Source organism: Chaetodon auriga, chromosome 23, assembly GCF_051107435.1.
Source record: "Chaetodon auriga isolate fChaAug3 chromosome 23, fChaAug3.hap1, whole genome shotgun sequence".
Lineage (NCBI taxonomy): Eukaryota > Metazoa > Chordata > Actinopteri > Chaetodontiformes > Chaetodontidae > Chaetodon > Chaetodon auriga.
The window spans coordinates 3,652,121-4,166,254 of NC_135096.1; the positions used below are offsets into that span (position 1 = coordinate 3,652,121).

The 514,134-nt window shown below is 42.9% G+C and overlaps 13 protein-coding genes, 2 long non-coding RNA genes and 2 other non-coding genes across 19 annotated transcripts; 9 read left to right on the forward strand and 8 right to left on the reverse strand.

Annotated features, from left to right (window-relative positions):
* Positions 1-2,526: 2,526 nt before the first annotated feature.
* Positions 2,527-245,194, reverse strand: LOC143316313 (uncharacterized). Its single transcript, XM_076724199.1, has 4 exons — positions 245,104-245,194; positions 147,186-147,344; positions 2,939-3,017; positions 2,527-2,781 (listed from the first exon to the last, which is right to left on the reverse strand). The coding sequence occupies exons 1-4, from the start codon at positions 245,148-245,150 to the stop codon at positions 2,527-2,529; spliced, it is 540 nt and encodes a 179-aa protein (XP_076580314.1). The 5' UTR covers positions 245,151-245,194.
* Positions 16,423-16,495, forward strand: trnaa-agc (transfer RNA alanine (anticodon AGC)). The gene has a single exon. It is a non-coding gene; the product is annotated as a tRNA-Ala (tRNA).
* On the reverse strand, positions 30,070-31,448 carry LOC143316093 (uncharacterized). Its single transcript, XR_013076246.1, has 3 exons — positions 31,349-31,448; positions 30,289-30,335; positions 30,070-30,120 (listed from the first exon to the last, which is right to left on the reverse strand). It is a non-coding gene; the product is annotated as an uncharacterized LOC143316093 (long non-coding RNA).
* LOC143316070 (uncharacterized) lies at positions 53,534-89,965 on the forward strand. Its single transcript, XM_076723784.1, has 14 exons — positions 53,534-53,592; positions 77,049-77,173; positions 77,281-77,436; positions 78,014-78,154; positions 79,324-79,402; positions 79,561-79,777; positions 79,932-81,768; positions 81,854-82,027; positions 83,151-83,324; positions 85,020-85,193; positions 86,373-86,546; positions 86,965-87,138; positions 88,979-89,025; positions 89,191-89,965. The coding sequence occupies exons 2-14, from the start codon at positions 77,085-77,087 to the stop codon at positions 89,739-89,741; spliced, it is 3,987 nt and encodes a 1,328-aa protein (XP_076579899.1). The 5' UTR covers positions 53,534-53,592; positions 77,049-77,084; the 3' UTR covers positions 89,742-89,965.
* On the reverse strand, positions 138,826-141,961 carry LOC143316280 (neoverrucotoxin subunit alpha-like). The gene is made up of 4 exons (XM_076724160.1): positions 141,951-141,961; positions 141,432-141,605; positions 139,551-139,597; positions 138,826-139,382 (listed from the first exon to the last, which is right to left on the reverse strand). The coding sequence occupies exons 1-4, from the start codon at positions 141,959-141,961 to the stop codon at positions 138,826-138,828; spliced, it is 789 nt and encodes a 262-aa protein (XP_076580275.1).
* LOC143315778 (uncharacterized) lies at positions 173,773-175,201 on the reverse strand. Its single transcript, XR_013076181.1, has 3 exons — positions 175,045-175,201; positions 173,974-174,020; positions 173,773-173,805 (listed from the first exon to the last, which is right to left on the reverse strand). It is a non-coding gene; the product is annotated as an uncharacterized LOC143315778 (long non-coding RNA).
* LOC143316281 (trace amine-associated receptor 1-like) lies at positions 198,623-205,147 on the forward strand. Its single transcript, XM_076724161.1, has 2 exons — positions 198,623-198,685; positions 204,104-205,147. The coding sequence occupies exons 1-2, from the start codon at positions 198,623-198,625 to the stop codon at positions 205,145-205,147; spliced, it is 1,107 nt and encodes a 368-aa protein (XP_076580276.1).
* On the forward strand, positions 211,817-212,734 carry LOC143316112 (trace amine-associated receptor 1-like). The gene has a single exon (XM_076723822.1). The coding sequence runs from the start codon at positions 211,817-211,819 to the stop codon at positions 212,732-212,734; it is 918 nt and encodes a 305-aa protein (XP_076579937.1).
* On the forward strand, positions 218,013-219,292 carry LOC143316282 (trace amine-associated receptor 4-like). Its single transcript, XM_076724162.1, has 2 exons — positions 218,013-218,039; positions 218,696-219,292. The coding sequence occupies exons 1-2, from the start codon at positions 218,013-218,015 to the stop codon at positions 219,290-219,292; spliced, it is 624 nt and encodes a 207-aa protein (XP_076580277.1).
* Positions 224,967-225,983, forward strand: LOC143316283 (trace amine-associated receptor 1-like). The gene has a single exon (XM_076724163.1). The coding sequence runs from the start codon at positions 224,967-224,969 to the stop codon at positions 225,981-225,983; it is 1,017 nt and encodes a 338-aa protein (XP_076580278.1).
* Positions 228,559-229,773, forward strand: LOC143316284 (trace amine-associated receptor 1-like). Its single transcript, XM_076724165.1, has 2 exons — positions 228,559-228,564; positions 228,730-229,773. The coding sequence occupies exons 1-2, from the start codon at positions 228,559-228,561 to the stop codon at positions 229,771-229,773; spliced, it is 1,050 nt and encodes a 349-aa protein (XP_076580280.1).
* Positions 245,195-298,106: 52,912 nt separating the features above from the next.
* Positions 298,107-302,118, forward strand: LOC143316150 (uncharacterized). 3 transcript variants are annotated; one of them, XM_076723900.1, is made up of 11 exons: positions 298,107-298,313; positions 298,457-298,636; positions 299,002-299,149; positions 299,419-299,574; positions 299,694-299,837; positions 299,947-300,163; positions 300,260-300,379; positions 301,006-301,160; positions 301,274-301,476; positions 301,580-301,827; positions 301,959-302,118. In XM_076723900.1, exons 3-9 carry the CDS (start codon positions 299,130-299,132, stop codon positions 301,407-301,409), a joined length of 948 nt encoding a protein of 315 aa, XP_076580015.1. In that variant the 5' UTR covers positions 298,107-298,313; positions 298,457-298,636; positions 299,002-299,129; the 3' UTR covers positions 301,410-301,476; positions 301,580-301,827; positions 301,959-302,118. The 3 variants fall into 3 exon arrangements, with proteins under 3 accessions (XP_076580015.1, XP_076580016.1, XP_076580018.1); XM_076723901.1 differs by having other exon boundaries at positions 299,947-300,148; XM_076723903.1 differs by having other exon boundaries at positions 299,947-300,115.
* A 16,405-nt stretch (positions 302,119-318,523) lies between these two features.
* Positions 318,524-318,596, reverse strand: trnaa-agc (transfer RNA alanine (anticodon AGC)). The gene has a single exon. It is a non-coding gene; the product is annotated as a tRNA-Ala (tRNA).
* Positions 318,597-327,111: 8,515 nt separating this feature from the next.
* Positions 327,112-367,963, reverse strand: LOC143316314 (uncharacterized). Its single transcript, XM_076724201.1, has 12 exons — positions 367,936-367,963; positions 367,570-367,704; positions 366,322-366,400; positions 365,947-366,163; positions 365,666-365,817; positions 338,544-338,760; positions 336,556-338,389; positions 336,297-336,470; positions 330,343-330,516; positions 329,841-330,014; positions 328,753-328,799; positions 327,112-328,584 (listed from the first exon to the last, which is right to left on the reverse strand). The coding sequence occupies exons 1-12, from the start codon at positions 367,944-367,946 to the stop codon at positions 328,040-328,042; spliced, it is 3,759 nt and encodes a 1,252-aa protein (XP_076580316.1). The 5' UTR covers positions 367,947-367,963; the 3' UTR covers positions 327,112-328,039.
* Positions 367,964-379,080: 11,117 nt separating this feature from the next.
* LOC143316071 (uncharacterized) lies at positions 379,081-489,077 on the reverse strand. The gene is given in 18 exon segments (XM_076723785.1): positions 379,081-379,699; positions 379,868-379,914; positions 380,967-381,140; positions 381,576-381,749; positions 382,394-382,567; positions 383,753-383,926; positions 386,837-387,010; positions 389,769-389,942; positions 390,026-390,592; positions 417,874-419,140; positions 419,295-419,511; positions 453,494-453,572; positions 455,992-456,084; positions 458,374-458,394; positions 477,600-477,619; positions 487,887-487,995; positions 488,702-488,795; positions 488,975-489,077. Coding segments are annotated over 18 exon segments (4,209 nt in total). The 3' UTR covers positions 379,081-379,151.
* Positions 434,639-441,604, forward strand: LOC143316285 (trace amine-associated receptor 1-like). The gene is made up of 2 exons (XM_076724166.1): positions 434,639-434,701; positions 440,561-441,604. The coding sequence occupies exons 1-2, from the start codon at positions 434,639-434,641 to the stop codon at positions 441,602-441,604; spliced, it is 1,107 nt and encodes a 368-aa protein (XP_076580281.1).
* A 12,014-nt stretch (positions 489,078-501,091) lies between the features above and the next one.
* Positions 501,092-507,604, reverse strand: LOC143316315 (uncharacterized). The gene is made up of 9 exons (XM_076724202.1): positions 507,586-507,604; positions 505,730-505,860; positions 505,433-505,466; positions 504,875-505,038; positions 504,432-504,585; positions 504,138-504,218; positions 502,924-503,094; positions 502,253-502,315; positions 501,092-501,219 (listed from the first exon to the last, which is right to left on the reverse strand). Exons 1-9 carry the CDS (start codon positions 507,602-507,604, stop codon positions 501,092-501,094), a joined length of 945 nt encoding a protein of 314 aa, XP_076580317.1.
* Positions 507,605-514,134: the final 6,530 nt, after the last annotated feature.

The following is a 514,134-nucleotide window of genomic DNA, read 5'->3' on the forward strand; positions in this document are numbered from 1 at the left end:
GAAGGAGGGGGGACATGATTGGTCTTTTTTGTGGTGACAAAGAGTAAAATGATGGAGCAAACGTCTCTTTTTATGGGAACGTGCACAGAGCCTGATGAAGGAAACCTGAGTTAACAAAGGAAGCTGATAACCACCGTCGTGATGCCGTTATCTCTGCCTGGAGTTCATGTTTAGTTGAGGCAGCTCACACTGAGGAAGCCTGGCTTGGTCCAATTTGTTTTGTCCTTCATCCCACTGAGCTTCACATGAGACAGCCTCTGTGTTTGACTCAAACTGCTGACTCACAGTCCTTCAGAATTCATGTTTCCCATGACTCAGCACTCTGATCAATAGTCATTTCATCAGGTTTAATGACCCATGCTGCACTTTGTGAAACCTCACTGTAGAAATTATTCCTGCACAGATTTTAATTACAGATAAGCAAAATATTTCTACAGCTCCAAAACTTTATGACACATCCGCAAACTTGAACTTCACAGCTTCTCTCTGAGAGGTTACAGCCACTCAGTCTGAAGAGACACAGGAAGGAAGCAAACAGTAAGTTAGATATCAGAGTATTTATTGATGAAGAAACTTCACTATCTCTGTACTTACAGAGCTTTCTTGGAAGCTTTGACCACTGGCAGCAGCCTCAGAAGAGCCTCCTCTGAAGCAGAGAATTTCTTCAGGTCAAACACGTCCAGATCTTTTTCTGATGACAGTAAGATGAAGACCAGAGCTGACCACTGAGCAGGAGACAGTTTATCTGTGGAGAGTCTTCCTGAACTCAAGGACTGTTGGATCTGATCCACCAGAGAACGATCATTCAGTTCAATCAGACAGTGGAACAGATTGATGCTTTGCTCTGCAGAAGGTGTCTCTTCAATCTTCTTCTTGATGTACTTGACTGTTACCCGAATGGTTTCTGAGCCACTTCCTGTCTGTGTCAGCAGGCCTCGTAGGAGAGTCTGATTGGTCTGCATGGAAAGACCCAGGAGGAATCGGAGGAACAAGTCCAGGTGTCCATTTGGACTCTGTAAGGCCTTGTCCACAGCACTCTGGTGTAGATGTGTCTCTGCAGATGTGACTCTTCTTGATTTAGATTTCTTCAAGGTTCTTAGTTCTTCTGACAGCAGATTGACTCCAGACTTGATGAAGGTCAGATGGACATGAAGAGCAGCCAGAAACTCCTGAACACTCAGATGGACGAAGCAGAACACCTTGTCCTGGTACAGTCCTCTCTCCTCTTTGAAGATCTGTGTGAACACTCCTGAGTACACTGAGGCTGCTCTGATATCGATGCCACACTCTGTCAGGTCTGATTCATAGAAGATCAGGTTTCCTTTCTGCAGCTGCTCAAAAGCCAATTTTGCCAGAGACTCAATCATCTTCCTGCTCTCTGGAGTCCAGTGAGGATCTGACTCAGCTCCTCCATCATACTTCATGTTATTCAGTTTGGACTGAACCACCAGGAAGTGGATGTACATCTGAGTCAGGGTCTTGGGCAGCTCTCCTTTCTCTCTGGTCTTCATCACATCCTCCAGAACTGTAGCAGTGATCCAGCAGAAGACCGGGATGTGGCACATGATGTGGAGGCTTCGTGATGTCTTGATGTGGGAGATGATTCTGTTGGCCTGCTCCTCGTCTCTGAACCTCTTCCTGAAGTACTCCTCCTTCTGTTCATCAGTGAACCCTCTGACCTCTGTCACCATGTCAACACACTCAGGAGGGATCTGACTGGCTGCTGCAGGTCGTGTGGTTATCCAGAGGCGAGCAGAGGGAAGCAGGTTCCTCCTGATGAGGTTTGTCAGCAGCACATCCACTGAGGTGGACTTTGTAGCGTCAGTCAGGATCTCATTGTTGTGGAAGTCCAGAGGAAGTCGACACTCATCCAGACCGTCAAGAATGAACAAAACCCTGAACTCTTCAAACCTGCAGATTCCTGCTTCTTTGGTTTCAGGAAAGAAGTGATAAACAAGTTCCACCAAGCTGAACTTTTTCTCTCTCAGCACATTCAGCTCTCTGAAAGTGAATGGAAACATGAACTGTATGTCCTGGTGGGCTTTGTCTTCAGCCCAGTCCAGAGTGAACTTCTGTGTTAAGACCGTCTTCCCAATGCCAGCCACTCCCTTTGTCATCACTGTTCTGATTGGTTCATCTCGTCCAGGTGAGGTTTTAAAGATGTCTTCACATCTGATTGTGGTTTCTGGTCCGTGTGGTTTCCTGGATGCTGTTTCAATCTGTCTGACTTCATGTTCATCATTGACCTGTCCAGTCCCTCCCTCTGTGATGAAGAGCTCTGTGTAGATCTGATTCAGACGGGTCTGGTTTCCTGCTTTAGCGATCCCCTCAAACACACACTGGAACTTCTCCTTCAGGTTAGATTTAAGTTTACGCTGACCAACACCAACAGGACTTCCTGATTGAAGACACAATAAATAAATCAATAAGTGACTGACAAAGTTCAGATGAGAATTTAACGTCCTTGTCTGAACATATTTTGGTCCATCTGTTGAGACATCAGTGAATGTTCCACTGATCCAGCAGTTAAACCTTTCGAGAAATCCTCTTACTGCTCTGCAGACGCTCAGCCAGCTCCTCCTCCTTCATTCTCCTCAGGAAGTGCTGTGTGATCTTCAGAAATGCCTCTCTGCTGCTCCTCCTCTGCTCTGCATCCTCACCATCCAACACCTCCTCATCCTCCCCCTGACTCTTTAAGCATTCTGGGTCATCTGGACTCAGAACCGTCTTGATCTTCTTTAGCTCGTTCCTCACAAAAGAGACAATGTTCTCCTCCAGCAGCTGGAACAGAAGATGATATGAATGACACAAACTGAAATCACGGAAGCAAACATCAGATCCATGTTGGACAGACTGACGGTCCACTGGTCTAAAAGTGCAGCGTGGAGATTATTGTGAACAGAACAGACGTGAAAGCAGCTGTTGTACATGTACAGACCATAAATATGGAGTCCAGGTGAGTTTGATGCTGCTGGGCAGACTGACCACTGGGAACCTCTGAGCTCTCCTGGTGGACTCTGTGGAGGAATCATGAAGAATTAGCTCACATCATGTCCGTCCACACAGAGACAAACACAAGCTGAAGGTCCTTTGATCTAAAGTGTTGATTCCAACATTGAATCAGATGGTTTCCACTGACATTAAAGTGTTGCTCGTACTGCTGATCCCACTGTGAATCAACAGTCCAGTCTGCATTTCTGTGCAGCTTTCACTTTACTGTGTTGGTTCACCAGCTTGTCTGGTTGAGTCCCTCCAGTTCTCATTGACCCCTATAATACTGTGGACAGCATCACACAGCTCACACAAGCTAACTGGATGCTACCTGTCCAGCACAAAATGGCAGTGAGTCACAATAACGAGAGTGAAACATGAGAAAACCAAAGAGAGAAGCAGAGAATACTGGATCAAAGCAAAGCTGAGGGTGATTTCACATCCATTCAAATGAAAGCTGGAACGTTTTTCTTCATATTTGAGCTTTGTCTCCTCTCTGAGCTCCTGCAGCCTTTAGTTACCCATAACACCCTTCTCTGCATCAGACGTCTTCACAGAGGCACAACTCCAGCCTGATGTGAGGCGCCATGATGCCGCCGTCAGTGTTGTTCTTGACTTTGTGAATCCATCAGCAGCATCAATCACAAACAGACTGTGTGTTTCCTCAGACCCTCTGTGTTGCTTCATTCTGTGTTTCACAGCAGCTGATCTCAGTCCAGCTGTTATCACTGACATGTTTGTGTTTGTGTTGTCACATGACTGAAAACCACAACATGTTGATTTGATGGAGGAACTCAGTGGAATCAGGGTTAGCCTTCGTTAGCATCTGTTAGCCTCAATCAAGTCACTGTTGATACTCATGCAGTCATCAGTCAGAACGTGTGTGTGGAGGAAATGTTCAACTGAAGTCAAGAGTTGAAGACTGGTTATACTGGGCAGCTTCCACATGTGAGGATACAAACGAATGAGAAGAAGAACGATGCTGAAAACAGGTTTGAAAAAACTTCTCTGGATAAATAACAGTTCAAACAAGAATCTGTGATATTTTAATGTTATTAACAGTTTACCTCTTTGCAGCAGACAGTCGATCTACTTTAAAATCAAAGAGGAGACCCATCGACCATTCACTCTTCAAGGACACACAGCTGGGTTCAGGTCCAGGTCCAGGACTAGGTCCAGGTTCAGGTCCAGCAGAGGCTGGTCTCCCATAGATCCTGTCAGACACAGAGGAAGACCACCAGGGATGGAAATTGACATTTTCTTCTTCAGACTCAGAAGCTGCTGGAGAAACTAGCAGCTATCAACAAGAAAAGGATCAACACACCAAAGTTCAATCAAACATGAAGCTGAATGATTTCAGTCTGTGGATCATCGCTTCATTTGTCCATCAAATCTTGGACCAAAGCAGGACTCAACGGACTGATTTCTGAGCAGATTTTACTGTGATTGACAGACAACAAACTAAACTGTGGAGTCCATCAGCACCGACTCTGTTGGTCTGTTTTCTAACGTTTGTATCACGAGACTCAGCACAAATGTCCTGACTGTTATTTAGAGACGATGGTCACTGAAGCATTTTAGTCCAACATTCAAAGAGGAAGTTTGATGGTTAAGAGACTTTGGAAGGTCCCCACTGGATTTGTGCTGAAGCCTCATATTATCCTCAGCTTTCAGTGTCCACATGTGGACATGTCAGTGCTGTTTAGGGACAGACTGGACAAATGTCCTTTAACACTAATCTAGCTCTAACCTTCATCATCATTCAAGGACAACATGAACATTAGAAGGACAACTGGTCAGACTGGATTTAATGAGGACAAACATCAGCAGTGGACAACATGAGGAGGACATGTGGACATTTCAGGTCAAATTGTCCAACACGAGTTTAATACTGAGAACAACTTACTGTCTGTCAGAGACATGTTGCTGTTTAAAAGAAATGGGGATATCCATTGACCAGTCACTCTTGAGGGACACACAGCTGGGTCCAGGTCCAGCTCCAGGTCCAGCAGAGTCTGGTGGGTCCTGCTGCTTTGGCCTTCAACACAACACACACAGAGCTTTGAGTGTGAATAATGATGGTGGAGAGATTCGAGTGCTCTGACATGGAGACGAGTGCTGGACAGTCAGAGATCCTGGTCTCACCTCTGAGCTTCGGTCTGGCCGTCATCGTCCCTACACAGACTGGTTTTAGAGGGACGGACTCCCTCCACTCTGTCCTCACACCGATTCATGCTGCTGAACTCACGTCAGCTCACACACACTTTGATCTGGAGAGGAAACACAAATCATTCATGTGCACATCAGCTGAAATCATCCTTTCATGGTTTCTCCTGTCCAAATATCAGCTGCTCCTCCTCTGATTGGCTGTTATCTCATCTTTCATATCAGTGTCAGCTGAATGCAGTCAGACAGCAGTGTGAGGGCGAGTTGCTGTACTTCTATCAGTCCACTAGATGGCGCCATGAAGCTGCAGTGAAGTGAACACACACTTGATGCCTGGACGACCGTTGACATCCACTGACACACCCTGACTGAATCTGACAGGAAGCTTCAGTTTGTGGAATATTCAGTAAATTCAACATGACTGAAAGTTTCTTTCCACCTGAATGATCCTCGATCATCGACAAGTGAAGGAGAAAGTCAAATATTTACACAGGAGGACACAGTACTTCCAGACTGTACTTAATAACAGTACTTGAGTAAACTAGTTACTTTCCACCACTGAGAGATCCTTTCAAAATAAAAGCCTGTCTCAAACAAGCCCTCTCAGGTCATATTAACAGAGGAATCTTTGATTTGATTCTTGATCACATTGAAGCACAAAGTGAGAAAAAGCAGCGACACTCGTCGCTGTTGGAGGAGAGTTCAGAGCTCTGACAGCTCATTTAGTGACACAGTTACAGATTGAACTGAGAAATAAAATGTTTCAGGTCCTCACAGCCCTCTGAATGCTCCTTCCTGCTGTCTCCACATCAACTATTGAGGATCAACTCGCTCTGCTTCTGCTCTTATTCCGGCGTTTACACTCACAAACATCCACACAACATGGCCAATGTTTTTAACTGAGCTGCTTTCACCTCCTTCATCCAGAGTTCACAGTTAAACTCAGAGTTTGGAGAAACGATGGACAGAGCTGCAGATCGATGGCATTTGTGCTGAAGCTAAGCTAACGACAGCTTGAGAAAAAGACACCTGAAACGAGTTACTTTACCTTCAGCTGGAGCTTCAGAGGAGAAAACAAACTGTGACACACCGAAGGCAGGAAGTGAAAGTAAACTTTAAACAGTCGTCCAACTGGAGAAACCAGTTTACACCAACAAAAGTAATCAAACTGGGCAACCAGCCCAAGCTTGCAGGTCTGTTTCAAGCTACTTCGTTGGTTTGGGACACTTCAGCTGCAAAGACAGCTGGTCCGGCTGCTTCTGCTGATGATTGCAATCAGACGACATGACAGAGTCGGTCAGTGGGTTATTTTAGCTGTTTAGCAGCAAAAGGAACGGAGCTGCAGACGTCAGATGGAGTCAAGGACTTCATGATATGAACCAAAGATAAACAAAGCAATGAACAGCTGGAAAAGACTCTCTCCTCTTAGGAGACTTGGCTAAAATGCTGCTTTACTGTGACTCTACAAGTGATTGAAGTTTACAGGTTTGTGAGATTTGGGGTCTCATCAAACACACTTGTGGCCGTCAGATTGGACTTTTGTCCAGCGTTGTCAGGAAGGAAGCATGTTAGCGCCATCGTGTCTTCCATTGGAATTCATTTCTGTGTTAATGACTCAGGATGATGAGACATCTTTGCTCTTACTTGTCTGTTACCTCTGAAAGAACATTTCTGCACCCCGAGTGACAAAAAGCACCTTTATATCCAGGTACAACAATGTACCTGCTGCAAAGGTGCTGAACTGTTCGCCAATGAGCTACAGCTGATCAGCTTTCAGTGGATTTCAGTGAGGGCGTCGCTCTGCTGGGAAAGTTGTAGCACGTCACAAAAAGCAAAAGGTGGAAGGAGCCATTCGCTAATCGATGAGCGCAACAAAACTCCACCTCACAGCGTACACACAACAAAACTGAGCGGAAAGTACACCAACGAGACACAAACTCCTGATTCACATGCAGGGTTGGAGTCGGTGTTTCAGCACTGACGCTGGAGGCATCGGGCTTTGAGACGTTCATCAGTCACTTCTGAAGGCCAAACACACATGTGGAGCACCGATTTACAGATTTAAAGAGGAGGCTTCAAATTCTGAGCGTAACATGCAGAAAATTAACAGGATATTAAATCTGCATCAAACACATTCAGGAAATTCAAATGTGGGATTTCGACTCCTTCCAGGAATTCCATGAAAATAAAAACACGAATTGAAAAATTTGAGCTTGAAAACGATCAGTTAATGAGTTGCTTCACTGCATTTTTACTGGCAGCAAATCAGGATTTGTCAGCGTGACGCTGGAGCCTCCTGGGTTCAAGCCCTGAAGTGTGAAAGGTTTGGATGATTTGCAGCAGCAACATGAAGACAGTTTCCAAAGATGAGATGTTTCAGACGCCCAGGCAGCACACTCGCTGCATCAGCTGTTTTTATCATCAGGGGTTTTAACAGGAAGGTTTAAAGGTGCAGCAGCATGAAGAGCATGTGACACGAGGAGGTCTGAAATGGGAACAAACTATTCTGGATGGAAAACAAACTCAGTTTATATGACCGGTTAGTCTTAGTCTGAGTACTTAGTTTAGTCTTAATCATAAAAAGTGCGAAGTCATATGGACTGAATCTGTATGTGATGACCCACTGAAGACATCATTTCATCATATATTAAGGTAATCAACCATACGTCGAACAGGACATTAATTTTTCAGTTTAGCCATATTTTTTCTTCATAAATCCAACAAATTTACCTTGAAAGTTCCCTGTAAACAGAGAGGTGGACTTTATGGGTGCACTTAGCGTCTATTTTTCAAACTACGCTCATTAAAAGAAGAAGCAAAGAAAACACTAACACAGCTGACCAAGTCTACAAAATCCAAGCTTTAAATCAAGCATGTCTGCAGGAGACGGTTCATTCCTGAATCCAAGCAGTCGTTTAGTGTTGGTGTATTTACGTGAGGTGGACCGTCAGTACTGCAGGACAGTCCAGACGCCTCCTCTCCTACAGTGATGGTCCATCTGTCCTCTGAAGACAGACGTCAGGAGGTTCAGTCTGTCCCTGAAGTCCATTCCTGCATTGCATAAAAAGAACAACACTGAAAGTCACTGCAGCTCGTTCAGACTCAAAACTCCTTCACAGACTGAATGACCTCAACTGGAAATGTTTATTTTACAGTGGCAGCAATTGCATGACACGGTCGAGACGTCTTTATGTGTTTTCAGACGCTCATTTTGTCGACTTCCACATGAAAGTCAACAGACACCAACATGGATTTCTGTTGTCAAAAGACAGAAAACTCTCAGATTGCGACAGATAACGACAGCGACATGTTTTTACACCACCAACAGCTGGAGGCAGTAAAAACACATCAACATTACTCCAGTATCCAGAGAGAAATCTCGTCCATCGTCCTTGTGAGTGTCCTGGACTCTCAGATCACTGCATCATGGGTCAGTGACAAATAAGGGTTGGCAAGATGAGAAATTCAAAAACTTTTAAAGTTCTGTTTCAAAGCATTCATCAGGTCTGTCAAAATGTACATTTTGTGTTCGTTGGTTTCATGTCATTTCAAATCACGTTTGTACCATTTTTTTTGCAAAGATCAAACGAAATGTGACTGAAAATGTCAAATGGTGTAACCGAAAAAGAACGATAAATTTTAAATGTTTAATCCACCTAGAATGCATATAAATGCAGCCATAAAAATAATTACCTGATTTTAAAATATCACATGAAAATAGATTTTATAAGGAAATTTAAATTTTAGGCTTTTTTAAATACATTGAGTGGGACATATACTGTAATCATCCTTTGTGTTCTAAATAATCTTTGACAAATTATGTAAAAAATGTTTAAAAACATCTTATTGCACTGCAATAGAGGGTTACTTTATATTCCACATTCATTTTTCTGTATATTATAATATTTTCATGAAAAATACTGGTTACGCCAATTGACACTAACCAGTTACACCACCTGACTATGTTGCTTTTAGAGTCAAAGGTCACTGTTTCTTGAAACAACTGACACTGAAAATCAAGAGTGACAGTCACATGAATTCAAGCTTAATTGAACTTTATTTTTTTTCAGTGTAGAAAAACATTTGACAAGAATCAGGGAAGCTCTTTAGTTTAAAAGAGACAAAAACGTGTGTGTGTGTGTGTGTGTGTGTGTGGGTGTGTGTGTGTGTGTGTGTTAGAGTGAGAGAACAAGAACTTATTTTATTTCATTGTAGAAAAACATCTGACAAGAATCATCAGGTTGAACTCATTACTGTTGTGATTTTAGCAAAGAAATATATCTAACAACTAATCAAAAACTCTGCGTATGTGTGTGTGTGTGTGTGTGTGTGTGTGTGTGTGTGTGTGTGTGTGTGTGAGTGAGAGAGAGAGAGAGAGAGTGAGCATGAATGAAGGTAAAAACAGAAGGGGGATTGAAAGCAGAGAGAGAAGGGTTGGACCTTGTGTTTAGTGCCATGTGTAGGTTTTTTTCTCGTGGAGTTGGTGTTTCAGAGAGGAGTGTGCCAGTGTGACAGAACGTCTGAATCTTAAAGTTCAGGCAGTGTGTGCTTGGGAGTGTTTCCAGTCCTTCGCTGTGAGTTTTGAATGACGCGAGTTCAAAGGTTCCGGCTCAGAGACAATGTTCAGCACATCAGACTCGTAATAGAGAAGGAGGTCAGGTGGTTGAGGCCAGGTGAAGACATTCTTCCCACCCATTATATTACAACATAAATCGGCATCATAAACTACTGATATTTGATCAAATTGACCTCTAACAGAGAGGTTTGTAATAGGAGTCAAATGGTGTAACCGGTTACACCATTTGACATTTCAATTTAAAATTATGGACACATTTGTACACACACGGCCTTTGTGTGAATATTTCAAACATGATTTTTAAAGTAAATACTCATTTTTATAATTATGAAGATTAATAAATGTTTTCCTGGGGTCGTACCATTTGACATGTAAACATAAGCATACCTGACCGTACCCTAAAAATGTCAGATTATCTCTAATTTGAAAGAGAGTTACTAACCTTGGCACATGGCAGTTAGTCTCATCAGGGGTCCTTCTCTGTGATGTCATTTCCTGTCACATTGTCTTCTTGCATCATATGACCAAAATGGCTCCTTGAATGGTGGTTACACTACCTTGACACTTCAGGATTTTGGCTTGATGGACAAAGTTCCCCGAATAAAATAGAATATTCTGAACAACTGTGTTTTATTACTTTTATTTACTATTAAATAAATGTAAGATTATGCCAAATTAGTTGATAGCATGCTTTTTTGAAAATTTTAACTTTATTAAGCAAGTTAAACTATTTGGTACCAAGTTTTTAAGGGTACACCTCATGACATTTTTGCCATTATCCCCCAAATATTCTCTCAAAATATATTAAAACCATATATTTTAGACTAGGTCTTCAAAAAAAAAGGAATGTATGCAAGTAATATGTAAGTTTATTTTAACATTTTAACCTTTTTAAATGTAAGCAAATCAAAGACACAAAAAAATAAGCGTCATGTCATTGATCCTTAAACATCCCAGCTGAAATTGTGGAGTGTCTTTTATCCCTGCAAAGTCAGATCCACGCAGCTGTTTCCCAAGAGAGTCCCTGTGCTTTTATTAGAGCCGGAGAACAAGGCCGACCAAAGTTCATTTTTTCTGAGGAGCTTCTGTCCCGGCTCATCGACATCGCTTCACCAGTGTCCTGCATCGCAAATCCGTTGGGTGTCAGTCAAAGCACAATCTTTCGGCGTATGCGTGAACTTGGGTTGTCCACATACATACAGCAACTTATCAGACAGTGAGTTGGATGATGCTGTGCTGTCCATAAAAAGCAAGATCCCAAATGCAGGATACAGAATGGTCAAAGGCTGTCTGCAGGCAGATGGGCACAGAGTTCAGTGGGATCGCATCAAGGAGTCTGTGCACAGAGTCGATGGTCCGGGTGTTTTGGAAAGGATGACACAGCTGGGGTGCATCGTAAGAAGGTCATACTTTGTGCAGGGCCCTTTATCATCAGTCCATGTGGACACAGACCATAAGCTCATACGATAAGGCAGTTATTTACATATTTATTTATTGGAGGGAGGTGACTTCTCATTGTCGTTTTATCTTTTATCTTCAAGGTACATCATCATCATATTTGGAGCAATAGATTGGTATTCCAGAAAGGTTTGTCACCTTTGATTACAGTGCTTTATTATCTCTGTACATGTTTGTGTTTATGTATTCACTGTTCATTAATTGCGTACTTACCCACACGGTTCACAGCAACAGTAACAGAATTTTCCAAAATTTTCATGATAATCATATTTTACTCCATCACTTTCAGTAGATAGTCCCAGACGGCAATCGTAGGGAGCAATACTGATTGACTTTACATGGCCACCACTGCTCAGTGGTCTTCTGGTGCAGTGTCCTGAATATACACCTAAAGATCAACTAAAAGTTAAAAGGGCCGCACTCAGAAAGACGTCTTTACTCCAAAATACACAGAATGTTTTTTTTTTTTTTTTTTTTTGGCCATTCATATGGAGAAAAAATATGAGGGAAAGAGGAGAAGATAATGAGAAGAAAGGGAGTGAGAGGTCAAGAGTAGCAGGAGGATGAGGAGGCAAAGGAGGGTGTACAGGAGGAAAGGAGCAGGGGATAAATACGTTAAAACATTATATACTCAGAACTTTACAAAACATTTTGTTAATCCGAATCCATTTCCATGCCTGTAATGACTGGAGAAACCCTGTACCCAGAGAGTACATATGCTAACCCAGAAATTTAGGGACATAGTGCAGATGTGTGAGAAAGCTTATTTAAATTCTTTTTTAATTTTTATTTTATGCTCATGTTTGGTGTTCTTGACTCTTATCTATTCCTGTTTTTACCACTGTTGCTATGTCTCCTGAATTTTCCCCTAGGGATCGATGAATATTATTTATCTTATGTGTTGTAGGCCTTAGTATTTTGCCTCCATAGATTCAAACACTCTTTGTCTTTCTATACAGATTTTCTATCTGGAACCAGCAACAAACCACCGCTCAGACGCTGCTCATTCATTTTTCCTGAAGGCAGTGGAAAACTATGGCTGGCCTTCAGGTACACAGTGATATAAACATGGGCTATTGTTTCCATGCCCTAATTACTCATTTCAGTAATGTTAGATTTTGTTGTGATGGACATGACTGAACATTTCCCCCATGTATTTTCAAGGGTCAGGGGCGATGAAGGCGTTGAAAATGACGCCATTGCTGAGACCATGTTCGCTGTTAAAGGCACTGGAAGAGGGAGCTTCATATTTGGGCGGAGTGTACATAATCAGAGGGTACAATAATAATTGACCTCATTTACTGTATATAAATAGTAAGAACATGGGAAATTATTGTTGGAAAGTAATTTCAGTCAGACAGTTTAAGTTATTACGTTTCAATTGAATAAGTGCTGTTTCTGATCTAGAACAGAGCGCCTGTGGCGAGACGTCTGGACCAGCGTGACACATCTATACTCTGAAGTTCTTCACAGTCTCGAGGAAGATGGCCTGCTGGATTCGGCAGATGTGGTTCATCTGTTTTGTGTCCACTATGTTTTCCTTCCACGCCTGGCAGAGGCCCTTCACACCTTCACAGAGGGCTGGGACAACCATCCTTTACGGTCTGAAGGTGAACTCTCCCCGAACCAGCTCTGGGTTTTGGCTCACATGAAGAACCCTTGTGACGTGAAGGAAGATTTGCAGGTTTGTTGATGCTCAAACTCGAAGCGCTGTGTCCAAAGGCAAAGTCCAGTTGACAAGTTTTAGACCTGAATATGTGGAGGCTAAAGTTTATATAAAAACAACAACAAGAAAATTGTTTAATTATGATGTTTGCGTGTGTGTTTGTTACTTTATTGATGTGATCACACAATTAGAGCAAGTCAACAAAGCAAAATTTCTGATTGATGTTTTGTTTGCTTAAACATTATTCATATTTGACTCTCTGGTTAAATGTTTTCTATCGTCACTGCAGTATACCTGTGTAGGTCAGTGAAATATTTCTAAATCATTAGCCTCATAGCTTAATTCAGACCTGCCAACCTGCACGCATTTTGCGTAGCAAGTACGCAACTTGACATCTAAATACGCTGGTACGACTCGCCCCTCTAAACTACGCGAAAAGCTGCGGACATGTGAGTTCTGTGGCAAATGTGCACGTGCGGTACTCATGTCTGACAACACGATGCAGCCATTCATTATAGAAAAGCGGAGAATGACGAGTCTGCCGAACCTATAGCGTAACATCCCCGCCCCCCTCCTCCCTGCCTCCTCCTGCCCTCTGCCTCCCTCTCCGTCCTCCGTTCCCCACTCGCTGCAGTAGTGATGGGCACGCCAGTTCTTTTAGATGTACTGAATCACTAGAATCAGTTCACTAGAAAGATTCATTCAAAAGATTCGTTCACTGAATCACCGAATCATTCAGTGCTTGGCAGGAGGAGCCTGCGACTCCTGAACTGATATACGGCTGAACAGTTCAAGTTTCAGTTCAGTTCACAGCTTCCAGGACCGGGAGACGAGAGTGTTGTGACTGTGTTGCTTTGACAAACACATTTGTAAATATAAAACTATATATAAGTATATTATAAATCATGATGTTTTAAGTGTCCTGTCCTATGGTATGCTATTTAACTGGTCTACTCGGCAAATTGGGCTCAGTGAGTGATCCGTTCACTGAACGTATACCCCACAGTACATTCAGTGAAGGATTCATACTGAATATGCACCGTTCCCTCGCAAATTGTCGCAATGAGATGATCAGACAGTCACGCGTTTTCTCAAACTGCGGGTTTTATACACTACTTGTTACATGCTGTGTCCTACTGTACTGTTGTTGCGGTGGCAAATTTAGCAGAGTTTAAAAAAAAGTTAGTTTTCTCCGAGGTACACTTGAACACAACACACCCCTATCTCCCTCCGTCGCTGCTCATTACTGCCAGCATAACGTTTTAAGTTTGTTTATCTGGAAACTAAATCTGTTAAAACAACGGGGAACAACGGTCGCCATGAAAGTGTATCCCTCAGAGGAAAATGATTCAGGAGAGTGTAGTTCACTGAGTGATTCATGCGTCGGTGACGCGGCGCAGTCGGTGCGCGCGGTCCCTCCCTCAAGTGATTCGGTTCAGTACGTTCACTTAAAAGATTCGTTCTTTTGAACGAATCGTTCGCGAACGAGACAACACTATGCTGCAGTTGGAGCTTAAAAAGGTAAGTGTGTCAGCGGACCTGCCAACTGTTGGTAAATGTGAACCGTTATGCGTAACGTTACTTTCACTGTGGAAACATTCGAGCCGAAGTCTAAGTGAAAAAAAGAAAGAAAAAAAAAGATTTGCAAGTTTTTTTTCTTAGCAAATCTATCGATCATGTTCCTCTAATGACTCCAATGCATCGTGTGTGTGTGTGTGTGTGTGTGTGTGTGTGTGTGTATTTTAGCCTTTATATATATCCATTGCAGATAGAGTAGGCCTGTATATAAGGAGGAATGTGATTATTTATACAGTTTAAACATGTAGCCAACAAATCTTTTGCAGCAAGTTTTGCAGCCACTATCATGGCAGATGAGGAAGACGAAGACAGGGAGGGACAGGGCAGCAGACCTGCCAAAAAGAAGAGGGTCCATGTCCCCCAGAAGTTTTTGAGTAAATGTCAAGAACAGTGGCCATGCTTCCAACCCTCTGAAGTTCCTCATCGTGCATTTTGTGTGCAATTATGATGTGGACATAAGCCACCAGGGAGCTGCAGGTAATATATAAATTAGCCCTGGTGATGAGTGCATATGTGCTGTAAGCCAATTTAATTATTACATTCTTGAAAACAAAAACACCTGTTGCAATATACAAAATAAATTATTACCATTTTAATTAAATACATATTAAAATAATTTTTAATTAATTTGAATTAAATAAGTAGTGAACACTGACATGATCAGTGCTTTGGTGACAAGAAAGGTGAGCATGGCTGCAAAAGGGACCATCTGTCACATGGAGGGTTTCAGTGATGCTCTATTAAAGAAGGCAAAGTCAGCAACCTGTGAGGCAACACAGTCCAGAGCAAGTTCCACTCCAGGAAGGAGTGATGACTGATGCAAAAACTGTATTTAAAAGGGCATCAGGGTCAAAGTCAACAAAATAAAAACATTGAAATAATATAGTTCCCTTGTTTTGAAAGTGTTTCTGTGTTCCATTGAAAGGCTGTCATGATACAGTATCTGCATGGCTCAGAAGGACAGAGCATTTTTTGGTTTTCTGTCGATGGGTTTGGATATTCATGTTAAGAAATAGTTAAAGAATGTAATTGCAGAGTGCAAAATGTCTATATTTTCTTTATTAAAGGCATTGTAATCAAAAATACAGGTTTTATTGTTTTTTTATAACCGATTTCCAGCCAGTGAATGGGGAAATTACTGTGTGCAAAGCAATGGAGTTACAAAAGTCTGCGAAAAAAAAGTCGAACAACACAAGTGGTACTCAAAATATTTAGACAAGGTTGGCAGGTCTGCATTAGACTGTAAAACCTGGATGTCCTGCCCTTCGCCATCAGATTGCTCTGAAACACTTCCTGTATCACTGTGTGAGGTATTAGAGGGCATTTCCTTTGTATTGACGTAATGCAGCTCCTTAACTGAAGATATTTCCAAAAATCTCTCTTAGGGAGTTTGTATTTAGCAATCATCTGTTCAAAGACATGTATGCAAGTATTTATTTCAAAATAATTTAGGACAAGCTGTTTTCTTTATGTGTGCAGGCCTTCAGACAATGACAGCCACGAGTCAAGTGGATCAGTACCAGTCAGTCCAATCAGGACCTTTCAAAGGTGATATTGTACATGAGGTAATTCTGGTGGCAAATTCTGTTATCTGGATAATGTCCCCTTTAAAGTGACACTACAGTATCAGTCATCTTTTTCCTGTTGAAAAGCTTTGTCATGTTGGAGTGTGATCACAGAGAAATGCGGTAATCCAAAAACATGGTATGTTTGTGACAGATTTTTCTCTTATCTTGCATTGAGGCCTCCCCTCACCCCTTCGGATTTCACCAGTGTAGGAGGTGTGGCAATTGCCGTACCGTGCCACACCCTGTTAACCCCCCTGAATAATAGTAGCAAACAGCTATGAAATCCCACAGACAGCATAACCACATCTGATTTAAGTTTTTATTCAAATGCTCAACGTTTAACAAGAAATAAATAAGTAAATAAAACACTCAGACAATATGTGAATATGTTGGTGTCTATTTTAATGTTTAATTTGTATGGGGGATTAGCTCAAATGGTAGAGCGCTCGCTTAGCATGCGAGAGGTAGCGGGATCGATGCCCGCATCCTCCAGAGTAATTTTGAATCTCGCTGCGGGCACCGGGTGTGTCCTCCACCATGCCTTCGGTGCCTGCTGCTCGAGGAGGGCCTTTCTGTGTGGAGTTTGCATGTTCTCCCCGTGTTCACCTGGGGTATCCTCCGTAAAAATATACCCCCACTAAAAACATGCAAGAAGATCACCACCTGACCAATGGTGACGCCAAAGATGGGTCCCCGGGTGCCGGTCTGGCTGCCCACCGCTCCTGGTCTGCCGCGGAGGAGGGACGACCAGGATGGGTCAAAGGCGGAAGTCAAATTTCACCTCCGTGTGCCGTGCTCACATGTGTGTGTGACAAATAAAGGGGAATGTCTCCCCCCGATTCTTCTTCTTCTTCTTCTTCTTCTTCTTTTGTTTTTAATTCCAGTTCTGAGGAAATCTTGAATTGGATCACTTGTCAAGTCAATGAAACAAACACATTTTCCATCTGTGTGTCGCGGACTGACCTCTTCAGCAGAGGCATGCAACGGCAGAAGAAGACCACGCCCAAAAGCAGACTTCAGGTCACATTGTTTGGTGAAGCAGGCGTCGATACTGGTGCCCTTAGCAGAGAATTCCTCCCAGGTAAAAATGTTTGTCTGTATTTAATTTCACAATAAGAGAAAAATTCTACACATCCAATTCTTAAAAGGCCAGGTGCAGGAGAAAAGATAAAGAACAAAAAGGAAAGGAATTCCCCACATACGGGGGCCTCTGGTGGTATAGTGGGCTCAAATGCTAATTAAATAAAAAAAAAAGAGACAGAAGAGACCTTTTGGATTTCCTGTTTGCTGTTTTGCAGAAATGCTGGTAGAGATGGAAAACAGACTCTTTGCTGGAGGTTCAGATGAGAAAGGGAAGATTCTTTCACTTTACTACACGGCTCTATTAAATGTTGTACTCTGGTTGTAATCAAGCAGTTTATTTGCTGTGTTGTTTTGCTTTGGTTAGGAGTGCTGGGGAAGTCATGGCAGCTAGTCTGGCACAAGGTGGACCTTGCCCTAACTTCATGCTTCAGATATCTCTGCTCTGTGTCTGCCAGTGATGTAACAGATCTTGAACTGTCGCAGCTTATTGAGAGGGTAAATACAATTTGATCAAAGTCAGTAATTGTATTAACATCATTATGATGTGGCGTGCACAGTTACTGTTTTGATTTGTTGCCTGCAGAGAACAATGATACAATGCAGCTTAATTTCACTTGACGCCTGATCTGTTTTCAGATGACCAGCGCTGGTAATGACATCATCAGTGACCTGACTGACGACGTTGTTACCTGCGGATACACTGGAATCGTGTCTGTGGGGAAAAAAAGACAGCATGAGAAGGTATTTTGGTGTCATTTTTGGTTTTTATTAAGGCAAGGATGTATTTTACAAGAATTTGTGATTTGAATTATGTTTTTTTTTTTTTTTTGTCAAATCTAAAACATGGATTACAAGTAACATGGCATTGGTCTCATGCAAAGCTGTGTTGTTAAACTTCTTTACATGTGACCAAACAATAACAATATTTTTGAAGTAGTTTTGTCTTTTTTTCCCTCTACATCTAACAGTCTTACCACTGAAGTAGATTCTACTGATGAAACGTTTTCTCCATTAGACCTGTTGTACTTCACTCCACCATGAGAGTCATCTCAATGATAGACCAGCTCAGAATAGGCCTACAGCTGTATGACCTACCAAAGATCATGAAGACCTTTTAATTGAACATGAACATCTTTTGCAAGAAGTACAATGTTGAATGTAGCACTGAAATGCACTTCCTTTTTCTTAAAGGTGGATGCAGCCTTCCTCCTGGAAAGGAGCCGCACTGTCTTCAGTGAGATTGGTTCTGCCGAGCACCAGATGGAAGTAAACATCATGAACTTTCTCCAGGACTACCTTCAGGAAATTGAGGATTCTGGTATGTTTTAGCCAAGACGAAATATAATGTGACCTCTAGGATAACACAGTTTCATGAAACGAGACATGGAGGGCTTACAGATGGATGACTTGCATAGTTATGTTGGCAATAACTAGTCTGAACAGTTGCCACACCATAAAGCCTGTCATCCAGCCAAAACAAATGCAATTTTTGTCAAAATCTCAATGTAGTTTCTGCTTTGATTTATCACTTGAGAGAACTTGAGAGAGATGGCAGCAGGTGGGTCTTGATTGAGTGATTGGTGTCAGGTGTGCTCAAAAGAGGAGGAGGCCAGACCAGACCTGGCGGCCACGCCCTGCAGTAAACCAAATCCTCTCATGTCTTCATGTTTAAATTTGTTCTCTGACTCCTGCTCTGACACCATTTCTGCCATCATAGTCCTCCCAGACTTCTTCTTCTTCTTCTTGTGTTCTGGTGACCTTAGAATGATTCTTGATATCTAGAGAGGCAGCAGGTCCTCCATCTTGCACCACCATGTTTCTAAAGGAGCCCAGAACAGACAAACCACAGACCGACTCCAAAGAGAGACTTTGTCGCCGTCGGGAAGGTGAGGCGAGGTGGATTCAGTTGACTGCAATCAGCAACTTCACCACTAGGTGCCACTGAATCCTCCTCACTGGACCTTTCATTGGTGATGATGTGTTGCCTCCTGGTGTTGAAAAGATAAACTGCATGATGTCAGTTTCACTGACACAGATGACATGAAGTATTTTTCAATGATATAAAGGCTGAAACATGTTATTAGAACTGTCTGAGTGACTGCTGTTAACCACACTGATACCAACAGTGATGTGATCAATACAAGCATTCATGCTTCATATTGATCTGGATGGAACTGGACTGTTAGAGTCACTCACAGAGACACCATCATCAACACACATATGAATACAGACCCTCATACTGATGTGGACAATATCATCAATCCTCATCTCTCTGCTGTCATCAATACTGATCAGAACATATTGATCCTAATAATCAGTGTGAATCCTGGTCCACACAGCATCAGTCAACTGTTAGTTCCTCAAGTCAATCTGATGTCTAATGTCTGTCTTTAACATCCAAAACCCAACTGAGGGGCAGAGAATCAGGATGAATGATTGATGAATAAAGATCTGCAGGATCTGGACTCACCTGGAGACTCTTCCATGGGCCCCACAGACCGTCAGAATACCAAGTCCACCTGCAACCATCTCCACCATCCAACACTCAATAAATAAAGTCAGCACATTGTGCATTTAACCAGCCTTGATGGAAGACATAATAAGAGAAATTATCTTTAATTTCAAATCATTTCCAATATTTTGTGGTTCATTTTTGGTGATGATGAAGCCTCCTCAGTCCAGTGTTTTAACCAGTTTTTCTGTCGTTGTTTTTCCTCTTTTTCCATCGAATACGAAGAAGCTGCAGGACAGAAAAACTCCATTAAAATCAAACTGATTTTTCACAATAAATTCTGCATCTCTGGTTCATGTTGATCAAGTTTCCTTTTTTTTTCGACTGACTTTCGGTCTGACTGCACGCGAGTGGATGTCACTGAGTGAGGCTCCTCACAAACCTCCAAATGTAACTCGAAAATAGCTCAAATTAGAACTCAAGTGTAATGAATACTTAAATCATATTTGTCAAGGGGTATGAATCTGAGATCTGGAGCAGTTACTCAGGAAATGTGGGCTGGAAATAAGACAAAGGAAACGCACGTGACAAACAAATCAAAAGAAATGGAAATGAGTCGGCTTGAACAAAGCCTCAAAAGTATGCTGACGGACTTCAAAGGAGATATTTCCAAACAGATTGGGGAACTCCGGTTGGACTTCGAAAACTTTTCATCAGAAATGAAGCAAATGCGGAAAGACGTGAATGAAGTCCGGTCTACTCTAGGAAAGGCTGTGAGGAATATTGGAGAAGCTGAACAAAGGATCAATCAGCTGGAGGAGAGACAGGTGACCACAAATGTGACGGTAAAACACCTGTTACAAGAACAAAAAAAGATGAATGAAAAGTTGGAGTACCTCGAAAACAAATCAAGGCAGAACAATGTACGAATTTACTGAGTGAGAGAAGGAGCAGAGGGGGATGATGCGGTGAGATTTATCAAATCAGTGCTTGTGGAAAAGCTGGAGATCCCTGCCGACACAAAAAGTTCTGCAAGCAGCCTGGTCAAAAAAAGAGGTTAAAGTTGGAGATGACCGGATTTATTTTTCCCAAGATTTCTCGAGCAGGATACAGAAAGAAAGAAGTGGGTATGCCTCAATAAGAAGACAGCTGAAAGAAAAAAAGTGAAATCACACATAATATATCCAGCCAGATTGAGAGTCTTTGGAGATGGGGGGTCCGTGACATACAACACCCTGGAGGATGCAGAAGCGCACCGACAGGAGCAGGGAATACTCTCCACCACCAACCCGAGGCCGCATCACGTGCTGGTGGGCGCAGCGGAGGCTCAATCCAAGCCATTCCAGAAAACGCATAACTAGAAGCACAGCGGAGGCGGAGAGACTGTAACCGGACCTCTGGAAGACTTGGAGTTAAAACTGTGAAAATGACTTCCAACTGGGAAATGGAAATGATCTCAAACTAAGTGGACAGCTCTCTCTCTCTCTCTCTCTCTCTCTCTCTCTCTCTCTCTCTCTCTCTCTCTCTCCTTAAGCTTAATGGGACAAACTTTTATTTATTTTTCTATTTTTGGAAGCCTTTTGTTCTTTCTCTTTCTCCGACCTTCCATATCGAAGTGAGTAGGCATCACCTAAGGACAGAATGGATGCCATTGTACAGGCTAAGACTATTTATTTTATGATTAACTCAAAGAGAAAAGAGGTTCTTTTTAAATGAGTTGAAATTCATTATCTCTACCCGCACAAGAGATCTAAAACCCATCTATGAACTCTGCACATGGATATTAAATAAAAGAGGGATGCGAAGATGTGAAGAAGGGATGTATTTCTTGGTGTTTATTTATTTCGGTGATTTATTTGAGTATTTATTATTATTTTAATTAAGGAGATTGAACTGAATTTTCACTTGTACAAGAAGTCTAGAACTCAGACGAAATTTGCATATGGGCAATAAATAGGAGAGGGATGTGAAGGGTATTGTATGGTATTCCTTTGTATTTTATTTATTTTTTTATATTCTTACCCTTAGTTTTATTTTGAAGGGATATACTTTTGCATTTATTTGGATAATTATTTCCTATCTCCTTTCTTCCCATCCTTTTTTTTTTTTTTTTTTTTAATTTCTCTTTTTTTAAAAGGAAACATCGGATAAAACGGTTTTATTTGGTCCCTCAAAGAGAAGACTTTAATAACGATTAATACTGGGGAACTAAACTTCCATTCATATTGTCTTGTTTTCATTTAAGGAAGATGAACAGAAATTAGCAATGTACGTGGATGATATTATGGTGTACTTCACAGAGAGACATAATTCATTGCCTGCGTTACTAGATGAAGTTGGAAACTATGGAATACTGTCTGGTTATAAGTTAAATTTAAGGCAAGGCAAGGCAAGGCAAGGCAAATTTATTTGTATAGCACAATTCATACACCAGGCAATTCAAAGTGCTTTACAGAAGCATAAAAATACATTAAAATCATACATTTCAAAGAAAGAAAGAAAGAAAGAAAGAGATTAGAAGAGAATAGAAAAATAAAAATAAAATACAATTAAAGGAAGCCAGTAAAAGACAATAATTTAGTGTTTAAGACAATAATCTAGCATTTAAAATGATTAAGTAAAAGCTGTAGCGAATAATAATGTTTTCAACTCTGATTTAAATGAGCTGACAGTTGGTGCAGACCTCAGGTGTGCAGGGAGAGTGTTCCACAGGTGAGGAGCATAATAACTGAAAGCTGCTTCACTTTGTTTGGTTCTCATTCTGGGAACACACAATAGACCTGTCCCTGATGACCTGAGAGGTCTGGATACTTCATATGGAGTTAATAAATCTACAATATATTTCGGTCCTCGACCATTTAATGCTTTGTAGACCAACAGTAAGATTTTGAAGTCTATTCTTTGATTCACAGGAAGCCAATGTAGTGATCTGAGGACTGGTGTAATATGGTCCATTTTTCTGGTGTTTGTAAGGACTCGTGCAGCAGCATTTTGAATCAGCTGTAGTTGCCTAATTGATTTTTTGTTTAGGCCAGTAAAGACTCCATTGCAATAGTCCAACCTACTGAAAATAAATACATGAACCAGTTTTTCCATGTCTTCTTTGGACAGACATCCCTTAATTCTGGTTATGTTTTTCAGGTGATAGTAGGCTGATTTGGTAATGAGCTTTAACTGGCTGTTAAAATTCAGGTCAGAATCAATAATTACACCAAGATTTCTGGCTTTATCTGTTGTTGTCAGTGACATGGAATTAAGGTGAGCACTGATCTTTGACCTTTCATTTTTGGGGCCAAATACAATCACTTCTGTCTTATCTGCATTAAGCTGAAGAAAATTCTGGCACATCCACTCATTGATTTGATGAATACACTCACTCAGTGAAAGTAAGGGACTGTAGTCATGTGATGACACAGAAATATAAAGTTGTGTATCATCTGCATAAGTATGATAAGAAATATTATGTTGCTCCATGATCTGAGCTAGGGGCAACATGTAGATATTGAAAAGAAGTGGTCCGAGAATGGACCCTTGTGCTCACCAATTGACACAAAGTAGTCTCTATCTTGTAAGTAAGACTTGAACCAGTGTAGCACAGTGCCAGTAAGTCCCACCCACTTTTCCAGTCTGTCAAGAAGTATGTCATGATCAACTGTATCAAAGGCAGCACTGAGATCCAATAATACTAAGACTGAGGTTTTGGAAGCGTCATTATTCAGATGCATGTCATTTAAAACTTTGATAAGTACAGTCTCAGTACTGTGGTGTGGACGAAATCCAGACTGAAATGCATTAAAAAGATTGTTCTGCATCATGAAAGCATGCATTTGTTGAAAAACAACCCTTTCAATAATTTTTCCTAGAAAGGGAAGATTTGATATTGGCCTGTAGTTACTTATCGCTGAAGCATCCAGATTAGTCTTTTTTAGGAGAGGTTTTATTACTGCAGTTTTCAAGGCCTGGGGAAAGTGACCAGACTGAAGAGAATTATTTATTATCTGCAACACATCTGGAGCTATGCAATTAAAGACATTTTTAAAAAAGTTTGTTGGCAGAGTATCAAGGCAGCATGTTGTGGATTTTAACTGTGACACAGTTTCTGCCAGCCTTGTATGATCTAGAAGGTTAAAATGTGCTAGATTAACTGTAGAACAAGAAGGCACAGATGGACTTATCATTTTGCCTGAGCTGGAGCTGCACACTGTTTGTCTTATCCTTGAAATTTTATCTGTAAAAAAGGCTGCAAATTCATTGCATGACTTGTTGGATAGCAGCTCAGGAGGGACTGATGCTGTGGGGTTTGTCAGTCTATCCACAACAGAAAACAAAGTGCGGGCATTATTACAGTTTCTGTTGATAATCTCTGAGAAGAATGCTTGCCTTGCCTTCTTTAGTTCATGGTTGTAGGTGTGGAGACTGTTTTTGTAAATCTCATAATGAACCTGGAGTTTAGTTTTTCGCCACCTGCGCTCTGCCTGTCTGCAGACTCTTTTCTGGACTTTGACCAGTGTGGTGTTTCTCCATGGTGTCTTTTTCCTTCCTGATAAAACTTTTGTCTTAACTGGGGCGATGGAGTCAATAATAGCCATAACTTTGGAACTGAAACTATTTACAAGGTCATCAGTTGAAGCTGAGGGCAGTGTTGGTGATGGTGTAAAACACTGAGTAAAGACTGCACAGGTGTTATCATTAATATAACGCTTTTTGATTACCTCTGTTCCACTTTTGTTAAGAGTAGCAGGTATGGCCATTTTAAATGACATACAGTAATGATCAGAAAGAGCAACATCCATCACCACAACCTCAGAGATATTAAGCCCTTTGGAAATAACCAAATCTAATATATGCCCTTTGTTATGTGTTGAATGTGTTACGTGCTGAGATAGGCCAAAATGATCCAGGATGTTTAGAAGTTCTTTAGCACATCCATCTTTGAGATTATCAACATGAATGTTGAAGTCACCCACTAACACAACACAGTCAAAATCAATACAAACAACAGACAGTAGATTGGCAAACTCATCGGAAAACTTTGCATTGTATTTTGGAGGCTTGTAGATGGTTACGAAGACTGATCGACAGGGAGACTTAGATTGAATGGCAACATATTCAAAAGATTTAAACTGACCATAAGAGACTCTGCTGAATTGAATGCTATCATTAAACAAAATGGCGACTCCACCTCCTCTCTTATGCATTCTTACTTCACTTATGAAACTGAAGTTCGGAGGGGCTGACTCATTGAGAACCGCTGCGCTGTTATCTTGTCCTAACCAAGTTTCAGTTAAAAACATAAAATCAAGCTTGTGCTTGATGATAAAGTCATTGATTAAGAATGATTTGCCTGCCAAAGACCTAACATTTAAAAGGGCTAAATTAAATGTGCTAAAAAGTCCAACATCCCCATGTTTTAGAACATACTGTGGCTGACGTGGAATACATGTTAAATTCGATGATGTGATGTTTCTGGAGAGATGGGCCGATCTTCTCCTCCTACCTATTGAGACATGAATCACTGCTTCCGGCACAATGGGCCCTGGCTTTTCCTTGGAAAAGTCAGGCATAACATTTGCCTTAAAAGCTGGACCCGGAACACATCAGTTACCAACACAAATAGGTGGCTGTGCTGGGCTCTTACTAGGGGACTGGAGTAGGTTCAGATCAAGCCGTGGAGGGGGTGGAGGTGGTGCCCGTCGGCGCTGTGGTGGTGGAGGGGGACAGGGTGGTTGTAGGGGGCGGGGTGGAATTTGGGGGGACAGGACCCCAGATGGGCGAGGGGTAAGTCTGATACCCGCGCTGACAAGTTTGTTCATTTGGTCAGTAAACTCCAGAAGGGAGGAGGATGGTGATGGGATACCCAGTGAAGATGATGAGCTAGATGGAGTTTGGGCAGTTGGAGATGGTGACCTAGGTGGAGTTTTAGTGGTTGGAGTCAGTGAATCCTCGCGAGCAGTGGCCCCTGGTGGAGGACATGAGGCATCCCCCTTTTTGCTCTGGCATCCTTCATGGTTAGAGCATACAGGCAGGGGGGAGAGTTGGTTCTCCCTCATGTTTTGGTGTTTGCTGCTTTTGTTTGGATTCCTCTTGTCTCTTGTCCTTGGGAGTGGGAACAGTGTTATGCAGGAAGAAAGATAGGTTGGAGGCAAAAAGTTTTACTCCTGACTTGTTTAGGGAAAGTCCGTCTCCTTTGAAAAAATGTCTGCGGTCCCAGAAAAAGTTGAAATTGTCAATAAAATGCACTGAGTGGACATCACATGCAGTTGAAAGCCATCTGTTTACTGCCAATAATCTGCTGAATCTCTCTCCTCCTCCTCTGACTGGTGGTAAAGGCCCACCGAAGAAGACCTCAGCATTCAGAGAGCTCACTGCATTTAGCAGTTTATCTAAATCTCGTTTGAGCACTTCAGATTGTCGTTTCGCAATATCATTTGCACCTGTGTGCAGTACAAGGTATTTCAAAGTTGGAATTTCTGCAACAAGACTGAGGATTCTGTCGGTCATGTTGGAGACCGTATCATCAGGAAAGCACAATACTTTCGTGTTTCTGCTGTACATGCTTCCCACGTCTTTAATAGCAGAATCACCAACAACCAGAGTCTCAGGACCAGTCAGTAGCTTTCCGTGTAGCTTTCTAGCTTCTGACTTCCTGTCAGGCCTTACCCTTCTCTGTGAGTCCGAGGAGTTATCCAGGTTTTCAGTTGGAGATCCAGGGTCCTGCAGTAGTGGAGCAAACCGATTTTGTAACTGCACACTAGCTGGTTTGGGAGCTTTGTTGCTCACCTTCCCTTTAGCTTTTATCCACAGCTGTGCCTTACTCTGCACAGGTGTTGAGGAGGATGATAACGCAGGCCAGCCTGTCGCATCACAGATCTCTGGGCGCTGGGTTCTACCTGTTGGACGTCTCCCCATGTCAGCTGATTTACTCTTGGGCTTTGCCCCGAGAGCATTCCAGGGAGGACTGATACTGGCAGATTTATTACCCGGTACACAGCCCTTTAGTTTCGTGGGAGCTGTATCAGAGCCAATTAGCTGGATGCTAGCATTCTCCAGTCCGCTGTTTTGAGTCAGCGGCAAAGTGCTGTCATTTCCACAAGGTCCGTTCACCTCTGCGTTTATTTCCAGACGCTGAACTTTAGTTTCCAGCACTGCAACCTGCTGCAGAAGTTTGTAGAGGTCATCTGTGGAGAAAGGAGGCATCTTGGTGCTATTTAAATACTATTTAAATAAAACTGAAGCTATGGAAATTGGTACCCATTTGGAGAGAAACTTTAAAAAGCAGTTTGACTTTAAATGGGACCAGAATAAAGTGAGATATCTAGGCGTCATCATACCCAATAATTTAGACCTGATATATAATTGTAATTTCGAGAATCTGGAGAATTTAGTAAAGCAAGATCTGAATAGGTGGAAAATCTTACCTCTCACATTATCTGAAAAGATAAATATCATTAAAATGAATGTTTTGCCTGCTTTTTGTTTCTATTTCAGCATCTGCCTACATACATACTACCCACATGTTTTAATGTTTGGGATGGGCTGCTTAGAAAATTTTTATGGGATGAAAGGAAGCCAAAAGTGAAACGTAAAATTTAGCAACCAAAAAAAAAAAAAAAGAAAAGAAAAGAAAAGAAAGAGGGCGACTTGCATGACCAAATGTAATTAATTACTATTACTCAGCACAGGTGAAACCAATTTTAATATGGATGAATAATGAGATGAGACCCAAATGGAAACTCATTGAGTTTAATTTGGCTGAATCACTCAGTACTTTGATTTTCTCAGTTTCAAAAAAAGCACAGATTAAAACACAAAGTTATTCTGTACATAACACATTTAAAATCTGGAGAAGAATATGTAAAATAACCAGAGTTAAGGAACAGGAAATCACTTGTTTAAGAGAGATAGCCTGGGATCCAGATTTTATTCCAAATAGTATTGATGATGTTTTTAAAAAATGGGAGAGTAAGGGCCTCACAAGATTCTATCAAATGTACAAGGAAGAAGCAATGGATTCTTTTGAAAATACAGTAAATAGATATGGTTTAAACAAGAGTCACTTTTACAGATATTTGCAAGTGAGAAACTATTTGAAGGAAAAAGTCCAAATTAATCTCTTGGAGATCTCCATCCCATTCTGAGACATATGATAAAGGCCAATCAAAACCATAATTTGAAAAATATAACTGGACAAATGTATCAAATATTTCAGGATTACAGAACTGAAGACATAAATAACATTAAGGATAAATGGCAGATAGAACTGAAAACATCTATATCAGATGACGAGTGGAATCAGAGTCTTAAAGATCATTTCTCAAACATAAAATCGCCTTCTGCCAAGAATATGCTTGGAAGATAAATATACAATATTTTAGAACACCAGTGATGTTCAGCAAATATACACAGAATAATTCTAGCTGCTGGAGGGAATGCGGGGAAGACAAAGCGGACCACACTCACATATTCTTTACATGTAAAAAAATACAAATGTATTGGTCAGAAGTCATACACATAATAGAACAGATGTTTGGGAAATTGGGCCAATTTAATAAACACACTTTATGGTTGGGAATAGGTTTTAATGGCCTTCGAAAGGATGAAGAATATTTATTTTGGATTCTGAGAATTACAGCACTCAAACAAATGACAAGAAACTGGAAAAAGTTGGAAGCCCCCAAAGTAAATAAATGGCTAGAGACTGTAGAGAATATTTGTAGGATGGAGAGAGTAACTTATAGAATTAATACGAAAGAAAAGTTGTTGGAAAAAAGATGGGCTTGTTTTAAATTAAAGTAACTAGATATATCCTCTGCATACAGTTGAGATGAAGCTCAAAACTACTTACCGTTTATGTGTGCATTTATATTACTGTTGTATTTGTTGTAATTGTGTGCGTATTTTTTGCTGGGTAATGTTATTTTTTATTTATTAATTTTTTGCTTACTTTTGGGGTATTTGTGTATATGTATTTTAAGTTATGAAAGGTTATGTTTGACTGTGCCACACGGGTGAAAGATAACAAAAAACTAAATATTGTGTCAAGTTATTTAAATAACAGGATGTGTATTGTAGGAATGTCGTATACTGTACTGACACAATAAAGTATAAAAAAAAAAGTTTCCTTTTTTTCAGTTGTTTCTCATGTACCGTTGAAGTTTGACGACTTTTCTAAAAGTCTTTGACAGATTTGTTTAACAATGATTTCCAAACTTGTTTTTCTGCTTTCAAAGATGAAACTTGACTCCAAATCAAAGTTTGAGTCACAAACAGTATCACAACATGTTATCAGACACCAAAACCTCTGCTGGTCAAACTGAAGACTTGTTGGTGGTAATAAAGTTGTTTGAATGAAGTGGACGTCTGCTAACGAGGTCCACGTCCCTCAGGTTGTCTCTGGTGTTGAGGGAAACCTGTGCTGCTCTCGCTGTGGTCACTTGTCTTGGATTTTGAAGGTTGCTGTCACCTTCCTCATGTCTTAATACGTCAACAAAGAGTTCAAGTGTTATCAGCCATCAGGAATTAGTTTGTGCTCACTTGATTCTTGGTTCAGCTCGATGTTGTTGAGTAAAATCAACCATGAAAACACAACATGAAGTGAAACAATCAAGATGATATCTGATATTTTAACGGTTATCGGTCTCCTTGATTTCTAATAATCTGTATCAGCCCTGAAAAAAACGTATCGGTGGACCTCTAGTCCTGATCTGAGAGACACAATAAACACTCACAGCAACATTCAGCTTTGATTGGAACAAGATCCAGAATAAAATCAACACACAGCTGAAGGTTCAAGTCCACAGTGTTTCCACAGTTTAATGATCACAGCTTCCATCTTATAAGGACTGGAAGTGGAAGAAGTTCACAAAGTAAATGAGGAATCTTTTCAATCATTTTCAACAAAGTTCATTGATCAATTTATTCCAATAACCTGAAAGACTGATGTGACTGAGATCCTGCACAGACTCAACTGATCTGTTCAGCAGTGTTTCTCTAACAGGAGGAGACTCTCCCTCCTACAGAGAACACAGAGACACTGAGGAACCAGACCAGGACCACAACCCAAAACCAGGATAAAGAGGTTCAGTGAATGTGGTGTTGAAGGTGTGGAGGTGGATCAGTGAGTCAGAGGAGACTCTGTAGAAGGACAGAGTGCCAGCAGGATAGTCCACATACACTCCTACTCTGTGAGAGACAGAGGGGGAGGAGGAAGAGGAGGAGGAGGAGGAGGAGGAGGAGGAGGAGGAGGAGATGGACATTGTTCTGTGACAGACAGAGTAACGACCATGAGAACAGTACAGATTCCAGGACTGATGATTCCCTCCAAACAAACACTCTTCACTGTCTCCTTTCCTTCTGATTCTTCTGTAACTCACTGATACAGAAACTCTTCCTCTACACTCGACCTCCCAGTAACAGCGACCAGTCAGACCAGTTCCACACAGCAGCTGAGGCCAGCAGTCAAACCTGTCTGGATGATCAGGATATGACTGATCCTCCTCCACATATGTCATCTTCCTGTTGTTGTCAAACAGTTTGATGTTTCTGTTCACTGTGTTTGTGTCCAGTTTGAGTTCACAGGAATCTGATGGAGAGAAGAAGAAGAAAACAGCTGCAGTTATTGATCCATCATCTGTTGATTGATGGACAGTTTGATGATGACATCAGAGATGTGAATGAGTGATGTCACAATTTGAAGATGGCTGAATGTGCTCCGCTTTGTTTTCATCAGTCAAATTAAAGACACACTTACACTTCCTCAGACCTGGTCTCAACCATCGGACTCCAGCAGGCTCCACCCTGAAAGGAGGAGGGGGGTCAGAGCAGCACCTACTCTTTCAGCATGCAAACATGGACGTTACCTCACTCTCATACACACAAACACAACATGTTGATCCGGCCTGCTTCTCCCTGCTGCTCCTAAACCTCTTCAGCTCTGCTCAGACACTGACAGCGACACTGATTCTCTCTCATCATTAAATCTGCCTTCATCAGCTCATTTCCTCATTTCAATCTGTTGCTGACTTCTATTCTAAGCTGCTTCACTCATTGATCGCTCTCTCGCTCTCCCATCTGTGATGATCAGTAATCAGTCTGACTTTGTCTTCACTGAACAAACCAACAGAGCTTTAATCATTGGTTACTGTACACGGTTCTCCTCGTCATGTCCCATATGTGACCATGCTTCATGTGTTCATTAGAAGTGTGAATACTGTCAATAATTTCAATATCTGAGACAAGTCATCATGACTCTGTTCTGTGGAAATCTTTTCATGTCAAACTTCCTGAAGTTCACCAGAACAAGAGCCACTTGATGTTTGCACATGGAAATATTTACAAGCCATGTTTGCTGTGAAGACCATGTTCAGTCCAATTGTTCTCCACTGATCAAGGAACAGTCCAACATTTTCAGAAAAACACTTGAATGAAGCAGCTCAAAAGTCCTGCTCTGTCCTGTGGTTGTCAGGTTCCAGCAGTTTGAACTAAATAGAACTGCTTTGGACTTATTGGAAGCTTGTTTTTACGTCATTTGAGGACAAAAAGGACATTTGTCAAACTGACAGACAGTTCTTTTTCCGTGCAGAGATCTGTCCAAACTGCATCAATTATGACCAACAGGTCATTATCATGTTTGTTCCTGGAGATGTTCTCCTTGAGTGTTTATGTTGTGATCAAAGGACAAAGGTTTCCTACATGTGTGATTGTTCATGTCTCACTCACATCCACCATCAACCAAAAAGACAGACAACATGTTTCCAGCTCTTCCTCCTCTTTCACACTGACTGACTGTGGCTGCAGCAGCCTCTTCATACCTGAGAGTGTCCAGTCTGCAGTGAGGATCCTCCAGTCCAGCAGACAGCAGCTTCACTCCTGAGTCTCCTGGATGATTGTAGCTCAGGTCCAGCTCTCTCAGATGGGAGGATCTCAGAGCTGAGGCCAGAGAAGCACAGCCTTCCTCTGTGATCAGACAGCCTGACAGTCTGCAAACACACAGAACAACACACGGAAGATCATCTGAGGGTCCTGCTGCGTCCGTCAAATCATTGCTCTCAAAATGCAGAGATCTGATAGGCTGAGTATCACTTGGGAGGATTTACAACACATAATAATTCTCAACAGTTTCTGTGTTTGAGGTCAACGACTTCACACTCGACACTTCACTTCCTGAGGTCCTCAGCGACACCTTTGTGGTAATTAATAATGACTGAATCAGGAATAAAATGAGATCCACTAATCACATGTCACAAGTCACATGATAAGAAAACCTAAATGAGGATTTCCATCTCAGCCAGACTTAATTGATAAATAGTACAGTGAGAAAAAAAAAATATGCCAATCAATGTGTGTATGTATCAAATGTGTGGAGTTCTGAGGTTAAAGAAAGACGTCAACACTTTTACAACAAACAGGAACTTGATCTGACCTGAGAGTTTCCAGTGCACAGTGTGGACTCTCCAGTCCAGCAGACAGCAGCTTCACTCCTGAATCCTGCAGGTTGTTGTTACTCAGGTCCAGCTCTCTCAGACTGGAGGACTGGGATCTGAGGATCTGAGGACTGATGACAGAACTTCACAGCTTCTCTCTGAGAGGTTACAGCCACTCAGTCTGAAGAACAAGATGAAAAAGAACATTTATTTTAAAATGTTGAGTCTCTTCTCAGTGTGTGTTCAAATCTTTGCTGTTCCATCATAAACATGTTGTAGATGTTCATTCGTTGTCTTCACGTCTGTAAGAACACAGTCATGTGTCCTTCATGAGGGGACAGTGTCAGACCTGAATCCAGTTCCTGAGTGTCATGTTTAAACCTGCTGGATGAAGTTTAAAGTTTCAGACTCTCGAATGTGCAGTTAGAAATAAACAGGAGGCTCTGAGAGTGACTGAGTGCTGAAACAAATATATGAAGTGAAAGATTTAAAGGATCAGCAGTTTTCTGCCAGCATTTTTCTCTCGTCTTATGTGCAGCAACAGTCTTGATTTTCCTCTTGTATTTTTTACATTCTCCAAAGCTCTCCATTATAACAACCTGTTCCTCTGGACTGAAGGAGGGGGGACATGATTGGTCCTTTTTGTGGTGACAAAGAGTCAAATGATGGAGCAAACATCTCTTTTCATGGGAATGTGCACAGAGCCTGATGAAGGAAACCTGAGTTAACAAAGGAAGCTGATAACCACCGTCGTGATGCCGTTATCTCTGCCTGGAGTTCATGTTTAGTTGAGGCAGCTCACACAGAGGAAGCCTGGCTTGGTCCAATTTGTTTTGTCCTTCATCCCACTCAGCTTCACATGAGACAGCCTCTGTGCTGGACTCAAACTGCTGACTCATAGTCTTTCAAAATTCATGTTTCCCATGACTCAGCACTCTGATCAATAGTCATTTCATCAGGTTTAATGACCCATGCTGCATTTTGTGAAACCTCACTGTAGAATATGTACAGAATGTATGTGTGAATGTATTTTAATTACAGATACACAAAATATTTCTACAGCTACGACACTTTGTGACACATCTGCAAACTTGAATTTGAGAGGTTTTTTCTCTTAATTCTCACATTTAGACATGTGCACACATTTTTCTGACATGCACAGAAAAGATGATCGACAACTGCAGGCTAGGAAATTATTTGTGATCATCATTTCACAAATTCAAAATCATCAATCTGTCAGAGATCTGAAAATAAACAAAACAGACTGAAAGATTCAAATCCTGACATGAGAGAGACTGTTTAAACTAAATGAATCTCTAAATGTACAGAACTAACTTTAATCTGTCAACACAAATAGTAACTTGATCTGACCTGAGAGTTTCCAGTGCACAGTCTGGACTCTCCAGTCCAGCAGACAGCAGCTTCACTCCTGAATCCTGCAGGTTGTTGTCACTCAGGTCCAGCTCTCTCAGACTGCAGGACTGAGATCTGAGGACTGAGGAGAGAACTTCACAGCTTCTCTCTGAGAGGTTACAGCCACTCAATCTGAAGAAGAAGAAAAAAAATATTTATTTTAAAATGCTGAGTCTCTTCTCAGCATGTGTGCAAATCTTTGCTGTTCCATCATAAACATGTTGTATGTGACAATAAATCATCAGTGAATCACAAATAAACATCCAGAAACCAACGTCACATGATATAAAAAAAAATGAATCTGGGAGAAAATGAGGCTCATTGATATTTTAAGTTTTTGTGAAATGATGTTCAGAAATAATTTCACAGCCTTCAGTCGAACATCGTCTTTTGTGTGCATGTGAAAAAATAGTATGCACGAATCTGAATGTGTGAGTTTGATTTAAAACATCTCACAAATGAAAGTTTAGCTGGCGAAATATTTTTCCATGGTTGAAAAGGTTTTGTGCAAACAGATAATCTGAATATACTTCAAATATTTTCAGCAGTGAAGTTTCAGAGTCTAAGAGACTGAAACACAAATTTCCTATCTTTGTGAGTGACACTGAAGTTTAAGGCTAGAAGTTCACTGAGCTGGTAGGAAATAATTCACTGAGCGTCTCTCAGTCCACGCAGGCGTCCATTCATTGTCCTCATGTCTGTAAGAACACAGCTGTGCTGCTGTTCCACTGACTGAAAGCTCAGAGTTGTGTGATATATTCAGAGGAACAGTTTGAGTCAGCCATAGAAGCTGTGTTCTGTGGAGCTCTGGTTGTGTCTGTGGTTGAGGCTGTCACAATCCCTCCTGATGGCCACACACATCAAGCACCATTTTGCTTCATTCTCTGGCGAGCTGGACCCAGACCCAGCTCTGAGACTGGACCAGCACCTGCCAACAGCAGTCTGTCCAGCCATTGGATGGACCCTGCAGTCGCCATCTTCCCTGATGAGTCCTCTCTCTCTGGTCAAAACAAACCCTGCCCTGCTGCATCAGTGATTTCTCCAGGCTTGGTGAATGTGGAGGGGCAGCCGGCGGCAGGTGGTGCCGTGGACTCCGGCCTGTCCACTCTGTCCAGCCCAGAGACACTCCATCAGTAAAGGGTGGAGCAGCACCAGGCCAGGTGGAAGGGAGGATCACTGCCTGATCTGAGGATTGGTTGTGGTCAGGATTACCCACTCAGGCCAGGTAGTGACAGGGACAGTGACAGCCAAAGAGGTCGGTGTGTTTCCCGGGAAAACTACAGCTCACAATCCACCATATGAGCACTGCCGGCTGTTTGTTTTACAAAGCAAACAAGAGAAAAACACAACCAGAGGGCTGAACTCCAAACAGAGACCAATGGTCAGCAGGTCTGTTGAGCCGAGAGCAGTTTTCAGTGTTATGAAGGCGTCTCTCTCTTAACCTGGTTAGATCTCTGTGGTAACTGATACTGCACACCTGACCTGCTCCAGACGAGGTTCTGTTCACAGTTTCAGACTGAACTTTAATTCTTCTCCTGATGGTTTTCTCTATGAGGATCCAGACTCTCAGCTGAGGGAATATGTTCTGTCTGCAGACCTGCTGAGCCAGACGTTCAAAGCCGTGTGACCACAGCAGAACAAACCTGATGCTTCATGTTGTTTTCAGCCACAGGAACCTTCTTGCATTTAGCTGGTAATCAATCATTTTGTCTCTGTTTGCTTCAGGTCACATTAACCCTTTAAATCTGACACAGCAGATCTTCAACACACTAAAAGAATGATGAAGGTACAGAATCTAGAGACCACTTTGGATCCTGGTTTTATGTTTGGTCCTGATTTACTGTCAGTGCTGGTACTGCAGCTAATAGAACAACTGATGAGTCTATTGGCATTTATCAGCGGCTCGTAGCTTTCTGTCAGCATGTCTCTCTTGTCTTATTTGCAGGGACAGCGTTGATGAACCAAACATCTCTTCTTACAGGAATCCGCACAGAGGCTGATGAAGGAAACCTCAGTGAACAAAGAAAGCTGTTTTGTCAAACTTACATCATAGTTCATCCTCCAGAGCTACACTTGATCTGACCTGAGAGTTTCCAGTGCACAGTGTGGACTCTCCAGTCCAGCAGACAGCAGCTTCACTCCTGAATCCTGCAGGTTGTTGTGACTCAGGTCCAGCTCTCTCAGACTGCAGGACTGAGATCTGAGGACTGAGGAGAGAACTTCACAGCTTCTCTTTGAGAGGTTACAGCCACTCAGTCTGAAGACACACAGGAAGAAAACAGGAAGTTATTTACTTTTCTCTTGTTAAAAGATGGAACATTTATTAATGACTAAATTCTACTTACAGAACTTTATTGGAGGCTTTGACCACTGGCAGCAGCCTCAGAAGAGCCTCCTCTGAAGCAGAGAATTTCTTCAGGTCAAACACGTCCAGATCTTTTTCTGATGACAGTAAGATGAAGACCAGAGCTGACCACTGAGCAGGAGACAGTTTATCTGTGGAGAGACTTCCTGAACTCAGAGACTGTTGGATCTGATCCACCAGAGAATGATCATTCAGTTCATTCAGACAGTGGAACAGATTGATGCTTATCTCTGCAGAAGGTGTCTCTTCAATCTTCTTCTTGATGTACTCGACTGTTACCTGATTGGTTTTTGAGCCACTTCCTGTCTGTGTCAGCAGGCCTCGTAGGAGAGCCTGATTGGTCTGCAGTGAAAGACCCAGGAGGAATCGGAGGAACAAGTCCAGGTGTCCATTTGGACTCTGTAAGGCCTTGTCCACAGCACTCTGGTGGAGATGTGTTAGTTCAGGTTCTCTGTCTTTGAAGACTTTTGTCAACTGGACAACAAGTTTAGACCCTGCACGTTCACGGGAGGTTGTTTGTTCTTCTGACAGCAGATTGACTCCAGACTTGATGAAGGTCAGATGGACATGAAGAGCAGCCAGAAACTCCTGAACACTCAGATGGATGAAGCAGAACACTTTGTCCTGGTACAGTCCGCTCTCCTCTTTGAAGATCTGTGTGAACACTCCTGAGTACACTGAGGCTGCTCTGATATCGATGCCACACTCTGTCAGGTCTGATTCGTAGAAGATCAGGTTTCCTTTCTGCAGCTGCTCAAAAGCCAGTTTTCCCAGAGACTCAATCATCTTCCTGCTCTCTGGAGTCCACTGTGGATCTGACTCAGCTCCTCCATCATACTTGATGTTCTTCACTTTGGACTGAACCACCAGGAAATGGATGTACATCTCAGTCAGGGTCTTGGGCAGCTCTCCTTCCTCTCTGGTCTTCATCACATCCTCCAGAACTGTAGCACTGATCCAGCAGAAGACCGGGATGTGGCACATGATGTGGAGGCTTCGTGATGTCTTGATGTGGGAGATGATTCTGTTGGCCTGCTCCTCGTCTCTGAACCTCTTCCTGAAGTACTCCTCCTTCTGTTCATCAGTGAACCCTCTGACCTCTGTAACCATGTCAATACACTCAGGAGGGATCTGATTGGCTGCTGCAGGTCGTGTGGTTATCCAGAGGTGAGCAGAGGGAAGCAGTTTCCTCCTGATGAGGTTTGTCAGCAGCACATCCACTGAGGTGGACTCCGTAACATCAGTCAGGATCTCATTGTTGTGGAAGTCCAGAGGGAGTCGACACTCATCCAGACCGTCAAGGATGAACAAAAGCCTGAACTCTTCAAACCTGCAGATTCCTGCTTCTTTGGTTTCAGGAAAGAAGTGATGAACAAGTTCCACCAAGCTGAACTTTTTCTCTTTCAGCACATTCAGCTCTCTGAAAGTGAATGGAAACATGAACTGTATGTCCTGGTGGGCTTTGTCTTCAGCCCAGTCCAGAGTGAACTTCTGTGTTAAGACTGTCTTCCCAATGCCAGCCACTCCCTTTGTCATCACTGTTCTGATTGGTTCATCTTGTCCAGGTGGTTTAAAGATGTCTTCTTGTCTGATTGTGGTTTCTGGTCTGTGTGGTTTCCTGGATGCTGTTTCAATCTGTCTGACCTCATGTTCATCATTGACCTGTCCAGTCCCTCCCTCTGTGATGAAGAGCTCTGTGTAGATCTGATTCAGGAGGGTCCGCGTTCCTGCTTTAGCGATCCCCTCAAACACACACTGGAACATCTCCTTCAGGTTCGATTTAAGCTGACGCCGACAAACTGGAGCAAAAAGTTCTGAATGAAGACACAACAAATAAATCAAGAAGTGATTGATAAAGTTCAGATTAGAATTTAATGTCCTTGTCTGAACATATTTTGGTCCATCTGTTGAGACATCAGTGAATGTTCCACTGATCCAGCAGTTAAACCTTTAGAGAAATCCTCTTACTGCTCTGCAGACGCTCAGCCAGCTCCTCCTCCTTCATTCTCCTCAGGAAGTGCTGTGTGATCTTCAGAAATGCCTCTCTGCTGCACCTCCTCTGCTCTGCATCCTCATCCTCATCCTCCCCCTGACTCTCTAAGCAGTCTGGGTCATCTGGACTCAGAACCGTCTTGATCTTCTTCAGCTCGTTCCTCACAAAAGAGACAATGTTCTCCTCCAGCAGCTGGAACAGAAGATGATATGAATGACACAAACTGAAATCATGGAAGAAAACATCAGATCCATGTTGGACAGACTGACGGTCCACTGGTCTAAAAAGTGCAGTGTGGAGATTATTGTGAACAGAACAGATGTGAAAGCAGCTGCTGTACAAGTACAGACCATAAATATGGAGTCCAGGTGAGTTTGATGCCGTTGGGCAGACTGAGCACTGGCAACCTCTGAGCTCTCCTGGTGGACTCTGTGGAGGAATCATGAAGAATTAGCTCACATCATGTCCGTCCACACAGAGACAAACACCAGCTGAAGGTCTTTTGAGCTGAAGTGTTGATTCCAACATTGAATCAGATAGTTTCCACTGACATTAAAGTGTTGCTCGTACTGCTGATCCCACCGTGAATCAACAGTCCAGTCTGCATTTCTGTGCAGCTTTCACTTTACTGTGTTGGTTCACCAGCTTGTCTGATTGAGTCCCTCCAGTTCTCATTGACCCCTGTAACACTGTGGACAGCATCACACAGCTCACACAAGCTAACTGGATGCTACCTGTCTAGCACAAATTGGCAGTGAGTCACAATAAAGTGAGTGAAACATGAGAAAAGCAAAGAGAGAAGCAGAGAATACTGGATCAAAGCAAAGCTGAGGGTGATTTCACATCCAGCTGTGTTTCAAATGAAAGCTGGAACGTTCTTCTCTGGACTACATGAAGGAAACAGGTGCAGCTGTTGCTCATAGAAGTTGTTCTGGCTCTTTATTTTCTTCTTGGACGACATGTATTTGTTCTTGTCCACTTCTTTGACACACAACACATATTTGAGCTTTGTCTCCTCTCTGAGCTCCTGCAGCCTTTAGTTACCCATAACACCCTTCTCTGCATCAGACGTCCTCACAGAGGCACAACTCCAGCCTGATGTGAGGCGCCATGATGCCACCGTCAGTGTCGTTCTTGACTTTGTGAATCCATCAGCAGCATCAATCACAAACTGTGTGTTTCCTCAGACTCTCTGTGTTGCTTCATTCTGTGTTTCACAGCAGCTGATCTCAGTCCAGCTGTTATCACTGACATGATTGTGTTTGTGACTGAAAACCACAACATGTTGATTTGATGGAGGAACTCAGTGGAATCAGGGTTAGCCTTCGTTAGCATCTGTTAGCCTCAATCAAGTCACTGTTTATACTCATGCAGTCATCAGTCAGAAGGTGTGTGTGGAGGAAATGTTCAACTGGAGTCAAGAGTTGAAGACTGGTTATACTGGGCAGCTTCCACATGTGAGGATATAAACGAATGAGAGAAGAACGATGCTGAAAATAAACAAACAGGTTGAAAAAACTTCTCTGGATAAATAACCGTTCAAACAAGAATCTGTACGATTTTAATGTTATTAACAGTTTACCTCTTTGCAGCAGACGGTCGATCTCCTTTAAAATCAAAGAGGTGACCCATCGACCGTTCACTCTTCAAGGACACACAGCTGGGTTCAGGTCCAGACTCAGATCCAGGTCCAGGTTCAGGTCCAGGTCCAGGTCCAGGTCCATCAGAGGCTGGTCTCCCATAGATCCTGTCAGACACAGAGGAAGACCACCAGGGATGGAAATGGACTTTTTCTTCTTCAGACTCAGAAGCTGCTGGAGAAACTAGCAGCTATCAACAAGAAAAGGATCAACACACCAAAGTTCAATCAAACATGAAGCTGAATGATTTCAGTCTGTGGATCATCGCTTCGTTTGTCCATCAAATCTTGGACCACAGCAGGACTCAACGGACTGATTTCTGAGCAGATTTTACTGTGATTGACAGACAACAAACTAAACTGTGGAGTCCATCAGCACCGACTCTGTTGGTCTGTTTTCTAACGTTTGCATCACGAGACTCAGCACAAATATCCTGACTGTTATTTAGAGACGATGGTCAGTGAAGCATTTTAGTCCAACATTCAAAGAGGAAGTTTGATGGTAAAGAGACTTTGGAAGGTCCCCACTGGATTTGTGCTGAAGCCTCATATTATCCTCAGCTTTCAGTGTCCACATGTGGACATGTCAGTGCTGTTTAGGGACAGACTGGACAAATGTCCTTTAACACTAATCTAGCTCTAAACTTCATCATCATTCAAGGACAACATGAACAGAGAAGGACAACTGGTCAGACTGGATTTAATGAGGACAAACATCAGCAGTGGACAACATGAGGAGGACATGTGGACATTTCAGGTCAAATTGTCCAACACGAGTTTAATACTGAGAACCAACTTACTGTCTTTCAGAGACATGTCGCTGTTTAAAAGAAATGGGGAAATCCATTGACTGGTTGCTCCTGAAGGACACACAGCTGGGTTCAGGTCCAGGTCCAGGTCCAGGTCCAGCAGAGTCTGGTGGGTTCTGCTGCTCTGGCCTTCAATACAACACACACAGAGCTTTGAGTGTGAATAATGATGGTGGAGAGATTCGAGTGCTCTGACATGGAGACGAGTCCTGGACAATCAGAGATCCTGGTCTCACCTCTGAGCTTCGGTCTGGCCGTCATCGTCCCCACACAGACTGGTTTTAGAGGGACGGACTCCCTCCTCTCTGTCCTCACACCGATTCATGCTGCTGAACTCACGTCAGCTCACACACACTTTCATCTGGAGAGGAAACACAAATCATTCATGTGCACATCAGCTGAAATCATCCTTTCATGGTTTCACCTGTCCAAATATCAGCTGCTCCTCCTCTGATTGGCTGTTATCTCGTCTTTCATATCATTGTCAGCTGAATGCAGTCAGACAGCAGTGTGAGGCCGAGCTGCTGTACTTCTATCAGTCCACTAGATGGCGCCATGAAGCCGCAGTGAAGTGAACACACACTTGATGCCTGGATGACCGTTGACATCCACTGACACACACTGACCGAATCTGACAGGAAGCTTCAGTTTGTGGAATATTCAGTAAATTCAACATGACTGAAAGTTTCTTTACGCCTGAACGATCCTCGATCATCGATAAGTGAAGGAGAAAGTCAAATATTTACACAGGAGAAATTTAAAATAGCAGAAATATTCAAGTACAAATATTCAATACAAGTACTTCCAGACTGTACTTAATAACAGTACTTGAGTTTGGAGAAACGATGGACGGAGCTGCAGATTGATGCCGTTTGTGCTGAAGCTAAGCTAATGACAGCTTGAGTAAAAAACACCTGAAATGAGTTACTTTACCTTCAGCTGGAGCTTCAGAGGAGAAAACAAACTGCAACACACTGACGACAGTAAGTGAAAGTAAAGTTCAGACAGGAAGCAGCATAACAGCACCACACGGAAGCAGCAGCAGCAGGAGACAGAGAGAGAGAGAGAGAGAGAGAGAGAGAGAGAGAGAGAGAGAGAGAGAGAGAGAGAGACGTGAGACAAACTAACAGACTTTCCTCACTGTTGTCACAGACACAGAAAGTCTCATGTCCTTCACAAAGAGGTTTAATCTCCTTTACCTCATCTATTTCTCTTTAATCCGCTGACAAAAAGCACATTTTATGACTGAAAACCTTTATTTCAAATGTGCACCAATGGCAGGAAACAGGAAGTAGAAAGTCTGAAAGACTCCAGCTTTTTATTCTGCCTTTTATTCACATTTCTAGGATTTCTGAGGGAGAAGTACTCACATCAACATTGTACTGGAGTACAAGTACAGAAGGAGCATACTTAAAGAACGAAGTAGAAGTACTCGGAATGGATCATCTCACAGTACTTTTATACTGCAGTTTCATCTGTAATTTTACTTCATCGTTTATTCTCTGATCATATTTTGTAGTAATAATGTGAATCTCCAAAGTAACTGAAGCTTTGGAAGAAATGCAGAAGAAAGTAGCAGGACGTAGAAATACTCAAGCAAAGTACAAGTACCTTAAAATTGTACTTAAGTACAGTACATTACTGAAGTTTATTTTACTTCTGACACAAAAACAAGAAAAGTTTCAGTTGTTCTTTTCAACAACAAAACAGAACTTAAAAAAAACTTTATTGCTGATATCGACTGAAACACACAAATGATGAAACAGCACCATTAGGGGATGAGTCAAAGAAACAGCAACAAAGAGAGAAAAGAGGAGAATGAAATGGCTGCCAAGAGAAAGAGAAAGAGTCAAAGAAAGAAGTCAAATGATGACTGAAAAGAAAGATGAACAAAGGAGCCATTCGCTAATCGATGAGCGCAACAAAACTCCACTTCACAGCGTACACGCAACAAACTGAGCGGAAAGTACACCAACGAGACGCAAACTCCTGATTCACATGCAGGGTTAGAGTCCGTGTTTCAGCACTGACGCTGGAGGCATCGGGCTTTGAGACGTTCATCAGTCACTTCTGAAGGCCAAACACACATGTGGAGCACCAATTTACAGATTTAAAGAGGAGGCTTCAAATTCTGAGCGTAACATGCAGAAAATTAACACAATTCGGCTTCATAACTCACAGACTGGATATCAATTCTGCATCAAACACATTCAGGAAATTCAAATGTGGGATGCTCTTCAACTCCTTCCAGGAATCCATGAAAATAAAAACATGAATTGAAAAATGAGAGCTTGAAAACAATCAGTTAATGAGTTGCTTCACTGCATTTTTACTGGCAGCAAATCAGGACTTGTCAGCGTGACGCTGGAGCCTCCTGGGTTCAAGCCCTGAAGTGTGAAAGGTTTGGATGATTTGCAGCAGCAACATGAAGACAGTTTCCAAAGATGAGATGTTTCAGACGCCCAGGCAGCACACTCGCTGCATCAGCTGTTTTTATCATCAGGGGTTTTAACAGGAAGGTTTAAAGGTGCAGCAGCATGAAGAGCATGAGACACGAGGAGGTCTGAAATGGGAACAAACTATTCTGGATGGAAAACAAACTCAGTTTATATGACAGGTTAGTCTTAATCTGAGTACTTAGTTTAGTCTTAATCATAAAAAGTGAGAAGTCATGTGGACTTAATCTGTATGTGATGACCCACTGAAGACATCATTTCATCATATATTAAGGCAATCAACCATACGTCGATCAGGACATTCATTTTTCAGTTTAGCCATATTTTTTCTGGATAAATGCAGCAAATTTACTTTGAAAGTTCCCTGTAAACACAGAGGTGGACTTTATGGGTGCACTTAGCGTCTATTTTTCAAACTACGCTCATTAAAAGAAGAAGCAAAGAAAACACTAACACAGCTGACCAAGTCTACAAAATCCAAGCTTTAAATCAAGCATGTCTGCAGGAGACGGTTCATTCCTGAATCCAGCAGTCGTTTAGTGTTGGTGTATTTACGTGAGGTGGACCGTCAGTACTGCAGGACAGTCCAGACGCCTCCTCTCCCACAGTGATGGTCCATCTGTCCTCTGAAGACAGACGTCAGGAGGTTCAGTCGGGCCCTGAAGTCCATTCCTGCATTGCATAAAAAGAACAACACTAAAAGTCACTGCAGCTCGTTCAGACTCAAAACTCCTTCACAGACTGAACGACCTCAACTGGAAATGTTTATTTCACAGTGGCAGCAATTTCATGACACCGTCGAGACGTCTTTATGTGTCTTCAGATGCTCATTTTGTCGATTTTCACAAGGAACTCAAAAAACACCAACATGGATTTCTGTTGTCAAAAGACAGAAAACGCTCAGATTGCGACAGAAAACGACAGCGACATGTTTTTACACCACCAACAGCTGGACACAGTAAAAACACATCAACATTACTCCAGTATCCAGAGAGAAATCTCGTCCATCGTCCTTGTGAGTGTCCTGGACTATCAGATCACTGCATCATCCAGATGGTCCCAACATTGAGACAGCACCTGAAGAGGACTAAACCATCCAGGACCACAGGAAGGTGATGGACTCCAGAAGCAACTGACAAGCTCCAGGATGCATGGAGTGTCACGACTGGGAGTCTCTGAGAGGCCCTGAGGACGACAACAACAACATATATCCACATATACAAAACAGCAGGTCTGTGCTTCAACACCTTCTACACCAGGTGTGAGAGGTCCCCGACCACAAACTCTGATGGCCCACTGTCCCCCCACTGAGGGTTCTGCATGATGCCAGAGCCAGACAGCAGGCCAGGAGGACAGTGGCAGTGGTTTGACTCTAAAGTTCTGGCCATCTCTGCCATATCGGACCTTTATTGATACTTGAATCATTTACATTCATGCTGCAGCAAGTCTGTCTTTATTTCTGATGGTTCACACTGGGTTCATTTCAGGAACTGAAGAGAAAATTAATCAACGTCTTCAAAAACTCTGGATGTGCACAGTTTTCTTCAAACCAATGAAAACATGGTGTGAAGCTGTGAGAATATTTGAAGCTGTTCCAGTTAAAGACCAGCAGAGACGGACTCCTGTTTCAGTAAAGCTTCATGAACAGAGAGAAGACAAACATCAACATCCAGCAGCAACTCTTCAAAGTCAACCATCACAAAGAAAATCCACGCAAACCATCAGCAGCACAGACTGCTGCAGCCACCAGAGGGCAGCATCACACTGAGCTTCTCAGGCTCACCTGGTCAGTGACCAGGTCACCACGCAGGAGTTCTGGGTCCTGAAGTTCAAATCAAAGACCGTCAGAGGAACGTGGCTCCTCACAGGCCAGCTGATTGTTCCTCTTTCTACACAAGCAAGAAAAGCTAAAGAGCAGCTTCCTGCCACAGAAACATGGAGGAGACAAAGAGAACGAACTGAGCTGAAACTGTAAAGATCAGGCCCTTTAAGGTCATCCCATGTGTTTTCATCCCATGATCTTTAACCTACATGAATGTCTTTCATAGCCTAGAGTCGTAAGGATAACATGACTGGTGAGAGCCACTTCTCCACTTCTCATAACAAAAAGGCAGATGGCACTCTGGTTGTTGACAGTCTTGTCTCCTCTTCTCTGTTTGTGATGTCCATTGCATTTAGATACGCGCTTCACACAACACACCCTCACACAGGTTGTTTATCACATGTCCAGAAAAAGATATGGTATGCCCAGGCCTTGGGAACTGACCAATTATATTCTGTAACGTATATCTGATTATTGTACTTGGGTCTTTTGGGGTGCGTGGGGCACTCCTGAAGACCTTCTATGACTCTGTTGCAGCCTCTGCCATTTTCTATGGTGTAGTCTGCTGGGGGAGCAACATCACAATCGCTGACAGGAAGAGGCTGGACAAACTTATTAGGAAGGCCAGCTCTGTCCTGGGATGCCCTCTGGAACTGGTGGAGGAGGTGGGGGGGAGGAGGATGACAGCCAAGCTGTCCTCCATGACAGACAATGACTCCCACCCCCTCCAGAACACACTCACTGCACTGAGGAGCTCCATCAGTGACAGGATGCTACATCCAAAGTGTGTGAAAGAGCGGTATCGCAGGTCATTCCTGCAGCTGTCAGACTGTACAATAAAAACTGCTCCAAGTAATCAGTGCAATAGTCTGGACAATAAGCTGTGCAATAAAACATGTACATAACAGTCTGTAAATACTATTTACAATTTCTTACAATTTTTTTTACAATTTCTTTCTTTTATTTTTATTTAAAATCCTCACTCTTTTGTATATACTGCTTTTGTTTCTAATTTGCATGCACTTCTTATATTAATCTTTACTGATGCTGCTGTATTCTGGAATTTCCCCTCGCGGGACAAATAAAGGAATATTGAATTGAATTGAATTGAATTGAATTGAATTGCGTCTGTTGTGCTGCTGCTCGGCGAGAAAGAAAACCTTCGGCCACTCGGCCCTTTGTGGAATAGAACAAACAAACAGACAAAAAAAACACTTTACTTCTGCTAACAATAGTCGTTGGGTTCCATTGATTGCATTTCCATTTGATTTGAGGTCAAAATCACTGCTTTTTAATGGTTTGTAAGTGTAGGACTGATGGTCGTTACTTCCTAAGGTGGGTGCAATGGCTGGTTTTGTCCACTAGATGGAGACAAGTGACTACGGACACAACAGTTTATCTGTGTTGAAGTCTAGGACCCACTGCTAAAGAACAATGAGATACTCCTTTAACACCTAGAGAGAGTCTGTCTGTCTGTCTGTCTGTCTGTCTGTCTGTCTGTCTGTCTGTCTGTCTGTCTGTCCATGTCAGTGTGATCCATTAGTCCTGTGCTTTTTTTCATTGCAGCATATTTGAATAGAGCAGCCTATGAAACACTAATGCTGGACAGAGCAGAGTAGGTGTTGGATACATTCTATATGTAACCGGCAGGTTAGGTCTGTCCCACCACCGCTGTATTCTAACAGTAACGTCCCCGCTTCTTCCGGTCGCGCACCTGCAGCGAGGCTCCTAATCAGCACCATTAGCGGCACATAAATGCGGGTAGCGGCGCGCCAGCCGATCTCTCTCTCTCTCTCTCTCTCTCTCTCTCTCTCTCTCTCTCTCTCTCTCTCTCTCGCTGTCCGTGTTTGTGTCCACGGTTGGTCAACTTGAGCGTTGATCGGGTGTTGTACAGCCAAGGTAATTTTACTATTGTTGTAGTGTTTCAGTGAGCAACGCACAGACAGCAAGATTGTCTAACCTGTGTTTGTGTCTTTGCAGCAGTGACTGCCACTGCTGCTTTGTGCTTGTTGAAACTCACCTGAGTTTTTAGTTTCTTTTATTGGGTTTAAGTGCGAGGTTTTATTCAATGATTTTAGTGTATTTATGCATATATCTTTTATTTTATTTTATTTTTTTGTATAGTCTTAATTCATTTTACATTTTACCAAAGATTGTAGCTTGTTTTAGGGTTGTGAGGCTTGTTTTTGTGTAACTACATTTTAAAACTGGCTGATTCATACAGAGGTGGCCTTGTGCTTTACCGTGTAAAAGGTGGCTGTGTGATTTGACTTATTTATTCCCTTGTGTGTTCTTTTATATTTTAGTATGCTTTGTTTGCAGTGTTTTATTTTAATACCAACCTAAAAGTGTGACACCTTTGTATGTTTCCTTTTTTTTAGTCAAGCCCTCCACCTTCCTATTTTTTTTCTAGGTTCTTCTTCTTAGTATGTTTTTAATTATTTAAAAATCACTGAAGCTGAGACACCGAACAATCTTCCTTCAGTTTTATGTTCTTTTATGTCATATTGTTTGTGATGTTTTGCATCACTGAAGGAGATTAAAAACAAAAGAAAACTCTTTTTATCAACTCAAAACCACGTCTCTATACCTGTGTGGTCAAAGTAATAATTAATAACATGATGTATTCCCAGGGTGGCGTTGTCGGGTTGTTGACTCAGTTTAACTCGAGTTTAGCCAAGACCTTATTGGGTTACAAATATATTCTGAAAATTTGTATACAAGTTATAAAATGTTGATGGGATGATGCTGCATGCTACTCTTTTGTCATTCTCTTGCAGACAAACTCCTGGCTGCTCCGGATGTCCTCTGTCCTCGGCTGTCTCGTCCACCCACCCTCCCTCGTCTCCCCAGCCTCCTGTCTGACCCTGCAGCTGGATCTGGACCTGGAACCGAACCTAAAGGTAGTCTTATTCCCATTTGACCTTTGACCTTAACCTGCCTCTGATTCGCCACCTCCCCCCATGTTGCCTCATCCTAACCGCTCTGTCTGTGCCTGTCTGTCTGTCTGTCTGTCGATCACTGAGACCAGACTAAAGAGTCCACAACTTACACAATGTTGAATACATAAAAGAAGGAGGAGAAGAAAAAGAAAAACTAGTCAGGTTTATTTGTATAGCCCACAATCACAATTTACATCACCCCAATGGGCTTTACAGTCTGTACAAAGTGTGACATCCTCTGTCCTTAGACCCAGCAAGCCTGAAGTGGTATTGCATCTAGATTTATAGCTTATGTTCACTGTTCATTGGAAATTGTTCATCAAACTGTTGTTCACAGTTACAGTTCTGTTCATAACACTCTGAGAAAAAACATGTTGTTGTTGACGTGTTCTTTTGCAGTGATTAGTGTGCGTTCTTAAGCAATTTAGAAAGTTGGAGATCCCTCCACTTGTGGTAGTAAGGCCGGTAGTATTTCTTAAAAAGCTACAGAGAAGTTTCTGGCTGACACAGCCCCATACGGCAAGATCAAGTGTTTCTGATCTCGCAAGGTACTGAATACACAGGAAAAGGTTACCAGGCTCTACTCATTGAACATGGGATTAGAAGAATGGCACTGCTGAGCACAATTGGCGCACACTTCTTGATATGGCACGCTGCATGTTGATTGAAAGTAATCTGCCAAAACAACTGTGGACTTATGCAGTCCAGACTGCTGCTGTGGAGAGGAACAGATGTTTTAATAAACGCACAAAGCAGACACCAATCCAAGCACTGACAGGCAGACAGCCGAACCTGCCTAGAACGCAGAGGTTTGGGTTGGAGTGTTTTGCTTAAAAACAAGACAAAAGAAAATTAGATGGTGTGAAAAGGGTGTTTTCATCGGGTATGACAAAAACAGTCCAGCATACATTGTCTACTTTCCTGACACTAAGAAAGTGCAGATGTGCAGGGTGGTAAAATTTGTGGCTAAAACAGGTGTAGGGCAGCAGACACAGACTAACTTAGCACCTGTAGATGACTTTGTTCAGTACAAGTCCAAAAGTCCAGATCACCATGTCTCACTAGAACATAATCCTGAAGTGAGCCACCAGCCTGGAGTGAGCCACCACCAACCACAGCCAGTAGAGGTCAAGTGTGAGCCTGAGCCCAGGTGTTACCCTTCGAGAGAGAGAAGGATGCCAGACAGATACACAGATTGTAGAATGTCTAAATATGTGTCTGATGACGAGACTGATCAAGTCCAGAAAGAAAGCAGTGGGGGGTAGATGGGTGTATGCTATTAAAAACAATCTTGATGGATCTGAGAAATACAAGGCCCGATATGTTGCTCAGGGATACAGTCAAAAGATGGGTGTAGATGATGAGGAGACATCTTCTCCTACAGCTAACTTGACTAGTATCAGAGTGCTGATGCAGAAAACAGCACAAGAAAATTTGATTTTGCAGCAAATGGATGTAAAAACAGCCTACTTAAATGCACCAATAGGATGTGAGATTTACATGGAACAGCCAGAGGGGTACGAGGTGAAAATCTCACACAAATCTCAAATCTCATCTCAGATAACAAAAACAACCCAAAATTTCTTTTTTCCACCTTCGATCTTTTAACTAACACCAATTTTAAAAAATCCCCAGAGACACCAACGGACGCCCTCTGCAAGGACTTTGCAGACCACTTCAGAAGTAAAATCGAAGACATCAGATCCAGCCTTGTATCACATCAGAACGTAACTTTTAACACATCTGGACAGTCGACTTTATCCGAGGAAACACTGGAGAGTTTTGCCCTGGTCGATGCGAGGACACTTGGTCGAGTTTTCTCCCAGGTAAACCCAACAACCTGCCTTTTAGATCCAATTCCCACATCACTTTTAATGACATTTTATGGATTCTTCGAGGAACAGATTTTAAATATAGTGAATTGCTCTCTTCAGACGGGAGTCTTCCCTGCTGCCTTCAAAACGGCAGTGGTGAGGCCCCTCCTGAAGAAGAGCAATTTAGACCCCAGCATTCTTAATAACTACAGACCTGTATCCAACTTGCCCTTTTTAAGTAAGATTTTAGAAAAGCTGGTCTTTAACCAACTAAGTTATTTCTTAACTACTAATAACATTTTAGAGAAATATCAGTCTGGTTTTAGAGTGAACCACAGTACCGAGACAGCCCTTTTAAAGATTTTAAATGATATCAGGTGTAACGCAGACTCACAAAAACTCACAGTCCTGGTGCTACTGGATCTAAGTGCTGCCTTTGATACAGTAGATCACCACATTTTATTAAACAGACTCAGAAACCTGGTAGGCCTCTCTGGTACTGTTTTTAATTGGTTTTACTCGTATCTCACAGACCGCTGTTTCTATGTAAGTTTGGATGCATGTTCCTCTGGAACCCGTGAAATGAAGTGTGGGGTGCCCCAAGGGTCAATTTTAGCCCCAGTACTTTTTAATCTTTACATGCTTCCCCTTGGGGATGTCATCAGGAGACACGGCATCAGCTTCCACAGTTATGCTGATTATACACAGCTTTACATTGCCGTGTCTCCTGATGACACGGGGCCTATTGATACCCTTTTAAACTGTATTTTAGACATCAAGTCATGGATGGCAGAGAACTTCCCACAGCTCAACCAGGATAAAACAGAGGTTTTAGTTATTGGTCCTGAAGCCCAGAGAGAGACACTTTTACCAAAACTCCAAGGTTTTATACCCTCACAATCCGTTAAGAACCTGGGCATCATTTTCGACTCTGAGCTCAGTTTTATTCCTCATATTAAAAATGTAACAAAGATAGGTTTTTACCACCTTAAAAATATAGCCAGAGTCCGCCCGCTTCTCTCTCAGGCTAACACGGAGGTACTGCTGCATGCTTTTATCTCTTGCCGTCTAGATTATTGTAATGCCCTGCTCTCTGGTCTTCCCAAAAAGACTATCAATAACTTGCAATTACTCCAGAACTCAGCCGCACATGTGCTGACGAGGACCAGAGGGCGGGAGCACATTACACCAGTTCTAGAATCGCTACATTGGCTCCCCGTGTGTTTCAGGATCGATTTTAAGGTGCTTTTATTAGTTTTTAAGTGTCTTAACGGTCTTGGGCCATCTTATTTGTCTGAACTGCTTTTACCATACCAGCCCTCGCGGAACCTGAGGCCCTCTGGCACTGGCCTCTTAATTGTTCCAAGGGTCCGGACCAAAACCCACGGGGAGGCGGCATTCAGCCATTATGGTCCGAGGCTTTGGAACAGCCTGCCGGAGGGCATCAGGACCGCAGAGACCGTTGGTGTTTTTAAGAGGAGGCTCAAGACTCACCTTTTTAGTTTGGCTTTTAATTGATTACTTTTACTCTTTTAATTCAGACCTGTTTTATCCTAGCCTATTGTCTTTAGCCTTTAGGCGATTTTACTTTAGGTCTTAGGTCTCTTATTCCATTGTCTTTTAGCAGGTCTTTTTATTCCATTGTCTTTTATGTTTTAGCTCCAGTGTCTCCTCATGGGGGGCCTCCACGCTGGGAGGTGTGTCTGGCCTGCCCACTGGGGCGTCGTCCTGGGGACTCCTTGGGCCCGGAGGACTGGGGGGCTCTGCCCTGTGTGTGGAGTCCATCCCGGTCTATCTGGGTCGGGGGTCTCTGCTACGGTGGCGCTCCCTGTGGGCTGTGACCCCTTGCAGTGTGGATGAGCTCCCCATGGGTGGTTTTTTCCTCTCTTGATTCCTCAGTGCCCTGCCATGTCATTATACCAACAGCTACGTTGGGGTGTGTGTGTGTGTGTGTGTGTGTGTGTGTGTGTGTGTGTGGTTGTGTGGTTGCGTACTATTTTGCACTATCATGGGTGGGTGTATGTATTTGTGGTTGTGTTCATTTTATCATGTTTTTATCCTTTGTCAAGCACCTTGTGTTGCATTTTTATGTATGAAAGGTGCTATACAAATAAAGTTTGATTGATTGATTGATTGAAATATTCTAATATGTTGAGATGCTGGATTTTTGATTTTCATGAGTTGTAAGCCATAATTATCAAAATTGAAACAAGAAAGGCTATAAATATTTCAATCTATGTGTAATAAATTTAAAATATGTGAGGTTTTCACTGTCTGAATTAAATGACAAGAAAACATGAACTTTTCCATGATATTCAAATTTTTTGAGATCCAGGTTCTGTGCAGTGACATTGCGAGTGTTCTGAAAATTAATGGAGGTCTTTTAGTGTTCAGAGGGGGGGTCAGACAGGGCTGCTCTTTGTCCGGCATGCTCTACTCATTAGCCATCAAGCCTCTGCTTCAGATGCTGAGACGTGATATGAGTGGTGTTCGTTTAGCTGACTGTGACGTCTCTCTAAACTGTCAGCGTACGCAGACGATGTCATCATCCTGGTCAATGCGCAGAGAGACATCGATACGTGAATACAGTCAACCTGTTCACTTCCGTATCATCAGCCAAAGCAAACTGGGGGAAGACTAAGGCGGTCATGGTGGGGGACAGGCTGGGAGATCGGCTCAGGCTACCTGGAAGGGCACGTCTGGAAGAAGGGGGGGGCAAAAGTATCTTGGAGTCTTTCTGGGCAACAACACGTTTTTACAGAAAAACTGGGACGAAGTTTTAGAAAAGGTCAAAGGTCAGCTCATGAAGTGGAAGTGGATTTTACCCAAAATGTCTTACAGAGGCTGTTTTCTGGTCATTAACAATCTGGTGTCTTCTGCTCTGTGGCATCGGTTGGCCTCTGTTGATCCTCCAGCTTCTCTTCTATCACAAATTCAGAGAATTTTAGTAGATTTCTTTTGGGACAGGTTAGACTGGGTCCCTCAGAGTGTCCTGATCCTTCCTAAGGAGGAAGGTGGACAGGGTCTAGTCCATCTGGCCAGCAGGGGAGCTGCTTTCCACCTCTAATTCATCCAGAGACTGCTCACTAGACCCATGGACCTGGTGTGGAGAGCAGCATCCTGTTGCATCCTGAAGCAGTGTGGTGGTCTGGGACTGGGCCTGCCTCTGTTTCTGATGGACTCCAGCAAGCTGAACACCTCACCTCTGCCAGCCTTCTACAGAAGTGTTTTTACAGCGTGGTCTCTACCGAGAAAGCAGAGGCAGGAGCAGGTCGACTCTCTGTGCTGGCTCCTGCAAGAACTTGTGCTGCATGGAGGACAATTGGACGGTCCCAGCACGGGTGGACCAACTCTGCACAGAGCACTTCACACTGCAGGAGATTCCACTCTGAGCCAGGTGATGGAGGTGACCTGACCTGGGTTGGACGACCCTGCTGCACTGGCTTCTCGTCAGACTGTTCACTGGTTTTAAAAACTGTTCTGGTCCTCTGCTGGACCCTGTTGACCCTGCAGGTGTTGCTCTGGAGGACGCCTCAGGGCAGTCACTATACAAACTGCCGGTAAAGTCCTTGAACCAGAGCAAAACGGGCGCAGTGACGCCCCGTGGAGGACATACTGCAGTTTAAACCCTGACTTTAAACCTGCATAAAGGTCTTTATACAAACCTCCTTTAACAAGGAAACAGGCAGACTTGCAGTGGAGGATCCTTCATGGCGTCGTGGCAGTGAACTCCTTCATCTCTGTGGTCAACGCTGCCGTAGAGGACAAATGTCCCCCCTGCAGCCAGAGAGACGGTGTTTCACTGCTTCTCAGTGCATTCATCTTAGGGCTCTGTTTGTGCTGCTGGAGGCCTTTTTTAGCAGATGAGGAGAAGTTTTTACGCAGCAGGTTTTTATCTTTGGTTTTAAGTACACTCGCCAAAGAAAGAACAAATGTCAGGTACTGGACTTTGTCTTAGGAGGTGATGGCGGTGTGTGTGAGCTGGAGGAGGATGGTGGAGGAAGCCTTGAATGTTGATGTGGTTACTGTGTTTGTGAGAATGGTGAAGTCCAGACTGCTGAGTTCAGCTTTTACAGAGCTGCTCAGGACCTGGACAGTTTCCAGGTGGTGTGGGGTTATCGGGGGACAGAGGGACAAATCATCTTTGATCATGTGCTGATGTGACAGTAACACCTCTGGAAAGAAACATGTTGATGTAAAATGTCATGAATAAAGACTTTATACAGAGAACAAAAAGATAAACATTGGTTTAAAAATCAAAATCAGATCTCTCTCTCTCTCTCTCTCTCTCTCTCTGCTCCTTCCTGTCTGAACTTTACTTTCACTTCCTGCCTTCGGTGTGTCACAGTTTGTTTTCTCCTCTGAAGCTCCAGCTGAAGGTAAAGTAACTCGTTTCAGGTGTTTTTTACTCAAGCTGTCGTTAGCTTAGCTTCAGCACAAACGGCATCGATCTGCAGCTCTGTCCATCGTTTCTCCAAACTCTGAGTTTAACTGTGAACTCTGGACGAAGGAGCTGAAAGCAGCTCTGTTAAAAACATCAGCCATGTTGTGTGGATGTTTGTGAGTGTAAACGCTGGAATAAGAGCAGAAGCAGAGCGAGTTGATCCTCAGTAGTTGATGTGGAGACAGCAGGAAGGAGCATTCAGAGGGCTGTGAGGAGCTGAAACCTTTTATTTCTCAATTCAATCTGTAACTGTGTCACTAAATGAGCTGTCAGAGCTCTGAACTCTCCTCCAACAGTAATGAATGTTGCTGCTTTTTCTCACTTTGTGCTTCAATGTGATCAAGAATCAATCATAGATTCCTCTTTTAATATGACCTGAGAGGGCTTGATTGAGACAGGCTTTTATTTTGAAAGGATCTCTCAGTGGTGGAAAGAAACTAGTTTACTCAAGTACTGTTATTAAGTACAGTCTGGAAGTACTTGTACTGTACTTGAATATTTCTGCTATCTTATATTTCTCCTGAGTAAATATTTGACTTTCTCCTTCACTTATCGATGATCGAGGATCATTCAGGCATAAAGAAACTTTCAGTCATGTTGAATTTACTGAATATTCCACAAACTGAAGCTTCCTGTCAGATTCAGTCAGTGTGTGTCAGTGGATGTCAACGGTCGTCCAGGCATCAAGTGTGTGTTCACTTCACTGCAGCTTCATGGCGCCATCTAGTGGACTGACAGAAGTACAGCAGCTCGGCCTCACACTGCTGTCTGACTGCACTCAGCTGACACTGATATGAAAGACGAGATAACAGCCAATCAGAGGAGGAGCAGCTGATATTTGGACAGGAGAAACCATGAAAGGATGATTTCAGCTGATGTGCACATGAATGATTTGTGTTTCCTCTCCAGATCAAAGTGTGTGTGAGCTGACGTGAGTTCAGCAGCATGAATCGGTGTGAGGACAGAGAGGAGGGAGTCCGTCCCTCTAAAACCAGTCTGTGTGGGGACGATGACGGCCAGAGCGAAGCTCAGAGGTGAAACCAGGATCTCTCACTGTCTAGGACTCGTCTCCATGTCAGAGCACTCGAATCTCTCCACCATCATTATTCACACTCAAAGCTCTGTGTGTGTTGTGTTGAAGGCCAGAGCAGCAGGACCCACCAGCCTCACCTCGACCTGGGCCTGGACTTGGACCTGGACCTGGACCTGGACCTGGACCTGGAACTGGATCTGAGCCTGGACCTGGACCCAGCTGTGTGTCCTTCAGGAGCGACCGGTCAATGGATTTCCCCATTTCTTTTAAACAGCAACATGTCTCTGACAGACAGTAAGTTGTTCTCAGTATTAAACTCGTGTTGGACAATTTGACCTGAAATGTCCATATGTCCTTCTCATGTTGTCCACTGCTGATGTTTGTGCTCATTAAATCCAGTCTGACCAGTTGTCCTACTAATGTTCATGTTGTATTAGAATAATGATGAAGGTTAGAGCTAGATTAGTGTTAAAGGACATTTGTCCAGTCTGTCCCTAAACAGCACTGACATGTCCACATGTGGACGCTGAAAGCTGAGGACAATATCAGCACAAATCCAGTGGGGACCTTCCAAAGTCTCTTTACCATCAAACTTCCTCTTTGAATGTTGGACTAAAATGCTTCAGCGACCATCGTCTCTAAATAACAGTCAGGATATTTGTGCTGAGTCTCGTGATACAAACGTTAGAAAACAGACCAACAGAGTCGGTGCTGATGGACTCCACAGTTTAGTTTGTTGTCTGTCAATCACAGTAAAATCTGCTCAGAAATCAGTCCGTTGAGTCCTGCTTTGGTCCAAGATTTGATGGACAAATGAAGCGATGATCCACAAACTGAAATCATTCAGCTTCATGTTTGATTGAACTTTGGTGTGTTGATCCTTTTCTTGTTGATAGCTGCTAGTTTCTCCAGCAGCTTCTGAGTCTGAAGAAGAAAAAGTCCATTTCCATCCCTGGTGGTCTTCCTTTGTGTCTGACAGGATCTATGGGAGACCAGCCTCTGATGGACCTGGACCTAAACCTGGACCTGGACCCAGCTGTGTGTCCTTGAAGAGTGACCGGTCAAATGATCGCCTCCTTAATTTTAAAGTAGATCAACCGTCTGCTGCAAAGAGGTAAACTGTTAATAACATCAAAATATTATAGATTCTTGTTTGAACTGTTATTTATCCAGAGAAGTTTTTTAAACCTGTTTATTTTCAGCATCGTTCTTCTTCTCATTCGTTTATATCCTCACATGTGGAAGCTGCCCAGTATAACCAGTCTTCAACTCTTGACTCCAGTTGAACATTTCCTCCACACACACCTTCTGACTGATGACTGCATGAGTATCAAACAGTGACTTGATTGAGGCTAACAGATGCTAACGAAGGCTAACCCTGATTCCACTGAGTTCCTCCATGAAATCAACATGTTGTGGTTTTCATGTCATGTGACAACACAAACACAAACATGTCAGTGATAACAGCTGGACTGAGATCAGCTGCTGTGAAACACAGAATGAAGCAACACAGAGAGTCTGAGGAAACACACAGTCTGTTTGTGATTGATGCTGCTGATGGATTCACAAAGTCAGGAACGACACTGACGGCGGCATCATGGCGCCTCACATCAGGCTGGAGTTGTGCCTCTTTGTGCCAATTTGTGCTGGACAGGTAGCATCCAGTTAGCTTGTGTGAGCTGTGTGATGCTGTCCACAGTATTATTGGGGTCAATGAGAACTGGAGGGACTCAACCAGACAAGCTGGTGAACCAATACAGTAAAGTGAAAGCTGCACAGAAATGCAGACTGGACTGTTGATTCACGGTGGGATCAGCAGTACGAGCAACACTTTAATGTCACTGGAAACCATCTGATTCAATGTTGGAATCAATACTTCAGCTCAAAGGACTTTCAGCTGGTGTTTGTCTCTGTGTGGACGGAGATGATGTGAGTGAAACAGGCGTGTTTTGGACCCAAATGCAGTACAACAGAGAGCAGGAACAGTTGGCAATGACCTTTTTTTTGACCACAGGAAACAAGGTATGGAGCAGAGTTAGTAACTCGGAATTAAGTTCGTTCTCCGGGCTGAGAGTTCTCACAATGTCTCTGGGGGCTCAAGCGAGGAAAAGAGAAGTAGCTTACTACAGCCGCTGATGACGAGGAGGAAGCTCTGCAGCCGAAGAAACAGCTGATCGAGCAGCGGTGCCGGCAAGGGGAGAGCAGCGGAGAAGTCGGAGGCAGGCGGGGGGGTCGAAGACAGATGAGCAGTCCACGGAAGCAGAAGTACCGATGGGGAGCAGGCAAGAGGAAAGCCAAAGCCAGGCGGATGAATCGTTTCCAACAGAGCAGTCAGACAACAGAAACGCTGAGACAGAGCACGAGGTCAGGGACGGAAGGCAGGTAAATCTACCAGGAGGCAGACGAGGAGAGCAGGTCGGGAACGGGTGATCAAGCAGGATAACGCTGGAAAGTCTCACATACTGCAGAAGAACAATCTGGCAACGAGTGAGAGTGCTGGAGAGGATTATATGCAGGGCTGATTATGATGAGCTGCAGCTGTGTCGGCAGGTGAGCAGAGTAGAGCTGATGAGGTGGGCGCGGCTGGCAGGTAGAGTGGAGCAGAGGGAGGGAGAGCGGAAAAACCACTGCAGCTGAGTGATCGGAGGTGGATGAGAGACCGAGATTGTGAGCTAATACTTCATGATTCCTCCACAGAGTCGACCAGGAGAGCTCAGAGGTTCCCAGTGCTCAGTCTGCCCAGCAGCATCAAACCCACGTGGACTCCATATTTATGGTCTGTACATGTACAACAGCTGCTTTCACATCTATTCTGTTCACAATAATCTCCACGCTGCACTTTTTAGACCAGTGGACCGTCAGTCTGTCCAACATGGATCTGATGTTTGCTTCCATGATTTCAGTTTGTGTCATTCATATAAACTTCTGTTCCAGCTGCTGGAGGAGAACATTGTCTCTTTTGTGAGGAACGAGCTGAAGAAGATCAAGATGGTTCTGAGTCCAGATGACCCAGAATGTTTAGAGAGTCAGGGGGAGGATGAGGATGATTATAAAGAGCAGAGGAGGAGCAGCAGAGAGGCATTTCTGAAGATCACACAGCACTTCCTGAGGAGAATGGAGGAGGAGGAGCTGGCTGAGTGTCTGCAGAGCAGTAAGAGGATTTTTCTAGAGGTTTAACTGCTTGATCACTGGAACATTCACTGATGTCTCAACAAATGGACCAAAATATGTTCAGACAAGGACATTAAATTCTGATCTGAACTTTATCAATCACTTATTGATTTATTTGTTGTGTCTTCATTCAGAACTTTTTGCTCCAGTTTGTCGGCGTCAACTTAAATCTAACCTGAAGGAGAAGTTCCAGTGTGTGTTTGAGGGGATCGCTAAAGCAGGAAAGCGGACCCTCCTGAATCAGATCTACACAGAGCTCTTCATCACAGAGGGAGGGACTGGACAGGTCAATGATGAACATGAGGTCAGACAGATTGAAATAGCATCCAGGAAACCACACGGACCAGAAACCACAATCAGATGTGAAGACATCTTTAAACCCTCACCTGGACGAGATGAACCAATCAGAACAGTGATGACAAAGGGAGTGGCTGGCATTGGAAAGACAGTCTTGACACAGAAGTTCACTCTGGACTGGGCTGAAGACAAAGCCCACCAGGACATACAGTTCATGTTTCCATTCACTTTCAGAGAGCTGAATGTGTTGAGAGAGAAAAAGTTCAGCTTGGTGGAACTTGTTCATCACTTCTTTCCTGAAACCAAAGAAGCAGGAATCTGCAGGTTTGAAGAGTTCAGGGTTTTGTTCATCCTTGACGGTCTGGATGAGTGTCGACTTCCTCTGGACTTCCACAACAATGAGATCCTGACTGATGTTACAAAGTCCACCTCAGTGGATGTGCTGCTGACAAACCTCATCAGGAGGAACCTGCTTCCCTCTGCTCGCCTCTGGATAACCACACGACCTGCAGCAGCCAATCAGATCCCTCCTGAGTGTGTTGACATGGTGACAGAGGTCAGAGGGTTCACTGATGAACAGAAGGAGGAGTACTTCAGGAAGAGGTTCAGAGACAAGGAGCAGGCCAACAGAATCATCTCCCACATCAAGACATCACGAAGCCTCCACATCATGTGCCACATCCCGGTCTTCTGCTGGATCACTGCTACAGTTCTGGAGGATGTGATGAAGACCAGAGAGGAAGGACAGTTGCCCAAGACCCTGACTCAGATGTACATCCACTTCCTGGTGGTTCAGTCCAAAGTGAAGAACATGAAGTATGATGGAGGAGCTGAGTCAGATTCTCAGTGGACTCCAAGGAGCAAGGAGATGATTGAGTCTCTGGGTAAATTGGCTTTTGAGCAGCTGCAGAAAGGAAACCTGATCTTCTACGAATCAGACCTGACAGAGTGTGGCATCAATATCAGAGCAGCCTCAGTGTACTCAGGAGTGTTCACACAGATCTTCAAAGAGGAGAGAGGACTGTACCAGGACACGGTGTTCTGCTTCGTCCATCTGAGTGTTCAGGAGTTTCTGGCTGCTCTGCATGTCCACCTGAAATTCAGCAGCTCTGGAGTCAGTCTGCTGGCAGATGAACAAACATTCTACCACCATGAACGTGCAGGGTCTAAACTTGTTGTCCAGTTGACAAAAGTCTTCAAAGACAGAGAACCTGAACTAACACATCTCCACCAGAGTGCAGTGGACAAGGCCTTACAGAGTCCAAATGGACACCTGGACTTGTTCCTCCGATTCCTCCTGGGTCTGTCACTGCAGACCAATCAGACTCTCCTACGTGGCCTGCTGACACTGACAGGAAGTGACTCAAAAACCAATCAGGTAACAGTTGAGTACATCAAGAAGAAGATTGAAGAGACACCTTCTGCAGAAAAAAGCATCAATCTGTTCCACTGTCTGAATGAACTGAATGATCGTTCTCTGGTGGATCAGATCCAACAGTCCTTGAGTTCAGGAAGACTCTCCACAGATAAACTGTCTCCTGCTCAGTGGTCAGCTCTGGTCTTCATCTTACTGTCATCAGAAAAAGATCTGGACACATTTGACTTGAAGAAATTCTCTGCTTCAGAGGAGGCTCTTCTGAGGCTGCTGCCAGTGGTCCAAGTCTCCAAGAAAGCTCTGTAAGTACAGAGATAGTGAAGTTTCTTCATCAATAAATACTCTGATATCTAACTTACTGTTTGTTTCCTTCCTGTGTCTCTTCAGACTGAGTGGCTGTAACCTCTCAGAGAGAAGCTGTGAAGTTCTGTCCTCAGTCCTCAGATCCCAGTCCGGCAGTCTGAGAGAACTGGACCTGAGTAACAACAACCTGCGGGATTCAGGAGTGAAGCTGCTGTCTGCTGGACTGGAGAGTCCACAATGTCCACTGCAAACTCTCAGGTCAGATCAAGCATGTCAGAAAAATGTGCGCACTTGTCTGAATGTGTGAATTAAAAAAAAACAACAACTCTCAAATTCAAGTTTGCGGATGTGTCATAAAGTTTTGTAGTTGTAGAAATATTTTGCGTATCTGTAATGAAAATCTGTGCAGGAATATTTTCTGTAGTTAGGTTTCACAAAGTGCAGCATGGGTCATTAAACCTGATGAATTGACTATTGATCAGGGTGCTGAGTCATTGGAAACATGAATTCTGAAGGACGATGAGTCAGCAGTTTGAGTCCAGCACAGAGGTTGTCTCATGTGAAGCTCAGTGGGATGAAGGACAAAACAAATCCTTCCTTCCTCAACTAAGGTTTCCTTCATCAGGCTCTGTGCACGTTGTCATAAAAAGAGATGTTTGCTCCATCATTTGACTCTTTGTCACCACAAAAAGGACCAATCATGTCCCCCCTCCTTCAGTCCAGAGGAACAGGTTGTTATAATGGAGAGCTTTGGAGAATGTAAAAAATAAAAGAGGAAAATCAAGATGGTTGCTGCACAGAAGACGAGAGAGGAATGCTGGCAGAAAACGGCTGATCCTTTAAATCGTTCACTTCATATATTTGTTTCAGCACTCAGTCACTCTCAGAGCCTCTTGTTTATTTCTAACTGCACATTTGAGAGTCTGTAAAACATTAAACTTCATCCAGCAGGTTTAACATGAAACTCAGGAACTGGATTCAGGTCTGACACTGTCCCTTCATGAAGGACACATGACTGTGCTCTTACAGACGTGAAGACAATGAATGAACATCTACAACATGTTGATGGAACAGCAAAGATTTGAACACACCCTGAGAAGAGACTCAACATTTTAAATAAATGTTCTTTTTCTTCTTCTTCTTCAGACTGAGTGGCTGTAACCTCTCAGAGAGAAGCTGTGAAGTTCTGTCCTCAGTCCTCAGATCACAGTCCTCCAGTCTGAGAGAGCTGGACCTGAGTAACAACAACCTGCAGGATTCAGGAGTGAATCTGCTGTCTGCTGGACTGGAGAGTCCACACTGTGCACTGGAAACTCTCAGGTCAGATCAAGTTACTGTTTGTATTGACAAGCACAGAGACTGTATCACGTGCAGCTCTGGAGGATGAACTACGATGTAGGTTTGACAAAACAGCTTTATTTGTTCACTGAGGTTTCCTTCATCAGCCTCTGTGCAGATTCCAAAAGAAGAGATGTTTGGTTCATGAAAACTGTCCCTGCAAATAAGACAAGAGAGACATGCTGACAGAAAACTACGAGCCGATGATAAATACCAATAGACTCATCAGTTTTTCTATTAGCTGCAGTACCAGCAGTGTCAAATGAAACTGACAGTAAATCAGGACCAAACATGAAACCAGAATCCAAAGTGGTCTCTAGATTCTGTACCTTCATCATTCTTTTAGTGTGTTGAAGATCTGCTGTGTCAGATTTAAAGTGTTTATGTGACCTGAAGCAAACAGAGACAAAATGATTGATTACCAGCTAAAAGCAAGAAGGTTCCTGTGGCTGAAAACAACATGAAGCGTCAGGTTTGTTCTGCTGTGGTCACACGGCTTTGAATGTCTGGCTCAGCAGGTCTGCAGACGGAACGTATTCCCTCAGCTGAGAGTCTCGATCCTCATAGAGAAAACCATCAGGAGAAGAATTAAAGTTCAGTCTGAAACTGAACAGAACCTCATCTGGAGCAGGTCACGTATGCAGTATCAGTTACCACAGAGACCGATCCAGGTTAAGAGAGAGACGCCTTCATAACACTGAAAACTGTTCTCGGCTCAACAGACCTGCTGACCATTGGTCTCTGTTTGGAGTTCAGCCCTCTGGTTGTGTTTTTCTCTTTTTGTTTTTTAAAACAAACAGCTGGTGGTGGTCATACAGTGGATTATGAGCTGTAGTTTTCCTGAGACCTCTTTGGCTGTCACAGTCCCTGTCACAACCCGGCCTGAGTGGGTAATCCTGACCACAACCAATCCTCAGATCAGGCAGCGATCGTCCCTCCCACCTGGCCTGGTGCTGCTCCACCCTTTGCTGACGGAGTGTCTCTGGGCTGGACAGAGTGGACAGGCCGGAGTCCACGGCACCACCTGCCGCCGGCTGCCCCTCCACACGCACTAAGCCTGGAAAAATTACTGATGCGGCAGGGCAGGGTTTGTTTTGACCAGAGAGAAAGGACTCATCAGGGAAGATGGCGACTGCAGGGTCCATCCAATGGCTGGACAGACTGCTGATGGCAGGTGCTGGTCCAGTCTCAGAGCTGGGTCTGGGTCCAGCTCGCCAGAGAATGAAGCAAAGTGGTGCTTGATGTGTGTGGCCATCAGGAGGGATTGTGACAGCCTCAACCACAGACACAACCAGAGCTCCACAGAACACAGCCTCTATGGCTGACTCAAACTGTTCCTCTGAATATATCACACAACTCTGAGCTTTCAGTCAGTGGAACAGCAGCACAGCTGTGTTCTTACAGACATGAGGACAATGAATGGACGCCTGCGTGGACTGAGAGACGCTCAGTGAATTATTTCCTACCAGCTCAGTGTACTTGTAGCTGAAACTTCAGTGTCACTCACAAAGACAGAAAATTTTTGTTTCAGTCTCTCAGATTCTGAAACTTCACTGCTGAAAATATCTGAAGTATATTCAGATTATCTGTTTGCACAAAACCTTTTCAAACATGGAAAAATATTTCTACAGCTAAACTTTCATTTGTGAGATTTTTTAAATCAATCTCACACATTCAGATTCATGCATACTTTTTTTTCACATGTACACAAAAGATGATGTTCGACTGAAGGCTGTGAAATTATTTCTGAACATCATTTCACAAAAACTCATAATATCAATGAGCCTCATTTTCTCCCAGACTCATTTTTTGGATCATGTGACATTGGTTTCTGCATGTCTGTTTATTCCTGGTTCAGTGATGATTTATTGTCACATCTACAACATGTTTATGATGGAACAGCAAAGATTTGAACACATGCTGAGAAGAGACTCAACATTTGAAAATAAATGTTCTTCTTCTTCTTCTTCTTCTTCTTCAGACTGAGTGGCTGTAACCTCTCAAAGAAAAGCTGTGAAGTTCTGTTCTCAGTCCTCAGATCTCAGTCCTCCAGTCTGAGAGAGCTGGACCTGAGTAACAACAACCTGTGTGGTTCAGGAGTGAAGCTGCTGTCTGCTGGACTGGAGAGTCCACACTGTGCACTGGAAACTCTCAGGTCAGATCAAGTTACTGTTTGTGTTGACAGATTTAAGTTAGTTCTGTACATTTAGAGATTCATTTAGTTTAAACAGTCTCTCTCATGTCAGGATTTGAATCTTTCACTCTGTGTTTTGTCTATTTTCAGATCTCTGACAGATTGATGATTTTGAATTTGTGAAATGATGATCAGAAATAATTTCCCAGTCTGCAGTTGTAGATCATCTTTTCTGTGCATGTCAGAAAAATGTGTGCACTTGTTTGAATGTGTGAATTAAGAAAAAAATCTCTCAAATTCAAGTTTGCGGATGTGTCATAAAGTTTTGTCGCTGTAGAAATATTTTGCGAATCTGTAATTAAAATCTGTGCAGGAATATTTTCGACAGTGAGGTTTCACAAAGTGCAGCATGGGTCATTAAATCTGATGAATTGACTATTGATCAGAGTGCTGAGTCATGGGAAACATGAATTCTGAAGGATGATGAGTCAGCAGTTTGAGTCCAGCACAGAGGCTGTCTCATGTGAAGCTCAGTGGGATGAAGGACAAAAGAAATTGGACCAAGCCAGGCTTCCTCTGTGTGAGCTGCCTCAACTAAACATGAACTCCAGGCAGAGATAACGGCATCACGACGGTGGTTATCAGATTCCTTTGTTAACTCAGGTTTCCTTCATCAGGCTCTGTGCACGTTCCCATAAAAAGAGACGTTTGCTCCATCATTTGACTCTTTGTCACCACAAAAAGGACCAATCATGTCCCCCCTCCTTCAGTCCAGAGGAACAGGTTGTTATAATGGAGAGCTTTGAAGAATGTAAAAAATAAAAGAGGAAAATCAAGACTGTTGCTGCACATAAGACGAGAGAGGAATGCTGGCAGAAAACTGCTGATCCTTTAAATCGTTCACTTCATGTATTTGTTTCAGCACTCAGTCACTCTCAGAGCCTCCTATTTATTTCTAACTGCATATTCGAGAGTCTGAAACTTTAAACTTCATCCAGCAGGTTTAAACATGAAACTCAGGAACTGGATTCAGGTCTGACACTGTCCCTTCATGAAGGACACATGACAGTGTTCTTATAGACATGAAGACAATGAATCAACATCTGCAACATGTTTATGATGGAACAGCAAAGATTTGAACGCACGCTGAGAAGAGACTCAACATTTTAAAATAAATATTCTTTTTCTTCTTGTTCTTCAGACTGAGTGGCTGTAACCTCTCAGAGAGAAGCTGTGAAGTTCTGTCCTCAGTCCTCAGATCCCAGTCCTCCAGTCTGAGAGAGCTGGACCTGAGTAACAACAACCTGCAGGATTCAGGAGTGAAGCTGCTGTCTGCTGGACTGGAGAGTCCACACTGTGCACTGGAAACTCTCAGGTCAGATCAAGTTACTGTTTGTTGTGAAAACGTTGACGTCTTTCTTCAACCTCAGAAGTCCACACGTTTGACACATACATATATTGATTTGCTGATTTTTTTTCTCTCAATGTTCCTTTTATTAATGAAGTCTGGCTGAAATGGAAATCCTCATTTCTGTGTTGTTGTCATGTGATTTTGATTAGTGGATGTCACTTTATTCCTGATTCAGTCATGATTAATTACCACAAAAGTGTCGCTGAGGACCTTCAGGAAGTGAAGTGTCGAGTGTGAAGTCGTTGACCTAACACACAGAAACTGTTGAGAATTATTATGTGTTGTAAATCCTCCCAAGTGATGCTGCTCAGCCTATCAGATCTCTGTGTTTTGAGAGCAATGATTTGACGGACACAGCAGGACCCTCAGATGATCTTCCATGTGTGTTGTTCTGTGTGTTTGCAGGCTGTCAGGCTGTCTGATCACAGAGGAAGGCTGTGCTTCTCTGGCCTCAGCTCTGAGATCCAACCCCTCCCATCTGAGAGAGCTGGACCTGAGCTACAATCATCCAGGAGACTCAGGAGTGAAGCTGCTGTCTGCTGGACTGGAGGATCCTCACTGCAGACTGGACACTCTCAGGTATGAAGAGGCTGCTGCAGCCACAGTCAGTCAGTGTGAAAGGGGAGGAAGAGCTGGAAACACGTTGTCTGTCTTTTTGGTTGATGGTGGATGTGAGTGAGACATGAACAATCACACCTGTAGGAAATCTTTGTCCTTTGATCACAACATGAACACTGGTCGAACATGAAAAGGACATATTTGTGTTTGAGGTCTCATGGAGAACATCTCCAGGAACAAACATGATGATGACCTGTTGGTCATAATTGATGCAGTTTGGACAGATCTCTGCATGGAAAAAGAACTGTCTGTCAGTTTGACAAATGTCCTTTTTGTCCTCAAAAGACATAAAAACAAGCTTCCAATAAGTCCAAAGCAGTTCTATTTAGTTCAAACTGCTGGAACCTGACAACCACAGGACAGAGCAGGACTTTTGAGATGCTTCATTCAAGTGTTTTTCTCAAAATGCTGGACTGTTCCTTCATTAGTGGAGAACAATTGGACTGAACATGGTCTTCACAGCAAACATGGCTTGTAAATATTTCCATGTGCAGACATCAAGTGGCTCTTCTTGTTCTGGTGAACTTCAGGAAGTTTGATTTCCACACAACAGAGTCATGATGACTTGTCTCAGATATTGAATTTATTGACAGTATTCACACTTCTAATGAACACATGAAGCATCGTTACATATGGGACATGACGAGGAGAACCGTGTCCAATAATCAATGATTAAAGCTCTGTTGGTTTGTCGAGTGAAGACAAAGTCAGACTGATTATTGATCATCACAGGTGGGAGAGCGAGAGAGCGATCAATGAGTGAAGCAGCTTAGAATAGAAGTCAGCAACAGATTGAAATGAGGAAATGAGCTGATGAAGGCAGATTTAATGATGAGAGAGAATCAGTGTCGCTGTCAGTGTCTGAGCAGAGCTGAAGAGGTTTAGGGGCAGCAGGGAGAAGCAGGCCGGATCAACATATTGTGTTTGTGTGTATGAGAGTGATGTAACGTCCATGTTTGCATGCTGAAAGAGGAGGTGCTGCTCTGACCCCCCTCCTCCTTTCAGGGTGGAGCCTGCTGGAGTCCGATGGTTGAGACCAGGTCTGAGGAAGTGTAAGTGTGTCTTTAATTTGACTGATGAAAACAAAGCAGAGCACATTCAGCCATCTTCAAACTGTGACATCACTGATTCACATCTCTGATGTCATCATCAAACTGTCTCTCAATCAACAGATGATGGATCAATAACTGCAGCTGTTTTCTTCTTCTCTCCATTAGATTCCTGTGAACTCAAACTGGACACAAACACAGTGAACAGAAACATCAAACTGTCTGACAACAACAGGACGATGACGTATGTGAAGGAGTGTCAGTCATATCCTGATCATCCAGACAGGTTTGACTGGTGGCCTCAGCTGCTGTGTGGAACTGGTCTGACTGGTCGCTGTTACTGGGAGGTCGAGTGGAGAGGAGGAGTTGATGTATCAGTGAGTTACAGAAGAATCAGAAGGAAAGGAGACAGTTCAGAGTGTGTGTTTGGATGGAATGATCAGTCCTGGAGTCTGTTCTGCTCTCATGGTCGTTACTCAGTCCGTCACAATAAGAGAACAATGTCCATCTTCTCCTCCTCCTCCTCCTCTGTTTCTCACAGAGTAGGAGTGTATGTGGACTGTCCTGCTGGCACTCTGTCCTTCTACAGTGTCTCCTCTGACTCACTGATCCACCTCCACACCTTCAACACCACATTCACTGAACCTCTTTATCCTGGCTTTGGGTTCAGGTTCTGGTCCAGGTCTGGTTCCTCAGTGTCTCTGTGTCCTCTGTAGGAGGGAGAGTCTCCTCCTGTTGGAGAAACACTGCTGAACAGATCAGTTGAGTCTGTGCAGGATCTCAGTCACATCAGTCTTTCAGGTTATTGGAATAAATTGATCAATGAACTTTGTTGAAAATGATTGAAAAGATTCCTCATTTAGAATCAGAATCAGAAAAAGCTTTATTGCCAAGTACGCTTTTACACATACGAGGAATTTATTCTGGTGAAATTGGTGCATGACACATCTACTAAAATAAGAGCATGAAATATAACAATTTAAATATATATACACAAGTCTGTTTTTGTTGTTGCTATTTACCGGAAACACAGTTCTGTTTTTCAGAAAGAAGTCCAAGTTAGTTAATGTAATGCATAGAGTTATATTTATATCAGTCAATGTGACATTTACTTTGTGAACTTCTTCCACTTCCTGTCCTTTAATGATGACAGCTGTGATCATTAAACTGTGGAATCACTGTTGACTTGAACCTGCAGCTGTGTGTTGATTTTATTCTGGATCTTGTTCCAATCAAAGCTGAATGTTGCTGTGAGTGTTTTCTGGTCTTTCTTCAGGTCAGAACTGCTGACCGGACTCAGCTGAAAGATACGAGAAACGTTTCTGATGCTGTTGTCCATAAAGAAATGTTTTTGGGGTTTTTTGGGGGTTTTTTTTTGCAGTTTGGTGTAGAAGAATTCAGTTGGTCTTCACAGAGCCATGACTGGAACCACATCCGACACCTTTGGTGATTAACTGGAGCACTGACTGCGAGCCAGACCTGATCATCGACATCAGTGTTGGACCTCAGCGATGCTCTGGTGTCCGACTGGGATCAAACAGCAGCTTCAATATCTGCTGGAAAGGCTGAGCGCAGAAGACTGGAGGTTGATGTGGCAGCACAGGCATGAACACAGTGTCACAGTCACGTTAATCACACACTGAGTGAAAGTTCAGCCGTCCACACACTTTTGGCCACAGTGTGACAAAAAGCCAAAGCGCAGACTGAGATGAAGCTGCTCTCTTTAGTTCAGTGAAGGTGTTTTGTCCTGTCAGGTTTTGAGTCGCCGACACCTTCATGAAACTGTGCAGATTGTCGAGTTCTTCCAGTCCAGCAGGGGGCAGCATCATCCCACTGATGAAGAGGAGGGAGCCCACGTGAAGAATCAAAGTGAGTCAGATGAATGGAAACACCACAGAGTCCAGATTTCACACTGAAGAAAACTGTGAACGTTGAGAGGAAACACACGAACAAACGCTGGTTTTCCTGCTAAATCTCTGCTTAATATTCAAAACCTTCCTCTAAAATTCAAACCTCTCTCAATGTTTTCCACAAAATATTTCACATTTTCACCATTTTACTGCAGTGTCGTATTGACTGAGTCTCTGTGTGTTTTTGTGTGTATTTCTGTGTGTTGTTGTGTATTGTGATGTGACTCTGTCCTCCAAACGTTTGAAATGTCACTTTTTCTTCTTAAATTAGGACTTTTTGTACATTTTATCTTCTAAATTGTGTGATTTTATTGTCAAATGTTGTGTTTCTTCCTCTGTGTGTTTTAAAGGTTGTGTGTCTGTGTGTGTCGGTGTGTGTTGTGCCTTTTGTGCATCAGTGTGTCCTTGTTGCTGTTGTCATGAGGACGTTGATCATGTGATCAGCTGATTCTCTCACTTTAAACTCAGTCAGACGTTCCATCATCACTTTCAGCCTCCTGAACACACAAACACACGGTGAGTCTCTTCCGCTTTGATCACATTCATGAAATCAGATGAACTTTTGTTCCATTTCATCCAAACTTTACTGTAAACTGATTTCATTCAGTCACAGCTGAAATCACTCAGTCGTTTGTTGGTGCTGAATTTTTGAACCAAGCTGCATTTAAATCATCAGGTTGGTCCATTTGGTGTTTATTTAAAGTTTCTGTTCAATAGGTTGATCTGAAAAATGTCAAATTTCATCTTAAAACTGCAGAACTTTGGTCAAAAATTCAGTCGATCGATCAACTGAAGACACGATGTTCATACAAACGGGCTGTTTCTGCTGCTGTTTAATGTCTGAATATTGATTTCAGACAAAAGGTCTTAATGTTTTATTTTGAAGGTTTGAATCAGGTGTGAAAGGTGTGAAAGTGGAGAAGTATTTCCCAGACAAAGAGCTGTTCATGGAGTCAGTCAGGTCAAACATGAAGCGCAGAGGGAAAGGAGGTCTGTCTGAACAGGAAGTGTACAGGCTGAGGACATTTGGACAGAAAGTCAGACAAGAACTGAACAGAGATGATGAAGAGGACACAGAATAATGTCTCTGTTCTTTGACACTGTGTTTATGGGTGATCAGTTTAAATGATAGGTGACCCTTTGTCGTTGACGTGTCCTTCCTCCTCAGACCTCCTGAAGGGACGCAGGGGGGAAAGGTCAGTTGCAGGTCTGTTCTCCTACAGGATGACGTTGAGGAAGACTCTGATGATGAGAATGAGGTGAAAATATATGCAGCTAAAAGCAACGTGAAGCCAGTGAAACACCGAAAACATCTTCCTGATAAAAGAACCAAAACCAAAAGGAATAAAAGTGAGATGTTTCTGAGAAACGTTCCACTAGAGGGCACAACTGTGCTGAGAGTCAACGGAGAGCGGGAGAGATAAATCAACAAAGAAATATAAAAAATTAGTTGGTGGATTTGGCATAATCTGGACTGTGACTGGAGCAGGTTGGCTGCGCCGCTCCGCTATACACAGGAAGCAGATGCCCTCGTAAGTAGATGAATGGGGGCTGATGCGCGGAGCGGAGCGGCTGCAAGTTAGTAATGAGTTTTTTTGTTGGCGTGCAATCAATTTAATGTTCAATGTGAAGGTTAACAGTCACTTTGTTGCCGACTGCAGATTTCCACGAGCTGTCGGAAGTTGCCAGTTGAAAGTTGTGAATACTTGAAGTTCTGTTGAAACTGTTAGCAATGCTTGAATTTGTGAGTGAGCTAAACTTATGGTTAGCCTGTTGCTAAATCAACTTGCAACTTGACCATACATTTGTTGTCAATGTGTATTTGTTATTTGTGCCTTACATGTCGGCGCATGCTTTGTTAAATGCCCGACGTAGCGTGTGTGAGCACATAATGAATGGTTGATACAATGTTTGATGTAGTGTTAGCAGTCAGCTGATACGATGTGGACGCAGCGTGTTGGCAGCCAGCTGATTACAGGTAGCTTGCTGTGTGTAGCATCTCGCGGCGCACACTACTTCATTAGATTCACCAGTGTGTTAATGAGTTGTTAATTTTCTAATTGTTTAATTGTTACATTTGTGTTTTAATTTACAACTCAATATTACTGGTTAAGACTATTTGTCTGATTGAGAGTTATTGTCTTTAACTGTCATGCTGTAATTAGTTACGAGCCATCGCCTTTATGTTTAACCAGGCCAGGTGCCTTGTGTATGGACGGTCTGTGATGGCGAGCTATTCCAATGTCACGTGACCAGGAGCCCACTCTGGAGGAAACAAGAATCACGCTCAGCAGCAATCATCATATTCCTGCCACAGTGGTAGGACACTGCAGCAGACACTTTCCCCCCCATTCATCTTTTTTTGCCCCTTCACTCACACTTCACACACACACTCTTCGGCCCAGCACGCTGAGTGACAGTTGACTGACGAATTGACTTATGGACTTGAAATGACTTGTGCTGAGGCTCAGATGAACCTTGAACTTAAGTGTGTGTTATGAATGGGGTCCACATTTATTCAGTGTGGTTTTTCTTGTTTGGGTTGGGTTGTTTTGTTGCTTTGAAAGGTTTTGTTGAGTTGAATGCATTCTAATTTTTGATGACCAGTTGAATAAGTGTGGTAGAAAATAATGGTGCACCACTGACCTAATCAATCACCTAGTCATAAGCTAACACAAGCCTTGTGCAGTTTTTTCTTTCTTGTTGAGGATTTGCATTTTTTTGGTAGTTAAAACTTTATTGACATGGCCATTATTTATTTTGTAATATTTGCATAAATTATTTTTGTTCTTTTCCTAAATACATGGTACCTTTTATACTGCACACAACTGTCTCTGTGTGTTGATTTGTTGTCCCTCAGTTACTGGTGCTCCTCGGCCGAATCTGGTCTTCTGTTTTCACTAGCCTGTTTCTAGCTATTTACTGCCATAACACAAAGTACAGTCAAATATATGCTACAAAAAGATATTACTGAATTTATATAATAGGATATGGGAAGATGGGAAATTACCAGATCAGTGGAAAGAATCCATAATTGTTCCTACCTGTAAACCAGGTAAGGATCCAAGTTTGGCAGAGAGTTACAGAGCGATAGCCCGAACATCACATGTTGGTAAAATTATGGAAATAAGATTAACGAAAGGCTGGTCTGTTATTTAGAAAGGAGGGAGAAGTAAAATGCTGTCAGAGCGGATTCAGGAAAGGAAGGAGTGCTGTAGATCATGAAATTAGGAAAGCTCAGGTAAATAAAGAGGATGTAGTGGCTGTGTTTGGATGTGGAAAAAGCCCATGACATGATGTGGAGGGAGGGGCTGCTAATCACACTGTATCATATGGGGATAAGGAGGAAATGTACAGGTGGATTAAGCATCTTTAACAGACAGGATGACATCAGTGAGAGGAGGGAAAACTTACAGTGGAAATACAGAGTAGAGAATGGAGCCCCTCAGGGCACTATTATAAGTCCACTTCTGTTTTCAATGATGATAAATGACATATTCAGTCATACAGACAGGTCCACAGGGACCTCTTTATTTGCAGATGATGGGGTTATGTGGAAAAAGGGACGGAACGTGAAATTCAATGCTAAGAAATGACAAGAACAATAAGGAAGGTGGAAGCTTGGGCTTTGGAGTGGGGCTTTAGGTTCTCAGTTACAAAGACAAAGATAGCAGGTAGTGCGCGTGCCTCACAGCAAGAAGGTTGCTGGTTCGAACCCTGGGTCGGGCAGGGCCTTTCTGTGTGAAGTTTGCATGTTCTTCCTGTGCATGCGTGGGTTCTCTCCGGGCACTCCGGCTTCCTCCCACAGACCAAAAACATGCTGGTTAGGTTAATTGGTCTCTAAATTGTCCGTAGGTGTGAGTGTGAGTGTGTGAGTTGTCTGTCTCTGTGTGTGTGTGTATGTAGCCCTGCGATCGGCTGGCGACCGGTTCAGGGTGTACCCCGCCTCTCGCCCATTGCTAGCTGGGATAGGCTCCAGCCCCCCGCAACCCCGAAATGGGATGCGCGGGTAAAGAAGATGAATGAATGAATGAATGAATGATTTAAGTACTTAGAGATTTGGTTTGACAAGAAGATCACATGGAAAATACATATTGAGAAAACAGTTGAAAAGTGTAAAAGATGTTAAATATTGTTTGGTGTTTGAAGGGCAGAGAATGGGGAGCAAACAGAGCATCTTTGAAAACATTTTATGTGGGTTTAATCCATTCAGTTATTGATTATGGATGGATAGAGTATGAGTCAGCATCAAATACAATGCTGAAAAAACTGGATGTCATGGTGAAATGTCATTGGAATTAAGAAGAGAACAGATTTCATTAAACTACTGGGCAAAGCTAAGAGGACATGAGGAAAATCATCCGGGTCAGAAAACAATCAAACCGTGCCAAGAGAAAGGAAAAGGACAGGGGAGGAGTTTTGGATGGACAGTTGAGAAACAAACAAAACTGTAGGCCAAGCTGTTCCTCTCTCTGTCGTGCCACCGTGGACAATGGAAGAAGTGAAAGTCCATTTGAAACTGTTAAAGGACCAAAAAGGAAAGATTTGAAGGGCAAACAAAGTTAGAAAGTACATCAATAGAAACTACTCACAGTCTGTTAAAGTACACACAGATGCATCCAAGTCACAGAATAATAAGGTGGGAACAGCTTCTGTAACACCACATTTAGACACAATGTCAAGTAAAAGCATCAGTGATGATTCAGCAGTGTATACAGGGGAGTGATTGGCTATTCTGCTTGCACTGGATTGGATAGAGGAGGTCAGACCACAGAAAGTCTGAATAGGATCAGATTCAAGCAGTGCTTTAGAAAGTATTAGACACAACCATTCAAACACCAGGCTAGACATCGTACTGGAGATAAAAGATCCACAGAATCAGGAGGACAGGGGTGGAAATTCAGTTCATTTGGGTTCCAGCTCATATTGGATTAGAAGGAGATGAACTGGCAGATAAACATGCTAAGAGTGCAACACGGACTAGAGAAATAAATAATACAGTAAGTCTGAGATTAAATGTATCATCCAATCAAAAATAAATAAGAAATGCAGGAACGATGGGACAGAGGGAGTAAGGGTAGACACCTCTACAGTATTCAAAGGAAAGTTGGAGGAATGAGAGAAAGTCATAGGAGCAGAACAGAAGAAGACATAATATCCAGGATGAGGTTATGCTGGTCATACTGGCCTGAACAGTAAACTATACATCATAAAGAAACATGCTACAGGGAACTGTGAACACTGTGGATCACAGGAAACAGTGCAGCATGTATTCTTACATTGTCCAAGGTACCGACAGCAGAGACAAACACTGAAAACAGAACTCCAGAAGAATCGACTGACACTGAGTACGACTGAGCTGTTAAGGAGGCAGTCAGGAGATGTTGGGTACAGAGCTATATTTAGGTTTTTACACAGCACGGGGGTTATTATCAGGATCTGATGTAGAATTACAAGCTATCCTGCTCCACACTCCAGTCTAGAAGGTGGCCGTAATGCACCCAACAGCTGTTTGTCAACCGCCAGAAAACAACAGAAGAAGAAGAAGAAGAAGAAGAAGAAGAAGAACCACAAACATGGCGGTGCAACATGGTGGACTCTGTGGAAGAGGACCTACTGCCTCTGCGGACATAAAGACTCATTCTAAGGTAACGAAAACACGCTGATTCTTATTTTGAGGTGATTAATCACTAATGAAAACAGAACTATGAAGATTATTTTCAATTTCTGCCAACAGATCCCTCTGGATCCTCCACACTGGACCTTTAACACTGACTGCTCTTTCATTTTGGGCTCTGGGTGAAGTTAATACTTGTTGGCTGGTTTTCAGCTTCATGGTCCCAGTTTTTGTGATGTTTTGTTGGTTTGAAAAGAGAAACTTCAGACTGAGCTCAATGAAAGTTTGGTTTATAATAATGGAGTTTATAATCTCCAGTGCAGAAACCAAAAGATTCAAATGTGAAAGATGGAAATTAAAAAGAGAAAATTCATACAGTCACTTAAAGCTGAACAGAAAACTCCGTTCTGGACAGTGGGCCATCAGAGTTTGTGGTCGGGGACCTCTCACACCTGGTGTAAAAGGTGTTGAGTTCCTCAGCTGCTCTGGAGGACGGGCTGATAGCAGGACCTTTCTTCTTGTAGGCAGTGATGGTCCTGAGTGGGTTCCAGACAGCTGCTGGTTCTGGTCTTGGTGCTTGAATCAGCTCTGAGTTCACTGAGCTGTTTGGTGAAGCAGGGCTTGTGGTTTTGGACCTCATGATGGTTTTAGTTGTGAGGCAGACCTGCTGACAGAAGCTGATATTTGTTGTTGTTGTCGTCCGGATTATGGGATGGAAAAGCACGAGCAGCTGAGATTTTCCTCAGATGTGATGAAGTTCTTTTAAAAATCTCAGACTGACAAACTGATCAGAGGCTCATGTTGAAGTCGTCGATTGTACGACCAGATGTGAAACGCAGGAACAGCAGGAAGAAAGCAGCAACACTCATCCAGTGAAACTTAAAGCCATGAGTGTGTTTGTCGTGGTGCATGCTGGGAAGTGTCCCTGACAATGTCCACTCACACAAACTGCAGTTTATCGTCTCATATGTACTTCAGCATGTTTTTGTTTCCAGACTACAGTAAAAATCAGTGATTGTTTCACTTTTTCAGTTGTGTTTGATAAAACCAGAGAATAACTTGATTTAATCTCAGTAACTAACACTCAGTTAAAGTGATCTCAGGTTTTAAAGCTCACTAAAGACACTTCCTGCAGCCCAGATGAACACGCCCTCAGCTGGCAGCGATCAAGGGTCAACATGTATTTTATCTTTATTTGCTCAATAAAACATGAACTTGATGATAACTGATGTCAGTATCAGTCAGATCTGATTAAAGTTTAACTCTCTCAGGCCTCTCTGGCTGTTTGGACTGTACTTTCATTCTCTCTGGACGTTGTGGAACAGATTGTTTTCTCCGTCTCAGCCTCCAGCCGAAGGTAAAGAATCAACTCTGAAATGTTTTACTCGTTAGCACAAGCTGTCGTTAGCTTAGCTTCAGCACAAACGGCATCGATCTGCAGCTCCGTCCATTGTTTCTCCAAACTCTGAGTTTAACTGTGAACTCTGGACGAAGGAGGTGAAAGCAGCTCCGTTAAAAACATCGGCCATGTTGTGTGGATGTTTGTGAGTGTAAACGCTGGAATAAGAGCAGAAGCAGAGCGAGCTGATCCTCAATAGCTGATGTGGAGACAGCAGGAAGGAGCATTCAGAGGGCTGTGAGGAGCTGAAACCTTTTATTTCTCAATTCAATCTGTAACTGTGTCACTAAATGAGCTGTCAGAGCTCTGAACTCTCCTCCAACAACAACAACGAGTGTCGCTTCTTTTTCTCACTTTGTGCTTCAATGTGATCAAGAATCAAATCAAAGATTCCTCTTTTAATATGACCTGAGAGGGCTTGATTGAGACAGGCTTTTATTTTGAAAGGATCTCTCAGTGGTGGAAAGAAACTAATTTACTCAAGTACTGCAGTTAAGTACAGTCTAGAAGTACTTGTATTTTGTTTGATTATTTCTACTCCATAAATATTTGACTTTTACTTCATTTTGTGACTTTTCAAATTAAGACTTTAAATCAAAACAAATGATCAGTTCATTAAACTTCCTAAAAGTCGATAAAACAGTTAAAAGTTGCTCCACCTCAACCAACTCCAACATTAAAGTACTCGTTACCCATCAGTGATACAATAATCCAGTAATCTAACTGTTCAAGGAGCCGTTCTGATGGACTTTGTTCTCACAGGTGAAATCTGATATTTGTTGCTGCCACATTAGTTTGTGTGAAGCGAAGATTCATTTTTGATCTCAGTTTAATCATCACGCTGCCTCTGTGGACTTTGGCTCCTTATCAAGGTTCAGTGTTCGGCTTCATTGTCTTTATAACAGGATTGACCAATGAAATGCAGTCACAGCCCCTCCACACTGAACACACAGAACACGGATACAAATATATTCAAAGATTTGACATGAGAATAAAACACTGAAACAGAGCAAAGTTTAGAACAATATCACAAAAGAAATAAAAAGGAAAACTAAATGAGATTTACAGGAAGATACAGTACATATATATACATACACACATACACAGATAATCATGTACTGTGTGCAGTATGAGTGTAATATACAAGTTATACTGCAAAACCTGAGACAGTGGGAATGAGGGCAGTGCAAAGGTGATGGTGGTTTTGTGCAAAAGAAGAACAACAGAGCAGAATAATTCAATGTAAAATCCATGAATGCAGTAAAATGTAAAGAACAATTCTCGATGTGAAACCTGTCGAACGTGTCGAGCTGAGGTCCATCACAATCATCTGGAGACACTTTGTCACAGTCGGTCCACTTTTACGTCACGACCACTTTGTTAATATCGAGGATCGTTCAGCCGTAAAGAAACTTTCAGTCATGTTGAATTTACTGAATATTCCACAAACTGAAGCTTCCTGTCAGATTCAGTCAGTGTGTGTCAGTGGATGTCAACGGTCGTCCAGGCATCAAGTGTGTGTTCACTTCACTGCAGCTTCATGGCGCCATCTAGTGGACTGATAGAAGTACAGCAGCTCGGCCTCACACTGCTGTCTGACTGCACTCAGCTGACAATGATATGAAAGACAAGATAACAGCCAATCAGAGGAGGAGCAGCTGATATTTGGACAGGAGAAACCATGAAAGGATGATTTCAGCTGATGTGCACATGAATGATTTGTGTTTCCTCTCCAGATCAAAGTGTGTGTGAGCTGACGTGAGTTCAGCAGCATGAATCGGTGTGAGGACAGAGAGGAGGGAGTCCATCCCTCTAAAACCAGTCTGTGTGGGGACGATGACGGCCAGACCGAAGCTCAGAGGTGAGACCAGGGTCTCTGACTGTCCAGGACTCGTCTCCGTGTCAGAGCACTTGAATCTCTCCACCATCATTATTCACACTCAAAGCTCTGTGTGTGTTGTGTTGAAGGCCAGAGCAGCAGGACCCACCAGACTCTGCTGGACCTGGACCTGGACCTGGACCTGGACCTGGACCTGGACCTGGACCCAGCTGTGTGTCCTTCAAGAGTGACAAGTCATTGGGTCGCCTCATTGACTTTAAACAGCAACATGTCTCTGACAGACAGTAAGTTGTTCTCGGTATTAAACTCGTGTTGAACAATTTGACCTGAAATGTCCATATGTCCTCCTCATGTTGTCCACTGCTGATGTTTGTCCTCATTAAATCCAGTCTGACCAGTTGTCCTTCTAATGTTCATGTTGTCCTAGAATGATGATGAAGGTTAGAGCTAGATTAGTGTTAAAGGACATTTGTCCAGTCTGTCCCTAAACAGCACTGACATGTCCACATGTGGACACTGAAAGCTGAGGATAATATGAGGCTTCAGCACAAATCCAGTGGGGACCTTCCAAAGTCTCTTGACCATCAATCTTCCTCTTTGAATGTTGGACTAAAATGCTTCACTGACCATCGTCTCTAAATAACAGTCAGGACATTTGTGCTGAGTCCTGCTTTGGTCCAAAATTTGATGGACAAATGAAGCGATGATCCACAGACTGAAATCATTCAGCTTCATGTTTGATTGAACTTTGGTGTGTTGATCCTTTTCTTGTTGATAGCTGCTAGTTTCTCCAGCAGCTTCTGAGTCTGAAGAAAAATAAGTCAATTTCCGTCCCTGGTGGTCTTCCTCTGTGTCTGACAGGATCGATGGGAGACCAGCCTCTGATGGACCTGGACCTGGATCTGAGTCTGGACCTGGACCCAGCTGTGTGTCCTTGAAGAGTGAACTGTCGATGGGTCGCCTCCTTGACTTTAAAGGAGATCGACCGTCTGCTGCAAAGAGGTAAACTGTTAATAACATCAAAATATCACAGATTCTTGTTTGAACTGTTATTTATCCAGATACGTTTTTTAAACCTGTTTGTTTATTTTCAGCATCGTTCTTCTTCTCATTCGTTTATATCCTCACATGTGTAAGCTGCCCAGTATAACCAGTCTTCAACTCTTGACTCCAGTTGAACATTTCCTCCACACACACCTTCTGACTGATGACTGCATGAGTATAAAACAGTGACTTGATTGAGGCTAACAGATGCTAATGAAGGCTAACCCTGATTCCACTGAGTTCCTCCATCAAATCAACATGTTGTGGTTTTCAGTCATGTGACAACACAAACACAAACATGTCAGTGATAACAGCTGGACTGAGATCAGCTGCTGTGAAACACAGAATGAAGCAACACAGAGAGTCTGAGGAAACACACAGTCTGTTTGTGATTGATGCTGCTGATGGATTCACAAAGTCAAGAACGACACTGACGGCGGCATCATGGCGCCTCACATCAGGCTGGAGTTGTGCCTCTGTGAAGACGTCTGATGCAGAGAAGGGTGTTATGGGTAACTAAAGGCTGCAGGAGCTCAGAGAGGACACAAAGCTCAAATATGTGTTGTGTGTCAAGCAAGTGGACAAAAACAAATACATGTTGTCCAAGAATAAAAGACAGAGCCAGAACAACTTCTATGAGCAACAGCTGCACCTGTTTCCTTCATGTAGTCCAGAGAAGAAGGTTCCAGCTTTCATTTGAAACACAGCTGGATGTGAAATCACCCTCAGCTTTGCTTTGATCCAGTATTCTCTGCTTCTCTCTTTGCTTTTCTCATGTTTCACTCACTTTATTGTGACTCACTGCCAATTTGTGTTGGACAGGTAGCATCCAGTTAGCTTGTGTGAGCTGTGTGATGCTGTCCACAGTATTATAGGGGTCAATGAGAACTGGAGGGACTCAACCAGACAAGCTGGTGAACCAACACGGTAAAGTGAAAGCTGCACAGAAATGCAGACTGGACTGTTGATTCACGGTGGGATCAGCAGTACGAGCAACACTTTCATGTCAGTGGAAACCTTCTGATTCAATGTTGGAATCAACACTTCAGCTCAAAGGACCTTCAGCTGGTGTTTGTCTCTGTGTGGACGGACATGATGTGAGCTAATTCTTCATGATTCCTCCACAGAGTCCACCAGGAGAGCTCAGAGGTTCCCAGTGCTCAGTCTGCCCAGCAGCATCAAACTTACCTGGACTCCATATTTATGGTCTGTACATGTACAACAGCTGCTTTCACATCTGTTCTGTTCACGATAATCTCCACACTGCACTTTTTAAACCAGTGGACCATCAGTCTGTCCAACATGGATCTGATGTTTGCTTCCATGATTTCAGTTTGTGTCATTCATATCATCTTCTGTTCCAGCTGCTGGAGGAGAACATTGTCTCTTTTGTGAGGAACGAGCTGAAGAAGATCAAGATGGTTCTGAGTCCAGATTACCCAGAATGCTTAGAGAGTCAGGGGGAGGATGAGGATGATGATGCAGAGCAGAGGAGGAGCAGCAGAGAGGCATTTCTGAAGATCACACAGCACTTCCTGAGGAGAATGAAGGAGGAGGAGCTGGCTGAGCGTCTGCAGAGCAGTAAGAGGATTTCTCTAAAGGTTTAACTGCTGGATCAGTGGAACATTCACTGATGTCTCAACAGATGGACCAAAATATGTTCAGACAAGGAAATTAAATTCTCATCTGAACTTTATCAATCACTGACTGATTTATTTGTTGTGTCTTCATTCAGAACATTTTGCTCCTGTTTGTCGGCATAAACTTAAATCTAACCTGAAGGAGAAGTTCCAGTGTGTGTTTGAGGGGATCGCTAAAGCAGGAAAGCGGACCCTCCTGAATCAGATCTACACAGAGCTCTTCATCACAGAGGGAGGGACTGGACAGGTCAATGATGAACATGAGGTCAGACAGATTGAAACAGCATCCAGGAAACCACACGGACCAGAAACCACAATCAGACAAGAAGACATCTTTAAACCACCTGGACGAGATGAACCAATCAGAACAGTGATGACAAAGGGAGTGGCTGGCATTGGGAAGACGGTCTTAACACAGAAGTTCACTCTGGACTGGGCTGAAGACAAAGCCCACCAGGACATACGGTTCATGTTTCCATTCACTTTCAGAGAGCTGAATGTGCTGAGAGAGAAAAAGTTCAGCTTGGTGGAACTTGTTCATCACTTCTTTCCTGAAACCAAAGAAGCAGGAATCTGCAGGTTTGAAGAGTTTAGGGTTTTGTTCATCCTTGATGGTCTGGATGAGTGTCGACTTCCTCTGGACTTCCACTACAATGAGATCCTGACTGATGTTACAAAGTCCACCTCAGTGGATGTGCTGCTGACAAACCTCATCAGGAGGAACCTGCTTCCCTCTGCTCGCCTCTGGATAACCACACGACCCGCAGCAGCCAATCAGGTCCCTCCTGAGTGTGTTGACATGGTGACAGAGGTCAGAGGGTTCACTGATGAACAGAAGGAGGAGTACTTCAGGAAGAGGTTCAGAGACAAGGAGCAGGCCAACAGAATCATCTCCCACATCAAGACATCACGAAGCCTCCACATCATGTGCCACATCCCGGTCTTCTGCTGGATCACTGCTACAGTTCTGGAGGATGTGATGAAGACCAGAGAGGAAGGACAGTTGCCGAAGACCCTGACTCAGATGTACATCCACTTCCTGGTGGTTCAGTCCAAAGTGAAGAACATGAAGTATGATGGAGGAGCTGAGTCAGATCCTCAGTGGACTCCAGAGAGCAGGAAGATGATTGAGTCTCTGGGAAAACTGGCCTTTGAGGAGCTACAGAAAGGAAACCTGATCTTCTACGAATCAGACCTGACAGAGTGTGGGATCGATATCAGAGCGGCCTCAGTGTACTCAGGAGTGTTCACACAGATCTTCAAAGAGGAGAGAGGACTGTACCAGGACAAGGTGTTCTGCTTCGTCCATCTGAGTGTTCAGGAGTTCCTGGCTGCTCTTCATGTCCATCTGACCTTCATCAAGTCTGGAGTCAATCTGCTGTTAGATGAACAAACAACCTACCACCATGAACGTGCAGTGTCTAAACTTGTTGTCCAGTTGACAAAAGTCTTCAAAGACAGAGAACCTGAACTATCACATCTCCACCAGAGTGCTGTGGACAAGGCCTTACAGAGTCCAAAGGGACACCTGGACTTGTTCCTCCGATTCCTCCTGGGTCTGTTACTGCAGACCAATCAGACTCTCCTACGAGGCCTGATGACACAGACAGGAAGTGGCTCAAAAACCAGTCAGGTAACAGTCAAGTACATCAAGAAGAAGATTGAAGAGACTCCTTCTGCAGAGCGAAGCATCAATCTGTTCCACTGTCTGAATGAACTGAATGATCGTTCTCTGGTGGATCAGATCCAACAGTCCTTGAGTTCAGGAAGTCTCTCCACAGATAAACTGTCTCCTGCTCAGTGGTCAGCTCTGGTCTTCATCTTACTGTCATCAGAAAAAGATCTGGACGTGTTTGACCTCAATAAATTCTCATCTTCAGAGGAGGCTCTTCTTAGGCTGCTGCCAGTGGTCAAAGCCTCCAACAAAGCTCTGTAAGTACTGAGATAGTGAAGCTTATTCATCAATAAATACTCTGATATCTAACTTACTGATTGCTTCCTTCCTGTGTCTCTTCAGACTGAGTGGCTGTAACCTCTCAGAGAGAAGCTGTGAAGTTCTGTCCTCAGTCCTCAGATCTCAGTCCTCCAGTCTGAGAGAGCTGGACCTGAGTCACAACAACCTGCGGGATTCAGGAGTGAAGCTGCTGTCTGCTGGACTGGAGAGTTCACACTGTGCACTGGAAACTCTCAGGTCAGATCAAGTTACTGTTTGTGTTGACAGATTTAAGTTAGTTCTGTACATTTAGAGATTTGTTTAGTTTAAACAGTCTCTCTCATGTCAGGATTTGAATCTTTCAGTCTGTTTTCTTTATTTTCAGATCTCTGACAGATTGATGATTTTGAGTTTGTGTCATGATGATCTGAAATAATTTCCCAGTCTGCAGTTGTAGATCATCTTTTCTGTGTCTGAATGTGTGAATTAAGAACAAAAACCTCTCAAATTCAAGTTTGCGGATGTGTCATAAAGTTTTGTCGCTGTAGAAATATTTTGCGTATCTGTAATTAAAATCTGTGCAGGAATATTTTCTACAGTGAGGTTTCACAAAGTGCAGCATGGGTCATTAAACCTGATGAATTTACTATTGATCAGAGTGCTGAGTCATGGGAAACATGAATTCTGAAGGACTATGAGTCAGCAGTTTGAGTCAAGCACAGAGGCTGTCTCATGTGAAGCTCAGTGGGATGAAGGATGAAACAAATTGGACCAAGCCAGGCTTCCTCTGTGTGAGCTGCCTCAACTAAACATGAACTCCAGGCAGAGATAACGGCATCACGATGGTGGTTATCAGCTTCCTTTGTTAACTCAGGTTTCCTTCATCAGGCTCTGTGCACGTTCCCATAAAAAGAGATGTTTGCTTCATCATTTGACTCTTTGTCAAGAGTTCCAGAGGAACAGGTTGTTATAATGGAGAGCTTTGAAGAATGTAAAAAATAAAAGAGGAAAATCAAGACTGTTGCTGCACATAAGACGAGAGAGGAATGCTGGCAGAAAACTGCTGATCCTTTAAATCATTCACTTCACATATTTGTTTCAGCACTCAGTCAGTCTCAGAGCTTCCTGTTTATTTCTAACTGCACATTCGAGAGTCTGAAACTTTAAACTTCATCCAGAAGGTTTAAACATGAGACTCAGGAACTGGATTCAGGTCTGACACTGTCCCCTCATGAAGGACACATGACTGTGTTCTTACAGACGTGAAGACATTGAATGAACATCTACAACATGTTTATGATGGAACAGCAAAGATTTGAACACACGCTGAGAAGAGACTCAACATTTTAAAATAAATGTTCTTTTTCTTCTTCTTCTTCAGACTGAGTGGCTGTAACCTCTCAGAGAGAAGCTGTGAAGTTCTGTCCTCAGTCCTCAGATCCCAGTCCTCCAGTCTCAGGGAGCTGGACCTCAGGAACAACTACCTGTGGGATTCAGGAGTGAAGCTGCTGTCTGCTGGACTAGAGAGTCCACACTGTCCACTGGAAACTCTCAGGTCAGATCAAGTTACTGTTATAGTTACATTTACAGTTATATAGTTACAAGCATAGAGGCTGTATCACGTGTAGCTCTGGAGGATGAACTACGATTTAAGTTTGACGAAACAGCTTTCTTGTTATTTTAGTAGATGTGTCATACACCAATTTCACCACAACAAATTCCTTGTATGTGTAAAATCGTACTTGGCAATAAAGCTTTTTCTGATACTGATTTCTGATTCTGATTCTGATTCTGATTCTGATTCTGAGGTTTCCTTCATCAGCCTCTGTGCAGATTCCAAAAGAAGAGATGTTTGGTTCATCAAAACTGTCCCTGCAAATAAGACAAGAGAGGCATGCTGACAGAAAGCTACGAGCCGATGATAAATACCAATAAACTCATCAGTTGTTCTATTAGCTGCAGTACCAGCAGTGTCAAATGACACTGACAGTAAATCAAGACCAAACATAAAACCAGGATCCAAAGTGATCTCTAGATTCTGTACCTTCATCATTCTTTTAGTGTGTTGAAGATCTGCTGTGTCAGATTTAAAGTGTTAATGTGACCTGAAGCAAACAGAGACAAAATGATTGATTACCAGCTAAATGCAAGAAGGTTCCTGTGGCTGAAAACAACATGAAGCATCAGGTTTGTTCTGCTGTGGTCACACGGCTTTGAACGTCTGGCTCAGCAGGTCTGCAGACAGAACGTATTCCCTCAGCTGAGAGTCTGGATCCTCATAGAGAAAACCATCAGGAGAAGAATTAAAGTTCAGTCTGAAACTGTGAACAGAACCTCGTCTGGAGCAGGTCAGGTGTGGGCAGGGTTTGTTTTGACCAGAGAGAGAGGACTCATCAGGGAAGATGGCGACTGCAGGGTCCATCCAATGGCTGGACAGACTGCTCTTGGCAGGTGCTGGTCCAGTCTCAGAGCTGGGTCTGGGTCCAGCTCGCCAGAGAATGAAGCAAAGTGGTGCTTGATGTGTGTGGCCATCAGGAGGGATTGTGACAGCCTCAACCACAGACACAACCAGAGCTCCACAGAACACAGCCTCTATGGCTGACTCAAACTGTTCCTCTGAATATATCACACAACTCTGAGCTTTCAGTCAGTGGAACAGCAGCACAGCTGTGTTCTTACAGACATGAGGACAATGAATGGACGCCTGCGTGGACTGAGAGACGCTCAGTGAATTATTTCCTACCAGCTGAGTGAACTTGTAGCTGAAACTTCAGTGTCACTCACAAAGATAGGGAATTTGTGTTTCAGTCTCTCAGACTCTGAAACTTCACTGCTGAAAATATCTGAAGTATATTCAGATTATCTGTTTGCACAAAATCTTTTCAACCATGGAAAAATATTTCTACAGCTAAACTTTCATTTGTGAGATTTTTTCAATCAAACTCACACATTCAGATTCGTGTAAACTATTTTTTCACATGCACACAAAAGATGATGTTCGACTGAAGGCTGTGAAATTATTTCTGAACATCATTTCACAAAAACTCAAAATATCAACGAGCCTCATTTTCTCCCAGATTCATTTTTTATATCATGTGACGTTGGTTTCTGGATGTCTGTTTCTTCCTGGTTCAGTGATGATTTATCGTCACATCTACAACATGTTTATGATGGAACAGCAAATATTTGCACACATGCTGAGAAGAGACAACATCTTAAAATAAATGTTCTTTTTCTTCTTCTTCTTCAGACTGAGTGTCTGTAACCTCTCAGAGAGAAGCTGTGAAGTTCTGTCCTCAGTCCTCAGATCCCAGTCCTCCAGTCTGAGAGAGTTGGACCTGAGTAACAACAACCTGCAGGATTCAGGAATGAAGCTGCTGTCTGCTGGACTGGAGAGTCCACACTGTGCACTGGAAACTCTCAGGTCAGATCAAGTTGCTGTTTGTATTGACAGATTTAATTTAGTTCTGTACATTTAGAGATTCATTTAGTTTAAACAGTCTCTCTCATGTCAGGATTTGAATCTTTCAGTCTACTTTGTTTATTTCAGATCTCTGACAGATTGATGATTTTGAGTTTGTGAAATGATGATCAGAAATACTGTCCCAGTCTGCAGTTGTAGATCATCTTTTCTGTGCATGTCAGAAAAGTGTGTGCACGTGTCTGAATGTGAGAATTACAAAAAAAAAATCTCTCAAATTCAAGTTTGCGCATGTGTCATAAAGTTTTGTCGCTGTAGAAATATTTTGCGTATCTGTAATTAAAATCTGTGTAGAAATATTTTCCACAGTGAGGTTTCACAAAGTGCAGCATGCGTTATTAAATCCGATGAATGTACTATTGATCAGAGTGCTGAGTCATGGGAAACATGAATTCTGAAGGACTGTGAGTCAGCAGTTTGAGTCCAGCACAGAGGCTGTCTCATGTGAAGCTCAGTGGGATGAAGGACAAAACAAATTGGACCAAGCCAGGCTTCCTCTGTGTGAGCTGCCTCAACTAAACATGAACTCCAGGCAGAGATAACGGCATCACGACGGTGGTTATCAGCTTCCTTTGTTAACTCAGGTTTCCTTCATCAGGTTCTGTGCACGTTCCCATAAAAAGAGATGTTTGCTCCATCATTTGACTCTTTGTCACCACAAAAAGGACCAATCATGTCCCCCCTCCTTCAGTCCAGAGGAACAGGTTGTTATAATGGAGAGCTTTGGAGAATGTAAAAAATAATAGAGGAACATCAAGACTGTTGCTGCACATAAGACGAGAGAGGAATGCTGGCAGAAAACTGCTGATCCTTTAAATCGTTCACTTAATATATTTGTTTCAGCACTCAGTCACTCTCAGAGCCTCCTGTTTATTTCTAACTGCACATTCGAGAGTCTGAAACTTTAAACTTCATCCAGAAGGTTTAAACATGAAACTCAGGAACTGGATTCAGGTCTGACACTGTCCCCTCATGAAGGACACATGACTGTGTTCTTACAGACATGAAGACAATGAATCAACATCTACAACATGTTTATAATGGAACAGCAAAGATTTGAACACACGCAGAGAAGAGACTCAACATTTTAAAATAAATGTTCTTTTTCTTCTTCTTCTTCAGACTGAGTGGCTGTAACCTCTCAGAGAGAAGCTGTCAATCTCTGTCCTCAGTCCTCAGATCCCAGTCCTCCAGTCTGAGACAGCTGGACCTGAGTGACAACAACCTGCAGGTTTCAGGAGTGAAGCTGCTGTCTGCTGGACTGGAGAGTCCACACTGTGCACTGGAAACTCTCAGGTCAGATCAAGTTACTGTTTGTTGTGAAACGTTGACGTCTTTCTTTAACCTCAGAAGTCCACACGTTTGACACGTTTTTTTCTCTCAATGTTCCTTTCATTAATGAAGTCTGGCTGAGATGGAAATCCTCATTTCTGTGCTGTTGTCATGTGATTTTGAGTAGTGGACATCTCTTTATTCCTGATTCAGTCATGATTAATTACCACAAAGGTGTCGCTGAGGACCTCAGGAAGTGAAGTGTCGAGTGTGAAGTCGTTGACCTCAAACACAAAAACTGTTGAGAATTATTATGTGTTGTAAATCCTCCCACATGATGCTGCTCAACCTATCAGATCTCTGCATTTTGAGAGCCATGATTTGACAGACACAGCAGGACCCTCAGATGATCTTCCATGTGTGTTTTTCTGTGTGTTTTCAGGCTGTCAGGCTGTCTGATCACAGAGGAAGGCTGTGCTTCTCTGGCCTCAGCTCTGAGATCCAACCCCTCCCATCTGAGAGAGCTGGACCTGAGGTACAATCATCTAGGAGACTCAGGAGTGAAGCTGCTGTCTGCTGGACTGGAGGATCCTCACTGCAGACTGGACACTCTCAGGTATGAAGAGGCTGCTGCAGCCACAGTCAGTCAGTGTGAAAGAGGAGGAAGAGCTGGAAACACGTTGTCTGTCTTTTTGGTTGATGGTGGATGTGAGTGAGACATGAACAATCACACATGTAGGAAACCTTTGTCCTTTGATCACAACATAAACACTGGTTGAATGAAAAGGACATACTTGTGTTGGAGGTCTCAAGGAGAACATCTCCAGGAACAAACATGATGCATGGAAAAAGAACTGTCTGTCAGTTTGACAAATGTCCTTTTGTCCTCAAAAGACATAAAAACAAGCTTCCAATAAGTCCAAAGCAGTTCTATTTAGTTCAAACTGCTGGAACCTGACAACCACACGACAGAGCAGGACTTTTGAGATGCTTCATTGAGTGATTTTCTCAAAATGTTGGACTGTTCCTTCATCAGTGGAGAACAATTGGACTGAACATGGTCTTCACAGCAAACATGGCTTGTAAATATTTCCATGTGCAGACATCAAGCGGCTCTTCTTGTTCTGGTGAACTTCAGGAAGTTTGACAAGAAAAGATTTCCACACAACAGAGTCATGATGACTTGTCTCAAATATTGAATTTATTGACAGCAGGGCTGGACTGGGACAAAAAATCGGCCCGGGCATTTCGAATCTGGACTGGCCCACCAGATATTGTTGGAAAAAAAATTAAGCCAACTTTCTTAACTGGTATCTTTACTCTAAACAAAGTGGTAAAAATAGTTGTCGTATATTACTGTATATATACAGTACTTACTTAAAGGAACACAAATGGTTGCTATGTAGAACTATGAACAATGCATGATGAAATCCATATCAATAAAAATTACCCAAGACCTCAGCAGCAACAACACTCAGCGAACAGATCAGAGTATTTCTTCAAACATGGCAACAGCAAAACACAGTCCTCAACAGTCCTCAACAAATGAGTGGCAGCATCCTTCAGTTCAAATTCGGTGCCAGCCACGGGTCTCTCCTCCTCCTGCCTCCCTCTCTTCTCCTCCAGCTGACGGCCACGTCAGCCGTCATCACGTGCTGGGGCCGAAGTAGAAGCTCCTGCTTCAGCTCCTCCAGGTCCAGCAAACATCTGTGTTAATTTAACACATTTGGCTGCCTCGGCTTGAAGGGCTTGCCTTTTTTTATCACGTAATTTCTCTGCGCCTCCTTTCCGCTTTCTTTTGCTCTCCATGTTCATTTGCCAAGCTCTTTCTCACAGTATGATCATGGATTGACAGCTGCGGCATGAGAGGGGGGGCAGGCATAAACCCTAGGCTGTAGGCTAATTGGTCCAGCCAAGAATCAATCACGACTGTGGACCCATTACCAGTTTTGTTTACCACAAGGCAACGGCCTATGTCGGGATGTTGGCCCGTCGGCCCACCGGGCAAATGCCCGGTATGCCCGATGGCCAGTCCACCCCTGATTGACAGTATTCACACTTCTAATGAACACATGAAGCATGGTCACATATGGGACACGACGAGGAGAACCGTGTCCAATAATCAATGATGAAAGCTCTGTTGGTTTGTTCAGTGAAGACAAAGTCAGACTGATTATTAATCATCACAGGTGGGAGAGCGAGAGAGCTATCAATGAGTGAAGCAGCTTAGAATAGAAGTCAACAACAGATTGAAATGAGGAAATGAGCTGATGAAGGCAGATTTAATGATGAGAGAGAATCAGTGTCGCTGTCAGTGTCTGAGCAGAGCTGAAGAGGTTTAGGGGCAGCAGGGAGAAGCAGGCCGGATCAACATATTGTGTTCATGAGAGTGATGTAACGTCCATGTTTGTATGCTGAAAGAGGAGGTGCTGCTCTGACCCCCCTCCTCCTTTCAGGGTGGAGCCTGCTGGAGTCCGATGGTTGAGACCAGGTCTGAGGAAGTGTAAGTGTGTCTTTAATTTGACTGATGAAAACAAAGCAGAGCACATTCAGCCATCTTCAAACTGTGACATCACTCATTCACATCTCTGATGTCATCATCAAACTGTCCATCAATCAACAGATGATGGATCAATAACTGCAGCTGTTTTCTTCTTCTCTCCATCAGATTCCTGTGAACTCAAACTGGACACAAACACAGTGAACAGAAACATCAAACTGTCTGACAACAACAGGACGATGACACATGTGGAGGAGGATCAGTCATATCCTGATCATCCAGACAGGTTTGACTGGTGGCCTCAGCTGCTGTGTGGAACTGGTCTGACTGGTCGCTGTTACTGGGAGGTCGAGTGGACAGGAGAGGTTGATGTATCAGTGAGTTACAGAAGAATCAGAAGGAAAGGAGACAGTGAAGAGTGTGTGTTTGGATGGAATGATCAGTCCTGGAGTCTGTGCTGCTCTCATGGTCTTTATTCTGTCCGTCACAATAAGAGAACAATGTCTATCTCCTCCTCCTCCTCTTCCTCCTCTGTCTCTCACAGAGTAGGAGTGTATGTGGACTGTCCTGCTGGCACTCTGTCCTTCTACAGAGTCTCCTCTGACTCACTGATCCACCTCCACACCTTCAACACCACATTCACTGAACCTCTTTATCCTGGCTTTGGGTTCTGGTCTGGGTCCTGGTCTGGTTCCTCAGTGTCTCTGTGTCCTCTGTAGGAGGGAGAGTCTCCTCCTGTTAGAGAAACACTGCTGAACAGATCATTTGAGTCTGTGCAGGATCTCAGTCACATCAGTCTTTCAGGTTATTGGAATAAATTGATCAATGAACTTTGTTGAAAATGATTGAAAAGATTCCTCATTTACTTTGTGAACTTCTTCCACTTCCAGTCCTTTAAAGATGGAAGCTGTGATCATTAAACTGTGGACACGCTGTTGACTTGAACCTTCAGCTGTGTGTTGATTTCAATTCTGGATCTTGTTCCAATCAAAGCTGAATGTGACTGTGAGTGTTTGTTGTGTCTCTCAGATCAGGACTAGAGGTCCACCGATATGGTTTTTTCAGGGCTGATACAAATTATTAGAAATCAAGGACACCGATAACCGTTAAAATATCAGATATCACCTTGATTGTTTCACTTCATGTTGTGTTTTCATGGTTCATTTTACTCAACAACATCGAGCTGAACCAAGAATCAAGTGAGCACAAACTAATTCCTGATGGCTGATAACACTTCAACTGTTTGTTGACGTATTAAGACATGAGGAAGGAGACAGCAACCTTCAAAATCCAAGACAAGTGACCACAGTGAGAGCAGCACATGTTTCCCTCAACACCAGAGACAACTTGAGGGACGTGGACCTCGTTAGCAGACGTCCACTTCATTCAAACAACTTTATTACCACCAACAAGTCTTCAGTTTGACCAGCAGAGGTTTTGTTGTCTGATAACATGTCGTGATACTGTTTGTGACTCAAACTTTGATTTGGAGTCAAGTTTCATCTTCGAAAGCAGAAAAACAAGTTTGGAAATCATTGTTAAACAAATCTGTCAAAGACTTTTAGAAAAGCCTTCAAACTTCAACGGTACATGAGAAACAACTGAAAAAAAGGAAACTTTTTTTTTTATGCTTTATTGTGTCAGTACAGTATACGACATTCCTACAATACACATCCTGTTATTTAAATAACTTGACACAATATTCAGTTCTTTGTTATCTTTCACCCGTGTGGCACAGTCAAACATAACCTTTCATAACCTAAAATAACCTAAATATTCTTCATCCTTTCGAAGGCCATTAAAACCTATTCCCAACCATAAAGTGTGTTTATTAAATTGGCCCAATTTCCCAAACATCTGTTCTATTATGTGTATGACTTCTGACCAATAAATAAATTTGCTGAACATCACTGGTGTTCTAAAATACCGTATATTTATCTTCCAAGCATATTCTTGGCAGAAGGCCATTTTATGTTTGAGAAATGATCTTTAAGACTCTGATTCCACTCGTCATCTGATATAGATGTTTTCAGTTCTATCTGCCATTTATCCTTAATGTTATTTATGTCTTCGGTTCTGTAATCCTGAAATATTTGATACATTTGTCCAGTTATATTTTTCAAATTATGGTTTTGATTGGCCTTTATCATATGTCTCAGAATGGGATGGAGATCTCCAAGAGATGTAATTTGGACTTTTTCCTTCAAATAGTTTCTCACTTGCAAATATCTGTAAAAGTGATTCTTGTTTAAACCATATCGATTTACTGTATTTTCAAAAGAATCCATTGCTTCTTCCTTGTACATTTGACAGAATCTTGTGAGGCCCTTACTCTCCCATTTTTTAAAAACATCATCAATACTATTTGGAATAAAATCTGGATCCCAGGCTATCTCTCTTAAACAAGTGATTTCCTGTTCCTTAACTCTGGTTATTTTACATATTCTTCTCCAGATTTTACTTTGTGTTTTAATCTGTGCTTTTTTCCAAAATGAGAAAATCAAAGTACTGAGTGATTCAGCCAAATTAAACTCAATGAGTTTCCATTTGGGTCTCATCTCATTATTCATCCATATTAAAGTTGGTTTCACCTGTGCTGAGTAATAGTAGTGTAATGGGAATTCTTATTATTCATCTTCTCTGTACTTAATCGTAAGTATTCACTGTCTTAAAGACAAATGAACAACCATATCATATGATTCGGTGCGTCCGTGTGTCATAATCTGCTGACCATGTTATTATGCACTGATTAAGTGAACCTTGTGTCCTGATTGCACAACACATTATGACGTGTAGTCATCCTGTCTACAAAGATAATATATTGTATATAATCTATCAACTTCTTCTGCTCCGGGCTCTTTCTTGTCATCTCACACTCGAGACAACAAGAAGGGAGTCTGTCTGCAGGCGTCAGAATAAACTCACAGAAAGACAACGAAAATTGGCAGAACAGTAGTTTTCGCTCCGTGGCTTTCGGTAGGGCGTCCTTAGCCTGTTTGTGGATTTCAAAAAGCACAGAGGACAGGTTTGCGCAATAACGTAACATTTCATCTTCGCATTGGCTGGTATGAGGGAGTTGCCTCTTAACCGGTCCAATCCCTGTATTCATTGGCCGTGCAAAGAGGATTTCAAACGGGCTGAGGCCGTTTCTGCTTCTGACCCTAGCTCTCATGTGCATCAAAACAATCGGTAGTGCTTTTGTCCAAGTTAAACCAGTTTCATCACAGCATTTAGCTAACTTGCCTTTCAATGTACCATTCTCTCTTTCAACAGCCCCCCCGCTTGCTGGGTGATAGGCACAATGTTGCCTCATGTCAATACCAAAATACTCACCCACGCTCTTCAGGGCTGTGCTCACGAAAGGTGTACCATTGTCAGATGAGATCTTACCTGGAATTCCCCATCTGGGAATTATTTCTCTGATTAAAGCTTTTGCTACTGCTGCTGAATCCTGTTTAGAAGTGGGAAAAGCTTCCACCCACTTGGAAAACATGTCAACAAAAACCAAACAGTATTTCTTTCCCTCGCTAGGTGTCAGCTCAATGAAGTCCATTTGTAAGTGATCAAAAGGTTTTTGTGGTGGTGGATGAGCACTCTGTTGTATCTGGATGCCTCTGCCTGCATTGTTAGTAGCACAGATCACACAACTTTGACAAAATTTTTGGGAGAAGTTAGAGAAACCCTTTGTGAACCAATATCTCTGTATTTCACTCATCATACCCCCTTTTGACACATGATCTCTTCTATGTGTCAACTTAGCATAATGAGGAAACAAATATTTAGGCAAACATGGTTTATCATTTGGCCCGTATCACACTTTGTTAGAAAAAGAGTAGCCTGCTTTTTTCCAAGCCAGCCTCTCTTCATGGCCGGCTCTGGCCTGCAGGTCCTGCAAATCAGCTGTGGGTGTCAATGGTGAGTCAACAATGGCAAGACATTGCATGTTGTTTTTAGTGTTATCTAGCCGTGCTGCTGCCTTAGCTGCAGCATCCGCTCTGGCGTTCCCCTGTGAAACAAAATCATCATTGTTTGTGTGTGCTTGGCATTTGCAGATAGCGACCTGTTTTGGAAGGAGGACAGCATCGAGAAGTGCAGCAACCATGGTGTGATGGGCAATCGGTTTGCCCGTGGAAGTTAAAAAATCCCTGTTGGCCCAAAGACGGCCAAAATCATGTACCACTCCCCATGCATATCTGCTGTCAGTATATATGTTAACTGTTTTATCAGAAGCAAGTTTGCATGCTTCTGTCAGTGCAACCAATTCTGCGGCTTGTGCAGAATAATTTGAGGGGAGTGGCTGTGCAACAATTGTGTCATGTAGTGTTGTAATAGCAAAGCCTGCTTGGTTTTTACCGATTGTTGAGTTTCTCGAGGCTGAACCATCCACAAACAGTTCTCGGTCAGCATTCTGTAAAGGTGTGTCCTGCAGATCGGGCCTGGGAGAACAGGTTTCATTCATGACCGCCACGCAGTCGTGTGGTTGTCCATCATCTGGTGTAGGGAGAAAATTTGCAGGGTTAAGAACATTGCATCTTTTAACAGTGATGTTAGGCATGTCAAGCAGAATCGTGTTATATCTGAGCCACCTTGCTGTTGACAGTTGAGAAGTTTTCTGTTCAAGCAAAATCATTGAAACAGCATGTGGTACCAGTAGAGTGAGATCAGCATAGCCTACAATGTCACGTGATGCTATCACAGCTTTTTCAGCAGCTGCCACAACTCTAAGGCATGTAAGAAGGACCATTGCTCAGTGGTCCCAAATCCTCTTTTCAGATGAAAGTACATTTTGTATTTCATTTGGAAATCAAGGTCCCAGAGTCTGGAGGAAGAGTGGAGAGGCACAGAATCCAAGTGGCCAAGTCCAGTGTGAAATAAATCAACATACTTTTCACAAGTTGGACTTTTTTTGTTATAAATCCTTTTTTTGGATTGATCTCATGAAATATTCTAATATGTTGGGATGCTGGATTTTTGATTTTCAAGAGTTGTAAGCCATAATTATCCAAATTAAAACAAGACAGGCTATAAATATTTCAGTCTATGTGTAATTAAGAAGAGAGATTAAATCTGCAGACCCAATTTACTGTATATAAAGAGAAATTCAACCTCACTTGCGTTGCATTGCAACCTGAACCCTGTCTCCTGTGAAATCGAACAACATCTTCAACAGATATTGAGGTGGCACTACAAGTACTGGATGCGGTGGTGTGTGCCCTCAGACTCTCTCACTGTCTTCATCATCACACTCTGTCGAACCGTCAACGTCATGGAGTTTTGTGAATCCTGCTGGAAGTTGATGAGGAAGGTGTTGGGGACTCACCTCGGCCACAGTGCCGTTTACACTATGTGCCGCATAATGGAAGAGAGGGTGTACATGGAGGATGCACCATTGCTGAGAGGAGCTGTGTTCTTTGTTGGAATGGCACTATAGAGCGCCTGCTGCAGCCGATCCAGACAACAGGCAGTGCGGCCTAGACAGGAGACGTGTGGAAATCGGGGAGAGCGTGCATTGGCCTGATGGTTTTTGGCCAAGGTCACGCCCACACATCGTCTTTGACCTTTTCACCCAGGTGACAGAGCAAAGTGTCCCCTCCATCTCTGAAGACCAAGTTTGTATTTATGAGAATTTCTCTTCTTCTGTTTACTCTTTTCTCTCGTTTCCCACTTGCCGACCTCGAGCAGCCGAGGCCCAGCCTTCACTTTAACCAAAGAGTCCATTCTGTAACATTCTGTATTATTTGTGCCACATATTGATCTCACTTTAAATGACAATTTACATCACCCCAATGGGCTTTACAGTCTGTACAAAGTGTGACATCCTCTGTCCTTAGACCCAGCAAGCCTGAAGTGGTATTGCATCTAGATTTATAGCTTATGTTCACTGTTCATTGGAACTATTGTTGACAGAGAGATGCTCAGTCGCAAAAGCAGGATCGGCCAAAAGACTGAGGCTGTAGTTTGGACTGTTGACCAGTAGATGGAGACAAATGATAAGGCTTGGCAGCTGGGACAGACTCAGCGAGTCCTCTGGAGCCAGCTCCTAAGAGATTTCTGAATGATAGAAATCAGGAAAACACACTAGATTAACCAGCTGTATGTGCCGTGACAGACAAAGAGACCCACCCTTTTTCAGGTTTGTTTGATTTCCTCACCTGTCAAATCTTTTTATCCTCTGTTGTTTTGATTTCCAATGTTATTTCATTACTTGGTGTGCACTTCGTTTTGGAACCTTTACTGTTATTGTTATTACTTTATTAATATTTACTTTTTAATTACATTGATCTCCTAATAATAATGATAATCATCATAATGACAATAATACACCATGTCTAACACAACTATGCTGTCCAGCAGTTTCTGACAGCAGCCGAGTGGAAGTATTTCATTTTGAGCACCTGATTTCACTCTTTCTCAATTTCCCCCCCTAAAATCAAAGCTTTTGTAACCCAAAGTGTCACAGGGGACATTTTGGGTTACAAAACAGCACAGGGGTGCCATTTCCGGTATCAGCATTGGAAAAATGGAGCCAATCCGATGTACAGAACGGAGGCTACATGCTTGGCCACTCTGATTGGCTAAGAGGGTGCGTGATCAACAGGTGATGCTGTGTTGGGTGGGCTAAAACTTTCCAGAAGGAGTTGGAAGATGGAAAGGTAAGATGCGGCCCCGTCAGCTCTTCAAAAAGTCCACATTTTAAGCATATTCTGTGTGTCGGAATGCATTTTTATGAGAAATTAGACATTTAAGGCATTTCAACCTGTTGACACGCTCACACAAAATTACCAGGATAACGCCCACCAAGTTGCGCCGCTATTTATTATAACAGTGGAACAGGCAGAGGAATTAGTGATGTGTTGGTCGGAAATTTAGGGTTACAAAACATCATAGGCCACCGCCCAACGCATCTGAAGAGGGTGTGTATGAAAACCAACACACAAGAGGAAAGGGAGCAAGAAGCATCCAGAGCAATTGCCTCCCAGAACTGATTTGCCAGAGAGGGCAGAGTTTGGGACTTCTCAGAGCTCGAGGAGTATTGCAAAGATCCAGCTTCTTGTGTCAGCCTATGCCTTCGCCTTCAGAGTCGAGGATTCATAGTCACCAACACTCCTCAAATGTGCCCGACAGTTCAGCCAACTCAGAGGTATGCTGATCTTATTACCACTGCACTGTGACTTGCACTGATGTAGTGACTAATACAGCTTTTCTACTCTGTGTTACCTCAGTGACTTTTGCAACAGGTCTCAAAAGAAGGATGTCCTTACTGCTGCACAGAGGGATGTTGATTATATCCACCAAAAACTAATCAGTGGCGATTACATCCCCAACACTGCAGTCACATCTTTCAGACACTACTGTGAGGTTATCCTGCTGTTGGAGCACCAACTGACAGGGAAAGAAGTTAATTATTTTTCTTTGTTTCTCTGGAGTTTTTGGAATGCTACTTCAACAACATCAGAGACAAGACAGACCAGGGCAAGTTCTTCCTTGGAGAAGGTGGGGTCCCATTGTCCAACCCTGCATCAGATTTACAACGGCTGAAGTCAAAATGAGTAATCAGTATTACTCCATCAAAAGCATGCTCTATGAATCTTTCAAGGCTTTGATTTGACTCATAGCAATTAAACAGACGAGGACACATTGCAGCTGTTTTTGTTTCATTCGTTGTGTTGAACTGCTGTCAAATTGGTCTACACACACCCGCATCCCTGCAGGACTGGGATGCTTATTGCAGGGCCTTCCCTGTAACACTGACTGGTGACCCGCCTTTAAAAGACCAATGTACAAAGGCTGGTTTTCTACACTACCGGCCTTACTACCACAAGTGGAGGGATCTCCGACTTAGGCAGCGGAGTCAATACATACTATATATATATATATGCGTACATATGTATGCATATATATATATATATATGCATACATATGTACGCATATATATGTACGCATATATATGCATACATACGTACGCATATATATGTATATATGTGTATGCATATATACATATGCATATATATGTATATATGTGCGTATATATATATACATACATACACATATATACATACACATATATATACATACGCATGCATATATATATACACACACACACACACACACATACATACATACATACATACATACACATACATACTGTACACATGTAGTATATATATATGTATATGTATATATGTCTCTGTGTGTGTGTGTATGGAGTACATAAAGGTGAGTAGCACAAATATGCTACTCACCTTTATGTACTCCATCATACAGCTCATTCCATTGACAGGAAAGGCAACCCCCACTCATGCAGCCCGAATACAGAAGACACTGGACAAGGAGACAGCGTTGACATCAAACAGACCCACTGTCGATGACCTTGTGAAGGCCGGGGTTCCCCCTCAACAACAAATTGAGGACAACAATCTCCTGATCCGCTCAGTCGCTTAGCAGAATTGGAAGGGCTTGGCCTTTAAGGACTTTGGAGAGGAAAAAGGCAAAGGTACATGCACACATGACTTGCAATCCAATCCCCAATTTTAAGTGAGTGATTACTTCTATGTGCATGTGTTGAGTCGGTGCTCTCAATTATTAAATGTTCATTTATTATTTTGTGTTTATGATGGGCAAACTTAATGTTATGTTACATTTATTGAGTGTTTGAGTTGATTGAGGACTGATTGATTGCAGCTGTCTGATGTCCATTGTGGGCGTGTTTAATAAAAGTCTCGCACCCGCAGCTGAGTTCAGTTGTGTGTAGGTGACCTGGGAAACAGCAGAGCGTCTCCGATTCATTTCTCCTTGTATACGGTGCTTTTTCTCTGACTTCTGGGTTGACAATGCTGTGCCGCTGTATAGCCCTACTCTGTCAACAGGTTATGGGCCCAGAGTAATCCAGAGACAGTTTAGTGTGTTTCCACCGTGTGAGATGATTAGATGCTGTTAGCACCATGAGCAGAAGAATCACAGACACAAGCTGCTGGTCCCGGCTCCTATTTGACGGAGATGAAAAGAATTACAACTATGGGAGAAGAAGTTTTTGGGCCGCCATCGTCTGCAGGGCCTGAAAAACATTGTTTTAAATGACACCGACACGGAAGACACAGAGGAGCTGCGAGTGGATGCAGCCAAGAATGCCGAGGCTTTGATGACAAAAGTAGCAGATGACAGCCGAGAAGCTCTGAAGATTTTAAGGGACTATTAACAAGGTAAAGGAAAGCCACGCATAATCAACCTTTATACAGAACTGACATCACTTCAAAAGTCAGTCAGTGAAAGTGTGACTGAATATGTGATCCGTGCTGAGACCACAATCACAGCTTTGAGAAATGTTGGAGAAACGTTAAGTGACGTTATGGTTCTGAAGGGGCTGCCTGAGTCCTTCAAACCATTTGCGGTTCATATTACACAGCGTGCTGAGAACGTATCGTTTGCAGAGTTTAAAACAAAGCTACGCAGCTACAAGGACACAGAGAAGATGCGGGCTGCAGCAACAGATGACGACGTGATGAAGGCGCGCATGCAGCAGCAGAGGGGGAGACCTGCCAGCGCAGGTGACCGGGGAGCAGAGAGGGCAGCAGCTGACCTGGCGTGCTTCAAATGCGGCCCGAAGGGACACCTGGCCAGAGCCTGCCAGCGACAGTTGTGGTGCAGTCACTGCAGGAGCACCGCACACCGGGACACCACCTGCAGAAGGAAACAGCGCAGAGACCAAGACGACGCATGCAATGTCTCCAGGGGGGTCGACTACGGGGCAACATCGCATATCATCACAGATCTCACCAAGTTCAGGTTTGATGGTTGAGGTTTGATGAGGAGTTCCAGGCTGAGACACACTGTGTGGAGCTGGCTGATGGCACTGCAACCATGATGACATTCAGAGGTTACAAAGTACACAGCCCCATACGGCAAGATCAAGTGTTTCAGATCTGACAATGGTTCTGAATACACAGGAAAAGGTTACCAGGCTCTACTCATTAAACATGGGATTAGACATGAGACATCAGCACCTTACTCTCCTCACCAGAATGGCACTGCTGAGCGCAATTGGCGCACACTTCTTGATATGGCACGGTGCATGTTGATTGAAAGTAATCTGCCAAAACAACTGTGGACTTATGCAGTCCAGACTGCTGCTGTGGAGAGGAACAGATGTTTTAATAAACGCACAAAGCAGACACCAATCCAAGCACTGACAGGCAGACAGCCGAACCTGCCTAGAACGCAGAGGTTTGGGTTGGAGTGTTTTGCTTAAAAACAAGACAAAAGAAAATTAGATCCAAGGTGTGAAAAGGGTGTTTTCATCGGGTATGACAAAAACAGTCCAGCATACATTGTCTACTTTCCTGACACTAAGAAAGTGCAGAAGTGCAGGGTGGTAAAATTTGTGGCTAAAACAGGTGGAGGGCAGCAGACACAGACTAACTTCCAAAAGTCCAGATCACCATGTCCCACTAGAACATAATCCTGAAGTGAGCCACCAGCCTGGAGTGAGCCGCCACCAACCACAGCCAGTAGAGGTCAAGTGTGAGCCTGAGCCCAGGTGTTACCCTTCAAGAGAGAGAAGGATGCCAGACAGATACACAGATTGTAGAATGTCTAAATATGTGTCTGATGACGAGACTGATCAAGTCCAGAAAGAAAGCAGTGGGGGGTAGATGGGTGTATGCTATTAAAAACAATCCTGATGGATCTGAGAAATACAAGGCCCGATATGTTGCTAAGGGATACAGTCAAAAGATGGGTGTAGATGATGAGGAGACATCTTCTCCTACAGCTAACTTGACTAGTATCAGAGTGCTGATGCAGAAAACAGCAAGAAAATTTGATTTTGCAGCAAATGGATGTAAAAACAGCCTACTTAAATGCACCAATAGACTGTGAGATTTACATGGAACAGCCAGAGGGGTACGAGGTGAAATCTCACACACATGAAAAGTTGGTGTGTAAGCTAGAGAGGTCACTGTATGGGCTAAAACAATCAGGCAGGAATTGGAACAAGGTTTTGCATGACTATCTAACCCAAAACAAGTTTGTACAGAACCAGGCTGACCACTGTGTTTACGCAAGGGAAACACAACATGATAAGGTGATCATGGTTATTTGGATTGATGACCTCATCATTGCAGCAAGTGATGAAAATGCATTGCAGCTTGTGAAAGACATGCTTACAGCAAGGTTCAAAATGAAGGATTTGGGCAAACTCAGATATTTTCTTGGCATTGATTTTAACCAGAGTGACAACTGTGTGACAATGTCACAGACAAAGTATGTTGAAAAAATCCTGGAGAGGTTCAACATGCAGGATTGTAAACCTAGATCCACACCGTGTGAACAAAAACTGAACTACGTGGATGATGCAGCACTGATGAATGATGACACAAGATACAGAGAGGCAGTAGGAAGCTTCATCTGTTTGATTGTGTGTACCAGATCTGATTTGAGCTGCACTGTAAGCAAATTGTCAAAGTACTTTACTGAACCTACTGCACAGCAATGGAGTACAGTTAAGCTGTACTGATGTATCTCAAAGGCACAATTAACAAAGAGTTGTGCTACAGGAAAAGTGATGAGAACTTGTATACAAGCATACAGTGAAACGGATTGGCCTGCTAATGTCAGTGATAGACAAAGTACATCAGGTTATTGTATGAGCCTAACAAAGGGTGGCACTTTAGTGGCATGGAAAACCAAAAGAAGCCAACTGTAGCACTGTCCAGTTGTGAGTCACAGTACAATGCACTTGCTCAAAGCCTCTTGAAAAATCTGTCACACCTCAAAACATCTGTGTGAAAAGACTTGGAAATTAGTGAAATCAAAGTGAATTCAACAAAATCCTGAGCTGAATCCTGTATGAGCTCTCAGGTCAATCCAGCAACACCTGGAGTGAAACCTCATCCATATAAGGACCTGTGTTCCAAAGCCCTGGTCCACTCCTTTGATACGTCACAAAGTGGCTTTGATCTATCAGAGATGACATCAACATTCCACTGAGCTCAGGGCTTGAGGGAGGTCATTGGTTTCCATAGCAACAATAAAGACAATATTGAAGTCCTCATTGGCAACTGCATGTAAAATCAATCAAACCAGAGAAATCCCTTCTGAACCCACTGAAAATTGTTAGAAACCAGCAAAAACTGCTGCAGGCTGACTGCTGGTCAACCTGTGAAAAACTCTGATACACCTGTCAGCCCGAAACACTGAGACACATAATGACCACTAAATCATACAAGATCACTAAAACAACTTTCTGTCAGCCTAGTATGAAACTGGGACATAAACATGAGAGGACCATGTCCATCATCCACATTACATGCACAGCCGTGATCCACGGGAACCTATGAGAGAAGAAAGCACAACAACACCAGGAAAGATGCTGAGGTACCAACACGCATTGATAGGAAATGAGTGTGTACAGATGGAGAGGCAGGTGTCCTCAATCAAAGTGAATTCAACAAAATCCTGAGGTGAATCTTGTATGGGCTCTCAAGTGATAAATCAAAGCAGAAACTACATGGAGATTTTGACAAAAATTGCATTTGTTGTGGCTGGATGACAGGCTTTATGGTGTGGCAACTGTTCAGACACCTCTAGTTATTGCCAACATAACTATGCAAGTCATCCATCTGTTAGCCCTCCATGTCTCGTTTCATGAAACTGTGTTATCCTAGAGGTCACATTATATTTCATCTTGGCTAAAACATACCAGAATCCTCAATTTCCTGAAGGTAGTCCTGGAGAAAGTTCATGATGTTTACTTCCATCTGGTGCTCGGCAGAACCAATCTCACTGAAGACAGGGCGGCTCCTTTCCAGGAGGAAGGCTGCATCCACCTTTAAGAAAAAGGAAGTGCATTTCAGTGCTACATTCAACATTGTACTTCTTGCAAAAGATGTTCATGTTCAATTAAAAGTAATTTAAGATGTAAGAATATACCTTGTCGTCTTCCCATGGAGCAAACAGTAGGAGGCAGAGTATTTTGAAACAATGTTAATCCAGTGTATACGCCTACATACCTGTGGACTTGTGCAGCATCCAGCCACCACAGATGTTTGCCAGTCTTGGATATGCACTCACAAGCAAATCTGAAAACTTAAGAGATAAAAGCATGGTTAAAGCTTTATTGCAATGACTTACATTTATGAACCACTGTGTATTTCATCATCGGAGTAGTGGTGGAGCGTGTGGACAACATCAAGTTCCTGGGCCTCCACATCACATCTGACCTCTCCTGGTCCATGAACACCTACCGCCTGGTGAAGAAGGCACAACAAAGGCTTTTCTTCCTCAGGAAACTGAAACGGGCTGGACTTTCCTCTCGGCTGCTCGTGAACTTTTACAGGGCCACGATCGAGAGTATACTCTGTCTCAGTGTGGCAGTGTGGTATGGCAGCTGCACGGCACAGGAGAGGAAACAACTGGCACGGGTGGTAAAAGCTGCACAAGGCATCGTGGGCTGCCTCCTTCCTGACCTGGACTCTATATATGCAGGCCGGGTCAAGAAGAGGGCAAGATCCATCGCCACGGACCCCAGCCACCCGGGCCACAGACTGTTTGTACCGCTTCCATCAGGAAAGCGGTACAGGAACATACGAACAACCACCAACAGACTGAGGGACAGCTTCTTCCCAAGAGCTGTCAGAGCCATCACCCCCTGCAGCACCTCACACACACCTCACCACCCCGCAGCAACAGCCACACACTCACCCCCCCCTGCAGTCACACATGCACATCTTTGAGTTATGTATATTGTATATACGTTTTAAATGTTGACTTTTTATGCCCTGTGAGTTTATTTTATCTTATTTGTGAGTTGATTTTATTTTATTTTATTTTATCTTATTTTATTATCTTTTTTTTTCTACACGGGGGTTGCAATGCAAATTTCGTTGACATGTCCATGCTCAATGACAATAAAAGCAATCTTGAATCTATGGAAAACAATGACCTCCCTCAAGCCCTGAGCTCAGTGGAATGTTGATGTCATCTCTGATAGATCAAAGCCACTTTGTGACATATCAAAGGAGTGGACCTCATTTATAAAACTTGCTTACACACAAAACAGGCAATCACGGGCAACCCGCATAATCATCAACACCCAAGTCTGCAGTGTTATAGATGTGTTCCTTCAGTGAGCTGTTAGGCCTACTACTGTATGCACAATGTTCATATATCATACTTCCATCTTCAAATGATACAGAGCGGTGGATGGCACTGATGGATTAGTATTAATTGTGACAAGGTGTGTAACAATCATTCAATTTGCTGAGTAAGCATATAAATAGTGCGGTGACACTCGTGAGTAATGCTGCACAATGGATGCGCTGGCACTGCTGGAAGATCACGCAAAAGGTAGGATCAGGATGGAGAGAAGTTTTAGGGACCACGGAGATTTCCTGCCCCATGATGATGACTGGCTAATAAACCATTTTAGATTCCCTAGAGCGGTGCTCTTGGATCTCTGTGCTGAACTGGGCCCAGTGTTAGATAGACCCACCCGCCGGAACCGCGCCATCCCGGTGCATATCCAGGTGCTGACCACTCGGGGGTTTCTGGCGACTGGCTCCTTTCAGTGGGAATTAGCCGACAGGTAAGTGTTTGATATGGACATGATCTTGACGAATGTCGTGGCACGGTGGCCTGGGTCAACACATGACTCATTCATCCTGATGCACAGTAGTGTAGGGAGCAGACTGCAGGCAGGCGCTGCGCATGATGGCTGGCTCTTGGGTAAGTACATAAACACCGTTGTATAGATTCTACCCATTAAAGCCTGATTTATAATTACTCTTCTGTTATACCTTGCAGGTGACAGTGGCTACCCCCTGAAGCACTGGCTCCTCACCCCTTTCACCAACCCGCAGAGCGCAGAGGAGGTGCGCTTCGCTGTGGCACACTCTTGCACGTGCTCCGTCGTGGAGGGAGCCATCGGCCTCCTCAAAGGTCGGTGGAGGTGTTTGGATGCCTCGGGGGGCAGACTGCTTTATCACCCTACAAAGGTGTGTAAAATAATAATGGCTTGTGGAGTTTTGCACAATGTGGCACTGGGGAATGCTGTTCCCCTCCCGCATGGCCTCCCTCCCCCACACCACAAGGCCCCCGATCCACAACCACCTCCCCGACATGAGGAATTTCAGCAGGGAGCAAGGCTCCTGCCACTCGTTTTTTTTATTTCATTTGTGACGCCACTACTGTGACCACCAAACAAAATATCCTTTCTGGCCTCCACCTCACCCACAAGCACCTCGATTTCAGTCTCCCGTTTCTTTTTCTTTTCTCTGCCATGATCGAGCGTAAAATGCCATTGATCAGCAGGCATATTTATATGCAAAGCCATTCATGAGGTACTTTGCATTGACCATTCATGGTAAAATGTGGGTGTGTCGGAGGCGGGATGTGAGGTGAATCCACCTGCGCAATCTTCCAGGTGGAGTGTGATTTATAAAGGGAAAATTGCGTGCAGGTGTGAGTACGCACGGTTTTATAAATCCGAATATTTTTTGGCGTACGCCATTTTCAGCTTTTGGGCGTACGCACACTTTTAGTATGGATTCTACACAATGTTTTATAAATGAGGCCCCTGGTCAGTGACCAGCAGGATTCACCTCACATCCCGCCCCCGACACACCCACATTTTGCCACGAATGGTCAATGCAAAGTACCTCATGAATGGCTTTGCATATAAATATGCCTGCTGATCAATGGCATTTTACGTTCGATCATGGCAGAGAAAAGAAAAAGAAACGGGAGACTGAAATCGAGGTGCTTGTGGGTGAGGTGGAGGCCAGAAAGGATATTGGTGGTCACAGTAGTGGCGTCACGAATAAAATAAAAAAAATGAGCGGCAGCACGTCGTCACCGCAGTGAATAGTTCCAGTGCCACAGAGTCTGTGGCAGAAATGAAAAAGAAGTGTGTTGACCCAGACCACCGTGCCACTACATTTGTCAAGATCATGTCCGAGGTACAAATAATTTGTACATTGAGTGAATGCACATTTTTTCGATTCACATAAGCAAATTCATTTTCACTCGGAGCCCTTATAGCAATGTGAGTGCAGTCAATTGCGCCGATTACATTTGGGAAACCGGACATTGCTGCAAATTGCCTTTTAATGTTGGCCTGTTCACCCACAGTGTAAGAAAACCTGATTTATCGACGGGTCATTTTTATAATGCCATCCAAAACGGCTGGCATTATGGTGCTGAGGGATGGCTGCGATATCCCAGACCTAAGGACACAATTTAACTGAATTATATCATACCCAAAAGGGGCTTTAGACAGACAATGTAACATTATATAATATTAATCATATCAAACACTTACCTGTCGGCTAATTCCCACTGAAAGGAGCCAGTCGCCAGAAACCCCAGAGTGGTCAGAACCTGGATATGCACCAGGATGGCGCGGTTCCGGCGGGTGGGTCTATCTAACACTGGGCCCAGTTGAGCACCGCTCTAGGGAATCTAAATCGGCTTATTAGCCAGTCATCATCATGGGCCAGGGAATCTCCGTTGTCCCTAAAACTTCTCTCCATCCTGATCCTACCATTTGCGTGATCTTCCAGCAGTGCCAGTGCACCCATTGTGCAGCATTACGCACGAGTGTCACCGCACTATTTATATGCTTACTCGGCAAATTGAATGATTGTTACACACCTTGTCAGAATTACTACTAATCCATCAGTGCCATCCACCGCTCTGTATCATTTGAAGATGGAAGTATGATATATGAACATTGTGCATACAGTAGTAGGCCTAACGGCTCATTAAAGGAACACATCTATAACACTGCAGACTTGGGTGTTTATGATTACGCGGGTCTATAAGTCTGATATGTGATGACATGAAATGTATGAGATCAATCTGGCTTCAATTCACCACCTCACCATCTGCACCGCCAGTTTCCCCGTCTCCAAAATGTTCGTACGCAAGCATCAAAGTTGGCGTACCGGTGCGCACATTCTCACGCTAAGTTTATTTTTACAAATCACAACATTTGCGTAGGAAGTTGCGTACGCAACTTTCAAGCCTCGTTTTGTGTGTAAGCAAGTTTTATAAATGAGGCCGCTGGTCACTGACCAGGTGAGCCTGAGAAGCTCAGTGTGATGCTGCCCTCTGGTGGCTGCAGCAGTCTGTGCTGCTGATGGTTTATGTGGATTTTCATTGTGATGGTTGACTTTGAAGAGTTGCTGCAGGATGTTGATGTTTGTTTTCTTTCTGCTCATGAAGCTTTATTGAAACAGGAGTCCGTCTCTGCTGGTCTTTAACTGGAACAGCTTCAAATATTCTCACAGCTTCACACCATGTTTTCATTGGTTTGAAGAAAACTGTGTTTAAAGCTCAGTCGCAGGCAGAAATGAGCACTTCCAGAGTTTTTTAAGACGCTGATTGATTTTCTCTTCAGTTCCTGAAATGAATCCAGTGTGAACCATCAGAAATAAAGACAGACTTGCTGCAGTGATGGTCCTGAGTGGGTTCCAGACGGCTGCTGGTTCTGGTCTTGGTGCTTGAATCAGCTCTGAGTTCACTGAGCTGTTTGGTGAAGCAGGGCTTGTGGTTTTGGACCTCATGATAGTTTTGGTTGTGAGGCAGACCTGCTGACAGAAGCTGATCTGGAGGTGCAGCTCAAAAAATTTGAATATTGTGAAAAAGTTCAATATTTTTTCAGTCATTTCAGAAAGTGAAACTCATGTATTCTATAGATTCATGACACACAGAGTGAAATATTGCAGCCTGTATTTCTTGTAATGTTGATGATTACGGCTTACAGCTAATGAAAACCCAAAATTCAGTCTCAGAAAATTAGAACATTGTGAAAAAGTTCAATATTGGAAACTCATGGCGTCACACTCTGATCAGCTAATTAACTCAAAGCACCTGCAAATGTTTCCTGAGGCTTTAAATGGTCTCAGTCTGGATCAGTAGGCGACTCAATCATGGGGACGACTGCTGACCTGACAGATGTCTAGAAGACACTCATTGACATACTCCTCAATGCTGGAGGCTGGAGTCAGCGCATCAAGAGCCAACAGACAAACGTGTCCTTGAAATGAGCTACAAGTGTCACAGTCCTCGTGTCAAGCCTCTCCTGAACCTGGACTAAGGAGAAGAAGGACCATTGCTCAGTAGTCCCAAGTCCTCTTTTCAGATGAAAGTACATTTTGTATTTCATTTGGAAATCGAGGTCCCAGAGTCTGGAGGAAGAGTGGAGAGGCACAGAATCCAAGTGGCCTGAAGTCCAGTGTGAAATAAATCAACATACTTTTCACAAGTTGGACTTTTTTTGTTATAAATCCTTTTTTTGGATTGATCTTATGAAATATTCTAATATGTTGAGATGCCGGATTTTTGATTTTCATGAGTTGTAAGCCATAATTATCCAAATTAAAACAAGAAAGGTTATAAATATTTCAGTCTATGTGTAATAAATCTAAAATATGTGTGGTTTTCACTATTTGAATTAAATAACAGGAAAACATGAACTTTTCCATGATATTCTAATTTTCTGAGATGCAGCTGTTCTTGTACTTTACTTGAATATTTCTGCCAGGTTTCACAGCCAAGATCCAGGTTCTGTACAGTGACATTGCGAGTGTTCTGAAAATTAATGGAGCTCTGAGTGCCCCTTTTAGTGATCAGAGGGGGGTCAGACAGGGCTGCTCTTTGTCCGGCATGCTCTACTCATGAGCCATCGAGCCTCTGCTTCAGACGCTGAGATGTGATCTGAGTGGTGTTCGTTTGGCTGACTGTGACGTCTCTCTAAACTGTTAGCATTCGCAGACGATGTCATCATCCTGGTCTACACACAGAGAGACATCGATACATGAATACAGTCAACCTGTTCACTTCCGTATCATCAGCCAAAGCAAACTGGGGGAAGAGTGAGACGGTCATGGTGGGGGACAGGCTGGGAGATCGGCTCAGGCTACCTGGAGGATTAGTCTGGAAGAAAGGGGGGCTAAAGTATCTGGGAGTCTTTCTGGGAAGCAACATGTTTTTACAGAAAAACTGGGACGAAGTTTTAGAAAAGGTCAAAGGTCGGCTCATGAAGTGGAAGTGGATTTTACCCAAAATGTCTTAAAGAGGCCATGTTCTGGTCATTAACAATCTGGTGTCTTCTGCTCTGTGGCATCGGTTGGCCTGTGTTGATCCTCCAGCTTCTCTTTTATCACAAATTCAGAGAATTTTAGTAGATTTCTTTTGGGACAGGTTGCACTGGGTCCCTCAGAGTGTCCTGTTCCTTCCTAGGGAGGAAGGTGGACAGGGTTTAGTCCATCTGGCCAGCAGGGGAGCTGCTTTTCGACTCCAGTACATCCAGAGACTGCTCACTGGGCCTATGGACCTGGTGTGGGGAGCAGCATCCTGTTGCATCCTGAAGCAGTGTGGTGGTCTGGGACTGGGCCTGCCTCTGTTTGTGATGGACTCCAGCAAGCTGAACACCTCACCTCTGCCAGCCTTCTACAAAAGTGTTTTTACAGCGTGGTCTCTACCGAGAAAGCAGAGGCAGGAGCAGGACGACTCTCTGTGCTGGCTCCTGCAAGAACTTGTGCTGCATGGAGGACAATTGGACGGTCCCAGCAGGGGTGGACCAACTCTGCACAGAGCACTTCACACTGCAGGAGATTCCACTCTGAGCCAGGTGGTGGAGGTGACCTGACCTGGGTTGGACGACCCTGCTGCACTGGCTTCTCGTCAGACTGTTCACTGGTTTTAAAAACTGTTCTGGTCCTCTGCTGGACCCTGTTGACCCTGCAGGTGTTGCTCTGGAGGACGCCTCAGGGCAGTCACTATACAAACTGCCGGTAAAGTCCTTGAACCAGAGCAAAACGGGCGCAGTGACGCCCCGTGGAGGACGTACTACAGTTTAAACCCTGACTTTAAACCTGCATAAAGGTCTTTATACAAACCTCCTTTAACAAGGAAACAGGCAGACTTGCAGTGGAGGATCCTCCATGGCGTCGTGGCAGTGAACTCCTTCATCTCTGTGGTCAACGCTGTCGTAGAGGACAAATGTCCCCCCTGCAGCCAGAGAGACGGTGTTTCACTGCTTCTCAGTGCATTCATCTTAGGGCTCTGTTTGTGCTGCTGGAGGCCTTTTTTAGCAGATGAGGAGAAGTTTTTACGCAGCAGGTTTTTATCTTTGGTTTTAAGTACACTCGCCAAAAAAAGAACAAATGTCAGGTACTGGACTTTGTCTTAGGAGGTGATGGCGGTGTGTGTGAGCTGGAGGAGGATGGTGGAGGAAGCCTTGAATGTTGATGTGGTTACTGTGTTTGTGAGAATGGTGAAGTCCAGACTGCTGAGTTCAGCTTTTACAGAGCTGCTCAGGACCTGGACAGTTTCCAGGTGGTGTGGGGTTATCGGGGGACAGAGGGACAAATCATCTTTGATCATGTGCTGATGTGACAGTAACACCTCTGGGAAGAAACATGTTGATGTAAAATGTCATGAATAAAGACTTTATACAGAGAACAAAAAGATAAACATTGGTTTAAAAATCAAAATCAGATCTCTCTCTCTCTCTCTCTCTCTCTCTCTCTCTCTCTCTGCTCCTTCCTGTCTGAACTTTACTTTCACTTCCTGCCTTCGGTGTGTCACAGTTTGTTTTCTCCTCTGAAGCTCCAGCTGAAGGTAAAGTAACTCGTTTCAGGTGTTTTTTACTCAAGCTGTCGTTAGCTTAGCTTCAGCACAAATGGCATCGATCTGCAGCTCTGTCCATCGTTTCTCCAAACTCTGAGTTTAACTGTGAACTCTGGACGAAGGAGCTGAAAGCAGCTCTGTTAAAAACATCGGCCATGTTGTGTGGATGTTTGTGAGTGTAAACGCTGGAATAAGAGCAGAAGCAGAGCGAGTTGATCCTCAGTAGTTGATGTGGAGACAGCAGGAAGGAGCATTCAGAGGGCTGTGAGGAGCTGAAACCTTTTATTTCTCAATTCAATCTGTAACTGTGTCACTAAATGAGCTGTCAGAGCTCTGAACTCTCCTCCAACAGTAATGAATGTTGCTGCTTTTTCTCACTTTGTGCTTCAATGTGATCAAGAATCAATCATAGATTCCTCTTTTAATATGACCTGAGAGGGCTTGATTGAGACAGGCTTTTATTTTGAAAGGATCTCTCAGTGGTGGAAAGAAACTAGTTTACTCAAGTACTGTTATTAAGTACAGTCTGGAAGTACTTGTACTGTACTTGAATATTTCTGCTATCTTATATTTCTCCTGAGTAAATATTTGACTTTCTCCTTCACTTATCGATGATCGAGGATCATTCAGGCATAAAGAAACTTTCAGTCATGTTGAATTTACTGAATATTCCACAAACTGAAGCTTCCTGTCAGATTCAGTCAGTGTGTGTCAGTGGATGTCAACGGTCGTCCAGGCATCAAGTGTGTGTTCACTTCACTGCAGCTTCATGGCGCCATCTAGTGGACTGATAGAAGTACAGCAGCTCGGCCTCACACTGCTGTCTGACTGCACTCAGCTGACACTGATATGAAAGACAAGATAACAGCCAATCAGAGGAGGAGCAGCTGATATTTGGACAGGAGAAACCATGAAAGGATGATTTCAGCTGATGTGCACATGAATGATTTGTGTTTCCTCTCCAGATCAAAGTGTGTGTGAGCTGACGTGAGTTCAGCAGCATGAATCGGTGTGAGGACAGAGAGGAGGGAGTCCGTCCCTCTAAAACCAGTCTGTGTGGGGACGATGACGGCCAGACCGAAGCTCAGAGGTGAGACCAGGATCTCTCACTGTCTAGGACTCGTCTCCATGTCAGAGCACTCGAATCTCTCCACCATCATTATTCACACTCAAAGCTCTGTGTGTGTTGTGTTGAAGGCCAGAGCAGCAGGACCCACCAGCCTCACCTCGACCTGGGCCTGGACCTGGACCTGGACCTGGACCTGGAACTGGATCTGAGCCTGGACCTGGACCCAGCTGTGTGTCCTTCAGGAGCGACCGGTCAATGGATTTCCCCATTTCTTTTAAACAGCAACATGTCTCTGACAGACAGTAAGTTGTTCTCAGTATTAAACTCGTGTTGGACAATTTGACCTGAAATGTCCATATGTCCTTCTCATGTTGTCCACTGCTGATGTTTGTGCTCATTAAATCCAGTCTGACCAGTTGTCCTACTAATGTTCATGTTGTATTAGAATAATGATGAAGGTTAGAGCTAGATTAGTGTTAAAGGACATTTGTCCAGTCTGTCCCTAAACAGCACTGACATGTCCACATGTGGACGCTGAAAGCTGAGGACAATATCAGCACAAATCCAGTGGGGACCTTCCAAAGTCTCTTGACCATCAAACTTCCTCTTTGAATGTTGGACTAAAATGCTTCACTGACCATCGTCTCTAAATAACAGTCAGGATATTTGTGCTGAGTCTCGTGATACAAACGTTAGAAAACAGACCAACAGAGTCGGTGCTGATGGACTCCACAGTTTAGTTTGTTGTCTGTCAATCACAGTAAAATCTGCTCAGAAATCAGTCCGTTGAGTCCTGCTTTGGTCCAAGATTTGATGGACAAATGAAGCGATGATCCACAAACTGAAATCATTCAGCTTCATGTTTGATTGAACTTTGGTGTGTTCATCCTTTTCTTGTTGATAGCTGCTAGTTTCTCCAGCAGCTTCTGAGTCTGAAGAAGAAAAAGTCCATTTCCATCCCTGGTGGTCTTCCTTTGTGTCTGACAGGATCTATGGGAGACCAGCCTCTGATGGACCTGGACCTAAACCTGGACCTGGACCCAGCTGTGTGTCCTTGAAGAGTGACCGGTCAAATGATCGCCTCCTTAATTTTAAAGTAGATCGACCGTCTGCTGCAAAGAGGTAAACTGTTAATAACATCAAAATATTATAGATTCTTGTTTGAACTGTTATTTATCCAGAGAAGTTTTTTCAACCTGTTTATTTTCAGCATCGTTCTTCTTCTCATTCGTTTATATCCTCACATGTGGAAGCTGCCCAGTATAACCAGTCTTCAACTCTTGACTCCAGTTGAACATTTCCTCCACACACACCTTCTGACTGATGACTGCATGAGTATCAAACAGTGACTTGATTGAGGCTAACAGATGCTAACGAAGGCTAACCCTGATTCCACTGAGTTCCTCCATGAAATCAACATGTTGTGGTTTCCATGTCATGTGACAACACAAACACAAACATGTCAGTGATAACAGCTGGACTGAGATCAGCTGCTGTGAAACACAGAATGAAGCAACACAGAGAGTCTGAGGAAACACACAGTCTGTTTGTGATTGATGCTGCTGATGGATTCACAAAGTCAGGAACGACACTGACGGCGGCATCATGGCGCCTCACATCAGGCTGGAGTTGTGCCTCTTTGTGCCAATTTGTGCTGGACAGGTAGCATCCAGTTAGCTTGTGTGAGCTGTGTGATGCTGTCCACAGTATTATAGGGGTCAATGAGAACTGGAGGGACTCAACCAGACAAGCTGGTGAACCAACACAGTAAAGTGAAAGCTGCACAGAAATGCAGACTGGACTGTTGATTCACGGTGGGATCAGCAGTACGAGCAACACTTTAATGTCACTGGAAACCATCTGATTCAATGTTGGAATCAACACTTCAGCTCAAAGGACCTTCAGCTGGTGTTTGTCTCTGTGTGGACGGAGATGATGTGAGTGAAACAGGCGTGTTTTGGACCCAAATGCAGTACAACAGAGAGCAGGAACAGTTGGCAATGACCTTTTTTTTGACCACAAGAAACAAGGTATGGAGCAGAGTTAGTAACTCGGAATTAAGTTCGTTCTCCGGGCTGAGAGTTCTCACAATGTCTCTGGGGGCTCAAGCGAGGAAAAGAGAAGTAGCTTACTACAGCCGCTGATGACGAGGAGGAAGCTCTGCAGCCGAAGAAACAGCTGATCGAGCAGCGGTGCCGGCAAGGGGAGAGCAGCGGAGTAGTCGGAGGCAGGCGGGGGGGTCGAAGCCAGATGAGCAGTCCACGGAAGCAGAAGTACCGATGGGGAGCAGGCAAGAGGAAAGCCAAAGCCAGGCGGATGAATCGTTTCCAACAGAGCAGTCAGACAACAGAAACGTTGAGACAGAGCACGAGGTCAGGGACGGAAGGCAGGTAAATCTACCAGGAGGCAGACGAGGAGAACAGGTCGGGAACGGGTGATCAAGCAGGATAACGCTGGAAAGTCTCACATACTGCAGAAGAACAATCTGGCAACGAGTGAGAGTGCTGGAGAGGATTATATGCAGGGCTGATTATGATGAGCTGCAGCTGTGTCGGCAGGTGAGCAGAGTAGAGCTGATGAGGTGGGCGCGGCTGGCAGGTAGAGTGGAGCAGAGGGAGTGAGAGCGGAAAAACCACTGCAGCTGAGTGATCGGAGGTGGATGAGAGACCGAGATTGTGAGCTAATACTTCATGATTCCTCCACAGAGTCGACCAGGAGAGCTCAGAGGTTCCCAGTGCTCAGTCTGCCCAGCAGCATCAAACCCACCTGGACTCCATATTTATGGTCTGTACATGTACAACAGCTGCTTTCACATCTATTCTGTTCACAATAATCTCCACACTGCACTTTTTAGACCAGTGGACCGTCAGTCTGTCCAACATGGATCTGATGTTTGCTTCCATGATTTCAGTTTGTGTCATTCATATAAACTTCTGTTCCAGCTGCTGGAGGAGAACATTGTCTCTTTTGTGAGGAACGAGCTGAAGAAGATCAAGATGGTTCTGAGTCCAGATGACCCAGAATGCTTAGAGAGTCAGGGGGAGGATGAGTATGATTATAAAGAGCAGAGGAGGAGCAGCAGAGAGGCATTTCTGAAGATCACACAGCACTTCCTGAGGAGAATGAAGGAGGAGGAGCTGGCTGAGTGTCTGCAGAGCAGTAAGAGGATTTTTCTAGAGGTTTAACTGCTTGATCACTGGAACATTCACTGATGTCTCAACAGATGGACCAAAATATGTTCAGACAAGGACATTAAATTCTGATCTGAACTTTATCAATCACTTATTGATTTATTTGTTGTGTCTTCATTCAGAACTTTTTGCTCCAGTTTGTCGGCGTCAACTTAAATCTAACCTGAAGGAGAAGTTCCAGTGTGTGTTTGAGGGGATCGCTAAAGCAGGAAAGCGGACCCTCCTGAATCAGATCTACACAGAGCTCTTCATCACAGAGGGAGGGACTGGACAGGTCAATGATGAACATGAGGTCAGACAGATTGAAATAGCATCCAGGAAACCACACGGACCAGAAACCACAATCAGATGTGAAGACATCTTTAAACCCTCACCTGGACGAGATGAACCAATCAGAACAGTGATGACAAAGGGAGTGGCTGGCATTGGAAAGACAGTCTTGACACAGAAGTTCACTCTGGACTGGGCTGAAGACAAAGCCCACCAGGACATACAGTTCATGTTTCCATTCACTTTCAGAGAGCTGAATGTGTTGAGAGAGAAAAAGTTCAGCTTGGTGGAACTTGTTCATCACTTCTTTCCTGAAACCAAAGAAGCAGGAATCTGCAGGTTTGAAGAGTTCAGGGTTTTGTTCATCCTTGACGGTCTGGATGAGTGTCGACTTCCTCTGGACTTCCACAACAATGAGATCCTGACTGATGTTACAAAGTCCACCTCAGTGGATGTGCTGCTGACAAACCTCATCAGGAGGAACCTGCTTCCCTCTGCTCGCCTCTGGATAACCACACGACCTGCAGCAGCCAATCAGATCCCTCCTGAGTGTGTTGACATGGTGACAGAGGTCAGAGGGTTCACTGATGAACAGAAGGAGGAGTACTTCAGGAAGAGGTTCAGAGACAAGGAGCAGGCCAACAGAATCATCTCCCACATCAAGACATCACGAAGCCTCCACATCATGTGCCACATCCCGGTCTTCTGCTGGATCACTGCTACAGTTCTGGAGGATGTGATGAAGACCAGAGAGGAAGGACAGTTGCCCAAGACCCTGACTCAGATGTACATCCACTTCCTGGTGGTTCAGTCCAAAGTGAAGAACATGAAGTATGATGGAGGAGCTGAGTCAGATTCTCAGTGGACTCCAAGGAGCAAGGAGATGATTGAGTCTCTGGGTAAATTGGCTTTTGAGCAGCTGCAGAAAGGAAACCTGATCTTCTACGAATCAGACCTGACAGAGTGTGGCATCGATATCAGAGCAGCCTCAGTGTACTCAGGAGTGTTCACACAGATCTTCAAAGAGGAGAGAGGACTGTACCAGGACACGGTGTTCTGCTTCGTCCATCTGAGTGTTCAGGAGTTTCTGGCTGCTCTGCATGTCCACCTGAAATTCAGCAGCTCTGGAGTCAGTCTGCTGGCAGATGAACAAACATTCTACCACCATGAACGTGCAGGGTCTAAACTTGTTGTCCAGTTGACAAAAGTCTTCAAAGACAGAGAACCTGAACTAACACATCTCCACCAGAGTGCAGTGGACAAGGCCTTACAGAGTCCAAATGGACACCTGGACTTGTTCCTCCGATTCCTCCTGGGTCTGTCACTGCAGACCAATCAGACTCTCCTACGTGGCCTGCTGACACTGACAGGAAGTGACTCAAAAACCAATCAGGTAACAGTTGAGTACATCAAGAAGAAGATTGAAGAGACACCTTCTGCAGAGAAAAGCATCAATCTGTTCCACTGTCTGAATGAACTGAATGATCGTTCTCTGGTGGATCAGATCCAACAGTCCTTGAGTTCAGGAAGACTCTCCACAGATAAACTGTCTCCTGCTCAGTGGTCAGCTCTGGTCTTCATCTTACTGTCATCAGAAAAAGATCTGGACACATTTGACTTGAAGAAGTTCTCTGCTTCAGAGGAGGCTCTTCTGAGGCTGCTGCCAGTGGTCCAAGTCTCCAAGAAAGCTCTGTAAGTACAGAGATAGTGAAGTTTCTTCATCAATAAATACTCTGATATCTAACTTACTGTTTGTTTCCTTCCTGTGTCTCTTCAGACTGAGTGTCTGTAACCTCTCAGAGAGAAGCTGTGAAGTTCTGTCCTCAGTCCTCAGATCCCAGTCCGGCAGTCTGAGAGAGCTGGACCTGAGTAACAACAACCTGCGGGATTCAGGAGTGAAGCTGCTGTCTGCTGGACTGGAGAGTCCACAATGTCCACTGCAAACTCTCAGGTCAGATCAAGCATGTCAGAAAAATGTGCGCACTTGTCTGAATGTGTGAATTAAAAAAAAAAAACAACTCTCAAATTCAAGTTTGCGGATGTGTCATAAAGTTTTGTAGTTGTAGAAATATTTTGCGTATCTGTAATTAAAATCTGTGCAGGAATATTTTCTGTAGTGAGGTTTCACAAAGTGCAGCATGGGTCATTAAACCTGATGAATTGACTATTGATCAGGGTGCTGAGTCATTGGAAACATGAATTCTGAAGGACGATGAGTCAGCAGTTTGAGTCCAGCACAGAGGTTGTCTCATGTGAAGCTCAGTGGGATGAAGGACAAAACAAATTGGACCAAGCCAGGCTTCCTCTGTGTGAGCTGCCTCAACTAAACATGAACTCCAGGCAGAGATAACGGCATCACGACGGTGGTTATCAGCTTCCTTCCTTCCTTCCTCAACTAAGGTTTCCTTCATCAGGCTCTGTGCACGTTGTCATAAAAAGAGATGTTTGCTCCATCATTTGACTCTTTGTCACCACAAAAAGGACCAATCATGTCCCCCCTCCTTCAGTCCAGAGGAACAGGTTGTTATAATGGAGAGCTTTGGAGAATGTAAAAAATAAAAGAGGAAAATCAAGATGGTTGCTGCACAGAAGACGAGAGAGGAATGCTGGCAGAAAACGGCTGATCCTTTAAATCGTTCACTTCATATATTTGTTTCAGCACTCAGTCACTCTCAGAGCCTCCTGTTTATTTCTAACTGCACATTTGAGAGTCTGTAAAACATTAAACTTCATCCAGCAGGTTTAACATGAAACTCAGGAACTGGATTCAGGTCTGACACTGTCCCTTCATGAAGGACACATGACTGTGCTCTTACAGACGTGAAGACAATGAATGAACATCTACAACATGTTGATGGAACAGCAAAGATTTGAACACACCCTGAGAAGAGACTCAACATTTTAAATAAATGTTCTTTTTCTTCTTCTTCTTCAGACTGAGTGGCTGTAACCTCTCAGAGAGAAGCTGTGAAGTTCTGTCCTCAGTCCTCAGATCCCAGTCCTCCAGTCTGAGAGAGCTGGACCTGAGTAACAAAAACCTGCAGGATTCAGGAGTGAATCTGCTGTCTGCTGGACTGGAGAGTCCACACTGTGCACTGGAAACTCTCAGGTCAGATCAAGTTACTGTTTGTATTGACAAGCACAGAGACTGTATCACGTGTAGCTCTGGAGGATGAACTACGATGTAGGTTTGACAAAACAGCTTTATTTGTTCACTGAGGTTTCCTTCATCAGCCTCTGTGCAGATTCCAAAAGAAGAGATGTTTGGTTCATGAAAACTGTCCCTGCAAATAAGACAAGAGAGACATGCTGACAGAAAACTACGAGCCGATGATAAATACCAATAGACTCATCAGTTGTTCTATTAGCTGCAGTACCAGCAGTGTCAAATGAAACTGACAGTAAATCTGGACCAAACATGAAACCAGAATCCAAAGTGGTCTCTAGATTCTGTACCTTCATCATTCTTTTAGTGTGTTGAAGATCTCCTGTGTCAGATTTAAAGTGTTAATGTGACCTGAAGCAAACAGGGACAAAATGATTGATTACCAGCTAAAAGCAAGAAGGTTCCTGTGGCTGAAAACAACATGAAGCATCAGGTTTGTTCTGCTGTGGTCACACGGCTTTGAACGTCTGGCTCAGCAGGTCTGCAGACGGAACGTATTCCCTCAGCTGAGAGTCTCGATCCTCATAGAGAAAACCATCAGGAGAAGAATTAAAGTTCAGTCTGAAACTGAACAGAACCTCATCTGGAGCAGGTCAGGTATGCAGTATCAGTTACCACAGAGACCGAACCAGGTTAAGAGAGAGACGCCTTCATAACACTGAAAACTGTTCTCGGCTCAACAGACCTGCTGACCATTGGTCTCTGTTTGGAGTTCAGCCCTCTGGTTGTGTTTTTCTCTTTTTGTTTTTTAAAACAAACAGCTGGTGGTGGTCATACAGTGGATTATGAGCTGTAGTTTTCCTGAGACCTCTTTGGCTGTCACAGTCCCTGTCACAACCCGGCCTGAGTGGGTAATCCTGACCACAACCAATCCTCAGATCAGGCAGCGATCGTCCCTCCCACCTGGCCTGGTGCTGCTCCACCCTTTGCTGACGGAGTGTCTCTGGGCTGGACAGAGTGGACAGGCTGGAGTCCACGGCACCACCTGCCGCCGGCTGCCCCTCCACACGCACTAAGCCTGGAAAAATTACTGATGCGGCAGGGCAGGGTTTGTTTTGACCAGAGAGAAAGGACTCATCAGGGAAGATGGCGACTGCAGGGTCCATCCAATGGCTGGACAGACTGCTGATGGCAGGTGCTGGTCCAGTCTCAGAGCTGGGTCTGGGTCCAGCTCACCAGAGAATGAAGCAAAGTGGTGCTTGATGTGTGTGGCCATCAGGAGGGATTGTGACAGCCTCAACCACAGACACAACCAGAGCTCCACAGAACACAGCCTTTATGGCTGACTCAAACTGTTCCTCTGAATATATCACACAACTCTGAGCTTTCAGTCAGTGGAACAGCAGCACAGCTGTGTTCTTACAGACATGAGGACAATGAATGGACGCCTGCGTGGACTGAGAGACGCTCAGTGAATTATTTCCTACCAGCTCAGTGTACTTGTAGCTGAAACTTCAGTGTCACTCACAAAGACAGAAAATTTTTGTTTCAGTCTCTCAGATTCTGAAACTTCACTGCTGAAAATATCTGAAGTATATTCAGATTATCTGTTTGCACAAAACCTTTTCAAACATGGAAAAATATTTCTACAGCTAAACTTTCATTTGTGAGATTTTTTAAATCAATCTCACACATTCAGATTCATGCATACTTTTTTTTCACATGTACACAAAAGATGATGTTCGACTGAAGGCTGTGAAATTATTTCTGAACATCATTTCACAAAAACTCATAATATCAATGAGCCTCATTTTCTCCCAGACTCATTTTTTGGATCATGTGACATTGGTTTCTGCATGTCTGTTTATTCCTGGTTCAGTGATGATTTATTGTCACATCTACAACATGTTTATGATGGAACAGCAAAGATTTGAACACATGCTGAGAAGAGACTCAACATTTGAAAATAAATGTTCTTCTTCTTCTTCTTCTTCTTCTTCTTCTTCTTCTTCAGACTGAGTGGCTGTAACCTCTCAAAGAAAAGCTGTGAAGTTCTGTTCTCAGTCCTCAGATCTCAGTCCTCCAGTCTGAGAGAGCTGGACCTGAGTAACAACAACCTGTGTGGTTCAGGAGTGAAGCTGCTGTCTGCTGGACTGGAGAGTCCACACTGTGCACTGGAAACTCTCAGGTCAGATCAAGTTACTGTTTGTGTTGACAGATTTAAGTTAGTTCTGTACATTTAGAGATTCATTTAGTTTAAACAGTCTCTCTCATGTCAGGATTTGAATCTTTCACGCTGTGTTTTCTCTATTTTCAGATCTCTGACAGATTGATGATTTTGAATTTGTGAAATGATGATCAGAAATAATTTCCCAGTCTGCAGTTGTAGATCATCTTTTCTGTGCATGTCAGAAAAATGTGTGCACTTGTTTGAATGTGTGAATTAAGAAAAAAATCTCTCAAATTCAAGTTTGCGGATGTGTCATAAAGTTTTGTCGCTGTAGAAATATTTTGCGAATCTGTAATTAAAATCTGTGCAGGAATATTTTCGACAGTGAGGTTTCACAAAGTGCAGCATGGGTCATTAAATCTGATGAATTGACTATTGATCAGAGTGCTGAGTCATGGGAAACATGAATTCTGAAGGATGATGAGTCAGCAGTTTGAGTCCAGCACAGAGGCTGTCTCATGTGAAGCTCAGTGGGATGAAGGACAAAACAAACTGGACCAAGCCAGGCTTCCTCTGTGTGAGCTGCCTCAACTAAACATGAACTCCAGGCAGAGATAACGGCATCACGACGGTGGTTATCAGATTCCTTTGTTAACTCAGGTTTCCTTCATCAGGCTCTGTGCACGTTCCCATAAAAAGAGACGTTTGCTCCATCATTTGACTCTTTGTCACCACAAAAAGGACCAATCATGTCCCCCCTCCTTCAGTCCAGAGGAACAGGTTGTTATAATGGAGAGCTTTGAAGAATGTAAAAAATAAAAGAGGAAAATCAAGACTGTTGCTGCACATAAGACGAGAGAGGAATGCTGGCAGAAAACTGCTGATCCTTTAAATCGTTCACTTCATGTATTTGTTTCAGCACTCAGTCACTCTCAGAGCCTCCTGTTTATTTCTAACTGCATATTCGAGAGTCTGAAACTTTAAACTTCATCCAGCAGGTTTAAACATGAAACTCAGGAACTGGATTCAGGTCTGACACTGTCCCCTCATGAAGGACACATGACAGTGTTCTTATAGACATGAAGACAATGAATCAACATCTGCAACATGTTTATGATGGAACAGCAAAGATTTGAACACACGCTGAGAAGAGACTCAACATTTTAAAATAAATATTCTTTTTCTTCTTGTTCTTCAGACTGAGTGGCTGTAACCTCTCAGAGAGAAGCTGTGAAGTTCTGTCCTCAGTCCTCAGATCCCAGTCCTCCAGTCTGAGAGAGCTGGACCTGAGTAACAACAACCTGCAGGATTCAGGAGTGAAGCTGCTGTCTGCTGGACTGGAGAGTCCACACTGTGCACTGGAAACTCTCAGGTCAGATCAAGTTACTGTTTGTTGTGAGAACGTTGACGTCTTTTTTTAACCTCAGAAGTCCACACGTTTGACACATACATAAATTGATATGCAGATTTTTTCTCTCAATGTTCCTTTCATTCATGAAGTCTGGCTGAGATGGAAATCCTCATTTCTGTGTTGTTGTCATGTGACTGTGATTAGTGGATGTCGCTTTATTCCTGATTCAGTCTTGATTAATTACCACAAAGGTGTCGCTGAGGACCTCAGGAAGTGAAGTGTCGAGTGTGACGTCGTTGACTTCAAACACAGAAACTGTTGAGAATTATTATGTGTTGTAAATTCTCCCACGTGATGCTGCTCAGCCTATCAGATCTCTGCGTTTTTAGAGCAATGATTTGACGGACACAGCAGGACCCTCAGATGATCTTCCATGTGTGTTGTTCTGTGTGTTTTCAGGCTGTCAGGCTGTCTGATCACAGAGGAAGGCTGTGCTTCTCTGACCTCAGCTCTGAGATCCAACCCCTCCCATCTGAGAGAGCTGGACCTGAGCTACAATCATCCAGGAGACTCAGGAGTGAAGCTGCTGTCTGCTGGACTGGAGGATCCTCACTGCAGACTGGACACTCTCAGGTATGAAGAGGCTGGTGCAGCCACAGTCAGTCAGTGTGAAAGAGGAGGAAGAGCTGGAAACACGTTGTCTGTCTTTTTGGTTGATGGTGGATGTGAGTGAGACATGAACAATCACACCTGTAGGAAATCTTTGTCCTTTGATCACAACATGAACACTGGTCGAACATGAAAAGGACATATTTGTGTTGGAGGTCTCAAGGAGAACATCTCCAGGAACAAACATGATGATGACCTGTTGGTCATAATTGATGCAGTTTGGACAGATCTCTGCATGGAAAAAGAACTGTCTGTCAGTTTGACAAATGTCCTTTTTGTCCTCAAAAGACATAAAAACAAGCTTCCAATAAGTCCAAAGCAGTTCTATTTAGTTCAAACTGCTGGAACCTGACAACCACAGGACAGAGCAGGACTTTTGAGATGCTTCATTCAAGTGTTTTTCTCAAAATGCTGGACTGTTCCTTCATTAGTGGAGAACAATTGGACTGAACATGGTCTTCACAGCAAACATGGCTTGTAAATATTTCCATGTGCAGACATCAAGTGGCTCTTCTTGTTCTGGTGAACTTCAGGAAGTTTGATTTCCACACAACAGAGTCATGATGACTTGTCTCAGATATTAAATTTATTGACAGTATTCACACTTCTAATGAACACATGAAGCATGGTCACATATGGGACATGACGAGGAGAACCGTGTCCAATAATCAATGATTAAAGCTCTGTTGGTTTGTTCAGTGAAGACAAAGTCAGACTGATTATTGATCATCACAGGTGGGAGAGCGAGAGAGCGATCAATGAGTGAAGCAGCTTAGAATAGAAGTCAGCAACAGATTGAAATGAGGAAATGAGCTGATGAAGGCAGATTTAATGATGAGAGAGAATCAGTGTCGCTGTCAGTGTCTGAGCAGAGCTGAAGAGGTTTAGGGGCAGCAGGGAGAAGCAGGCCGGATCAACATATTGTGTTTGTGTGTATGAGAGTGATGTAACGTCCATGTTTGCATGCTGAAAGAGGAGGTGCTGCTCTGACCCCCCTCCTCCTTTCAGGGTGGAGCCTGCTGGAGTCCGATGGTTGAGACCAGGTCTGAGGAAGTGTAAGTGTGTCTTTAATTTGACTGATGAAAACAAAGCAGAGCACATTCAGCCATCTTCAAACTGTGACATCACTCATTTACATCTCTGATGTCATCATCAAACTGTCCATCAATCAACAGATGATGGATCAATAACTGCAGCTGTTTTCTTCTTCTTCTCTCCATCAGATTCCTGTGAACTCAAACTGGACACAAACACAGTGAACAGAAACATCAAACTGTCTGACAACAACAGGACGATGACGTATGTGAAGGAGTGTCAGTCATATCCTGATCATCCAGACAGGTTTGACTGGTGGCCTCAGCTGCTGTGTGGAACTGGTCTGACTGGTCGCTGTTACTGGGAGGTCGAGTGGAGAGGAGGAGTTGATGTATCAGTGAGTTACAGAAGAATCAGAAGGAAAGGAGACAGTTCAGAGTGTGTGTTTGGATGGAATGATCAGTCCTGGAGTCTGTTCTGCTCTCATGGTCGTTACTCTGTCCGTCACAATAAGAGAACAATGTCCATCTTCTCCTCCTCCTCCTCCTCTGTCTCTCACAGAGTAGGAGTGTATGTGGACTGTCCTGCTGGCACTCTGTCCTTCTACAGTGTCTCCTCTGACTCACTGATCCACCTCCACACCTTCAACACCACATTCACTGAACCTCTTTATCCTGGCTTTGGGTTCAGGTTCTGGTCCAGGTCTGGTTCCTCAGTGTCTCTGTGTCCTCTGTAGGAGGGAGAGTCTCCTCCTGTTGGAGAAACACTGCTGAACAGATCAGTTGAGTCTGTGCAGGATCTCAGTCACATCAGTCTTTCAGGTTATTGGAATAAATTGATCAATGAACTTTGTTGAAAATGATTGAAAAGATTCCTCATTTAGAATCAGAATCAGAAAAAGCTTTATTGCCAAGTACGCTTTTACACATACGAGGAATTTATTCTGGTGAAATTGGTGCATGACACATCTACTAAAATAAGAGCATGAAATATAACAATTTAAATATATATACACAAGTCTGTTTTTGTTGTTGCTATTTACCGGAAACACAGTTCTGTTTTTCAGAAAGAAGTCCAAGTTAGTTAATGTAATGCATAGAGTTATATTTATATCAGTCAATGTGACATTTACTTTGTGAACTTCTTCCACTTCCAGTCCTTTAATGATGACAGCTGTGATCATTAAACTGTGGAATCACTGTTGACTTGAACCTGCAGCTGTGTGTTGATTTTATTCTGGATCTTGTTCCAATCAAAGCTGAATGTTGCTGTGAGTGTTTTCTGGTCTTTCTTCAGGTCAGAACTGCTGACCGGACTCAGCTGAAAGATACGAGAAACGTTTCTGATGCTGTTGTCCATAAAGAAATGTTTTTGGGGTTTTTTGGGGTTTTTTTTTTGCAGTTTGGTGTAGAAGAATTCAGTTGGTCTTCACAGAGCCATGACTGGAACCACATCCGACACCTTTGGTGATTAACTGGAGCACTGACTGCGAGCCAGACCTGATCATCGACATCAGTGTTGGACCTCAGCGATGCTCTGGTGTCCGACTGGGATCAAACAGCAGCTTCAATATCTGCTGGAAAGGCTGAGCGCAGAAGACTGGAGGTTGATGTGGCAGCACAGGCATGAACACAGTGTCACAGTCACGTTAATCACACACTGAGTGAAAGTTCAGCCGTCCACACACTTTTGGCCACAGTGTGACAAAAAGCCAAAGCGCAGACTGAGATGAAGCTGCTCTCTTTAGTTCAGTGAAGGTGTTTTGTCCTGTCAGGTTTTGAGTCGCCGACACCTTCATGAAACTGTGCAGATTGTCGAGTTCTTCCAGTCCAGCAGGGGGCAGCATCATCCCACTGATGAAGAGGAGGGAGCCCACGTGAAGAATCAAAGTGAGTCAGATGAATGGAAACACCACAGAGTCCAGATTTCACACTGAAGAAAACTGTGAACGTTGAGAGGAAACACACGAACAAACGCTGGTTTTCCTGCAAAATCTCTGCTTAATATTCAAAACCTTCCTCTAAAATTCAAACCTCTCTCAATGTTTTCCACAAAATATTTCACATTTTCACCATTTTACTGCAGTGTCGTATTGACTGAGTCTCTGTGTGTTTTTGTGTGTATTTCTGTGTGTTGTTGTGTATTGTGATGTGACTCTGTCCTCCAAACGTTTGAAATGTCACTTTTTCTTCTTAAATTAGGACTTTTTGTACATTTTATCTTCTAAATTGTGTGATTTTATTGTCAAATGTTGTGTTTCTTCCTCTGTGTGTTTTAAAGGTTGTGTGTCTGTGTGTGTCGGTGTGTGTTGTGCCTTTTGTGCATCAGTGTGTCCTTGTTGCTGTTGTCATGAGGACGTTGATCATGTGATCAGCTGATTCTCTCACTTTAAACTCAGTCAGACGTTCCATCATCACTTTCAGCCTCCTGAACACACAAACACACGGTGAGTCTCTTCCGCTTTGATCACATTCATGAAATCAGATGAACTTTTGTTCCATTTCATCCAAACTTTACTGTAAACTGATTTCATTCAGTCACAGCTGAAATCACTCAGTCGTTTGTTGGTGCTGAATTATTGAACCAAGCTGCATTTAAATCATCAGGTTGGTCCATTTGGTGTTTATTTAAAGTTTCTGTTCAATAGGTTGATCTGAAAAATGTCAAATTTCATCTTAAAACTGCAGAACTTTGGTCAAAAATTCAGTCGATCGATCAACTGAAGACACGATGTTCATACAAACGGGCTGTTTCTGCTGCTGTTTAATGTCTGAATATTGATTTCAGACAAAAGGTCTTAATGTTTTATTTTGAAGGTTTGAATCAGGTGTGAAAGGTGTGAAAGTGGAGAAGTATTTCCCAGACAAAGAGCTGTTCATGGAGTCAGTCAGGTCAAACATGAAGTGCAGAGGGAAAGGAGGTCTGTCTGAACAGGAAGTGTACAGGCTGAGGACATTTGGACAGAAAGTCAGACAAGAACTGAACAGAGATGATGAAGAGGACACAGAATAATGTCTCTGTTCTTTGACACTGTGTTTATGGGTGATCAGTTTAAATGATAGGTGACCCGTTGTCGTTGATGTGCCCTTCCTCCTCAGACCTCCTGAAGGGACGCAGGGGGGAAAGGTCAGTTGCAGGTCTGTTCTCCTACAGGATGACGTTGAGGAAGACTCTGATGATGAGAATGAGGTGAAAATATATGCAGCTAAAAGCAACGTGAAGCCAGTGAAACATCGAAAACATCTTCCTGATAAAAGAACCAAAACCAAAAGGAATAAAAGTGAGATGTTTCTGAGAAACGTTCCACTAGAGGGCACAACTGTGCTGAGAGTCAACGGAGAGCGGGAGAGATAAATCAACAAAGAAATATAAAAAATTAGTTGGTGGATTTGGCATAATCTGGAGTGTGACTGGAGCAGGTTGGCTGCGCCGCTCCGCTATACACAGGAAGCAGATGCCCTCGTAGGTAGATGAATGGGGGCTGATGCGCGGAGCGGAGCGGCTGCAGGTTAGTAATGAGTTTTTTTGTTGGCGTGCAATCAATTTAATGTTCAATGTGAAGGTTAACAGTCACTTTGTTGCCGACTGCAGATGTCCACGAGCTGTCGGAAGTTGCCGGTTGAAAGTTGTGAATACTTGAAGTTCTGCTGAAACTGTTAACAATGCTTGAATTGGTGAGTGAGCTAAACTTATGGTTAGCCTGTTGCTATACCAACTTGCAACTTGACCATACATTTGTTGTCAATGTGTATTTGTTATTTGTGCCTTACATGTCGGCGCATGCTTTGTTAAATGCCCGACGTAGCGTGTGTGAGCACATAATGAATGGTTGATACAACTTTTGATGTAGCGTGTTAGCAGTCAGCTGATACAATGTGGACGCAGGTGTTGGCAGCCAGCTGATTACAGGTAGCGTGCTGTGTGTAGCATCTCGCGGCGCACACTGCTTCATTAGATTCACCAGCGTGTTAATGAGTTGTTAATTTTCTAATTGTTTAATTGTTACATTTGTGTTTTAATTTACAACTCAATATTACTGGTTAAGACTATTTGTCTGATTGAGAGTTATTGTCTTTAACTGTCATGCTGTAATTAGTTACGAGCCATCGCCTTTATGTTTAACCAGGCCAGGTGCCTTGTGTATGGACGATCTGTGATAGCGAGCTATTCCAATGTCACGTGACCAGGAGCCGACTCTGGAGGAAACAAGAATCACGCTCAGCAGCAATCATCATATTCCTGCCACAGTGGTAGGACACTGCAGCAGACACTTTCCCCCCCATCTTTTTTTGCCCCTTCACTCACACTTCACACACACACTCTTCGGCCCAGCACGCTGAGTGACAGTTGACTGACGAATTGACTTATGGACTTGAAATGACTTGTGCTGAGGCTCAGATGAACCATGAACTTAAGTGTGTGTTATGAATGGGGTCCACATTTATTCAGTGTGGTTTTTCTTGTTTGGGTTGGGTTGTTCTGTTGCTTTGAAAGGTTTTGTTGAGGTGAATGCATTCTAATTTTTGATGACCAATTGAATAAGTGTGGTAGAAAATAATGGTGCACCACTGACCTAATCAATCACCTAGTCATAAGCTAACACAAACCTTGTGCAGTTTTTTCTTTCATATTGAGGATTTGCATTTTTTTGGTAGTTAAAACTTTATTTACATGGCCATTATTTATTTTGTAATATTTGCAGAAATTATTTTTGTTCTTTTCCTAAATACATGGTACCTTTTATACTGCACACAACTGTCTCTGTGTGTTGATTTGTTGTCCCTCAGTTACTGGTGCTCCTCGGCCGAATCTGGTCTTCTGTTTTCACTAGCCTGTTTCTAGCTATTTACTGCCATAACACAAAGTACAGTCAAATATATGCTACAAAAAGATATTACTGAAATTATATAATAGGATATGGGAAGATGGGAAATTACCAGATCAGTGGAAAGAGTCCATAATTGTTCCTACCTGTAAACCAGGTAAGGATCCAAGTTTGGCAGAGAGTTACAGAGCGATAGCCCGAACATCACATGTTGGTAAAATTATGGAAATAAGATTAACGAAAGGCTGGTCTGTTATTTAGAAAGGAGGGAGAAATAAAATGCTGTCAGAGCGGATTCAGGAAAGGAAGGAGTGCTGTAGATCCTGCTCTGTGTTCAGAACATGAAATTAGGAAAGCTCAGGTAAATAAAGAGGATGTAGTGGCTGTGTTTGGATGTGGAAAAAGCCCATGACATGATGTGGAGGGAGGGGCTGCTAATCACACTGTATCATATGGGGATAAGGAGGAAATGTAGAGGTGGATTAAGCATCTTTAACAGACAGGATGACATCAGTGAGAGGGGGGAAAACTTACAGTGGAAATACAGAGTAGAGAATGGAGCCCCTCAGGGCACTATTATAAGTCCACTTCTGTTTTCAATGATGATAAATGACATATTCAGTCATACAGACAGGTCCACAGGGACCTCTTTATTTGCAGATGATGGGGTTGAAAATGATGTGGAAAAGGGGACAGAATGTGACATTCAATGCTAGGAAATCACAAGAACAATAAGGAAGGTGGAAGCTTGGGCTTTGGAGTGGGGCTTCAGGTTCTCAGTTACAAAGACAAAGACAGTTATCTTTTCTAGAAAGAAAACACAAAACCAAATCAGTCTTAAACTATATGGACAACATCTAGAAATAGTAGATTGATTTAAGTACTTAGAGATTTGGTTTGGCAAGAAGATTACATGGAAAATACATATTGAGAAAACAGTTGAAAAGTGTAAAAGATGTTAAATATTGTTTGGTGTTTGAAGGGCAGAGAATGGGGAGCAAACAGAGCATCTTTGAAATCATTTTATGTGGGTTTAATCCATTCAGTTATTGATTATGGATGGATAGAGTATGAATCAGCATCAAATACAATGCTGAAAAAACTGGATGTCATGGTGAAATGCCACTGGAATTAAGAAGAGAACAGATTTCATTAAACTACTGGGCAAACCTAAGAGGACATGAGGAAAATCATCCAGGTCAGAATACGATCAAACCGTGCCAAGAGAAAGGAAAAGGACAGGCGAGGAGTTTTGGATGGACAGTTGAGAAACAAACAAACTGTAGGCCAAGCTGTTCCTCTCTCTGTCGTGCCACCGTGGACAATGGAAGAAGTGAAAATCCATTTGAAACTGTTAAAGGACCAAAAAGGAAAGATTTGAAGGGCAAACAAAGTTAGAAAGTACATCAATAGAAACTACTCACAGTCTGTTAAAGTACACACAGATGCATCCAAGTCACAGAATAATAAGGTGGGAACAGCTTCTGTAACACCACATTTAGACACAATGTCAAGTAAAAGCATCAGTGATGATTCAGCAGTGTATACAGGGGAGTGATTGGCTATTCTGCTTGCAGTGGATTGGATAGAGGAGGTCAGACCACAGAAAGTCTGAATAGGATCAGATTCAAGCAGTGCTTTAGAAAGTATTAGACACAACCATTCAAACACCAGGCTAGACATCGTACTGGAGATAAAAGATCCACAGAATCAGGAGGACAGGGGCGGAAATTCAGTTCATTTGGGTTCCAGCTCATATTGGATTAGAAGGAGATGAACTGGCAGATAAACATGCTAAGAGTGCAACACGGACTAGAGAAATAGATATGGTTGTAAAATACAGTAAGTCTGAGATTAAATGTATCATCCAATCAAAAATAAATAAGAAAGGCAGGAACGATGGGACAGAGGGAGTAAGGGTAGACACCTCTACAGTATTCAAAGGAAAGTTGGAGAAATGAGAGAAAGTCATAGGAGCAGAAAAGAAGACATAATATCCAGGATGAGGTTATACTGGTCATACTGGCCTGAACAGTAAACTATACATCCTAAAGAAACATGCTACAGGGAACTGTGAACACTGTGGATCACAGGAAACAGTGCAGCATGTATTCTTACATTGTCCAAGGTACCGACAGCAGAGACAAACACTGAAAACAGAACTCCAGAAGAATCGACTGACACTGAGTACGACTGAGCTGTTAAGGAGGGAGTCAGGAGATGTTGGGTACAGGGCTATATTTAGGTTTTTACACAGCACGGGGTTATTATCAGGATCTGATGTGGAATTACAAGCTATCCTGCTCCACACTCCAGTCCAGAAGGTGATGGTAATGCACCTAACAGCTGTTTGTCAACTGCCAGAAAACAACAGAAGAAGAAGAAGAAGAAGAAGAAGAAGAAGAAGAAGAAGAAGAAGAAGAAGAAGAAGAAACATGGCGGTGCAACATGGTGGACTCTGTGGAAGAGGACCTGCTGCCTCTGTGGACATAAAGACTCATTGTAAGGTAACGAAAACACGCTGATTCTTATTTTGACACTAATGAAAACAGAACTATGAAGATTATTTTCCATTGCTGCCAACAGATCCTCTGAATCCTCCACACTGGACCTTTAACACTGACTGGTCTTTAATTTTGGGCTCTGGGTGAAGTTAATACTTGTTGGCTGGTATTCAGCTTCATGGTCCCAGTTTTTGTGATGTTTTGTTGTTTTGAAAAGAGAAACTTCAGACTGAGCTCAATTAAAGTTTGAACCTTTTTAACAAACAGCTGATGAGCAGAGGTTCTTCCAAACCATACCACATAATAACTCAGTAGGAGTGATCTGAATGATGATCTGTGTGATGGCAGGCACAGATCACCAGCCCTGAGTTCTGGAGCTCAGAGACACTTCCTGACAACGGTTAGGCCACACCAGAGAAGCTGGCTTCCCTCCATCCTCACCGTCACCAGTGCTGACGTCTCGAGTGGGGGAGTGTGGAAGTTGCGGTCATGACAGCCAGAGCTCCCACTTTTAAATGTGATCTCCAAACCTCAAACCCAGTGAAACCACTAATGCTCCAACAAAATCCTGAGGTGAATCCTGTATGGGCTCTCAGGTCAATCCAGCAACACCTGGAGTGAAACCTCATCCATATAAGGACCTGTGTTCCAAAGCCCTGGTCCACTCCTTTGATACGTCACAAAGTGGCTTTGATCCATCAGAGATGACATCAACATTCCACTGAGCTCATGGCTTGAGTGAGGTCATTGGTTTCCATGGCAATGTAGGGGAATCAGTTCATTACCTCTAAGTTAATGTTGCATTCGTTAATAAAATATGGAGTACCAACCTTCCTCAGCTCAGGATTTTATTTATTATTTCTTGTAATGCTGATGTAATGATAACGAATGAACCAACAGTAGACCAGTCTGCTAATCTGAAGCGTAAATTCTCGATAAGGGAGTGCTTATATCCAGCTCAAAAGGACATGACTTGAATGAAAAGGCTTATTTATTAAAACACAATAATGTATATGAATAATGAATAATACAACAGAGGATATGGGTGACATGACGTAACACAAACAACTGCATTGAGAAACTTATGGCAAATAATGGCAGAATGAGTTTGGCAATAGTGAGAAGTAGTTTTGAGGGAAAAATGGGGACGTGAATGTAAGGTTAATTTCTTGAATGAATGGCTGAGAGGAATTAAGAAAATTGAGATGTTGTAACCTTACGGACCCAACTTGTTATTCAAACCCGGATAAGCATGCCTACTTTGCCAGCGGCGCTCCGGTGGATGTCTGGTCCGAACTGACACGAAGGGACTCCAGGCCGTCGTTCGTTGCTCTGGTCTGCGCTGTGGTCCAACGGACAAACCAAGCAAACCGTGGTTGAGAGCCAATGTTGGACAGGGATGTTTCAGGAGCTGGAAGGCCTCTGGTGTCAGTTACAGATGAGGAACGGCTTCTGATGGTTATTTAACTCAGACAAGTGGGTCGAGGCTGGCTACAGGTCTTTGGTGCAGAGAGTTGGCGACCGTATGGCAAAACTTCAGATTAATAATAAAATTGAGAGTCTCTTTGATGGCCGGTCGAAAATGTCTCCAAAATTATTATTACGTGACTAGAATTTAACTTTGGAAAAGTTATGCGGCTTAACGTGGCGAGCAAAAATCAAAGTTTCACAAATATATTAAAAAAAAAACTCGGAAAAGAACTTTTTTCTGAATAAAGAAATCAAACTACTCTGTGCAACTATGAGCAGTAACAACAACAAAAAAAAGACTGAGAGGACAACGAAACGAGACGAATAACTGAAGACTAAGAGAAGACTCAGAGAAGACGAAAGACAAAACTTAAGACTGAGCGTCCGCTGCACGCTGCAGCCAGTATACTTGCTCCAGGGCGTGTCAATAGACTGTAGCGCATGTGGGATGGTTCGCAGGTGAGCGATGTGATTTTACCTTATAGAGTGAGAATTTACGAATGATTCGTTCGAGGGACTTATCTGTTTCTCACTATGGTCAATCACATGTATTTTAAATGATCAATTTTCAACATCGTTCACAACATGCGTTAGACAATTCTTATGAATAATGACAACATTCAACAATAATCATGATAACATTCTCGAATATTCTTCCTAATATACATGATGACTAAGGGTATAACTAACTTCATATGACAAAGACAAATAACTGTCTCATATCAAGCATATGCAACCTAACCACTACGAAACTCTAGATGGCAGTATGGATCCATGGTAGAAACTCAGACCAACTTTTTAGGAGAGTTAAAATCACAGATTCATCATTTTATAAGCTAGAAACACCGAAGAGCATTGATATCATACAGATTATGAGTTTTGTGTATATTGTAAGAACATCCAAAATTAAATCAAACATAGAGATGTCGTTATCCTGGTGTGATAAAAAAAGAGGCACACAGACATACCCGCATCCCTGAAAGAATGAGGAAGAGGTGTTTCTAAGCCAGACGTCCTGTCTCTCTCTGAAATCACACCTCCCTTTGAACAGTCCAAATGATCAATAACTCTTAAAAGTTGGGATGTTTTATGACTCCATGTCTCCTGAAGAAACAGGGGAAAAAGGGGTCAGTTATATGTCAGTTCTGCTACAGCAACAATAAAGACAACATTGAAGTACTCATTGACAACTGCAAAGTAAAATCAATCAAAACAGAGGAATCCCTTCTGAACCCACTGAAAATTGTTATAAACCAGCAAAAACTGCTGCAGGCTGACTGCTGGTCAACCTGTGAAAAACTCTGATCCACCTGTCGACCCCAAACAGTGAAACACGTAATGACCACTAAATCATACAAGATCACTAAAACTTACTGTCAGCCTAGTATGAAACTGGGACATAAACATGAGAGGACCATGTCCATCATCCACATTACATGCACAGCCATGATCCACGGGAACCTATGAGAGAAGAAAGCACAACAACACCAGGAAAGATGCTGAGGTACCAACACGCATTGATAGGAAATGAGTGTGTACAGATGGAGAGGCAGGTGTTACCACTGTTGCTATGTCTCCTGAATTTTCCCCTAGGGATCGATGAATATTATTTATCTTATGTGTTGTAGGCCTTCGTATTTTGCCTCCACAGATTCAAACACTCTTTGTCTTTCTATACAGATTTTCCATCTGGAACCAGCAACAAACCACCGCTCAGACGCTGCTCATTCATTTTTCCTGAAGGCAGTGGAAAACTATGGCTGGCCTTCAGGTACACAGTGATATAAACATGGGCTATTGTTTCCATGCCCTAATTACTCATTTCAGTAATGTTAGATTTTGTTGTGATGGACATGACTGAACATTTCCCCCATGTATTTTCAAGGGTCAGGGGCGATGAAGGCGTTGAAAATGTCGCCATTGCTGAGACCATGTTCGCTGTTAAAGGCACTGGAAGAGGGAGCTTCATATTTGGGCGGAGTGTACATAATCAGAGGGTACAATAAGAATTGACCTCATTTACTGTATATAAATAGTAAGAACATGGGAAATTATTGTTGGAAAGTAATTTCAGTCAGACAGTTTAAGTTATTACGTTTCAATTGAATAAGTGCTGTTTCTGATCTAGAACAAAGCGCCTGTGGCGAGACGTCTGGACCAGCGTGACACATCTATACTATGAAGTTCTTCACAGTCTCGAGGAAGATGGCCTGCTGGATTCGGCAGATGTGGTTCATCTGTTTTGTGTCCACTATGTTTTCCTTCCACGCCTGGCAGAGGCCCTTCACACCTTCACAGAGGGCTGGGACAACCATCCTTCACGGTCTGAAGGTGGACTCTCCCCGAACCAGCTCTGGGTTTTGGCTCACATGAAGAACCCTTGTGACGTGAAGGAAGATTTGCAGGTTTGTTGATGCTCAGACTCGAAGCGCTGTGTCCAAAGGCAAAGTCCAGTTGACAAGTTTTAGACCTGAATATGTGGAGGCTAAAGTTTATATAAAAACAACAACAAGAAAATTGTTGAATTATGATATTTGCGTGTGTGTTACTTTATTGATGTGATCACACAATTAGAGCAAGTCAACGAAGCAAAATTTACGATTGATGTTTTGATTGCTTAAACATTATACATATTTGACTCTCTGGTTCAATATTTTCTATCGTCACTGCAGTATACCTGTGTAGGTCAGTGAAATATTTCTAAATCATTAGCCTCATAGCTTAGAGAAGCTTCAGTGATTCATGTCTCAATAGGTAGGAGGAGAAGATTGGCCCATCTCTCCAGAAACATCACAGGCAAATCATAATCAATGACTTTATCATCAAGCACAGGCTTGATTTTATGTTTTTAACTGAAACTTGGTTAGGACAAGATAACAGCGCAGCAGTTCTCAATGAGTCAGCCCCTCCGAATTTCAGGTTCATAAGTGAAGTAAGAATGCATAAGAGAGGAGGTGGAGTCGCCATTTTGTTTAATGATAGCATTCAATTCAGCAGAGTCTCTTATTGTCAGTTTGAATCTTTTTAATATGTTGCCATTCAATCTAAGTCTCCCTGTCAATCAGTCTTCGTAACCATCTACAAGCCTCCAAAATACAATGCAAAGTTTTCCAATGAGTTTGCCAATCTACTGTCTGTTGTTTGTATTGATTTTGACTGTGTTGTGTTAGTGGGTGACTTCAACATTCATGTTGATAATCTCAAAGATGGATGTGCTAAAGAACTTCTAAACATCCTGGATCATTTTGGCCTATCTCAGCACATAACACATTCAACACATAACAAAGGGCATATATTAGATTTGGTTATTTCCAAAGGGCTCAATATCTCTGAGGTTGTGGTGATGGATGTTGCTCTTTCTGATCATTACTGTGTGTCATTTAAAATGGCCATACCTGCTACTCTTAACAAAAGTGGAACAGAGGTAATCAAAAAGCGTTATATTAATGATAACACCTGTGCAGTCTTCACTCAGTGTTTTACACCATCACCAACACTGCCCTCAGCTTCAACTGATGACCTTGTAAATAGTTTCAGTTCCAAAGTTATGGCTATTATTGACTCCATCACCCCAGTTAAGACAAAAGTTTTATCAGGAAGGAAAAAGACACCTTGGAGAAACACCACACTGGTCAAAGTCCAGAAAAGAGTCTGCAGACAGGCAGAGCGCAGGTGGCGAAAAACTAAACTCCAGGTTCATTATGAGATTTACAAAAACAGTCTCCACACCTATAACCAAGAACTAAAGAAGGCAAGGCAAGCATTCTTCTCAGAGATTATCAACAGAAATTGTAATAATGCCCGCACTTTGTTTTCTGTTGTGGATAGACTGACAAACCCCACAGCATCAGTCCCTCCTGAGCTGCTATCCAACAAGTCATGCAAGGAATTTGCAGCCTTTTTTACAGATAAAATTTCAAGGATAAGACAAACAGTGTGCAGCTCCAGCTCAGGCAAAATGATAAGTCCATCTGTGCCTTCTTGTTCTCCAGTTAATGTAGCACATTTTAACCTTCTAGACCATACAAGGCTGACAGAAACTGTATCACAGTTAAAATCCACAACATGCTGCCTTGATACTCTGCCAACAAACTTTTTTAAAAATGTCTTTAATTGCATGGCTCCAGATGTGTTGCAGATAATAAATAATTCTCTTCAGTCTGGTCACTTTCCCCAGGCCCTGAAAACTGCAGTAATAAAACCTCTCCTAAAAAAGACTAATCTGGACGCTTCAGCGATAAGTAACTACAGGCCAATATCAAATCTTCCCTTTCTAGGAAAAATTATTGAAAGGGTTGTTTTTCAACAAATGCATGCTTTCATGATGCAGAACAATCTTTTTAATGCATTTCAGTCTGGATTTCGTCCACACCACAGCACTGAGACTGTACTTGTCAAAGTTTTAAATGACATACATCTGAATAACGATGCTTCCAAAACCTCAGTCTTAGTATTATTAGATCTCAGTGCTGCCTTTGATACAGTTGATCATGACATACTTCTTGACAGACTGGAAAAGTGGGTGGGACTTACTGGCACTGTGCTACACTGGTTCAAATCTTACTTACAAGATAGAGACTACTTTGTGTCAATTGGTGAGTATGTGTCTGAACGACAAAAGATGATGTGTGGGGTGCCACAAGGGTCCATTCTCGGACCACTTCTTTTCAATATCTACATGTTGCCCCTGGCTCAGATTATGGAGCAACATAATATTTCTTATCATACTTACGCAGATGATACACAACTTTATATTTCTGTGTCATCACATGACTACAGTCCCTTACTTTCACTGAGTGAGTGTATTCATCAAATCAATGAGTGGATGTGCCAGAATTTTCTTCAGCTTAATGCAGATAAGACAGAAGTGATTGTATTTGGCCCCAAAAATGAAAGGTCAAAGATCAGTGCTCACCTTAATTCCATGTCACTGACAACAACAGATAAAGCCAGAAATCTTGGTGTAATTATTGATTCTGACCTGAATTTTAACAGCCAGTTAAAGCTCATTACCAAATCAGCCTACTACCACCTGAAAAATATAACCAGAATTAAGGGATGTCTGTCCAAAGAAGACATGGAAAAACTGGTTCATGCATTTATTTTCAGTAGGTTGGACTATTGCAATGGAGTCTTTACTGGCCTAAACAAAAAATCAATTAGGCAACTACAGCTGATTCAAAATGCTGCTGCACGAGTCCTTACAAACACCAGAAAAATGGACCATATCACACCAGTCCTTAGATCATTACATTGGCTTCCTGTGAGTCAAAGAATAGACTTTAAAATCTTACTGTTGGTCTACAAAGCATTAAATGGTCTAGGACCGAAATAAATTTTAGATTTATTAACTCCATATGAAGTATCCAGACCTCTCAGGTCTTCAGGGACAGGTCTATTGTGTGTTCCCAGAATGAGAACCAAACAAAGTGAAGCAGCTTTCAGTTATTATGCTCCTCACCTGTGGAACACTCTCCCTGCACACCTGAGGTCTGCACCAACTGTCAGCTCATTTAAATCAGGGTTGAAAACATTATTATTTGCTACAGCTTTTACTTAAAGTAAATATATTTGCTCAATGACTTTAATCATTCTAAATGCTAAATTATTGTCTTTTACTGGCTTCTGTTTTTAATTTTCCTTTAATTGTATTTTATTTTTATTTTTATTTTCTCTTCTAATCTCTTTCTTTCTTTCTTTCTTTGAAATGTATGATTTTAATGTATTTTTATGTTTCTGTAAAGCACTTTGAATTGCCTGGTGTATGAATTGTGCTATACAAATAAATTTGCCTTTGCCTTTGCCTTTGCCTTAAAAATCCGACGTCTCTGAACAGGAGCGCTAGATTTACCCTCAGCACAGGAGAAAGCAACTTCAAATAAAGCAGGCATATGATCAGAAATCACATTGTCACAGATCTCCAAGTTAGACACAGATCATCCATGAGAGAGGACAAGGTCTAATATGTGTCCATGTTCATGTGTGGGACCAGACACACACTGCACCAAATTAAAACAGTCAATAAGGCTTAAAACCTTCACAAGAGGCTTATCAGGACAACACACATGAATATTAAAATCCCCGAGAAGGAGAACACGGTCATACTGAGGCATAATTTCGGCCAGAAGACCAAAGAAGTTATTCACAAAGTCCCTATTATATTTGGGGGGTCGGTAAATGACAGCGCACAGCACCGGGTTGGAGTGACCCACCTCAAATAAAGTCACCTCAAAGTTTGAAAAAGAGGACGAGGCGGTGCGCTGCTTGCATTTAAAGTTGTTTTTGTAAATCGTCGCCGTTCCTCCTCCACAACCCGACGTCCGCGGGGAGTTAAAGTAGGAACAGTCAGCAGGTAGAAGTTCCACCAGAGTGCTGCACTCACCGGCACTGATCCAAGTCTCTGTCATACAGAGGAAGTCCAGGCAACGGAAGTTGAAGAAATTCCTCACGATGAAGGTTTTGTTCGCGAGGGATCTAGCAGTCACCAAGCCAATCCTGGTGGGAGCTGGGGCCTGTGGTCCAGTGGATCGGGGAGCCCGGGGCAGCGTCCTGAGGAGCCGGTGGTTTACCCCGCGCTGAGAGAGGACAGAGGCGGCGGGGCCGGAGTCCCTCAGATGAGCCGGTAATAGGTACCAGACAGGCATCGATGGGATCCAGGAAACGCCAGGGCACAGCAAAAGGAGGGAATAATCCATGTCCCGCCTGGGAAATGGACGAAGGGCATGCCAGCCGGAGTTTCAGCCTCACCAACCAACTGCCGCATCTGCCGTGGCGCTGGGGACTCTTCCGCCGGGAACGTAGGGCCGAGGCCCAGTGCAGGTGACGCGGAATGGCTACAAGGAGCGGGGGCAAAGTATTCTGTCCACCGTGATTAAACGCACGTAGATCTCTGACATTCTGCCTGAGAAACAAAAGGGATTGCATACACCAACAGAGACTCGATCTGTTTAGGGCCGATGGTTAAAAACAGTAAAAATACCAAACATTGCAGCAGCAGCAGACGGCCAGCTGCACACACAGGCGCCATCTCTCTCTCACGCCCTCGATGCTCGATGTTGTTGAGTAAAATGAACCATGAAAACTCAACATGAAGTGAAACAATCAAGGTGATATCCGATATTTTAACGGTTATCGGTCTCCTTCATTTCTAATAATCTGTATCAGCCCTGAAAAAACCATATCGGTGGACCTCTAGTCCTGATCTGAGAGACACAACAAACACTCACAGCAACATTCAGCTTTGATTGGAACAAGATCCAGAATTGAAATCAACGCACAGCTGAAGGTTCAAGTCAACAGCGTTTCCACAGTTTAATGATCACAGCTTCCATCTTTAAAGGACTGGAAGTGGAAGAAGTTCACAAAGTAAATGAGGAATCTTTTCAATCATTTTCAACAAAGTTCATTGATCAATTTATTCCAATAACCTGAAAGACTGATGTGACTGAGATCCTGCACAGACTCAACTGATCTGTTCAGCAGTGTTTCTCTAACAGGAGGAGACTCTCCTTCCTACAGAGGACACAGAGACACTGAGGAACCAGACCAGGACCCAGACCAGAACCCAAAGCCAGGATAAAGAGGTTCAGTGAATGTGGTGTTGAAGGTGTGGAGGTGGATCAGTGAGTCAGAGGAGACTCTGTAGAATGACAGAGTGCCAGCAGGACAGTCCACATACACTCCTACTCTGTGAGAGACAGAGGAGGAGGAGGAGGAGGAGGAGGAGGAGATGGATGTTCTTCTTTTATTGTGACGGACAGAGTAATGACCATCAGAGCAGAACAGACTCCAGGACTGATCATTCCCTCCAAACTCACACTCTCTCCAGTCTCCTTTCATTCCAATTCTTCTGTAACTCACTGATACAGAAACTCCTCCTGTCCACTCAACCTCCCAGTAACAGCGACCAGTCAGACCAGTTCCACACAGCAGCTGAGGCCAGCAGTCAAACCTGTCTGGATGATCAGGATATGACTGATCCTCCTCTTCATACGTCATCGTCCTGTTGTTGTCAGACAGTTTGATGTTTCTGTTCACTGTGTTTGTGTCCAGTTTGAGTTCACAGGAATCTGATGGAGAGAAGAAGAAGAAAACAGCTGCAGTTATTGATCCATCATCTGTTGATTGATGGACAGTTTGATGATGACATCAGAGATGTGAATGAGTGATGTCACAGTTTGAAGATGGCTGAATGTGCTCTGCTTTGTTTTCATCAGTCAAATTAAAGACACACTTACACTTCCTCAGACCTGGTCTCAACCATCGGACTCCAGCAGGCTCCACCCTGAAAGGAGGAGGGGGGTCAGAGCAGCACCTCCTCTTTCAGCATGCAAACATGGACGTTACATCATTCTCATACACACAAACACAACATGTTGATCCGGCCTGCTTCTCCCTGCTGCCCCTAAACCTCTTCAGCTCTGCTCAGACACTGACAGCAACACTGATTCTCTCTCATCATTAAATCTGCCTTCATCAGCTCATTTCCTCATTTCAATCTGTTGCTGACTTCTATTCTAAGCTGCTTCACTCATTGATCGCTCTCTCGCTCTCCCACATGTGATGATCAATAATCATTCTGACTTTGTCTTCACTGAACAAACCAATAGAGCTTTAATCATTGATTATTGGACACTGTTCATTAGAAGTGTGAATACTATCAATCAGGGGTGGACTGGCCATCGGGCATACCAGGCATTTGCCCGATGGGCCGACGGGCCAACATCCCGACATAGGCCGTCGCTTTGTGGTAAACAAAACTGGTAATGGGTCCACAGTCATGATTGATTCTTGGCTGGACCAATTAGCCTACAGCCTAGGGTTGATGCCTGCCCCGCCTCTCATGCCGCAGCTGTCAATCCATGATCATACAGTGAGAAAGAGCGAGGCGAATGAACATGGAGAGCAAAAGAAAGCGGAAAGGAGGCGCGGAGAAATTACGTGATAAAAAAAAAGGCAAGCCCTATGTTAAATTAACACAGATGTTTGCTGGACCTGGAGGAGCTGAAGCAGGAGCTTCTACTTCGGCCCCAGCAGGTGATGACGGCGGACGTGGCCGTCAGCTGGATGAGAAGAGAGGGAGGCAGGAGGAGGAGAGACCCGTGGCTACCGCCAAATTTGAACTGAAGGATGCTGCCACTCATTTTTTGAAGACTGTTGAGGATTGTGTTTTGCTGTTGCCATGTTTGAGGAAATACTCTGATCTGTTCTCTGAGTGTTGTTGCTGCTGAGGTCTTGGGTAATTTTTATTGATATGGATTTCATCATGCATTGTTCATAGTTCTACATAGCAGCCTTTTGTGTTCCTTTAAGTAAGTACTGTATATATACAGTAATATACGACAACTATTTTTACCACTTTGTTTAGAGTAAAGATGCTAGTTAAGAAAGTTGGCTGAATTTTTTTCCCATCAATACCTGGTGGGCCGGTCCAGACTCGAAATGCCCGGGCCGATTTTTTGTCCCATTCCAGCCCTGCTGTCAATAAATTCAATATCTGAGACAAGTCATCATGACTCTGTTGTGTGGAAATCTTTTCTTGTCAAACTTCCTGAAGTTCACCAGAACAAGAAGAGCCACTTGATGTCTGTACATGGAAATATTTACAAGCCATGTTTGCTGTGAAGACCATGTTCAGTCCAATTGTTCTCCACTGATGAAGGAACAGTCCAGCATTTTGAGAAAAACACTTGATGAAACATCTCAAAAGTCCTGCTCTGTCCTGTGGTTGTCAGGTTCCAGCAGTTTGAACTAAATAGAACTGCTTTGGACTTATTGGAAGCTTGTTTTTATGTCTTTTGAGGACAAAAAGGACATTTGTCAAACTGACAGACAGTTCTTTTTCCATGCAGATATCTGTCCAAACTGCATCAATTATGACCAACAGGTCATTATCATGTTTGTTCCTGGAGATGTTCTCCTTGAGACCTCCAACACAAATATGTCCTTTTCATGTTCAACCAGTGTTTATGTTCTGATCAAAGGACAAAGGTTTCCTACATGTGTGATTTTTCATGTCTCACTCACATCCACCATCAACCAAAAAGACAGACAACATGTTTTCAGCTCTTCCTCCTCTTTCACACTGACTGACTGTGGCTGCAGCAGCCTCTTCATACCTGAGAGTGTCCAGTCTGCAGTGAGGATCCTCCAGTCCAGCAGACAGCAGCTTCACTCCTGAGTCTCCTGGATGATTGTAGCTCAGGTCCAGCTCTCTCAGATGGGAGGGGTTGGATCTCAGAGCTGAGGCGAGAGAAGCACAGCCTTCCTCTGTGATCAGACAGCCTGACAGCCTGCAAACACACAGAACAACACACATGGAAGATCATCTGAGGGTCCTGCTGTGTCTGTCAAATCATTGCTCTCAAAACGCAGAGATCTGATAGGCTGAGCAGCATCACGTGGGAGGATTTACAACACATAATAATTCTCAACAGTTTCTGTGTTTGAGGTCAACAACTTCACACTCGACACTTCACTTCCTGAGGTCCTCAGCAACACCTTTGTGGTAATTAATCATGACTGAATCAGGAATAAAGCGATGTCCACTAATCAAAATCACATAGCAACAACACAGAAATGAGGATTTCCATCTCAGCCAGACTTCATTAATGAAAGGAACATTGAGAGAAAAAAACGTGTCAAACATGTGGACTTCTGAGGTTAAAGAAAGACGTCAACGTTTTCACAACAAGCAGTAACTTGATCTGACCTGAGATTTTCCAGTGCACAGTGTGGACTCTCCAGTCCAGCAGACAGCAGCTTCACTCCTGAATCCTGCAGGTTATTGTCACTCAGGTCCAGCTCTCTCAGACTGCAGGACTGGGATCTGAGGACTGAGGACAGAACTTCACAGCTTCTCTCTGAGAGGTTACAGCCACTCAGCCTGAAGAACAAGAGGAAAAAGAACATTTATTTTAAAATGTTGAGTCTCTTCTCAGCGTGTCTTCAAATCTTTGCTGTTCCATCATAAACATGTTGTAGATGTTCATTCATTGTCTTCACGTCTGTAAGAACACAGTCATGTGTCCTTCATGAGGGGACAGTGTCAGACCTGAATCCAGTTCATGAGTCTCATGCTTAAACCTGCTGGATGAAGTTTAAAGTTTCAGACTCTCGAATGTGCAGTTAGAAATAAACAGGAAGCTCTGAGAGTGACTGAGTACTGAAACAAATATATGAAGTGAACCATTTAAAGGATCAGCAATTTTCTGCGAGCATTCCTCTCTCGTCTTATGTGCAGCAACAGTCTTGATTTTCCTCTTTTATTTTTTACATTCTCCAAAGCTCTCCATTATAACAACCTGTTCCTCTGGACTGAAGGAGGGGGGACATGATTGGTCCTTTTTGTGGTGGCAAAGAGTCAAATGATGAAGCAAACATCTCTTTTTATGGGAACGTGCACAGAGCCTGATGAAGGAAACCTGAGTTAACAAAGGAAGCTGATAACCACCGTCGTGATGCCGTTATCTCTGCGTGGAGTTCATGTTTAGTTGAGGCAGCTCACACAAAGGAAGCCTGGCTTGGTCCAATTTGTTTTGTCCTTCATCCCACTGAGCTTCACATGAGACAGCCTCTGTGCTGGACTTCAACTGCTGACTCATAGTCTTTCAGAATTCATGTTTCCCATGACTCAGCACTCTGATCAATAGTCAATTCATCAGATTTAATGACCCATGCTGCACTTTGTGAAACCTCACTGTGGAAAATATTCCTGCACACATTTTAATTACAGATACACAAAATATTTCAAACTTGAATTTGAGGGATTTTTGTTTTTAGTTCACACATTCAGACAAGTGCACACATTTTTCTGACATGCACAGAAAAGATGATCTACAACTGCAGACTGGGAAATTATTTCTGATCATCATTTGACAAACTCAAAATCATCAATCTGTCAGAGATCTGAAAATAAACAAAGTAGACTAAAAGATTCAAATCCTGACACGAGAGAGACTGTTTAAACTAAATGAATCTCTAAATGTACAGAACTAACTTAAATCTGTCAACACAAACAGTAACTTGATCTAACCTGAGAGTTTCCAGTCTCCAATGTGGATCCTCCAGTCCAGCAGACAGCAGCTTCACTCCTGAATCTTTCAGGTTGTTATTCAGGTCCAGCTCTCTCAGACTGGAGGACTGGGATCTGAGGACTGAAGACAGAACTTCACAGCTTCTCTCTGAGAGGTTACAGCCACTCAGTCTGAAGAGACACAGGAAGGATGCAAACAGTAAGTTAGATATCAGAGTATTTATTGATGAAGAAACTTCACTATCTCAGCACTTACAGAGCTTTGTTGGAGGCTTTGACCACTGGCAGCAGCCTCAGTAGAGCCTCCTCTGAAGCAGAGAATTTCTTCAGGTCAAACACGTCCAGACCTTTTTCTGATGACAGTAAGATGAAGACCAGAGCTGACCACTGAGCAGGAGACAGTTCATCTGTGGAGACACTTCCTGAACTCAAGGACTGTTGGATCTGATCCACCAGAGAACAATCATTCAGTTCATTCAGACAGTGGAACAGATTGATGCTTTTCTCTGCAGAAGGTGTCTCTTCAATCTTCTTCTTGATGTACTTGACTGTTTCCTGATTGGTTTTTGATCCACTTCCTGTCTGTGTCAGCAGGCCTCGTAGGAGAGTCTGATTGGTCTGCAGTGACAGACCCAGGAGGAATCGGAGGAACAAGTCCAGGTGTCCATTTGGACTCTGTAAGGCCTTGTCCACTGCACTCTGGTGGAGATGTGTTGGTTCAGGTTCTCTGTCTTTGAAGACTTTTGTCAACTGGACAACAAGTTTAGACACTGCACATTCATGGTGGTAGGTTGTTTGTTCTTCTGACAGCAGATTGACTCCAGACTTGATGAAGGTCAGATGGACATGAAGAGCAGCCAGAAACTCCTGAACACTCAGGTGGATGAAGCAGAACACCTTGTCCTGGTACAGTCCTCTCTCCTCTTTGAAGATCTGTGTGAACACTCCTGAGTACACTGAGGCTGCTCTGATATTGATGCCACACTCTGTCAGGTCTGATTCATAGAAGATCAGGTTTCCTTTCTGCAGCTGCTCAAAAGCCAGTTTTCCCAGAGACTCAATCATCTTTCTGCTCCTTGGAGTCCACTGAGGATCTGACTCAGCTCCTCCATCATACTTCATGTTCTTCACTTTGGACTGAACCACCAGGAAGTGGATGTACATCTGAGTCAGGGTCTTGGGCAGTTCTCCTGCCTCTCTGGTCTTCATCACATCCTCCAGAACTGTAGCAGTGATCCAGCAGAAGACCGGGATGTGGCACATGATGTGGAGGCTTCGTGATGTCTTGATGTGGGAGATGATTCTCTTGGCCTGCTCCTCATCTGTGAATTTCTTCATGAAGTACTCCTCCTTCTGTTCATCAGTGAACCCTCTGACCTCTGTCACCATGTCAACACACTCAGGAGGGATCTGATTGGCTGCTGCAGGTCGTGTGGTTATCCAGAGGCGAGCAGAGGGAAGCAGTTTCCTCCTGATGAGGTTTGTCAGCAGCACATCCACTGAGGTGGACTCTGTAACATCAGTCAGGATCTCATTGTTGTGGAAGTCGAGAGGAAGTCGACACTCATCCAGACCGTCAAGGATGAGCAAAACCCTGAACTCTTCAAACCTGCAGATTCCTGCTTCTTTGGTTTCAGGAAAGAAGTGATGAACAAGTTCCACCAAGCTGAACTTTTTCTCTCTCAGCACATTCAGCTCTCTGAACGTGAATGGAAACATGAACTGTATGTCCTGGTGGGCTTTGTCGTCAGCCCAGTCCAGAGTGAACTTCTGTGTTAAGACCGTCTTCCCAATGCCAGCCACTCCCTTTGTCATCACTGTTCTGATTGGTTCATCTCGTCCAGGTGGTTTAAAGATGTCTTCACATCTGATTCTGGCTTCTGGTCCGTGTGGTTTCCTGGATGCTGTTTCAATCTGTCTGACCTCATGTTCATCATTGACCTGTCCAGTCCCTCCCTCTGTGATGAAGAGCTCTGTGTAGATCTGATTCAGGAGGGTCCGCTTTCCTGCTTTAGCGATCCCCTCAAACACACACTGGAACTTCTCCTTCAGGTTAGATTTAAGTTGACGCCGACAAACTGGAGCAAAAAGTTCTGAATGAAGACACAACAAACAAATCAATAAGTGATTGATAAAGTTCAGATGAGATTTTAATTTCCTTGTCTAAACATATTTTGGTCCATCTGTTGAGACATCAGTGAATGTTCCACTGATCCAGCAGTTAAACCTTTAGAAAAATCCTCTTACTGCTCTGCAGACGCTCAGCCAGCTCCTCCTCCTTCATTCTCCTCAGGAAGTGCTGTGTGATCTTCAGAAATGCCTCTCTGCTGCTCCTCCTCTGCTCTGCATCGTCATCCTCATCCTCCCCCTGACTCTCTAAGCATTCTGGGTCATCTGGACTCAGAACCGTCTTGATCTTCTTCAGCTCGTTCCTCACAAAAGAGACGATGTTCTCCTCCAGCAGCTGGAACAGAAGATGATATGAATGACACAAAGTGAAATCATGGAAGCAAACATCAGATCCATGTTGGACAGACTGACGGTCCACTGGTCTAAAAAGTGCAGCATGGAGATTATTGTGAACAGAACAGATGTGAAAGCAGCTGTTGTACATGTACAGACCATAAATATGGAGTCCAGGTGAGTTTGATGCTGCTGGGCAGACTGACCATTGGGAACCTCTGAGCTCTCCTGGTGGACTCTGTGGAGGAATCATGAAGAATTAGCTCACATCATGTCCGTCCACACAGAGACAAACACAAGCTGAAGGTCCTTTGAGCTGAAGTGTTGATTCCAACATTGAATCAGATGGTTTCCACTGACATTAAAGTGTTGCTCGTACTGCTGATCCCACTGTGAATCAACAGTCCAGTCTGCATTTCTGTGCAGCTTTCACTTTACTGTGTTGGTTCACCAGCTTGTCTGGTTGAGACCCTCCAGTTCTCATTGACCCCTATAATACTGTGGACAGCATCACACAGCTCACACAAGCTAACTGGATGCTACCTGTCCAGCACAAATTGGCAGTGAGTCACAATAAAGTGAGTGAAACATGAGAAAAGCAAAGAGAGAAGCAGAGAATACTGGATCAAAGCAAAGCTGAGGGTGATTTCACATCCAGCTGTGTTTCAAATGAAAGCTGGAACGTTCTTCTCTGGACTACATGAAGGAAACAGGTGCAGCTGTTGCTCATAGAAGTTGTTCTGGCTCTTTCTTTTATTCTTGGACAACATGTATTTGTTCTTGTCCACTTGTTGGACACACAACACATTTTTGAGCTTTGTCTTCTCTCTGACCTCCTGCAGCATCAGACGTCTTCACAGAGGCACAACTCCAGCCTGATGTGAGGCGCCATGATGCCGCTGTCAGTGTCGTTCTTGACTTTGTGAATCCATCAGCAGCATCAATCACAAACAGACTGTGTGTTTCCTCAGACTCTCTGTGTTGTTTCATTCTGTGTTTCACAGCAGCTGATCTCAGTCCAGCTGTTATCACTGACATGTTTGTGTTTGTGTTGTCACATGACTGACAACATGTTGATTTGATGGAGGAACTCAGTGGAATCAGGGTTAGCCTTCGTTAGCATCTGTTAGCCTCAATCAGGTCACTGTTTTATACTCATGCAGTCATCAGTCAGAATGTGTGTGTGGAGGAAATGTTCAACTGGAGTCAAGAGCTGAAGACTGGTTATACTGGGCAGCTTCCACACGTGAGGATATAAACGAATGAGAAGAAGAACGATGCTGAAAATAAATAAACAGGTTTAAAAAAAAACTTCTCTGGGTAAATAACAGTTCAAACAAGAATCTGTAATATTTTGATGTTATTAACAGTTTACCTCTTGGCAGCAGACGGTCGATCGCCTTTAAAATCAATGAGGTGACCCATCGACCGTTCACTCTTCAAGGACAAACAGCTGGCTTCAGGTCCAGGTCCAGATTCAGGTTCAGGTCCAGGTTCAGGTCCAGGTCCAGCAGAGGCTCTTCTCCCATAGATCCTGTCAGACACAGAGGAAGACCACCAGGGACGGAAATTCACTTTTTCTTCTTCAGACTCAGAAGCTGCTGGAGAAACTAGCAGCTATCAACAAGAAAAGGATCAACACACCTCCAGGATCAGTTTCAGGTTCAGGTCCAGGTCCAGGTCCAGGTCCAGCAGACTCTGGTGGGTCCTGCTGCTCTGGTCTTCAACACAACACACACAGAGCTTTGAGTGTGAATAATGATGGTGGAGAGATTCGAGTGCTCTGACATGGAGACGAGTCCTGGACAGTCAGAGATCCTGGTCTCACCTCTGAGCTTCGGTCTGGCCGTCATCGTCCCCACACAGACTGGTTTTAGAGGGACAGACTCCCTCCTCTCTGTCCTCACACCGATTCATGCTGCTGAACTCACGTCAGCTCACACACACTTTGATCTGGAGAGGAAACACAAATCATTCATGTGCACATCAGCTGAAATCATCCTTTCATGGTTTCTCCTGTCCAAATATCAGCTGCTCCTCCTCTGATTGGCTGTGATCTCGTCTTTCATATCAGTGTCAGCTGAATGCAGTCAGACAGCAGTGTGAGGCCGAGCTGCTGTACTTCTATCAGTCCACTAGATGGCGCCATGAAGCTGAAGTGAAGTGAACACACACTTGATGCCTGGACGACGGTTGACATCCACTGACACACACTGACTGAATCTGACAGGAAGCTTCAGTTTGTGGAATATTCAGTAAATTCAACATGACTGAAAGTTTCTTTACGCCTGAATGATCCTCGATCATCGATAAGTGAAGGAGAAAGTCAAATATTTACACAGGAGAAATGTAAAATAGCAGAAATATTCAAGTAAAGTACAAGTACTTCCAGAATGTACCTCTTCATAACTTTACTTCAGTAAACTAGTTACTTTCCACCACTGAGAGATCCTTTCAAAATAAAAGCCTGTCTCAATCAAGCCCTCTCAGGTCATATTAAAAGAGGAATCTTTGATTTGATTCTTGATCACATTGAAGCACAAAGTGAGAAAAAGAAGCGACACTCGTTGCTGTTGGAGGAGAGTTCAGAGCTCTGACAGCTCATTTAGTGACACAGTTACAGATTGAATTGTGAAATAAAAGGTTTCAGCTCCTCACGGCCCTCTGAATGCTCCTTCCTGCTGTCTCCACATCACCTATTAAGGATCAACTCGCTCTGCTTCTGCTCTTATTCCAGCGTTTACACTCACAAACATCCACACAACATGGCCAATGTTTTTAACGGAGCTGCTTTCAGCTCCTTCGTCCAGAGTTCACAGTTAAACTCACAGTTAGGAGAAACAATGGACGGAGCTGCAGATCAATGCCGTTTGTGCTGAAGCTAAGCTAACGACAGCTTGACTAAAAAACACCTGAAACGAGTTACTTTACCTTCAGCTGGAGCTTCAGAGGAGAAAACAAACTGCGACACACCGAAGGCAGGAAGTGAAAGTAAAGTTTAAACACTCGCCCAAATGGAGAAACCAGTTTACACCAACAAAAGTGATCAAACTGGCCGACAAGCCCGAACTTGCAGGTCTGTTTGAAGCTGCTTCATTGGTTTGGGACGCTTCAGCTGCAAAGACAGCTGGTCCGGCTGCTTCTGATGATGATCGGACGACATGACAGAGTCGCTCTGTGGGTTATTTTAGCTGTGTAGCAGCAAAAGGAACAGAGCTGCAGACGTCAGATGGAGTCAATCGACTTCATGATATGAACCAAAGATAAACAAAGCAATGAACAGCTGGAAAAGAGCCTCTCCTCTTCGACTGCTGAGACTGTCTGTGTGCTTCTCTCTCTTCAGATTTGAGTATTTTTTCATCAGAAACCAACACCTGCTGTGTTTTGTATGTGACTGTGACTCTACAAGTGATTGAAGTTTACAGGTTTGTGAGATTTGGGGTCTCATCAAACACACTAGTGGCCGTCAGATTGGACTTTTGTCCAGTGTTGTCAGGAAGGAAGCATGTTAGCGCCATCGTGTCTTCCACTGGAATTCATTTCTGTGTTAATGACTCAGGATGATGAGACATCTTTGCTCTTTCTTGTCTGTTACCTCTGAAAGAACATTTCTGCACCCCGAGTGATAAAAAGCACCTTTATATCCAGGTACAACAATGTACTTGCTGCGAAGGTGCTGAACTGTTAGCCAATGAGCTACAGCTGGAGCCACACGCCATGTTGTACCTTTATGAGGCACAAATGTTCCCTTACAATCAGAGACAAAACGTTTTTAAAAAACAATGAAACTGAATCCTTTTTTACATGTGAACTGATCAGTTTTCAGTGGATTTCAATGAGAACGTCGCTCTGCTGGGAAACTTGTAGCACGTCACAAAAAGCAAAAGGTGGAAGGAGCCATTCGCTAATCGATGAGCGCAACAAAACTCCACTTCACAGCGTACACGCAACAAACTGAGCGGAAAGTACACCAACAAGATGCAAACTCCTGATTCACATGCAGGGTTAGAGTCGGTGTTTCAGCACTGACGCTGGAGGCATCAGGCTTTGAGACGTTCATCAGTCACTTCTGAAGGCCAAACACACATGTGGAGCACCGATTTACAGATTTAAAGAGGAGGCTTCAAATTCTGAGCATAACATGGAGAAAATTAACAGGATATTAATTCTGCATCAAACACATTCAGGAAACTCAAATGTGGGATTTCGACTCCTTCCAGGAATTCCATGAAAATAAAAACATGAATTGAAAAATTAGAGCTTGAAAACAATCAGTTAATGAGTTGCTTCACTGCATTTTTACTGGCAGCAAATCAGGATTTTTCAGCGTGACGCTGGAGCCTCCTGGGTTCAAGCCCTGAAGTGTGAAAGGTTTGGATGATTTGCAGCAGCAACATGAAGACAGTTTCCAAAGATGAGATGTTTCAGATGTCCAGGCAGCACACTCGCTGCATCAGCTGTTTTTATCATCAGGGGTTTTAACAGGAAGGTTTAAAGGTGCAGCAGCATGAAGAGCATGTGACATGAGGAAGTCTGAAATGGGAACAAACTATTCTGGATGTAAAACAACTCAGTTTATATGACGGGTTAGTCTTAATCTGAGTACTTAGTTTAGTCTTAATCATAAAAAGTGAGAAGTCATATGGACTTAATCTGTATGTGATGACCCACTGAAGACATAATTTCATCATATATTAAGGCAATCAACCATACGTCGAACAGGACATTCATTTTTCAGTTTAGCCATATTTTTTCCGGATAAAAGCAGCAAATTTACCTTGAAAGTTCCCTGTAAACAGAGAGGTGGACTTTATGGGTGCACTTAGCGTCTATTTTTCAATCTACGCTCATTAAAAGAAGAAGCAAAGAAAACACTAACACAGCTGACCAAGTCTACAAAATCCAAGCTTTAAATCAAGCATGTCTGCAGGAGACGGTTCATTCCTGAATCCAAGCAGTCGTTTAGTGTTGGTGTATTTACGTGAGGTGGACCGTCAGTACTGCAGGACAGTCCAGACGCCTCCTCTCCCACAGTGATGGTCCATCTGTCCTCTGAAGACAGACGTCAGGAGGTTCAGTCGGGCCCTGAAGTCCATTCCTGCATTGCATAAAAAGAACAACACTAAAAGTCACTGCAGCTCGTTCAGACTCAAAACTCCTTCACAGACTGAATGACCTCAACTGGAAATGTTTATTTTACAGTGGCAGCAATTTCATGACACGGTCGAGGCGTCTTTATGTGTTTTCAGACGCTCATTTTGTCGATTTTCACAAGAAACTCAACAGACACCAACATGGATTTCTGTTGTCAAAAGACAGAAAACGCTCAGATTGCGACAGATAACAACAGCGACATGTTTTTACACCACCAACAGCTGGAGGTAGTAAAAACACATCAACATTACTCCAGTATCCAGAGAGAAATCTCGTCCATCGTCCTTGTGAGTGTCCTGGACTCTCAGATCACTGCATCATACAGATGGTCCCAACATTGAGACAGCACCTGAAGAGGACTAAACCATCCAGGACTACAGGAAGGTGATGGACTCCAGAAGCAACTGACATGCTCCAGGATGCATGGAGTGTCATGATTGGGAGTCTCTGAGAATCCCTGAGGACAACAACAACATATATCAACATATACAAAACAGCAGGTCTGTGCTTCAACACCTTCTACACCAGGTGTGAGAGGTCCCCGACCACAAACTCTGATGGCCCACTGTCCCCCCACTGAGGGTTCTGCATGATGCCAGAGCCAGACAGCAGGCCAGGAGGACAGTGGCAGTGGTTTGACTCTAAAGTTCTGACCATCTCTGACACACTGGACCTTTATTGATACTTGAATCATTTACATTAACGCTGCAGCAAGTCTGTCTTTATTTCTGATGGTTCACACTGGATTCATTTCAGGAGCTGAAGAGAAAATCAATCAGTGTCTTCAAAAACTCTGGATGTGCACAGTTTTCTTCAAACCAATGAAAACATGGTGTGAAGCTGTGAGAATATTTGAAGCTGTTCCAGTTAAAGACCAGCAGAGACGGACTCCTGTTTCAATAAAGCTTCATGAACAGAAAGAAAGCAAACATCAACATCCAGCAGCAACTCTTCAAAGTCAACCATCACAATGAAAATCCACACAAACCATCAGCAGCACAGACTGCTGCAGCCACCAGAGGGCAGCATCACACTGAGCTCCACAGGCTCACCTGGTCAGTGACCAGGTCACCACGCAGGAGTTCTGGGTCCTGAAGTTCAAATCAAAGACCGTCAGAGGAACGTGGCTCCTCACAGGCCGGCTGATCGTTCATCTTTCTACACAAGCAAGAAAAGCTAAAGAGCAGCTTCCTGCCACAGAAACATGGAGGAGACAAAGGAAGGAACTGAGCTGAAACTGTAATGATCAGGCCCTTTAAGGTCATCTCATGTGTTTTCATCCCATGATCTTTAACCAACATGAATGTCTTTCAGAGCCTAGAGTCGTAAGGATAACATGACTGGTGAGAGCCACTTCTCTACTTCTCATAACAAAAAGGCAGGTGGCACTCTGGTTGTTGACAGTCTTGTCTCCTCTTCTCTGTTTGTGATGTCCATTGCATTTAGATACGCGCTTCACACAACACACCCTCATACAGGTTGTTTATCACATGTCCAGAACAAGATATGGTATGCCCAGGCCTTGGGAACTGACCAATTATATTCTGTAACGTATATCTGATTATTGTACAGGGTTTGGTCAAACCCAACATGATAAATGTGAACTTTTGTCTGACGACTATGCTCATTCTGGCGGAGATCCTGCGGGAGCTCTGTCAGTCTGAGACCAGCGCTGTATTACTTTATATGTGACCTCAATAAATACTTTGACTGTGAACTGAAGATTGCTTCGGACCGTTCTTGGGCTTCCAACAAAGAACCGGGCGAACAGACTGAGGATCTGAAAGAGTCGCAGGGATGCACTTGTTGCATGTGTCCTCCTCATCGCTGCGCTCCTCCTCCAAGTGAGCGGTTTGGAGGCTGTTACAGGCCTGTATGGAGAAACGCTCGAGATCCCGTGAAACATTGGAGCCATAAAAGCAGAAGACAGGGAGAAAATAATCATTTGGGTCCCGTAAGCGTACTGACTATTACACAAGACCACTTATCCGCTTTGACAGCCATTGCTCTTTATTGTTCACTCATTTGTTGTTGTGTTGTTGTTTACCGTCATGTTTTAAATAAATATTTTTGCTACAAAGGACAACGCCTTGAAGTCTGTTAACATAAGACTGACATAGAAAGGGTTACAAAAAAGTGAAAAACACAAAGGCACTGTCTTTTCTTCAACTCATTTATTTGAGAAACAAAAGGTTTAAACATTGAAAAAGCTACTGCAGGAAAAGGGCAGACATAAAATACTGCATGTGAAACATTCCTTAATGATATATGGATAACTGTAATCACCAGACATGAGGATGAACAAATCATTTAAACAGCTACAAGAACAAACCAACAAATAAATAAATGAAGGAATAAAAGAATAAATAAATAAGTAAATGCTGAAGACAGAGAGAAAGGGGGGCAGGTGCCACGGAATGCATTTCATTCTAGCAGAGGCACGTCCAAACTATTCCCAAAAAGGGCCGTGTGGCTGCAGGTTTTTTCCTCGGACCGATCAAGAGCACGCAGTCTGACCAATCAGCTGTCTGAAGACTGGGATCAGCTGATGAAATGAGTCAAGTCTGTTGTGCTGCTGCTCGGCTCGAAAGAAAACCTTCGGCCACTCGGCCCTTTGTGGAATAGAACAAAAAAAAACAAAAAAAAAAAAACTTTACTTCTGCTAACAATAGTCGTTGGGTTCTATTGATTTCATTTCCATTTGATTTGAGGTCAAAATCACTGCTTTTTAATGGTTTGTAAGTGTAGGACTGACGGTCGTTGTTACTTCCTAAGGTGGGTGCAATGACTTATTTTGTCCACTAGATGGAGACAAGTGACTACAGACACAGCAGTTTATCTGTGTTGAAGTCTAGGACCCACTGCTAAAGAACAATGAGATACTCCTTTAACACCTCGAGCTTTGACCTTTGTCCCTGTCTGTCTGTCTGTCTGTCTGTCTGTCCATGTCAGTGTGATCCATTAGTCCTGTGCTTTTTTTCATTGCAGCATATTTGAATAGAGCAGCCTATGAAACACTAATGCTGGACAGAGCAGAGTAGGTGTTGGATACATTCTATCTGTAACCGGCAGGTTAGGTCTGCCCCACCACCGCTGTATTCTAACAGTAACGTCCCCGCTTCTTCCGGTCGCGCACCTGCAGCGAGGCTCCTAATCAGCACCATTAGTGGGACATAAATGCGGGTAGCGGCGCGCCAGCCGATCTCTCTCTCTCTCTCTCTCTCTCTCTCTCTCTCTCTCTCTCTCTCTCTCTCTCTCTCTCTCTCTCTCTCTCTCTCTCTCTCTCCTCCTGCTGCTGCTTCACGATGAGCCTGCTCCAGACCAGGCTAAGTTCCAGGATCTATTTAATCTCATCCCTTATCTCAGTCAGCAGTCATCACAAACGGAAACCAATAGTTATTCCACTGTCCACTACACATTGTTATCACATTCAACTAGATCCACCGTCATTATTTAAACATTAACACAAAACATGAGCATCATTCATTTCAATTTTAATTGATTTCATTAATTTCAATCATTGTAGATAAATGATTATTTTAGATGATGTTGCAATCATTAGATAGACAGTTTCCCATAGACTATATATAAAATACACATCCAATATAAATATAAATACTAGGGGTGGGACTCGATTAAAAAAATTCACCTAATTAATTAGAGGCTTTGTGATTAATTAATCTCAATTAATCGCAGTTTAATGGTATAACAATATTTGCCACAAGAAGCCACATTTTGCTTCATTTGCTCCAGTGTGGGTTGCCGGCGCCGCTTGCTCGTACTCGGACCAGGACTGCTCGCACTAACAGCTCCGGCGGTTTCTGTGCTCGCTGCAACATGCTTTGCATTCAGGGGGTACCGCAGGCTTGATGTGCTTCGGTGGTAGGCAAATTCTTTTTTGCACAATTTGCACAAAACCACGCTCTAATCTTGGGCTTGGGGCAGCCACGTATCCCAGAATGCATTTCGTAGCAACGATAGCGGAGGAGAGGACTCACAACTGTAAAGTTACAAGTTTCGAAATACTACTGTTTTAGTAGTACGGAATGTGGTTTTAAGATTATTTTATGTGAGAAAGTGGATGTTAAAACTTAAAATCTGCGGTCGATTCATCACGATAGCGCGTAGTTTAAAATTTGCTCCAAAGTTTTCGGAGATAACCGGCAGACGAGCTGCGATGGTGACGTCATCAAGTACGCTGCCGTCCCTATTGCAGAATGACCGTCCTGCGTCCTCCCGTCCTGGAGAGACTGTACTCCCAGGTTGAACTTGCTAAGTCCGAACTGCCAAGTTGGCGTACTTGCTATTGAGAAACGACCCTAGCTCTGACGCGTCTTGTGCATCAGTGTGATCGGTGGACCAGGAACTCGTGCACTTACAAACGTGTGTCTGGAGTGCAATCTGCGATTAAATGCGTTAATTTTTTTTGACGTGTTTTTTTTTTTTTTTTTTTTTTTTGTAGTTAATTAATCGTAATTAACGCGTTAAAGTCCCACCCCTATTTTACATGCAGACTTCAATATTGTCTTTATTGTTGCTATGGAAACCAATGATCTCCCTCAAGCCCTGAGCTCAGTGGAATGTTGATGTCATCTCTGATAGATCAAAGCCACTTTGTGACGTTTCAAAGGAGTGGACCAGGGCTTTGGAACACAGGTCCTTATATGGATGAGGTTTCACTCCAGGTGTTGCTGGATTGACCTGAGAGCCCATACAGGATTCAGCTCAGGATTTTGTTGAATTCACTTTGATTTTACTCATTTCCAAGTGTTTTCACACCGACTTTTTGAGGTGTGACAGATTTTTCAAGAGGCTTTGAGCAAGTGCATTGTACTCTGACTCACAATTGGACAGTGCTACGGTTGGCTTCTTTTGGTTTTCCATGCCACTAAAGTGCCACCCTTCGTTAGGCTCATACAATAACCTGATGTGCTTTGTCTATCACTGACATCAGCAGGCCAATCCGTTTCACTGTGTGCTTGTATACCCAGGTTCTCATCACTTTTCCTGTAGCACAACTCGTTGTTAATTGTGCCTTTGAGATACATCAGTACAGCTTAACTGTACTCCATTGCTGTTCGGTAGGTTCAGTAAAGTACTTTGACTATTTGCTTACAATGCAGCTCAAATCAGATCTGGTACACACAATCAAACAGATGAGGCTTCCTACTGCCTCTCTGTATTTTGTGTCATCATTCATCAGTGCTGCATCATCCGTGTAGTTCAGTTTTTGTTCACACGGTGTGGATCTAGGTTTACAATTCTGCATGTTGAACCTCTCCAGGATTTTTTCAACATACTTTGTCTGTGACATTGTCACACAGTGGTTAAAATCAATGCCAAGAAAATATCTGAGTTTGCACAAATCCTTCATTTTGAACCTTGCTGTAAGCATGTCTTTCACAAGCTGCAATGCATTTTCATCACTTACTGCAATGATGAGGTCATCAATCCAAATAACCATGATCACCTTATCATGTTCTGTTTCCCTTGTGTAAACACAGTGGTCAGCCTGGTTCTGTACAAACTTGTTTTGGGTTAGATAGTCATGCAAAACCTTGTTCCAATTCCTGCCTGATTGTTTTAGCCCATACAGTGACCTCTCTAGCTTACACACCAACTTTTCATTTGTGTGCGATTTCACCTCGTACCCCTCTGGCTGTTACATGTAAATCTCACATTCTATTGGTGCTTTTAAGTAGGCTGTTTTTACATCCATTTGGTGCAAAATCAAATCTTCTTGTGCTGTTTTCTGCATCAGCACTCTGATACTAGTCAAGTTAGCTGTAGGAGAAAATGTCTCGTCATAATCTACACCCATCTTTTGACTGTATCCCTTAGCAACATATCGGGCCTTGTATTTCTCAGATCCATCAAGATTGTTTTTAATAGCATACACCCATCTACCCCCCGCTGCTTTCTTTCTGGACTTGATCAGTCTCGTCATCAGACACATATTTAGACATTCTGCAATCTGTGTATCTGTCTGGCATCCTTCTCTCTCTCGAAGGGTAACACCTGGGCTCAGGCTCACACTTGACCTCTACTGGCTGTGGTTGGTGGCGGCTCACTCCAGGCTGGTGGCTCACTTCAGGATTATGTTCTCGTGAGACATGGTGATCTGGACTTTTGGAAGTTAGTCTGTGTCTGCTGCCCTCCACCTGTTTTAGCCACAAATTTTACCACCCTGCACTTCTGCACTTTCTTAGTGTCAGGAAAGTAGACAATGTATGCTGGACTGTTTTTGTCATACCCGATGAAAACACCCTTTTCACACCATCTAATTTTCTTTTGTCTTGTTTTTAAGCAAAACACTCCAACCCAAACCTCTGCATTCTAGACAGGTTCGGCTGTCTGCCTGTCAGTGCTTGGATTGGTGTCTGCTTTGTGCGTTTATTAAAACATCTGTTCCTCTCCACAGCAGCAGTCTGGACTGCATAAGTCCACAGTTGTTTTGGCAGATTACTTTCAGTCAACATGCACCGTGCCATATCAAGAAGTGTGCGCCAATTGCGCTCAGCAGTGCCATTCTGGTGAGGAGAGTAAGGTGCTGATGTCTCATGTCTAATGCCATGTTTAATGAGTAGAGCCTGGTAACCTTTTCCTGTGTGTTCAGTACCTTGCGAGATCTGAAACACTTGATCTTGCCGTATGGGGCTGTGTCAGCTAGAAACTTCTCTGTAGCTTTTTAAGAAATACACAAACACTGTACTGGAAAAGTCATCAGTGAATGAAAGTGCATATCTGTGACCATCTCTGGACTCTGGGTGGATCGGTCCTGCCAAATCTATGCGTATTAGCTCTGGAGGTGTTTTAGCTCTCGTATCAGGGTCTCTGTTTCTGGTTTGGAAAAATTTCCCCAGAGTGCACACTTCACAATGTGGAGGTTTGTTTGTTGGATCTTTAATTTCCATGCCATCAACAACTCTTTGTAACCTCTGAATGTCATCATAGTTGCAGTGCCATCAGCCAGCTCCACGCAGTGTGTCTCAGCCTGGAACTCCTCATCAAACCTCAACCATCAAACCTGAACTTGGTGAGATCTGTGATGATGTGCGATGTTGCCCCGCAGTCGACCCCCCCGGAGACATTGCATGCGTCGTCTTGGTCTCTGCGCTGTTTCCTTCTGCAGGTGGTGTCCCGGTGTGCGGTGCTCCTGCAGTGACTGCACCACAACTTGCGCTGGCAGGCTCTGGCCAGGTGTCCCTTCAGGCCGCATTTGAAGCACGCCAGGTCCGCTGCTGCCCTCTCTGCTCCCCGGTCACCTGTGCTGGCAGGTCTCCCTCTCTGCTGATGCATGCGCGCCTTCATCACGTTGTCATCTGTTGCTGCAGCCCACATCTTCTCTGTGTCCTCGTAGCTGTGTAGCTTTGTTTTAAACTCAGCAAAAGATACGTTCTCAGTACGCTGTGTATTATGAACCGCAAATGGTTTGAAGGACTCAGGCAGCCCCTTCAGAACCATAACGTCACTTTACGTTTCTCCAACATTTCTCAAAGCTGTGATTGTGATCTCAGCGCGGATCACATATTCAGTCACACTTTCACTGACTGACTTTTGAAGTGATGTCGGTTCTGTATAAAGGTTGATTATGCATGGCTTTCCTTTACCTTGTTAATAGTCCCTTAAAATCTTCAGAGCTTCTCGGCTGTCATCTGCTACTTTTGTCATCAAAGCCTCGGCATTCTTGGCTGCATCCACTAGCAGCTCCTCTGCGTCTTCCGTGTCGGTGTCATTTAAAACAATGTTTTTCAGGCCCTGCAGACGATGGCGGCCCAAAAACTTCTTCTCCCATAGTTCGTAATTCTTTTCATCTCCGTCAAATAGGAGCCGGGACCAGCGGCTTGTGTCTGCGATTCTTCTGCTCATGGTGCTAACAGCATCTAATCATCTCACACGGTGGAAACATGCTAAACTGTCTCTGGATTCCTCTGGGCCCATAACCTGTTGACAGAGTAGGGCTAAACAGCGGCACAGCATTGTCAACCCAGAAGTCAGAGAAAAAAGCACCATATACAAGGAGAAATGAATCGGAGACGCTCTGCTGTTTCCCAGGTCACCTACACACAACTGAACTCAGCTGCGGGTGCGAGACTTTTATTAAACACGCCCACAATGGATATCAGAGAGCTGCAATCAATCAGTCCTCAATCAACTCAAACACTCAATAAACATAACATAACATTAAGTTTGCCCATCATAAACACAAAATAATAAATGAACATTTAATAATTGGGAGCACCGACTCAACACATGCACATAGAAGTAATCACTCACTTAAAATTGGGGATTGGATTGCAAGTCATGTGTGCATGTACCTTTGCCTTTTTCCTCTCCAAAATCCTTAAAGGCCAAGCCCTTCCATTCTGCTCAGCGACTGAGCGGATGAGGAGGTTGTTGTCCTCAATTTGTTGTTGAGGGGGAACCCCGGCCTTCACAAGGTCATCGACAGTGGATCTGTTTGATGTCCACGCTGTCTCCTTGTCCAGTGTCTTCTGTATTCGGGCTGCTTGAGGGGGGTTGCCTTTCCTGTCAATGGAATGAGCTGTACCATGGAGTACAAAAAGGTGAGTAGCATATGCTACTCACCTTTTTGTACTCCATACACACACACACACACACACACACACATATACACACACATACACACACACACACACACACATATATATATATATATATATATATAGACTCCACTGCCTAAGTTGGAGATCCCTCCACTTGTGGTAGTAAGGCCGGTAGTGTAGAAAACCAGCCTTTGTACATTGGTCTTTTAAAGGCGGGTCACCAGTCAGTGTTACAGGGAAGGCCCTGCAATAAGCATCCCAGTCCTGCAGGGATGCGGGTGTGTGTAGACCAATTCGACAGCAGTTCAACACAACGAATGAAACAAAAACAGCTGCAATGTGTCCTTGTCTGTTTGATTGCTATGAGTCAAATCAAAGCCTTGAAAGATTCATAGAGCATGCTTTTGATGTAGTAATACTGATTACTCACTTTGACTTCAGCCGTTGTAAATCTGATGCAGGGTTGGACAATGGGACCCCACCTTCTCCAAGGAAGAACTTGCCCTGGTCTGTCTTGTCTCTGATGTTGTTGAAGTAGCATTCCAAAAACTCCAGAGAAACAAAGAAAAATGATGAACTTCTTTCCCTGTCAGTTGGTGCTCCAACAGCAGGATAACCTCACAGTAGTGTCTGAAAGATGTGACTGCAGTGTTGGGGATGTAATCGCCACTGATTAGTTTTTGGTGGATATAATCAATATCCCTCTGTGCAGCAGTAAGGACATCCTTCTTTTGAGACCTGTTGCAAAAGTCACTGAGGTAACACAGAGTAGAAAAGCTGTATTAGTCACTACATCAGTGCAAGTCACAGTGCAGTGGTAATCAGATCAGCATACCTCTCAGTTGGCTGAACTGTCGGGCACATTTGAGGAGTGTTGGTGATGATGAATCCTCGACTCTGAAGGTGAAGGCATAGGCTGACACAAGAAGCTGGATCTTCGCAATACTCCTCGAGCTCTGAGAAGTCCCAAACTCTGCCCTCTCTGGCAAATCAGTTCTGGGAGGCAATGGCTCTGGATGCTTCTTGCTCCCTTTCCTCTTGTGTGTTGGTTTTCATACACACCCTCTTCAGATGCGTTGGGCGGTGGCCTGTGATGTTTTGTAACCCTAAATGTCCGACCAACACATCACTAATTCCTCTGCCTGTTCCACTGTTATAATAAATAGCGGCGCAACTTGGTGGGCGTTATCCTGGTAATTTTGTGTGAGCATGTCAACAGGTTGAAATGCCTTATATGTCTAATTTCACATAAAAATGCATTCAGACACACAGAATATGCTTAAAATGCCGACTTTTTGAAGAGCTGACGGGGCCGCATCTTACCTTTCCATCTTCCAACTCCTTCTGGAAAGTTTTAGCCCACTCTACACAGCATCACCTGTCGATCACGCACCCTCTTAGCCAATCAGAGTGGCCAAGCATGTAGCCTCCATTCTGTACATCGGATTGGCTCCATTTTCCCAATGCTGATACCAGAAATGGCACCCCTGTGCTGTTTTGTAACCCAAAATGTCCCCCGTGATACTTCGGGTTACAAAAGCTTTGATTTTAGGGGGAAAAATTAAGAAAGAGTGAAATCAGGCGCTTAAAATGAAATATTTCCACTCGGCTGCTGTCAGAAACTGCTAGACAGCATAGTTGTGTTAGACATGGTGTATTATTGTCATTATGATGATTATCATTATTATTAGGAGATCAATGTAATTAAAAAGTGAATATTAATAAAGTAATAACAATAACAGTAAAGGTTCAAAATCAAAGCACACACCAAGCAATGAAATAACATTGGAAATCAAAACAACAAAGAATAAAAAGATTTGACAGGTGAGGAAATCAAACAGACCTGAAAAAGGGTGGGTCTCTTTGTCTGTCACGGCACATACAGCTGGTTAATCTAGTGTGTTTTCCTGATTTCTATCATTCAGAAATCTCTTAGGAGCTGGCTCCAGAGGATTCGCTGAGTCTGTCCCAGCTGCCAAGCCTTATCATTTGTCTCCATCTACTGGTCAACAGTCCAAACTACAGCCTCAGTCTTTTGGCCGATCCTGCTTTTGCGACTGAGCGTCTCTCTGTCAACAATAGTTTGATGAACAATTTCCAATGAACAGTGAACATAAGCTATAAATCTAGATGCAATACCACTTCAGGCTTGCTGGGTCTAAGGACAGAGGATGTCACACTTTGTACAGACTGTAAAGCCCATTGGGGTGATGTCAATTGTGATTCTGGGTTATACAAATAACCCTGACTTCTTTTTCTTTTTCTTCTCCTCCTTCTTTTATGTCTTCAACATCGTGTAGGTTGTGGACTCTTTAGTCTGGTCTCAGTGATCATAGGGACTCTCCAGATCGGCTCTATCCTGCACAGCTTCCTCCTGCCTGACCAATCAAGAGTAAACTCTGCTGGGCAGAGCCAATCTGGAGAGTGCCTATGATCACTGAGACATACAAGCCTCCACGCCACGTCAAGGCAGAGTCCAGAGGGCTTAAATGTCTATAGACGATACAAAGATCAGAAATCTACACAGATTGGTTTGTCATTTCCGTCTTGGGGAATCATCTTCTTTTCTCGTTCCTCTCGCTCCAGCTGAACTCTCAGGCGTAGCGCATTTTCACAACCAAATCCTGAGTGTGGTCTGTGCAGGTCCCCTCAGAGGCTACCGGAGGGGGCGACGACAGACAGACAGGCAGGCGGACACAGACAGAGAGGTTAGATGAGGCAACATGAAATGACACAGTGGGATGCCTCATTTAAAGTGGGATCAGTATGTGGTACAAATAATACAGAATGTTACAGAATGGACTCTTTGGTTAAAGTGAAGGCCGGGCCTCGGCTGCTCGAGGTCGGCAAGTGGGAAACGAGAGAAAAAAGTAAACAGAACAAGAGAAATTCTCATAAATACAAACTTGGTCTTCAGAGATGGAGGGGACACTTTGCTCTGTCACCTGGGTGAAAAGGTCAAAGACGATGTGTGGGCGTGACCTTGGCCAAAAACCATCAGGCCAACGCACGCTCTCCCCGATTTCCACACGTCTCCTGTCTAGGCCGCACTGCCTGTTGTCTGGATCGGCTGCAGCAGGCGCTCTATAGTGCCATTCCAACAAAGAACACAGCTCCTCTCAGCAATGGTGCATCCTCCATGTACACCCTCTCTTCCATGATGCGGCACATAGTGTAAACGGCACTGTGGCCGAGGTGAGTCCCCAACACCTTCCTCATCAACTTCCAGCAGGATTCACAAAACTCCATGACGCTGACGGTTCGACAGAGTGTGATGATGAAGACAGTGAGAGAGTCTGAGGGCAGGCAGTTGGAACACACCACCGCATCCAGTACTTGTAGTGCCACCTCAATATCTGTTGAAGATGTTGTTCTGTTTCACAGGAGACAGGGTTCAGGTTGCAATGCAACGCAAGTGAGGTTGAATTTCTCTTTATATACAGTAAATTGGGTCTGCAGATTTAATCTGTCTTCTTAATTGGACATACACTGACTCACACATTTTGAGATCTTCGGTGGGCCTTCGGTGCATCACGTCGCCATCTCATCACATATGCTGCAGCACGAAGCGACAGATCCCATCAGTGGCCACAGGAGGGCAGACACGGGCCAGCCCATGTATCACAGTGATAGCACTTTGCACACCAATGACCCCCTGGATCAAGATTTTATTTGTGAATAACTTTTGATAGGAAGGTGCATGAGCAGTGTTTCTTAATTCTTCTGGGACCCCTGAACTGCATGTTTTGAGATCTTCGGAGATCTTTGGAGCTAAATGCTCTAAAGACAGTGGAGATGGTTGTGGACTACAGGAAGAACTCAGCCTCACCTGCCCCCATCACCCTCTGTGACTCCACTATTGACACTGTGGAGTCTTTCCGCTTCCTGGGAACTATCATCTCCCAGGACCTCAAGTGGGAGCCGAACATCAGCTCCCTCATCAGGAAAGCACAACAGAGGATGTACTTCCTACGGCAGCTGAAGAAATTCAGCCTGCCAAAGACAATGATGGTGCACTTCTACACAGCCATCATCGAGTCCATCCTCACCTCCTCCATCACCATCTGGTACGCTGCTGCCACCGCCAAGGACAAGGGCAGACTGCAGCGTGTCATTCGGTCTGCAGAGAAGGTGATTGGCTGCAATCTACCATCTCTTCAGGACCTGTACGCCTCCAGGACCCTGAGGCGTGCAGAAAAGATTGTGGCTGATCCCTCTCACCCCGGACACAAACTCTTTGAGCCACTCCCCTCTGGCAGGAGGCTGCGGTCCATCAGGACCAAGACCTCACGCCACAAGAACAGTTTTTTCCCGTCTGCTGTCAGCCTTACCAACAAGGCCCGGAACCCCCCCTGACACTCTTCACATTCCACCTCGGACTCATTCTGTCACATTGACTGATATAAATATAACTCTATGCGTTACATTAACGCTCAACTGGGACTTCTTTCTGAAAACAGTACTGTGTTTCTAACAATAACAGACTTGTGTATATATATTTAAATTGTTATTTTTTATGCTCTTATTTTAGTAGATGTGTCATATTTTAGTAGATGTGTCATGCACCAATTTCACCAGAAAAAATTCCTCGTATGTGTAAAAGCATTCTTGGCAATAAAGCTTTTTCTGATTCTGATTCTGATTCTGATTCTGATTTTAGATGTTTACTGCTCCAACACACATGATTCAAATGATCACCTCGTCATCAAGCTTGAGGACGAGCCAACAGGAGGGCAAAGAGACATAGAGGCAGAGAGAGAGAGAGAGAGATAGACAGAGACATAGAGACAGAGAGAGAGTATGTCTGATCCCTGTGAATGATCTGCTCCATCACTTTTACTCCAGAAGGACTTAAAGGCCTTTTGGAACCTGTTGTCCTCAAGCAGACTGGTGTTAAAGTGCCAGTACGCGCTCTTACATTTAACGTCTCTGACAGACAGCACACAGTGCACCAGAGAGTGGTCAGAGAAACCCGCCGGGCTGATGGAAACACCTTTAAAAACACTGAAGTGGTGGTTAAAACAGTACATTCTGTCCAGTCTGGCCAGAGACATCCAGTTATCTCTGCTGTGAGCCCAGGTGAACTGTCTCTGAGCAGGATGGAAACGTCTCCACACGTCACAGAGATCAAATGTTTCAACGAGTTTCATCAGAGCCCGTCTGGAAGCAGCGTGAGGTTCTTGATGGTTCCTGTCTAGCTGAGGGTTCTCTGTGCAGTTAAAATCACCTCCCAGGAACAGGTACTCCTCACTGCTGCAGTTGGTAAGAACAGTCTTTAAAACATCTAAAAAAACCAGTCTGTCTAAGCCAACGGTTGGAGCGTAGACATTTATAAAAACCATCCTCACGCTCTCGAAGACAGCACAGACTTTTAGCATCTGGCCGGGAACGATCTCTTCCACAGAGCAGGAAACAGGTAGAAAGTCTCTAGAAAAGAGGATCCCAACACCTCCACTGTTACTAGTCTTGTGGCTGAGGATGAGCTCCCCCCTCCACTCCCTCCTCCAGTCCGCCTCCTTATCAGGAGTGCTGTGGGTCTCCTGAAGGAGAACCACATTTAGTCCTTTAGACTGAAGAAGAGAGAAGAGAGCAGCTCTCTTTGTGTCTTCTCTCGCACCGTTAATGTTTAAAGAGCCAATCTTCATCTCGCACATGATTAGGCTGCATGTGAACAACAACAAGACAAAGGGCAACAAATAGAAGAAGAGGGAGAACATCTTCATCTTAGTCATCTTTCTCTATCTGTGTTCGCACTTTAACCAACAGTTTTTTCAGCCGGTAAGTCTCTGGGTCAGTGAAGGAAGGCTGCCCGAGCCCTCCTGACTTCCTCAAGAAGAACCTGATGGATTCATGGAATAACTGAAGGTCTGGAAAGTGTTCCTCCACCTTCACAGCTCTCAGCCCCTTCGTGTTCCTCAGAAAAGCTCGAATTCTTGAGAAAGAATAACCGGTGTGTGTTTCTGCCTGCATGTTCTCTGTGTCCGATTCACTGTCCTCTGTGTTCACCTGTGAGCTGTGTGTGCGTTGTGTGTCCTTTGTGTCCTGTGTGTGTTCCTCTGACTGACAGGAGGAGCACTGTGGGTCTTTCTTTGACACTTTTGGTACCTTTTCACTGGTGGCTTTGGTTTCTGGAGTTTTCCTTTTTGTTGCTACTTTTAAAAAATCCTCCTCCTCCACACCATCCTCCTCCATCACCCTGTCCTCCACCATCACCCTGTCCTCCTCCATCACCCTGTCCTCCACCATCACCCTGTCCTCCACCATCACACCGTCCTCTACCTCATCCAACACTGACTCAGCCACCCTGGTGGCAGTCTGTCCAGCCAGCTCCTTCACCAGAGTCTGAACTCTGGGCTCTGCCTGTTCAGTCTGAGAGGTGACCTCTTCCTCTGTCTGACCGTTCACCTGCTCCTCACTGTCTGCAGTTGTGTGTGTGTCTGTGGGTGTGTAGTCTGTGCTGCTCTGTGCGCCCTTCTCTTCGCTCCGTGCTTTGCGTTGCACTTCGCTTTGCGCCTCGCGCTGTGTTTCGCTCCGCGCTTCGCCCTGAGCCGCAGGCCGGCTGCTTTTCTCCCGCTCTGTCGGGGCATGAACGGATCAGGTGACCCTCTGCTCCGCATCCAAAACATTTGACAGTGTCAGTGGTAACATGAACAGTGTAGTCGAAGTTATCGATCTATATTTAGCTCATCCTTGTTTCCATTTAGGACCATGGATACCTGTCTCCTGAACGACACGACGTGTTTGAGCAGCGGAGACTTACAGCCGAGAGGAATCAGCTTCATGGGGGACACGATCTGACCGTGTCGAGCTAGCTCGTTTTCTAACAGCTCGTTTTTTAGAAAAGGGGGCACGTTAGACACAATCACCTTCTTTACCGGACTAACAAGGGAAAAGACCGGCGTTAACGTCCCCTGAATCACCACCCCGCTCTCTACCAGCTGACTGGCTTTTTCAGTGCTGTCCAGGAAAATCACCACAGCGCTGTTCATCCTGGAAGCTGATTTAACGCTTCCACAACCCACAACTTCACCCACAGAGAGAGAGAGAGAGATGTTTAAGTTTATTAAGAGAGAGACAGAGATCTTTTTGTTCTCTGCATAAAGTCTTTATTCGTGACATTCACACCATCATGCTTCTTCCCAGAGGTGTTTCAGTCACATGATCAAAGATGATTTGTCCCTCTGTCCCCCCATAACCCCATACTGCCTGGACACTGTCCAGGTCCTGAACAGCTCTGTAAAAGCTGAACTCAGCAGTCTGGACTTCACCATTCTCACAAACACAGGAACCACATCTACATTCAAGGCTTCCTCCACCTTCCTCCTCCAGCTCACACACACCGCCATCTTAGCCTGTCCTCAGACAAAGTTCAGTAACTGACATTTGTTCTTTCTTTGGCAAGTGTACTTAAAACCAAAGATAAAAGCCTGCTGTGTAAAAACTTCTCCACATCTGCTAAAAAAGGCCTCCAGCAGCACAAACAGAGCCCTGAGGTGAGAGCACTCTGAGAAGCAGTGAAACACCGTCTCTCTGTGGCTGCAGAGGGGACATTTGTCCTCTACGGCAGCTTTGACCACAGAGATGAAGGAGTTCACTGCCACGACGCCATGGAGGATCCTCCACTGCAAGTCTGCCTGTTTCCTTGTTAAAGGAGGTTTGTATAAAGACCTTTATGCAGGTTTAAAGTCAGGGTTTAAACTGCAGTATGTCCTCCACGGGGCGTCACTGCGCCCGTTTTGCTCTGGTTCAAGGACTTTACCGGCAGTTTGTATAGTGACTGCCCTGAGGCGTCCTCCAGAGCAACACCTGCAGGGTCAACAGGGTCGAGTAGAGGACCAGAACAGTTTTTAAAACCAGTGAACAGTCTGACGAGAAGCCAGTGGAGCAGGGTCGTCCAACCCAGGTCAGGTCACCTCCACCACCTGGCTCAGAGTGGAATCTCCTGCAGTGTGAAGTGCTCTGTGCAGAGTTGGTCCACCCCAGCTGGGACCGTTCAATCGTCCTCCATGCAGCACAAGTTCTTGCAGGAGCCAGCACAGAGAGTCGTCCTGCTCCTGCCTCTGCTTTCTCGGTAGAGACCACGCTGTAAAAACACTTCTGTAGAAGGCTGGCAGAGGTGAGGTGTTCAGCTTGCTGGAGTCCATCAGAAACAGAGGCAGGCCCAGTCCCAGACCACCACACTGCTTCAGGATGCAACAGGATGCTGCTCTCCACACCAGGTCCATAGGCCCAGTGAGCAGTCTCTGGATGTACTGGAGTCGAAAAGCAGCTCCCCTGCTGGCCAGATGGACTAAACCCTGTCCACCCTCCTCCTTAGGAAGGAACAGGACACTCCGAGGGACCCAGTGAAACCTGTCCCAAAAGAAATCTACTAAAATTCTCTGAATTTGTGATAAAAGAGAAGCTGGAGGATCAACACAGGCCAACTGATGCCACAGAGCAGAAGACACCAGATTGTTAATGACCAGAACATGGCCTCTGTAAGACATTTTGGGTAAAATCCACTTCCACTTCATGAGCTGACCTTTGACCTTTTCTAAAACTTCGTCCCAGTTTTTCTGTAAAAACATGTTGCTTCCCAGAAAGACTCCCAGATACTTTAGCCCCCCTTTCTTCCAGACTAATCCTCCGGGTAGCCTGAGCCGATCTCCCAGCCTGTCCCCTACCATGACCGCCTCACTCTTCCCCCAGTTTGCTTTGGCTGATGATACGGAAGTGAACAGGTTGACTGTATTCACGTATCGATGTCTCTCTGCGTGTTGACCAGGATGATGACATCGTCTGCAAACGCTGACAGTTTAAAGAGACGTCACAGTCAGTCAAACGAACACCGCTCAGATCACGTCTCAGCGTCTGAAGCAGAGGCTCGATGGCTAATGAGTAGAGCACGCCGGACAAAGAGCAGTCCTGTCTGACCCCCCCTCTGAACACTAAAAGGGGCACTCAGACCTCCATTAATTTTCAGAACACTCGCAATGTCACTGCACAGAACCTGGATCTCAAAAATTTCAATATCATGGAAAAGTTCATGTTTTCCTGTCATTTAATTCAGTGAAAACCTCACATATTTTAGATTTATTACACAGACTGAAATATTTATAGCCTGTCTTGTTTTAATTTGGATAATTATGGCTTACAACTCATGAAAATCAAAAATCCAGCATCCCAACATATTAGAATATTTCATGAGATCAATCCAAAAAAAGGATTTATAACAAAAAAAGTCCAACTTGTGAAAAGTATGTTGATTTATTTCACACTGGACTTCAGGCCACTTGGATTCTGTGCCTCTCCACTCTTCCTCCAGACTCTGGGACCTCGATTTCCAAATGAAATACAAAATGTACTTTCATCTGAAAAGAGGATTTGGGACCACTGAGCGATGGTCCTTCTTACATGCCTTAGAGTTGTGGCAGCTGCTGAAAAAGCTGTGATAGCATCACGTGACATTGTAGGCTATGCTGATCTCACTCTACTGGTACCACACGACTGCGTGGCAGTCATGAATGAAACCTGTTCTCCCAGGCCCGATCTGCAGGACACACCTTTACAGAATGCTGACCTAGAACTGTTTGTGGACGGTTCAGCCTCGAGAAACTCAACAATCGGTAAAAACCAAGCAGGCTTTGCTATTACAACACTACATGACACAATTGTTGCACAGCCACTCCCCTCAAATTATTCTGCACAAGCCGCAGAATTGGTTGCACTGACAGAAGCATGCAAACTTGCTTCTGATAAAACAGTTAACATATATACTGACAGCAGATATGCATGGGGAGTGGCACATGATTTTGGCCGTCTTTGGGCCAAAAGGGATTTTTTAACTTCCACGGGCAAACCGATTGCCTATCACACCATGGCTGCTGCACTTCTCGATGCTGTCCTCCTTCCAAAACAGGTCGCTATCTGCAAATGCCAAGCGCACACAAACAATGATGATTTTGTTTCACAGGGGAACGCCAGAGCGGATGCTGCAGCAAAGGCAGCAGCACAGCTAGATAACACTAAAAACAACATGCAATGTCTTGCCATTGTTGACTCACCATTGACACCCACAGCTGATTTGCAGGACCTGCAGGCCAGAGCCGGCCATGAAGAGAGGCTGGCTTGGAAAAAAGCAGGCTAGTCTTTTTCTAACAAAGTGTGGTACGGACCAAATGATAAACCATGTTTGCCTAAATATTTGTTTCCTCATTATGCTAAGTTGACACATAGAAGAGATCATGTGTCAAAAGGGGGTATGATGAGTGAAATACAGAGATATTGGTTCACAAAGGGTTTCTCTAACTTCTCCCAAAAATTTTGTCAAAGTTGTGTGATCTGTGCTACTAACAATGCAGGCAGAGGCATCCAGATACAACAGAGTGCTCATCCACCACCACAAAAACCTTTTGATCACTTACAAATGGACTTCATTGAGCTAACACCTAGCGAGGGAAAGAAATACTGTTTGGTTTTTGTTGACATGTTTTCCAAGTGGGTGGAGGCTTTTCCCACTTCTAAACAGGATTCAGCAGCAGTAGCAAAAGCTTTAATCAGAGAAATAATTCCCAGATGGGGAATTCCAGGTAAGATCTCATCTGACAATGGTACACCTTTCGTGAGCACAGCCCTGAAGAGCGTGGGTGAGTATTTTGGTATTGACATGAGGCAACATTGTGCCTATCACCCAGCAAGCGGGGGGGCTGTTGAAAGAGAGAATGGTACATTGAAAGGCAAGTTAGCTAAATGCTGTGATGAAACTGGTTTAACTTGGACAAAAGCACTACCGATTGTTTTGATGCACATGAGAGCTAGGGTCAGAAGCAGAAACGGCCTCAGCCCGTTTGAAATCCTCTTTGCACGGCCAATGAATACAGGGATTGGACCGGTTAAGAGGCAACTCCCTCATACCAGCCAATGCGAAGATGAAATGTTACGTTATTGCGCAAACCTGTCCTCTGTGCTTTTTGAAATCCACATACAGGCTAAGGACGCCCTACCGAAAGCCACGGAGCGAAAACTACTGTTCTGCCAATTTTCGTTGTCTTTCTGTGAGTTTATTCTGACGCCTGCAGACGGACTCCCTTCTTGTTGTCTCGAGTGTGAGATGACAAGAAAGAGCCCGGAGCAGAAGAAGTTGATAGATTATATACAATATATTATCTTTGTAGACAGGATGACTACACGTCATAATGTGTTGTACAATCAGGACACAAGGTTCACTTAATCAGTGCATAATAACATGGTCAGCAGATTATGACACACGGACGCACCTAATCATACGATATGGTTGTTCATTTGTTTTTAAGACAGTGAATACTTACGATTAAGTACAGAGAAGATGAATAATAAGAATTCCCATTACACTACTATTACTCAGCACAGGTGAAACCAACTTTAATATGGATGGATAATGAGATGAGACCCAAATGGAAACTCATTGAGTTTAATTTGGCTGAATCACTCAGTACTTTGATTTTCTCAGTTTCGAAAAAAGCACAGATTAAAACACAAAGTTATTCTGTACATAACACATTTAAAATCTGGAGAAGAACATGTAAAATAACCAGACTTAAGGAACAGGAAATCACTTGTTTAAGAGAGATAGCCTGGGATCCAGATTTTATTCCAAATAGTATTGATGATGTTTTTAAAAAATGGGAGAGTAAGGGCCTCACAAGATTCTATCAAATGTACAAGGAAGAAGCAATGGATTCTTTTGAAAATACAGTAAATAGATATGGTTTAAACAAGAATCACTTTTACAGATATTTGCAAGTGAGAAACTATTTGAAGGAAAAAGTCCAAATTACATCTCTTGGAGATCTCCATCCCATTCTGAGACATATGATAAAGGCCAATCAAAACCATAATTTGAAAAATATAACTGGACAAATGTATCAAATATTTCAGGATTACAGAACCGAAGACATAAATAACATTAAGGATAAATGGCAGATAGAACTGAAAACATCTATATCAGATGACGAGTGGAATCAGAGTCTTAAAGATCATTTCTCAAACATAAAATCACCTTCTGCCAAGAATATGCTTGGAAGATAAATATACGGTATTTTAGAACACCAGTGATGTTAAGCAAATATACACAGAATAATTCTAGCTGCTGGAGGGAATGCGGGGAAGACAAAGCGGACCACACTCACATATTCTTTACATGTAAAAAAATAGAAATGTATTGGTCAGAAGTCATACACATAATAGAACAGATGTTTGGGAAATTGGGCCAATTTAATAAACACACTTTATGGTTGGGAATAGGTTTTAATGGCCTTCGAAAGGATGAAGAATATTTATTTTGGATTCTGAGAATTACAGCACTCAAACAAATAACAAGAATCTGGAAAAAGTTGGAAGCCCCCAAAGTAAATAAATGGCTAGAGACTGTAGAGAATATTTATAGGATGGAGAGGGTAACTTATAGAATTAATACGAAAGAAAAGTTGTTGGAAAAAAGATGGGCTCGTTTTAAATTAAAGTAACTAGATATATCCTCTGCATACAGTAGAGATGAAGCCTAAAAAAAAAAAAAAAAAGGAAAAAACTACTTACTGTTTATGTGCACATTTATATTACTGTTGTATTTGTTGTAATTGCGTGCGTATTTTTTGCTGGGCAATGTTTTTTTTTTTGGTTTTTTTTGCTTACTTTTGGGGTATTTGTGTATATGTATTTTAAGTTATGAAAGGTTATGTTTGACTGTGCCACACGGGTGAAAGATAACAAAAAACTAAATATTGTGTCAAGTTATTTAAATAACAGGATGTGTATTGTAGGAATGTCGTATACTGTACTGACACAATAAAGTATAAAAAAAAGTATCCTTTTTTTCAGTTGTTTCTCATGTACCCTTGAAGTTTGAAGACTTTTCTAAAAGTCTTTGACAGATTTGTTTAACAATGATTTCCAAACTTGTTTTTCTGCTTTCGAAGATGAAACTTGACTCCAAATCAAAGTTTGAGTCACAAACAGTATCACGACATGTTATCAGCCACCAAAACCTCTGCTGGTCAAACTGAAGACTTGTTGGTGGTAATAAAGTTGTTTGAATGAAGTGGACGTCTGCTAACGAGGTCCACGTCCCTCAGGTTGTCTCTGGTGTTGAGGGAAACCTGTGCTGCTCTCGCTGTGGTCACTTGTCTTGGATTTTGAAGGTTGCTGTCTCCTTCCTCATGTCTTAATACGTCAACAAACAGTTCAAGTGTTATCAGCTATCAGGAATTAGTTTGTGCTCACTTGATTCTTGGTTCAGCTTGATGTTGTTGAGTAAAAGGAACCATGAAAACACAACATGAAGTGAAACAATCAAGATGATATCTGATATTTTAACGGTTATCAGTCTCCTTGATTTCTAATAATCTGTATCAGCCCTGAAAAAACCGTATCGGTGGACCTCTAGTCCTGATCTGAGAGACACAACAAACACTCACAGCAACATTCAGCTTTGATTGGAACAAGATCCAGAACTGAAATCAACACACAGCTGAAGGTTCAAGTCAACAGTGTTTCCACAGTTTAATGATCACAGCTTCCATCTTTAAAGGACTGGAAGTGGAAGAAGTTCACAAATTAAATGAGGAATCTTTTCAATCATTTTCAATAAAGTTAATTGATCAATTTATTCCAATAACCTGAAAGACTGATGTGACTGAGATTCTGCACAGACTCAAATGATCTGTTCAGCAGTGTTTCTCTAAGAGGAGGAGACTCTCCCTCTTACAGTACACAGAGACACTGTGGAACCAGACCTGGGACAGAGCCAGAACCCAAAGCCAGGATAAAGAGGTTCAGTGAATGTGGTGTTGAAGGTGTGGAGGTGGATCAATGAGTCAGAGGAGACTCTGTAGAAGGACAGAGTGCCAGCAGGACAGTCCACATACACTCCTACTCTGTGAGAGACAGAGGAGGAGGAGGAGGAGGAGGAGGAGGTGATGAATATTTCTCTGTTTTTGTGACGAACAGAGTAACGACCATGGGAGCCGTCCAGTCTCCAGGACTGATCATTCTCTCCAAACACACACTCATCACTGTCTCCTTTCCCTCTGATTCTTCTGTAACTCACTGATACATGAACTCCTCCTCTACACTCGACCTCCCAGTAACAGCGACCAGTCAGACCAGTTCCACACAGCAGCTGAGTCCATTGGTCAAACCTGTCTGGATGATCAGGATATGACTGATCCTCCTCTACCAGTGTCATCGTCCTGTTGTTGTCAGACAGTTTGATGTTTGTGTTCACTGTGTTTGTGTCCAGTTTGAGTTCACAGGAATCTGATGGAGAGAAGAAGAAGAAAACAGCTGCAGTTATTGATCCATCATCTGCTGATTGATGGACAGTTTGATGATGACATCAGAGATGTGAATGAGTGATGTCACAGTTTGAAGATGGCTGAATGTGCTCTGCTTTGTTTTCATCAGTCAAATTAAAGACACACTTACACTTCCTCAGACCTGGTCTCAACCATCGGACTCCAGCAGGCTCCACCCTGAAAGGAGGAGGGGGGTGAGAGCAGCACCTCCTCTTTCAGCATGCAAACATGGACGTTACATCACTCTCATACACACAAACACAACATGTTGATCCGGCCTGCTTCTCCCTGCTGCCCCTAAACCTCTTCAGCTCTGCTCAGACACTGACAGCGACACTGATTCTCTCTCATCATTAAATCTGCCTTCATCAGCTCATTTCCTCATTTCAATCTGTTGCTGTCTTCTATTCTAAGCTGCTTCACTCATTGATCGCTCTCTTGCTCTCCCACCTGTGATGATCAATAATCAGACTGATTTTGTCTTCACTGAGCAAACCAACAGAGCTTTAGTCATTGATTATTGGACACGGTTCTCCTCGTCACATCCCATATGTGACCATGCTTCATGTGTTCATTAGAAGTGTGAAGTCATCATGACTCTGCTGTGTGGAAATCTTTTCATGTCAAACTTCCTGAAGTTCACCAGAACAAGAAGAGCCACTTGATGTCTGCACATGAAAATATTTACAAGCCATGTTTGCTGTGAAAACCATGTTCAGTCCAACTGTTCTCCACTGATGAAGGAACAGTCCAACATTTTGAGAAAAACACTTGAATGAAGCATCTCAAAAGTCCTGCTCTGTCCTGTGGTTGTCAGGTTCCAGCAGTTTGAACTAAATAGAACTGCTTTGGACTTATTGGAAGCTTGTTTTTATGTCTTTTGAGGACAAACAGGACATTTGTCAAACTGACAGACAGTTCTTTTTCCATGCAGAGATCTGTCCAAACTGCATCAATTATGACCAACAGGTCATTATCATGTTTGTTCCTGGAGATGTTCTCCTTGAGACCTCCAACACAAATATGTCCTTTTCATGTTCAACCAGTGTTTATGTTGTGATCAAAGGACAAAGGTTTCCTACATGTGTGACTGTTCATGTCTCACTCACATCCACCATCAACCAAAAAGACAGACAACATGTTTCCAGCTCTTCCTTCTCTTTCACACTGACTGACTGTGGCTGCAGCAGCCTCTTCATACCTGAGAGTGTCCAGTCTGCAGTGAGGATCCTCCAGTCCAGCAGACAGCAGCTTCACTCCGGAGTCTCCTGGATGATTGTAGCTCAGGTCCAGCTCTCTCAGATGGGAGGGGTTGGATCTCAGAGCTGAGGCCAGAGAAGCACAGCCTTCCTCTGTGATCAGACAGCCTGACAGCCTGCAAACACACAGAACAACACACATGGAAGATCATCTGAGGGTCCTGCTGTGTCCGTCAAATCATTGCTCTCAAAATGCAGAGATCTGATAGGCTGAGCAGCATCACATGGGAGGATTTACAACACATAATAATTCTCAACAGTTTCTGTGTTTCAGGTCAACGACTTCACATTTGACACTTCACTTCCTGAGGTCCTCAGCGACGCCTTTGTGGTCGTTAATCATGACTGAATCAGGAATAAAGTGACATCCACTAATCACATGTCACAAGTTCCATGATAAGAAAACCTAAATGAGGATTTCCATCTCACCTAGACTTAAATAATAAAAGGTACACTGAGAGAAAAAAAAATCTGCCAATCAATGTGTGCATATGTCAAATGTGTGGACTTCTGAGGTTAAAGAAAGACGTCAACTCTTTTACAACAAACAGTAACTTGATCTGACCTGAGAGTTTCCAGTGCACAGTGCATGTGCATGTCTCAGCATGTGTTCAAATCTTTGCTGTTCCATCATAAACATGTTGTAGATGTTCATTCGTTGTCTTCACGTCTGTAAGAACACAGTCATGTGTCCTTCATGAGGGGACAGTGTCAGACCTGAATCCAGTTCCTGAGTCTCATGTTTAAACCTGCTGGATGAAGTTTAAAGTTTCAGACTCTCGAATGTGCAGTTAGAAATAAACAGGAGGCTCTGAGAGTGACTGAGTGCTGAAACAAATATATGAAGTGAAAGATTTAAAGGATCAGCAGTTTTCTGCCAGCATTCCTCTCTCTTCTTATGTGCAGCAACAGTCTTGATGTTCCTCTTTTATTTTTTACATTCTCTAAAGCTCTCCATTATAACAACCTGTTCCTCTGGACTGAAGGAGGGGGCACATGATTGGTCCTTTTTGTGGTGACAAAGAGTCAAGTGATGAAGCAAACGTCTCTTTTTATGGGAACGGGCACCACCGTCGTGATGCCCGTTATCTCTGCCTGGAGTTCAATGGTAGCTGGTCAATAGAGGGCGCTAGGGCGCCGCCCCTCCTGTGAAATATTGACTCTTTTATATATCTACCAAGATCAACCATGAAACAATCAAACCTAACAAATATGAAATAAATAAACAAAAATACATTGCATTTTTACTTGTGCAATGGTGTAATGGTACCCGCCACACTACCAGCAACCATTAAATGCGTCCGACTTTAGGCTAGACTTGCGATTTGCCATTTGATATAAAGCCCTCCTCCAGGTCAAGGGTGCCAGTAATGCTGGTGTCTATGAGAGCTATCAAACTTTTTTATTGTTTACGGGCAGAGACAGCTTTTCATTGGCGCAGGGAAATTCGCTTCTAGTTCGCACCTCTGTGCGCCCAGACCAATGACATTGTTTTCCAATCTTGGTGTGATTGGGCAATTCATCGAATCAGTCACGTCCATTAGCAAGCATTGGGCTGCAGTTGTAACTACTTCCAGAGAAGAGAAAAGACGGCTAGCGCAGACTGTGAAGGAAGGATGGTGACTGTGGTGAAGGAAAACTTGATTGTTTCTCTACGCTAAACTCCATTTTTGTGTCGTCGGATGTGGACAAGAAAAGGGTGAAAGATTTGGGACCCGACTGTCCGGATTTAAACATTTCACAGCAGACTACTGATCATGGGAGGACATACACACGAATCTTCTCCTCAAACATGTATGTGAAGTGGAACTGGCGAGCTGGATGTCCAGTAAGTAATGTGTTTTTTTGTTTCCCCTGCTTGTTACATATTTCAAAGTCCTGGGACTGAGACGTTATGGACTACAACAGAGCAAATGCTGAGTCCATTGCTACTGCATTGAGGGAACGTCTTAGTGGAATCCTTCCTGAACAGAAAGGTAAACTCATCATCCAGGCATGTGATGGAGCCAGTGTTATGAGAGGTGCCACTTCAGGTGTTCAGCGAAGAATACAGGATGAGTACCCAAATGCCCACTACATCCACTGCCATTCACATCAACTAAACTTCATAATGCAACAGGCTACCTCTCACATTTCTATGGTGAGATTTTTTTTTTTTTTTCTGATCTTGGTGGTTTTTCAAGTTTTTTTTTTTCCAAGATCTCCCAAGCGGACCAGTGTCCTTGATGAAGTAGTGGCTCACAGATTGCCAACATAAAGCAACGTGAGATGGAACTTTCACAGCCGGCCCGTCAATACTGTGTTTGAGCACACAGAAGACCTCATTGAATGCTTCAGGAGAATTCGCTCTTCAAGTGACTTTGATGACAAAACAGTCAAAGAAGCAGAGGGTCACATTAGGCTACGAGAGAATTCTGACTTTAATGTTTTCCTTAAACTGTTCCAGCACATCATGCCACATGTGGACTTCCACTGCAGAGGCTGAGAGGTGTTTTTCAACATTGAAGAGGGTCAAAACCTTCCTCAGGAACACCATGACTCAGGACAGGCTGAATGCCTTAGCCATCCTGTCCATGGAGAAGAAGCTGGTGACTGAGATGGGTGATTGACAAATTTGTGAGCCTGAAAGACAGGAGGGCTAAATTTCTCTACAAGTAGTGGACACTACTGTCTGGTCTCCCTCTTGATTGTATTAATAGTTCAACAGTATCCAAAGTCCCCCCTTGATTTTATCGATAATTCAACAATATCCAATTTCTCTCTCTTGATTTTGTTGATAGTTAAACCGTATCCAATTTGTCTCTCGATTCTATTGATAGTTTAACAATATCCAATGTCTGTCTCTGATTGTATTGATGGTTTAACAGTGTTCTAGTTTAAATGGTGTAATGGTGAAACTGTAACATATGCTTGACTTTCATCAAAGTAGTCTACTTTCTGAATCCATTCTGCCCAAAAACTCTTCATTTCAGATCAGAAATATCCAAAGTATGTCTCTAGTTGTATTGATACTTGAACAATGGTCTACTATAACTGTTTATTAGATTTTGTGTGTTGTGTTCTGATTGTGAGGCACTATTTGGGCCGCCAAGCACAGCTGCGGCCCCCCAACAAATTAAGTCACCAGTCGCCACTGCTGGAGTTCATGTTTAGTTGAGGCAGCTCACACAAAGGAAGCCTGGCTTTGTCCAATTTGTTTTGTCCTTCATCCCACTGAGCTACACATGAGACAGCCTCTGTGCTGGACTCAAACTGCTGACTCATAGTCTTTCAAAATTCGTTTCCCATGACTCAGCACTCTGATCAATAGTCAGTTCATCAGGTTTAATGACCCATGCTGCACTTTGTGAAACCTCACTGTAGAAAATATTCCTGCACAGATTTTAATTACATACACAAAATATTTCTACAGCTGCAAAACTTTCTGACACATCTGCAAACTTGAATTTGAGAGATTTTTTTTCTTAATTCTCACATTCAGACACGTGCACACATTTTTCTGACATGCACAGAAAAGATGATCTACAACTGCAGACTGGGAAATTATTTCTGATCATCATATCACAAACTCAAAATCATCAATCTGTCAGAGATCTGAAAATAAACAAAACAGACTGAAAGATTCAAATCCTGACATGAGAGAGACTGTTCAAACTAAATGAATCTCTAAATGTACAGAACTAACTTAAATCTGTCAACACAAACAGTAACTTGATCTGACCTGAGAGTTTCCAGTGCACAGTGTGGACTCTCCAGTCCAGCAGACAGCAGCTTGACTCCTGAATCCTGCAGGTTGTTGTTACTCAGGTCCAGCTCTCTCAGACTGGAGGACTGGGATCTGAGGACTGAGGACAGAACTTCACAGCTTCTCTCTGAGAGGTTACAGACACTCAGTCTGAAGAAGAAGAAGAAAAAGAACATTTATTTTAAAATGTTGAGTCTCTGACTGTCGCCTCACAGCAAGAAGGTCCCGGGTTCGATTCTCGCTGCGGGCACCGGGATGTGTCCTCCACCATGCCTTCGGTGCCTGCTGCTCGAGGAAAAAAAAAAAAAAAGGGGGCCTTTCTGTGTGGAGTTTGCATGTTTTCCCCGTGTTCACCTGGGGTATCCTCCGTAAAACATACCCCCACCAAAAACATGCAAGAAGATCACCACCTGACCAATGGTGACAAAACGGAATTGGGTCCCCGGGCGCCGCTTGGATGACAGCCCACCGCTCCTGGTCTGCCGTGGAGGAAGGACGACCAGGATGGGAGAAATGCGGAAGATAAATTTCACCTTCGTGTGCAGTGTCCAGCATGTGCATGTAGTGTGACAATAAAGGGGAATGTCTCCCTCTGATTCTTCTTCTTCTTCTTCTTCTTCTTCTTCTTCTTCTCAGCATGTGTGCAAATCTTTGCTGTTCCATCATAAACATGTTGTAGATGTGACAATAAATCATCACTGAATCACAAATAAAAAGACATCCAGAAACCAACATCACATGATATAAAAAATGGATCTGGGAGAAAATGAGGCTCATTGATATTTTGAGTTTTTGTGAAATGATGTTCAGAAATAATTTCACAGCCTTCAGTCGAACATCATCTTTTGTGTGCATGTGAAAAAATAGTATGCACGAATCTGAATGTGTGAGTTTGATTGAAAAAATCTCACAAATGAAAGTTTAGCTGTAGAAATATTTTTCCATGTTTGAAAAGGTTTTGTGCAAACAGATAATCTGAATATACTTCAAATATTTTCAGCAGTGAAGTTTCAGAGTCTGAGAGACTGAAACACAAATTTCCTATCTTTGTGAGTGACACTGAAGTTTCAGCTACAAGTTCACTGAGCTGGTAGGAAATAATTCACTGAGCGTCTCTCAGTCCACAGGCGTCCATTCATTGTCCTCATGTCTGTAAGAACACAGCTGTGCTGCTGTTCCACTGACTGAAAGCTCAGAGTTGTGTGATATATTCAGAGGAACAGTTTGAGTCAGCCATAGAGGCTGTGTTCTGTGGAGCTCTGGTTGTGTCTGTGGTTGAGGCTGTCACAATCCCTCCTGATGGCCACACACATGCTTCATTCTCTGGCGAGCTGGACCCAGACCCAGCTCTGAGACTGGACCAGCACCTGCCAACAGCAGTCTGTTCAGCCATTGGATGGACCCTGCAGTCGCCATCTTCCCTGATGAGTCCTCTCTCTCTGGTCAAAACAAATCCCGCCCTGCCGCGTCAGTGATTTTTCCAGGCCTGGTGCGTGTGGAGGGGCAGCCGGAGGCAGGTGGTGCCGTGGACCCTGGCCTGTCCACTCTATCCAGCCCAGAGACACTCAGTCAGCAAAGGGTGGAGCAGGACCAGGCCAGGTGGGAGGGATGATCACTGCCTGATCTGAGGATTGGTTGTGGTCAGGATTACCCACTCAAGCCGGGTTGTGACAGGGACTGTGACAGTCAAAGAAGCCGGTGTGTTTCCCGGGAAAACTATAGCTCACAATCCACCGTATGAGCACCACCGGCTGTTTGTTTTACAAAGCAAACAAGAGAAAAACACAATCAGAGGGCTGAACTCCAAACAGAGACCAATGGTCAGCAGGTCTGTTGAGCTGAGAACAGTTTTCAGTGTTATGAAGGCGTCTCTCTCTTAACCTGGTTAGATCTCTGTGGTGACTGATACTGCACACCTGACCTGCTCCAGACGAGGTTCTGTTCACAGTTTCAGACTGAACTTTAATTCTTCTCCTGATGGTTTTCTCTATGAGGATCCAGACTCTCAGCTGAGGGAATACGTTCTGTCTGCAGACCTGCTGAGCCAGACGTTCAAAGCCGTGTGACCACAGCAGAACAAACCTGATGCTTCATGTTGTTTTCAGCCACAGGAACCTTCTTGCATTTAGCTGGTAATCAATCATTTTGTCCCTATTTGCTTCAGGTCATATTAACACTTTAAATCTGACACAGCAGATCTTCAACACACTAAAAGAATGATGAAGGTACAGAATCTAGAGACCACTTTGGATCCTGGTTTTATGCTTGGTCCTGATTTACTGTCAGTTTCATTTGACACTGCTGGTACTGCAGCTAATAGAACAACTGATGAGTTTATTGGTATTTATCATCGGCTCGTAGCTTTCTGTCAGCATGTCTCTCTTGTCTTATTTACAGGGACAGTTTTGATGAACCAAACATCTCTTTTTTTGGAATCTGCACAGAGGTTGATGAAGGAAACCTCAGTGAACAAAGAAAGCTGTTTTGTTAAATTACATCGTAGTTCATCCTCCAGAGCTACATGTGATACAGCCTCTATGCTTGTCAATACAAACAGTAACTTGATCTGACCTGAGAGTTTCCAGTGCACAGTGTGGACTCTCCAGTCCAGCAGACAGCAACTTCACTCCTGAATCCTGCAGGTTGTTGTTACTCAGGTCCAGCTCTCTCAGACTGGAGGACTGGGATCTGAGGACTGAGGACAGAACTTCACAGCTTCTCTCTGAGAGTTTACAGCCACTCAGTCTGAAGAGACACAGGAAGGAAGCAAACAGTAAGTTAGATATCAGAGTATTTATTGATGAAGAAACTTCACTATCTCTGTACTTACAGAGCTTTGTTGGAGGCTTTGACCACTGGCAGCAGCTTAAGAAGAGCCTCCTCTGAAGCAGAGAATTTCTTCAGGTCAAACAAGTCCAGATCTTTTTCTGATGACAGTAAGATGAAGACCAGAGCTGACCACTGAGCAGGAGACAGTTCATCTGTGGAGAGACTTCCTGAACTCAAGGACTGTTGGATCTGATCCACCAGAGAACGATCATTCAGTTCATTCAGACAGTGGAACAGATTGATGCTTTTCTCTGCAGAGGGAGTCTCTTCAATCTTCTTCTTGATGTACTCGACTGTGACCTGACTGGTTTTTGAGCCACTTCCTGTCTGTGTCAACAGGCCTCGTAGGAGAGTCTGATTGGTCTGCAGTGACAGACCCAGGAGGAATCGGAGGAACAAGTCCAGATGTCCATTTGGACTCTGTAAGGCCTTATCCACTGCACTCTGGTGGACATGTGTTAGTTCATGTTCTCTGTCTCTAAAGACTTTAGACCACCAGGAGGTTGCTTGTTCTTCTGACAGCAGATTGACTCCAGACTTGATGAAGGTCAGATGGACATGAAGAGCAGCCAGAAACTCCTGAACACTCAGATGGATGAAGCAGAACACCTTGTCCTGGTACAGTCCTCTCTCCTCTTTAAAGATCTGTGTGAACACTCCTGAGTACACTGAGGCTGCTCTGATATCGATGCCACACTCTGTCAGGTCTGATTCGGAGAAGATCAGGTTTCCTTTCTGCAGCTGCTCAAAAGCCAGTTTACCCAGAGACTTAATCATCTTCCTGCTCTCTGGAGTCCACTGAGGATCTGACTCAGCTCCTTCATCATACTTCATGTTCTTCACTTTGGACTGAACCACCAGGAAGTGGATGTACATCTCAGTCAGGGTCTTGGGCAGCTCTCCTTCCTCTCTGGTCTTCATCACATCCTCCAGAACTGTAGCAGTGATCCAGCAGAAGACCGGGATGTGGCACATGATGTGGAGGCTTCGTGATGTCTTGATGTGGGAGATGATTCTGCTGGCCTGCTCTTTATCTCTGAACCTCCTCCTGAAGTACTCCTCCTTCTGTTCATCAGTGAACCCTCTGACCTCTGTCACCATGTCAACACAATCAGGAGGGATCTGATTGGCTGCTGCAGGTCGTGAGGTTATCCAGAGGCGAGCAGAGGGAAGCAGTTTCCTCCTGATGAGGTTTGTCAGCAGCACATCCACTGAGGTGGACTTTGTAACATCAGTCAGGATCTCATTGTTGTGGAAGTCCAGAGGAAGTCGACACTCATCCAGACCGTCAAGGATGAACAAAACCCTGAACTCTTCAAATCTGCAGATTCCTGCTTCTTTGGTTTCAGGAAAGAAGTGATGAACAAGTTCCACCAAGCTGAACTTTTTTTCTCTCAGCACATTCAGCTCTCTGAAAGTGAATGGAAACATGAACTGTATGTCCTGGTGGGCTTTGTCTTCAGCCCAGTCCAGAGTGAACTTCTGTGTCAAGACTGTCTTCCCAATGCCAGCCACTCCCTTTGTCATCACTGTTCTGATTGGTTCATCTTGTGCAGGTGGTTTAAAGATGTCTTCTTGTCTGATTGTGGTTTCTGGTCTGTGTGGTTTCCTGGATGCTGTTTCAATCTGTCTGACCTCATGTTCATCATTGACCTGTCCAGTCCCTCCCTCTGTGATGAAGAGCTCTGTGTAGATCTGATTCAGGAGGGTCCGCTGTCCTGCTTTAGCGATCCCCTCAAACACACACTGGAACTTCTCCTTCAGGTTTGATTTAAGTTTCCGCCAACAAACTGGAGCAAAAAGTTCTGAATGAAGACACAACAAATAAATCAATAAGTGATTGATAAAGTTCAGATGAGAATTTAATGTCCTTGTCTGAACATATTTTGGTCCATCTGTTGAGACATCAGTGAATGTTCCACTGATCCAGCAGTTAAACCTTTAGAAAAATCCTCTTACTGCTCTGCAGACGCTCAGCCAGCTCCTCCTCCTTCATTCTCCTCAGGAAGTGCTGTGTGATCTTCAGAAATGCCTCTCTGCTGCTCCTCCTCTGCTCTGCATCGTCATCCTCATCCTCCCCCTGACTCTCTAAGCATTCTGGGTCATCTGGACTCAGAACCGTCTTGATCTTCTTCAGCTCATTCCTCACAAAAAAGACAATGTTCTCCTCCAGCAGCTGGAACAGAAGATGATATGAATGACACAAAGTGAAATCATGGAAGCAAACAGCAGATCCATGTTGGACAGACTGACGGTCCACTGGTCTAAAAAGTGCAGTGTGGAGATTATTGTCAACAGAACAGATTTGAAAGCAGCTGTTGTACATGTACAGACCATAAATATGGAGTCCAGGTGAGTTTGATGCTGCTGGGCAGACTGAGCACTGGGAACCTCTGAGCTCTCCTGGTGGACTCTGTGGAGGAATCATGAAGAATTAGCTCACATCATGTCCGTCCACACAGAGACAAACACCAGCTGAAGGTCCTTTGAGCTGAAGTGTTGATTCCAACTTTGAATCAGATGGTTTCCACTGACATTAAAGTGTTGTTCGTACTGCTGATCCCACCGTGAATCAACAGTCCAGTCTGCATTTCTGTGCAGCTTTCACTTTACTGTGTTGGTTCACCAGCTTGTCTGGTTGAGTCCCTCCAGTTCTCATTGACCCCTATAATACTGTGGACAGCATCACACAGCTCACACAAGCTAACTGGATGCTACCTGTCCAGCACAAATTGGCAGTGAGTCACAATAAAGTGAGTGAAACATGAGAAAAGCAAAGAGAGAAGCCGAGAATACTGGATCAAAGCAAAGCTGAGGGTGATTTCACATCCAGCTGTGTTTCAAATGAAAGCTGGAACGTTCTTCTCTGGACTACATGAAGGAAACAGGTGCAGCTGTTGCTCATAGAAGTTGTTCTGGCTCTTTCTTTTATTCTTGGACAATATGTATTTGTTCTTGTCCACTTGTTGGACACACAACACATATTTGAGCTTTGTCTCCTCTCTGAGCTCCTGCAGCCTTTAGTTATCCATAACACCCTTCTCTGCATCAGACGTCTTCACAGAGGCACAACTCCAGCCTGATGTGAGGCGCCATGATGCCGCCGTCAGTGTCGTTCTTGACTTTGTGAATCCATCAGCAGCATCAATCACAAACAGACTGTGTGTTTCCTCAGACTCTCTGTGTTGCTTCATTCTGTGTTTCACAGCAGGTGATCTCAGTCCAGCTGTTATCACTGACATGTTTGTGTTTGTGTTGTCACATGACTGAAAACCACAACATGTTGATTTGATGGAGGAACTCAGTGGAATCAGGGTTAGCCTTCGTTAGCATCTGTTAGCCTCAATCAAGTCACTGTTTTATACTCATGCAGTCATCAGTCAGAAGGTGTGTGTGGAGGAAATGTTCAACCGGAGTCAAGAGTTGAAGACTGGTTATACTGGGCAGCTTCCACATGTGAGGATATAAACGAATGAGAAGAAGAACGATGCTGAAAATAAACAAACAGGTTGAAAAAACTTCTCTGATAAATAACAGTTCAAACAAGAATCTGTGATATTTTAATTTTATTAACAGTTTACCTCTTTGCAGCAGAAGGTCGATCTTTAGAGGCATTGAGGCGACCAAATGACCGTTTCCTCTTCAAGGACACACAGTTGGGTCCAGGTCCAGGTCCAGGTCTAGGTCCAGGTCCATGTCCAGGTCCAGGTCCATCAGAGGCTGGTTTCCCATCGATCCTGTCAAACACAGAGGAAGACCGCCAGGGACGGAAATTCACTTTTTCTTCTTCAGACTCAGAAGCTGCTGGAGAAACTAGCAGCTATCAACAAGAAAAGGATCAACACACCAAAGTTCAATCAAACATGAAGCTGAATGATTTCAGTCTGTGGATCATCGCTTCATTTGTCCATCAAATCTTGGACCAAAGCAGGACTCAACGGACTGATTTCTAAGCAGATTTGACTGTGATTGACAGACAACAAACTAAACTGTGGAGTCCATCAGCACCGACTCTGTTGGTCTGTTTTCTAATGTTTGCATCACGAGACTCAGCACAAATATCCTGACTGTTATTTAGAGACGATGGTCCAACATTCAAAGAGGAAGTTTGATGGTAAAGAGACTTTGGAAGGTCCCCACTGGATTTGTGCTGAAGCCTCATATTATCCTCAGCTTTCAGTGTCCACATGTGGACATGTCAGTGCTGTTTAGGGACAGACTGGACAAGTGTCCTTTAACACTAATCTAGCTCTAACCTTCATCATCATTCTAGGACAACATGAACATTAGAAGGACAACTGGTCAGACTTGATATAATGAGGACAAACATCAGCAGTGGACAACATGAGGAGGACATGTGGATATTTCAGGTCAAATTGTCCAACACGAGTTTAATACTGAGAACAACTTACTGTCTGTCAGAGACATGTTGCTGTTTAAAATGAATGAAGTAATCCATTGACTTGTCACTCCTGAGGGACACACAGCTGGGTCCAGGTACAGGTCCAGGTCCAGGTCCAGCAGAGTCTGGTGGGTCCTGCTGCTCTGGCCTTCAACACAACACACACAGAGCTTTGAGTGTGAATAATGATGGTCGAGAGATTCGAGTGCTCTGACATGGAAACGAGTCCTGGACAGTCAGAGATCCTGGTCTCACCTCTGAGCTTCGGTCTGGCCGTCATCGTCCCCACACAGACTGGTTTTAGAGGGACGGACTCCCTCCTCTCTGTCCTCACACCGATTCATGCTGCTGAACTCACGTCAGCTCACACACACTTTGATCTGGAGAGGAAACACAAATCATTCATGTGCACATCAGCTGAATTCATCCTTTCATGGTTTCTCCTGTCCAAATATCAGCTGCTCCTCCTCTGATTGGCTGTTATCTCGTCTTTCATATCAGTGTCAGCTGAATGCAGTCAGACAGCAGTGTGAGGCCGAGCTGCTGTACTTCTATCAGTCCACTAGATGGCGCCATGAAGCTGCAGTGAAGTGAACACACACTTGATGCCTGGACGATCGTTGACATCCACTGACACACTCTGACTGAATCTGACAGGAAGCTTCAGTTTGTGGAATATTCAGTAAATTCAACATGACTGAAAGTTTCTTTACACCTGAACAATCCTCGATATTAACAAAGCGGTCGTGACGTAAAAGTGGACCGACTGTGACAAAGTGTCTCCAGATGATTGTGATGGACCTCAGCTCGACACGTTCGACAGGTTTCACATCGAGAATTGTTCTTTACATTTTACTGCATTCGTAGATTTTACATTGAATTTTTCTGCTCTGTTGTTCTTTTGCACAAAACCACCATCACCTTTGCACTGCCCTCATTCCCACTGTCTCAGGGTTTGCAGTATAACTTGTATATTACACTCATACTGCACACAGTACATGATTATCTGTGTATATGTGTATGTATATATATGTACTGTATCTTCCTGTAAATCTAATGTAGTTTTCCTTTTTATTTCTTTTGTGATATTTTTCGAAACTTTGCTCTGTTTCAGTGTTTGATTCTCATGTCAAATCTTGGAGGAGCTGTAACTGCATTTCATTGGTCAATCCTGTTATAAAGACAATGAAGCTGAACACTGAACCTTGATAAGGAGCCAAAGTCCACAGAGGCAGCGTGATGATTAAACTGAGATCAAAAATGAAGCTTCACTTCACACAAACTAATGTCGCAGCAACAAATATTAGATTTCACCTGTGAGAACAAAGTCCATCAGAACGGCTCCTTGAACAGTTAGATTACTGGATTATTGTATCACTGATGGGTATTGAGTACTTTAATGTTGGAGTCGGTCGACGTGGAGCAACTTTTAACTGTTTTATCGACTTTTAGGAAGTTTAACGGACTGATCATTTGTTTTGATTTAAAGTCTTAATTTGAAAAGTCACAAAATGAAGTAAAAGTCAAATATTTATGGAGTAGAAATAATGAAACAAAAGACAAGTACTTCTAGACTGTACTTAACTGCAGTACTTGAGTAAATTAGTTTCTTTCCACCACTGAGAGATCCTTTCAAAATAAAAGCCTGTCTCAAACAAGCCCTCTCAGGTCATATTAAAAGAGGAATCTTTGATTTGATTCTTGATCACATTGAAGCACAAAGTGAGAAAAAGAAGCAACACTCATTGCTGTTGGAGGAGAGTTCAGAGCTCTGACAGCTCATTTAGTGACACAGTTACAGACTGAATTGAGAAATAAAAGGTTTCAGCTCCTCACAGCCCTCTGAATGCTCCTTCCTGCTGTCTCCACGTCAACTATTGAGGATCAACTCGCTCTGCTTCTGCTCTTATTCCAGCGTTTACACTCACAAACATCCACACAACATGGCCGATGTTTTTAACGGAGCTACTTTCAGCTCCTTCGTCCAGAGTTCACAGTTAAACTCAGAGTTTGGAGAAACGATGGACGGAGCTGCACATCGATGCCGTTTGTGCTGAAGCTAAGCTAACGACAGCTTGTGCTAACGAGTAAAACATTTCAGAGTTGATTCTTTACCTTTGGCTGGAGGCTGAGACGGAGAAAACAATCTGTTCCACAACGTCCAGAGAGAATGAAAGTACAGTCCAAACAGCCAGAGAGGCCTGAGAGAGTTAAACTTTAATCAGATCTGACTGACACTGACATCAGTTTTCATCAAGTTCATGTTTTATTGAGCAAATAAAGATGAAATACATGTTGACCCTTGATCGCTGCCAGCTGAGGACGTGTTCATCTGGGCTGCAGGAAGTGTCTTTAGTGAGCTTTAAAACCTGAGATCACTTTAACTGAGTGTTAGTTACTGTGAACAAATCAAGTTATTCTCTGGTTTGATCAAACACAACTGAAAAAGTCAAACAATTCAATAATTCAATGAACATTTTTAGTTCTGAAGAGACTAAAATCACTGATTTTTACTGAAGTCTGGAAACAAAAACATGCTGAAGTACATATGAGACGATAAACTGCAGTTTTTGTGAGTGGACATTGTCAGGGACGCTTCCCAGCATGCACCACGACAAACACACTCATGGCTTTAAGTTTCACTGGATGAGTGTTGTTCCTGCTGTTCCTGCGTTTTACATCTGGTCGTACAATCGACAACTTCAACATGAGCCTCTGATCAGTTTGTCAATCTGACATTTTTAAAAGAACTTCATCACATCTGAGGAAAATCTCAGCTGCTCGTGCTTTTCCATCCCATAATCTGGACAACAACAACATATATGGACTTCTGTCAGCAGGTCTGCCTCACAACCAAAACCATCATGAGGTCCAAAACCACAAGCCCTGCTTCACCAAACAGCTCAGTGAACTCAGAGCTGATTCAAGCACCAAGACCAGAACCAGCAGCCGTCTGGAACCCACTCAGGACCATCACTGGCTACAAGAAGAAAGGTCCTGTATCAGCCCGTCCTCCAGAGCAGCTGAGGAACTCAACACCTTCTACACCAGGTGTGAGAGGTCCCCGACCACAAACTCTGATGGCCCACTGTCCCCCCCCTGAGGGTTCTGCATGATGCCAGAGCCAGACAGCAGGCCAGGAGGACAGTGGCAGTGGTTTGACTCGAAAGTTCTGACCATCTCTGACACATTGGACCTTTATTGATACTTGAATCATTTCCATTAACGCTGCAGCAAGTCTGTCTTTATTTCTGATGGTTCACACTGGATTCATTTCAGGAACTGAAGAGAAAATCAATCAGTGTCTTAAACTCTGGATGTGCTCATTTCTGCCTGTGACTGAGCTTTAAACACAGTTTTCCTCAAATCAATGAAAACATGGTGTGAAGCTGTGAGAATATTTGAAGCTGTTCCAGTTAAAGACCAGCAGAGACGGACTCCTATTTCAATAAAGCTTCATGAACAGAATGAAAGCAAACATCAACATCCAGCAGCAACTCTTCAAAGTCAACCATCACAAAGAAAATCCACATAAACCATCAGCAGCACAGACTGCTGCAGCCACCAGAGGGCAGCATCACACTGAGCTTCTCAGGCTCACCTGGTCAGTGACCAGGTCACCACGCAGGAGTTCTGGGTCCTGAAGTTCAAATCAAAGACCGTCAGAGGAACGTGGCTCCTCACAGGCCGGCTGATCGTTCCTCTTTCTACACAAGCAAGAAAAGCTAAAGAGCAGCTTCCTGCCACAGAAACATGGAGGAGACAAAGGAAGGAACTGAGCTGAAACTGTAAAGATCAGGCCCTTTAAGGTCATCTCATGTGTTTTCATCCCATGATCTTTAACCTACATGAATGTCTTTCATAGCCTAGAGTCGTAAGGATAACATGACTGGTGAGAGCCACTTCTCCACTTCTCATAACAAAAAGGCAGATGGCACTCTGGTTGTTGACAGTCTTGTCTCCTCTTCTCTGTTTGTGATGTCCATTGTATTTAGATACGCGCTTCACACAACACACCCTCACACAGGTTGTTTATCACATGTCCAGAACAAAGATATGGTATGCCCAGGCCTTGGGAACTGACCAATTATATTCTGTAACGTATATCTGATTATTGTACTGGGTTTGGTCAAACCCAACATGATAAATGTGAACTTTTGTCTGACAACTATGTTCATTCTGGCGGAGATCCTGCGGGAGCTCTGTCAGTCTGAGACCAGCGCTGTATTACTTTATATGTGACCTCAATAAATACTTTGACTGTGAACTGAAGATTGCTTCGGACCGTTCTTGGGCTTTCAACAAAGAACCGGGCGAACAGACTGAGGATCTGAAAGAGTCGCAGGGATGCACTTGTTGTCCGCCAGCTGCGTGTGTGTCCTCCTCATCGCCGCGCTCCTCCTCCAAGTGAGCGGTTTGGAGACTGTTACGGGCCTGAATGGAGAAACGCTCGAGATCCCGTGAAACATTGGAGCCATAAAAGCAGAAGACAGTGAGAAAATAATAATTTGGGTCCCGTAAGCGTACTGACTATTACACCAGACCACTTATCCGCTTTGACAGCCATTGCTCTTTATTGTTCACTCATTTGTTGTTGTGTTGTTGTTTACCGTCATGTTTTAAATAAACATTTTTGCTACAAAGGACAACGTCTTGAAGTCTTGTTAACACAAGACTGACATAGAAAGGGTTACAAAAAAGTGAAAAACACAAAGGCGCTGTCGTTTCTTAAACTCATTTATTTGAGAAACAAAAGGTTTAAACATTGAAAAAGCTGCTGCAGGAAAAGGGCAGACATAAAATACTGCATGTGAAACATTCCTTAATGATATATGGATAACTGTAATCACCAGACATGAGGATGAACAAATCATATAAACAGCTACAAGAACAACCAAACAAATAAATAAATGAAGGAGTGAAAGAATAAATAAGTGAATGCTTAAGACAGAGAGAAAGGGGGGCAGGTGCCACAGAATGCATTTCATTCTAGCAGAGGCACGTCCAAACTATTCCCAAAAAGGGCCGTGTGGCTGCAGGTTTTTTCCTCCGACCAATCAAGAGCACGCAGTCTGACCAATCAGCTGTCTGAAGACTGGGATCAGCTGATGAAATGAGTCAAGTCTGTTGTGCTGCTGCTCGGCTCGAAAGAAAACCTTCGGCCACGAGGCCCTTTGTGGAATAGAACAAAATAAAAAAACAAAAAAACCCACATCTGCTAACAGTAGTCGTTGGGTTTCACTGATTGCATTTCCATTTGATTTGAGGTCAAAATCACTGCTTTTTAATGGTTTGTAAGTGTAGGACTAATGGTCGTTGTTACTTCCTGAGGTGGGTGCAATGACTTGTTTTGTCCACTAGAAGGAGACAAGTGACTACGGACACAACAGTTTATCTGTGTTGAAGTCTAGGACCCACTGCTAAAGAACAATGAGATACTCCTTTAACACCGAGAGCTTTGACCTTTGTCCCTGTCTGTCTGTCTGTCTGTCTGTCTGTCTGTCTGTCCATGTCAGTGTGATCCATTAGTCCTGTGCTTTTGTTCATTGCAGCATATTTGAATAGAGCAGCCTATGAAACACTAATGCTGGACAGAGCAGAGTAGGTGTTGGATACATTCTATATGTAACCGGCAGGTTAGGTCTGCCCCACCACCGCTGTGTTCTAACAGTAACGTCCCCGCTTCTTCCGGTCACGCACCTGCAGCGAGGCTCCTAATCAGCACCATTAGTGGCACATAAATGCGGGTAGCGGCGCCAGCCGCGCTCTCTCTCTCTCTCTCTCTCTCTCTCTCTCTCTCTCTTTCTCTCTCTTTCTCTCTCTCTCTCTCTTTCTCTCTGTCAACTTGAGTGTTGATCGGGTGTTGTACAGCCAAGGTAATTTTACTATTGTTGTAGTGTTTCAGTAAGCAACGCACAGACAGCAAGATTGTCTAACCTGCGTTTGTGTCTTTGCAGCAGTGACTGCCACTGTGCTTGTTGAAACTCACTTGAGGTTTTAATTTCTTTTATTGGGTTTAAGTGCAAGGTTTTATTCAGTGATTTTAGTCTATTTATACATATATCTTTTATTATTTATATATTTTTAGTATATTCTTAATTGGTTTTACATTTTACCAAAGGTTGTAGCTTGTTTTAGGGTTGTGAGGCTTGTTTTTGTGTAACTACATTTTAAAACTGGCTGATTCATACAGAGGTGGCCTTGTGCTTTACCGTGTAAAAGGTGGCTGTGTGATTTGACTTATTTATTCCCTTGTGTGTTCTTTTATATTTTAGTGTGCTTTGTTTGCAGTGTTTTATTTTAATGCCAACCTAAAAGTGTGACACCTTTGTATGTTTCCTTTTTTTTTAGTCAAGCCCTCCACCTTCTAGGGGTGGAACGGTTCACAAAATCCGCAGTTCGGTTCGTATCACGGTTTTGTGGTCACGGTTTTCGGTTCGGTTCGGTGTACATTGATTGTTTCAGAAATCAATTATGTCTTGTATAGTAATGTTAAAACTGAAAGAATGAGGCAGTCTGACATTTGATACATCATTGTGACGGTCTTGGGTTAAAGGTAAGTGAGATTCTGGCACTGAAAGAGAGGAGATATTGCTAGTTCCAACATGCTTTTCATTTATTTGGAAAACAATATCTCTATCTAAAATAAAACGCTTCGCCAAAACGGCTCTCACAACTCTGACGCTTGGTGCTTATGAAAGAATTTAACTTTACTGTTTTTACAACTCACATTATATACCATCAACATAAAGTAAAGCATAGGCTCTATCAGACTTAGGTCCCTTTGAAATCAACACAAAAATAACATGTTTCTTCTAACATGTAACATGTTTCAACTCCGTATGGACTATTAGTGGTTCATGAAAAGCTAAGTATTTTCCACTCGAAAATTGAAGTGCAGTGTTTGAAATACAATCAAAGAAATAAGGCTGGAGTATTTTATTTTTTTTTAATCAAACTTAAAGTGTCACTGTGTTATCTAAAGTAACAAAACAAAATACAATAAATAATCCAGTTGCCCTGGATGTCCATCCATCCGTAGTAAGAGCAACATAGGCTGTGTCAGACAACTCTTTCACAATTCCCCGTCGGACCTCTTCATAAAGTGCGGGAATTACCGTGCAGCTGAAGTGTTTGCGGGAGGGGATTTTATATCGTGGCTCGATTGCCTTATCATGCACTGAAATCCCGCACCCTCAACCACGGCATAAGGTTGCATATCTTTGGCGATGAAACACCCCAGTGCTTTCGTTATGCCCTTCGCCCTGTCTGACTCGTCTGTGTACGTTTGTTTAAAAGCCGCGGGGAGGAGAAGTTGTGCAGCCCTGCCCGGCTCTCTGCCCGGCTCCCCGCCCCTCCTTCTTGCACTGTCAACGGTCACACTGGGATGATGTCTCCGCAGATGAGCCAACATGTTAGATGTGTTTCCGTTAGCGTAAGCGATACGCGTTCCACAGTACTTGCACACTGTGGCACTTTTATCCACAACTTTCTTACCGCCTTCATAGGTCACCCTGAATGCAAAATGCTCCCACACACCAGACCTATATAACGCTGCTGGCGCATCCTCCAGCTCCGAGTCTTCTCCGCTCGCCATGTTCGCACCTCCTCTACAACGGATTTCCCGCAACATACCCAAAGTTGCGCGCGAGTATGATTCGAACGGCACGCACGCGCACCGAACCGGGAAGGCCGACCCGAACGGTTCGGCTCGGTTTCATTAACCGTCCCATCCCTAATATGTGGCGGTACGAGAGCTGATACAGTCTTATGGACACGATCAGAGTATATATAAAATTTGAAATAGGGAAACCGACAACGCCACCCTGGGATTTTCACCCAGGGAATTCTGGATCGTAGAGGTTATAGTAGAGAGGCACGCAGGTAAGTTATACAAAGAAGGGCAGGAGGTGTAGTTCAAAGTAGTCAAAAGTTTATGTTATTAACAAATCACTCACGAAAAAAAGAAAACAAATTTTAAAAGGAAACTAAGGTGCTAACACTCCACTCCAACGGGGAAGCTTACCGACAGTGCAGGGGAGACCTGGGGGAGGAGGTCCAACTTAAAAAAGAGGAGCACCCCACTCACACGTGACACCTAACCCAAAAGTGAATTACACCGCAAACTAAACTCCAAAATCACACCACACACGGGACACCGCCACCCGGGACACCACCACCACCGTCGGCTCCCAACAACTAGAAAGGAGAGGGGAGAACACAATTAGTTTGCAATGTCGTTAAAAAAACCCAACAATAGGCAAGTATTCGAAAACAACGGAAAACCAACAACAAATAAACAAACCAAAAAAAAAGGGAAACAAAGAACACAAGCCTCTGGCCAGAGATACAAAAGAACAAATGTACATAAATTTTAATTCGAAATGAAAATTAAATAATAATTAACCAACCAATGAATTCAAAATAACACCATGCACGCGAAGAAGCAGGCGAAAAGTGCCTTATCCCATCTGAGCCACCCCCCCCCCCCCCCACGCGCACTCACCCGACCACGCACGCACACACACGCACACTCGCACACACACACACACACAGTCCAGGCTGGGCAACCACTGCCGGGGCCCGATGTTAGGAGAGGAGCTGGGCCGGAGTACCAGGGCCCGAACAACCACTCCAGGCTAGTCCCAACACGAAGCGGTGGCAGCGGTAGCAAGCTGGACGAGCAGTGGCGAGCGGAGCGGAAGCAGGAGCAGCATGCACAAGCTACAGGCAACAAAGGTCGGCGAAGCAGCAGCGTTCCTGCACTTATCTTAACATCCAGATTTGGTTCCCTGGTCCGGATCGACAGGAGTTCAGTCAGTGGGGAGAGAGATGAAGAGGCTCTGCACGGCTCGGTGCAAAGAGGAGCATCTGTGGTGAGCCGGTGATGCCTTAGCGCCGCTGTGAACACAGACCGGTGAGGCTTTTAGCACCTGGGCTAGCTGGCTATTGCTAGGCTACACCTACATTAATGAGTCCGTACCTGGTCTCCTTTCTGCCTAATACAAAGGGCCAACAAGGAAGATCGCCACCATCCCCTTAACCGCGATGGACCACTTAAAACAAAAACACACAGCCGAACCATTTAATAGGCTAATGTGAGCTAAAAAATGCCCTGCCGGTATGCAGCCGCGTACCTACCTGCACGGAGAAGAGAGGAGGAAGTGGAAGGCTGAGAAGCGGAAGAGCCTTCGTGCCAGGAAGTGAGAGAGGATGAGGGAGGGACACAGTCTACCTTTTATACCTTCGCCCTCTGCACCGATAGGCTAATGCGCCAGGTATAATACGGAGCAGCCGACCCACCGGTATTCAGCCCCAGCAGCATATCATACTGCTACACATACAATCAATGTTTCATACCTCAATCCGCATACTGTACCAAGGGCGCTAGTTTAAGGGGGTGTGGACGACAGCTCTCTTTGCTAGCCTTGTGCTTCATAGATTAGCCCTTTGAAAAAGCATATGAACGATACAAAGGTAACGAGGTAAATTACAAAATAGACTCCTTTCTCATGATACAAACATGGAAACAGGATACATGACGATACTTTAGCCTTTTAAACATTTACCTGTACCCTTGATGATCTGTGCAGTTGCAGTGATGCAGCTGGTCAGGATGCTCTCGATGGTGAAGCGGTAGAAATTAACTAGGATTTGACGAGCCAGGTTAACTTTCTTCAGTCTCCTCAGGAAGTAGAGGCACTGTTTAGCCTTCTTTATCAGGGTGGAGGAGTTGAGGGTCCAGGAGAGGTCCTCGGAGATGTGGACACCCAGGAACTTGAAGCTGGAGACACGTTCAACCTCAGCCCCGTCAATCTGAATGGGGGTGTGACTGCAGCCTTTAGTTTTTTTGCTGTCCACAATCAGCTCCTTAGTCTTCTTGGTGTTGAGGGTCACGTTGTTGTCGGAGCACCACATCGCCAGCTGCTGAATCTCATCGCTGACGGCTGACTCGTGGTTGTTGTTAATCAGACCTATCACTGTGGTGTCATGTGCAAACTTGATGATGGATGATGAAACTTGATGATGATGGAGTTCGCATGTCATAGTGGTGGCTGTGTATATCCCTCCCTCTGCTAATGCTGATGCAGCTTGTGACGTCATCAACACCGTGATCAGCAGGCTGCAGACTCAGAAACCACAGGCCCTCTTACTGATCTCCGGGGATTTTAATCATGCCTCTCTGTCCTCCACTCTGCCCAAATTCATCCAGTATGTCACATGTGCCACCAGAGACAATAAAACACTGGACTTATTCTATGCCAACACCAAGGAGGCATATGAATCATCACCACTCCCCCCTCTAGGAAGAGCTGATCACAACCTGGTTCATCTCTTGCCTGTATACAAGTCCCTTGTTAACAGGCAACCAGCTGTGTCCTGCACAGTGAAGAGGTGGTCTGATGAGGCGGAAGAGGCTCTGAAGGACTGCTTGGATACAACAATGTGGGATATATTAAGTGACTCTCATGAGGAGGACATTGACAGTCTGATAGACAGCATCATGGACTACATAAACTTCTGTGTGGAGAACACTGTACCCACCAGGACTGTACGGTGTCACAAACCCTGGATCAATCCTGACATTAAGGCTCTCTTAAAGGAGAAGAAGAGGGCCTTTAAGTCAGGGAACAAAGAGGAGCTGAAAACTGTTCAGAGGGAGCTAAGAAGGAGTATCAGGGAGGGGAAGGACAGATACAGAAAGAGAATGGAGGAACAGCTGCAGGAGAACAACACCAGGGGAGTCTGGAGAGGCCTGAAAACCATCTCAGGTCACCAGGAGCCAAACTCCCAGGCGGCTGGGGATCCAAAGGGGGCAGATGAGCTGAACACCTACTTCTGTAGGTTTGAAGAAACATCTGCCCCTCCCCCAGCTGCACCAGCACTGCAGCGGCCATCTTTTGATCTGCCAGCACCCTGCCCGAGTACCCCCCCCCCCCCACCACAGTATTCAGCTCACCGCAATCAACGCCACCCCCCACTGCTCCTCCCAGCCCCCCCATCCACTTCACAAGACACTCAGCCCCCCTGCTCCAACTTGTCCCTCACAGCTCTCCAGGTGAGGAATCAACTCAGGAGGTTAAAGATCAGGAAGGCCCCAGGACCGGATGGCCCCAGAGACCCCACATCCCAAGGACCCTAGCTGCTACAGGCCGGTGGCCCTAACATCCCACCTCATGAAGGCCCTGGAGCGGCTGGTCCTTGCCCACCTGCGCCCCCTGGTGAGCTCGTCCATGGACCCGCTGCAGGTCGCGTATCAGCCTGGCATCGGAGTGGACGATGCCCTCATCTTCCTCCTCCATCCAGCTCTATCTCACCTGGAATTGCCTGGGAGCTCTGTTCGGGTCCTTTTCCTGGACCTTAGCAGTGCTTTTAACACCATCAGGCCTGCCATCCTGAGACACAAGCTGGAGCTTTCAGGGGTGGACCTCACATGCTGGATAGTGGACTACCTTTCCAACCGCCCACAGTATGTGAGGACACGGGACTGTGTGTCAGGGACTGTCCTCTGCAGTGTGGGGGCCCCCCAAGGAACGGTGCTGGCACCATTCCTCTTCACCCTCTATACAGCAGACTTTTCCCACCTGTCACCTACTTGCCACCTGCAGAAGTTCTCTGATGACTCTGCCATTGTCGGCCTCATCACAGATGGGGACAACAGGTCATACAGAGGACTCATCCAGGATTTTGTGGACTGGTGCCAGCAGAACCACCTCCAGATTAACGCGGGTAAAACCAAGGAGCTGGTTGTGGACTTTCTTCGGCGCCCGCACTCTTCACCAACACCAGTAAACATCCAGGGAAGGGACATTGAGATGGTGACATCTTGTAAGTACCTGGGTGTTCATCTGAACAACAAACTGGATTGGACTCATAACACCACTGCACTTTACAAAAAAGGACAGAGCAGACTCTATCTGCTCAGGAGGCTGAGGTCTTTTGGGGTGCATGGTGTAGTCTGCTGGGGGAGCAGCATCACTACAGCTGGCAGGAAGAGGCTGGACAAACTTATCAAGAAGGCCAGCTCTGTCCTGGGATGCCCTCTGGAACTGGTGGAGGAGGTCTGTCCTCCATGACAGACAATGACTCCCACCCCCTCCAAAACACACTCACAGCACTGAGGAGCTCCATCAGTGACAGGATGCTACATCCAAAGTGTGTGAAAGAGCGGTATCGCAGGTCATTCCTCCCTGCAGCTGTCAGACTGTACAATAAAAACTACTCCAAGTAATCAGTGCAATAGTCTGGGCAATAAGCTGTGCAATAAAAACATGTACATAACAGTCTGTAAATACTATCTACAATTTCTTACAATTTTTTACAATTTCTTTCTTTTTATTTTTATTTAAAATCCTCACTCTTTTGTATATACTGTTTTTGTTTCTAATTTGCATGCACTTCTTATATTAATCTTTACTGATGCTGCTGTATTCTGGAGTTTCCCCTCGCGGGACAAATAAAGGAATATTGAATTGAATTGAATTGAATTGAATTGAATTGAATTGAATTGAATTGAGTTGGAGCCATGCACAGGCACGCAGTCATGGGTGAAGAGGGAGTAGAGGAGAGGCCTCAGCACACGCCCTGTGGGACGTCGGTGTTCAGGGTCAGGGTGGTGGAGGTGTGTTTGTTTAAGTCCAGGGTCCAGTTGCAGAGGGAGGTTCTAAATATCTGATTTATCATTTTGGTAGACATCCTAAGATGTTTTTTCAAGGACATGAAACCTTTATCCTTCTGTCTGTAGTGTATTCAGCCTGTGCCAGTTCATTGATCCCACACCGGGGAAATTTAGTCGTTACAGCCAGCAAGCATTTCAAAGAGCACGCACATTGGCATAAAGAGGTCAAAATAAAAACAGTACAAAGGGTACAGAATAGAAAAACAACTATGTATATGTACATTTGTCCATATTACAATATGTACTCACTGAAGCAAAAGCCATAGAAAGACTCCTTGTATGGGCCTAATTGTCCAAATTAAATGGCAAATGACATCATCATAATTGTTAGTCAGAATTATTATAGCAACTTGTTTTGGGGTTCTTGTCGAAGTAACTGATACTGCTGTTCTATTTGGGAGGACAGTCTCATTTTTTTATTAATTGAACAAAACAGTCTGAACCAGCAAAAGACTTTGCTACTAAACTGAAGACAGTCAGAAAGAGAGCTGTAGCATTATGGATGGTGATATGGTTGTTTGTTGATGTGCATACTGAGGTGCGTGTGAATGATGATGCCAGCTGGGTCAGGAGAGGTCAAGGAAGTTCACAGTCAGTAACTCTGAATGCTCGAATCGAATAAGAGAAGCAGTCCACCTCCAGCAGGCCTGAGAAGCTACTGTGAATAACATAGGTTCCTTTTTAAATTGACTTTCTGGGACAGAACAGAACAGTTCAGTTGGCTATACAGTTTGTTTGCCTTGTATACTTTTATCACTGTATGTTTATTTTTCCTGATATGGGTAGCATATTTTTCAAAATCAAAAGTTTAATGCATGTTGATCCGAATTCCCACTTATGGCTTCATTGTTATGTCTCGAGCTAGACGATGTGATGCAAGAACCTTCAATTAGAGGTGTGAATGTATGGTGTTGTTATTGGTCCCTAGGCTGCCTTTGTCACAAGCACATACACACACACACACACACACACACACACACACACACACAAGCACACTTCTCACCTCCTCAACCTGGGGCCTTTTGGTTTTCTAGCAATAGCAGAACTAATAGAGCAAAACAAACTCATGGCCACTTAATGATCTGAATAATGACATAATAGACCCACAGAGTCCAATTTAATGAGGAACAAGGAACAAACATGACGTCTGAGAATAACCTTTGTTATAGTTTGGGTAATACATTCTGTTTACTGACTGAATAACAAACCAAAACTTTTCTTAAGTGTAAGAATGATGAGTCAGTCTCAGTAGAATTCTTCATTGACATCATTGAGTTCAGTTTCTGTGCACATACTCACACAACAGAAGAGTAATAGTCAAATTAAATATCTGTCAATGGACTCTGACTTTCCAGGTTATAGTGGTGAACACCTAACCTGTTGCTAAAATGAAACTAGCTCATCCCATTCAAAGCACCATCATCCTCGATTGACCTGTTGGCCCTGTCTCCTAGATATTATGTCTGTATGTTACTTATGTGTTTTCATAATTACAGTTGTGACAAAGTTCAGGACTGTGACACCAGAATCCAGGATGTGTGTCCAGATTCCTGTCTGTGGTTAGGTTTGGGCAAAAAATGCACTGCGGCAAGGTTAGGGAAAGATTGGGATTTTGGTTAAATATAATGACATTTCTGTATTAAAACAGGTGAATGAAACTGAAAATAATAACTGAACCAAGTCTTAAAATAACAAGTCAACAATATGAAAATAAGTTCCACATGGGACACAAACCCTAGTCTCTAGTGTGAAAGTCCTGTGCCGGACCCATTCATCCACCTTGACCTGCACCGCAGGCGGACTTGGTGGCATAATGTCATGTGTAATGATAGCAGCCCTGTCCTGCTCTTCAGTGAATTAAGGAAGTTTACACCACAGGAACCAGTGCCAAAGTACTCTGAGATAGCTTTACATTTGTAGTATGTCCTCATCCTAAAAGCTTTTGTCTTGCAAGGTTAAAAGTGGAAATCAGTCGTGTAACCACCTGTAGTCTGCTAAAATGTAAGTTGTGTGTGTGTGCAGAACGTTGTCAGTATGAGTGTGTTTTTAGTGTTATAGTCTAAAGACATTTTATGTTTCATGCAAGTTCAAGAGTGACTGGTCAAGAGTTTAATGAGAGAGACGTACAGAGTCAGTGAAGTTAAAATGGTGCTCTTTTTCTGAGAAAGCTTGTAAGGAAGTTTCTTTAAACCTATAAATTATCAGTATTATTGATGCAGGAGGTGAGAAGCATGGAACCAGAAGCCATTTTTAATAGAACTTATGTTGTCAATGATCTACATTCTTGCTATGAATTAGACAATTCATCTTACATATTGCTAAGCAGCACTTCGACAGTATGTGTTTTATTATCTGTTATACTTGGCTCTTTATGTGCTGTCACTATATGTGGAAGTCTTCTTGTAATAATCTCCATCATTTACTTCAAACAGCTCCACACTCCCACAAACTATCTTATTCTCTGTCTTGCTGTGGCTGACCTGCTCCTCTGTTTTCATTACAGTCAGAGCCAGGGCCATCGTGGGGTGGGGGGGTACCAGGCCCTGTGCGAACTTGAAATGCGAGGCCCTGCTCTTTGACATGTATGCGCAATTAAGTATAACAGTCAGAAACAGTTGAAAAGCTTCGCTCGCCCAATGTCACTACTATGTTACTGGAAAAGTCAATAGGATCCTGAACACAATCTCACAGTTAGGGAAAGTTCCTTCAATCCCTTCAAGGTAACAAAGTGTTTTAAGTGCTGTAGTTGTTCCCTTTGGGATTATCTCTTGAAATATCCTCAATTCCGCGAAGAGGTCCGGTGCATTTACATCCTGAGATTCAAACGTGCTCAGACGTGCTTCAGTGAGGCCTAATGACATAAAGACAATGAAAAACCTGCTTAATTTGTTGGATTTGTTTTTTATTTATTTGTTTGTTTTTAATGTGACCTTGACAGAGACAGAGAAAGTCATATATAAGATGGAAGGTCAGAAAGGCAGGTAGTAGACAAGGTAAAACTGACAAAAGGTACTTAGCGACAGATGATTGGGGGCTGAAAACCTGGTGCTTATATACTTTGTAGGCAGGTGAGTCTTGATTGCTTCATTGAGCACAGCTGTGCTCAAGAGGAGAAGAGGCTTGGCCCAATCTGTCGGCCATGCCCCACAGTGACACAGATTCAGACCTGACAAACAGGGGACAGACAGACAGACAGGAGACAAAGGAGAGCCATAACACAGGAGCTCAATGGGGGAAAAGAGGACAGAAGTCAGATATCCGCATGGTGTGTCACCCACCAAAATATTAAGTGGTGTTTATGCAGGATGTCTCAGTTGATCAGACTTGGTGTCACTAGATATGATGGATTAATCCTGAATGGAGATCTGAATATTCATATCAACAAATCAAATCACTGAAAGATATGGATCATGTGAATGTACTGGACAATTTTGATCTCACCCAACAAGTAAATGAAGCCACTTATCAGCATGGTAACTTTCTGGACTCAGAAATGACAACAGGTTTAAACACTGACAATGTTTCAGTATTAGAATGACCGATTTCTGACCATCACTGTGTTTTCTGTTGCAAGCCTAATCTCAATAAAGAGTAAAGGGGATTTTTTGGTTCAAGAGATTCCTTGATTGCAAGGCTGTAGCGAAGTTCTGCAATATTAGGAAATCATCCGAGTCACACAGCTATGGCTGTTCTTTAAATGACATGATTGAACACTTCAACAATACCATGCCATCTGCCTTAAATACTGTTGCTCCACTACAGGATAAGGGAATCTGTTGAACAGCTGAAACAAAAGTGTGCTCACAGTTCACTGATATTCGCTATTAAACCATGACTATAACAAAGCAATACATTTGGCAAGAAAGGATTACTTTTATGAGATTATTACAGGAAATGCTGGAACAATAGTGGAGAATATTATTCCCCTCTATTGAGCAGCTACTCAGCACCGCCCCCACCTGTCCACAGTTCTCTGCATCATATTGTAAAGAGCTTGCATCATTCTTAAAAAACAAAATAACCTCAATTAGAGCCAGTATTGCTTCTGATGTGAACACAGATGACCTCAACAAACCCTGTTAAATAAATGTAATCATGGCAAAATTCACCTGCATTACATTGACTGAGCTCTGCAAGACTGTCACTGATTCGATCTCATCCACTTCATGTCCCTACAGCACTTTCATATAGTATAAATACATCTGTACAAAGAGGCATCTTCCCCAATGTGTTTAAAACAGCAGTGTAAAACTATTACTAAAGAAACCCAACCTCGATGGTCATGCACTCAGTGTAGTATAGGCCGATATCAAACCTTTCATTCATCAGTAAGATACTGGAAAAGGTTTCAGTCCAAATTTACTTGTTTTGTAAAACAACATCCTGGAGGTATTTCAGTCATTAGAATATACCCCTCAGAATAAACCTCAGACTGAACACTGATGAAAATGAGGTCTGAGTTCTTGTCGTCTTAGACCGAAGAGCAGCATTTGATATGATTGATCATGATGTCTTGGCCACTGAGAGACTCCTGGCTACATCACAAAACCTTGGATCCAGCTATTGGACAGTGTTCAGCATCAGCACAACGCCAGGCTCGACCAAGTCTAGAGGAGGTGTACTCTGCATTCACATTAATGATGCTTGGTGCTCAAACGCAGTCAAAGTAATTGGACCATGTTGCCCAGATGTTGAGTTTTTGATGTTGAGATGTCGATCATATTATCTGCCCAGACAATTCATCAGCGTTTTTACTTCTGTTTGCATTCCTCTACATGCAAATTTAAAAAAAATGCACTACCGTACCTGTACTCTATGAGGTCATCAACAGTCACATGACAAAACAGCAAGATGGTTTTTATTGTGCCTATAATTAAAATGAACCTCAGAACTGTTGTACCTAAATTCCATCAGCGTGTCCAATACCCACCAGGGGAAGCAATACCCTGGACCATGTTTACAAGGTAGAAGGTTCGTTTATTTATCATCCTACAACACAGGGCTGTACAGTGAAATACAAGGTGAAGATACAGTAATTAATTTAAGAGGCAACTTAAAATTGTGTATTTGTATGGGAGATTAAACACATGCACCAGGAGCTGTATGATAACTCATCATACTGACCAACATAAAATGCCACTCCCTTGAACATAATATGCAAATGAGCCCACGATAATGAATGTAATCCATGTGTGCTCAGCGGCACAGAGACCAAAGACTGTTCGTACTACAGATGCACAAGCCAGGATCAATAGGCGTGGTATTAAACATACAGAGCACTGAGATTAACTTGAGATGTCTGTCTGCTGCAAACTGGATACTGTTGTGTTGTTTTCTTGATTGAAGACATGTTTTTCCAAATATTATGTGAGCGTTGATGACCATATAAGCATGGAACCTAAATTCTTTGTTAACAAGTCTGATGATGTTGCTGAGGACAAACATCTCTGTAATGAATCAGCAAATGTGTCTGACTTAACAGCTGTCACCTCTTCATATTTATTGTGTATTTTCATTGGCTTCTTATCTGTTCTTACAATGTGTGGAAACCTTTTTGTGATAACCTCCATTGTTTACTTCAAACAGCTCCACACCCCGACAAACTACCTCATCCTCTCTTTGGCTGTGGCTGACCTGCTTGTTGGCGTTTTTGTGTTGCCTTTTAGTGCAATACTGACTGTACTCTCATGTTGGTATCTTCAAGATTTACTCTGTAAGATCCGAGGTAGCTTTGACCTCTTTCTGTGTGCATCATCTGTTTTGAACTTGTGTTTCATTTCTGTTGACAGATATTATGCTGTGTGTCAGCCTCTGAGGTATAGAACAAAAATAAATGTCCATGTTATTGCGATCATGATCCTGGTGACCTGGACTTTTTCGGCTCTACTTGGAATTGTCATCACAATTCGGGGAGTGAACCATGGACAATCTAACAGGAAGTGTGTTTTATTTCAAAATACAAGTTCAGCAATTATCACAACAGTTTTTGGATTTTACCTCCCAGCAATCATAATGTCCACCATCTACCTAAAGATTCTGATGGTGGCACAGAGACAGGCATACAGCATTCAGAAAACAACCTGTCAGAGCACAAAGGCTGGAGCAACTGTCAGTAAGATGGAGAGAAAGGCCACCAAAACTCTGGCTATTGTGATGGGAATTTTTTTCATCTGTGGGACCCCTTTTGTTCTGTCTGTGACCTTTAACCCTTTGAGTAATTATATAATACCAGTCCCTATAATTACAGCATTTAAGTGGCTCGGATGGTCAAATTCAATGCTCAATCCATTGGTCTATGCTTTCTTTTACAGCTGGTTTCGATCAGCTTTCAGAATGATCATTTCTGGAAAAATATTTCAAGGTGATTTCACTAATTCTAAGCTCTTTTGACTCATTATGATTCGTTCGGCACTGAAGATGAATCTCACGTCCACTGCGTGTCATATATTTACATACACATTGTCACTGTACTGTGCATAAACCTGTACATCTGTATGTTGAACCAGTGCACTGATAACCCTTTGAACAGTGTGTAAACACAATCTGTATGTCTATTAATAAATGTAGGATCCATATATCTCAATGAGTGGCTCTTTTGCTCTATATATTCAGTTATTACTGTTCTGTATTCTCTGCGTTGAATGCGAGAACACATTTTTGTCTGTGTGAATATTTATAGTCCTTTTAAAGTCTTGATCTTTGCTTCCCTTGCTACAGCACACAAAGCTTTAAACAGTCCTGTAAGGAAATAATGAACGGTGAAATGATCTGTCTCTTACAGCAGTTTTCACTCAGGGCCTCCATTATTTGTCAATGGATTTAAGAAAAAGATGAAAGTTTCATCATTCAAAGTGATATGAAATAAATAAGAGTAAATGCAAAGTACTAAATAAGACTTTTGCATGAATTTGCATGATAATTCTAAGCTCTTTTGACTCATTATTTGAAGTGCTGTTATGTCAGTGATTCAATCGACACTGAAGATGAATCTCATGTCCACTGCATGTCATATATTTACATTACAAAACCAACTTCAGTAAAAAGTGTCTGTCTTGGTTCATCCTGACCGCTTATTGTATTCATGATTAGAAAACATGTTTATTAATATTCACTTCAATATTCTTCATATATCTCATATCTTCATATATTGAAAATGTCCACTTTCATGGCCTTTCACAATTATCAGTCGTCAGCTGCCACTGACTTTTACATATCTGGCCTCTGGTGTGGTATAAACAACTAATCAAAGCACCTTCTGAACCACACATTGCCTAAAATATCTTTAATCTTTCTTTTTAAAGTAGGAAAAACACATTTGTGTGCACTCTATCTCTGTTAATCACTGAAAATTCAAATGTGTACCTCAAAAACTGTTGTTTACTTTCCAAATGAATTCTGAATTGTGAAGTTAAAAGAATTAGCTGCTGTTAGTGATTAATATTAATATTGATTGGAAAGACAGTTACAATAATTAAATATTTATTGACTCGAGATGGAAAAACTGTTTGTCCATGATGTCACCCATAAGATTCTCAAGAGTCTTTGTGAAGCTCAGGCACTGGATGTCACTGTCTTTGCAATGCTTGACTCCTGGCGAGTCCAAAAATGGGTTGGAAGGTCAGTGGAGCTGAGGCAGGCATGGTTGCTGAAATACACACATCTAGCTCGAAGCTACCAAGGTAGCTAAGGCTAGGAAGCTAGGTCATAAGCTACTCTCTGTTGCTAGCCGTCTTACCCGGTGGCCTTCCAGTTGGTACGCAGTCTCCCAGCTTACATTACTTGCGGTAAATTAACCTGAAACTACTCAACAAAACTTGAAATGCTGATTAATTTGTTATTGAGTGTATACTACACAAAATTAAAAGTGCTTCAATATTTGTTTGATATAAAATGGTGGTAATTTGCAAGACTAGACATTTTTCCACTGTTACTTAACAAATGTCTTACAAACAATTTGAAGCCATCAATCAAAGTGAATTTAAATTTTTAACATAATTTTAGTTATGAGTCATTTAGTTGGATGTCACTTATGCTTTTAATAAGTTAGCATTAATAAGCTAAGTTACAATGTGATGGTATCTAATGTATTTATAATTTTTATTATTATTATTATTATTAAATATACCAAACAAGAAATTAGAAAATCTGCTTCAGCATCCACTGAGGCGCATAGTGAGCAGAGGTCGGCAACTTTCTGCAGAGTCAATCGCTGCTGAAATCCAAACTTCATGTGGCCCTCAGATTAGCTCAAGAACAGTGCGTAGAGAGCTTCATGGAATGGCTTTCCATGGCAGAGCAGTTGCATCCAAGCCATACATCACCAGGTGCAATGCAAAGCGTCGGATGGAGTGGTGTAAAGCAGGCCGCCACTGGACTCTAGAGCAATGGAGAAGCGTTCTCTGGAGTGACAAATTGCGTCTCGGCAACTGGCAATCTGATGGATGAGTCTGGGTTTGGCGTTTGCCAGGAGAACGGTACTTGTCTGACTGCATTTTGCCAAGTGTCAAGTTTGCTGGAGGGGGTATTATGGTGTGGGGTCGTTTTTCAGGTGCTGGGCTTGGCCCCTCATTTCCAGTGTAAGGAACTCTGAATGCTTCAGGATACCAAGAGATTTTGGACAAGTCCATGGTCCCAACTTTGTGAGAACAGTTTGGGGATGGCCCCTTCCTGTTCCAACATGACTGTGCACCAGTACACAAAGCAAGGTCCATAAAGACATGGATGAGAGAGTTTGGTGTGGATGAACTTGACTGGCCTGCACAGAGTCCTGACCTCAACCCGATAGAACACCTTTGGGATGAATTACAGCAGAGACTGAGAGCCATGCCTTCTCGTTTAACATAAGTGTGTGACTTCACAAATGTGCTTCTGGTAGAATTGGAAGCTGTTATAGCCGCAAAGGGTGGACCGATGTCATATTAAACCCTATGGATTAACAATGGGATGTCACTTAAGTTCATACGGGAATCAAGGCAGGTGAGCCAGTACTTTTGGCAATATAGTGTATGTTTACAGACTGTCATCTAAATTTTGAGGTATTGCTACCTTTTTCCGTATTGTCAACATAAAAACAACTGGTCCAGCCATTTTGAGTTAACTTCATATTTTTTATGATGTGACTCTGGAGCTGGGGAAGCAACCTCAGGGTGCTGCATGTCACTGTCTGTTGCTTTGACTGTGATGGACTGTAGAGGAAAGGTCTTCCGCCCTTCTTTTCCCACTCCCCACAAGGAAGAGCCCGAAGTCACAATGATGAAGGAGGACCTGCACCAGCTTGACCTCTGGCACCTTGGCATGAAGATAATGTTTTCTTAAGAAGCAAGGAAATTTGTCAACAGCGTTATGGCTACATTTGTTCATATCTTAAATGGTGCCACAATTAAGCATCCTCACAATAGACATGACGAACAGTAACCTATGCTGATTCTACTGGACACACCGTGCCGACCCATTCTGGAGTTCACTGATGGTGCCTCGATCCTTCTTCACTTACAAGGGGCCGGGCAGGGGTGCCCTGTAGTTTGCTATATAGAACATTGCCAACGCTAACATCAACAACAACAATTTCCCCTTGGTGATCAATAAAGTATTTCTGATTCTGATTCTGATTCTGATAGCTAAGATAACCTGTTCTGATGATGTCAATGTTCTTAATGTTTTTTCTGTTCTTGTCTTTCTCTGATTGTTGTGTCAGTGTATTGACTTTTTATCTCAACAAACTAACTAACAAAAAGAAATAAATTAAACAATAGACATGATAGTCCAGAGCAATTTTTGGAAGATGGAGTTTATTCAGCACCAAGGAGAAATTATATGGGCAGTTTACTGCTTCCAGTTGGCAGTGTCACTGCTTTTGAATTTGGACTTCAGGAGTCATTTTCTTAGGCCTGAACATAGCATGACTAAATAAAGAGATTGAACATAGGACAAATATTTCACACAATGTCTTACTGGGCTGAATCATGTCTTGTGTGACTGGGCTGGGGCAAAAAGAGTGTCTGGGTCACAGGGTCAACGGGTTCATGGCAATGGCTCTCATCTCATCCTGAGGGGGATGTCAGTGCCCAGGTTTGTGATTGATAAACCAATATATCTTGAGTTGCAATGGTAATGAATCTGTCAGACTTGTTTGTTCCTGATGGCCTCTGTTCCCCTGCGATGATGGCCCTCAACACAAAAACACACTGGTTTCAACATAAGCCCAATAATGCACAGCACCACTGTCACACGGAACATGTCACTGACATGTTGTAGCACAATTTCCTTTTAGTCAGGTGGTTTTCTGCCTTGACTGCAGTTACGTGTTAAATTGTCAAAATGAGTACAATTTTAGCTAAGACAGATTAGAATTCTGGCACATCTTCATCTACTTCCAAGGTGCATAGACAACCGAAAAAGTCTCAAGAGGTCAAAACTCCAACAACAGCTCTTTGTTTTGCTTTTTTTAAAGAGTGAGCTAATGGTACCACTCCAAGAATCACTACCTTAACATGGCAACGGATTTCTGCATCCCTGTGATGCTGGGACCTGTGTTGTCGGGAGCAATAGTTCTTGGCAGGGTCTCCCAAGATAAATTAGTCCCAGAGGTGGGTGACTGACTAACAGTGATTCACAGATCTCACATGAATTGACCGAGCACAAACAGCAGCATCTCGGGCAGGACAGGGAAAGAGAAGCCAGATCTGGAAGGGAAACTCACCAGGGAGCTTCTAGTGGCTGGACCTTGACCCATGAGGGCTGGTTGAGCAATGCCTGAACAAACAACATGGCAAAAGCAAGGACATAGACATGCTGACCCTTTGTATCGCAGACTGGTTTTAGATTGAACATAAAAACAGGGATTGAAAATGAACGTAAAATAAGATGGAGAACAAACCCCACTTGATTATAATAGTAAAAATAAGGATAGAAAGAGAAGCGTCAAAGGTCTTTACTCTCTTCCTATCCCTTTACTACTGTGGCAGCCAGCAATTTGAGAGTTAGTAGGCAATCAACCCTTATCTCATGATTCTCCCATATTTTACTCTTCTCTCCCATTGTCCTCCTGTTTAAATGTAATTTTCCTGTGAATCTCAGCCTCGCTGGTCTACTTCCTTGATGTCCTCACTACAGGTTTGCAGTGCTTTAGTTTCTGCCTGTACACAGGAATCAGGTGGACCATGAAGTGGTCAGAGTGGCCCAGTGCAGCACGGAGGACGGTGTGATAAGCATCCCTTACTGTGGTGTAACAGTGATCCAGAATATTCTCCTCTCTGGTCGGGCATTTAATAAACTGTCTGTATTTAGGGAGCTCATGGAATGAGGTTACCTTTGTTAAAGTCACCAAGGACAATAACTAAAGAGCGGATCCGCTCCACACACAGTATCTGGTCGGCGAGCACGCGCTCGGGTAAATGAGGGGAAAACTGAGCAACAGGCAACAGGTAGAGCATAGAGCGCTAAAGAAAAGAGAAGCGAGAATCTACAGTACACAGGCAGGAAGTGAACCGCTCTCCAGAGCAGTTAAAAGGAGCTTTCCTGCTCCTCTCTGACAGTCACAAATGTCCATATCCCGAATCAGATAGATCAGGTGAATTATAAGCTCATGTATGATTTCGTAGCAAACTAGCAGCAAATTGTCTTAACCAACTGCTTCACATGCAAAGCAATGGGCATATGTTCACAGCTACGTGAAAGAAACAACACACTTCATTTTTTTTATTTCACACTACAACATTTAGTCACAGTATGGAGTCCCTTGTAGATTACAAAAGTTCGAACCCGAAGGCAGACTGGTCATCAGCCACAAGTTATGGACATCAATGTGCTCATACAGCATTAATGTTAACTTGACTCTTCTTCTGCCTCCTCCTAATTAGATTGTCTGCTAGATTTGGATATTCCAATTAAAGTAAAGAAAAACAAAGGTTAATATATTTCATTCTCATATTAAATTGCGCGCGCGCACACACACACACACACACACACACACACACACATATAAATAGATATTACAGTGTTTGTACTCGTTCACAGTAGAAAAAATATACAACTCTTGTCTACTGTCATCTGTACTTCTTTCAAATCCTCCCCTGAACAAAATACATTTGTCTCATCAGAAAAAATAACAATTTCTAACTTATTAGACACTGTACAAATGTCATTTAAATACAGTAAAAATAATTTAGGTCCCAATACTGAATCTTGTGGAACACCACAGGTTGCTCTTCTGGGGTGTGATGTAGTCATTAATTTCAATATATTGAAACCTGTTACTTAAATAACTTCCATCATAAGAATACTGTTGCTCATAATAAATGCACATGTGAACTCAGTAAAAATTGTGCCATATTGCACACATATTGTTTTGTGATATTGTAATGGGAAAACAGCATCAACACAGTGGTACATTAAACAGTTAAGTTAATCAGCCATGAGAACATTTTATACATATTTGCACATTTTAAACTTATATTCATATGCTTTTTAGCAGAAAGTACTGTAATTGTACAGATTTGCAAAGGTGACTTTTTTTAATCAAGGAGATTTTCATTCTACTTCATGGACCTGAATAAAGTGGATTGTCTGTAAAATTTAAAATGTATTTGATTTAAAATAATTGAAAGTTAACAATAACTAATAATAAGAGTAATTTGAAAGAGATTAAAATTGCAAAATGGTGTGGGAGATTAAACACGAACATTCATAAGGAGTTGTATGACTCATCATATTGTCTGACGTTAAATGCCACTCCCTTGACCATAATATCCAAATGAGACCACAATAAAAACTTTGAATCCGAACATACTTCTCAGTAGCACGGAGACCGAGGGCTCCCATCAGGACAGATGCGCAAATCAAACAGGTATGCTATGAAACATACAGAGCACTAAAAGTAACTGAAAACCTCTCTCTGCAGAAATCTTGATTCTGTTAATTTACTTGATTTAAGGCACGACTGCAAATGTTACCTCACTGTTCATGGTCATTTATACATGGAAGCTAACTTTTCTTGTCCACAGATCTCAAGATGTTTTTGAGGACAAACATCTCTGTAATGAATCAGAAAGTGTGTTTGGCATGATAACATTGACCACCACCACATATTTATTATGTGTTTTCGTTGGCTCTTTATCAGTTCTGATCATGTTTGGAAATCTTCTTCTCATAATCTCTATCGCTTACTTCAAACAGCTTCACACTCCTACAAACTACCTCATCCTCTCTCTGGCTGTGGCTGACCTGCTTGTCGGGCTTTTCGTTTTGCCTTTTAGCGCATTACTATCTGTGAGCTCTTGTTGGTATCTTCAAGATGAACTCTGTAAAGTACGAAGCAGCTTTGACCTCTTTTTGTCTACATCATCTATTTTGAACTTGTGCTTCATTTCTGTTGACAGATATTATGCTGTGTGTCAGCCTCTGAGGTATAGAACTAAAATAAATGTCCATGTTATTGCGATCATGATCATGGTGAGCTGGACTGTCCCTGCACTAAGTGGAATTGTCATCATGATTTTGGGAGTGAACCAAGAACAATCTAACAAAACATGTGTTTTATTTCAAAATGCACGTTTTGCAATTATAGGAATTGGTTTGGGTTTTTATCTCCCAGCAATCATAATGTCCACCATCTACCTAAAGATTCTGATGGTGGCACAGAGACAGGCATACAGCATCCAGAAAACAACCTGTCACAGCACAAAGTCTGGAGCAACTGTCAGTAAGATGGAGAGAAAGGCCACCAAAACTCTGGCTATTGTTATGGGAGTCTTTCTCCTCTGTTGGACTCCTTTCTTTCTTTGTATGACCTTTAATCCTTTGCTTAATTATACAATACCAGTCCCTATGATTGCAGCATTTAAGTGGCTCGGATGGTCAAATTCAATGCTCAATCCATTGGTCTATGCTTTCTTTTACAGCTGGTTTCGATCAGCTTTCAGAATGATCATTTCAGGGAAAATATTTCAAGGTGATTTCTCTAATTCTAAGCTCCTTTGACTCATTATTTGAAGTGCTGTTATGTCAGTGATTTGTTCAACACACTGAAGATGAATCTCCTGTCCATTGCATGTCATATATTTATATAAACATTGTCACTGTACTGTGCATAAACCTGTACATCTGTATGTTGAACCAGTGCACTGATAACCCTTTGAACAGTGTGTAAACACAATGTGTATGTTTGTTAATAAATGTAGGATCCATATATCTCAATGAGTGGCTCTTTTGCTCTATTTTTTCAGTTATTACTGCTCTGTATTCTCTGCGTTGAATGCGAGAACACATTTTTGTCTGTGTGAATATTTATAGTCCTTTTCAAAGCCTTGATCTTTGCTTCCCTTGCTACAGCACACAAAGCTTTAAACAGTCCTGTCAGGAAATAATGAACGGTGAAATAATATGTCTCTTACAGCAGTTTTCAGTCAGGGCCTCCATTATTTGATCTAGCTTCAGATGTCAATGGATTTAAGGAAAAGATGAAAGTTTCATTATTCAAAGTGATATGAAATAAATAAGAGTAACCGCAAAGTACTGAATAAGACTTTTGCATGAACATCAATGTCTAAATCAGTACTTTCACCAGCAAGTTGTGCAAAACACCCTCTGAAGCACAGAGGGTGCTTTGATTAGTTATTGTTAAAATATATCATTAATTTTTCTTTTTAATGCAGGAGTGACATTTCATATTATATTCAGTCACTTACTTGGACTTATACTTCTATAATAATGCAGTGGAAAGGCCATCAAAATCTATTTGAATTTCAAAACATTTTATTTTTCAGCAGGAACTATTCTTGGGTTTGAGGTCATTCAGGAACCTCTGAAGTGGGGTCCAGGGGAAATCCTCCACTTTTTTTTTTCATTATTGTTATTATTATTATTATTATTATTATTATTATTATTATTATTATCATTATTATTTTGGAAACAAGCTCTATTTTGCTGTGTTCTTTCTGTACTCCATCACCTTATTTACAAGTACGTTCTTGTCATTGAAAAATTGAAATGTGTTAAAGCTGCAGTTGGTAAGATGGAGAAGAGAGCAGACTTGGCCTGAAAATTTGAACCAACACAAGTTCCACGTCACACCCGCTCCCTCTCCGCTGCACTCATGCCCTGTCTCCAAGCCCCTCCTCCCTGCGGCGTCTACCGTGACAACCAGCAACGTTAGCCTTAGCTAAGCAAGCTAACTCTGCTCAGCAGCTACATCACAGTCGCTAACGTACCGTACGCGCTGCGGAGTGTTACAATCACCATATTAGCTTTATGGTTATTTGTTGTCTTAGCCGTATATGCTGTTGTTGGCAGCGGCGGTATGAGCAGTTTCTCCTTTGCGGATGGCTCTTGCTCCGCCATAGCTTTCACTAGGCTCCCTTACGCCGCTCACAGAGCTGTTTGACTAAGCGGCAGCTGGCAACATGAGTGGAGCGAGGGGGCGGTTCGTAGCGTGCGTGAGTAGTGATTGACAGATGTCAGACACTCCCTCAGATGCTCCTCTGGCTCTGATTGGTTGTTTTGTGTCGAGCGCGGTGGCCTGCAAATCGCAGTAGGTGCAGTAGGTGGGACCAATGGAGCTGTTTTTTTTGTTTTGTTTTTTTTTTGTCCCACAGATTACATGTTTCATGTACTGCTGTCTGGGCATAGGGACACTTTTAGCAAATATGACAAAAAATTACTTTTATATAAGTCACCTAATAAAGTTTTTTATTGGTAACTATTATTATTGTTGAGTAGAAAAAGAATACGTCACAACTACTGTCATTCAATATTCATAGACTAGAGCTGGAAAAAGTGTTGGATTTATGTTTCTACATCATGTCACCCATAAGTGTCTGAAGAGCCATATCGAAGCTCAATGACAGTGGCTCCAGCCGTCACCATCTTGGCAGTGCCTGACTCCTCTTAACTCCTGGCAATCCAAATTTGACCAAAGAGGTGGAGAGTGGGTGGAGCTGAGGCAGGCCAAATGAGGCCTGGTTGCTGAAACACACCCATCTAGCTCGGAGCTACCAAGCTAGCTAAAGACAAAGACATTTTCAGTGTCTTTTGGAACTGTGAAGACTGTTTTAAGCTTGATGGGGTACATCCAAACATCACTGGTCTCTTGTGAACAAGGGAACAGTTGTCTCCAGTCTTGGTGGTTTCCTTGTCTGTACAGCTGCTTACCTGCCTGACTCTGTGTTTTTCGCCTGCTTCAGGTTCTGATCTCCACCTTGGTCTGGAGTGTACTTGGTGTGAAATCATTGTGAGTGCAAAGTCTGAACTCCTCTCCTGCCTGCCCATTCTCACCTCAAGTTACTGTTGGATCATCTGGTTCTTCTGTTGTGCATTTCAGTGTCATTGTTTATTGAATTAAATACATTGCTCATCGTAAACCTCCCTGTCTTCATGGGTCTGCATGCAGCCTTTTGAGTCCCAGCTTGAAAAACATCACAGCTTGTCCTCCAAATTATCATTTTTTATCAATATGAGAAAATATGAAAGGAGGAAGGACTGCAGACTTTTTTCCTAAAACACTTTGTGTGTAATAACACTGACCTGGGTGAATTTAAATCATTTGAATATCTGGCTCTTTAGCTCAAAGCAGAATTATTGGACGGTTTACAGTTTAATAGATATTTGCAGATTGTGCCATTGGTGAATCCAGACCAGGTAGAGAATCCACAGTGACTGAGTCCAGTTTCATCAGTGAGAGAAGACTGACAGGGTGCAGACGAGAGTGGGGCACCTGAGCACAGACACACAAGATGGGAGGTCAGAAAGGCAGGTAGCAGACAAGGCAAAGCTGACAAAAGGTATTGAGTGATTTTCTTGGTCATTAGCACGCAGGAAGACAGACGATTGCTGGCTGAAAGCCTGGTGCTTTAATACTCTGTAGGCAGGTGAGTCTTGTTTGTTTCATTGAGCACAGCTGTGCTCAAGAGGAGAAGAGGCTTGGCCCAATCTGTCGGCCATGCCCCGCAGTGACACAGATTCAGACCTGACAAACAGGGGACAGAGAGACAGACAGACAGGAGACAAAGGAGAGGCATAACACAGGAGCTCAATGGGGGAAAAGAGGACAGAAGTCAGATCTCCACATGTTGTGTCACCCACCAAAATATTAATTGGTGTTTATGCAGGATGTCTCAGTTGATCAGACTTGGTGTCACTAGATATTGTTATGCCCGGCCTAGGGGTGCACAGACACAACCCGAAGAGCCCCCATCTTCCCCAGGTCCCAAGTAGCCACAGATCCAGAGCACCAGTTTATCACTAAATCACGATATTTATTTACAAAAGAAATTTAATGAACAAAAGGTTCAAGACAATAATTGGCTTCAGGGTGGACAAAGGCCAAAACAACAAACAAAATGATCCTAACTGGGGAGGATATATCTTATCTAACAAAAGCAAAGGAAACAAAAGACACAGGACTTACCTCCCTAACTAAGCAAAACAGAAGATAAAAGTTGGGTTTAACAAAACCGGCAGTCCACCCCTACTAAAGAAGATCACAAAATTTACTTGAGCAAAGCAATGTGTGGCTGGTTGGGAGAAGAGGGAGATGTGGAATGCCTGCTGCTGTCCGGCCGCCGGCCGCCATCTTGGACCCTTTTATAGCCGGTACCTCCAGAAACAGCCAATCTGCCAGCCAGGATTGACAACCAGTGACCAATCACCTCTCCGCACTGACACACTGCAATCTGCATACAGAAAACTACATAGACACAGACAGGGACACGGAGAGCACACAAAAAATAACAAAATATACGACTGCAGTAGTAACAATATGATGGATTAATCCTGAATGGAGATCTGAATATTCATATCAACAAAGCAAATCACTGAAAGATATGGATCATGTGAATGTACTGGACAATTTTGATCTCACCCAACAAATAAATGAAGCCCCTTATCAGCATGGTAACTTTCTGGACTCAGAAATGACAACAGGGTTAAACACTGACAATGTTTCAGTATTAGAATGACCTATTTCTGACCATCACTGTGTTTTCTGTTGCCAGCCTAATCTCAACAAAGAGTAAAGGGGATTTTTTGGTTCAAGAGATTCCTTGACGGAAAGACTGAAGTTCTGCAATATTACGAAATCATCCGAGTCACACAGCTATGGCTGTTCTTTAAATGACATGGTTGAACACTTCAACAATACCATGCCATCTGCCTTAAATACTGTTGCTCCACTGAAGGTGAAGGGAATCTGTTGGACAGCTGAAACAAAAGTGGGCTCACAGTTCACTGATATTCACTATTAAACCATGACTGTAACAAAGCAATACATTTGGCAAGAAAGGATTACTTTTATGAGATTATTACAGGAAATGCTGGAACAATAGTGGAGAATATTATTCCCCTCTATTGAGCAGCTACTCAGCACCGCCCCCACCTGTCCACAGTTCTCTGCATCATATTGTAAAGAGCTTGCATCATTCTTAAAAAACAAAATAACCTCAATTAGAGCCAGTATTGCTTCTGATGTGAACACAGATGACCTCAACAAACCCTGTTAAACAAATGTAACATTAGGAAAATTCACCTGCATTACATTGACTGAGCTCTGGAAGACTGTCACTGATTCGATCTCATCCACTTCATGTCCCTACAGCACTTTCATATAGTATAAATACATCTGTACAAAGAGGCATCTTCCCCAATGTGTTTAAAACAGCTGTGTAAAACTATTACTAAAGAAACCCAACCTCGATGGTCATGCACTTACCAAGTACAAGCCGATATAAAACCTTCCATTCATCAGTAAGATACTGGAAAGAGTTTCAGTGCAAATTCACTTGTTTTGTAAAATAACATCCTGGAGATTTTTCAGTCTTCAGAATATACCCCTCAGAATAAACCTCAGACTGAACACTGATGAAAATAAGGTCTCAGTTCTTGTCCTCTTAGACCGAAGAGCAGCATTTGATACGATTGACCATTATATCTTACTCAATTGTCTTGAACAGTTGGTTGGGCTTTTTGACTGTGTTAAACTGGTTTCAATTACACATCAAAGGGAGAAAGTCTCGTCAGTCTTGGAGATGACATCTGTTTTGGGGTTGCACAAGGCAGCTGCCTTGCTCCATTACTATTCTCATTATAGATGCCACCACATGGCCACATCATTAGAGAGCACAATGTATGTTTCCGTAGTTGCAGATGACACACAACTGTACATCTCTGCCAAACCAAATAACAATGCAGCTGTTTAAAAATCTGGGGAAATTAACTCCATGGATTAAATCTGAGGTTACAAGTCTTGGTGCTCTGCTAGACTTAGATGAGATTCAAGTCCCACATCAACAGGGTAACAAAAACTTCAGTTTTGCACCTTATAAACATAACTAAAGTAGGACCATTTCTAAATTAAAAAAGATGCCAAAAAACTAATTCATTCCTTTATCTCAAGCCAACTCAATTACTCTAACAAACTGATTGAGTCATGAAAAAAGCCACTGAAAGACTCCTGGCAACATCACAAAATCTTGGATCCAGCTATTGGACAGTTGTACCTAAATTCCATCAGCGTGTCCAATACCCACCAGGGGAAGCAATACCCTGGACCATGTTTACAAGGTAGAAGGTTCATTTATTTATCATCCTACAACACAGGGCTGTACAGTGAAATACAAGGTGAAGCTACAGTAATTAATTTGAAAGAGGGCAACTTAAAATTGTGTACTTGTATGAAAGATTAAACACATGCACCATGAGTTGTATGATAACTCATCATACTGACCGACATAAAATGCCACTCCCTTGAACAAAATATGCAAATGAGCCCACGATAATGAATGTAATCCATGTGTGCTCAGCGGCACAGAGACCAAAGACTGTTAGTACTACAGATGCACAAGACAGGATCAATAGACGTGGTATTAAACATACAGCGTACTAAGATTAACTTCAGATTTCTCTTGACTGCAAACTGGACACCATTGAGTTATATTTTCTTGATTTAAGACATGTTTTTACAAATATTACGTGAGCGTTAATGACCATCTAAACATGGAACCTAAATTCTTTGTTAACAGGTCTGATGATGTTGTTGAGGACAAACATCTCTGTAATGAATCAGCAAAAGCGTCTGACTTAACAGCTGTCACCTCTTCACATTTATCGTGTATTTTCATTGGCTTCTTATCTGTTCTTACAAAGTGTGTAAACCTTCTTGTGATAACCTCCATTGTTTACTTCAAACAGCTCCACACTCCGACAAACTACCTCATCCTCTCTTTGGCTGTGGCTGACCTGCTTGTTGGCATTTTTGTGTTGCCTTTTAGTGCAATTCTGGCTGTAAGCTCATGTTGGTATCTTCAAGATTTACTCTGTAAGATCCGAGGTTGCTTTGACTTCTTTCTGTGTGCATCATCTGTTTTGAACTTGTGTTTCATTTCTGTTGACAGATATTATGCTGTGTGTCAGCCTCTGAGGTATACAACAAAAATAAATGTCCATGTTATTGCGATCATGATCCTGGTGACCTGGACTTTTTCGGCTCTACTTGGAATTGTCGTCACAACTCGGGGAGTGAACCGTGGACAATCTAACAGGAAATGAATTTTATTTTCTCATTTGTTGGACTCCTTTCTTTCTTTGTATAACCTTTAACCCTTTGAGTAATTATACAATACCAGTCCCTATGATTGCAGCATTTAAGTGGCTCGGATGGTCAAATTCAATGCTCAATCCATTGGTCTATGCTTTCTTTTACAGCTGGTTTCGATCAGCTTTCAGAATGATCATTTCAGGGAAAATATTTCAAGGTGATTTCTCTAATTCTAAGCTCTTTTGACTCATTATTTGAAGTGCTGTTATGTCAGTGATTTGTTCGACACTGAAGATGAATCTCATGTCCACTGCATGTCATATATTTACAAACACATTTTCACCATACTGTGCATAAATATGTACATCTGTATGTTCAACCCAATGCAGTGATAACGCTTTGAACAGTGTGTCAACTCATTGTGTATGTCTGTTAATAAACGTAGGATCCATATATCTGATTTTGTGTCTTATTTACTCTATACATTTGGTCATTACTGTTCTGTATTCTGTGTGTTGAATGTGGGAACACATCTCTGAAGTTTTGTCTGTGTGAATATTTATAGTCCTTTTCAAAGTCTTGATCTTTGCTTCCCTTGCTACAGCACACAAAGCTTTAAACAGTCCTGTAAGGAAATAATGAACAGTGAAATGATCTGTCTCTTACAGCAGTTTTCACTCAGGGCCTCCAATATTTGATCTGGCTGCAGATGTCAATGGATTTAAGAAAAAGATGAAAGTTTCATCATTCAAAGTAATATGAAATAAATAAGAGTAAATGCAAAGTACTAAATAAGACTCGTGCATGAACGTTAATATCTAAATCAGTACTTCCACCAGCAAGTTGTGCATTGTTCACAACACTATGAATGTTACACTGAGGAAGGATAACTTCTCTGTTTCACTGTACAAAACCAACTTCAGTAAAAAGTGTCTGTCTTGGTTCATCCTGAGCGCTTATTGTATTCATGATTAGAAAACATGTTTATTAACATTCACTTCAATATTCTTCATATATCTCATATCTTCATATATTGAAAATGTCCACTTTCATGGCCTTTCAAATTATCAGTCGTCAGCTGCCACTGACTTTTACATATCTGGCCTCTGGTGTGGTATAAACAACTAATCAAAGCACCCTCTGAAGCACATATTGCCTAAAATATCTTTAATCTTTCTTTTTAAAGTAGGAAAAACACATTTGTGTGCACTCTATCACTGTTAATCACTGAAAATTTAAATGTGTACCTCATAAACTGTTGTTTACTTTCCAAATGAATTCTGAATTGTGAAGTTAGAAGAATTAGCTGCTGTTAGTAATTAGCTACCAAGGTAGCTAAGGCTAGGAAGCTAGGTCATAAGCTACTCTCTGTTGCTAGCCGTCTTACCCGGTGGCCTTCCAGTTGGTACGCAGTCTCCCAGCTTACGTTACTTGAGGTAAATTAACCTGAAACTACTCAACAAAACTTGAAATGCTGATTAATTTGTTATTGAGTGTATACTACACAAAATTAAAAGTGCTTCAATATTTGTTAGATATAAAATGGTGGTAATTTGCAAGACTAGAAATTTTTCCACTGTTACTTAATACATGTCTTACAAACAATTTGAAGCCATCAATTAAAGTGAATTTAAATTTTCACATAATTTTAGTTATGAGTCATTTAGTTGGATGTCACTTATGCTTTTAATAAGTTACCATTAATAAGCGAAGTTACAATGTGATGGTATCTCATGTATTTATAATTTTTATTATTATTATTATTATTATTAAATTATACCAAACAAGAAATTAGAAAATCTGCTTCAGCATCCACTGAGGCGCATAGTGCGCAGAGGTCGGCAACTTTCTGCAGAGTCAATCGCTGCTGAAATCCAATCTTCATGTGGCCCTCAGATTAGCTCAAGAACAGTGCATAGAGAGCTTCATGAAATGGCTTTCCATGGCAGAGCAGCTGCATCCAAGCCATACATCACCAGGTGCAATGCAAAGCGTCGGATGGAGTGGTGTAAAGCAGGCCGCCACTGGACTCTAGAGCAATAGAGAAGCGTTCTCTGGACTGATGAATTGCGCTTCACCATCTGGCAATCTGATGGATGAGTCTGGGTTTGGCGTTTGCCAGGAGAACGGTACTTGTCTGACTGCATTTTGCCAAGTGTAAAGTTTGCTGGAGGGGGTATTATGGTGTGGGGTTGTTTTTCAGGAGCTGGGCTTGGCCCCTCATTTCCAGTGTAAGGAACTCTGAATGCTTCAGGATACCAAGAGATTTTGGACAATTCCATGCTCCCAACTTTGTGGGAACAGTTTGGGGATGGCCCCTTCCTGTTCCAACATGACTGTGCACCAGTGCACAAAGGACGGTCCATAAAGACATGGATGAGAGAGTTTGGTGTGGAAGAACTTGACTGGCCTGCACAGAGTCCTGACCTCAACCCGACAGAACACCTTTGGGATGAACTACAGCAGAGACTGAGAGCCAGGCCTTCTCGTCCAACATAAGTGTGTGACTTCACAAATGCGCTTCTGGAAGAATGGTCAAAAATTCCCATAAACACACTCCTAAACCTTGTGGAAAGCCTTCCCAGAAGAGTTGAAGCTGTTATAGCTGCAAAGGGTAGACCGACGTCATATTAAACCCTATGGATTAAGAATGGGATGTCACTTAAGTTCATATGCGAGTCAAGGCAGGTGAGCCAGTACTTTTGGCAATATAGTGTATGTTTACAGACTGTCATCTAAATTTTGAGGTATTGCTACCTTTTTCCGTATTGTCAACATAAAAACAACTGGTCCAGCCATTTCGAGTTAACTTCATATTTTTCATGATGTGACTCTGGAGCTGGGGAAGCAACCTCAGGGTGCTGCATGTCACTGTCTGTTGCTTTGACTGTGATGGACTGTAGAGGAAAGGTCTTCCACCCTTCTTTTCCCACTCCCCACAAGGAAGAGCCCGAAGTCACAATGATGAAGGAGGACCTGCATCAGCTTGACCTCTGGCACCTTGGCAGGAAGATAATGTTTTCTTAAGATTGATAAAGCAAGGAAATTTGTCAACAGTGTTATGGCTACATTTGTTCATATCTTAAATGGTGCCACAATTAAGCATCCTCACAATAGACATGACGAACAGTAACCTATGTTGATTCTACTGGACACACTGTGCCGACCCATTCTGGAGTTCACTGATGGTGCCTCGATCCTTCTTCACTTACAAGGGACCGGGCAGGGGTGCCCTGTAGTTTGCTATATAGAACATTGCCAACGCTAACATCAACAACAACAATTTCCCCTTGGTGATCAATAAAGTATTTCTGATTCTGATTCTGATAGCTAAGATAACCTCTTCTGATGATGTCAATGTTCTGAATGTTTTTTCTGTTCTTGTCTTTCTCTGATTGTTTTGTCAGTGTATTGACTTTTTATCTCAACACACTAACTAACAAAAAGAAATAAATTAAACAATAGACATGATAGTCCTGAGCAATTTTTGGAAGATGGAGTTTATTCAGCACCAAGGAGAAATTGTATGGGCAGTTTACTGCTTCCAGTTGGCAGTGTCACTGCTTTTGAATTTGGACTTCAGGAGTCATTTTCTTAGGCCTGAACATAGCATGACTAAATAAAGAGATTGAACATAGGATAAATATTTCACACAATGTCTTACTGGGCTGAATCATGTCTTGTGTGACAGGGCTGGGGCAAAAAGAGTGTCTGGGTCACAGGGTCAACGGGTTCATGGCAATGGCTCTCATCTCATCCTGAGGGGAATGTCAGTGCCCAGGTTTGTGATTGATAAACCAATATATCTTGAGTTGCAATGGTAATGAATCTGTCAGACTTGTTTGTTCCTGATGGCCTCTGTTCCCCTGCGATGATGGCCCTCAACACAAAAACACACTGGTTTCAACATAAGCCCAATAATGCACAGCACCACTGTCACACGGAACATGTCACTGACATGTAGCATAATTTCCTTTTAGTCAGGTGATTTTCTGCCTTGACTGCAGTTACGTGTTAAATTGTCAAAATGAGTACAATTTTAGCTAAGACAGATTAGAATTCTGGCACATCTTCATCTACTTCCAAGGTGCATAGACAACCGAAAAAGTCTCAAGAGGTCAAAACTCCAACAACAGCTCTTTGTTTTGCTTTTTTTAAAGAGTGAGCTAATGGTACCACTCCAAGAATCACTACCTTAACATGGCAGAGGATTCTGCATCCCTGTGATGCTGGGACCTGTGTTGTCGGGAGCAATAGTTCTTGGAAGGGTCTCCCAAGATAAATTAGTCCCAGAGGTGGGTGACTGACTAACAGTGATTCACAGATCTCACATGAATTGGCCGAGCACAAACAGCAGAATCTCGGGCAGGACAGGGAAAGAGAAGCCAGATCTGGAAGGGAAACTCACCAGGGAGCTTCTAGTGGCTGGACCTTGACCCATGAGGGCTGGTTGAGCAATGCCTGAACAAACAACATGGCAAAAGCAAGGACGTAGGCATGCTGAGCCTTTGTATCGCAGACTGGTTTTGGATTGAACATAAAAACAGGGATTGAAAATGAACGTAAAATAAGATGGAGAACAAACCCCACTTGATTATAATAGTAAAAATAAGGATGGAAAGAGAAGCATCAAAGGTCTTTACACTCTTCCTATCCCTTTACTACTGTGGCAGCCAGCAATTTGAGAGTTAGTAGGCAATCAACCCTTATCTCATGATTCTCCCATATTTTACTCTTCTCTCCCATTGTCCTCCTGTTTAAATGTTATTTTCCTGTGAATCTCAGCCTCACTGGTCCACTTCCTTGATGTCCTCACTACAGGTTTGCAGTGCTTTAGTTTCTGCCTGTACACAGGAATCAGGTGGACCATGAAGTGGCCAGAGTGGCCCAGTGCAGCACGGAGGACGGTGTGATAAGCATCCCTTACTGTGGTGTAACAGTGATCCAGAATATTCTCCTCTCTGGTCGGGCATTTAATAAACTGTCTGTATTTAGGGAGTTCATGGAATGAGGTTACCTTTGTTAAAGTCACCAAGGACAATAACTAAAGAGCGGTCTGCTCCACACACAGTATCTGGTCGGCAAGCACGCGCTCGGGTAAATGAGGGGAAAACTGAGCAACAGGCAACAGGTAGAGCATAGAGCGCTAAAGAAAAGAGAAGCGAGAATCTACAGTACACAGGCAGGAAGTAAACCGCTTTCCAGAGCAGTTAAAAGGAGCTTTCCTGCTCCTCTCTCTCTCTGACAGTCACAAATGTCCACATCCCGAATCAGATAGATCAGGTGAATTATAAGCTCATGTATGATTTCGTAGCAAACTAGCAGTAAATTGTCTTAACCAACTGCTTCACATGCAAAGCAATGGGTATATGTTCACAGCTACGTGAAAGAAACACACTTCATTTTTTTTATTTCACACTACAACATTTAGTCACAGTATGGAGCCTCTTGTAGATTACAGAAGTCCAAACCCGAAGGTGGACTGGTCATCAGCCACAAGTTATGGACATCAGTGCGCTCATACAGTATTAATGTTAACTTGACTCTTCTTCTGCCTCCTCCTAATTAGATTGTCTGCTAGGTTAGGATATTCCAATTAAAGTAAAGAAAAACAAAGGTTAACATATTTCATTCTCATATTAAATTGCGCGCGCGCACACACACACACACACACATACACTGTTCATGGTCATTTATACATGGAACCTAACTTTTTTTGTCCACAGATCTCAAGATGTTTTTGAGGACAAACATCTCTGTAACAAATCAGAAAATGTATTTGGCGTGACAACAGTGACCACCACCACATATTTATTATGTGTTTTCGTTGGCTCTTTATCAGTTCTGATCATGTTTGGAAATCTTCTTCTCATAATCTCTATCGCTTACTTCAAACAGCTTCACACTCCTACAAACTACCTCATCCTCTCTCTGGCTGTGGCTGACCTGCTTGTCGGGCTTTTCGTTTTGCCTTTTAGTGCATTACTATCTGTGAGCTCTTGTTGGTATCTTCAAGATGAACTCTGTAAAGTACGAAGCAGCTTTGACCTCTTTTTGTCTACAGCTTCTATTTTGAACTTGTGCTTCATTTCTGTTGACAGATATTATGCTGTGTGTCAGCCTCTGAGGTATAGAACTAAAATAAATGTCCATGTTACTGTGATCATGATCCTGGTGAGCTGGACTGTCCCTGCGCTAAATGGAATTAGCATCATGATTTTGGGAGTGAACCAAGAACAATCTAACAAAACATGTGTTTTATTTCAAAATATACGTTTTGCAATTAGAGGAATTGGTTTGGGTTTTTATCTCCCAGCAATCATAATGTCCACCATCTACCTAAAGATTCTGATGGTGGCACAGAGACAGGCATACAGCATCCAGAAAACAACCTGTCACAGCACAAAGTCTGGAGCAACTGTCAGTAAGATGGAGAGAAAGGCCACCAAATCTCTGGCTATTGTTATGGGAGTCTTTCTCCTCTGTTGGACTCCTTTCTTTCTTTGTATGACCTTTAATCCTTTGCTTAATTATACAATACCAGTCCCTATGATTGCAGCATTTAAGTGGCTCGGATGGTCAAATTCAATGCTCAATCCATTGGTCTATGCTTTCTTTTACAGCTGGTTTCGATCAGCTTTCAGAATGATCATTTCGGGGAAAATATTTCAAGGTGATTTCTCTAATTCTAAGCTCCTTTGACTCATTATTTATTATTTATTCATTATTTGAAATGCTGTTATGTCAGTGATTTCACACTGAAGATGAATCTCCTGTCCATTGCATGTCATATATTTATATAAACATTGTCACTGTACTGTGCATAAACCTGCACATCTGTATGTTGAACCAGTGCACTGATAACCCTTTGAAGAGTGTGTAAACACAATGTGTATGTATGTTAATAAATGTAGGATCCATATATCTGATTTTGTGTCTTATTTACTCCATAAATTCAGTCATTACTGTTCTGTATTCTGTGTGTTGAATGTGGGAACACATCTCTGAATTTTTGTCTGTGTGAATATTTATAGTCCTTTTCAACATCTTGATCTTTGCTTCCCTTGCTACAGCACACAAAGCTTTAAACAGACCTGTAAGGAAATAATGAACGGTGAAATGATCTGTCTCTTACAGCAGTTTTCACTCAGGGCCTCCATTATTTGATCTGGCTGCAGATGTCAATGGATTTAAGAAAAAGATGAGATGTCATTCAAAGTGACATGAAATAAATAAGAGTAACTGCAAAGTACTGATTAATGTCTAAATCAGTACTTTCACCAGCAAGTTGTGCATTGTTCACAACACTATGCAGTGACACAGATTCAGACCTAACAGGGGACCGACAGACAGACAGGACACAAAATGAGAGGCATAACACAGGAGCTCCATGGGGGAAAAGAGGACAGAAGTCAGATCTCCATACGTTGTGTCAACCACCAAAATATTAATTGGTGTTATTGCAGGATGTCTCAGTTGATCAGACTTGGTGTCACTAGATATGATGGATTAATCCTGAATGGAGATCTGAATATTCATATCAACAAAGCAAATCACTGAAAGATATGGATCATGTGAATGTACTGGACAATTTTGATCTCACCCAACAAGTAAATGAAGCCACTTATCAGCATGGTAACTTTCTGGACTTTCTGAAATGACAACAGGGTTAAACACTGACAATGTTTCAGTATTAGAATGACCTATTTCTGACCATCACTGTGTTTTCTGTTGCCAGCCTAATCTCAATAAAGAGTAAAGGGGATTTTTTGGTCCAAGAGATTCCTTGACGGAAAGACTGAAGTTCTGCAATATTAGGAAATCATCTGAGTCACACAGCTATGGCTGTTCTTTAAATGACATGGTTAAACACTTCAACAATACCATGCCAAGTTCACTGATATTCGCTATTAAACCATGACTGTAACAAAACAATACATTTGGCAAGAAAGGATTACTTTTATAAGATTATTACAGGAAATGCTGGAACAATAGTGGAGAATATTATTCCCCTCTATTGAGCAGCTACTCAGCACCGCCCCCACCCGTCCACAGTTCTCTGCATCATATTGTAAAGAGCTTGCATCATTCTTAAAAAACAAAATAACCTCAATTAGAGCCAGTATTGCTGCTGATATGAACACAGATGACCTCAACAAACCCTGTTAAATAAATGTAATCATGGCAAAATTCACCTGCATTACATTGACTGAGCTCTGCAAGACTGTCACTGCTTCGATCTCATCCACTTCATGTCCCTACAGTACTTTTAAAGCAGGTGTCTAACAGTGTTTTAAGTTATGTCCTGAAGATTATAAATACATATGTACAAAGAGGCATCTTCCCCAATGTGTTTAAAACAGCAGTGTAAAACAATTACTAAAGAAACCCAACCTCGATGGTAATGCACTCAGTATAGTATAGGCCGATATCAAACCTTTCATTCATCAGTAAGATACTGGAAAGAGTTTCAGTCCAAATTTACTTGTTTTGTAAAACAACATCCTGGAGGTATTTCAGTCATCAGAATATACCCCTCAGAATAAACCTCAGACTGAACACTGATGAAAATGAGGTCTGAGTTCTTGTCGTCTTAGACCGAAGAGCAGCATTTGATATGATTGATCATGATATCTTGGCCACTGAGAGACTTCTGGCTACATCACAAAACCTTGGATCCAGCTATTGGACAGTGTTCAGCATCAGCACAACACCAGGCTCTGCCAAGTCTAGAGGAGGTGTACTCTGCATTCACATCAATGATGCTTGGTGCTCAAACGCAGTCAAAGTAATTGGACCATGTTGCCCAGATGTTGAGTTTTTGATGTTGAGATGTCGATCATATTATCTGCCCAGAGAATTCATCAGCGTTTTTGTTTCTGTTTGCATTCCTCTACATGCAAATTTAAAAAAAATGCACTACAGTACCTGTACTCTATGAGGTCATCAACAGTCACATGACAAAACAGCAAGATGGTTTTTATTGTGCCTATAATTAAAATGAACCTCAGAACTGTTGTACCTAAATTCCATCAGCGTGTCCAATACCCACCAGGGGAAGCAATACCCTGGACCATGTTTATTTATCATCCTACAACACAGGGCGGTACAGTGAAATACAAGGTGAAGATACAGTAATTAATTTAAGAGGCAACTTAAAATTGTGTATTTGTATGGGAGATTAAACACATGCACCAGGAGCTGTATGATAACTCATCATACTGACCGACATAAAATGCCACTCCCTTGAACATAATATGCAAATGAGCCCACGATAATGAATGTAATCCATGTGTGCTCAGCGGCACAGAGACCAAAGACTGTTAGTACTACAGATGCACAAGACAGGATCAATAGACGTGGTATTAAACATACAGAGCACTGAGATTAACTTGAGATGTCTGTCTGCTGCAAACTGGATACTGTTGTGTTGTTTTCTTGATTGAAGACATGTTTTTACAAATGTTACGTGAGCATTAACGACCATCTAAGCATGGAACCTAAATTCTTTGTTAACAGGTCTGACGATGTTGTTGAGGACAAACATCTCTGTAATGAATCAGCAAATGTGTCTGACTTAACAGCTGTCACCTCTTCATATTTATTGTGTATTTTCATTGGCTTCTTATCTGTTCTTACAATGTGTGGAAACCTTCTTGTGATAACCTCCATTGTTTACTTCAAACAGCTCCACACTCCGACAAACTACCTCATCCTCTCTTTGGCTGTGGCTGACCTGCTTGTTGGCGTTTTTGTGTTGCCTTTTAGTGCAATACTGACTGTACTCTCATGTTGGTATCTTCAAGATTTACTCTGTAAGATCCGAGGTAGCTTTGACCTCTTTCTGTGTGCATCATCTGTTTTGAACTTGTTTTTCATTTCTGTTGACAGATATTATGCTGTGTGTCAGCCTCTGAGGTATAGAACAAAAATGAATGTCCATGTTACTGTGATCATGATCCTGGGGACCTGGACTTTTTCGGCTCTACTTGGAATTGTCAACGTAATTCCGGGAGTAAACCGTGGACAATCTAACAGGAAGTGTGTTTTATTTCAAAATAAGAGTTCAGCAAACAGCGGAACTGCTTCTGCATTTTACCTAACAGCGACAATAATGTGTAGTATTTACCTAAAGATTCTGATGGTGGCACAGAGACAGGCATACAGCATTCAGAAAACAACCTGTCAGAGCACAAAGTCTGGAGCAACTGTCAGTAAGATGGAGAGAAAGGCCACCAAAACTCTGGCTATTGTTATGGGAATTTTTTTCATCTGTTGGACTCCTTTCTCTCTTTGTGTGACCTTTAACCCTTTGAGTAATAATACAATATCAGTCCCTGTAATTACAGCATTTAAGTGGCTCGGATGGTCAAATTCAATGCTCAATCCATTGGTCTATGCTTTCTTTTACAGCTGGTTTCGATCAGCTTTCAGAATGATCATTTCTGGGAAAATATTTCAGGGTGATTTCACTAATTCTAAGCTCTTTTGACTCATTATTTGAAGTGCTGTTATATCAGTGATTTGTTCGGCACTGAAGATGAATCTCACGTCCACTGCGTGTCATATATTTACATACACATTGTCACTGTACTGTGCATAAACCTGTACATCTGTATGTTGAACCAGTGCACTGATAACCCTTTGAACAGTGTGTAAACACAATCTGTATGTCTATTAATAAATGTAGGATCCATATATCTCAATGAGTGGCTCTTTTGTTCTATATATTCAGTTATTACTGTTCTGTATTCTCTGCGTTGAATGCAAGAACACATTTTTGTCTGTGTGAATATTTATAGTCCTTTCAAAGTCTTGATCTTTGCTTCCCTTGCTACAGCACACAAAGCTTTAAACAGACCTGTCAGGAAATAATGAACGGTGAAATGATCTGTCTCTTACAGCAGTTTTCAGTCAGGGCTTCCATTATTTGATCTGGCTGCAGATGTCAATGGATTTAAGAAAGTGAAAGTTTCATCATTCAAAGTGATATGAAATAAATCAGAGTAAATGCAAAGTACTAAATAAGACTTGTGCATGAACGTTAATATCTAAATCAGTACTTTCACCAGCAAGTTGTGCATTGTTCACAACACTATGAATGTTACACTAAAGAAGGATAACTTCTCTGTTTCACTGTACAAAACCAGCTTCAGTAAAAAGTGTCTGTCTTGTGTCATGCTGACCTGCTATTGTATCCATGATTAGAAAATCTGTTTATTAATACTCACTTCAACATTCCTTATATATCTCATATCGTCATATATTCAAAATGTCCACTTTCATGGCATTTCAAATTATCAGTCGTCAGCTGTCACTGACTTTTACACATCTGGCCTCTGGTGTGGTATAAACAACTAATCAAAGCACCTTCTGAACCACATATTGCCTAAAATATCATTTAATCTTTCTTTTTAATATACGAAAGACACATTTGTGTGCACTCTATCACCTTATTTACATTCAACGTACACGTGTTAATCACTGAAAATTTAAATGTGTACCTCATAAACTGTTGTTTCCTTTCCAAATGAATTCTGAATTATAAAGTTAAAGGATTTAGCTGCTGTTAGTAATTAGTATTGATATTGATTAGAAGCGGCAGGGTGGCGTGCCTCACAGCGAGAAGGTCGCTGGTTCGATCCCCGGGTCGGGCAGGGCCTTTCTGTGTGAAGTTTGCATGTTCTTCCCGTGCATGTGTGGGTTCTCTCCGGGCACTCCGGCTTCCTCCCACGGACCAAAACATTCTCATTAGGTTAATTGGTGACCCTAATAATTGTCCTTAGGTGTGAATGTGAGCGTGAATGGTTGTCTGTCTCTATATGTTGCCCTGCAATCGACTGGCCACCGGTTCAGGGTGTACCCCGTCTCTCACCCGTTGACAGCTGGGATAGGCTCCAGCCCCCCCGCAACTCCGAAAGGGACAGTCAGTATTGATTAGAAAGAAAGATCAAATATTTATTGACTAGAGATGGAAAAACTGTTTGTCCACGATGTCACCCATAAGATTCTGAAGAGTCTTTGTGAAGCTCAGGCTCTGGATGTCGCTGTCTTGGCAGTGCTTGAATAAACTCCTGGCGAATCCAAAAATGGGTTGGAAGGTCAGTGGAGCTGAGCCAGGCATGGTTTAATTAGCTCGAAGCTACCAGTGTAGCTAAGGCTAAGAAGCTAGTCATATGCTACTCTCTGTTGCTAGCCGTCTTACCCGTTGGCCGCCTGCGGCTCATTTTCTGCGTATCGTCCCCTCTCTCTCTGTCCTCTTTCCTATTGCACCTTCAGCTGTCTCTATCATAAAGGCTACCCCCCCCCCCCCCAAAAAAAAAATAAAAAATAAAAAAAAGTGCTTCAATATTTGTTAAATATAAAACGTAGGTAATTTGCAAGACTAGAATTTTTTTCACTGTTACTTAATACATGTCAAACAAACAATTTGAAGCACATCAATTAAACTGAATTTAAATTTTCCACATAATTTTAGTTACGAGTCATTTAGATAGATAGATAGATGGATAGATAGATAGATAGATAGATAGATACTTTATTCATCCCCAAGGGAAATTCACAAGTTCCAGCATATTCCACAAATTTGAAGTAAAAGGCATGCAATAAATAATCTAAAAGTACAGCAAGCAAGGAGTTAAAAGTTAAAGGTAAAAAAGGCGTAGGGCAGGAACGACTTCCTCAGTCTGTCATTGGAGCAGGACAGTGACAGCAGCCTGTCACTGAAGCTGCTGTGCCATGATTGACAGGAGCCTGCTCAGCACCCGTCGCTCTGCCACAGATGTCAGGCTGTCCAGCTCTGTGCCCACAACAGAGCCCGCCTTCCTCACCAGTTTGTCCAGACGTGTAGCGTCCCTCTTTTTGATGCTGCCTCCCCAGCACACTGCTGCGTAGAAGAGGACACTTGCTACCACAGTCTGGGAAAACATCTGCAGCATCTTTTTGCAGATGTTGAAGGACGCAAGCCTTCTGAGGAAGTACAGTCGGCTCTGTCCTCTCCTGCACAGAACATCGGTGTTGGCAGTCCAGTCCATTTTATCATCCAGCTGCACTCCCAGGTATTTGTAAGTCCGTACAATCTCCACACAGTCCCCTTTGATGGTCACAGGCTCCAGATGGAGCCTGGGCCTCCTGAAGTCCACTGCCATCTCCCTGGTCTTGGTGGTGTTGAGGTGCAGGTGGTTGGAGTCGCACCATGAGACAAAGTCCTGGATCAGTGTCCTGTACTCCTCCCCCTATCTGTCCCTGATACAGCCCATAATAGCAGTGTCGTCTGCAAACTTTTGCACGTAGCAGGACTCTGAGTTGTATTGGAAGTCCAATGTGTACAGGGTGAACAGGACTGGAGAGAGCACGGTCCCATGCGGTGCTCCTGTGCTGCAAACCACGGTGTCAGACCTGCAGTCCCCCAGTCTCACATACTGAGGTCTGCCTGTCAGATAGTCTGTAATCCAGACCACCACGTGTGAGCCTACTCCCATCTCTGACAGCTTATCTATGAGGAGCAGAGGCTGGATGGTGTTGAAGGTGCTGGAGAAGTCCAAAAATATAATCCTCACCGCACCACTGCCCCTGTCCAGGTGGGGGAGGGATCAGTGTAGCAAGTAGACGATGGCGTCCTCCACTCCCACCTTCTCCTGGTAAGCAAACTGCAAAGGATCAAGGGCGTGGTGTACCTGTGGCCTCAGGTAGGGTAGCAGCAGCCACTCCATGGTCTTCATCACGTGTGATGTCAGGGCGACATCACACGTAAGCTACGTTACGTGCAACGCGCAACGTCATTCGCACCCACTGGAATCCTTGTTCGACAACAAACGCTCAAAAGTTTGGTTACATTTCATGAGAAACGATGACAACAGGGCAACTTGCAATACTTGCAAAGTGGATATTTCATCAAAGGGAGGAAATACTACCAATATGCAGAAACATTTGCACACACAGCACGCGATAACTTTGAATGAATGTAGTGAGTGAATGTCAACCCAGCAGCAGCGGCAATGTCAGCACATCCTCTGCTGTTAATACTGCAGGTAACTAAGTAACTAACACTGCCTATTATGTTACTGCCATTTGCCTCATCGTAAAACCTGCTATTACTAACTGTTAAATGAATGCCTTCTCATGCATTACATTTAGATGACCATGACGAGAGACAGAGTCTGACTGGCTTAGAGGCTGGCAGTACTCGCTCCAGTTCATGTCTACCTCTGGCTTCCGAGTGGATCAGGAGATCCAGCTGTACAGAAGCCTGCCCCCCATCCCCTGCAAGGATAGCACCACCCTGTGGTGGTGGAGCAAGAGAGAGACTCTGCCCCTGCTGTCAGGACTGGCTGAAAGCTTTCTGTGTGAGCAGGCGTCCTCCACCCCATCTAAGAGGGTGTTCTCCACAGCTGGAGACACCATAAGTCCAGAAAGATCGCGTATCCTTCCTGAAAAAGCAGATATGCTTATTTTTGTGCAAAAGAATTGTTAATTCTTCATAGTTAATGTTTGCAGAATTGCACAATGCACAGTTCCATTGGACTTGAGTTGATTGTATTTGTCACTGGCCGATGTATTTTTATTTTTGAGTGCTCAGCTCATACATGCTTTTTTAATTTCTATTAGAAAAATGTTGAACATGTTACTGGACATTCTTGTGTAATTGCCACAGAATAATTTATGTTGTATTTTGTTAATTTCTACAGAAGAATATTTATTTTATTATTAATATTATTTTATATTTATTTTCCTAACAAATTAATTTTTCTGGGGACCCCCTGGCACCCCATCGAGGAGCCCTAGGCTGTGACCCTCTTAAGACCTCACTGTTGGGTTTGTAAGGTCATGTGGCTTCCAAACTAAACAAAGTTGATGCTAATCGACCTGTTTGTTCTCCTTTTTGCCAAATGAGAATTGATAAAGAACCAAATCATTAAGCAGAATCGAAAATGGAATCAGAATCGGAAAAATCTTATCAATTCCCATCCCTAGGTAAGTTACAATGTGTTGGTAGCTGATGTATTTATCATAATTTTAGTGGGGGTTTTTATTATTAAATTATACCAAACAAGAAATTAGAAAATCTGCAGTTCGATAATGCAGTTTGATAGAATTCCCCACATCGCTATTGCAAGCAGTGCACATATTCATTGATACTGATGTGAGTCCATGTGGGACTGAAACTGATGTGCACTGCTATCGACAGCGCTGTGTGAGATTATCTTGAACATGGCTGTTGAAACAAAGGCACTATTTGTTACAAAATAATTATTTCTTTAAGTACATTGGTTGTTGTTGAGGTACCAGTCTTGTCTACTTCACTTTAGACACCTGTTATGACATTGTCTGACCTCAATGGACAACTACAAAAACATATATTTAAAGACTGTCTTCTAAATTTTGAGGTATTCCTACCTTTTTCAGTATTGTCAACATAAAAATAAACTGATCCAGCCTTTATAGTTAACTTCATATTTTTCATGATGTGAAGCATTTATTAGACTCTTTGAGCTGTTAGAGCTGGGGAAGCAACCGCAATGTGCTGGACGTCACTGTCTGTTCCTTTGGCTGTGATGGACTGTAGAGGAAAGGCCTTCCCCTCTTCTTTTCCCACTCCCCACAAGGAAAAGCACCACCAAAGGTCCTCATCATCCACTGTGGTGCCAACAGCATGGGGGAGGTCAGCAGAAGGAGGACCTGCACCTAAATGGCCTGCTGTGGTAGACACTGGTAGCTGCGCAGTACACTCTCTCCCTCTCCCTCCAGTGTGTCATGCCTCGCTGACCGACCCTAACTGATTCCACTGCCAGGCATATGCTTGGTGTGCATCTGGGGTGTGGAGCCTTTACACTGATTTTTATCCAGCATTTATCCATCCATTTTAAAGTACGGGTGACTAAGTAGAGGGGTTAAATCCCTTTAAATTTATTACTTTTGTTTTTCGTTATTTAGTTGATTCAGTTTACCCTGCCCGTTGACCTGAGTTATTCATTTCTTTGATTTTGATATTTTGTGTGGGCAGAGGATTGTTTTCTTTTCAATATTTGTTTTCATCCCTTTATTAATTTGGCGGTTGGCAGTTTGTATTTTTGTTTAGTTCATGATTTATATTTTCCTGCCAACTGCCTGTTTTGGTTAGATTTTGGGTGTTTTGTTTATTTGTATTTGTGTTGGTATAACCCCACTTAATCCCTTTTTTTCTCTTTTAGTTGCTGAGGTCCCCCCTTTTCGTGTGCTGTGCTCCCCTGGGTTCTGGGTTTCCTCACAGAGTGTGTGCGTGTGCGACTGTCACGAGTGTCTGGGTGCTTATATTTTTGGTTGGGTTTCCCCGCACCAATCAGTAGTCCCTACACCCCGGTAAGCCTCAGGTTTAAGTTAGTTCCCCTCTTTCTTTGGCCCTGTGTGAATGGTGTTTTATTGTTGTTTTTAAATCGCATTTTTTGTAATAAAGCATATGCTCCTCGTTTAAAGTGGAATCGTGTCTCATCTGCCTTGGATCAATATTTCACACAATGTCTTACTGGGCTGAATCACATCTTGAATGACTGGGCTGGGGCAAGAAGAGTATCTGGGTCACAGGGTCAACGGGTTCATGGCAATGACTCTCATCTCATCCTGAGGGGAATGTCAGTGCCCAGGTTTGTGATTGATAAACCAATATATCTTGAGGTGCAATGGTAATGAATCTGTCATGCTCGTTTGTTCCTGATGGCCTCTGTTCCCCTGCGATGATGGCCCTCAACACAAACACACTGGTTTCAACATAAGCCCAATAATGCACAGCACCACTGTCACACCGAACATGTCACTGACATGTTGTAGCACAATTTCCTTTTAGTCAGGTGATTTTCTGCCTTGACTGCAGTTACGTGTTAAATTGTCAAAATGAGTACAATTTTAGCTAAGACAGATTAGAATTCTGGCACATCTTCATCTACTTCCAAGGTGCATAGACAACCGAAAAAGTCTCAAGAGGTCAAAACTCCAACAACAGCTCTTTGTTTTGCTTTTTTTAAAGAGTGAGCTAATGGTACCAAGAATCACTACCTTAACATGGCAACGGATTTCTGCATCCCTGTGATGCTGGGACCTGTGTTGTCAGGAGCAATAGTTCTTGGCAGGGTCTCCCAAGATAAATTAGTCCCAGAGGTGGGTGACTGACTAACAGTGATTCACAGATCTCACATGAATTGACCGAGCACAAACAGCAGCATCTTGGGCAGGACAGGGAAAGAGAAGCCAGATCTGGAAGGGAAACTCACCAGGGAGCTTCTAGTGGCTGGACCTTGACCCATGAGGGCTGGTTGAGCAATGCCTGAACAAACAACATGGCAAAAGCAAGGACGTAGGCATGCTGACCCTTTGTATCGCAGACTGGTTTTAGATTGAACATACCAGGGATTGAAATAAGATGGAGAACAAACCCCACTTGATTATAATAGTAAAAATAAGGATGGAAAGAGAAACATCAAAGGTCTTTACACTCTTCCTATCCCTTTACTACTGTGGCAGCCAGCAATTTGAGAGTTAGTAGACAATCAACCCTTGTCTTGTGATTCTCCCATATTTTACCCTTCTCTCCCATTGTCCTACTGTTTAAATGTTATTTTCCTGTGAATCTGCTTTTTAAAAAGTAATAAAAAGTTGACAAAAGGCATAGTCCCTTATTTGATGTGTTGTGTGAAATTCCCGTGAAATACAGCGGGTGGTAGCATGTATGTATGTAAAATAGTAGCTGTAACGAGGAGTCAGTCCCTGAAATGGCACCGACGAATAAAAAGAATGTAAAAAAGAAGAATGATGAGCATGAAACCTCCTGCCAATTAACTTCAAAAGCATAGGGTGAAGGTGAACTGGAATTACCTTACTGAGGCCCCTGTGCACAAGCTCTTTAACTTCCATCACCAGTAGAATTTCTTGTGCATCCACTAAACAATACCAGTGTCTCTCAGTCACTTTAAGTCTGTTGTTGCAAAACTTGGTGCAGGCCTGAGTTGAGGTTTGGCAGCATGGAGGCCTAAAAACTGTAATGGCAAGCAATGTAATCAGTACTCACGAATCCCGAAGATATTCAGAGGGGTAAATGAGGGGAAACATGGACCTGAATAAAGTGGATTGTCTGTAAAATGTATTTGATTTAAAATAATTGAAAGTTAATAACAGCTAATAATAAGAGTACTTTGAAAGAGATCAACTGATGAGTTTATTGGTATTTATGATCGGCTCGTAGCTTTCTGTCAGCATGTCTCTTTTGTCTTATTTGAAGGAACAGTTTTCATGAACCAAACATCTCTTCTTTTGGAATCTGCACAGAGACTGATGAAGGAAACCTCAGTGAACAAAGAAAGCTGTTTTGTCAAACCTACATCGTAGTTCATCCTCCAGAGCTACACGTGATACAGCCTCTGTGCTTGTCAATACAAACAGTAACTTGATCTGACCTGAGAGTTTCCAGTGCACAGTGTGGACTCTCCAGTCCAGCAGACAGCAGCTTCACTCCTGACTCCTGCAGGTTGTTGTTACTCAGGTCCAGCTCTCTCAGACTGGAGGACTGGGATCTGAGGACTGAGGACAGAACTTCACAGCTTCTCTCTGAGAGGTTACAGCCACTCAGTCTGAAGAAGAAGAAGAAAAAGAACATTTATTTTAAAATGTTGAGTCTCTTCTCAGCATGTGTTCAAATCTTAGCTGTTCCATCATAAACATGTTGTAGATGTTCATTCATTGTCTTCACGTCTGTAACAACACAGTCATGTGTCCTTCATGAAGGGACAGTGTCAGACCTGAATCCAGTTCCTGAGTTTCATGTTAAATCTGCTGGATGAAGTTTAATGTTTTACAGACTCTCAAATGTGCAGTTAGAAATAAACAGGAGGCTCTGAGAGTGACTGAGTGCTGAAACAAATATATGAAGTGAATGATTTAAAGGATCAGCAGTTTTCTGCCAGCATTCCTCTCTCGTCTTCTGTGCAGCAACAGTCTTGATTTTCCTCTTTTATTTTTTACATTCTCCAAAGGTCTCCATTATAACAACCTGTTCCTCTGGACTGAAGGAGGGGGGACATGATTGGTCCTTTTTGTGGTGACAAAGAGTCAAATGATGGAGCAAACATCTCTTTTTATGACAACGTGCACAGAGCCTGATGAAGGAAACCTGAGTTGAGGAAGGAAGGAAGGAAGCTGATAACCACCGTCGTGAAGCCGTTATCTCTGCCTGGAGTTCATGTTTAGTTGAGGCAGCTCACACAAAGGAAGCCTGGCTTGGTCCAATTTGTTTTGTCCTTCATCCCACTGAGCTTCACATGAGACAACCTCTGTGCTGGACTCAAACTGCTGACTCATCGTCCTTCAGAATTCATGTTTCCAATGACTCAGCACTCTGATCAATAGTCAATTCATCAGGTTTAATGACCCATGCTGCACTTTGTGAAACCTCACTACAGAAAATATTCCTGCACAGATTTTAATCACAGATACGCAAAATATTTATTTGAGAGGTTTTTTTTTTTTTTAATTCACACATTCAGAAAGTGCGCACATTTTTCTGACATGCACAGAAAAGATGATCTACAAGTGCAGACTGGGAAATTATTTCTGATCATCATTTCACAAACTCAAAATCATCAATCTGTCAGAGATCTGAAAATAAACAAAACAGACTGAAAGATTCAAATCTCTAAATGTACAGAACTAACTTAAATCTGTCAACACAAACAGTAACTTGATCTGACCTGAGAGTTTCCAGTGGACAGTGTGGACTCTCCAGTCCAGCAGACAGCAGCTTCACTCCTGAATCCCGCAGGTTGTTGTTACTCAGGTCCATCTCTCTCAGACTGCCGGACTGGGATCTGAGGACTGAGGACAGAACTTCACAGCTTCTCTCTGAGAGGTTACAGACACTCAGTCTGAGGAGACACAGGAAGGAAACCAACAGTAAGTTAGATATCAGAGTATTTATTGATGAAGAAACTTCACTATCTCTGTACTTACAGAGCTTTCTTGGAGACTTGGACCACTGGCAGCAGCCTCAGAAGAGCCTCCTCTGAAGCAGAGAATTTCTTCAGGTCAAACGTGTCCAGATCTTTTTCTGATGACAGTAAGATGAAGACCAGAGCTGACCACTGAGCAGGAGACACTTTATCTGTGGAGAGTGTTCCTGAACTCATGGACTGTTGGATCTGATCCACCAGAGAACGATCATTCAGTTCATTCAGACAGTGGAACAGATTGATGCTTTTCTCTGCAGAAGGTGTCTCTTCAATCTTCTTCTTGATGTACTCAACTGTTACCTGATTGGTTTTTGAGTCACTTCCTGTCTGTGTCAGCAGGCCTCGTAGGAGAGTCTGATTGGTCTGCAGTGACAGACCCAGGAGGAATCGGAGGAACAAGTCCAGGTGTCCATTTGGACTCTGTAAGGCCTTGTCCACTGCACTCTGGTGGAGATGTGTTAGTTCAGATTCTCTGTCTTTGAAGACTTTTGTCAACTGGACAACAAGTTTAGACCCTGCACGTTCATGGTGGTAGAATGTTTGTTCATCTGCCAGCAGACTGACTCCAGAGCTGCTGAATTTCAGGTGGACATGCAGAGCAGCCAGAAACTCCTGAACACTCAGATGGACGAAGCAGAACACCTTGTCCTGGTACAGTCCTCTTTCCTCTTTGAAGATCTGTGTGAACACTCCTGAGTACACTGAGGCTGCTCTGATATCGATGCCACACTCTGTCAGGTCTGATTTGTAGAAGATCAGGTTTCCTTTCTGCAGCTGCTCAAAAGCCAGTTTACCCAGAGACTCAATCATCTCGTTGCTCCTTGGAGTCCACTGAGAATCTGACTCAGCTCCTCCATCATACTTCATGTTCTTCACTTTGGACTGAACCACCAGGAAGTGGATGTACATCTGAGTCAGGAGGTGTGTCCCAATTCAGGGGCTGCATCCTTCGGAGGACCCAGCCTACGCGGTCTCTGGAGGCTGGGTCCTGCGGAGGATCCTCCGTCGGCCGCATCAACTATCGGTAAATGGGACGGTCTAGCCTTCGGAGCGTGTCCTGATTGCGTCACGACGTCATAACTTCTTCCCTCCTAACCCGGGAAAAACACAAGTACGGGGTGCAGAGATGCGCCTGTACAGCTCCTATCGCTTGTAAGAGGCGCGAAATGTAGCCTATTATACAACTTACAAATTCACCTGATGTGAATATCTTCACAGCTTCGCGTCGGACGGCGCAACTGTTATATTAGACCTAATCAGTGGAGGGAAGTGACATGATTGCTTAACGTTATGTTACGTGATACAAAGTATCGTTTCAGAGGGCAAGTGCACCTCTTACCGCTTGTGTGTGTCCAGAGGATGATGCCAAATTTTGTTTCAAAGACTCAAAGTCCACAGATAGTTTCCTAAATCATTTTTATTGCAAGAAATATTATCCACGATTCACTCTGATCATTAAATGTGGTTAAAGGAAACTATAAAATCACTCATGTTGTCTCCTGTCTTGCCGTTGTGTTAAATAAACTGTGAAATAACGTATGTTCTGAGTTTCTGTTGCCACGGTTACCAACTAGCGTTTGAGCCAGCGCAATAATTTAGAACAATCAGGCTATTTGACCGGAACTTTTTTATAGTTGTCCTACAACTCTTTTTAACGGAGACCCTGCAGCCAATCACAATCGAGTATTCACCCAAAATAAGATATCAGTTGACATGCGAGCTTGTAACATTTGTAAGTGAAGAGTTTTAATAAGGCTAACTGTTAACTGAGCTCCTCATATCAACAGGTCGCCATTATTAAAAAAAAAAACAATCGGTGCGCAAAGCATCTTGGGATATGGGAGGCCGTGAAGGATAGTAGCGACGCATCCTCCAAATACAGGGAAAAGGAGGACGCATTTGTCGGCTGCATTTGGAGGATCCTTCGAATTTGGACGAATTGGGACAGCCTTCGCGCAGCGTTGTGACGTAAGCGGCCTTCAAATCCATCCTCCGAAGGATGCAGCCCCTGAATTGGGACACAGCTAGGGTCTTGGGCAACTGTCCTTCCTCTCTGGGCTTCATCACATCCTCCAGAACTGTAGCAGTGATCCAGCAGAAGACCGGGATGTGGCACATGATGTGGAGGCTTCGTGATGTCTTGATGTGGGAGATGATTCTGTTGGCCTGCTCCTTGTCTCTGAACCTCTTCCTGAAGTACTCCTCCTTCTGTTCATCAGTGAACCCTCTGACCTCTGTCACCATGTCAACACACTCAGGAGGGATCTGATTGGCTGCTGCAGGTCGTGTGGTTATCCAGAGGCGAGCAGAGGGAAGCAGGTTCCTCCTGATGAGGTTTGTCAGCAGCACATCCACTGAGGTGGACTCTGTAACATCAGTCAGGATCTCATTGTTGTGGAAGTCCAGAGGAAGTCGACACTCATCCAGACCGTCAAGGATGAACAAAACCCTGTACTCTTCAAACCTGCAGATTCCTGCTTCTTTGGTTTCAGGAAAGAAGTGATGAACAAGTTCCACCAAGCTGAACTTTTTCTCTCTCAGCACATTCAGCTCTCTGAAAGTGAATGGAAACATGAACTGTATGTCCTGGTGGGCTTTGTCTTCAGCCCAGTCCAGAGTGAACTTCTGTGTTAAGACTGTTTTCCCAATGCCAGCCACTCCCTTTGTCATCACTGTTCTGATTGGTTCATCTCGTCCAGGTGAGGGTTTAAAGATGTCTTCACATCTGATTGTGGTTTCTGGTCCGTGTGGTTTCTTGGATGCTGTTTCAATCTGTCTGACCTCATGTTCATCATTGACCTGTCCAGTCCCTCCCTCTGTGATGAAGAGCTCTGTGTAGATCTGATTCAGGAGGGTCCGCTTTCCTGCTTTAGCGATCCCCTCAAACACACACTGGAACTTCTCCTTCAGGTTAGATTTAAGTTGGCGCCGACAAACTGGAGCAAAAAGTTCTGAATGAAGACACAACAAATAAATCAATAAGTGATTGATAAAGTTCAGATGAGAATTTAATGTCCTTGTCTGAACATATTTTGGTCCATCTGTTGAGACATCAGTGAATGTTCCACTGATCCAGCAGCTAAACCTTAAAAAAAATCCTCTTACTGCTCTGCAGACGCTCAGCCAGCTCCTCCTCCTTCATTCTACTCAGGAAGTGCTGTGTGATCTTCAGAAATGCCTCTCTGTGGCAGGCCGTACCCATATCCGCAGCAGGTCTCCAAGGTGAACAGCCTCTGGCATCTTAGATCAAGGTGGTGTAAGGGAAGTCGGCAAATCAGATCCGTAACTTCGGGATAAGGTGGAGATTATTGTGAACAGAATAGATGTGAAAGCAGCTGTTGTACATGTACAGACCATAAATATGGAGTCCAGGTGAGTTTGATGCTGCTGGGCAGACTGACCACTGGGAACCTCTGAGCTCTCCTGGTGGACTCTGTGGAGGAATCATGAAGAATTAGCTCACAATCTCGGTCTCTCATCCACCTCCGATCACTCAGCTGCAGTGGTTTTTCCACTCTCACTCCCTCTGCTCCACCACTCTACCTGCCAGCCGCGCCCACCTCATCAGCTCTACTCTGCTCACTTGCCGACACAGCTGCAGCTCATCACAATCAGCCCTGCATATAATCCTCTCCAGCACTCTCACTCGTTGCCAGATTGTTCTTCTGCAGTATGCGAGACTTTCCAGCATTATCCTGCTTGATCACCCGTTGCCGACTTTGCTTGTTCCCGACCTGCTCTCCTCGTCTGCCTCCTGGTAGATTTACCTGCCTTCCGTCCCTGACCTCGTGCTCTGCCTCAGCGTTTCTGGTGTCTGACTGCTCTGTTGGAAACGATTCATCCGCCTGGCTTTGGCTTTCCTCTTGCCTGCTCCCCATTGGTACTTCTGCTTCCGTGGACTGCTCATCTGGCTTCGACCCCCCCGCCTGCCTCCGACTACTCTGCTGCTCTCTCCTTGCCGGCACCGCTGCTCGATCAGCTGTTTCTTCGGCTGCAGAGCTTCCTCCTCGTCATCAGCGGCTGTAGTAAGCTACTTCTCTTTTCCTCGCTTGAGCCCCAGAGACATTGTGAGAACTCTCAGCTCGGAGAACGAACTTAATTCCGAGTTACTAACTCTGCTCCATACCTTGTTTCCTGTGGTAAAAAATAAAGGTCATTACCAACTGTTCCTGCTCTCCGTTGCACTGCATTTGGGTCCAAAACACGACCGTTTCACTCACATCATGTCCGTCCACATAGAGACAAACACCAGCTGAAGGTCCTTTGAGCTGAAGTATTGATTCCAACATTGAATCAGATGGTTTCCAGTGACATTAAAGTGTTGCTCGTACTGCTGATCCCACCGTGAATCAACAGTCCAGTCTGCATTTCTGTGCAGCTTTCACTTTACTGTGTTGGTTCACCAGCTTGTCTGGTTGAGTTCCTCCAGTTCTCATTGACCCCTATAATACTGTGGACAGCATCACACAGCTCACACAAGCTAACTGGATGCTACCTGTCCAACACAAATTGGCACAAAGAGGCACAACTCCAGCCTGATGTGAGGCGCCATGATGCCGCCGTCAGTGTCGTTCTTGACTTTGTGAATCCATCAGCAGCATCAATCACAAACAGACTGTGTGTTTCCTCAGACTCTCTGTGTTGCTTCATTCTGTGTTTCACAGCAGCTGATCTCAGTCCAGCTGTTATCACTGACATGTTTGTGTTTGTGTTGTCACATGACATGAAAACCACAACATGTTGATTTGATGGAGGAACTCAGTGGAATCAGGGTTAGCCTTCGTTAGCATCTGTTAGCCTCAATCAAGTCACTGTTTGATACTCATGCAGTCATCAGTCAGAAGGTGTGTGTGGAGGAAATGTTCAACTGGAGTCAAGGGTTGAAGACTGGTTATACTGGGCAGCTTCCACATGTGAGGACATAAACGAATGAGAAGAAGAACGATGCTGAAAATAAACAGGTTGAAAAAACTTCTCTGGATAAATAACAGTTCAAACAAGAATCTATAATATTTTGATGTTATTAACAGTTTACCTCTTTGCAGCAGACGGTCGATCTCCTTTAAAATTAAGGAGGCGATCATTTGACCGGTCACTCTTCAAGGACACACAGCTGGGTCCAGGTCCAGGTTTAGGTTCAGGTCCATCAGAGGCTGGTCTCCCATCGATCCTGTCAGACACAGAGGAAGACCACCAGGGATGGAAATGGACTTTTTCTTCTTCAGACTCAGAAGCTGCTGGAGAAACTAGCAGCTATCAACAAGAAAAGGATCAACACACCAAAGTTCAATCAAACATGAAGCCGAATGATTTCAGTCTGTGGATCATCGCTTCATTTGTCCATCAAATCTTGGACCAAAGCGGGACTCAACGGACTGATTTCTGAGCAGATTTTACTGTGATTGGCAGACAACAAACTAAACTGTGGAGTCCATCAGCACCAACTCTGTTGGTCTGTTTTCTAACGTTTGCATCACGAGACTCAGCACAAATATCCTGACTGTTTAGAGACGATGGTCACTGAAGCATTTTAGTCCAACATTCAAAGAGGAAGTTTGATGGTAAAGAGACTTTGGAAGGTCCCCACTGGATTTGTGCTGATATTATCCTCAGCTTTCAGCGTCCACATGTGGACATGTCAGTGCTGTTTAGGGACAGACTGGACAAATGTTCTTTAACACTAATCTAGCTCTAACCTTCATCATCATTCTAGGACAACATGAACATTAGAAGGACAACTGGTCAGACTGGATTTAATGAGCACAAACATCAGCAGTGGACAACATGAGGAGGACATATGGACATTTCAGGTCAAATTGTCCAACACGAGTTTAACACTGAGAACAACTTACTGTCTGTCAGAGACATGTTGCTGTTTAAAAGAAATGGGGAAATCCATTGACCGGTCGCTCCTGAAGGACACACAGCTGGGTCCAGGTCCAGGTTCAGATCCAGTTCCAGGTCCAGGTCCAGGTCCAGGTCCAGGTTCAGGTCCAGGTCCAGGTCCAGGTCCAGCAGAGTCTGGTGGGTCCTGCTGCTCTGGCCTTCAACACAACACACACAGAGCTTTGAGTGTGAATAATGATGGTGGAGAGATTCGAGTGCTCTGACATGGAGACGAGTCTTGGACAGTCAGAGATCCTGGTCTCACCTCTGAGCTTCGGTCTGGCCGTCATCGTCCCCACACAGACTGGTTTTAGAGGGACGGACTCCCTCCTCTCTGTCCTCACACCGATTCATGCTGCTGAACTCACGTCAGCTCACACACACTTTGATCTGGAGAGGAAACGCAAATCATTCATGTGCACATCAGCTGAAATCATCCTTTCATGGTTTCTCCTGTCCAAATATCAGCTGCTCCTCCTCTGATTGGCTGTTATCTCATCTTTCATATCATTGTCAGCTGAATGCAGTCAGACAGCAGTGTGAGGCTGAGCTGCTGTACTTCTATCAGTCCACTAGATGGCGCCATGAAGCTGCAGTGAAGTGAACACACACTTGATGCCTGGACGACCGTTGACATCCACTGACACACACTGACTGAATCTGACAGGAAGCTTCAGTTTGTGGAATATTCAGTAAATTCAACATAACTGAAAGTTTCTTTACGCCTGAATGATCCTCGATCATCAATAAGTGAAGGAGAAAGTCAAATATTTACTCAGGAGAAATATAAGATAGCAGAAATATTCAAGTACAGTACAAGTACTTCCAGACTGTACTTAATAACAGTACTTGAGTAAACTAGTTACTTTCCAACACTGAGAGATCCTTTCAAAATAAAAGCCTGTCTCAATCAAGTGCTCTCAGGTCATATTAAAAGAGGAATCTTTGATTTGATTCTTGATCACAGTGAAGCACAAAGTGAGAAAAAGAAGCGACACTCGTTGCTGTTGGAGGAGAGTTCAGAGCTCTGACAGCTCATTTAGTGACACAGTTACAGATTGAATTGAGAAATAAAAGGTTTCAGCTCCTCACAGCCCTCTGAATGCTCCTTCCTGCTGTCTCCACATCAACTACTGAGGATCAACTCGCTCTGCTTCTGCTCTTATTCCAGCGTTTACACTCACAAACATCCACACAACATGGCCGATGTTTTTAACAGAGCTGCTTTCAGCTCCTTCGTCCAGAGTTCACAGTTAAACTCAGAGTTTGGAGAAACGATGGACGGAGCTGCAGATCGATGCCGTTTGTGCTGAAGCTAAGCTAACGACAGCTTGAGTAAAAAACACCTGAAACGAGTTACTTTACCTTCAGCTGGAGCTTCAGAGGAGAAAACAAACTGTGACACACCGAAGGCAGGAAGTGAGAGTAAAGTTCAGACAGGAAGGAGCAGAGAGAGAGAGAGAGAGAGAGAGAGAGAGAGAGAGAGAGATCTGATTTTGATTTTTAAACCAACGTTCATCTTTTTGTTCTCTGTATAAAGTCTTTATTCATGACATTTTACATCAACATGTTTCTTCCCAGAGGTGTTACTGTCACATCAGCACATGATCATAGATGATTTGTCCCTCTGTCCCCCCATAACCCCACACCACCTGGAAACTGTCCAGGTCCTGAGCAGCTCTGTAAAAGCTGAACTCAGCAGTCTGGACTTCACCATTCTCACAAACACAGTAACCACATCAACATTCAAGGCTTCCTCCACCTTCCTCCTCCAGCTCACACACACCGCCATCTTAGCCTGTCCTAAGACAAAGTCCAGTACCTGACATTTGTTCTTTCTTTGGCGAGTGTACTTAAAACCAAAGATAAAAACCTGCTGCGTAAAAACTTCTCCACATCTGCTAAAAAAGGCCTCCAGCAGCACAAACAGAGCCCTAAGATGAATGCACTGAGAAGCAGTGAAACACCGTCTCTCTGTGGCTGCAGAGGGGACATTTGTCCTCTACGGCAGCGTTGACCACAGAGATGAAGGAGTTCACTGCCACGACGCCATGGAGGATCCTCCACTGCAAGTCTGCCTGTTTCCTTGTTAAAGGAGGTTTGTATAAAGACCTTTATGCAGGTTTAAAGTCAGGGTTTAAACTGCAGCACGTCCTCCACAGGGCGTCACTACGCCCGTCTGCTCTGGTTCAAGGACTTTACCGGCAGTTTGTATAGTGACTGCCCTGAGGCGTCCTCCAGAGCAACACCTGCAGGGTCAACAGGGTCCAGCAGAGGACCAGAACAGTTTTTAAAACCAGTGAACAGTCTGACGAGAAGCCAGTGCAGCAGGGTCGTCCAACCCAGGTCAGGTCACCTCCACCACCTGGCTCAGAGTGGAGTCTCCTGCAGTGTGAAGCGTTCTGTGCAGAGTTGGTCCACCCGTGCTGGGACCGTTCAATTGTCCTCCATGCAGCACAGGTTCTTGCAGGAGCCAGCACAGAGAGTCGGCCTGCTCCTGCCTCTGCTTCCTCAGTAGAGACTACACTGTAAAAACACTTCTGTAGAAGGCTGGCAGAGATAAGGTGTTCAGCTTGCTGGAGTCCATCAGAAACAGAGGCAGGCCCAGTCCCAGACCACCACACTGCTTCAGGATGCAACAGGATGCTGCTCTCCACACCAGGTCCATGGGTCTAGTGAGCAGTCTCTGGATGAATTAGAGGTGGAAAGCAGCTCCCCTGCTGGCCAGATGGACTAGACCCTGTCCACTCTCCTCCTTAGGAAGGATCAGGACACTCTGAGGGACCCAGTGAAACCTGTCCTAAAAGAAATCTACTAAAATTCTCTGAATTTGTGATAGAAGAGAAGCTGGAGGATCAACACAGGCCAACCGATGCCACAGAGCAGAAGAAACCAGATTGTTAATGACCAGAAAACAGCCTCTGTAAGATATTTTGGGTAAAATCCACTTCCACTTCATGAGCTGACCTTTGACCTTTTCTAAAACTTCGTCCCAGTTTTTCTGTAAAAACGTGTTGTTGCCCAGAAAGACTCCCAGATACTTTTGCCCCCCCCTTCTTTCAGACGTGCCCTTCCAGGTAGCCTGAGCTGATCTCCCAGCCTGTCCCCCACCATGACCGCCTTACTCTTCCCCCAGTTTGCTTTGGCTGATGATACGGAAGTGAACAGGTTGACTGTATTCACGTATCGATGTCTCTCTGCGCGTTGACCAGGATGATGACATCGTCTGCGTACGCTGACAGTTTAAAGAGACGTCACAGTCAGCTAAACGAACACCACTCATATCACGTCTCAGCATCTGAAGCAGAGGCTTGATGGCTAATGAGTAGAGCATGCCGGACAAAGAGCAGCCCTGTCTGACCCCCCCTCTGAACACTAAAAGACCTCCATTAATTTTCAGGACACTCGCAATGTCACTGCACAGAACCTGGATCTCAAAAAATTTGATTATCATGGAAAAGTTCATGTTTTCTTGTCATTTAATTCAGACAGTGAAAACCTCACATATTTTAAATTTATTACACATAGATTGAAATATTTATAGCCTTTCTTGTTTTAATTTTGATAATTATGGCTTACAACTCGTGAAAATCAAAAATCCAGCATCTCAACATATTAGAATATTTCAATCAATCAATCAATCAAACTTTATTGGTATATCACCTTTCATACATAAAAATGCAACACAAGGTGCTTGACAAAGGATAAAAACATGATAAAATGAACACAACCACAAATACATACACCCACCCATGATAGTGCAAAATAGTACGCAACCACACAACCACACACACGCACGCACACACACACACACACACACACACACACACACACACACACACACACACCCCAACGTAGCTGTTGGTATAATGACATGGCAGGGCACTGAGGAATCAAGAGAGGAAAAAACCACCCATGGGGAGCTCATCCACACTGCAAGGGGTCACAGCCCACAGGGAGCGCCGCCGTAGCAGAGACCCCCTACCCAGATAGACCGGGATGGACTCCACACACAGGGCAGAGCCCCCCAGTCCTCCGGACCCAAGGAGTCCCCAGGACGATGCCCCAGCGGGCAGGCCAGACACACCTCCCAGCGTGGAGGCCCCCCTTGAGGAGACACTGGAGCTAAAACATAAAAGACAATGGAATAAAGACCTGAAACCTAAACGACAATGGAATAAGAGACCTAAGACCTAAAGTAAAATCGCCTAAAGGCTAAAGACAATAGGCTAGGATAAAACAGGTCTGAATTAAAAGAGTAAAAGTAATCAATTAAAAGCCAAACTAAAAAGGTGAGTCTTGAGCCTCCTCTTAAAAACACCAACAGTCTCTGCGGTCCTGATGCCCTCCGGCAGGCTGTTCCAAAGCCTCGGACCATAATGGCTGAATGCCGCCTCCCCGTGGGTTTTGGTCCGAACCTTTGGAACAATTAAAAGGCCAGTGCCAGAGGACCTCAGGTTCCGCGAGGGCTGGTATGGTAAAAGCAGTTCAGACAAATAAGATGGCCCAAGACCGTTAAGACACTTAAAAACTAATAAAAGCACCTTAAAATCGATCCTGAAACACACGGGGAGCCAATGCAGCGATTCTAGAACTGGTGTAATGTGCTCCCGCCCTCTGGTCCTCGTCAGCACACGTGCGGCTGAGTTCTGGAGTAATTGCAAGTTATTGATAGTCTTTTTGGGAAGACCAGAGAGCAGGGCATTACAATAATCTAGACGGCAAGAGATAAAAGCATGCAGCAGTACCTCCGTGTTAGCCTGAGAGAGAAACGGGCGGACTCTGGCTATATTTTTAAGGTGGTAAAAACCTATCTTTGTTACATTTTTAATATGAGGAATAAAACTGAGCTCAGAGTCGAAAATGACGCCCAGGTTCTTAACGGATTGTGAGGGTGTAAAACCTTGTAGTTTTGGTAAAAGTGTCTCTCTCTGGGCTTCAGGACCAATAACTAAAACCTCTGTTTTATCCTGGTTGAGCTGTAGGAAGTTCTCTGCCATCCATGACTTGATGTCTAAAATACAGTTTAAAAGGGTATCAATAGGCCCCGTGTCATCAGGAGACACGGCAATGTAAAGCTGTGTATCATCAGCATAACTGTGGAAGCTGATGCCGTGTCTCCTGATAACATCCCCAAGGGGAAGCATATAAAGATTAAAAAGTACTGGACCTAAAATTGACCCTTGGGGCACCCCACACTTCATTTCACGGGTTCCAGAGGAACATGCATCCAAACTTACATAGAAACAGCGGTCTGTGAGATACGAGTAAAACCAATTAAAAACAGTACCAGAGAGGCCTACCAGGTTTCTGAGTCTGTTTAATAAAATGTGGTGATCTACTGTATCAAAGGCAGCACTTAGATCCAGTAGCACCAGGACTGTGAGTTTTTGTGAGTCTGCGTTACCCCTGATATCATTTAAAATCTTGAAAAGGGCTGTCTCGGTACTGTGGTTCACTCTAAAACCAGACTGATATTTCTCTAAAATGTTATTAGTAGTTAAGAAATAACTTAGTTGGTTAAAGACCAGCTTTTCTAAAATCTTACTTAAAAAGGGTAAGTTGGATACAGGTCTGTAGTTATTAAGAATGCTGGGGTCTAAATTGCTCTTCTTCAGAAGGGGCCTCACCACTGCCGTTTTGAAGGCAGCAGGGAAGACACCCGTCTGAAGAGAGCAATTCACTATATTTAAAATCTGTTCCTCGAAGAATCCATAAAATGTCATTAAAAGTGATGTGGGAATTGGATCTAAAAGGCAGGTTGTTGGGTTTACCTGGGAGAAAACTCAACCAAGTGTCCTTGCATCGACCAGGGCAAAACTCTCCAGTGTTTCCTCGGATAAAATCGACTGTCCAGATGTGTTAAAAGTTACGTTCTGATGTGATACAAGGCTGGATCTGATGTCTTCGATTTTACTTCTGAAGTGGTCTGCAAAGTCCTCGCAGAGGGCGTCCGTTGGTGTCTCTGGGGATTTTTTAAAATTGGTGTTAGTTAAAAGATCGAAGGTGGAGAAAACAAATTTTGGGTTGTTTTTGTTATCTGAGATGAGATTTGAGATTTGTGTGAGATTTTCACCTCGTACCCCTCTGGCTGTTCCATGTAAATCTCACATTCTATTGGTGCATTTAAGTAGGCTGTTTTTACATCCATTTGCTGCAAAATGAAATTTTCTTGTGCTGTTTTCTGCATCAGCACTCTGATACTAGTCAAGTTAGCTGTAGGAGAAAATGTCTCATCATCATCTACACCCATCTTTTGACTGTATCCCTTAGCAACATATCGGGCCTTGTATTTCTCAGATCCATCAAGATTGTTTTTAATAGCATACACCCATCTACCCCCCACTGCTTTCTTTCTGGACTTGATCAGTCTCGTCATCAGACACATATTTAGACATTCTACAATCTGTGTATCTGTCTGGCATTCTTCTCTCTCTCGAAGGGTAACACCTAGGCTCAGGCTCACACTTGACCTCTACTGGCTGTGGTTGGTGGCGGCTCACTCCAGGCTGGTGTCTCACTTCAGGACTATGTTCTAGTGAGACATGGTGATCTGGACCTTTGGACTTGTACTGTACAAAGTCATCTACAGGTGTTAAGTTAGTCTGTGTCTGCTGCCCTCCACCTGTTTTAGCCACACATTTTACCACCCTGCACTTCTGCACTTTCTTAGTGTCAGGAAAGTAGACAATGTATTCTGGACTGTTTTTGTCATACCCGATGAAAACATCCTTTTCACACCTTGGATCTAATTTTCTTTTGTCTTGTTTTTAAGCAAAACACTCCAACCCAAACCTCTGCGTTCGAGGCAGGTTCAGCCGTCTGCCTGTCAGTGCTTGGATTGGTGTCTGCTTTGTGCGTTTATTAAAACATCTGTTCCTCTCCACAGCAGCAGTCTGGACTGCATAAGTCCACAGTTGTTTTGGCAGATTACTTTCAATCAACATGCACCGTGCCATATCAAGAAGTGTGCGCCAATTGTGCTCAGCAGTGCCATTCTGGTGAGGAGAGTAAGGTGCTGATGTCTCATGTCTAATCCCATGTTTAATGAGTAGAGCCTGGTAACCTTTTCCTGTGTATTCAGTACCTTGCGAGATCTGAAACACTTGATCTTGCCGTATGGGGCTGTGTCAGCTACAAACTTCTCTGTAGCTTTTTAAGAAATACACAAACACTGTACTGGAAGAGTCATCAGTGAATGAAAGTGCATATCTGTGACCATCTCTGGACTCTGGGTGGATCGGTCCTGCCACATCTGTGCGTACTAGCTCTGGAGGTGTTTTAGCTCTCGTATCGGGGTCTCTGTTTCTGGTTTGGAAAAATTTCCCAGAGTGCACACTTCACAATGTGGAGGTTTTTTTGTTGGACCTTTACTTTTCATACCATCAACAACACTTTGTAACGTCTGAGTGTCATCATAGTTGCAGTGCCCCAGAATCTCATGCCATGTCTGCATATCAAAACATCCCCTGCATTGGTCATCACATTCATCATCATCATTATTTACTGTGTGAAAATAATATGATCTGTCATGTACCTGAATGTGTCTCGTACCGTCTCTGTGGATCAGAACATCCTTCCCTTTCTTGAAGATCACGGTGGCTCCGCTGGCAGTGGCTGCTTTCACCGAGAAAATGTCTTGTGGATAGGATGGGATGTACAGAGCTGCCTCAGCGTGGTGTTAAGATGTCTGCCAATGCTGTCAATCAGACAGACCTCTGCATCGCTGCAGTGCTCTGCCACCCCCTTGCACCTCGTGCCTTCAGCCAGCTCCACGCAGTGTGTATCGGCCTGGGACCCCTCATCAAACCTCTTGAACTTGGCGAGATCTGTGATCATATGTGATGTTGCCCCGCAGTCGACCATCAGACCCCTCACGTTGACACCTGCTGCGTCGTCTCGGTCTCTGCACTGTTTCCTTCTGCAGGTGGTGTCCTGGTGTGCGGTGCTCCTGCAGTGACTGCACCACAACTTACGCTGGCAGGCTCTGGCCAGGTGTCCCTTCAGACCGCATTTGAAGTACACCAGGTCCGCTGCTGCCCTCTCTGCTCCCCGGTCACCTGCGCTGGCGGGTCTCCCTCTCTGCTGCTGCATGTGCGCCTTCATCACGTTGTCATCTGTTGCTGCAGCCCGCATCTTCTGTGTCCTCGTAGCTGTGTAGCTTTGTTTTAAACTCAGCAAAAGATACGTTCTCAGCACGCTGTGCAATATGAACCACAATTGGTTTGAAGGACTCAGGCAGCTCCTTCAGAACCATAACGTCACTGAATGTTTCTCCAACATTTCTCAAAGCTGTGATTGCGATCTCAGCGCGGATCACATATTCAGTCACACTTTCACTGACTGACTTTTGAAGTGATGTCGGTTCTGTGTAAAGGTTGATTATGCGTAGCTTTCCTTTACCTTGGTAAGAGTCCCTTAAAGTCTTCAGAGCTTCTTGCCCGTCGTCTGCTGCCTCTCGCATTACCAGCGTTTGACTTTTGTCATTCAAGAACTGGATAAGTTCTGCATATGCCTCGGCATTCTAGGCTGCATCCACTGGCAGCTCCTCTGCGTCTTCCGTTTCGGTGTCATTTAAAACTATGTTTTTCAGGCCCTGCAGACGAAGGTGGCCCAAATATTTCATTTTCTTCTCCCATCGTTAGTAATTCTTTTCATCTCCGTCAAATAGGAGCCGAGACCAGCGGCTTGTGTCTGCAATTCTTCTGCTCATGGTGCTAACAGCATATAATCATCACACACGGTGGAAACACACTAAACTGTCTCTGGATTACTCTGGGCCCATAACCTGTTGACAGAGTAGGGCTATACAGCGGCACAGCATTGTCAACCCAGAAGTCAGAGAAAAAGCACCGTATACAAGGAGAAATGAATCGGCGACGCTCTGCTGTTTCCCAGGTCACCTACACACACCTGAACTCAGCTGCGGGTGCGAGACTTTTATTAAACACACCCACAATGGATATCAGACAGCTGCAATCAATCAGTCCTCAATCAACTCAAACACTCAATAACATAACATAACATTAAGTTTGCCCATCATAAACACAAAATAATAAATGAACATTTAATAATTGGGAGCACCGACTCAACATATGCACATAGAAGTAATCACTCACTTAAAATTGGGGATTGGATTGCAAGTCATGTGTGCATGTACCTTTGCCTTTTTCCTCTCCAAAATCCTTAAAGGCCAAGCCCTTCCAATTCTGCTCAGCGACGGAGCGGATGAGGAGATTGTTGTCCTCAATTTGTTGTTGAGGGGGAACCCCGGCCTTCACAAGGTCATCGACAGTGGGTCTGTTTGATGTCCACGCTGTCTCCTTGTCCAGTGTCTTCTGTATTCGGGCTGCATGAGGGGGGTTGCCTTTCCTGTCAATGGAATGAGCTGTATGATGGAGTACAAAAAGGTGAGTAGCATATATATGCTACTCACCTTTTTGTACTCCATATATACACACACACACATATATACATATATAGTATAGATATATATACACTATACTATATAAGCATCCCAGTCCTGCAGGGATGCGGGTGTGTGTAGACCAATTCGACAGCAGTTCAACACAACGAATGAAACAAAAACAGCTGCAATGTGTCCTCGTCTGTTTAATTGCTATGAGTCAAATCAAAGCCTTGAAAGATTCATAGAGCATGCTTTTGATGTAGTAATACTGATTACTCACTTTGACTTCAGCCATTGTAAATCTGATGCAGAGTTGGACGATGGGACCCCACCTTCTCCAAGGAAGAACTTGCCCTGGTCCGTCTTGTTTCTATCTTGTTGTTTAAGGGAAAACGGCCTGATGTTGGTGAAGTAGCATTCCAAAAACTCCAGAGAAACAAAGAAAAAATAATGAACTTCTTTCCCTGTCAGTTGGTGCTCCAACAGCAGGATAACCTCACAGTAGTGTCTGAAAGATGTGACTGCAGTGTTGGGGATGTAATCGCCACTGATTAGTTTTTGGTGGATATAATCAATATCCCTCTGTACAGCAATAAGGACATCCTTCTTTTGAGACCTGTTGCAAAAGTCACTGAGGTAACACAGTGTAGAAAAGCGGTATTAGTCACTACATCAGTGCAAGTCACAGTGCAGTGGTAATAAGATCAGCATACCTCTCAGTTGGCTGAACTGTCGGGCACATTTGAGGAGTGTTGGTGACTATGAATCCTCGACTCTGAAGGCGAAGGCATAGGCTGACACAAGAAGCTGGATCTTTGCAATACTCCTCGAGCTCTGAGAAGTCCCAAACTCTGCCCTCTCTGGCAAATCAGTTCTGGGAGGCAATTGCTCTGGATGCTTCTTGCTCCCTTTCCTCTTGTGTGTTGGTTTTCATACACACCCTCTTCAGATGCGTTGGGCGGTGGTCTATGATGTTTTGTAACCCTAAATGTCCGACCAACACATCACTAATTCCTCTGCTTGTTCCACTGTTATAATAAATAGCGGCGCAACTTGGTGGCCGTTATCCTGCTAATTTCTGTGTGGTGTGTGAGCGTGTCAACAGGTTGAAATGCCTGAAATGTCTAATTTCACATAAAAATGCATTAAGACACACAGAATATGCTTAAAATGTCGACTTTTTGAAGAGCTGACGGGGCCGCATCTTACCTTTCCATCTTCCAACTCCTTCTGGAAAGTTTTAGCCCACCCTACACAGCATCACTTGTTGATCACGCACCCTCTTAGCCAACATGGGACATGGGACCAAGACTGGCGTGTTCAGTGCCCCCGAATTAGGGGGCGCACGTTTCAGGCCATTGATGTGTTGTTGATGTGTGTTTGTGTTTGTGTAGGTGTGAGTGCAGCTGCTTATGCACACTGGAGCAGGTCCCTGCTCACACAGGGACGACAAAGGATCCAAGGTAGGTGAAACAGTAGGTAAGAGTAAATTGTTTAGTGATGAATGCATGTTTTTATTGTTGTTGTTTATGAATAAACTATATCCTAGACAGCATAGTCATGTTAGACATGGCGTATTATTATTATTATTATTATTATTGTTATTGTTATTGTTATTGTTATTGTTATTGTTATTATTATTATTATTAGTAGTAGTATTATTATTAGTATTATTATTATCATTATTATGAGATCAATGTAATTAAAAAGTAAATATTAATAAAGTAATAACACTAACAGTAAAGGTTCAAAATCGAAGCACACACCAAGCAATGAAATAACATTGGAAATCAAAACAACAGAGAATAAAAAGATTTGACAGGTGAGGAAATCAAACAAACCTGAAAAAGGGTGGGTCTCTTTGTCTGTCACGGCACATACAGCTGGTTAATCTAGTGTGTTTTCCTGATTTCTATCATTCAGAAATCTCTTAGGAGCTGGCTCCAGAGGACTCGCTGAGTCTGTCCCAGCTGCCAAGCCTTATCATTTGTCTCCATCTACTGGTCAACAGTCCAAACTACAGCCTCAGTCTTTTGGCCGATCCTGCTTTTGCGACTGAGCGTCTCTCTGTCATTCTCTCTCTCTGTCTGTCTGTATCTCCCTCTTTCTCCCTCCCTCTCTGTATGTGTAACTGAACAATAATGAGTGATAACTGTATGAATCGTATTTATTAAAAGTCACAATGTTTTTCATTAAAAGTTAAATGAACTGTCAAGATGATATTGTGATTTCAAAGTAATAAAATCTAGATGAAATACCACTTCAGGCTTAGGTACAAAACACACAAAGACACGCACAAGCAAACAACAAACTGTGACAAATCTCGACTTTACAACTTTCTGAACTGATTAAGAACACACACTAATCACTGCAAAAGAACACGTCAACAACATGTTTTTTCTAAGAGTGTTATGACCAGAACTGTAATTGTGAACAACAGTTTGACGAACAATTTCCAATGAACAGTGAACATAAGCTATAAATCTAGATGCAATACCACTTCAGGCTTGCTGGGTCTAAGGACAGAGGATGTCACACTTTGTACAGACTGTAAAGCCCATTGGGGTGATGTAAATTGTGATTCTGGGCTATACAAATAAACCTGACTTGTTTTTGTTTTTCTCCCTCTTTTATGTATTCAGCATCGTGTAAGTTGTGGACTCTTTAGTCTGGTCTCAGTGATCATAGGGACTCTCCAGATCGGCTCTATCCTGCACAGCTTACTCCTGCCTGACCAAACAAGAGTAAACTCTGCTGGGCAGAGCCAATCTGGAGAGTGCCTATGATCACAGAGACATACAAGCCTCCACGCCACGTCAAGGCAGAGTCCATGTGGAGGTTTTTTTTTTCTTTTCTTTTTTTCTTCTATTTTTTACTTTTGTTTGCTTTTGTTTTTTCTTTTGTTGGGGGGCTTAAATGTATATAGACTATACAAAGATCAGAAATCTACACAGATTGGTTTGTCAGCTCCGTCTCAGGGAATCATCTTCTTTTCTCGTTCCTCTCGCTCCAGCTGAACTCTCAGGCGTAGCGTATTTTCACAGCCAAATCCTGAGTGTGGTCTGTGCAGGTCCCCTCAGCGGCTACCAGAGGACGACAACAGACAGACAGGCAGGCAGACACAGACAGAGCGGTTAGGATGAGGCAACATGAGGGGAGGTGGCGAATCAGAGGCAGGTTAAGGTCAAAGGTCAAATGGGAATAAGACTACCTTTAGGTTCGGTTCTGGGTCCAGCTGCAGGGTCAGACAAGAGGCTGGGGAGACGAGGGAGGGTGGGTGGACGAGACAGCCGAGGACAGAGGACATCCGGAGCAGCCAGGAGTTTGTCTGCAAGAGAATGACAAAAGAGTAGCATGCAGCATTATCCCATCAACACTTTATATCTTGTATCGTTTTTACAAATATGTTTGTAACCCAATAAGGTCTTGGCTAAACTCGAGTTCAACTGAGTTAACAACCCGACAACGCCACCCTGGGAATACATCATGTTATTAATTATTACTTTGACCACACAGGTAAGATTCACAAAGAATTAACAGAGACGTGGTTTTGAGTTGATAAAAAGAGTTTTCTTTTGTTTTTAATCTCCTTCAGTGATGCAAAACATCACAAACAATATGACATAAAAGAACATAAAACTGAAGGAAGATTGTTCAGTGTCTCGGCTTCAGTGATTTTTAAATAATTAAAAACATACTAAGAAGAGCCTAGAAAAAAATAAAAATAGGAAGGTGGAGGGCTTGACTAAAAAAAAGGAAACATACAAAGGTGTCACACTTTTAGGTTGGCATTAAAATAAAACACTGCAAACAAAGCACACTAAAATATAAAAGAACACACAAGGGAATAAATAAGTCAAATCACACAGCCACCTTTTACACGGTAAAGCACAAGGCCACCTCTGTATGAATCAGCCAGTTTTAAAATGTAGTTACACAAAAACAAGCCTCACAACCCTAAAACAAGCTACAATCTTTGGTAAAATGTAAAACGAATTAAGAATATACAATAATAATAATAATAATAATAATAATAATAATAAACGTATAAATAGACTAAAATTACTGAATAAAACCTTGCACTTCAACCAAATAAAACAAACTAAAAACTCAAGTGAGTTTCAACAAGCACAAAGCAGCAGTGGCAGTCACTGCTGCAAAGACACAAACACAGGTTAGACAATCTTGCTGTCTGTGCGTTGCTCACTGAAACACTACAACAATAGTAAAATTACCTTGGCTGTACAACACCCGATCAACGCTCAAGTTGACCGACTGTGGACACAAACACGGACAGCGAGAGAGAGAGAGAGAGAGAGAGAGAGAGAGAGAGACAGACAAACAGACAGACAGACAGACAGACAGGGACAAAGGTCAAAGCTCTAGGTGTTAAAGGAGTATCTCATTGTTCTTTAGCAGTGGGTCCTAGACTTCAACACAGATAAACTGTTGTGTCCGTAGTCACTTGTCTCCATCTAGTGGACAAAATAAGTCATTGCACCCACCTTAGGAAGTAACAACGACCATTAGTCCTACACTTACAAACCATTAAAAAGCAGTGATTTTGACCTCAAATCAAATGGAAATGCAATCAATGGAACCCAACGACTATTGTTAGCAGAAGTAAAGTGTTTTGTTTTTTGTTCTATTCCACAAATGGCCGAGTGACCGAACAGACTTGACTCATTTCATCAGCTGATCCCAGTCTTCAGACAGCTGATTGGTCAGACTGCGTGCTCTTGATCGGTCGGAGGAAAACACCTGCCCCCCTTTCTCTCCGTCTTAAGCATTTACTTATTTATTTTTTTATTTTTTTACTCCTTCATTTATTTGTTTGTTTGTTTGTTCTTGTAGCTGTTTAAATGATTTGTTCATCCTCATGTCTGGTGATCACAGTTATCCATATATCATTAAGGAATGTTTCACATGCAGTATTTTATGTCTGCCCTGTTCCTGCAGTAGCTTTTTCAATGTTTAAACCTTTTGTTTCTCAAAAAAAATGAGTTGAAGAAAAGACAGTGCCTTTGTGTTTTTCACTTTTTTGTAACCCTTTCTATGTCAGTCTTATGTTAACAGACTTCAAGGCGTTGTCCTTTGTAGCAAAAATGTTTATTTAAAACATGACGGTAAACAACAACACAACAACAAATGAGTGAACAATAAAGAGCAATGGCTGTCAAAGTGGATAAGTGGTCTGGTGTAATAGTCAGTGCGCTTACGGGACCCAAATTATTATTTTCTCACTGTCTTCTGCTTTTATGGCTACAATGTTTCACGGGATCTCGAGCGTTTCTCCATAGAGGCCTGTAACAGTCTCCAAACCGCTCACTTGGAGGAGGAGCGCGGCGATGAGGAGGACACACACACAGCTGGCGGACAACAAGTGCATCCCTGCGACTCTTTCAGATCCTCAGTCTGTTCGCCCGGTTCTTTGTTGAAAGCCCAAGAACGGTCCGAAGCAATCTTCAGTTCACAGTCAAAGTATTTATTGAGGTCACATATAAAGTAATACAGCGCTGGTCTCAGACTGACAGAGCTCCCGCAGGATCTCCGCCAGAATGAGCATAGTTGTCAGACAAAAGTTCACATTTATCATGTTGGGTTTGACCAAACCCTGTACAATAATCAGATATACATTACAGAATATAATTGGTCAGTTCCCAAGGCCTGGGCATACCATATCTTGTTCTGGACATGTGATAAACAACCTGTATGAGGGTGTGTTGTGTGAAGCGCGTATCTAAATGCAATGGACATCACAAACAGAGAAGACAAGACTGTCAACAACCAGAGTGCCACCTGCCTTTTTGTTATGAGAAGTGGCTCTCACCAGTCATGTTATCCTTACGACTCTAGGCCATGAAAGACATTCATGTAGGTTAAAGATTATTGGATGAAAACACATGAGATGACCTTAAAGGGCCTGATCTTTACAGTTTCAGCTCAGTTCCTTCCTTTGTCTCCTCCATGTTTCTGTGGCAGGAGCCACGTTCCTCTGACGGTCTTTGATTTGAACTTCAGGACCCAGAACTCCTGCGTGGTGAACTGGTCACTGACCAGGTGAGCCTGAGAAGCTCAGTGTGATGCTGCCCTCTGGTGGCTGCAGCAGTCTGTGCTGCTGATGGTTTCTGTGGATTTTCATTGTGATGGTTGACTTTGAAGAGTTGCTGCTGGATGTTGATGTTTGTCGTCTTTCTGTTCATGAAGCTTTATTGAAACAGGAGTCCGTCTCTGCTGGTCTTTAACTGGAACAGCTTCAAATATTCTCACAGCTTCACACCATGTTTTCATTGGTTTGAAGAAAACTGTGTTTAAAGCTCAGTCGCAGGCAGAAATGAGCACATCCAGAGTTTTTTAAGACACTGATTGATTTTCTCTTCAGTTCCTGAAATGAATCCAGTGTGAACCATCAGAAATAAAGACAAACTTGCTGCAGTGTTAATGTAAATGATTGAAGTATCAATAAAGGTCCAATGTGTCAGAGATGGCCAGAACTTTAGAGTCAAACCACTGCCACTGTCCTCTGGCATCATGCAGAACCCTCAGTGGGGGGACAGTGGGCCATCAGAGTTTGTGGTCAGGGACCTGTCACACCTGGTGTAGAAGGTGTTGAGTTCCTCAGCTGCTCTGGAGGACGGGCTGATAGCAGGACCTTTCTTCTTGTAGGCAGTGATGGTCCTGAGGTTCCAGACGGCTGCTGGTTCTGGTCTTGGTGCTTGAATCAGCTCTGAGTTCACTGAGCTGTTTGGTGAAGCAGGGCTTGTGGTTTTGGACCTCATGATGGTTTTGGTTGTGAGGCAGACCTGCTGACAGAAGCTGATCTGGAGGTGCAGCTCAAAAATTTGAATATCATGAAAAAGTTCAATATTTTTTCAGTCATTTCAGAAAGTGAAACTCATGTATTCTATAGATTCATGACACACAGAGTGAAATATTGCAGCCTGTATTTCTTGTGGTGTTGATGATTACGGCTTACAGCTAATGAAAACCCAAAATTCAGTCTCAGAAAATTAGAACATTGTGGAAAAAGTTCAATATTGGAAACTCATGGCGTCACACTCTGATCAGCTAATTAACTCAAAGCACCTGCAAAGGTTTCCTGAGGCTTTAAATGGTCTCAGTCTGGATCAGTAGGCGACTCAATCATGGGGACGACTGCTGACCTGACAGATGTCCAGAAGACACTCATTGACATACTCCTCAAAGCTGGAGGCTGGAGTCAGTGCATCAAGAGCCAACAGACAAACGTGTCCTTGAAATGAGCTACAAGTGTCACAGTCCTCGTGTCAAGCCACTCCTGAACCTGGACTAAGGAGAAGAAGGACCATCGCTCAGTGGTCCCACGTCCTCTTTTCAGATGAAAGTACTTTTTGTATTTCATTTGGAAATCGAGGTCCCAGAATCTGGAGGAAGAGTGGAGAGGCACAGAATCCAAGTGACCTGAAGTCCAGTGTGAAATAAATCAACATACTTTTCACAAGTTGGACTTTTTTTGTTATAAATCCTTTTTTTGGATTGATCTCATGAAATATTCTAATATTTTTAGATGCTGGATTTTTGATTTTCATGAGTTGTAAGCCATAATTATCAAAATTAAAACAAGAAAAGCTATAAATACTTCAGTCTCTCTGTAATAAATCTAAAATGTGTGAGGTTTTCACTGTTTGAATTAAATGACAGGAAAACATGAACTTTTCCATGATATTCAAATTTTCTGAGATGCAGCTGTTCTTGTACTTTACTTGAATATTCTGCCAGGTTTCACAGCCAAGATCCAGGTTCTGTACAGTGACATTGTGAGTGTTCTGAAAATTAATGGAGCTCTGAGTGCCCCTTTTAGTGTTCAGAGGGGGGGTCAGACAGGGCTGCTCTTTGTCCGGCATGCTCTACTCATTAGCCATCGAGCCTCTGCTTCAGACACTGAGACGTGATCTGAGTGGTGTTCGTTTGGCTGACTGTGACGTCTCTCTAAACTGTTAGCATTCGCAGACAATGTCATCGTCCTGGTCAACACACAGAGAGACATCGATACGTGAATACAGTCAACCTGTTCACTTCAGTATCATCAGCCAAAGCAAACTGGGGGAAGAGTGAGGCGGTCATGGTGGGGACAGGCTGGGAGATCGGCTCAGGCTACCTGGACGATTAGTCTGGAAGAAAGGGGGGCTAAAATACCTGGGAGTCTTTCTGGGAAGCAACATGTTTTTACAGAAAAACTGGGAAGAAGTTTTAGAAAAGGTCAAAGGTCGGCTCATGAAGTGGAAGTGGATTTTACCCAAAATGTCTTACAGAGGCCATGTTCTGGTAATTAACAATCTGGTTTCTTCTGCTCTGTGGCATCGGTTGGCCTGTGTTGATCCTCCAGCTTCTCTTCTATCACAAATTCAGAGAATTTTAGTAGATTTCTTTTAGGACAGGTTTCACTTGGTCCCTCAGAGTGTCTTTAGTCCATCTGGCCAGCAGGGGAGCTGCATCTCACCTCCAATTCACCCAGAGACTGCTCACTGGGCCGATGGACCTGGTGTGGAGAGCAGCATCCTCTTGCATCCTGAAGCAGTGTCGTGGTCTGAGACTGGGCCTGCCTCTGTTTCTGATGGACTCCAGCAAGCTGAACACCTCACCTCTGCCAACCTTCTACAGAAGTGTTTTTCAGTGTGGTCTCTACTGAGGAAGCAGAGGCAGGAGCAGAACGACTCTCTGTGCTGGCTCCTGCAAGAACCTGTGCTGCATGGAGGACGATTGGACGGTCCCAGCAGGGGTGGACCAACTCTGCACAGAACGCTTCACACTGCAGGAGTTTCCACTCCAGGTGATGGAGCTGACCGGACCTGGGTTGGATGACCCTGCTGAACTGGCTGCTCAGCTGGGAGCGACATCAGCTCAAGTTATAAACCAACTGCCGACACACTGGAAACATCAGCTGACAGGCTACGAATGCACTCTTTTACCTGACTTTGTAACGGTCCACTGCTGCCAAACTGGACTGATCCGTATGCTGCCGTCAGACTGTTCACTAGTTTTAAAAACTGTTCTGGTCCTTTCCTCGAGCCTGTCGACCCTGCAGGTGTTGTTCTGGAGGATGCCTCAGGGAAGACACTTTACAAACTGATGGTAAAGACCTTGAACCAGAGCAAACTGAACAGGCACAGTGACACCCCATGGAGGACACACTGGAGTTTAAATCCTGACTTTAAACCTGCATTGAGGTCTTTATACAAGCCTCCTTTAACAAGGAAACACGCAGACTTGCAGTGGAGGATCCTCCATGGCATCGTGGCAGTGAACTCCTTCATCTCTGTGGTTAATGCTGCAGTAGAGGACAAATGTCCCTTTTGCAGCCACAGAGAGACAGTGTTTCACCGCTTCTCAGAGTGCACTCATCTCAGGACTCTGTTTGTGCTGCTGGAGGCCTTTTTTAGTAGATGTGAAGAAGTCTTTACACAGCAGGTTTTTATCTTTGGTTTTAAGTACACTCGCCAAAGAAAGAACAAATGTCAGGTACTGTACTTTGTCTGAGGACAGGCTAAGATGGTGGTGTGTGTGAGCTGGAGGAGGAAGGTGGAGGAAGCTTTGAATGCTGATGTGGTTACTGTGTTTGTGAGAATGGTGAAGTCCAGACTGCTGAGTTCAGCTTTTACAGAGCTGCTCAGGACCTGGACAGTTTCCAGGTGGTGTGGGGTTATGGGGGGACAGAGGGACAAATCATCTTTGATCATGTGACAGTAACACCTCTGGGAAGAAGCATGTTGATGTAAAATGAATGAATAAAGACTTTATACAGAGAACAAAAAGATAAAAGTTGGTTTAAAAATCAAAAACAAATCTCTCTCTCTCTCTCTCTCTCTCTCTCTCTCTCTCTCTCTCTCTCTCTCTCTCTCTCTCTCTCCTGCTGCTGCTGCTTCCTGTCTGAACTTTACCTTCACTTCCTGCCTTCGGTGTGTCGTAGTTTGTTTTCTCCTCTGAAGCTCCAGCTGAAGGTAAAGTAACTCGTTTCAGGTGTTTTTTACTCAAGCTGTCGTTAGCTTAGCTTCAGCACAAACGGCATCGATCTGCAGCTCCGTCCATCGTTTCTCCAAACTCTGAGTTTAACTGTGAATTCTGGACGAAAGAGGTGAAAGCAGCTCCGTTAAAAATATCGGCCATGTTGTGTGGATGTTTGTGAGTGTAAACGCTGGAATAAGAGCAGAAGCAGAGCGAGTTGATCCTCAATAGTTGATGTGGAGACAGCAGGAAGGAGCATTCAGAGGGCTGTGAGGAGCTGAAACCTTTTATTTCTCAATTCAATCTGTAACTGTGTCACTAAATGAGCTGTCAGAGCTCTGAACTCTCCTCCAACAGCAACGAGTGTCGCTTCTTTTTCCCACTTTGTGCTACAGTGTGATCAAGAATCAAATCAAAGATTCCTCTTTTAATATGACCCGAGAAGGCTTGATTGAGACAGGCTTTTATTTTGAAAGGATCTCTCAGTGGGGGAAAGTAACTAGTTTACTCAAGTACTGTTATTAAGTACAGTTTGGAAGTACTTGTACTGCACTTGAATATTTCTGCTATTTTATATTTCTCCAAACTAAATATTTGACTTTCTCCTTCACTTATCGATGATCAAGGATCGTTCAGGCTTAAAGAAACTTTCAGTCATGTTGAATTTACTGAATATTCCACAAACTGAAGCTTCCTGTCAGATTCAGTCAGTGTGTGTCAGTGGATGTCAACGGTCGTCCAGGCATCAAGTGTGTGTTCACTTCACTGCAGCTTCATGGCGCCATCTAGTGGACTGATAGAAGTACAGCAGCTCGGCCTCACACTGCTGTCTGACTGCATTCAGCTGACACTGATATGAAAGACGAGATAACAGCCAATCAGAGGAGCAGCTGATATTTGGACAGGAGAAACCATGACAGGATGATTTCAGCTGATGTGCACATGAATGATTTGTGTTTCATCTCCAGAACAAAGTGTGTGTGAGCTGACGTGAGTTCAGCAGCATGAATCGGTGTGAGGACAGAGAGGAGGGAGTCCGCCCCTCTAAAACCAGTCTGTGTGGGGACGATGACGGCCAGACCAAAGCTCAGAGGTGAGACCAGGATCTCTGACTGTCCAGGACTCGTCTCCATGTCAGAGCACTCGAATCTCTCCACCATCATTATTCACACTCAAAGCTCTGTGTGTGTTGTGTTGAAGGCCAGAATAGCAAGAACCACCAGCCTCTGCTGGACCTGGACCTGAACGCAGCTGTGTGTCCCTCAAGAGTGACCGATCAATGGGTTTCCCCGTTTCTTTTAGACAGCAACATGTCTCTGACTGACAGTTGCTCTCAGTATTAAACTCGTGTTGGACAATTTGACCTGAAATGTCCATATGTCCTCCTCATGTTGTCCACTGCTGATGTTTGTCCTCATTAAATCCAGTCTGACCAGTTGTCCTTCTAATGTTCATGTTGTCCTAGAGTGATGATGAAGGTTAGAGATAGATTAGTGTTAGGGGACATTTGTCCAGTCTGTCCCTAAACAGCACTGACATGTCCACATGTGGACACTGAAAGCTGAGGATAATATGAGGCTTCAGCACAAATCCAGTGGGGACTTTCCAAAGTCTCTTTACCATCAAACTTCCTCTTTGAATGTTGGACTAAAATGCTTCAGTGACCATCGTCTCTAAATAACAGTCAGGATATTTGTGCTGAGTCTCGTGATGCAAACGTTAGAAAACAGACCAACAGAGTCGGTGCTGATGGACTCCACAGTTTAGTTTGTTGTCTGTCAATCACAGTAAAATCTGCTCAGAAATCAGTCTGTTGAGTCCTGCTTTGGTCCAAGATTTGATGGACAAATGAAGCAATGATCCACAGACTGAAATCATTCAGCTTCATGTTTGATTGAACTTTGGTGTGTTGATCCTTTTCTTGTTGATAGCTGCTAGTTTCTCCAGCAGCTTCTGAGTCTGAAGAAGAAAAAGTCAATTTCCATCCCTGGTGGTCTTCCTGTGTCTGACAGGATCTATGGGAGACCAGCCTCTGATGGACCTGGACCTGGACCCGGACCTGGACCTGGACCCGGCTGTGTGTCCGTGAAGAGTGACTGGTCAATTGATCGCCTCATTGAGTTTAAAGTAGATCGACCGTCTGCTGCAAAGAGGTAAACTGTTAATAACATTAAAATATGACAGATTCTTGTTTGAACTGTTATCCAAAGAAGTTTTTTCAACCTGTTTGTTTATTTTCAGCATCGTTCTCCTTCTCATTCGTTTGTATCCTCACATGTGGAAGCTGCTCAGTATAACCACTATAACCAGTCAACTCTTGACTCCAGTTGAACATTTCCTCCACACACATCTTCTGACTGATGACTGCATGAGTATAAAACTGTGACTTGATTGAGGCTAACAGATGCCAATGAAGGTTAACCCTGATTCCACCTCATGTTGTGGTTTTCAGTCATGTGACAACACAAACACAAACATGTCAGTGATAACAGCTGGACTGAGATCAGCTGCTGTCAAACACAGAATGAAGCAACACAGAGAGTCTGAGGAAACACACAGTCTGTTTGTAATTGATGCTGTGAAGAAAAAGTGAATTTCCATCCCTGCTGGTCTTCCTCTGTGTCTGACAGGATCGATGGGAGACCAGCCTCTGCTGGACCTGGACCTGGATCTGAGTCTGGACCTGGACCCAGCTGTGTGTCCTTGAAGAGTGAACGGTCGATGGGTCGCCACATTAATTTTAAAGTAGATCGACCGTCTACTGCAAAGAGGTAAACTGTTAAAAACATTAAAATATTACAGATTCTTGTTTGAACTGTTATTTATCCAGAGAATTTTTTTAAAACCTGTTTGTTTATTTTCATCATCGTTCTTCTTCTCATTCGTTTATATCCTCACATGTGGAAGCTGCCCAGTATAACCAGTCTTCAACTCTTTACTCCAGCTGAACATTTCCTCCACACACACCTTCTGACTGATGACTGCATGAGCATAAACAGTGACTTGATTGAGGCTAACAGATGCTAACGAAGGCTAACCCTGATTCCACTGAGTTCCTCCATCAAATCAACATGTTGTGGTTTTCAGTCATGTGACAACACAAACACAAACATGTCAGTGATAACAGCTGGACTGAGATCAGCTGCTGTGAAACACAGAATGAAGCAACACAGAGAGTCTGAGGAAACACACAGTCTGTTTGTGATTGATGCTGCTGATGGATTCACAAAGTCAAGAACAACACTGACGGCGGCATCATGGCGCCTCACATCAGGCTGGAGTTGTGCCTCTGTGAAGACGTCTGATGCAGAGAAGGGTGTTATGGGTAACTAAAGGCTGCAGGAGCTCAAAGAGGAGACAAAACTCAAATATGTGTTGTGTGTCCAACAAGTGGACAGAACAAATACATGTTGTCCAAGAGTAAAAGAAAGAGCCAGAACAACTTCTATGAGCAACAGCTGCACCTGTTTCCTTCATGTAGTCCAGAGAAGAACGTTCCAGCTTTCATTTGAAACACAGCTGGATGTGAAATCACCCTCAGCTTTGCTTTGATCCAGTATTCTCTGCTTCTCTCTTTGCTTTTCTCATGTTTCACTCACTTTATTGTGACTCACTGCCAATTTGTGCTGGACAGGTAGCATCCAGTTAGCTTGTGTGAGCTGTGTGATGCTGTCCACAGTATTATAGGGGTCAATGAGAACTGGAGGGACTCAACCAGACAAGCTGGTGAACCAACACAGTAAAGTGAAAGCTGCACAGAAATGCAAACTGGACTGTTCATTCACGGTGGGATCAGCAGTACGAGCAACACTTTAATGTCACTGGAAACCATCTGATTCAATGTTGGAATCAACACTTTAGGTCAAAGGACCTTCATCTGGTGTTTGTCTCTGTGTGGACGGACATGATGTGAGCTAATTCTTCATGATTCCTCCACAGAGTCCGCCAGGAGAGCTCAGAGGTTCCCAGTGGTCAGTCTGCCCAGCAGCATCAAACTCACCTGGACTCCATATTTATGGTCTGTACATGTACTACAGCTGCGTTCACATCGACTCCATTCACAATAATCTCCACGCTGCACTTTTTAGACCAGTGGACCGTCAGTCTGTCCAACATGGATCTGATGTTTGCTTCCATGATTTCACTTTGTGTCATTCATATCATCTTCTGTTCCAGCTGCTGGAGGAGAACATTGTCTCTTTTGTGAAGAACGAGCTGAAGAAGATCAAGGCGGTTCTGAGTTCACATGACCCAGAATGCTTAGAGAGTCAGGGGGAGGATGAGGAGTTGTTGGGCGGTGAGGATGCAGAGCAGAGGAGGAGCAGCAGAGAGGCATTTCTGAAGATCACGCTGCACTTCCTGAGGAGAATGAAGGAGGAGGACCTGGCTGAGCGTCTGCAGAGCAGTAAGAGGATTTCTCTAAAGGTTTAACTGCTGGATCAGTGGAACATTCACTGATGTCTCAACAGACGGACCAAAATATGTTTAGACAAGGAAATTAAATTCTCATATGAACTTTATCAATCACATTTATTTATTTGTTGCGTCTTCATTCAGGAAGTTCTGTTGGTGTTTGTCGATGTAAACTTAAATCTAAACTGAAGAAGAAGTTCCAGTGTGTGTTTGAGGGGATCGCTAAAGCAGGAAACTGGACTCTTCTGAATCAGATCTACACAGAGCTCTTCATCACAGAGGGAGGGACTGGACAGGTCAATGATGAACATGAGGTCAGACAGATTGAAACAGCATCCAGGAAACCACATGAACCAGAAACCACAATCAGACAAGAAGACATCTTTAAACCCTCACCTGGACAAGATGAACCAATCAGAACAGTGATGACAAAGGGAGTGGCTGGCATTGGGAAAACAGTCTTGACACAGAAGTTCACTCTGGACTGGGCTGAAGACAAAGCCCACCAGGACATACAGTTCATGTTTCCATTCACTTTCAGAGAGCTGAATGTGCTGAGAGAGAAAAAGTTCAGTTTGGTGGAACTTCTTCATCACTTCTTTCCTGAAACCAAAGAGGCAGGAATCTGCAGGTTTGAAGAGTTCCAGGTTTTGCTCATCTTTGACGGTCTGGATGAGTGTCGACTTCCTCTGGACTTTCACAACAATGAGATCCTGACTGATGCTACAAAGTCCACCTCAGTGGATGTGCTGCTGACAAACCTCATCAGGAGGAAACTGTTTCCCTCTGCTCGCCTCTGGATAACCACACGACCTGCAGCAGCCAATCAGATCCCTCCTGAGTGTGTTGACATGGTGACAGAGGTCAGAGGGTTCACTGATGAACAGAAGAAGGAGTACTTCAGGAAGAGGTTCAGAGACATGAGGAAGGCCAACAGAATCATTTCCCACATCAGGACATCACAAAGCCTCCACATCATGTGCCACATCCCGGTCTTCTGCTGGATCACTGCTACAGTTCTGGAGGATGTGATGAAGACCAGAGAGGAAGGAGAGCTGCCCAAGACCCTGACTCAGATGTACACCCACTTCTTGGTGGTTCAGTCCAAAGTGAAGAACATCAAGTATGATGGAGGAGCTGAGTCAGATCCTCAGTGGACTCCAGAGAGCAGGAAGATGATTGAGTCCCTGGCAAAACTGGCTTTTGAGCAGCTGCAGAAAGGAAACCTGATCTTCTATGAATCAGACCTGACAGAGTGTGGCATCGATATCAGAGCAGCCTCAGTGTACTCAGGAGTGTTCACACAGATCTTCAAAGAGGAGAGAGGACTGTACCAGGACAAGGTGTTCTGCTTCATCCATCTGAGTGTTCAGGAGTTTCTGGCTGCTCTTCGAGTCCATCTGACCTTCATCAGCTCTGGAGTCAATCTGCTGTCAGAAAAACAAACAACCCGTGAACCTGCACTGTCTAAACTTATTGTCCATTTGTCAAAAAAAAAAAAAGACAAAGAACCTGAACTAACACATCTCCACCAGAGTGCAGTGGACAAGGCCTTACAGAGTCCAAATGGACACCTGGACCTGTTCCTCCGATTCCTCCTGGGTCTGTCACTGCAGACCAATCAGACTCTCCTACGAGGCCTGCTGACACAGACAGGAAGTGGCTCAGAAACCAATCAGGTAACAGTCAAGTACATCAAGAAGAAGATTGAAGAGACACCTTCTGCAGAGCAAAGCATCAATCTGTTCCACTGTCTGAATGAACTGAATGATCGTTCTCTGGTGGATCAGATCCAACAGTCCTTGAGTTCAGGAAGTCTCTCCACAGATGAACTGTCTCCTGCTCAGTGGTCAGCTCTGGTCTTCATCTTACTGTCATCAGAAAAAGATCTGGACACGTTTGACCTGAAGAAATTCTCTGCTTCAGAGGAGGCTCTTCAGAAGCTGCTGCCAGTGGTCAAAGCCTCCAAGAATGCTCTGTAAGTACAGAGATAGTGAAGTTTATTCATCAATATATACTCTGATATCTAACTTACTGTTTGCTTCCTTCCTGTGTCTCTTCAGACTGAGTGTCTGTAACCTCTCAGAGAGAAGCTGTGAAGTTCTGTCCTCAGTCCTCAGATCCCAGTCTTCCAGTCTGAGAGAGCTGGACCTGAGTAACAACAACCTGCAGGATTCAGGAGTGAAGTTGCTGTCTGCTGGACTGGAGAGTCCACACTGTCCACTGGAAACTCTCAGGTCAGGATTCAACTGATGACCATTTAAAATCTGATTTTCATTGGAGGATAAACAGCTAACCTGTGTCAGGTTGTGTTTTGATTTGTCAAAAGACCTTTAACTAAACTGGTTTTTACAGTCACAAAATTACTTTTCATGAATATTTTTCAAGTATTTTCTCTCTTCTTTTGCTTTTGTTGTTGAATTCTACAAATCAGCAGATGATTTTAAAGATTTGTTCTAGATTTTTATCGAACATTGAGCCAAGTCTTCACAGGGGTTCATCAATTGTTGGTTTCAGCCTAAAGAGCAGACTAATTTCCTCTGTCTGGTGGTTACTTTGATTTACCACTGTGACGCCACATTTTCCTTTTGTCAGTGCACACAGCGCTCTGCTCTAAGGACATTTCTTCATGATTCCTTTGTGACGAAAGCTTCACTCTTCTGAAACACATTTTAATGTTTGCAGCCATGCCAGCAGCATGTCTTTATGGATAGTCATGTGGGTCAGTCAGTCCTCCACATGTTAAGATGTTCATGTTCCCCTCAGGATTAAATCACAATGACATGGTCACTGTTAACACGTTGATTCAGCTTTTGAGTTTATTTATTTGTTTGGAGACAGTTTCTTCTTGATTTGACGGACACAGCAGGACCCTCAGATGATCTTCCATGTGTGTTGTTGTGTGTGTTTTCAGGCTGTCAGGCTGTCTGATCACAGAGGAAGGCTGTGCTTCTCTGGCCTCAGCTCTGAGATCCAACCCCTCCCATCTGAGAGAGCTGGACCTGAGCTACAATCATCCAGGAGACTCAGGAGTGAAGCTGCTGTCTTCTGGACTGGAGGATCCTCACTGCAGACTGGACACTCTCAGGTATGAAGAGGCTGCTGCAGCCACAGTCAGTCAGTGTGAAAGAGGAGGAAGAGCTGGAAACATGTTGTCTGTCTTTTTGGTTGATGGTGGATGTGAGTGAGACATGAACAATCACACATGTAGGAAACCTTTGTCCTTTGATCAGAACATAAACACTGGTTGAACATGAAAAGCACATATTTGTGTTGGAGGTCTCAAGGAGAACATCTCCAGGAACAAACATGATAATGACCTGTTGGTCATAATTGATGCAGTTTGGACAGATCTCTGCATGGAAAAAGAACTGTCTGTCAGTTTGACAAATGTCCTTTTTGTCCTCAAAAGACATTCAAGATTCAAGATTCAAGATTGCTTTTATTGTCATTGAGCATAGCCATGTCAATGAAATTTTGTTGCACATAAAAACAAGCTTCCAATAAGTCCAAAGCAGTTCTATTTAGTTCAAACTGCTGGAACCTGACAACAACAGGACAGAGCAGGACTTTTGAGATGCTTCATTCAAGTGTTTTCCTCAAAATGTTGGACTGTTCCTTCATCAGTGGAAAACAATTGGCCTGAACATGGTCTTCACAGCAAACATGGCTTGTAAATATTTCAATGTGAAGACATCAAGTGGCTCTTCTTGTTCTGGTGAACTTCAGGAAGTTTGACATGAAAAGATTTCCACACAACAGAGTCATGATGACTTGTCTCAGATATTGAATTTATTGACAGTATTCACACTTCTAATGAACACATGAAGCATGGTCACATATGGGACATGACGAGGAGAACCGTGTCCAATAATCAATGATTAAAGCTCTGTTGGTTTGTTGAGTGAAGACAAAGTCAGACTGATTATTAATCATCACAGGTGGGAGAGCGAGAGAGCGATCAATGAGTGAAGCAGCTTAGAATAGAAGTCAGCAACAGATTGAAATGAGGAAATGAACTAATGAAGGCAGATTTAATGATGAGAGAGAATCAGTGTCACCGTCAGTGTCTGAGCAGAGCTGAAGAGGTTTAGGGGCAGCAGGGAGGAGCAGGACGGATCAATATGTTGTGTTTGTGTGTATGAGAGTGATGTAACGTCCATGTTTGCATGCTGAAAGAAGACGTGCTGCTCTGACCCCCCTCCTCCTTTCAGGGTGGAGCCTGCTGGAGTCCGATGGATGAGACCAGGTCTGAAGAAGTGTAAGTGTGTCTTTAATTTGACTGATGAAAACAAAGTCAAGTCAACTTTATTATCAATGCTGTTATATGTACAGGACAATAACAGATTTGAAATACCGTTTCCCTCAAATCCCTGGTGCAAACAGCAATAAACATGAAATATAAAACATAAAATATAATATAAAATCTAAAATAGTAAATATAAAAGAAATATATACAAGTTCCATATATACAAGTCTTGGTGTCCATGACATCATCGATGCATTTGCTGATGTAGGCAGTAACAGTGTCTGAATACTCGTGGATGTTGATCTGGTGGTCGTAGGTGGCTGCCTGCTTAAACATGTCCCAGTCTGTGGTGTTAAAGCAGTCCTGAAGTGCTGAGGAGGCACCCTCTGGTCACACCCGTACCTGCTTCTGGACCGGTCTGGTGACTTTGACCTTCGGCCTGTATGCTGGCATTAGCATCATAGTGATGTGGTCTGAAGCACCGAGATGGGAGAAGGGTAAGGCCTTGTATGCTCCTCTCAGTCTTGTGTCAACCAGGTCCAGTGTGTTGTTTCCCCATGTTGGAAAGTCAATGTGCTGGTACAACTGAGGAAACACTGTTTTGAGATTTGCATGGTTGAAATCTCCAGCCACGATGAGAAGTCCCTCTGGATGGGCTGTCTGCTGGTCACTGATGGCCCTGTACAGTTCACTCATAGCCTTGTCTCTATCATTGTTGCAGCAGGGAGGGATGTAGACTGCAACTAGCAGGATGGCAGAAAACTCCCTCGGTACATAGAAAGGCCAGCACTTGATGATCATAAACTCCACAAGGGGTGAACAGTGTCTACAAATCACCACAGTGTCTTGACACCAAGCATCCCTGATGTAACACAGACCCCGCTGCCGCGGGTCTTACCTCCCTCAATGAGGTCTCTGTCTGCTCGGTAGCATGTTAGCCAGTTGAGCTGGATGGCGGAGTCCGGTATGCTGTTGTTAAGCCATGTTTCTGTAAAGACAAAAACACAGCACTCTCTCACGGTCTGCTGGGTCGATCTCAGAAGGTGTATATAGTCCAGTTTGTTGTCCAAGGAGCGTACATTGGCGAGTACGATACATAGTATAGCCAGCTTGTGTGGATTCACCACTAGCCTGGCCTGGATACCCCGCTTCTGCCTGCTCTCGCACCGCCTGTGGCGCTTCCTCTGCGGGTGCGCTGCAGTAGTGAGGGTCGTTGTCAAAGCGGGCCACTGGAGCAGGCCAAGGTTGAGTAACTCCTTAGCATGTGCATGTAAACACCATTCTTATCGGGACAGAGAACAGCCGCTGCGACCACATGCGCCGCCACTTTTGCACACATTCAGCACACATTCAACCATCTTCAAACTGTGACATCACTCATTTACATCTCTGATTCCATCACCAAACTGTTCAATCAACAGATGATGGATCAATAACTGCAGCTGTTTTCTTCTTCTTCTCTCCATCAGATTCCTGTGAACTCAAACTGGACACAAACACAGTGAACAGAAACATCAAACTGTCTGACAACAACAGGACGATGACACTGGTGGAGGAGGATCAGTCATATCCTGATCATCCAGACAGGTTTGACCGGAGGCCTCAGCTGCTGTGTGGAACTGGTCTGACTGGTTGCTGTTACTGGGAGGTTGAGTGGACAGGAGACGTTGATGTATCAGTGAGTTACAGAAGAATCAGAAGGAAAGGAGACAGTACAGAGTGTTTGTTTGGAGGGAATGATCAGTCCTGGAGTCTGATCTGCTTTGATGGTCGTTACTCATTCTGTCACAAAAAGAGAATAACTTCCATCTTCTCCTCCTCTGTCTCTCACAGAGTAGGAGTGTATGTGGACTGTCCTGCTGGCACTCTGTCCTTCTACAAAGTCTCCTCTGACTCACTGATCCACCTCCACACCTTCAACACCACATTCACTGAACCTCTTTATCCTGGTTTTGGACTATGGTCCCGGTGTGGTTCCTCAGTGTCTCTGTGTCCTCTGTAGGAGGGAGAGTCTCCTCCTATTGAAAAGCTCAGTTGAGTCTGTGCAGGATCTCAGTCACATCAGTCTTTCAGGTAATTGGAATAAATTGATCAATGAACTTTGTTGAAAATGATTGAAAAGATTCCTCATTTACTTTGTGAACTTCTTCCACTTCCAGTCCTTTAAAGATGGAAGCTGTGATCATTAAACTGTGTAAACATTGTTGTCTTGAACCTTCAGCTGTGTGTTGATTTCAATTCTGGATCTTGTTCCAATCAAAGCTGAATGTAACTGTGAGTGTTTGTTGTGTCTCTCAGATCAGGGCCAGAGGTCCACCGATACGGTTTTTTCAGGGCTGATACAGATTATTAGAAATCAAGGAGACCGATAACCGTTAAAATATCAGATATCATCTTGATTGTTTCAGTTCATGTTGTGTTTTCATGGTTAATTTTACTCAACAACATTTAGCTGCACCAAGAATCAACTGTCTCTTCCTCTGTGCTCCTATCATCACCGGTGTCACTTCCGGGTCAGCAGTTGTGTGCCTGACAGGTATGGTCGTATGCTGCTTCATCATACTGGTCATTTGGTCCAGTTATGTTTGACTCATATGTATTGCGCTGTAGGGCGACTGTTGGTTTGCTGCCCCGTGCTTACCGTGATTATCTGGCGGCTGCCTGGAGTCCTTTTGCCCCCCCCCCCCCCCGTGAGTGTTTTGTTGCTGCTAACCAGGTACGTACGCGCCACATGCTACCATAACAATTCTAGCCTTCTTAGTAGTTGCTAACAGTCTCTCTTTTAACCAGGTGCTATTGTAACCATCTCGTTGGGCCGCTGCTGCTTTGGTCGTACCACGTTTGCGGCGTGTATTCGCTGCGGCTGCTTGCCGTCATGGCGTCCTGTGGCTGTCAGGGGATTGGTCGCCACCTCCTCTGCACGATTGTTCGGCCGCACGCCAGGACCGGGCGCGATAATTTTTTTTTATCTTTTACCGGGGACTGAACCCCTTTTATTTTGAATGAGTGGACGTGTGTGTGGTTCGTTTCATTTTATTATTATTTTTGAGTACTGTGCTGGTGTTTATTTTTTTTAATTTCATTTATGTAATTCTAGTTTGGTAATCCTGAGTTGTTTTTTTTATAATTGGGGTAACTGAGTTTGGTTTTGTGTTCTTTATTTTTTTTTTCTTTTCCTTTTCTTTTGGTTATATTGGGCAGCCATCATTTGATATATTGTTTAGTCTGCGACCTGCCCATAAATTGTGGTCTCGTTTTTGGTGTGCAACCTTATTAATTGTTTTGTTTTTCCCTTTTCAGTTGCTGTAGGCCGGTGGTGGCGGTGCTGGTGCTCTGGTGGTGGCATCCCCCCGTTTTGTCTTGCTGTGTCCCTGGGAGCGGGTTTTCTTCACGGAGAGTGTCTGCCACGTGTGTCTGGTGATTTGAGTTTCTGTTTTTCCTTTCTTTGGTGGATCCTTCCCCTGCACTAGCCTTTGCCCATCTCCTTCGGCCTCAGCCCTGATTAGGTTTGCCTTTTTCTTTGTGTGAATGGGGTTTTTTTTGTACTGTTTTTTTTTAGAAAATAATAAATTGTATTTTAAACTTGGAATCACGTCCCGCGCTCTCAGTAACCACGAAACCTGTGTGCCTGGTGTCTGACCAGAGTAATTCCCAGGGTGAAATTCCCAGGGTGGCGTTGTCGAGCTCTTTAGTAATAATAGGAGTTGTACCTATCCTCTTTATCACCTCCTCGCCACAATATGAAATTAAAGATAATTTCTCTTATTATGTCTTACATCGAGGCTGGTTTGATGCACAATTTGCCGACTTTATTGAGTGTTGGATGGTGGAGATGGTTGCAGGTGGACTTGGTGTTCTGACGGCCTGTGGGAGCCATGGAAGATTCTCCAGGTGAGTCCAGGTGATCCTGCAACATCATGCAACTCTCCACTTTCCAGGCAGAAGTCTCAGCGGTGGATATTTGAGCCTTTGAAAGTGAACAAGATCAAGATTAAGACGTAGTGTCTCACATGGTCATGTTGTTCAGTCAGTGGTTCAGGGTTTGAATGGCTTCATCTCCTGATTGTAAGAACCAGCTTGTGTTCTTCATGCGAACTTGTGAAAAATTTCAGAGAACTCACCGTGAAGCTCAACGCTCTACATGACGAAGTGCTGCAGCCGTCAGTAAGCCGTCAGAGGTGACTCGAGGTCGGCCGTGTGGTGTCGTGGTGCTGTCAGGTGCCAAAATGTCTGAGGACATCTCTGGAACTGGATTCCCTCTTGGCCTGTCCACTCTCTGCCTACTCGTCAGCTTCAGTGTGTGGATCTCCCAGATTTGCATTTGGGTCTGTTTACTGCTGTCTCAAACATAACAGGAATGGGTTGATCATGATTTTTAAGTTTGGAGATTATCGCTGTGTGGAGCGTTTCCCACCTGGACCACAAGGTTCAGATAATCCTGGATTCTGCAGGAGCTTCTTGAACGTTGTGGATAAATCTGGAGAAGATCTAGATGCTGCACTGAGGGAAGGATTTACACCAACTCAGAAAACCTGGTCTGAGTTCTAGACTGAACAATGTTATGAGTGGATCACTGTGGGCAGACACTGGAAATAGTTCTCTCTGTGAAGCTGTTACAATCCAGCAGGAGGCGGTAATGAAACCCACATGGCTGCCAGCCACCATAAAAATCAGAAGAAGAACCAGAAGGTCAGTCTGTAGTGGAGGGAGGAGCAAGAAAGAAGGAGGAAGACGGAGAATTGTTTGGAGCGAACAGCGGGTTGGAAATCAAACTGTACCATGAGTGTAGCACTGGGTGACAGTTCAGATGGAGAGACATGGGCTTCTGAGATGGAGTATAGCCAAATGAAATATGCAAGAAAACAATCATGGTCCGAAGTAAGTAGCGGAGGAGAGCGGAGGCCAAGTCGCAACACCAAGAAGCTCAGAGCTACCGTTAGCAAAGATGAGAGCAGAGATGATGATAAACAAGGGCAATGGAAAGGTGACGAAAGCAAATAAGATGCTTTAAATGGCAAAGAATGGGACACACAGTACAGCAATGTAAATGGAGGCAAAGGTGTGCAAAATGTGGAGGGGAGCATGACTATGGTAAATGTAGTAAGAATGCTAAGCTGAAATGTTGCAATTGTGGAGGTGAGCATAGTGCTGCATATGCTGGCTGTGGTACAGAAACAAGCCAAAGTACAGAGATATAAGATTGAGAATAAGGTGTCATATGCAGAGGCAGTAAAGAGTGTTGCAACCATTGAAAGGAAGCAGTGTAGCAGTGTAGGCCTAAAGAAAACATGTATGACAGTGAGATGCTACTATACCGAAGGCCTACCCCAGAGAACAAACATAAGGAGATTCCAACCAGAAAGGCCAGCACCTCCACAGCAAACATGTAACCACAAATGCAATTTTGAAGAGAACACCTTCATTGTAGAAAAGAAGAGCTTTGTAGCTTTCATGTGTAAAGTTGTTAATGTAGCTACAAGACAAGAAAGGAAAAGCGAGCGAGGAGTTTCTAGGAATTAGAGGCTTGAGGGCTGAAGATATACATGGGATGTTGAGCATAAATAATGATGGTGGGTCACAGAGTGTTGTTTAACCTTATGATGGTATTCCATCCATTCCTTACAATGGAATGCAAGAAGCCTAATTGCAAATGGTCAGGAATTCAAAAAGTTTATAGCAGAATCCAAAAGTAAACCTGATATTGTTTGTGTTCAAGAAACTTGGCTTCCGCCTCACCTTGATTTTATTTTACCTGGTTATCAATCAGTGAGGTATGATAGAAGTGAAAATCAGGGTGGAGCGTGTGCAACTTTTATTAGGGATGGGATAGCATTCAGAAGGATAAGAACCACATCAGAAATGGAATGTGCAGTTACAGAAATATGTAAAACAGATGGGAACATAATAATAGTTAACTTATACAATACTTGTAAACCACTAAGACTAGAATCCTTAGAGAAAATAGTAAATAGACAAGGAAATAGAAGAGAAATATGGTGCGGGGACTTTAATGCACACAGTAGCCTTTGGGGTAGTAAACATACTGTTGTAAATCAAATTCAGCTGTCCGAGAAAAATGCTCAAAAAGAGGCTGCAGGAGTCGAAGTCCGAGAAGCAACTTTATTGTCAACAATAAAGGGGAAAACACTCAGAGACACACAAGATGTAACTCCAGTGAAGTTCTCCAAGTCTCTCCAACTTACAAGAGTCAGTGCTTGTCTTTTATATAGTTTGCTCAAGGTCACCCCCACCCTTGGGGCATCTTCTCTTTTTCTGACCCTTCTATTTTTTATACACCATTACGTTATCTTTTGACCGCTAGTCTGGGCTTGTAGGTACTTTTACTCTTCTTATTCCCTTGAAATTTCACCATTAGCTTCTGATTGTCACAGGCTCCGTTTTTTAAAAAGTATTTACCTCTCACAATTACACCATTAACTTCTGATTGTCATAGGCTCTATTTTTTAAAAAGTAAGTATAATCACAATAATCACCAGAAATCAATATGCATTAAGACATAACAAATCATAGTGTGATTGATAACATTGTTATCCTTTCATAGAGTGATGATAGATAAATAACATAGATTGAATACAGTAAGGTTATATGAGGACACACAGGGCTATGCAAGGTTACAGACAATACCGGCCAAAACCGGTTAGAACCAACTAACACTGGCTGCAGAGACACCTGCAGAACCATGGAAAGTACCAAGATTCATGATGCAGACATTTGCTCATATGATCTCTTGATTTTTGATATTTGCTGCACAGTGTCAGCCTTGCACAGCATCACCAGCTCAACTCCTCTATGTGCCTCTTCTCCATTTCTCCATTGCTCTTGTATTTTTGAGTACATGAACTATCACACTTCTGCTACAATACTTGCTGCTGAAAACTACCATTGATTACAGTGTTTGACTCAATTCTTCACATATCAGTTGAGAAAAATTATACTACAAACCCTTAGATGCATGACCTACCAGTACCTACACTCTTCCATGAGTGGGGTCAAAAATGACCCCAATTAGAATGAATGCGTTTTAAGCTGTAAACTTAAGAAATTTCTTTCCTTTTGGTTAAAGATGATTATTTTAATTATATTTTTGTCAACAAAAGAATTATTTCATGTTTGACATGTTCCTTTATCACTTTTTATTAACATTTTATTCCAAAACAACTTTGAGAAAAGTAAAAAAAGTAAACATCCAAAATGATCCCAACATGAGAATGATTTCATATTTTACATGTTAATTTCTTATCATCTCTCATTTTAACACAAACTTGCTATCAATACAGCTATCAAAACATTAACATTCAGTGTTTGTGTGTCCCTCTGTTGCACGTCCACACATGGCCTGACAACGCCAGGTGGACAATAGTCTGGGTCCTCTATTGGGTCCTCCTCCTCTGAGATGTCAGATCCTGAGTCAAACCCCATGATGGGTTCTTCATCTTCCAGGATCATTTCTATGGCAAGGTCCAAAGAAATCTTAGCAGGCATCCTAGCAGCCATGATACTCTAGATGAGAACATAAAAGAAGATTTTTTGATTGGCACACAAAACTATGAATCAGTATGTAGCTGCATAAGTACATGCACACACATACACATACACATACACGCACACACACTTATGATATCATTGAGTAATCAATAATAGTATAATAGGCCACCTAATGGGTTAGATTTTATTACTGGAGGTTTTAAATATCTTAGTAAGAGTCTGTTTCTCTACACAACAAATGCAATGTTTGCTAGCTTAGTTACCTAGTGTTAGCTTAGTTAGCTTAGTTTGCTTAGTGTTAGCTTAGTGTAGCTAACTACAAAATAGTAATTTGATGATGATAATGCAACACTATCGCACAAAAATTCATGGATGTGGAAAATAAGTTCATATTTTAAAACAGCACATATATTATGAGGTATAAAAATGATGATTATACTTACAGGTATGCTGCTGTGTAAAAATAACCTTCAGGGTGGTGAGACTGCTGGCATAAGATGTGTGGATTGACAGTAAATGTATACCTGACAGTCACAATTGATAAAAATCAAAAGTTCCTAGGGTTGAACTTCCCCATATTCCACAGAATTCCATAGAAAATGCTTGGGGTCATTTTTGACCCCACGTATGGAAGAGTGTGGTACTGATACAAAAAATGCAATTACTTCAAAAATATAACAATTAGATACAAATCCAAATGGCCTCATGTCAAAGACAATCTGTTTGAGGAATACATGGAAGATCAAATGATAAAAAATTAAAATGACAAAGATATTGCAAAAAAACAACCACTGGGGTCATTTTTGACCCCACTTATGCATCTAAGGGTTAAGAGTACGCCGAACATTGTCACTTAAAAGACGGTCTTTGACAAATCCTGTTTGGTCTAAATTAATAATTTTAGGTAGTATGTATGAAAATCTATTTGCTATAATTGATGTGAAAAGCTTTTGATCTACATTTAGGAGGGACACGGGTCTATAAGATGAACAGTGTTTTAAATCTTTTCCTTCTTTAGGTATTACAGTAATAATTGCTGAATTCCATGAGACTGGCCAGTTTCCTGTTTGTAGGATTTCATTAAAAACTCTGCATAGAATGGGAGAAAATAAGTACCTGAATTCCTTATAGAATTCACAAGTGAAAGCGTCACTCCCAGGACTTTTTCCAGTGTTGCTTTTCTGAATTACCATTAGAATTTCTGTTTCTCCTGTTGACTGTCCTAAACCATCATTCAGTTTATCCGTCACTGTTGGGAGGTTTAAGAGTTCCAAGTACTTTTTCATTTCCTGCTTGTCTTCTTCTGGGGTATAGAGGTTTTGAGAGTAATCCCTAAAACATGAAGCTATTTCCAACTTGCCCCTCTTACTTATGAAGTTTTTATCTATAATGGTGGTTACTGCAGTTTTTTCTCTCCGTTTCTTTAATTTAGTCAAGTATAGGTAGCTGGAGGCCAAGATGGCGCCGGAGGGGAAGATAATCTGCCGCAGATCTGCCAGGGGAAGATCTTGGGGAAGTGACGTCACAAGTAGGCGTATGCGAATGAAACCGAGCTGCGATAGTATTATTTGTGCAAATGTGATGGTATTTTTTGCCTTGTTTTATCTTTCAAATGTAATTTAAACAATTAATTATACTTAATACATATTTTTATCAGTTTAACAAGAAAGCTGTGATGGTATTCTTTGCCTTGTGCACAAGCTGTAAAGACAATTTTATTCATGTTTTATCTGTCAAACAATTAATTCTACGTTATAATATGTTGACATCATTTATTATGACTATTATCATTTTCAATTGTGGATTTATATCCTTTACAGCTGATAATACTATCAGTTCCACAATTTATTATCCTTATTTCTGTATATTTAGCTTACAATTTGTGGCTTACAATGTGTGAATGCTGTAATTCATACGATTTTGCACACAAATACATCTTTGTAATTGAATAAAAAATAATAATAATAGAAATAAAATAAATGTATTGGTCTTGTTTAATGGGTCACGCACAGCAGACATTCATCCAATGTAAATAAAGTATTAATCATTAATAAGAAAATAATCTAAAGGTAATAATAACAATAATAATAATAATAATAATAATAATAATAATAATAATAATAATAATAATAATGATAATAATAATAATAAAATAATAAAATAATAATAATAATAATAATAATAATAATAATAATAATAATAATAATACTATAATAATAATAATAATAATAATAATAATAATAATAATAATGGCGTTTCACAACAATCCATTTCATTAATGGGAGACCCTTAGACAGGGGTGCCCACACTTTTGTGACGTGAGATCTACTTTTAAAATGACTATCTCAACATGATCTACCCATCACAAATGTTTTACCTGAGGGCATGAGGCAGGGCGGGCTTTGGAATAGCGGCACCGGTGCTACATATTAGACAAACACACTTACTGTAGTAAGGGGGAAATAAATGGGAAATACTCGGGGGAAATTACCATTCTGTATGAAAGTTAAAACTGTTCCAAGTTCTTTGTACTGACTCTTGAACAAAGCATTGCATTGGATGTTTGCCTACTTTAGAGCAGGGTTTCCCATGGTGGGTGCCTTGATGCCAGTCCAGGGGTGCCTCAGAGTCATTTGCTAATATTTTGAATTCCCCAACACAACTTCACTAAGTTTAACCACTTAGATTATCTATGCTTGTTATGTTATGCTTGCTATGCTTGTTTGACCTTTTGCCGTCAGGCAGACGTTACAGGACAATCAAATCAGGAACAGACTCAAAAACAGTTTTTATCCGACAGCAATAACCATCCTAAATGCTTCAAGGAAAGATATGTTTGACTGAGTATTTACTTATTGTTTATTATTTTTATTATTTATTTTGCACTGACTGTTCTGCACTTTTTAATTTCGTTGTACTGGTTACAATGACAATAAAGGAGTATTCTATTCTATATTCTATGGCTATTTCAATCTACCAGCTCACAATGCAACCATTCACCAAAAATGAAAAAAAGTCAAAGTGTGTAATATCTGTCAAGCATTTGAACAGAAATCTTGTATGCAGTTTCTTTGACATGATAAAGTTGCATCAGCAAATGACTGATCAATAACAAATTCACACTGAAATAGAGGCCATGTTTCTTTCAACTTTTAATATTGGCAGAAAGCACACACACCAGGGATGCCGTCTGAATAATATCTTGGGTACTCCCCACGCTTCCCATTCCCAGTGAAGCCAACACAGTCTTTAAATTGTATGCCACATTCTTGGCAATTCAATATGGCAAAGGGCACCCTGGACTCCTCCTTGCATACAGCTGGATAGTTCTTCCAGTTCACCTCACCTGTTCCAAAAACAAAAGAAAAACTATTATGGTGTATGAAAGCAAATACACTTTGTAATAAAGGTTATTTAGTCACATAATAGCAATTACCATCAAGCCAGGCAAAATGAGCCCTCTTCCTAAAGGAAGGATTTCCAGTGATGTCTCGAAAGGCCCTGCAGGTGAGTGTGAGACGTAAATAGGCCATGTCTCCTTCCTGGAGCACTACTTCAAGCAGCACCTCCTCCAGGATCTTAGGTGGAAGCTAAAGGGCAAACCAAAAATAAAACTACCAGTTGGATAAACATTGATTGCAAATAAACATTGATTCTTTCAATCCTTACACTTTACCTTAAAAATCGGTGTGCCAGGTGCCTTTTGGGGAACATAAAAAAGTAATTACACAATATCACAGCCAAACTATGGCTGACTAAATGATTGATGTGTGTACAACTTGGAGTATGTGAAAGTGTAATTGATCTTAAGCACTAACCCACAGTACAGCGTCAGCCTGTCTCCCCTTCTTTGCATAGGTGTGCTCGTCACAGACATCTCCTGGTGTCTGACATTAAAACAATACAGCTGTTATAACTATGTGGTAGGAGTTAGCAATGCAGAGGATTTGTTTTAAATTTTACAATGCAATATAGAACGTACTATAATTATTAATGCAGATATAATTTAAGACTAATGCCACACTTGATGAGGTTTAAGGTAACTCAATATAAGCACGACCAATTAAGACTGCTTATGAAAGGGGAAATCTATGCATTTCCAACATCAAACTATGTCATTATACTTTAGATCTATTGTAAAAAGTTCCATTCTTCGTAGCCTAGAATGTTGCAAACATAAAAATACATCCACCATATATCACTGGTCATATGACCCGAGTAAGTGTTCATAGGCTATTTGAACTTGATAAAGTATTATATAATATATAAAGTAGTATATAAAATATTGAAAACATCAAATATAGAATAGCTCAGTCAAACCATTTGAGTTCATTCAGGTGAAATAGCCTACCATGCCATAGGACCTGTGACACGAATGTGTTTGAATTTTCGATCCCAACGTTTTAGGCAACAGAATTAAACTTTTTCAAGAGGTCATCAGAATAGCTTGAAAGTATAGTAATGACATAGTTTAATCTTGAAGATGGGCGGAAAGTAGTCAATGTGAGAGGGTCGGTGTCTTGTGTGATGACAATTCACCATGGTGATGCTCTGATGCCTCCTCTTCCTGCTGACTCTGACGACAGGTGGGACACTGAGAGACAGAGTTGCTTGCCCTTCTGGAGTGAAGTGTGCAAACCTTCTTCCATAACTACAATTTCAGATAACACAATATAATCAAAAGTCAACATACCACATTCCTTTGCGATACTTTGTGATTTAATATAAATTATGTTGGTACCCCTCAAGCTGGAAGTTCTCCACCAAGGTTGCACACCACCACCTCCTTATTCCAACCATGTCATGCTGAAGTAAATGCATAATAAAGAAATCATGTTATAACACACATTATACGCAAACCTTTTTATTTTTCACTTAACGGGATATTTCACTTTCAAAAAAACCTTTGGTCATTTTATCATCTACTCAGGCTTTTGGGAAAACCCAGGAAAGTTTTTGAGTTGTTTGATTCAGTTTAGATATTTTATATTCATTTGATCAGACACGCCCCCTTCTTATACAAACCCATTGTGGCTTCAAACTCCATTTTAACCATGATAGATTCAGTGAAAACACCCATAATTTTTTTCTGTTGACTCATATTGCCCTCCTAATACATGAGCAGGCCATGTTTTTTGGATACATTTTTCCATTTATTTTCAATCTTTTTTTATTGTATTTTATATTTTTCATTTTCCCAAAGAATTATTAAAAATAAATAAAAAAAAAGTTATCAAAAAAACATGGCCTGCTCACGTATTAGGAGGGCAGTATGAGTCACCAGAAAAAAGAACAAGTGTTTTCATTGAATCTATCATGGTTAAAATGGAGTTTGAAGTTACAATGGGTTTGTATAGGAAGGGGGCGTGTCTGATCAAATGAATATCATTGAATCAAGCAACTCAAAAACTGTCCCGGGTTCCCCCAAAAGCCTGAGCAGATGATAAAATTAACAAAACATTTTTTGAAAGTGAAATATCCCTTTAAGCTAATGTGCACTTCTGATTTTCAAGTTGCACTTACAACAGTGAAGTCCATCTCGGCACCAACAGCGATGTACCAAGCATACTGTAAGTGGACATAAAACAATGTTGTGATATTTACATTTTACATGTTTTTGGTTAGCAAGATCTGAGTAACATCTCACCATGAGCATGAAGACGCCACAGTCTACACCATGAGATTGGTAAGGAACACCCTGTTGGAATAAGTCAAATAATGTTGATTCAAAGGAGAAAAGGGACATTAAATACAGGATGTCAAATAAAATATTACAACTACTGTTACCTGTAAATCCAAGGCACTGCTCTCCGTCCAGTTTCCTGGCGCAAGATGTTGTGCAACGCCTCTGATAATACAAAGGACATCATCAGTCTTTGGCCTTCAGAAGGTACACAACAGAAGAATAAAAAAAAAGAAAAAAGAAAAAAAAGAAACCACCACCACCAGATAGTCAGGAACATGACTGGGGGAAAAAAGACAATGTTCAAAAAGCTGTCATGCAAATCCACTTGGCCAGACAACCTGGCCGACATGGGAACACATGCAAAAAGGCACAACTGAACATGGCCATGATTTTAAGAATCAGTTGTTAAAGCTGCAATCCATTAAATCTATATTGCTTATTTAAGCCTGCTTTACAGTACTAAAGGTCCAGCAGTAGGCATAACGTGATCTATGATACAGATTAGTTAAATTAAGTCTTTTAAATAACTCTTTGATTGCAGCTTCAACATGGTCAGGTCATAGGAACGTCATAGGAAAATCCAGTCTCCCTATGTTAACCTTAGTAGGCTTCGATAAGCCTGATTTCCAAAGCCTTGTATTCTCTCCCTGTATTTTGAGTCCAGAAAGACTATCTCTTTCGCGGCAGGCTTCATTACCTGTAGAGCACATGTATCTTTGCCATAAGAGAACATGCATGTTAAGGTGAACATTATAAATGACAAACATAACAGGGGTAGAAATCCAAACTGAAAACATCACAACATGTTAGTCAAAAACAAAATTAGGGAAATGCCTATCCAGGTTGCTCTTCAGTTCATATGCATTATGCTTCAAAGAAATGTACACTTACACATAGTAGATAGTGCCCTGGGGTCCACAGTGGGATGATCACAAGATCCTTATTAGAGTCTGTCACCTAATAAAGGCATGTATTGATTAAATTGACTGTAACTCAATAAATGTTGCATGTTCCAACAGCAATTAAAACTTACTGAGAAGGTTAAGAGTGGGTCACAGTTGGTAGGTGGGAGCCAAGTAGGTGGGACATGCAGATCCACCACTTTAATAGTTTTCCCCTGTAGAATAAAGATTTCAGATGAGTACTGCAGCCTATCAACATATGTTACTTTAAAGACTTACTGTACAGTACCTGCTGCTCTATGGCTTTCTTGAGAATTCGGAGACACGCATTTCCCACCTGTAAAAACCACACACACAAACACAGTTCTATAAAATATTTTCAAATCAATCAATCAGTAATTGCCATTTTCTCAACCCAAGACGAGAGGCACCCAGCTGCAGCCCCGCAGACATAAAAAAACACACAATGCGCAACAGATTTTTCTTTTTTTTTTCTTTTTTTTTTTATTTATTCGTTTATTTTATTTTATTTTGAAGGGATCTGATAAAAGCCGGAAACCAAACCCTTACTTTACTTTGAAGCTCACCGGAAACCTGGCCGGTGCTTTTGATGTGTTTTTTACTTGACGCACTCGCTCACGAGCCACTCCTACCATCGAGTCCATTTCCCTCTGTTGGCCCAGGGTTTGCATGTTGTCCGGCGTGAGGCATGTGTGGCCGTCTTTGATGATCAGCTCTTCTGCCGGCTTACTGTCATCCAAAATGTAGTCAATCTAGAATGTTGCAGCAAGCAAGTGTTATAGATTATAATGTAGTTAACAAATCCTGATAGAAGGGTTAACACTAAAACCACAACTACAGACCTCTCAAGAAGATACAGATTAGCCTAATAGCCCCTGCTCACTTGGGTAGAGTGAGATGGCTCACGGTAGAGGTCAGTACTGCCTGGTCTTCAAGATACTCAGAATCAGTGCCCCTGTACCCAACTACTTCACTGAATTGAGAAACACCAGAGGCACCTCCACTGATCTCATGCACCCCAAATTCAACATAAACATGGCACATAATATATTCAACTCTGATACCAAAATTTGTAACGCCCTACAGCAACGTATCAAAGTGTGGCAATAGTCATTCAAAACCTCAATGAAAGTGCACACGATTAAAATTTAACAGGACCTAGACAAATAGCCCTGCACACTGCTGTACATATACTTTTGCTCATGACTTTGTTCACACTGTGATTATGATTAGTATCGTCTATGAATTGAATACACAGGACCACACTGTAAGTCCCTGGCTTTTTGTGCTATCATTTGAACATTACTTGTGTATATGCTGTACTGCTAGTGTTTAATAAATGTAAATGTATAACAGCTTATCTCCAAGATAGTGTTAATACATGGTATAACGTTTTCAGCCAAACATAATAGCCTGATGAAGGAAAAGCTTCCGGCTAAACCATGTATTTACACTAAGTAAACCATGTCAGACATAAACTGCCGTGCCAAATAGAATTATTTCAAACATGTTGTGCCAAATGGAATTATTTCAAACAGTTTTTCGATATGTCCAGCACCAGCGATCTACTGGATATGTGCTACCGTCACCTTTGAACAAGGGAATGGATGACAGTCATGATAGTTTACAACCATAGTTACCAGTTCCTCCTGTAGTGGATGTCCTGGGAGGGTCCATGTTTCTCTGAAGGGCCTCAGAAGTGATGCCTTTGTCCTCCTCTCACAGTGCTCCCCACACAGGTTTTCAGGTGATCCTAGTGCACACACAAATACAAAAGGGTCAAACATACGGTGAAATGTTGTGCATTACAGACCCAGACAGGAATATTGAAATTTTAGAAACATGACAATGTTACCCATTACAGCCTGTCCATTCATATCAAGTCTGATGTCCATAGTGAGAGTCCTGTACATCTTCTCAAATCTTTTGTTGACAGATGTATTATAATGGTGGAGAATGTTCCGTGTGTTCTGTGTGTATTACCCCATGTTTTCTTGATGGCATGGATGGGAAAACAAGTTCCCCGGAAAGACTTTGCCACTGCAAACACCCCATTCTCTTTGTCAATGCACTGACTACGTAGATGGCCAGCAGCTGTGATGTCATTGATAGTTGAGGTGTGCTTCTTTAAGATGTGCCTTCTCAGATTTTTTTTGTAAAGCCACAAACCACAGTTGGGACATTTGATATGCTCCTTATAAATAGACTGGCTCAACACATGAGTGCCTGGTGTTGCTGCTGTTGTGCCTGGAGACATTGTGGTGCTGGTGAATAGGGTCGCAGATGGTTGGCCAGGGGTGTCTGCTGCTGCAGTGTCTGGGGTCACTGCTGGTGCGCCTGAAGTCGCTGCTGGTGGTGGTGGGGTGCCTGGAGTCGCTGGTGGTGGTGGTGGTGGGGTGCCTGGAGTCGCTGGTGGTGGTGGTGGTGGTGGGGTGCCTGGAGTCGCTGGTGGTGGTGGTGGTGGAGCGCCTGGAGTCGCTGGTGGTGGTGGGGTGCCTGGAGTCGCTGGTGGTGGTGGTGGTGGAGCGCCTGGAGTCGCTGGTGGTGGTGGTGGTGGAGCGCCTGGAGTCGCTGGTGGTGGTGGGGTGCCTGGAGTCGCTGGTGGTGGTGGGGTGCCTGGAGTCGCTGGTGGTGGTGGTGGTGGAGCGCCTGGAGTCGTTGGTGGTGGTGGTGGAGCACCTGGAGTCGTTGGTGGTGGTGGGGTGCCTGGAGTCGCTGGTGGTGGTACGCCCTGGGTTGATGGTGTTGAGCCTGGGGACACTGGGGTGCATGGGGTCACTGGTGTCGTGGTCAGAGTTGTTCTCCCAGATTTCTCACATTTTCTTAGGTGTTGCAAAAACTCAGCTCGGTTTATTAATGTCTTGGGGCAGTGTAGACAGTGGAAATGTTTCCGTTTGCGGCACTCCAAGTTGCAACGGATGAATTCTGAAATTAAGACAAAAACAGCATTAGTATTCCTGAAAAATGTTTGACACAATTACACAATTTACACAATTTGTCTCAGATTCCAAGCAAAAGCTTTGAAATAGCGTTGACAGGCAAGCAAACAAAACACAAAAAAATGGTTTAAGGACCCCCCCCCCCCAAAAAAAAAAAAAAATAAATTTGAAAGTAGACTAATTCAATATGTAATATCCATCCATCTATAAAATGCATGGCTACACAACCTCTTTAAGCAGACATACTCTCAGTAATAAGTTATTCTGAAAAGATCAATGAAACACAATTACATTCAATTATTACTGTGTGTTTGGGAGGCATAAGAGAGATGCATTGTAAAGTGAGTTTTTTTTAATTGTAGCACATAAGTAAATAAATTATGCAATATAGCAAAGAAGAATTGCTTACCTCTACCTGGGGACATCTGGGTCACTGCTGCTGGTGTGTCTGGGGTCACTGCTGGTGTGCCTGGAGTCACTGGTGTCGTGGTCACAGATTCCTCACATTTTATTATGTGTTGCAAAAAACTCTTTTCTGTTGAGCAACGTCTTGGGGCAGTACGGGCAGTGGAAATGTCTTTGTTTGCGGCACTCTAAATGACAAATGAATATTGTGAATTCTGAAACAAAGAAGAAAATAGCATTAGTGTTCCTGAAAGAATGTTTGAACACTCCACAAATATATTAGACAATGTGTCTCACATTCCAAGCAGGAACAATAAGTTATTCTGAAAAGGTCAATGAATAACAATCATATTCGACAATAATTAAGTTAAATTGCGCGTGTTTTGGAGGCATGAGAGCATTTTGATTTGTGAAGTGAGTTTTCTAACATTAGGAAATAACCTATTACTATTATGCAACTGCAAATAAAGACTAAACCAAGAAATTGCTCACCTTTATGCCGGACTGCTTTTACTCTATGTGACTCTATGTGATCCCAAACACGGTTATAGCTCTCACAGGGCTGAAAAACTGATGGATGGCAGAAAGGGCAATGGTACTTGTGGCAACATGTCTGGCACAGGGACAAAGTTACAGGACCTTTTGAAAGGTTCTGCACTGAGACATGCTGTGAAGCAAAATATTTAATATTGATTAAAACAGATATTGCATTGTAAGAAAAACAACAACACTATACTTACACAAATTAAGCAATAAACGTACATACAAAGTCACACTTAGCAGTGTTAACACCACAGGAGCCCCAGCAGCTTCTGTGCCACATGTTCACCCCAGCTTGTCTCAAATCTATAACAATATAATTTGTTGCACCTACAGCCATGTGAGCTGATGTTTACATACTATGTTGGAGCGAAAACTCTAAAACTATTGTCCAGTTTGATTGATTGATTGATATTTTTATTAGCCGTTTGCATAAGAAAAAGTACCGTTTCATGACAGTATAATTCACTGGTATAAGGTCAACTAAAAGGATGCCACAAGAAAGCGTTTAGGCTTTTTTCAATGGGGTCCTTTTTTAACTCATACAACACTGAATGACATACAAATAAAAAAGTTTGACAAAAGATATACATTGTGTGGTGATTCTTGGAGAGAAGAACATAATGTAACGTGTAAATTCATACATAGTGGAGGAGTTGTGATAAAATAGACTGAGAGATACATAGACTTCACATCGTTTATGCGTGCAGCTAAAGACAGAGAAAGAATTCAAAGTGTTTATTGTCATGTGCACAGTAAAGAAACACGTTTCCCTGTACAATGAAATTCTTACTTTGCTGTCCACACAGTTGCCAGCGTAAGGACGTATGGACAGTGAGACTGATATTTATTGCTAAATATAAACTATATCACTGCAGAGAAGTCTCCGTCCGTAATATCGGATCAATTACACACATGTAAACTTATAAGACAAAACGGTCGGTAACATCAGACCAGTTCTACGCTGCCGAAAATACAAGCAATTCAACGGAGCTTCAATGACATAGGAAAACACACCACCATAAATCAAATCAGGGGCTACTAACCGTCATTCTGGATCAAAGTCAAAATCAAAATCAAGTATAGGTAACAGGATGCCAAGATGGCGAGTCTGGGCAGAGATACACTGCTCTATACTTGGTAACTGGAGGCAAGTATAGCGAGAATGAGTATAGCAAGTATAGGCGCGCCCATTTGTGACGTCACTTCCCCAAGATCTTCCCCTGGCAGATCTGCGGCAGATTATCTTCCCCTCCGGCGCCATCTTGGCCTCCAGCTACTCATGACACGAGCTGAGAGATAGTTGACAGTCACTGCAGTTACTGACTTCAACCCTCCTGCACATGCCACCTTTGGTGCTATGCAGAAAGGCCATGATGGTTTCATCAGGGAAGGATTGGCTGCTTAGGCCTCCTTTGATTGTAGGATGCTTGTTTGTTTGTGTATGTGCCTGTGAAGAAAAAATAAACATCTAGTAAGGTTGACAGTTTGCCTCAGTAAGACAAATTTTTGTCTACTGGTTGTATATGTATGTATAGTTTGAGTTCCTCATAGAAGGCTATAACTATCTTTGGGCACTTATGATCAGTCTCCTCTGAGTCTTTGCACTTCTTAAGAAACATTAGGTCTCCACATGAGTCAGTTGCTCCAATGATCTTCTCTGGCTCAAGTCCTCTCTCAAAGCCACGTACAACTAGAACATCATCCTCCTTCTTCTTTGTTCCCGCTCTGGCTATTAAATGGATGGCTATCTATTTGACAACCTCAAAGGTACAATGCATCATAGGTAGCACAGCTGCAGGGATTAACTCTAAACCTCCTGCACATTACATTTTTGTTATGGTGCCAGAAAGGTGCAATGCGGTCTCGGCCTTTAACATTTTCCAACGCTTCCCGAGCCACTTGGAGATCTCCGCGTTGGGCATGACTGCTCCATGATTTTCCTCCACCTTTCTTATGGTGCTGGAAAGGTGAAATGCATCATGGGAGTAGACTGGGCTATGCAGTCTTGTTATGCATCATGTGTAGAACCGGAGTCCTATTCCATTATTCCTTGCTGCGGTATTCAGGCGACCGGACCTGCTTTGAACACTCAAATTTTTTTTTTTTTTTTTACCGAATGGAACAACATCTACTGCACATTGCACCTTTCTTATGGGGCCATGCAGAAAGGGAAATGCATAAAGTGTGGAGCTTGGCTACGCTGTACATTATATGCAGGGTTCTAAATTAACTTTTTTGATCACCAGCCAATGTGGCTGGTGACCTTCTAAAGTTACCAGCCAATCAGAATTTCCACTAGCCAAATTTTTTCCCGGTGAAAATAAGAGATTGCCACTGAATACATTTGATCATTTTATTTACACTGTTGGCATGAAAAATGCACAGAAAGTACAACACATGAAACAAAATATACACAGAAAGTGCAAACATTTAATTTATACAAACAAAAAATGCTGTCAGATTAATTATTTTATAGAAGACATTTTTCCAGTAAGTATTTAGTATCATTACATTCCTAATAAAATGTATTTTTCCTTTCAACTTAAAGTGTTTCTACTTTCCTTCTTTAATAAGAAATATATATAAGTAACAGCCATGACTTAAACACTTGCAAAAAAATTGCATTGGTAATAAATTGAATTATGTATGTACAACTAGAAAACACAAATAGTGCAGCAGTCAGTATTGCAGACTCCTTAGGCTTTCCTGATGACTTCGGGCACTCTCATGGTCCTTCACTGCCTCGACTTTAAAATTATTAGTCCCCACCACAAAATTATTCATCTTGTTTTTTTCTTTCATGTACATGCGGCAATCCTTACAAAACATGACGGCATTTTCGTGATGGAACACAAGCCATTCACGACCTGTCAGCCATTTAGCGTTAAACTTTCTTTTCTTCGTTTCGCACGCTTTGTCGACATTCTCATCCCCTGCCTCCTTCCTCTTCTCGCCCCCAGACGTCTGTCCCAACCACCGCAGCATTTAGTTTAACTTTACTTTTTACTTTTGGCTAGCTCAGTCTCCTTTTTTACAGTTTATACGCCACCGTTCATTCTTCTTCTTCTTCTTTGTGTTTGGGTTTCCGTGGTTTCTCGCGCCGGTTGCACTACAAACTGTAGTGTGCCTGCGCACAGCCAATGGGCGTCTTGTACGTCATCACGTAGCATTACGACAGTGTTCATGGGAAATGTAGGACGGACTGTCAGGGGGACAAATGACCAAGAACTGTAGAGCGGCTCTGACTGACATGATTGCCTAATGCATTACCGACCAAATTGGCTAGTAAGTTTTTATTTACACCCGCCAATATGAATTTTAACCCGCATTTGGCGGGTTGACGGGTGTTAATTTAGAACCCTGATTATATGTACAGTTCACAGTCAGTGCAGTGACTAAGTCTAACCTTCCTGCACATTCCACGTTCCTTATGGTGCCATGCAGAAAGGTGAAATGCGTCAAGCATGGAGCTTGGTTGAGCTGTGCATCAAATGAGAAACAGAGAGCACACCCTTTTGGAGGAATGCTTGTTGAACTCCTGTTTCTGGTCAGCAAACTCGATGTTTTTTGTTTGCAGTGCTTCGGCTGTAATTCTCCTGCACATTGCACCTTGGTTATGGTGTCACGGATTGGGCTAGGTTGTGCATCATATGAACTTTTCTTATGGTGCCAGAAAAGTGCAATGCATCGAGTAATAAAGTGACAGACAGTCACTGCAGTGACTAACTCTACCCCTCCTGCACTTTCCACCTTTCTTATGGTGCCAGAAAGGTGCAATGCTTCATGGGTGTTGCCTGTGCGTCATATGCACAGTTGTCAAATACCCTGTGCATCATATGCACTGTTAAGACCCTTTGTTGACCCAGACCCTTTGTTGACCTGTGACCTGATGCATGAAAACTTGTTCTCTTTTCTTGTTTTGTTAGACTTCTTCAAACAGTTGTCACAGATAAAGCCTGATGGCCAAATGACGTCATAGTGCAACACGCAGACCTGATGCATCTTTCGTCCACGGTCTTTACATTCAATAAACCGTCCAGAGTCCAACATGTCATTTTTATTCTTTTCAATTTCTGCTAAATGCAGGAAAAGCAGAAATTGAAAATAAGTGAAAGTGAAATGCATCATATGCGCAACCAAGCACAACCACTGCAGTCACTCCAGTGACAAACTCTAACCTTTCTGCACAGGTGCAATGCACCATGGGCTGTCAGATAGGCTGTGCATCAAATACACAGTGTAACAGACTTCTGCTGTAATATACGTGTTGGGTAGATTAACAAATTTTCTGAAAATAATCAGAGTGAAAATACTGAAAATAATTCAGTGGAATGAATGAAACAAAAGTGGGCTGAGCAGCACTTGCATTGCAGCTACAGTATACACTAAAATACAAGGAAGCATGGAGTGTCAGAAATGTGAGTCGGTCTGCTTTCTGTCTGTCTCTGCAGTCTGTTGAGACATCTATTGTATAATAATGCCAAGCCAAGTCAACATACTTACAGACATAAGAACGGCATCTGTCTTCTCGTCCAACTTCATACAAAAAAGTAAATGTGTATTTCCGAAATAACTTTGCCTTGATTGTTTTGTTGAACTGTGCATTATATGCACAGTGCATTTGACAGATAAGTGAAAAACAAAGATTTGTTTAAGGTCAACAGCACGCTCAATTAATAGTATAATTGACAATCACTGCAGTGATTAACTAGAACCCTCCTGCATATTTTACCTTTCTTACGGTACTAGAAAGGTGCAATGCATTATGGGTGCTTACTGTGCGTCATATGCACAGTCCACCTTTCCACCTTTCTTATGGTGCCATGCAGAAAGGTGAAATGCATCAAGTGTAGAGCTTGGTTGTGCTACAATTCAAGGCCATGACGGCTGTTTTTGAAACATACAAAAGAAATGTGAATGCAGCAAGCACGGAGTCTGTAGAAAAAAACAGAACCGTCTCAAAGAGATAAACATTTGTTTTTCATACACATTAAGACAACACCACCCCCACGCTCGCCCTCTGCTCTGTAATTACAATGTATAGCTACCTCTGGGGGGATTGTGTGGGTGTGTGTGTGCTCTAGGTGTACGGTGGGTGGGATCTGTTGGATGTCTGAGAGGCGACGCTGGCGCACCTGCTCATGCCCTGTTCATTCCTCCCCCCTGATGACGTCACCCTCATAGCCTGCGGGCTGTGGGCGCGCGTGCAGCCCCGGACATCTAAGGGCATCACAGACCTGTCATTGCTCAATCTCGTGTGGCTGAACGCCACTTGTCCCGCTAAGAAGTTGGACGCCGACCGCACGGAGCCGCGTAACTAGTTAGCATGCCAGAGTCTTGTTCGTTATCAGAATTAACCAGACAAATCGCTCCACCAAAGAAGAACGGCCATGCACCACCACCCACAGAATCGAGAAAGAGCGATCAATCTGTCAATCCTTTCCGTGTCCGGGCCGGGTGAGGTTTCCCGTGTTGAGTCAAATTAAGCGACAGGCTCCACTCCTGGTGGTGCCCTTCCATCAATTCCTTTAAGTTTCAGCTTACCCCAGGCTTCACCTTACGAACCCTACGTCATCCTCCTTTTTCTTTTTGGGCGTGGGTGTTAGCGTGTGTGCATATGATGCACAGTGTATTAGACAGATAGCTGCCAGTCACAGCAGAAACTAAATCTCTTTCGTATGGTGCTAGACAGGTGCACTATGCACAGATCTATCTGGCTGAAACAGCTATGGCTGTCAAATGGATGGTTTATTTGACAGCCTCAAAGGTACAATGCATCATAGGTAGAGTAACTGCAGGGATTAACTCTAAACCTCATGCACATTGCATTTTTGTTATGGTGCCAAAAAGGTGCAATGCGGCATCTTTAACATTTTCCACCGCTTCCCGAGCCAGTTGGAGATCTCTGCGTTTTGCATGACTGCTCCATGATTTTCCTCCACCTTTCTTATGGTGCTGGAAAGGTGCAATGCATCATGGGAGTAGACTGGGCTATGCAGTCTTGTTATGCATCATGTGTAGAACCGGAGTCTTATTCCATTATTCCTTGCTGCGGTATTCAGGCGACCGGACCTGCTTTGAACACTCTAAGCTTTTTTTTTTTTTTTCACCTAATGGAACAACATCTACTGCACATTGCACCTTTCTTATGGGGCCATGCAGAAAAGTGTGGAGCTTGGTGTTGCCTTTGCGTCATATGCACAGTTTTCAAATACCCTGTGCATCATATGCACTGTTAAGACCCTTTGTTGACCCAGACCCTTTGTTGACCTGTGACCTGATGCATGAAAACTTGTTCTCTTTTCTTGTTTTGTTAGACTTCTTCAAACAGTTGTCACAGATGAAGCCTGATGGCCAAATGACGTCATAGTGCAACACGCAGACCTGATGCATCTTTCGCCCACGGTCTTTGCATTCAATAAACAGTTCAGAGTCCAACATGTCATTTTTATTCTTTTCAATTTCTGCTAAATGCAGGAAAAGCAGAAATTGAAAATAAGTGAAAGTGAAATGCATCATATGCGCGGGTCCAAGAATTTCACCTCTAGCGGCACAATATGAATGCCCCCGGCCATCCCTCTTAATCACGGCCTCAGTTCAGAGAAGAAAACCCACAAAATAGAACCGGAGTCCTATTCCATTATTCCTAGCTGCGGTTTTCAGGCGACCGGGACTGCTTTGAACACTGTAATTTTTTCAAAGTAAATGCTTCACCTAACGGAACAACATCAACTGGTGCCATGCAGAAATCCATCGGACTACAGCTTTTCAGGCCGACGAAAGGAGAAGGATTATTTACTGCTGCTTCTTTAACTGACATTTCTCCTGCCGCTGTTTGTTGCTTCTTTGTTTGTTGTTTCTTTCTTTCTTCTTTTTTCAGATTAAGAGAAACATGTTCAGGAAGCCCAACAGGCACTATCTCCTTTGCCCGTTGTGCTTGAAGACCAAGGACTTCCTGTCAGTGCATCTGCGCCGAGTCTGCATGAAAGACAGCACGCCAGAAGCCATTGGTGCAGCGGTGGAGAAGGCCAAGAAGGATGTCCATGATCTTCTGGTGTCGGGCAGGGTGTTCCCCTACATGCTGCTTCGCCAAATTTTGGATGATGCTGATCCACTCAGCAGGTTTGTGGAAGAACTTTTCACTCTTTTTTTTTTTTCCAAACATCACTTCTTGTTTACTCTCTGAAATGCATTAAATTTTTAAATTGTATTGCATATAATTGTCTAAATTATGTTTTGTTTTTTTTTGTTTTTTTAATTCAAAGGCTGACTGAGGAGCTGCAGCGTCGTCACATGGTGGTGACCGGCATCCCTCCACCACTCCCCAATGCCAATGTTATAGCGAGACCATCAACCACACAGACAGCTGAGAGTGCGGCTCCTGAGACTGGCGAGAGTGAGCCGTCTGACAACACTTCTGTCAGCAGTGGCAAGTGCTTTCAATTGTGAGTATCAGCTTCAGCACGTCTCAGTTTGAGTAAATTATCTGTTAATCTCATGCAGGGCTCTCATGTTAACATGTTTAGGCATTTCCAGGAATGCGTTTAATTAATTGTAACTTGGAAATGACTTTATTTTCAAGAAATTACAAACATTGACAACCTCACTCAGTCTGGGAATCATCAGCACCGGTGATGCACTTCTCAGCTTGAGTAAATAAGCTGTTAGTCTCAGGCAGGGCTCTCAGCCTTCTAGTCTTCAGTGTTTCAGGCTTGCAAGATCTGATTAACTGGAGTAATTCCCCATTTTAAAGCTTAGCTTTCCATCTTAGCACACAGTTTTATAACAAAATGCTTTTCCCACATTGCAGTGTCTCGACTGTGCAGTGGACGACCAAAAACAGGAAGCTCATGGCACAGAGGGGACTTTATCAGAGGCACTCTCTGGACTATCCCTTGCTGAAGGACTTTGGCCTGTACCTGGAGAGGGAGCTTTGCAATGAAAATTTTAAACAGGAGGTAAGTACTACCATAAAACATTCTGTATTCATTAAAAAAAAAATATATATATATATATATATATATATATATATATATAAAGTAAAAGAAGATGTTTTTGCAAAATAGTCATGATTAGAAAACAATGTAACATGTTTTAACATGTTTTTTAGCATGTTTTTTTTTTTTTTTTTTTTGCTTTTGGAGTATTTATTGCATGTCTTTTACTTTAAATTTGTTGAATATGCTGGAATGAATAAAGTATCTATCTATCTATCTTCTCTCTTCAGGTTGAAAACGTTGCCCGGTACCTGTACTACTTCGACTCACAGCAGCCATCCCTGCAATTTGTCAGGAACAGGGAGAAGATCCGGCAGGACCTCTGTGAGCTCTCCAGGGCAAAACTCACAAAACAGACAGATAAATTACCTGAAGAGCTTGAAAAGGTTGGTAGCATTTGTTGTGGGTTTTTTTCTCCATATAATATCAACACTTGTGTAGACAATAAACGTAATTGAGCTTAAATATGTGCAAATACTTAAAATACTTGCACGTCCTCTGACAGATTCTTGATGTACCACACTATCAACACCAACCTGAGGCGAGAGGATCAGACACTCCATGGGGACTGCAAGGACTTTATTGATTACATTGGCTCACTGCAGAAGTCCTTCTCCAAGCAAGTGAGCAAAGAGATCACCCAAAAGAGGTAAGTTTAATTGTTTGCACGCAGCTAACTGGATTACAGTTCACATAAGTGAGCAATGTGGCAAGTAATGTCATGATTTGTTAATACATTTTATCCTTTTTCCTCATAGACACGGCCGGTTGACTGAAAAAGAGCAGCTGACACCGTGTGACTGCTTGGCTGTGCTGAGGGCTGCCAAGAAGGACTTCTTGGCAGTTATAGGGAAGGTCTTCGAGGACAAGGACGCGACCCTGGAGTTGACCGAGTGCAGCTTTGTGGTGTACTATCTCCAGGCAGTGGTGATTTTGAGACACCTCCAGCGCCCGGGCGTGGTGGAGCACATGACTGTGAGTATTATTGTGCCCTTTTTGTCTTCTCTTTTTTGTCTTGACATTTTTTGCCAGTACCCTTACTAATCGACATGATATCCTTGTTTAGTGCAGGTACAGGAGTGGGTTGTGAGAAAGAAAGACACACTGGGCAATGCAGTTATTGGAGTGAAGGAGCACAAGACTGCAGCACAGCAAGTGGCCATGTTTGCCCTGTCCCAGGAAGAGGAGTTTGTACGTTCAAATTCAAAGTTCAAAGCACGTCCAGGAATGTGTTTAATCAATTGTAACTACATTAGAAATGACTTTTTTGCAAGTTATTACGCACCGTCACAATCTCACTGATCAGCAGCGGTGTGCACTTCTCAGATTGAGTAAATTATTTGTTAATCTCAGACAGGGCTCTCAGCTAATGCAAAATGGCCTTGATGTATATAAATACAGAATTACTGCAAGAGATAAAATAATTGTTTTGTGTTTGTTTAGAGAAAAAAAATGTTGCTTTGAGAAGGATTTTTTTTTTGGAACTTATTTTACTCTTTTGAAGTGTAACTGTAGTGGAGATGCTTTCAGCCAAGATGCATGTTTCATTTCAAACTGTGCAACTGAGTCAACTGCGCAATCCTTATTTGTTATGGTGCAGTGCAGTAGCAATGCACCATGGGTAGGGCTGTCAAATAGGCTATACACCAGAGTGTAGGTGTAACCCTAACCCCATTACTTTATTTTACAAGTCACCACACAGCCTTCCTTATTTGGGGAGAATCACCTTACATGCTGAGACACTCAGCTTTAGTTAGTCACCTGTGAATCATGCATTTGTTCATATTTGTTCAATCATATTTTTCCTCTGCCAACAGTGGTTTGACATGTTCTACACAAGGGTGCGGCCACAACTCCTAAACTCCAAGAAGCGCAAGAGCGATGACGCAGAGGTCAAGGAAAGATTTTTCATCTCCTCCACGGGGAGGCCCATCTACAACGCCTCCAATGACCTGAACAGACTGCACCGCAAGTAAGCAAACCACCATGATTCATTTCACCTCCGATATGTACCCGGTACTCCGGTGAGAAATCTTTATAAAAATTTAAAATGTTTAATGTTTAATGTTTAAACTCTCATTATAGATACAAGATTGAATCAGTGACCAGCCAGGTGGCACGGCGAGTGTTTGAGACGGCCACCAAGACTCTGACCGACGCCGACAAGTCTCTAGTGGCCGACTACCTGACACACTCCACCGCGACGGCTGAGAAACATTAAGAATGAAGGAGACAGAAAACATTGTGAGGGCCAGTCATGTGCTAGGTGCGCTAGCTGATGACTCAAGGTAACATGTTTCATATTTGTCAACACAATTAATACAGTCAACAATTTGTAAGCATCAAATCTTATACCCTTCTTATAATAACCTTGATTCTTTTTTTTTGTAGTGCTGACTCTGCAGAAGAGGGTACCAGTAGTGGTGCTCGTCGTGTCCGTAGCGCTGCTCGCACCGTTGGAAATGTGCAGATGGATGTCCAAGCGGCGTACGACAGACTGCTGGAACATCACCCGGTGACTCTGGATGGGGATGTGCCAAGCAAGGCTGAGCGGGAACGAGCATCCCCTGACTGTCAGCGGGCCCTGTACGAGCGTTGGCTGAAGGCGCAGATGAAACTGCGCAAGCAGCATGTTCTTGGTGAGTTTCTTTTTTCAATATTTAATAGCATTTTTTTTCTTCAAGCAACAATGCTACGTACATGTACATGTGCTACGTACATGTTGTCAATTTTAGTCTTCTTGACTAACATCATCCTATCTTCTTGACAGCATACTTCTGCTGTCGTCTGCCGACGGAAAACCGAGTCAGCGCCTGGATTGCAAAGCAGGGATGGACGAGCAACATCCCCAATGCTGCCAATATCATCAGAGAGTGGAAGCCCTCCGGAGCTGAGGACGCGACCATGGACTCCACTCACATCCAGAAGCTGACGAGAGCGCAGAAGTGGAGAGGGCTTCTAGTCAACGCCGTTGAAGGGAAGGGCCATGGTGTCATCACGACCCGGAGATTCCAGACTGGTGAGGTGGTCTGTGACTACCACGGGCGGGTCACCACAGCCAAAGAGGGCAAGAAAATCCACAAGAACACCAGTGAGGAGGAGACTGGATACATGTTCTTTTACAGAGACAGAAGAGGGCAGCCCATGTGCATCGACGCACATTCAGGCGTTTGTGAATGCCACCCTGGACAGCAGACTGTTGGCCGGTTGATCAATCACTCAAGAAAAGCAGCCAACCTAAGGTCAAGGTTGTTCACTATGGTGACAGATGGGGAGGAAACAGATATCATTCTTTTCCTCGCAACCAGGAACATTGACGTGAATGAGGAACTCTTATTTGACTGTGGAGCAAGTCAGAAGTCTTTTCGTGGGGAGGGCTCAGGCCTGGCTTGGCCCCCTTAAATTTTGGACTGCCACCTTCAGACTTTTTGAGTTATGTCAAAATTACTCCCTCCATGTTTCTCTGTAACTCATACTGGACTTCACTGCTATCGCAGTTGACAAGTCCTTTAAGGGAAAGTTTTCAGCAACTCCATCCAGTTTCCACGAGGGCAGTCTTCAATATGAGGTGTTGTGAATCATTGTGAGGAAACAAAATTGTACTGGATGCGGTGGTGTGTTCCAACTGCCTGCCCTCAGACTCTCTCACTGTCTTCATCATCACACTCTGTCGAACCGTCAACGTCATGGAGTTTTTGCTCTCTGTCTCTATATCTCTCTCTCTCTCCCTCTCTCTCTCTGTCTCTCTGTCTGTCTGTCTCTTTCTGTCTGTCTCTCTCTTTTTTTTTGGTTGTTGGTCTGTTTTTGAGCACTTGACTGTTGATACTACTGTTGTTTTTCTGGACCGGTGAGCAAATAAAAGTGGTTTGAAAAATCAAAAATCTCTCTCTCTGTCTGTGTCTCTCTCTCTCTCTGTCTTTATGTCTCTTTGCCCTCCTGTCGGCTTGTCATCAAGCTTGATGACGAGGCGATCATTTGAATCGTGTGTTGGAGCAGGAAACATCTAAAACATGCAGTTCAGGGGTCCCAGAGGAATTAAGAAACACTGCTCATGCACCTTCCTATCAAAAGTTATTCACAAATGAAATCTTGATCCAGGGGGTCATTGGTGTGCAAAGTGCTATCACTGTGATACATGGGCTGGCCCGTGCCTGCCCTCCTGTGGCCACTGAGGGGATCTGTCGCTTTGTGCTGCAGCATATGTGATGAGATGGCGACGTGATGCACCGAAGGCCCACCGAAGATCTCAAAACGTGCGAGTCAGTGTTTGTCCAATTAAGAGGAGAGATTAAATCTGCAGACCCAATTTACTGTATATAAAGAGAAATTCAACCTCACTTGCGTTGCATTGCAACCCGAACCCTGTCTCCTGTGAAACAGAACAACATCTTCAACAGATATTGAGGTGGCACTACAAGTACTGGATGCGGTGGTGTGTTCCAACTGCCTGCCCTCAGACTCTCTCACTGTCTTCATCATCACACTCTGTCGAACCGTCAGCGTCATGGAGTTTTGTGAATCCTGCTGGAAGTTGATGAGGAAGGTGTTGGGGACTCACCTCGGCCACAGTGCCGTTTACACTATGTGCCGCATAATGGAAGAGAGGGTGTACATGGAGGATGCACCATTGCTGAGAGGAGCTGTGTTCTTTGTTGGAATGGCACTATAGAGCGCCTGCTGCAGCCGATCCAGACAACAGGCAGTGCGGCCTAGACAGGAGACGTGTGGAAATCGGGGAGAGCGTGCGTTGGCCTGATGGTTTTTGGCCAAGGTCACGCCCACACATCGTCTTTGACCTCACTCAGGATTTGGCTGTGAAAATGCGCTACGCCTGAGAGTTCAGCTGGAGCGAGAGGAACGAGAAAAGAAGATGATTCCCTGAGATGGAACTGACAAACCAATCTGTGTAGATTTTTGATCTTTGTATAGTCTATATACATTTAAGCCCTCTGGATTCTTGTTTGAGTTTACTCTTGTTTGGTCAGGCAGGAGTGTAGCACCCAATAATGTTATAATTTACTGAAAATGTAATAACGCCTGAAAATGAAATAAAATTTGCACTTAACTCAATCGAAAATGTAATAAAACCCAATAATGTAATAACTTGACCAATAATGTAATGAAATATTCTGACTGATATTGTAATAACATTTTTACCGATAATGTAATACCTTATTACATTATTGGAGATTTATTACATTTTCAGGTGGGTCTTTTTAAAAAAAAAAAAAAAAAAGATAATGTAAAACTTGACAGACAATGTAATATCGAGGTCTATATTTTGTGTTTTGAGAATACAAGACTGTTATGTAGCCTACACTGGATGTGAAACAACAGAATGACTGAATTGCAGACCTATACCATACAGCTATATGCACATGCAGATACTCAGGGACATCCTGGTCCTGCTGAGTGTGAGATGGATTTACCTCCTTTGGTTTTTGAGCAGCACTGGAGACCCCAGGTAACTCTTCCCTAAACGTACCTCTTCACAGTTTTCCAACATATCATTACCTCAGCTGTGTGCGTCATGCTATTTTTCCACAATCCATGTAAAAATCAACCTTACAGAGTCATCGTGGTTGTTTGGTACCCAATTCATCTTTTATGAAATCGTGTCGTCATCTTTAGGCCTGCTGTGAATACAGTGCAAATCCTTGTCATCTATGGCAGCTGTTAAAAAAAAAAAAAAGCAGACCCGCTGATCACTAATAGGCCTATATGTTTCGGAGTGGCGGTGCGTCGGAATGGGGGGGGGGGGGGGGGGGTCGGAATAGACGGGCGTCCCCGTGGCGGTTCAACTTAAGCACTGGAGCTCAGTGGAAAAGGGGCGCTAGCTTGAAATGTTTGTGTTGCCCGGCAACAGCCTCGTATCCCTACTTGTCTCAGTGGAGCCAAATTAATGATTAAATAAACAAAGAAATCATTTTGTTCTTTCTTTTCCCAACTTAAAAATGCCAAAAAAAAAACAAAAAAAACCTGTGGGAAACAATAGGCTAACTAACCTAAACCATTAGGCCTATAAAGTTCAAAAATTAATAATGATTGAAAAAATAAATGAATTAATAAAACTTGTGGTCCGTGCACCTGTGAAGCACCTGTGAACAGACCACAGTGACAAAAAGGTTGGGAACCCCTGTCTTAAGCTATTTATAGAAGTAGCCAAGCCTTGGCGAAAGTATCAAGAAGTTAGCATCAAGAACTAGGCTAATATGCAGTCACATGGTCAATAACATTGATCATTTTTCAATTTTATTTCAATTGAAAATTGAAAAAATGTCTAAAGCCTACCACTACCCAACTATTATCAAACGTTATCACAGAAATCTGAAGGAATTGATGCTGAGACATTGCATACTCACTTACCAAGTGGTCACATAAAGGGAGAAATGTCTCTCTTGGCTAGCCACCACCTGAAAGAGACCCTGATCGTGTTCTCCCTTGCAGGCCCTCTAGTGGTCAGGATGCCGGTGTCCAAGATGAATTAATACATCAAAAGCGTCATTTATACAATATAGTGACTGTATAATGGCAAATCGTATATATATATATATATATAAACCCCAAAAGTTAAAAAATAACCAAGTCAGTTGTCATTATGTTTTGTCATTTTTATGCTGACATTTTCATTAAACCTGTACTTATAGAGGTAAATCTCACGGTATGTCAGCTGACCACTATCACTTGACATAGGCTAGAGGAAGATGGTAAATGGTCCGTATTTATATAGAGCTTTACTATACCTGAAACGATACCCAAAGTGCTTTACATTATACATCACATTCACCCAGTCACACACTGATGGCGGAAGAGCTGCCATGCAAGACGCTAACCACGACCCATCAGGAGCGGTTAGGGGTTCGGTGTCTTGCTCAGGGACACCTCAACGTGAGCTCCGCAGGCCGGGATCTAACCAGCAACCCTCCGGTTACAAGACGGCCACTCTACCCACTGAGCCACGCCGCCCCGTCATTCAGAGTGATATAATAACCATTTATGAGTGGATGTATTTATGTCAAATGTTAAATAAAGTGTTGGTTTTATGAATACTTATGCATACCCTCGTCAAATGAAGTCTTACTTAAATTTGTTTTGTTGGTTTGTGGTTGTTTACACAAGGTAGTGATTGGTTGGAAAACTGTGGAGAGCGAAGTATGTTTAGGGAAGCAATAGTTATTCTCTTGTTTCAAAGTCAGTGTATTTAACAGTCTTAGATTCTCAAAACACAAAATATAGACCTCCATATTACATTATCTGTCAAGCTTTACATTATCATTTTTTAAAAAAAAAAGACCCACCTGAAAATGTAATAAATCTCGAATAATGTAATAAGGTATTACGTTATCGGTAAAAATGTTATTACAATATCAGTCAGAATATTTTATTACATTATTGGTCAAGTTATTACATTATTGGGTTTTATTACATTTTCGATTGAGTTAAGTGCAAATTTTATTACATTTTCAGTAAATTATTACATTATTGGGTGCTACAAGGAGATATACTGGCTCTTTTTCACAGAGCTGGTATGAGAAGACGTCTTGGCTAACTGGATGCAGTGAGGCAGCTGCTTTATTTTGCTTCCCTTGCCTGCTTTTCCAAACCAAGGGAACTGATCAAGCGTGATCAAGCACTTTTGGCTTAAAGCCGAATGGTTTCAGTTATTTTCTTTATACAAAGTGACAACTTTTTGTTGCTTTGATAGTCTTAAATATGAGGATTTGCTGTGTTTTCATTGTCATTTAAGGTTGTTAATATTAATGTTAGCTAACAGAAGCACTTTGGGCTTTAAGCCTGATGGTTTGATTGTTTTTTTAAACAAAACATTCAGTGTTTGTTTCAGTGTATTTGCTGTTTTTTTTTTCTTTTTTTCATTTGAGTATGTAAATATAAATATGTTGTTCCAAACAATTAGCTGGACAGAAGAAGCACTTGGTACTCTTGGAAGCTGTGAAAATCAATTGTTTCTCTTTTTACTTTTGAAGTAAAAAATATATTTATACATTCTTGGTTTGTTTAATGATGGAAAAGGAGATTTTAAGGGTTTGTGTGGACCAATTATATCTTATCTGGAGCAAAACATATCAAACACTGGGGAGATAAATTCAAATTCACTAACTGGTAACATTCACCTGCATTTAACTGTCTATTTGTAAACATAATATACTTTAATTCTTGTGGTCCGGCGTTGCCAACTCTGTTTTTTGGTTTTAGTAAATTAAGTGCGCCCCCCCCAAGACAAAAATTCACCAGCCGTCACTGGTTGTAGCCCAACTTTTTTGTTTGTTTTCTGCTAAAGCTCACTTTTAGCGCAAAGTTTTCGCCCAATTGTTTTTTTTTTTTGTTTTTTTTTTTTGCTAGTGTTATTTTGTGTGAAATTTGTGAGCTAAAGTCCTCTTTCAGTGTAGGGTTGTAGCCCTCTTTTTTGTTTCTCTTTTGCTTAAGTGTTATTAGTGATTTTCGAATACTTTATTTAAAACAGAGTTCAACATTACACGTCCTACTGCACAGAGCATCACTCCTTAAATTAAAGATGGTATATGCAGTTTTCAGTCAGCATATGTGAATTGTGTTTTTAACCTCTTCAACAAGGGCAGTATCTTATACAATGAACAAAAAACAACAAACTATGAATTCTGTGTTCATTTTAAAGGGAGTTTAACTGATATTTTACCGCTGTGGCTCTTACAACATTGGCATAATGGTGCTGAGTGAACCATGTACGCAGCTTACTGTATCATGATCTCTTTACATTTAACAAGTAAAAATAAAATAGTCGTAATTGTAGCTCATGATTAAACAAATTTTTAGTGTTAGGAGTTTGTATACAGATGTTGGGTCTTTTGCCAGACTTATACTGAGATATTGAACTGGCAGACCAACATTGTCTGTGCAAGTTATCTCATTGCACTTCACATTAAAGAAGTTGCAATGATCTAATCATTTTATGTATTTTTGCAAAAGACAGATCGGTAACACTTTCTATGAAGCCCACATCTATAGTGCATTATGAGCGCATTCACAGTGAATTATAATGCTCATCATAAGAAATCATAATGCATTATGACTACACTCAGAATGCTTTATGCTGCACTATATCAACAGTTATGAATAACTATAAATCTAGCTTATAATGACTTCTAAATCCAAGGGTCTTATGAGTGACAGGTTATAATCTACACCATAGGTTCTACAACAGGATGAAATCAATCAATAGAAAGCTGGGGAGACTATAAGTGAAAAAAAAAAGTGTCAAGAAATGAAGAGTTAACAAAGACCCAACCAGAACCACTGCTCATCTGAACACTAAAATGTGCAGTACAGTCATTGGAAAACTGCAAATGTGTTGTACAAACTTGGATTATAACAATTAAATTCAGTGAAGTTTGAGTCAGAAAACTCCAATAATTTCCAGGTGTTGGAGAGTTCTACTGCATATTTGTGAAATTGGATAAAAACTTTATTGTCTCCAGAAGGAGCTGTGTTAAGTCTGATAAATGTCCTCAGGTGATGTCACTTGAGTCAGCATTGGTTGAAGACAGTGAGTTTCAAAGTGAAAAAGTTCAGGTGGGGTCACTCTGTTGTCAGCTCAGTGTGATTCACAGGACGTTATTTCCTTGTTGAAAGAGTATTAAAAGACCAGGAAAGTCACAGAAACAAGCCTTATGTGATACCTCAGCTATCAATAACAGACTGATGATGTGAAGTGCTTGTCGGCTTGTGGCCCCCACCACCCCGGGACCCCCCCCGCGACTCCCAGAACCTGCTGGTTGCCTTTAGCGTGTGCAGGTGAGCACATGCCACGTTGGGAGAAGAGCAAAGTCTGAACTCAAGTGCTCCAGAAACACAGGCTTGCTTGGACCATTTCCATTTCATCCACCTCCAAAAAGAGAAAAGAAAAAGTTGAAAGAAAAAATGTTGTTGTTTACCGTCATGTTTTAAATAATCATTTTTGCTCCAAAGGACAACGCTTTGAAGTCTTGTTAACATAAGCCTGACATAGAAAGGGTTACAAAAAAGTGACAAACACAAAGGCACTGTCTTTTCTTCAACTCGTTTATTTGAGAAACAAAAGGTTTAAACATTGAAAAAGCTACTGCAGGAAAAGGGCAGACATAAAATACTGCATGTGAAACATTCCTTAATGATATATGGATAACTGTAATCACCAGACATGAGGATGAACAAATCATTTAAACAGCTACAAGAACAAACAAACAAATAAAGGGGGGCAGGTGCCACGGAATGTATTTCATTCTAGCAGAGGCACGTCCAAACTATTCCCAAAAAGGGCCGTGTGGCTGCAGGTATTTTCCTCCGACCGATCAAGAGCACGCAGTCTGACCAATCAGCTGTCTGAAGACTGGGATCAGCTGATGAAATGAGTCAAGTCTGTTGTGCTGCTGCTCGGCTCGAAAGAAAACCGTCGGCCACTCGGCGCTTTGTGGAATAGAAAAAAAAAACAACACTTTACTTCTGCTAACAATAGTTGTTGGGTTCCATTGATTGCATTTCTATTTGATTTGAGGTCAAAATCACTGCTTTTCAATGGTTTGTAAGTGAAGGACTGATGGTCGTTGTTACTTCCTAAGGTGGGTGCAATGGCTTGTTTTGTCCACTAGATGGAGACAAGTGACTACGGACACAACAGTTTATCTGTGTTGAAGTCTAGGACCCACTGCTTTAACACCTGGAGCTTTGACCTTTGTCCCTGTCTGTCTGTCTGTCTGTCTGTCTGTCCATGTCAGTGTGATCCATTAGTCCTGTGCTTTTTGTCATTGCAGCATATTTGAATAGAGCAGCCTATGAAACACTAATGCTGGACAGAGCAGAGTAGGTGTTGGATACATTCTATATGTAACCGGCAGGTTAGGTCTGCCCCACCACCGCTGTATTCTAACAGTAACGTCCCCGCTTCTTCCGGTCACACACCTGCAGCGAGGCTCCTAATCAGCACCATTAGTGGGACATAAATGGGTGTAGTGGCGCGCCGGCCGATCTCTCTCTGTCTCTGTCTGTCTGTCTGTCTGTCTGTCTGTCTGTCTGTCTGTGTCTCTATGTCTCTCTGTCTCTCTGTCTCTCTGAATCATCTGTGTTGGAGCAGGAAACATCTAAAACGTGCAGGGCAGGGGTCCCAGAGGAATTAAGAAACACTGCTCATGCACCTTCCTATCAAAAGTTATTCACAAATGAAATCTTGATCCAGGGGGTCATTGGTGTGCAAAGTGCTATCACTGTGATACATGGGCTGGCCCATGTCTGCCCTCCTGTGGCCACTGAGGGGATCTGTCGCTTCGTGCTGCAGCATATCGTTAGCCTCATATCATAATTGCCTAAGTCATATTTTAAGGTTTTCGGGAAAGAAGAAAAAACAATGAAAAAAAAAAAGCCCAAATCAAAGAGATGATTTAAGTCGATAGTGATTTTGGAATGTAACAAGCTTTCTCATAGGCTGAGGACATAGGCGATAAGGCAGGATGAAGCAGCAGTGTCAGGAGAGTAAAGTTAGGCAGATATCTCAATTTGGCCAAAAAATGACTTAGGCAATTATGCTATGAGGCTAACGATATGTGATGAGATGGCGCACGTGATGCACCGAAGGCCCACCGAAGATCTCAAAACATGTGAGTCAGTGTTTGTCCAATTAAGAGGAGAGATTAAATCTGCAGACCCAATTTACTGTATATAAAGAGAAATTCAACCTCACTTGCGTTGCATTGCAACCCGAACCCTGTCTCCTGTGAAACAGAACAACATCTTCAACAGATATTGAGGTGGCACTACAAGTACTGGATGCGGTGGTGTGTTCCAACTGCCTGCCCTCAGACTCTCTCACTGTCTTCATCATCACACTCTGTCGAACCGTCAACGTCATGGAGTTTTGTGAATCCTGCTGGAAGTTGATGAGGAAGGTGTTGGGGACTCACCTCGGCCACAGTGCCGTTTACACTATGTGCCGCATAATGGAAGAGAGGGTGTACATGGAGGATGCACCATTGCTGAGAGGAGCTGTGTTCTTCGTTGGAATGGCACTATAGAGCGCCTGCTGCAGCCGATCCAGACAACAGGCAGTGCGGCCTAGACAGGAGACGTGTGGAAATCGGGGAGAGCGTGCGTTGGCCTGATGGTTTTTGGCTCAGGTCACGCCCACACATCGTCTTTGACCTTTTCACCCAGGTGGCAGAGCAAAGTGTCCCCTCCATCTCTGAAGACCAAGTTTGTATTTATGAGAATTCCTCTTGTTCTGTTTACTCTTTTCTCTCGTTTCCCACTTGCTGACCTCGAGCAGCCGAGGCCCGGCCTTCACTTTAACCAAAGAGTCCATTCTGTAGCATTCTGTATGATTTGTACCACATATTGATCTCACTTTAAATGAGGCATCCCACTGTGTCACCCCCCCCCCCCCCCCACCCCCCCAAACAAAAGAAAAAACAAAAACAAACAAAAGTAAAAAATAGAAAAAAAAAAAAAACCTCCACATGGACTCTGCCTTGACGTGGCGTGGAGGCTTGTATGTCTCAGTGATCATAGGCACTCTCCAGATTGGCTCTGCCCAGCAGAGTTTACTCTTGTTTGGTCAGGCAGGAGGAAGCTGTGCAGGATAGAGCCGATCTGGAGAGTCCCTATGATCACTGAGACCAGACTAAAGAGTCCACAACTTACACGATGTTGAAGACATAAAAGAAGGAGGAGAAGAAAAAGAAAAACAAGTCAGGTTTATTTGTATAGCCCACAATCACAATTTACATCACCCCAATGGGCTTTACAGTCTGTACGAAGTGTGACATCCTCTGTCCTTAGACCCAGCAAGCCTGAAGTGGTATTGCATCTAGATTTATAGCTTATGTTCACTGTTCATTGGAAATTGTTCATCAAACTATTGCTGACAGAGAGACGCTCAGTCGCAAAAGCAGGATCGGCCAAAAGACTGAGGCTGTAGTTTGGACTGTTGACCAGTAGATGGAGACAAATGATAAGGCTTGGCAGCTGGGACAGACTCAGCGAGTCCTCTGGAGCCAGCTCCTAAGAGATTTCTGAATGATAGAAATCAGGAAAACACACTAGATTAACCAGCTGTATGTGCCGTGACAGACAAAGAGACCCACCCTTTTTCAGGTTTGTTTGATTTCCTCACCTGTCAAATCTTTTTATTCTCTGTTGTTTTGATTTCCAATGTTATTTCATTACTTGGTGTGCGCTTCGTTTTGGAACCTTTACTGTTATTGTTATTACTTTATTAATATTTACTTTTTAATTACATTGATCTCCTAATAATAATGATAATCATCATAATGACAATAATACACCATGTCTAACACAACTATGCTGTCTAGCAGTTTCTGTCAGCAGCCGAGTGGAAGTATTTCATTTTAAGCACCTGATTTCACTCTTTCTCAATTTTCCCCCCTAAAATCAAAGCTTTTGTAACCCAAAGTGTCACAGGGGACATTTTGGGTTACAAAACAGCACAGGGGTGCCATTTCCGGTATCAGCATTGGGAAAATGGAGCCAATCCGATGTACAGAACGGAGGCTACATGCTTGGCCACTCTGATTGGCTAAGAGGGTGCGTGATCAACAAGTGATGCTGTGTAGGGTGGGCTAAAACTTTCCAGAAGGAGTTGGAAGATGGAAAGGTAAGATGCGGCCCGTCAGCTCTTCAAAAAGTCGACATTTTAAGCATATTCTGTGTGTCTTAATGCATTTTTATGAGAAATTATTCATTTCAGGCATTTCAACCTGTTGACACGCTCACACAAAATTACCAGGATAACGCCCACCAAGTTGCGCCGCTATTTATTATAACAGTGGAACAGGCAGAGGAATTAGTGATGTGTCGGTCGGACATTTAGGGTTACAAAACATCATAGGCCACCGCCCAACGCATCTGAAGAGGGTGTGTATGAAAACCAACACACAAGAGGAAAGGGAGCAAGAAGCATCCAGAGCAATTGCCTCCCCGAACTGATTTGCCAGAGAGGGCAGAGTTTGGGACTTCTCAGAGCTCGAGGAGTATTGCAAAGATCCAGCGTCTTGTGTCAGCCTATGCCTTCGCCTTCAGAGTCGAGGATTCATAGTCACCAACACTCCTCAAATGTGCCCGACAGTTCAGCCAACTGAGAGGTATGCTGATCTGATTACCACTGCACTGTGACTTGCACTGATGTAGTGACTAATACAGCTTTTCTACACTGTGTTACCTCAGTGACTTTTGCAACAGGTCTCAAAAGAAGGATGTCCTTACTGCTGCACAGAGGGATGTTGATTATATCCACCAAAAACTAATCTGTGGCGATTACATCCCCAACACTGCAGTCACATCTTTCAGACACTACTGTGAGGTTATCCTGCTGTTGGAGCACCAACTGACAGGGAAACAAGTTCATTATTTTTTCTTTGTTTCTCTGGAGTTTTTGGAATGCTACTTCAACAACATCAGGCCGTTTTCCCGTAAAACAACAAGATGGAGACAAGACGGACCAGGGCAAGTTCTTCCTTGGAGAAGGTGGGGTCCCATTGTCCAACCCTGCATCAGATTGACAACGGCTGAAGTCAAAGTGAGTAATCAGTATTACTACATCAAAAGCATGCTCTATGAATCTTTCAAGGCTTTGATTTGACTCATAGCAATTAAACAGACGAGGACACATTGCAGCTGTTTTTGTTTCATTCGTTGTGCTGAACTGCTGTCGAATTGGTCTACACACACCCGCATCCCTGCAGGACTGGGATGCTTATTGCAGGGCCTTCCCTGTAACACTGACTGGTGACCTTTAAAAGACCAATGTACAAAGGCTGGTTTTCTACACTACCGGCCTTACTACCACAAGTGGAGGGATCTCCAACTTAGGCAGCGGTATATATACATATATATGTATATATACATATATATGTATATATACATATATATACATGTATATATGTGTGTGTGTATATATATATATATATGTGTGTGTGTGTGTGTGTGTGTGTGTGTGTGTGTATATGTGTATTTATATATATATATGTGTGTGTATATGTGTATATGTGTTTGTGTGTGTGTGTGTGTGTGTGTGTGTGTGTGTGTACGGAGTACAAAAAGGTGAGTAGCATATATATGCTATATATAGATTAGATTCTATTCTATATATAGATTCTGGGGCACTGCAACTATGATGACATTCAGAGGTTACAAAGTGTTGCTGATGGCATTAAAATTCAAGGTCCAACAAACAACCCTCCACATTGTGAAGTGTGCACTCTGGGGAAATTTTTCCTAACCAGAAACAGAGACCCTGATACGAGAGCTAAAACACCTCCAGAGCTAGTACGCACAGATTTGGCAGGACCGATCCACCCAGAGTCCAGAGATGGTCACAGATATGCACTTTCATTCACTGATGACTTTTCCAGTACAGTGTTTGTGTATCTCTTAAAAAGCTACAGAGAAGTTTCTAGCTGACACAGCCCCATACGGCAAGATCAAGTGTTTCAGATCTCGCAAGGTACTGAATACACAGGAAAAGGTTACCAGGCTCTACTCATTACACATGGGATTAGACATGAGACATCAGCACCTTACTCTCCTCACCAGAATGGCACTGCTGAGCGCAATTGGCGCACACTTCTTGATATGGCACGGTGCATGTTGATTGAAAGTAATCTGCCAAAACAACTGTGGACTTATGCAGTCCAGACTGCTGCTGTGGAGAGGAACAGGTGTTTTAATAAACGCACAAAGCAGACACCAATCCAAGCACTGACAGGCAGACAGCCGAACCTGCCTCGAACGCAGAGGTTTGGGTTGGAGTGTTTTGCTTAAAAACAAGACAAAAGAAAATTAGATCCAAGGTGTGAAAAGGGTGTTTTCATCGGGTATGACAAAAACAGTCCAGAATATATTGTCTACTTTCCTGACACTAAGAAAGTGCAGAAGTGCAGGGTGTAGGTGTAGGTCAGCAGACACAGACTAACTTAACACCTGTAGATGACTTTGTACAGTACAAGTCCAAAAGTCCAGATCACCATGTCTCACTCGAACATAGTCCTGAAGTGAGACACCAGCCTGGAGTGAGCCGCCACCAACCACAGCCAGTAGAGGTCAAGTGTGAGCCTGAGCCCAGGTGTTACCCTTCGAGAGAGAGAAGGATGCCAGACAGATACACAGATTGTAGAATGTCTAAATATGTGTCTGATGACGAGACTGATCAAGTCCAGAAAGAAAGCAGTGGGGGGTAGATGGGTGTATGCTATTAAAAACAATCTTGATGGATCTGAGAAATACAAGGCCCGATATGTTGCTAAGGGATACAGTCAAAAGATGGGTGTAGATTATGAGGAGACATTTTCTCCTACAGCTAACTTGACTAGTATCAGAGTGCTGATGCAGAAAACAGCACAAGAAGATTTGATTTTGCACCAAATGGATGCGAAAACAGCCGACTTAAATGCATCAATAGACTGTGAGATTTACATGGAACAGCCAGAGGGGTACGAGGTGAAATCTCACACAAATGAAAAGTTGGTGTGTAAGCTAGAGAGGTCACTGTATGGGCTAAAACAATCAGGCAGGAATTGGAACAAGGTTTTGCATGACTATCTAACCCAAAACAAGTTTGTACAGAACCAGGCTGACCACTGTGTTTACACAAGGGAAACAGAACATGATAAGGTGATCATGGTTATTTGGATTGATGACATCATTATTGCAGCAAGTGATGAAAATGCATTGCAGCTTGTGAAAGACATGCTTACAGCAAGGTTCAAAATGAAGGATTTGGGCAAACTCAGATATTTTCTTGGCACTAATTTTATCCAGAGTGACAACTGTGTGACAATGTCACAGACAAAGTATATTGAAAAAATCCTGGAGAGGTTCAACATGCAGAATTGTAAACCTAGATCCACACCGTGTGAACAAAAACTGAACTACGTGGATGATGCAGCACTGATGAATGATGACACAAGATACAGAGAGGCAGCAGGAAGCCTCATCTGTTTGATTGTGTGTACCAGATCTGATTTGAGCTGCATTGTAAGCAAATAGTCAAAGTACTTTACTGAACCTACCGAACAGCAATGGAGTACAGTTAAGCTGTACTGATGTATCTCAAAGGCACAATTAACAAAGAGTTGTGCTACAGGAAAAGTGATGAGAACCTGGGTATACAAGCACACAGTGAAACGGATTGGCCTGCTGATGTCACTGATAGACAAAGTACATCAGGTTATTGTGTAAGCCTAACGAAGGGTGGCACTTTAGTGGCATGGAAAACCAAAAGAAGCCAACCGTAGCACTGTCCAGTTGTGAGTCAGAGTACAAAGCACTTGCTCAAAGCCTCTTGAAATGTCTGTCACACCTCAAAACATCTGTGTGAAAACACTTGGAAACTAGTAAAATCAAAGTGAATTCAACAAAATCCTGAGGTGAATCCTGTATGGGCTCTCAGGTCAATCCAGCAACACCTGGAGTGAAACCTCATCCATATAAGGACCTGTGTTCCAAAGCCCTGGTCCACTACTTTGATACGTCACAAAGTGGCTTTGATCTATCAGAGATGACATCAACATTCCACTGAGCTCAGGGCTTGAGGGAGGTCATTGGTTTCCATAGCAACAATAAAGACAATACTGAAGTCCTCATTGGCAACTGCAAAGTTAAATCAATCAAACCAGAGAAATACCTTCTGAACCCATTGAAAATGGTTAGAAACCAGCAAAAACTGCTGCAGGCTGACTGCTGGTCAACCTGTGAAAAACTCTGATCCACCAGTCCACCAGAAACACTGAGACACGTAATGACCACTAAATCATACAAGATCACTAAAACTTACTGTCAGCCTAGTATGAAACTGGGACATAAACATGAGAGGACCATGTCCATCATCCACATTACATGGTCACTTTCATAACATTTAGGTAAAATTGTCATTGTTTGGGCACATGTCAAGAAGTTTAACAACACAGCTTTGCATGAGACCAATGCATCCTTGCCTTAATAAAAACCAAAAATGACACCAAAATACCTTATCATGCTGTCTTTTTTTCCCCCGCAGACACGATTCCAGTGTATCCACAGGTAGCGACGTCGTCAGTCAGGTCACTGATGATGTCATTACCAGCGCTGGTCATCTGAAAACAGATCAGGTGTCAAGTGAAATTAAGCTGCATTGTATCATTGTTCTCTGCAGGCAACAAATCAAAACAGTAACTGTGCACGCCATATCATAATGATGTTAATACAATTACTGACTTTGATCTAATTGTATTTACCCTCTCAATAAGCTGCGACAGTTCAAGATCTGTTACATCACTGGCAGACACAGAGCAGACATATCTGAAGCATGAAGTTAGGGCAAGGTCCACCTTGTGCCAGACTAGCTGCCATGACTTCCCCAGCACTCCGAACCAAAGCAAAACAACACAGCAAATAAACTGCTTGATTACAACCAGAGTACAACATTTAATAGAGCCGTGTAGTAAAGTGAAAGAATCTTCCCTTTCTCATCTGAACCTCCAGCAAAGAGTCTGTTTTCCATCTCTACCAGCATTTCTGCAAAACAGCAAACACAGGAAATCCAAAAGGTCTCTTCTGTCTCTTTTTTTTCCATTTAATTAGCATTTGAGCCCACTATCCCACCAGAGGCCCCCGTATGTGGGGAATTCCTTTCCTTTTTGTTCTTTATCTTTTCTCCTGCACCTGGCCTTTTAAGAACTGGATGTGTAGAATTTTTCTCTTATTGTGAAATTAAATACAGACAAACACTTTTACCTGGGAGGAATTCTCTGCTAAGGGCACCAGTATCGACGCCTGCTTCACCAAACAATGTGACCTGAAGTCTGCTTTTGGGCGTGGTCTTCTTCTGCCATTGCATGCCTCTGCCAAAGAGGTCAGTCCGCGACACACAGGTGGAAAATGTGTTTGTTTCATTGACTTGACAAGTGATCCAATTCAAGATTTCCTCAGAACTGGAATTAAATAAAAAAAAGAAGAAGAAGAAGAAGAAGAATCGGGGGGAGACATTCCCCTTTATTTGTCACACACACATGTGAGCACGGCACACGGAGGTGAAATTTGACTTCCGCCTTTAACCCATCCTGGTCGTCCCTCCTCCGCGGCAGACCAGGAGCGGTGGGCAGCCAGACCGGCGCCCGGGGACCCATCTTTGGCGTCACCATTGGTCAGGTGGTGATCTTCTTGCATGTTTTTAGTGGGGGTATATTTTTACGGAGGATACCCCAGGTGAACACGGGGAGAACATGCAAACTCCACACAGAAAGGCCCTCCTCGAGCAGCAGGCACCGAAGGCATGGTGGAGGACACACCCGGTGCCCGCAGCGAGATTCAAAATTACTCTGGAGGATGCGGGCATCGATCCCGCTACCTCTCGCATGCTAAGCGAGCGCTCTACCATTTGAGCTAATCCCCCATACAAATTAAACATTAAAATAGACACCAACATATTCACATATTGTCTGAGTGTTTTATTTACTTATTTATTTCTTGTTAAACGTTGAGCATTTGAATAAAAACTTAAATCAGATGTGGTTATGCTGTCTGTGGGATTTCATTGCTGTTTGCTACTATTATTCAGGGGGGTTAACAGGGTGTGGCACGGTACAGCAATTGCCACACCTCCTACACTGGTGAAATCCGAAGGGGTGAGGGGAGGCCTCAATGCAAGATAAGAGCAAAATGTGTCACAAACATACCATGTTTTTGGATTACTGCATTTCTCTGTGATCACACTCCAACATGACAAAGCTTTTCAACAGGAAAAAGATGACTGATACTGTAGTATCACTTGAAAGGGGACATTATCCAGATAACAGAATTTGCCACCAGAATTACCTCATGTACAATATCACCTTTGAAAGGTCCTGATTGGACTGACTGCTACTGATCCACTTGACTCGTGGCTGTCATTGTCTGAAGGCCTGTACACATAAAGAAAACAGCTTGTCCTAAATTATTTTGAAATAAATACTTGCATACATGTCTTTGAACAGATGATTGCTAAATACAAACTCCCTAAGAGAGATTTTTGGAAATATCTTCAGTTAAGGAGCTGCATTACGTCAATACAAAGGAAATGCCCTCTAATACCTCACACAGTGATACAGGAAGTGTTTCAGAGCGATCTGATGGCGAAGGGCAGGACATCCAGGTTTTACAGTCTAATGCAGACCTGCCAATCTTGTCAAAATATTTTGAGTACCACTTGTGTTGTGCGACTTTTTTTCGCAGACTTTTGCAACTCCATTGCTTTGCACGCAGTAATTTCCCCATTCACTGGCTGGAAATCGGTTATTAAAAAAACAATAAAACCTATATTTTTGATTACAATATCTTTAATAAAGAAAATATAGACATTTTGCACTCTGAAATTACATTCTTTAACTATTTCTTAACATGAATATCCAAACCCATCGACAGAAAACCAAGAAATGCTCTGTCCTTCTGAGCCATGCAGATACTGTATCATGACAGCCTTTCGATGGAACACAGAAACACTTTCAAAACAAGGGAACTGTATTATTTCAATGTTTTTATTTTGTTGACCTTGACCCTGATGCCCTTTTAAATACAGTTTTTGCATCAGTCATCACTCCTTCCTGGAGTGGAACTTGCTCTGGACTGTGTTGCCTCATAGGTTGCTGACTTTGCCTTCTTTAACAGAGCATCACTGAAACCCTCCATGTGACAGATGGACCCTTTTGCAGCCATGCTCACCTTTCTTGTCACCAAAGCACTGATCATGTCAGTGTTCACTACTTATTTAATTCAAATTTATTAAAAATTTGTTTAATATGTATTTAATTAAAATGGTAATAATTTATTTTGTATATTGCAACAGGTGTTTTTGTTTTCAAGAATGTAATAATTACATTGGCTTACAGCACATATGCACTCATCACCGGGGCTCATTTATACATTACCTGCAGCTCCCTGGTGGCTTATGTCCACATCATAATTGCACACTGTGCAAAATGCATGATGAGGAACTTCAGAGGGTCGGAAGCATGGACACTGTTCTTGACATTGACTCCAGAACTTCTGGGGGACATGGACCCTCTTCTTTTTGGCAGGTCTGCTGCCCTGTCCCTCCCTGTCTTCGTCTTCCTCATCTGCCATGATAGTGGCTGCAAAACTTGCTGCAAAAGATTTGTTGGCTACATGTTTAAACTGTATAAATAATCACATTCCTCCTTATATACAGGCCTACTCTATCTGCAATGATATATATAAAGGCTAAAATACACACACACACACACACACACACACACACACACACACACACACACACCGCTGCCTCTTCTTTCTTTTTTCTTTGACGATGTATTGGGGTCATTAGTTGAACATGATCGATAGATTTGCTAAGAAAAAAAAAAATCTCGCAAATCTTTTTTTTTTTTTCTTTTTTTTCACTTAGACTTCGGCTCGAATGTTTCCACAGTGAAAGTAACGTTACGCGTAACGGTTCACATTTACCAACAGCTGGCAGGTCCGCTGACACGCTTCTATCTTTTCTATAATGATTGGCTGCATCGTGTTGTCAGACATGAGTACCGCACGTGCACATTTGCCACAGAACTCACATGTCTGCAGCTTTTTGTGTAGTTTAGAGGGGCGAGTCGTACCAGCGTATTTAGATGTCACGTTGCGTACTTGCTACGTAAAATGCGTACAGGTTGGCAGGTCTGAATTAAGCTATGAGGCTAATGATTTAGTCATATATTTCACTGACCTACACAGGTATACTGCAGTGACGATAGAAAACATTTAACCAGAGAGTCAAATATGTATAATGTTTAAGCAAACAAAACATCAATCATAAATTTTGCTTTGTTGACTTGCTCTAATTGTGTGATCACATCAATAAAGTAACACACACACGCAAATATCATAATTCAACAATTTTCTTGTTGTTTTTATATAAACTTTAGCCTCCACATATTCAGGTCTAAAACTTGTCAACTGGACTTTGCCTTTGGACACAGCGCTTCGAGTTTGAGCATCAACAAACCTGCAAATCTTCGTTCACGTCACAAGGGTTCTTCATGTGAGCCAAAACCCAGAGCTGGTTCGGGGAGAGTCCACCTTCAGACCGTAAAGGATGGTTGTCCCAGCCCTCTGTGAAGGTGTGAAGGGCCTCTGCCAGGCGTGGAAGGAAAACATAGTGGACACAAAACAGATGAACCACATCTGCCGAATCCAGCAGGCCATCTTCCTCGAGACTGTGAAGAACTTCATAGTATAGATGTGTCACGCTGGTCCAGACGTCTCGCCACAGGCGCTCTGTTCTAGATCAGAAACAGCACTTATTCAATTGAAACGTAATAACTTAAACTGTCTGACTGAAATTACTTTCCAACAATAATTTCCCATGTTCTTACTATTTATATGCAGTAAATGAGGTCAATTCTTATTGTACCCTCTGATTATGTACACTCCGCCCAAATATGAAGCTCCCTCTTCCAGTGCCTTTAACAGCGAACATGGTCTCAGCAATGGCGACATTTTCAATGCCTTCATCGCCCCTGACCCTTGAAAATACATGGGGGAAATGTTCAGTCATGTCCATCACAACAAAATCTAACATTACTGAAATGAGTAATTAGGGCATGGAAACAATAGCCCATGTTTATATCACTGTGTACCTGAAGGCCAGCCATAGTTTTCCACTGCCTTCAGGAAAAATGAATGAGCAGCGTCTGAGCGGTGGTTTGTTGCTGGTTCCAGATAGAAAATCTGTATAGAAAGACAAAGAGTGTTTGAATCTGTGGAGGCAAAATACACATCTGCACTATGTCCCTAAATTTCTGGGTTAGCATATGTACTCTCTGGGTACAGGGTTTCTACAGTCATTACAGGCATGGAAATGGATTAGGATTAACAAAATGTTTTGTAAAGTTCTGAGAAAATAATGTTTTAACGTATTTATCCCCTGCTCCTTTCCTCCTGTACACCCTCCTTTGCCTCCTCATCCTCCTGCTACTCTTGACCTCTCACTCCCTTTCTTCTCATTATCTTCTCCTCTTCGCCTCATATTTTGTCTCCATATGATTGGCCAAAAAAAAAAAAAAAACATTCTGTGTATTTTGGAGTAAAGACGTCTTTCTGAGTGCGGCCCTTTTAACTTTTAGTTAATCTTTAGGTGTATATTCAGGACACTGCACCAGAAGACCACTGAGCAGTGGTGGCCATGTAAAGTCAATCAGTATTGCTCCCTACGATTGCCATCTGGGACTATCTACTGAAAGTGATGGAGTGAAATATGATTATCGTTGTGAAAATTTTGGAAAATTCTGTTACTGTTGCTGTGAACCGTGTGGGTAAGTACGCAATTAATGAACAGTGAATACATAAACACAAACATGTACAGAGATAATAAAGCACTGTAATCAAAGGTGACAAACCTTTCTGGAATACCCATCTATTGCTCCAAATATGATGATGATGTACCTTTAAGACAAAAGATAAAATGACAATGAGAAGTCACCTCCCTCCCAATAAATAAATATGTAAATAACTGCCTTACAGTATGAGCTTATGGTCTGTGTCCACATGGACTGATGATAAAGGGCCCTGCACAAAGTATGACCTTCTTACGATGCACCCCAGCTGTGTCATCCTTTCCAAAACACCCGGACCATCGACTCTGTGCACAGACTCCTTGATGCGATCCCACTGAACTCTGTGCCCATCTGCCTGCAGACAGCCTTTGACCATTCTGTATCTTGCACTTGGGATCTTGCTTTTTATGGACAGCACAGCATCATCCAACTCACTGTCTGATAAGTTGCTGTATGTATGTGGACAACCCAAGTTCACGCAGACGCTGAAAGATTGTGCTTTGACTGACACCCAACAGATTTGCGATGCAGGACACTGGTGAAGCGATGTCGATGAGCCGGGACAGAAGCTCCTCAGAAAAAATGAACTTTGGTCGGCCTTGTTCTCCGGCTCTAATAAAAGCACAGGGACTCTCTTGGGAAACAGCTGCGTGGATCTGACTCTGCAGGGATAAAAGACACTCCACGATTTCAGCTGGGATGTTTAAAGTAGTGGAGGCAGCTGTCAGAATAAATGCTTCCTGATCGACAACATATTGGAAGTAGTCCAAATTCAAGTGTGGTTGACTCAACACATCCGTAATCCTTGATTTCAGTCGTTCATATAATTGAGTAGCCACTAGTCCCTGTAAAAAAAAAAAAAATACAAGTGTGATGCATTAAATGCCACTGTTAACTTACTCTTTTAACAACATACAGTGCTCTTATCAATCCCATATAATGTAACATTAGGATGGACAGACATTCAAAAAACTTATTTGCAAAATGTAAAATTTTTTAGCAAATGAATATGCGTAAGCTAATAATCATTAGCTTGCAAGTTAAAAGAATGGCTGATTAAAACACGGCTCTATTGAATGCTGCATTCTGATTGTTAAACCACAATCGCTGTTTGTTCAAGAGGACCTGTGCTGGATATTTTCTTAATAATTAATTTTTACCTTAATTAAGCAGCTCGGACTAATTGTGATGTTAGATAAATGACTTGTAAGTTGTAGGCAGATTTATACGCTAAATAACGTAATTTATAAATCGATAAGAGTCGAAACATTATGTCTCAAACTGATAATTTCACTCGTAAACCGTGCAATAGGCGGGAAGATTCATCATGTCGGGGTTTATTTCTCCATATCAACCTTCTCACTCTTTCCCTGTTAACTTTACACAAAGTTTCTGGTTCACGTTAACTCATCCCAAATCTGGCTTGACTCTTAATGCTCTGGTCGAAAATTACGAACATAGAGGGACAGTGCATTTTTTTGAGGGGGTAACGTTTTATGTTTATATTATGCCGTTTAGTGCTAACTAATTAGCACTGGCCAACTTCTCATCCCAGTAACGATAGCAATAAGCTAGCTTGCTCGACATGTAAATATCTTTAGCTAAAGCAATAAGTATGTGAGTCCAAGAAATGTATATTGTATAAAATGGTTCGATTTGATGAAATAAATAATGGCTATGCACGTTATTATTGACATTACCTGTGATGTCTCTGCGGAGCTGCCGGCGTTGTCCTCCATGTTTGCCTCCGGGGTATGCGCATGCGCAGTTGGAAGACTCGCGGATCGATTACTTCCCCCTTTTGTTCTTTTTTTTTTCTTTTTAAATGATCGATTACTTTCCCCTGCGACTTGACTGTGACCTCAGTGACAACATTTCAGCGCTTTTCGACTCGTACCCGAATTCGTACTTTTTTTCTTAAATCTTTTTTTAGAAATCCAAATTATTCCAGTACAATACAACACAGTATAATAACAACCGCCAGGGGGTTACAAACGTTCAAAGGCAATACTTCAAAGTGTCATACTACACAAATACATTAAAAAGAGCACATACATCAAAAGTCTTAATGGCTTTCATGTTAGTGGAGTGTTGAATAGTTTTAATATATTGCTTGGCCTCATTAACGAAGATAGAAAGGAGATGTTTTTGATTAGTACATCGACATTTGCGGATATGCCATGTGGTTAAATATATAATAAGATTAATGATATAAAATAGTTTTTTTGTTTGTTTGTTTTTCGCAGATGGATAGTTAGTGAAGCCAAACAATACATGTTCAAAGCAAAGGGAAAAATGTGGTTCAATACAAGTAAAAATCAAGTTACAAATATCTTCCCATAATTTGGTGGAGAAGGGGCAAGACCAAAATAAATGAAATATATCTTCAGGGTGGCCTTCACAGAAAGAGCAGTTTATATCTCTATCTTTGTTGAATCGTTGTAAACAAACTTTAGACGGGTAAAATCTGTGAATTATTTTGAAAGACACTTCTTTTACTTTATTATTTAAGATATATCTAGCTGGCAAAGTCCAGATCTTTTTCCAGTCAAGGTTATTAATAAAGGCGTTCCAATAAGCTACCACATATGGAACTGATACGACAGCTTTCTGAAATAATGAGCGTATACGACGATTACAGTTACGTGTTGAACAGAAACAGATTTGACCAATTTCAAGTTTGGTTGGATCAGTGGGTAATAATGATGGATTCTATCCTGCTGTGCTTTTAAATAGCATAATTACTCCATCAGGGATTGCATTTATAATAATATCAAATTCTTTAATAGGGAATATGATACTACATTTTAGGAAAAATTCTTGATACGTCATTAATGACCCATCTGGATTAAACAACTGATGAACCAAGAGTATGTTGTGAGTAAACCAAAAAGGGTAAAATAAGGATTTGTTTCTATATGTGATGTTGTTGCGATGTGAGGTGCAGAGGACAAAAACATCATGCAGGCAGGGAGTTATGCTGAAAAATTTAAGCAGACTTTTATTGTCAGTCTCTAACAAAAAAAAAACAAAAAAAAAAAAACTTAACAATACCCTTTAGCTTCCATTACTCAGCTTAGAATGAATCTGGTGCTGCTCTTCTTAAACCAGTCCACTCTCTCTCCCAGTGCTCTCACATATATAGCATAGGAGCCTGCCTTGCCCGTTCAAACTGACCTATCAGGTCAGCACTGCAGGAAAGAGGGTTGACAAGCTTAACCACAAATACCCAATGTCTTTCTTAGCTTGCTTATACAACAAAGCCTCATTTCATTCTTCAACCTGTTATCATAAATACCATATATTCAAAATAAGCAAATCATTTAAATATCACACAGTACTTGACTCAATTACCAGTCATTTGATCACTCATCCTTTGACCAATCAGATCTGAGGATCCGCCTACTCCTACAGCACATAAAAGGGCTATTGTTCAGGCGTGCTTCCTCTTTGAACACCAGCGCAAGATGGCCTCCACAAGGACTCACACTCTGACAGGTTAAAACTTTGATTACCACTTGAGATTAATAGATTCTTCAGAAACAGACTTCTAATGCTGAGTACAACTATACAAAGTTTGTATTTGTCAATTAGTCCATTGAACTAAAATTTAATAAAGAAAACAAAGGAATTGTGTGAGAGTATCTGTTCACCTTACCTAAGAAAAGCAGGGGTTTAACCAATAGTGAGGGAGTTGAGGCTTCCTCACAGATGTCTTTATTGTTCCATATGTAGTATTTATGTGGGGAAAAATGATGTTTGTAGATCAATGACCAAGAGAGAAGCACCTGTTTATGAAAGTGGGATAGTTTTGAGGGGATTTTTTTCAACATTATAATTACAAAGTAAAATGAAATTTAGGCCTCCTGATTTAGAAAAAATAAAATTTGGTATGAAATTACAGATTGATAATTGGTTCTTGATGAATTGTTTAAGCCAACTTATTTTGAAAGTATTATTCAAAGTGTAAAAGTCTAAGAAGTTAAGGCCACCTTTATCATGAGTTTATGATTACTGATTTTTTAATATAATTGTTACAACCCCTAGCTCGTAGTGGGAAAAGGGAAGCAACATAAACCAGTTGTAATTGGTTAAGGATAAATGGCAGATAGAACTGAAAACATCTATATCAGATGACGAGTGGAATCAGAGTCTGAAAGATAATTTTTGAAACATAAAATCGGCCTTCTGCCAAGAATATGCTTGGAAGATAAATATACGGTATTTTAGAACACCAGTGATGTTCAGCAAATATACACAGAATAATTCTAGCTGCTGGAGGGAATGCGGGGAAGACAAAGCGGACCACACTCACATATTCTTTACATGTAAAAAAATAGAAATGTATTGGTCAGAAGTCATACACATAATAGAACAGATGTTTGGGAAATTGGGCCAATTTAATAAACACACTTTATGGTTGGGAATAGGTTTGAATGGCCTTTGAAAGGATGAAGAATATTTAGGTTATTTTAGGTTATTTTAGGTTATGTTTGACTGTGCCACACGGGTGAAAGATAACAAAAAACTAAATATTGTGTCAAGTTATTTAAATAACAGGATGTGTATTGTAGGAATGTCGTATACTGTACTGACACAATAAAGCATAAAAAAAAAGTTTCCTTTTTTTCAGTTGTTTCTCATGTACCGTTGAAGTTTGAAGACTTTTCTAAAAGTCTTTGACAGATTTGTTTAACAACGATTTCCAAACTTGTTTTTCTGCTTTCGAAGATGAAACTTGACTCCAAATCAAAGTTTGAGTCACAAACAGTATCACGACATGTTATCAGACACCAAAACCTCTGCTGGTCAGACTGAAGGCTTGTTGGTGGTAATAAAGTTGTTTGAATGAAGTGGACGTCTGCTAACGAGGTCCACGTCCTTCAGGTTGTCTCTGGTATTGAGGGAAACCTGCGCTGCTCTCGCTGTGGTCACTTGTCTTGGATTTTGAAGGTTGCTGTCTCCTTCCTCATGTCTTAATACGTCAACAAACAGTTCAAGTGTTATCAGCCATCAGGAATTAGTTTGTGCTCACTTGATTCTTGGTTCAGCTCGATGTTGTTGCGTAAAATGAACCATGAAAACACAACATGAAGTGAAACAATCAAGAAAATATCAGACATTTTAACAGTTAGCGGTCTCCTTGATTTCTAATAATCTGTATCAGCCCTGAAAAAAACGTACCGGTGGACCTCTAGTCCTGATCTGAGAGACACAACAAACACTCACAACAACATTCAGCTTTGATTGGAACAAGATCCAGAATTGAAATCAACACACAGCTGAAGGTTCAAGTCAACAGCGTTTCCACAGTTTAATGATCACAGCTTCCATCTTTAAAGGACTGGAAGTGGAAGAAGTTCACAAAGTAAATGAGGAATCTTTTCAATCATTTTCAACAAAGTTCATCGATCAATTTATTCCAATAACCTGAAAGACTGATGTGACTGAGATCCTGCACAGACTCAACTGATCTGTTCAGCAGTGTTTCTCTAACAGGAGGAGACTCTCCCTCCTACAGAGGACACAGAGATGCTGAGGAACCAGACCTGAACCAGGACCAGAATCCAAAGCCAGGATAAAGAGGTTCAGTGAATGTGGTGTTGAAGGTGTGGAGGTGGATCAGTGAGTCAGAGGAGACACTGTAGAAGGACAGAGTGCCAGCAGGACAGTCCACATACACTCCTACTCTGTGAGAGACAGAGGAGGAGGAGGAGGTGATGAATGTTTCTCTGTTATTGTGACAGACAGAGTAACGACCATCAGAGAAGTAAAGTCTCCAGGACTGATCATTCCATCCAAACACACACTCTCTACTGTCTCCTTTCCTTCTGATTCTTCTGTAACTCACTGATACAGAAACTCTTCCTCTACACTCGACCTCCCAGTAACAGCGACCAGTCAGACCAGTTCCACACAGCAGCTGAGTCCAGTGGTCAAACCTGTCTGGATGATCAGGATATGACTGACACTCCTTCACATCCGTCATCGTCCTGTTGTTGTCAGACAGTTTGATGTTTCTGTTCACCGTGTTTGTGTCCAGTTTGAGTTCACAGGAATCTGATGGAGAGAAGAAGAAGAAAACAGCTGCAGTTATTGATCCATCATCTGCTGATTGATGGACAGTTTGATGATGACATCAGAGATGTGAATGAGTGATGTCACAGTTTGAAGATGGCTGAATGTGCTCTGCTTTGTTTTCATCAGTCAAATTAAAGACACACTTACACTTCCTCAGACCTGGTCTCAACCATCGGACTCCAGCAGGCTCCACCCTGAAAGGAGGAGGGGGGTCAGAGCAGCACGTCCTCTTTCAGCATGCAAACATGGACGTTACATCACTCTCATACACACAAACACAACATGTTGATCCGGCCTGCTTCTCCCTGCTGCCCCTAAACCTCTTCAGCTCTGCTCAGACACTGACAGCGACACTGATTCTCTCTCATCATTAAATCTGCCTTCATCAGCTCATTTCCTCATTTCAATCTGTTGCTGACTTCTATTCTAAGCTGCTTCACTCATTGATCGCTCTCTTGCTCTCCCACCTGTGATGATTAATAATCAGTCTGACTTTGTCTTCACTGAACAAACCAACAGAGCTTTAATCATTGATTATTGGACACGGTTCTCCTCGTCATGTCCCATGTGACCATGCTTCATGTGTTCATTACAAGTGTGAATACTGTCAATAAGTTCAATATCTGAGACAAGTCATCATGACTCTGTTGTGTGGAAATCAAACTTCCTGAAGTTCACCAGAACAAGAAGAGCCACTTGATGTCTGCACATGGAAATATTTACAAGCCATGTTTGCTGTGAAGACCATGTTCAGTCCAATTGTTCTCCACTGATGAAGGAACAGTCCAACATTTTGAAAAAAAAACTTGAATGAAGCATCTCAAAAGTCCTGCTCTGTCCTGTGGTTGTCAGGTTCCAGCAGTTTGAACTAAATAGAACTGCTTTGGACTTATTGGAAGCTTGTTTTTATGTCTTTTGAGGACAAAAGGACATTTGTCAAACTGACAGACAGTTCTTTTACCATGCAGAGATCTGTCCAAACTGCATCAATTATGACCAACAGGTCATTATAATGTTTGTTCCTGGAGATGTTCTCCTTGAGACCTCCAACACAAATATGTCCTTTTCATGTTCAACCAGTGTTTATGTTGTGATCAAAGGACAAAGGTTTCCTACATGTGTGGTTGTTCATGTCTCACTCACATCCACCATCAACCAAAAAGACAGACAACATGTTTCCAGCTCTTCCTCCTCTTTCACACTGACTGACTGTGGCTGCAGCAGCCTCTTCATACCTGAGAGTGTCCAGTCTGCAGTGAGGATCCTCCAGTCCAGCAGACAGCAGCTTCACTCCTGAGTCTCCTGGATGATTGTAGCTCAGGTACAGCTCTCTCAGATGGGAGGGGTTGGATCTCAGAGCTGAGGCCAGAGAAGCACAGCCTTCCTCTGTGATCAGACAGCCTGACAGCCTGAAAACACACAGAACAACACACATGGAAGATCATCTGAGGGTCCTGCTGTGTCTGTCAAATCATTGCTTTCAAAATGAGATCTGATAGGCAACACTTTTGTGGTAATTAATCATGACTGAATCAGGAATAAAGGGATGTCCACTAATCAAAGTCACATGACAACAACACAGAAATGAGGATTTCCATCTCAGGCAGACTTCATTAATGAAAGGAACATTGAGAGAAAAAAATCTGCAAATCAATATATGTATGTGTCAAATGTGTGGACTTCTGAGGTTAAAGAAAGACGTCAACGTTTTCACAACAAGCAGTAACTTGATCTGACCTGAGAGCTTCCAGTGCACAGTGTGGACTCTCCAGTCCAGCAGACAGCAGCTTCACTCCTGAATCCCGCAGGTTGTTGTTACTCAGGTCCAGCTCTCTCAGACTGGAGGACTGGGATCTGAGGACTGAGGACAGAACTTCACAGCTTCTCTCTGAGAGGTTACAGCCACTCAGTCTGAAGAAGAAGAAGAAAAAGAACATTTATTTTAAAATGTTGAGTCTCGTCTCAGCGTGCATTCAAATCTTTGCTGTTCCATCATAAACATGTTGTAGATGTGACAATAAATCATCACTGAATCAGGAATAAACAGACATCCAGAAACCAACGTCACATGATATAAAAAATGAATTTGGGAGAAAATGGGGCTCATTGATATTTTGAGTTATTGTGAAATGATGTTCAGTAATAATTTCCACGAATCTGAATGTGTGAGTTTGATTTAAAAAAATCTCACAAATGAAAGTTTAGCTGTAGAAATATTTTTCCATGTTTGAAAATGTTTTGTGAAAACAGATAATCTGAAAATACTTCAGATATTTTCAGCAGTGAAGTTTCAGAATCTGAGAGACTGAAACAAAAATTTTCTGTCTTTGTGAGTGACACTGAAGTTTCAGCTACAAGTTCACTGAGGTGGTAGGAAATAATTCACTGAGCGTCTCTCAGTCCACGCAGGCGTCCATTCATTGTCCTCATGTCTGTAAGAACACAGCTGTGCTGCTGTTCCACTGACTGAAAGCTCAGAGTTGTGTGATATATTCAGAGGAACAGTTTGAGTCAGCCATAGAGGCTGTGTTCTGTGGAGCTCTGGTTGTGTCTGTGGTTGAGGCTGTCACAATCCCTCCTGATGGCCACACACATCAAGCACCACTTTGCTTCATTCTCTGGCGAGCTGGACCCAGACCCAGCTCTGAGACTGGACCAGCACCTGCAAACAGCAGCCTGTCCAGCCATTGGATGGACCCTGCAGTCGCCATCTTCCCTGATGAGTCCTCTCTCTCTGGTCAAACAAACCCTACCCACACCTGACCTGCTTCAGACGAGGTTCTGTTCACAGTTTCAGACTGAACTTTAATTCTTCTCCTGATGGTTTTCTCTATGAGGATCCAGACTCTCAGCTGAGGGAATACGTTCTGTCTGCAGACCTGCTGAGCCAGACGTTCAAAGCCGTGTGACCACAGCAGAACAAACCTGATGCTTCATGTTGTTTTCAGCCACAGGAACCTTCTTGCATTTAGCTGGTAATCAATCATTTTGTCTCTGTTTGCTTCAGGTCACATAAACACTTTAAATCTGACACAGCAGATCTTCAACACACTAAAAGAATGATGAAGGTGCAGAATCTAGAGACCACTTTGGATTCTGGTTTTATGTTTGGTCCTGATTTACTGTCAGTTTAATTTGACACTGCTGGTACTGCAGCTAATAGAACAACTGATGAGTTTATTGGTATTTATCATCGGCTCGTAGCTTTCTGTCAGCATGTCTCTCTTGTCTTATTTGCAGGAACAGTTTTGATGAACCAAACATCTCTTTTTTTGGAATCTGCACAGAGTCTGATGAAGGAAACCTCAGTGAACAAAGAAAGCTGTTTTGTCAAACTTACATTGTAGTTCATCCTCCAGAGCAACACATGATACAGCCTCTATGCTTGTCAATACAAACAGTAAGTTGATCTGACCTGAGAGTTTCCAGTGCACAGTGTCGACTCTCCAGTCCAGCAGACATCAGCGTCACTCCTGAATCCTGCAGGTAGTTGTTACTGAGGTCCAGCTCCCTGAGACTGGAGGACTGGGATCTGAGGACTGAGGACAGAACTTCACAGCTTCTCTCTGAGAGGTTACAGCCACTCAGTCTGAAGAAGAAGAAGAAAAAGAACATTTATTTTAAAATGTTGAGTCTCTTCTCAGCGTGTGTTCAAATCTTTGCTGTTCCATCATAAACATGTTGTAGATGTTCATTCACTGTCTTCACGTCTGTAAGAACACAGTCATGTGTCCTTCATGAGGGGACAGTGTCAGACCTGAATCCAGTTCCTGAGTGTCATGTTTAAACCTGCTGGATGAAGTTTAAAGTTTCAGACTCTCGGATGTGCAGTTAGAAATAAACAGGAGGCTCTGAGAGTGATTGAGTGCTGAAACAAATATATGAAGTGAATGATTTAAAGGATCAGCAGTTTTCTGCCAGCATTCCTCTCTCATCTTATGTGCAGCAACAGTCTTGATTTTCTTCTTTTATTTTTTACATTCTCCAAAGCTCTCCATTATAACAACCTGTTCCTCTGGACTGAAGGAGGGGGGACATGATTGGTCCTTTTTGTGGTGACAAAGAGTCAAATGATGGAGCAAACGTCTCTTTTTATGGGAACGTGCACAGAGCCTGATGAAGGAAACCTGAGTTAACAAAGGAAGCTGATAACCACCGTCGTGATGCCGTTATCTCTGCCTGGAGTTCATGTTTAGTTGAGGCAGCTCACACAAAGGAAGCCTGGCTTGGTCCAGTTTGTTTTGTCCTTCATTCCACTGAGCTTCACATGAGACAGCCTCTGTGCTGGACTCAAACTGCTGACTCATAGTCCTTCAGAATTCATGTTTCCCATGACTCAGCACTCTGATCAATAGTCAATTCATCGGATTTAATGACCCACGCTGCACTTTGTGAAACCTCACTGTAGGAAATATTCCTGCACAGATTTTAATTACAGATACGCAAAATATTTGGACAGCGACGAAACTTTATGACACATCGGCAAACTTGAATTTGAGGGATTTTTGTTTTTAATTCACACATTCAGACACATGCACACATTTTTCAGACATGCACAGAAAAGATGATCCACAACTGCAGGCTGGGAAATTATTTCTGATCATCATTTCACAAACTCAAAATCATCAATCTCAGTCAGAGATCTGAAAATAAACAAAATAGAGAAAAAGATTCAAATCCGGACATGAGAGAGACCTTAAATTAAATGAATCTCTAAATGTACAGATCTAACTTAAATCTGTCAACACAAACAGTAACTTGATCTGACCTGAGAGTTTCCAGTGCACAGTGTTGACTCTCCGGTCCAGCAGACAGCAGCTTCACTCCTGAATCCTGCAGGTTGTTGTTACTCAGGTCCAGCTCTCTCAGACTGGAGAACTGAGATCTGAGGACTGAGGACAGAACTTCACAGCTTCTCTCTGAGAGGTTACAGACACACAGTCTGAAGAAGAAGAAGAAAAAGAACAATTATTTTAAAATGTAGAGTCTCTTCTCAGCATGTGTGCAAATCTTTGCTGTTCCATCATAAACATGTTGTAGATGTGACAATAAATCATCACTGAATCAGGAATAAACAGACATCCAGAAACCAACGTCACATGATATAAAAAATGAATCTGGGAGAAAATGAGGCTCATTGATATTTTGAGTTTTTGTGAAATGATGTTCAGTAATAATTTAACAGCCTTCAGTCGAACATCATCTTTTGTGTGAATGTGAAAAAATAGTTTGCACGAATCTGAATGTGTGAGTTTGATTTAAAAAAATCTCACAAATGAAAGTTTAGCTCTAGAACAATTATTCCATGTTTGAAAAGGTTTTGTGGAAACAGATAATCTGAAAATACTTCAGATATTTTCAGCAGTGAAGTTTCAGAGTCTGAGAGACTGAAACACAAATTTCCTATCTTTGTGAGTGACACTGAAGTTTCAAGCTACAAGTTCACTGAGCTGGTGGGAAATAATTCACTGAGCGTCGCTCAGGCCACGCAGGCGTCCATTCATTGTCCTCATGTCTGTAAGAACACAGCTGTGCTGCTGTTCCACTGACTGAAAGCTCAGAGTTGTGTGATATATTCAGAGGAACAGTTTGAGTCAGCCATAGAGGCTGTGTTCTGTGGAGCTCTGGTTGTGTCTGTGGTTGAGGCTGTCACAATCCTTCTTGATGGCCACACACATCAAGCACCACTTTGCTTCATTCTCTGGCGAGCTGGACCCAGACCCAGCTCTGAGACTGGACCAGCACCTGCCAACAGCAGTCTGTCCAGCCATTGGATGGACCCTGCAGTCGCCATCTTCCCTGATGAGTCCTCTCTGGTCAAAACAAACCCTGCCCACACCTGACCTGCTCCAGACGAGGTTCTATTCACAGTTTCAGACTGAACTTTAATTCTTCTCCTGATGGTTTTCTCTATGAGGATCCAGACTCTCAGCTGAGGGAATACGTTCTGTCTGCAGACCTGCTGATCCAGACGTTCAAAGCCGTGTGACCACAGCAGAACAAACCTGATGCTTCATGTTGTTTTCAGCCACAGGAACCTTCTTGCATTTAGCTGGTAATCAATCATTTTGTCTCTGTTTGCTTCAGGTCACATAAACACTTTAAATCTGACACAGCAGATCTTCAACACACTAAAAGAATGATGAAGGTACAGAATCTAGAGACCACTTTGGATTCTGGTTTTATGTTTGGTCCTGATTTACTGTCAGTTTCATTTGACACTGCTGGTACTGCAGCTAATAGAACAACTGATGAGTCTATTGGTATTTATCATCGGCTCGTAGCTTTCTGTCAGCATGTCTCTCTTGTCTTATTTGCAGGAACAATTTTGATGAACCAAACATCTCTTCATGTGGAATCTGCACAGAGGCTGATGAAGGAAACCTCAGTGAACAAAGAAAGCTGTTTTGTTTAACTTACATCGTAGTTCATCCTCCAGAGCTACACGTGATACAGCCTCTATGCTTGTCAATACAAACAGTAAGTTGATCTGACCTGAGAGTTTCCAGTGCACAGTGTCGACTCTCCAGTCCGACAGACAGCAGCTTCACTCCTGAATCCTGCAGGTTGTTGTAACTCAGGTCCATCTCTCTCACACTGGAGGACTGGGATCTGAGGACTGAGGACAGAACTTCACAGCTTCTCTCTGAGAGGTTACAGCCACTCAGTCTGAAGAAGAAGAAGAAGAAGAACATTTATTTTAAAATGTTGAGTCTCTTCTCAGCGTGTGTTCAAATCTTTGCTGTTCCATCATAAACATGTTGTAGATGTTTATTCATTGTCTTCACGTCTATAAGAGCACAGTCATGTGTCCTTCATGAGGGGACAGTGTCAGACCTGAATCCAGTTCTTGAGTTTCATGTTTAAACCTGCTGGATGAAGTTTAAATTTTCAGACTCTCAAATGTGCAGTTAGAAATAAACAGGAGGCTCCGAGAGCGACTGAGTGCTGAAACAAATACATGAAGTGAATGATTTAAAGGATCAGCAGTTTTCTGCCAGCATTCCTCTCTCGTCTTATGTGCAGCAACAGTCTTGATTTTCCTCTTTTATTTTTTACATTCTCCAAAGCTCTCCATTATAACAACCTGTTCCTCTGGACTGAAGGAGGGGGGACATGATTGGTCCTTTTTGTGGTGACAAAGAGTCAAATGATGGAGCAAACATCTCTTTTTATGGGAACGTGCACAGAGCCTGATGAAGGAAACCTGAGTTAACAAAGGAAGCTGATAACCACAATCGTGATGCCGTTATCTCTGCCTGGAGTTCATGTTTAGCTGAGGCAGCTCACACAGAGGAAGCCTGGCTTGGTCCAGTTTGTTTTGTCCTTCATCCCACTGAGCTTCACATGAGACAGCCTCTGTGCTGGACTCAAACTGCTGACTCATAGTCCTTCAGAATTCATGTTTCCCATGACTCAGCACTCTGATCAATAGTAAATTCATCAGATTTAATGAGACATGCTGCACTTTGTGAAACCTCACTGTAGGAAATATTCCTGCACAGATTTTAATGACAGATATGCAAAATATTTCTACAGCTACACAACTTTATGACACATCCGCAAACTTGAATTTGAGAGGTTTCTTTTTTTTCAAATCCTGACATTTGAGAGACTGTTTAAAATAAATGAATCTCTGAATGTACAGAACGAACTTAAATCTGTCAACACAAACAGTAACTTGATCTGACCTGAGAGTTTCCAGTGCACAGTGTTGACTCTCCAGTCCAGCAGACAGCAGCTTCACTCCTGAATCCTGCAGGTTGTTGTTACTCAGGTCCATCTCTCTCAGACTGGAGGACTGAGATCTGAGGACTGAGGACAGAACTTCACAGCTTCTCTCTGAGAAGTTACAGCCACTCAGTCTGAAGAGACACATTAAGGAAGCAATCAGTAAGTTAGATATCAGAGTATTTATTGATGAAGAATCTTCACTATCTCTGTACTTACAGAGCTTTGTTGGAGGCTTTGACCACTGGCAGCAGCCTCAGAAGAGCCTCCTCTGAAGCAGCGAATTTCTTCAGGTCAAACGTGTCCAGATCTTTTTCTGATGACAGTAAGATGAAGACCAGAGCTGACCACTGAGCAGGAGACAGTTTATCTGTGGAGAGACTTCCTGAACTCAAGGACTGTTGGATCTGATCCACCAGAGAACGATCATTCAGTTCATTCAGACAGTGGAACAGATTGATGCTTCGCTCTACAGAAGGTGTCTCTTTAATCTTCTTCTTGATGTACTTGACTGTTCCCTGATTGGTTTTTGAGCCACTTCCTGTCTGTGTCAGCAGGCCTCGAAGGAGAGTCTGATTGGTCTGCAGGGACAGACCCAGGAGGAATCGGAGGAACAAGTCCAGGTGTCCATTTGGACTCTGTAAGGCCTTGTCCACAGCACTCTGGTGGAGATGTGAAAGATGAGGATCTCTGTCTTTGAAGACTTTTGACAACTGGACAACAAGTTTAGACCCTGCACGTTCACGGGAGGTTGTTTGTTCTTCTGACAGCAGATTGACTCCAGAGCTGCTGAATTTCAGGTGGACACGCAGAGCAGCCAGAAACTCCTGAACACTCAGATGGATGAAGCAGAACACCTTGTCCTGGTACAGTCCTCTCTCCTCTTTGAAGATCTGTGTGAACACTCCTGAGTACACTGAGGCTGCTCTGATATCGATGCCACACTCTGTCAGGTCTGATTCGTAGAAGATCAGGTTTCCTTTCTGTAGCTGCTCAAAAGCCAGTTTTCCCAGAGACTCAATCATCTCCTTGCTCCTTGGAGTCCACTGAGAATCTGAGTCAGCTCCTCCATCATACTTCATGTTCTTCACTTTGGACTGAACCACCAGGAAGTGGATGTACATCTGAGTCAAGGTCTTGGGCAGCTCTCCTGCCTCTCTGGTCTTCATCACATCCTCCAGAACTGTAGCACTGATCCAGCAGAAGACCGGGATGTGGCACATGATGTGGAGGCTTCGTGATGTCTTGATGTGGGAGATGATTCTGTTGGCCTGCTCCTTGTTTCTGAACCTCTTCCTGAAGTACTCCTCCTTCTGTTCATCAGTGAACCCTCTGACCTCTGTCACCATGTCAACACACTCAGGAGGGATCTGATTGGCTGCTGCAGGTCGTGTGGTTATCCAGAGGCGAGCAGAGGGAAGCAGTTTCCTCCTGATGAGGTTTGTCAGCAGCACATCCACTGAGGTGGACTTTGTAGCATCAGTCAGGATCTCATCGTTGTGGAAGTCCAGAGGAAGTCGACACTCATCCAGACCGTCAAAGATGAACAAAACCCTGAACTCTTCAAATCTGCAGATTCCTGCTTCTTTGGTTTCAGAAAAGAAGTGATGAACAAGTTCCACCAAGCTGAACTTTTTCTCTCTCAGCACATTCAGCTCTCTGAAAGTGAATGGAAATATGAACTGTATGTCCTGGTGGGCTTTGTCTTCAGCCCAGTCCAGAGTGAACTTCTGTGTTAAGACCGTCTTCCCAATGCCAGCCACTCCCTTTGTCATCACTGTTCCGATTGGTTCATCTCGTCCAGGTGGTTTAAAGATGTCTTCTTGTCTGATTGTGGTTTCTGGTCCGTGTGGTTTCCTGGATGCTGTTTCAATCTGTCTGACCTCATGTTCATCATTGACCTGTCCAGTCCCTCCCTCTGTGATGAAGAGCTCTGTGTAGATCTGATTCAGGAGGGTCCGCTTTCCTGCTTTAGCGATCCCCTCAAACACACACTGGAACTTCTCCTTCAGTTTAGATTTAAGTTGACGCTGACAAACTGGAGCAAAAAGTTCTGAATGAAGACACAACAAATAAATCAATAAGTGATTGATAAAGTTCAGATGAGAATTTAATGTCCTTCTCTAAACATATTTTGGTCCATCTGTTGAGACATCAGTGAATGTTCCACTGATCCAGCAGTTAAACCTCTAGAAAAATCCTCTTACTGCTCTGCAGACGCTCAGCCAGCTCCTCCTCCTCCATTCTCCTCAGGAAGTGCTGTATGATCTTCAGAAATGCCTCTCTGCTGCTCCTCCTCTGCTCTGCATCGTCATCCTCATCCTCCCCCTGAATCTCTAAGCATTCTGGGTCATCTGAACTCAGAACCGTCTTGATCTTCTTCAGCTCGTTCCTCACAAAAGAGACAATGTTCTCCTCCAGCAGCTGGAACAGAAGATGATATGAATGACAGAAACTGAAATCATGAAAGCAAACATCAGATCCATGTTGGACAGACTGACGGTCCACTGGTCTAAAAAGTGCAGTGTGGAGATTATTGTGAACAGAATAGATTTGAAAGCAGCTGTTGTACATGTACAGACCATAAATATGGAGTCCAGGTGAGTTTGATGCTGCTGGGCAGACTGACCATTGGGAACCTCTGAGCTCTCCTGGTGGACTCTGTGGAGGAATCATGAAGAATTAGCTCACATCATGTCCGTCCACACAGAGACAAACACCAGCTGAAGGTCCTTTCAGCTGAAGTGTTGATTCCAACATTGAATCAGATGGTTTCCACTGACATTAAAGTGTTGCTCATACTGCTGATCCCACCGTGAATCAACAGTCCAGTCTGCATTTCTGTGCAGCTTTCACTTTACTGTGCTGGTTGACCAGCTTGTCTGGTTGAGTCCCTCCAGTTCTCATTGACCCCTACAATACTGTGGACAGCATCACACAGCTCACACAAGCTAACTGGATGCTACCTGTCCAGCACAAATTGGCAGTGAGTCACAATAAAGTGAGTGAAACAGGAGAAAAGCAAAGAGAGAAGCAGAGAATACTGGATCAAAGCAAAGCTGAGGGTGATTTCACATCCAGCTGTGTTTCAAATGAAAGCTGGAACGTTCTTCTCTGGACTACATGAAGGAAACAGGTGCAGCTGTTGCTCATAGAAGTTGTTCTGGCTCTTTCTTTTATTCTTGGACAACATGTATTTGTTCTTGTCCACTTGTTGGACACACAACACATATTTGAGCTTTGTCTCCTCTCTGAGCTCCTGCAGCCTTTAGTTACCCATAACACCCTTCTCTGCATCAGACGTCTTCACAGAGGCACAACTCCAGCCTGATGTGAGGTGCCATGATACCGCCGTCAGTGTCGTTCTTGACTTTGTGAATCCATCAGCAGCATCAATCACAAACAGACTGTGTGTTTCCTCAGACTCTCTGTGTTGCTTCATTCTGTGTTTCACAGCAGCTGATCTCAGTCCAGCTGTTATCACTGACATGTTTGTGTTTGTGTTGTCACATGACTGAAAACCACAACATGTTGATTTGATGGAGGAACTCAGTGGAATCAGGGTTAGCCTTCGTTAGCATCTGTTAGCCTCAATCAAGTCACTGTTTATACTCATGCAGTCATCAGTCAGAAGGTGTGTGTGGAGGAAATGTTCAACTGGAGTCAAGAGTTGAAGACTGGTTATACTGGGCAGCTTCCACATGTGAGGATACAAACGAATGAGAAGAAGAACGATGCTGAAAATAAACAAACAGGTTTTAAAAACTTATCTGGATAAATAACAGTTCAAACAAGTATCTGTACGATTTTAATGTTATTAACAGTTTACGTCTTTGCAGGAGACGGTCGATCTCCTTTAAAATGAAAGAGGTGACCCATCGACCGTTCACTCTTCAAGGACACACAGCTGGGTTCAGGTTTGGACTCAGATCCAGGTCCAGGTTCAGGTCCAGGTCCAGGTCCATCAGAGGCTGGTCTCCCATAGATCCTGTCAGACACAGAGGAAGACCACCAGGAATGGAAATGGACTTTTTCTTCTTCAGACTCAGAAGCTGCTGGAGAAACTAGCAGCTATCAACAAGAAAAGGATCAACACACCAAAGTTCAATCAAACATGAAGCTGAATGATTTCAGTCTGTGGATCATCGCTTCATTTGTCCATCAAATCTTGGACCAAAGCAGGACTCAACGGACTGATTTCTGAGCAGATTTTACTGTGATTGACAGACAACAAACTAAACTGTGGAGTCCATCAGCACCAACTCTGTTGGTCTGTTTTCTAACGTTTGCATCACGAGACTCAGCACAAATATCCTGACTGTTATTTAGAGACGATGGTCACTGAAGCATTTTAGTCCAACATTCAAAGAGGAAGTTTGATGGTAAAGAGACTTTGGAAGGTCCCCACTGGATTTGTGCTGAAGTCTCATATTATCCTCAGCTTTCAGTGTCCACATGTGGACATGTCAGTGCTGTTTAGGGACAGATTGGACAAATGTCCTTTAACACTAATCTAGCTCTAACCTTCATCATCGTTCAAGGACAACATGGACATTAGAAGGACAACTGGTCAGACTGGATTTAATGAGGACAAACATCAGCAGTGGACAACATGAGGAGGACATATGGACATTTCAGGTCAAATTGTCCAACATGAGTTTAATACTGAGAACAACTTACTGTCCGTCAGAGACATGTTGCTGTTTAAAAGAAATGGGGAAATCCATTGACCGGTCACTCCTGAAGGACACACATTTGGGTCCAGGTCCAGGTTGATGTGAGGCTGGTGGGTCCTGCTGCTCTGGCCTTCAACACAACACACACACAGCTTTGAGTGTGAATAATGATGGTGGAGGGATTCGAGTGCTCTGACATGGAGACGAGTCCTGGACAGTCAGAGATCCTGGTCTCACCTCTGAGCTTCGGTCTGGCCATCATCGTCCCCACACAGACTGGTTTTAGAGGGACGGACTCCCTCCTCTCTGTCCTCACACCGATTCATGCTGCTGAAGTCACGTCAGCTCACACACACTTTGATCTGGAGAGGAAACACAAATCATTCATGTGCACATCAACTGAAATCATCCTTTCATGGTTTCTCCGGTCCAAATATCAGCTGCTCCTCCTCTGATTGGCTGTTATCCCGTCTTTCATATCAGTGTCAGCTGAATGCAGTCAGACAGCAGTGTGAGGCCGAGCTGCTGTACTTCTATCAGTCCACTAGATGGCGCCATGAAGCTGCAGTGAAGTGAACACACACTTGATGCCTGGACGACCGTTGACATCCACTGACACACACTGACTGAATCTGACAGGAAGCTTCAGTTTGTGGAATATTCAGTAAATTCAACATGACTGAAAGTTTCTTTACGGCTGAACGATCCTCGATCATCAATAAGTGAAGGAGAAAGTCAAATATTTACACAGGAGGAATGTAAAATAGTAGAAATATTCAAGTACAGTACAAGTACTTCCAGACTGTATTTAATTACTTTATTTAATTTAATTACTGTATTTAATTAATACTTAAATTATTTACTTTCCACCACTGAGAGATAATTTCAAAATAAAAGCCTGTCTCAATCAAGCCCTCTCAGGTCATATTAAAACAGGAATCTTTCATTTGATTCTTGATCACATTGAAGCACAAAGTGAGAAAAAGCAGCGACACTCGTTGCTGTTGGAGGAGAGTTCAGAGCTCTGACAGCTCATTTAGTGACACAGTTACAGATTGAACAGAGAAATAAAAGTTTTCAGCTCCTCACAGCCCTCTGAATGCTCCTTCCTGCTGTCTCCACATCAACTATTGAGGATCAACTCGCTCTGCTTCTGCTCTTATTCCAGCGTTTACACTCACAAACATCCACACAACATGGCCGATGTTTTTAACAGAGCTGCTTTCACCTCCTTCGTCCAGAGTTCACAGTTAAACTCAGAGTTTGGAGAAACGATGGACGGAGCTGCAGATCGATGCCCTTTGTGCTGAAGCTAAGCTAACGACAGCTTGAGTAAAAAAACACCTGAAACGAGTTACTTTACCTTCAGCTGGAGCTTCAGAGGAGAAAACAAACTGTGACACTCCAAAGGCAGAAAGTGACAGTAAACTTTAAACAGTCGTCCAACTGGAGAAACCAGTTTACACCAACAAAAGTGATCAAACTGGTTGACAAGCCCGAATTTGCAGGTCTGTTTGAAGCTGATTCGTTGATTTGGGACGCTTCAGCTGCAAAGACAGCTGGTCCGGCTGCTTCTGCTGATGATCGCAGTCAGACGACATGACAGAGTCGGTCAGTGGGTTATTTTAGCTGTTTAGCAGCAAAAGGAACGGAGCTGCAGACGTCAGATGGAGTCAATGGACTTCATGATGTGAACCAAAGATGAACAAAGCAATGAACAGCTGGAAAAGACCCTCTCCTCTTTGGAGACTTGGCTAAAATGCTGCTTTACTGTGACTCTACAAGTGATTGAAGTTTACAGGTTTGTGAGATTTGGGGTCTCATCAAACACACTAGTGGCCGTCAGATTGGACTTTTGTCCAATGTTGTAAGGAAGGAAGCATGTTAGCGCCATCGTGTCTTCCATTGGAATTCATTTCTGTGTTAATGACTCAGGATGATGAGACATCTTTGCTCTTTCTGGTCTGTTACCTCTGAAAGAACATTTCTGTGCCCTGAGTGACAAAAAGCATCTTTATATCCAGGTACAACAATGCACCTGCTGCAAAGGTGCTGAACTGTTAGCCAATGAGCTACAGCTGGAGTCACTCGCCATGTTGTGCCTTTATGAGGCACAAATGTTCCCTTACATTCAGATACAAAATGGATTTAAAGAACAATGAAACTAAATCCTTTTTTACATGTGAACCAATCAGTTTTCAGTGGGTTTCAATGAGGGCGTTGCTCTGCCGGGAAAACGTCACAAAAGGCAAAAGGTGGAAGGAGCCATTCACTAATCGATGAGCGCAACAAAACTCCACTTCGCAGCGTACATGCAACAAAACTGAGCGGAAAGTACACCAACGAGACGCAAACTCCTGATTCACATGCAGGGTTAGAGTCAGTGTTTCAGCACTGACGCTGGAGGCATCGGGCTTTGAGACGTTCATCAGTCACTTCTGAAGGCCAAACACACATGTGGAGCACCGATTTACAGATTTAAAGAGGAGGCTTCAAATTCTGAGCATAACATGCAGAAAATTAACAGGATATTAAATCTGCATCAAACACATTCAGGAAACTCAAATGTGGGATTTCGACTCCTTCCAGGAACTTCATGAAAATAATAATAACAAATAACATGAATTGAAAAATTTGAGCTTGAAAACAATCAGTTAATGAGTTACTTCACTCCATTTTGATGATTGATGATGATTTGCAGCAGCAACATGAAGACAGTTTCCAAAGATGAGATGTTTCAGACGCCCAGGCAGCACACTCGCTGCATCAGCTGTTTTTATCATCAGTGGTTTTCACAGGAAGGTTTAAAGGTGCAGCAGCATGAAGAGCATGAGTCACGAGGAGGTCTGAAATGGGAACAAACTATTCTGGATGGAAAACAACTCAGTTTATATGACGGGTTAGTCTTAATCTGAGTACTTAGTTTAGTCTTAATCATAAAAAGTGAGACGTCACATGGACTTAATCTGTATGTGATGACCCACTGAAGACATCATTTCATCATATATTAAGGTAATCAACCATACGTCGAACAGGACATTCATTTTTCAGTTTAGCCATATTTTTTCTGGATAAATGCAGCAAATTTACCTTGAAAGTTCCCTGTAAATAGAGAGGTGGACTTTATGGGTGCACTTAGCGTCTATTTTTCAAACTACGCTCATTAAAAGAAGAAGCAAAGAAAACACTAACACAGCTGACCAAGTCTACAAAATCCAAGCTTTAAATCAAGCATGTCTGCAGGAGACGATTCATTCCTGAATCCAAGCAGTCGTTTAGTGTTGGTGTATTTACGTGAGGTGGACCGTCAGTACTGCAGGACAGTCCAGACGCCTCCTCTCCCACAGTGAGGGTCCATCTGTCCTCTGAAGACAGACGTCAGGAGGTTCAGTCTGTCCCTGAAGTCCATTCCTGCATTGCATAAAAAGAACAACACTAAAAGTCACTGCAGCTCGTTCAGACTCAAAACTCCTTCACAGACTGAATGACCTCAACTGGAAATGTTTATTTTACAGTGGCAGCAATTTCATGACACGGTCGAGGCGTCTTTATGTGTTTTCAGACGCTCATTTTGTCGATTTTCACAAGAAACTCAACAGACACCAACATGGATTCCTGTTGTCAAAAGACAGAAAACGCTCAGATTGCGACAGATAACAACAGCGACATGTTTTTACACCACCAACAGCTGGAGGTAGTAAAAACACATCAACATTACTCCAGTATCCAGAGAGAAATCTCGTCCATCGTCCTTGTGAGTGTCCTGGACTCTCAGATCACTGCATCATACAGATGGTCCCAACATTGAGACAGCACCTGAAGAGGACTAAACCATCCAGGACCACAGGAAGGTGATGGACTCCAGAAGCAACTGACATGCTCCAGGATGCATGGAGTGTCATGACTGGGAGTCTCTGAGAGGCCCTGAGGACGACAACAACAACATATATCAACATATACAAAACAGCAGGTCTGTGCATCAACACCTTCTACACCAGGTGTGAGAGGTCCCCGACCACAAACTCTGATGGCCCACTGTCCCCCCACTGAGGGTTCTGCATGATGCCAGAGCCAGACAGCAGGCCAGGAGGACAGCGGCAGTGGTTTGACTCTAAAGTTCTGGCCATCTCTGCCATATCGGACCTTTATTGATGCTTGAATCATTTACATTAACGCTGCAGCAAGTCTGTCTATATTTCTGATGGTTCACAGTGGATTCATTTCAGGAACTGAAGAGAAAATTAATCAACGTCTTCAAAAACTCTGGATGTGCACAGTTTTCTTCAAACCAATGAAAACATGGTGTGAAGCTGTGAGAATATTTGAAGCTGTTCCAGTAAAAGACCAGCAGAGACGGACTCCTGTTTCAATAAAGCCTCATGAACAGAAAGAAGACAAACATCAACATCCAGCAGCAACTCTTCAAAGTCAACCATCACAATGAAAATCCACACAAACCATCAGCAGCACAGACTGCTGCAGCCACCAGAGGGCAGCATCACACTGAGCTTCTCAGGCTCACCTGGTCAGTGACCAGGTCACCACGCAGGAGTTCTGGGTCCTGAAGTTCAAATCAAAGACCATCAGAGGAACATGGCTCCTGCCACAGAAACATGGAGGAGACAAAGAGAAGGAACTGAGCTGAAACTGTAAAGATCAGGCCCTTTAAGGTCATCTCATGTGTTTTCATCCCATGATCTTTAACCTACATGAATGTCTTTCATAGCCTAGAGTCGGAAGGATAACATGACTGGTGAGAGTCACTTCTCCACTTCTCATAACAAAAAGGCAGATGGCACTCTGGTTGTTGACAGTCTTGTCTCCTCTTCTCTGTTTGTGATGTCTATTGCATTTAGATACGCGCTTCACACAACACACCCTCATTCAGGTTGTTTATCACATGTCCAGAACAAAGATATGGTATGCCCAGGCCTTGGGAACTGACCAATTATATTCTGTAACGTATATCTGATTATTGTACAGGGTTTGGTCAAACCCAACATGATAAATGTGAACTTTTGTCTGACAACTATGCTCATTCTGGCGGAGATCCTGCGGGAGCTCTGTCAGTCTGAGACCAGCGCTGTATTACTTTATATGTGACCTCAATAAATACTTCGACTGTGAACTGAAGATTGCTTCGGACCATTCTTGGGCTTTCAACAAAGAAGTTTAAGCAAAGTAAATGCTTAAGACAGAGAGAAAGGGGGGCAGGTGCCACGGAATGCATTTCGTTCTCGCAGAGGCACGTCCAAACTATTCCCAAAAAGGGCCGTGTGGCTGCAGGTTTTTTCCTCTGACCGATCAAGAGCATGCAGTCTGACCAATCAGCTGTCTGAAGACTGGGATCAGCTGATGAAATGAGTCAAGTCTGTTGTGCTGCTGCTTGACTCGAAAGAAAACCTTCGGCCACTCGGCGCTTTGTGGAATAGAAAAAAAAAAAAAAAAAAAAAAAATTGAGGTCAAAATCACTGCTTTTTAATGGTTTGTAAGTGTAGGACTTATTGTCGTTGTTACTTCCTAAGGTGGATGCAATGACTTGTTTTGTCCACTAGATGGAGACAAGTGACTACGGACACAACAGTTTATCTGCGTTGAAGTCGAGGACCCACTGCTAAAGAACAATGAGATACTCCTTTAACACCGAGAGCTTTGACCTTTGTGTCTGTCTGTCTGTCTGTCTGTGTGTCTGTCTGTCCATGTCAGTGTGATCCATTAGTCCTGTGCTTTTTTCATTGCAGCATATTTGAATAGAGCAGCCTATGAAACACTAATGCTGGACAGAGCAGAGTAGGTGTTGGATACATTCTATATGTAACCAGCAGGTTAGGTCTGTCCCACCACCGCTGTATTCTAACAGTAACGTCCCCGCTTCTGCCGGTCACGCGTCTGCAGCGAGGCTCCTAATCAGCACCATTAGCGGCACATAAATAGCAGCGGGTAGCAGCACGTCAGCCGATCTCTCTCTCTCTCTCTCTCTCTCTCACTCTCTCTCTCTTTCTCTCGCTGTCCGTGTTTGTGTCCATGGCCTGTTGTACAGCCAAGGTAATGTTACTATTGTTGTAGTGTTTGAGTGAGCAACGCACAGACAGCAAGATTGTCTAACCTGCGTTTGTGTCTTTGCAGCAGTGACTGCCACTGCTGCTTTGTGCTTGTTGAAACTCACTTGAGTTTTTAGTTTCTTTTATTGGGTTTAAGTGCAAGGTTTTATTCAGTGATTTTAGACTATTTATACATATATCTTTTATTCTTCTTCTTATTATTATTGTTATTATTGTATATTCTTAATTCGTTTTACATTTTACCAAAGATTGTAGCTTGTTTTAGGGTTGTGAGGCTTGTTTTTGTGTAACTACATTTTAAAACTGGCTGATTCATACAGAGGTGGCCTTGTGCTTTACCGTGTAAAAGGTGGCTGTGTGATTTGACTTATTTATTCCCTTGTGTGTTCTTTTATATTTTAGTGTGCTTTGTTTGCAGTGTTTTATTTTAATGCCAACCTAAAAGTGTGACACCTTTGTATGTTTCCTTTTTTTTATTCAAGCCCTCCACCTTATATTTTTTTTCTAGGTTCTTCTTAGTATGTTTTTAATTATTTAAAAATCACTGAAGCCGAGACACTGAACAATCTTCCTTCAGTTTTATGTTCTTTTGTGTCATATTGTTTGTGATGTTTTGCATCACTGAAGGAGATTAAAAACAAAAGAAAACTCTTTTTATCAACTCAAAACCACGTCTCTGTTAATTCTTTGTGAATCTTACCTGTGTGGTCAAAGTAATAATTAATAACATGATGTATTCCAGGGTGGCGTTGTCGGGTTGTTAACTCAGTTGATCTCGAGTTTAGCCAAGACCTTATTGGGTTGCAAACATATTTGGAAAATTTGTATACAAGTTATAAAATGTTGATGGGATAATGCTGCATGCTCCTCTTTTGTCATTCTCTTGCAGACAAACTCCTGGCTGCTCCGGATGTCCTCTGTCCTCGGCTGTCTCGTCCACCCACCCTCCCTCGTCTCCCCAGCCTCCTGTCTGACCCTGCAGCTGGATCTGGACCTGGAACCGAACCTAAAGATTGTCTTATTCCCATTTGACCTTTGACCTAACCTGCCTCTGATTCGCCACCTCCTCTCATGTTGCCTCATCCTAACCACTCTGTCTGTGTCTGCCTGCCTGTCTGTTGTCACCCCCTCTGGTAGCCGCTGAGGGGACCTGCACAGACCACACTCAGGATTTGGCTGTGAAAATGCGCAACGCCTGAGAGTTCAGCTGGAGCGAGAGGAACGAGAAAAGAAGATGATTCCCCGAGACGGAACTGAAAAACCAATCTGTGTAGATCTCTCATCTTTGTATAGTCTATGTACATTTAAGGTCTAACCCTTTACACCCTTTACAGTCTGTACAAAGTGTGACATCCTCTGTCCTTTGACCCAGCAAGCCTGAAGTGGTATTGCATCTAGATTTATAGCTTATGTTCACTGTTCATTGGAAATTGTTCATCAAACTATTGTTCACAATTACAGTTCTGTTCATAACACTCTTAGAAAAAACATGTTGTTGTTGACTTGTTCTTTTGCAGTGATTAGTGTGTGTTCTTAATCAATTTAGAAAGTTGTTAAGTTGAGATTTGTCACAGTTTGTTGTTTGCTTGTGCGTGTCTTTGTGTGTTTTGTACCTAAGCCTGAAGTGGTATTTCATCTCGATTTTATTACTTTGAAATCACAATATCATCTTGACAGTTCTTTTAACTTTTAATGAAAAACATTGTGACTTTGAATAAATATGATTCATACAGTTATCACTCATTATTGTTCAATTACACATACAGAGAGGGAGGGAGAAAGAGGGAGATACAGACAGACAGAGAGAATGACAGAGAGACGCTCAGTCGCAAAAGCAGGATCGGCCAAAAGACTGAGGCTGTAGTTTGGACTGTTGACCAGTAGATGGAGACAAATGATAAGGCTTGGCAGCTGGGACAGACTCAGCGAGTCCTCTGGAGCCAGCTCCTAAGAGATTTCTGAATGATAGAAATCAGGAAAACACACTAGATTAACCAGCTGTATGTGCCGTGACAGACAAAGAGACCCACCCTTTTTCAGGTTTGTTTTATTTCCTCACCTGTCAAATCTTTTTATTCTCTGTTGTTTTGATTTCCAATGTTATTTCATTGCTTGGTGTGTGCTTCGATTTTGAACCTTTACTGTTATTGTTATGACTTTATTAATATTTACTTTTTAATTACATTACCGCCCAACGCATCTGAAGAGGGTGTGTATGAAAACCAACGCACAAGAGGAAAGGGAGCAAGAAGCATCCAGAGCAACTGCCTCCCAGAACTTATTTGCCAGAGAGGGCAGAGTTTGGGACTTCTCAGAGCTCGAGGAGTATTGCAAAGATCCAGCTTCTTGTGTCAGCCTATGCCTTCGCCTTCAGAGTCGAGGATTCATCGTCACCAACACTCCTCAAATGTGCCCGACAGTTCAGCCAACTGAGAGGTATGCTGATCTTATTACCACTGCACTGTGACTTGCACTGATGTAGTGACTAATACACCTTTTCTACTCTGTGTTACCTCAGTGACTTTTGCAACAGGTCTCAAAAGAAGGATGTCCTTACTGCTGTACAGAGGGATATTGATTATATCCACCAAAAAATAATCAGCGACGATTACATCCCCAACACTGCAGTCACATCTTTCAGACACTACTGTGAGGTTATCCTGCTGTTGGAGCACCAACTGACAGGGAAAGAAGTTCATTATTTTTCTTGGTTTCTCTGGAGTTTTTGGAATGCTACTTCAACAACATCAGGCCGTTTTCCCTTAAACGGCAAGATAGAAACAAGACGGACGAGGGCAAGTTCTTCCTTGGAGAAGGTGGGGTCCCATTGTCCAACCCTGCATCAGATTTACAACGGCTGAAGTCAAAGTGAGTAATCAGTATTACTACATCAAAAGCATGCTCTATGAATCTTTCAAGGCTTTGATTTGACTCATAGCAATCAAACAGACGAGGACACATTGCAGCTGTTTTTGTTCCATTAGTTGTGTTGAACTGCTGTCGAATTGGTCTACACACACCCGCATCCCTGCAGGACTGGGATGCTTATTGCAGGGCCTTCCCTGTAACACTGACTGGTGACCCGCCTTTAAAAGACCAATGTACAAAGGCTGGTTTTCTGCACTGCCGGCCTTACTACAACAAGTGGAGGGATCTCCAACTTAGGCAGTGGAGTTAATACATACTGTGGAAGCATTGTGCATGTCTTGTTAATGGAGGCAGCTGTATTGCATCATTTTTTTCCCATGCACACCTTTTCTGCTATATATATATATATAGCTATTAAGCTACTCACTCACCTTTTTTGTACTCCATGGTACAGCTCATTCCATTTACAGATTTACAGGAAAACCCCCCTCAAGCAGCCCGAATACAGAAGACACTGGACAAGGAGACAGTCTGGACATCAAACAGACCTACTGACGATGACCTTGTGAAGGCCGGGGTTCCCCCTCAGCAACTAATTGAGGACAACAATCTCCTCATCCGCTCAGTCGCTGAGCAGAATTGGAAGGGCTTGGCCTTTAAGGATTTTGGAGAGGAAAAAGGCAAAGGTACATGCACACATGACTTGCAATCCAATCCCCAATTTTAAGTGAGTGATTACTTCTATGTGCATGTGTTGAGTCGGTGCTCCCAATTATTAAATGTTCATTTATTATTTTGTGTTTATGATGGGCAAACTTAATGTTATGTTATGTTTATTGAGTGTTTGAGTTGATTGAGGACTGATTGATTGCAGCTGTCTGATGTCCATTGTGGGCGTGTTTAATAAAAGTCTCGCACCTGCAGCTGAGTTCAGTTGTGTGTAGGTGACCTGGGAAACAGCAGAGCGTCTCCGATTCATTTCTCCTTGTACACGGTGCTTCTTTCTCTAACTTCTGGGTTGACAATGCTGTGCCGCTGTATAGCCCTACTCTGTCAACAGGTTATGGGCCCAGAGTAATCCAGAGACAGTTTAGCGTGTTTCCACCGTGTGAGATGATTAGATGCTGTTAGCACCATGAGCAGAAGAATCGCAGACACAAGCCGCTGGTCTCGGCTCCTATTTGACGGAGATGAAAAGAATTCCGAAGTATGGGAGACGAAATATTTGGGCCGCCATCATCTGCAGGGCCTGAAAAACATTGTTTTAAATGACACCGAAACGGAAGACGCAGAGGAGCTGCCAGTGGATGCAGACAAGAATGCCGAGGCATATGCAGAACTTATTCAGTTCTTGGATGACAAAAGTCTATCGCTGGTAATGCGAGAGGCAGCAGACGATGGGCGAGAAGCTCTGAAGATTTAAAGGGACTATTACCAAGGTAAAGGAAAGCTACGCATTATCAACCTTTACACAGAACCGACATCACTTCAAAAGTCAGTCAGTGAAAGTGTGACTGAATATGTGATCCGCGCTGAGATCGCAATCACCGCTATGACAAATGTCGGAGAAACATTAAGTGACGTTATGTTTATGGTTCTGAAGGGGCTGCCTGAGTCCTTAAAACCATTTGCGGTTCATGTTGCACAGCGTGCTGAGAACGTATCTTTTGCCGAGTTTAAAACAAAGCTACGCAGCTACGAGTACACAGAAGATGTGGGCTGCAGCAACAGATGACAACGTGATGAAGGCGCGCATGCAGCAGCAGAGAGGGAGACCTGCCAGCGCAGGTGACCGAGGAGCAGAGAGGGCAGCAGCGGACCTGGCGTGCTTCAAATGCGGCCTGAAGGGACACCTGGCCAGAGACTGCCGGCGCAAGTTGTGGTGCAGTCACTGCAGGAGCACCGCACACTGGGACATCACCTGCAGAAGGAAACAGCGCAGAGACCGAGACGACGCAGCAGGTGTCAACGTGAGGGGTCTGATGGTCGATTGCGGGGCAACATCGCATATCATCACAGATCTCGCCAAGTTCAGGAGGTTTGATGAGGAGTTCCAGGCTGATACACACTGCGTGGAGCTGGCTGATGACACGAGGTGCAAGGGGGTGGCAGAGCACTGCGGCGATGCAGAGGTCTGTCTGATTGACAGCAGAGGCAGACATCTGAACACCACGCTGAGGCAGCTCTGTACATCCCATCCTATCCACAACACATTTTCTCATTGAAAGCAGCCACTGCCAGCGGAGCCACCGTGATCTTCAAGAAAAGGAAAGACGTTCTGATCCACAGAGATGGTACGAAACACATTCAGGTACATGACAGATCATATTATTTTCACACAGTAAATAATGATGATGATGAATGTGATGACCAATGCAGGGGATGTTTTCATATGCAGACATGGCATGAGATTCTGGGGCATTGCAACTATGATGACATTCAGAGGTTACAAAGTGTTGCTGATGGCATGAAAATTAAAGATCCAACAAACAAACCTCCACATTGTGAAGTGTGCACTCTGGGAAATTTTTCCAAACCAGAAACAGAGACCCTGATACGAGAGCTAAAACACCTCCAGAGCTAGTACGCACAGATTTGGCAGGACCGATCCACCCAGAGTCCAGAGATGGTCACAGATATGCACTTTCATTCACTGATGACTTTTCCAGTACAGTGTTTGTGTATTTCTTAAAAAGCTACAGAGAAGTTTCTAGCTGACACAGCCCCATACGGCAAGATCAAGTGTTTCAGGTCTCGCAAGGTACTGAATACACAGGAAAAGGTTACCAGGGTCTACTCATTAAACATGGGATTAGACATGAGACATCAGCACCTTACTCTCCTCACCAGAATGGCACTGCTGAGCGCAATTGGCGCACACTTCTTGATATGGCACGGTGCATGTTGATTGAAAGTAATCTGACAAAACAACTGTGGACTTATGCAGTCCAGACTGCTGCTGTGGAGAGGAACAGATGTTTTAATAAACGCACAAAGCAGACACCAATCCAAGCACTGACAGGCAGACAGCCGAACCTGCCCAGAACCCAGAGGTTTGGGTTTGAGTGTTTTGCTTAAAAACAAGACAAAAGAAAATTAGATCCAAGGTGTGAAAAGGGTGTTTTCATCGGGTATGACAAAAACAGTCCAGAATACATTGTCTACTTTCCTGACAGTAAGAAAGTGCAGAAGTGCAGGGTGGTAAAATTTGTGGCTAAAACAGGTGGAGGGCAGCAGATACAGACTAACTTAACACCTGTAGATGACTTTGTACAGTACAAGTCCAAAAGTCCAGATCACCATGTCTCACTAGAACATAATCCTGAAGTGAGACACCAGCCTGGAGTGAGCCGCCACCAACCACAGCCAGTAGAGGTCAAGTGTGAGCCTGAGCCCAGGTGTTACCCTTCGAGAGAGAGAAGGATGCCAGACAGATACACAGATTGTAGAATGTCTAAATATGTGTCTGATGACGAGACTGATCAAGTCCAGAAAGAAAGCAGTGGGGGGTAGATGGGTGTATGCTATTAAAAACAATCTTGATGGATCTGAGAAATACAAGGCCCGATATGTTGCTAAGGGATACAGTCAAAAGATGGGTGTAGATGATGAGGAGACATTTTCTCCTACAGCTAACTTGACTAGTATCAGAGTGCTGATGCAGAAAACAGCGAGAAAATTTGATTTTGCAGCAAATGGATGTAAAAACAGCCTACTTAAATGCACCAATAGAATGTGAGATTTACATGGAACAGCCAGAGGGGTACGAGGTGAAATCTCACACAAATGAAAAGTTGGTGTGTAAGCTAGAGAGGTCACTGTATGGGCTAAAACAATCAGGCAGGAATTGGAACAAGGTTTTGCATGACTATCTAACCCAAAACAAGTTTGTACAGAACCAGGCTGACCACTGTGTTTACGCAAGGGAAACAGAACATGATAAGGTGATCATGGTTATTTGGATTGATGACATCATCATCGCAGCAAGTGATGAAAATGCATTGCAGCTTGTGAAAGACATGCTTACAGCAAGGTTCAAAATGAAGGATTTGGGCAAACTCAGATATTTTCTTGGCATTGATTTTAACAGTGACAACTGTGTGACAATGTCACAGACAAAGTATGTTGAAAAAATCCTGGAGAGGTTCAACATGCAGGATTGTAAACCTAGATCCACACCGTGTGAACAAAAACTGAACTACGTGGATGATGCAGCACTGATGAATGATGACACAAGATACAGAGAGGCAGTAGGAAGCCTCATCTGTTTGATTGTGTGTACCAGATCTGATTTGAGCTGCATTGTAAGCAAATAGTCAAAGTACTTTACTGAACCTACTGAACAGCAATGGAGTACAGTTAAGCTGTACTGATGTATCTCAAAGGCACAATTAACAAAGAGTTGTGCTACAGGAAAAGTGATGAGAACCTGAGTATACAAGCACACAGTGAAACGGATTGGCCTGCTGATGTCACTGATAGACAAAGTACATCAGGTTATTGTGTAAGCCTAACGAAGGGTGGCACTTTAGTGGCATGGAAAACCAAAAGAAGCCAACTGTAGCACTGTCCAGTTGTGAGTCAGAGTACAATGCACTTGCTCAAAGCCTCTTGAAATGTCTGTCACACCTCAAAACATCTGTGTGAAAACACTTGGAAATTAGTAAAATCAAAGTGAATTCAACAAAATCCTGAGGTGAATCCTGGGTGGGCTCTCAGGTCAATCCAGCAACACCTGGAGTGAAACCTCATCCATATAAGGACCTGTGTTCCAAAGCCCTGGTCCACTCCTTTGATAGTCACAAAGTGGCTTTGATCTATCAGAGATGACATCAACATTCCACTGAGCTCAGGGCTTGAGGGAGGTCATTGGTTTCCATAGCAACAATAAAGACAATATTGAAGTCCTCATTGACAACTGCTTGTAAAATAGGGGTGGGACTGTAAAGCGTTAATTACGATTAATTAATTACAAAAAAAAACGCGTCAAAAAAATTAACGCATTTAATCGCAGTTTGCACTTCAGACACACGTTTGTAAGTGCACGAGTTCCTGGTCCACCGATCACACTGATGCACAAGACGCGTCAGAGCTAGGGTCGTTTCTAAATAGCAAGTACGCCAACTTGGCAGTTCGGACTTAGCAAGTTCGACCTGGGAGTACAGTCTCTCCAGGACGGGAGGACGCAGGACGGTCATTCTGCAATGGGGACGGCAGCGTACTCGATGACGTCACCATCGCAGCTCGTCTGCCGGTTATCTCCGAAAACTTTGGAGCAAATTTTAAACTACGCGCTATCGTGATGAATCGACCACAGATTTTAAGTTTTAACATCCACTTTCTCACATAAAGTAATCTTAAAACCACATTCCGTCCTACTAAAACAGTAGTATTTCGAAACTTGTAACTTTACAGTTGTGAGTCCTCTCCTCCGCTATCGTTGCTACGAAATGCATTCTGGGATACGTGGCTGCCCCAAGTCCAAGATAAGAGCGTGGTTTTGTTCAAATTGTGCAGAAAAGAATTTGCCTACCACCGAAGCACATCAAGCCTGCGGTACCACCTGAATGCAAAGCATGTTGCAGCGAGCACAGAAACCGCCGGAGCTGTTAGTGCGAGCAGTCCTGGTCCGAGTACGAGCAAGCGGCGCCGGCAACCCACACTGGAGCAAATGAAGCAAAATGTGGCTTCTTGTGGCAAATATTGTTATACCATTAAACTGCGATTAATTGAGATTAATTAATCACAAAGCCTCTAATTAATTAGATTAATTTTTTTAATCGAGTCCCACTCCTAGTATTTATATTTATATTGGATGTGTATTTTATATATAGTCTATGGGAAACTGTCTATCTAATGATTGCAACATCATCTAAAATCATCATTTATCTACAATGATTGAAATTAATGAAATCAATTAAAATTGAAATGAATGATGCTCATGTTTTGTGTTAATGTTTAAATAATGACAGTGGATCTAGTTGAATGTGATAACAATGTGTAGTGGGCAGTGGAATAACTATTGGTTTCCGTTTGTGATGACTGCTGACTGAGATAAGGGATGAGATTAAATAGATCCTGGAACTTAGCCTGGTCTGGAGCAGGCGAGCTCCACAGAATAAATCTCCATGGTAACTTATCCGACTTTCCACTATCCTGCTTTTGGGTAACCGGATCACGGATAAGATGAGCCAGGATAACCGACATATCCCGGCTTAATCCCTTATCCTAGTTTTGTGCAACGGGCACCAGATCAACGCTCAAGTTGAATACAAACACGGACAGTGTCATCGTGAAGCAGCAGCAGCAGGAAGAGAGAGAGAGAGAGAGAGAGAGAGAGAGAGAGAGAGAGAGAGAGAGAGATCGGCAGGCGCGCCGCTGCCCGCATTTATGTCCCGCTAATGGTGCTGATTAGGAGCCTCGCTGCAGGTGCGTGACCGGAAGAAGCGGGGACGTTACTGTTAGAATACAGCGGTGGTGGGGCAGACCTAACCTGCCGGTTACATATAGAATGTATCCAACACCTACTCTGCTCTGTCCAGCATTAGTGTTTCATAGGCTTCTCTATTGAAATATGCTGCAATGACAAAAAGCACAGGACTAATGGATCACACTGACATAGACAGACAGACAGACAGGGACAAAGGTCAAAGCTCGACGTGTTAAAGGAGTATCTCATTGTTCTTTAGCAGTGGGTCCTAGACTTCAACACAGATAAACTGTTGTGTCCGTAGTCACTTGTCTCCATCTAGTGGACAAAATAAGTCATTGCACCCACCTTAGGAAGTAACAACGACCATCAGTCCTTCACTTACAAACCATTAAAAAGCAGTGATTTTGACCTCAAATCAAATGGAAATGCAATCAATGGAACCCAACGACTATTGTTAGCAGAAGTAAAGTGTTTTGTTTTTTGTTCTATTCCACAAATGGCCGAGTGACCGAACAGACTTGACTCATTTCATCAGCTGATCCCAGTCTTCAGACAGCTGATTGGTCAGACTGCGTGCTCTTGATCGGTCGGAGGAAAACACCTGCCCCCCTTTCTCTCCGTCTTAAGCATTTACTTATTTATTTATTTTTTTACTCCTTCATTTATTTGTTTGTTTGTTTGTTCTTGTAGCTGTTTAAATGATTTGTTCATCTTCATGTCTGGTGATTACAGTTATCCATATATCATTAAGGAATGTTTCACATGCAGTATTTTATGTCTGCAATTTTCCTGCAGTAGCTTTTTCAATGTTTAAACCTTTTGTTTCTCAAAAAAATGAGTTGAAGAAAAGACAGTGCCTTTGTGTTTTCACTTTTTTGTGACCCTTTCTATGTCAGTCTTATGTTAACAGACTTCAAGGCGTTGTCCTTTGTAGCAAAAATATTTATTTAAAACATGACGGTAAACAACAACACAACAACAAATGAGTGAACAATAAAGAGCAATGGCTGTCAAAGTGGATAAGTGGTCTGGTGTAATAGTCAGTACGCTTACGGGACCCAAATTATTATTTTCTTCCTGTCTTCTGCTTTTATAGCTCCAATGTTTCACGGGATCTCGAGCGTTTCTCCATACAGGCCTGTAACAGTCTCCAAACCGCTCACTTGGCGGAGGAGCGCGGCGATGAGGAGGACACACACGCAGCTGGCGGACAACAAGTGCATCCCTGCGACTCTTTCAGATCCTCAGTCTGTTAGCCCGGTTCTTTGTTGAAAGCCCAAGAACGGTCCGAAGCAATCTTCAGTTCACAGTCAAAGTATTTATTGAGGTCACATATAAAGTAATGCAGCGCTGGTCTCAGACTGACAGAGCTCCCGCAGGATCTCCGCCAGAATGAACATAGTTGTCAGACAAAAGTTCACATTTATCATGTTGGGTTTGACCAAACCCTGTACAATAATCAGATATACATTACAGAATATAATTGGTCAGTTCCCAAGGCCTGGGCATACCATATCTTTGTTCTGGACATGTGATAAACAACCTGTATGAGGGTGTGTTGTGTGAAGCGCGTATCTAAATGCAAGAGACATCACAAACAGAGAAGAGGAGACAAGACTGTCAACAACCAGAGTGCCATCTGCCTTTTTGTTATGAGAAGTGGAGAAGTGGCTCTCACCAGTCATGTTATCCTTACAACTCTAGGCTCTGAAAGACATTCATGTAGGTTAAAGATCATGGGATGAAAACACATGAGATGACCTCAAAGGGCCTGGGGCCTCATTTATAAAACATTGCGTAGAATCCATACTAAAAGTGTGCGTACGCCCAAAAGCTGAAAATGGCGTGCGCCAAAAAATATTCGGATTTATAAAACCGTGCGTACTCACACCTGCACGCAATTTTCCCTTTATAAATCACACTCCACCCGGAAGATTGCGCAGGTGGATTCACCTCACATCCCGCCCCCGACACACCCACATTTTACCATGAATGGTCAATGCAAAGTACCTCATGAATGGCTTTGCATATAAATATGCCTGCTGATCAATGGCATTTTACGTTCGATCATGGCAGAGAAAAGAAAAAGAAATTTTACGGAGACTGAAATCGAGATACTTGTGGGTGAGGTGGAGGCCAGAAAGGATATTTTGTTTGGTGGTCACAGTAGTCTCGTCACGAATACAATAAAAAAAAAAAAAAAAGAGTGGCGGCACGTCGTCACCGCAGTGAATAGTTCCAGTGCCACAGAGCGATCTGTGGCAGAAATTACAGATCCCTACACTACTGTGCGTCAGGATGAATGAGTCATGTGCTGACCCAGGCCACCGTGCCACTACATTCGTCAAGATCATGTCCGAGGTACAAATAATTTGTACATTGAGTGAATGCACATTTTTTCGATTCACATAAGCAAATTCATTTTCACTCTGAGCCCTTATAGCAATGTGAGTGCAGTCAATTGCATCGATTATATTTGGGAAACCGGACATTGCTGCAAATTGCCTTTTAATGTTGGCCTGTTCACCCACAGTGTAAGAAAACCTGATTTATCGACGGGTCATTTTTTAATGCCATCGAAAACGGCTGGCATTATGGCGCTGAGGGATGGCTGCGATATCCCAGACCTAAGGACATAATTTAACTGATTTATATCATACCCAAAAGGGGCTTTAGACAGACAATGTAACATTATATAATATTAATCATATCAAACACTTACCTGTCGGCTAATTCCCACTGAAAGGAGCCAGTCGCCAGAAACCCCAGAGTGGTCAGCACCTGGATATGCACCGGGATGGCGCGGTTCCGGTGGGTGGGTCTATCTAACACTGGGCCCAGTTCAGCAGATAGATCCAAGAGCACCGCTCTAGGGAATCTAAATTGGCTTATTAGCCAGTCATCATCATGGGCCAGGGAATCTCCGTGGTCCCTAAAACTTCTCTCCATCCTGATCCTACCATTTGCGTGATTTTCCAGCAGTGCCAGCGCATCCATTGTGCAGCATTACGCACGAGTGTCACCGCACTATTTATATGCTTACTCGGCAAATTGAATGATTGTTACACACCTTGTCACAATTAATACTAATCCATCAGTGCCATCCACCGCTCTGTATCATTTGAAGATGGAAGTATGATATATGAACATTGTGCATACAGTAGTAGGCCTAACGGCTCACTAAAGGAACACATCTATAACACTGCAGACTTGGGTGTTTATGATTACGCGGGTCTATAAGTCTGATATGTGTTGACATTAAATGTATGAGATCAATCTGGCTTCAATTCACCACCTCACCATCTGCACCGCCAATTCCCCCTGTCTCCAAAATGTTCGTAAGCAAGCCTCAAAGTTGGCGGACCGGTGCGCACATTCTCACGCTAAATTCATTTTTATAAATCACAACCTTTACATAGCAAGTTGCGTACGCAACTTTCAAGCCCAGTTTTGTGCGTAAGCAAGTTTTATAAATGGGGCCCCAGGTCTGGCTCACAGTCAGCGCCCCAGTTAATCCCAAAGGTGTCGGATGTGGTTCCAGCCATGGCTCTGTGAAGACCAACTGACTTCTTCTACACCAAACTGGGAAAAAAAAATCATTTCTTTATGGACAACAGCATCAGAAACATTTCTCCCTATCTTTCAGCTGAGTCCGGTCAACAGTCCTGACCTGAAGAAAGACCATAAAACACTCACAGCAACATTCAGCTTTGATTGGAACAAGATCCAGAATAAAATCAACACACAGCTGAAGGTTCAAGTCAACAGCGGTTCCACAGTTTAATGATCACAGCTTCCATCTTTAAAGGACTGGAAGTGGAAGAAGTTCACAAAGTAAATGAGGAATCTTTTCAATCATTTTCAACAAAGTTCATTGATCAATTTATTCCAATAACCTGAAAGACTGATGTGACTGAGATCCTGTACAGACTCAACTGATCTGTTCAGCAGTGTTTCTCTAACAGGAGGAGACTCTCCCTCCTACAGAGGACACAGAGACACTGAGGAACCAGACCTGAACCTGAACCAGAACCCAAAGCCAGGATAAAGAGGTTCAGTGAATGTGGTGTTGAAGGTGTGGAGGTGGATCAGTGAGTCAGAGGAGACTCTGTAGAAGGACAGAGTGCCAGCAGGACAGTCCACATACACTCCTACTCTGTGACAGACAGAGGAGGAGGAGGAGGAGGAGGAGGAGGAGGAGGAGGAGATGGACATTGTTCTCTTATTGTGACGGACAGAGTAATGACCATCACAGCAGAACAGACTCCAGGACTGATCATTCCCTCCAAACAAACACTCTCTCCTTTTTCCTTTCCTTCTGATTCTTCTGTAACTCACTGATACATCAACCTCTCCTCTCCACTCGACCTCCCAGTAACAGCGACCAGCCAGACCAGTTCCACACAGCAGCTGAGGACACTGGTCAAACCTGTCTGGATGATCAGGATATGACTGATCCTCCTCCTCATACGTCATCGTCCTGTTGTTGTCAGACAGTTTGATGTTTCTGTTCACTGTGTTTGTGTCCAGTTTGAGTTCACAGGAATCTGATGGAGAGAAGAAGAAAACAGCTGCAGTTATTGATCCATCATCTGTTGATTGATGGACAGTTTGATGATGACATCAGAGATGTCAATGAGTGTGGTCACAGTTTGAAGATGGCTGAATGTGCTCTGCTTTGTTTTCATCAGTCAAATTAAAGACACACTTACACTTCCTCAGACCTGGTCTCAACCATCGGACTCCAGCAGGCTCCACCCTGAAAGGAGGAGGGGGGTCAGAGCAGCACGTCCTCTTTCAGCATGCAAACATGGACGTTACATCACTCTCATACAGACAAACACAATATGTTGATCCGGCCTGCTTCTCCCTGCTGCCCCTAAACCTCTTCAGCTCGCTGTTCAACCAGTGTTTATGTTGTGATCAAAGGACAAAGGTTTCCTACATGTGTGATTGTTCATGTCTCACTCTCATCCACCATCAACCAAAAAGACAGACAACATGTTTCCAGCTCTTCCTCCTCTTTCACACTGACTGACTGTGGCTGCAGCAGCCTCTTCATACCTGAGAGTGTCCAGTCTGCAGTGAGGATCCTCCGGTCCAGCAGACAGCAGCTTCACTCCTGAGTCTCCTGGATGATTGTAGCTCAGGTCCAGCTCTCTCAGATGGGAGGGGTTGGATCTCAGAGCTGAGGCCAGAGAAGCACAGCCTTCCTCTGTGATCAGACAGCCTGACAGCCTGCAAACACACAGAACAACACACATGGAAGATCATCTGAGGGTCCTGCTGTGTCCGTCAAATCATTGTTCTCAAAATGCAGAGATCTGATAGGCTGAGCAGCATCACGTGGGAGGATTTACAACACATAATATTTCTCAACAATTTCTGTGTTTGAGGTCAACGACTTCACACTCAACACTTCACTTCCTGAGGTCCTCAGCGACACCTTTGTGGTAATTAATCATGACTGAATCAGGAATAAAGTGATGTCCACTAATCAAAGTCACATGACAACAAAACAGAAATGAGGATTTCCATCTCAGCCAGACGTCATTAATAAAAGGAACATTGAGAGAAAGAATCTGCCAATCAATGTATGTATGTGTCAAACATGTGGACTTCTGAGGTTAAAGAAAGACGTCAACGCTTTTACAACAAACAATAACTTGATCTGACCTGAGAGTTTCCAGTGCACAGTGTGGACTCTCCAGTCCAGCAGACAGCAGCTTCACTCCTGAATCCTGCAGGTTGTTGTTACTCAGGTCCAGCTCTCTCAGACTGGAGGACTGGGATCTGAGGACTGAGGACAGAACTTCACAGCTTCTCTCTGAGAGGTTACAGCCACTCAGTCTGAAGAACAAGAAGAAAAAGAACATTTATTTTAAAATGTTGAGTCTCTTCTCAGCATGTGTGCAAATCTTTGCTGTTCCATCATAAACATGTTGTAGATGTTCATTCATTGTCTTCACGTATGTAAGAACACAGTCATGTGTCCTTCATGAGGGGACAGTGTCAGACCTGAATCCAGTTCCTGAGTGTCATGTTTAAACCTGCTGGATGAAGTTTAAAGTTTCAGACTCTCGAATGTGCAGTTAGAAATAAACAGGAGGCTCTGAGAGTGACTGAGTGCTGAAACAAATATATGAAGTGAATGATTTAAAGGATCAGCAGTTTTCTGCCAGCATTCCTCTCTCGTCTTATATGCAGCAACAGTCTTGATTTTCCTCTTTTATTTTTTACATTCTCCAAAGCTCTCCATTATAACAACCTGTTCCTCTGGACTGAAGGAGGGGGGACATGATTGGTCCTTTTTGTGGTGACAAAGAGTCAAATGATGGAGCAAACGTCTCTTTTTACAGGAACGTGCACAGAGCCTGATGAAGGAAACCTGAGTTAACAAAGGAAGCTGATAACCACCGTCGTGATGCCGTTATCTCTGCCTGGAGTTCATGTTTAGTTGAGGCAGCTCACACAGAGGAAGCCTGACTTGGTCCAATTTGTTTTGTCCTTCATCCCACTGAGCTTCACATGAGACAGCCTCTGTGCTGGACTCAAACTGCTGACTCATAGTCCTTCAGAATTCATGCTTCCCATGACTCAGCACTCTGATCAATAGTCAATTCATCAGATTTAATGACCCATGCTGCACTTTGTGAATCCTCACTGTAGAAAATATTCCTACACAGATTTTAATTACAGATATGCAAAATATTTCTACAGCTACAAAGCTTCATGACACATCCGCAAACTTGAATTTGAGAGGTTTTTTTTTTTTTCTTAATTCACACATTCAGACACGTGCACACATTTTTCTGACATGCACAGAAAAGATGATCTACAACTGCAGACTGGGAAATTATTTCTGATCATCATTTCACAAACTCAAAATCAGCAATCTGTCAGAGATCTGAAAATAAACAAAACAGACTGAAAGATTCATGTTTCCCATGACTCAGCACTCTGATCAATAGTAAATTCATCAGATTTAATGACCCATGCTGCACTTTCTGAACTGTCAGTTTGGAAAATATTCCTGCACACATTTTAATTACAGATACGCAAAATATTTTTCAACGGCAACAAAACTTTATGACACATCTGGAAACTTGAATTTGAGAGATTTTTTTTCAACTCACACATTCAGAAATGCACAGAAAAGATGATCTACAACTGCAGACTGGGAAATTATTTCTGATCATCATTTGACAAACTCAAAATCATCAATCTCAGTCAGAGATCTGAAAATAAAGAAAACAGACTGAAAGATTCAAATCCTGACATGAGAGAGACTGTTTAAACTAAATGAATCTCTAAATGTACAGAACTAACTTAAATCTGTCAACACAAACAATAACTTGATCTGACCTGAGAGTTTCCAGAGCACAGTGTGGACTCTCCAGTCCAGCAGACAGCAGCTTCACTCCTGAATCCTGCAGGTTGTTGTCACTCAGGTCCATCTCTCTCACACTGGAGGACTGGGATCTGAGGACTGAGGACAGGACTTCACAGCTTCTCTCTGAGAGGTTACAGCCACTTAGTCTAAAGAGACACAGGAAGGAAACAGGAAGGAAACAGGAAGTTATTTATTTTTCTTTTGTTGAAAGAGAGAACATTTATTAATGACTACATTCTACTTACGGAGCTTTGTTGGAGGCTTTGACCACTGGCAGCAGCCTCAGAAGAGCCTCCTCTGAAGCAGAGAATTTCTTCAGGTCAAACACGTCCAGATCTTTTTCTGATGACAGTAAGATGAAGACCAGAGCTGACCACTGAGCAGGAGACAGTTTATCTGTGGAGAGACTTCCTGAACTCAAGGACTGTTGGATCTGATCCACCAGAGAACGATCATTCAGTTCATTCAGACAGTGGAACAGATTGATGCATCGCTCTGCAGAAGGAGTCTCTTCAATCTTCTTTTTGATGTACTCGACTGTTACCTGATTAGTTTCTGACCAACTTCCTGTCTGTGTCAGCAGACCTGCTAGGAGAGTCTGATTGGTCTGCAGTGAAAGACCCAGGAGGAATCGGAGGAACAAGTCCAGGTGTCCATTTGGACTCTGTAAGGCCTCGTCCACTGCACTCTGGTAGAAGTGTGTCTCTGCAGATGTGAGTCTTCTGGATTTAGATTTCTTCAAGGTTGTTTGTTCTTCTGACAGCAGATTGACTCCAGACTTGATGAAGGTCAGATGGACATGAAGAGCAGCCAGAAACTCCTGAACACTCAGATGGACGAAGCAGAACACCTTGTCCTGGTACAGTCCTCTCTCCTCTATGAAGATCTGTGTGAACACTCCTGAGTACACTGAGGCTGCTCTGATATTGATGCCACACTCTGTCAGGTCTGATTCATAGAAGATCAGGTTTCCTTTCTGCAGCTGTTCAAAAGCCAGTTTTCCCAGAGACTCAATCATGTTCCTGCTCTCTGGAGTCCACTGAGGATCTGACTCAGCTCCTTCATCATACTTGATGTTCTTCACTTTGGACTGAACGACCAGGAAGTGGATGTACATCTGAGTCAGGGTCTTGGGCAGCTCTCCTTCCTCTCTGGTCTTCATCACATCCTCCAGAACTGTAGCAGTGATCCAGCAGAAGACCGGGATGTGGCACATGATGTGGAGGCTTCGTGATGTCTTGATGTGGGAGATGATTCTGTTGGCCTGCTCCTTGTCTCTGAACCTCTTCCTGAAGTACTCCTCCTTCTGTTCATCAGTGAACCCTCTGACCTCTGTCACCATGTCAACACACACAGGCGGGATCTGATTGGCTGCTGCAGGTCGTGTGGTTATCCAGAGGCGAGCAGAGGGAAGCAGGTTCCTCCTGATGAGGTTTGTCAGCAGCACATCCACTGAGGTGGACTTTGTAACATCAGTCAGGATCTCATTGCTGTGGAAGTCCAGAGGAAGTCGACACTCATCTAGACCGTCAAAGATGAACAAAACCCTGAACTCTTCAAACCTGCAGATTCCTGCTTCTTTGGTTTCAGGAAAGAAATGATGAACAAGTTCCACCAAGCTGAACTTTTTCTCTCTCAGCACATTCAGCTCTCTGAAAGTGAATGGAAACATGAACTGTATGTCCTGGTGGGTTTTGTCTTCAGCCCAGTCCAGAGTGAACTTCTGTGTTAAGACCGTCTTCCCAATGCCAGCCACTCCCTTTGTCATCACTGTTCTGATTGGTTCATCTCGTCCAGGTGAGGGTTTAAAGATGTCTTCTTGTCTGATTGTGGTTTCTGGTCCGTGTGGTTTCCTGGATGCTGTTTCAATCTGTCTGACCTCATGTTCATCATTGACCTGTCCAGTCCCTCCCTCTGTGATGAAGAGCTCTGTGTAGATCTGATTCAGGAGGGTTCGCTTTCCTGCTTTAGCAATCCCCTCAAACACACACTGGAACTTCTCCTTCAGGTTAGATTTAAGTTTACGCTGACCAACACCAACAGGATTTCCTGAATGAAGACACAGCAAATAAATCAATAAGTGATTGATAAAGTTCAATCAATCAAAAGTACAATCATCCAGGAGACTCAGGATGTTCCACTGATCCAGCACTTAAACCTTTAGAGAAATCCTCTTACTGCTCTGCAGACGCTCAGCCAGCTCCTCCTCCTTCATTCTCCTCAGGAAGTGCTGTGTGATCTTCAGAAATGCCTCTCTGCTGCTCCTCCTCTGCTCTGCATCATCATCCTCATCCTCCCCCTGACTCTCTAAGCATTCTGGGTCATCTGAACTTAGAACCGTCTTGATCTTCTTCAGCTCGTTCCTCACAAAAGAGACAATGTTCTCCTCTAGCAGCTGGAACAGAAGATGATGTGAATGACACCAAGTGACATCATGGAAGCAAACATCAGCTCCATGTTGGACAGACTGACGGTCCACTGGTCTAAACGGTGCAGTGTGGAGATTATTGTGAAGAGAACAGATGTGAAAGCAGCTGTTGTACATGTACAGACCATAAACATGGAGTCCAGGTGAGTGTGATGCTGCTGGGCAGACTGACCACTGGGAACCTCTGAGCTCTCCTGGTGGACTCTGTGGAGGAATCATGAAGAATTAACTCACATCATGTCCGTCCACACAGAGACAAACACCAGCTGAAGGTCCTTTGACCTAAAGTGTTGATTCCAACATTGAATCAGATGGTTTCCACTGACATTAAAGTGTTGCTCGTACTGCTGATCCCACCATGAATCAACAGTCCAGTCTGCATTTCTGTGCAGCTTTCACTTTACTGTGTTGGTTCACCAGCTTGTCTGGTTGAGTCCCTCCAGTTCTCATTGACCCCTATAATACTCTGGACAGCATCACACAGCTCACACAAGCTAACTGGATGCTACCTGTCCAGCACAAATTGGCAGTGAGTCACAATAAAGTGAGTGAAACATGAGAAAAGCAAAGAGAGAAGCAGAGAATACTGGATCAAAGCAAAGCTGAGAGTGATTTCACATCGAACTGTGTTTCAAATGAAAGCTGGAACGTTCTTCTCTGGACTACATGAAGGAAACAGGTGCAGCTGTTGCTCATAGAAGTTGTTCTGGCTATTTCTTTTATTCTTGGACAACATGTATTTGTTCTTGTCCACTTGTTGGACACACAACACATATTTGAGCTTTGTCTCCTCTTTGAGCTCCTGCAGCCTTTAGTTACCCATAACACCCTTCTCTGCATCGGACTTCTTCACAGAGGCACAACTCCAGCCTGATGTGAGGTGCCATGATGCCGCCGTCAGTGTCGTTCTTGACTTTGTGAATCCATCAGCAGCATCAATCACAAACAGACTGTGTGTTTCCTCAGACTCTCTGTGTTGCTTCATTCTGTGTTTCACAGCAGCTGATCTCAGTCCAGCTGTTATCACTGACATGTTTGTGTTTGTGTTGTCACATGACTGAAAACCACAACATGTTGATTTGATGGAGGAACTCAGTGGAATCAGGGTTAGCCTTCGTTAGCATCTGTTAGCCTCAATAAAGTCACTGCTTTATACTCATGCAGTCATCAGTCAGAAGGTGTGTGTGGAGGAAATGTTCAATGGGAATCAAGAGTTGAAGACTGGTTATACTGGGCAGCTTCCACACGTGAGGATGTAAACAAATGAGAAGAAGAACGATGCTGAAAATAAACAAACAGGTTTAAAAAGCTTCTCTGGATAAATAACAGTTCAAACAAGAATCTGTAAGATTCTAATGTTGTTAACAGTTTACCTCTTTGCAGCAGACGGTCGATCTCCTTTAAACTCAATGAAACGACCCATCGACCCGTCGCTCTTCAAGGACACACAGCTGGGTTCAGGTCCAGGTCCAGATTCAGGTCCATCAGAGGCTGGTCTCCCATAGACCCTGTCAGACACATAGGAAGACCACCAGGGACGGAAATTGACTTTTTCTTCTTCAGACTCAGAAGCTGCTGGAGAAACTAGCAGCTATCAACAAGAAAAGGATCAACCCACCAAAGTTCAATCAAACATGAAGCTGAATGATTTCAGTCTGTGGATCATCGCTTCATTTGTCCATCAAATCTTGGACCAAAGCAGGACTCAAATTACTACTACAGTACTTGAGTATGTGTACCTATTTTCCATCGATCAGTGGAATCAGGGTTAGCCTTTGTTAGCATCTATTAGCCTCAATCACGTCACTGTTTTTTCTCATGCAGTCATCAGTCAGAACATGTGTGTGGAGGAAATGTTCAACTGGAGTCAAGAGTTGAAGACTGGTCATACTGGGCAGCTTCCACATGTGAGGATATAAACGAATGAGAAGAAGAACGATGCTGAAAATAAACAAACAGGTTTAAAAAACTTCTCTGATAAATAACAGTTCAAACAAGAATCTGTGATATTTTAATGTTATTAACAGTTTACCTCTTTGCAGCAGAAGGTCGATCTTTAGAGTCATTAAGGTGACCAAATGACCGTTTCCTCTTCAAGGACACACAGCTGGGTTCAGGTCCAGGTCCAGGTACAGGTCCAGGTTCAGGTCCAGGTCCATCAGAGGCTGGTCTCCCATAGATCCTGTCAGACACAGAGAAAGACCACCAGGGACAGAAATTCACTTTTTCTTCTTCAGACTCAGAAGCTGCTGGAGAAACTAGCAGCTATCAACAAGAAAAGGATCAACACACCAAAGTTCAATCAAACATGAAGCTGAATGATTTCAGTCTGTGGATCATCGCTTCATTTGTCCATCAAATCTTGGACCAAAGCAGGACTCAACGGACTGATTTCTGAGCAGATTTTACTGTGATTGACAGTAAAATCTGCTCAGAAATCAGAAGACTAAACTGTGGAGTCCATCAGCACCGACTCTGTTGGTCTGTTTTCTAACGTTTGCATCACGAGACTCAGCACAAATATCCTGACTGTTATTTAGAGATGATGGTCGCTGAAGCATTTTAGTCCAACATTCAAAGAGGAAGTTTGATGGTAAAGAGATTTTGGAAGGTCCCCACTGGATTTGTGCTGAAGCCTCATATTATCCTCAGCTTTCAGTGTCCACATGTGGACATGTCAGTGCTGTTTAGGGACAGACTGGACAAATGTCCTTTAACACTAATCTAGCTCTTAATCTGAACCTTAGAAGAACAACTGGTCAGACTGGATTTAATGGGGACAAACATCAGCAGTGGACAACATGAGGAGGACATGTGGACATTTCAGGTCAAATTGTCCAACACAAGACCCGATGCAAGATGGTGCCGATGTGCAAGGCTGTCTGTCAGCTCTGCCTAGTTCGTTGTTTGCTGTCTTTTTACTTCTCTGTATATGCTGCCAAGATTTCTCTGCCACACTCGTTTATGATCGTCAAACACTTTTTAATATCTGAGTATCTGATCGTTTGTCGTCGCACAATTTGGGAGATCGAATGTTAAAATTTCCTTTCCTGTCGGACATACCAGCGTACCTCTGCCATTTACCTGCGGCGGTTCCCCACAACAAATGTCCCAGGTGACGGGGCAAACGCGGCGGTGTGCATGTGAAAGTGAAGGCTTACCTGGCCTCCACCTGTGTGACGTAACGGGAAATGTCCCGTTCCTGCCTCATGGTGGTGGTGACTTCTTCACTTCCCGGGAATTGGATTTTATGTTTCTGGCGGAAACCTGGCTCCGAGCTGGTGAGTTGTTACTTTTCTCGGAGCTTCTTCCTCCCCAGTGTGACTTTCTCAGCTCTCCTCGGACTACAGGTAAAGCAGCAACCTCTTTTAAAGAAGAGAAATCTGGACACTTCTGTTCTATCTATTTTAGGCCCATTTCTAAACTCCCCTTTTTATCTAAAGTCTAAGAGAAAGTTGTTTTTAATCAACTGAAACCTTTTTTAGATGATTTTAGTATTTATGAAAAATTCTAATCTGGTTTTAAGGCACGCCATAGTACTGAAACTGCCCTTTTAAGAGTTTTTAATGATCTTCTTTTAACAGTTGACTCTGGAAATATGCAGTTTTAGTGCTTTTGGATTTGTCGGCAGCTTTCGACACAGTCAACCATGCCATTCTTTTATCGAGGCTGGAACAGTGCATGGGTATAAAGGGAACAGCCCTGAAATGGTTTGAGTCTTATCTGACTGACAGGAGCTTCTGTGTTCGCCTTGGTGAATGCTCCTCACCAGTGGCCCCTCTCTCCTGCGGGATTCCACAGGGCTCCATATTAGGTCCTGTACTATTTGCCCTGTACATGTTGCCCCTGGCGTCAATTTTTAAAAAATATAATATCTCATTCCACTGCTTTGCTGATGACATTCAGATCTATCTGCCCTTAAAGTCTAATTGTGCAGACTCTCTGGAACCCTTGTTTATGTGTTTAAAAGACTTAAAATCATGATTGGGTTTAAACTTACTCCTTGTCTTAATGAAGACAAGACTGAGGTTGTTGTATTTGGCTCTTCCGACAAGCTGGAGTCTTGTACTAGCACTCTTGGCCCTTTAGGGTTGGTCACTCATCCCTTTGTTAAAAACCTGGGTGTGTTCTTCGAGAGTGCCTTTAATTTCAACAAGCAGATTAGCACTGTCATTAAAAACAGTTTCTTCCAGTTAAGGGTGCTCGCCACAGTCAAGCCATATCTTCCTCGTGGTGACTTTGAGAGAGTCATTCATGCTCTGATCACAATCAGGCTGGACTACTGTTATTCTTTGTATGTTGACCTCGATCAGTCGTCTCTCCGCCGGGTGCAGTGGGTCCAAAATGGTGCCACTCTGCTTTTAACTGGGACCAGAAAGCGGGAGCATATAACCCCAGTCTTGGCACCGCTACACTGGCTTCCTGTTCATTTTAGAATAGTTTTTAAGGTTTTATTTCTTGTTTTTAAAGTTTTACATGGGTTGGCCCCCCATTATTTAGCAGACCTTATTCAGGTCCACAAATCTATTAAAGAACTGAGGTCGTCCAGTCAAGTGGTCCTGGAAGTCCCCAGATCCAGACTCAGGACTAAAGGTGACCAAGCCTTTTCAGTGGCAGCCCCTAAACTCTGGAAAAGCCTGCCACTGGACATTAGGACTGCTCGGACTACGGAATCTTTAAAGTCCCGGCTGAAGTCCCGTCTTTACTCAGTGGCTTTCAGTTCGGTTGGGCGCTGACATCCTGGCTGCATATATTATTTTTTTTTCATTGTATGTTCATGTATGTTCTTCTTGCAGTGCTTAGAAGTCTGTAAAGCACTTTGGTCAACTTTGGTTGTTTTTAAATGTGCTGTATAAATAAAATTGACCTTGACCTTGACCTAACACTGAGAATAACTTACTGTCTGTCAGAGACATGTTGCTGTTTAAAAGAAATGGGGAGATCCTTTGATCAGTCACTCCTGAAGGACACACAGCTGGGTCCAGGTCCAGGTCCAGGTCCAGCTCCAGGTCCAGGTCCAGGTCCAGGTCCAGGTCCAGGTCCAGCAGAGTCTGGTGGGTCCTGCTGCTCTGGCCTTCAACACAACACACACAGAGCTTTGAGTGTGAATAATGATGATGGAGAGATTCGAGTGCTCTGACATGGAGACGAGTCCTGGACAGTCAGAGATCCTGGTCTCACCTCTGAGCTTCGGTCTGGCCGTCATCGTCCCCACACAGACTGGTTTTAGAGGGACGGACTCCCTCCTCTCTGTCCTCACACCGATTCATGCTGCTGAAGTCACATCAGCTCACACACACTTTGATCTGGAGAGGAAACACAAATCATTCATGTGCACATCAGCTGATATCATCCTTTCATGGTTTCACCTGTCCAAATATCAGCTGCTCCTCCTCTGATTGGCTGTTATCTCGTCTTTCATATCAGTGTCAGCTGAATGCAGTCAGACAGCAGTGTGAGGCCGAGCTGCTGTACTTCTATCAGTCCACTAGATGGCGCCATGAAGCTGCAGTGAAGTGAACACACACTTGATGCCTGGACGACCGTTGACATCCACTGACACACACTGACTGAATCTGACAGGAAGCTTCAGTTTGTGGAATATTCAGTAAATTCAACATGACTGAAAGTTTCTTTGCGCCTGAACGATCCTCGATCATCAATAAGTGAAGGAGAAAGTCAAATATTTACACAGGAGAAATATAAAATAGCAGAACTATTCAAGTACAGTACAAGTACTTCCAGACTGTACTTAATAATAGCTAATTGAGTAAATTAGTGACTTTCCACCACTGAGAGATCCTTTCAAAATAAAAGCCTGACTCAAACAAGCCCTCTCGGGTCATATTAAAAGAGGAATCTTTAATTTGATTCTTGATCACATTGAAGCATAAAGTGAGAAAAAGCAGCGACACTCGTTGCTGTTGGAGGAGAGTTCAGAGCTCTGACAGCTCATTTAGTGACACAGTTACAGATTGAGTTAAGAAATAAAAGGTTTCAGCTCCTCACGGCCCTCTGAATGCTCCTTCCTGCTGTCTCCACATCAACTATTGAGGATCAGCTCGCTCTGCTTCAGCTCTTATTCCAGCGTTTACACTCACAAACATCCACACAACATGGCCGATGTTTTTAACGGAGCTGCTTTCAGCTCCTTCGGCCATAGTTCACAGTTAAACTCAGAGTTTGGAGAAACAATGGACGGAGCTGCAGATCAATGCCGTTTGTGCTGAAGCTAAGCTAACGACAGCTTGAGTAAAAAACACTTGAAACGAGTTACTTTACCTTCAGCTGGAGCTTCAGAGGAGAAAACAAACTGTGACACACCCAAGAGAGAAAGTGAAAGTAAAGCTCAGACAGGAAGCAGCACAGAGAGAGAGAGAGAGAGAGAGAGAGAGAGAGATGTTTAAGTTTATTAAGAGAGAGACAGAGATCTTTTTGTTCTCTGCATAAAGTCTTTATTCGTGACATTCACACCATCATGCTTCTTCCCAGAAGTGTTACAGTCACATGATCATAGATGATTTGTCCCTCTGTCCCCCCATAACCCCACACTGCCTGGACACTGTCCAGGTCCTGAGCAGCTCTGTAAAAGCTGAACTCAGCAGTCTGGACTTCACCATTCTCACAAACACAGGAACCACATCAACATTCAAGGCTTCCTCCACCTTCCTCCTCCAGCTCACACACACCGCCATCTTAGCCTGTCCTCAGACAAAGGCCAGTACCTGACATTTGTTCTTTCTTTGGCGAGTGTACTTAAAACCAAAGATAAAAACCTGCTGCATAAAAACTTCTCCACATCTGCTAAAAAAGGCCTCCAGCAGCACAAACAGAGCCCTAAGATGAATGCACTGAGAAGCAGTGAAAACACCATCTCTCTCTGGCTGCAGAGGGGACATGTGTCCTCTACGGCAGCGTTGACCACAGAGATGAAGGAGTTCACTGCCACGACGCCATGGAGGATCCTCCACTGCAAGTCTGCCTGTTTCCTTGTTAAAGGAGGTTTGTATAAAGACCTTTATGCAGGTTTAAAGTCAGGGTTTAAACTGCAGTATGTCCTCCACGGTGCGTCACTGCGCCCGTCTGCTCTGGTTCAAGGACTTTACCGGCAGTTTGTATAGTGACTGCCCTGAGGCGTCCTCCAGAGCAACACCTGCAGGGTCAACAGGGTCGAGTAGAGGACCAGAACAGTTTTTAAAACCAGTGAACAGTCTGACGAGAAGCCAGTGCAGCAGGGTCGTCCAACCCAGGTCAGGTCACCTCCACCACCTGGCTCAGAGTGGAATCTCCTGCAGTGTGAAGTGCTCTGTGCAGAGTTGGTCCACCCCTGCTGGGACCGTCCAATCGTCCTCCATGCAGCACAGGTTCTTGCAGGAGCCAGCACAGACAGTCGGCCTGCTCCTGCCTCTGCTTCCTCAGTAGAGACCACACTGTAAAAACACTTCTGTAGAAGACTGGCAGAGATAAGCTGTTCAGCTTGCTGGAGTCCATCAGAAACAGAGGCAGGCCCAGTCCCAGACCACCACACTGCTTCAGGATGCAACAGGATGCTGCTCTCCACACCAGGTCCATAGGCCCAGTGAGCAGTCTCTGGATGTACTGGAGTCGAAAAGCAGCTCCCCTGCTGGCCAGATGGACTAAACCCTGTCCACCTTCCTCCTTAGGAAGGAACAGGACACTCCGAGGGACCCAGTGCAACCTGTCCCAAAAGAAATCTACTAAAATTCTCTGAATTTGTGATAAAAGAGAAGCTGGAGGATCAACACAGGCCAACCGATGCCACAGAGCAGAAGACACCAGATTGTTAATGACCAGAACATGGCCTCTTTAAGACATTTTGGGTAAAATCCACTTCCACTTCATGAGCTGACCTTTGACCTTTTCTTCGTCCCAGTTTTTATGTAAAAACATGTTGTTGCCCAGAAAGACTCCCAGATACTTTAGCCCCCCTTTCTTCCAGACGAATCCTCCAGGTAGCCTGAGCTGATCTCCCAGCCTGTCCCCCACCATGACCGTCTCACTCTTCCCCCAGTTTGCTTTGGCTGATGATACGGAAGTGAACAGGTTGACTGTATTCATGTATCGATGTCTCTCTGTGTGTTGACCAGGATGATGACATCGTCTGCGTACGCTGACAGTTTAAAGAGACGTCACAGTCAGCCAAACGAACACCACTCAGATCACGTCTCAGCGTCTGAAGCAGAGGCTCGATGGCTAATGAGTAGAGCATGCCGGACAAAGAGCAGCCCTGTCTGACCCCCCTCTGAACACTAAAAGGGGCACTCAGACCTCCATTAATTTTCAGAACACTCGCAATGTCACTGCACAGAACCTGGATCTCAAAAATTTAAATATCATGGAAAAGTTCATCTTTTCCTGTCATTTAATTCAGTGAAAACCTCACATATTTTAGAGTTATTACCCATAGACTGAAACATTTATAGCCTGTCTTGTTTTAATTTGGATAATTATGGCTTACAACTCTTGAAAATCAAAAATCCAGCATCCCAACATATTAGAATATTTCATGAGATCAATCCAAAAAAAGGATTTATAACAAAAAAAGTCCAACTTGTGAAAAGTATGTTGATTTATTTCACACTGGACTTCAGGCCACTTGGATTCTGTGCCTCTCCACTCTTCCTCCAGACTCTGGGACCTCGATTTCCAAATGAAATACAAAATGTACTTTCATCTGAAAAGAGGATTTGGGACCACTGAGCAATGGTCCTTCTTACTTGCCTTAGAGTTGTGGCAGCTGCTGAAAAAGCTGTGATAGCATCACGTGACATTGTAGGCTATGCAGATCTCCCTCTACTGGTACCACATGCTGTTTCAATGATTTTGCTTGAACAGAAAACTTCTCAACTGTCAACAGCAAGGTGGCTCAGATATAACACGATTCTGCTTGACATGCCTAACATCACTGTTAAAAGATGCAATGTTCTTAACCCTGCAAATTTTCTCCCTACACCAGATGATGGACAACCACACGACTGCGTGGCAGTCATGAATGAAACCTGTTCTCCCAGGCCCGATCTGCAGGACACACCTTTACAGAATGCTGACCTAGAACTGTTTGTGGACGGTTCAGCCTCGAGAAACTCAACAATCGGTAAAAACCAAGCAGGTTTTGCTATTACAACACTACATGACACAATTGTTGCACAGCCACTCCCCTCAAATTATTCTGCACAAGCCGCAGAATTGGTTGCACTGACAGAAGCATGCAAACTTGCTTCTGATAAAACAGTTAACATACATACTGACAGCAGATATGCATGGGGAGTGGTACATGATTTTGGCCGTCTTTGGGCCAACAGGGATTTTTTAACTTCCACGGGCAAACCCATTGCCCATCACACCATGGTTGCTGCACTTCTCGATGCTGTCCTCCTTCCAAAACAGGTCGCTATCTGCAAATGCCAAGCGCACACAAACAATGATGATTTTGTTTCACAGGGGAACGCCAGAGCGGATGCTGCAGCTAAGGCAGCAGCACAGCTAGATAACACTAAAAACAACATGCAATGTCTTGCCATTGTTGACTCACCATTGACACCCACAGCTGATTTGCAGGACCTGCAGGCCAGAGCCGGCCATGAAGAGAGGGTGGCTTGGAAAAAAGCAGGCTGCTCTTTTTCTATCAAAGTGTGGTACGGGCCAAATGATAAACCATGTTTGCCTAAATATTTGTTTCCTCATTATGCTAAGTTGACACATGGAAGAGATCATGTGTCAAAAGGGGGTATGATGAGTGCAATACAGAGATATTGGTTCACAAAGGGTTTCTCTAACTTCTCCCAAAAATTTTGTCAAAGTTGTGTGATCTGTGCTACTAACAATGCAGGCAGAGGCATCCAGATACAACAGAGTGCTCATCCACCACCACAAAAACCTTTTGATCCCTTACAAATGGACTTCATTGAGCTAACACCTAGCGAGGGAAAGAAATACTGTTTGGTTTTTGTTGACATGTTTTCCAAGTGGGTGGAAGCTTTTCCCACTTCTAAACAGGATTCAGCAGCAGTAGCAAAAGCTTTAATCAGAGAAATAATTCCCAGATGGGGAATTCCAGGTAAGATCTCGTCTGACAATGGTACACCTTTCGTGAGCACAGCCCTGAAGAGCGTGGGTGAGTATTTTGGTATTGACATGAGGCAACATTGTGCCTATCACCCAGCAAGCGGGGGGGCTGTTGAAAGAGAGAATGGTACATTGAAAGGCAAGTTGGCTAAATGCTGTGTTGAAACTGGTTTAACTTGGACAAAAGCACTACCGATTGTTTTGATGCACATGAGAGCTAGGGTCAGAAGCAGGAACGGCCTCAGCCCATTTGAAATCCTCTTTGCACGGCCAATGAATACAGGGATTGGACCGGTTAAGAGGCAACTCCCTCATGCCAGCCAGTGCGAAGATGAAATGTTACGTTATTGTGCAAACCTGTCCTCTGTGCTTTTTGAAATCCACAAACAGGCTAAGGACGCCCTACCGAAAGCCACGGAGCGAAAACTACTGTTCTGCCAATTTCCGTTGTCTTTCTGTGAGTTTATTCTGACGCCTGCCGACAGACTCCCTTCTTGTTGTCTCGAGTGTGAGATGACAAGAAAGAGCCCGCAGCAGAAGAAGTTGATAGATTATATACAATATATTATCTTTGTAGACAGGATGACTACACGTCATAATGTGTTGTGCAATCAGGACACAAGGTTCACTTAATCAGTGCATAATAACATGGTCAGCAGATTATGACACACGGACGCACCTAATCATACGATATGGTTGTTCATTTGTCTTTAAGACAGTGAATACTTACGATTAAGTACAGAGAAGATGAATAATAAGAATTCCCATTACACTACTATTACTCAGCACAGGTGAAACCAACTTTAATATGGATGAATAATGAGATGAGACCCAAATGGAAACTCATTGAGTTTAATTTGGCTGAATCACTCAGTACTTTGATTTTCTCAGTTTCGAAAAAAGCACAGATTAAAACACAAAGTTATTCTGTACATAACACATTTAAAATCTGGAGAAGAACATGTAAAATAACCAGAGTTAAGGAACAGGAAATCACTTGTTGAAGAGAGATAGCCTGGGATCCAGATTTTATTCCAAATAGTATTGATGATGTTTTTAAAAAATGGGAGAGTAAGGGCCTCACAAGATTCTGTCAAATGTACAAGGAAGAAGCAATGGATTCTTTTGAAAATACAGTAAATAGATATGGTTTAAACAAGAATCACTTTTACAGATATTTGCAAGTGAGAAACTATTTGAAGGAAAAAGTCCAAATTACATCTCTTGGAGATCTCCATCCCATTCTGAGACATATGATAAAGGCCAATCAAAAGCATAATTTGAAAAATATAACTGGACAAATGTATCAAATAAATGTAATGTATCAAATATTTTAGAACACCAGTGATGTTCAGCAAATATACACAGAATAATTCTAGCTGCTGGAGGGAATGCGGGGAAGACAAAGCGGACCACACTCACATATTCTTTACATGTAAAAAAATAGAAATGTATTGGTCAGAAGTCATACACATAATAAAAATATAATATAAACACACTTGATGCTGAGAATTACAGCACTCAAACAAATAACAAGAATCTGGAAAAAGTTGGAAGCCCCCAAAGTAAATAAATGGCTAGAGACTGTAGAGAATATTTATAGGATGGAGAGGGTAACTTATAGAATTAATACAAAAGAAAAGTTGTTGGAAAAAAGATGTAACTAGATATATCCTCTGCATACAGTAGAGATGAAGCCTAAAAAAAAACTACTTACTCTTTATGTGCGCATTTATATTACTGTTGTATTTGTTGTAATTGCGTGCGTATTTTTTGCTGGGTAATGTTATTTTTTATTTATTTATTTATTTTGCTTACTTTTGGGGTATTTGTGTATATGTGTTTTAAGTTATGAAAGGTTATGTTTGACTGTGCCACACAGGTGAAAGATAACAAAAAACTAAATATTGTGTCAAGTTATTTAAATAACAGGATGTGTATTGTAGGAATGTCGTATACTGTACTGACACAATAAAGTATAAAAAAAAAAGTTTCCTTTTTTTCAGTTGTTTCTCATGTACCGTTGAAGTTTGAAGACTTTTCTAAAAGTCTTTGACAGATTTGTTTAACAATGATTTCCAAACTTGTTTTTCTGCTTTGGAAGATGAAACTTGACCCCAAATCAAGGTTTGAGTCACAAACAGTATCACGACATGTTATCAGACACCAAAACCTCTGCTGGTCAAACTGAAGACTTGTTGGTGGTAATAAAGTTGTTTGAATGAAGTGGACGTCTGCTAACGAGGTCCACGTCCCTCAGGTTGTCTCTGGTGTTGAGGGAAACCTGTGCTGCTCTCGCTGTGGTCACTTGTCTTGGATTTTGAAGGTTGCTGTCTCCTTCCTCATGTCTTAATACGTCAACAAACAGTTCAAGTGTTATCAGCCATCAGGAATTAGTTTGTGCTCACTTGATTCTTGGTTCAGCTCGATGTTGTTGAGTAAAATGAACCATGAAAACACAACATGAAGTGAAACAATCAAGATGATATCTGATATTTTAACGGTTATCGGTCTCCTTGATTTCTAAAAAAACGTATTGGTGGACCTCTAGTCCTGATCTGAGAGACACAACAAACACTCACAGTAACATTCAGCTTTGATTGGAACAGGATCCAGAATTGAAATCAACACACAGCTGAAGGTTCAAGTCCACAGTGTTTCGACAGTTTAATGATCACAGCTTCCATCTTTAAAGGACTGGAAGTGGAAGAAGTTCACAAAGTAAATTAGGAATCTTTTCGATCATTTTCAACAAAGTTCATTGATCAATTTTCTTCCAATAACCTGAAAGACTGATGTGACTGAGATCCTGCACAGACTCAACTGATCTGTTCAGCAGTGTTTCTCTAACAGGAGGAGACTCTTCCTCCTACAGAGGACACAGAGACACTGAGGAACGAGAACTGATACCAAAACCAGGATAAAGAGGTTCAGTGAATGTGGTGTTGAAGGTGTGGAGGTGGATCAGTGAGTCAGAGGAGACACTGTAGAAGGACAGAGTGCCAGCAGGACAGTCCACATACACTCCTACTCTGTTAGAGACAGAAGAGGAGGAGGAGGAAGAGGAGGAGATGGAGATGGGTGTTATTCTGTTATTGTGACAGACAGAGTAACGATCATCAGAGCAGAACAGATTCCAGGACTGATCATTCCATCCAAACAAACACTCTCTCCTGTCTCCTTTCCTTCTGATTCTTCTGTAACTCACTGACACAGAAACTCTTCGTCTACACTCGACCTCCCAGTAACAGCGACCAGTCAGACCAGTTCCACACAGCAGCTGAGGCCAGTAGTCAAACCTGTCTGGATGATCAGGATATGACTGATCCTCCTCCACACGTGTCATCGTCCTGTTGTTGTCAGACAGTTTGATCTCTCTGTTCACTGTGTTTGTGTCCAGTTTGAGTTCACAGGAATCTGATGGAGAGAAGAAGAAGAAAACAGCTGCAGTTATTGATCCATCATCTGTTGATTGATGGACAGTTTGATAATGACATCAGAGATGTGAATGAGTGATGTCACAGTTTGAAGATGGCTGAATGTGCTCTGCTTTGTTTTCATCAGTCAAATTAAAGACACACTTACACTTCCTCAGACCTGGTCTCAACCATCGGACTCCAGCAGGCTCCACCCTGAAAGGAGGAGTGGGGTCAGAGCAGCACCTCCTCTTTCAGCATGCAAACATGGACGTTACATCACTCTCACACACACAAACACAACATGTTGATCCGGCCTGCTTCTCCCTGCTGCCCCTAAACCTCTTCAGCTCTGCTCAGACACTGACAGCGACACTGATTCTCTCTCATCATTAAATCTGCCTTCATCAGCTCATTTCCTCATTTCAATCTGTTGCTGACTTCTATTCTAAGCTGCTTCACTCATTGATCGCTCTCTCGCTCTCCCACCTGTGATGATCAATAATCAGTCTGACTTTGTCTTCACTGAACAAACCAACAGAGCTTTAATCATTGATTATTGGACACGGTTCTCCTCGTCATGTCCCATATGTGACCATGCTTCATGTGTTCATTAGAAGTGTGAATACTGTCAATAAATTCAATATCTGAGACAAGTCATCATGACTCTGTTGTGTGGAAATCTTTTGATGTCAAACTTCCTGAAGTTCATCAGAACAAGAAGCCACTTGATGTCTGCACATGGAAATATTTACAAGCCATGTTTGCTGTGAAGACCATGTTCAGTCCAATTGTTCTCCACTGATGAAGGAACAGTCCAACATTTTGAGGAAAACACTTGAATGAAGCATCTCAAAAGTCCTGCTCTGTCCTGTGGTTGTCAGGTTCCAGCAGATTGAACTAAATAGAACTGCTTTGGACTTATTGGAAGCTTGTTTTTATGTCTTTTGAGGACAAACAGGACATTTGTCAAACTGACAGACAGTTCTTTTTCCATGCAGAGATCTGTCCAAACTGCATCAATTGTGACCAACAGGTCATTATCATGTTTGTTCCTGGAGATGTTCTCCTTGAGACCTCCAACACAAATATGTCCTTTTCATGTTCAACCAGTGTTTATGTTGTGATCAAAGGACAAAGGTTTCCTACATGTGTGATTGTTCATGTCTCACTCACATCCACCATCAACCAAAAAGACAGACAACATGTTTCCAGCTCGTCCTCCTCTTTCATACTGACTGACTGTGGCTGCAGCAGCCTCTTCATACCTGAGAGTGTCCAGTCTGCAGTGAGGATCCTCCGGTCCAGCAGACAGCAGCTTCACTCCTGAGTCTCCTGGATGATTGTAGCTCAGGTCCAGCTCTCTCAGATGGGAGGGGTTGGATCTCAGAGCTGAGGCCAGAGAAGCACAGCCTTCCTCTGTGATCAGACAGCCTGACAGCCTGCAAACACACAGAACAACACACATGGAAGATCATCTGAGGGTCCTGCTGTGTCCGTCAAATCATTGTTCTCAAAATGCAGAGATCTGATAGGCTGAGCAGCATCACTTGGGAGGATTTACAACACATAATAATTCTCAACTGTTTCTGTGTTTGAGGTCAACGACTTCACACTCGACACTTCACTTCCTGAGGTCCTCAGCGACACCTTTGTGGTAATTAATCATGACTGAATCAGGAATAAATTGACATCCACTAATCAAAGTCACATGACAACAAAACATAAATGAGGATTTCCATCTCAGCCAAACTTCATTAATGAAAGGAACATTGAGAGAAAACGTCTGCCAATCAATGTATGAATGTGTCAAACGTGTGGACTTCTGAGGTTAAAAAAAGAAGTCGCTTTTACAACAAACAGTAACTTGATCTGACCTGAGAGTTTCCAGTGCACAGTGTGGACTCTCCAGGCCAGCAGACAGCAGCTTCACTCCTGAATCCTGCAGGTTGTTGTTACTCAGGTCCAGCTCTCTCAGACTGGAGGACTGGGATCTGAGGACTGAGGACAGAACTTCACAGCTTCTCTCTGAGAGGTTACAGCCACTCAGTCTGAAGAACAAGAAGAAAAAGAACATGTATTTTAAAATGTTGAGTCTCTTCTCAGCATGTGTTCATATCTTTGCTGTTCCATCATAAACATGCTGTAAATGTTGATTCATTCTCGTCTGTAAGAACACAGTCATGTGTCCTTCATGAGGGGACAGTGTCAGACCTGAATCCAGTTCCTGAGTGTCATGCTTAAACCTGCTGGATGAAGTTTAAAGTTTCAAAGTCTCGAATGTGCAGTTAAAAATAAACAGGAGACTCCGAGATTGACTGAGTGCTGAAACTAATATATGAAGTGAATGATTTAAAGGATCAGCAGTTTTCTGCCAGCATTCCTCTCTCGTCTTATGTGCAGCAACAGTCTTGATTTTCCTCTTTTATTTTTTACATTCTCCAAAGCTCTCCATTATATCAACCTGTTCCTCTGGACTGAAGGAGGGGGGACATGATTGGTCCTTTATGTGGTGACAAAGAGTCAAATGATGGAGAAAACATCTCTTTTTATGGGAACGTGCACAGAGGCTGATGAAGGAAACCTCAGTGAACAAAGAAAGCTGTTTTGTTTAACTTACATCGTAGTTCATCCTCCAGAGCGACACGTGATACAGCCTCTATGCTTGTCAATACAAACAGTAACTTGATCTGACCTGAGAGTTTCCAGTGCACAGTGTGGACTCTCCAGTCCGGCAGACAGCAGCTTCACTCCTGAATCCTGCAGGTTGTTGTTACTCAGGTCCAGCTCTCTCAGACTGGAGGACTGGGATCTGAGGACTGAGGACAGAACTTCACAGATTCTCTCTGAGAGGTTACAGCCACTCAGTCTGAAGAAGAAGAAGAAGAAGAAAAAGAACATTTATTTTAAAATGTTGAGTCTCTTCTCAGCGTGTGTTCAAATCTTTGCTGTTCCATCATAAACATGTTGTAGATGTTCATTCATTGTCTTCACGTCTGTAAGAGCACAGTCATGTGTCCTTCATGAGGGGACAGTGTCAGACCTGAATCCAGTTCCTGAGTCTCATGTTTAAACCTGCTGGATGAAGTTTAAAGTTTCAGACTCTCGAATGTGCAGGTAGAAAGAAACAGGAGGCTCTGAGAGTGACTGAGTGCTGAAACAAATATATGAAGTGAATGATTTAAAGGATCAGCAGTTTTCTGCCAGCATTCCTCTCTCGTCTTATGTGCAGCAACAGTCTTGATTTTCCTCTTTTATTTTTTACATTCTCCAAAGCTCTCCATTATAACAACCTGTTCCTCTGGACTGAAGGAGGGGGGACATGATTGGTCCTTTTTGTGGTGACAAAGAGTCAAATGATGGAGCAAACGTCTCTTTTTACAGGAACGTGCACAGAGCCTGATGAAGGAAACCTGAGTTAACAAAGGAAGCTGATAACCACCGTCGTGATGCCGTTATCTCTGCCTGGAGTTCATGTTTAGTTGAGGCAGCTCACACAGAGGAAGCCTGGCTTGGTCCAATTTGTTTTGTCCTTCATCCCACTGAGCTTCACATGAGACAGCCTCTGTGCTGGACATAAACTGCTGACTCATAGTCCTTCAGAATTCTTGTCTCCCATGACTCAGCACTCTGATCAATAGTAAATTCATCAGATTTAATGACCCATGCTGCACTTTGTGAAACCTCACTGTGGAAGATATTCCTGCACAGATTTCAATTACAGATACGCAAAATATTTCTACAGCTACGAGGCTTCATGACACATCTGCAGACTTGAATTTGAGGGATTTTTTTTCTGAATTCACACATTCAGACACGTGTACACATTTTTCTGACATGCACAGAAAAGATGATCTACAACTGCAGGCTGGAAAATTTTTTCTGATCATCATGACACAAACTCAAAATCATCAAACTGTCAGAGATCTGAAAATTAAAAAAATAGACTAAAAGATTCAAATCAAGACATGACAGAGACTGTTTAAACTAAATGAATCTCTAAATGTACAGAACTAACTTAAATCTGTCAACACAAACAGTAACTTGATCTGACCTGAGAGTTTCCAGTGCACAGTGTGGACTCTCCAGTCCAGCAGACAGCAGCTTCACTCCTGAATCCTGCAGGTTGTTGTGACTCAGGTCCAGCTCTCTCAGACTGGAAGACTGAGATCTGAGGACTGAGGACAGAACTTCACAGCTTCTCTCTGAGAGGTTACAGCCACTCAGTCTGAAGAAGAACAAGAAGAAAAAGAACATTTATTTTAAAATGTTGAGTCTCTTCTCAGCGTGTGTTCAAATCTTTGCTGTTCCATCATAAACATGTTGTAGATGTGACAATAAATCATCACTGAATCAGGAACAAACAGACATCCAGAAACCAACATCACATGATATATAAAAAAATGAATCTGGGAGAAAATGAGGCTCATTGATATTTTGAGTTTTTGTGAAATGATGTTCAGAAATAATTTCACAGCCTTCAGTCGAACATCATCTTTTGTGTGAATGTGAAAAAATAGTTTGCACGAATCTGAATGTGTGAGTTTGATTTAAGAAATCTCACAAATGAAAGTTTCGCTGTAGAAATATTTTCCATGTTTGAAAAGGTTTTGTGCAAACAGATAATCTGAATATACTTCAGATATTTTCAGCAGTGAAGTTTCAGAGTCTGAGAGACTGAAACACAAATTTCCTATCTTTGTGAGTGACACTGAAGTTTCAGCTACAAGTTCACTGAGCTGGTAGGAAATAATTCACTGAGCGTCTCTCAGTCCACGCAGGCGTCCGTTCATTGTCCTCATGTCTGTAAGAACACAGCTGTGCTGCTGTTCCACTGACTGAAAGCTCAGAGTTGTGTGATATATTCAGAGGAACAGTTTGAGTCAGCCATAGAGGCTGTGTTCTGTGGAGCTCTGGTTGTGTCTGTGGTTGAGGCTGTCACAATCCCTCCTGATGGCCACACACATCAAGCACCACTTTGCTTCATTCTCTGGTGAGCTGGACCCAGACCCAGCTCTGAGACTGGACCAGCACCTGCCAACAGCAGTCTGTCCAGCCATTGGATGGACCCTGCAGTCGCCATCTTCCCTGATGAGTCCTCTCTCTCTGGTCAAAACAAACCCTGCCCACACCTGACCTGCTCCAGACGAGGTTCTGTTCACAGTTTCAGACTGAACTTTAATTCTTCTCCTGATGGTTTTCTCTATGAGGATCCAGACTCTCAGCTGAGGGAATACGTTCTGTCTGCAGACCTGCTGAGCCAAACGTTCAAAGCCGTGTGACCACAGCAGAACAAACCTGATGCTTCATGTTGTTTTCAGCCACAGGAACCTTCTTGCATTTAGCTGGTAATCAATCATTTTGTCCCTGTTTGCTTCAGCTCACATTCACACTTTAAATCTGACACAGCAGATCTTCAACACACTAAAAGAATGATGAAGGTACAGAATCTAGAGACCACTTTGGATTCTGGTTTTATGTTTGGTCCTGATTTACTGTCAGTTTCATTTGACAGTGCTGGTACTGCAGCTAATAGAACAACTGATGAGTTTATTGGTATTTATCATCGGCTTGTAGCTTTCTGTCAGCATGTCTCTCTTGTCTTATTTGCAGGAACAGTTTTGATGAACGAAACATCTCTTTTTTTGGAATCTGCACAGAGGCTGATGAAGGAAACCTCAGTGAACAAAGAAAGCTGTTTTGTCAAACTTACATCATAGTTCATCCTCCAGAGCGATACAGCCTCTATGCTTGTCAATACAAACAGTAACTTGATCTGACCTGAGAGTTTCCAGTGCACAGTGTCGACTCTCCAGTCCAGCAGACATCAGCTTCACTCCCGAATCCTGCAGGTAGTTGTTACTGATGTCCAGCTCCCTGAGACTGGAGGACTGGGATCTGAGGACTGAGGACAGAACTTGACAGCTTCTCTCTGAGAGGTTACAGCCACTCAGTCTGAAGAAGAAGAAGAAGAAAAAGAACATTTATTTTAAAATGTTGAGTCTCTTCTCAGCGTGTGTTCAAATCTTTGCTGTTCCATCATAAACATGTTGTAGATGTTCATTCATTGTCTTCACGTCTGTAAGAGCACAGTCATGCGTCCTTCATGAGGGGACAGTGTCAGACCTGAATCCAGTTCCTGAGTGTCATGTTTAAACCTGCTGGATGAAGTTTAAAGTTTCAGACTCTCGAATGTGCAGTTAGAAATAAACTGGAGGCTCTGAGAGTGACTGAGTGCTGAAACAAATATATGAAGTGAATGATTTAAAGGATCGGCAGTTTTCTGCCAGCATTCCTCTCTCGTCTTATGTGCAGCAACAGTCTTGATGTTCCTCTTTTATTTTTTCACATTCTCGAAAGCTCTCCATTATAACAACCTGTTCCTCTGGACTGAAGGAGGGGGGACATGATTGGTACTTTTTGTGGTGACAAAGAGTCAAATGATGGAGCAAACGTCTCTTTTTATGGGATCATGCACAGAGCCTGATGAAGGAAACCTGAGTGAACAAAGGAAGCTGATAACCACCGTCGTGATGGCGTTATCTCTGCCTGGAGTTCATGTTTAGTTGAGGTAGCTCACACAAAGGAAGCCTGGCTTGGTCCAATTTGTTTTGTCCTTCATCCCACTGAGCTTCACATGAGACAGTCTCTGTGCTGGACTCAAACTGCTGACTCATAGTCCTTCAGAATTCATGTTTCCCATGACTCAGCACTCTGATCAATAGTCAATTCATCGGATTTAATGACCCACGCTGCACTTTGTGAAACCTCACTGTAGAAAATATTCCTGCACAGATTTTAATTACAGATACGCAAAATATTTCTACAGCAACAAAACTTTATGACACATCTGCAAACTTGAATTTGAGGGATTTTTGTTTTTAATTCACACATTAAGACACATGCACATATTTTTCTGACATGCACAGAAAAGATGATCCACAACTGCAGGCTGGGAAATTATTTCTGATCATCATTTCACAAACTCAAAATCATCAATCTCAGTCAGAGATCTGAAAATAAACAAAATAGACAAAAAGATTCAAATCCGGACATGAGAGAGACTTTAAATTAAATGAATCTCTAAATGTACAGATCTAACTTAAATCTGTCAACACAACCAGTAACTTGATCTGACCTGAGAGTTTCCAGTGCACAGTGTGGACTCTCCAGTCCAGCAGACAGCAGCTTCACTCCTGAATCCTGCAGGTTGTTGTGACTCAGGTTCAGCTCTCTCAGACTGGAGGACTGAGATCTGAGGACTGAGGACAGAACTTCACAGCTTCTCTCTGAGAGGTTACAGCCACTCAGTCTGAAGAAGAAGAAGAAAAAGAACATTTATTTTAATATGTTGAGTCTCGTCTCAGCATGTGTGCAAATCCTTGCTGTTCCATCATAAACATGTTGTAGATGTGACAATAAATCATCAGTGAATCACAAATAAACAGACATCCAGAAACCAACGTCACATGATATAAAAAATGAATCTGGGAGAAAATGAGGCTCATTGATATTTTGAGTTTTTGTGAAATGATGTTCAGTAATAATTTAACAGCCTTCAGTCAAACATCATCTTTTGTGTGAATGTGAAAAAATAGTATGCACGAATCTGAATGTGTGAGTTTGATTTAAAAAATCTCACAAATGAAAGTTTAGCTGTAGAAATATTTTCCATGTTTGAAAAGGTTTTGTGCAAACAGATAATCTGAATATACTTCAGATATTTTCAGCAGTGAAGTTTCAGAGTCTGAGAGACTGAAACACAAATTTCCTATCTTTGTGAGTGACACTGAAGTTTCAGCTACAAATTCACTGAGCTGGTAGGAAATAATTCACTGAGTGTCTCTCAGTCCACGCAGGCGTCCATTCATTGTCCTCATGTCTGTAAGAACACAGCTGTGCTGCTGTTCCACTGACTGAAAGCTCAGAGTTGTGTGATATATTCAGAGGAACAGTTTGAGTCAGCCATAGAGGCTGTGTTCTGTGGAGCTCTGGTTGTGTCTGTGGTTGAGGCTGTCACAATCCCTCCTGATGGCCACACACATCAAGCATCACTTTGCTTCATTCTCTGGTGAGCTGGACCCAGACCCAGCTCTGAGACTGGACCAGCACCTGCCAACAGCAGTCTGTCCAGCCATTGGATGGACCCTGCAGTCGCCATCTTCCCTGATGAGTCCTCTCTCTCTGGTCAAAACAAACCCTGCCCACACCTGACCTGCTCCAGACGAGGTTCTGTTCACAGTTTCAGACTGAACTTTAATTCTTCTCCTGATGGTTTTCTCTATGAGGATCCAGACTCTCAGCTGAGGGAATACGTTCTGTCTGCAGACCTGCTGAGCCAAACGTTCAAAGCCGTGTGACCACAGCAGAACAAACCTGATGCTTCATGTTGTTTTCAGCCACAGGAACCTTCTTGCATTTAGCTGGTAATCAATCATTTTGTCTCTGTTTGCTTCAGGTCACATAAACACTTTAAATCTGACACAGCAGATCTTCAACACACTAAAAGAATGATGAAGGTACAGAATCTAGAGACCACTTTGGATTCTGGTTTTATGTTTGGTCCTGATTTACTGTCAGTTTCATTTGACAGTGCTGGTACTGCAGCTAATAGAACAACTAATGAGTTTATTGGTATTTATCATCGGCTTGTAGCTTTCTGTCAGCATGTCTCTCTTGTCCTATTTGCAGGAACAGTTTTGATGAACAAAACATCTCTTCTTTTGGAATCTGCACAGAGGCTGATGAAGGAAACCTCAGAGAACAAAGAAAGCTGTTTTGTCAAACTTACATCGTAGTTCATCCTCCAGAGCTACACGTGATACAGCCTCTATGCTTGTCAATACAAACAGTAACTTGATCTGACCTGAGAGTTTCCAGTGCACAGTGTCGACTCTCCAGTCCAGCAGACATCAGCTTCACTCCCGAATCCTGCAGGTAGTTGTTACTGATGTCCAGCTCCCTGAGACTGGAGGACTGGGATCTGAGGACTGAGGACAGAACTTCACAGCTTCTCTCTGAGAGGTTACAGCCACTCAGTCTGAAGAAGAAGAAGAAGAAGAAGAAAAAGAACATTTATTTTAAAATGTTGAGTCTCTTCTCAGCGTGTGTTCAAATCTTTGCTGTTCCATCATAAACATGTTGTAGATGTTCATTCATTGTCTTCACGTCTGTAAGAGCACAGTCATGTGTCCTTCATGAGGGGACAGTGTCAGACCTGAATCCAGTTCTTGAGTTTCATGTTTAAACCTGCTGGATGAAGTTTAAAGTTTCAGACTCTCAAATGTGCAGGTAGAAATAAACAGGAGGCTCTGAGAGTGACTGAGTGCTGAAACAAATACATGAAGTGAATGATTTAAAGGATCAGCAGTTTTCTGCCAGCATTCCTCTCTCGTCTTATGTGTAGCAACAGTCTTGATTTTCCTCTTTTATTTGTTACATTCTCCAAAGCTCTCCATTATAACAACCTGTTCCTCTGGACTGAAGGAGGGGGGACATGATTGGTCCTTTTTGTGGTGACAAAGAGTCAAATGATGGAGCAAACATCTCTTTTTATGGGAACGTGCACAGAGCCTGATGAAGGAAACCTGAGTTAACAAAGGAAGCTGATAACCACCGTTGTGATGCCGTTATCTCTGCCTGGAGTTCATGTTTAGTTGAGGCAGCTCACACAGAGGAAGCCTGGCTTGGTCCAATTTGTTTTGTCCTTCATCCCACTGAGCTTCACATGAGACAGCCTCTGTGCTGGACTCAAACTGCTGACTCATAGTCCTTCAGAATTAATGTTTCCCATGACTCAGCACTCGATCAATAGTAAATTCATCAGGTTTAATGACCCATGCTGCACTTTGTGAAACCTCACTGTCGGAAATATTCCTGCACAGATTTTAATGACAGATACGCAAAATATTTCTACAGCTACACAACTTTATGACATATCCGCAAACTTGAATTTGAGAAGTTTCTTTTTTTTCAAATCCTGACATGAGAGAGACTGTTTAAAATAAATGAATCTCTGAATGTACAGAACTAACTTAAATCTGTCAACACAAACAGTAACTTGATCTGACCTGAGAGTTTCCAGTGCACAGTGTGGACTCTCCAGTCCAGCAGACAGCAGCTTCACTCCTGAATCCTGCAGGTTGTTGTTACTCAGGTCCATCTCTCTCAGACTGGAGGACTGAGATCTGAGGACTGAGGACAGAACTTCACAGCTTCTCTCTGAGAGGTTACAGCCTCTCAGTCTGAAGAGACACATTAAGGAAACTAATTAAGTTAGATATCAGAGTATTTATTGATGAAGAATCTTCACTATCTCTGTACTTACAGAGCTTTGTTGGAGGCTTTGACCACTGGCAGCAGCCTCAGAAGAGCCTCCTCTGAAGCAGCGAATTTCTTCAGGTCAAACGTATCCAGATCTTTTTCTGATGACAGTAATATGAAGACCAGAGCTGACCACTGAGCAGGAGACAGTTTATCTGTGGAGAGACTTCCTGAACTCAAGGACTGTTGGATGTGATCCACCAGAGAACGATCATTCAGTTCATTCAGACAGTGGAACAGATTGATGCTTCGCTCTGCAGAAGGTGTCTCTTTAATCTTCTTCTTGATGTACTTGACTGTTCCCTGATTGGTTTTTGAGCCGCTTCCTGTCTGTGTCAGCAGGCCTCGTAGGAGAGTCTGATTGGTCTGCAGTGACAGACCCAGGAGGAATCGGAGGAACAAGTCCAGGTGTCCATTTGGACTCTGTAAGGCCTTGTCCACTGCACTCTGGTGGAGATGTGAAAGATGAGGATCTCTGTCTTTGAAGACTTTTGACAACTGGACAACAAGTTTAGACCCTGCACGTTCACGGGAGGTTTTTTGTTCTTCTGACATCAGATTGATTCCAGAGCTGCTGAATGTCAGTTGGACACGCAGAGCAGCCAGAAACTCCTGAACACTCAGATGGATGAAGCAGAACACCTTGTCCTGGTACAGTCCTCTCTCCTCTTTGAAGATTTGTGTGAACACTCCTGAGTACACTGAGGCTGCTCTGATATCGATGCCACACTCTGTCAGGTCTGATTCATAGAAGATCAGGTTTCCTTTCTGCAGCTGCTCAAAAGCCAGTTTTCCCAGAGACTCAATCATCTTCCTGCTCTCTGGAGTCCACTGAGGATCTGACTCAGCTCCTCCATCATACTTGATGTTCTTCACTTTGGACTGAACCACCAGGAAGTGGATGTACATCTGAGTCAGGGTCTTGGGCAACTGTCCTTCCTCTCTGGTCTTCATCACATCCTCCAGAACTGTAGCAGTGATCCAGCAGAAGACCGGGATGTGGCACATGATGTGGAGGCTTCGTGATGTCTTGATGTGGGAGATGATTCTGCTGGCCTGCTCCTTGTCTCTGAACCTCTTCATGAAGTACTCCTCCTTCTGTTCATCAGTGAACCCTCTGACCTCTGTCACCATGTCAACACACTCAGGAGGGATCTGATTGGCTGCTGCAGGTCGTGTGGTTATCCAGAGGCGAGCAGAGGGAAGCAGTTTCCTCCTGATGAGGTTTGTCAGCAGCACATCCACTGAGGTGGACTTTGTAACATCAGTCAGGATCTCATTGTTGTGGAAGTCCAGAGGAAGTCGACACTCATCCAGACCGTCAAGGATGAACAAAACCCTGAACTCTTCAAACCTGCAGATTCCTGCTTCTTTGGTTTCAGGAAAGAAGTGATGAACAAGTTCCACCAAGCTGAACTTTTTCTCTCTCAGCACATTCAGCTCTCTGAAAGTGAATGGAAACATGAACTGTATGTCCTGGTGGGCTTTGTCTTCAGCCCAGTCCAGAGTGAACTTCTGTGTTAAGACCGTCTTCCCAATGCCAGCCACTCCCTTTGTCATCACTGTTCTGATTGGTTCATCTCGTCCAGGTGGTTTAAAGATGTCTTCTTGTCTGATTGTGGTTTCTGGTCCGTGTGGTTTCCTGGATGCTGTTTCAATCTGTCTGACCTCATGTTCATCATTGACCTGTCCAGTCCCTCCCTCTGTGATGAAGAGCTCTGTGTAGATCTGATTCAGGAGGGTCCGGTGTCCTGCTTTAGCGATTCCCTCAAACACACACTGGAACTTCTCCTTCAGGTTAGATTTAAGTTGATGCGGACAATCTGGAGCAAAAAGTTCTGAATGAAGACACAACAAATAAGTCAATAAGTGATTGATAAAGTTCAGATGAGAATTTAATGTCCTTGTCTGAACATATTTTGGTTCATCTGTTGAGACCTCAGTGAATGTTCCACTGATCCAGCAGTTAAACCTTTAGAGAAATCCTCTTACTGCTCTGCAGATGCTCAGCCAGCTCCTCCTCCTTCATTCTCCTCAGGAAGTGCTGTGTGATCTTCAGAAATGCCTCTCTGCTGCTCCTCCTCTGCTCTGCATCATCATCCTCATCCTCCCCCTGACTCTCTGAGCATTCTGGGTCATCTGAATTCAGAACCGTCTTGATCTTCTTCAGCTCGTTCCTCACAAAAGAGACAATGTTCTCCTCCAGCAGCTGGAACAGAAGATTATATGAATGGCACAAACTGAAATCATGGAAGCAAACATCAGATCCATGTTGGACAGACTGACGGTCCACTGGTCTAAAAAGTGCAGCGTGGAGATTATTGTGAACAGAACAGATGTGAAAGCAGCTGTTGTACATGTACAGACCATAAATATGGAGTCCAGGTGAGTTTGATGCTGCTGGGCAGACTGACCACTGGGAAATTCTGAGCTCTCCGGGTGGACTCTGTGGAGGGATCATGAAGAATTAGCTCACATCATGTCCGTCCACACAGAGACAAACACCAGCTGAAGATTCTTTGAGCTGAAGTGTTGTTTCCAACATTGAATCAGATGGTTTCCACTGACATTAAAGTGTTGCTCGTACTGCTGATCCCACCGTGAATCAACAGTCCAGTCTGCATTTCTGTGCAGCTTTCACTTTACTGTGTTGGTTCACCAGCTTGTCTGGCACAAATTGGCAGTGAGTCACAATAAAGTGAGTGAAACATGAGAAAAGCAAAGAGAGAAGCAGAGAATACTGGATCAAAGCAAAGCTGAGGGTGATTTCACATCCAGCTGTGTTTCAAATGAAAGCTGGAACGTTCTTCTCTGGAGTACATGAAGGAAACAGGTGCAGCTGTTGCTCATAGAAGTTGTTCTGGCTCTTTCTTTTATTCTTGGACAACATGTATTTGTTCTTGTCCACTTGTTGGAACCACAACACATTTTTGAGCTTTGTCTCCTCTCTGAGCTCCTGCAGCCTTTAGTTACCCATAACACCCTTCTCTGCATCAGACGTCTTCACAGAGGCACAACTCCAGCCTGATGTGAGGCGCCATGATGCCGCCGTCAGTGTCGTTCTTGACTTTGTGAATCCATCAGCAGCATCAATCACAAACAGACTGTGTGTTTCCTCAGACTCTCTGTGTTGCTTCATTCTGTGTTTCACAGCAGCTGATCTCAGTCCAGCTGTTATCACTGACATGTTTGTGTTTGTGTTGTCACATGACTGAAAACCACAACATGTTGATTTGATGGAGGAACTCAGTGGAATCAGGGTTAGCCTTCGTTAGCATCTGTTAGCCTCAATCAAGTCACTGTTTTATACTCATGCAGTCATCAGTCAGAAGGTGTGTGTGGAGGAAATGTTCAACTGGAGTCAAGAGTTGAAGACTGGTTATACTGGGCAGCTTCCACATGTGAGGATACAAACGAATGAGAAGAAGAACGATGCTGAAAATGAACAAACAGGTTTAAAAAACTTCTCTGATAAATAACAGTTCAAACAAGAATCTGTGATATTTTATTGTTATTAACAGTTTACCTCTTTGCAGCAGACGGTCGATCTACTTTAAAATCAATGAGGCAACCCATCGACCTTTCACTCTCCAAGGACACACAGCTGGGTCCAGGTCCAGGTTCAGGTCCAGGTCCAGCAGAGGCTGGTCTCCCATAGATCCTGTCAGACACAGAGGAAGATCACCAGGGATGGAAATTGACAGACTCAGAAGCTGCTGGAGAAACTACTTTGGAAGGTCCCCACTGGATTTGTGCTGAAGCCTCATATTATCCTCAGCTTTCAGTGTCCACATGTGGACATGTCAGTGCTGTTTAGGGACAGCCTGGACAAATGTCCTTTAACACTCATCTAGCTCCAACCTTCATCATCATTCTAGGACAACATGAACATTAGAAGGACAACTGGTCAGACTGGATTTAATGAGCACAAACATCAGCAGTGGACAACATGAGGAGGACATGTGGACATTTCAGGTCAAATTGTCCAACACGAGTTTAATACTGAGAACAACTTACTGTCTGTCAGAGACATGTTGCTGTTTAAAAGAAATGGGGAGATCCATTGACTTGTCACTCCTGAAGGACACACAGCTGGGTCCAGGTCCAGGTTTGAGTCCGGGTCCAGCAGAGTCTGGTGGGTCCTGCTGCTCTGGCCTTCAACACAACACACACAGAGCTTTGAGTGTGAATAATGATGGTGGAGAGATTCGAGTGCTCTGACATGGAGACGAGTCCTGGACAGTCAGAGATCCTGGTCTCACCTCTGAGCTTCGGTCTGGCCGTCATCGTCCCCACACAGACTGGTTTTAGAGGGACGGACTCCCTCCTCTCTGTCCTCACACCGATTCATGCTGCTGAACTCACGTCAGCTCACACACACTTTGATCTGGAGAGGAAACACAAATCATTCATGTGCACATCAGCTGAATTCATCCTTTCATGGTCTCTCCTGTCCAAATATCAGCTGCTCCTCCTCTGATTGGCTGTTATCTCGTCTTTCATATCAGTGTCAGCTGAATGCAGTCAGACAGCAGTGTGAGGCTGAGCTGCTGTACTTCTATCAGTCCACTAGATGGCGCCATGAAGCTGCAGTGATGTGAACACACACTTGATGCCTGGACGACCGTTGACATCCACTGACACACACTGACTGAATCTGACAGGAAGCTTCAGTTTGTGGAATATTCAGTAAATTCAACATGACTGAAAGTTTCTTTACGCCTGAACGATCTTCGATATCAACAAAGTGGTCGTGACGTAAAAGTGGACCGACTGTAACAAAGCGTCTCCAGATGATTGTGATGGACCTCAGCTCGACACGTTCGACAGGTTTCACATTGAGAATTGTTCTTTACATTTTACTGCATTCGTGGATTTTACATTGAATTTTTCTGCTCTGTTGTTCTTCTTTTGCACAAAACCACCATCACCTTTGCACTGCCCTCATTCCCACTGTCTCAGGTTTTGCAGTATAACTTGTATATTACACTCATACTGCACACAGTACGTGATTATCTGTGTATATGTGTATGTATATATATGTACTGTATCTTCCTGTAAATCTAATGTAGTTTTCCTTTTTATTTCTTTTGTAATATTGTTCTAAACTTTGTTTCAGTGTTTTATTCTCATGTCAAATCTTGGAGGAGCTGTAACTGCATTTCATTGGTCAGTCCTGTTATAAAGATAATAAAGCTGAACGCTGAACCTTGATAAGGAGCCAAAGTCCACAGAGGCAGCGTGATGATTAAACTGAGATCAAAAATGAAGCTTCACTTCACACACACTAATGTGACAGCAACAAAAATTAGATTTCACCTGTGAGAACAAAGTCCATCAGAACGGCTCCTTGAACAGTTAGATTACTGGATTATTGTATCACTGATGAGTAACGAGAACTTTAATGTTGGAGTTGGTCGACGTGGAGCAACTTTTATCTGTTTTGTCGACTTTTAGGAAGTTTAACGGACTGATCATTTGATTTGATTTAAAGTCTTAATTTGAAAAGTCACAAAATGAAGTAAAAGTCAAAAGTCAATTAGTAAAAGTAAAGTAAAGTAAAAGTCAAATATTTATGGAGTAGAAATAATCAAACAAAATACAAGTCCTTCTAGACTGTACTTAACTGCAGTACTTGAGTAAATTAGTTTCTTTCCACCACTGAGAGATCCTTTCAAAATAAAAGCCTGTCTCAATCAAGCCTTCTCAGGTCATATTAAAACAGGAATCTTTGATTTGATTCTTGATCACATTGAAGCACAAAGTGAGAAAAAGCAGCGACACTCGTTGCTGTTGGAGGAGAGTTCAGAGCTCTGACAGCTCATTTAGTGACACAGTTACAGACTGAATTGAGAAATAAAAGGTTTCAGCTCCTCACGGCCCTCTGAATGCTCCTTCCTGCTGTCTCCACATCAACTATTGAGGATCACTCGCTCTGCTTCTGCTCTTATTCCAGCGTTTACACTCACAAACATCCACACAACATGGCCGATGTTTTTAACGGAGCTGCTTTCAGCTCCTTCGTCCAGAGTTCACAGTTAAACTCAGAGTTTGGAGAAACGATGGATGGAGCTGCAGATCGATGCCGTTTGTGCTGAAGCTAGACTAACGACAGCTTGAGTAAAAAACACCTGAAACGTGTTACTTTACCTTCAGCTGGAGCTTCAGAGGAGAAAACAAACTGCGACACACCGAAGGCAGAAAATGAAAGTAAACTTTAAACAGTCATCCAACTGGAGAAACCAGTTTACACCAACAAAAGTGATCAAACTGGGCAACCAGCCCAACCTTGCAGATCTGTTTGAAGCTGCTTAGTTGGTTTGGGACACTTCAGCTACAAAGACAGCTGGTCCGGCTGCTTCTGATGATGATCGCAATCAGACGACATGACAGAGTCGGTCAGTGGGTTATTTTTAGCTGTTTAGCAGCAAAAGGAATGGAGCTGCAGACGTCAGATGGAGTCAATGGACTTCATGATATGAACCAAAGATAAACAAAGCAATGAACAGCTGGAAAAGACCCTCTCCTCTTAGGAGACTTGGCTAAAATGCTGCTTTACTGTGACTCTACAAGTGATTGAAGTTTACAGGTTTGTGAGATTTGGGGTCTCATCAAACACACTTGTGGCCGTCAGATTGGACTTTTGTCCAGTGTTGTCAGGAAGGAAGCATGTTAGCGCCATCGTGTCTTCCACTGGAATTAATTTCTGTATTAATGACTCAGGATGATGAGACATCTTTGCTCTTTCTTGTCTGTTACCTCTGAAAGAACCTCAAGTGACAAAAAGCACCTTTATATCCAGGTACAACAATGCACCTGCTGCAAAGGTGCTGAACTGTTAGCCAATGAGCTACAGCTGGAGCCACACGCCATGTTGTGCCTTTATGAGGCACAAATGTTCCCTTACAATCAGGGACAAAATGGATTGACAGAACAATGAAACTGAATCCTTTTTTACATGTGAACCGATCAGTTTTCAGTGGATTTCAATGAGAACGTCTGCTGGGAAACTTGTAGCACGTCACAAAAAGCAAAAGGTGGAAGGAGCCATTCGCTAATCGATGAGCGCAACAAAACTCCACTTCACAGCGTACACACAACAAAACTGAGCAGAAAGTACACCAACGAGACGCAAACTCCTGATTCACATGCAGGGTTAGAGTCGGTGTTTCAGCACTGACGCTGGAGGCATCGGGCTTTGAGACGTTCATCAGTCACTTCTGAAGGCCAAACACACATGTGGAGCACCGATTTACAGATTTAAAGAGGAGGCTTCAAATTCTGAGCGTAACATGCAGAAAATTAACAGGATATTAAATCTGCATCAAACACATTCAGGAAATTCAAATGTGGGATGCTTTTCAACTCCTTCCAAGAATTCATGAAAGAGAAAACATGAATTGAAAAATTAGAGGAAGGTTTAAAGGTGCAGCAGCATGAAGAGCATGAGACACAAGGAGGTCTGAAATGGGAACCAACTATTCTGGACGGAAATCAAACTCAGTTTATATGACGGCTTAGTCTGAGTCTGAGTACTTAGTTTAGTCTTAATCATAAAAATCTGGTATGGACTTAATCTGTATGTGATGACCCACTGAAGACATCATTTCATCATATATTAAAAGTTAATCAAACAGGACATTCATTTTTCAGTTTAGCCATATTTTTTTCTGTAGAAATCCAACAAATTTACCTTGAAAGTTCCCTGGAAACAGAGAGGTGGACTTTATGGGTGCACTTAGCGTCTATTTTTCAAACTACGTTCATTAAAAGAAGAAGCAAAGCAAACACTAACACAGCTGACCAAGTCTACAAAATCCAAGCTTTAAATCAAGCATGTCTGCAGGAGACGGTTCATTCCTGGCTGTTTATCACATGTCCAGAACAAGATATGGTATGCCCAGGCCTTGGGAACTGACCAATTATATTCTGTAACGTATATCTGATTATTGTACAGGGTTTGGTCAAACCCAACATGATAAATGTGAACTTTTGTCTGACAACTATGCTCATTCTGGCGGAGATCCTGCGGGAGCTCTGTCAGTCTGAGAGCAGCGCTGTATTACTTTATATGTGACCTCAATAAATACTTTGACTGTGAACTGAAGATTGCTTCGGACCGTTCTTGGGCTTTCAACGAAGAACCGGGTGAACAGACTGAGGATCTGAAAGAGTCGCAGGGATGCACTTGTTGTCCGCCAGCTGCGTGTGTGTCCTCCTCATCGCCGCGCTCCTCCGCCAAGTGAGCGGTTTAGAGACTGTTACAGGCCTGTATGGAGAAACGCTCGAGATCCCGTGAAACAATGGAGCCATAAAAGCAGAAGACAGGGAGAAAATAATAATTTGGGTCCCGTAAGCGTACTGACTATTACACCAGACCACTTATCCGCTTTGACAGCCATTGCTCTTTATTGTTCACTCATTTGTTGTTGTGTTGCTGTTTACCGTCATGTTTTAAATAAACATTTTTGCTACAAAGGACAACGCCTTGAAGTCTTGTTAACATAAGACTGACATAGAAAGGGTTACAAAAAGTGAAAAACACAAAGGCGCTGTCTTTTCTTCAACTCATTTATTTGAGAAAAAAAATGTTTAAACATTGAAAAAGCTGCTGCAGGAAAAGGGCAGACATAAAATACTGCATGTGAAACATTCCTTAATGATATATGGATAACTGTAATCACCAGACATGAGGATGAACAAATCATCTAAACAGCTACAAGAACAAACAAACAAATAAATAAATGAAGGAGTGAAAGAATAAATAAATAAGTAAATGCTGAAGACAGAGAGAAAGGGGGGCAGGTGCCACGGAATGCATTTCATTCTAGCAGAGGCACGTCCAAACTATTCCCAAAAAGGGCCGTGTGGCTGCAGGTGTTTTCCTCCGAGCGATCGAGAGCACGCAGTCTGACCAATCAGCTGTCTGAAGACTGGGATCAGCTGATGAAATGAGTCAAGTTTGTTGTGCTGCTGCTCAGCGCGAAAGAAAACCTTCGGCCACTCGGCCCTTTGTGGAATAGAACAAAAAAAAAAAAAAAAAAAAAAAAACTTTACTTCTGCTAACAATAGTTGTTGGGTTCCATTGATTGCATTTCCATTGGATTTGAGGTCAAAATCACTGCTTTTTAATGGTTTGTAAGTGTAGGACTGATGGTCGTTGTTGCTTCCTAAGGTGGGTGCAATGACTTGTTTTGTCCACTAGATGGAGACAAGTGACTACGGACACAACAGTTTATCTGTGTTGAAGTCTAGGACCCACTGCTAAAGAACAATGAGATACTCCTTTAACACCTAGAGCTTTGACCTTTGTCCCTGTCTGTCTGTCTGTCTGTCTGTCTGTCTGTCTGTCTGTCCATGTCAGTGTGATCCATTAGTCCTGTGCTTTTTTCATTGCAGCATATTTGAATAGAGCAGCCTATGAGACACTAATGCTGGACAGAGCAGAGTAGGTGTTGGATACATTCTATATGTAACCGGCAGGTTAGGTCTGCCCCACCACCGCTGTATTCTAACAGTAACGTCCCCGCTTCTTCCGGTCGCGCACCTGCAGCGAGGCTCCTAATCAGCACCATTAGTGGGACATAAATGCGGGTAGCGGCGCGCCAGCCGATCTCTCTCTCTCTCTCTCTCTCTCTCTCTCTCTCTCTCTCTCTCTCTCTCTCTCTCCTGCTGCTGCTGCTTCACGATGACGCTGTCCGTGTTTGTGTTCAACTTGAGCGTTGATCTGGGGCCCGTTGCACAAAGCTAGGATAAGGGATTAAACCGGGAAGTTATGGGATAAGTTACCATGGAGATTTATTCTGTGGAGCTAGCCTGCTCCAGACCAGGCTAAATTCCAGGATTTATTTAATCTCATCCCTTATCTCAGTCAGCAGTCATCACAAACGGAAACCAATAGTTATTCCACTGCCCACTACACATTGTTATCACATTCAACTAGATCCACTGTCATTATTTAAACATTAACACAAAACATGAGCATCATTCATTTCAATTTTAATTGATTTCATTAATTTCAATCATTGTAGATAAATGATTATTTTAGATGATGTTGCAATCATTAGATAGACTGTTTCCCATAGACTATATATAAAATACACATCCAATATAAATACGCGGAGTGGGACTCGATTAAAAAAAATAATCTAATTAATTAGAGGCTTTGTTCTTAATTAATCTCAATTAATCGCAGTTTAATGGTATAACAATATTTGCCACAAGAAGCCACATTTTGCTTCATTTGCTCCAGTGTGGGTTGCCGGCGCCGCTTGCTCGTACTCGGACCAGGACTGCTCGCACTAACAGCTCCGGCGGTTTCTGTGCTCGCTGCAACATGCTTTGCATTCAGGTGGTACCGCAGGCTTGATGTGCTTCGGTGGTAGGCAAATTCTTTTTTGCACTATTTGCACAAAACCACGCTCTAATCTTGGACTTGGGGCAGCCACGTATCCCAGAATGCATTTCGTAGCAACGATAGCGGAGGAGAGGACTCACAACTGTAAAGTTACAAGTTTCGAAATACTACTGTTTTAGTAGTACGGAATGTGGTTTTAAGATTATTTTATGTGAGAAAGTGGATGTTAAAACTTAAAATCTGTGGTCGATTCATCACGATAGCGCGTAGTTTAAAATTTGCTCCAAAGTTTTCGGAGATAACCGGCAGACGAGCTGCGATGGTGACGTCATCAAGTACGCTGCCGTCCCTATTGCAGAATGACCGTCCTGCGTCCTCCCGTCCTGGAGAGACTGAACTCCCAGGTCGAACTTGCAAAGTCCGAACTGCCAAGTTCGTAAGTCCGAACTTGGCGTGCTTGCTATTGAGAAACGACCCTAGCTCTGACGCGTCTTGTGCATCAGTGTGATCGGTGGACCAGGAACTCGTGCACGAGTGCAAACTGCGATTAAATGCGTTAATTTTTTTTGACACGTTTTTTTTTTTTGTAATTAATTAATCATAATTAACGCGTTAAAATCCCACCCCTATTTTACATGCAGTTGTCAATGAGGACTTCAATATTGTCTTTATTGTTGCTATGGAAACCAATGACCTCCCTCAAGCCCTGAGCTCAGTGGAATGTTGATGTCATCTCTGATAGATCAAAGCCACTTTGTGACGTATCAAAGGAGTGGACCAGGGCTTTGGAACACAGGTCCTTATATGGATGAGGTTTCACTCCAGGCGTTGCTGGATTGACCTGAGAGCCCATACAGGATTCAGCTCAGGATTTTGTTGAATTCACTTTGATTTTACTAATTTCCAAGTGTTTTCACACAGATGTTTTGAGGTGTGACAGATTTTTCAAGAGGCTTTGAGCAAGTGCATTGTACTCTGACTCACAATTGGACAGTGCTACGGTTGGCTTCTTTTGGTTTTCCATGCCACTAAAGTGCCACCCTTCGTTAGGCTTACACAATAACCTGATGTACTTTGTCTATCACTGACATCAGCAGGCCAATCCGTTTCACTGTGTGCTTGTATACCCAGGTTCTCATCACTTTTCCTGTAGCACAACTCGTTGTTAATTGTGCCTTTGAGATACATCAGTACAGCTTAACTGTACTCCATTGCTGTTCGGTAGGTTCAGTAAAGTACTTTGACTATTTGCTTACAATGCAGCTCAAATCAGATCTGGTACACACAATCAAACAGATGAGGCTTCCTACTGCCTCTCTGTATCTTGTGTCATCATTCATCAGTGCTGCATCATCCGTGTAGTTCAGTTTTTGTTCACACGGTGTGGATCTAGGTTTACAATCCTGCATGTTGAACCTCTCCAGGATTTTTTCAACACACTTTGTCTGTGACATTGTCACACAGTTGTCACTCTGGTTAAAATCAATGCCAAGAAAATATCTGAGTTTGCCCAAATCCTTCATTTTGAACCTTGCTGTAAACATGTCTTTCACAAGCTGCAATGCATTTTCATCACTTCCTGCAATGATGATGTCATCAATCCAAATAACCATGATCACCTTATCATGTTCTGTTTCCCTTGCGTAAACACAGTGGTCAGCCTGGTTCTGTACAAACTTGTTTTGGGTTAGATAGTCATGCAAAACCTTGTTCCAATTCCTGCCTGATTGTTTTAGCCCATACAGTGACCTCTCTAACTTACACACCAACTTTTCATTTGTGTGAGATTTCACCTCGTACCCCTCTGGCTGTTCCATGTAAATCTCACAGTCTATTGGTGCATTTAAGTAGGCTGTTTTTACATCCATTTAGTGCAAAATCAAATTTTCTTGCTGTTTTCTGCATCAGCACTCTGATACTAGTCAAGTTAGCTGTAGGAGAAAATGTCTCCTCATAATCTACAGCCATCTTTTGACTGTATCCCTTAGCAACATATCGGGCCTTGTATTTCTCAGATCCATCAAGATTGTTTTTAATAGCATACACCCATCTACCCCCCACTGCTTTCTTTCTGGACTTGATCAGTCTCGTCATCAGACACATATTTAGACATTCTACAATCTGTGTATCTGTCTGGCATCCTTCTCTCTCTCGAAGGGTAACACCTGGGCTCAGGCTCACACTTGACCTCTACTGGCTGTGGTTGGTGGCGGCTCACTCCAGGCTGGTGGCTCACTTCAGGATTATGGTCTAGTGAGACATGGTGATCTGGACTTTTGGACTTGTACTGTACAAAGTCATCTACAGGTGTTAAGTTAGTCTGTGTCTGCTGCCCTACACTTGTTTTAGCCACAAATTTTACCACCCTGCACTTCTGCACTTTCTTCGTGTCAGGAAAGTAGACAATATATTCTGGACTGTTTTTGTCATACCCGATGAAAACACCCTTTTCACACCTTGGATCTAATTTTCTTTTGTCTTGTTTTTAAGCAAAACACTCCAACCCAAACCTCTGCATTCTAGGCAGGTTCGGCTGTCTGCCTGTCAGTGCTTGGATTGGTGTCTGCTTTGTGCGTTTATTAAAACATCTGTTCCTCTCCACAGCAGCAGTCTGGACTGCACAAGTCCACAGTTGTTTTGGCAGATTACTTTCAATCAACATGCACCGTGCCATATCAAGAAGTGTGCGCCAATTGCCCTCAGCAGTGCCATTCTGGTGAGGAGAGTAAGGTGCTGATGTCTCATGTCTAATCCCATGTTTAATGAGTAGAGCCTGGTAACCTTTTCCTGTGTATTCAGAACCATTGTCAGATCTGAAACACTTGATCTTGCCGTATGGGGCTGTGTCAGCTAGAAACTTCTCTGTAGCTTTTTAAGAAATACACAAACACTGTACTGGAGAAGTCATCAGTGAATGAAAGTGCATATCTGTGACCATCTCTGGACTCTGGGTGGATCGGTCCTGCCAAATCTGTGCGTACTAGCTCTGGAGGTGTTTTAGCTCTCGTATCAGGGTCTCTGTTTCTGGTTTGGAAAAATTTCCCCAGAGTGCACACTTCACAATGTGGAGGTTTGTTTGGACCTTTAATTTTCATGCCATCAGCAACACTTTGTAACCTCTGAATGTCATCATAGTTGCAGTGCCCCAGAATCTCATGCCATGTCTGCATATCAAAACATCCCCTGCATTGGTCATCACATTCATCATCATCATTATCATCATTCTGATTCTGATTTACTGTGTGAAAATAATATGATCTGTCATGTACCTGAATGTGTTTCGTACCGTCTCTGTGGATCAGAACGTCCTTCCCTTTCTTGAAGATCACGGTGGCTCCGCTGGCAGTGGCTGCTTTCACCAAGAAAATGTCTTGTGGATAGGATGGGATGTACAGAGCTGCCTCAGCGTGGTGTTCAGATGACTTCCTCTGCTGTCAATCAGATAGACCTCTGCATCGCCACAGCACTCTGCCACCCCCTTGCACCTCGTGCCATCAGCCAGCTCCACGCAGTGTGTATCGGCCTGGGACTCCTCATCAAACCTCTTGAACTTGGCGAGATCTGTGATCATATGCGATATTTCCCTGTAGTCGACCATCAGATTCCTCACGTTGACACCTGCTGCCCCCTCGCTCACTCGGAAGGCGAACTCTTTGTCCTGGTCTTCTGTCTCCCCGGAGACATTGCGTGCGTCGTCTTGGTCTCTGCGCTGTTTCCTTCTGCAGGTGGTGTCCCGGTGTGCGGTGCTCCTGCAGTGACTGCACCACAACTTGGGCTGGCAGGCTCTGGCCAGGTGTCCCTTCAGGCCTCATTTGAAGCACGCCAGGTCCGCTGCTGCCCTCTCTGCTCCTCGGTCACCTGTGCTGGCAGGTCTCCCTCTCTGCTGCTGCATGCGTGCCTTCATCACGTTGTCATCTGTTGCTGCAGCCCGCATCTTCTGTGTCCTCATAGCTGCGTAGCTTTGTTTTTAAACTCGGCAAAAGATACGTTCTCAGCACGCTGCGTAATATGGACCGCAAATGGTTTGAAGGACTCAGGCAGCCCCTTCAGAACCATAGGTGCCAGTAGTCCGTCACTGAATGTTTCACCAACATTTCTCAAAGCTGTGATTGCGATCTCAGCGCGGATCACATATTCAGTCACACTTTCACTGACTGACTTTTGAAGTGATGTCGGTACTGTGTAAAGGTTGATAATGCGTAGCTTTCCTTTACCTTGGTCATAGTCCCTTTAAGTCTTCAGAGTTTCTTGGCCATCGTCTGCCGCCTCTTGCATTACCAGCGATAGACTTTTGTCATTCAAGAACTGGATAAGTTCTGCATATGCCTCGGCATTCTAGGCTGCATCCACTGGCAGCTCCTCTGCGTGTTTCGTTTCTGTGTCATTTAAAACAATGTTTTTCATGCCCTGCAGACGAAGGTGGCCCAAATATTTCGTCTCCCATAGTTCGTAATTCTTTTCATCTCCATCAAATAGGAGCCGAGACCAGCTGCTTGTGTCTGCAATTCTTCTGCTCGTGGTGCTAACAGCATCTAATCATCACACATGGTGGAAACAGGCTAAACTGTCTCTGGATTACTCTGGGCCCATAACCTGTTGACAGAGTAGGGCTATACAGCGGCACAGCATTGTGAACCCAGAAGTTAGAGAAAAAGCACCGTATACAAGGAGAAATGAATCGGAGACGCTCTGCTGTTTCCCAGGTCACCTACACACAACTGAACTCACTCACTTTTATTAAACACGCCCACAATGGATATCAGACAGCTGCAATCAATCAGTCCTCAATCAACTCAAACACCCAATAAACATAACATAACATTAAGTTTTCCCATCATAAACACAAAATAATAAATGAACATTTAATAATTGGGAGCACCGACTCAACATATGCACATAGAAGTAATCACTCACTTTAAATTGGGGATTGGATTGCAAGTCATGTGTGCATGTACTTTTGCCTTTTTCCTCTCCAAAATCCTTAAAGGCCAAGCCCTTCCAATTCTGCTCAGCGACTGAGCGGATGAGGAGATTGTTGTCCTCAATTTGTTGTTGAGGGGGAACCCCGGCCTTCACAAGGTCATCGACAGTGGGTCTGTTTGATGTCCAGACTGTCTCCTTGTCCAGTGTCTTCTGTATTCGGGCTGCTTGAGGGGGGTTGCCTTTCCTGTAAATCTGTAAATGGAATGAGCTGTACCATGGAGTACAAAAAGGTGAGTGAGTAGCATCATAGCTATATATATATTTATATAGCAGAAAAGGTGTGCATGGAAAAAAAATGATGCAATACAGCTGCCTCCATTAACAAGACATGCACAATGCTTACACAGTATGTATTGACTCCACTGCCTAAGTTGGAGATCCCTCCACTTGTGGTAGTAAGGCCGGTAGTGTAGAAAACCAGCCTTTGTACATTGGTCTTTTAAAGGCGGGTCACCAGTCAGTGTTACAGGGAAGGCCCTGCAATAAGCATCCCAGTCCTGCAGGGATGCGGGTGTGTGTAGACCAACTCAACAGCAGTTCAACACAACGAATGAAACAAAAACAGCTGCAATGTGTCCTTGTCTGTTTGATTGCTATGAGTCAAATCAAAGCCTTGAAAGATTCATAGAGCATGCTTTTGATGTAGTAATACTGATTACTCACTTTGACTTCAGCCGTTGTAAATCTGATGCAGGGTTGGACAATGGGACCCCACCTTCTCCAAGGAAGAACTTGCCCTGGTCCGTCTTGTCTCCATCTTGCTGTTTAAGGGAAAACGGCCTGATGTTGTTGAAGTAGCATTCCAAAAACTCCAGAGAAACAAAGAAAAAATAATGAACTTCTTTCCCTGTCAGTTGGTGCTCCAACAGCAGGATAACCTCACAGTAGTGTCTGAAAGATGTGACTGCAGTGTTGGGGATGTAATCGCCACTGATTAGTTTTTGGTGGATATAATCAATATCCCTCTGTGCAGCAGTAAGGACATCCTTCTTTTGAGACCTGTTGCAAAAGTCACTGAGGTAACACAGTGTAGAAAAGCTGTATTAGTCACTACATCAGTGCAAGTCACAGTGCAGTGGTAATAAGATCAGCATACCTCTCAGTTGGCTGAACTGTCGGGCACATTTGAGGAGTGTTGGTGACTATGAATCCTTGACTCTGAAGGCGAAGGCATAGGCTGACACAAGACGCTGGATCTTTGCAATACTCCTCGAGCTCTGAGAAGTCCCAAACTCTGCCCTCTCTGGCAAATCAGTTCTGGGAGGCAATTGCTCCAGATGCTTCTTGCTCCTTTTCCTCTTGTGTGTTGGTTTTCATACACACCCTTTTCAGATGGGTTGGGCGGTGGCCTATGATGATTTTTTGTAACCCTAACGCATTCTCCTCCTCCTCTGGTAGCTGGTTTCTGTCTGGGCTCATGATTTCCCATCTTGTTTTCTGTATTTATTTTAATTTTCCTTAAACTTGAAAGTTTTAATTTTTGGCTGAATTGGACATCTAAAGACATATTTTATGGACAAATATTTAAAAGTTGTGGATGACCCTTGCAACCTCTGATATTTCACGGATACACTCTGCTCTGGCCTACTGACAGAAAAAGCCTGCTACGGCCTACCAACAGAAAAAGCCTGCTGGCAGCTAAAGCTAACCAACTAGCACCAAGATGCCTCCTTTCTCCACAGATGACCTCTACAAACTTCTGCAGCAGGTTGCAGTGTTGGAAACCAAAGTTCAGCGTCTGGAAATAAATGCAGAAGTGAACGGACCTTGTGGAAATGACAGCACTTTGCTGCTGACTCAAAACAGCGGACTAGAGGATGCTAACATCCAGCTAATTAGCTCTGATACAGCTCCCACGAAACTAAAGGGCTGTGTACCGGGTAATAAATCTGCCAGTATTAGTCCTCCCTGGAATGCTCTCGGGGCAAAGCCCAAGAGTAAATCAGCTGATATGGGAAGACGTCCAACAGGTAGAGCCCAGCGCCCAGAGATCTGTGATGCGACAGGCTGGCCTGCGTTATCATCCTCCTCAACACCTGTGCAGAGTAAGGCACAGCTGTGGATAAAAGCTAAAGGGAAGGTGAGCAACAAAGCTCCCAAACCAGGTAGTGTGCAGTTACAAAATTGGTTTGCTCCACTACTGCAGGACCCTGGATCTTCAACTGAAAACCTGGATAACTCCTCGGACTCACAGAGAGGGGTAAGGCCTGACAGGAAGTCAGAAGCTAGAAAGCTACACGGAAAGCTACTGACTGGTCCTGAGACTCTGGTTGTTGGTGATTCTGCTATTAAAGACATGGGAAGCATGTAGAGCAGAAACACAAAAGTGTTGTGCTTTCCTGATGATACGGTCTCCAACATGACCGACAGAATCCTCAGTCTTGTTGTAGAAATTCCAACTTTGAAATACCTTGTACTGCACACAGGGGCAAATGATATTGCGAAACGACAATCTGAAGTGCTCAAACGAGATTTAGATAAACTGCTAAATGCAGTGAGCTCTCTGAATGCTGAGGTCTTCTTCAGTGGGCCTTTACCACCAGTCAGAGGAGGAGGAGAGAGATTCAGCAGATTATTGGCAGTAAACAGATGGCTTTCAACTGTATGTGATGTCCACTCAGTGCATTTTATTGACAATTTCAACTTTTTCTGGGACCGCAGACATTTTTTCAAAGGAGACGGACTTTCCCTAAACAAGTCAGGAGTAAAACTTTTTGCCTCCAACCTATCTTTCTTCCTGCGTAACACTGTTCCCACTCCCAAGGACAAGAGACAAGAGGAATCCAAACAACAGCAGCAAACACCAAAACATGAAGGAGAACCAACTCTCCCCCCGCCTGTATGCTCTAACCATGAAGGATGCCAGAGCAAAAAGGGGGATGCCTCATGTTCTCCACCAGGGGCCACTGCTTGTGAGGATTCACTTACTCCAACCACTAAAACTCCACCTAGGTCACCATCTCCAACTGCCCAAACTCCATCTAGCTCATCATCTTCACTGGGTATCCCATCACCATCCTCCCCCCTGCTGGAGTTTACTGACCAAATGAACAAACTTGTCAGCGCGGGTATCAGACTTACCCCTCGCCCATCTGGGATCCTGTCCCCCCAAATTCCACCCCGCCCCCTACAACCACCCTGTCCCCCTCCACCACCACAGCACCGACGGGCACCACCTCCACCCCCTCCACGGCTTGATCTGAACCTACTCCAGTCCCCTAGTAAGAGCCCAGCACAGCCACCTATTTGTGTTGGTAATTGATGTGTTCCGGGTCCAGCTTTTAAAGCAAATGTTATGCCTGACTTTTCCAAGGAAAAGCCAGGGCCCATTGTGCCGGAAGCAGTGATTCATGTCTCAATAGGTAGGAGGAGAAGATCGGCCCATCTCTCCAGAAACATCACATCATCGAATTTAACATGTATTCCACGTCAGCCACAGTATGTTCTAAAACATGGGAATGTTGGACTTTTTAGCACATTTCAGTTAGCCCTTTTAAATGTTAGGTCTTTGGCAGGCAAATCATTCTTAATCAATGACTTTATCATCAAGCACAGGCTTGATTTTATGTTTTTAACTGAAACTTGGTTAGGACAAGATAACAGCGCAGCAGTTCTCAATGAGTCAGCCCCTCCGAACTTCAGTTTCATAAGTGAAGTAAGAATGTATAAGAGAGGAGGTGGAGTCGCCATTTTGTTTAATGATAGCATTCAGTTCAGCAGAGTCTCTTATGGTCAGTTTGAATCTTTGGAATATGTTGCCATTCAATCTAAGTCTCCCTGTCGATCAGTCTTCGTAACCATCTACAAGCCTCCAAAATACAATGCAAAGTTTTCCGATGAGTTTGCCAATCTACTGTCTGTTGTTTGTATTGATTTTGACTGTGTTGTGTTAGTGGGTGACTTCAACATTCATGTTGATAATCTCAAAGATGGATGTGCTAAAGAACTTCTAAACATCCTGGATCATTTTGGCCTATCTCAGCACGTAACACATTCAACACATAACAAAGGGCATATATTAGATTTGGTTATTTCCAAAGGGCTCAATATCTCTGAGGTTGTGGTGATGGATGTTGCTCTTTCTGATCATTACTGTGTGTCATTTAAAATGGCCATACCTGCTATTCTTAACAAAAGTGGAACAGAGGTAATCAAAAAGCATTATATTAATGATAACACCTGTGCAGTTCTCTCTCAGTGTTTTACACCATCACCAACACTGCCCTCAGCTTCAACTGATGACCTTGTAAATAGTTTCAGTTCCAAAGTTATGGCTATTATTGACTCCATCGCCCCAGTTAAGACAAAAGTTTTATTAGGAAGGAAAAAGACACCTTGGAGAAACACCACACTGGTCAAAGTCCAGAAAAGAGTCTGCAGACAGGCAGAGCGCAGGTGGCGAAAAACTAAACTCCAGATCAAAAGCTTTTCACATCAATTATAGCAAATCGACTTTCATACATACTACCTAAAATGATTAATTTAGACCAAACAGGATTTGTCAAAGACCGTCTTTTAAGTGACAATGTTCGGCGTACTCTTAATGTAATTGACTATACAATAAAAACAAAACAACAAATGCTAACATTGACGCTAGACGCTGAAAAGGCCTTTGATCGGGTGTCATGGCCCTTTTTATTTGGAGTGTGCCAGACGTTTGGCTTCCACCAAACTTTTATTGATTTGATGAAGAATATGTATAAAGAACCAAAAGCAAGAGTCAGAGTGAATGGGACCCTTTCTAAGACTTTTAATTTAAAAAGAGGAACAAGACAGGGAGACCCATTATCCCCACAACTATTTGCTTTATACATAGAACCATTAGTGGAGAGGATTCGGGCAAGTGAGAAGACAAAGGGTCTCAAAATTAAGGAAGATGAACAGAAATTAGCAATGTACGCAGATGATATTATGGTGTACCTCACAGATATACATAATTCATTGCCTGCGTTACCAGATGAAGTTGGAAACTATGGAATACTGTCTGGTTATAAGTTAAATTTAAATAAAACTGAAGCTATGGAGGGCACGGTGATGCAGCAGGTAGTGCGCGTGCCTCACAGCAAGAAGGTTGCTGGTTTGAACCCTGGGTCGGGCAGGGCCTTTCTGTGTGAAGTTTGCATGTTCTTCCCGTGCTCCGGGTACTCCGGCTTCCTCCCACAGACCAAAAACATGCTCATTAGGTTAATTGGTCTCTAAATTGTCCGTAGGTGTGAGTGTGAGTGTGTGAGTTGTCTGTCTGTGTATGTAGCCCTGCGATCGGCTGGCGACCGCTTCAGGGTGTACCCCGCCTCTCGCTCATTGCTAGCTGGGATAGGCTCCAGCCCCCCGCAACCCCGAAATGGGATGCGCGGGTATAGAAAATGAATGAATGAATGAAGCTATGGAAATTGGTACCCATTTGGAGAGAAACTTTAAAAAACAGTTTGACTTTAAATGGGACCAGAATAAAGTGAGATATCCAGGCGTTATCATACCCAATAATTTAGACCTAATATATCATTGTAATTTCGAGAATCTGGAGAATTGAGTAAAGCAAGATCTGAATAGGTGGAAAATCTTACCTCTCATTATTTGAAAAGATAAATATCATTAAAATGAATGTTTTGCCATGCTTTTTGTTTCTATGTCAGAATCTGCCTACATACATACCACCCACAAGTTTTAATGTTTGGGATGGGCTGCTTAGAAAATTTTTATGGGACGAAAAGAAGCCAAAAGTGAAACTTAAAATTTTGCAACCAAAGAAAAAAAAAAGAAAGAAAAAAAGAAAAGAGAGAGGGGGACTTGCATTACCAAATGTAATTAACTACTATTACTCAGCACAGATGAAACCAACTTTAATATGGATGAATAATGAGATGAGACCCAAATGGAAACTCATTGAGTTTCATTTGGCTGAATCACTCAGTACTTTGATTTTCTCAGTTTCGACAAAAGCACAGATTAAAACACAAAGTTATTCTGTACATAACACATTTAAAATCTGGAGAAGAATATGTAAAATAACCAAAGTTAAGGAACAGGAAATCACTTGTTTAAGAGAGATAGCCTGGGATCCAGATTTTATTCCAAATAGTATTGATGATGTTTTTAAAAAATGGGAGAGTAAGGGCCTCACAAGATTCTATCAAATGTACAAGGAAGAAGCAATGGATTCTTTTGAAAATACGGTAAATAGATATGGTTTAAACAAGAATCACTTTTACAGATATTTGCAAGTGAGAAACTATTTGAAGGAAAATGTCCAAATTACATCTCTTGGAGATCTCCATCCCATTCTGAGACATATGATAAAGGCCAATCAAAACCATAACTTGAAAAATATAACTGGACAAATGTATCAAATATTTCAGGATTACAGAACCGAAGACATAAATAACATTCAGGATAAATGGCAGATAGAACCGAAAACATCCATATCAGATGACGAGCGGAATCAGAGTCTTAAAGATCATTTCTCAAACATAAAATCGCCTTCTGCCAAGAATACGCTTGGAAGATAAATATACGGTATTTTAGAACACCAGTGATGTTAAGCAAATATACACAGAATAATTCTAGCTGCTGGAGGGAATGTGGGGAAGACAAAGCGGACCACACTCACATATTCTTTACATGTAAAAAAATGGAAATTTATTGGTCAGAAGTCATACACATAATAGAACAGATGTTTGGGAAATTGGGCCAATTTAATAAACACACTTTATGGTTGGGAATAGGTTTTAATGGCCCTCGAAAGGATGAAGAATATTTATTTTGGATTCTGAGAATTACAGCACTCAAACAAATAACAAGAATCTGAAAAAAGTTGGAAGCCTCCAAAGTAAATAAATGGCTAGAGACTGTAGAGAATATTTATAGGATGGAGAGGGTAACTTATAGAATTAATAAGAAAGAAAAGTTGTTGGAAAAAAGATGGGCTCGTTTTAAATTAAAGTAACTAGATATATCCTCTGTATACAGTAGAGATGAAGCCTAAAAAAAAGAAAAAAGAAAGAAAAAACTACTTACAGTTTATGTGCACATTTATATTACTGTTGTATTTGTTGACACAATAAAGTATAAAAAAAAGTTTCCTTTTTTCAGTTGTTTCTCATGTACCATTGAAGTTTGAAGACTTTTCTAAAAGTCTTTGACAGATTTGTTTAACAATGATTTCCAAACTTGTTTTTCTGCTTTCGAAGATGAAACTTGACTCCAAATCAAAGTTTGAGTCACAAACAGTATCACGACAGGTTATCAGACACCAAAACCTCTGCTGGTCAAACTGAAGACTTGTTGGTGGTAATAAAGTTGTTTGAATGAAGTGGACGTCTGCTGACGAGGTCCACGACCCTCAGGTTGTCTCTGGTGTTGAGGGAAACCTGTGCTGCTCTCGCTGTGGTCACTTGTCTTGGATTTTGAAGGTTGCTGTCACCTTCCTCATGTCTTAATACGTCAACAAACAGTTCAAGTGTTATCAGCCATCAGGAATTAGTTTGTGCTCACTTGATTCTTGGTTCAGCTCGATGTTGTTGAGTAAAATGAACCATGAAAACACAACATGAAGTGAAACAATCAAGGTGATATCTGATATTTTAACAGTTATCGGTCTCCTTGATTTCTAATAATCTGTATCAGCCCTGAAAAAAACATTACAGTGGACCTCTAGTCCTGATCTGAGAGACACAACAAACACTCACAGTCAGATTCAGCTTTGATTGGAACAAGATCCAGAACTGAAATCAGCACACAGCTGAAGGTTCAAGTCAACAGTGTTTCCACAGTTTAATGATCACAGCTTCCATCTTTAAAGGACTGGAAGTGGAAGAAGTTCACAAAGTAAATGAGGAATCTTTTCAATCATTTCCAACAAAGTTCATTGATCAATTTATTCCAATAACCTGAAAGACTGATGTGACTGAGATCCTGCACAGACTCAACTGATCTGTTCAGCAGTGTTTCTCTAACAGGAGGAGACTCTCCCTCCTACAGAGGACACAGAGACACTGAGGAACCAGACCAGAACCCAAAGCCAGGATAAAGAGGTTCAGTGAATGTGGTGTTGAAGGTGTGGAGGTGGATCAGTGAGTCAGAGGAGACTCTGTAGAAGGACAGAGTGCCAGCAGGACAGTCCACATACACTCCTACTCTGTGAGAGACAGAGGAGGAGGAGGAGGAGGAGGAGGAGATGAATGTTATTCTGTTATTGTGCCAGACAGAGTAACGACCATCAGAGCAGCACAGACTCCAGGACTGATCATTCCCTCCAAACACACACTCATCGCTGTCTCCTTTCCTTCTGATTCTTCTGTAACTCACTGATACATAAACTTCTCCTCTCCACTCGACCTCCCAGTAACAGCGACCAGTCAGACCAGTTCCACACAGCAGCTGAGGCCACCAGTCAAACCTGTCTGGATGATCAGGATATGACTGATCCTTTCTCACATACGTCATCGTCCTGTTGTTGTCAGACAGTTTGATGTTTCTGTTCACTGTGTTTGTGTCCAGTTTGAGTTCACAGGAATCTGATGGAGAGAAGAAGAAAACAGCTGCAGTTATTGATCCATCATCTGTTGATTGATGGACAGTTTGATGATGACATCAGAGATGTGAATAAGTGATGTCACAGTTTGAAGATTGCTGAATGTGCTCTGCTTTGTTTTCATCAGTCAAATTAAAGACACACTTACACTTCCTCAGACCTGGTCTCAACCATCGGACTCCAGCAGGCTCCACCCTGAAAGGAGGAGGGGGGTCAGAGCAGCACCTCCTCTTTCAGCATGCAAACATGGACATTACATCACTCTCATACACAAAAACACAATATGTTGATCCGGCCTGCTTCTCCCTGCTGCCCAGAAACCTCTTCAGCTCTGCTCAGACACTGACAGCGACACTGATTCACTCTCATCATTAAATCTGCCTTCATCAGCTCATTTCCTCATTTCAATCTGTTGCTGACTTCTATTCTAAGCTGCTTCACTCATTGATCGCTCTCTCGCTCTCCCACCTGTGATGATCAATAATCAGTCTGACTTTGTCTTCACTGAACAAACCAACAGAGCTTTAATCATTGGTTATTGGACACGGTTCTCCTCGTCATGTCCCATATGTGACCATGCTTCATGTGTTCATTAGAAGTGTGAATACTGTCAATAAATTCAATATCTGAGACAAGTCATCATGACTCTGTTGTGTGGAAATCTTTTCATGTCAAACTTCCTGAAGTTCACCAGAACAAGAAAAGCCACTTGATGTCTGCACATGGAAATATTTACAAGCCATGTTTGCTGTGAAGACCATGTTCAGTCCAATTGTTTTCCACTGATGAAGGAACAGTCCAACATTTTGAAAAAAAAACTTGAATGAAGCATCTCAAAAGTCCTGCTCTGTCCTGTGGTTGTCAGGTTCCAGCAGTTTGAACTAAATAGAACTGCTTTGGACTTATTGGAAGCTTTTTTTTATGTCTTTTGAGGACAAACAGGACATTTGTCAAACTGACAGACAGTTCTTTTTCCATGCAGAGATCTGTCCAAACTGCATCAATTATGACCAACAGGTCACTATCATGTTTGTTCCTGGAGATGTTCTCCTTGAGACCTCCAACACAAATATGTCCTTTTCATGTTCAACCAGTGTTGATGTTGTGATCAAAGGACAAAGGTTTCCTACATGTGTGATTGTTCATGTCTCACTCACATCCACCATCAACCAAAAAGACAGACAACATGTTTCCAGCTCTTCCTCCTCTTTCACACTGACTGACTGTGGCTGCAGCAGCCTCTTCATACCTGAGAGTGTCCAGTCTGCAGTAAGGATCCTCCAGTCCAGCAGACAGCAGCTTCACTCCTGAGTCCCCTGGATGATTGTAGCTCAGGTCCAGCTCTCTCAGATGGGAGGGGTTGGATCTCAGAGCTGAGGCCAGAGAAGCACAGCCTTCCTCTGTGACCAGACAGCCTGACAGCCTGAAAACACACAGAACAACACACATGGAAGATCATCTGAGGGTCCTGCTGTGTCCGTCAAATCATTCCTCTCAAAACGCAGAGATCTGATAGGCTGAGCAGCATCACGTGGGAGGATTTACAACACATAATAATTCTCAACAGTTTCTGTGTTTTAGGTCAACGACTTCACACTCGACACTTCACTTCCTGAGGTGCTCAGCGACACCTTTGTGGTAATTAATCATGACTGAATCAGGAATAAAGTGACGTCCACTAATCAAAGTCACAAGAAAACCTAACTGATGATTTCCATCTCAGCCAGACTTCATTAATAAAAGGTACACTGAGAGAAAAAAAAAATCTGCCAATCAATGTGTGTATCTGTCAACTGTGTGAAATTATGAGGTTAAAGAAAGACATCAACGATTTTACAACAAACAGTAACTTGATCTGACCTGAGAGTTTCCAGTGCACAGTGTGGACTCTCCAGTCTGGCAGACAGCAGCTTCACTCCTGAATCCCACAGGTTGTTGTTACTCAGGTCCAGCTCTCTCAGACTGGAGGACTGGGATCTGACGACTGAGGACAGAACTTCACAGCTTCCCTCTGAGAGGTTACAGACACTCAGTCTGAAGAAGAAAAAAAAGAACATTTATTTTAAAATGTTGAGTCTCTTCTCAGCATGTGTGCAAATCTTTGCTGTTCCATCATAAACATGTTGTAGATGTTGATTCATTGTCTTCATGTCTGTAAGAACACAGTCATGTGTCCTTCATGAGGGGACAGTGTCAGACCTGAATTCAGTTCCTGAGTCTCATGTTTAAACCTGCTGGATGAAATTTAAAGTTTCAGACTCTGGAATGTGCAGTTAGAAATAAACAGGAGGCTCTGAGAGTGACTGTGTGCTGAAACTAATATATGAACTGAATGATTTAAAGGATCAGCAGTTTTCTGCCAGCATTCCTCTCTCGTCTTATGTGCAGCAACAGTCTTGATTTTCCTCTTTTATTTTTTACATTCTCCAAAGCTCTCCATTATATCAACCTGTTCCTCTGGACTGAAGGAGGGGGGGCATGATTGGTCCTTTTTGTGGTGACAAAGAGTCAAATGATGAAGCAAACATCTCTTTTTATGGGAACGTGCACAGAGCCTGATGAAGGAAACCTGAGTTAACAAAGGAAGCTGATAACCACCGTCGTGATGCTGTTATCTCTGCCTGGAGTTCATGTTTAGTTGAGGCAGCTCACACAAAGGAAGCCTGGCTTGGTCCAATTTGTTTTGTCCTTCATCCCACTGAGCTTCACATGAGACAGCCTCTGTGCTGGACTCAAACTGGTGACTCCTAGTCTTTCAGAATTCATGTTTCCCATGACTCAGCACTCTGATCAATAGTAAATTCATCAGGTTTAATGAACCATGCTGCACTTTGTAAAACCTCACTGTCGAAAATATTCTTGCACAGATTTTAATTCCAGATACACAAAATATTTCGACAGCTACGAAACTTTATGACACATCCGCAAACTTGAATTTGAGGGATTTTTGTTTTTAATTCTCACATTCAGACACGTGCACACATTTTTCTGACATGCACAGAAAAGATGATCTACAACTGCAGGCTGGGAAATTATTTCTGATCATCATTTGACAAACTCAAAATCATCAATCTGTCAGAGATCTGAAAATAAACAAAATAGACTGAAAGATTCAAATCCTGACATGAGAGAGACTGTTTAAACTAAATGAATCTCTAAATGTATAGAACTAACTTAAATCTGTCAACACAAACAATAACTTGATCTGACCTGAGAGTTTCCAGTGCACAGTGTGGACTCTCCAGTCCAGCAGACAGCAGCTTCACTCCTGAATCCTGCAGGTTGTTGTGACTCAGGTCCAGCTCTCTCAGACTGGAGGACTGGGATCTGAGGACTGAGGACAGAACTTCACAGCTTCTCTCTGAGAGGTTACAGCCACTCAGTCTGAAGAGACACAGGAAGGAAGCAAACAGTAAGTTAGATATCAGAGTATTTATTGATGAAGAAACTTCACTATCTCTGTACTTACAGAGCTTTCTTGGAGGCTTTGACCACTGGCAGCAGCCTCAGAAGAGCCTCCTCTGAAGCAGAGAATTTCTTCAGGTCAAATGTGTCCAGATCTTTTTCTGATGACAGTAAGATGAAGACCAGAGCTGACCACTGAGCAGGAGACAGTTTATCTGTGGAGAGTCTTCCTGAACTCAAGGACTGTTGGATCTGATCCACCAGAGAACGATCATTCAGTTCATCCAGACAGTGGAACAGATTGATGCTTTGCTCTGCAGAAGGCGTCTCTTCAATCTTCTTCTTGATGTACTCGACTGTTACCTGACTGGTTTTTGAGCCACTTCTTGTCTGTGTCAGCAGGCCTCGTAGGAGAGTCTGATTGTTCTGCAGTGACAGACCCAGGAGGAATCGTAGGAACAAGTCCAGGTGTCCATTTGGACTCTGTAAGGCCTTGTCCACAGCACTCTGGTGGAGATGTGTCTCTGCAGAGTCATGGTAGGTTCTTTGTTCTTCTGACAGCAGATTGACTCCAGACTTGATGAAGGTCAGATGGACATGAAGAGCAGCCAGAAACTCCTGAACACTCAGATGGACGAAGCAGAACACCTTGTCCTGGTACAGTCCTCTCTCCTCTTTGAAGATCTGTGTGAACACTCCTGAGTACACTGAGGCTGCTCTGATATCGATGCCACACTCTGTCAGGTCTGATTCATAGAAGATCAGGTTTCCTTTCTGCAGCTGCTCAAAAGCCAGTTTTCCCAGAGACTCAATCATCTTCCTGCTCTCTGGAGTCCACTGAGAATCTGACTCAGCTCCTCCATCATACTTGATGTTCTTCACTTTGGACTGAACCACCAGGAAGTGGATGTACATCTGAGTCAGGGTCTTGGGCAGCTCTCCTTCCTCTCTGGTCTTCATCACATCCTCCAGAACTGTAGCAGTGATCCAGCAGAAGACCGGGATGTGGCACATAATGTGGAGGCTTCGTGATGTCTTGATGTGGGAGATGATTCTGTTGGCCTGCTCCTTGTCTCTGAACCTCTTCCTGAAGTACTCCTCCTTCTGTTCATCAGTGAATCCTCTGACCTCTGTCACCATGTCAACACACTCAGGAGGGATCTGATTGGCTGCTGCAGGTCGTGTGGTTATCCAGAGGCGAGCAGAGGGAAGCAGTTTCCTCCTGATGAGGTTTGTCAGCAGCACATCCACTGAGGTGGACTTTGTAACATCAGTCAGGATCTTATTGTTGTGGAAGTCCAGAGGAAGTCGACACTCATCCAGACCGTCAAAGATCAACAAAACCCTGAACTCTTCAAACCTGCAGATTCCTGCTTCTTTGGTTTCAGGAAAGCAGTGATGAACAAGTTCCACCAAGTTGAACTTTTTCTCTTTCAGCACATTCAGCTCTCTGAAAGTGAATGGAAACATGAACTGTATGTCCTGGTGGGCTTTGTCTTCAGCCCAGTCCAGAGTCAACTTCTGTGTTAAGACCGTCTTCCCAATGCCAGCCACTCCCTTTGTCATCACTGTTCTGATTGGTTCATCTCGTCCAGGTGGTTTCAAGATGTCTTCTTGTCTGATTGTGGTTTCTGGTCCGTGTGGTTTCCTGGATGCTGTTTCAATCTGTCTGACCTCATGTTCATCATTGACCAGTCCAGTCCCTCCCTCTGTGATGAAAAGCTCTGTGTAGATCTGATTCAGGAGGGTCCGCTTTCCTGCTTTAGCGATCCCCTCAAACACACACTGGAACGTCTCCTTCAGGTTAGATTTAAGTCGACGCCGACAAACTGGAGCAAAAAGTTCTGAATGAAGACACAACAAATAAATCAATAAGTGATTGATAAAGTTCAGATGAGATTTTAATGTCCTTGTCTGAACATATTTTGGTCCATCTGTTGAGACATCAGTGAATGTTCCACTGATCCAGCAGTTAAACCTTTAGAGAAATCCTCTTACTGCTCTGCAGACGCTCAGCCAGCTCCTCCTCCTTCATTCTCCTCAGGAAGTGCTGTGTGATCTTCAGAAATGCCTCTCTGCTGCTCCTCCTCTGCTCTGCATCGTCATCCTCATCCTCCCCCTGACTCTCAAAGTATTCTGGGTCATCTGGACTCAGAACCGTCTTGATCTTCTTCAGCTCGTTCCTCACAAAAGAGACAATGTTCTCCTCCAGCAGCTGGAACAGAAGATGATATGAATGACATAAAGTGAAATCATGGAAGCAAACATCAGATCCTTGTTGGACAGACTGACGGTCCACTGGTCTAAAAAGTGCAGTGTGGAGATTATTGTTAACAGAATAGATTTGAAAGCAGCTGTTGTACATGTACAGACCATAAATATGGAGTCCAGGTGAGTTTGATGCTGCTGGGCAGACTGACCACTGGGAACCTCTGAGCTCTCCTGGTGGACTCTGTGGAGGAATCATGAAGAATTAGCTCACATCATGTCCGTCCACACAGAGACAAACACCAGCTGAAGGTCCTTTGAGCTGAAGTGTTGATTCCAACATTGAATCAGATGGTTTCCACTGACATTAAAGTGTTGCTCGTACTGCTGATCCCACCGTGAATCAACAGTTCAGTCTGCATTTCTGTGCAGCTTTCACTTTACTGTGTTGGTTCACCAGCTTGTCTGGTTGAGTCCCTCCAGTTCTCATTGATCCCTATAATACTGTGGACAGCATCACACAGCTCACACAAGCTAACTGGATGCTACCTGTCCAGCACAAATTGGCAGTGAGTCACAATAAAGTGAGTGAAACATGAGAAAAGCAAAGAGAGAAGCAGAAAATACTGGATCAAAGCAAAGCTGAGGGTGATTTCACATCCAGCTGTGTTTCAAATGAAAGCTGGAACATTCTTCTCTGGACTACATGAAGGAAACAGGTGCAGCTGTTGCTCATAGAAGTTGTTCTGGCTCTTTCTTTTATTCTTGGACAACATGTATTTGTTCTTGTCCACTTGTTGGGCACACAACACATATTTGAGCTTTGTGTCCTCTCTGAGCTCCTGCAGCCTTTAGTTACCCATAACACCCTTCTCTGCATCAGACGTCTTCACAGAGGCACAACTCCAGCCTGATGTGAGGCGCCATGATGCCGCCGTCAGTGTCGTTCTCGACTTTGTGAATCCATCAGCAGCATCAATCACAAACAGACTGTGTGTTTCCTCAGACTCTCTGTGTTGCTTCATTCTGTGTTTCACAGCAGCTGATCTCAGTCCAGCTGTTATCACTGACATGTTTGTGTTTGTGTTGTCACATGACTGAAAACCACAGCATGTTGATTTGATGGAGGAACTCAGTGGAATCAGGGTTAGCCTTCGTTAGCATCTGTTAGCCTCAATCAAGTCACTGTTTTATACTCATGCAGTGATCAGTCAGAAGGTGTGTGTGGAGGAAATGTTCAACTGGAGTCAAGAGTTGAAGACTGGTTTTACTGGGCAGCTTCCACATGTGAGGATATAAACGAATGAGAAGAAGAACGATGCTGAAAATAAACAAACAGGTTTAAAAAGCTTCTCTGGATAAATAACAGTTCAAACAAGAATCTGTGATATTTTAATGTTATTAACAGTTTACCTCTTTGCAGCAGACAGTCGATTTCCTTTAAAGTCATTGAGGCGACCCATCGACCATTCACTCTTCAAGGACACACAGCTGGGTCCAGGTCCAGACTCAGATCCAGGTCCAGGTCCAGCAGAGGCTGGTCTCCCATAGATCCTGTCAGACACAGGAAGACCACCAGGGATGGAAATTGACTTTTTCTTCTTCAGACTCAGAAGCTGCTGGAGAAACTAGCAGCTATCAACAAGAAAAGGATCAACACACCAAAGTTCAATCAAACATGAAGCTGAATGATTTCAGTCTGTGGATCATCGCTTCATTTGTCCATCAAATCTTGGACCAAAGCAGGACTCAACGGACTGATTTCTGAGCAGATTTTACTGTGATTGACAGACAACAAACTAAACTGTGGAGTCCATCAGCACCGACTCTGTTGGTCTGTTTTCTAACGTTTGCATCACAAATATCCTGACTGTTATTTAGAGACGATGGTCAGTGAAGCATTTTAGTCCAACATTCAAAGAGGAAGTTTGATGGTCAAGAGACTTTGGAAGGTCCCCACTGGATTTGTGCTGAAGCCTCATATTATCTTCAGCTTTCAGTGTCCACATGTGGACATGTCAGTGCTGTTTCGGGACAGACTGGACAAATGTCCTTCAACACTAATCTAGCTCTAACCTTCATCATCATTCTAGGACAACATGAACATTATAGTCCATGGGCCAGAGGCCCAAATTTCACTATTTGGTCCATCTCAGGGTGGCAAAACTTAATCATAATTTTTGAAAAGATACATGTCTGTAGATGATATTTTGGTATGATAGCCCTTCCAAAGTGGTAGCTTTGTCACAGTTATCAGCTCATGAAGTTAACAACCCCTTAAGATAAATTCCGTTTTTTGACACTGGTGTATATCTGGTTTAGGCTCATGGTATGGATATTTGTCAAAGATTTATAATGTAGTGTTTGGTATCATTTTAAAGGGGATCCTCTTGGCTTTCATTTAAATCCAGTTTTGGGTCTCTCTGACCAATATAGAGGTCACTAGAGCTCTTTTTAACACCCACAATACACATTTTCCTACAATTTTCACCTAAACTAAATACTTTCTTTAGTCCTGTAGCATCCAGGGACATCAGGGACACAAGAGTCAACAACTGCAATACTCACAAGACTCTAAGGATTCAGGAAATGTATAATATACCCATACTATCTCTTTGTGGGAGGTGATTGTGAGCACATTGTGTCACAGGCATAGGCGAGAATTGGTTCTACCCAGAGCAATAAATTCTAGCTTGGTATTCAAAAAAAGTCCATATACCTACATGGTATATTTAAACATGATAATTCTTCCCAAGTGGTAGATTACATCATGACATGACATTTCAACATGACAATCCTTCCCAACTAGTAGCTAGCTTAGTCATAGTTATCGGCTCTCAATGACAACACCCATGATTCAAAACAATGAAAGAATCTTGTCATTTTAATTGAATAGAATATAACCTAACCTAACAGCAAAGTAACCTATTATAACAAACTCATAACAACTCATACTGTAGCAAACTCATAACTTTAACTCATAACAAACATTACACTAATGCATTTTCAACTCTTCAAATTCTGTTTACTCCTCATCATCATTGTTATCATCATAGTCAACCAGTTCCAGTTGACATAACTTCTACATCCTCCTCCTCTCTCTGATTGGTGCAGGTTTGTAGCTTGCACATTTCTGTGCACTTCAGTCTGTTTGCAAGGCAGGAACAGTCAGGAAGCTTGCAGGTCCGTACACATTTGCAGACCATGAGTTCCAGGACAGCCAGTGGTGCTGGGGGTCCTCGCATCCAGTCTAATATCAACATACCTGTAAGAATAAGTGGAAGGTATTCCTTGTCAATTTTTTGAGGAACCTAAATGTTTAGTAAATAACAATACATATTTGTACTATTTTATTATGAAACTAAGATGATGAACATGTTTTTAGTTAAAGGGGAGAGTCTTTTGCACACCTGTGTGGATAGGTGCATAGGAGAAGAACTGGAATCCACAGCTGAAATGAAAAACTCCCATCCTCCTATCGTGTGTGGGAGTTTTTCCTTTGAACATGTATTTAGTGAAATTATTACCTTGGTCACCGGTGCCTGTCGTGGCGGCAATCCCCGAACCCGGTGGTGGACACCGGAAGTAAGGGATGCCGTCAAGCTGAAGAAGGAGTCCTATCGGGCTTGGTTGGCTCATAGGACTCCTGAGGCAGCTGACGGGTACCGGCAGGCTAAGCGGGCAGCAGCTCGGCGGGCTGCACTTCAACACACTTTTATTAAGGCAACATTCGTTGCCTTAATAAAAGTGTGTTGAAGTGCAGAGGATAGTGTGTGGGAGCTTTTCCTTTGAACATGTATTTAGTGAAATTATTACCTTGGTCATCAGTTGTCCATCCATGACCTTTTGGGTCTGGTATGTCTGGCTGTCCCTCCAGGCAGTGTCTCCACTCTGCTGCCTGGTAGTTGGCACGCTGTATATGCAGCTTTAAACAGTCCCTGCAAGGAGAGAGTGCACTGGACTCCACTTCACCCCTTTTGTTGCAGAACATCACGTAACGCAGATCATTAACATCACATATGCTTGATGATGGCGCATACATCCTGCAGACAAATGACTCCATATTGCTGTAGAGAAAACTGCTAAGTAATGCAGACAGCAAAACAGCCCTGATAACTTTAGTTATTGTTACAGTTATTGCGAGCGAGGATACAGATGTCATGATGCTTTGTCTCGGATACTGTGAGAAGATAAACTGCCCCCTGTATCTGAAATGTGGCACTCAGAATCGGACAAGATACATCAACATCAGCAACCTTGCGCAGCTTCTTGGAGATGACCTATGTGATGCTCTTGTTGGCGTACATGCCTTCACAGGTTGTGATAGCGTAAGTGCATTTGCAGGACGAGGAAAACTCTGTGCATTCAAACTTCTCAAAGGAAACAGGACATTCCAAGAGTCCTTCAAAACCTTGGGAACATCCTGGGATGTATCAGAGGAATTATACAGCAATATGGAGTCATTTGTCTGCAGGATGTATGCGCCATCATCAAGCATATGTGATGTTAATGATCTGTGTTATGTGATGTTCTGCAACAAAAGGGGTGAAGTGGAGTCCAGCGCACTCCCTCCTTGCAGGGACTGTTTAAAGCTGCATATACAGCGTGTATCTCTAAGGGAGTGCCCCGCCACCCTGCGGAGGAAAGTCATTTCAGCCGCTTGTATCCGGAACCTCGTTCTTTTGGTCATGAACCAAAGTTCATGACCATAGGTGAGGGTAGGAACGTAGATTGACCGGTAAATCGAGAGCTTCGCCTTTCGGCTCAGCTCCTTCTTCACCATGACGGACCGATACAACGACCGCATTACTGCCGCCACTGCACCGATCCGCCTGTCAATCTCACGCTCCATTCTTCCCTCACTCGTGAACAAGATCCCAAGATACTTAAACTCCTCCACTTGAGGCAGGATCTCTCCCCCAACCCGGAGGGAGCAAGCCACCTTTTTCCGGTCGAGAGCCATGGCCTCAGACTTGGAGGTGCCGACTCTCATCCCAGCTGCTTCACACTCGGCTGTGAACCGTCCCAGTGCACGCTGGAGGTCCTGGCTCGATGGAGCCAACAAGACAACATCATCCGCAAAAAGCAGAGACGAAATCTGCCGGCTCCCGAACCGAACCCCCTCCTCCTATGCTCCTATCCCTGGCTGTGCCTAGAAATTCTGTCCATAAAAATAATGAACAGAACCGGTGACAAAGGGCAGCCCTGGCGGAGTTCAACATGCACCGGGAACAGGTCCTACTTACTACCGGCAATGCGGACCAAGCTCCTGCTCTGGTTGTACAGGGACTGCACAGCCCTCAGCAGAGGGCCTCCAACCCCATACTCCCGGAGCACCTCCCACAGAATGACGCGAGGGACACGGTCGAATGCCTTCTCCAAGTCCACAAAACACATGTGGACTGGTTGGGCAAACTCCCATGAACCCTCAAGCACCCTGTGGAGGGTATAGAGCTGGTCCAGTGTTCCGCGGCCGGGACGAAAACCGCATTGTTCCTCCTGAATCCGAGGTTCGACTATCGGCCGGATTCTCCTCTCCAGTACCCTGGAATAAACTTTCCCAGGGAGGCTGAGGAGTGTGATCCCCCGATAGTTGGAACACACCCTCCGGTCCCCCTTTTTAAACAGAGGGACCACCACCCCAGTCCGCCAGTCCAAGGGCACCGTCCCCGACTGCCACGCGATGTTGCAGAGGCGTGTCAACCAGGACAGCCCTGCAACATCCAGTGACTTGAGGTACTCAGGGCGGATCTCGTCCACCCCCGGAGCTTTGCCACCGAGGAGCTTGCAGACTACCTCAGTGACTTCAGCCCGGGTGATGGACGAATCGACCTCCGAGTCCCCAGTCTCTGCTTCCTCTGCAGAAGACATGGCAGTGGGATTGAGGAGATCCTCGAAGTATTCCTTCCACCGCCCGACAATATCCCCAGTCGAGGTCAGCAGCTCCCCACCTCTACTGTAAACAGTGTTAATGGAGAGCTGCTTCCCCCTCCTGAGGCGCCGAACGGTTTGCCAGAATTTCTTCGAGGCCGACCAGTAGTCCTCCTCCATGGCCTCCCCGAACTCCTCCCAGACCCGAGTTTTTGCTTCTACAACTGCCCGAGCTGCTGCCCGCTTAGCCTGCCGGTACCCGTCAGCTGCCTCAGGAGTCCTATGAGCCAACCAAGCCCGATAGGACTCCTTCTTCAGCTTGACGGCATCCCTTACTTCCGGTGTCCACCACCGGGTTCGGGGATTGCCGCCACGACAGGCACCGGTGACCAAGGTAATAATTTCACTAAATACATGTTCAAAGGAAAAACTCCCACACACGACAGGAGGATGGGAGTTTTTCATTTCAGCTGTGGATTCCAGTTCTTCTCCTATGCACCTATCCACACAGGTGTGCAAAAGACTCTCCCCTTTAACTAAAAACATGTTCATCATCTTAGTTTCATAATAAAATAGTACAAATATGTATTGTTATTTACTAAACATTTAGGTTCCTCAAAAAATTGACAAGGAATACCTTCCACTTATTCTTACAGGTATGTTGATATTAGACTGGATGCGAGGACCCCCAGCACCACTGGCTGTCCTGGAACTCGTGGTCTGCAAATGTGTACGGACCTGCAAGCTTCCTGACTGTTCCTGCCTTGCAAACAGACTGAAGTGCACAGAAATGTGCAAGCTACAAACCTGCACCAATCAGAGAGAGGAGGAGGATGTAGAAGTTATGTCAACTGGAACTGGTTGACTATGATGATAACAATGATGATGAGGAGTAAACAGAATTTGAAGAGTTGAAAATGCATTAGTGTAATGTTTGTTATGAGTTAAAGTTATGAGTTTGCTACAGTATGAGTTGTTATGAGTTTGCTATAATAGGTTACTTTGCTGTTAGGTTAGGTTATATTCTATTCAATTAAAATGACAAGATTCTTTCATTGTTTTGAATCATGGGTGTTGTCATTGAGAGCCGATAACTATGACTAAGCTAGCTACTAGTTGAGAAGGATTGTCATGTTGAAATGTCATGTCATGATGTAATCTGCCACTTGGGAAGAATTATCATGTTTAAATATACCATGTAGGTATATGGACTTTTTTTGAATACCAAGCTAGAATTTATTGCTCTGGGTAGAACCAATTCTCGCCTATGCCTGTGACACAATGTGCTCACAATCACCTCCCACAAAGAGATAGTATGGGTATATTATACATTTCCTGAATCCTTAGAGTCTTGTGAGTATTGCAGTTGTTGACTCTTGTGTCCCTGATGTCCCTGGATGCTACAGGACTAAAAGAAAGTATTTAGTTTAGGTGAAAATTGTAGGAAAATGTGTATTGTGGGTGTTAAAAAGAGCTCTAGTGACCTCTATATTGGTCAGAGAGACCCAAAACTGGATTTAAATGAAAGCCAAGAGGATCCCCTTTAAAATGATACCAAACACTACATTATAAATCTTTGACAAATATCCATACCATGAGCCTAAACCAGATATACACCAGTGTCAAAAAACGGAATTTATCTTAAGGGGTTGTTAACTTCATGAGCTGATAACTGTGACAAAGCTACCACTTTGGAAGGGCTATCATACCAAAATATCATCTACAGACATGTATCTTTTCAAAAATTATGATTAAGTTTTGCCACCCTGAGATGGACCAAAAAGTGGTCTGGCCCATGGACTATTAGAAGGACAACTGGTCAGACTGGATTTAATGAAGACAAACATCAGCAGAGGACAACATGAGGAGGACATGTGGACATTTCAGGTCAAATTGTCCAACACGAGTTTAATACTGAGAACAACTTACTGTCTGTCAGAGACATGTTGCTGTTTAAAATCAATCAGGCGATACTTAGACTTGTCACTCTTGAAGGACACACAGCTGGGTCCAGGTCCAGGTCCAGGTCCAGCAGAGTCTGGTGGGTCCTGTTGTTCTGGCCTTCAACACAACACACACAGAGCTTTGAGTGTGAATAATGATGGTGGAGAGATTCGAGTGCTCTGACATGGAGACGAGTCCTGGACTTAATAACAGTACTTGAGTAAACTAGTTACTTTCCACCACTGAGAGATCCTTTCAAAATAAAAGCCTGACTCAATCAAGCCCTCTCAGGTCATATTAAAAGAGGAATCTTTTATTGATTCTTGATCACATTGGAGCACTAAGTGAGAAATAGAAGCGACACTCGTTGCTGTTGGAGGAGAGTTCAGAGCTCTGACAGCTCATTTAGTGACACAGTTACAGATTGAACTGAGAAATAAAAGGTTTCAGCTCCTCACGGCCCTCTGAATGCTCCTTCCTGCTGTCTCCACATCAACTATTGAGGATCAACTCGCTCTGCTTCTGCTCTTATTCCAGTGTTTACACTCACAAACATCCACACAACATGGCCGATGTTTTTAACAGAGCTGCTTTCAGCTCCTTCGTCCAGAGTTCACAGTTAAACTCAGAGTTTGGAGAAACAATGGACGGAGCTGCAGATCAATGCCGTTTGTGCTGAAGCTAAGCTAACGACAGCTTGAGTAAAAAACACCTGAAACGAGTTACTTTACCTTCAGCTGGAGCTTCAGAGGAGAAAACAAACTGCGACACACAGAAGGCAGAAAGTGAAAGTAAATTTAAGACACTCTACAAGCCCGAACTTGCAGGTCTGCTTGAAGCTGCTTTGTTTTTTTCGGGACACTTCAGCTGCAAAGACAGCTGGTCTGGCTGCTTCTGATGATGATTGTAATCAGATATGACAGAGTCAGAGTCGCTCTGTGGGTTGTTTTTGCTGTTTAGCAGCAAAAGGAATGGAGCTGCAGACGTCAGATGGAGTCAATGGACTTCAGGATGTGAATAAAGATGAAGAAAACAATGAACAGCTGGAAAAGACCCTCTCCTCTTCAACTGCTGAGACCGTCTGTGTGCTTCTCTCTCTTCAGATTTGAGTATTTTTTCATCAGAAACCAACACCTGCTGTGTTTTGTGTGTATAATGGCTAAAATGCTGCTTTAGTGTGACTCTACAAGTGATTGAAGTTTACAGATTTGTGAGATTTGGGTTCTCATCAAACACACTTGCGGCCGTCAGATTGGACTTTTGTCCAGTGTTGTCAGGAAGGAAGCATGTTAGCGCCATCGTGTCTTCCATTGGAATTCATTTCTGTGTTAATGACTCAGGATGATGAGACATCTTTGCTCTTTCTTGTCTGTTACCTCTGAAAGAACATTTCTGCACCCTGAGTGACAAAAAGCACCTTTATATCCAGGCACAACAATGCACCTGCTGCAAAGGTGCTGAACTGTTAGCCAATGAGCAAACAGCGCTGACACTGGAGGCATCAGGCTTTGAGACATTCATCAGTCACTTCTGAAGGCCAAACACACATGTGGAGCACCGATTTACAGATTTAAAGAGGAGGCTTGAAATTCTGAGCATAACATGCAGAAAATTAACAGGATATTAAATCTGCATCAAACACATTCAGGAAAATCAAATGTGGGATGCATTTCGACTCCTTCCAAGAATTCCATGAAAATAAAAACATGAATTGAAAAATTAGAGCTTGAAAACAATCAGTTAATGAGTTGCTTCACTGCATTTTTACTGGCAGCAAATCAGGATTTGTCAGCGTGACGCTGGAGCCTCCTGGGTTCAAGCCCTGAAGTGTGAAAGGTTTGGATGATTTGCAGCAGCAACATGAAGACAGTTTCCAAAGATGAGATGTTTCAGATGTCCAGGCAGCACACTCGCTGCATCAGCTGTTTTTATCATCAGGGGTTTTAACAGGAAGGTTTAAAGGTGCAGCAGCATGAAGAGCATGAGACATGAGGAGGTCTGAAATGGGAACAAACTATTCTGGATGTAAAACAACTCAGTTTATATGACGGGTTAGTCTTAATCTGAGTACTTAGTTTAGTCTTAATCATAAAAAGTGAGAAGTCATATGGACTGAATCTGTATGTGATGACCCACTGAAGACATAATTTCATCATATATTAAGGCAATCAACCATACGTCGAACAGGACATTCATTTTTCAGTTTAGCCATATTTTTTCTGGATAAATGCAGCAAATTTACCTTGAAAGTTCCCTGTAAATAGAGAGGTGGACTTTATGGGTGCACTTAGCGTCTATTTTTCAATCTACGCTCATTAAAAGAAGAAGCAAAGAAAACACTAACACAGCTGACCAAGTCTACAAAATCCAAGCTTTAAATCAAGCATGTCTGCAGGAGACGGTTCATTCCTGAATCCAAGCAGTCGTTTAGTGTTGGTGTATTTACGTGAGGTGGACCGTCAGTACTGCAGGACAGTCCAGACGCCTCCTCTCCCACAGTGATGGTCCATCTGTCCTCTGAAGACAGACGTCAGGAGGTTCAGTCGGGCCCTGAAGTCCATTCCTGCATTGCATAAAAAGAACAACACTAAAAGTCACTGCAGCTCGTTCAGACTCAAAACTCCTTCACAGACTGAATGACCTCAACTGGAAATGTTTATTTTAGAGTGGCAGCAATTTCATGACACGGTCGAGACGTCTTTATGTGTCTTCAGACGCTCATTTTGTCGATTTTCACAAGAAACTCAACAGACACCAACATGGATTTCTGTTGTCAAAAGACAGAAAACGCTCAGATTGCGACAGATAACAACAGCGACATGTTTTTACACCACCAACAGCTGGAGGCAGTAAAAACACATCAACATTACTCCAGTATCCAGAGAGAAATCTCGTCCATCGTCCTTGTGAGTGTCCTGGACTATCAGATCACTGCATCATACAGATGGTCCCAGCATTGAGACAGCACCTGAAGAGGACTAAACCATCCAGGACCACAGGAAGGTGATGGACTCCAGAAGCAACTGACAAGCTCCAGGATGCATGGAGTGTCATGAGAATCCCTGAGGACAACAACAACAACATATATCAACATATACAAAACAGCAGGTCTGTGCTTCAACACCTTCTACAGCAGGTGTGAGAAGTCCCCAACCACAAACTCTGATGGCCCACTGTCCCCCCACTAAGGGTTCTGCATGATGCCAGAGTCAGACAGCGGCAGTGGTTTGACTCTAAAGTTCTGGCCATCTCTGACACATCGGACCTTTATTGATACTTGAATCATTTACATTAACGCTGCAGCAAGTCTGTCTTTATTTCTGATGGTTCACACTGGATTCATTTCAGGAACTGAAGAGAAAATCAATCAGTGTCTTAAAAAACTCTGGATGTGCTCATTTCTGCCTGCGACTGAGCTTTAAACACAGTTTTCTTCAAACCAATGAAAACATGGTGTGAAGCTGTGAGAATATTTGAAGCTGTTCCAGTAAAAGACCAGCAGAGACGGACTCCTGTTTCAATAAAGCTTCATGAACAGAAAGAAGACAAGCATCAACATCCAGCAGCAACTCTTCAAAGTCAACCATCACAATGAAAATCTACACAAACCATCAGCAGCACAGACTGCTGCAGCCACCAGAGGGCAGCATCACACTGAGCTTCTCAGGCTCACCTGGTCAATGACCAGTTCACCACGCAGGAGTTCTGGGTCCTGAAGTCCAAATCAAAGACCGTCAGAGGAACGTGGCTCCTCACAGGCCGGCTGATCGTTCCTCTTTCTACACAAGCAAGAAAAGCTAAAGAGCAGCTTCCTGCCACAGAAACATGGAGGAGACAAAGGAAGGAACTGAGCTGAAACTGTAAAGATCAGGCCCTTTAAGGTCATCTCATGTGTTTTCATCCAATAATCTTTAACTTACATGAATGTCTTTCATAGCCTAGAGTCGTAAGGATAACATGACTGGTGAGAGCCACTTCTCCACTTCTCATAACAAAAAGGCAGGTGGCACTCTGGTTGTTGACAGTCTTGTCTCCTCTTCTCTGTTTGTGATGTCTCTTGTATTTAGATACGCGCTTCACACAACACAATCTCATACAGGTTGTTTATCACATGTCCAGAACAAAGATATGGTATGCCCAGGCCTTGGGAACTGACCAATTATATTCTGTAACGTATATCTGATTATTGTACAGGGTTTGGTCAAACCCAACATGATAAATGTGAACTTTTGTCTGACAACTATGCTCATTCTGGCGGAGATCCTGTGGGAGCTCTGTCAGTCTGAGACCAGCGCTGTATTACTTTATATGTGACCTCAATAAATACTTTGACTGTGAACTGAAGATTGCTTCGGACCGTTCTCGGGCTTTCAACAAAGAACCGGGCGAACAGACTGAGGATCTGAAAAAACGCAGGGATGCACTTGTTGTCTGCCAGCTGCGTGTGTGTCCTCCTCATCGCCGCGCTCCTCCTCCAAGTGAGCGGTTTGGAGACTGTTACAGGCCTGAATGGAGAAACGCTCGAGATCCCGTGAAACATTGGAGCCACAAAAGCAGAAGACAGGAAGAAAATAATAATTTGGGTCCCGTAAGCGTACTGACCATTACACCAGACCACTTATCCACTTTGAGAGAAAGGGGGGCAGGTGCCATGGAATGCATTTCATTCTAGCAGAGGCACGTCCAAACTATTTCCAAAAAGGGCCGTGTGGCTGCAGGTTTTTTCCTCCGACCGATCAAGAGCACGCAGTCTGACCAATCAGCTGTCTGAAGACTGGGATCAGCTGATGAAATGAGTCAAGTCTGTTGTGCTGCTGCTCGGCTCGAAAGAAAACCTTCGGCCACGAGGCCCTTTGTGGAATAGAACAAAATAAAAAAACAAAAAAACCCACATCTGCTAACAGTAGTCGTTGGGTTTCACTGATTGCATTTCCATTTGATTTGAGGTCAAAATCACTGCTTTTTAATGGTTTGTAAGTGTAGGACTAATGGTCGTTGTTACTTCCTAAGGTGGGTGCAATGACTTGTTTTGTCCACTAGATGGAGACAAGTGACTACGGACACAACAGTTTATCTGTGTTGAAGTCTTGGACCCACTGCTAAAGAACAATGAGATACTCCTTTAACACCGAGAGCTTTGACCTTTGTCCCTGTCTGTCTGTCTGTCTGTCTGTCTGTCTGTCTGTCTGTCTGTCTGTCTGTCTGTCTGTCCATGTCAGTGTGATCCATTAGTCCTGTGCTTTTGTTCATTGCAGCATATTTGAATAGAGCAGCCTATGAAACACTAATGCTGGACAGAGCAGAGTAGGTGTTGGATACATTCTATATGTAACCGGCAGGTTAGGTCTGCCCCACCACCGCTGTATTCTAACAGTAACGTCCCCGCTTCTTCCGGTCACACACCTGCAGCGAGGCTCCTAATCAGCACCATTAGTGGCACATAAATGCGGGTAGCGGCGCCAGCCGATCTCTCTCTCTCTCTCCCTCTCTCTCTTTCTCTCTGTCAACTTGAGCGTTGATCGGGTGTTGTACAGCCAAGGTAATTTTACTATTGTTGTAGTGTTTCAGTGAGCAACGCACAGACAGCAAGATTGTCTAACCTGTGTTTGTGTCTTTGCAGCAGTGACTGCCACTGCTGCTTTGTGCTTGTTGAAACTCACTTGAGGTTTTAATTTCTTTTATTGGGTTTAAGTGCAAGGTTTTATTCAGTGATTTTAGTCTATTTATACATATATCTTTTATTATTTATATATTTTTAGTATATTCTTAATTGGTTTTACATTTTACCAAAGGTTGTAGCTTGTTTTAGGGTTGTGAGGCTTGTTTTTGTGTAACTACATTTTAAAACTGGCTGATTCATACAGAGGTGGCCTTGTGCTTTACCGTGTAAAAGGTGGCTGTGTGATTTGACTTATTTATTCCCTTGTGTGTTCTTTTATATTTTAGTGTGCTTTGTTTGCAGTGTTTTATTTTAATGCCAACCTAAAAGTGTGACACCTTTGTATGTTTCCTTTTTTGTTAGTCAAGCCCTCCACCTTCTAGGGGTGGAACGGTTCACAAAATCCGCAGTTCGGTTCGTATCACGGTTTTGTGGTCACGGTTTTCGGTTCGGTTCGGTGTACATTGATTGTTTCAGAAATCAATTATGTCTTGTATAGTAATGTTAAAACTGAAAGAATGAGGCAGTCTGACATTTGATACATCATTGTGACGGTCTTGGGTTAAAGGTAAGTGAGATTCTGGCACTGAAAGAGAGGAGATATTGCTAGTTCCAACATGCTTTTCATTTATTTGGAAAACAATATCTCTATCTAAAATAAAACGCTTCGCCAAAACGGCTCTCACAACTCTGACGCTTGGTGCTTATGAAAGAATTTAACTTTACTGTTTTTACAACTCACATTATATACCATCAACATAAAGTAAAGCATAGGCTCTATCAGACTTAGGTCCCTTTGAAATCAACACAAAAATAACATGTTTCTTCTAACATGTAACATGTTTCAACTCCCTATGGACTATTAGTGGCTCATGAAAAGCTAAGTATTTTCCACTCGAAAATTGAAGTGCAGTGTTTGAAATACAATCAAAGAAATAAGGCTGGAGTCTGTTTGTTTGTTTTTTTTAATCAAACTTAAAGTGTCACTGTGTTATCTAAAGTAACAAAACAAAATACAATAAATAATCCAGTTGCCCTGGATGTCCATCCATCCGTAGTAAGAGCAACATAGGCTGTGTCAGACAACTCTTTCACAATTCCCCGTCGGACCTCTTCATAAAGTGCGGGAATTACCGTGCAGCTGAAGTGTTTGCGGGAGGGGATTTTATATCGTGGCTCGAGTGCCTTATCATGCACTGAAATCCCGCACCCTCAACCACGGCATAAGGTTGCATATCTTTGGCGATGAAACACCCCAGTGCTTTCGTTATGCCCTTCGCCCTGTCTGACTCGTCTGTGTACGTTTGTTTAAAAGCCGCGGGGAGGAGAAGTTGTGCAGCCCTGCCCGGCTCTCTGCCCGGCTCCCCGCCCCTCCTTCTTGCGCTGTCAACGGTCACACTGGGATGATGTCTCCGCAGTTGAACAATTTCTTTCTTTTTATTTTTATTTAAAATCCTCACTCTTTTGTATATACTGTTTTTGTTTCTAATTTGCATGCACTTCTTATATTAATCTTTACTGATGCTGCTGTATTCTGGAGTTTCCCCTCGCGGGACAAATAAAGGAATATTGAATTGAATTGAATTGAATTGAATTGAATTGAATTGAATTGAATTGAATTGAATTGAATTGAGTTGGAGCCATGCACAGGCACGCAGTCATGGGTGAAGAGGGAGTAGAGGAGAGGCCTCAGCACACACCCTGTGGGACGTCGGTGTTCAGGGTCAGGGTGGTGGAGGTGTGTTTGTTTAAGTCCAGGGTCCAGTTGCAGAGGGAGGTTCTAAATATCTGATTTATCATTTTGGTAGACATCCTAAGATGTTTTTTCAAGGACATGAAACCTTTATCCTTCTGTCTGTAGTGTATTCAGCCTGTGCCAGTTCATTGATTCCACACCGGGGAAATTTAGTCGTTACAGCCAGCAAGCATTTCAAAGAGCACGCACATTGGCATAAAGAGGTCAAAATAAAAACAGTACAAAGGGTACAGAATAGAAAAACAACTATGTATATGTACATTTGTACATATTACAATATGTACTCACTGAAGCAAAAGCCATAGAAAGACTCCTTGTATGGGCCTAATTGTCCAAATTAAATGGCAAATGACATCATCATAATTGTTAGTCAGAATTATTATAGCAACTTGTTTTGGGGTTCTTGTCGAAGTAACTGATACTGCTGTTCTATTTGGGAGGACAGTCTCATTTTTTTTATTAATTGAACAAAACAGTCTGAACCAGCAAAAGACTTTGCTACTAAACTGAAGACAGTCAGAAAGAGAGCTGTAGCATTATGGATGGTGATATGGTTGTTTGTTGATGTGCATACTCAGGTGCGCGTGAATGATGATGCCAGCTGGGTCAGGAGAGGTCAAGGAAGTTCACAGTCAGTAACTCTGAATGCTCGAATCGAATAAGAGAAGCAGTCCACCTCCAGCAGGCCTGAGAAGCTACTGTGAATAACATAGGTTCCTTTTTAAATTGACTTTCTGGGACAGAACAGAACAGTTCAGTTGGCTATACAGTTTGTTTGCCTTGTATACTTTTATCACTGTATGTTTATTTTTCCTGATATGGGTAGCATATTTTTCAAAATCAAAAGTTTAATGCATGTTGATCCGAATTCCCACTTATGGCTTCACTGTTATGTCTCGAGCTAGACGATGTGATGCAAGAACCTTCAATTAGAGGTGTGAATGTATGGTGTTGTTATTGGTCCCTAGGCTGCCTTTGTCACAAGCACATACACACACACACACACACACACACACACACACACACACACACACACACACAGACACACAGACACACACACACACACACACACACACACACACACACACACACACACACACACAAGCACACTTCTCACCTCCTCAACCTGGGGCCTTTTGGTTTTCTAGCAATAGCAGAACTAATAGAGCAAAACAAACTCATGGCCACTTAATGATCTGAATGATGACATAATAGACCCACAGAGTCCAATTTCATGAGGAACAAGGAACAAACATGACGTCTGAGAATAACCCTTGTTATAGTTTGGGTAATACATTCTGTTAACTGACTCAATATCAAACCAAAACTTTTCTTAAGTGTAAGAATGATGAGTCAGCCTAAGTAGAATTCTTCATTGACATCATTGAGTTTAGTCTCTGTGCACATACTCACACAACAGAAGAGTAATAGTCAAATTAAATATCTGTCAATGGACTCTGACTTTCCAGGTTATAGTGGTGAACACCTAACCTGTTGCTAAAATGAAACTAGCTCATCCCATTCAAAGCACCATCATCCTCGATTGACCTGTTGGCCCTGTCTCCTAGATATTATGTCTGTATATTACTTATGTGTTTTCATAATTACAGAGTTGTGACAAAGTTCAGGACTGTGACACCAGAATCCAGGGTTTGTGTCCAGATTCCAATCTGTGGTTAGGTTTGGGCAAAAAATGCACTGCAGCAAGGTTAGGGAAAGATTGGGATTTTGGTTAAATATAATGATATTTCTGTATTAAAACAGGCGAATGAAACTGAAAATAATAACTGAACCAAGTCTTAAAATAACAAGTCAACAATATGAAAATAAGTTCCACATGGGACACATACCCTAGTCTCTAGTGTGAAAGTCCTGTGCCGGACACATTCTTCCACCTTGACCTGCACCGCAGGCAGACTTGGTGGCATAATGTCATGTGTAATGATAGCAGCCCTGTCCTGCTCTTCAGTGAATTAAGGAAGTTTACACTACAGGAACCAGTGCCAAAGTACTCTGAGATAGCTTTACATTTGTAGTATGTCCTCATCCTAAAAGCTTTTCTCTTACAAGGTTAAAAGTGGAAATCAGTCGTGTAACCACCTGTAGTCTGCTAGAATGTAAGTTGTGTGTGTGCAGAACGTTGTCAGTATGAGTGTGTTTTTAGTGTTATAGTCTTAAGACATTTTATGTCTCATGCAAGTTCAAGAGTGGATGCAAATGTTTATATCGACTGTCAGTGAGGAGACCGAATTCCTTTTTGTGTCCATCCCACACCCAGGTATAGTGTTCAGATCTGCTGATCTGTCAGCACAGGTATGCAGGCACATAGAACAGCATTCATAAATGGTGACTGCTGTTTGCAACGGAGTGTATAAACTCGGGCTGGAGATAGAAAACTATATTAACAGATATATAAAACCTGAATGCAAGACAGTAAGGGAGGTAGAAGTAAAAAAAAAAAAGTGAGCTTTAATGACAAAAGCTGATGCCAGTCAAACAAAACTGGCAGCCAACAATAAAGTGAGGGAGCGAGCAAAATCTAAAATCGCGGTCTGTCGTGGTGAAGAAGGCTTCAAAGGCATAAAAAACTTGTGTGACTACAGAGCTATTGTATGCAATTTAATGAGAGAGACGTACAGAGTCAGTGAAGTTAAAATGGTGCTCTTTTTCTGAGAAAGCTTGTAAGGAAGTTTCTTTAAACCATTTTTAATAGAACTTATGTTGTCAATGATCTACATTCTTGCTATGAATTAGACAATTCATCTTACATATTGCGAAGCAGCACTTCTGCAGTATGTGTTTTATTATCTGTTATACTTGGCTCTTTATGTGCTGTCACTATATGTGAAAATCTTCTTGTAATAATCTCCATCATTTACTTCAAACAGCTCCACACTCCCACAAACTATCTTATTCTCTGTCTTGCTGTGGCTGACCTGCTCCTCTGTTTTCATTACAGTCAGAGCCAGGGCCGTCGCGGGGTGGGGGGGTGGCGGTGGTGGGGGTGGTGCCAGGCCCTGTGCGAACTTGAAATGCGAGGCCCTGCTCTTTGACATGTATGCGCAATTAAGAATAACAGTCAGAAACAGTTGAAAAGCTTCGCTTGCCCAATGTCACTACTATGTTACTGGAAAAGTCAATAGGATCCTGAACACAATCTCACAGTTAGGGAAAGTTCCTTCAATCCCTTCAAGGTAACGAAGTGTTTTAAGTGCTGTAGTTGTTCCCTTTGGGATTATCTCTTGAAGTATCCTCAACTCCGCAAAGAGGTCCGGTGCATTTACATCCTGAGATTCAAACGTGCTCAGACGTGCTTCAGTGAGGCCTAATAACATAAAGACAATGAAAAACCTGCTTAATTTGTTGGATTTGTTTTTTATTTATTTGTTTGTTTTTAATGTGACCTTGACAGAGACAGAGAAAGTCATATATAAGATGGAAGGTCAGAAAGGCAGGTAGTAGACAAGGTAAAACTGACAAAAGGTACTTAGCGACAGATGATTGGGGGCTGAAAACCTGGTGCTTATATACTCTGTAGGCAGGTGAGTCTTGATTGCTTCATTGAGCACAGCTGTGCTCAAGAGGAGAAGAGGCTTGGCCCAATCTGTCGGCCATGCCCCACAGTGACACAGATTCAGACCTGACAAACAGGAGACAGACAGACAGACATGAGACAAAGGAGAGCCATAACACAGGAGCTCAATGGGGGAAAAGAGGACAGAAGTCAGATATCCGCACGGTGTGTCAACCACCAAAATATTCATTGGTATTTATGCAGGATGTCTCACTTGATCAGACTTGGTGTCACTAGATATGATGGATTAATCCTGAATGGAGATCTGAATATTCATATCAACAAATCAAATCACTGAAAGATATGGATCATGTGAATGTACTGGACAATTTTGATCTCACTCAACAAGTAAATGAAGCCCCTGATCAGCATGGTAACTTTCTGGACTTTCTGAAATGACAACAGGGTTAAACACTGACAATGTTTCAGTATTAGAATGACCGATTTCTGACCATCACTGTGTTTTCTGTTGCCAGCCTAATCCCAACAAAGAGTAAAGGGGATTTTTTGGTTCAAGAGATTCCTTGATGTAAAGGCTGTAGTTCTGCAATATTAGGAAATCATCTGAGTCACACAGCTATGGCTGTTCTTTAAATGACATGGTTGAACACTTCAACAATACCATGCCATCTGCCTTAAATACTGTTGCTCCACTGAAGGTTAAGGGAATCTGTTGAACAGCAGAAACAAAAGTGGGCTCACAGTTCACTGATATTCGCTATTAAACCATGACTGTAACAAAGCAATACATTTGGCAAGAAAGGATTACTTTTATGAGATTATTACAGGAAATGCTGGAACAATAGTGGAGAATATTATTCTCCTCTATTGAGCAGCTACTCAGCACCGCCCCCACCCGTCCACAGTTCTCTGCATCATATTGTAAAGAGCTTGCATCATTCTTAAAAAACAAAATAACCTCAATTAGAGCCAGTATTGCTTCTGATGTGAACACAGATGACCTCAACAAACCCTGTTAAATAAACGTAATCATGGCAAAATTCACCTGCATTACATTGACTGAGCTCTGCAAGACTGTCACTGATTCGATCTCATCCACTTCATGTCCCTACAGCACTTTTAAAGCAGGTGTCCAACAGTGTTTTAAGTTATGTCCTGAAGATTATAAATACATATGTACAAAGAGGCATCTTCCCCAATGTGTTTAAAACAGCAGTGTAAAACAATTACTAAAGAAACCCAACCTCGATGGTAATGCACTCAGTATAGTATAGGCCGATATCAAACCTTTCATTCATCAGTAAGATACTGGAAAGAGTTTCAGTCCAAATTTACTTGTTTTGTAAAACAACATCCTGGAGGTATTTCAGTCATCAGAATATACCCCTCAGAATAAACCTCAGACTGAACACTGATGAAAATGAGGTCTGAGTTCTTGTCGTCTTAGACCGAAGAGCAGCATTTGATATGATTGATCATGATATCTTGACCACTGAGAGGCTACATCACAAAACCTTGGATCCAGCTTTTGGACAGTGTTCAGCATCAGCACAACACCAGGCTCTGCCAAGTCTAGAGGAGGTGTATTCTGCATTCACATCAATGATGCTTGGTGCTCAAACGCAGTCAAAGTAATTGGACCATGTTGCCCAGATGTTGAGTTTTTGATGTTGAGATGTTGATCATATTATCTGCCCAGAGAATTCATCAGCGTTTTTGTTTCTGTTTGCATTCCTCTACATGCAAATTTAAAAAAAATGCACTACAGTACCTGTACTCTATGAGGTCATCAACAGTCACATGACAAAACAGCAAGATGGTTTTTATTGTGCCTATAATTAAAATGAACCTCAGAACTGTTGTACCTAAATTCCATCAGCGTGTCCAATACCCACCAGGGGAAGCAATACCCTGGACCATGTTTATTTATCATCCTACAACACAGGGCTGTACAGTGAAATACAAGGTGAAGATACAGTAATTAATTTAAGAGGCAACTTAAAATTGTGTATTTGTATGGGAGATTAAACACATGCACCAGGAGCTGTATGATAACTCATCATACTGACCGACATAAAATGCCACTCCCTTGAACATAATATGCAAATGAGCCCACGATAATGAATGTAATCCATGTGTGCTCAGCGGCACAGAGACCAAAGACTGTTAGTACTACAGATGCACAAGCCAGGATCAATAGACGTGGTATTAAACATACAGAGCACTGAGATTAACTTGAGATGTCTGTCTGCTGCAAACTGGATACTGTTGTGTTGTTTTCTTGATTGAAGACATGTTTTTACAAATGTTACGTGAGCATTAACGACCATCTAAGCATGGAACCTAAATTCTTTGTTAACAGGTCTGACGATGTTGTTGAGGACAAACATCTCTGTAATGAATCAGCAAATGTGTCTGACTTAACAGCTGTCACCTCTTCATATTTATTGTGTATTTTCATTGGCTTCTTATCTGTTCTTACAATGTGTGGAAACCTTCTTGTGATAACCTCCATTGTTTACTTCAAACAGCTCCACACTCCGACAAACTACCTCATCCTCTCTTTGGCTGTGGCTGACCTGCTTGTTGGCGTTTTTGTGTTGCCTTTTAGTGCAATACTGACTGTACTCTCATGTTGGTATCTTCAAGATTTACTCTGTAAGATCCGAGGTAGCTTTGACCTCTTTCTGTGTGCATCATCTGTTTTGAACTTGTTTTTCATTTCTGTTGACAGATATTATGCTGTGTGTCAGCCTCTGAGGTATAGAACAAAAATGAATGTCCATGTTACTGTGATCATGATCCTGGGGACCTGGACTTTTTCGGCTCTACTTGGAATTGTCAACGTAATTCCGGGAGTAAACCGTGGACAATCTAACAGGAAGTGTGTTTTATTTCAAAATAAGAGTTCAGCAAACAGCGGAACTGCTTCTGCATTTTACCTAACAGCGACAATAATGTGTAGTATTTACCTAAAGATTCTGATGGTGGCACAGAGACAGGCATACAGCATTCAGAAAACAACCTGTCAGAGCACAAAGTCTGGAGCAACTGTCAGTAAGATGGAGAGAAAGGCCACCAAAACTCTGGCTATTGTTATGGGAATTTTTTTCATCTGTTGGACTCCTTTCTCTCTTTGTGTGACCTTTAACCCTTTGAGTAATAATACAATATCAGTCCCTGTAATTACAGCATTTAAGTGGCTCGGATGGTCAAATTCAATGCTCAATCCATTGGTCTATGCTTTCTTTTACAGCTGGTTTCGATCAGCTTTCAGAATGATCATTTCTGGGAAAATATTTCAGGGTGATTTCACTAATTCTAAGCTCTTTTGACTCATTATTTGAAGTGCTGTTATATCAGTGATTTGTTCGGCACTGAAGATGAATCTCACGTCCACTGCGTGTCATATATTTACATACACATTGTCACTGTACTGTGCATAAACCTGTACATCTGTATGTTGAACCAGTGCACTGATAACCCTTTGAACAGTGTGTAAACACAATCTGTATGTCTATTAATAAATGTAGGATCCATATATCTCAATGAGTGGCTCTTTTGTTCTATATATTCAGTTATTACTGTTCTGTATTCTCTGCGTTGAATGCAAGAACACATTTTTGTCTGTGTGAATATTTATAGTCCTTTCAAAGTCTTGATCTTTGCTTCCCTTGCTACAGCACACAAAGCTTTAAACAGACCTGTCAGGAAATAATGAACGGTGAAATGATCTGTCTCTTACAGCAGTTTTCAGTCAGGGCTTCCATTATTTGATCTGGCTGCAGATGTCAATGGATTTAAGAAAGTGAAAGTTTCATCATTCAAAGTGATATGAAATAAATCAGAGTAAATGCAAAGTACTAAATAAGACTTGTGCATGAACGTTAATATCTAAATCAGTACTTTCACCAGCAAGTTGTGCGTTGTTCACAACACTATGAATGTTACACTAAAGAAGGATAACTTCTCTGTTTCACTGTACAAAACCAGCTTCAGTAAAAAGTGTCTGTCTTGTGTCATGCTGACCTGCTATTGTATCCATGATTAGAAAATCTGTTTATTAATACTCACTTCAACATTCCTTATATATCTCATATCGTCATATATTCAAAATGTCCACTTTCATGGCATTTCAAATTATCAGTCGTCAGCTGTCACTGACTTTTACACATCTGGCCTCTGGTGTGGTATAAACAACTAATCAAAGCACCTTCTGAACCACACATTGCCTAAAATATCATTTAATCTTTCTTTTTAATATACGAAAGACACATTTGTGTGCACTCTATCACCTTATTTACATTCAACGTACACGTGTTAATCACTGAAAATTTAAATGTGTACCTCATAAACTGTTGTTTCCTTTCCAAATGAATTCTGAATTATAAAGTTAAAGGATTTAGCTGCTGTTAGTAATTAGTATTGATATTGATTAGAAGCGGCAGGGTGGCGTGCCTCACAGCGAGAAGGTCGCTGGTTCGATCCCCGGGTCGGGCAGGGCCTTTCTGTGTGAAGTTTGCATGTTCTTCCCGTGCATGTGTGGGTTCTCTCCGGGCACTCCGGCTTCCTCCCACGGACCAAAACATTCTCATTAGGTTAATTGGTGACCCTAATAATTGTCCTTAGGTGTGAATGTGAGCGTGAATGGTTGTCTGTCTCTATATGTTGCCCTGCAATCGACTGGCCACCGGTTCAGGGTGTACCCCGTCTCTCACCCGTTGACAGCTGGGATAGGCTCCAGCCCCCCCGCAACTCCGAAAGGGACAGTCAGTATTGATTAGAAAGAAAGATCAAATATTTATTGACTAGAGATGGAAAAACTGTTTGTCCACGATGTCACCCATAAGATTCTGAAGAGTCTTTGTGAAGCTCAGGCTCTGGATGTCGCTGTCTTGGCAGTGCTTGAATAAACTCCTGGCGAATCCAAAAATGGGTTGGAAGGTCAGTGGAGCTGAGCCAGGCATGGTTTAATTAGCTCGAAGCTACCAGTGTAGCTAAGGCTAAGAAGCTAGTCATATGCTACTCTCTGTTGCTAGCCGTCTTACCCGTTGGCCGCCTGCGGCTCATTTTCTGCGTATCGTCCCCTCTCTCTCTGTCCTCTTTCCTATTGCACCTTCAGCTGTCTCTATCATAAAGGCTACCCCCCCCCCCCCCCCAAAAAAAAAAAAAAAATAAAAAAAAGTGCTTCAATATTTGTTAAATATAAAACGTAGGTAATTTGCAAGACTAGAATTTTTTTCACTGTTACTTAATACATGTCAAACAAACAATTTGAAGCACATCAATTAAACTGAATTTAAATTTTCCACATAATTTTAGTTACGAGTCATTTAGATAGATAGATAGATGGATAGATAGATAGATAGATAGATAGATACTTTATTCATCCCCAAGGGAAATTCACAAGTTCCAGCATATTCCACAAATTTGAAGTAAAAGGCATGCAATAAATAATCTAAAAGTACAGCAAGCAAGGAGTTAAAAGTTAAAGGTAAAAAAGGCGTAGGGCAGGAACGACTTCCTCAGTCTGTCATTGGAGCAGGACAGTGACAGCAGCCTGTCACTGAAGCTGCTGTGCCATGATTGACAGGAGCCTGCTCAGCACCCGTCGCTCTGCCACAGATGTCAGGCTGTCCAGCTCTGTGCCCACAACAGAGCCCGCCTTCCTCACCAGTTTGTCCAGACGTGTAGCGTCCCTCTTTTTGATGCTGCCTCCCCAGCACACTGCTGCGTAGAAGAGGACACTTGCTACCACAGTCTGGGAAAACATCTGCAGCATCTTTTTGCAGATGTTGAAGGACGCAAGCCTTCTGAGGAAGTACAGTCGGCTCTGTCCTCTCCTGCACAGAACATCGGTGTTGGCAGTCCAGTCCATTTTATCATCCAGCTGCACTCCCAGGTATTTGTAAGTCCGTACAATCTCCACACAGTCCCCTTTGATGGTCACAGGCTCCAGATGGAGCCTGGGCCTCCTGAAGTCCACCGCCATCTCCCTGGTCTTGGTGGTGTTGAGGTGCAGGTGGTTGGAGTCGCACCATGAGACAAAGTCCTGGATCAGTGTCCTGTACTCCTCCCCCTATCTGTCCCTAATACAGCCCATAATAGCAGTGTCGTCTGCAAACTTTTGCACGTAGCAGGACTCTGAGTTGTATTGGAAGTCCAATGTGTACAGGGTGAACAGGACTGGAGAGAGCACGGTCCCATGCGGTGCTCCTGTGCTGCAAACCACGGTGTCAGACCTGCAGTCCCCCAGTCTCACATACTGAGGTCTGCCTGTCAGATAGTCTGTAATCCAGACCACCACGTGTGAGCCTACTCCCATCTCTGACAGCTTATCTATGAGGAGCAGAGGCTGGATGGTGTTGAAGGTGCTGGAGAAGTCCAAAAATATAATCCTCACCGCACCACTGCCCCTGTCCAGGTGGGGGAGGGATCAGTGTAGCAAGTAGACGATGGCGTCCTCCACTCCCACCTTCTCCTGGTAAGCAAACTGCAAAGGATCAAGGGCGTGGTGTACCTGTGGCCTCAGGTAGGGTAGCAGCAGCCACTCCATGGTCTTCATCACGTGTGATGTCAGGGCGACATCACACGTAAGCTACGTTACGTGCAACGCGCAACGTCATTCGCACCCACTGGAATCCTTGTTCGACAACAAACGCTCAAAAGTTTGGTTACATTTCATGAGAAACGATGACAACAGGGCAACTTGCAATACTTGCAAAGTGGATATTTCATCAAAGGGAGGAAATACTACCAATATGCAGAAACATTTGCACACACAGCACGCGATAACTTTGAATGAATGTAGTGAGTGAATGTCAACCCAGCAGCAGCGGCAATGTCAGCACATCCTCTGCTGTTAATACTGCAGGTAACTAAGTAACTAACACTGCCTATTATGTTACTGCCATTTGCCTCATCGTAAAACCTGCTATTACTAACTGTTAAATGAATGCCTTCTCATGCATTACATTTAGATGACCATGACGAGAGACAGAGTCTGACTGGCTTAGAGGCTGGCAGTACTCGCTCCAGTTCATGTCTACCTCTGGCTTCCGAGTGGATCAGGAGATCCAGCTGTACAGAAGCCTGCCCCCCATCCCCTGCAAGGATAGCACCACCCTGTGGTGGTGGAGCAAGAGAGAGACTCTGCCCCTGCTGTCAGGACTGGCTGAAAGCTTTCTGTGTGAGCAGGCGTCCTCCACCCCATCTAAGAGGGTGTTCTCCACAGCTGGAGACACCATAAGTCCAGAAAGATCGCGTATCCTTCCTGAAAAAGCAGATATGCTTATTTTTGTGCAAAAGAATTGTTAATTCTTCATAGTTAATGTTTGCAGAATTGCACAATGCACAGTTCCATTGGACTTGAGTTGATTGTATTTGTCACTGGCCGATGTATTTTTATTTTTGAGTGCTCAGCTCATACATGCTTTTTTAATTTCTATTAGAAAAATGTTGAACATGTTACTGGACATTCTTGTGTAATTGCCACAGAATAATTTATGTTGTATTTTGTTAATTTCTACAGAAGAATATTTATTTTATTATTAATATTATTTTATATTTATTTTCCTAACAAATTAATTTTTCTGGGGACCCCCTGGCACCCCATCGAGGAGCCCTAGGCTGTGACCCTCTTAAGACCTCACTGTTGGGTTTGTAAGGTCATGTGGCTTCCAAACTAAACAAAGTTGATGCTAATCGACCTGTTTGTTCTCCTTTTTGCCAAATGAGAATTGATAAAGAACCAAATCATTAAGCAGAATCGAAAATGGAATCAGAATCGGAAAAATCTTATCAATTCCCATCCCTAGGTAAGTTACAATGTGTTGGTAGCTGATGTATTTATCATAATTTTAGTGGGGGTTTTTATTATTAAATTATACCAAACAAGAAATTAGAAAATCTGCAGTTCGATAATGCAGTTTGATAGAATTCCCCACATCGCTATTGCAAGCAGTGCACATATTCATTGATACTGATGTGAGTCCATGTGGGACTGAAACTGATGTGCACTGCTATCGACAGCGCTGTGTGAGATTATCTTGAACATGGCTGTTGAAACAAAGGCACTATTTGTTACAAAATAATTATTTCTTTAAGTACATTGGTTGTTGTTGAGGTACCAGTCTTGTCTACTTCACTTTAGACACCTGTTATGACATTGTCTGACCTCAATGGACAACTACAAAAACATATATTTAAAGACTGTCTTCTAAATTTTGAGGTATTCCTACCTTTTTCAGTATTGTCAACATAAAAATAAACTGATCCAGCCTTTATAGTTAACTTCATATTTTTCATGATGTGAAGCATTTATTAGACTCTTTGAGCTATTAGAGCTGGGGAAGCAACCGCAATGTGCTGGACGTCACTGTCTGTTCCTTTGGCTGTGATGGACTGTAGAGGAAAGGCCTTCCCCTCTTCTTTTCCCACTCCCCACAAGGAAAAGCACCACCAAAGGTCCTCATCATCCACTGTGGTGCCAACAGCATGGGGGAGGTCAGCAGAAGGAGGACCTGCACCTAAATGGCCTGCTGTGGTAGACACTGGTAGCTGCGCAGTACACTCTCTCCCTCTCCCTCCAGTGTGTCATGCCTCGCTGACCGACCCTAACTGATTCCACTGCCAGGCATATGCTTGGTGTGCATCTGGGGTGTGGAGCCTTTACACTGATTTTTATCCAGCATTTATCCATCCATTTTAAAGTACGGGTGACTAAGTAGAGGGGTTAAATCCCTTTAAATTTATTACTTTTGTTTTTCGTTATTTAGTTGATTCAGTTTACCCTGCCCGTTGACCTGAGTTATTCATTTCTTTGATTTTGATATTTTGTGTGGGCAGAGGATTGTTTTCTTTTCAATATTTGTTTTCATCCCTTTATTAATTTGGCGGTTGGCAGTTTGTATTTTTGTTTAGTTCATGATTTATATTTTCCTGCCAACTGCCTGTTTTGGTTAGATTTTGGGTGTTTTGTTTATTTGTATTTGTGTTGGTATAACCCCACTTAATCCCTTTTTTTCTCTTTTAGTTGCTGAGGTCCCCCCTTTTCGTGTGCTGTGCTCCCCTGGGTTCTGGGTTTCCTCACAGAGTGTGTGCGTGTGCGACTGTCACGAGTGTCTGGGTGCTTATATTTTTGGTTGGGTTTCCCCGCACCAATCAGTAGTCCCTACACCCCGGTAAGCCTCAGGTTTAAGTTAGTTCCCCTCTTTCTTTGGCCCTGTGTGAATGGTGTTTTATTGTTGTTTTTAAATCGCATTTTTTGTAATAAAGCATATGCTCCTCGTTTAAAGTGGAATCGTGTCTCATCTGCCTTGGATCAATATTTCACACAATGTCTTACTGGGCTGAATCACATCTTGAATGACTGGGCTGGGGCAAGAAGAGTATCTGGGTCACAGGGTCAACGGGTTCATGGCAATGACTCTCATCTCATCCTGAGGGGAATGTCAGTGCCCAGGTTTGTGACTGATAAACCAATATATCTTGAGGTGCAATGGTAATGAATCTGTCATGCTCGTTTGTTCCTGATGGCCTCTGTTCCCCTGCGATGATGGCCCTCAACACAAACACACTGGTTTCAACATAAGCCCAATAATGCACAGCACCACTGTCACACCGAACATGTCACTGACATGTTGTAGCACAATTTCCTTTTAGTCAGGTGATTTTCTGCCTTGACTGCAGTTACGTGTTAAATTGTCAAAATGAGTACAATTTTAGCTAAGACAGATTAGAATTCTGGCACATCTTCATCTACTTCCAAGGTGCATAGACAACCGAAAAAGTCTCAAGAGGTCAAAACTCCAACAACAGCTCTTTGTTTTGCTTTTTTTAAAGAGTGAGCTAATGGTACCAAGAATCACTACCTTAACATGGCAACGGATTTCTGCATCCCTGTGATGCTGGGACCTGTGTTGTCAGGAGCAATAGTTCTTGGCAGGGTCTCCCAAGATAAATTAGTCCCAGAGGTGGGTGACTGACTAACAGTGATTCACAGATCTCACATGAATTGACCGAGCACAAACAGCAGCATCTTGGGCAGGACAGGGAAAGAGAAGCCAGATCTGGAAGGGAAACTCACCAGGGAGCTTCTAGTGGCTGGACCTTGACCCATGAGGGCTGGTTGAGCAATGCCTGAACAAACAACATGGCAAAAGCAAGGACGTAGGCATGCTGACCCTTTGTATCGCAGACTGGTTTTAGATTGAACATACCAGGGATTGAAATAAGATGGAGAACAAACCCCACTTGATTATAATAGTAAAAATAAGGATGGAAAGAGAAACATCAAAGGTCTTTACACTCTTCCTATCCCTTTACTACTGTGGCAGCCAGCAATTTGAGAGTTAGTAGACAATCAACCCTTGTCTTGTGATTCTCCCATATTTTACCCTTCTCTCCCATTGTCCTACTGTTTAAATGTTATTTTCCTGTGAATCTGCTTTTTAAAAAGTAATAAAAAGTTGACAAAAGGCATAGTCCCTTATTTGATGTGTTGTGTGAAATTCCCGTGAAATACAGCGGGTGGTAGCATGTATGTATGTAAAATAGTAGCTGTAACGAGGAGTCAGTCCCTGAAATGGCACCGACGAATAAAAAGAATGTAAAAAAGAAGAATGATGAGCATGAAACCTCCTGCCAAGTAACTTCAAAAGCATAGGGTGAAGGTGAACTGGAATTACCTTACTGAGGCCCCTGTGCACAAGCTCTTTAACTTCCATCACCAGTAGAATTTCTTGTGCATCCACTAAACAATACCAGTGTCTCTCAGTCACTTTAAGTCTGTTGTTGCAAAACCTGGTGCAGGCCTGAGTTGAGGTTTGGCAGCATGGAGGCCTAAAAACTGTAATGGCAAGCAATGTAATCAGTACTCACGAATCCCGAAGATATTCAGAGGGGTAAATGAGGGGAAACATGGACCTGAATAAAGTGGATTGTCTGTAAAATGTATTTGATTTAAAATAATTGAAAGTTAATAACAGCTAATAATAAGAGTACTTTGAAAGAGATCAACTGATGAGTTTATTGGTATTGATGATCGGCTCGTAGTTTTCTGTCAGCATGTCTCTTTTGTCTTATTTGAAGGAACAGTTTTCATGAACCAAACATCTCTTCTTTTGGAATCTGCACAGAGACTGATGAAGGAAACCTCAGTGAACAAAGAAAGCTGTTTTGTCAAACCTACATCGTAGTTCATCCTCCAGAGCTACACGTGATACAGCCTCTGTGCTTGTCAATACAAACAGTAACTTGATCTGACCTGAGAGTTTCCAGTGCACAGTGTGGACTCTCCAGTCCAGCAGACAGCAGCTTCACTCCTGACTCCTGCAGGTTGTTGTTACTCAGGTCCAGCTCTCTCAGACTGGAGGACTGGGATCTGAGGACTGAGGACAGAACTTCACAGCTTCTCTCTGAGAGGTTACAGCCACTCAGTCTGAAGAAGAAGAAGAAAAAGAACATTTATTTTAAAATGTTGAGTCTCTTCTCAGCATGTGTTCAAATCTTAGCTGTTCCATCATAAACATGTTGTAGATGTTCATTCATTGTCTTCACGTCTGTAACAACACAGTCATGTGTCCTTCATGAAGGGACAGTGTCAGACCTGAATCCAGTTCCTGAGTTTCATGTTAAATCTGCTGGATGAAGTTTAATGTTTTACAGACTCTCAAATGTGCAGTTAGAAATAAACAGGAGGCTCTGAGAGTGACTGAGTGCTGAAACAAATATATGAAGTGAATGATTTAAAGGATCAGCAGTTTTCTGCCAGCATTCCTCTCTCGTCTTCTGTGCAGCAACAGTCTTGATTTTCCTCTTTTATTTTTTACATTCTCCAAAGGTCTCCATTATAACAACCTGTTCCTCTGGACTGAAGGAGGGGGGACATGATTGGTCCTTTTTGTGGTGACAAAGAGTCAAATGATGGAGCAAACGTCTCTTTTTATGACAACGTGCACAGAGCCTGATGAAGGAAACCTGAGTTGAGGAAGGAAGGAAGGAAGCTGATAACCACCGTCGTGAAGCCGTTATCTCTGCCTGGAGTTCATGTTTAGTTGAGGCAGCTCACACAAAGGAAGCCTGGCTTGGTCCAATTTGTTTTGTCCTTCATCCCACTGAGCTTCACATGAGACAACCTCTGTGCTGGACTCAAACTGCTGACTCATCGTCCTTCAGAATTCATGTTTCCAATGACTCAGCACTCTGATCAATAGTCAATTCATCAGGTTTAATGACCCATGCTGCACTTTGTGAAACCTCACTACAGAAAATATTCCTGCACAGATTTTAATCACAGATACGCAAAATATTTCCACAACTACAAAACTTTATGACACATCCGCAAACTTGAATTTGAGAGGTTTTTTTTTTTTTAAATTCACACATTCAGAAAAGTGCGCACATTTTTCTGACATGCACAGAAAAGATGATCTACAAGTGCAGACTGGGAAATTATTTCTGATCATCATTTCACAAACTCAAAATCATCAATCTGTCAGAGATCTGAAAATAAACAAAACAGACTGAAAGATTCAAATCTCTAAATGTACAGAACTAACTTAAATCTGTCAACACAAACAGTAACTTGATCTGACCTGAGAGTTTCCAGTGGACAGTGTGGACTCTCCAGTCCAGCAGACAGCAGCTTCACTCCTGAATCCCGCAGGTTGTTGTTACTCAGGTCCATCTCTCTCAGACTGCCGGACTGGGATCTGAGGACTGAGGACAGAACTTCACAGCTTCTCTCTGAGAGGTTACAGACACTCAGTCTGAGGAGACACAGGAAGGAAACCAACAGTAAGTTAGATATCAGAGTATTTATTGATGAAGAAACTTCACTATCTCTGTACTTACAGAGCTTTCTTGGAGACTTGGACCACTGGCAGCAGCCTCAGAAGAGCCTCCTCTGAAGCAGAGAATTTCTTCAGGTCAAACGTGTCCAGATCTTTTTCTGATGACAGTAAGATGAAGACCAGAGCTGACCACTGAGCAGGAGACACTTTATCTGTGGAGAGTGTTCCTGAACTCATGGACTGTTGGATCTGATCCACCAGAGAACGATCATTCAGTTCATTCAGACAGTGGAACAGATTGATGCTTTTCTCTGCAGAAGGTGTCTCTTCAATCTTCTTCTTGATGTACTCAACTGTTACCTGATTGGTTTTTGAGTCACTTCCTGTCTGTGTCAGCAGGCCTCGTAGGAGAGTCTGATTGGTCTGCAGTGACAGACCCAGGAGGAATCGGAGGAACAAGTCCAGGTGTCCATTTGGACTCTGTAAGGCCTTGTCCACTGCACTCTGGTGGAGATGTGTTAGTTCAGATTCTCTGTCTTTGAAGACTTTTGTCAACTGGACAACAAGTTTAGACCCTGCACGTTCATGGTGGTAGAATGTTTGTTCATCTGCCAGCAGACTGACTCCAGAGCTGCTGAATTTCAGGTGGACATGCAGAGCAGCCAGAAACTCCTGAACACTCAGATGGACGAAGCAGAATACCTTGTCCTGGTACAGTCCTCTTTCCTCTTTGAAGATCTGTGTGAACACTCCTGAGTACACTGAGGCTGCTCTGATATCGATGCCACACTCTGTCAGGTCTGATTTGTAGAAGATCAGGTTTCCTTTCTGCAGCTGCTCAAAAGCCAGTTTACCCAGAGACTCAATCATCTCGTTGCTCCTTGGAGTCCACTGAGAATCTGACTCAGCTCCTCCATCATACTTCATGTTCTTCACTTTGGACTGAACCACCAGGAAGTGGATGTACATCTGAGTCAGGGTCTTGGGCAACTGTCCTTCCTCTCTGGGCTTCATCACATCCTCCAGAACTGTAGCAGTGATCCAGCAGAAGACCGGGATGTGGCACATGATGTGGAGGCTTCGTGATGTCTTGATGTGGGAGATGATTCTGTTGGCCTGCTCCTTGTCTCTGAACCTCTTCCTGAAGTACTCCTCCTTCTGTTCATCAGTGAACCCTCTGACCTCTGTCACCATGTCAACACACTCAGGAGGGATCTGATTGGCTGCTGCAGGTCGTGTGGTTATCCAGAGGCGAGCAGAGGGAAGCAGGTTCCTCCTGATGAGGTTTGTCAGCAGCACATCCACTGAGGTGGACTCTGTAACATCAGTCAGGATCTCATTGTTGTGGAAGTCCAGAGGAAGTCGACACTCATCCAGACCGTCAAGGATGAACAAAACCCTGTACTCTTCAAACCTGCAGATTCCTGCTTCTTTGGTTTCAGGAAAGAAGTGATGAACAAGTTCCACCAAGCTGAACTTTTTCTCTCTCAGCACATTCAGCTCTCTGAAAGTGAATGGAAACATGAACTGTATGTCCTGGTGGGCTTTGTCTTCAGCCCAGTCCAGAGTGAACTTCTGTGTTAAGACTGTTTTCCCAATGCCAGCCACTCCCTTTGTCATCACTGTTCTGATTGGTTCATCTCGTCCAGGTGAGGGTTTAAAGATGTCTTCACATCTGATTGTGGTTTCTGGTCCGTGTGGTTTCTTGGATGCTGTTTCAATCTGTCTGACCTCATGTTCATCATTGACCTGTCCAGTCCCTCCCTCTGTGATGAAGAGCTCTGTGTAGATCTGATTCAGGAGGGTCCGCTTTCCTGCTTTAGCGATCCCCTCAAACACACACTGGAACTTCTCCTTCAGGTTAGATTTAAGTTGGCGCCGACAAACTGGAGCAAAAAGTTCTGAATGAAGACACAACAAATAAATCAATAAGTGATTGATAAAGTTCAGATGAGAATTTAATGTCCTTGTCTGAACATATTTTGGTCCATCTGTTGAGACATCAGTGAATGTTCCACCGATCCAGCAGCTAAACCTTAAAAAAAATCCTCTTACTGCTCTGCAGACGCTCAGCCAGCTCCTCCTCCTTCATTCTACTCAGGAAGTGCTGTGTGATCTTCAGAAATGCCTCTCTGCTGCTCCTCCTCTGCTCTTTATAATCATACTCATCCTCCCCCTGACTCTCTAAGCATTCTGGGTCATCTGGACTCAGAACCATCTTGATCTTCTTCAGCTCGTTCCTCACAAAAGAGACAATGTTCTCCTCCAGCAGCTGGAACAGAAGTTTATATGAATGACACAAACTGAAATCATGGAAGCAAACATCAGATCCATGTTGGACAGACTGACGGTCCACTGGTCTAAAAAGTGCAGCGTGGAGATTATTGTGAACAGAATAGATGTGAAAGCAGCTGTTGTACATGTACAGACCATAAATATGGAGTCCAGGTGAGTTTGATGCTGCTGGGCAGACTGACCACTGGGAACCTCTGAGCTCTCCTGGTGGACTCTGTGGAGGAATCATGAATAATTAGCTCACAATCTCGGTCTCTCATCCACCTCCGATCACTCAGCTGCAGTGGTTTTTCCACTCTCACTCCCTCTGCTCCACCACTCTACCTGCCAGCCGCGCCCACCTCATCAGCTCTACTCTGCTCACCTGCCGACACAGCTGCAGCTCATCACAATCAGCCCTGCATATAATCCTCTCCAGCACTCTCACTCGTTGCCAGATTGTTCTTCTGCAGTATGCGAGACTTTCCAGCATTATCCTGCTTGATCACCCGTTGCCGACTTTGCTTGTTCCCGACCTGCTCTCCTCGTCTGCCTCCTGGTAGATTTACCTGCCTTCCGTCCCTGACCTCGTGCTCTGCCTCAGCGTTTCTGGTGTCTGACTGCTCTGTTGGAAACGATTCATCCGCCTGGCTTTGGCTTTCCTCTTGCCTGCTCCCCATTGGTACTTCTGCTTCCGTGGACTGCTCATCTGGCTTCGACCCCCCCGCCTGCCTCCAACTACTCCGCTGCTCTCTCCTTGCCGGCACCGCTGCTCGATCAGCTGTTTCTTCGGCTGCAGAGCTTCCTCCTCGTCATCAGCGGCTGTAGTAAGCTACTTCTCTTTTCCTCGCTTGAGCCCCAGAGACATTGTGAGAACTCTCAGCCCGGAGAACGAACTTAATTCCGAGTTACTAACTCTGCTCCATACCTTGTTTCCTGTGGTAAAAAATAAAGGTCATTACCAACTGTTCCTGCTCTCCGTTGCACTGCATTTGGGTCCAAAACACGACCGTTTCACTCACATCATGTCCGTCCACATAGAGACAAACACCAGCTGAAGGTCCTTTGAGCTGAAGTATTGATTCCAACATTGAATCAGATGGTTTCCAGTGACATTAAAGTGTTGCTCGTACTGCTGATCCCACCGTGAATCAACAGTCCAGTCTGCATTTCTGTGCAGCTTTCACTTTACTGTGTTGGTTCACCAGCTTGTCTGGTTGAGTTCCTCCAGTTCTCATTGACCCCTATAATACTGTGGACAGCATCACACAGCTCACACAAGCTAACTGGATGCTACCTGTCCAACACAAATTGGCACAAAGAGGCACAACTCCAGCCTGATGTGAGGCGCCATGATGCCGCCGTCAGTGTCGTTCTTGACTTTGTGAATCCATCAGCAGCATCAATCACAAACAGACTGTGTGTTTCCTCAGACTCTCTGTGTTGCTTCATTCTGTGTTTCACAGCAGCTGATCTCAGTCCAGCTGTTATCACTGACATGTTTGTGTTTGTGTTGTCACATGACATGAAAACCACAACATGTTGATTTGATGGAGGAACTCAGTGGAATCAGGGTTAGCCTTCGTTAGCATCTGTTAGCCTCAATCAAGTCACTGTTTTATACTCATGCAGTCATCAGTCAGAAGGTGTGTGTGGAGGAAATGTTCAACTGGAGTCAAGGGTTGAAGACTGGTTATACTGGGCAGCTTCCACATGTGAGGACATAAACGAATGAGAAGAAGAACGATGCTGAAAATAAACAGGTTGAAAAAACTTCTCTGGATAAATAACAGTTCAAACAAGAATCTATAATATTTTGATGTTATTAACAGTTTACCTCTTTGCAGCAGACGGTCGATCTACTTTAAAATTAAGGAGGCGATCATTTGACCGGTCACTCTTCAAGGACACACAGCTGGGTCCAGGTCCAGGTTTAGGTTCAGGTCCATCAGAGGCTGGTCTCCCATCGATCCTGTCAGACACAGAGGAAGACCACCAGGGATGGAAATGGACTTTTTCTTCTTCAGACTCAGAAGCTGCTGGAGAAACTAGCAGCTATCAACAAGAAAAGGATCAACACACCAAAGTTCAATCAAACATGAAGCCGAATGATTTCAGTCTGTGGATCATCGCTTCATTTGTCCATCAAATCTTGGACCAAAGCGGGACTCAACGGACTGATTTCTGAGCAGATTTTACTGTGATTGGCAGACAACAAACTAAACTGTGGAGTCCATCAGCACCGACTCTGTTGGTCTGTTTTCTAACGTTTGCATCACGAGACTCAGCACAAATATCCTGACTGTTTAGAGACGATGGTCACTGAAGCATTTTAGTCCAACATTCAAAGAGGAAGTTTGATGGTAAAGAGACTTTGGAAGGTCCCCACTGGATTTGTGCTGATATTATCCTCAGCTTTCAGCGTCCACATGTGGACATGTCAGTGCTGTTTAGGGACAGACTGGACAAATGTCCTTTAACACTAATCTAGCTCTAACCTTCATCATCATTCTAGGACAACATGAACATTAGAAGGACAACTGGTCAGACTGGATTTAATGAGCACAAACATCAGCAGTGGACAACATGAGGAGGACATATGGACATTTCAGGTCAAATTGTCCAACACGAGTTTAACACTGAGAACAACTTACTGTCTGTCAGAGACATGTTGCTGTTTAAAAGAAATGGGGAAATCCATTGACCGGTCGCTCCTGAAGGACACACAGCTGGGTTCAGGTCCAGGTTCAGATCCAGTTCCAGGTCCAGGTCCAGGTCCAGGTTCAGGTCCAGGTCCAGGTCCAGCAGAGTCTGGTGGGTCCTGCTGCTCTGGCCTTCAACACAACACACACAGAGCTTTGAGTGTGAATAATGATGGTGGAGAGATTCGAGTGCTCTGACATGGAGACGAGTCTTGGACAGTCAGAGATCCTGGTCTCACCTCTGAGCTTCGGTCTGGCCGTCATCGTCCCCACACAGACTGGTTTTAGAGGGACGGACTCCCTCCTCTCTGTCCTCACACCGATTCATGCTGCTGAACTCACGTCAGCTCACACACACTTTGATCTGGAGAGGAAACGCAAATCATTCATGTGCACATCAGCTGAAATCATCCTTTCATGGTTTCTCCTGTCCAAATATCAGCTGCTCCTCCTCTGATTGGCTGTTATCTCATCTTTCATATCATTGTCAGCTGAATGCAGTCAGACAGCAGTGTGAGGCTGAGCTGCTGTACTTCTATCAGTCCACTAGATGGCGCCATGAAGCTGCAGTGAAGTGAACACACACTTGATGCCTGGACGACCGTTGACATCCACTGACACACACTGACTGAATCTGACAGGAAGCTTCAGTTTGTGGAATATTCAGTAAATTCAACATAACTGAAAGTTTCTTTACGCCTGAATGATCCTCGATCATCAATAAGTGAAGGAGAAAGTCAAATATTTACTCAGGAGAAATATAAGATAGCAGAAATATTCAAGTACAGTACAAGTACTTCCAGACTGTACTTAATAACAGTACTTGAGTAAACTAGTTACTTTCCAACACTGAGAGATCCTTTCAAAATAAAAGCTTGTCTCAATCAAGCCCTCTCAGGTCATATTAAAAGAGGAATCTTTGATTTGATTCTTGATCACATTGAAGCACAAAGCGAGAAAAAGAAGCGACACTCGTTGCTGTTGGAGGAGAGTTCAGAGCTCTGACAGCTCATTTAGTGACACAGTTACAGATTGAATTGAGAAATAAAAGGTTTCAGCTCCTCACAGCCCTCTGAATGCTCCTTCCTGCTGTCTCCACATCAACTACTGAGGATCAACTCGCTCTGCTTCTGCTCTTATTCCAGCGTTTACACTCACAAACATCCACACAACATGGCCGATGTTTTTAACAGAGCTGCTTTCAGCTCCTTCATCCAGAGTTCACAGTTAAACTCAGAGTTTGGAGAAACGATGGACGGAGCTGCAGATCGATGCCGTTTGTGCTGAAGCTAAGCTAACGACAGCTTGAGTAAAAAACACCTGAAACGAGTTACTTTACCTTCAGCTGGAGCTTCAGAGGAGAAAACAAACTGTGACACACCGAAGGCAGGAAGTGAGAGTAAAGTTCAGACAGGAAGGAGCAGAGAGAGAGAGAGAGAGAGAGAGAGAGAGAGAGAGAGATCTGATTTTGATTTTTAAACCAACGTTCATCTTTTTGTTCTCTGTATAAAGTCTTTATTCATGACATTTTACATCAACATGTTTCTTCCCAGAGGTGTTACTGTCACATCAGCACATGATCATAGATGATTTGTCCCTCTGTCCCCCCATAACCCCACACCACCTGGAAACTGTCCAGGTCCTGAGCAGCTCTGTAAAAGCTGAACTCAGCAGTCTGGACTTCACCATTCTCACAAACACAGTAACCACATCAACATTCAAGGCTTCCTCCACCTTCCTCCTCCAGCTCACACACACCGCCATCTTAGCCTGTCCTAAGACAAAGTCCAGTACCTGACATTTGTTCTTTCTTTGGCGAGTGTACTTAAAACCAAAGATAAAAACCTGCTGCGTAAAAACTTCTCCACATCTGCTAAAAAAGGCCTCCAGCAGCACAAACAGAGCCCTAAGATGAATGCACTGAGAAGCAGTGAAACACCGTTTCTCTGGCTGCAGAGGGGACATTTGTCCTCTACGGCAGCGTTGACCACAGAGATGAAGGAGTTCACTGCCACGACGCCATGGAGGATCCTCCACTGCAAGTCTGCCTGTTTCCTTGTTAAAGGAGGTTTGTATAAAGACCTTTATGCAGGTTTAAAGTCAGGGTTTAAACTGCAGCACGTCCTCCACAGGGCGTCACTACGCCCGTCTGCTCTGGTTCAAGGACTTTACTGGCAGTTTGTATAGTGACTGCCCTGAGGCGTCCTCCAGAGCAACACCTGCAGGGTCAACAGGGTCCAGCAGAGGACCAGAACAGTTTTTAAAACCATTGAACAGTCTGACGAGAAGCCAGTGCAGCAGGGTCGTCCAACCCAGGTCAGGTCACCTCCACCACCTGGCTCAGAGTGGAGTCTCCTGCAGTGTGAAGCGTTCTGTGCAGAGTTGGTCCACCCGTGCTGGGACCGTTCAATTGTCCTCCATGCAGCACAGGTTCTTGCAGGAGCCAGCACAGAGAGTCGGCCTGCTCCTGCCTCTGCTTCCTCAGTAGAGACTACACTGTAAAAACACTTCTGTAGAAGGCTGGCAGAGATAAGGTGTTCAGCTTGCTGGAGTCCATCAGAAACAGAGGCAGGCCCAGTCCCAGACCACCACACTGCTTCAGGATGCAACAGGATGCTGCTCTCCACACCAGGTCCATGGGTCTAGTGAGCAGTCTCTGGATGAATTAGAGGTGGAAAGCAGCTCCCCTGCTGGCCAGATGGACTAGACCCTGTCCACTCTCCTCCTTAGGAAGGATCAGGACACTCTGGGGGACCCAGTGAAACCTGTCCTAAAAGAAATCTACTAAAATTCTCTGAATTTGTGATAGAAGAGAAGCTGGAGGATCAACACAGGCCAACCGATGCCACAGAGCAGAAGAAACCAGATTGTTAATGACCAGAAAACAGCCTCTGTAAGACATTTTGGGTAAAATCCACTTCCACTTCATGAGCTGACCTTTGACCTTTTCTAAAACTTCGTCCCAGTTTTTCTGTAAAAACGTGTTGTTGCCCAGAAAGACTCCAAGATACTTTTGCCCCCCCCCCTTCTTCCAGACGTGCCCTTCCAGGTAGCCTGAGCTGATCTCCCAGCCTGTCCCCCACCATGACCGCCTCACTCTTCCCCCAGTTTGCTTTGGCTGATGATACGGAAGTGAACAGGTTGACTGTATTCACGTATCGATGTCTCTCTGCGCGTTGACCAGGATGATGACATCGTCTGCGTACGCTGACAGTTTAAAGAGACGTCACAGTCAGCTAAACGAACACCACTCAGATCACGTCTCAGCATCTGAAGCAGAGGCTTGATGGCTAATGAGTAGAGCATGCCGGACAAAGAGCAGCCCTGTCTGACCCCCCCTCTGAACACTAAAAGACCTCCATTAATTTTCAGGACACTCGCAATGTCACTGCACAGAACCTGGATCTCAAAAAATTTGATTATCATGGAAAAGTTCATGTTTTCTTGTCATTTAATTCAGACAGTGAAAACCTCACATATTTTAAATTTATTACACATAGATTGAAATATTTATAGCCTTTCTTGTTTTAATTTTGATAATTATGGCTTACAACTCGTGAAAATCAAAAATCCAGCATCTCAACATATTAGAATATTTCAATCAATCAATCAATCAAACTTTATTTGTATAGCACCTTTCATACATAAAAATGCAACACAAGGTGCTTGACAAAGGATAAAAACATGATAAAATGAACACAACCACAAATACATACACCCACCCATGATAGTGCAAAATAGTACGCAACCACACAACCACACACACGCACGCACACACACACACACACACACACACACACACACACACACACCCCAACGTAGCTGTTGGTATAATGACATGGCAGGGCACTGAGGAATCAAGAGAGGAAAAAACCACCCATGGGGAGCTCATCCACACTGCAAGGGGTCACAGCCCACAGGGAGCGCCGCCGTAGCAGAGACCCCCGACCCAGATAGACCGGGATGGACTCCACACACAGGGCAGAGCCCCCCAGTCCTCCGGACCCAAGGAGTCCCCAGGACGATGCCCCAGCGGGCAGGCCAGACACACCTCCCAGCGTGGAGGCCCCCCTTGAGGAGACACTGGAGCTAAAACATAAAAGACAATGGAATAAAGACCTGAAACCTAAACGACAATGGAATAAGAGACCTAAGACCTAAAGTAAAATCGCCTAAAGGCTAAAGACAATAGGCTAGGATAAAACAGGTCTGAATTAAAAGAGTAAAAGTAATCAATTAAAAGCCAAACTAAAAAGGTGAGTCTTGAGCCTCCTCTTAAAAACACCAACAGTCTCTGCGGTCCTGATGCCCTCCGGCAGGCTGTTCCAAAGCCTCGGACCATAATGGCTGAATGCCGCCTCCCCGTGGGTTTTGGTCCGAACCTTTGGAACAATTAAAAGGCCAGTGCCAGAGGACCTCAGGTTCCGCGAGGGCTGGTATGGTAAAAGCAGTTCAGACAAATAAGATGGCCCAAGACCGTTAAGACACTTAAAAACTAATAAAAGCACCTTAAAATCGATCCTGAAACACACGGGGAGCCAATGCAGCGATTCTAGAACTGGTGTAATGTGCTCCCGCCCTCTGGTCCTCGTCAGCACACGTGCGGCTGAGTTCTGGAGTAATTGCAAGTTATTGATAGTCTTTTTGGGAAGACCAGAGAGCAGGGCATTACAATAATCTAGACGGCAAGAGATAAAAGCATGCAGCAGTACCTCCGTGTTAGCCTGAGAGAGAAACGGGCGGACTCTGGCTATATTTTTAAGGTGGTAAAAACCTATCTTTGTTACATTTTTAATATGAGGAATAAAACTGAGCTCAGAGTCGAAAATGACGCCCAGGTTCTTAACGGATTGTGAGGGTGTAAAACCTTGTAGTTTTGGTAAAAGTGTCTCTCTCTGGGCTTCAGGACCAATAACTAAAACCTCTGTTTTATCCTGGTTGAGCTGTAGGAAGTTCTCTGCCATCCATGACTTGATGTCTAAAATACAGTTTAAAAGGGTATCAATAGGCCCCGTGTCATCAGGAGACACGGCAATGTAAAGCTGTGTATCATCAGCATAACTGTGGAAGCTGATGCCGTGTCTCCTGATAACATCCCCAAGGGGAAGCATATAAAGATTAAAAAGTACTGGACCTAAAATTGACCCTTGGGGCACCCCACACTTCATTTCACGGGTTCCAGAGGAACATGCATCCAAACTTACATAGAAACAGCGGTCTGTGAGATACGAGTAAAACCAATTAAAAACAGTACCAGAGAGGCCTACCAGGTTTCTGAGTCTGTTTAATAAAATGTGGTGATCTACTGTATCAAAGGCAGCACTTCCAGTAGCACCAGGACTGTGAGTTTTTGTGAGTCTGCGTTACCCCTGATATCATTTAAAATCTTGAAAAGGGCTGTCTCGGTACTGTGGTTCACTCTAAAACCAGACTGATATTTCTCTAAAATGTTATTAGTAGTTAAGAAATAACTTAGTTGGTTAAAGACCAGCTTTTCTAAAATCTTACTTAAAAAGGGTAAGTTGGATACAGGTCTGTAGTTATTAAGAATGCTGGGGTCTAAATTGCTCTTCTTCAGAAGGGGCCTCACCACTGCCGTTTTGAAGGCAGCAGGGAAGACACCCGTCTGAAGAGAGCAATTCACTATATTTAAAATCTGTTCCTCGAAGAATCCATAAAATGTCATTAAAAGTGATGTGGGAATTGGATCTAAAAGGCAGGTTGTTGGGTTTACCTGGGAGAAAACTCAACCAAATGTCCTTGCATCGACCAGGGCAAAACTCTCCAGTGTTTCCTCGGATAAAATCGACTGTCCAGATGTGTTAAAAGTTACGTTCTGATGTGATACAAGGCTGGATCTGATGTCTTCGATTTTACTTCTGAAGTGGTCTGCAAAGTCCTCGCAGAGGGCGTCCGTTGGTGTCTCTGGGGATTTTTTAAAATTGGTGTTAGTTAAAAGATCGAAGGTGGAGAAAAGAAATTTTGGGTTGTTTTTGTTATCTGAGATGAGATTTGAGATTTGTGTGAGATTTTCACCTCGTACCCCTCTGGCTGTTCCATGTAAATCTCACATTCTATTGGTGCATTTAAGTAGGCTGTTTTTACATCCATTTGCTGCAAAATGAAATTTTCTTGTGCTGTTTTCTGCATCAGCACTCTGATACTAGTCAAGTTAGCTGTAGGAGAAAATGTCTCATCATCATCTACACCCATCTTTTGACTGTATCCCTTAGCAACATATCGGGCCTTGTATTTCTCAGATCCATCAAGATTGTTTTTAATAGCATACACCCATCTACCCCCCACTGCTTTCTTTCTGGACTTGATCAGTCTCGTCATCAGACACATATTTAGACATTCTACAATCTGTGTATCTGTCTGGCATTCTTCTCTCTCTCGAAGGGTAACACCTAGGCTCAGGCTCACACTTGACCTCTACTGGCTGTGGTTGGTGGCGGCTCACTCCAGGCTGGTGGCTCACTTCAGGACTATGTTCTAGTGAGACATGGTGATCTGGACCTTTGGACTTGTACTGTACAAAGTCATCTACAGGTGTTAAGTTAGTCTGTGTCTGCTGCCCTCCACCTGTTTTAGCCACACATTTTACCACCCTGCACTTCTGCACTTTCTTAGTGTCAGGAAAGTAGACAATGTATTCTGGACTGTTTTTGTCATACCCGATGAAAACATCCTTTTCACACCTTGGATCTAATTTTCTTTTGTCTTGTTTTTAAGCAAAACACTCCAACCCAAACCTCTGCGTTCTAGGCAGGTTCGGCTGTCTGCCTGTCAGTGCTTGGATTGGTGTCTGCTTTGTGCGTTTATTAAAACATCTGTTCCTCAGCAGCAGTCTGGACTGCATAAGTCCACAGTTGTTTTGGCAGATTACTTTCAATCAACATGCACCGTGCCATATCAAGAAGTGTGCGCCACTTGCGCTCAGCAGTGCCATTCTGGTGAGGAGAGTAAGGTGCTGATGTCTCATGTCTAATCCCATGTTTAATGCGTAGAGCCTGGTAACCTTTTCCTGTGTATTCAGAACCATTGTCAGATCTGAAACACTTGATCTTGCCGTATGGGGCTGTGTCAGCTAGAAACTTCTCTGTAGCTTTTTAAGAAATACACAAACACTGTACTGGAAAAGTCATCAGTGAATGAAAGTGCATATCTGTGACCATCTCTGGACTCTGGGTGGATCGGTCCTGCCAAATCTGTGAGTACTAACTCTGGAGGTGTTTTAGCTCTCGTATCAGGGTCTCTGTTTCTGGTTTGGAAAAATTTCCCAGAGTGCACACTTCACAATGTGGAGGTTTGTTTGTTGGACCTTTAAATTTAATGCCATCAACAACACTTTGTAACCTCTGAATGTCATCATAGTTGCAGTGCCGCAGAATCTCATGCCATGTCTGCATATCAAAAGATCCCCTGCTTTGGTCATCACATTCATCATCATCATTATTTACTGTGTGAAAATAATATGATCTGTCATGTACCTGAATGTGTGTCGTACCGTCTCTGTGGATCAGAATGTCCTTCCCTTTCTTGAAGATCACGGTGGCTCTGCTGGCAGTGGCTGCTTTCACCGAGAAAATGTCTTGTGGATAGGATGGGATGTACAGAGCTGCCTCAGCGTGGTGTTCAGATGTCTGCCTCTGCTGTCAATCAGACAGACCTCTGCATCGCTGCAGTGCTCTGCCACCCCCTTGCACCTCGTGCCTTCAGCCAGCTCCACGCAGTGTGTATCGGCCTGGGACTCCTCATCAAACCTGTTGAACTTGGTGAGATCTGTGATCATATGCGATGTTGCCCCGCAGTCGACCATCAGACCCCTCACGTTGACACCTGCTGCGTCGTCTTGGTCTCTGCGCTGTTTCCTTCTGCAGGTGGTGTCCCGGTGTGCGGTGCTCCTGCAGTGACTGCACCACAACTTGCGCTGGCAGGCTCTGGCCAGGTGTCCCTTCAGGCCGCATTTGAAGTACACCAGGTCAGCTGCTGCCCTCTCTGCTCCCCGGTCACCTGCGCTGGCGGGTCTCCCTCTCTGCTGCTGCATGCGTGCCTTCATCACGTTGTCATCTGTTGCTGCAGCCTGCATCTTCTCTGTGTCCTCGTAGCTGCGTAGCTTTGTTTTAAACTCGGCAAAAGATACGTTCTCAGCACGCTGTGTAATATGGACCGCAAATGGTTTGAAGGACTCAGGCAGCCCCTTCAGAACCATAACATCACTTAACGTTTCTCCAACATTTCTCAAAGCTGTGATTGCGATCTCAGTGCGGATCACATATTCAGTCACACTTTCACTGTCTGACTTTTGAAGTGATGTCAGTTCTGTAAAAGGTTGATAATGCGTAGCTTTCCTTTACCTCGGTAATAGTCCCTTTAAATTTTCAGAGCTTCTCGCCCGTCGTCTGCTGCCTCTCGCATTACCAGCGATTGACTTTTGTCATCCAAGAACTGAGTAAGTTCTGCATATGCCTCGGCATTCTTGGCTGCATCCACTGGCAGCTCCTCTGCGTCTTCCGTGTCGGTGTCATTTAAAACAATGTTTTTCAGGCCCTGCAGACGATGGCGGCCCAAAAACTTCTCCCATAGTTCAGAATTCTTTTCATCTCCGTCAAATAGGAGCCGAGACCAGCGGCTTGTGTCTGCAATTCTTCTGCTCATGGTGCTAACAGCATCTAATCATCACACGCGGTGGAAACACGCTAAACTGTCTCTGGATTACTCTGGGCCCATAACCTGTTGACAGAGTAGGGCTATACAGCGGCACAGCATTGTCAACCCAGAAGTTAGAGAAAAAAGCACCGTATACAAGGAGAAATGAATCGGAGACGCTCTGCTGTTTCCCAGGTCACCTACACACAACTGAACTCAGCTCAGCGAGACTTTTATTAAACACGCCCACAATGGATCAGACAGCTGCAATCAATCAGTCCTCAATCAACTCAAACACTCAATAAACATAACATAACATTAAGTTTGCCCATCATAAACACAAAATAATAAATGAACATTTAATAATTGGGAGCTCCGACTCAACATATGCAACGTAATCACTCACTTAAAATTGGGGATTGGATTGCAAGTCATGTGTGCATGTACCTTTGCCTTTTTCCTCTCCAAAATCCTTAAAGGCCAAGCCCTTCCAATTCTGCTCAGCGACGGAGCGGATGGGGAGATTGTTGTCCTCAATTTGTTGTTGAGGGGGAACCCCGGCCTTCACAAGGTCATCGACAGTGGGTCTGTTTGATGTCCAGACTGTCTCCTTGTCCAGCGTCTTCTGTATTCGGGCTGCATGAGGGGGGTTGCCTTTCCTGTCAATGGAATGAGCTGTATGATGGAGTACACACACACACACACACACACACACACACACACACACACACATACTATATATGTACAGTATGTGTGTGTATATATATACATATATATGTATATATATACATACACACACACACACACACACACACACACACACACACACATATATACATACTATATATGTATAGTATGTATATATGTGTAGTATGTATTGACTCCGCTGCTTAAGTTGGAGATCCCTCCACTTGTGGTAATAAGGCCGGTAGTGTAGAAAACCAGCCTTTGTACATTGCCAGCTGGGATAGGCTCCAGCCCCCCGCAACCCCGAAAGGGATACTCGGGTATAGAAGATGAATGAATGAATGAGATCTGTGCTGAACTGATTTGGTCTGCTTGTCTTGATCAGCGATTGGGCGCAGACACTTCAAGTTCAGTGGCTGAGAGAAAAGAAGGGTGGAGATTATTATCATACTAGAAAAACGCCGTATTTTACGCCCGTTTTGATGCACAAAACAGCGTTTTTTATGCGCGTTCCTGGAGGACTTCATTACGGCGTAAAAAGCGGCGTTCTTTTTGCGCATTAAGGCGTAAAATACGTCGTAAAATATGAAAAAACGGCGTTTTTTACGCCGTAATTAAGTTGAAACGTGACTGAATGTGGCGTATTTCTGGCAGGAACGGCTTGCCATAGGTTTGGAGACTGTTACGGGCCTGTATGGAGAAACGCTCGAGATCCCATGCAACATTGGAGCCATAAAAGCAGAAGACAGGGAGAAAATAAAAATTTGGGTTTAGAATTTTTATTTCTTTTTTATTCTTTTTTTCATTTTTTTTCCTAAAAGGTTCATTTTCCTTTCATACAGTAAAAAACATAAGAATAATAATAATAAAAAAAAACCACTAAAAAAATCAGTCATGAGTTATGCCCATGACCATGAATGGACCGTAGTACGCTGTGGGAAAAGAAGTGGTTGGTCCCGTAAGTGTACTGACTATTACACCAGACCACTTATCCGCGTTGACAGCCATTGCTCTTTATTGTTCACTCATTTGTTGTTGTGTTGTTGTTTACCGTCATGTTTTAAATAAACTACTACTACTTGCTACAAAGAACAACGCCTTGAAGTCTGTTAACATAAGACTGACATAGAAAGGGTTACAAAAAGTGAAAAACACAAAGGCACTGTCGTTTCTTAAACTCATTTATTTGAGAAACAAAAGGTTTAAACATTGAAAAAGCTGCTGCAGGAAAAGGGCAGACATAAAATACTGCATGTGAAACATTCCTTAATGATATATGGATAACTGTAATCACCAGACATGAGGATGAACAAATCATATAAACAGCTACAAGAACAAACAAACAAATAAATAAATGAAGGAGTGAAAGAATAAATAAATAAGTAAATGCTAAAGACAGAGAGAAAGGGGGGCAGGTGCCACAGAATGCATTTCATTCTAGCAGAGGCACGTCCAAACTATTCCCAAAAAGGGCCGTGTGGCTGCAGGTTTTTTCCTCCGAGCGATCAAGAGCACGCAGTCTGACCAATCAGCTGTCTGAAGACTGGGATCAGCTGATGAATTGAGTCAAGTCTGTTGTGCTGCTGCTCGGCTCCAAAGAAAACCTTCGGCCACTCGGCCCTTTGTGGAATAGAACAAAAAAAAAAAAAAAAAAAAAAAAAAAAAAGACTTTACTTCTGCTAACAATAGTCGTTGGGTTCCATTGATTGCATTTCCATGTGATTTGAGGTCAAAATCACTGCTTTTTAATGGTTTGTAAGTGTAGGACTAATGGTCGTTGTTACTTCCTAAGGTGGGTGCAATGACTTATTTTGTCCACTAGATGGAGACAAGTGACTACGGACACAATAGTTTATCTGTGTTGAAGTCTAGGACCCACTGCTAAAGAACAATGAGATACTCCTTTAACACCTCGAGCTTTGACCTTTGTCCCTGTCTGTCTGTCTGTCTGTCTGTCCATGTCAGTGTGATCCATTAGTCCTGTGCTTTTTTTCATTGCAGCATATTTGAATAAAGCAGCCTATGAAACACTAATGCTGGACAGAGCAGAGTAGGTGTTGGATACATTCTATATGTAACCGGCAGGTTAGGTCTGCCCCACCACCGCTGTATTCTAACAGTAACGTCCCCGCTTCTTCCGGTCACGCACCTGCAGCGAGGCTCCTAATCAGCACCATTAGCGGCACATCAATGCGTGTAGCGGCGCGCCAGCCGATCTCTCTCTCTCTCTCTCTCTCTCTCTCTCTCTCTCTCTCTCTCTCTTTCTCTCTGTCAACTTGAGCGTTGATCGGGTGTTGTACAGCCAAGGTAATTTTACTATTGTTGTAGTGTTTCAGTGAGCAACGCACAGACAGCAAGATTGTCTAACCTGTGTTTGTGTCTTTGCAGCAGTGACTGCCACTGCTGCTTTGTGCTTGTTGAAACTCACCTGAGTTTTTAATTTCTTTTATTGGGTTTCAGTGCGAGGTTTTATTCAGTGATTTTAGTGTATTTATACAAATGTCTTTTATTATTTATATATTTTTAGTATATTCTTAATTCGTTTTACATTTTACCAAAGATTGTAGCTTGTTTTAGGGTTGTGAGGCTTGTTTTTGTGTAAGTACATTTTAAAACTGGCTGATTCATACAGAGGTGGCCTTGTGCTTTACCGTGTAAAAGGTGGCTGTGTGATTTGACTTATTTATTCCCTTGTGTGTTCTTTTATATTTTAGTGTACTTTGTTTGAAGTGTTTAATTTTAATGCCAACCTAAAAGTGTGACACCTTTGTATGTTTCCTTTTTTTTTAGTCAAACCCTCCACCTTCCTATTTTATATGTATATTTTTTTCTAGGTTCTTCTTCTTAGTATGTTTTTAATTATTTAAAAATCACTGAAGCTGAGACACTGAACAATCTTCCTTCAGTTTTATGGGTTAGGGTTAGTATTAATTATTTTAATACTAACCCTAACCCTATATTATTATTATTATTATTATTATTATTATTATTATTATTATTATTATTATTATTATTATTATATTAATTTTTTAATTATTTCATTATTAGCATTGTAGCTCAATAGCTCCCAGGTCATGTGACCAATGGACTCAAAATCAGTGTGGGATGATACTCCACTGGCTGCATGAGATACACCTCTTGTTTTTACATTTTAAATCTCCAAATAATTATTATTAATTTTTCATATATGGCGAATGATATTTGAGCGGCTTAGGAGCGAATGTCTGTCGAATATCCAACTTAAAACTAACTTCACTGCGGTAAACTGTTTTAAAAGTGGTATTTCAAGTGTATGTTACAGATGTTTAGTCAGAGATTTGAGTTGTAGGGATAATGTGTGTTATGTGAGTGCAGGATAAGTGTGGAAACGTATAAATGTTAGAATATGAGCAAATGTATAATAAAAGTGAGGATGTGATTTAGGGTGTATAATTTTTGTAAAGGTAATATTTTAGTTAAGCCCATCTTGGTGTATGTGAAATAGAATTTAAGTTATCGTCGATCTGCTTGTAATTATTTTTGGTAAAACAGATTTTATATTGTTTATTTTGGTTTTGTAAATTCATTTGTGTTGTACCTGTTTTAGTGTGAATGTAATGAATAACAGATGAAGTTACACAAGCAGCCTGGTCAAAAAAAGAGGTTAAAGTTGGAGATGACTGGATTTATTTTCCCCAAGATTTCTCGAGCAGGATACAGAAAGAAAGAAGTGGGTATGCCTCAATAAGAAGACAGCTGAAAGAAAAAAAGTGAAATCACACATAATATATCCAGCCAGATTGAGAGTCTTTGGAGATGGGGGGTCCGTGACATACAACACCCTGGAGGATGCAGAAGCGCACCGACAGGAGCAGGGAATACTCTCCACCACCAACCCGAGGCCGCATCACGTGCTGGTGGGCGCAGCGGAGGCTCAATCCAAGCCATTCCAGAAAACGCATAACTAGAAGCACAGCGGAGGCGGAGAGACTGTAACCGGACCTCTGGAAGACTTGGAGTTAAAACTGTGAAAATGACTTCCAACTGGGAATTGGAAATTATCTCAAACTAAGTGGACAGTTACCTCTCTCTCTCTCTCTCTCTCTCTCTCTCTCTCTCTCTCTCTCCTGAAGCTTAATGGGACAAACTTTTACTTATTTATCTGTTTTTGGAAGCCTTTTGTTCTTTCTCTTTCTCTGCACCTTCCATATCGAAGTGAGTAGGCATGACCTAAGGACAGAATGGATGCCATTGTACAGGCTAAGACTATTTATTTTATGATTAACTCAAAGAGAAAAGAGGTTCTGTTTAAATGAGTTGAAATTCATTATCTCTACCCGCACAAGAGATCTAAAACCCATCTATGAACTCTGCACATGGATATTAAATAAAAGAGGGATGCGAAGATGTGAAGAAGGGATGTATTTCTTGGTGTTTATTTATTTAGGCGATTTATTTGTTTATTTATTATTATTTTAATTACGGAGATTGAACTGAATTTTCACTTGTACAAGAAGTCTAGAACTCAGACGAAATTTGCATATGGCCAATAAATAGGAGAGGGATGTGAAGGGTATTGTATGGTATTCCTTTGTATTTTATTTATTTTTTTATATTCTTACCCTTAGTTTTATTTTGAAGGGATATACTTTTGCATTGATTTGGATAATTATTTCCGATCTCCTTCCCTTCTCCTTCTCCTTCTCCTTCCCTCCTTCTTCCCATCCTTTTTTTTTTTTTTTTTAAATTTCTCTTTTTTTTAAAAGAAACATAATAAAACAGTTTTATTTGGTCCCTCAAAGAGAAGACTGTAATAACGATGAATGCTGGGGAACTAAAATTCCATTCATATTGTCTTGTTTTCATTTAATAGAGTTTTGTGTTTTGACGTGAGGTTTTGTTGAAGTGGGGGAGTGTGTGTGTCTGTGTGTGTGTGTGTGGGGGGGGGGGATTAAAGGCACAGGAGGCCTAATTGTACTCGGTATATAGACTATTAAAGAGTATTTGGAGGGACCTTACACTTGTATGCAGCTGACCATGCAAGTATGTTCTACTCTCAGTCCCATAACTGCAGCCACATCTACCATCTCGTGGCAGGGGTCAATTAAAGTTAACCCCATTTTCCACATAAGACTAACAATGTGGAATATTTGCTGTAACCATATAGAGGAGGCAGGATTTGGAAGTTCAGGGTTGGTTATTTTGGTCGGGTCACAGGTGTTTTTTATGCACACAGAATGTATTCTTTGTAGGCTTCTTCTTAGGTTTAAAGGCTTTCTATATATATATAAAGGGAACAAATATTTTCTAAATCAATGTAATGGGGAAACTTAAATGTATATCTCTCAACACAAACGGCCTAAATAATCCAATAAAAAGGAAGAGAATACTCCAAAAACTTAAGAAAGAAGGAAGAGAAATTATTTTTCTACAGGAAACACACCTGAGTAAGGTGGAACATGCAAAACTGGAGAAATTAGCCTCAGCACAGGTGTTTTCCTCCTCCCACACAACAGCTAAACGAGGAGTAGCAGTTCTCATTAAAGATAATCTCATGTTTAAAAAAGAAAAATGTATCAGAGATAAGGAAGGAAGGTATGTATTTGTAATGGGGGAAATAGAAGAACAACACATAATGCTTATCCACCTGGAAAAGAAGTTGACCTCCTGAAAAGGATTCTTGATCTGCTAATGACTGAAGCGAAGGGAATAACTATAATGGGGGGAGATTTCAACCTGGTGATGAACCAGAAGGTTGACACTCAAAGTAGAATAAAACATAAATCACAACAAGCAGCAAGTTTAATGAGAAAAGCTCAAATAGAGTTGGGGCTATTAGACGGCTGGCGTTGTTTACATCCACAGGAAAAGGCCTTCACCTTTTACTCTGATGCACATAAGGTTGATTCTAGATTAGATTATTTTTTTATGTTCAAAGATGAAATTTCAAATGTCACAAAATGCTAAATATTACCTATAACTATAGCTGACCATGCACCAGTTTTAATGGAATTAAATTTGAAGAGGGAACAAGGAGAAACGGTGTGGAGGTTAAATAACTCCTCACTTGGGGATGAACGTTTTAAGGAAAAAATAAAAAATAGTATGAAGTCCTATTTGGAGATAAATGATAATGGGGGAGTAACATCTATAATACTGTGGGAAGCTGCTAAAGCAACATTAAGAGGAGAAATAATAGCATATTCTTGCTGGAAAAAGAGGCAAAGAGAAAAAGAAAAGAGGGCGTTGGAAAATAAAGAAATTACAAGAAGAGCATGAAAAATGGATGAAGAAAGATATACAAACACAATTAATTGTAGCAAAAAAAAAAAAAAGCTTTGGAAACAATAGAAATACAAGAAATTGAAAAGAAACTCATGCTCTGTAGACAAACATACTATGATAACAGTCCAAAAGCAGTGAAGATATTAGCAACTAAATTAAAGAAACAGAGAGGAAAAACTGCAGTAACCACCATTATAGATAAAAACTTCATAAGTAAGAGGGGCAAGTTGGAAATAGCTTCATGTTTTAGGGATTACTATCAAAACCTCTATACCCCAGAAGAAGCAGAAGTAGACAAGCAGGAAATGAAAAAGTACTTGGAACTCTTAAACCTCCCAACAGTGACGGATAAACTGAATGATGGTTTAGGACAGTCAATAGGAGAAACAGAAATTCTAATGGTAATTCAGAAAAGCACAACTGGAAAAAGTCCTGGGAGTGACGCTTTCACTTGTGAATTCTATAAGGAATTCAGGTACTTATTTTCTCCCATTCTATGCAGAGTTTTTAATGAAATTCTACAAACAGGAAACTGGCCAGTCTCATGGAATTCAGCAATTATTACTGTAATACCTAAAGAAGGAAAAGATTTAAAACACTGTTCATCTTATAGACCCGTGTCCCTCCTAAATGTAGATCAAAAGCTTTTCACATCAATTATAGCAAATAGACTTTCATACATACTACCTAAAATTATTAATTTAGACCAAACAGGATTTGTCAAAGACCGTCTTTTAAGTGACAATGTTCGGCGTACTCTTCATGTAATTGACTATACAATAAAAACAAAACAACAAATGCTAACATTGACGCTAGACGCTGAAAAGGCTTTTGATCGGGTGTCATGGCCCTTTTTATTTGGAGTGTGCCAGACGTTTGGCTTCCACCAAACTTTTATTGATTTGATGAAGAACATGTATAAAGAACCAAAAGCAAGAGTTAGAGTGAATGGGACCCTTTCTAAGACTTTTAATTTAAAAAGAGGAACATGACAGGGAGACCCATTATCCCCACAACTATTTGCTTTATACATAGAACCATTAGCGGAGAGGAGTCGGGCAAGTGAGAAGACAGAGGGTCTCAAAATTAAGGAAGATGAACAGAAATTAGCAATGTACGCAGATGATATTATGGTTTACCTCACAGATATACATAATTCATTGCCTGCGTTACTGGATGACGTTGGAAACTATGGAATACTGTCTGGTTATAAGTTAAATTTAAATAAAACTGAAGCCATGGAAATTGGTACCCATTTGGAGAGAAACTTTAAAAAACAGTTTGACTTTAAATGGGACCAGAATAAAGTGAGATATCTAGGCGTTATCATACCCAATAATTTAGACCTAATATATCATTGTAATTTTGAGAATCTGGAGAATTTAGTAAAGCAAGATCTGAATAGGTGGAAAATCTTACCTCTCACATTATTTGAAAAGATAAATATCATTAAAATGAATGTTTTGCCATGCTTTTTGTTTCTATTTCAGAATCTGCCTACATACATACCACCAACAAGTTTTAATGTTTGGGATGGGCTGCTTGGACCTGTTCCCGGTGCATGTTGGACTCCGTTAGGGCTGCCCTTTGTCACCGGTTCTGTTCATTATTTTTATGGACAGAATTTCTAGGCGCAGCCAGGGGCTGGAGGGGGTTCGGTTCGGGAGCCGACAGATTTCGTCTCTGCTCTTTGCAGATGATGTTGTCTTGTTGGCTCCATCGAGTCAGGACCTTCAGCATGCACTGGGACGGTTCGCAGCCGAGTGTGAAGCAACTGGGATGAGAGTCGGCACCTCCAAGTCCGAGGCCATGGTTCTCGACAGGAAAAAGGTGGCTTGCTCCCTCCGGGTCGGAGGAGAGATCCTGCCTCAAGTGGAGGAGTTTAAGTATCTTGGGATCTTGTTCACGAGTGAGGGAAGAATGGAGCGTGAGATTGACAGGCGGATCGGTGCAGCAGCAGCAGTAATGCGGCCGCTGTATCGGTCCATCGTGGTGAAGAAGGAGCTGAGCCGAAAGGCGAAGCTCTCAATTTACCGGTCGATCTACGTTCCTACCCTCACCTATGGTCATGAACTTTGGGTCATGACCGAAAGAATGAGATCCCGGATACAAGCGGCTGAAATGAGTTTCCTCCGCAGGGTGGCGGGGCACTCCCTCAGAGATAGGGTGAGGAGCTCTGTCACCCGGGAGGAGCTCAGAGTAGAGCCGCTGCTCCTCCACATTGAGAGGAGTCAGCTGAGGTGGCTCGGGCATCTCTACCGGATGCCCCCTGGACGCCTCCGTAGGGAGGTGTTCCAGGCATGCCCCACCGGGAGGAGGCCCCGGGGAAGACCCAGGACACGCTGGAGCGACTATGTCGCTCGGCTGGCCTGGGAACGCCTCGGGGTCCCCCCGGATGAGCTGGAGGAAGTGTCCAGGGAGAGGGAAGTTTGGGCGTCCCTGCTTAGACTGCTGCCCCCGCGACCCGGTCCCGGATAAAGCGGGTGGAAATGGATGGATGGATGGATGGACTGCTTAGAAAATTTTTATGGGACGAAAAGAAGCCAAAAGTGAAACTTAAAATTTTGCAACAAAAAAAAAAAAAAAGAAAGAAAGGGGGACTTGCATTACCAAATTTAATTAACTGCTATTACTCAGCACAGGTGAAACCAATTTTAATATGGATGAATAATGAGATGAGACCCAAATGGAAACTCATTGAGTTTAATTTGGCTGAATCACTCAGTACTTTGATTTTCTCAGTTTCGAAAAAAGCACAGATTAAAACACAAAGTTATTCTGTACATAACACATTTAAAATCTGGAGAAGAATATGTAAAATAACCAAAGTTCAGGAACAGGAAATCACTTGTTTAAGAGAGATAGCCTGGGATCCAGATTTTATTCCAAATAGTATTGATGATGTTTTTAAAAAATGGGAGAGTAAGGGCCTCAAAGATTCTATCAAATGTACAAGGAAGAAGCAATGGATTCTTTTGAAAATACAGTAAATAGATATGGTTTAAACAAGAATCACTTTTACAGATATTTGCAAGTGAGAAACTATTTGAAGGAAAAAGTCCAAATTACATCTCTTGGAGATCTCCATCCCATTCTGAGACATATGATAAAGGCCAATCAAAAGCATAATTTGAAAAATATAACTGGACAAATGCATCAAATATTTCAGGATTACAGAACCGAAGACATAAATAACATGAAGGATAAATGGCAGATAGAACTGAAAACATCTATATCAGATGACGAGCGGAATCAGAGTCTTAAAGATCAGTTCTCAAACATAAAATGGCCTTCTGCCAAGAATATGCTTGGAAGATAAATATACAGTTTTTTATAACACCAGTGATGTTAAGCAAATATACACAGAGTAATTCTAGCTGCTGGAGGGAATGCGGGGAAGACAAAGCGGACCACACTCACATATTCTTTACATGTAAAAAAATAGAAATGTATTGATCAGAAGTCATACACATAATAGAACAGATGTTTGGGAAATTGGGCCAATTTAATAAACACACTTTATGGTTGGGAATAGGTTTGAATGGCCTTCGAAAGGATGAAGAATATTTATTTTGGATTCTGAGAATTACAGCACTCAAACAAATAACAAGAATCTGGAAAAAGTTGGAAGCACCTAAAGTAAATAAATGGCTAGAGACTATAGAGAATATTTATAGGATGGAGAGGGTAACTTATAGAAATAATAAGAAAGAAAAGTTGTTGGAAAAAAGATGGGCTCGTTTTAAATTAAAGTAACTAGATATATCCTCTGCATACAGTAGAGATGAAGCCTAAAAAAAAAAAAAAATGAAAAAACTACTTACCGTTTATGTGCACATTTATATTACTGTTGTATTTGTTGTAATTGAGTCCGGATTTTTTGCTGGGTAATGTTATTTTATTTATTTATTTATTAATTTATTTTTTGCTTACTTTTGGGGTATTTGTGTATATGTGTTTTAAGTTGTGAAAGGTTATGTTTGACTGTGCCACACGGGTGAAAGATAACAAAAAACTAAATATTATGTCAAGTTATTTAAATAACAGGATGTGTATTGTAGGAATGTCGTATACTGTACTGACACAATAAAGTATAAAAAAAAAAGTTTCCTTTTTTTCAGTTGTTTCTCATGTACCGTTGAAGTTTGAAGACTTTTCTAAAAGTCTTTGACAGATTTGTTGAGCAACGATTTCCAAATTTGTTTTTCTGCTTTCGAAGATGAAACTTGACTCCAAATCAAAGTTTGAGTCACAAACAGTATCACGACATGTTATCAGCCACCAAAACCTCTGCTGGTCAAACTGAAGACTTGTTGGTGGTAATAAAGTTGTTTGAATGAAGTGGACGTCTGCTAACGAGGTCCACGTCCCTCAGGTTGTCTCTGGTGTTGAGGGAAACCTGTGCTGCTCTCGCTGTGGTCACTTGTCTTGGATTTTGAAGGTTGCTGTCACCTTCCTCATGTCTTAATACGTCAACAAACAGTTCAAGTGTTATCAGCCATCAGGAATTAGTTTGTGCTCACTTGATTCTTGGTGCAGCTAAATGTTGTTGAGTAAAATGAACCATGAAAACACAACATGAAGTGAAACAATCAAGGTGATATCTGATATTTTAACAGTTATCAGTCTCATTGATTTCTAATAATCTGTATCAGCCCTGAAAAAAACGTATCGGTGGACCTCTAGTCCTGATCTGAGAGACACAACAAACACTCACAGCAACATTCAGCTTTGATTGGAACAAGATCCAGAATTGAAATCAACACACAGCTGAAGGTTCAAGTCAACAGTGTTTCCACAGTTTAATGATCACAGCTTCCATCTTTAAAGGACTGGAAGTGGAAGAAGTTCACAAAGTAAATGAGGAATCTTTTCAGTCATTTTCAACAAAGTTCATTGATCAATTTATTCCAATAACCTGAAAGACTGATGTGACTGAGATCCTGCACAGACTCAACTGATCTGTTCAGCAGTGTTTCTCGAACAGGAGGAGACTCTCCCTCCTACAGAGAACACAGAGACACTGAGGAACCAGACCAGAACCCAAAGCCAGGATAAAGAGGTTCAGTGAATGTGGTGTTGAAGGTGTGGAGGTGGATCAGTGAGTCAGAGGAGACTCTGTAGAAGGACAGAGTGCCAGCAGGACAGTCCACATACACTCCTACTCTGTGAGGGACAGAGGAGGAGGAGGAGGAAATTGTTCTCCTATTGTGACGGACATAGTAACGACCACCATCAGAGCAGAACAGACTCCAGGACTGATCATTCTCTCCAAACAAACACTCTGTACTGTCTCCTTTCCTTCTGATTCTTCTGTAACTCACTGATACATGAACTCTTCCTCTACACTCGACCTCCCAGTAACAGCGACCAGTCAGACCAGTTCCACACAGCAGCTGAGGACACCAGTCAAACCTGTCTGGATGATCAGGATATGACTGATCCTCCTTCACATACGTCATCGTCCTGTAGTTGTCAGACAGTTTGATCCTTCTGTTCTCTGTGTTTGTGTCCAGTTTGAGTTCACAGGAATCTGATGGAGAGAAGAAGAAGAAAACAGCTGCAGTTATTGATCCATCATCTGTTGATTGATGGACAGTTTGATGATGACATCAGAGATGTGAATGAGTGATGTCACAGTTTGAAGATGGCTGAATGTGCTCTGCTTTGTTTTCATCAGTCAAATTAAAGACACACTTACACTTCCTCAGACCTGGTCTCAACCATCGGACTCCAGCAGGCTCCACCCTGAAAGGAGGAGGGGGGTCAGAGCAGCACGTCCTCTTTCAGCATGCAAACATGTTGATCCGGCCTGCTTCTCCCTGCTGCCCCTAAACCTCTTCAGCTCTGCTCAGACACTGACAGCGACACTGATTCTCTCTCATCATTAAATCTGCCTTCATCAGCTCATTTCCTCATTTCAATCTGTTGCTGACTTCTATTTTAAGCTGCTTCACTCATTGATCGCTCTCCCTTGCTCTCCCACCTGTGATGATTAATAATCAGTCTGACTTTGTCTTTACTCAACAAACCAAAAGAGCTTTAATCATTGATTATTGTACACGGTTCTCCTCGTCATGTCCCAAATGTGACCATGCTTCATGTGTTCATTTGAAGTGTGAATACTGTCAATAAATTCAATATCTGAGACAAGTCATCATGACTCTGTTGTTCTTTTCATGTCAAAACTTCCTGAAGTTCACCAGAAAAAGAAGAGCCACTTGATGTCTGCACATGGAAATATTTACAAGCCATGTTTGCTGAGAAGATCATGTTCAGTCCAATTGTTCTCCACTGATGAAGGAACAGTCCAACATTTTGAGAAAAACACTTGAATGAAGCATCTCAAAAGTCCTGCTCTGTCCTGTGGTTGTCAGCTTCCAGCAGTTTAAACTAAATACAACTGCTTTGGACTTATTGGAAGCTTGTTTTTATGTCTTTTGAGGACAAAAAGGACATTTGTGAAACTGACAGACAGTTCTTTTTCCATGCAGAGATCTGTCCAAACTGCATCAATTATGACCAACAGGTCATTATCATGTTTGTTCCTGGAGATGTTCTCCTTGAGACCTCCAACACAAATATGTCCTTTTCATGTTCAACCAGTGTTTATGTTGTGATCAAAGGACAAAGGTTTCCTACATGTGTGATTGTTCATGTTTCACTCACATCCACCATCAACCAAAAAGACAGACAACATGTTTCCAGCTCTTCCTCCTCTTTCACACTGACTGACTGTGGCTGCAGCAGCCTCTTCATACCTGAGAGTGTCCAGTCTGCAGTGAGGATCCTCCAGTCCAGCAGACAGCAGCTTCACTCCTGAGTCTCCTGGATGATTGTAGCTCAGGTCCAGCTCTCTCAGATGGGAGGGGTTGGATCTCAGAGCTGAGGCCAGAGAAGCACAGCCTTCCTCTGTGATCAGACAGCCTGACAGCCTGCAAAAACACAGAACAACACACGGAAGATCATCTGAGGGTCCTGCTGTGTCCGTCAAATCATTGCTCTCAAAATGTAGCATCATGTGGGAGGATTCACAACACATAATAATTCTCAACAGTTTCTGTGTTTTAGGTCAACGACTTAAACGACGACACACTCGACACATCACTTCCTGAGGTCCTCAGCGACACCTTTGTGGTAATTAATCTTGACTGAATCAGGAATGAAGTGACGTCCACGAATCAAAGTCATATGACAACAAAACAGAAATGAGGATTTCCATCTCAGCCAGACTTCATTAATAAAAGGAACATTGAGAGAAAAAAGGTGCCAATCAATGTATGTATGTGTCAAACATGTGGACTTCTGAGGTTAAAGAAAGACGTCAACGCTTTTACAACAAACAGTAACTTGATCTGACCTTAGAGTTTCCAGTACACAGTGTGGACTCTCCAGTCCAGCAGACAGCAGCTTCGCTCCTGAATCCTGCAGGTTGTTGTTACTCAGGTCCAGCTCTCTCAGACTGGAGGACTGGGATCTGAGGACTGAGGACAGAACTTCACAGCTTCTCTCTGAGAGGTTACAGCCACTCAGTCTGAAGAAGAAGAAGAAGAAAAAGAACATTTATTTCAAAATGTTGAGTCTCTTCTCAGCGTGTGTTCAAATCTTTGCTGTTCCATCATAAACATGTTGTAGATGTTGATTCATTGTCTTCATGTCTGTAAGAACACAGTCATGTGTCCTTCATGAGGGGACAGTGTCAGACCTGAATCCAGTTCCTGGGTCTCATGTTTAAACCTGCTGGATGAATTTTAAAGTTTCAGACTCTCGAATGTGCAGTTAGAAATAAACAGGAAGCTCTGAGAGTGACTGAGTGCTGAAACAAATATATGAAGTGAATGATTTAAAGGATCAGCAGTTTTCTGCCAGCATTCCTCTCTCGTCTTAGTGCAGCAACAGTCTTGATTTTCCTCTTTTATTTTTTACATTCTCCAAAGCTCCATTATAACAACCTGTTCCTCTGGACTGAAGGAGGGGGGACATGATTGGTCCTTTTTGTGGTGACAAAGAGTCAAATGATGGAGCAAACATCTCTTTTTATGGGAACGTGCACAGAGCCTGATGAAGGAAACCTGAGCTAACAAAGGAAGCTGATAACCACCGTCGTGATGCCGTTATCTCTGCCTGGAGTTCATGTTTAGTTGAGGCAGCTCACACAAAGGAAGCCTGGCTTGGTCCAATTTGTTTTGTCCTTCATCCCACTGAGCTTCACATGAGACAGCCTCTGTGCTGGACTCAAACTGCTGACCCATAGTCTTTCAGAATTCATGTTTCCTATGACTCAGCACTCTGATCAATAGTAAATTCATCAGGTTTAATGACCCATGCTGCACTTTGTGAAACCTCACTGTAGAAAATATTCTTGCACAGATTTTAATTACAGATACGCAAAATATTTCGACTACGACAAAACTTAATGACACATCTGCAAACTTGAATTTCAGAGAATTTTTCTTAATTCACACATTCAAACACGTGAACACATTTTTCTGACTTGCACAGAAAAGATGATCTACAACTGCAGGCTGGGAAATTACTTCTGATCATCATTTCACAAATTCAAAATCATCAATCTGTCAGAGATCTGAAAATAGACAAAATTCAGTGAAAGACTCAAATCCTGACATGAGAGAGACTGTTTAAATTAAATGAATCTCTAAATGTACAGAACAAACTTAAATCTGTCAACACAAACAGTAACTTGATCTGACCTGAGAGTTTCCAGTGCACAGTGTGGACTCTCCAGTCCAGCAGACAGCAGCTTCCCTCCTGAATCCTGCAGGTTGTTGTGACTCAGGTCCAGCTCTCTCAGACTGGAGGACTGGGATCTGAGGACTGAGGGCAGAACTTCACAGCTTCTCTCTGAGAGGTTACAGCCACTCAGTCTGAAGAAGAAGAAGAAGAAGAAGAAGAAGAAGAAGAAGAAGAAGAAGAACATTTATTTTAAAATGTTGAGTCTCTTCTCGGCATGTGTTCAAATCTTTGCTGTTCCATCATAAACATGTTGTAGGTGTGACAATAAATCATCACTGAACCAGGAATAAACAGACATCCAGAAACCAACGTCACATGATCTAAAAAAAATGACTATGGGAGAAAATGAGGCTCATTGATATTATGAGTTTTTGTGAAATGATGTTCAGAAATAATTTCACAGCCTTCAGTCGAACATTATCTTTTGTGTACATGTGAAAAAAAAGTATGCACGAATCTGAATGTGTGAGTTTGATTGAAAAAATCTCACAAATTAAAGTTTAGCTGTAGAAATATTTTTCCATGTTTGAAAAGGTTTTGTGTAAACAGATAATCTGAATATACTTCAGATATTTTCAGCAGTGAAGTTTCAGAATCTGAGAGACTGAAACAAAAAATTTCTGTCTTTGTGAGTGACACTGAAGTTTCAGCTACAAGTTCACTGAGCTGGTAGGAAATAATTCACTGAGCGTCTCTCAGTCCACACAGGCGTCCATTCATTGTCCTCATGTCTGTAAGAACACAGCTGTGCTGCTGTTCCACTGACTGAAAGCTCAGAGTTGTGTGATATATTCAGAGGAACAGTTTGAGTCAGCCATAGAGGCTGTGTTCTGTGGAGCTCTGGTTGTGTCTGTGGTTGAGGCTGTCACAATCCCTCCTGATGGCCACACACATCAAGCACCACTTTGCTTCATTCTCTGGCGAGCTGGACCCAGACCCAGCTCTGAGACTGGACCAGCACCTGCCAACAGCAGTCTGTCCAGCCAGTGGATGGACCCTGCAGTCGCCATCTTCCCTGATGAGTCCTCTCTCTCTGGTCAAAACAAACCCTGCCCACACCTGACCTGCTCCAGACGAGGTTCTGTTCACAGTTTCAGACTGAACTTTAATTCTTCTCCTGATGGTTTTCTCTATGAGGATCCAGACTCTCAGCTGAGGGAATATGTTCTGTCTGCAGACCTGCTGAGCCAGACGTTCAAAGCCGTGTGACCACAGCAGAACAAACCTGATGCTTCATGTTGTTTTCAGCCACAGGAACAGTCTTGCATTTAGCTGGTAATCAATCATTTTGTCTCTGTTTACTTCAGGTCACATTAACACTTTAAATCTGACACAGCAAATCTTCAACACACTAAAAGAATGTTGAAGGTACAGAATCTAGAGACCACTTTGGATCCTGGTTTTATGTTTGGTCCTGATTTACTGTCAGTTTCATTTGACACTGCTGGTACTGCAGCTAATAGAACAACTGATGAGTTTATTGGTATTTATCATCAGCTCGTAGCTTTCTGTCAGCATGTCTCTCTTGTCTTATTTGCAGGAACAGTTTTGATGAACCAAACATCTCTTTTTTTGGAATCTGCACAGAGGCTGATGAAGGAAACCTCAGTGAACAACGAAAGCTGTTTTGTCAAACCTACATCGTACTTCATCTTCCAGAGCTACACGTGATACAACGTCTATGCTTGTCAATACAAACAGTAACTTGATCTGACCTGAGAGTTTCCAGTGCACAGTGTGGACTGTCCAGTGCAGCAGACAGCAGCTTCGCTCCTGAATCCTGCAGGTTGTTGTTACTCAGGTCCAGCTCTCTCAGACTGGAGGACTGGGATCTGAGGACTGAGGACAGAACTTCACAGCTTCTCTCTGAGAGGTTACAACCACTCAGTCTGAAGAAGAAGAAGAAAAAGAACATTTATTTTAAAATGTTGAGTCTCTTCTCAGCATGTCTTCAAATCTTTGCTGTTCCATCATAAACATGTTGTAGATGTTCATTCGTTGTCTTCACGTCTGTAAGAACACAGTCATGTGTCCTTCATGAGGGGACAGTGTCAGACCTGAATCCAGTTCCTGAGTCTCATGTTTAAACCTGCTTGATGAAGTTTAAAGTTTCAGATGTCATGTTGTCATTCCTGTGCACTTGTCCGACAGTAACTCTTGTCTCTCTCTCCCTCTGCTCCTAGACGGAGCGCACGGAGGCGGGGTGATCGGCTCGGCAGCAGGCTGATCACACTCACCTGTCTCTCATCACTTAATCAAGCCGGCTACTTAAGCTGGCTCCAAATCTGCTCCCGTGCCGGAGTATTGCCTTAGCTGCTCGCGAGCCTGCTCTCAGGCCGTCCTCCTGCCTCCCGTGATCATCTGTCGATTTACGTTTTCCTTGCTCTTTGATTATCTCCAGTTGAGCCTGCTCCTGGACGCTTTCTGTTCTCTAGTTCGTGATTTTGTCTTTTGTTACTTTGTGATTCTTATTTGCTACTTTTCCCGTTGAGGTGATTTTCAGTTGTTTTTTCCTTTGTAGAGTGTTTTTCCCGTTACGGAGATTTTTGTTGGTTTTTCGCGTGTCCGCGTTTTCCCGTTGAGGTGATTTTTTGTTAAGTACTTTGTTGAACAATAAACTTATTTTTGGTACTCTGCATCTGGGTCCTGGCCTTTTCCTCACTGGTCCGTGACATCAGACTCTCGAATGTGCAGTTAGAAATAAACAGGAGGCTCTGAGAGTGACTGAGTGCTGAAACTAATATATGAAGTGAATGATTTAAAGGATCAGCAGTTGTCTGCCAGCAATCCTCTCTCGTCTTATGTGCAGCAACAGTCTTGATTTTCCTCTTATTTTTTACATTCTCCAAAGCTCTCCATTATAACAACCTGTTCCTCTGGACTGAAGGAGGGGGGACATGATTGGTCCTTTTTGTGGTGACAAAGAGTCAAATGATGGAGCAAACATCTCTTTTTATGGGAACGTGCACAGAGCCTGATGAAGGAAACCTGAGTTAACAAAGGAAGCTGATAACCACCGTCGTGATGCCGTTATCTCTGCCTGGAGTTCATGTCACACACAAAGGAAGCCTGGCTTGGTCCAATTTGTTTTATCCTTCATCCCACTGAGCTTCACATGAGACAGCCTCTGTGCTGGACTCAAACTGCTAACTCATAGTCTTTTAGGATTCATGTTTCCCCTGACTCAGCACTCTGATCAATAGGCAATTCATCAGGCTTAATGACCCATGCTGCACTTTGTGAAACCTCACTGTGGAAAATATTTCTGCACACATTTTAATAACAGATACACAAAATATTTCTACAGCTACATAACTTCATGACACATCCGCAAACTTACATTTGAGGGATTTTTTTTTCAATTCACACATTCAAACACGTACACACATTTTTCTGACATGCACAGAAAAGATGATCTACAACTGCAGGCTGGGACATTATTTCTGATCATCATTTCACAAACTCAAAATCATCAATCTCAGTCAGAGATGTGAAAATAAACAAAATAGACTGAAATATTCAAATCCTGACATGAGAGAGACTGTTTAAACTAAATAAATCTCTAAATGTACAGAACTAACTTAAATCTGTCAACACAAACAGTAACTTGATCTGACCTGAGAGTTTCCAGTGCACAGTGTGGACTCTCCAGTCCAGCAGACAGCAGCTTCACTCCTGAGTCCTGCAGGTTGTTGTTACTCAGGTCCAGCTCTCTCAGACTGGAGGACTGGGATCTGAGGACTGAGGACAGAACTTCACAGCTTCTCTTTGAGAGGTTACAACCACTCAGTCTGAAGAGACACAGGAAGGAAGAAAACAGGAAGTTATTTATTTTTCTCTTGTTAAAGGATAGAGCATTTATAAATGACTAAATTCTACTTACAGAACTTTGTTGGAGGCTTTGACCACTGGCAGCAGCCTCAGAAGAGCCTCCTCTGAAGCAGAGAATTTCTTCAGGTCAAACACATCCAGATCTTTTTCTGATGAAAGTAAGATAAAGACCAGAGCTGACCACTGAGCAGGAGACAGTTTACCTGTGGAGAGACTTCCTGAACTCAGAGACTGTTGGATCTGATCCACCAGAGAACGATCATTCAGTTCATTCAGACAGTAGAACAGATTGATGCTTCGCTCTGCAGAGGGAGTCTCTTCAATCTTCTTTTTGATATACTCGACTGTTACCTGACTGGTTTTTGAGCCACTTCCTGTCTGTGTCAGCAGGCCTCGTAGGAGAGTCTGATTGTTCTGCAGTGAAAGACCCAGGAGGAATCGGAGGAACAAGTCCAGGTGTCCATTTGGACTCTGTAAGGCCTTGTCCACAGCACTCTGGTGTAGCTGTGTTAGTACATGTTCTCTGTCTCTAAAGACTTTAGACCACCAGGAGGTTGCTTGTTCTTCTGACAGCAGATTGACTCGAGATTTGATGAAGGTCAGATGGACATGAAGAGCAGCCAGAAACTCCTGAACACTCAGATGGACGAAGCAGAACACCTTGTTCTGGTACAGTCCTCTCTCCTCTTTGAAGATCTGTGTGAACACTCCTGAGTACACTGAGGCTGCTCTGATATCGATGCCACACTCTGTCAGGTCTGATTCATAGAAGATCAGGTTGCCTTTCTGCAGCTGCTCAAAAGCCAATTTTCCCAGAGTCTCAATCATCGTCCTGCTCTCTTGAGTCCACTGAGGATCTGACTCAGCTCCTCCATCATACTTCATGTTCTTCACTTTGGACTGAACCACCAGGAAGTGGATGTACATCTGAGTCAGGGTCTTGGGCAAATCTCCTGCCTCTCTGGTCTTCATCACATCCTCCAGAACTGTAGCAGTGATCCAGCAGAAGACTGGGATGTGGCACATGATGTGGAGGCTTCGTGATGTCTTGATGTGGGAGATGATTCTGTTGGCCTGCTCCTTGTCTCTGAAACTCTTCCTGAAGTACTCCTCCTTCTGTTCATCAGTGAACCCTCTGACCTCTGTCACCATGTCAACACACTCAGGAGGGATCTGATTGGCTGCTGCAGGTCGTGTGGTTATCCAGAGGCTAGCAGAGGGAAGCAGTTTCCTCCTGATGAGGTTTGTCAGCAGCACATCCACTGAGGTGGACTTTGTAACATCAGTCAGGATTTCATTTTTGCGGAGGTCCAGAGGAAGTCGACACTCATCCAGACCGTCAAAGATGAACAAAACCTGGAACTCTTCAAACCTGCAGATTCCTGCTTCTTTGGTTTCAGGAAAGAAGTGATGAACAAGTTCCACCAAGCTGAACTTTTTCTCTCTCAGCACATTCAGCTCTCTGAAAGTGAATGGAAACATGAACTGTATGTCCTGGTGGGCTTTGTCTTCAGCCCAGTCCAGAGTGAACTTCTGTGTTAAGACCGTCTTCCCAATGCCAGCCACTCCCTTTGTCATCACTGTTCTGATTGGTTCATTTTGTTCAGGTGAGGGTTTAAAGATGTCTTCTTGTCTGATTGTGGTTTCTGGTCCGTGTGGTTTCCTGGATGCTGTTTCAATCTGTCTGACCTCATGTTCATCATTGACCTGTCCAGTCCCTCCCGCTGTGATGAAGAGTTCTGTGTAGATCTGATTCAGGAGGGTCCGCTTTCCTGCTTTAGCGATCCCCTCAAACACACACTGGAACTTCTCCTTCAGGTTAGATTTAAGTTGACGCTGACAAACTGAGGCAAGATGTTCTGAATGAAGACACAACAAATAAATCAATAAGTGATTGATAAAGTTCAGATGAGAATTTAATGTCCTTGTCTGAACATATTTTGGTCCATCTGCTGAGACATCAGTGAATGTTCCACTGATCCAGCAGTTAAACCTTTAGAGAAATCCTCTTACTGCTCTGCAGACGCTCAGCCAGCTCCTCCTCCTTCATTCTCCTCAGGAAGTGCTGTGTGATCTTCAGAAATGCCTCTCTGCTGCTCCTCCTCTGCTCTGCATCATCATCCTCATCCTCCCCCTGACTCTTTAAGCATTCTGGGTCATCTGGACTCAGAACCGTCTTGATCTTCTTCAGCTCGTTCCTCACAAAAGAGACAATGTTCTCCTCCAGCAGCTGGAACAGAAGATGATATGAATGACACAAAATGAAATCATGGAAGCAAACATCAGATCCATGTTGGACAGACTGACGGTCCACTGGTCTAAAAAGTGCAGCGTGGAGATTATTGTGAACAGAATAGATGTGAAAGCGGCTGTTGTACATGTACAGACCATAAATATGGAGTCCAGGTGAGTTTGATGCTGCTGGGCAGACTGACCACTGGGATCCTCTGAGCTCTCCTGGTTGACTCTGTGGAGGAATCATGAAGAATTAGCTCACATCACATCCGTCCACACAGAGACAAACACCAGCTGAAGGTCCTTTGAGCTGAAGTGTTGATTCCAACATTGAATCAGATGGTTTCCACTGACATTAAAGTGTTGCTCGTACTGCTGATCCCACCATGAATCAACAGCCCATTCTGCATTTCTGTGCAGCTTTCACTTTACTGTGTTGGTTCACCAGCTTGTCTGGTTGAGTCCCTCCAGTTCTCATTGACCCCTATAATACTGTGGACAGCATCACACAGCTCACACAAGCTAACTGGATGCTACCTGTCCAGCACAAATTGGCAGTGAGTCACAATAAAGTGAGTGAAACATGAGAAAAGCAAAGAGAGAAGCAGAGAATACTGGATCAAAGCAAAGCTGAGGGTGATTTCACATCCAGCTGTGTTTCAAATGAAAGCTGGAACATTCTTCTCTGGACTACATGAAGGAAACAGATGCAGCTGTTGCTCATAGAAGTTGTTCTGGCTCTTTCTTTTATTCTTGGACAACATGTATTTGTTCTTGTCCACTTGTTGGACACACAACACATATTTGAGCTTTGTCTCCTCTCTGAGCTCCTGCAGCCTTTAATTACCCATAACACCCTTCTCTGCATCAGACGTCTTCACAGAGGCACAACTCCAGCCTGATGTGAGGCGCCATGATGCCGCCGTCAGAGTTGTTCTTGACTTTGTGAATCCATCAGCAGCATCAATCACAAACAGACTGTGTGTTTCCTCAGACTCTCTGTGTTGCTTCATTCTGTGTTTCACAGCAGCTGATCTCAGTCCAGCTGTTATCACTGACATGTTTGTGTTTGTGTTGTCACATGACTGAAAACCACAACATGTTGATTTGATGGGAACTCAGTGGAATCAGTGTTAGCCTTCGTTAGCATCTGTTAGCCTCAATCAAGTCACTGTTTATACTCATGCAGTCATCAGTCAGAAGGTGTGTGTGGAGGAAATGTTTAACTGGAGTCAAGAGTTGAAGACTGGTTATACTGGGCAGCTTCCACTTGTGAGGATATAAACGAATGAGAAGAAGAACGATGCTGAAAATAAACAAACAGGTTTTAAAAACTTCTCTGGATATATAACAGTTCAAACAAGAATCTGTAAGATTTTGGTGTTATTAACAGTTTACCTCATTGAAGCAGACGGTCGATCTACTTTAAAATCAATGTCGCGACCAATCGACCAGTCACTCTTAAAGGACACACAGCTGGGTTCAGGTCCAGGTCCAGATTCAGGTTCAGGTCCAGGTCCATCAGAGACCGGTCTCCCATAGATCCTGTGTCAGACACAGAGGAAGACCACCAGGGATGGAAATTGACTTTTTCTTCTTCAGACTCAGAAGCTGCTGGAGAAACTAGCAGCTATCAACAAGAAAAGGATCAACACACCAAAGTTCAATCAAACATGAAGCTGAATGATTTCAGTCTGTGGATCATCGCTTCATTTGTCCATCAAATCTCGGACCAAAGCAGGACTCAACGGACTGATTTCTGAGCAGATTTTACTGTGATTGACAGACAACAAACCAAACTGTGGAGTCCATCAGCACCGACTCTGTTGGTCTGTTTTCTAACGTTTGCATCACGAGACTCAGCACAAATATCCTGACTGTTATTTAGAGACGATGGTCGCTGAAGCATTTTAGTCCAACATTCAAAGAGGAAGTTTGATGGTAAAGAGACTTTGGAAGGTCCCCACTGGATTTGTGCTGAAGCCTCATATTATCCTCAGCTTTCAGTGTCCACATGTGGACATGTCAGTGCTGTTTAGGGACAGACTGGACAAATGTCCTTTAACACTAATTTATCTCTAACCTTCATCATCATTCTCGGACACCATGAACATTAGAAGGACAACTGGTCAGACTGGATTTAATGAGCACAAACATCAGCAGTGGACAACATGAGGAGGACATATGGACATTTCAGGTCAAATTGTCCAACACGAGTTTAATACTGAGACCAACTTACTGTCTGTCAGAGACATGTTGCTGTTTAAAATGAATGAGGCGATCCATTGACTTGTCACTCTTGAAGGACACACAGCTGGGTCCAGGTCCAGGTCCAGGACCAGGTCCAGGTCCAGGTCCAGGTCCAGGTCCAGGTCCAGGTCCAGGTCCAGCAGAGTCTGGTGGGTCTTGCTGCTCTGGCCTTCAACACAACACACACAGAGCTTTGAGTGTGAATAATGATGGTGGAGAGATTCGAGTGCTCTGACATGGAGACGAGTCCTGGACAGTCAGAGATCCTGGTCTCACCTCTGAGCTTCGGTCTGGCCGTCATCGTCCCAACACAGACTGGTTTTCGAGGGACGGACTCCCTCCTCTTTGTCCTCACACCGATTCATGCTGCTGAACTCACGTCAGCTCACACACACTTTGATCTGGAGAGGAAACACAAATCATTCATGTGCACATCAGCTGAAATCATCCTTTCATGGTTTCTCCTGTCCAAATATCAGCTGCTCCTCCTCTGATTGGCTGTTATCTCGTCTTTCATATCAGTGTCAGCTAAATGCAGTCAGACAGCAGTGTGAGGCCGAGCTGCTGTACCTCTATCAGTCCACTAGATGGCACCATGAAGCTGCAGTGAAGTGAACACACACTTGATGCCTGGACGACCGTTGACATCCACTGACACACACTGACTGAATCTGACAGGAAGCTTCAGTTTGTGGAATATTCAGTAAATTCAACATGACTGAAAGTTTCTTTACACCTGAATGATCCTCGATCATCAATAAGTGAAGGAGAAAGTCAAATATTTAGTTAGGAGAAATATACAATAGCAGAAATATTCAAGTACAGTACAAGTACTTCCAGACTGTACTTAATAACAGTACTTGAGTAAACTAGTTACTTTCCTCCACTGAGAGATCCTTTCAAAATAAAAGCCTGTCTCAATCAAGCCCTCTCAGGTCATATTAAAAGAGGAATCTTTGATTTGATTCTTGATCACATTGAAGCACAAAGTGAGAAAAAGCAGCGACACTCGTTGCTTTTGGAGGAGAGTTCAGAGCTCTGACAGCTCATTTAGTGACACAGTTACAGACTGAATTGAGAAATAAAAGGTTTCAGCTCCTCACAGCCCTCTGAATGCTCGTTCCTGCTGTCTCCACATCAACTATTGAGGATCAACTCGCTCTGCTTCTGCTCTTATTCCAGCGTTTACACTCAAAAACATCCACACAACGTGGCCGATGTTTTTAACGGAGCTGCTTTCAGCTCCTTCGTCCAGAGTTCACAGTTAAACTCAGAGTTTGAAGAAATGATGGATGGAGCTGCAGATCGATGCCGTTTGTGCTGAAGCTAAGCTAACGACAGATTGAGTAAAAAACACCTGAAACGAGCTACTTTACCTTCAGCTGGAGCTTCAGAGGAGAAAACAAACTGCGACACACGGAAGGCAGGAAGTGAAAGTAAACTTTAAACAGTCATCCCACTGGAGAAACCAGTTTACACCAACAAAAGTGATCAAACTGGCTGACAAGCCCGAACTTGCAGGTCTGTTTGAAGCTGCTTCATTGGTTTGGGACACTTCAGCTGCAAAGACAGCTGGTCCAGCTGCTTCTGATGATGATCGCAATCAGATGACATGACAGAGTCGGTCAGTGGGTTATTTTAGCTGTTTAGCAGCAAAAGGAACAGAGCTGCAGACGTCAGATGGAGTCAATGGACTTCATGATATGAACCAAAGATGAACAAAAGCAATGAACAGCTGTAAAAGACCCTCTCCTCTTAGGAGACTTGGCTAAAATGCTGCTTTACTGTGACTCTACAAGTGATTGAAGTTTACAGGTTTGTGAGATTTGGGGTCTCATCAAACACACTTGTGGCCGTCAGATTGGACTTTTGTCCAGTGTTGTCAGGAAGGAAGCATGTTAGCGCCATCGTGTCTTCCATTGGAATTCATTTCTGTTTTAATGACTCAGGATGATCACCCAATTGGATTGTTGTCATACCATTGAATGGGCAGAATCCTGATACCATCATCCCACAGATATGAGCCAGTAGGGCCCTACTCTAGTAGGTGCAGGAGGCTGTTATCACCCATTAATCTGGTTAACCCAATGTTATTAATGCCCAGTAGGCACGGAAGGTTTATTATGGAGCCCTTGCCTCCCCCTCCCGTTTTTGTTTATTTAGCAAGAATATTAAAAAAATGAACCATAGAAAATGGCAGATCTTGTTCATTAAAAACAATATATTTTCGAAAATACTATAACATGTTATTTTATGCGCTTTTATGTGAGATTACTTTAGCTTTGTCGGACGATAGCCATAGTTTACTGTGGTTGCTGGGCAACCCGTCACCGGGCGCCTTCGTAAAGATACTAAAGGACCAGGAAACAGACTGTGGAGGAGTTTAAGTAGCCTACCTATCTCAGAAAGACGGGGCCATGGATATATTAATAAATCAAAGATTGGGGCTTATTTTGGGAAAGCTGTTTTTTTTTTTCTTCCTCCCTTCATTTCGTTTGGTTTGATGCGGTTTGATGTCGGCAGTACGCCTCGCATTCCAGGAGGTGGCGGTGTTGCACCTGTAGGCGCTGCCTGCTATAAATTGGAAAAGATGACGAAGAAGAAGCTTGTGGAGAGGAAGGCGCGTTAATGGCAGGTTTGTAACTCATGTTCTTGTGTAGCAGTAACAACAACAATAACAACAATAGTAACGATAAAGTAATGCGTCTTATTTCTGATAGATGTCACAGACATTCATTCTATGTAATGTTATAGCAAAGATAGGATTCCAAGGTCCACATAAAACACACAACATAAGAGATGTTTCCAGCACTAGCTAGCTAGCTGAAACGGTTATGATAGGATCCATTTGGAATACAGTGCCACATCTCCCATTTGCCAATATATAATTTTAGTATTTTTTTATTTTACGTGATGCTCGTGTATAATTTTGTAATGTGATCATGTTAATGTTAATCTTGTTTATTCTTTTTTTTGTTTGTTAGTTTGTTAAATATTTGAATAGATGAACATGGTGAAAACAAAGAGAGTGAGACCACACATAACTTTAAAAAAAATCCCACTGAGAGGACGGGCAACAGTGTCCAGGAGATATGTGAGTGAGAGGACCCCTTTGCCCTCAAACCCACCAGCAGAAAGGTGCTGCTCTGCAGCTCCACCATCAGCTTGCAACTTCCCAATTGCAAGTGATGAGGAAGCAAGCACCAGCAAGAAGCAGGGTACGGTGGAAGCATGGGCCAAGGCAAGGGAAATCCTCCTCGGTGTGAGGTCGGAGCTTTTCTGTCCCTCAGAAAACCCGCCTTGCACAGTTTGTGGAGTTTCCCTCGCCAGTGGTGCAGACATCTGGCGATGCAGTGACTGTGGCAGTGAAAGGTACTACTGTGGAGGCTGTATCAGCATTGTACATGAAGGCTCTGCTGTCACACATGGACTGGAAAAGTGGGAGGTTTGTGTTCTTAATTTTTTTCTCTTCAATTTAGCAAGTTTCTAAACAAATAATTATTTTTTTAACAGTGTATTTTCCAAAAAAGTATGAGTGGTACTCATAGAAAGAGTGGTACAGAATAGAATTGTATATCAGGCTTGCATTATGATCGTAATGCTTTAATCTCTTGGTTATAACCTCTATCTAGTGGACACATATTCTTGTTTTGTATTGTACTGTGCAGCAAAACTTTATAATGTGATTTTTATATTTAAGGATGGGGAATTTCGCCAGAAAGTGCCAGTAGGTTTTCGGTGGCACTGGACAAGGAAGGATGGGCACCAGTGTGAGACATCCTATTCCCGTCAATTAAATGTGTTTGATCAGCAAGGTAAGTAATGCAGTATTTCAGAGACAGTCATATCCACCCTGCACAAAATGGAAAGTTGTAAAAAAAATTACAGTGTTTAACACTTATTCTGTCGTGAATTGTAGGAAGGCTTCATGACGTGTGGATCCAGTTCTGCCACTGTGAAATAGAGGTTGCATCACTCGTGCGTTATGGCCTTTGGCCAGCGGCAGCGAAGCACCCTCAAACTGCAGTCTCCATGGCGCTGCTGGACCTGGTCTGTCGCCTTCAGCTTGAGTGTGGTGCATCACTAAAAGCTGTCTGTGCAGCAATTCAGTGTTCGCCAGTTGCCTCCAAGGTTTGTTTATTATTAGCTTCTGTTAATATGTATCCTTTCTCAGAGTGGCTGTCATATGCAAATTTCCAATTTGAAAAACTTTTTTTATGACTAACCGATTGTGATTATGATCACTTTATAGTGTCATGACTTGTATGGAATTCTCATAAATGAGTCCTATGAGGAATACAGACACTTCCGATACCAGATGTCAACACTACGCCATCTTGGACCAGACATAAGAGATGGAACACACTGTCCTCTCTGTCCAGAGGTATAATGTATACATGTGCTAAATCAGTTGTGTTGAATCATTAGGAATGTCCTGATCACCTTTTTTTGGTCCCGATCAGATCCCGATTTTTTAATGATGAGTAATTGCTGATCCTGCAAACATTGTTGGAAAGCTAAGCTAAAGTATTGCTGTGCTCATTATGAAGTGCCTAGACGGTAGCTTGTAGAATGGCTCCAAGAATTCCAAAAGCCGACAAAAGCCAGTGTTCTCTAACACAGAAATGGGCTGGTCGTCTAAACCATTAAACTCTGTGAGCCTTTTGGTAATCATCCTGGCCTTCTCTCCACCGCAAGGAAACTTGTCTTTTCTTAAACTAGAGAGCAGCATCTGCTGCTTCAAACCCGCTTTTGATTTGGTAGCAGCGCTGTATTCCTTATATTCTGCTTTGTGTTTCTTGAGATGCCGAATGAAATTAGTTGTGTAGGAAGGTCTGTTGCTGCCACCATGTGAAACCATTAGCTTGCAGACTCTACATTTTGCTGTGGGTCTACATTTGTCTTCCAACTCATAGAATTGCCAAACGGCCAACATAGTTGTTTTGTTTACAAATGTGGAGACTATCGATGTGTCCTACTGTGCCAAGGCTTCGAAGCGTGTGTCGAGTAAAATCCAGGATGATTTCCATGAGGCACGTATCGAGGCGTGTTTTTGTGACGTGACAAGGCCTCACGGACCGGTCTACCACGTGAGAGGTTCAGGAAGCTTCATGTGTGCCGTCTGAGCGTATTTTCAAAACCGCGTGAAACAGTCTCAAAAAAAGAAACCACCTGAAGCCAAGCACTGTTGAAAAGTTGCTCCTCTTGGACACATCAGGTTACATGGAGCCCTATCCACTCTCCTCTCCTCTCCTCTGCTCAGGCGTCACGATCAAGAATGAAAAATATAATCTGTTATAATGTTTTGTTTGAAAGCTGTCGCAAATACCTAATGACATGTTTTTACTCTGACTGGCACTTGTTATAGAATGGATGTCTGGTTGTTGCGGTGGATGGACTGTTTGGACTTCCAAGGAAAAAATCATCTGGAAGTAGCCTTGAAGCCCCCCAAGCACTTCAACCGGTTCTTTTGCCCCCAGGATGTTGTTGATGCTTTTACTGGAGAAAAGGAGCATTCTTCTGAGCAGGTAAAGTTTATACATTGAAGTTTAATATCTTCCTCCTTCATTAAAGGGGGTTGTAAAATGTAATGTTAATGCAGCATGGATTTATCCATAGTTTATGTTCACACATTAACCCTAAAAAGTAATTTCTTATGTATTTAAGACATGTGATCAAATGGGGATTTGACAGTGTAATTTGAAGGAGTACCATACCCAGCAATGTGAATACAAACATATGCAACAACTTTTACAGGGTTGTGTCAGCTTTCAAGCAGGCAATGCCCTCCGCTCAAAGGTGAAGAACTCCAAACTGGATGAGACTGGTGTTTTTGGCGTATCCTGTAAGCATGAACATCCACGTCGTTTTCTGAGCCTGAAGAGAGGTGAAAGGTAAATCCAAAGCTTGCACATAAGAATCTTTTGTTAAGATGGTCTCTAAGTATTTGTTTTTTCTTTTAGCCTTTCAAATGCTGCCTACCTGCTAAAGGAACTGCGAGAGCAGTTTGGGACAGACAAGAAAATTGTGTTCATGTACGATATTGCATGCAAACTGAAACCTCACCTGCAGGTAATTTTTTTATATAAATCTTTTATTGCTTGTCTTTCAGTCATAGAGAAGCCAAATTATCTGTGTATATGTATTATTTCTCTTGCAGAAGTTTTATCCCGATCTTCTGACAAATACGACATTTGCTGTTCCTGCATTCCATGCTTATGGACATGATGTTGCTTGTCAGGTTGGCATCCAAATTTTTTGAGAGATTTTAGATTTTGCTAGTAACTGGAAAAAGTTATGATTAGCAGTCTATAACTTATTTAAATGATCAACGTCTGGTTTTGTTTTGATTCTCTTTTGTAGATTTCCTATAGCTGTAGGAATGTTGAAGGTTCAGGGTTAGCTGATGGGGAACAGCTGGAACGACTGTGGTCATACCTTCGCCGTTTTGGTAAGGTGACCAAAGAAATGACACCCTCACACAGAGTCGACCTTCTGACTGATGCTTTACTGCATCACAGTTCAAGGATAAGGAAGAGCCAAGGTAAAGGTGTAATCTGTCAGTGTCTTTCTCTCATGTTATTGTATACATGGTCTTTGAAGATGCTTTAAAAATGTACAAACAACCTTTTAAGTGATTGTTATCTTAATCTTAATTTGTTTAATAAGTTAAATTAATAAGTTGTCCAATAATCGATCAACTATGGAGACACATAAGACAATATTATAATGTCTTACTTTGGATTTCTTGACTCTGTTTAAAGCAAAAGCCCTGGTTCTCAAAGCTGCAAAGGTCAAGTCAGTTGAGGAGGAAGCAAATGCAGAGATGGCTGAAATAATGGAAAATACAGGTAGGACACAAAATGTTGGAAAGGTTTTAACAGAAATGTAATAATGATCACTGTACTAACTATACTATACCAGTTTCAAGGTATTGAAGTATGTCATGTTCTTGTCTTAAGGCCTCACACAGCAAGACATACAAGACTGGACAAACGAATACCACACAGAGGCCGAGCGGTCTGTAGACTGGACCTGGGAAGAGGACTATGTCCAAAAACTAATAGAGCACCAGGAACTGTGAGTTTTTACAGCAAAATCTATTTTAGCTGTTCTAACTGTCTGAGAGGAAATTACAAATAATCCCTGGGCTCTAATTTTGTGCCTCGCCGCTGCCGACCTGCGCCTGTGGACCCTGCGCAGCGGTATTTTAGTCTGGCGTGGCGGGGTGTGCAGTCGATTTGGTAATTTGGTAGACTGAGGTGCGCCAAGCTGGGCGTGGTGACGAAGTAGTGGAAGGTTTCGACAGTTTCCGCCTGGCATAGCGATAATTTCGTGACCAAAAACCTCGCCGGCGGCGGACTGAGAGAGCTCACCAACTCCAACCTGGTCTAAACCTGGCGCAGGCGGAGCGCGGCGGGCGGATCTGGCACGCAATGCGCACACGTCACCAAAGCCTCGCAGGCAGGTTTCCAGAACATTTCAATGCAATAAATAATCATAACAACCACTATTCAGTGTAACTATCTGAATCAGCACATACTGATCGATATTGATCGTCTAGTCCCATCTGATGACAGATCAAAGGCGGCTGACACGAGTAATGGAAACTCAACCTGACTGAATTAACACATCTTAAACTAACGAGCTGTCGTCTCTCACGGCCACAAACAGCCTCAGCATCAGATAGTGAGGATATATTCAAAATCTCTCATCTCAGAAAATTCAAGAGAAAAGAGACAAAGAGAGACGCTCACCACGGAGCTTGGTGATGCCTCCTTTACGCACAGGTGCCTCTGATTTCATCCCGTTACGCACGGTATTTGTTTGTGTATGTTTGCGAACACTGGACACCTTTTGTCATGGGGTTAAAATATAGTTTTCTAAATGTGAACGGTTTTATTGGAGAAGAATAACAATGTTATTGTTGCGCTTCGCCTCCGCCAGGTCTACGAAATTAGAGCCCCCTCTGTGCAGTTCAATACCACAGAGAAATACACTGAATGTATGTCTTCTTATATAACAGATGACACAATCTAAACAAAATGGCCAGTTAGGGTTGCTGCACTTTTTGTTTGAATTGAATGACTATATCATGTGTTAACAATCATGAATGCAGTATACAGATTGCAACAGTTTTATGTATGTTGGTACTAACAACACATTGTTTTTCCCAGACAAGTCTTGGGCAGTGTGACTGCCAGCAGGACTTGTGATGTCATAACACGTCTTGCTAAGTAAGTATTGCTTCAGCTGGATCCATGGATCCATGGTCAGTCAAAAGCTGTGGGAAAATTTTATATATATATATATATATGTTCTTACTCCTACTTTCAAACATAATGTAATCTGTAGTTATGTGAGCCTTTATTTGATCTCAATCCATTAATCAATAAGATTTATATTGCATAATCAAGACTTGTATTTATTTATAACTTTCAGACTAGATAAGAAAATAAAAACAGTTGAAAAGCAGCATGGCCTTGGAGAAAGATGGAGTCTGACAAGTGAATCATGTCTGCGCATCCAAAGTGCAATAGAAGACAAGAAAAGACACAACTCATTGCAGGCCATGTATCGACTTGTCTTAGAGCGGAGGTTTCTGTGTGGCCTTGTGAGAAAATATGCAGGTACAGTAGGTATATAAAATGTCACATTTGGTTAATCCTTTCTTCCATTTATGAAACTGAATCAACCATTTGTTTTGCAGAGGGACAGAAAATTGCAATCCGACTTTCAAGGAAGATCTCTTCAGTCTGCCAGAAGATAAAACAAAAAGTGAAAGAGTTCAACATTGCCACCAGAGCAGTCAACCAGCCACATGCCTTAGACTACACTGATGTCATTCAAATCGACAACCCCATTTGGTCAACCCTGACTACAAGAGAAATAGACAACATGCCAGTGAAACAGCAGCTGTTTGTGTTATGGAACACAATACGACGGGCAAATGAAGAGAAGGCATATCTGTTGGAAGACTGCAAATCAGCCAAAAGGTTTTATGAAAAGCAGATAACTGAAATTGACCGACAATCCCAGCCAGAAGGTCATTCCTCAAACAGGCAGGAGAGAGGCACAAGAGCAGCTTTGCAGAGTAAGAGGAGAGGATTTTCAAGGTATTTCTCACAGTTTGAAAGTGTCTTTACAACACTGACCACAGGTGACTGTGATGTGAACAGTACTGACTCTGACACAGATGAAGAGGTGGAGGATGTTGAGAATGAAGAGGAAGGTGATGATTTGGAGGATGAGGAGGAAGAGGGACAATAATCATTTGGTCTTTAGAAAGACAACACTTACTCATGGTATTTCTAAGACCTGGTCTATGACCTAGTTCATTAATCTATATTAACACTTTCACCACACACATTCACTACCAAAGTTTTTTTTCTCATTCTATTTGTGAATCTTTTCTTATCTGACTCAGATATTGCATGAAGGTAGTCCATACCTTTATCAGATGTTATCTTGAACTTGAATACGGTTTGCTTTTGCACTTGTACATTTGTATAATTCTGAGATTCTTTGGTGAGTGTTTTTTTTTTCATTGTTGAGACTTTTTTGACACATGTTTTGATTTTTCATGGTGCTTTTCCACAGGCAGTTTAGTGTTGTGAGAAAACCATGAACTCTTTTGTGATATTTAAGGCTAACATCCTGTGTAGATACTGTGATCACATGTTGGATTTTTCTATTGTTACTGTGTAGCATTGTTAGTTATTGTGGCTGTGTTGTAGGGAACTAAATCAAAAATGTCTGATGTTACTTTTTGACATGTCACATGACAATAGTGAAAACAGTTGTTTCATGTTTTTTGGTACAACTGCTTCATGATTTATTTTGCTCGATCTTTGAGGAGGCAGGCTACATGAATGGTAATATTACAAAAAATGAAATACCTGCAACCTGTCACTGCATGTGCTCATTTTCATTCAATTTAGTTTCATGACTGTTTACATTTTATAAATTTGCAGCCTGATTAAGTGTGTTTTCACTTAAAAAGGGTGAGGGGATAACAGACAACTCCATCAAATCACATCCATTACAGTAGTTCAGCCAGCATAAAAGACACGGCCATTTCATCAAGAAATACAGCATAAATCTGTATTGTAGTTACACTATAGGTAAGGTAAGGAGTCTTACAGGAGTCTTACAGCCTGATGGCTGAGGGAGGGGAAGGGAGAGAGTTCAGCAGTCTCACAGCCTGGTGGATGAAACTGTTGGTGAGTCTGGTAGTGCGGGAGCGGAGGCTCCTGTACCTCCTTCCAGAGGGCAGGAGGCAAACTACAGATGTCGGAAATTACCCATTAGACATCCTAACAACAGCAATGGTAACTGATCTACTCAAAATCCCTTGATAAATATCTGGGATTTTTGTTTTCACACTATGCCAGCCATCCTCCACATAGCCACACAGCCCTTGTCACCTGATACTACGGGGTCAGAGGTGCCCACATCAGAAGGCAGTGGGTTTCAGGCACCAAGTGAGCGGGCTGAGGCTGAGGGAACATGCATGTTGTCTCCTGCCAAAGACGGAGTGGCCAAAAAGAGGGCTGCTACTGGGACACAAATCAGGGTCTGATCACCCCCAGCTGGGTGTCAGATACAATATCAATAACATTCAGTTGTAAATCCCTCAGATATGGTTATTACAAATGATTTTCACATTCTTATTAAGAGGGAGGGGGGGAATCTTTATTGTATGGGCTGACCCATCAAAAGGCTCTCTGAATCTTAGCCTGGGCCCAGCAGTGTCCAGAAAATGTGAAAATCCATACTTGGTCGTAGGCATATGACAAAGATATCATTGGAAAGGTCTCTACCCAGGGAACAACATATGTCATTTTGGGGATTGTGACATCTTAATTTTTTAAATTATAGACATTTGAACCCTGACTTTCTGAGTATTTTGAAGGGCTGTAATTCAGCACCAAAGGGGGCTACAGAAATGGGACAAAGTGTTCTAGAGAGCTTGTAAACTCACCTGTATGACTATACCTAATAGATATAGTCACCAAGTGGGGGCACTGTCCAAAATGGTAAACATGTGTTTTCACTCACTTGACAATGATATACTTAAATTCTGGTCTCACACATGTATTTCTCACTCCCTTAAACCCATTGCTTTGCATTCATTGTTATCATTTATGACCTTCTATTCTAGGAAATAACAAATCGTTTTAGAAACTACAAATCCCTTGAGCTGCGACTTGTAACTCGATAGAAAGTCACGTGACATTTGTAGTTTCTCTCAGTTTTCAGATACATGTTAAAATAGGGTTGTAAAAAGATAGAAATACAGATTGCATCGAATATCTAGTAAAGCCAAATTAGCGATGGTATTGGTTTAGGTTGATATATGTTGTGAAACTGTAAGAAATTGTTAATTTAAGATGTTTTTAGAACCGCTCCATACAGATTTACGCGAAATAGCAATGGAGGTTGGTCCTTCCGCTTTATAGAACAGTAGTTTTAGGGTATGGATTTGTTTATCTACTGAACACATTAACTATTTACTATAGCCGAACTTGTAATGGTAATGTTTGTGTTGCTGTCGTCAAGAAATGACACACAAAAATGCATTTGAGTCATTTATTTGAAAAATGTAGGATAGCTTTTCTATAGCCTGGTTGACCGAATCCAAACCAAACGCAGCCAATCAACAGCGGCGAAGTCCCGCCCTTCTACTTCCTGTACATGGGTCCTCAGAAGTAAAAACTTATTAATGCGTTTCAATCAATGGGTAGATTAACAATTATTTTCTGATCCCGTTTGAATTGTGCCATGGCTTTCACATATGTTGTTCGTGATATTTAAAAATAATGTTATACAGTCTATGGTATAAGCTCGCGGCTCTTCGCTGCTCTCTGCGCGAACGATATACGTCACCACCAGCATTCCTGTGGCGTGACGGCACATACGCGACATATCATGTAGTCTTCTAATTGTGTTTTCTCAACAGCATATAACGGAACAATTGCACAATAGACGGACAAACTCTTGCCATGAATAATTATCATTTAAGCCCATAAAACACGTTTCTGTAATCCAAGGCATAACGACGGATCAGAAGATAGTTATTTTCTGTCCATTGAACGCCGTTCATTTTTTTCGCTATAATAATAATAATAATAATAATAATAATAATAATAATAATAATACACTACTTCATATTGTCCTATGACAATGACTATGACACATTTTTATCTTGCTCCAGGTAAAAGCCCTTTTAGGTGTATTTTCTCAGATCCTTCCTAGGACCACTGGATGAAATCAGTCTAACTGTTTTAAGTGGTACAGTAGCTAGTGGCCATATGTGTTCAATGTATTGATGTCTGTCCGAAAAAAGGAAACATTTTTTTTGAGCAATGCAAATAATTTATTGTTGGCATTTAGCACACATATTCCGCTTGAACCCACAAGCAGTATGTGACCATCCACTGCACATACTGCACTGGGACCATGAACGCCACTTCTTCTTGCTGTTCTTCTTTATGTCATAGAAATCTGCTCCACAGACACAGCAGGCATTGCTTGTACCTTTGAAAGTAAACCACATAACAAGTATCAGTTCATTCTACTATTTCATGATTATAACATCATACATACAATTTATGTATGATGTTATGTTTATGATTTAATTTAATCTGAAATACATTTCAAGTACAGATATCTAGATTAAATGTATACTGTACCTTCGACAACAGCTTCCACTACAGCCACCTCCCCAGAGGAATGTGGGGGACCTGCTGCTGCACCTAAATATAAAAATGCAGATAATTTGCAAATGTCTTTCCTTTACATGTATTTTGAGTCCGATGTATACAGACATAACCACAGACTAGAAGACAGAGTCGTGTCAGATTCAGATTCAGATTCCAGACACTGTAATGCCATACATGTAAACTTCCTCAGTTGATAAGACATTCTTTTGAACCTCTAATCAATTTTCTCAAAATCTTCAAACTAGATTCCCAAACCCCTGGCTTTTCTATCAAAATCAAATAGTGTTTGAGTGCCTGATGGTGGCCTTCTCAAATTGAACTTGAGAAGTGAGTGGGGCAGGGGAACCCACAGTCTTGCTGACTGTCTTCACTAGGTTATATTTTTGAGATTTGGCTCTAAGATTACCAAACCAGGATGTGATGCTGTATCTAAGGATGGACTCAGTGGTGGCACAGAAGATGATGTTCATGTTACTACTCACACCGAACAAGCAAAGTCACCTGAGAAAGTAAAGGCACTGATGGATTCTGGCACACACACCTGCCACATGAGTGTGCCAGCTGAGGTCACTGTCTACAGTATGTGCACACCCAAGTACTTAACAGAGCTGACCTGTCTGATGTTGTTGTTGTTTAAAGTTTGGAAAAAGACAGTTTGATTCAAAAACTGAGTTCAGGCCACAGAGAGAATTTGGTTCACAGAAAGAGGTTTGGATTTTTAGTAACTGGGAAAAAACGTAAAACGTAAAAAGGAATATCCTAAGCATTATAATGATTGATTAGTATTCTGATTCTTTTTCTAGTTAGACACTTACCATCGTCAAACATGGACGCGAAGATTTCCTCCACTGTCTGACCATGGGTACCAGCATCCTCAGCTAAATGAACAAAGACACAATGAAAAAATATACACAAGGACACAAAAATCATATGTACTTGGCAATGTTTTATAGAATTGTGTATATTTGCTCATTTAAGACATTTTCTGGTTCTGCATAGCATTTGTGTCTATCTCAACAGCACTAATGGATTGTCATGTGTCTAGGGCCCAATTCCAATCCAACCCCTTACTGACTTAAAGGCGCGGTCACATTGAGTCAGTGAGTGTGTGAGGGCTGTTCCACTGTCATCAAGTCAAATCTGTCATCAAACAAATACACTGATGGCCATATCTTGAGACAATTGAGTGTGTCTTTAGATTGTGGGAAAGGTCAGTTTAATATGTCACCTGAATATGCAAAGCAAGACCTTCTGGCTGAGAGGTGACTGAGATACTGCACTACCTTACTTATTCAATATATTTACATCATAATTCACCACAATTTTAAGAAGCTCTCACTGATCGGCTTGTATGTCATACCTTGTGGTTCAAGTTGGACTGCATCGACTTGGAGTGGTTCTGGTGAAACAGGGAACATATTTAAGAAGGGTTCAAGTCAAATATAATTCCTGGACTACTCTTTGTAATAACAAGAAGCAAACTTACTTATCTGGAATGATATTTTATCTGCTGCCTTTAAGATAATCTCCAGCTGCTTCCGTCCATAAAATGAAGGCTTCCTCAGTGGGAGGTCAGTTGGCAGCCCTTGCATCTCTATAAGCAGTGTCTGGTTGGCCAGAGCCTGGTATGGCAGTCTTCCAGAGCCACCTGCAGCAACTTTACGAGATAAAATTAAAACCATTATGTCAAGTTCACTTTTAAAAAGCTGAAAAATGTACAGTATGGTTTAAGGTCACTTTGTGCCCAGTTGAAGCGGGGCTGCCTGCTGTGAAGATGAAATGTACAATTTTCATTAATTATGGTGAATTGGTACAATTATTTGAAAAAGCAGCATCGTCAAACTCTTCCTATGCCATTCATCATTGTGCATGTGCAGTTTCAGGTGGCTTGACCGCATTACCGAGAAGATACCATAGACTGTATAAAACATGGACGTAGCACCTGTGACGTCACCCATTCGTTTTGGCGAGTCTGTTTTGTGATCAAAATATGGCCAATATGGACCTCGCCATCTTGGGTTTAGTGGGAGTATACTTTCCATATTTGGAGGAGAGACGGTAATTCTACAGGTCCGCCGGCCGAGAACCCGCCCACTGAACTCCAAAGTCGCCAGCTCATTGTCTGTCGGACCTGTCACTCAACGTATTTATATGAGAATTTTAAGCCTAAATAACACAAAAATGGTTGTGTTTTTAAAAACTTCACTTGACACCAGATTAATAAAATGAACCAGGCTGTAAATATGTTTTTTTAAGCTGTAAAGTCAGCGATTTTAACATGGGGGTCTATGGAGAGTTGCTCACTTCTGGAGCCAGCCCCCAGCAGCAGCTGAGATATTGCAGCTTTTTGAACGCTTTATTTCTCAGACCCAAAACTCCCCGCTTGGAAGATACACGCATAGTGACAGACAGACATTTCTTCCTTTAAGGGTAGGATACAAAGTCAACAGATATTCACATGAGAAAGAATAAAGAAAAAAACAAAAACATTCAGAAAGATTGTGGAATCATTAAAAGACAAAGTATAACCCAAAGAGATTAGGGCCAGGTCATGTCTATATCAAATTTTAGACTGATGCTGCTATGCTGAACATCATTGCTGGATTAGCACATCTATCGATCTATCTTTAGCACATCTATTGATCTTTCTATCTTGTTCAATTTTTTAAGTTTATTGTTTCTGCAGGAAAGAGAACTTACTGTATTTCTGGTTGAATAAGTCTTGGACCTTTTTCACCAGGTCATGGACAGACTCCACAGGAGATGGTGAACAGCAGCTTGCTAAACATATATTGACAGAACATATTAAATTAAAAACACAGTGAAACACAATCCAGTGGACTTAGGTGACATAAAACATGTTTGAGACAGTAGAGTACAGGTACTCATGCAGCTGAATGATGGCACAAACAGTGACAAAATTGAAGTTAAAAGTTAATAGTGAAGACAAAGCTTATTAGGACAAGACATAAAAATGTGAGTTTATAATATTACCTGACATTTTAAGAGCAAACTTGTTTGCTGTGTCTGTTTCCTCCAGAAAGGCTGCAGCATTTTTGCTGGCAACCTGCATGACTGATGTCATGGAATCCAGGCAGTCGACACATAATGCAGCGGTTTCTACGCCCAACTCCTCCAGTTTGGACGCCTTCACCACACACAAAAAAGAACAGACATCTCATGCTAAAACAGGATCAGTAGAACAAATGTTAGAATATTAAAGAAAATAAACATGCAAAGAAATTAGTTTAAAATCTCCCTCTCAAAAAATTGAATCTTGCCAAATATCTATCTGAGCAATTTTTATCACTGAACTTCACTAACACTCAAGTCTTGTTCTGTGTTACTGTATACTGTATTTAAACAGGACCACAACAACTCAATAAAGAAAATCTGCAACACCATCACAGCTTCACTGAGACACAGTACTAACAAACCTCCAACTTAAGCTGCTTTATGTGCCTCTTAATTTTCAGGGCCCTCATTCCAGGACTAAAGTCCTGTGGTTTGGTAGAAGCCTTTAAAGCTGCTGCCTCCTGCTTGTACCTCTCCCTGTCTTCTTGCCCTAAACTGGACCACTGTCTGACATCTTTCAGGGTACCTGGGAAAACGTTTAGATCATTAATCTGTGTTATCTTTGCTCACAACAAAGATGTGTTCAGAAAATGTACAAGTACAGTACAAGTATCTACTTGTTAGACCAAAGTTCCAAAACAATTCCTGTAAAACCTGCTATGAGGATAGAAATTTTATGCAGTTATTACAGTAAAAATTCAGTTAAACTTTGATGTAGACATTGAATTGTATCCAGAAGAGACGTTCTGTACCATTTGCTTTTCCAAATAAACAATAATTAAAAATTCTATGTTAAGTGAAGAAAATACAGAATTCAATTGACAAACGTACCTTTTTTTTTTTTAAGACATCTCTGCAAAAGAGATTATATGCTGATAAATCTCTCATCAGCAATTTCAGCTTTGGTGGATTTGAGGGACTCTTGAAGGCCTTCTTGTAATTCCCAATCCAGTTCTGAAAGAAAAATTAATTTTTACCCTTGTTATTAACTGTGTGAAATATTTTGAAATACACTATTTCTTGATGTAAATCAGTATAAATAGTTAGGGATAGTTCAGTTTTTTGAAGTGTGGTTGTATAAGGACTCAAGGAGAATATTTAGATGTATAGTGCAGATTTTATACTGATGCAACATGTGTACCTCATACAACCCCACTTCAACCTGAACTGTTCCCCGAAGTACTCATGATTTTGAGTTGGTAGAAAATAAACCAGACCTCTATGATACTGATGTCTAAACCAGTTGCAGCGGAAGCCTCTTCAACAAGTGGTGATGCTACTCGGGTCATTCCTATCTCGAAGAATGACTGGAGCTTTGTCCTGGTCCCTTCATCTATTTTTGTACGTTCTGTTCAACAAAAGAAAAAAACATTTAAATGGAAACAGTATTTTTTTTTCTTACACGGATCCACATTTATTCCAGTTAAACACCAGGGGCCTCATTTATAAAACTTGCTTACGCACAAAACGGGGCTTGAAAGTTGCGTACGCAACTTCCTACGCAAAGGTTGTGATTTATAAAAATAAACTTAGCGTGAGAATGTGCGCACCGGTACGCCAACTTTGATGCTTGCGTACGAACATTTTGGAGACGGGGAAACTGGCGGTGCAGATGGTGAGGTGGTGAATTGAAGCCAGATTGATCTCATACATTTAATGTCATCACATATCAGACTTATAGACCCGCGTAATCATAAACACCCAAGTCTGCAGTGTTATAGATGTGTTCCTTTAGTGAGCCGTTAGGCCTACTACTGTATGCACAATGTTCATATATCATACTTCCATCTTCAAATGATACAGAGCGGTGGATGGCACTGATGGATTAGTAGTAATTCTGACAAGGTGTGTAACAATCATTTAATTTGCTGAGTAAGCATATAAATAGTGCGGTGACACTCGTGCGTAATGCTGCACAATGGATGCGCTGGCACTGCTGGAAGATCACGCAAATGGTAGGATCAGGATGGAGAGAAATTTTAGGGACCACGGAGATTTGCTGGCCCATGATGATGACTGGCTAATTAGCCAATTTAGATTCCCTAGAGCGGTGCTGTTGGATCTATGTGCTGAACTGGGCCTAGTGTTAGATAGACCCACCCGCCGGAACCGCGCCATCCCGGCGCATATCCAGGTGCTGACCACTCTGGGGTTTCTGGTGACTGGCTCCTTTCAGTGGGAATTAGCCGACAGGTAAGTGTTTGATATGATTAATATTATATAATGTTACATTGTCTGTCTAAAGCCCCTTTTGGGTATGATATAATTTAGTTAAATTGTGTCCTTAGGTCTGGGATATTTGCAGCAATGTCCGGTTTCCCAAATATAATCGACGCAATTGACTGCACTCACATTGCTATAAGGGCTCAGAGTGAAAATGAATTTGCTTATGTGAATCGAAAAAATGTGCATTCACTCAATGTACAAATTATTTGTACCTCGGACATGATCTTGACGAATGTAGTGGCACGGTGGCCTGGGTCAGCACATGACTCATTCATCCTGACGCACAGTAGTGTAGGGATCTGTAATTTCTGCCACAGGTCGCTCTGTGGCACTGGAACTATTCACTGCGGTGACGACGTGCCGCCACTCATTTTTTTTTTTTTTTTTTTTTTTTTTTTTTATTGTATTCGTGACGCCACTACTGTGACCACCAAACAAAATATCCTTTCTGGCCTCCACCTCACCCACAAGCACCTCGATTTCAGTCTCCGTAAAATTTCGTTTTCTTTTCTCTGCCATGATCGAACGTAAAATGCCATTGATCAGCAGGCATATTTATATGCAAAGACATTCATGAGGTACTTTGCATTGACCATTCATGGTAAAATGTGGGTGTGTCGGAGGCGGGATGTGAGGTGAATCCACCTGCGCAATCTTCCAGGTGGAGTGTGATTTATAAAGGGAAAATTGCGTGCAGGTGTGAGTACGCACGTTTTATAAATCCGAATATCTTTTGGCGTACGCCATTTTCAGCTTTTGGGCGTACGCACACTTTTAGTATGGATTCTACGCAATGTTTTATAAATGAGGCCCCTGGTGATGACTTAGTTTGCAAAGGTACACTTACCTCTGATTTTCTCAGCCATCATGAGCCTGAATGAATGCACAGAAATTCAAGTTCAATTCAATTTGTTCTACAAGTAATATATATATATATATATATATATATATACGTATATATATACATACACACACACACACACATACATATATATACACATACATACATATATATGTACAGTATAGGTGCACTGTATACTATACTGTGGATATACTGTACAGGATGAGTTCAGGTAATGTGGGATATCAGGTAAAGTGGGACGTTAATGTATTGTGACGATTTAGTCAAAATCATATTATACAGTGATCAAAAGTGATCCTGAATTGTTGCTACAACACTTCTTGCCACTAAACAATGATTTGGGTTGGTCAAATTAGGTAAACAACATATACTACTGTTTCATAACACGGTAGTTCAAACACTTGTTGAAAAACAGGCTAAAAAAGTGGAAAATAATCTTTGTTTTTATAAAATCATGATTCATGACACTAATGTGGGATGGCATTGTTCAGGTAAAGCAGGACAGCTGTTTTTTTTAATCTTAGAATGCCTGTCCCACTTTATCTAGCCTATAGCTTCTAAAAAAAAGATTTTATTCCCATTGAATTCAAACAGAAATGATTAATAAGGCCTAAATTGATTCATTCATTGGAGTGAGTTAATAGTTTTTATATAAGTCTACCGGACCATCTACCAAAAACTGTCCCACATTACCTGAGTTCACCCTAATATGGATAGATAGATAGATAGATAGATAGATAGATAGATAGATAGATTCAGTATTTTCAAGGGAATGCATTAAATGGGAGATGTGGCACTGTATTCCAAGTAGATCCTATCATAACCGTTTCAGCTAGCTAGCTAGTGCTGGAAACATCTGTTATGTTGTGTGTTTTATGTGGACCTTGGAATCCTATCTTTGCTATAACATTACATAGAATGAATGTCTGTGACATCTATCAGAAATAAGACGCATTACTTTATCGTTACTATTGTTGTTGTTGTTGTTGTTACTGCTACACAAGAACATGAGTTACAAACCTGCCATTAACGCGCCTTCCTCTCCACAAGCTTCTTCTTCGTCATCTTTTCCAATTTATAGCAGGCAGCGCCTACAGGTGCAACACCGCCACCTCCTGGAGGGCGAGGCGTACTGCCGACATCAAACCGCATCAACCCAAACGAAATGAAGGGAGGAAGAAAAAAAACAGCTTTCCCAAAATAAGCCCCAATCTTTGATTTATTAATATATCCATGACCCCGTCTTTCTGTGATAGGTATCTTTTCGTGTCTTTCCGTATCTTTACGAAGGCGAAAATATATTGTTTTAAATGAACAAGATCCGCCATTTTCTATGGTTCATTTTTTTTAATATTCTTGCTAAATAAACAAAAACGGGAGGGGGAGGCAAGGGCTCCATAATAAACCTTCCGTGCCTACTGGGCATTAATAACATTGGGTTAACCAGATTAATGGGTGATAACAGCCTCCTGCACCTACTAGTAGGGAGAGTAGGGCCCTACTGGCTCATATCTGTGGGATGATGGTATCAGGATTCTGCCCTTTCAATGGTATGACAACAATCCAATCGGATAAAGGCCAATCAAAACCATAATTTGAAAAATATAACTGGACAAATGTATCAAATATTTCAGGATTACAGAACCGAAGACAGAAATAACATTAAGGATAAATGGCAGATAGAACTGAAAACATCTATATCAGATGACGAGTGGAATCAGAGTCTTAAAGATCATTTCTCAAACATAAAATGGCCTTCTGCCAAGAATATGCTTGGAAGATAAATATACGGTATTTTAGAACACCAGTGATGTTAAGCAAATATACACAGAATAATTCTAGCTACTGGAGGGAATGTGGGGAAGACAAAGTGGACCACACTCACATATTCTTTACATGTAAAAAAATAGAAATGTATTGGTCAGAAGTCATACACATAATAGAACAGATGTTTGGGAAATTGGGCCAATTTAATAAACACACTTTATGGTTGGGAATAGGTTTGAATGGCCTTCGAAAGGATGAAGAATATTTATTTTGGATTCTGAGAATTACAACACTCAAACAAATAACAAGAAACTGGAAAAAGTTGGAAGCCCCCAAAGTAAATAAATGGCTAGAGACTGTAGAGAATATTTGTAGGATGGAGAGGGTAACTTATAGAATTAATAAGAACGAAAAGTTGTCGGAAAAAAGATGGACTCATTTTAAATTAAAGTAACTAGATATATCCTCTGCATACAGTAGAGATGAAGCCTAAAAAAAAAAAAAAAGAAAAAGAAAAAACTACTTACCGTTTATGTGCGCATTTATATTTCTGTTGTATTTGTTGTAATTGCGTGCATATTTTTTGCTGGGTAATGTTATTTTTTATTATTATTTTTTTTTTTTGCTTACTTTTGGGGTATTTGTGTGTATGTATTTTAAGTTCTGAAAGGTTATGTTTGACTGTGCCACACGGGTGAAAGATAACAAAAAACTAAATATCGTGTCAAGTTATTTAAATAACAGGATGTGTATTGCATTAATGTCGTATACTGTGCTGACACAATAAAGTTTTAAAAAAAAGTTTCCTTTTTTTCAGTTGTTTCTCATGAAGTTTGAAGACTTTTCTAAAAGTCTTTGACAGATTTGTTTAACAATGATTTCCATCACGACATGTTATCAGCCACCTGGTCCAAACTGAAGACTTGTTGGTGGTAATAAAGTTGTTTGAATGAAGTGGACGTCTGCTAACGAGGTCCACGTCCCTCAGGTTGTCTCTGGTGTTGAGGGAAACCTGTGCTGCTCTCGCTGTGATCACTTGCTGTCTCCTTCCTCATGTCTTAATACGTCAACAAACAGTTCAAGTGTTATCAGCCATCAGGAATTAGTTTGTGCTCACTTGATTCTTGGTTCAGCTCGATGTTGTTGAGTAAAATGAACCATGAAAACACAACATGAAGTGAAACAATCAAGATGATATCTGATATTTTAACGGTTATCGGTCTCTTTGATTTCTAATAATCTGTATCAGCCCTGAAAAAACCGTATCAGTGGACCTCTAGTCCTGATCTGAGAGACACAACAAACACTCACAGCAACATTCAGCTTTGATTGGAACAAGATCCAGAATTGAAATCAACGCACAGCTGAAGGTTCAAGTCAACAGTGTGTCCACAGTTTAATGATCACAGCTTCCATCTTTAAAGGACTGGAAGTGGAAGAAGTTCACAAAGTAAATCAATCAATCAATCAAACTTTATTTGTATAGCACCTTTCATACATAAAAATGCAACACAAGGTGCTTGATAAAGGATAAAAACATGATAATAGAAAATAGAACACAACCACACAGACACACAAAAATACATACACCCACCCATGATAATGCAAAATAGTATGCAACCAAACAACCCCCCCCCCCCCACACACACACACACACACACAAACACACACCCACCCCAACGTGGAATAAAAAGACCTGAAACCTAAAAGACAATAGAATACGAGACCTAAGACCTAAAATAAAATTGAAAAAAAAACAACCGAGAGGCTAAAAACAATAGGCTAGGATAAAACAGGTCTGAATTAAAAGAGTAAAAGAAATCAATTAAAAACCAAACTAAAAAGGTGAGTCTTGAGCCTCCTTTTAAAAACACCAATGGTCTCTGCAGTCCTGACGCCCTCCGGCAGGCTGTTCCAAAGCCTCGGACCATAATGGCTGAATGCTGCCTCCCCGTGGGTTTTGGTCCGAACCCTTGGAACAATTAAAAGGCCAGTGCCAGAGGACCTCAGGTCCCGCGAGGGCCGGTATGGTAAAAGCAGTTCAGACAGATAAGATGGCCCAAGACCGTTAAGACACTTAAAAACTAATAAAAGAACCTTAAAATCGATCCTGAAACACACGGGGAGCCAATGCAGCGATTCTAAAACTGGTGTAATGTGCTCCCGCCCTCTGGTCCTCGTCAGCACACGTGCGGCTGAGTTCTGGAGCAATTGCAAGTTATAGATAGTCTTTTTGGGAAGACCAGAGAGCAGGGCATTACAATAATCTAGACGGCAAGAGATAAAAGCATGCAGCAGTACCTCCGTGTTAGCCTGAGAGAAACAGGCGGACTCTGGCTATATTTTTAAGGTGGAAAAAACCTATCTTTGTTACATTTTTAATATGAGGAATAAAACTAAGCTCAGAGTCGAAAATGACGCCCAGGTTCTTAACGGATTGTGAGGGTGTAAAACCTTGTAGTTTTGGTAAAAGTGTCTCTCTCTTGCCTTCAGGACCAATAACTAAAACCTCTGTTTTATCCTGGTTGAGCTGTAGGAAGTTCTCTGCCATCCATGACTTGATGTCTAAAATACAGTTTAAAAGGGTATCGATAGGCCCTGTGTCATCAGGAGACACGGCAATGTAAAGCTGTGTATCATCAGCATAACTGTGGAAACTGATGCCTGTGTCCTGATGACATTCCCAAGGGGAAGCATGTAAAGATTAAAAAGTATTGGACCTAAAATTGACCCTTGGGGCACCCCACACTTCATTTCACGGGTTCCAGAGGAACATGCATCCAAACTTACATAGAAACAGCGGTCTGTGAGATACGAGCGAAACCAATTAAAAACAGTACCAGAGAGGCCCACCAGGTTTCTGAGTCTGTTTAATAAAATGTGGTGATCTACTGTATCAAAGGCAGCACTTAGATCCAGTAGCACCAGGACTGTGAGTTTTTGTGAGTCTGCGTTACACCTGATATCATTTAAAATCTTTAAAAGGGCTGTCTCGGTACTGTAGTTCACTCTAAAACCAGACTGATATTTCTCTAAAATGTTATTAGTAGTTATGAAATGACTTAGTTGGTTAAAGACCAGGGGCCTCATTTATAAAACATTGCGTAGAATCCATACTAAAAGTGTGCGTACGCCCCAAAGCTGAAAATGGCGTACGCCAAAAAATATTTGGATTTATAAAACGTGCGTACTCACACCTGCACGCAATTTTCCCTTTATAAATCACACTCCACCTGGAAGATTGCGCAGGTGGATTCACCTCACATCCCGCCCCCGACACACCCACATTTTACCATGAATGGTCAATGCAAAGTACCTCATGAATGGCTTTGCATATAAATATGCCTGCTGATCAATGGCATTTTACGTTCGATCATGGCAGAGAAAAGAAAAAGAAATTTTACGGAGACTGAAATCGAGGTGCTTGTGGGTGAGGTGGAGGCCAGAAAGGATATTTTGTTTGGTGGTCACAGTAGTGGCGTCACGAATACAATAAAAAAAAAAAAAATGAGTGGCAGCACGTCGTCACCGCAGTGAATAGTTCCAGTGCCACAGAGCGATCTGTGGCAGAAATTACACATCCCTACACTACTGTGCATCAGGATGAATGAGTCATGTGTTGACCCAGGCCACCGTGCCACTACATTCGTCAAGATCGTGTCCGAGGTACAAATAATTTGTACATTGAGTGAATGCACATTTTTTCGATTCACATAAGCAAATTCATTTTCACTCTGAGCCCTTATAGCAATGTGAGTGCAGTCAATTGCGTCGATTATATTTGGGAAACCGGACATTGCTGCAAATATCCCAGACCTAAGGACACAATTAAACTGAATTATATCATACCCAAAAGGGGCTTTAGACAGACAATGTAACATTATATAATATTAATCATATCAAACATTTACCTGTCGGCTAATTCCCACTGAAAGGAGCCAGTCGCCAGAAACCCCCGAGTGGTCAGCACCTGGATATGCACCGGGATGGCGCGGTTCCGGCGGGTGGGTCTATCTAACACTAGGCCCAGTTCAGCAGATAGATCCAAGAGCACCGCTCTAGGGAGTCTAAATCGGCTTATTAGCCAGTCATCATCATGGGCCAGCAAATCTCCGTGGTCCGTAAAATTTCTCTCCATCCTGATCCTGCCATTTGCGTGATCTTCCAGCAGTGCCAGCGCATCCATTGTGCAGCATTACGCACGAGTGTCACCGCACTATTTATATGCTTACTCAGCAAATTGAATGATTGTTACACACCTTGTCAGAATTACTACTAATCCATCAGTGCCATCCACCGCTCTGTATCATTGCGTAGGAAGTTGCGTACGCAACTTTCAAGCCCCGTTTTGTGCGTAAGCAAGTTTTATAAATGAGGCCCCAGCTTTTCTAAAATCTTACTTAAAAAGGGTAAGTTGGATACAGGTCTGTAGTTATTGAAAATGTTGGGGTCTAAATTGCTCTTCTTCAGAAGGGGCCTCACCACTGCCGTTTTGAAGGCAGCAGGAAAGACTCCCGTCTGAAGAGAGCAGTTCACTATATTTAAAATCTATTCCTCGAAGAATCCATAAAATGTCTTTAAAAGTGATGTGGGAATTGGATCTAAAAGGCAGGTTGTTGGGTTTACCTGGGAGAAAACTCGACCAAGTGTCCTCGCATCGACCAGGGCAAAACTCTCCAGTGTTTCCTCGGATAAAATCGACTGTCCAGGTGTGTTAAAAGTTACGTTCTGATGTGATAAAAGACTGGATCTGATGTTGTCGATTTT

What these genes read in the sequence shown, in the direction of transcription:
- LOC143316070 (XM_076723784.1), top strand. Translation starts at nt 77,085, where the DNA reads ATGAATCGGTGTGAGGACAGAGAGGAGGGAGTCCATCCCTCTAAAACC. An exon ending in GGCCAGACCGAAGCTCAGAG is followed by an intron (nt 77,174 to 77,280) that starts GTGAGACCAGGG and finishes GTTGTGTTGAAG; the next exon opens with GCCAGAGCAGCAGGACCCAC. An exon ending in TGTCCACTGGAAACTCTCAG is followed by an intron (nt 83,325 to 85,019) that starts GTCAGATCAAGT and finishes CTTCTTCTTCAG; the next exon opens with ACTGAGTGTCTGTAACCTCT.
- LOC143316280 (XM_076724160.1), bottom strand. An exon ending in TGCAGACTGGACACTCTCAG is followed by an intron (nt 139,598 to 141,431) that starts GTATGAAGAGGC and finishes TCCTCCTTTCAG; the next exon opens with GGTGGAGCCTGCTGGAGTCC. An exon ending in GAGACCAGGTCTGAGGAAGT is followed by an intron (nt 139,383 to 139,550) that starts GTAAGTGTGTCT and finishes TCTCTCCATCAG; the next exon opens with ATTCCTGTGAACTCAAACTG.
- LOC143316281 (XM_076724161.1), top strand. Translation starts at nt 198,623, where the DNA reads ATGGGTGAAGAGGGAGTAGAGGAGAGGCCTCAGCACACGCCCTGTGGG. An exon ending in GTGGGACGTCGGTGTTCAGG is followed by an intron (nt 198,686 to 204,103) that starts GTCAGGGTGGTG and finishes TCTTGATTGAAG; the next exon opens with ACATGTTTTTCCAAATATTA.
- LOC143316112 (XM_076723822.1), top strand. Translation starts at nt 211,817, where the DNA reads ATGATAACATTGACCACCACCACATATTTATTATGTGTTTTCGTTGGC.
- LOC143316282 (XM_076724162.1), top strand. Translation starts at nt 218,013, where the DNA reads ATGAGATTCAAGTCCCACATCAACAGG. An exon ending in TCAAGTCCCACATCAACAGG is followed by an intron (nt 218,040 to 218,695) that starts GTAACAAAAACT and finishes TCTTGATTTAAG; the next exon opens with ACATGTTTTTACAAATATTA.
- LOC143316283 (XM_076724163.1), top strand. Translation starts at nt 224,967, where the DNA reads ATGGTCATTTATACATGGAACCTAACTTTTTTTGTCCACAGATCTCAA.
- LOC143316313 (XM_076724199.1), bottom strand. Translation starts at nt 245,150, where the DNA reads ATGGATTTCCCCATTTCTTTTAAACAGCAACATGTCTCTGACAGACA. An exon ending in CGACCGTCTGCTGCCAAGAG is followed by an intron (nt 3,018 to 147,185) that starts GTAAACTGTTAA and finishes ATTCCTCCACAG; the next exon opens with AGTCCACCAGGAGAGCTCAG. An exon ending in ACCTGGACTCCATATTTATG is followed by an intron (nt 2,782 to 2,938) that starts GTCTGTACATGT and finishes CTTCTGTTCCAG; the next exon opens with CTGCTGGAGGAGAACATTGT.
- LOC143316150 (XM_076723900.1), top strand. Translation starts at nt 299,130, where the DNA reads ATGAAAATTTTAAACAGGAG. An exon ending in AAAGAGATCACCCAAAAGAG is followed by an intron (nt 299,838 to 299,946) that starts GTAAGTTTAATT and finishes TTTTCCTCATAG; the next exon opens with ACACGGCCGGTTGACTGAAA. An exon ending in TGTCCCAGGAAGAGGAGTTT is followed by an intron (nt 300,380 to 301,005) that starts GTACGTTCAAAT and finishes CTCTGCCAACAG; the next exon opens with TGGTTTGACATGTTCTACAC.
- LOC143316314 (XM_076724201.1), bottom strand. An exon ending in GGCTGAGCGTCTGCAGAGCA is followed by an intron (nt 338,390 to 338,543) that starts GTAAGAGGATTT and finishes GTCTTCATTCAG; the next exon opens with AACTTTTTGCTCCAGTTTGT. An exon ending in TGTGCACTGGAAACTCTCAG is followed by an intron (nt 330,517 to 336,296) that starts GTCAGATCAAGT and finishes CTTCTTCTTCAG; the next exon opens with ACTGAGTGGCTGTAACCTCT.
- LOC143316285 (XM_076724166.1), top strand. Translation starts at nt 434,639, where the DNA reads ATGGGTGAAGAGGGAGTAGAGGAGAGGCCTCAGCACACACCCTGTGGG. An exon ending in GTGGGACGTCGGTGTTCAGG is followed by an intron (nt 434,702 to 440,560) that starts GTCAGGGTGGTG and finishes TCTTGATTGAAG; the next exon opens with ACATGTTTTTACAAATGTTA.
- LOC143316315 (XM_076724202.1), bottom strand. An exon ending in TAAAGCAGCTTAAGTTGGAG is followed by an intron (nt 504,586 to 504,874) that starts GTTTGTTAGTAC and finishes TGTGTGGTGAAG; the next exon opens with GCGTCCAAACTGGAGGAGTT. An exon ending in GTTTGCTCTTAAAATGTCAG is followed by an intron (nt 504,219 to 504,431) that starts GTAATATTATAA and finishes ATATATGTTTAG; the next exon opens with CAAGCTGCTGTTCACCATCT.